Source organism: Chrysoperla carnea, chromosome 3, assembly GCF_905475395.1.
Source record: "Chrysoperla carnea chromosome 3, inChrCarn1.1, whole genome shotgun sequence".
Taxonomy (NCBI): domain Eukaryota; kingdom Metazoa; phylum Arthropoda; class Insecta; order Neuroptera; family Chrysopidae; genus Chrysoperla; species Chrysoperla carnea.
In genome coordinates this window covers 28,579,117-29,070,841 of record NC_058339.1, presented here as the reverse complement: position 1 = coordinate 29,070,841, position 491,725 = coordinate 28,579,117, and the positions used below count along the sequence as shown (strand labels likewise).

General features: G+C 28.3%; 11 protein-coding genes, 1 long non-coding RNA gene and 1 other non-coding gene across 16 annotated transcripts; 5 read left to right on the top strand and 8 right to left on the bottom strand.

Annotated features, from left to right (window-relative positions):
* Positions 1-47,505: 47,505 nt before the first annotated feature.
* Positions 47,506-49,337, top strand: LOC123295551 (nitric oxide synthase-interacting protein homolog). Its single transcript, XM_044876939.1, has 5 exons — positions 47,506-47,805; positions 47,885-48,212; positions 48,280-48,467; positions 49,061-49,169; positions 49,236-49,337. The coding sequence occupies exons 1-5, from the start codon at positions 47,630-47,632 to the stop codon at positions 49,305-49,307; spliced, it is 873 nt and encodes a 290-aa protein (XP_044732874.1). The 5' UTR covers positions 47,506-47,629; the 3' UTR covers positions 49,308-49,337.
* Positions 49,338-50,978: 1,641 nt separating this feature from the next.
* On the bottom strand, positions 50,979-52,614 carry LOC123294898 (nucleoside diphosphate kinase). The gene is made up of 2 exons (XM_044876086.1): positions 52,376-52,614; positions 50,979-51,433 (listed from the first exon to the last, which is right to left on the bottom strand). Exons 1-2 carry the CDS (start codon positions 52,547-52,549, stop codon positions 51,098-51,100), a joined length of 510 nt encoding a protein of 169 aa, XP_044732021.1. The 5' UTR covers positions 52,550-52,614; the 3' UTR covers positions 50,979-51,097.
* A 302-nt stretch (positions 52,615-52,916) lies between these two features.
* LOC123296919 (UDP-N-acetylglucosamine--peptide N-acetylglucosaminyltransferase 110 kDa subunit) lies at positions 52,917-90,787 on the top strand. 3 transcript variants are annotated; one of them, XM_044878623.1, is made up of 7 exons: positions 52,917-53,200; positions 53,444-53,654; positions 55,165-55,348; positions 58,365-58,433; positions 62,713-62,909; positions 87,686-89,896; positions 90,276-90,786. In XM_044878623.1, exons 1-7 carry the CDS (start codon positions 53,071-53,073, stop codon positions 90,436-90,438), a joined length of 3,165 nt encoding a protein of 1,054 aa, XP_044734558.1. In that variant the 5' UTR covers positions 52,917-53,070; the 3' UTR covers positions 90,439-90,786. The 3 variants fall into 3 exon arrangements, with proteins under 3 accessions (XP_044734558.1, XP_044734559.1, XP_044734560.1); XM_044878624.1 differs by lacking the exons at positions 52,917-53,200; positions 53,444-53,654; positions 55,165-55,348 and adding an exon at positions 62,004-62,095; XM_044878625.1 differs by lacking the exons at positions 52,917-53,200; positions 53,444-53,654; positions 55,165-55,348; positions 58,365-58,433; positions 62,713-62,909 and adding an exon at positions 84,377-84,735 and having other exon boundaries at positions 90,276-90,787.
* A 3,425-nt stretch (positions 90,788-94,212) lies between these two features.
* Positions 94,213-109,370, top strand: LOC123296538. Its single transcript, XR_006535177.1, has 3 exons — positions 94,213-94,629; positions 108,420-108,496; positions 109,262-109,370. It is a non-coding gene; the product is annotated as an uncharacterized LOC123296538 (long non-coding RNA).
* An 89-nt stretch (positions 109,371-109,459) lies between these two features.
* LOC123294664 (protein gone early) lies at positions 109,460-273,594 on the top strand. The gene is made up of 13 exons (XM_044875766.1): positions 109,460-109,835; positions 113,453-113,588; positions 113,976-114,134; positions 268,243-268,454; positions 268,878-269,081; positions 269,491-269,722; positions 270,002-270,219; positions 270,508-270,689; positions 271,044-271,160; positions 271,233-271,494; positions 272,086-272,181; positions 272,257-272,333; positions 272,838-273,594. The coding sequence occupies exons 1-13, from the start codon at positions 109,497-109,499 to the stop codon at positions 272,917-272,919; spliced, it is 2,316 nt and encodes a 771-aa protein (XP_044731701.1). The 5' UTR covers positions 109,460-109,496; the 3' UTR covers positions 272,920-273,594.
* LOC123294666 lies at positions 110,799-112,258 on the bottom strand. Its single transcript, XM_044875768.1, has 3 exons — positions 112,151-112,258; positions 111,903-112,089; positions 110,799-110,853 (listed from the first exon to the last, which is right to left on the bottom strand). The coding sequence occupies exons 1-3, from the start codon at positions 112,254-112,256 to the stop codon at positions 110,832-110,834; spliced, it is 315 nt and encodes a 104-aa protein (XP_044731703.1). The 5' UTR covers positions 112,257-112,258; the 3' UTR covers positions 110,799-110,831.
* On the top strand, positions 230,511-232,687 carry LOC123294665 (glycine-rich cell wall structural protein). Its single transcript, XM_044875767.1, has 2 exons — positions 230,511-230,582; positions 231,359-232,687. Exons 1-2 carry the CDS (start codon positions 230,568-230,570, stop codon positions 232,265-232,267), a joined length of 924 nt encoding a protein of 307 aa, XP_044731702.1. The 5' UTR covers positions 230,511-230,567; the 3' UTR covers positions 232,268-232,687.
* Positions 250,929-251,000, bottom strand: Trnae-cuc. Its single transcript has one exon. It is a non-coding gene; the product is annotated as a tRNA-Glu (tRNA).
* Positions 273,595-274,196: 602 nt separating the features above from the next.
* LOC123296967 (glutamate receptor 1-like) lies at positions 274,197-278,667 on the bottom strand. The gene is made up of 10 exons (XM_044878702.1): positions 278,430-278,667; positions 278,014-278,267; positions 277,470-277,775; positions 277,041-277,059; positions 276,696-277,010; positions 276,163-276,257; positions 275,017-275,843; positions 274,841-274,949; positions 274,560-274,775; positions 274,197-274,259 (listed from the first exon to the last, which is right to left on the bottom strand). Exons 1-10 carry the CDS (start codon positions 278,650-278,652, stop codon positions 274,197-274,199), a joined length of 2,427 nt encoding a protein of 808 aa, XP_044734637.1. The 5' UTR covers positions 278,653-278,667.
* A 7,526-nt stretch (positions 278,668-286,193) lies between these two features.
* LOC123296964 (glutamate receptor 1-like) lies at positions 286,194-301,758 on the bottom strand. The gene is made up of 11 exons (XM_044878701.1): positions 301,665-301,758; positions 290,416-290,568; positions 290,077-290,334; positions 289,431-289,684; positions 288,957-289,280; positions 288,359-288,722; positions 287,883-287,977; positions 286,945-287,777; positions 286,771-286,879; positions 286,431-286,643; positions 286,194-286,362 (listed from the first exon to the last, which is right to left on the bottom strand). The coding sequence occupies exons 3-11, from the start codon at positions 290,300-290,302 to the stop codon at positions 286,285-286,287; spliced, it is 2,496 nt and encodes an 831-aa protein (XP_044734636.1). The 5' UTR covers positions 290,303-290,334; positions 290,416-290,568; positions 301,665-301,758; the 3' UTR covers positions 286,194-286,284.
* A 1,597-nt stretch (positions 301,759-303,355) lies between these two features.
* LOC123295541 (ras-like protein family member 11B) lies at positions 303,356-331,353 on the bottom strand. The gene is made up of 6 exons (XM_044876925.1): positions 331,198-331,353; positions 329,296-329,408; positions 320,416-320,472; positions 310,681-310,754; positions 305,903-306,104; positions 303,356-303,638 (listed from the first exon to the last, which is right to left on the bottom strand). Exons 2-6 carry the CDS (start codon positions 329,381-329,383, stop codon positions 303,415-303,417), a joined length of 645 nt encoding a protein of 214 aa, XP_044732860.1. The 5' UTR covers positions 329,384-329,408; positions 331,198-331,353; the 3' UTR covers positions 303,356-303,414.
* A 2,681-nt stretch (positions 331,354-334,034) lies between these two features.
* LOC123295970 (myosin-G heavy chain-like) lies at positions 334,035-337,534 on the bottom strand. The gene is made up of 5 exons (XM_044877431.1): positions 337,337-337,534; positions 336,271-336,935; positions 335,656-336,189; positions 335,022-335,297; positions 334,035-334,360 (listed from the first exon to the last, which is right to left on the bottom strand). The coding sequence occupies exons 1-5, from the start codon at positions 337,447-337,449 to the stop codon at positions 334,035-334,037; spliced, it is 1,914 nt and encodes a 637-aa protein (XP_044733366.1). The 5' UTR covers positions 337,450-337,534.
* Positions 337,535-345,834: 8,300 nt separating this feature from the next.
* On the bottom strand, positions 345,835-355,894 carry LOC123294710 (tyrosine 3-monooxygenase). Of its 2 annotated transcripts, XM_044875830.1 has the most exons (7): positions 355,563-355,894; positions 351,560-351,671; positions 351,311-351,391; positions 349,076-349,565; positions 348,670-349,002; positions 347,061-347,187; positions 345,835-346,340 (listed from the first exon to the last, which is right to left on the bottom strand). In XM_044875830.1, exons 1-7 carry the CDS (start codon positions 355,626-355,628, stop codon positions 345,939-345,941), a joined length of 1,611 nt encoding a protein of 536 aa, XP_044731765.1. In that variant the 5' UTR covers positions 355,629-355,894; the 3' UTR covers positions 345,835-345,938. The 2 variants fall into 2 exon arrangements, with proteins under 2 accessions (XP_044731765.1, XP_044731766.1); XM_044875831.1 differs by lacking the exon at positions 351,311-351,391.
* Between the last annotated feature and the right edge of the window lie 135,831 nt (positions 355,895-491,725).

The following is a 491,725-nucleotide window of genomic DNA, read 5'->3' as shown; positions in this document are numbered from 1 at the left end:
TATAGAGTTTCTGAGATATCGCAATATTTTGATCGATTTTAGTCCATATCTCAAAAACTATTACACCAGTCAACAAATGCACTCGATTTTTGTACTTTTTGGGTCAAAATTACCTTATATAATGAGTTTTATCGAAATTGGAGATGAAAATCAATTTTCTATTTTTTGCATTTTTTTAAGTGGTCCCTTTTTAAAAAAATCGAGAAAAACGCAAAAAAAAATTTTGTTTTGGAATTTGATGAAACTCAGTGGATGGAGTTATTTTGATCCAAAAAGTATAAAAATCAGGTTAATTTAATGATTCAATATATAGTTTCTGAGATATTGCAATAATTGGATCGATTTTAGTCCGTATCTCAAAAACTATTACAGTCTACTATCATGCAGACTATCAGTCAACAAATGCACTCGATTTTTGCACTTTTTGGGTCAAAATTACCTTTGATTTGACGTTAATTTTCCATGGCACATGATTGATAATTAATTCTAAATTGTTTAGTTAAATCCTTAATTGTTTTTTTAGATAATTGTACTAAACCTTTCTTGGGCTAATGAACATGCCCTGAAAAACATCCTTATCGGGTTGTGGCTGATAATAATTTCAGACAATCACATCATACGCTTTCGAAGTATTCATTAAACGTATTCATGTGTAGATATGCAGACATAAATAAAAACCTATACAAAAATATATTTTAAACCGTAAACAACTTTCATTTGAAACTTTTTTTTTTAAAGAATAAATATTCACTTTATATACAACTTAAACTTCTCTTTATGTAAAACTTACCTCTGTAATCATAAATGCCGTATCGTAAAAACGCCGATAAAATGAACATAGTATGTCTAATATTTTATTCCATCTATTGTCGACAATTTGAAAATCAGACATTTGATAAATTGACCAAACATTTCATGAATAAACAAACTTTCAGATGACTGAAACGTACCGGTGACATTTATATTTATCTTAGTGCGTTGAAGCACGAGTATTGAATATAATATACGTGCAAATTTCTGTTCCAATCACTCCTTGGCACAAGAGTTTCGAATCCAGATTGTAAATTTTTCACATTAAAAAAAAGCTAGTTTATGGTGTTCGTATTTAGGCATAACTAACTCTTATGATGGAGTATTGTAGACATTTTATACAATAATTAATTTTACAATATGTATGTTGATCATTTCTCTATATCTATCGACACGAGATACCTAGAACCTACCACAAAATAGTTGTAAATACAGGGAGTGTACTCCACAATGGAAGACATCTGGCTTTTTTAATATCTTTTCGTTAAATAATCGAGTTCTTATTTATTTATATTTATAATAATCTTATTATTTAAATTAAACTTCGTGATCAAAATTATTTGTTTTAGCGAATTTCCGATGGAAATGAAACTATTGCTTTTGTAATGCTGATGAGATTTTGAAAAAATTTCTTCAAATGTTCATCGATCCTACTTAATAGATATCAAAAATGACAATATATAGATGAGAATTTTTGAAAAATTAAAAATTTCGAAAAAGTGTCTAGAGAAAAAAGCACAAGATTACTTTTTTGGTTAAAACTGATCAAAAAATACATAATAGTTTTTTACGATCGTAGTGAGATAATAGCATTATTCCAGTACGCCAGCGAAATTTGTACGAGTGCGTAGCACAAGTTGGGTAATTGCAGAAGTGCGTCAATAATGCGTTATCACACGTATGTCGTACAAAACTTTATCTAGGCCTCATAATTGAGAAAGAAAACGATAATTATTATTAAAATTTGTCATGACTTATTGAGAAAAATAGAGAGTTATGAAAGTTACTATATTAACTGAATTCCTTACCGCCCTAGTGAGGAAATGAATTGATTAGCACACCAGGGCTGTCATGAACTATTTTTTCCATGCATACTGAATGAGAAAAGTATAAGACTCACGCATACTGAGTGAAAAAAGTCGTCTAAGAAACGGTAATAAGGTCTTTCTTCACAAAATAGAAATAGAAAAACTATGATAAGATTGTTTAAAAATCAATAAAATTTCATAAAATGTATGTCTCATCTGATTATTAGATGAATGATCGATCTTATACCGTCTCTTGTAGTATAAAAAAAGTATTTTTATCTTCAAAGTATAATGTTAAAGTTAAAATCGGGTCTAATACTAGTAAACCGAGTATGTACTATTTCATCTGCTCAAAAGTCTAGCCAAATGATTGCCACTGTTGAAAACTCAGATGGCAATTATTTATACTTTTTGTTGAAATTTCAATCCACACTGGATGACAGTGTTTTGAATCATCGACAGTACTTTAAATAGACACAGCATCAGATCGAAATTCGTTAAAAATATATTTCGATTATGTATGTATCTTCCTTCTACAGTATGGGTCATGCAAGTTTGTATCATGCACATAAAGTGAACACTAAGTTGATCATACGATTTTTTGCTAAATTGAGTACTTTAGGGCAAAACTTAATCAATAAGATGAATCAAACTGGATTATTGAATAAAAAATTTGGAAAACGGTTGACCCTGCAGGTCATCCCTGTAACTTCCCGCTAAGTATTGACTCATAACGTGTAAAAAATTCGCGCGACGTTTGATAAAACACTATTTTTTAAATTTTCAAATCGCGATAACTTTAGAATGAATAAACCGATTTTCACGCGGTTGGTGACATTCGACGCAGTTTTTGAAGCTACATGAAGAATCTTTAAGTTTCAATTGATAGAACAAAAAATTTTGAGGTTATTCCGAAAAAACGCTTTTTTGGATTTTCTTTCGTCAACGATAACTCACGAACGAATCAACCGATTTTGACTGGACTGGTAGTGATCGACGTGGTTTTTTGATTTTGAGAGCTGATTAGTTTTTGGAATTGATCGATACAGCCGTTTAAAAGTTATTCAAAAAAAACCACTTAAAAAAAAAAAAATTTTTTTGCAGTTTTTTTGAGATTTCTCGATCGGTTTCTCTCAATCTATCGGTCCAAATAGGCCTCAAAATCTAAGTTTGGTCAAGCCCTTTCGAATGGCACCAACCGCGATCAAATCGGACAAGCCGTACAAAAGTTATGAGAGGTTTACATACGCACACACACACACACACACACTCATACATACATACAGCCATACAGACACCCTCACGGAAGTAGTCAGGGAAGCTTCCTGACACCTTAAAACGTCGAGATCTGATGAAAACTCGATTTTGGCAAAACGGGGTGAAAACAGTAACTTCCCTATTTTCTTAGCGGGAAGTTAAAAAAACTTTTATAATATGCGCTTAATTTTGATGTTGTTTAACTTCACTTAATCAGTACAGTTTTTAGTAATTTTTGTCGTATAAGAACCAATTTTAAAGATGTTAATCTTTTGTTTTTATGCCTCTATTGGAACATTCTGTAGATTCTGGTGAATATAAAGAATACATATCTATTCTATCTATAATATTATTTTACAGAAGAATATAACTCGTTTGAAAAGAATAGAAGAGACAAACGTGTCAAATAAGTAAAATGTAAAACTATTTGACATTATATATATACAGATACTAACTACACAGTAGGTACTATAGTACAGTATACAGTTGTACAGTAACATAAGCAAGCAGATTCATATTATATGTATTATACATTTACAATACTCTCAATATGACACGACTAATAAAGAATTGTGTTATTGTACCTATCTAGTAGATTCTGTTTATATTTTATTTATAACACCACTAGTACTTCTGGTACTTTTTACAGTCATATAAAATTTTCAAAAAAATATTACCAACTTTAAAAAAAATGGATCTGAAAGTAGTCCTATCAACAAATTTACCATAGAAATTCATGGAGACAAAATTTACATACATTTAACTTTTTTTTTTTGATAACCAGATGAGATATTTATTGATTTTTAAACACTCATATCACAGTTTTTACTTCGAAAAGTGTTCGTAATTAAAGTCAATATAGGTAACTACACCGATCTGATAGCCAATCAAAACTGGTATCAGATCAAGGATAATTTAATAACGGAAATAAAGGTTGGGTTTGTCTGCCAAGAACTGTTCATGAAAAAATTGATTAAAATTAATTTAATTAAAAAAAGCCATGAAAACTTTTCGTTAGAAAAACTATGATAGGCGTGTTTATGAATCAATAAAATTTCATAAAATATATCTGGTTATCAGAGGTGTGAAGATCGACCTTATACCGTCTTTTAGACCATCAATAACAAATATAATCCTCCAAAATTGAACTCAAAAAGGTGTAGGCCTGCTAATTCTTAAAGTTCTGAAATAATATGGTAAGGACCAAAGAAAACAAAATATATTCTATAACTTTTCTTCCTAGAAGAATATTGAGGACATTATTTTGAAATTGAATTTTAGAAAATCCATTTTTTTTTATTATTTCATCATTAATTTTGATGTATTAATAGATACTCTACTAAAATATTCAACAAACCAAGGAAAAGAAAAAAATCTACTCAATGTTTCCAAATATAACAAGCTACAATTGTTTTATCAGTTCGTTTTGATTTTCGTTCTTCAACATCGATCATTAAAAATACTCATGCTTTTCATTATTTATTCATTTTTTATTACATATACAAAATTTATGATAGAACACGAATCGAGGCAACAGCCTTTCCTTACTCAAAATAAAACCTCATTTTATTTCACAACGCTTCCACCAAAATTATATTTCATGTCACATATTTCATTCAATTCACAAAGTTTGATATTTTAATTTTTTTGTATTGAAATCTCACTAAGAAATATTTATACTAAATCAATGAAAGAATCATAAAAACCAAATAGTTGACTACCTGTAATCAGTTTTATACGTGAGTTTGTAATCGTAGATGGTAAGAATTTGAAAACAGAAGTTCTTTTGGGTGGTCGGTTAAATAGAATATAGTTTTGTAAAATAAATAATCAATCTATATTCATTTCACAAAAATGTTTGATTTTCTGTGGTGTATTTTAATAATAATTTTATATTTACAGTGTTTGCAGTTACATTCATATATGCTATAGTCAAAATCCATAACTAGAAATGGTTTTTACTGAAAAAACAATAGATACCAATTTTGACTGAATACATTTTTATTCAAATTACGAAAATTTTTGGGTTTTGGTATTTGAAAGATCAAGTTCGTCAATGAAAAAAATCGACTAAGAAACAACGGGTTGGAGAAGTGCGTAAATTACGAAATTTTGAAAGTTTTCAAAATTAATTTTTGTATTTTTTGGTCAGCTTTAAGCAAGAAAGTACTCTTGTGGTTTTTTTGTCTAGTCGCTTAGTTTTCGAAATAAAAATTCTTTGAAATAAAAAAATGTGTTCTTTTTTTCAACCTCTGAGGGAATTCACTTGGCCAACACAACTCCTCCGCTACGAATTTTTGTTATTAAATAGTTTAAATAATTATGAATAAAAAAAAACATTGAAAATTTTGAAAAATAATAAAATATAACTATTCAATGGATTGGAAAATCATAAAAATACTCAATTCGAATTATAACGATTTGAATTTGTTCAAGCTGAAACTCAGCATAAATCCATGGTGTGCTGTACCCTAAATCCGATTGACAATTTGTTAATTTTCTTTTAGTCTTAATTGTTAGTAATAATATCTTACGGTAGGAGTGTTTTTTGAAGGAATAAAATCAAACAATCGATAAATTTAAAAATAAAAATTTTCCTTGTAATTTCTCATAATTAGCTTCAATGCTTAAACTAGCTTTTAGTTAGACAAATAGAAAAAAAAGAAAAAATTACACAGACTCTGGGACTCGAACTCGGATCCTCTAGGTATCCAGTCTAGGACGTAAAAAAACTCCGTCAATCCTGCATTATGTAAGTGACTCCAATTATATGTAACCTCTTCGTGTCTGTTCTATTTGTTCAAAAAACACACAAACATTGTCGTACTATTTCTTATACAAATTACATAGTTTTATCATGATTCATATTTGAATACTTTTTTATTCGTATATGAATAAAATGGCCTGAGATTTTTAATCACGCCAGCCAATATCAGTTTAGACTGAATTATGATTGATTATGGATTTTGGCTGTACATATACATCAGTATGTACGCTGTGAGGTAAGAATGATATTTTTATTTTTTTTTTGTTAAAAGCAATGCAATTTTACAATCTGTTTGAACGTGGGCGATGATAAGCACCTATTTATTCACCTCTGAGAATCAGCACAAAATAGCAAACTTACTACCTGCAAAATCTTGTTCCTACATTATTTTAACGACGAATTACAGAAAATTTATTTGAAAACTACTCCGCTAATGACAAATATATCCATTTTTGTTCCATTATCGCAATATTCCAACATTTATGTATAGGTGTATAGGTGATAAATTTGAGCTCAAATGATATTTTGATATATTTGGAATCATTAGAAGCATCCCACTACAGTGACATCTATGGCCACTTATTCCAGCTCAACAACTACAATTATGAGTACTTGAACATCCGCTGTGCTATATCTAAGTTACGCCTTATTACACAAATAAAAACAACAAGTCAGTTTAGTTTTCGATTACTAATTAGTAACCAGCAATACACCTTAAACTATAAAGAAAGATGCCCAGTTTGTAACACTGGTGAAACTGACGACCTATATCACTTTTTTATCAGATGTCCCATATATAAGGCATACAGATCTCAGTATTTGAAGTATTCCTTATCATATATTGCAAACAATATAAAACCCTGGTTTAGTTTATTCCATATAAACTCATATGAGCAACTAAATGATATATACCACTTTACTGTAAATTCTTTCCGCCTAAGAGCATTCGTGCTAAATGAGTAACTACCCAGTCTCGAGTTAGTGTCCAATGAACACTTCAATAATCTTGCATTTATTACATTGTTTATCTGTTTTAAAAAAAGTTCTACTCTTTGTTATTATAGATTCACATGTCTATTTTGATTATAAATTTAACATTATTATCTAAATCATATTTTATTGTTATTTATATTATTATTGTTTTTTATATTGTTATCTATAATATTTATATTTATTGTTATAGTTTATAATTTTATATATTTATGGTGTTTTACAGATTTATACAAACCCAGAATTAGTTACATATAATTTTCTATTTAGTACTTGAGATGAAACTTTTCTTTTTTTTTTTTTTTCTGTATTTGTTTTTTTGGAATCATATTAGTTACTACTTGTATAAACATACATATTTTTATTTATTTATTTATTTATCCGTTCAATGCAACTGAACGCTTCTTTGTTATAATCGCTGTACGATAGTCAAACAAATAAACGTTATTATTATATGGGGTCCTTTGGTGAGCTTAACTTTAAAAATTTGAGATGCTATCTTTGAAGTTACGTACTGCCATCTTGGATTTAAGAGTGCGTCCAATTCGCTCACCATATCTCGTTCCCTAGCAGTCTTAACGAAAAAAGTAAAGAGATAAAAGTTATTGTAAATTAAATTTTTCTACAAAACGGTTATATAACTAGAAAATAAAAATTGGGGTTGAAGTCGCGCGTTTTCCTCGTGCTTCAAAACATTCAGATGACACTTTTTGACTAACCATTTGTTTAAATATTGTTTTTGTAAACAGACAATAATCGACTCTCCAAGGCTCTCCATTTTACAAAGCTATGTATCTGTGGTATGATATTTTGAAAATTTCACACTGTCGAACTATAAAGGAAACGCCGCTTAGTTACTCAGTAGTGTATTTCTATTAAGTATAAAGCTAGCGTAATTTTTTTTAATTTATCAAGTAACCTTGCCAGACCTAGCTGCCATACTTATCTCTATCACTTAACTATTCACGCTTAGCCTCCTCCAGAGCCTGCTCTTGTCAACGCGGTTCAAAAAATATCACAAATCAGCAGCCACTCCTTAAAATGAATATATATAAATACTTTGACTAAGTAGATAAATTTTACCGAAAATAAGACCAATATTATTTTTAATGATTTATTTTTTCTTTTGTCTTATGTGCTTTAATATTATATATATATATATGTATATGTAATAGAACAGCATGTAATGGCGTGGATTAATCGAAAAGCAAACATGTACTTTTTTCGTGAAAATGTACCACTGCGTCACAAAAACTGCAGAAATTTGCCATACTTTTTTCTCTAAAATATATTAAGTGCTATACATGTGATATATCTATCAACAAAACCTTATAATTTTCACTAATTTAATACATATGGATAATCAACTTGTACAAATTGTATGACGCAGAGATACATGTGTTGATCTAACTAAGATAGGAATGATATACTAAGACTCTGGTGTCGAAAACCGATATTGAATCACTTTCTCATCTTTAAATTACCAGAATTTTCAACGACTTCATTAAATATTCTTTATTTAGTTTAGGTTTAATAGTCAAGACGTAGAAAATTACAATTTACAATATGAGATATTTAATATCCAGCTTACAAACTTTTTAAATGGCTCGTAAACGATAATATCACGAAATTTTATCGAAAACAGATAAATGTGAATTTACGTGTTTATCTCAAACATGTTTATAATTTGTCTTATGTAGTTAGTTTAGAATTTTCTTTAAAAAATAAAATGCTTTAATTGTTGATGTTTTGCACATTTCTAATTTCTAACCTTTTGAAGTATTATTAAGTGTTTATATAATACCGACATCTTCAAAAAGGTTCGATTCCATAATGCCACAAGTCACAAATGCACTTGTTGAAAGCGAACTAAAGACTCTTTTAAAAGTTGGTTTTTTACCTATGGGTAGTACACATTTAAAAAATAAACTAGTGTAGCGCCACTTTCTCATAAATTAACAGTGAGCCATTCAGGCTTCCGTAATTTAAACCATTCGGTATTTAGATTCATTAAAGTGAAAGACCGCACTCATTATATTTGAGCCGATTTTATTTACATAGGTACAGACTACGTTTAATGCTATGCACATGGTAGTCATATGATTGTGAAGCAAACAAATCTTTTTTTTTTATCTTGAACAAAACATGTAAAACAAAATTATAATTTACATATTCAACAAATTATTTATATTTTTTAAAAAGATAAATTATTGGAACAAAAAACAATTCTATTTATTTTAATGGCATACACAAAAAGTAAACAATGTTTGTGTTTTACTTTATGTCTTTGAACAACCAGAATAAAACTTGTCATCCGCTTTAAACATGAGTTAATGTGCTTTTTTTTAAGCTTAATATTATCATTAAATTCAAAAACATTACAAACAAGTTCTAGTGTGGTCCAGAATCCAGAATTACGAAGAAGTTGTACCAAATTGATTATTAAAAGAATACAAGTGTCATTTTTTTTAATCAATTTTTCCCAGAGGAAAAATTGAATGTTAGGGGCCGAATCAAACCTTTTCAATTCGATGTCTGTGTACGTATGTGTGTATGTTCGTATGTTCGATCAGATTCTTTCGCCTTGATTAACTCGCGAACCAGTTATGACATTACAACGTGTCTGGGCTTATTCGACGCGTAATCGAGTATTTAAGAATTTTCAGTAGAATAGTTGTTATTTTAAAAATGGAAAAAACTAAATAAACAGAATCTGAAAAGTGGATAAGACACATCATTTATCTATGGAGATAATGATCGTTCCAGCATAAGATGCAGTGCATGTTCGAAGAATAATCTATGAAGGCTAACAAGACCTTTTTGTAATGTTTTTCCCCCTCTGGGTAGCTAGTCGTGTGGACTACACGGTTCGCACTCACACAACTTCAGTACCACACCGACTATATACTGCCAATTTTTGAAATATTGTGTTTGTGTCAATGCTAAACTGATAACTATATTATGGTAGCGTAAGAGTATATACTGACACAGTAATGTTTATTTCTTTAGTTTATGATAATTTGGGCACACCATTTAAATTAAAAACTTGATACCTTTGCAGGCTAAGAGATTAAATTTGTCTAAATAATAGAGATATCAATGCGTTGAGGTACTAAAATTTATTGCTTTATGGACTGACTTTTGACATAAACAAAGTTGCTATCTGTATTAATCGGTGCTTTCTGTATTATTATTTGTGATTCAAATTCTCAAAATTAATCGCTTGTTTACACTGTCGAATAAGGTATAAAAAAATAAAAATTATGTAAGTTTCCATTATTAGTAAAGACTTTATTTAAATTTAATATTTACACAAATTTATGATCTAAAATAAATAAATATGTTCATCCACACATAACCACCACACATCTCACCCATTTCTTTCCATTTTTTAAATCAAAATCAACAATACTTCTAAATAAATAATAAATAATAAATATTATTATATATTATTTGTTTAGATGTTTACCTACAAATGCAATACGATTTTATCTTTGTTTCATATCAAATTTTCGGATACTATTCCCATATGTCTAGTTCTAATTCTCTATACAAACATTTTCAAAAGGAAAACATGGTAAAGATCGAAGTATGTCTCTTTTTATCTTATGTGTTATATATATGTTACCGGTAATGTCTATATAATAAGATTTTCTATAGAATACCAAAAACTTTCAGGTAATTCATAGTCTCATCATATTCATCCAAAAAAGGACAGATTCTCATACATGCATTGCCACCAAATTTTTGTTATGTTTAGTTTTTCTTGAGATACCTAAAATCTAATGAGACAAACGTCTACAAATAAGAAGGGATAATATGAAACAGAAAATATTATCATCTGAAATTTTTTATGATAAGTAAAATTGTCATTACAGTCGAGGAACTTCGAATGACGATTTAACTAATCATAACAATTTCAGATGATAATATTTTCTAGTTTCATACTTTCAGAGAGTGATTTTGTAGTCGCCAAGGTTTTAGTTTTGAAATTTTATTTTACTTATATGTATATTGCTTGATTTTAAGTGTATTTGATATAAACGTTATAAACTTTATTGAAAAAATCGTAAATAAAGCTCCAAAATTATTTTTCATTATAGTTACAATGATTTCCAACCATTTGAAGCTTTTATTAGCGTTGCATAGCACCTCTAAAACTTAATTAAATGAATTTTATATGCAATAATATTAAATTAAACGTATTTTTTAGATGGATTTTTTGAAAAAATGTAAATGCAAAGCCTTGATATTTTACCCGTAACATATACAAAATTTGAAACATATATTATGCAAGAACAAGAAAACATCTCTCTATACCATACTATCTTACCTATAGATGATACACTTTATGTAATTTGATATGTGTTGAATTGTTAGGTCAAATGTCCTAAGTTTATGAAATTAATTTTTAATTTTTTCATTTATAAGTTGAATGTCACTCTATGGGTATTTTTTAATATTGGTATTGCTTGGAATCTTTAATAATAGAAATAGCCAAAAGATTGATAAAATTATGTAAGAGTAAAGTTCATTCGGAACGGGTAATCAAATAAAAAAACTTTTTAGGAATTTCTTATTAAATTTATTATAATCATAAATTTTTTGGTATAAAAACATAAACTTTCAGTTTTTTTTTGCAACAACCGAAAATTTTATTTTGCGAATGTGAGCCTTAGAAATCCCGAAAACATTGAGCTAAGATGCTGATGAGTAAATGCTTTTTACTCAGATGATGATATTTTTTATTTACAAAATCTTTTTGACAGACTCGTAGGAAGTGCATATTGTAATCTAATGCCGAAGGCCAAAGTTGCATCAAAAGCCTCTTTCGTGTCTAAGAAAAGTCCTGCGCCCCGCCCCGTAAGACTATTTTCAAGGAACTTTGATTTATTAGTCCTTAAAAATATTTTGTATAATAAAACACTATTTACGTATTTAAATACCACGAATTTCTATTTATATACATACAAATTATTCTAGGAGAAATTTTGTTTTGGGAAAAATACAAACCGATGGTTTCAAGAGGCTGGATTGCCTTAAAGCTGAGTGTTTGAAAATCTGCAAATTTTTCTTAAATTATTTACTGAATGATATAATGGAATAAGCTTTTAGTATGCTTCGTACGTATTTAAGTTAAGCACGTGATTTTTTATCCAACAGAATTCTGAAAGTCTATTCATTTGAAAATTAGATCTACAACATATTTAATCGCTACAATCGCTGAAAATATAAAATACATTTTTGTATTTAGGAAATAAATTTTTATTTTCAATTGGTTAACAAATGATGTGAAAAGACATATTGTTTTTTTTTTATAAATAGAGAAAAAATATAAACGAAGATGATGTACTTAAAATCTTCAATCCACTTCTATACCTATCTCACCATAAAAACGTCATCGACGGCAAAAATAATGCTTCTAAATGTCTATATCTATGTAGCTATCGATATAGAAAAACAAATAATAAATATTATATCTATCTTTAATGCCGAAAAATAAATGAAAAAATAGTTTTGTAAGTGATCAGTAATTAACAAAACAATTTTATAACACTGATTTTGATATAAATTATTCGTAGCTTTTCATTTCATATTTAAGATATATTACTATAAAAAAAAAGAATTAGTTAAAAATCGAACTCAACCAACCTTTGGCCGATTTATAAATATCACTTTTTCAGCATCTGCTAAATATTTCGGGAATTGCATAGGTAATAAAAAAGCACTTTAATTTTACACATGATGTGGTGCTTTCACTGCATTAAAATTGGAACCAACTTAATCTTTACAAACTAACTCATTATTTGCGTCAAGGGTAATTTATATTATATAATGCGTTTTAATAAAATTTTTTTTCTAAGCAGCGAATGTTGCCGTTTTTTAATTTTGGTGCCTTCTGTATAAACTTATAGCCAGTGTACACTAGTGTCAAAAATTAGGTTCTGCATACAAAATCGAATTTAGTATAAATTTAAATTTGTTTATTATACAAAAATATAATACCTACTATCTAAATGCATGAATTTAAGCAATACAAATGTATAGATTGCATAAAACGTCAGATAGATTTCACCTTGACTTTGTAAATTAGTCGTAATATTCTCTTCAGAGCTATGAATATTCTTTCGGCTTCTTACCGATATCTCACCCACATTTATATTCCGTATATCATAAACATGTATGAATTTCCATAATAAAAAATGCAAATAATAAAAAAGCAATAGCCACGATTTTAATGGCCATATGTAGACTAAGTGAGTACGAGAAAAATATCTCCTTTCATTAACAAAATGTTATTTTTTCCTTAAGCATTTTTGTGTACGAAGTAAAATATCAGTTAAATATTCCTATAACCATTCAGTTTTACGTATTTTTCACAGAGTAAGTACTCACCATAATACGTTTTCGTAAAGTGTATTCCTTAAAACAAATTATACAAAATTTTAAACGATTGGAGATACATAAAAAATGCTTTCGCTCGCATCATTACAAAAAAATAAGTGAACTACTTAACAAAAAAGTGAACATTCAATTTTAATTAATAATATTTATTTAATAATTACCTAAATTAAAATATAAACAATATTTATACTAAATGATTAATTTTCAACAAAATATTAACATAATTTATCATTACCTAAATGATAACAATCATCAGTAAATATATGTTAACAGCAATGCTATTACGATAACAAATTATATGTACAAATGTATCCTTTAAAAATGAAACAAACTTAACAAAAGAAGTAACCAAATTTATGAAATCAAGATATTGCTACGAATAAAATTTTATAAGACAATGAGCAATTTACCAAAATTATAGCCGCAATAGTACAATTTGAATATAACTGGTATCGGTTCGAGAAATATGATGGATTCAAAGATATTTTCTCACCACCGTGCAGAAAATGTCAACTTTCTGCCCAGTTCACAAAACGAAGTTGCTGCTTTTCACCACCATTCCGCCACCAATTTTCTGAGGCATATTATTCAATTTTGTCAGTCAAATTATACATTAAAATCGCAAAACACGATGTAAAGCTGCTTTTTTGGTATGTTATTTAGACCCCTTAGGGGGGCATGGAACTTGAAAGCAAGAAAAAGTTGTGGTCCCAATTTATTGGACTCTATTTATGAGTTAAATTAAAATACCAAAATTATAGCCTTACATTGCCTTCTGGCCGTCATTTTAACTTGAAAATTTGTGGAGGTATTTTCTAGAAAACTTTTAGTTTGTTTTTTTCAAAACATTTTGAAAGACTTACTAGTGGAAGCTACCTATAAATTTTCATCTCTCAAACTTTTATTTGCAGAAAATTTACACCAAAGCTTTGCCCTTATTTGCCCCCTCACGACACAATGATGTTCACGAGAAATTGTATTAAACAAAAATTATTTTATTTTTTTATAAGGAACAATTTTAGATTTAAACTTTTGCTCTATCTCTAACGGTTTAACAATATAAGCAAAATGCAAAATTTTTTACATTTTTGAAAGCCAAGAAAAACTTTTAAGCATCATACCTCAAAAATTTTAAAATATACGTGAATTTGCAGTATTTCACGGATTACGCAAGTCTCACTCTCTCATAAGGAGTCTAAATAGAATTTTTTGTAAGATTTTATTGGCGTATAAAAAAGTAACTTACTTTGAAAATGACCTGACTTTTTAAGTATCACGATATTTTCACTCTATTAATAGTATTTACAATGATCTGGGGAAATTTTTTTCTAGAATGAAACATTACGGTTGATTAATATTAACTATATTGTAGATACTATAAAAATTTTCTAAAGTTGTTTGTTAGTACTAAAACGTGTATAGTAGTAGATATACTTAAAATAGTTTTCGAAAATATTTAAAAAGATCGGTCGTTATACCATATTATACGAAATATATCATCAACAGAGCGCATGGCAATAAATAAATATCTAAGAAAATTATACTCTTATAAAGAAAAATCTAAGTGCAATTTCCTTCCAATAGGGTAAACATTAAGGTTTTTCACATATTATAATAGAAAATGACCCAAATGTTTTGACAAGTAAAAAGATATGATAATTTAGTGCATACCTCTCTACATATATAGTATATAAACATATACGACTATACCAAAACCATTCTCTTTCATCCTTCTATGGCTAAATGTATTCTATCCCTTTTTTTGTGTAAAACTTCCAATATACACAATTTGCCTTTGCAATAGAAAAATACAGGGTGATAACAGTCTTTCGTTATCCCTATTTATATTATAAATGTGAAGTAGCTATGCTTGTTTGTTTGTTTGTTTGTTACATTTTCACGTCAAAACTAGCGTATGGTTTTTAATGAAACTGTACAGCAATATAGCTGATATATCAGAATAACACATGAACTATAATTTATAAAGATATATAACAAATTAATAAATAAAAATTAAATTAAATTTGACATTTACCATATTTTTAATTTCACAGAAATCTTTAATTAATGGTTCCAAACGATGATTATAGATGGACACAGATCTATGATCATCATTTTGAACCATAAATTAAAGAATTCTGTAAAAATTTAAAATAGTAAATGTCAAACAAATCATGGCCAACTATTCTGATATACTCAATGAATTATGACTATTTTACATTTAACAAAATTGAAAACTGTAAATATCAAGAGGTGGTGGAGGCTATAAAGTGGTGATTTTTACTTTTAAGCCTACAGAAGCGGGCGGTTTGAATCTAGCCTTTAATAAATTACAGAATTCAGATTAAACGAATACCTAGCTTTACACATGCGCTCGAGATATTGTTAATTAATGTTAATTAACAGAAAAGAAATAGAAAAATAAGGAGTAAAATTAATCCATTAAAATAACTCATCAATTCGATGCTTGTAATATGAGGTAGGTATTTACATAGAGGTACATATTTACATAGAGTTCACAAGAACCAGTTAAGACAATAGCGCCACTTTCAGGTAACGAGATTTGATTTCTATGATAGTATAAAAGCTATAGCCAACCGTAGCGTAGATTTATAATCAGGCTGTATTTCACCGAACTAAAAATGAAAATATATTGATTTAACTCTCTCTTGAACCAGCTCTAATATTTACTAATTTTTTATTCCAAACCGTTTTGGATCAAGATAACAAATTTAAATTTTTTTCTCTTGTAGGAATAAATAATAATACCAGTATTTTGTTTTCATATTACAGCAAATTGATTTTATAATCAAAAATCTACGCAGATATCACTAATTTTGACAATTGTGCCAGCTAGTATCTGATTGACATTGATAAATTTTATTAGACCCATTAATGAAAAAACTACTGTCAAAATCCGAGAGATTCAATTGTATCTATTAAAAATGTGCAACATTTCAACATCAAGATCCTCATCTACTCGAAAAATTACAAAATTTAATAAAACTCCAGCTCATCCAGGTAACTTAGCTCAATTTACCCCCATGAAGTCTGGAAGAAATGGATTACATAAAGTGGTACTGGCCAAATCGATGAATTTTTATTAGCAGAGAACTTGGTAATATCTTCGAACATTTTTTGTCGTGAAGTGATATTGATTAATGATAATTTAAAACAAATTACTCGTCAATGAAACGATTTTTATTAAAATTTGTTAAAATTGTTGGCTCTTTTCGAAAAATAAATCCTTCTATTCTTAAATTCTAAAAGATACAGAAAAGATCTGTATATAGAGACACTGCAATATATAAATTGTAAAGCATTTCCATAAACATATATGAAATTATAAATATCTGAACTTAGCAAATAAAGACAAATATATTTAATATTTGTATGAAAATAATATGTATCTCTTTGTTGTCTAACTGAAAATTATTATGAAAAAAAAAAAGTTTTATACATGAATATTACGTGTACGCATGCGTATATATATGATTAGTATACTATACATGCTGTGTGGAAATGGTTACATTACAATACAAATGTACAATATGTTCCTATTTTGAACCCAAAAAATTTAACTTGGTTATATATGAAATATGATAGGCAATGGTACATACAAAATAGGGTAAGATATAGTACCTAAAGTCAAACATATACTTTGAATCTTCTTTAGTACTCGATAGATATTTCCATTTGAATAAAAACTATCTTTGTATTGAAATGAGGATATTTTATGGTAATGCCGGTAAACTAAATAATGATTGTCAGTGTGGCTTTAAAGTAGTAAAAATTGTTTTGATTTTTCTGATTGTCTATTTACAAGCAGTCAATTGCATATTATTTTTTTCGTTGTGTGCGTAGTCATGGTAGGGACAATAAAATCGATGCCAGCGCTTCCAGTGGAAAGTTTTGGCGTTAAAGTAGGCTGTTATGACTAATTTGCAATTCTTTACATGTTAATATTATAGAAAATGTCAAATTAAAATTATTGAAAAACACTAATTAATTAAACTAAATGCTTTAAAAATTGTGAAAATAAGAAATCAAATTGCGCACAAATATTATTTTTCAAATACAAATTATCATTATTATTTATTTAAATTTATGAGACAATAATATTCAATTTTCAATGTAAGTCATAAATGCAATCCATACAATTATATATTATCCATGCAATTCTATAATTAAAGTAGTGTATCGTTACTATCGAAACGCCTCCAAAAAAACTAACGCACGGTGCGAATATGTAACACGCAACTTTGATCATTGGTTATTGATGAGTAAGATTTTATACCATATTACAGTCTTAAAAAAAATATTTTGAGGAACTAATACGCAAAGTAATGTACCTTGAGTCTACAAACATCATGTACAATGAACACATGCAAATATATGTGCACAAAATATGGCAATTTTTATCTTGAGTTTTATGGGCTTCGAAGTTTACGATGGGGAAAATAAGTCTCATTTACCCCGAGTCACTAAAAATACCAGTTGAAACTATAGCTGGAAAACTATAGATGTATTTAATCACATACATTTTTATGGCGCTGTTCCCTAGAGGGAAATGTAACGATTACATGTTGAAGAGAACTCCTTCAGGGACAATCGATGAGGTTGACACCTTAGAGTATGATCAATGACACTTTATGATGTTGTACCATGGTCACACATAACCGACCATGACTCAAACGTTTTTTATCGATAGTTTTTTAATATTTAAATTCTCAAAAGATATACATAGCGTTGAGAAATAAAAGTGATACAAAAAAAGGCAATAGGTACTCAATCTTCCCTTACATATTGTAATATAACCGAAATTAAATCAGAGTATCTACACATTATGTCAATGGAACGAAAATAGTTTAATAGATAAGAGATTAATAAATAACTTTAGAATGAAGTAAATTATATTTTCAAAACAAACTAAAACACACCATTGTTTTTAATAATGAGCCAAAAAGATAAATAGTTAATAGTAGCTAATTAAAATTATATTACGCGCAAAATATATCAATTAACTTAATAATAACTAATAAAAATTAATTGAATAATTGAAATCCCAAAAAACCCAATAAAATGTGGCGTGTGTAAAAAAACTAGTCAAAATCTTTTCATGCAGAAAATTTACATTTGTCACATTTTTGTCTGTTATGTGAATTTTCTCAAGCCTCGAGAAAACGCACCTGTAATCAAGTGCTTCAATTTCGCAATTATAAACGGTTTCAAAAGAAAGATAATGGGTATCAACATCAAAACACCCTATGATTTGATTTAATTGAGAATTACACTGCATGAAGGACAGTGGAACTCAATTCGGCACAAAAACAACCCGGTGCCAAAACAATTATGATTAAAACAACTCAGTACAAAAATGAGTCATTACAAAAACTACTCCCTCGTGGATCAGCGAATGGACGCAATCATAGGGATAATCAAAAAGCCAAAATACTCGCAGATCAGTGCTACCTCAATCACAATAAAGGTAAGACTAACTCATCACATCACAGGGTTACCGCAAAGGGCAAAAACCTACACACCCGTGCAAGCTCAATACCATTTAAAGCATGGCTCTCCCGTGTAATTGCTCTCCTTTAATATACACACATATTATATTACTAAGAATACTATAACTGGTATAACAGAAAAGCATGAGATAAACTCAAATATTTTTGATAATATTATATTTTGGTTAATTAGAACGACAAAATTTTAAACGGCTTATTCGGTGCAAATTGTAATCCGTTGTTCTAAATTATCTGTCAAAGTAAATAGTATACCACTAACTCCATATAATACACAAGCGATAAAAAGTCAACGTAAATGTTCATATACGATACATGCAATCTGTCACAAAATTTATAGATAATTTATTGCCACTAAGCTTCATAAATTGCTGATTATTACATGCAAGCAGATCTTTACTGAAACATGTAAGTATAGGTACAATTCTTAGACATCATTATTCACAGTATAAAAAAATACTCATGAAAAACAGTGCTCCATCACCAAAGTTATATTTACTCCTCATTGGGTTTCTTATAATTAGATGTATTTGAACATCCAAAAAGACCGCAATTTCTTCAAAACTGCAAACATCCACGATTGCTCGGCATTTAAAAGGCAGGAAAGTCTTCTACTTCCCTGACATTAACTTAAACCTCATACAGATTTTCACCCCTTTATTTCCAAAACGTCACTCTCTTCCAAATAAATCCACACTTTTATAACATCATACAACTAGGCACATCGAATTACATTTCGTTTGAGCTAAAAAGGACTGCTGGATATGTAAAACTCTATAAATTATATTCTGAGAATTATAAAACGGATTTATAACGTACCCTCACACCTCCCCGTTTATCTTCGACAAAATACATAAGACTATATTTTCGGGGAAAAAATGACTAATAATACTACATAACCTCTAAGTTTCGAAATAGAAATAAATCGCAAAAAAATGACGTGAATGACACTTATAGCATCCGATCATAGCATACGATATTATTATAAATTGATTTTATTTTTATATTCTGTATAATGTAGGTATACGTTCGTATATATACAAGGGTATTACAAGTTTATTATAATACCAGCGGATGTCATCCTGCAATGGTGGCCTTTCCTTTATCTTCTGCTCTGCGGTTATATCTTCATGAATTACAGGTTAAAATGAGTCAATATTTAGCAATAAGAAAGTCGTATCATAATAGGGGAGCAAGAAGACTGAAGTTCCGAAATGTGGAACGCTAAAATTTGCTACCAATTACCACAACATACATATTTATACACCAGAAAATAATTTATATATAGAATGTAAAATATCAACTCATTAAAGCTTTTTCACAGACGACTAAGACGGTTAATTTCAAGAGGCATGTATTCAGTCCTTCTTAGACATCACCTGCGATCCATATTGCAACCATTCGATTTGAATCGAATTATAATGCATTGGGTTCGAGTTATCTTTGGTTGAAGTACTTGCGTTAGATTGGCTTTTAATGTATTGACGAGTTTGATATACACATTTTAGAGGAAAATGAGCAAAAAATAGCGGTTTTATAAAGAGGTGCCGTAGGGGTGGGAGAATTTATCTACAGCAATTATATTGAGTGTAAATTGTTCATTATATAACTTCTATCCATTTTCATTTTCACCCCTTTTGGCCTGAATCACCAGAGACCATCTCGGAAATATTCACCTGCGACATAATGGTGAACCTGATAACTGGTTCTGGAAATGGTGACTCTGGAACTCCTGCAGGAATTTGTATATCAACTCAATATGTTTCAATATTACAACATAAATCATTTGTCTGTAGTTTCTTATATACGCAGTGTTTTTAAACAATTAAGTAAACTAGGTCTCTTGCTCAGGTCTAACTGGAATCCAAAAGGAATTTTATAATCGACTATTTATTAGGTATGTGAATTATTCTCAGGAAATTGAAAATTTGTTGATGTACAACCTAATATTAACTCAAAAATGTCCCTACGAATATTATTTCTCAAAAAATTGTTGTTTTAAAAATTAAAAAAAAAAAATCGAATTTAGTAAAAAATTTAGCAAAAAAAAACACCATTCAAAATCATATCACACATAGATTGACGTAAAATCTAAAAAATTCTACCAAAAACTATGATCCAAAATTTGGTGATAATAACTTCGTAATGATTTGTTTGGAACATACAATACCTTTACGATTACTGTAGAGCGTAGAGCAGCGGTGCCCAACCTACGGCCCGCGGGCCGGATCCGGCCCGCGAAGAAGCTCAATCCGGCCCGCGAGCTCCTAGTCGGATATTCGTAAATTATTGACCAAATACCGCCTATTTTTTAAATTTATTAAAGTATTTTCTGTGAATTTTATTAACTACAATATTTCTGATATTGTTATATGTATTTTGATTGAATAATTTGTATTTGTACATGACATCGGCATGACACGGTGTGTCATGCCGATGTCGACTAGTGCTGCCGCGAGTGGCCGATAGTCGAGGTGACTACAGAGTGAAGTTAGTTATAATCATGGAGTTACTTGTGATAATTATTTCATAGGAGATGCTCACATATGTTTACATTAACTTTTGTGAAAACTTTAAGTTAATTTTTGATAAATAAGTTATTAAAAAATATAAATTTAATTTTGTGAAAGTTTTATAATATTGAATATTTTTTCATAAAATTTATAAATATTTAAAAAAAATGAATCAGCACAAACATATTCGTGAATTCATTGAAAATGTTGAATTTTTTTCAAAGGTGTTACTAAGATATGCAATTATAAAGAATCCGGCCCGCGAAATCGTATGTCATGATGAATCCGGCCCACGGACAAAAAAAGGTTGGGCAACCCTGGCGTAGAGTGTAGACAGTTTATCTCATATTCAACCAAAAATATTAATTGGATTTAATTTTGAAATAAAATGAGATAGTACGATAGATTCCTTCTACTATATTCCACATAATTTTATCCTTGTTTGATAGTATCAAAAACTTTTTCATTTGTGTATTATTTTTTTATACAAAAATAATAAATTAAATACAGTACAAAAAAATGAAACAGCAACAATTTTTATTATCTATATTCATATATAGCTATTTTTCTCATTGATGATTTTAGTTATATTTCATGAATATTGTTTGATTATAACGCATGCGTTTTATATAATATAGTGGAGACCTGGGAATCTGATCGTTTGACGGCAATCAATACAATTCGTTGTACGTTCGTTTCTCTTGTATGTATGTTCGGACAAACTCGTCAACATCATTATCAACGGATGCGCGCCCCCCTCTACTAGGGCAAAGTGCCGACATCGCCGACACATGCGAGAAAATGAACTATATCTTATACTATCTCTTTTCATTTGTTTACAATTACTCTTTTCTTGTTGGTATTATAATGTGTGTAGAATATTTGAGTCCGAAATAGAGCATAGCAAGTATTCATACTTTTTAAAAGAGAAAAAAATATTTGTGGGTAGAAATAAAGCATGGTTCACTCGTCTAGATCAAGAGATATTTTCCAAATTGCATATGTTTTTTTTAAAATAAATTCACGATAAGAACTTGTTACTTATAAGCTTTTGCTTATTAGCTTTAAGTAATATAATATTCCATTTTCTCCAATTTACGAACGTCTGAATAATCTTGCACTTTACAGACGATGATAGTAAAAGAATACGACACCATCTACCTGATATTTTAAGCAAATTTTTGGTGAGCGTGAGCAATGGAAAGAGTTTTAGTTTCATTTCAATTTAAAAGTTCATGAAAGCCTGTTTTTTTTTCATTTTTTAAAGCAATTACTGTCGGAAAAAAACACCCTCAAATAGCCATTGACCGAGTGTATCAAGTGAATGATAAATTACACCAAATCAAACGAGAAACATTTTTGATATTTAGAGTCTTGCTTTATCTTGAACAGATAGTGAGAGGTACCGTTTTACTTGTAACTCTTGAAGAAAGGGAAAATTTAGCTCTAAATTTAACAAACCGTTAGAGGTAGAGAAAATCTTTTAATAACATAAATGTTTCTCGTAATGATATAACCAACCTCAATTCAAAGTTGGTTTTCTCAACGGATTTTGCAGAAATTATAACGCCTGTTACTCAGAACCAGAGCATTTCTAGACATATACTAAAATGCTTGTTTCAGTATACTACCTTGATTACTAACCATTTATTTTGATATAGAAAAACTGACACATCACGATATTTTATTTATCGCTCCCATTCATCATACAGTTTATTGACTCAATTGCTATGCAGTTGCTTACAATTGAGTCAAAATTTGGAGTCCATAAAACCAATATTGCTTCAAAATCAGCCCATGATAAGAAAATTATTATTTTTTTATTTTATATACCCTACTTATAATATAAGAATCCTAGTTAATTTGGAAATAAAAATAATTTTTTTTTTTTTTTTTTTTGGAAGTGTGGAATTAAAAATAAAAGGATACTTTTTTATTCGATTTTCCCAATTTCGCACCTCAAAACTTAATTTTATAATTAACTTAATTAACTTTAATATTGCTTCATCGCATTCTGTTTTTTCCTGATATATCTATCTATATAAGCAGGTATAGCTAAAACTTTAGTTCAAATGAATTATTATGTTTTATCTGTATAATTTAAGGATTTCCAAAAAGCGGTCTTTGGATAATAGATAATATATAATTTGAATGTATTGGTTTGTTTATTATTATGAAAATACTACTATACTAGAATACAGAGAAGTGCGACGAAGAATGATTGAATGTATTATGAATGTTGTTAGATAGATGAAAAGTGAAAATCTATTTATTAAACAAAAATAGATATAATTTTTGTAATGTTCTTGTTTATGTATAGTTTTAACACTTATTATGTAAAATTTTGCTCATTTGCAACATAATTTGTTCTTTTTATCTTTTGATATAACTTTTCATTGATCATATTTGAAATGATTACACAAAGGTTTTATTTATTTTGTAAAAGAATACTATAAATTCATATATTTTATTTAACAACTATTCCGACAAGTTATGTTATGATTATCATTGACATAAACTAAATATCTATAATATATTAATTATAGTCTAGAAAACTGCTAAAATTAGCTCAACGCACGTTTCTCTATTCAAAATTTATTTTTGTATACAAAAATAGCTAAATGCACGTTATCTATATGCAATAATTATTTTTGTATAGGTACAAAAATGTTTTGATAATTAAAAAGTCAAAATTAAATGAAATTCCAAGAACTTTCATTTAAAAAAATAATTTTAAAATATACATTCATTTAATTAACTTTGATATTTTTTGTTTTTGAAAATTTACTGATTTTTATATAAGTAATCTGTTACTATATTTTCACTGGAAATTGTGCGAGTTTTTGAAATTTAATTAATTATTTTGTGATTATTATAAAATTTATGCAAAAATTGATGGCATTACGTTTCCTTTATGTATCATTTACCTAACTTGATAATCAATGCAAATAAAAAAATTCTCAATCAATTGAAAATCTATTTGAAATAATTTCAGTTTTGTAAAATTATATAATAATAGCAGATACCCGTCCGCTTTGCTGGGCAATATCTCCTTTAAAGACAAAGACATCACGTTATAGCCCTCACTTATGTTTCCTTTTGTTCATAATTTTATGAATTTTAATTTTTTGGTGGAGAACATTTTTGCAAATGAAGTTTTGCCCATGATACTCGCTGACATTGAAAGCTGATACTCGCTGACATTAAAGGTCCAATCATTAAATTAACCTGATTTTTAATAAAATTAAAATTTTTTTTTACGATTTTCTCGATTTTTTCAAAGGGGTACCCTTAAAGAATTTGCAAAAAATCGAGAAATTTTTTTTATCTGCAATTTCGATAAAACTCAGTATATAAGGTAATTTTGACCCAAAAAGTACAAAAATCAAACGCATTTGATGACTGGTCGAATATTTTTTGAGATACGGACTAAAATCGATCCAAATATTGCGATATCTCAGAAACTCTGCATGCCGGTTTGAACTTTAAGTATATAGCTTCAAAACTATTGCTTCAAATATTTCGAACAACAATTAAATAAAGTTTCTGATTTGTAAAATTCAGATATAATAAGCAGTACCCGTACGCTTACAAAAATCGGATGCGTTTGATGACTGGTCGAATAGTTTTCCATAGTTCGCTCAAATTCGTGAAGAAAGGTAAAAAACTAATTTTGCATTCATAATAGAAAAACAGCGTGTAGAATTCGTACGGATTGTCTATTACACACTCGAGTGGTGAGCACTTAAATCGTTCGCACTTCTTATTTCACTCTCACCAATTGCCAACTTACCGCACTATTTGAATATACTGAACAAAAAAATCGTTAAGGTTTGTAATTTTAGAAATTATATTTTCCGGAAAACTTCACATTCTAAAATAGATAAATCATCAAACTGTATAATTTTTACTACCCAAAAAATCAATAATTTATGGTCTCCTAAGATTATTAAAGTACATTCTTTTTATTTACACCATAACTTTCAGCTTACTCTTTATAAAGAAAGTAATAATTTCTAATTTCACTAAAAAGTAATAATTACGAATAAACGCATAATTGATGAACCAACGTTAAGTATACGACGTTATAGATACGGTCGTATTCAAAGTTCTCTCTTTTTTTTTTAATTCGATATCTGATTCTGTATTGTATAAAAAGTAAAACCCTAAGTTTTTTTCAAAGATAGGAGGAGTGTTATGTTATTTGCTTCTATACTTTTTGTTTTTCCAAACATACAACACTACTTAAAACAATAATTAATCATTCCATTTTTGTATCTGACTCTCATATGCTTGTCCATATAATTCAAATATTTTATTATGGAGTTTAAGGACGAGTTGATATCTATAATCATTTTGTAAGATCTCTTCTTGTTGCTGAAGATATCCGTGAAAAACATAACCACTCCTTGACAGTCTAGTAAAAATAGAAAACAGCCTAAACTACTAAATTGTGCAGACACAATGACAGTCGTTAATGCATACATATATGAAGGTAATTTGAGTATATTGGCGCTTTTTTCATAAAGAAAGCGTCTTGGTTTTAATTCAATACGAAAAATTACATTTAGATTTACATGGTCAATACTGTGCAAATATTTCCAATTTACAAAGAATTGTCTTTGTTTAAATATCTAGAAAAGCCTTCGTTATTAATAGCTTTTACATTGTGAAATTATCTAAAAATTATTAGGAAAATTAGGAAAATTAAATATTTTAAAATAGTTTTTATCATTTTCAATCATTTTTTGCCGGACATTTTTTGGTAACAGATTTTTATAAAATAAACTAGAATGATACCCACCCGCTTCGCTGGGTTTAAAAGTAAAGATTGATAAAGATTGCTCTTGCTTATCCCCTTTCTATAACACTCGACATAATGGTAAGAATTGTTTTACACAGGTAAAATATATGTATGGTTTTCCATTTTTTTAAACGTATAATAGTCGTAATTATTCATTGAATATATCAGAAAAGATGACCGTGAAATATTTTATATTGACTATTTTTGCAGAAATCTGTAGTTTATGGTAATGTCAAATGACTACTTTTACAGAAATCTGTAATTTATGATAATGTCAAATAAAATTAATTTTTTAATTTTTTTTATTAATATATCTTTATTAATTATAGTTCATGTGTTATTCTGAAGTATGAGCTTTATTGCTGTACAGTTTCGCTGAGAACCATTCGCTAGTTTTAGCGTGAAAACGTAAAAACAAACAAGCAAGCACGCTTACTTTCGCATTTATAATAATATATAGAGATGATGATATATAATGAAAATATTGAACATACGCTTACTATACATATAATTAAATAACAACTAATCATGAAGAACGTCTTATATATGTACCGTACATTACTCTAATAAAAAAAATCATTCTTCATTTTGGGATTAAAACTCATCGACAACTTATGAGAAATTTATTTACCACTATAAGTCATGTTTTGTAAAATGAATCATTTTACGAAAATTAATGGATAGTAAAATTTAAAAAGTCGTTTTGCAATGATAACAATTCCTCTATCAATAAACACAAGAAATCAAGTTTGCCACTGGAACAGCTAGTTTAAGATGCAAATCGAGCGTACATTACGATCCTCTTACAAGATATTTGACTATATATAGAATATTGACTTTATTTTATGGGTGTAATTTGGGCCCTATGTGACTCAATATAAGACCTTTCGATCGTATTGGTTAAGATAAGTATATAATTCACATAAATCATATTTAACTTACACTATTCAACATTTTTTTTACAATAAAAAATAGCGAAGTACGGTATCATTTGTGTAAGGGGGAGGGGTTTCCCATATTTCTTCATTTAACTTCATAATCAAAATATTTTTAGTATTTATGTATTTGTAACCATGAAACGAGGAATGTATTCAAAAAATTAACCACCTTTTTCTACGTTTTCCATGCGCTTCCACACAAATATTGATTATTCAAATAATGGACGACTTCATATCATAAAATAAATTTAAGAATTATGTTGTGAAATGTAAAAGCTAATATCGAGTAATTTTTAATTTCTTCGCTAATTATTTTATTCTGATTTCCAACTTAATATAATGAATTAATTCTTAGAATCGCACAAAAAATGTTGTTTCTTTTCTCAATTAAAAGATTATTATTAATTAAAAGAGTTATAATTGCATAAAATCAAAGTGAACGTAGCATTCACAGTAGATACCATAACTATAAATTAGATGTTTTAAGAATATAAATTAGTTTAAATCGGTCAAGACATATATAAAGAAAACTTAATTGAATGAACTCATAAAAATATAACTATATAATTATATCACTGTACATCAACCTTAACTAATTTATGGAGACGGCTATCAGACGTCATGAATGTTAGGCAAACGAATTGAAACTAAAGAAGTATATAAGACAAGTAATTGATATAATCAAGTCTCTAGTTATATGAATTTTGTTTTAAGGACCTAATAAATCTCTAATGGTGAGCTAATGGTGAAAATATTCATGTGTTTAATGTAAAATAGAACACCAACTTCTGTAACACTTTGATTTCACGAACGCTTCGGTAATACCAAATTTCATATGAACACAATATAATATAATTTTTGACGATTCTTAAAACAATAAGATGAATCCTGTTTTAATGATAGTGTCACAATAAAGTGAATTTTTATACAATAGAGACTATTATATTGTAAGTATTGTAACAACATTGGGATCACGAATTGAGCCAGCCGTATACATATGCAAATTATCAAATGAAAATTAAAGAAAAATGTCACTGAAATATGTTTGTTGGAATCAGTTAATTTATACAAAGTGTTCTTAAAATAATAACTACTGTACCAAAGTGTTCTTTAAATAAGAACCATAATACTTAAAGCATATTCGATTTCTATCGATTTCTAGAAAATCGGTAGTTAGATCGTTTATAATGAACACATACATTTTGAATTCAATTTATTATTTAAAATTTCGGGTTCATTCGGTTTTTATATCGATTCTGAGGAGAGATTCTTTTTATTTTATGAGTAATTGAAATTTGTTATATTTGCCTATGGATTCATTGGATATACTGACTACCAAAATTGTGAACCGATAGCTTCCATTAAAGATATTATATCTTCTACGTCAAATTTACCTTCGACTAAGTAGACATTTGTTTCAATTCCAGTTTCATCATTTGACACAAATATCTTAACATAGAGCATCCGTCAATGAACAAGTAATCGTTTCTGGGTGCCAAATCTGAAAGATAAAGTCGATAAGAATAGATTGGAACAAAATTCATATTAAAATTTCTTTAATTTATAAGTACCTAATTAAATTTATACATAAAACATGCCGTATTCCAAGTTCACACATTTATTGCATTTGATAAACTTCTAACTGGATGACATATCCAGAAAGTATCATCATAGACACACACATACACATACACAACATATAATATAGCTAGAGTTAGTGTAATGGGTCACGTCATCCTGGATATTACACGTAATCCTTAGTGTCACCACTTTTCATATACATACATGTAGTAATAGTCAGCTATTTTTGTCACAACTTAATATATTAACTAGTGTTAACTACCCTCTAGCTTAGCCTTCATAGATCAGCCTAGCCTAGACTATCATAATACAAAACATACACCTATATTATATTTCTGTACAAAGTGATTCAGTTTTTACGTTTTAAACTCTTGTATGTAGAGTTCGTCGCAATCCGTATTTCTTTGTACGGATTTCTTAAAAAAATTTAATTTTCCCAGTAAAGTTTATTATTAATTTTAAGGAGACTGGCATGAAAAATATAAACAGCAACCTTGGTATATCTGCCACATTGTATGGTATTAAGTATACTATAAGCTAGATTTATACTTCTGTATCAAAATTTTAAAATTCGAGTGAGAAGTCTAAACATAATCATTGAGAGAGAAAAATTACTGTTAATCAATGAAATTCAGGCACATTTATGCAAAGCTTTGGATTTTTATCTGATATGATATACCATTGCAAAGCCTTATTTCCTTGTACATCTTTTTATACCATGTATATGAAATATACCAAGGTATACTAAGTTTAGTCCCAAGTTTGTAACGCTTAAAAATATTAATACTATGAACAAAATTTTGATATAGGTGCTCTTAAAATCACCTAATTAATCCATTTCCGGTTGCCTGTCTGTCGTCTGTCTGTCCGTCTGTCATCACGATTACTCAAAAAAGAAAATAGGTATAAAGTTGAAATTTATAGCGTGCTTAGGACGTAAAAAGTGAGTTGGAGTTCGAAAATGAGCAACATAAGTTAATTGGGTCTTGGGTCCGTAGGACCCATCTTGTAAACCGTTAGAGATAGCACAAAAATTTAAATGTAAAAAATATTCCTTATTAAAAAATAAACAACTTTTGTTTGAAACATTTTTTCGTAAACGTCACTATTTACCCGAGAGCGCAAATTGTATATAGTATGTATTATATGGGAATTTCAGTTATATATTTGTGACATGTATGTATGTGTAATGTGACAGAGTAATCAACACTATCTATACATGGTATTTCAACAATTAACTCAGTCAGTTGCTTGTTTACACTTGTCAATCAATAAAAATTTACAACTTTTAATCAAAAAATTGTGTTTTCTATCAAAATTACTTCTTGTGATAATTGGGACATCATTATGACAGCTCCTAAAGTAATTTTTAAAGCCGTAATATTTGATTCATATAATTCAATTTCTGTCTGTGCTTATTGTCTAAAATAATTTTTCTTATGGGTTTTGTAATCTTTTAATCACGCTTCTGATAACATGCAAAAACATAAATTTTATGTAATATTTAGTACAATAATCCGCATTACATTGCACACACTTGACAAAATTTGTACTTAATTATAAAATTTAAAACATATGTTTTGAGTGATCACGAAATATAACATTTTGTGATTATACAATAACTTAAATTACCTATTTTCTTAACATGATATAATCATAATTTTCTATTTAAAATAACATTTTAATAATAAAATCATATAACATAATCTACTATTTTTTAATATTTAAGAATACGCAGATATATAGAGTGAATCGAAATAAGTTTGGCATTTTTTCAAATACTGAATTAAAGTTGAATTTGTACTTCAAATTATACTTAGTTTGTATGTGAGAACTGCATGTTAATAATTTTATAGATAAATATAGATCAACGTATGTTAAAATGTTACCAAGGTTTTTATACCATGTATATATGAAATATATTATACCATGTATATATGAAATATATTATACCATGTATATATGAAATATACATAGTATTATAAGTTTAGTCCCAAGTTTGTAACGCTTAAAAATAATGATGCTAGGAAAAAAATTTTGTCATAGGTGTTCATAGAATCACCTAATTAGTCCATTTCCGGTTGTCCGTCCGTCCGTCGGTCCGTCCGTCCGTCCGTCTGTGGACACGATAACTCAAGAACGAAAAAAGATATTCTTCTGAAATTTTTACAGCGTACTCAGGACGTAAAAAGTCAGGTCAAGTTCGTAAATGAGCATCACAGGTCAATTGGGTCTTGGGTCCGTAGGACCCATCTTGTAAACCGTTAGAGATAGAACAAAAGTTTAAATGTAAAAAATGTTGCTTATAAAAAAATAAAAAACTTTTGTTTGAAACATTTTTTTGTAAACATCACTGTTTACCCGCGAGGGCGTTAATTAGGTGCAAATTTTATACATAGTATGCATTAATATAAGAATATCAAAGTGAATATCTTTTGTTATTTACGTGACGTCAAAAAAAAAAAAAACGATTGCGCATCAACACTTGCGCATTATATGAGAATATCAGTTAAATATGTCAGAATGTATGTATGTGAAATGTGACAGAGTTATCAACACTGCCTATACATGGTATTTCAACAATTAACTCAGTCAATTGTTTGTTTTCACTTGTTTTAATATACAATATTTATTATATTCAAATAATAATCATTCTTCTCCCTAGCGGTATGAAATGAATGCATCTTTATAAATCGATAATCTGAAACTTTATTTAATTGTTGTACGAAATATTTGAAGCAATGGTTTTGAAGCTATATACTTAAAGTTCAAACCTTCATGCAGAGTTTCTGAGATACCGCAATATTTGGATCGATTTTAGTCCGTATCTCAAAAACTATTCGACCAGTCAACAAATGCACCCGATTTTTGTACTTTTTGGGTCAAAATTACCATATATAATAAGTTTTATCGAAATTGGGGATTAAAGAAATTTTTCGATTTTTTGCAATTTTTTTAAGGGGTACATGTATGTACCCCTTTGAAAAAATCGAGAAAAACGGAAAAAAAATTTTTATTTTGGAATTTGATGAAACTCGGTGGATGGGGTAATTTTGATCCAAAAAGTATAAAAATCAGGTTAATTTAATGATTGGATGCACAGTTTCTGAGGTATAGCAATATTTGGATCGATTTTAGTCCGTATCTTAAAAACTGACTAAAAAATTGTATAGTATGTAATTATGGGAATATCAGTTATGTATATGTGACATGTATAGGTATATGTGTAATGTGATAGAGTTATCAACACTTTCTATTCATGGTATTTCAACAAATAACTCAGTCAATTGTTTGTTTTCACTTGTTTAATTTAACTTAGTTTTTGTTTCCATAATTTTTCTATTTAAATGAAACATGACTTTCAAAAAAAATACAATTTTTGATGAATTATTTGTTGAGTAAAGTATACTCCTAAATAATTCAACTTTCTGCTTTTAAAGAATTATACTTTTGAATATTTCGGCTTTCAAATAATTCTGCTTTAATAGAGCTCTACTCCTGTAAATTTCAATAGTTTATTTCATTGAAATTTATCACTTGTTTCATAAAATGTTTTGGTCATTAAAGAATATATGCTGTCCCGCGTAAAATTTGGGTGAATTTACTTGGAAAATTAGCAGAGATTTATAAAATGATGAGATGGCTATATCAATCATATATGTGCGACATATATGTATTTGTAATATAATCAACACTATCTATACATGGTATTTCAACAGTTAACTCAGTCTATTGTTTGTTTTCACTTGTTTACTTTTGTACTCGATAATTTTTTAGAAGATTTTCAGTCACTCTGTCGGTTATTCGCTGAATAAATCCACCATAAAAATTAGTGCCTTTATATCCAAGGCGTTTCGTCATTTTATACAGAATAAGATATGTTATACCTACACTAATTGAATCATGAATTGAATACAAGCATCATAATTTAAATAATATTTATATTAAATAAATAAATAATATTTGTACTAATTTTCATATTTGTTTATGTTAAATACGCCTATAATAATATTATTATAATAATATATACATATATATATAATATAATATTATAATATATTAACAGTTTACATTATAGTCAGCTGATGACGTTGGTACGACATATTCAAGGACGCTTCACGTCCAACAAACAATTCAAATTGAAGTGTCTCTGATACCAACGACCAATGTTGAAGAAATATTCACTGTTATTATATATATAGAGAGAGATGTTATAGTACAACCCGAATAGTTAGAAATTTAGTAAAGTGATGGGATGGAAAACCATTGTTAGAATATACACTTTAGTACAATAAGTTTGACGTTAGATGTAGTATCTAGAGTACAATGTACCCTGAATCATTCGGTAGTTTAGATATTGCTATGATTTACTTATAAGACTAGTCAAAGTGCTTTTATTTTTGAATGACAAAGAAGTAAAAATTTTGGCGAGAAAATTAATTTTTTTTAACCGTCTATGTATAAGCTATGACTACTTATAATGGGATTTAACCTCCGGTCCTTTAAACTACATCCGAATACAGACAATAAAAGTTCGTGATGTGATTGGAATCGGTTACTTCGTTCTTATCCAAGCGACGACAGTTTGATTCATTTTCAACCCCGTTAATTGTATTTGAACAGGCTCACACTGCTTGGATTCGAACCCGTAACCTCTCAGTCCAAGTAGTCAAATGGCTAAAGGCGATTGCGCCTCTACATGCTTTGCCCCCTAGCCGATTTGCCAAGCGGTCAAGAGTTACAGGCGCACTGTAATAGCGAGTAAAGGTCTTGAGTCTTGATACTACTATAATACACGTGAAAGTATGCAAATTTATTAAGCTTTCACAAAAAAACAACTAAGCGAATTTTGATGAAACCTCACAATAGTATAACTTATACATCAGAAGTCCTAGGATATAATATTTTACGAAAAAGAAACATCGATGAAGCTACGATCAAAGCGACCGGAGATATAACGATAAAGCTATATTTTCTTACATTCTTAATACTATTATAAAAGTGAAAATTTGTGAAGATATGTGAAGTTATGTGCATGAATAGATGAATAGACATGTTGGTGAATCTCAGTGCTATCAAGGGGCAGTTTTCATTGATATATTTGGTTTTTTCTAGCCACTTGCACATTCATATTTTCGATTAACAAAACACTTCTTCTAAATACTTCTAGAATACAGAAAATAGTCGTTTTACGTTCTAACATAAAGTTCGTTTAAAAAATTTAAAAAAGCGAAAAAAAACTTAGGCCACTTGGTATATCCAGTGAAAAACAAAGCTTAGAAATCTTCCGCAATTTGGTCATAAGGTAAATATATTATCAATCACTTCCTGGACAAAATCGATAAAAATATGTCTCTTTACCTGTAATTATATTGCAGTCTAAGGCAATTTCCTTAAAATAAAAAATTCCATGGCAAAATATTTTTTGTCAACTATGTCAACTTTGCACATATATTATTCCTGAATTTATACTTGGATTGTAACAAACTGTATACTTTAAAAACACTATGTAACAAAGGTGGTTCGCACCATAACAAAACAACACCACCATCTTTACTCTTGACTCTTGTTCTCATGATAATCATTGCTGACGTTACCACAAATACTCTGTTATGACTTATAATACTCCTTATATGCTTGAATATACAATATGTGTGTGCATGCATCCTTATGGCTGTTACACGATTATATGCTATAAATACAACGGATGTTACTAAGAAAATGCCAGTACATATCCCTACAGTGAAATTCCAGTAAAACACAACCTATTAAATTTACTTACTTTGCTTTAAACGTAGTCCTGAAGAGGAGATTTTATGTTTTCAGCGTAGGAAGCTTTCGATGTTAATGACTTTTCAATAGTATCTGTAAATTTAGCAAGGTAATAAATTTCATTAGAAATACATGATAATAAAATAAGAATTTAAAATGTAAATCCTGTCAATAGTTTTTGTACGAGAAATTATTATCTTCTTAAATTCATGCTAAAGAGTGAATCTTTCTAATAATCTTTATAGAAAAGTATACAGGAGATTAAGGGAAAATTAAACCCCCCCCCATTGCGGGTAACTATATAAAGTAATAAATTTTCAAAAAATTATTACATTCATCAAAACTCCATTGCAAAAATTCAAGCAACATATTTTTAAAAAAATATCTGTTTTGAATTGATTTTCATAACTTTTTTTTTTCTAATATACCTCGAATTAAGAGATCTGTGTATCTTGAATTAAGTTGAAAAATAGACTTAACATATATTCAGGTCCTAGCAAAATACTGTATGATGTTAAAATACCAAACAGGTACCTTGACAAAATAATATATTTAATCAACATTTTCAACCAAAGATTTCATTTCTTTTTTAGATTCCAAAAATTTTGTTTTATTTTTATTCCTCGTATTTTTAAATTTATTGCTCTTACTAGTTTTATTATTCTCATAAAAGTCGGTACTTACTTTAAAATGCATGAGACAGCTTGGCAGATATCATATCAGATAACGTATTTCATTTATATATATATATATAATGTTATTACTAATAATACATTATTATTGAACGTTCCAAATCGTTTTCATTTTTCAAAATATTAAAGAAAAAGTCCATAATAATTAATAAAGCTGCATTATTGGGGCCAATTAGGTCAGTTTTTATGTGCGATATTTAAATATGTCGTTACAGGTAAAATGATCTCCTTCATATGCATTAAAATGATCCCTATTTAATGTGTAAAATAATAATAGGTAAATTGATCCCCCAAATCTGGTGGCGGTTCTTGAATGTGTTTATTTAGATGATTTTACCAGTGGTTTTTATTTTCAAAGTAATCGCTGATGCAATAATAAAAAATAACAATTAATATTTTATATAAACCGTTTGGTTAAAAATGCAATGGGACCATTTTTCCCACCTATTCTTACTTAAGTTTAGTAAAACGATCCTTTTTAAGAAATATTGAATATAGTTCTAAAAATTTGAACATATCAAAAGAAATTGGCATGCCAATAATGCAACACTTGAATAAAGAAACCAAAAATAATTAGACAATATATCTCGAATAATAGTTTGGCAATAAATTAAATTTTTTTCTTAGGGGGATCATTGTAGGATACGTTTTCCTACATCAAAATACATATTTTCTTGAAACTAGCTAAATGTAACTAAAAATAAAAGTGTGAAAAGCTCAAATATAAAATTTTAAGAATATTGGATTCATTTGTTAAAAACGTTAAGCTTCTCAAGCTTTTATTTATCGCCACACACAGGTGATTCAGAAATATATCTATTTTCTATTTTGTACTGGATCCATAGTTCAATCGATTACGTTAATACATTACATTTTATAAAAATAGAGTTTCACTATACTGTTGAAAAAACCAGATAGATTTAAGATCAGAATGTTAAGTATCTGAAAATGGATACTTATAATAAAATATAAACAAAGGGCGATAATATTTGCTAAATATACTTAATAAGTACTTTCTCAACTTTTTTTAAATGAGTCGTCAAGAGTATTCAAATATACACACAATTAAAAAATAAAAACTAAATTTATTTTAAAAAATGGAACGTGTGTACTGCCTTAGGTTATGTTTGTGGGTATCATTTGGGAAAATCATCTCAAGTATATAGTTATTGAAATAAATATCACGATACTCGAAATAAAATTGTATTTTAAGACTTCTTATTTAAAATTAAAATTAAACAAGTAAAAACAAACAATTGACTGAGTTATTTGTTGAAATACCATGCATAGACAGTGTTGATTACTCTATCACATTATACATATATACATGTCACACATACATAACTGATATTCCCATAATTACATACTATACAATTTACGAATAATTTGCACTCTCACGGGTAAGAGTGATGTTTACGAAAAAATGTTTCAAACAAAAGTTGTTTATTTTTCTATAAGGATATTTTTTACATTTAAACTTTTGTTCTATCTCTAACGGTTTACAAGATGAGTCTTACAGACCCAAGACCCAATTGACCTATATTGCTCATTTACGAACTTGACCTCTTTTTTACGTCCTCAGTACGCTATAAAAATTTCAGTTTGATATCTCTTTTCGTTTTTGAGTAATCGTGATGACAGACAGACAGACAGACAGACAGACGACTGACGACAGACGACAGACGGCAGACGACAGACGACAGGCGACAGACGACAGACGACAGACGACAGACGGCAGACAGACAGACAACGGGAAATGGACTAATTAGATGATTTTATGAACACCTATACCAAAATTGTTTGCTTAGCATCAATATTTTTAAGCGTTACAAACTTGGAACTAAACTTAGTATACCTTGCATATTACAAATATGCATATTATGCATGGTATAAAAACATACAATAGAGTTACATCTCGCTATATATCGATATTTCGATTACAACGCAATCATCGCATCGTCAGTACCTAAAATGATTCGTATAACAAAGAAAAACAAACTTAACCCAACCAATTCATAATTACAACAGCGGGGCTATTTTTTTCGAAACTATTGTAAAGACATTTACAGCATTTTTTAACTTGAAACTACTCAACTTAGCAGATGATAACAAACCACTATTACATGCCGACTCCTACATAATAGTAACAACTAGATACTTAACAAATACCATGATCAGTTGAATTGTTAAGGTAACACAAAAGAAAAAAAACATGGTAAGTAATTTATCGACAAAATATTTTTTTTTATCATAAAGTTATTTGAAATGTTTGACAGCGCGTAAATTATGTAAAATACAATATGCGTAGATAAATATACCAAACATATACACTATCCGAATTTCACAAAGTTTTTCTTTTGCCGTTTATCGAAGTAAAAACTTTATTATTTCGACATTCCGCATTGAATATTAATAAGTGCATAAAAGTTCCGTTCTCTTTTTTACTTGTTTTCAAATATTTATAAGGTGTGTGTAATTCTAAATCACACATAAATAAAAAATCTCAGTGCTACCGAATCAAGAAAAAGTTTTGATAACAAAAATAGACACAACGAACCTGTTATTAATGTATAACTTTTAGAAATACTCAAAAATTATTAAACTTTTTTATATCAGCTCTTACTTTAAAAAAGTAATAATTATATCTAGGGCTGCACAACCGTCCCGAATTTTGAGGGAGCTTTCATTAATTCTGATTTTTTTTTCGCATTTCGCATAAAGGTAATGTGGGACGGCATTTGTCCCGCAAACTTAATTATTCTGATTTATTCCCTCAATTCTTAAGTAAATAAATAATAATAATTTATCCTTCACACAGTGCCTGTAACCTGTGCAAATGCCTGTAACCTGTGTAAATAGTATGTGAATAAGTGAAAATATTGTCTTATCTTATATATTTAAACGGAAATCGGAAATCGCTCCAACGGTTTTCATGAAATTAGGTATACAGCTAGATTTCATTTTTAAAAAACGTCGTTTTATCAGTGTTTTTAGGAAAAACTGAAACATAAACTGCAAAATATGACTCTTCCTGACATCTATTGGTGTTTTCATACAAAATAAAGTACATTGGCTGTCCACGTAGGACACACTTCGGCAATAAAGCACATTGTGATACCATATATTTGTTTTACCACCTTTCCGCTGATAATTTCATTTGTCAGCTCCTCAATTTTCTTTTTAATATAAGCTTAGTGGACTTCCTTCATGCATATACCAAAGAATTCCACACGCCCATCACAACTATTAATTAAATTAATTTTGTTGCGACGGCGAAAATCGAACCCGCTACCCTAATCATATCGCGTACGGAATTGGTTACGCCTTAACCAACTGAGCTAATAAGGCGATTACTTAAAAACTAAACACACAAAATTTTTGGCTTTTTGCAAATAAGCTTAAAAAAATATACGTCGGCTGTATACTTATCAAGAAAATTGTCAAATAAACTTGTGTTATTTAATAATACATATATAATAAACAGTACAATCACTACCTAGATTCTTGAATTATATGTATATCCTATTTTAATAACAATAACAATATTTTTTAATGGCCTACTTTTTACATCAACTATTTCCCCGATTAAATCTTATAATAGTTTAATAGGTAGAGCACAAGCATACATTTATTATACCTACATATAAGTGGATATATATTCATATATATGTACTTTGAAACGCAAATCACGCATATACATAATATTAGATTATAATTGTGTACACACATGTTAAGTTTAAGCATAATCATTCACTCAATGTATAAACTAACTTACTGTTATCGAGAGAGTTTATACTTCATTTTAAAATTTAAATCTATAAATTGTTAATTTCATTATTTTATATAATGTCTAATCGTTTTATTATTAGCCTCTACCTCATATTTGTAAATAATTAGAAAAACTAATTTTTATTTTGCAATGTTCACTTTAAAATATAATTATACTTTAAAATATAATTATAATGACAATTAAGTATTTGCATGATTTTTTTTTGCATGATAAGTCTTTTATTAAATACTAGCTTCATACCCGTCCACTTCACTGAGCTTAAAAGTTAAAACCACCGCTTTATAGCCTCCACCTCTCTTGATCTCACTTATTCCCCTTCCAAAACACTCGAAGGAATTGCTTTAAGCAGCTAAAAATTTTTTGCACTTTCAATTTTTTTTAAGTGTAAAATAGTCATAATTCATTGAGTACTTATATAAGAAAAGAAAGCCATGAATTGTCTGACATTTACTATTATAAATTTATAATTTATGGTTCAAAATAAATCTCATAGATGGAGGAGTAAAATGTCAGAATAAATTTAATTTTTTTTAAAATATATCTTTATAAATTATAGCTCATGTGTTATTCTGATATATCAGCTATATTTTTGTACAGTTTCATTCAAATCCATTCGCTAGTTTTTGCGTGAAAGCGTAACAAACATCCTTGCTTTCACATTTATAATATATAGAGTAAACTTTGACCTGAAAATGGGTCACATGGGCCCAAAACCCAATATTATTGTTTTGCTAACTCTATTACTCTTAAGAGCGCACTATAAAAATTTCAATTAGCTTTTACGTAGTTTCAATTTGGAATAATAGGTACGGTTTCCAAGTTGATAATGGTTCTCAAGGCTCAAAAGCAATGTCTTAAATTGATTGTCTGTGTGCAGTTTAAATATATTCATATATTATTACCTTTAAACTTCTATTCCAGTTCTTGCAAAAAACGATTAATGTAAATTATTGTAATCGAGTTAGGATTAAAAAAAATTGAAATCCACCCTCAAATTTGGGGGAAGAAGGCAGCGTTCCAGAATACGTACATTACGAAATCGAAAAAAATGTTTGTCGCTGTAAAACGCAAAAAAGTTTCCAGAAATTTTCCCCAAAACCATAGAAGATGAAAGTTGAAAAATAGTATGTAGCTTTGAATTGCTGGTTAATGTTGCTTAATTTCATACCAACACCATCTGAAAATATTAAGGAATGAAAGTGGTGAAACTAGATTTCTTGAAATAAGTTTTTCTAAGGAATGTATCTAAAAAAGTATCTTATATTTCTAAAAAAGCCCATTTATCGAAATGTTTGTTGGAATGTACATTTGAAAATAATTTTTTTATGTACCTTTTTTTACCGAAAACCGAAACTGAACCCAAAAACTTTCTTCTAAAGTTTGAAATTTTAGTTGTCAATCATGGAAAAATGTTGATATGTTTTTAGCTCCAAAATAGTACAAAATTTAAATTCCAAACGGAGATGGAAATTTGGGTGGAATCATTTATAATGTTTTTAGATAGGAATGAGTTTTAATCACCACACATATATGTAAAAACTTACACCCCATAGCGTCATTTAATTTATAGTGTTATTGTAAAGAAATAATATTTAGTTATTTATAATTGTAATTTTTTACTTTTAATAATAACTCACGTTCCTACCTCAACGTTTATCTTACCCATAATGATCTGCGAAAATTAGAAGAAAATTAAATAAAAATTTATTTGTAGTGAGAAAATGAAATAAAATTATAGCAAAGCTTTTTTACATTTTCAAAATCAATATCATTGAACATTACTTTCTGAAGACCAAAAAAATTTTTATTTCTACCTTATTTTAGAAATGTCATATGTGTTTATCAAAAAAGGCTTAAAGAAACATGTCCAGAACTCGAAACGATATCGGTTAATCGTTTATGGTACCCCTTTTCCATCAACTTAACTGAATGACAACTTCGATTCGTTATTAAAATAGTATCCTAAATAGTTTGAGGTCTTTTAGACCTTGCACATATTAGATCTAATCTGCATTTCCGTCAAACTTTTTCAAATTTTGGCAAATGATAGTTAAAATCATGAAAATGACAGGATTTCATGTTATAGCTAGATTAAAGTTGGAAAATGTATTCATTTGTATAATATATGCCTATGTGTGTTTAGGCAAATACAAATACAGATATGTATAACTACATGCATACGTGTGTTTTTTAATGCAAGGGTGTTGTTTTTTAATTCTTGTTTTTTCTTAAAGAATAAGTTACGAAATTTAAAGAAGAAGTAGTCTTAAATGTTCAGTGGATCAATAATATGAATTGTTAATTACATATAATTTATGCGAGGTCTTGATTTTTATTAATGGAAAAAGTTTTATTTCTCTCTCATTTTATGAGTGTATCTCAATGTCAGAAAAAAATGCTCGTTTTAAAACATTCTAAGTGTTACTATTATAACATAACATATGATGAGTACGCTTAGAATGTTTTAACTGTGGCATTTTTTCTGACAGTGAGTATATCTAGCTTCACCATTCAGTTACTTATCCATCCACCGTTACATATCATTCCTTTGTTGGAACGATTAAACAGTGTAGTTAAAAAAGATTTGTTGAGTCTAATAGCTCTTAGACAATTAATTTCCTTTTCAAAGATGTTAATAGCAATCAGCTAATTTTTTCTTATACATCCTGTAAAAGTTTACCAATATTTATTTTTACTACAAATGCATGAACGATACGTACTTGGCGCAACTTCCCACTAACTATTTTACTTGTTTTTATTATGTTTGTATATTAAATAAAACTTTCTAAAAGTTATTGTTGGCAATTATCTTACCAGAAATTAACAATAATTATAATATGGGAATAAATGCATATATAAAACTTTTTCACAAACTATTATCTGGGGTAAATATGACTTCAGATTTGGGGTAAATATTCAGATTTCACGAATGAGACACATTTCTGCAAGGAGATTCACGAATTATATATAATTTCTTATTTTTGTACATCTCGAACTTTGCAAAGTCTCGGTAAACTTCACAATATCAGCTGATTCATATGTTCAGATTATCATTTCCCAAATCTTTCCCAAAAATAGTTTTGGAAAAGGATTTTTTGATTCTAGGCATAAAAAACAATTTGTTATACGCTAGCTTTATACCTAAAAATAGTTTTGGAAAGGATTTATTTCATTCTAGGTATAAAAAACTACATTATATACATTTCTCAGTTAGATTTTTCGTTCAATAAATTACAAAACTTGTTTGAATACATTAAGTATTCATACTTTTTAGCCCGTGCATTATTTTGTGCCATAGATAGATGCAAAGAATCCAGCTTTAAAACTTATATCCACCAATACGTGGTATATACGTAGATACCTACTCCATATAGTAAGCACATAAAAATAAACATATTTTTCGAAGGTATATAGAATCATCATATATAGGCAAAACAAGCTTTAAACGGTGAAAGCTTTAACACTATCACCACATGATATTTTGTGTACAAAACGAATGATTTGTTGGTAAAATGACGTCACCAACATCGTATATACATTTAATATAATAGTAGTCCAAGCTACCATCACCGTCAACAAAACAACCTGAATCATCCTAAAATACACCGGTGGAAGTGGCATTAAAACTTAGCAGATAAAGGGATTTTTGTCAATTTCGAAAAAAAGGTAGCTATTTCAAGCCCACAATGGGTAGGTCTTTGATCTGGACGCCTTTTCTATCCAGATCGGACTCTATCCGTAATCGGATCCACAGCATCTAGAAGACAAGGCGTTGACGTATATCGGAGAAACGTGCAGCTATTAGTAAAAAGTGCTACAAGATTCTATCGACAGCAATCGCTACAATCTTGACAGAGAACCAAGAAAATAGTTTCATTTGTATATAATGCCATCTATCACCAGGAAGCAACTTTGTCTAGAGAGAACTACATGTGCTCTCGTCTGTACCCAGGAAAGTACACAGAACTTGTGCACACCTAGGTGTTAGGGACCAGGTTGCGGTACTACTTTTATAATTTATTATAATTATTATTCATTAAAAGTCACATGTATGCGAATAAATTTTTTCAACCATGCCAAAATAATTTAAGAATTAAACATAAATTTTCTACTATGTATTTAAAAAACATTAAAAAAAATCCTAATTATGATAGATTTCTTTCTTTATTTCTTTATGACTATTTCTTCTGATCAGGATATAACTTGAGAACGTATGGAATAATTCCGATAATTCTTTTTTTTGTTGTGTTAATTATTGCCAAGAAAAGGTTTGTATGAAAGGAAAACTTAAGAAAGTACGAGCGGAACATCGAAAATTTAAGAAAAAATATTAAATGCAATAAATGGTGGAAACGCATATAAATAAAGAATACTATCACACGTGCTATATACTAGGTATTTATTTGCGCTCCCACCATATTTATACAAAATTGTAAACAGTTATTTGATTAGTATTGAAGTATTATTTATTATTCAGGTATTGAATATACAGGAAATAAAAATTATTTTTATACCATGTATATGTGAAATATCCATAGTATATTAAGTTTAGTCCCAAGTTTGTAACGCTTAAAAATATTGATGCTACGAAAAAAAATTTGGTATAGGTGTTCATAGAATCATCTAATTAGCCCATTTTAGGTTGTTCGTCCGTCACAATAACTCAAAAACGGAAAAAAGATATCAAGCTGAAATTTTTAAAGCGTACTCAGGACGTAAAAAGTGATCCAGTTCGTCAATTGGGTCTTAGATCCATAGGACCCATCTTGTAAACAGTTAGAGATAGAGCAAAAGTTTAAAGGTAAAAATTGTTCCTTATAAAAAAATAAACAACTTTTGTTTGAAACATTTTTTCGTAAACTCATCACTGTTTACCCGTGAGAGCGCAAATTATGCGCAAATCGTATAGTATGTATTATATGGGAATATTAGTTATATATGAGGGACATGTATGTATATGTAATGCGACAGAGTAATCAACGCTTTCTATACATGGTATTTCAACAATTAACTCAGTCAATTGTTTGTTTTCACTTGTCTAAAGTAGGTAATTTTAACTCAAAAAAACGAAAATCGAACGATTAGTTTCAGATTGGTTTAAAATAGACCAAAATAAATCATATTTTGTGTTATTTTCAAGTAAAACAAAGGGCTCGTAAACCAAATGTATAAAATTATTAGTTTTTCAAAAAATTCCCAAGATAAGCCCCGTCCTCTTAAATATTTTCTTGATTTACGCTTACTACGCACATTCTACCTGTTTATTTTTAGATGTTCAATGACGTATTGGTTACTGTTATGAGACCTTGGACCAAGAATATATAATATCTATTGAGATACCTACCTGTGGTAACTACCTACCTACCTACCTACCTACCTACCTATCTACCTATCTGTAGAAGCTATACAAAAACGTAATCGATGCACCTCTTTACTAGACGAACGAACAACATCAACATCATCATCATCATCATCATCATCATCGCATCGTATCCATCTATTCATTCTCCACAGGTAAAAACAGTTCACTGGATTTTTCCACAGGCGTCGTTGTTCATTTATTGTTGTTCATATGATGATTTTTTTTTAACATTCATGTATAAATATGTGAAACATGAGTATTTACGTAAAAGTCTTACTGCACTACAAGTCACTTAGCAGCTGCAGGTGATTTAAGGCATAAAACAGATTAATATGTCTAAATTCCTCAGAAACAGAAAAAATTGTTTCCAGATTGGAAATTACCGCGATCATCCCCACTTATTTGCAGGGCCGTAACGAGGGTTCATAGCGCCGGTGGCAAATATTTTAGTTGCGCCTTATATATGTCGGGATCGACTCTAACGATTTTGATGAAAATTCGTATACTGATACTATTTAACAAAAGAGTAAAGGCAAAAATGGGAAGGTAGCCATAAACGTGTCTTTTACCTTAAAGTGTCTGTACATTTAATGGATTAACTTCTTTAATTTATTCAAATAATGATGCATCAAATTAAAGTATTGATTTTTCTCTACGTTTTCAAGTAAAACATATTTTTAAGGAACTCATTACTCTCCTAAATGACTGGGGTATTTTGAATAAGGAACTGATTAATCTCCAAAATCCAAATTTTTTCGTTAAAAAACAAAGTAATTGTGCTATAGAAAAATCGAATTTTTTAACTTTATGACGTCATCAGAAACCAAAAAATTTAATTTTGCTCTATCACATCAAAATTTTATCCAATTTTGATAAACCGAGTATGTAATCCTACTAAATTTGAAACATACTTTTCAAATTTGTGATCAAAATTAACCTAGCTCTAATAGGTTTCAAGAATGTGGAGTCCTAGTCCCGGAATTAGGCACATTTATGACAGCTAGCCAATAACTGACATCATAGCTGAAAAGTATGACCCAAAATTAGTGGGTTTCAAAGAAAATTCCAATTAGATCGGATTATATTTGTCTGTGTTATTAAAAAAATAAAATTTTTAAATCTTATGACGTCATCAGAAACCAAAAAATTTTATTTTGCTTTATCACATCCAAATTTAACCAATTTTTATAAACCGAGTGTGTAATCCTACTACATTTGGATAATGATTGTCTCTCAGTTGGCTTTCCCTATATTATAACGCAATTTTCCATAGAAACCGTTTGGCTCACAGCCTCAACGGAGGTTAATAGGTCACTACCGTTTTATATTCAAAAACATAACTATTTTTTTATATAATTAATAAAAAAAAAAAACGGAATTATAAATTTATTAAAAAACAAGTGAAAACAAACAATTGACTGAGTTAATTGTTGAAATACCATTGCATAGACAGTGTTGATTTTACTATAACATTACACATACATACATGTCAAACATACATAACTGATATTCCCATATAATACATACTATACAATTTGCGCCCTCTCCGGTAAACAGTCATTTGAACTTTTGTTCCATCTCTAACAGTTTACAAGATCGGTCCTACGGACCCAAGACCCAATTGACCTATATTGCTCATTTACGAACTCGACCTACGTGCTGAGTACGTTAAAAATTTCATCATGATATCTCTTTTCGTTTTTGAGTTATCGTGTTGACAGACAGACGGACAGACAACTTGAAATGGACCAATTAGGTGATTCTATGAACACCTATATCAAAATTTTGTGCGTAGCATCAGTATTTACTAAACGTTACAAACTTGGGACTAAACTTAATATACCTTGCATATTACATATATGCAAGGTATAAAAATTACTTAAATATACTTTAGATGAATTATTCTTTCACTTACATATATATGAATTTGTGGCAAAAAAAAAAAATTAATGCAACTTCTTCAAAATTTTCTAGGTCGAAGAAATTTTAAGAAGCTACTTTTGAAACCAGCCGCTCGCATTTATTTGCTTTCTAAAAAAAGTTGCCAAAGTGTACCTTGACGTTAAACCTACAAGTATAATGAGTTCGCATAATTTATATGAATCTCATGAATGTTATTTGAATTTCTTGTACCACAAGTTTTTTGTTGATCATTTTATTAGTTTGATAAAAACGTTTATAATATTGTATAGCCTTTATATACAACCCAGGGACCTACGTCATATTGATATTACATTTCAATATTGGCATACTTATATCAATTTAACTCTTGAAAAGATAATCAAAATACCTATACATATCCACAAATTTAGAATTTGATTAAAAAAAACTCTAGTTATTGATATAAACAAATTTAAAATTTAATTTATCCAATCATAAAAAAATTTAAGTACGAATAAAAGCTATGAGCGATTTAATTTGTTATAATCTCACCCGATTAACAAATTTTTATTTCAGTTTAGTTTTTCGTTCAAAATTTTTATTTTCTTGCCACTTTGAAAATGTATACATTTTTTGTTGCACTCAGGTAGTTTTTGAGAGATAAAAAGCTTAAAAGAGATAAAATCGGATTTTTTAACTTGATGACGTCATTAGAATCCAAAAAATTTAATTTTACTCTATCACATCCAAATTTTATCCAATTTTGATAAACCAAGTATGTAATCCTACTAAATTTGGGTCATACTTTTCAAATTTGTGATCAAAATTATTCTAGCTCTAATCGCAGCTGAAAAGAATTACCCAAAATTAGTTGGTTTCAAAAAAAATCCCAATTAGATCGAATCAAATTTGCCTGTGTTATCAAAAAATTCGAATTTTTTAACTTTATGACGTCATCAGAATCTAAAAAATTTAATTTTGCTCTATCACATCCAAATTTTATCCAATTTTGATAAACCAAGTATGTAATCCTACTAAATTTGGGTCATACTTTTCAAATTTGTGATCAAAATTATTCTAGCTCTAATAGGTTCCAAGAATGTGGAGTCCTGGTCCTAGTATTAAGCACATAAATGAAATCAAGCGAAAAACTGACATCGCAGCTGAAAAGAATGACCCAAACTTAGTGGGCTTCAAAAAAATTATCAATTTGGATTAAATTTTGTCGTTCATAAAAGCATTTCCAAACAAAACTGGAAATCTGGGAAAAACTAAATAAAATCTGGAATTTTGAAAAATCCTTTTAAAAAAAGTAAATTCTGTTGATATTGCCATCTATATTATCATAATGTAACTAAAATGACACAAACCTATTCCGAGGTGACTGACTTATCGATTACAACAGTGAATTGTCAAATATTTTAAATGTCTTCAATTTACTTAACCCATATTTACTAAACAAATATTGAATAAACATTTAATAATACGAAAACGAAAAAAAATTTGTTAATATGACAAGACATGCAAGAAATTGTACAGCAGGAGCTGTTTATACATACCACGAAAAAAAGAAAGATGCGGCTGCTTCAGGGTATGGAACAAGTAGTCAAAGAGTAGGCAAAGATTCTGTAAAAGATTTTGATTGCTGTTCTTTAACTTTACAACCATGCCGTATTCCTGTAGTGACGTAAGTTAAAAATGATTTTTGTTCTATCTTCTGTACATTTCTGGCTCAAAATTAACATTATTGTTCTTTGTTCCTACAGAAAAGATGGTGTTCTTTTTGATAAAGAAGCAATATACACATATATTGTAGAAAAGAAAAATGAATATAGTAGAAAACTAAAAGAATATGAACGACAAAAGCAAAAAGAAGAAAATGAAAAATCTGAATCTGTAGCTGCTGAAACATCAGAAAAAATAGCAAAATTCTTGAAAACTGAACAAAATATAGTAACAACAAAAAATTTACCAAGTGGCTCAGAAGAATCGACATCCATTTCAAATATGGCCAATGGTAAGGACAAGGAATTACCTAGCTTTTGGATTCCATCCAAAACACCACAAGCTGCATCATCTACTTTAAAAAAACCAGTAATTAATAATACATCATTTGTATTTGTTTAATTGTGTTTTTAATTTAAAATTGAAATTATTTTAGGAAAATGTTATACCTTGTCCTGTAACTGGTAAACCTATAAAAGCTAAAGATCTGATAGAAGTGAAATTTACTTTAGTGAAAGATCCAGATGATAAAAAGTCTATGATAACTAAGAAAAATCGCTATATGTGTGCTGTTACACACGATATCTTAAGTAATTCCGTTCCTTGTGCTGTTTTGAAACCAACGTAAGTTTATAAATAGGGTATTCTATTATTTTTGAAAAAGTACTTCAAAATGTTGATTTTGCTAATAAAAAGCCACCAAAAATTTATTTCGGAAAAATACACACGCTTTCTTGTCAAAAACTTAAATTAAATTTTAAACCTTTTTTAAACTATAAAAAACGCGAGTATCCAATTTGATGACGTAATATGGGTATCACTATACGAAACAACACAAATAAGTTTGACAGATATATTCATAGACATCTGATTATAATAAATATAAATACATACTTATTATCTATGTATATATTATACCCAGCTGTCTACACTGAACTAACTGATGGTCTATAATTCATACCGCCATGACATCACAGCAGGACTTACCCACGTTTTAGGTCACGTGATATACAGTTTAAATCGTGTTGACGGGCGGAAAGACAACCGGGAATGGACCTATTATTTGATTTTATGAACACAAAATTTAGTTTGTAGCATCAATATTTTTAAGCTTTACAAACTTGGGACTAGACTTAGTATATCTTGATATATTTCATATCATTACAATATTTTTAGTTATAATAACTTCTAATTTATAATATCTACGAATTTTTTAGCGGCGATGTTGTAACGTTAGAATGTGTCGAAAAATTAATTAAAAAAGATTGGTTACATCCATTAAATGGACAAAAACTAACAGAAAAGGATATCATAGTTCTTCAACGGGTGAGTTAGCGAACATGATTTAAGTGCAATTTAAATGACATGTAATTTTTTTCTTTTCAATTTTAGGGAGGAACCGGATATGCAACCGCAAATGACAATCTTGAAGGAAAGCATTATAGACCTGTATTGCAAGCATAGGTATTATTTTTTTTTTAAACTTAATTTTAAGTGGATTTAATAATTTTTTTCTATAGAAATAAAAATTTCTGTATACAATAACATTAGCATTTACCTTAATTTTCCTCCACTTCCATCCTATTATAAATGAACACCAAATGAATTTTCAATAGTTGAATATTATATTATCGTCAATTTTCTAACGATGATGTAATTTTCGAAACTTGTTTTTGATCAATCAACAATAATACAGCTTTTTAAGATTTTTTATACCTACGGCAAAATATTCGCTTGAAAGCCTCTAAATGAGTTTTATAAACGCTGTAAAATTTACTATATTAAAGTCCGTCTACGTATTTAATTTGGCGGCTGAGTAAAATTTTATCTTGTAAAATTTAGCAAGTAAAATAATTTTCTAATTAGATATGTTTGTAGTCGATGAGTTATGAAAATCGATGAACTTTTATTTATTCGAAGCTAGGTGATATATTACAGAAATTTTTCTACTATTGTCTACGAAGATATCGATTTTTTTATCTAAACATTACCTTCGTCGATTGCTTTACTCACGAGACTCTCGAACCAGATTCCGTGGAACGAAATGTAGAGCGCATACTTCACTTGTACATTTAAAGAAAATCTTCAACGAAGTTTTAGTTATCACAGCATCCGTATTGTATTCTTTTAGCACAAAAGTGTCTAAGGTAACCGCTATTAGAAATTTTAATCAGCGCCGGAAAGCACTCATTTATATATGTTTTTAGAATAAACTCTAAAAATTATAATAAATTGTAAGTAAAAAACTATTTATTAGCGCTCGCAATTGCAAATTGCAATAACTTCCAAAAAATTAAAAAAAGCTATTTAGAACAGCAACTGGGGCAGGAAGAAGATTATGAATAATTATTTGGCTTGTTTAAATGTTTCAGAAATAGGTAAGTATATTGACTGAATAAGTTTTACTGTAAAACATAAAACTCGTATTCGTCAAAACGTGGTTTTACAATTCGGTTTTCGCAATTCTGAAAAATATATTTGACTCTTCGACTTTAAAATCTTTATGCAACGCAAAATCTAAAGCCAGTCCAAAATCTGTAAAAAGGAAAATAAAAATTTTGCTATTTTGATATCAATTTTTGACCCAAAAACCCATCACTTATTTTTTCACAAAAAATGTGCAATTAAATTTTTTTAATTATGAATAATTTAGATATTTAAGAACTAGAAGACGATATTTATCAAAAATTTTTTTGTTCTAAGCTCTTGAACGCAATGCTAGATTGGGAATTTATTCACCCCTACACCGTCAACGTAAAATAATACGTTCTAAGCCAAGACTAAATACCGAGAATATAAGATTTGTTACTCTTGTAGTAAACATGTTAAGTCGAATAACAAAATAAGTAGGTATCAAAACAAAGTTTGTTTACTCTTTAACACTTCCATAGGTATTATGTAATTTTTTTTTGTGATAAATAATAATTCTACAAAAATGTCATATTTTTAAGAAACTAAGAGACCTTTTTTTAAGCATTTTTTGACAGAGATTTTGATAATGTGTGGATACCTACGTATTTCCACAGGAGTGCTTCAAGTGGCTGGTCATGTTTCTCTGACTAAAATATCTGATGGTTGTCGTATGCCTTTAACCTGTAACAACTATTTGAAATTTCTTGAAAAAATAAAACAACATTTTTAGTTTTTAATAATTTATTTAACGGTTTCTTTTCGAGTGTAAAAGGTATGTGTAAAAGCAATGCACTGGAAAACAATTACTTCTTTCATTTAGAATTAAAATAGGTACTTCATTCCTAATCTTCATAAACCCATGCGTTATTAGCTTGTTGCCATGAAACTACTTCTTTTTCAGTAAACCATAAATCAATTTCTTTCTTTGCCGATTCCACGGCATCTGATCCATGGCATATATTACGACCTACTTGAATACATAAATCACCACGAATTGTACCTGGGGCTGAGTCAGCTGGATTTGTAGCACCTAATAAAACACGTCCTGTTTTAACAACATTTAAACCTTCCCATACCATTGGTACAACTGGTCCACTGCTCATATATTTAACTAAACCGGGGAAAAATGGTTTACCAGCTAAATCAGCATAATGTTTTTTTAATAATTCTTCAGAAGGCTGAAAATATAAAAATAATATTTAATACTCTTGTTGTTTTCTTTGAAACCCTTTAAAGATCAAATACGTCATGATATTTATTATATTCGTTGTGTGCGTAGTCATGGTAGGGACAATAAAATCGATGCCAGCGCTTCCAGTGAAAAATTTTGGCGATAAAGGAGGCTGTTATGACTAATTTGCAATTCTTTACATGTTACTGTTATAGAAAATGTCAAATTAAAATTATTGAAAAACACTAATTAATTAAACTTAATGCATTAAAAATTGTGAAAATAAGATATCAAATTGCACAAATATTATTTTTCAAATGTAAATTGTCATAATTATTTATTTAAATTTGTGAGACAATAATATTAAATTTTCAAAGTAACTCATAAATGCAATCCATACATATATGCATCCATACAATTCTATAATTAAAGTATTGTTCGTCGTTACCATGGAAACGCCTCCAAAAAAAACTCACGCACGGTGCGAATAGGTCATTGAATAAAAATTTATTATTTATTTAAGGAAAAAAATTTTTGCATTTCTGTTGTAATTATAATTAATTGTATAATGTATTTTGGAAATGGCCAAGCTATAATTTCAATTTTTATGGAACGAAATAAATTTTAAGTGCAAAAAAATGTAGCTTTAATAATTAAGTATGGCTATGGCATTTATTAACAAAGATGAATCGGTAACATGTGACTTTTGACTAATTATTTTTGCAACTTAAAAAATGATTACCTATTAAAGTATACTTTTAGACAATAATTTTATAAGATAATAAAGAAAATCTACGTTTACTAAATACCATAGCTCAAGAAAGCAAAGTCTAAAATTTATGCAAAATATTGAAACGGAACGTGTAAATCCAAAGTAACAAGTTTGTAAAAAAAACATGGCGTAAATTGTCACGTTATTAAAAACATATTTAGAATAAATATTACATACCCACATAAATTTCAATGCTACAAGTTTAAATCCTTTTTGTTCAAATCGTTTAATAATCTTACCGACGAGTCCACGTTGGACACCGTCTGGTTTGATCATAATAAAAGTTCTTTCTCGTGCTTCCGCCATTGATCTTGAAAATAAAGAATAAAATGCTAATAAAGTACAGATCATACGACGATAAGGTGATCCCAACTTGGAATGAAAGAGGAAAAGTTTGAAAATTAACTTTAGTTCTACAATCAAATTCACCGGTCTCTGACGCAAGATAAGTTAAAGAGGGGGTATTAATGGATGAATATATCTTTAATCTCGTACCCATTTCTCGGCTAAATTATTTTATTTCAGTTTATAAAATTGGCATTAGTAACAAAATTAACAAATACGCTTACTAATTAATTTAGAATTTAATTATAAATTTAGATGATAGAATTAAATAAATAGGCATAAAATAAAAGAATTTGTATTTTAATGATTTTAATATGATCGTAGTATCATGCGCATAAACAGGCGCAGATAAATTAAAATGTATCCGTGAAGATATCCAGAGAGAAGGCAGTTGTATTGGGTGTATGGTGTTAGCGTTTTATCGACCTTGTTAATTATCATGTGCTAAATTACTACTTATATTGTGACTTAATTGTTAAAATATCTTGCAATAAATAAAGATTTGTGCGAAAAAGTGAGTGTCAAATATGCAATCTCAACAAGTTGCAGTAAATGCTCAAACTGCAGCGCAGAATCAGCAAATTGTTGGTACTGCAGGGGTTGTAAATGCAAACGCAGTCATTTTAAAAATGAATGAAATACAAATGTCGACTGTAGGTGAGTAAATAATTTTCAAGAATTTTTTTTACCTGACACATTTACACGACATTCTACAATCTAAAATTTTCTAATTGTCACCGGATTAATTTAACGGGATTTCTTTTGTTTTCCATAACATTCCATTCAAAGTTATATTTAAAATGAATGTATTGTTTATTGCTGCTATTGTTTCGAAATTATTTTAATATTAAGTGTAATTTTTCAAAATTGACTCACTATCAAATTGCTATTATTTTCCAGGATTACTGGAATTAGCCCATCGGGAATATCAAGCAGGAGATTATGAAAATGCTGAACGTCATTGTATGCAATTATGGCGACAAGAAACCAACAATACAGGAGTTTTATTACTTTTATCAAGTATACATTTTCAATGTCGACGACTTGATAAATCAGCACATTTCAGTACATTAGCTATCAAACAGAATCCACTTTTAGCGGAAGCATATAGGTATAAAATTTTAATTTTACCAAAAATTATAATTTTCGTAATAAATTATTAAGACATCCCCCAAGCATACATTAAAAATTTGTATAATAAAATGTTATATAAATTGGGTTAAAATTTAAAAATAGCATCTTTGTAAATGCCCTTCTTTCTGTTAATCGATATCAACACTTTCTTTGGACATATATAACAATGGCATATGTCACAGCATGGTATAAAAAGTTTGAAGAGTTATTAGAATAAGTTTTCTAATGTTATTCACGAAATATTTTTTATTAACTTAAAAAACTGCATTATGTAAAAATTTTATTCAAAATTAAAATGACCACATTCGAAATATTCGAATCATTAAATCTTTAATGATTCGAATAACATTTTATAACATTAAATTCTTTACCTTGTCATTCCAAGTTCACAAGTCATATTTTGTACAAATCTATTTATTTTTATTAATCCTCATTCGAGGTCAAACAAGGAGATAATCAATATTAACAAAAATAATCCGTTTTATTTTTAAATCTTATGTTCATTTCTATGGTAACCAAAAATTTCAAATATTTAATTAAATAAGTAAAATTTAAGTGGTGAGTTGATAAAAGAAAACTTTTAACAAAAAGAAAACCGACTTCAAAAGAAGAACTTTTCCAAAACAAAATAATATGCACTAAAAAGTAAAAAAATAACGATAATATAATGTAGTTAAAATTATTGTGATTTTTGGAGTCGGTGTCAGCCAAGGAAACAACTCTGCCAGAACAGTTTGCTACATTAGCTTGGCTGACACCGACTCCAAAAATAAAAATAATTTTAACTACATTATATTATCGTTATTTTTTTACTTTTTAGTGCATATTATTTTGTTTTGGAAAAGTTCTTCTTTTGAAGTCTGTTTTCTTTTTGTTAAAAGTTTTTTTTATTTTGTGATTTTTAGTGAATCTGAGGTACACTAATTTTTCACTAAAAAAAGAATAATCGAAATCGGTTTCGTGATATTGAGTTATTCGTCCCCTTGTCGTGCATACTTCATGCAAATTTAATACTTTTATGGTTTTCTCATGGATACCATTGTCAGAACTCGACCAAAATGAAATGGGACCACACGGAAAGCACCAGCTTTCAAATAGATAAAAAATTATCAAAATCGGTTCACCCAGCCGAAAATTCTACGGTAACAAACATTAAAAAAAAAAAATACAGTCTAATTGATAACCTTCTCCTTTTTTGTTTGAAGTCGGTTAAAAATAGTTTTCGATTAAATCGATTAGAAATTTGCTAGAAAGCACTTTTTAGTATATTGATTAACAAATACTGCCTCACATATTTCTTGCCTACAATTTATATATAACACCTAAGGGTTTTAACAGGGGAAAGGGGATTTAGCGACGCTCTCGATCAGTGATAAGGATTACATTTTAGCTAATTTGTTAGAAAAATAAACATAGATAAGAAATAGAAACGGGATTAAAAAGTCTACGCAAATATATAAAATTTAATAAGCGATCGTTTTTTACAGCAATTTGGGCAATGTCTTTAAAGAACGTGGGCAGTTACAAGAAGCATTGGAAAATTACAGACATGCAGTGCGTCTTAAACCAGATTTTATTGATGGTTATATCAATTTGGCTGCTGCCTTGGTTGCCGCTGGTGACATGGAACAAGCTGTTCAATCTTACATAACTGCGTTGCAGTATAATCCAGTAAGAATTATTTTAATTATTGAAATAAAATTAAAATTACGTTTAAAATAAACGTTGAGAAATGGAAATTAGTTTTAATATATATCAATAATTTTGCTTACTACATGCATTATACCATAACAATAGTATTGAAAATTATTTTTCATATACCAGAGAGATTCAGATTCACTATTATGTAACGGTTGTTTCGGCATAAACTTCTCATGTCGAGATTGTGTAACTTTCTTTAGATGTGAAAAAATGACCTAGTGTTCATTTAAGCAATTTGGAGGGGATTCACACTAATCCCTAATAATCTAATGTTTTCTCGTTTTTAAGGCTTTGCTAATCACCGCAGCCACTCCAAATTCTGCTAAAAGTTTGACAATTTATTTGAGAATTGAGTTAATGCTAAAGAGCTTCAAACCATTAATTTAGGATATTTCATGCGTTCAAAAACATTAAAATATTAAAGTATCTAATGAGGGCGAAATATGTCTTAGTTATAGAGCTCTGTTTCTCACGTTTTTATTAAACTGTTGACATGACAAGTAAATGAAACTCCTATGGAAAGCTTACAAAGGTATACTCGTCATAATAATTTTATTGTTGACATCTTTTGTATTTATAGAAAAACGTTTTAAAGTGGAAAATAGCCACCTACATTTGTCAACAATTAGCATAATTATGCAATAAATTTAGTTAGGTTGATCTTTTTATATCCTTTCTATACTGGACAATTTTGAAAATGTTAAATGTTTGATAAGCTTATATCCTTTCTATACTTGGCAGTTTTGAAAATGTTAAATGTCTGATAAGCTCTCGTGCTATAAATTCATTTGTGGCTTCCAATAATAAGTACAAAAACGAATAATAAGTAAAAAAACAATAATGAGTAAAAATAGAATTAAATAAAATAGAAAGTCCCTGAATGGATTTTTATATTTAAACAATAATGTGGAAAAATTTTGCTAATAGTATTTCGCACATGAATGGTAAATTATTTGTTTAGTAAACGGCTGTTTAATTAGGAAGTGCTACTTTATTCCCCAACTGAATGTATAAAAAGCTTTCAAATAATAAATGTTTATTTCGTATAAAAAGTCTAAAAAAGCGTTCAGGGGCTAAGCTTCATAACTTTTATCGGACTACCGAAATTTAAGTTTAATTTTCGTGTGTGTGTGTTTTGATATTTATTCGATATATTTTTGTTAAAACGGTTGAATTAATTTTTTTTTAATGGAAATTTAATAGTGTTTCGTTAAGTTTATTTTAAAAAATGGATGCTGATAATGTAAGGAATAATTTGCATAATAGTTTATAGCATAAAAAATCCTTAAACATGACCTAACATTTAAAAATTAATTATTTCAACCGTCACTAAGTCATGGTTCTGGAAACTGTCTGCCTGCTTAATAATTCATTGGATTTGATTATGAAAAGCCATCTTGGAAAGTTTGATCCCTGCAAGTGCTCCCAATCCAGAGTTATGCCGGAATGGCTTATAATTGGGATTACTTGTTGGAGTCAAACTTTGTAGAATGACTGTAAAGAATCACATCTAATTATTTATCAAACAAGCAGGTAGTTTTCAGTATCACCACTTAGTGACAGCTTTTCCAAACCCCCCCCCCCTGGAGGGAATATTCCACGTAAAAATTCGAGGATATAATAATATAAATACGGAGCGACTTGGGGCGTTACCAACTAATATTAAAAGCTCAGCAGACCGTAACCATGACCATCAGTAAATCATATGGCCAGTTCTCTAATACGAAATATCATTGCATGAATGATTGCTTAATTATTAGTTTGTAGAAACCCATAATAAATCTGATTTTTCTAAATATTTTATTGATTTATTCTTGCGCAACAATTACAATTTAATTACCATTAAAGGTTGGAAAAAATTCCTAAAAATCCTGTTTAAACAATAAACTAATAGTTAAACATTAGTATTTGTAGAGATATTTTAATTAAATTGCCTATCTTAATAATGTAAATTGGACGCAAATTCTGCACGCAATGAAGAATTTTGATTACTTACGAAATTATTATTACTAATTTAGTGGAAATTTATTTGAAAGGAAAATTACTCTCAAGTTATAGTTTCTAAATGTCATTAAAAATAAAATCATTGTATAATGGAAAATTTTATTTTATATTATCAGCTTCATAATAAATTTAAAATTCATACAAAATATTGTTTACAATATTTACATACTTTATGTAATGTATGCAAACTTCTTAATAATCTGTAAACAATAAACATAAATTATTTAAATCGATTTATTTATTTGAATTTTAAAAAAAAATTTCCGTATCAATAACCTTCAATAAATATTGTCGAAAAACACACTATAAATTAAATTTATATTATCTATATTATGCTAATAAAATATCAATAAAAAACTATACATTGCGATTAAATGAGGAGGTGGGTGGGAGGTAGTCGTATTGCTAAATATGTATTTTGAATAAGGGTTTCTGGTTTTTCTAAATTTTCTAGGTCCGTATGTGAACACGATAACTCACAAACGAAAAAAGCAATTTAAAAGAAATTGATACAGCGTGCTCAGGGCGAAAAGTGAGGTCGAGTTCGTAAATGAGGTTTTCTAAAACTGGGAAACCTGGAAACGTCAGGGAATTTTCAATTTACTGGAAAAGTCTGGAAATTTCTCTAAAAACTACTTTTTACTGTACTATTCAATACCATCTGTTTTATCTTTCGGAAAAGTGTGCGTAAAAAGTCATAGTGTAATTTTTTATTTACTATACTTTTCCTAAGTAATATCCTTTAAATACAGTTGTCTATTAATCATACATATAATCGAATATTTTTAAACTTAGTCAGGGAATTTTAAAATTAGATCTTTGGAAAACCTGGAAAAGTCAGGGAATTTTATTTCAAAAAATCTGTGATCACCATGTGTATAACTGGTTTAAACATTAACTTAGGGTTTATAGTCACAGCTTATCAATAATTAATACTAACATAAACTGATAAAAAAACTAATACTATAATTTTTTGTTACAGGATCTATATTGTGTACGAAGTGATTTAGGGAATCTCTTAAAAGCATTAGGCAGGTTAGATGAAGCCAAGGTAAGTTAAAATTTATGTGTATGAATCTAATGCAAGTGGTGTGAGATTCATGGGTTGTCATTATTCAAAATTTTTAATTCATTTATTCAGAAATTGAATAAATGAATTAAAAATATCCATTTTCATTTCATTTCATCGGCCAAAAGTTTACAATGAGAGATTTGGTCTAACAACTTGTTTTGATGTAAAAATATATTCACCTCATAGTTTTATGAAGATAAGTCAAAAATTCAGAAACAAAACACAATTTTAGTAACCATATCCCTTGATGTAAAAATTATCTCAGTTATGTACGAATTTTTTAATATTTGAAATTTTTAATTTTTTAAAGAATATTGTGACTGATTGTTTAATTCTAAAGCGTAATTATTACATTTAAAAAAAATGGCGTATGCGTAATTAAATAAATAAATTTTGAATGTTTCATTAACAGATCAAACAGAATAATTTTCAGTATGGATTTATACAACATTGGTTTTTTTTAAAGATTACATTAAATATAATCCAAATTTTCTATTCCACTCTACCAGTGGTTAAATATTACCGAGGATAAATGTATTCCTAATAAAATTCAATTCATGTGCATAAAAGCCTTTGGTAGGGTATTGAAAATTGTATCGGAAAATGGAAGAAAAATTCGTTGTCATTTTAAAACTGTTTTTTAATTTGGATTTATTTTAATGATATTTTTGATAATAAATGCATATTGAAATGAGATTTATTAAATAATAATAATTTGAAAATTGTAAACCTTTTTTTTAATGTGTAGTTTTTTATTATTTGAATATTTGCGTATACATGTGCCAAAATAACGATATTTTTTTTAAGATACAGTTAACTTATTTTTTACTCTCGAATTTCGAAGTAACTTTCTTAAAATTTGACGTTTTCTTCGCTTTGTCGAAAAGAAAATCTAAAATGGACTTAAAATTCTGGTAGTGGGGGTTTGAAATATTCAACTACCAATGATAATTAATGAGATTTTTATGTTGCATTTGTTGGATGGAAAATAATCAATTTTTATATTTTGTTTAAATTTCTTATCATAAATAAAAATTGAAATGAGCAAAGAAAACCTTTTTAAAAGGTGAATGTAATTAAAAGTTAAATGTAAAATGTAAAGGTAAATGTAAAATGAATAAATTTTACAAAAGAAATGCGCAACTAACAAACTTTTTTTTGGACCCAAAGCTCACATGCACGCCAATTGATGTTCTAGTCACCGTGCAGCATAAGTCGATCTATTTTGTTTAGTTTATTTCGATTTTCCTGTCAGTTTTGTTTTTTTTTGCAATTTTAATCTTAAATTTAAGATAAAAACTTAGAAAATTGTTTTTCACTGTTGGTAAAATCAATGAAAAATGTTCATTTTGATCGTTTTCATTGTTTTCTGATATTGAACTGTGTCACTTTCAAATTATTATGGAAAAATAAAAAAGATTTTATTATAAAACTTGTATGATCTTCCCATTTTTGACAAAACATAAAGGGTCTAGCCGTACTTCCATAGCAAAACTGCCGCCAACAGGAACCAATATCGTAACCGATGCTATATTGTAGAGAATGTCAAAAGTTGATACTACCTCCATATATTAGCTATTTGTGTTAGACGACTGTGCAAATAATAGAGACTTTATCGTATACGCGGGTATTTTAATAAAATTAAAAGTAAATTTTGTTAATGAAATATATTAAATAAAAGAATTTGGTATTTAGGGCGCAAGGCGTATTAATTTTATTTAAGTTTTATTTTTTTTCAGATGATCTCCGTCCATTAATATATTTCTTTCTGATCTTAGTTTTTAGAATTGCATTATTTTTGCGTAAATATAAATGCGTAGTGCGTAAATTTTTATTTTTCGCTTGCTGGCGTAAATAATATGTTAAAATTTTTATCATATTGTTGTATAGAATTGAAATAATCAGTCGTATTTTTATTGATTGAGATATTATTATTTTGAGAGAATGTAGACGATTGTTTTTGACAACAGATTCGTACATTTTGAATATGCGTGCGTTTAGGTTTTTTGTTTTTGTATATCAAGAAATTTTTTTTTGAAATTTTTGTGAAAATGCAAGAAAAAAAAGCTATAATTGTAATTTCATATTTTCTTTTCATATGTAAAAAGTAAATTACTGTTTTAGATTACCAGGAATTATTTTAAGATTTTATAGTTTTACATCGACTACAGAATGTTTCGCGAAAAAATTGTTATCATATTTATTCAATTAATCAGGTGCATTATGTTTTATTTTTAATGTATGAAGATTGCTTTGTTATAAGTCTTTATTTAGGTTTTTTTCTAAAATCAAAAGGGAAATATCAATGAGTATTTAAATACCATTAGTAAACAAAAATTGCCTTGTGTTCTTCTACTATTTTATGTATATTAAAGTGAATGCCTAGCAACAACACATTTTATGCTTAAATTACCCACTTCAAATGAAATTTACAAAAAAACGACAAATTTTTCTGGTACAGAGCTCTGAATTCGCACTTGACACATATCTAAGAACACTCTCCATTAAATTACCTTTTGGCTTAGAGCTTTCTCCAAAGTGAACCAATTTTGAATATCATCGCCTGTTTTTTTAGTTGTTTTCGGGTACGGGACCCTAAACTCACACTTGAAACATAGCTAAGAACACTATTAAATTACCTATGAAAATCGGTTCGCTTTTAGCCGCTGCGATGTCACAAGCAAAGCCTTTTTTTCGGTTCGGGGTTGAAAAGGAACTAACACTGATTCCAGAGAGATTTTCAACTCGCCTGCTATTTTTTCGATGTTGCTATCGGTTGATTTGGTTACATAGTTTTCGGTGCTTTCTAGCCCATACTTGAATGCTTTGTATAACTAATGTTTAATCATTCGTAAAATCGTCACACCCAACTGTCTCTGTCTCTTTTAAATATGGCTAAGAAATAGCTAAGGATAGGTGGGTTGTCCGTAATATTTTCTATTACCCATGTGTGCTAAATTCTCTCCATTATTTATGCTGATTAGTTAGGCGATGAACTGTATATTGAACAAAAAAATGTGCGATTATATTCTTCTCTAGGATGAGTAAAAAAAATTTTAATTTGCGCGGATTTTTAAATTATAAATTCTCTTTAGTTTGATAAAAATTATTAAAGTGGAAATATTTACATTGGTGTGGGACGTGTGATATAATTTTATATTTATGTACTTTTTGCTAAAAAATTTCAAAGCTAGTTATTTATATTTTTACATCCGAAGAAAGTTAATGGGAATTTCAAATAGTGGCAATAAAATATAATACAAGAAATTTCATACTATGACATTAAATAGTTGATTACTAAAAAGTTAGATCTTAGAACTGAATCAGGTTATCTTAATTGAATTAATTGGATAAATATGTTTACTTGAAAAGATCACAATATTATGAGATCAGCGAAATCAAAATGAAAATTTATTATAATTCTATTGATAATGTAAGGCAGTAAGAAAAAAATGATCATATATGTTTAAAATATTATGAATTTGTGATAACGAATTTTAAAAAGTACACGACTAATAGTATGACTCTGTTACTTCTAAAATGACACAGGTATGTGGCAGTCGGATTTTAATCAGCTATATGGCGATGTGAGAGGCCATTGCTCTACGCATGCCGAAAATGTTAGAGGTCGACATCGACAGGTAATGTAGTCTGTCTCTCTCCCTTGACCATCAAGTGCGACAACAGACACTACAGTCACAGTCCTCTTCTGTATTTATTTTATAGGTATACACAACCATTTTGTAGAGCGGAGTTTTTTTTAATATAATTGTTATATGCAGCGGTGCGAAGCAATTTTTAATTTTACCCAATTCTCATTTCAGCGAAAATGTGCTCTTGTTCATTAAGTATTTTAATTAAAATGAATAAGGGTTGCAATTTTGTTCAGCGTAAATAATATTTTAGGGCATTTAGCGTATTATTTGGTTTTTGTACACATGAATGCACTAGCGAAGAATAAAATTCACTATCTATCCAAATGAAAAGTTATTAAATATTTAGATAGCTACTGAATTTTACAGCAATTCTTACACGATTGTATATTTTTTACAAATTTTTCCTTTACAAAAAAAAGTATACAATCGTTGCGGGCGCTTTGCGATTTTTTAATTTATTAAAGAATAATTAACAATATGGCTAAAATTCTTTAATAGGTTAAAAAAAAATTGAGATTGGGTATTTGCGCTAGCGAATTTTGAACGATTATTTCAAATAATCTGTTTATTACCAGAAATATGACATTGTGTTTTTAATTTAGGCTTGCTATTTGAAAGCCATTGAAACACGACCAGATTTTGCAGTCGCATGGAGTAATTTGGGATGTGTATTTAATGCTCAAGGGGAAATTTGGTTAGCAATACATCATTTTGAAAAAGCAGTTGCCTTAGATCCAAACTTTTTGGACGCGTACATTAATCTTGGAAATGTATTGAAAGAAGCACGAATCTTTGATAGGTAAGTTATAAAAAATATAAATTATTAAAGTAGTCAGTGAACTATTCCAGATCTACAAATTACCTCAACAATATTTTATTTTAATAGAAATATACCATTTTTGAATAATCTAAGAAAGAGATGACTGCACTTCTCTCACTGACTTAGGCAAAAGAAAGTTTCGAATAAATTTTTGTCGATATTAGAATTTGCTTCAAATATCTTAATTTTCGATATAAATTTTATAAATTCATCGATTTTAGCCCGTATCTCAAAAACTATTCGATCAGTCAACAAATGCACCCGATTTTTGTACTTTTTGGGTTAAACTTACCTTATATACTGAGTTTTATCGAAAAAGGACATGGAAAAAATTTTTCGATTTTTGCAATTTTTTTAAGGGGTACGTACCCCTTTGAAAAAATCGAGAAAATCGGAAAAAAAATTGTGTTTGGGAATTTGATGAAACTCGGTGGATGGGGTAATTTTGATCCAAAAATTATAAAAATCAGGTTAATTTTATGATTGGATGCAGAGTTTCTGAGATATCGCAATATTTGGATCGATTTTAGTCCGTATCTCAACAGCTATCCGCCCAGTCAACAAATGCACCCGATTTTTGTACTTTTTGGGTCAAAATTACCTTATTTACTAAGTTTTATCGAAATTGTAGATTAAAAAAATTTTGCGATTTTTTGCAATTTTTTTAAGGGGTACCCTTTTGAAAAAATCGAGAAAATCGTAAAAAAATTTTTGTTTTGGAATTTGATGAAACTCGCTGGATGGGGTAATTTTGATCCAAGAATTATAAAAATCAGGTTAATTTTATGATTGGACCTATAAAAAGTTAAAATGTCAGCGAGTATCATTTCAAAATTTTTCCCCACCGAAAAATTAAAATCCATAAAATTGTGAACTAAAGGGAGGATAAGTAAGGGCTAAAACGTGATAGTCTTTGTTTTAAAAAGGAGAAATTGCCTAGCAAAGGAGGCGGGTATTTGCTAGTTTACTTATATTTACGCAAATATTTTTAATTCATTCAATTTTGAAAATAAGAAAACTAATGACATGTCTATTAAAAAACTAAATTAAAAGATTCAAATCTTAAAAGTTATATTTACATCTCAACAGAGACCATTAAATTCTCAATTATTATTGACAGAAAAAAAAAAGTATTGATAAATTTGAAAATGTTATATCTGATTACAAAAATAGATACTTTTTCAAATTTAAATAAAAGAGATAAAATAAATGAAATTCAAAATGTTTAATTCATACTTGAATGAACTTATATTATAATTGATCGCAAAGTACGTAATATGTTTCAATATCGTTTGAAATCATCAGTTCAAAGATAACAAACTAACAAATAAACAGTGGAGCAGACTGGAAAATGTATATGATATAGTTTTATAAAGACTTCAACGTTAGGTAGTCGATAACAAAAATTTAATAAGTTTTTTATTTGATAAAAATTCACTTTAGTACGGCTGTTGTATATATTTTTTATTTTTATTATACGGCTGTTTGTATAATATAACAAACCAGGTCAAAGGATGGCAAACGATTTAAAAAACATTGAACACATTTTAATATGGATTATGAGATATTATAAATATATTTTTTGAGTCTCTGAAAAAAGTCGCTTGAAAATAAGAATTTTTACCCTGTACATATGCAATATACAGTGTGTCCCCAGATAGAGGTAACTATACTTATAAATTTTCTTATTTCGCATTTTAAGAAAAGAAGTCATTCTTTATAAAAAATTTGGCCTATTCTGAAAAGTATGTAAGAATATTTAAAACTTCTAAAAAATGTACAGGGAACCTAAAATTTTGGTATCATTATTTTTTTGGTAAACTATCCATCCTTTTTATAAGTTGACAAACTGTTACTAAGAAAAGTTGCTCGAAATTAACAATTATGACTCTATACAAAATTTCAAGAAGATCTTTACAACTTGGACAATTCCATTCTTAATGAATGTTTATCCGAGAAAATAAATTTTCTTTTTAATTTTCTAACCTAGTCCACAAAAAATACACTCTCGAATCGTACATGTTCATTGATTTATTATTATTTTCTTTGTTACATTTTTATATAATTACAACTTTTGTTCAAATAAAAAATGATGCTATAATTAAAGTACACGGAGCTTCTTGATATTTTGTATAGAGTCATAATTGTTAATTGCGAGCAACTTTTCTGAATAACTTTTTGTTAACTTATAAAATGGAAGAGTAGTTTACCAAAAAGAAAAATAGTGATTTCAATTTGTCGGATATCCTGTATATTATTTAAAAGTTTTAAGTATGCCTACATACTTTTCAGAATAAGGAAAATTTTTTGTAAAGAATGACTTTTTTCTTAAAATGAAAAATAAGAAAATTAACAAGTATAGTTACCTCTATCCGAGGTATATCATATTTTAGTCAGACATTTGTAACGCTTAGAAATATTGATGATACGAATAAAATTTTGGTATAGGTGTTAATAAAATCCATTACGAAAACTGAAAAACGCAAATATCAAGCTTTCTTAGCGTGCTCAAGACGTAAAAAGTGAGTTTTAGTTCGTAAATGAGCATAAGTCAATTGGGTCTTAGGTCCGTAGAACTCATCTTGTAAACCTTTAGAGGTAGAACAATAGTTTAAATGTAAAAAATGTTTCTTATAAAAAATATAACAACTTTTGTTTGAAATATTTTTTCGTAAACATCACTGTTTATCGGTATAAGCGCAAATAAGGATAAAATTTAGTGTCCATTTTCTCTAAAACTATAAAAGATAGGGAATTTAAAATTTGCAAGTAGCTTCAACTATCGATCTTGTCAAAAATTCACGCAAAACGAAAAACAAAATTTTAGAAAATTCTTTGGAAAACCAAGTGAATGGGGGTCGAAAGGTCGCCATACTTGTGCTGGTCAATTTCATTCAATAGTTTCTATACAGGGTAATTCAACCATTAACTCAGTTAATTGTTTGTTTTCATTTGTTTTTATTACGTTAGAATTTTTTAAAAATATGTGAAAATTTACCACCTTCGATCACTTTCTATCTCAGTGGCAAAAAAAAAACGAGTTAGCCCTTTACCTGACCTTGAAGGATAAGGTCCAATCCAGGATGGCTTTATAATTCCTTCTTTGGTGCGAACTACTTAAATTTGAAAATTTTCTGTATCTAGCTTACTTTAGAAAGAATATCTTATTCCAGATTCCAGGAATGTTATTTTTTACTTGAAAAATTTACAATTTTAAATACTTTTTAAAAAGCAAAATAAAATTCGACTGTCACATTAAAAAGTGACAAGACATAAATAAAGTTTCTGAAAATACGGTTATCTATTTCAAATGCTTTATCGAGATGAATGGTAATAGATGACATTTTTGTAACATATTGCTCTCTGAATAAATAAACAACATAAATGTATGTAGCTAACAAAATTCAAATGAACTTTTCAACCAAATCGAATTCATACGTGTGGAAATTTGATTTCTTTCGTAGGTAAATGTATTTGAAAGTATGGAATTGGATTTTAGGTTATGTATCTTGAGGATAAAAACAAAGTATATTATAAACCATCCGTTATCGATTTTATTTCAAATGTATGCATTTATAGACGTGGGACACTGCGGTTTTTTTAAATACATACTCGAAATTTCGTAGGTGGCTTCGATTTGACGAGTCTACCAAACTTTCCTCTACTTTCACATTTATATTTTAAAATAGGGACAAGTAAATAAAATTAAAGTTAGTATTTAAAAATAGTTTTTATTTTTAACCGCATGTATGAATCCGTTTGTATATTAAATAGTTTATCATTATCGACATTTTCAAGGGCAGGTATTTGATTAAGTACTTCTAAATCGTTGAAAATGAAAATTCGTTCTAAAGAGTATAAACTGTGTTATATAAAAAAATTTTAATAATATACATCGGGAAGTGTGTAGACGACAGACGTATATAGCCTTTCGTAGTTTAATTTAGAGGTGAGGTAGAATTTATAAATATATGCTACTGCTTTTAAACCCTTGAATTTTCAGATCTGTGCCACTTCAAGAAGAATTTAAGAAATAAGTAATTTCTAAGATTTCAAGAAATGAGAAATTTGCATGTTGTCACACATGTTAAGGTTAAACAAGTGAAATTTACAAAATTTAAAAAACCCCCGACAAATACGATTTATTCCTTTTAAATCGATTTTTGGAAACTTAGCTTTAAAATCTTCCCAATCAAGTCGGTTCGACCGTTAAGGTGCTATGGTGCCACTGAGAAACACACAGACGCACAGATAAACACTAAACTTCGAAAACTCCTTCTTAAAACAATATCAAAGTGATGGTCAAGGACATCAGATGAGATGGAAAGGATACTTAGAAAGCTATCATTTTTTGGGACAAATTTTTGGAAATATTTTAATTGAAATTGAAATATTTTAGTTGACTTTGTTCTTTTGAATTACCTAATTATTTTACCAATTACTTTTCGAAATGAATTGAGCCAGGTTGATTTGATCATTCATTTCCAATTTAATTACCTTTCAAATGAGACTAAAAAAAATTAAAATCTTTTCATCCGTTTAGGTGCTACGATGCCACAGACAGACATAGCGGTCAGACTTATAATACCTCTTCTTTTATTTCGAGGGTTAAAAAATATAGATTGCTATGAATATCACAGAAAATTAGTGGATATTGTAGTAAAAAAATCTTCTACAACCTCTACTATTTTATGTAAGCAAAATTTGTTTAGCTACGGAACTCTAACAAATAACGTACCAAAAAATTATTTTTTTTATTAAAATAAATGCATATTACATACTTGTTTACTCAGAAATGATTTGCAAATAACTTAGATAACCATTTTTTTTATAAATATATTCAGAACACATAGCAAGATTCCTTTTAAAGATTTAAATAAAACTGTGTTGAATCAATTTTATTTAAAATATAATTTAGTTTTGCTTCGACATCAATTCTGAACCAAATTCTTATAAAAAAAGTATGTTTCGAAATTGTTAATTCCATGGGGTGAGCTTTATTTTACTTTATTTTGCTTGTTCTGTTAATATATTTTATAAATTTAATCATTTGAATGCGTTACAAGTTTTAGTTTTATTTTGTAACTTTAAATTTGATTGAAAAGAAATATATTTAAATCGAACGAACCAATGATATGTGTTAACGCGTGTCGATAATACATTGTAATTAAATTTGAATTGTTTTACGATTAAAACAATTGTTTTCAATCAATAAATCGTATAGCAAAAGTAATAATTATTATCAGAATACAATATGCATGAAAATTCAATTATAATGCAGGATAACTATTAACCTAGTTAAATAATTTTAAATATTTGTTTTTGTAATTGCTTAAAAAAAAATTTCTATAATAAAATAAAAAATACATGGTGAATACTAGGAGCTCAGATTAAATGCAATTTTAACAACCTACCCAGGCCTGTACGCAGGAAGCATCCAAGGAGAAAGGGGAGTTTAAACTTTTTTTTCATCATGTTAGGTCATAAAGTCAATCAAAACATAAAATAAGATAACCTTTTCTTATGTCAAAATGTGATATTCAATCAATATTTTTCCAATAAGTTAATTCTGCGAGGTCTAGAAAAAAATTTTCCAAACAGGAAAACTGCCAAAATGTAAAGCTTCGAACAAAATTTTGGTATAGGTGTTCATAAAATCATTTAATTAGTCTATTTCCGGTTGCCCGTCTGTCTGTCTGTTAGTATGAGATAGTACAAAAGTTTAAGTATGCTTATTATAAAAAAATAAACAACTTTTGTTTTAAATATTTTTTCGAAAATATCACTGTTTATCCGTGACGGGGCAAATTAGATCCAAATATTGTATAGGATTTATTATATGGGAATATCAGTCATGTGTGGTGTGACATGTATGTGGCTGGCTATCTCTTTTTACTTACATGACTTGAAAAAACAAACGATTCCGTAATCAACCTTGTCTATACAAGGTATTGCAACAATTAACTCAGTCAATTGTTTGTTTTCACTTGTTATTGGATTAAGGTTAAGTACAGGTTTTTTCTGTATAAACATGATTAATAAAAGTAGGTCATTTACTTCTAATAAGTCTATGAATTTATTTATTTTCTGGCTTCTATTAACACATTTAAACATTCACATTGCATCTATCGCCTACTATAGTAATCAAACTGACATTATTGTTTAAGTGCAATAAATTTGTATGTATTTATTGTACAACGTTGCTAATAACATTATCGACTGCCGTGTTCAATATCGTTTCTATTCAATTGTGTTTTTGTTTACGTACATCAATTAATTTTTCATTCATTGTTTATTTATTTAACTCTCGAAAAACACACTTAATTTTTTACCATGTATGTGAAATATATCAAGGTATACTAAGTTTAATCTCAGGACGTAAACAGTAAAGTCGAATTCGTAAATGAGCAACATAGGTCAATTAGGTCTTTGACCAGTTGGACCTATCTTGTAAACCGTTAGAGTTAGAACAAAAACAAACAAACTTAAATGTAAGAAATGTTATATATAAAGAAAATACACAACTTTTGTTTGAAACTTCTGTTCGAAAACGTGACTGTTTACCCGTGAGGGCGCAAATTAGGTTTTAATATTGCATATATGTATTAAATGGAAATATCAGTCATGTGTGCGGACATATATGTATGGCTGGCTATCTCTCTTTACTTACATGACGTGAAAAACGATTCCGTAATCAACAATGTATGGAATTTCAACAATTAACTCAATCAATTGTTTATTTCCACTTGTTATACCATGTATATGAAATATACCAAGGTATACTAAGTTTAGTCCCTAAGTTTGTAACGCTTAAAATCACCTAATTAGTCAATTTCCGGTTGTCTGTCTGACGTCTGTCAACTTTTATAGCGTGCTGAGGACGTAAAATCTTGTAAATATGAGATAGAACAAAAGTTTAAATGTAAAAATGTTCCTTATAAAAGATAAACAACTTTTGTTTGTAACATTTTTTCGTAAACCTCACTTTTTACCCGTGAGTGCATAAATGAAGTGCAAATTGTAGTATTATATGGGTATATCAGGTATATGTGTGTGACATGTATGTATGTGTAATGTGACAGAGTAATCAACACTGTCTACACATGGTATTTCAACAATTAATTCAGTCAATTGTTTGTTTTCACTTGTTTTTAAATTATTTACAATATTTATAACAAAAAGGCAAATAGAAATAGTTTAAAACTAAAATATGTCATTTTAATTACATTTGTCTTTTAATTACTTCTGTATTTGTGCCAATTCATAGAATGTAAAAAGGTCTCATTATTGTCAACGGTATTATCCTACTATGTAAAATTAATAATATACTACAAAAAACAATTCCACTTAATAATGAGCTAACGTTGTTTAAGATGAAATAGTAGAAATACAGATGATATATTGATGTTGGTTGGTTGTAAAGGATATATTCTGCCTTACAGCGTTAGAAATAAGCATATTATAAACAACTTCCAATTATTTATTGTTCACTATTTCATATCCTTTAATATTAAAATCCCTTGAATAATATGACATGGAACAAATGTGTTAACTCATTTTCATCATGAAATATATCTTTTAATATTTATATTTCGCAAGTTCAATTTGCTAGAAATAATTGCTTCTATGATTTATTAAAATTTTGTTCATATTTTCCGTTTAATCTTTAATGTAAAATCATCTTAGAATTGAGTATATATATAGTGTGTCCACGGATAGAGGTAACTTTACTTGTAAATTTTCTTATTTTTCATTTTAAGAAAAAAAGTCATTCTTTATAAAAAATTTTGCTGATTCTGAAAAGTATGTAGGAATATTTAAAACTCCTAAATAATGTACAGGGTAGCCCAAAATTGAAATCACTATTTTTCTTTTTGGTAAACTACCCTTTTTTTATAAATTGACAAAATGTTATTCAGAAAAGTTGCTCGCAATTAACAATTATGACTACAAAATATCAAATGTATTTTAATTCATCATTTTTTATTTGAACAAAAGTTGTAATTACAAAAAAACGTAACAAAGAAAATAATAATAAATCAATTAACATGTACCTACTATTCGAAAATGTATTTTTGTTGTTGACTAGGTTAGAAAATAAAAAAGAAAATTTATTTTCTCGGATAAACATTCACTAAGAATGGAATTGTCAAAGTTGGAAAGATCTTGAAATTCAGTCACGAATTTGAATCTCGAGTCATTGTTAATTTTGAGCAACTTTTGTTAGTAACATTTTGTCAACTTATAAAAAGGATAGGTAGTAGTTTAACAAAAAAAGTAGTTATACCAAATCGTAAACTAAATGCAAGCTCAAAAGCTACAATTTTTGGGATGAAAATGGTTTGCTCATCAATATTGTAGGTGTCTACCTGACCAAATTTACTATAAGTCAATAATGTTACCAAGGGATGTCGGGATAATTGAGCAACCTCTCCCCCACACCCAAACTCAATATTTTCTCCAATTTATAATTCCCACTGTCTGTTAAATGTTCATCTTAAATGAAATTTTTTCGGTGTTACAAGTTCAGCGTATCAATTTGTCTGTCTGTGGCATCGGAGTTCCAAAACGGATTAGGCGATTTTGATTTTTTGAGAGATAAAAATTAAGATCATAAAACTTTTCTCCAAAGTTTACGTAAAATACCTTTGAATTCTTGGTAGGACGGAACGATTTTGGAGACGGCTGGCATTGGAGCTTGACAGAACTAATAAATATTTTTACATCCAAAAGATTAATAATAAATATGAAAATTATTCGATCTCTTTGTAGTGACACTGACTGAAGTAAAATGATAGATTATGTGAGACCAATTCAATCAAGCGACATCGGGTGAACTATAAATTTTTGAAAAATTTCAGAAATGAAAAGTACATCAATTTGATTTTAATTTTTTACATTTGAATGAATTTAATTCAAATAAAATAAAATTCTTTAATATTTAACGCAGTGTTATTAAATAAATTTTGTGCGACCCATAAAATTGTATGTTATAGGGGTACAAGATTATTACAAGTAAAATTAAGGACGACATATATTTTTGATTACGGTCGTTAAGAAACTGTACCTAAGAAATACAATGAAAATATTAAAAGTCTAACAGAGCGCTTACAACTTAGTGGACCACCACGCATTGGTAGTCATGACAACATACATATTCCCGTGAATGCGCCTTCAGGAGCCGCCCTCTACGCCTTGCGCGATGTCAGGGATTGTATATGCGACTGCTGTATATCGTTTGTATGGAAAATATACACATACATATCTATTGGTCGTCATGAAAATTCAATGGGTTATTTTATAAAGTACTTTTCAGTCAGTGGTAATGCAAACGCGTCGTCGTGTACACCACCAAATCTTGTCTATATATCTGTAGTGTATTAGCGTAGACTTTAGTAGTGTGGAGTGATAACTATCTCTTCTGTCATTCCTTAATAATCAAATCTATCTTTCTCTCCTTTTACTATCCTCAAAACAATAACAAAATTTTCCTAATTTCCAAAATATTTTTAGTAAATTTGAATTGTGATATTAAAATAATTTTGAAACGAAGATAATAAAAGAATTGACCAAAAACAAAACTTAACATCCGTAACAATTAAGAGCTTTTAGATTGTGTTCTAATAATTAATTTTTAAACTGTTTTTATATTTTTTGAAAAAAAAATTAGTAAATGTACAGGGTATTTGATTATTTTTATTGACACGATTTTTTTTATTAATTGTGTATGTATTTGTTATTTTTCGAATGGTTTTCAATGTACTCAATTTCTGGTTTATAATGCGCTCAATTTTACTGCATACTTAAAATAAAAATACAAATCGATTTTTAATAGATACAATTATTGAAATGCCTTTAGTTGTAAGTTGTGTTTACTATTTAGTTTAAAATTGTTGTGGATATTTTTAAAACTTTTGACAAAGGATCCAATATTTAGAAGAATTTTTTTTACTTTATTGAAATTTTGAATGTAAAATCAATGTATTAACCACCAACTTCCAATTTATGATAATTGACCAATTTAGACAAACGTTTTTTTATTATTATAAAAGAATGCATTATTTTTTATAAAACAATTTATGAAATGCAAATTTTTGGCAATGTAAAATATTTGTGTATTTTATTCGAAATTGATTTTGCTTTTCTTTCAAATTCTTTTAGTTCTAAATTACTTTTTTGGCTATACTAAGTATTTTAACAATTACAAAGGATCTGCATTTTAGTCAACAACACGGTATTAAAGCGCTCAATGATCGAGATGAAGTGTTTGATTCCACTTTTGGTTAGCAAAAAGTGCAAAGATACATTAATAATCTGTTACGTCATATTTTCGTAGCAAAATACTGAATTAATTTTGACGAAATTTAGCAGGTAGTTTCTAGATTAAATTTTGGAGAAAGGCATTATTTGCTAGTTATATGGCTTATATTCTAGAGACGAACACCATTAGCTACTTTTTATTGTTATAAATTAATTCTTTCTTATTGAAATTCTTATCCATTGGAATAACTTGAGTTAATGGTATCCTTTTCGAAAAGTTTTAGTATAGAAAACACTTATTCTGCTAATTTCTTTCCATGGAAAATTGTTGAACCAATTATAATGAAATTTAGAAGCGAAATAGAGCGTAAATTCATTCATTCCTACGAAAATTAAAACCAAAGTATAAAATTCACGAGAATGTCTAAATATTTGTTCGCTTTTCTTACATATTTGGAGACTAATTTTATACACATTTAAAAACTACCGTTAGACATTTAGGAAATTATCGTAATGGAAACTTTTTCTACCTAGTAAATCATTTTAATTAATATTAATCTATTTAATTTTTTTGCCAATCAATTATCAAAATTCATAGTAGTAGCTTTAAAATTACCAATTTTAGTATTTTTTTACGAAATTTGACCTGTATTGAATCTATTAAATTTTAATTAATTTTCGGTAATTTATTTTCTGAATAACTTGCATAATTTTCAGACAATCTTTTTAAAAATTTCATTGTGACTTCTTAACATGTTTAAGAACAATTGCTCAAAATTTTAAGTTAATGGAGTTTATTTTTCTGTAGCACCTCAACAACCTAAACTTTTCAAAATTAAATTTGAAAAATGTTCACCTTTATTGCATTAAATATCAAAGAAAAACTATAAAGTTATTGATGCATTTTAAAATCCTTTTAAGATTTCTTTAAATTTAGGAAAATAATACATTTATTATTAAAATTCTTTAGATAATATATTTCAAACTACAGAATTTAAATTTTAATTAGTCGCAACCGTATATTTCTATTTAAATTTTTACATTTCTAGTAGAAATGTAATTTAATAAATAATTGTGTTTGAATAACTCCATGATTTAAAAAATAACTCATAAACTATTTAAAAGAATTTACTTGCAACTGAAGTTATTTTATCGGATTTATCTAGATAATATTGTAACACATTAAACATTTATACACGGTCAGGTATCACACAATTATTATTTAATACGAAGGAAAATGAGTCGTGACATAAAACATTTATATTTGTGTGGGTTATTTCTTTTTAAAATATTTACAAGGATAGATGATAATAGAATTTTACAACAATAAAATAAGGGTCATGAATGCGTATCACGTAAAGATTGAAGTGGTTTCAATGAGATTTTACGGATATAAAACTTAAAATAAGTTGAGTGATCTAAGAAACACGTTTTATTTTGAGTAAAAAGTATACAGATTACTATTTAGAAAGGGCATAGAAAAATTTGATTCTCATTAATTATATAAATTATTGGATACTTGTTTTAACTAGATTCAAAGTAGCCAATACAAAGAAACTCCGCCTTAAGAGACAAAAAGTAATAGACGAAGTAATAGACGCCTTTTTAAAGTCATGTCATTCATCTAATTACAAGGCAAGAATGTTCAATATACTAAAAATTTATTGGCAGACGGTTTTTTTGTTAAACATAACCAATATTATTAGAGAAATTGCTAGACAGCTGCCCGTATTTCGATTTCCCAAAAAAATTTGTCAATAAATTCAAATTCTACTGGAAAATTCAGGGAATTCCGTAAAAATAGAGAAAAGTCATAAAATTTTATTAGTTTCGTATCAAAGTTCTTAAAATTTTTGTATAATTTTTCTATTGATAACTGGGAGTTGCAACCTCACCAACTGTCGATAATAGTTCGTTCTAATTAAAACAGGAAGTGGACCCGTTTTCAGTAGTTCCAGACTACCAGATGGCAATACTCATACTTACCATTTTTAAAGTTCAATAAGAATATTCAAATCAAAAAATCCCCGACAACTGGCGATAATAATTCGTACTGGTTAAAACATAAAGCAGACCCGTTTTCTATAGTTCCAACTTAGACTACCAGATGACCCACCAATTCAATACTTATTTAAAGAAATGGCGCATGTGATTGTAATATCTTGAGTCATATTTAATATTATGATTTTCCCTGTGAGTTATTTGTAAAATTTTCGTTTCACTTTTTAATTTAAAAGTAATAATTTGGTTTGAGAATTTTTGAATTATTCAACTGGAAAAGCTAGAATAGTAAGGGAATTTTATTTTGGAAAAATAGTGGCCACCATGTTAAAGTACTTTACCTTTAAATTGAGAATTTTGAAAAATTGAGAAATGTAGGTTGTAGAATATTTATTGACAGTTCTTGATAACATGTTATTAAAACTTTATCCTTTTGTCAAATCAAACAATTAATAAAATGTAAAACTATCAACACACATTTCCTATAAACGTTATAATTACCATTCAAGTTTTCTATGATAGATTGTCTAACGCATGAATGCACATTTCCATTTATAATGAACTGGTAGAGTTCAATTAAAATAATGGCGTCTAGCCGCCGCAAGCAATATGATATATACATTATGTATCATTTTTAACCGACTTCAAACAAAAAAGGAGAAGGTTCTCAATTCAACTGTATTTTTTTTTAATGTTTGCTACTTCAGAACTTTCGACTGGGTGAACCGATTTGGATGATTCTTTTTCTATTTGAAAGCTGGTACTTCCCGTGTGGTCCCATTTCATTTTGGTCCAGTTCTGACAGTGGCATCCATGAGAAAACCATAGAAGTCTTAAATTTGCATTAAGTATGCACGACAAGATGACGAATAACTCAATATCACGTCAACCGATTTCGATGATTCTTTTTTTAATGACAAAGTGTACTTCAGATTCACTAAAAATCACAAAATAAATAAAAAAAAAAACTTGAAAAAAAAACGATAATATAATGTAGTTAAAATTATTGTTATTTTTGGAGTCGGTGTCAGCCAAGCTAATGTAGCAAACTGTTCGGGCAGAGTTGTTTCCTTGGCTGACACCGACTCCAAAAATAACAATAATTTTAACTACATTATATTATCGTTTTTTTTTTTTTTTTTTTTTTTAGCACATATTAACTGGTTTTGGAAAACTTTTTCTTTTGGAGTCGGTTCTCTTTTTATTAAAAGTTTTTTTTTTTTTTTTTTATATAATACAAATTGTAATAATAATTTAGGTCGTGATTCTTTATGTCTAATAATATGCTTTATTCATAGATAAAGCATGACATTTGCGTACTATTCATAAATCGATCATGTGTGATTTGTTTTGCAAATGATTCTGTGTTGAATATAGACATCTGGAACATTGCTTTTATATTCTGCATTTATGTATGATGTCACTGTGGTATAAGGTTAGTCTGGAGATGTGATCAACCCAAAAAAGTTACTGTCTGCTATCCACGCTAGAATTGTGAAGTTATATTCAAATTAACCAAATAATTTAGAAAGTTTTAAGATATACGTCACAACCATCTCCTCCCTCGAAAATGAGAACAACAACACCCACAAAACTGCTTCTTTTTTTCTTCTATACATGCTAGAAAGATGCGGTTTTTTACATTTGACAAGTCCCGTTGAATTTGCATGCATTACTCAACACTGTAAATTTTTTTCTTTTGGAAATTTGTCTAGTTATTATCACTTTCTTTGAACAGTCTCTTGTTTCTATTTTGTTTCTTTTGGAACTTTATTCTGTATAAAGAAATTTGCATTTTTATTTTATGTTATTTTGTATAATAGCAACTCTAGTAAAATTATGATATACTTCTACATAAGTTGTACTTTATAGCCACTGGAGATTTTCTCATATTATTTTCGTATCAAATAATAATATATTGCTCCATTACTTGCACCTGCTTAAGAATTGCAGCTACAGAATCCTAATAATATTATAATTTATATAACTCGTTAAATTTTATCTATTACACAACTACTAACCGCAACAATATAGTAATCTACATTATACATAATTATATTTATTTGATTCAGGTGGTGGTGTATTCCATACAAATGAAAATAAAATTTTATTTTTATTTAGAAAGTTATGGCTTTCTTATAAAAAAGAAAATTTATTGAAAAATTGTTTACTTGTTGCCAAATAAAAAGTATAATAATAAAAATCCTTGGAGAATAAACAAGTCTATAAAATGTATCAACAACCGTTTTAAAATTTTTAAAGAATATCTTGAAGAAAGGCATAAAAGTAGATTTTTGTTAAAAAAAATAATTCTATTTGTTTTATTACAATTTTCTGACTTACGTGAGGGTTAAATTTATCTGATCCGTAATATAAAAACATTTTTCGTGACTTTCGTCTCATTTAAATTTTAAAGTATTCGTGTTTTTGGTGCCTGATGCTGGTTTTCCACTAACCGGACAAACAATAACAAAACTAAAACTCGAGTAGAAAAAATAAAACTACAACTTTTTTGTCGCAAATTTCCTATTTTGTAAATATTCATTGTATTTTATACTACTCTAACTAGCTTGATACCCGTCCGCTTCACTAGGTTTAAAAATAAAAATCACCGCTTTATAGCCTCCATCTCTCTTGACCTCGCATTTATTCCTCTTCTATGACACTCGAAGGAATTATTTTACACAGCTAAAATATTTGCACAAATTTTAATTTTTTAAAGTGTTAAACAGTCATAATTCATTGAGTACATCAGAAAAGAGGGCTATGAATTGTTTGAAATTTACTTTTATGAATTTTTACAGAAATATTTAATTTATGGTTTAAAATGAATGATCATAGATGGAGCAGTATTGACTTTTTTTTAACATATCTTTATAAATTATAGCTCATGTGTTATTCTCATGTATGAGCTATATTGTTATACAGTTTCATTCAAATCTATTCGCTAGTTTTTGCGTGATAGCGTAACAAACGAACAAACATCCTTACTTTCACATTTATAATATATAGGGATCTTAAAATGTTCGAACATATTTTCATAAAATGTCTATACACGAAAAAAAAGGTTCCTTAAAAATATGGGTAACTAAAACAATAAAGAACCTTTTATTCTACTAAATTTTTTTTCATTGCTAAAGATTTACCAACAATTTTTACGATGTATAAAAGTTGAAAGTTATAATAAAACCCTGTTTGTTAAAAATGTTTGTTCTGATATAAAAAAGCCTCCCCAGTAAAGTTTCTTATTATATTGAAAATTATTTGTCCCCAAGGTATTCAATTTGCTTTCACAGTTTATTGTTTTCACATTTTGTGTTTAAAATTTGATATTAATTTTCAATCTTTCAAAATCTCAAGAGAAAAACGAAAGATAAATAAAATTATAAAATTTTTAATAAATCTGCATAAAAATTACCGCATTGGTATCAACGACATTAAATTCGAATGTTACATGTCATGTGTTTATACGGAACCATTACAATTAGAATGAAACAAAAAACCTTTTTTGTTTTTTGCTACTTAAAATAACACATTTGTTTGATACTCTTGACCTAAAAGCTTTCCTCCCCTTTTCTAGAAAAAAACTAATAGGTGATAAATTAAGGTAATTTTTCTTTCTTTCTTTCGAAGTAAACAAATAAAAAAAATGTCGTAGCTTGTAACGAGAAAAAAATGTTGATTTTTGTTAGAAAGTTATTATAAACTACTTGATAAGAAGGCGTCGTCTATACAGGTTTCAAATTATGGCGTCAACTAAAATAAAAATTTGGTATTTCTATGACAATGTGATCGAAATGTGATCTATTTTTCGAAAATAAAACTCAAACTTCATTTAAGAATGAAATTGATACTTATTCTTTTCGGAATTTTTCCAACTTCCAGTAGACAGATTTGTTCGAGGTGTATGATCTTTCCTTTTCGAGATAAGCAAAATAGATTACCTGTAATTTAAGTTCTTTTGTAGTTGGGTTTTCAAATATTTCAAATTTCAGAACTAACCAGGCCCTCTGTACAGGGTACCTCTTTTAACTTTTTATACCCTTGTTTTTCTTAGGGTTTCAATTTGGAAAAAAATTGAAACCCTATTGAAGACCAACAAATTTTTTTAACTCAGAATAAACTGGATTAAAAATGTAAATTTTATTTTTTCAGAATTTCATATTCTGGTGGTGTTAACCAGGTCACTCTATAATCGTTTTATGTCTAGAACCTATGAAAAATTTCTCCAATTACCCACTGTAATCTAGACTATTTCGATGCGATACATCTCCTAATAGTAAACTAGACAATAAAAAATTACAGAGTAAATTTTGCACGAAAATTCCATAATCAAATGTTTTTAGATACGCAGATTAAATAAATAAAAAAAGAAAAATTATGATTTTCGTAATTTATAAATATGTCTCGAAAATAACTCACGCAACTTGAAATTAATTACGTAATGTATACTGTTTTAAGAAAATACACGTAATTTAGTAAAGATTAATTTATTAATTACTTTTCTTCAAAAAAATTTATTTCATTCTTAATTAAAATTTTAGTCTCCTATGAGACATTTATGATGATAAATTTCATGTAATATAAGGTATAATTATAGTATGTAATAGATTTTATTTTAATGAAGAGTTCTTCATACTCAGTTAGATAACTGTAGAGAAATCGTATTCATATTTACCTGTGAGATTCGAGTTATTCGAGAGTCTACTGTAATTTGTTATTATTTTTTTATAAATTATCTTTAATTAGAAATTCGATACTTTTCCCGGTAGTGGTTTTATCTTCTAATCTTTATTGAACAAAATCAATATTTAAAATAAAACAAATTGTTTTTTTAGATGTTGTGTTGTACATGTTTATTAAACTAAACAACCTAATGATTTTTTTGCTTATAACCCAGCATAAAGTTTATAACCCAGAGAAATAAGATGTGAAGTGAAGTTTTTTCACCGGGATTATCTTTATTTGAATGCAAGAAATGATTTCTGAAAAGTCTCCCAGCTGTTGCCATGAGGAGATGGACTTACTTGAGCCGGCCTCGCTTTGACGGCCTCTCCGACCTAAAATCCGTCGACGTCAAAGCTCTCCTGCTGTTCTTAAACACCTCCAAGGTTCATGGAGTAGTGGCCGGGGATGGGCCAACCCTTTTTCGGTATCACAACAGACCCTATGTCCTAAGTGTTCCCACCCCAAGACAGCCACTCAAACCTAACCTAAACTAATAGTTCTCAAGATATTTGGCTAAAGAATATCAACATCAAAAAAAAGAATGTGTTGAGCGACTTACTATTAACTTTTCTCAGTTACATATTTCGAATACTATTTATTGCTTCCTCAAAAATTTTGTAGAGAACATTTTTTATGTAAAATTAACTCACGAAAATTTTTTTTGGCGCACATGATTTTAAAATGGATTTTTTCATAGGTCATTTTTTTGCATTCGAATAAAGATAAACCCGGTGAAAAAACTTCACTTATATTTTTTAACAGAAAAACCTTTATTATCATGTGCTGTTTAATATAATAATCCATGCTTATAGTTAATATTAAAAAAGTTTTGAAAAGTAGTATGATTGGTTTTCATTTTGTATGTATTTCGCATAATGATAAATAGGTTTTAAAAATTTATACTTTGTTTCAAACAATATTTTAAATTAAAAAAATAGTTGATGGTTTTTTAGTTGTAGTTCGCAGTTCTGTAACTAAACAAAACTTTGTAACTACGTTTCTATTGAAACTTTGTGCAAATGTTCATTATGCCTGGACTGGACAACATTTTATATTAGGAAATTTACGGAAGCAACATGTTTTACGGGTATTGAAAAGCGTTTTTGATTACGGGAACGAGCTGAAAACTGAAAGCGCGATAATGGTTCACACAATACTTGCCCACGCATGAGCAACAAAAACCAAGCCAACGTCAATTGTGCTTACAAGCGTAAGCGTCGAAGACGATCACAGACATAAAAAATAGTATCATGATTGGGGCTCTTGTACACCTTCAATGAAAAAATTCCAAGTTAATTGATATAAATAATTATATTAGCATAAAATTTTCAGCGAATTATAAATGTTCATGTCCACATGTCTGTGGACCATGAACATTTATTTTTAAAACTTTTGATAGTCATATTAATCACTTTCATTGGTTAAACTGAAATTTTGTTGTTTATGCAAAATATAATTTTTTTTTTTTAATTTTATGATCAATAAGAAGGTTGTACATACAATCAGATGTACATTTGGCAACTATTCAAAAATGTTAGTAAAAAAAATTTCTATTTGATTAATATTTAGATAACATGAAATAGTAATGAAATAATATTAAGCATTTTTTCATTCGTCTGGTGATAATAGTTACCACGGACTTATGAGTTTCACCACTCTATTAACATAATTTAAGTAATTCTGTTTAAAAAAAATTATTCTTACTAAAAAAATGCCAATATTGATTAAAATATAATCATATTAGTGATTTTACGTTTAATTTTATCGTCGGAATTTTCTTCTACTTTCATTTATAAAATTGGGGCTTTACAAGTAAAATAAATATATATCTAGCCTATATTATTATCAAGATGTATCTTCGTTACTTGTAATATTTAATTTTAAAAATTTCTTGATGGAAAATTAAAATTTTTTTTTGGAAAAGTGCAAAAAATAAATTTTGGTTGTATTTTCACTAAATAGAAAACTATTTCAACTAAAAATTGTTTATTTTTTTTATAAGGAACATTTTTTACATTTAAACTTTTTTTCAATCTAACGGTTTACAAGATGGGTCCTACGGACCTAAGACTCAATTGATTTATGTTGCTCATTTACGAACTAAACCTCACTTTTTACGTCCTGAGCACGCTTGACAAATTTCAGCCTGATATCTTTCGTTTTTGAGTTATCGTGATCACAGACAGCACTGAGACGCCAACCGGAAATGGATTTTATGAACACCTATACCAAAATTTTGTTTGTATTATATTATCAATATTTTTAAGTGTTACAAACTTGGAACTAAACTTAATATCCCATATATATTTTCATATATACATGGTATAAAAATTAACATTACAAAACTTTTAGTTTTGGAAGTAGTATGAAGACGTTTAGTTTAATTTTAGATGTAACGAAGTCTTTGTCTCGAAGTTCCTCTAAATTTTCGTACGAATAATTACACTAATTAAAATAAAATTGTGTATAAAATGATCATGAAAATTAAAATTATTAAAACAAAGATCAAGAAAAACTTAGAAACGATGTGAAATTAGTTTATACGTAATTCATTAATTCATACAATACAATAAATACAACCCATGGCATTAGAAAATTAAAACACCATTTGTGTTGAACTTGAAACCATTTAAAGTTTTCTTATTTCATTTAAAATCACTAATTATTCTATTCTGCTAAAATGTTTTCTAAATTAAATTATTTAATTTAATTCACTAATGCTTGCCTGCTCATTTACAATTTAAAGGTTTCTTGAAGGTTTTTTCAAGATGTATACTTTGGATATAAAATTAGGTCAGACCGTAACAAACGAAATATTTTCATTGTTAACCCGAAGGGACTTTTTTTTTTTAATTTAGAAGTTCTGATACTTTCTATCAAAATTGGGGTTAAAACTAATCCTAAAAATTCGAAATGGCGGTCGTTTGATATGAATTTCGTGGGCATTTTTCCATTAAAATTTTTCCGGTTTTCGATTTAACACAAACGAACTCTCAGTTTCCCGTAGATATATATGATTATTAGTCATCGGGTAATTCTTTAAATTACAAATTATTATCAATGGTACATCGTATCTAAAATCTCTAAAGGAAGTTTCGTTTTAAAATTTTATAATCTTCTATCACTCTAGTTTTCTACGGTGATAGATAAGAAGAACACCCTGTATAGCTATTATGAAATACCAATTATTTTTCTAAAATTAATAATTCTTTCAAATGCACCGCCAGATGGTTTTTTATAATTCAAACTCTGCAATCATGATGAATTTTATAGCATGTAATTTTCCAATTAAAGTTATTTTTAAAATCGACATTTTTGCCAAACTTTAAAGGATGTTTATCGTATATTGAAACAGTGATATAAACCAGAAATTGTTTGTACATTGATAACATCTAACGTTAAAAAAAATGTTTCCACATATTATGTTGGTTAAATTCCCGACAGTAAAATTTTTTAATTAAATTTCAGTGTAAATACTTCTGTTTATCGAGTGACAAGTGAAATTAAATTTAAAAATCAAGTAAAAACATTTTGTGATCAGACAATGTTGACAATAAAATATTTTATCTATAGTGCAGTGCCTAGAGAATTTTACATAGGAATACAAAAATTCTACATAAATTCATGTAAAAAAATTTTTGATAGTATTTTTTTTGATGAAATTCTAAAAATTTAATCTTTCAAATATTTGTGCTCTGCCAAACATTCAAATATGAGGAATTGATAGTGGGACTATTAAATTTGTATTTACCAATATATAAAAAATTATAAAAGTTTTGACCAAAAGTTAATTTCAAAATGATTAGAGATGAAGCACAATAAAATACTGGACGTATTGAAACATTTGGAATATTTTTAACTTTGTCCGTTTGTATGGGAAGTCGGTTAAAGCAGGCAAAACTTTCAGAAGCAAGCAAATAACGATGTTTTTGAAGAGGGACGAACAGATTAGGCGTAATTTCTGTCTTAGAAAAAGTACAATTTCTATATTCTGATTTTTTACTTGAAATATTACTTGGATTTTTGAGAAAATGTTTTGAATAAAAGTTGTTTATAATCTAAAATCTATTGAAAGAAAACCAAAGCAATATTAAGGATGCTCTGAGCCAGTTATGGGCAGTTTGTTTATTATTTTCTTCATATTTTGTGCCTAACAGGACGATTTCAATCTCAGTTTTCTAGAAATATTCCATTTTTAATTCTTAGAGAAAAAAAGATAAACTTGAAATATAGTTTTTATTCAAATTTTAATTTAAATTAAAATTATATTTCTCTCGTATTTCGATGTCTGGCTAGAGCGCAAATTTTTGAATGAAAAAATTTTTAACAGGTATTTTATCTTAGAAATAATTGTTCAAATTCGTTTGGTGTAACTGTGTTCCGAAGTTTTTATGTCTAATTATACTTCATTAAAGTTGGTTAACCAAAATATACGCATGAAACACGTATAAATGCCTTAGAATCATGAAGACGATTGTCAACAAAATCAATCGGTTTTCAACAAACATAAAAACATTTGAATGTGCTATTGATAATAAACGGTAACAGAACGTAATTTGTTTACGACATAATATTATCAGTGATGAGGACATGTGTTTGGTGTTGTTATGGAGTTGCAATGTGTCGTTTTGTACACTGTTGTTGAAAAACCAACACCACCTGAGGGAGCAGGTGGCGGTGGTAATAGTAGAAAGCATAATGGGGTGGGTGGTAGTAGCCCGCATAATGATACTAGACGACTGTTGTCGGTTCCTTCACGTTCACATGAAGCAATTGCTGGTGGATGTCTCGATTGGATCAAAAGTCAGATTAAAAGGTTTTTATTTTTAACTTGTGTTTCTCTATTTGATTACTGTTTTTGTCTAATTTAATCATATAGTTCTTGCTATAATCGTTATCTTGATTCATGTTTTATTGACGTCAAGAATATTGCATACTATGTTTTTTAACATCGTTAAAATTGTCGTTGCTGTAATCAAGTTTTTTTTCATAATGTCAGTTATTTTTGTTTTGATTTCTCTCTTGGTATTGATATTTTAAATTGAAATATTTAATATTATTTTGCTCGACCATTTCATTTTATATTTATTGCAGTTAATTTTTAATATAAACCGCAAATGGGCTGTATAATTTTGGTTATAAAAAATATTAAACGCCAAATCAATGCACTACCACTATTGTAGCGATACATCTGTTAACACAGACTTCGAAAAAGAAATCTTTCGCAAAAACTTTCGTATCTCATTTTTCATGTTTAAAAGAAAATGTTAACTCTGCATTCATTAAAATATGCATATTCTGGGAAAAAGAAATTATTTTTTGACAATTTCTGATTGTTCTGAGTGATGCCGCTTTGCCTCACCCTCGCTTCTTAATATAAACAGCTGAAATTGGCAAGAAATTAAACCCAAAATAATAAGGTTTACTAAAATTTTAAAAAAACATGACAATGTGCAAGTTAAAAAGATAAAGAAATAAAGGTTACAAATAATTTTTTTTTTTTCAATGTAAACAATTATCAAGAGTAAATAATATATTCATATTTGTATAAAAAACAAAGTTTTCATTATATAAGGCAACAGGTGTTTGACTTAATTTTAATATTATCATTTAATTTTCTTTTTATTCACCGGCTTATTTCTTCTTGTACGAAATAACGTACCAAATGTGAGGCATTATTTTATTTAGACGCCAAAATGCCACGATTTTCTGTAGGAAAGAAGTGTAATCTTACAGAAAAAGGATTCGGAGAAATCACGACATGCCACGTCAAGTAATTCCTTGTACGTTGTTGGCCTTATTACTGACATTATCCTACGTTATTAATTGTTGGAAAAAAGACCGTGTTGGATACCTAATTAATATTTTATAAACAATACGACATATGAACTGGACTTTTCTAGATTAATTAACTAGAAAAATCTGAAAGTTTGTTTAATATTTTGGTTTGGTACAACGGAAATTTCATCTAACTCTGTGCATTCCTTTTATAGAGAAACTGTATTTCTTTAGTACTAGTATCGGAAATATACTCCAATTGAAAACATTAAAAAAAATTCCATTTTCATCGGGTAGAATTCTAAATAGTATTACCAGTGACCTCCATTTATTAAACAAACATTGATTTTTATGATGTTGTCAACAACAAATATATTGACACATCATTTAAAAAATTTGCTATGTAATTTTCCTACATAGGTACAAAATAAATATACATTTTTATTACTCTATCTATCAAATATAAACGAGGTACATAGATACATATTGACTGCACGCAAAAGATATACACGATAAAATTTTAAATTGCACACTCCCCTCAGGTTTTGCTTTATATTTATCGACCTTATGCTATGTCTTGTTTGGGTTTGTAATAAATTTAATTAAAAAAAAAAAAAATCAAAAAGGAAAAATTTCGATAATATTTTGTTTCACTACTTTATTAATTACCTTTTGATATCGAAAAAAGATAAGAAAAAACAGTTTATTTCGAATTTAAAAACAATCATAGCCCATCCTGTAGATATTACACATACCATAATACATTAGCTGACTAATTTTTATTGTTTTTAACTGTACGTTCATATAAGTTTACTTTTTATTTGTTGGTTTAATACTCTTTATTATTGATTATGTAATTAATATCACTAACAATATTTGAAGGACTAAGAACAATGTATTAACTTCATTGTTACTTATATCGATTACTTAATTTGATTACATGAAAAACAAACTTTTTTGTGACATAAGTTATAAACTTATAATTGAGGTTGATAGTTATATGTATTTTGAATTTATTATTTGTTTTTGAACTTTTAATAAATGTAATATTTCAAAACTGCTCTGATTTTCGGTCCAACGGTTTTTCAACGAAATAGTATCAGGTTAATTAAAAAAATCGAGCCCATGCTGATTTGCCTGCCGTTTTGCTTCAAATTTCGACCTCTTTAAACTCTAAAAGGGGGAGGAGGTCCCCGTGTAAAAACGAGAGGTTTAATCCCCGACAAATGCGGTTTTTATCTTGTAGGTCTCAACAATTTTGTTTTTGCACCGGAAGAAGTTGAAAATTGAATTTTGGGTGCTTAAACTCCCTTTCAGATAGGCTATCTATTCTTATGACCTACCCCCATGTTTCTTGGTACAACAATTTTTTGGGAGCTAGTATTTTACTGAACATTCCTGTTTTCTGCTTCTTGATTGAGGATAGAGGATTGAATTTTGGTTTTTAAACTAATTTTTCTTCTACACCGCCAGGGTTATAATGTATTAGAGTTAAAATAAATTGATTCCATTTTCAATGGCTACTGATTTCTAAAGAACAGTTAGTTTTAGAATAATTATAATGGCTTCTAATTATCATATAATATTTATGTCAAGTATTTTGCGTATTTTATATTACCAGGATCAGACTTCATGATTTTCATTTAGGAATTATTACCCATTTAATTGTTCTAACATTCATATAAGTTTTTTTAAAGCCTCTCCTTTCTTTAATTTATAAAATTATCATAATGTAAATATGAGGTAATATTCCAACAATATGACGATTTTTATGGTGATTATAGGTTTGGTAATAATCGATTTAAACACATGTGTGTGTTTACCAGTAAAGAACACTATAAAATAATTGTATATCGTCATTTTAACTAATTTTATGTGTGATGTTACTAATTTGGCCTTGATTATTTATTTGTTAGAAGAAAGTTATTCTTAGTTTATATTTGTTTATTAAAGAATGTTTTCTAATTCATTATGTTTGTTTGTTTCAGAGCGGTAGCGGCTTATCTACGCGCTCTCAATTTATCACCCAACAATGCAGTCGTCCATGGAAATTTGGCATGCGTTTACTACGAACAAGGGCTTATTGATTTGGCAATTGACACATACCGTCGTGCAATTGAGTTACAACCTAACTTTCCAGATGCGTATTGTAATTTGGCTAATGCTCTTAAAGAAAAGGGTCAAGTGTCGGAAGCGGAAGAATGTTATAATACAGCGTTACGATTATGTCCATCACATGCCGATTCGCTTAATAATCTAGCAAATATTAAACGTGAACAAGGGTTTATAGAAGAAGCTACGCGATTATATTTGAAAGCACTTGAAGTATTCCCAGAATTCGCTGCTGCGCATAGTAATTTAGCATCAGTATTACAACAACAAGGCAAATTAAATGAAGCATTAATGCATTACAAGGAAGCAATTCGTATCCAGCCAACATTTGCTGATGCTTATTCAAATATGGGTAATACGTTAAAAGAAATGCAAGATGTTGCCGGTGCATTACAGTGTTATACACGTGCGATTCAAATAAATCCAGCATTTGCAGATGCTCATAGTAATTTAGCTAGTATTCACAAAGATTCTGGAAATATTCCTGAAGCAATACAATCATATAGAACAGCTTTAAAATTGAAACCAGATTTTCCAGATGCATATTGTAATCTTGCACATTGTTTACAAATTGTATGTGATTGGACAGATTACGAAGCTCGTATGAAAAAATTAGTCAGTATTGTAGCTGAACAATTAGAAAAAAATCGCTTACCATCTGTGCATCCACATCATTCAATGTTATATCCTTTATCACATGAATTTCGCAAAGCCATCGCTGCAAGACATGCTAACTTGTGTTTAGAAAAAATTCATGTATTACATAAACAACCGTATAAATTCCCAAGAGAGCTAAGTGGACGTCTCAAAATTGGTTATGTAAGCAGTGATTTTGGTAATCATCCGACATCACATTTAATGCAGTCTGTTCCCGGATTACACGATCGTTCTAAGGTTGAAATATTTTGTTATGCATTGAGTCCAGATGATGGTACCACATTCCGTAGTAAAATTGCTCGTGAATCAGAACATTTTATTGATTTATCCCAAATACCATGTAATGGAAAAGCTGCAGATCGTATTCACCAAGATGGTATTAATGTTTTAGTAAATATGAATGGTTATACAAAAGGTGCTCGAAATGAAATATTTGCATTACGACCAGCTCCAATTCAAGTTATGTGGCTGGGATATCCTGGTACAAGTGGTGCTTCGTTTATGGACTACTTAATCACAGACTGCGTTACTTCACCATTAGAATTGACTTCCCAATACAGTGAAAAGTTAGCGTATATGCCTCATACATATTTCGTTGGAGATCATCGACAGATGTTCCCACATTTGAAAGAACGTTTAATTGTTAGTGATCGATCACATGGTGGAACCAGCGTTCCTGACAATGTTGCAGTTATTAACGCTACTGATTTATCACCACTTGTCGAAAGTACAGACGTTAAAGAAATTCGTGAAATTGTTCAAGCTGCCAAACCTGTTGAAATTAGTTTAATTGTTGCTGAACTTCCAACAACCACACCAATTGAAACAATGATTGCATCTGGGCAAGTTCAAACTTCCGTAAATGGTGTTGTTGTACAAAATGGATTAGCAACAACTCAAACAAATAATAAAGCAGCCACAGGTGAAGAAGTGCCACAAAATATTGTTATCACGACACGACAACAATATGGATTACCTGATGACGCTGTAGTTTATTGTAATTTCAATCAATTGTATAAAATTGATCCATTAACCCTTCATATGTGGGTTTATATCTTAAAAAATGTTCCTAACGCGGTTATGTGGTTGTTACGATTCCCAGCTGTGGGTGAAGCAAACTTACAAGCTGCTGCACAACAATTAGGCTTACCACCAGGTAGAATTTTGTTCAGTAATGTTGCTGCCAAAGAAGAACACGTACGTCGTGGTCAATTAGCTGATGTGTGTTTAGATACACCTTTATGTAATGGTCACACAACAAGCATGGATGTTTTATGGACTGGCACACCAGTTGTTACTTTACCTGGTGAAACATTAGCTAGTCGAGTGGCCGCATCACAATTAGCTGCATTAGGTTGTCCAGAATTAATTGCTCGAACACGTCAAGAGTATCAAGATATTGCTGTAAAGTTAGGAACAGATCGAGAATAGTAAGTACTATTTTTTATTTATAAACATTTCCCAATAATTTTCAAAAACATTTAGTAAATTACTATTAATATTTCTAATACTATTTTATATGCCTCACGAGAAAGACATGGCAACGTGAAGATGTCCCCAAACTTACATATAATATTCAAACTTTTTTAAGTTTAGTGAACTTATTTAATCTGTAAGTTCCTCACAATTGCAATAATTATTTTTATATAGCTAACTCTATATTAAAATTCCTAATAAGTATGGAAATCGAAATCTTTGCAATTTAGTTAGCCCGCTTGTCTTGCAACAAAGTGTACAATGAAATAAAAATGTTTCTCGAAAAATAAACTTATGAAATAAATTTTTATATAAAATATTTTTTCGTTACAGCTTAAAAGCAATGAGAGCTAAAGTATGGACCGCACGCACAGAATCTCCACTATTCGATTGTAAACAATACGCTCAAGGTATGGAAATGTTATATAAGAAAATGTGGGAACGATATGCACAAGGCAGAAAACCAGATCATATTGCTGCTATTGATAATAAATAATCTCAAAACATCATGACATCGTCATCGAATTAAAATTTTCAAATTAAAATTTAGTGCAGTTAAATTTTTGCACTATTGCAAATAAAAGCAAATATTATACTTAGACAAAGTGTGACAGTACGTTTTAAGATAATAAGTTTTATAGAACAACTAGGAATACTGAAATTTCATCATGTCCAATCAACTATAGACTTTCTCATCCACAAATAAAACATTTCATAATATTCGAATTTATTTTGAAGTAAATGTTGGACGTTCGACGCCTTTTGAAAATTTCATGTGACTGAACGAGTTGAAAGTGTAAATTTAGAAAAATTCAAATGAATGAAAAAGAAGCATATTTTTATCTAAGTCTGATATTATTATAAATTATATTTCTTTGAAATAATTATACTTAAATCCCTTTTTTTTTTTTTATAAATAATATTTAATGAAATATTTATTTTAAAATTTTCATTGAAAGAGTTCCACATTTTCAATTAATTTGATTTTATAATTTTGGACAAAATTAGTGTTTTAAGTAACATTCTCTTCCATGTTTCTTTCAAAAAAATTATTGTACCATAATTATTTTTTAATTTTTATTTACCTACAATTATAAATTGTATTAAGTTCTTTATTATAACGTAACTTTATCATCTTTTTTTTTATTAAAACCGCAACGATTTTGGCGGTATATACGAACGAATAAAATTTTTTTGAATAAATTTGACTAAAATCCCACACAAAAAAATAAATAATTAGAAATAATTTCAATATATTTATTTTACACAAATTATAATTTCAATTGGAAATAATTGAAAATTTGCATCATAAAATATAATATAAAATAGATAAAAGTATGCTAATTGTAATTAAAATTGTTAATAAGGTGGGAATATAAATGTTAGTCCACTATTTTATACATCAGACCGCTGTGTACCATCTCCGTTCATTAATTGTATATATTTATTAATTATATTTGAGATATTTAAAACAAAAAATTTAGATTTATAAGTATTTGTAGAAAAAAAAAACATGTGTTAAAAATGTGTGATTGTCTATATTTTTTGATGATTGATATAATTATATATAAATGATATGTGCTTTAGATATTATTTAAATTTTCTGTTTAATTTTTGGCTATACTTAATAAGTGTACCTAATTATTATAATTATAATATGTTTATATTATTATGATTATTAAAAATTGAGTTTCGTTTGTAATTTGTAGTTTTTTAATTCCTTATTGATGCGCCACCATTGCATTGATCTATATTAAAAGATGAATAATTCTTTTTTGGAAAGAAATTGTTTCATGCACGAATTATCAAGAAAACTTTGTCTTGAATAAATGTGAATGAATTTTCTTGTCAATTTTACTGGCGTTAGTTAGACTTTTCACTGCAAGTGCGAACTATGGATTTATATTACAGCTTATTGGATAGCATATGTTCTTGTGCAGTACTCCATAAAAGACAAGCCTCCTATTTTGGCAATGTAATGAAATCCGAGAAATTTCAATTACAGAAGCTGGGATTGGTGGGCAAAAAGAATCGAAAAGCAGTGTAAGAAGAAGACGAATAACTTTAATCGATAACATAAAAAAGTATACTGAATTATAAAAATGGATACTAAGTTACTTTGCAACTGACAAAATTGGTCAAAAATGATTATTAATCAAATTTAATAATCATAATTACATTTTGATTGTTATCAAGAGGATTGATTATTTAGTAATTTCGATTCCTGCGAGTGGATTCTCGAAAGAAGAGGGAATTATAAATTTTGAAATTTCTTATTAACGCGCATAACAAGGTTTGGCAAGCGACCTTCTACAGTTCTTTTATACAAGGGCTTACCTCTACAATACAATTTGATAGAATTAATATAAAAAAAATTGAGTAAGAAAGAAGCTACTGAAGCGAATATTATCAAACAAGGTCGGTGTCAAGGTAAGTTTTAACTAATATTTAGCAGCAAATGGAACCCTCTATCCAAATTCCAAACCCTTTTGATTAGAAATATAGTGGAGGTAGTGGGAAGAGAAAATAATTTAGTTTTTATAAACCAAACATCTGCCACAATATTGTTTTTACATTCGATTTATATTTTATGACTGTCGATTTCAGTTATATACTACCATAAATACAAGATTTATACTAGACTACTAGAGTACCCGGTTCTCCGTTTTTAATTTTTTGGATTATTTATAAAGGTTGGATCACACTAAATAATATTCCAAGTTATTCGATGTTGGAATAATACCCGTTATAACAGCGGAAATCACTGCCACATATGTGAATTTAAGAAATATTTTTGAAGTGAAAACTTCTTTAGTCATTTTGCGTTAAAGAGTCTGTACATTTATTTGATAACCTTTTTAAAATTATTCAAATGATAGAGTATCAAATTAAAGTTGATTTCTCTCAACGTTTCCGAGCAAAACATTTTTAAGGAACTCATTACTCTCCTAAATTATACTGGGGTATTTTGCAACACATAAGTGATAGTAGCGAAAAACTGACATCGCATCTAAACGCATTTAAACTTTATGACGTCATCAGAATCCAAAAAATTTAATTTTGCTTTATCACATCCAAATTTTATCCGATTTTGATAAACAAAGTATGTAATCCAACTAAATTTGGGTCATACTTTTCAAATTTGTGATCAAAAATAACCTAGCGCTAATATATTTCAAGAATGTGGGGTCCTGGTCTTGGAATTAAGCACATAAATGATAGCTAGCGAAAAACTGACATTGCAGCTGAAAAAAATGACCCAAAATTAGTGGGTTTAAAAAAAAATTCCAATAAGATCGGATCAAATTTGCCTGTGTTATAAAAAATCTAATTTTTAAACTTTATGGCGTCATCAGAATCCAAAAAATTTAATTTTGCCCTATCACATCCAAATTTTATCCAATTTTGATAAACAAAGTATGTAATCCAACTAAATTTGGGTCATACTTTTCAAATTTGTGATCAAAAATAACCTAGCTCTAAAAGATTTCAAGAATGTGGGGTCCTGGTCTTGGAATTAAGCACATACGTGATAGCTAGCGAAAAAATTCTAATAAAATCGGATCAAATTTGCGTGTGTTATCAAAAAAATAGAATTTTTTAACTTTATGACTTTATGTAAATTAATGAGCGCCATGATTCTTTACTAACTTTTTGTTTTACGAATAAATTACAATTAACATAATTCGTCGACTTTAATTTTTTTCTTTTTCACAATATGGCGTTTAGTTGTCGCCATATTATAATTTTCATTACTGCCATGCTTTTAGTCACATGACAAAATGTATGTGAGTGATCAAACAGGATAAGATGAGTGATCTTTAAAACATTTGGATACTTTGTATTTAGCAAAAATATCCATGTAATGCGAACATTCTCATTACTTATAATACGTGTATAATCTACAAAACAAACTTTTTAATTAAAGCGAATCTTTTGTTGAAATAATACGTGAAAACACATAGATGAAAATATTACGTTCCAATCTTCCAATAACAAAACAAATTTTGGGTTAAACAATTTTATAGCATATTTTATCACAATTGCATCACTAATTAATTTACCTTTCTAATCCTTGACAAAAATTGATAAAGAATTAAGAAATAATAATGAACTGATAACAAAAGCACTACAAAATATTTCTTTTATTGTTACGGTCTAAATATCGTCTGGCGCTCTTTTTAACAACAGTATGTTGTTAAAAAAAATTTAGTTGAATGTATTGTATAAGTTTGACTCAGTGGAACGAGTTCTTCCAGCATTTTATGAATACGGGTTGTATTACAATATTCAAACAGCAGCCACAGAGCACCTAAGCTAAGTAACAAACAAACTAAACGAGTCAGTCTGGCAAACCAGCGTTGTTTGTCCGTTCGCCGGTAGTACATCGTTCGTTGAAAATATACCGTTGTCGTTTTGTATGTTTGTTTTTGCGATGTATAATACAATTTATAAAGTATTAGTTGGTAAAATATACACGAAAAAGTACTCAACTTGTGTCAGTGTTTTATGGTGATCAGTGTTTAAAACTTCTGTGTTGTATATTCCAAGACGGTTAGTACAAAACTGTGCGATTATTGGCTATACGGTCTGTTTTTTAGTGGAAATTAGAAAGTTTTGCAACATTCTCTCCTACAATATTATTGTGATAGTGAATCGTCGTTTCCCACCTGTCATATTTCAACAGGTAGGTTTGTTCTTAATGATTCTCTTCAACTAATATGCTATACATATTTGCATTTCTACCAATAAAATATACCACGTGTTAATAATAATTTGAGTAATATTTAAAGTTTTATTTAAAAAAGGGTAGAAGAGATACAGTTATTTTGTTTAAAAACTATTTGTATGGTTATATTTTAGAATTATTTGTGATCTTTTTTTTTCACTGTTATTCATAAATAATATTTACCTTTACCTACGTTTACATGCTATCTCTTTTTTATGCATATAAGGTGTATTCTTTCTAATGTTACTTATCCAGCAATTGAAGGTAAAATTCAATTACTACGTCACACAAATAAATACAATGTAGGTATTTTTTAATTTTTTCTCTATTATTTTGAGATCTGATTACAAACGTAACGTGTTAAGTTTTTATTTATAATCAATAATATTTATTATTTTTATTTATTGTCATTAATAAATAATATTACTTCAATTACATGTTTGCTAAGTGTAGTGTATATTGCAATTATTCTATTCAGGATATATGCAGATAAAAAAGTATCAATTTAAACTTTAATCAATTTTAACATGAATACTTAAGGATGTATGAGCATGACAACAATGTTTGATTTAAAGGCTCAAAATTTGTTTGTAGGTAGACTTTTACTCAAAGAATGTGTGGTTAAAATTTCAGCTTAGGTATCGGTGCAAATTTTTAAGAAAAAAGTCATTGAAAATCGATATAAAATACATTGGCTCTTATGGAGGAATCTCAAAAAAACGACATATTTTGGAAGTTTTTGATAATTTTCATTTGTAATGAATGAAAACAAATTTAAAAAAAACTTTTTAATAGAAAGTAAACATATTAGCAATGAATTAGAAAAGAAAAAAACTAAGTGTCACCGTCCATATAAGGGATGTAAGAGCAGGGTAGATTAAGGGTTGAAATTATTTTTATCTTATTTTCAACTTTGATGATGAATTTTGTTATAACTTCATGAATGTACACGAAAAATAAGAATAAAATTTTTCGCTATGTGTCTTGGTTTTCGAAATATCGAAAGCTAAAAAATTAAACAAAATTTTCAATTTTCAGTATTTTGAAAATTAAACCAGATATCGAAAAATTTTATTCTTACTTTTCGTCTTATATCGTCAAGTAATAATATAAATTTGTCATCAAAATTGAAAATATCTATTTTTAAATTTATGCCCCCGCTACCATGCTCATACATCCTTAAAAATATGAATTACAACCGGTCGTAGTAGAAGTGATTTTCCCTTTATTGGGATAAAAATTGCTACAAACAATTAAGGATAAGCAATTGTTCACTTGTCGATACGTATTACGAGTTGATAGTTTGTTTACTGAAGTGCTCTTTATATATGTAGGACAAAAAAATATAATTTTTCTTAAAAAAAGATTAAGTATCAATAAAAGTATGAGGTGCTAAATATTTAGTAAACGCTTTGAGTCACTGAGCGTCAGGAATGACCAAATGCAGCTACTATTTAGGAGGACAAACTAATTTTTGAGATTTCTTCCTCAATGTTAACAAAGATGTTTGAGAATCTACAATGTTACAAGTTACTTTGTCATAGTAACTACATATTCTGATAGTTATCAATTGGTAAAGTTATTTTATTCTTGCTCTAGACGTATTGTGTATTGTGTCGACCTCAAAAATCACATAGGAATTCGTTACATAATATACATATAAGCACACAAATAGGTACTTGTTGAATGATGACAATTTATTGAAACGCAACATGTCAAATATAACGGTATGTTCACTTCAAAATGTTGATTGTCTATAGTAAGTTAAACCGCTATTCTAGAGACGGTGCATGTAGTGATTTAAAATCAAAATACCGTATACCTAAATTATGGAGATGCATTTTTATATCCTATATATGAAATATATCAAGGTATATTAAAATTTACTTAAGGATGTATGAGCATGACAACAATGTTTGATTTAAAGGCTCAAAATTTGTTTGTAGGTAGTCTTTTACTCAAAGAATATGTGGTTAAAATTTCAGCTTAGGTATCCGTGCAAATTTTTAAGAAAAAAAGTCATTAAAAATCGATATAAAATACATTGGCTCTTATGGAGGAATCTCAAAAAATGACATATTTTGGAAGTTTTTGATAATTTTCATTTGGAATGAATGAAAACACATTTAAAAAAAACTTTTAATAGAAAGTAAACATATTAGCAATGAATTAGAAAAGAAAAAAACTAAGTGTCACCGTCCATATAAGGGATGTAAGAGCAGGGTAGATTAAGGGTTGAAATTATTTTTATCTTATTTTCAACTTTGATGATGAATTTTGTTATAACTTCATGAATATACACGAAAAATAAGAATAAAATTTTTCGATATGTGTCTTGGTTTTCGAAATATCGAAAGCTAAATAATTAAACAAAATTTTCAATTTTCGATATTTTGAAAATTAAGCCAGATATCGAAAAATGTTATTCTTACTTTTCGTCTTATATCGTCAAGTAATAATATAAATTTATCATCAAAATTGAAAATATCTATTTTTAAATTTGTGCCCCCACTACCATGCTCATACATCCTTAAGTTTCCATTTTCTCAAAAACTGTATAAGATAGAGAGTTACATGAGTATGTATATATTTAACAAAAGCTTTCATCAATGGTCGTCATACTAGATTGCATATGACAATCTTTTGATGTATAAAATTCAACTTCTTTGTCTGAGGCAACAAGCTTAATTCATTAGACAGAATCCATGGCGAAGAATGGCAGGAAAGACAAAGAATTTTTCTGATTTCAATTTTCTTCTTAACCCAATACTGCCTAGGGACGTAAAACAAGCGCTCGCTTCTTCATGCATATATTATTGATTGTGAAAAAAGTAATTAATCAATTATAGTTGGTGGACTTTGTATCTTATCTTCTAAAAAACTTGCAATGTAAAATGATCATGTTTTTAGACCTTGAAGGCAGTCATTCATTATTTAAAGATGCAACAAGCAGTTGGAGTTTAACAGTCAGTGGCGTATTATATTATGCTAATTATTAATTTAGGAAAAACCAAAATGTTATGTGATGAAACTCACTAACTTTGGGTAATTTTTTTCAGCTTTGATGTCAGTTTATCGATAGCTTTTGTGCTTAATTCCAAGACCAGGACTCCACATTCTTGAAACCTATTAGAGCTAGGTTAATTTTGGTCACAAATTTAAAAAGTATGACCTAAATATAGTAGGATTACATACTTTGTTTATTAAAATTTTGGTTTCTGATGACGTCATAAAGTCAAAAAATTCGTTTTTGTGATAACACAGGTGAATTTGATCCGATCTGATTGGAATTTTTTTTAAAACCCACTAATTTTGGGCCATTCTTTTCAGCTGCATTGACAGTTTTTCGCTAGCTATCACTTATGTGCTTAATTTCAAGACCAGGACCCCACATTCCTGAAATCTATTAGCGCTAGGTTATTTTTGATCACAAATTTGAAAAGTATGACACAAATTTAGTTGGATTACATACTTTGTTTATCAAAATTGGATAAAATTTGGATGTAATAGAGCAAAATTAAATATTTTGGATTCTGATGACGTCATAAAGTTTAAAAATTTGATTTTTTTGATAACACAGTCAAATATGATCCGATCTTATTGGAATTTTTTTTGAAACTCACTAATTTTGGGTCATTCTTTTCAGCTGCGATATCAATTTTTTGCTAGCTGTCACTTGTGTGCTTAATTCTAGGACCAGGTCTCCACTTTCTTGAAACCTTTTAGAGCTAGGTTAATTTTAATCATAAATTTGAAAATAACGACTCAAATATAGTAGGATTACATACTTGGTTTATCAAAATTGGATAAAATTTGGATGTGATAGAGCAAAATTTAATTTTTTGGAATCTTATGAACTCATAAAGTTCTTTTTTTTTATCGTGGTTAAAGAGAGAATTTATACTCATTCAATTGAGGATCAAAGTAGGAAGTGCCATTTGAAATTTCAAAGTTGGGGTGGATGGGTGTGAAGGAATCAAACCTAAAATTTTATAGTTATTTTCTAGTTACCATTTTTGACCCTCTCTTCGAACGAACTTGTGTCATTGCAAATTGCTTCAGAAATAGCCACGCCTCTGAACACTTCAATTGAGATATTATATAATATTGTTTTTAAAACGTTATCACAACTGCCTTTCAAGGTTTTAATTTGTATTAACACACTTTTTTATCGTTACTGTATATATTCAGTACCTGTTTACTATTACAAACAATGAGATAAGCTTAGTGTTATAAGAAAACAATAATAAACCGTTCGGTTGCAAACAAGACTTGTTTACTAGATCAACTAAAATAATTATGTACGGTGTGTCTAATTAAGTCGGAACCATATGGAAAACCTTTTTCATTATTTGGTTTATGACAAATAGTTATTCTTGATAATAAGTCTTGGACTGGAACGAAATATGAGTAATCAGATAAATTGCATTCGTATACAAGATTTATCGAAAAATGCCAACTTTTATTTTTTACAATATCGTCAATCTTTATTAAAAAAATTTGATTTTAATTGAAAACTACGGTCAGAAATCATTCATAATTTATTATCCATCTACCATGACAAAACAGATTTTGTTATTTTTACAAACTCTTCTCTGTATTGGAATTGATAATTTATGTTTAAAGATCGATTTGTAGACAACTAATACAGAGAAGAGTTTGTAAAAATAACAAAATCTGTTGTGCCCGACTAATTAAGGATGTTTGAGCACGGTACTGGGAACACTTTAAAAAATATATATTTTCAATTTGATGGTGAATTTGATAGTGAATTATGTTATAAATTGACAATATTAGACGAAAAGTAAGAATACAATTTCGTCTACATTCATGAAGTTATAATTATATATTAAAGTAAAAATAATTTCAACCACAAGTCTGAACTTGCTTTGAAGGGTGGGCTGGCTATTGATAAAATTACGCTAAAATATTCGGAAGAAAAATTTGTGATAACGACACAGTCCTACTCATATAGACTTTTATTATACGTACGTTGTTTAATTATTTAAATTACCTATATTGAAAAGTTAAATATTTGTATAAAATTTCAACTAAAGGACGAATGACAAATATTTTTTTAGTTCACATCTCTGTTTGCGACTCCTAAATACTTAGCTGACCTCTACTAATTTAAATATAAAATTGAGAGCAGGGTGTGAACATTATTTTAGAAAATATAATTAATTAAATGACACCTTAAAAAAGGAAATTTGTACTAATTGACTTACGAACTAGTACTTCAGACTACAGAGAATTTTTTTCTGTATTAAATTACAGGAGTTATTTTTTTATTTAAATAGGTTCAGTATCCCGTACTAAATGTAATTGCACAAAATTCTTATTTTTATACCATGCATATATGTCATATGCAAGGTATACTAAGTTTAGTCCCAAGCTTGTAACGCTTAAAAATGTTATTGCTATGAACAAAATTTTGGTATAGATGTTTATAAAATCTCCTAATTAGTCCATTTTCGGTTGTCTGTCCGTCTGTCTGCCAACACGATAACTCAAAAACAAAAAAAGATATCAATTTGAAATTTTTACAGCGGTCTCAGGACGTAAAAAGTGAGGTCAAGTTCGTAAATGAGCAACATAGTTCAATTGGGTCATCTTGTAATCCGTTAGAGATAGAACAAGAGTTTAAATATAAGAAATTTTCTTTATAAAAAAATAAACAACTTTTGTCTGAAACATGTTTACGAAAACATCACTGTTTACCCGTGAAGGCGCAAATTAGGCTCGAATACTTATAGTATGTATTATATGCGAATATCAGTCATGTGTGTGTGACATGTATGTATGGCTGGCTATCTCTCTTTACTTACATGACGTGAAAAAACAAACCATTCCGTAATCAACACTGTCTTTACATGGTATTTCAACAATTAACTCAGTCAATTGTTTGTTTTCACTTGTTTTCTTTAATAATAACTAATGATTGATTTTATTAATTAATATTTCTAATAATTTCGTTATCAATATATAATTTTGAATTATGCTATTACAATGTTAGTCGATTCAAGCACATGTACCTATATATAATAAAATTAAAATTAACAAGTGAAAACAAACAATTGACTGAGTTAATTGTTGAAATACCATGCATAGTCATTAGTCAGTGTTGATTTCTTTATCACATTACACATACAAACATGTGACACATACATAACCAATAAAGTATAGTACATATGTAAATGACTTTGTAGGTTTCTGCATTACCGACCGACATTTAATGTATAGTTTGTACACATATTATAAAATTTCCGCCTAATTGGCGCCCTTACGGGTAAACAGTGATGTTTACGAAAAAATGTTTCAAACAAAAGTTGTTTAATTTTTGATAAGGAACATTTTTTACATTTAAACTTTTGTTCTATCTCTAACGGTTTATAAGATGGGTCCTACGGACCCAAGACCCAATTGGCCTATGATGCTCATTTACGAACTTGACCTCACTTTTTACGTCCTGGCTACGCTGTAAAAATTTCAGCTCGATATCTTTTTTCGTTTTTGAGTTATCGTGACCACAGACGGACGGACGGACGGACAACCGGAAATGGACTAATTAGGTGATTCTATGAACACCTATGACAAAATTTTTTTCCTAGCATCATTATTTTTAAGCGTTACAAACTTGGGATTAAACTTAATATACTATGTATATTTCATATATGCATGGTATACAATTCAATACGTTATTTTAATGTAGTCTATATTATAAATTTATAATGGCGCCTACATACACCTCTACTATAAAATATTGTTATTAATTTACATAAATTATGATATCTAAAATAATACTCTTTAAGTGCTATCAATCAAGAAACCAAACAACCAACCGTCATACATCAGCCCCGTAAGCAATAACTTCATTTACTTACTATGTACGAATGAGTATGTTTATAAAGTATTTTTATTAAATTAAATTATGAATTACAGTAGTAGTATAGTGATGTAGAAGTTATAGTTCTACGAATATAATGGTTGAACGTCAAGTGAATATAAAATTAGAGTCAATTAGAATATCGAAACGTCTTTAACAGAAGAAAAAAACATTTATGTATTATTATTACAGGGTGCTACACATAGAACTGTTGTTGTTGATTTTAGAGGCTCGTAGTACTCTACATAGTACACAGCTGAACTTGAAAATAACCAATATTCTACTATTTTTGAAAAAGTACCTCAAAATGTTGATTTTGCTAATAAAAAGCCACAAAAAAATTTATTTCGGAAAAATAGACACGCTTTCTTGCCAAAAACTTAAATTAAATTTTAAACCTTTTTTAAACTGTCAAAAACGCGGGCATCCAATTTGATGACGTAATATCGGTATCATTATACGAAATAACACAAATAAGTTTGACAGATATATTCATAGACATCTGATTATAATAAATATAAATACTTATTATCTATGCATATATTATACCCAGCTGTCTACACTGAACTAACTGATGGTCTATGGCTGATATCGATAAAATTACGAGTTTTAATTTTAATATTTTAAAAGAAAAATGTGCTTTTATGACTCGAAATCAGAATATTTAAGTATATTTTCACATAAATTTTAACTTTTTTCAAATTTTTAAATTTATTTTTGACTAACGATAATACCCTATACTATTTACACTTCTTAACCACCATCGAAGTAGCTCGTAGCTGGAAAACTACCCGTAAAAAAATTTTGTAGCTGTTTGAGCTTTTTATCAGAACGATCCGAAGAATATTTAGAAGGGATTGAAAAAGTTTCACAGGAAGCCATTTTCCTAGTCATATAGGTACTATAAATATAATATATGTGTAGCTTTGATCGCACGTAGCTCGAAAATTACACCCTGTATTATGTATGCTATCTTATGTAAGTATGGATGTACTAAATTCCATTCAATTAAAGCTCATGAAGTCGTATATATTATATGTTTAAGTATAATAAATTTATAATGTCTTGAACATATCATATTTTTTAATATGCTGTGATTTTTATTACCGAATGGTTCACAATCAAGTGATTTCAGTTTTAACTAGGAGATTTTTCATACGGATCCAATTGCTTTTCCTTTTGTAGGCTCTTCTAATAAAATACAACTCGAAAACTTCTTTTTTGAATTTATTGTAATGGTGTTCGAAGAAAACTTAAATATATAGTCTTAATTACAAAATTTCAGTTGAAATTTTTGAGTACCACATATGTTGCTCGATTAAAGTCGAATAACATGGGTGATTTTTTTTGAATATTTCTAACGGAGACTCTTATTCAACTCTTCAATCGAACTTTTCTTTTACGATTCGAATTATAGGGCAATTCAGCAATGTTTTAGTTAGTTACTTACAACGCTAATTTTAATTTTACCTTGCTTTGTACCATATTCAATTATCTTTCTTCAAAATCAGCCAAGAACACCTCAGACCTAAAGTAGCAAATACGTCTGCGGAATTTGAATTTTAGAATTTATTTAATTCTATATTTTACAACTATAAATTTTATCTCTCTGCGTACCCCTGGCTAATTAGCTGATGTGCCCTTGGATCAGACTTGTCCTTTTTACAGTTTTTTAAGTTCTGATAAATTATGGATCAGTCCTAGCCTGAAAAATGGGTCAAGACTCTGAACTAGACGCCACTCCAATCAATTGTTGCCAGAATCCCTCCGAAAACATTTTCAACCTCTTCCGATAATTATCAATTTACCGTTTACTCCCATCAAATTAGATGTAATTTCATATGATTTACTGAAAATTTGATCCGATCCATTTTTCGGGATAGGGGTAGGAAATTCTCACAGTATTAAATCTTTGGCAGTATTTCTTGGTAACACTTTATGTGAACTGCCCGGTAAGGCATATTGAACAATATATTATAATGGTTTTAATGGCTAATATAATTTTAATAAAAAGTATTTAAGGAATTTATTTTTTTATTCAATGAGGGTTTATAATAAAATGTATATTGTAAAGGGAAGAGAAGAGAGTCAAGGTTAACTTATCACAATATATACTTGGAAAACGTATTGAAAATTATTTACGATAAAGATTTATTTATCTTAACCTTCTCAATAATTTTCTTGGTTATTGATTGTAGTTTTTCACAATTTTTCCAAACAATGCCCTATAAATATACCTACGTAAATACTCTCCCTTTTTACCTGGTTATTTGGAGTTTCTATATGATGTTATTCAATCGTACAAAAAATCTGAATGCCAATACCTTACCTACTCTTTGTAAGAAAATCAGTGTTGGGCTGGTTAAGTAGCCTGGCGTTTTATGGAAAAAAAATCGCACGATAGATAGGTATATCACTTTGCAAAGCCAAAAGAGTGCATAATTTTTTTCTTGCCAATCGCTGCATTGATATTTTCTAAGCTTATTTTTTTGTAAGCAAAATTTTTCTCAAATACAAAAGGGCGCATATCTTGAAATACGATATATTTTTTTCTTTTATCTTTAAGTTTTAAACGGTTTTAGAGATGAATAGCAAAAAAAATTTGTAGGCGATCTTTTGGCATAAAATCGTATAAGAGTCGTATTTACCTACATGGGACCTATCTACATTGTTCAGGAAACAAAACCATCTACCCTATATTGATAATTTTTTTCTGGCTAGAGAGAAGATACGGCCGACAATTAAGAGTAGACATGACTTGTCACAGACAAATTTGTATTAAAAGTAAAAAGACGTATGGATAAAAAAAATAATTGATTTAAAAAAATATTTTGCTTTCAATTATTTCAGTTATAAAAACAAAGCCTTTATTGAATTTAAGATATAGCGCATATTTTAATTAAAAAATATTTTATAATATGTACTTAAACTTGTTAAGGTTCATAAACACTGCCTACTGCTACGACCTTGAAAAGAATCATTAAATTCAAATTTATTAGGATGAAAAAAAACCAATTACATATAAAGTTAACCAAATATTATACAACACCTTACAATTAAACTAAAGAATAATATAGACTAATCAGTTAGTTGATTTTCCTAATCAGTTAGTTGATTTTCCTAATCAGTTCGTTGATTTCCCAAAGGTAAACGAATATTAATACTTCTGTATATTATGTTACGATTTTATATATATTTGTTTAATATATCTGATTAATTTTAAAGATTGAGAGTGAAGATCGTTATATTTTTTCTTATCGCGTTTTCCTAACATACCATTAGTGCTTTAGTTACAATGTGTAAGGAAAGGGCTTCCCATTAAATATGTCAAGCAAAATTTCGTCTTTTGAACCACCCCAACCCTCCGCCTTATTATATTTTATACACCTTCCAAGTATGAGGTCATAATTTCTAGACTTTACCCCTTATAAATTATAAAGATTGAAATTAAACGATTTTTTTTTCTTTGTTTATATTCCCGATCTTTACAATGCATATTTGCATGGACAGATAATTTCTACGCACTATAATTACCAAATTATTACCCTGATTCGCAACTCCAGAAACTATAAATGGGACTTTTATGGCGATAAACATCTATCTTCCTGGTATAAACAAACAACAAACCATAGAATATATATTCTATTTTATATCTAAGCCAGGGCTTCTTAAACTTTTGTAATTCACGACCCCATTTATGATTGCGAGTTTCTTGACGACCCCATACAAATATAAAAGAAAAATAAATTAATATTTTTTGATGATTTATTTATTAGGTAACAATATACATATACATATGAAAATATATAAGTTTAGAATTCGTTTTGAAACATACAAAAATCTAAAATTAAAAATTGCACAAAAAATTATAAAATTGTATTTATTATAGTTTCAAAAATAAAAGTGGATTCTGACCGTCTTAATTCTCTCGAATATATTCAAGTAGTTGCGTGGTAAGTATATTAAATTAAAGTATAAGTTAAAAATTTAATGAGATGGATGTGCCTGTTTTTTATTGCATAACAAATCAAATCTTCGTGGAATGTTTGAAACTGCTGGACGTAAGATCTCTTCAACATTTTAGAACGCTGAACGATATTGGGATTTAATATGTGTTAAAGCTGTTTCTTCAGCAATAATACCTAGAAATTTTGTTGATAATTATTTCTCGGGATTATTTCGGCTTTTAGAGATTGACAAAAATAAATTTATATTTTTACTAATTCCAATAACATTTCATAATTCATAGTAAATGTTATTCAAGTTATTATAATACTCTTAATAGAAATGCAGGTACAAACAATCTTTCCGAACTAGAAGATGATATATTTATCTACGATAATTGTTATTTTATCTTTATAACAACAATTTTACAAGTTAAAAAACATTTTCTGTTAAATTGTATTTTTACCTCTCGCGACCCCAGAGTTTTGCTACGCGACCCCAAATGGGGTCGCGACCCATAGTTTAAGAAGCCCTGATCTAAGCTAATTGTATATTCTAAGCTAAGGTTTACACTTTTCTCAACATTTCATTATTTAATCAGTTGAGGTCTGTTCAGTATTTTGGAATCGCTAAGAGAAAATGAAGTTTCTTTTATATACGTGTAAGACTATTTTAAATGTATATTATTTTTACCGAATTAAAAACTCAAAAAGTAATGCATCTAACTCAAGAATCTAACCTAGTGTATGTATAATTCGTTTGCTAGATGAACAGTTGTATGTCTTTCTTGACTGAAGTATTGAGCTAACGTGGTGATTATTTATTATTTTATCGATTAAAATTTAATTAAAAAATATGTTTTACTTGATTCCTTGTTTATATTTAATTAATTTATATCCTTATGTATTGAAACAATAGAAATAATTTATTTATAATTTTTTTGATATTTTCTTTATATGGAAGAGTAAATTCTGTTTTAATAGTAAATCATATTTAATTATCAATATACAGTGTTCAATATGTATAAAGCTGCGTTTACACTAGCAGTTATAAATTATACTTTAAGGACGTTCCCCAAAAATCACGTTTTCATATAATCATCTTTTCATAGAATCGTGTATATGCTTTCTCATTAATGCCTGTATGGATAACTGGGAGTTGCCACCAACCAACTGGTGATAATAATTCGTACTAATTAAAACAGCAAGTGGACCCGTTATTGTAAGTAATTCCAATTAAGACTACCAGATGGCAATACTAGTACTTAGCATTTAAAGGCCCGTCAAAATATTCAAATTTAATTAAAACAGGAGAAGGACCCGTTTTCAGTAGTTCCAATTTAGACTATCAGATTACCTTCCATTTATCAATAAGCAGGTAAATTTTTTGATACCCCCACCGGTGTTAAATTTCCAGTTTGGTGTTTTTTAACATATAAATCCTATATTGAATTGTTTTTAATGATATGCTTTGTTATGGTAACAAGGCTAATTTTCTTAAGATAAACTTGCAAAAAATAATATTAATTAAAAGCATGACATATATTTTCCTCTACAGAAAATCGTAGCAAGCGGTACTCGTTTTTCCATAAAATACATTTGATGTAGTGAAATGAATGGAAATTTTTGTATTATTCCTTCTATAAGTGATTTTCTCTAAGTTCTAACAGAAACCACCCTCAAAATTTGAAATGTAAGTTTCAAATATTTACATACACTCATTTTTTTGAGACGTCCTTAAGGAAGAGCCCTTTAAGCCACTTCATCTCCAATCTTTCACTATAGGATATGGATCATACAGTTAAAATGAGCAAAAATTCGGCATTTCGTTGTTGTCAGTTTGCATACTGATAATAAAATTTATTACTCTGTTCTAATAATTAGGTACTTGAAATTTTGCTTAACTTTAATAATATAAACTAGACTTCACATTTATCAAGTCATTAATTTAATATTAACTTTTAATTACAAATATATTTCGTTACAATGGGTGTAAAGTTGAATGACTTTAAAAAGAAAAAAAAAACTATTATAAAAGAATAAAATAATGTTATTCTTTGTTTGTGAATTTGTACAAGCATAGATGAAATTGTATCAAAGAAATAATTTATAGTTAAAAAAAAATATATTTTGTTCCGAGGTGGTAACCGACAATTTAAAAAAAATTAGTTCTGCATTGTTTTTGCTATTACAAATTTTTATTGAATTTTGATGCGTATACGAACTGTCATTGTTTGTAATTTGGGACGTATATAACAATTTAATTTCGAAAAATAAATTTTGGTATTTACTAGACATTTACAAGTATCAGGACTATGAAACCAAGAAAAAGTATCAAAAGTTTCTCCAAAAAGAACCCTAAAGAAATTAAAATAATGACAACCTCATCCCGAAGTTGGCCGTTTCATATTGAAATAAAGTATAAATACTCTTTCAAACAATTTCCTAACAATTCGAACAAGTACAGCTAAATATTTGTATTTACAATAGAATGGGATTGAATTTAAAATATGAATTCATTAATACAAAATTACTGAAGTTAAGAAAACAAAATCATTACTTCTATGAAAGAGATTGATTTTAGCTTAAAGTCATGCATTTTATTGATGGAAATGAAATTGTACTTAGTTGGTCTATTATCTAGTCTTTCCATAGATCACTGCTGTTTTAAGATTTCAGCCTAGTTATAATTGCCAAATTGACTGATTGATTTTCTCAATAGCTTAATAGTTATGGGCTTCGATTACAATTCCTTTTACACTCAGCTGGAAATGCAGTTTAGAACAAATGGCTGGTACGGCTGAAAGAATTCTCCCCTTATCGTGATATTGAAGTATTACCCTTTACTAGTTTGAACCTGCACAATTTGCCCTAGCCTAGAAGTTTTTTCAGTACTGATAATTTTTTGTTTGTTTCAGATTTTCCGGCGATAAAACGTGAAGCTATAATCAACGACATAAAATCATCATAAGTTTACATCAAATTTATAAAATATGTGTGTTTCTATTTTTTTATTACAATCAAAAAAATTGTCGGTTCTTTAGTAAAGTAATTTATTTCGTGCACGGTTCATGGATTACAGAATCTTACTTGATTAGCTTAGGAGTTGAAATAATAACAAAAAATTAATCGTAAATCGTAAATAATTTTTATTGAATCGTAGTTAATTAGTTTGACATAGGTTCATTGCCTGTATTCAGACCTATCGCGCATATTGACCTGTCGCGTTACTTAAATAATTAGTTAATACCTTATAATTATAAATATTGACCCAGCACTGAAGTACGTTAAGCTGAGCGCACCATCTTCTGCGCCTTCTATTTCAAAAACGGTTCACATACAAAAAAAATGTTTCAGATAAAATTTGTAGAAAATTTTATCCTCTACAACTTATATCACCAATATTAATAAGATTGAAGGCCAAAGAAACGAGATATTCACAAAAAACTGATTTTCGATAACTTTGACCTTGAATATCTATCTATCTTTGAGACAACATTTGTATTATCAAAATAAAGGCTTGTATAAAAATTTAGCTTATTCCGTTAGAGTCCGAGGTTGACCACTTATTTTGACTAAGATGATCAGGTTATAGTTAATTTTATCAATTATTTAAATTATTAATTAATTAATTAACAACACCTTTTCGTGTACGGGTCCTTAAAACAATCACTTTTATCAAAGTGATATTACGATATCTTTTCAATTATTTTTAATCGTCTGATAAAATATCAAACTTAACAATTTCATTTTTTTTTAGAAACAAAGATAAAAATTTAATCGAAAAAAAAAAAAAAAATTAAAATTAGCCACATGTATTTCCAAGTGTAATATGTGAAAATAAAATGTTTTATGACAATGATGGATAAAATCGAATCAAAATGTAATAAAAAAATTCAAGTAATGTGAAAATAAAACAATATTGTTAAAAGTGAATTAAAAAAATATATATAAATTATTTGTGCGTGTTTATTAAAAATAAAAATAAATAAAAAATGTCAAATAATTCAAGTCCAGTGTTAGAAAAGAAATTAACTTTAGATAATAATGGTATAGAATCACAAACACAACCAAATAATATCAATGAAAATGATCCATGTTTAAAAACATCAGCACGTAAGGATCGTAGAAAATTTTATGAACGAACTGAAGAGAAATTACGTGAAAAATCTGGTTTATCACGACGTGGACTTATTATTGCTGGTGTTGTGTTATTTATATTATTCATTTTGTTTATTATTGTGATTGTGTTAGGTATATGTTGGCCGCGTACACCGCATGAACGACAATTTCCAATTTGTGAGGATGCTGCATGTTTGCGAGCTGTTGCTCAGGTTTGTACTTTTTATTTACTTCTTTTTTGTAATTAAATATTGGTATCTAGGTCCAAAACTGATCGTTGGCTAAAATGATGGTAATCAGAACAAGTAAAATTGACCAAATTTAAAAAACCTCTCGAAATTATTCGGGTATGGAACTCTAAACTCGCATTTGAAACGTATCTGAGAACACTCTCCATTTAATTATCTTTTTCTTTAAAGCCTTCTCCAAAATGAATCGATTTTAAGGATCATTGCCTATTTTTTGGTTGTTCCGGGTACGGAACTCTAATTTATCAATTGAAACGTAGCTAAGAGCACTCCCCATTAAATTGCCTTTCAAACAAAACAAAAAAATGTAACAGTTTCATAAAGTTATTTTAAGAATCTGTTTATGGTCCGTCGCTGTGCCCAATTCCTGATAAAACGTTATCCAACCTGCCTTCAATAACCCCATATTGAAAGTTAATTTTCTTTGACCTTTATCTTAGTTGGGACTTTGTTTTTACAATATGGGCTATAGAAGAGAATTCCCACATTCTTATATTGAAATATATAAAACTAAAAGTGAGCATTCTAATCTAATAGAAACTGCCAAAAATGATCGATCGACTAGTCTCAACTTAATCTTTTTCCTTTCTGTAAATAATTTTTGTCATCTGAATTTACCGATTTAAAAAAACAATTTTGAAGAAATTGTGTGGTAATGTTTTCGAAATAGATTCAAGCAAAATTTTGTCCACTTGCAAGTATTCTTTGAATTCGGGACATGTTTTTTGATAATACCAACGTTTATATTCGTCGCCCTAGCAGATCAAAATGATTTTTATTGACTTACAATACTTAATAATCATTTCCAACTTTGTTTTATTCAGAGTAAGTTACTTTTCTTGCAATTGCAACAATTGTAAAAATTATTTATTTAACATAAATTCATTAAAACAAAAAAAGACATACAAATTTTTAATATATTAGAAGCTATAATTGACTTAAAAAATCCGTAAAAATCATTCACTTCCAGGTGTTTACTGATCTGCAAGACAAAATTCCTTTTAAAATAAATGCGGAGCGATTACAATATTCGTGGCGCTACGATTTGACTCTGGAATATTGTTAGACATAGTAAAAAAATATAAAATGAAGTGTAACAATTTTCGGCTTATATTTCAAGTAGTAAAAATTAGGTACTTTTCAACTTTAATTTAAACTAGCAGATATCCGGATAGAATTTCGGAAAAAGCTTCTCTTTAATCTTATTAATCTTATCTTAAAACTATCAATATTCCATCGTCATATCGTGTCGTCACGAATATCGTAGTCGAGCCTAAAATGTCAAAAACCATACCCAGTTTCCTATCGATTAGATAACTAGCTGGGAACTACCCGCTTTGTTGTCAACATCCCCACTTGCACCCCTCTAACAGTTTTGTAATGTACACGTCATGCTCTTTTATTTGATACCCCACTTAGGTATATTTGTAAATATTCGATAATTCCTTCCCACTTTCTCGCTACACCTTTCTACCCTCCGAATGTTAAAAGTAGATAAAAACAATAGATCTTTGAAGCTGGTTGTATATCTTTTCAATATTTGAGCTTAATCGATGCACAACTTTTTTAGTTTTTGAAGCATATCCCTTTCAACCCCTATTTCAACCCCTTACTCTACTATAATATGGATGTATTATACATAAAAACCTTCCTCTTGAATCACTCTATCTACCGCATCAAAATCCGTTGCGTAGTTTCAAAGACTTAAGCGTACATAGGGACATAGGGACAGAAAAAGCGACTTTGTTTTATAATATGTAGTGATAAATATTCAATATTATTATACAATGCATCCGGTAAGTAATAGACCGGGTAATTTGATCAGATGGTTTCATATTTTTTGAGCATAATTTATTTAACCTGAGTTGGAAAAAATCGATATCCTCAAACACAATCCTTCTGCGTTTAATAAAAAGTTATTCTAAATTACGGCCTAACAGTTTTCATTTATTTCAAGTTTTCTCGAAATGTATATCATCTCGAAATATTTTAAAATAGGTATAGTTAAATTGTATACATATAATAACGTACGTTTGTGATATCCATTTGGGATCTATTGGAATCCATTGTTCATCTAGACCCTCAGGATTGACATCATCAGTGTATTTTAATTTACGATGCTTTACTTCATATTTGATAAAATGATTTAATTTGATTGAGTTTTTCGGAATGATTATCGGTGGGCCTCTAAATTTCCATTTAATTTTCCACTCTGGGCCTGAAAAGTGAATTATTTAAAAGCTATTAAAGAAGTTTCGCTAATAAATACCAAATATTACAGGTATTTTCAAGCTTGCATTCATATGGCGAAAGTGTTCCAGGCTGAAATATTTTAAGATTTTGTACAGCTTCTTTCAGATAATCACTTGAAGATTGCTCACACATTTTGACATTTTTTGGATTATTTATTTTAGTCAAATTCGTAACTAGGGTTTGGCAAAACAAAAAATATGTTTTATACGTTAAAAAAAATTTAGTAAAGAATTATGTAAAAGGCGCTCATGAATTTTTTTTATGAATATCATAATTCCAGGACTCCACATTCTTGAAACCTATTAGAGCTAGGTTAATTTTGACCACAAATTTGAAAAGTATGGCCCATATTTAGTAGGATTACATCTTAGTTTAACAAAATTGGATAAAATTTGGATGTGATAGAGCAAAATTAAATTTTTTGGATTCTGATGACGTCATAAAGTTTAAAAATTTGATTTTTTTGATGACACAGGCAAATTTGATCCGATCTTATTGGAATTTTTTTTGAACCCCACTTATTTTGGGTCATTCTTTTCAGCTGTGTTGTTTGTTATTGGCTAGATATCACAAATGTGCTTAATTTCGGGACTCGGACTCCACATTCTTGAAACCTATTAGAGCTAGGTTAATTTCGATCACAAATTTGAAAAGCATGACCCAAATATAGTAGGATTACATACTTGGTTTGTCCAAATTGGATAAAATTTCGATGTGATAGAGCAAAATTGAATTTTTTGGATTCTGATGACGTCATTAAGTTTAAAAATTTGATTTTTTTGATAACACAGGCAAATTTGATCCGATCTTATTGGAATTTTTTTTGAAACCCACTAATTTTGGGTCATTCTTTTCAGTTGTGATGTTTGTTATTGGCTAGCTATCACTTATTTGCTTAATTCCGAGACGAGGACACCACATTCTTGAAACCTATTAGAGCTAGGTTAATTTTGGTCACAAATTTGAAAAGTATGACACAAAATTAGTAGGATTACATACTTGGTTTAACAAAATTGGATAAAATTTGGATGTGATAGAGAAAAATTAATTTTTTGGATTCTGATGACGTCAAAAAGTTAGATTTAATTTTTAAAGTTAGATAATTAGATTTTTTTGATTTCGCAAAACTAAGTCTAAGTCTCGTAAAAACCGAAATAAATACTTGCTATCTTAAAATCGTTTTCTATTTCCTTTCTTATTTTAACACCCTTTTAACATGAAAAATTATGCTGAAACTGATTCAGCACCACTTTCGTTCTATAGTGGTTATTTTTACTACTTTTAACGATTATTTTATTTCTTGCTAAGTTTAATAATTTTTTTTACAGATTCGTGAAGGATTAAATACAACAATATCACCTTGTGATGACATTTTACAATGGGGTTGTGGAAATTGGCTACAAACACATGCTATCCCGTTGGAAAATAATCACTGGAGTCGTCGAGTGGAACTTTATAAACAAGGTATAGGAACATTTCTTACATCGAATTTTTTGTTTAATTAAATTTTGCAACGATTAATTGTAATAAGTTAATTATGTCGGTATAATTATGATAGAAATATTGTTCTCACAATTTTTGATACTTGTCCATAACCATCCATATTTCATGTAAAATTAATATTTACCGAAATAATTTTTCTTTTCTATTTAAAAATAGCAATTTATAACATACACAATTTTCAATTAAAAAATTAATAAATCGTAATCTAAGGAAATTCGTTAACTGATAACAAGTTAAATAATTTAATATTTAATAAAACAAAAAAATTTCGCTACTACATTTTTTGACCATAAAATCCGTTTTAAGGAATTTCATTTTGTTATGACACTTTTCGTTTTTAAATTACAGAATTAGTTCGCACACATGAATTAATATCCACAATTCCACAACCGTTAGATCGTAAATCGATAAAATTTAAAATTAAACGATTTTACGATTCGTGTATGAATGAAGAAGTAATTGAAGCTGATGGTATTCAAGTATTGAATAGAAGAATACATGATTTAGGTGAGTTATACTTGATTTATCATTTTTTTTTTATATACCATGCATGAATGCAATATGCAAGGTATACTAAGTTTAGTCCCAAGTTTGTAAAGCTTAAAAATATTGATGCTACGAAAAAAATTTTGGTATAGGTGTTCATAAAATTACCTAATTAGTCTATTTCCGGCTGTCCGTCCGTCCGTCTGCTCGTCTGTCAATTCGATAACTTAAGAACGAAAAAAGATATCTAGCTGAAATTTTTACAGCGTACTCAGGACGTAAAAAGTAAGGTCGAGTTCGTAAATTAGTCTTGGGGCCGTAGGACAAATCTTGTAAGCCGTTAGAGATAGAACAAAAGTTTAAATGTACAAAATATTCCTTATAAAAGAATACACAACTTTTGTTTGAAACATTTTTTCGTAAACATCACTGTTTACCCGTGAGGGCGCAAATTAGGCATAAATTGTATAGTATGTATTATATGGGAATATTAGTTATGTATGTGTGACATGTATGTATGTGTAATGTGATAAAGTAATTAACACTGTCTATACATGGTATTTCAACAGTCAACTCAGTCAATTGTTTGTTTTCACTTTTTTTTTTTTAAATTAAAGTAATAAATTTATTTACATTTCTATTACCTATTTAATTGATTAATATTTCCGTCATTATAACTACCGTTAAATGATTTTTGTTTATTAATTATTCATGAGATTTATTAATGATTTAATGATTTATACTACAATAAATTAAATAACTATAAATGTGTGTTTGTTGTGTTACTTACTTTATAGTTCTTATTAAGTAACAATTTAAAGTATTTAAATTTAAAACTTGTTGAAGAAATTCGATGTTGTTACGTGTATCACAACTTTAGATGGTAGAATGTATTATGTTGTATCTTCGCGGGGCATAAAGCACCACCATCAAACGTGGTAGAGAAAGGTTCTTCCATTATCTATATATATAAGAATGGAAGCTGACTGATCGATCGACGCACAGCTGGAAACCACTGGGTCAAGAAGCCTGAAATTTTGTACACACGTTCTTTAGGTAACTTAAGTGTGCACTAAGAAAGGATTTTCGGAAATTAATCCCCCAAGGAGTTAAATTTTTGAATTAACTACTTAACCCATTTTAAAAATTATTTCACCTATAATAAGTTACAATGCAGAGTTTCTGAGATATCGCAATATTTTAATCGATTTTATTCCGTATCTCAAAAACTATTCGACCAGTCAGCAAATGCATCCGATTTTTGTACTTTTTGGGTCAAAATTACCTTATATACTGAGTTTTATCGAAATTGGACATTCAAAAAATTTTTCGATTTTCTGCAATTTTTTTAAGGGGTACCCCTTTGAAAAAATCGAGAAAATCGGGAAAAAATTTTTGTTTTGGAATTTGATGAAACTCAGTGTATGGGGTAATTTTGATCCAAAAAGGTTAAAAATCAGGTTATTTTAATGATTGGATGCAGAGTTTCTGAGATATCGCAATATTTGGGTCGATTTTAGCTCGTATCTCAAAAACTACTCGACCAGTCAGCAAATGCACCCGATTTTTGAACTTTTTGGGTCAAAATTACCTTATATACTGAGTTTTATCGAAATTGGAGATAAAAAAATTTTTTCGATTTTTTGCAATTTTTCTAAGGGGTACCCCTTTGAAAAAATCGAGAAAATCGGGAAAAAATTTTTGTTTTGGAATTTGATGAAACTCAGTGTATGGGGTAATTTTGATCCAAAAAGGTTAAAAATTAGGTTATTTTAATGATTGGATGCAGAGTTTCTGAGATATCGCAATATTTGGGTCGATTTTAGCTCGTATCTCAAAAACTACTCGACCAGTCAGCAAATGCACCCGATTTTTGTACTTTATGGGTCAAAATTACCTTATATACTTGATGCCGAGGGTTTCTTTCAATTTAATTTTATCAGAGTGAACAAATTGAATAAAACAATTGAAAATTGATAATTAGATATAATATTAAAATTTCATGTATTCGGTTCGCAAAATGACAATATTCAATTAGCGAATAGGTTAAAAAAAATTTCTTAAAATTTTCCACAAAATAATAAACAATAGTACTTCTCTCGCTAATAATTTATTTTCTGTTTTTATTAATTATTACTATTATTACACACTGTGATACACGATTAGTATTTGATTATATTTTCTGGAGAAACGGATGTTAAACGCGATAAAATTCTGATAATATTTTGTTAATTTCTGACCACAATATAATTTAATCAAAATTTTGTTTTTAACAATCTTACTTTCGCGACAAACAGAAATTTTTATACAAAATGTATCCAGTTCTGACAACGGCATCCATGAGAAACCCATGAAAGTCTTAAATTTGCATTAAGTTACGACAAGAGAACGAATAATTCAATATCACGCCAACCGATTTCGATGATTCTTTTTTTAGTGACAAATTAGTTAGTGTACTTCTGATTTACTAAAAATCATAAAATTAAAAAAAACTTTTAACAAAAAGAAAACCGATTTCAAAAGAAAAACTTTTCCAAAACAAATTAATATGCACTAAAAAGTAAAAAAATTGGAGTCGATGTCAGCCAAACTAATGTAGCAGACTGTTCTGTCAGAGTTGTTTCCTTGGCTTACACCGACTGCAAAAATAACAATAATTTTAACTACATTATATTATCGATATTTTTTTAACTTTTTAGGGCATATTAATTTGTTTTGGAAAAGTTTTTCTTTTGAAGTCAGTTTTTTTTTTTGTTTTGTCAGTTTTGTGTAAAAGTTTTTTTTATTTAAGAATGGAAGTTTATGAAGTAACTAATAATAATTTGTAAAGGCACAACAAAGAAGCTCCCATAACACACAAAATATTTATAAATAGACACATTAATGTAATAAATAATAATATCATATGTTCGTTCGTTCATATGTAATAATTATTACATATTACATTTTATAAACATTCATAATTTTAAAAGTACGTAATAATTATTCATTAAAATTATAATCATAATAATAAAAATAAAAACACATACGTATATAATATAAAATATTAATGTGTCTATGTTAATTTTTTAATCTAATTATTGTATGTTCTATTCTTATTTATCCGTATATCATTGTTGTTTTAATGTGTATGTGGGCAGAGGTACTATCAGGAGCAAAAGTAATGTACATGTAGCAGCCAACTAACAAACATTAGCCGCTCAATTAACAGCCTAGCCTTTTAACTAAACGGCGCCGTTCATATACTTGAACGATATTCCGTAATTCAATCAAACAGCTAGGTAAATGACTTGAATCGATAACGTTCAACTACTTCAGGCGTGGATTCAGTTCTGAAAATAGGTGATGGGTACAGCCATCCGAATCCGGCCAAATGCGAGTCGGAGTATGAACTGGCTCATGCTCGATATAGTGCATTCCTACAAAGGAGATGTTTACAAAATATATGACACCCTGACCAAGATTTTGTACCGTGTGTTTGCCTACGTAGGCAAAGCTGTGGGGCGAATACTAGTAAACTAATAAACCTGTAAAATATGTAAATGTTAGTTTGTTCGTTCACAAAAATTACAAAAGTAAATGTGTTGCTTGCACATCACAGTGTCACATTTAGATTCTAAACTACTGAACCGATTTTGATGAAATTTTTACTGAAACTTCAAATTAAATTAAACAAGTTTTCGTTTTTTTCTCAAGTTTACGCGAAAACGTTGATAATATCATCGATATCCAGATGTTTAGGAGAGCCTGTCCCACGCTACCAAGATTTTACCCCGCGAAGTGTAGAAAACGATCTCTCTGCGGTAGCTACGCAGGCCAAAAAAGGTTTCAGTATTTGTAAGAACAATTTTATTTTAGGGTTCAAATCTTGGTCGCATGCGTCAGTGTGATGAGATAATGATTCTGGTATGGCGGAATTGTTTTCACATTCTGTTTTCCATTTGGCCATCCATAGTCGGTATTATCGATATCCAAGTCCTTGATACCAACATTTGGTTCAGGTAGTAAAACTGCCAACTGAAATTGGTTGAAAATTATTGAAGATAATGGTTGATATTAGTGACGTTATGAAATGAAATCTTAGTTGTAAAACCCAATAGATACATAACTTTTGTACGTGATAGTACTTATACACATACGTGTATGGTCGGTTGATCATTGATGACCACTCTTTAAATTCACACACAAGATCTCATATTAATAGGTGAAAGTTACATAATATAATGAAGGTAATTGTTGTTTTGTTTATCATTAAATATAAAAACATGTGCGTATCAATTGGAAGTTGATTCGTTTATTTTGTTATTCATAAGGACATTATGTTGCTTGTAATTGTTTAAAAAAGGAGCATTTTAGTCTTTACGGTTAATTTTCGAAGTAATTCGTTCCATATTTTAAAAATTCATTTCAAAACCTGTAGATCCTAAAAATCATATCCGAGAATGATTTTCTTCTAACTAGAACTTCTGAAGAATTCTATCACAATCAACAATCCTCTGCCTATTTATAGGAAAAACATTTGGAAATATTGTAAATGTTGAAAAATAATATTTTCTAGAAGATCTGCCTCGAAAATATGTGTCCTAGATGGCAAATGTAAACAGAGTACTTCAGGATAAGATCAAATTAGGATGACTACGATTAGAAAATCAAATCTTCGTCTCTTCCACTGAGGCAAAATTCATTCCCTACTCTCTAGGAAATGATATTTTCCACTTTTTTACCGAAACTATTTAAATGAAGGAAGGCTATTAGTATAAAATAACCACAAATGCTGCCTGCCTTGATGGAGTTATGACGTTATTTACCTGGTTTCACCTCAATCGCAGCTGCCATTTCATCTCAAGTGCCAGGAAATAAAATAGCGAACTGTTTCTTTTATTTTACATAAATACATTATTGCTATTTATAATAAAAAAGTGAAAATGTCGAGACTATTGGGACTATATTGAGGCTTTCTTGAGAGTATTGCTTATGAATTTTAAGCTGAAACATACGACTCAACCACCTAGACGCAATGATATTGAAGCTGATTAGCTGGGTGAGATGGGAAAACATTTTCAAGGGTTATAAATTTTTGGTAAATTTAATTTTGAATTAAAAAAAAAAAAAACGGCCTGTTGGGTTTAAAATTGCAAAATTTTTTTTAAATGTACTGTTACTTGAATTCCAAATTTTTGTATATTAATCAGAGAGAATTCTTAAGACGAAATTCTTGTGCCACAACTGAAGTCACGCTGTAGCCGCTTTCAGTTATAGCATAGGAATTCCGTGGCATAGCGCCTATATATAGTGTGATTCAAAATGGCGACTGCTTCAATGTAAGTCAATAGAACCAATTCCTATGGTGCGGTGGTCAAAGCTCCTGTCACAACAATTTAGTTGCGTGACTTGCAGTCGCTTTAGTCGTGTCATAGAAATTATATTTTTTTCATAATAAATTTTCCATATTTTGATATTTTGTATGTTTTTTACTATCCGCCCAAAAGATACACGCATGGTATTAACCGCAAAAGATGCACTCTCCAATGTTGGTTAACCAGTTAATTGTAAGATAGTGTTGAATCATATCATGTGTATATTTATATTGTATGTATACACTTTTATAATTTAATAATTTTGTTTAAAAATATTTTTATAACATCTTATAATTTAATTTTTTAATAAAAAGAGTAATAAAGTTTTTATTACTTTTTTAATTATAAATTAATTTCCTGAATTTTGAATTAATAATGAAATTAATGGTTTATTTTTTTTTTATCACCAAAAAGTAAAGGTAATCAATTTAATTGCAAGCATAATCTCGGTTAAATTACTTGAAAAATTGTTAGGCGAGAATCGAAATAATATGGCTGATTAATTATTACACTAGCTTCAGATTTAATAAATAAAAAATATAACTATATTTCTTTGGAATCGAATTTTTTTAACTAGCGACGTCACCAGAATCTGAAAAATTTAATTTTGCTCTATCACATCCAAATTTTATCCAATTTTGATAAACCAAGTATGTAATCCTACTAAATTTGGGCCATAATTTTCAAATTTGTGATCAAAATTAACCTAGCTCTAATGGTTTTCAAGAATGTGGTATCCTTGTCCCGGAATTAAACACATTTGTGATAGCTAGACAATAACAAACATCACAGCTGAAAAGAATGACCCAAAATTAGTGGGTTTCAAAAAAAATTCCAATGATATCGGATCAAATTTGCCTGTGTTATGAAAAAAATCAAATTTTTTAACTTTATGACGTCATCAGAACCCAAAAAAATTAATTTTGCTCTATCGCATCCAAATTTTAACCAATTTTGATAAACCAAGTATGTAATCCTACTAAATTTGAGTCATACTTTTCAAATTTGTGATCAAAATTAACCTAGCTCTGATGCGTTTCAAGAATGTGGTGTTATGGTCCCGGAATTAAGCACATTTGTGATAGCTAGCCAAGAACAAACATCACAGCTAAAAAGAATGACCCAAAATTAGTGGGTTTCAAAAAAATTCCAATAAGATAGGATCAAATTTGCTTGTCTTATCAAAAAAATCAAATTCTTTTACTTTATTTTCCTATTTACAAGGAGACATTGTGACACGAAAGACAGCAAACAAATGAAAGAAAGGTATTAGTATAACAGGAATCAATAATGCAAATATTTAGGTACTTGAGAAAACTGTCTGAAAGTAAATTAGTCGTTTGATTTCAAGTTTATTTCAAGAATGCCACAAGAATAAAGTTTACGTATAGCGTGAAATAAATACAGTGTTAAATAAAAATTTTACATAATTTTACATAAATAATCATTCTCAGTGTAAAGTTTTAATGTATGTAAACACTTCAAAAGGATTTATTACTTCTTATACATTTTCACAATACAATTTTATTCTATGTACTTTCCAAAAAAAAAAAAAAAAAAAAATTGAAAATAAAAATAGTAATGAGTGTACTAAGTGAAAATAGTATTTTATATGTATATTTTATTGTAAAGTATTTGCATCTAATTTAAATTTTGGAATTATGCATGACAATAATTCGTAAAAAAATAAAATTATGTGAACTCCATGTAACCTCTATACATATCTCTATCCCTATATATTATAAATGTGAAAGTAAGCATGTTTGTTTGTTTGTTTGTTACGCTTTCACGCTAAAACTAGCGAATGGTTTTTAATGAAACTGTACAGCAATATAGCTCATACTTCAAAGTAACACATGAGATGCAAATTATAAAGATATATTATTTAAAAAAAAAAAAAAATTTTTTAAATTAATTTAATTTGACATTACCATAAATTACAGATTTCTGTAAAAGTAGTCAATATAAAATATTTCGCGGCCATCTTTTCTGATATACTTAATGAATAATTATGGCTATTATACATGTAGAAAAATAGAAAACCATACATATATTTTACCTGTGTAAAACAATCCTTACCATTATTTCGAGTGTTTTAGAAAGGGGATAAGCGAGAGCAATCTTTATCAATCTTTACTTTTAAACCCAGCGAAGCGGGTGGGTATCACTCGTAATAATCTATACATAGAGGTAAAATACTCATTATATCCCATTATTAATTTTAATTACACTTAGAAATTAATTAAATGTATGAATATATTAAATATCATCATATATTTTATTTATTTACCGCTCATACAGAGTGTAGCACATCCAAGAAATTACGTTTTATTTTCCAAGATTTTTCAATTTAATTTTTACAATGTTGGTAATATGATTCCTTTTGGTATATATATTGAATGATTCTAAAAAGATCTACAAATCTAAAAAACAAGGTATGTCTTTTGTATATTACAAAACTTAAATAAAGAAATCCAAGTTCTTTCGACGTTAAGTATATCTCGGCTATTTGAACCAGAATGATTATTTTTTCGTATGGGGGTCATTTACTAAAAATCCCCCGTAATTACTTCTGAGTATTTTTTCGTGACTTCCGGTATACACGTATGAATGATATTAATTTCAGTAATTTGAATGTTACGTATATGTTTTAATTATTTAAAATATCTCTAATACACTGGAGTATTATTTTAACCAACATCAAACAAACAAGGAGGATGTTATCAATTCGAATGTATTTTGTGTTATGTGTGTTATCTTAGAACTTTCGAGTGAGTGAACCGATTTTGATGATTTTATATATATGAAAGTTGGTGCTTCCCGTGTGGTCTCATTTCATTTTGGTCCAGTTCTGACAACAGCATCCATGAGAAAACCATAAAAGTCTTAAATTTGCATTAAGTATGCACGACAAGAGGGCGAATAATTCAGTATCACGCCAACCAATTTCGATGATTCTTTTTTTAGTGACAGATTAGTTATTGTACTACAGATTCACTAAAAATGAAAAAAATGAAAAAGCTTTTAACAAACCGACTGCAAAAGCAAACTTTTCCAAAACAAACTAATATGCACTAAAAAGTAAAAAAATTACGATAATATAATATGTAGATAAAATTATTGTTATTTTTGGAGTCGGTGTCAGCCAAGCTGGTGTAGCAAACTTTTCTGTCAGAGTTGTTTCCTTGGCTGACACCCACACTAAAAATAACAATATAATTTTAACCACATTATATTATCGTTATTTTTTTACTTTTTAGTGCATTTTAATTTGTTTTGGAAAAGTTTTTCTTTTGAAGTCGGTTTTCTTTTTGTTAAAAGTTTTTTTTATAATCATGGGTAAATGTACAAATAATAATTATAATATTATGCTTAAATTAAATAGGTGTACACATTATTATTGTAATGATATAATATTAATTTTTTTAAACAAAATTTAAGGAAAGTAACCATAGCCTCAAAATATATCTATAAGTTTATTGAATTTAAATTAAAAATTTTAAACTTCAATATCCAAAAACAAAATTAATTTAGCGTGCGTGATTCGATTTATGTTAAATATATATAGTCATACTCTTCTCAAACAATCCTGAAAATGCCTCGAGCTTATTTAAATTAAAAATGTGATTATTTTTTAAATAAATTGTTAAGATAAGCTTTTTCTTAGTTTTCCGAACCTAAAAAATGATTGATTTTGAGCATATTATTTTTATACCATGTATATATGAAATATATGAAGGTATACTAAGTTTAGTCCTAAATTTGTAACGCTTAAAAATATTGATCCTATGAACAAAATTTTGGTATAGGTGATCATAAAATATCCTAATTATTCCATTTCCGGTTGTCTGTCTGTCTGTCGCATGTCCATTTGGAAATTTCAGAAAAACCGCACTTTGAAATTCAAAAGAGCACTCCTAAAACCCTATCTCATCACTAAACAAAGTTTTAAAATTCCAAGACGTTTTCATGTACAGATTTCTATCGTATGTTTTCATGAAAATTTCGCAAAAATGTTTCCACCGAATGTATTTATGCTTTTATAAGCAAGAAATTTGACCTTAAAGACCAAGGCCCAGTCCATGGTGCTTTTGATATGCCACCTTGAATACTTTTGCTTGAAACATTTTTCTGTATCTTTCGGACTTTCAAAGACAAAACTTACTTATTCTTAAGTACAAAACTGAATTATGAGAGTTTTCCCGAACAATGTATCAACTTTAAGTGGGTTTATATTTTCGTTAGGTCTGTTGCAGGCTTACCTAGATCTTCTTGTTTTAATTAAAATAATGGAAGTTACATGATGATGCTCTTAAGTTTTAATTCGATACTCTTAATAATCTATTTATTATTAACTTAAATATGATCGATAGCCATTGCATATTAAATTAAAATTACACCCAGAGGATGTCAGAGAATATGTACTTTCAATTGTGCATTGTACAAAAAAGTAAATAATTCGTTTTGTCTAAAGAAAAAGAGCTAAGAAGTAAGAATTGCAAGCTGAATGAGAGAAACAGATACAAATTTATAATTAATATTAAAACAAATTATAATAGTATAGTGAGATTTGTTGACTGCGACATTAAAAAATTCGACTTGTTTACAAAAAATAGACGTACAGTTTATTTTTAGAGGGTTGACATAGGAAATTTTGGTAATAACGAAAGTTAATTTCTTAACCATGGCTCAATTGTCGCATTCATGTATATGCCAATCCAATTTTGCGGTTTGTCATTTTTTTTGTTTTCTAACGATTTAACACTATATTAGTTTGCAACTATTTATTTTAACTTTATACATTACAGTCTGCATCAAATCAGGTAGTTCTGATTTTTCGCAAACTTGTTTATGATGTTATTCCAATGAATAATCCAAGTTTGTGACCTCGACCGCCGAACGCAACTTTGTAAAAAATCGAAAAATACGTGAAAATTTCGCTTTTTTCAGATTTTTTTCGATTATAACCATAAAGTGGTAGTTTTTTAAAAACCCTTTTAAAGTAGACTAAATTTGCTATAATATGAGACTAGAATCATCACTGAAGACCTAATAGTTTCCGCGAAAAAGTTGTTCAAAATTCATCATTTTTTCAATGTTCGCAATTTTTTGCAATATTTCAGACGTCACGTCAACGAATCTAGCGGGAATTATTTCCACTTACCTCCGACGGAGTGTGCTAGTGTTGTTCAGCGTCAAATTCATTCAAAACGACATAATATATTGCAAAAAACTGCGAAGTTAGAAAAAATGATAAACTTTGAAAGAATTTATCTCGGAAACTATTGTGTCTGCAGAGACGATTCTAGTCTCATATTGTAGCAAATTTAGTCTACTTTAAAAGGTACTTCAAAAACTACCTGTTTAGGGTTATAATCATCAAAATAAAAAGAAAGGCAAAATTTTTCGATTTTTAACGAAGTTGCGTTCGACGCTCGATGTCACATACTTAGATTATTCATTGAGACAACATCACTCGGGGTTTTGTGGCGAATATAAAACGATATCTTAAATGTCGAAATCCATCAAACTGTTTGGATTCCGAGATAATAGACAATATCTGGATGACCGAGCTTCGCTCGGTTATTCACCAATAGATGTCAGCAAGAGTCATATTTTTCACTTTAGACTACTCAAACGCCTCCTTTTTGTTATGTTATAATTTGCATTGTATTTCATTAACTACGTTATACACCAATAGATGTCTGATGAATTTTTCATGAAAAGATAAAACGACATTTCTGATAAATGAAACCTAGCTAGATCGACTTATCACCCCAAAAAACCCCTACATACTCATTTTCATGAAAATCGTTGGAGCCATTTCCAAGATCATTGATATATATATATATATATATACAAGAATTGCTCGTTTAAATATATAAGATATACAAACAAATATACAAGATACGCGAGAAAAACATAGCCACTCATTAACAGACTGATAAAAAGCCACACGATTTAGCTTCCAATAAATATTTAAAATCTGTATATCTTTTCATATATAAATGTTTTCACTCTATGTCAATACAATCTGATATTATCATATATGGATCACACAATAAATCCCTCCATATTTGCAACAACTTTTTTTTTTAACAAAAAGGTCATTTTGTGCAATAACTCTCTTTTTAAAATAACCACTCACTCATCATGCATTTTTTATGGTAATATTATATCATCTTTTTGCGATTCTTGTTTTTTTGTTTTGAATCAGAGTAAACTTATTTGACTTCCTTCTGATGGATTTTGACTGACATGATGATGTTAAGCCGATAATAAATATAAAAGAGATGAATATAAGATTATAAAATTTAATGTGAAATGAATGACCATCAGACGAAAAATTTATTATAACAAAAATGAATATTCTACTTTCATTTTTGTTTATAATTATTTTATTTTTAACATATGTTCTTGTTATTCGATATAATCTCACTGTTTTTATTACAATTTTATGATTTTTTTAAATATTTATTGCAAGATGAATGAATCATAGGCGGCTTAGATGTGCATGATAATGGAATTGATCCGCTAGAAGTGTAATTAAATAATTCCTAAAGCAAATAATCCGTGGTAGGACACTTGGCTAGACTTAAATATGGTCATAGAGCTTCAATTATTAATATGAAATATTATTTTATTAATTACTGATCAGCAGATTTTTATAAAATTCTGTTCGCATTCACAAAGCTTTGCACTCAAAATAATTAAAAAACTTAAAAATCACCTTTTATTTACACATGGACTAAAAAGTAACAAGTAATGTAAATAATAATGTACAATCAATGATAAAATTGTGTGGGGTACTCAAAGTGCACTGTTTTAATTATTCTACTTAACAGATATCGAGCACATTATTGTCATGCAAAATTCATATTTAAAAAGGAAGTTGTTTTAGTTTTTAAAACCATATTTTTAATTTAGGCATTCACCTCCGTTTGGCTCTTGGACATAGCGGCATCGGTTTTTGCCCTTCAAGCCCATACAAAGGCATGTCACTGAATTATACTAAACATATGCTAGCACAGGTTCTATGAACGAGATGAGATTGTTAAAAAATTTAGATCATTTCCTATGTGTTTTGATTCGTAGAATCGATTTTTGTTTTGATAGTTTTAGACTCCGCACGGTCAGACATAGCTTCCTTTCCCCACTCCTTAAGTTGAAAATTGTACAAGGATGAAATATACTCTCCCCTCTCCCTCACAAAAAGGACAGCAAAAAATATAAATTTTTTTAAATTAATTGCCTTAGTTTTTAATTTTTGACCTTTATTTAATTTTTTTTTTTATTATCATGTTCAAGTCACAAATTTCATTTCTTTGAGGCATTTGTTCTAATTAATTGCAATAAATTATATATTTTTATACCATGTATATGAAATAGATCAAGGTATATTAAGTTTAGTCCCAGGTGTTGATAAAATCACCTAATTATAGTACGTCTTCGGTTGTATGTCTGTCTGTCTTTCATCACGATTACTCAAAAACGAAAAGAGATATATGAAGCTAAAATTTTTATAGCGTGCTTAAGACGTAAAAAGTGAGGTTGATTTTGTAAATGAGCAACATGGGTCCAATGAGTCTTGGGTCAAGTACCCATCTTGTAAATCGTTAGAGATAGAACAAAAGTTTAAAGGTAAAAAATGTTCCTTATAATAAAATTTGTTTGAATCATTTTTTCGTAAACATCACTGTTTACATGTGAGAGCGCAAATTATGCGCCAATTGTATAGTATGTTTTATATGGGAATATCAGTTATATATGTGTGACATGTATGTATGTGTAATGTGACAGAGTAATCAACACTGTCTATACATGATATTTCAACAATTAACTCAGTCAATTGTTTGTTTTCACTTGTTTTAATTAGAAAAACGTATCTTAGTTTTGCAAATTTTTTCTATAATTTAATATAACAAAGTAGACACCCTAGAGATTCTACAAAGTTCATTTTTGCATGCAATTTTATACATAAGCTACACCCTAGAGATTGTTAGTTAACATTAAGATTGCGTTTTTATTAAAAATTTTATGACTATCGGGAATATTATTAAACAAAATCTGTCAGTAAGTAATATATAGTAGTTTAGAAATTATAAATTATTCATAATTTTAGACCCACCTTTATAATTTGTATTGCAAAAAAAAAAAAAAAAAACTGCACTACTGGAGGCAAAGTAATTTAAAAATGTAAACATGTTGATCGAGAAGATATGAGAAAACAATTGATCAATGCTCACCGGGCTTCAAAATCTATTTAAATAAACCAATTATTCATCAGTCTATTGTTTTTCATTTGATTTCATTAAATAAAAGGCCTATTAATTGTTCCAAATAAAGACGTGTAACGTTGTAATGTCCGCATGATGTATTTATTATAGATGCAAGGTATTAACATAAAAGTGGGTGTGTCTTGTACAGGGTCCAGCATAATGTACGTGTACTTTAATGGAATTTGAATTCATTGTTTATTTAAGTTGCACATATAACTTTGATTCAGGAAATATTATTACGCATATTCTTGTTTAACTCGGAAAATTTGCGAGACACTTTTATTAAATATAGCAAATTTCGATTGTTTTGTTTATATATTTATTTTTTTGGCGGATTTAAATACTTTTACAAATGAAATAGTTAAGGGGATATTTTGGTCTAGACGCCTAAATTCAATCCTCAGACGATAAGAGATTTATAAAGAAGATTCCCACAAAATTTCAAAGAATTTTATACTCAGAGAACTGAGTATAGACGTTGAAATATCATGTCAACCACCTCGAAAAATGTAGTTTCCGCATGTTTTTGAAAGTATAATCACATAAAAATTATTCATTTACAAATGCACACAAGTGCATTTTTTATACAATCCCTGTGTTTTTTGCGTCCGGATTAGCAAGACTTTACTATACTAAAATTTTTGAAAAAAAAAAAATTTATAAATTAGTACTAGAGTGATGCACACCCGCTTCGGTGAGTTTAAAAGTAAAGATTGATAAAGATTGTAATGTCAAATTAAATTAATTTTTAAATTTTAAAAATTTTTTTAATTAATATATCTTTATAAATTATATCTCATGTGTTATTCTGAAGTGTGACAGTTTCATTAAAAACCATTCGCTAGTTTTAGCGTGAAAGCGTAACAAACAAACAAACAAAATATAAATAGACATTAGCACTGTTGCGAATGTGATGAAATAACCAATTTTTGGATATTCCCATTGATACAAGGAATAAAACAAATTTCTATGGAGGACACTGTACGTAATCACTATTGATTCAAGCAATAATACAATTAAATGATTTCATTTTCAGGTCAATTTAAATAAAAGTTGTAGTATTTTTTAAAGAGGTTATTAACACTGATTTTTTTTATTAATTAATTATTTTAAAGCTGACAAAGAAATATTATTCTGGTATTTTAAGAAACCTTGAGAGAGAGATTCTTAATTTTAAAGGCGTGCAACTGGTCTTGCACGTAGTAAGTTTTAGACTTCATACAATATTTTTTAATGATTGTATCACGACTTTTTTTTGTAGCTTGACAATTTTTATATATTAAAGTGAGATTACCGGAAATGTCTTACATGTTCACTTATTGCTGTTCTAGGAGAAGGTTGATTTTCGCTTTTCTTTTGACAATCACAATCGCAATAATACCAAACAAGAGTACAATTTTATAAATACAATTTATTATTAGGGATTTTAAAGAAGGTTGTTGCAGAAATTCTTGAATATTCTTTTGCGTTATTGAATCGAATGCCGAGAACCACATTGAAATCTGACTTACTGTTCAAATTTTTCTAACTTCATTGCTTCGTTTCTGCGGCTAAATCCGTTGTTACCGCTTCCATAACTTTTTGTAAAATTACCAAAAATGTTTTTTATTCGAACTATAATTTCGTAAAGTTTACAAATAATATAAACAAACCTTTGCGTTTCGAAATACTATATCAAAATAACTTAAGACGTAAAGGTTTGTATTATGAATTTTGGCAGAGCGATTGCCAAAGTTTTGCATCTTGTAACATTTTTCACGATTCGTTATTGGCTTAATAATCTTTTAAGCTTGCTTTTTGGACATGTTTGGCAGTTTTGTTGCTTAATAATCATGAGACAGTAACATGAATTATAATCATATTTTACTTATATTATTTCTTACCACTGTCATAAAAGAAGAAAAATTTCTCAATATTTTAATCGTTTACGTAAATGTATTATAATTGGCCAAAAAACCTGACGTTAGAGATTTATTGCATCCAATTAAATAAATAAAAAAAATTAATGTCTTCATACGCATATTGCCATGTTTTGGACTATAATTATATGAAATTTTCTGAATGTATTATAAAAAAAGATTTTTCAAGATATAATTGTTTATTTGGGATTCGAAATGCTGTCTGTAATGGTTGTAGGTAAATTTGGCACTTCTTTGAGATTACAAATACAACTTCACTAAATATAACTAAATAAACAAATCTGAAGTTTTGAAACATTTATAATTTTTCAAACGAAATGAGTTTTAAGAAAGTTTCGCAAAAATGAGTTCCAAAGCACAATACTCGAACGGCACTAGGATCCGATCAAAATATAAGACACAATAGTAAAACATCAATGCAATAGTAAAACTTCTTACACTGACCGGGCTTCAATTGATATACGTAGTAGAGGAACTTAATGATTTTTGTTCAAATGATTTAAATCTCAAATATATTATCAGATTTTTGAAAAACGATTCAATTTCGAACGCACTATCATACTTGGATCCCCGCTAGTGTCTTTCTTCGTTGGATTATTGAATAAAAAAAAAAACAAATATTTGGTCGATTTTTTTATAATTTTAAAAAGTATTAAAAGCTATAATTAAATGTAAATAAATGCCCTGTGTCTCTGAGTCAAAAGTGCCAAGTGTACATGCGTCCCTTATAATTATTATATTTGAAGAAATGAACGTTCAAAAAATTGTATTTATTAATTTAATCGGATAATTATTGTTTTTTTGTTTCCATGTAAGGATGGGCCACAAGTTGAATTAAAAAGAAAGAAATGATATTACTTTGTACAGATTCGCACGAGTTTATTAAAAATGAATAAAACGCTCTAGGCTATAATATTGCATTTAATAGCGGTTTTAATAAAATAAATATCCTATATTGAACATTTCAAGTTTTAAAGTACAGTAATTTTTACATTCCATCTTACAAAAATGGAGATTATTAATTCAATTCCTTATGCTTTTTTTATTGGTTGCACATCATCAAATGTAAATTTGTTTCTCAGGTCATGGTTTCTTGTAAAAATTTCACAAGATCTCTGTGTTTGAAGTAATCAAAGCAAAGTTAATCTTTGGTCAGAAAATTACTTTTTTTACCACCGAATCAAAAAAGAGGTGTTATAAGTTTGACCGCTGTGTGTGTCTGTCTGTCTGTCTGTCTGTCTGCCTGTGAGTTTGTCTGTGTGTCTGTCTGTGGCATCGTAGCGAGTAAACGGATGAACCGATAACTTTTATTTTATTTTTATTTTTTTTAAATGTTGCAATTTAATACACAATGAAAATAAATTATAAAAATTATTTCATTTTTTAAATATGTAGTTTAATTTAAACAAATTAAATATCTAACGAACAAAATGTGTTTTCAACAGTTTTAATTTATTTATCAATGAATGAATTAACACTTAAAATTATTTTATTCATAATTAAATCATTGCACGATATAAATAATTTGGTGTAAATAACATATGTCACTTCTCAACACTATTTTACCTATTATTTATTATATTACACAGTATTCTATTAAGAGGTGTCAGGATTTTATTATAAAAAAACGTAACTTTATTTGTAGATTAATTGAAAGAGCGACAATCTTGTAGTTTATAATAATACCATAAAAATATAAAGTTGTCGATGATATGAAAACAAAATTTTAATTTAATTATGAGTTCATCGAAGATCCATCATTTGATGAACATAGACGACTATAGTTCGAGTTTTGATGATTGAAGAGAGATATCTGTATTATCAAATTTATAAGCACCACTTGCACACAATATATTATATATTTTTGTAGTTGCGTGGTATTGTAAAGCTAAAAATAACATATTATTTGACTACAAACATGTATTTGGTTTATATGTATGTACCGTGCAATAAACCAGAACTTTTTTACAATACTGTAGGGAAACAAACATCTTAAATGGCCGCCACAAATACGGCCATAAGTTCCCAATCCCTAGTAAATGCTGAATCTTTTTACGTGTATTGGCTACTATATTTCGTGATCAATTTAAGTGTTGGAGGATTATTGGCGTTAAGTTTATCCTTGAAAAAAAAAACCATCAATTTTTGGAACCATTTTCAGAAATTTTCATCTTATTATCTGTAGAGAATTTTCACTATTTCTATTCTTCGCTGGAACGTATCTCTGTGTCACATACAACGCACGGATTTACATTAATCCTCGATGTAAATTCTGTTCGTTTTTTGTGACAAAGAGTGTACGTCGTACCATTTTCGTAACTTAGTTTTTACTTCAGAAGTCTCCAAAAATAATATTCATCTCTTCGGCAGTACAAAAACGAATCGAACTATAAAATGACATCTCTTAATAGAAAACCCTATTTTTTTTTATATATTCTTAAAAAATTACATTGTAGACTGAATAAATCAATTTAATAATAATTTAAATTTGTATAATAAATTGAAATAATTACTCAAAAATAAAACTATTATGATATGTTAAAATGGGTTTTTTATGCTTAGAAATTATTTATTGCATAATAAATTTTTATGTTGGATATATAACAGTTTTTTTGTCCGAAATCGTGACAAATGGACAGAAATTTTACAATAAAGTAGTTTTTTTTACATGTCTTTTTTAGTAATCGCATGAATGCCATTTTATTTTTAATACCTTCATAACAGCTAATCGTGACTAATTTATATAATTTTGGATAATTTTTGAATCATGGGTCCATTGTGTTAAGTGTATCGCCGTTTTGTTGGTGAGCTACAATGGTCTTTTAAATATTCTATCATGGGTAATCGCTAGATCTAAAAATTTAACTTTGTTTTTATAGGCATTAAATAAGTTTATTAAATAATTTTGACAAACTTTTATCCTGACATTTCATTTCACGTTATTCATAATTTTTATTTGAACCTCATATCATTTTGAATGTTTTACATAACTTCTAATCGTTGACTCACTACATTGATAAATGTAAAACGTTTATGCGATTTCGCGTGTTAAAAATCAATTATATGAAAAACGGTTAAACGCCTTTCAGCTCTTTTGCATAACGGAACTGTTTTGTTAAAAAAATATCTGCGGCACATACCTACATCATTATTATGATTATAAAAATTCAGTAACGTGTTTAATACTGCGTGTACGGTTTTGCAATGCATTAATTTTATTATTAAGAATTTTTCTATACAATTCCAATCATCAGAACACCCCTGGTTTCTCGAATCTCTACTGTACATACATGTAAATTCTAATAATTAGAGATACTTTCCTCTAATCATTAGAATTATAATATTAATAATTTGATAAATTTTATTGATGTTTAAAGTTATTTAATGTTTTTGAGCACTAGATATAAAATTATTAAATGCATCCTTGAAAAGTGCATAAATTATTACTTTCTAAAAATGAAAAATTGATTGTCAACTTCAAAACTCATCAAAATTATTGTCATCACTCATTATACCATTTTTATTTCGATAAAAGACTTGCAATTAAGAATATTCTTAAGTGTATGTTTTATATATTTTTTTTCAAAAATTTATTATTAATTAATTTTTTTTTAAAATATTTATTTGCCATATAAGCCAAAGTTTAATTACTAATTTAATAAAGTAATTTTTTTATTTTATTACACATTCAATTTGCTTTCAAATTACTGTAATTAATAGATATAAAACATGGTTGACTTCATCTTAAGTTATTTAAACTTGAGGTTATTTGGACAACATAAGCAAAGATTTAAAAATAAAAAAATTGCATCAATTTAAAAATAATATCCTAATTAGTTTTTACTAAATTCTCTGTTCGGCATTCGATGAAATTTCGTTTGTCAATAACTATGAAATTAAAGATGATTTTTTCATTTTTTATAATCCAAACCAGAGATATGGTGCTCACCGCCTCACACCTTTTTGTGGACGACCTCTTGGTGATTAACTGCAGCAGCAGTATGGTAAATTTTTGATATCGGACAACGGGATCTTAAAATTAAATATGTGTGTAAAATCAATAGTCTTCCAAAAAAAAACTCATAAAAAAAAACATGTTTTTTGTGCTCGCAACCAGATAATAGCCCCTTAAATGAAAATACGTGATGTGCGTTATTTCAATGAAATATACAGTGCCTGCTTTCTTCATACGTTAAGTGGTACAAAATGTGTTAAGATGGTAAAAGACAATAGATGTAGCAGGGACTTGATTCTCGAATTATATAATAAAATAATGTTCGAAAACTAAAACTTCAGCAATTACAGAATCGCGCTCTTAAAAGTATGGCAACATGAAATTGTTATAGTAAGTAAAATCCCCATTACAGTCGGGGGACCTGTTTTCGGTTCTGAGGAAAACTGTTTAATCTTAGAGGTCCCCCGATTGTAATGAAGATTTTGTTTTCATACTTCTAATTTCGCGATTTTAGTTATTATAAGAAAAATCGAAAAAATAGATAAATTATATTTATACACAAACAAAATATAATGTTCAATGAACAATGAATGCATCATAAATTCTAATTTATAAATTGAATTGAAAAAGTAAAGTGTCGACTCGGAAATCTCTTTTTAATAAATTTCACTGTATCATTCATATTATTTTATCTAGGATTGTTGTAATATTTATTATTTGCTAATAGATTATTTATGAAAACATGGTTATAATCTATGTAGGATTTATATTTAAAAAAAAAGTAATAAATGAGACTCCGACCAAATGGACAATAATGACCTCTGTGACCAAGTAGATGCTAGTAAGTTAATAATGCATAAAGACTTTCACTCTCTTATTATATTGCAAGTAATAAGTAATATAATATTTTGATTCTATAGATTATTTTATGGGAATTCCTATGAATTAAAAATTGTTTTTATAAAAATATAATATTAGATATAAGGCCAGGCGAAGTATTGGATAATCATTTCAAAAGGAAAATTTGAGAGGCTCGCAGTCGGCACTCCGCAAAGCAGATTTTCTACCGCCCAACACCCAGAAATTTGCAATTTTTAAGGTGTCGGATAACGAAACTCAATTCTTTAAAGTAAACATCTCTAGCCACGTTGAGCGATTTTATTATAATAAGGGGTACAAATTATAGTTTGGTGGTCTTCATGCTTTGATCGTTACCTCGGAAGCGACATGCATACCACATGACCGACATATCACGTTGAAAACATCAATTCATAATCGCTCACTGAACTTGAGCCATATTTAGAGAGTGCTGACCTTTTTCAATGAAATTTTTAAATGAAACATTTTAAAATATGTTTAAACAAAATTATTCTGGTTTTCACTAAGTCCATTTCTATAATCTACACCACACAGACGAAAAGGCCTTCGAATACAGGACTTATTGAACGCAGTCGTTTTTGTTCAAGAAATTTAAATTTTTCCCATTTTTTATTTAGTTATTTTCTCATTTTAATATCGTCCTTAATGTATATTCATCAATTTGAAGCATCCCGCATAATTAATAATTTTCCAAACCTCTTGAAATAAATGTGTTTAATAATAATAAATAATAATAATAGCCTTCTTATTCGAATTGTAGGGCTTTTCTTAAAAGTTTATATAATATCTCTCAATTTGGTGTGCCTTTTAGCATAGACCTTCTCCAACTGTCTTCACTGTATCTGTCTTCTGCAGTTCTTGTCCAGTAAGGTCCCAAAGTGAGGCGTACTTATTTCATCTTCCCAGCTTCTTTTTGGGCGACCAATTCTACTGTTAAGTACTGCTTCTGGGGTACAATAAAGTAACCTCTTCATTATTTCCTTAAGTGACCAGAACTTTCTCCAACCACTTGCGATTTTCTTGGACATCATGTCAGTGTTGCAGCACGACTTAAGCAACAGACTCACAATAGAAATGACTGCCAAATACTTCGACTGATCCTACACCTATATGGCTAACATTTTCATTATTAGCTAATTACGTTTATACATGTGTAAGTACGTTATGTTATTTGAAAATTAATGTTTATATAACTAGCTTATTGTAAATCATGGATTAAATGTTGCTTAGATGACATATGTACATACGCTAGTTATTACGAAAAATGTACATAAGTAAATAAATAAAAAATATTTGTTGCTAATTTATTTGTTAAATTAAATATTATTGAAGGATTTAATCTTTATTTTGTTATTTAAAAGAATTTAAAACCATACTTTAATAGTAGGTAATGCCTACACTAAAAATGCAAGTTTTTAGAATAGGAAGAAAAGTTGATGGTATCCTCTTTAGAGTATAAAAATAGTATTAATGCTTTAAACAAGCGTAAGCTTATCTTAAAAGATACAATAACACAAATTCCGTATATATAGGAAGTTATTGTAATACACCACCAAGCTCGGGAATCAAATGTCTTTTATTAATTTTTATTCGCTTAGGTAAATAACGAAGCCATGCGAGTAACAAACAATTCCTACACGCTACAGTGAGAAATTTCTTTTGAGTTTTACTTAAAATTGGCCAGAGAAAACTCTATATAATGAAGTCTAGTTTTTATGTTTAAAGAGTTTTTATACCAAAAACGCTCAATAAAAAGTTTATTTCGCATAAACCGTGCAGAGAACTGTACAGTTGATAAATAAAATTAACTTCCCAGAGGATGTAATGGGGCCGATTTTCAAAATCTCCAGTTTTACACATTTCCTTGGTTTCAAGGACGAAATATCCGAATCAAACCTTTTCAATGTGATGTCTGTGTGTGTAAGTATGTGCGTATGTTGGTATGTTCGTTCGGATTCTTTCGTCTCGATTATCTCGCGAACCAGTTATGATATTAACACGTGACTGATCTTATTCGATGCGTAATCGCGTATTAAAGGACTGAAAGAGTATTAAACAGAATAAGTTGAGCCGTTTTTTAATGGTAATTAAAAAACTGGGAAACAGAATCTGAAGAGTGGATAAAACACATCATTTATCAATGGAGAAATGATCGTTCCAGCATAAGCTGCAGTACATGCTCGAAGAATAATCTATGAAGACTAACAAGACCTTTTTTTTAAATGTTTTTTCACCCTCTGGGAAGTTAGTAGTGTGGACTATAGGGGTCGCACTCACACGACTTCAGTACCACACCGACTATATACTGCCAATTTTATTGATATTGGTTTCAATTTTACATGTAAATTGAGTCTCTAAAATACCTTAACTATTTTCTTTTCTTTTCTCTCATATGAAAATATATAACCTTACATATTATTATTAAAATTAAGTATAAATTTATATTACCTACTGGTATGTATGACCAATAAAATGTAATATAGGTAAATACAGTAATAAAATTTCTTTTTTTTTTAGCAAGACTCGAATTTCTACATTAATAAACAAACATTACTGGCTATGTGTTTGTTGTTATTTGTTCACAAAATAAAAAAAGAAGATAATTTTATTTATAATAAAAAATAATATAAATAATTATATTTATAACTTCTTTTAATTTAAATTAGAATTGGTGAAATAACAAATAACATTGCAATCATAATATATACTTATTAGTATAGGAGCCCGTCGGCATATTAGAAATTTTGGTATGGCTTAGTTATTGGATTTTCCAGCTAAAAGATCTAGCCATTCCATCAAAAAATTTTCAATGTTTGTTTTTTTTTTCAAGAAATCAAAATTGTATTGTTTATTAATTTTTTATAAATAATTGTCAAAAATATTTAACAACCGAAATTTACTAAATTTAAAAAACCCCCGACAAATGCGATTTATTCCTTGTAAACCGATTTTTGGAAACTTTGCTATAAAATGTTCTCAATCGAGTCGATTCGACCGTTTAGGGGCTACGATGCCACTCAGAAATACACAGACGCACAGATAGAAACTTTAAACTTATAACACTGCTTCTTAAATCAATATCAAAGTGATAGTCAAGGACAAGGAAAGGATACTTAGAGAGCTATCATTTTTTGGGACAAATGTTTGGAAATATTTTAATTAAAATTGAAATATTTGAGTTGACTTTGTTCTTTTGAATTATTGTTTTGAATTACTTAATTATTTTACTATTTCACTTTTCGAAATGAATTGAGCCATGTTTATTTGACCATTCATTTGCCTTAGTAATTATTTATATGTTAAAATTATATGTTATGCGTTTCCCAAACTGAATCGGTTTTGAAGATCATCGGCAATTTTTCAGTATAAAGGGTAGAAATATATCCTGCCATTTAGAGGATCTTTTTTTAATCTTCAGAGGAAAAAGGCTAATTAATGTATGTTATAATGGGCACCGGGACTATATAAGATGGTAAGAATGATGGTTTTATTAAAGAAAGTAAAACGCTAAGAAGAGATTTACAATACGTGTACATGTTAGTTGTCTGTTAATTCAACATTTTTCTTTTATATTAATAATGGTTACTACATCTTTTATATATTTTCCTCGGGCATCTATAACAATAATTGAAGAGATGATGTTATATCTTCAGGAGAAAGTGACCAATAATAGTAATAAGTGCTTTGCTTCATTATTTCTCTTACGGTTTTGTATCAAATGAAATAATATGGTTCAATTAAGTTAATAGAGACATAATTCCAGAAAAGACTATATAGAACTTGCAAATATTCTTTTTTAGACTGTTTGAGAACAACAAATTCTCAAAATAATAATTTTTTTTACAGATTCTTATTTTGTCGAATTCTTATTGAGGTCGAATTAATCGAAGTAATTTTTGGCTACAAAATTTTTTATTTATTGACAAAGACTTGATTTTTTATTGATTTTCTTGAGGAAAAAGAATCAAAATCTGCTACAAAAATAAGGAAGTTCTATTTAAAAAACAAAGATGACCCAGAAGGACTTGACCATTGCTTGACCCAGAAGGACTAGAGACAATTTTTTCATCCTCATTGAGAGGAAGAATTTTTTATCCTCCTTGAACGAAAGAAGACTTATATTTTACGGTTTTTTGACATTCCAATCCGTTTTGAGTATAAAAATTTGAGTATGCAGGGGTTTTTTGGGGCGAAAGGTCGATCTAGCTCCGTTTCATTCTTAAAAAACGTCGTTTTATCCGTCTTTTCATGAAAAACTGAAACATACACTGCAAAATATGACTCTTCCTGGCATCTATTGGTGTATATCGTAGTTAACGAAATACAGTACATTACCGGGACATTCAAATTGGTATTTATGTGGAGTTTTAAACGGTTCTTATATTAGTGATAAAATTTGTGTCTTTTAAACTAAAAAATACCGAGCAAAGCTCGGTCATCCAGATATTTTAGTATTTATAATTCACAAATAAATTGATTTTTTCAATGTAGATTTTAGTTTTTTGTGCTAACTAAATTGATTTATTATAATAATTGAAGATGTGGTGGACAATATGAAAGAAACACATTTTAATACAACAGGCCTTAAACAACAACACCATCGATTATTAACTTTTCTTACCTCTATGTATATAATTGCAGCATGCATTTTATAAGTGAAGCATAATATTGGTTCTCTGGTCCAATAAACCAGACAACCTGATTCTGAAGTTAGCCGTTTCATATTGAAATAAAGTAAAAATACTTTCAAAATTGCAAAACGATTGGAACAAGTACAGCTAAATATTTGTATTTTCAATGAATTGATGAATTAAAAGAAAATTTCTTTGTGTTTGCTTTAAATAGAGTATTTGGTTATTATGATCGCATATCTTTCATGTCTAGTCCTTATGTGACTGAGGCAATTTCATGAAGATTGTTGTTACCAATTACCACAGAGTTTGAAATAAATATATTGATCATTTCTATAAGATTTTCCATATTTTTTGGAATATTTATAACAAGCATCGATATCGCAGTTGGTTAAGCTATAGACTTAAGATACTAAGACTAAGTTGGTTAAGCTATAGACTTATGATAATATATTTTTTTTTTAAATAAACCTATTAGCAGGTATAAACCTTATATTTTTTTACCTGCTTGTGTAGTTGTGACAATCACATCAGTATTTTGTTATAATATCTATAAGTAGTAGAACCAACCAAAAAAAGATTGGTTAAAACTATGTTTCATTTCAAAACAACAATATTTGAAATTTGTTAGACAGTATAATACTTTCAACAATTCATGCTCTTGTGTCAACTTCACCACTCAACCCCGTACGATAGTTGTATCACATTTGTGGCATCATTTGCCATATATGATCTTGCGATGAGGTTGAGACAACCACATATTGATTGGTATTAAGAATTTTTTTTTCAGTATGCTCATTACTGTTTGTAATAAATAGAAGTCGCGTGAGTATCTCACACTACAGGTAATATGTGTTTGAAATGATACGTGGTTGGATTCTTAAACAATAAATAGTATGTACGTGATGATTATTATTAATATTTAATAAGTTCTTGTATATATCGTTAATTCCTATGAAAAGTAATATCTATATGTAAACTTATTTATTTTATCTTTATCTTATAAAATAAATTGTTACAAGTATTGAATAATTTATTAACGAACCACGCTATTATATGCTTGTATGATAGGTAGTTAAAACGTTTTATTTATGCATATTAATATACTTTAAATATTTTTAATTATAAATCAATGTAAATTAATGTCTAGTTTTCTATATGTTCAATCCGACATAGTAGTTACATATTCATTAAGAGGATGTACTTTATCTAAATGTCTGACAACTTACTATTAGTCATAATTGTTGGAGTTGAAATTTCATTCATAGATTTAATTAGTTTATTAATTTTGGTCAGTTTATTAATTAAGTTACTTGATACAGCATCAATTTTTTCATAATATTAAAAAAAAATTTTAAACCCTAATCAACCTTGTCTTAAGGCAGTTTCTGTTGAAATACTGCCTTAAATTTCCGAAATTTGAAAAAATCGAGAAAGAATATGTCCTGATACGGATTTTTCAAAATTCGAATTCGGAGACACAGCGGATTTTCTGGTAACGAAGTTCGAATTGCTCGTAAAAAATTCAAAACAGCTCGGTAAGCAGAAATAACTTTGCAAGACATTGCAAATGAAGTAGAAGAAGGCCCTAATGTATGGATTTGGGATCGTCGATTAATCCGAAGTGATTAATATTATTATCCATTTAACTCTTCGGGAATTGTCTATCGTTTTCCTTGAAACTACATTTTTTGAGGTGTTTGACATGATATCTTACGTTCTACTCGACCGATTCCTTTGAAATTTACCAAAAATGATCAATAAGTTTATTTCAAACTTTCTGTAAGTTAGTAAAAACAATCTCTATGTAGTTGGCTCAATCAAATATGGACTAGACATAATGGATATACGATCATAATATCCAAACCCTCTATTTAAAGTAAACGCAAAGAAATTTTCTTTTAATTCATTGATTCACTTTATTTACACGATTATATATTCCAACGAAGTACAATTTTATTTTCCGTCAATAAAATGCATGACTTTAAACTAAAATCAATCTCTTTCATAGAAGTAATGATTTTGTTTATTTAACTTCAGTGATTTTGTATCAATGAATTGATATTTTAAATTTAATCTCATTCTATTGTAAATACAAATATTTAGCTGTACTTGTTCCAATCGTTAGGCAATTGTTTGAAAGTATTTTTACTTTATTTCAATATGAAACGGCTAACTTCGAGATGAGGTTGTCATTATTTCAATTTTTTTTTAGTGTGATAACACTTTTAAAATAATGCTATAGTTACCAAACATTAAGTAAACTAATGTTTGTCTTTTTTTTATTGTGAAGATGCGTACACCGTCTAGCACCAAATGAATTGAATCGAATAATTGTGCATATCTAAATTGAATTACAAATCTTCAGTTATAATTATGACTGTTTGTAGTAAACAAACTACTTTATCGGAATGAAGAAAAAAAATTATTTTTTAAATTGAAACCACATGTTGTTCTTTTTAAAGTGTGATTATAAAAAAACAATGTGAGTCTTTGAAAAGAAATTTCTTCACTTGTGTTTAAAAAAAAAATGTCCATTCATATTATATTGTATCATTTTTAAATTTAAACCCGGATATACGTTTTATAAAATAATGAAGAAATTATTTTTATGGTCTATCATCTTCAATCATATCTTATCTTGAAACTAGTACGAAAGCCCGATTTTCTGAGTGAATTTATTTTAGAGGTCTGATTTGGATAAAATGGATTAATTATAAGAAACTGGTGACGTAATTGAAGTATTATCAAAGATAATAAAAAATATATCGAATTAAATTTCGATTTGTTCCTCAATTTCCTAAATCGTCAATAAAAATTAGCAACGAGTAACGAGTAATTTTCAGGAAACATTTGTGTTCGAGAATCTGAAGAACTATTTTTTGCTTTATTAACCAGAACATTGTAACAATAAAATAGTTAATTAGGCGAATCTTTCAACTAGAATATCACGCTTCATATTGAGCACTTTAAAATCGTAGTATTTATTTGTAGTATGAACAGAAGGTGTGTATAATTGCAAGAAGTAATACTAATATGATAATTCGAATTGCTTATTTATGTAAAGCAATAACAACGAATTGCTTTCTTTCATATCATTTACATTTTAAATACCCCTTGATATACCAGACATATTCATTCCATTCAACACGGAATGGCTATATAACTACAATATACACTTAAGTGCATCACGAATTCTTGTTGACAAAACATTAAACTATCAATTTATTCCAGATAAAAATTTAAAGTTTGTAATGGTTTGTTTTTGTTCAATGAACATTTCAGATCTATTAAGTTCACCCCACGGCTTGTTCAAGTTATCATAACAGCAAGGCTTATGTAAAATTGTGTTTGTACCATGTAGTTAGGCTTAAATATTTTCATTCAATTCTTCATTCAGTTCTATATCTCTAAACACGAGTTTGAACAAGCATCAAGAATATTATTTGTGAGGTTTTCTTGTAGAGCTGTGAATTATAAGTATAAACCAAGCACTCCCCTTTTAATTGAGAGCATAATTGAAAAACTATCAACTGCCTATGTTAGGTTAGGTTAGAGTAGCTGTCCTGGGGTGGGACACACTTTGACATTGGATCCGTTGTGATACCGAAAAACGTTTGGCCCATCCCCGGCAACTACTCCATGAAACATTGAGAGCTGTTTAAGAACAGCAGGAGAGCTTTGGCGTCGATGGACTTTAGCTCAGAGAGCTTGTCAAAGAAAGGCTGGTTCAAGAAAGTCCATCTCCTCATGGCAAGAGCTGGGCAATGACAGAGAAGATGAGACATTGTCTCCTCTTCATCACTGTGACAGCTCCTGCAGTAGTCGTGATACACTGCCAAGCCCAGGTGCTCAGCATGCCTGCCGCCCAACCAGTGTCCTGTAATAGCCGCAACAACTTTGCAAACAGAGGCCCTTGGAAGTGATATAAGATCTTCGGAACGCCTACGGTTGTACTCAGACCATATCTGCCTTGTAGTACCACAAGTACGTTCCTCCCTCTATCTAAGATTTGCCTTTATTAAGATATCCTCTTTGAGGAGCAACTTGCAGTTCTAGCAAACTCGTCGGCTTCACAATTTCCTGGAATTTTTCTGTGTCCCGGTACCCATACCAGGTTTACATTGATTTGTTCCACCAGCTCATTTAAGGACGTTCTGTGCTACCTTTGAGGTTAGCTAGACTGAGCTGAAGGATTTGAGAGGTGCTTGGCGGTCGGTAAAGATTGTAATGTCCCTGCACCTAAGGGTGTTCAGTCTTAAACATTCACATACCTCATGAATAGACATAACTTACACGGCATAACAGTGATCCGGCAGCCGAAATGATAGACTTAGGTCGAGATTTTCAGAGATCAACTATCAACTATCTAGATTAAGTTTTATATTCTATTGACAAAAGGTCATATAAAAGACGTTCACTGTTGGAAATGTTTTTATAATATGATAGGGAACTATTTTATGTGTGAACCATCAATATGAAATAAAATACAATTTATATAGATGTTTTTTTAGTTATTAAAGTCATATCTTTTAATGCACTTGTTGAATTTCACTCTTTATATTGTGGTATATCTTCTTTTCGCCTTTGATGATGGTATTGCTTTCACCTTTCAAGGTCATTGTCATCATACCTTCGTCATAAAATTATAATAAACAAATTATAAAAAGACGATGATGATTCTTCATCTTTTCCCAAGGTGTGTTAATTGTAATTTCACTTACATTCTTCTCAAAAATTATATTATTTGTCAGCTGTCTATTATTTGTGATGTGCGTTTTCATTTGTTGCCAGGTTTGCTTTGTGAGTTTACAGGCTTTATTGAAGCTGTTTGTCTCTCTCCTCTCTCATGTGACTTCGAATTTATTCGAAATTTAATATCTCATATATCATCTAGATCTCACCTCGTCTCGTAATCTTTCTTTCATTGCAACACCAACAAGGGGGATTGTCTATTCAGTGTGTGATTTTTATTGGAAGCGTTTCCATGGTAACGATACACTACTTTAATTATAGAATTGCATGGATGTATATATAAGTGTATGAATTGCATTTATGACTTATATTGAAAATTTAATATTATTGTCTCACAAATTTAAATAAATAATTATGATAATTTACATTTGAGTTAATAATATTTGTGCAATTTGATTTCTTATTTTCACAATTTTTAATGCATTAAGTTTAATTATTTAGTGTTTTTCAATAATTTTTATTTGACATTTTCTATAACATTAACATGTAAAGAATTGCAAATTAGTCATAACAGCCTCCTTTATCGCCAAAATTTCACTGGACGCGCTGGCATCGATTTTATTGTCCCTACAAATTTCCTTATTCAATCAATTTTTTATTTCTAAGTACAGTCAAACCTGGGTAAATGAGAACTGGATAAGTGAGAAAACTCTATAAGTGAGAGTATTAGCCACGACCCGTCATTTTAAGCTCCCAAAACCTCTATTACCTTGAAACACAAACTTCTGTAAGAGAGAGTCGTTTTTCCCTCATGGACCTCTGTAAGTGAGACTGCTACTTATCTATACTTCTATAAGCGACAGTCGAGCTTTATTTATTTATATTATTTAGGAGGAACTATAGCTACAATTAACTACATTCGTACTTGCTATGACTTGTTATTGCTGAGTACCTCTATAAGAGAGAAACGCTACCCATGTACCTGCATTAGCGAGAAACTCGGGTTAGTGAGAAACCTCTATAATCGAGAATGAGATTGTGCTCCCTAGAACTCTCGCTTATCCAGGTTTGACTTTATATATAAATATATATTTTTTAGAATGATTAATTACTTGAAATGATTTGACATTGCACAAAGAGATTAAAGTGTAAACGAGTATCTATAATGCGCTTTTTTATATTTCTCTTCTAATATAGTTTGTGAACAAAGCGAAACAGTATATACGATAAATAAATATATTGCAGATGAAATCCCAAGAGCATTTTGAGTTTAATTTAGAAGTTATAAATGGAACAAAGTTGAAAAATTCGATAGTTATCGTTCTATTTGTTCTCTGTATATTTTCTAATGAAAATAGAAATGTGAGAATGATATTGATATATATGAAAGTTTGTACATCCCGTTAAGTTTGAAACGTGTAATAATTTTATGAAACTTTGATCATTTTTTCTTGCGAAAGGTATTGAAGTTTTAATGATTGTACCTGCTCTTCGAAATAAGATAATGTGCTCATTTCATTATTTTTTGAATTAATAACATACTTTAACACTCCGAAATCTGATATAGTGAAATATTATTGAGTTCGAAAGCCTATCAATACAAGACTGCGCGTATTGTTTGGCTACAATCGTCTGCATAAGTTAATCTCGTCTCCAAGCTTTTCAATTCAATTTAAAAACCTTATAGTTACTTTAAACCTTATAGTGTCTTTTAATATTATAATTAATTGAATTGTTTTTTTTTTTTCAGGTGAGTTTTCAAAAACGAGATTTATTATTATAAATTGTAAGTAGCAATATTTTCTTATAAAATAGATGAAAAAAAAAATTCAAGCCGATATTGATAATTTTATGCATTTATTATTTTCTAAACAGTGCTTATACGCCAGTCAAATTCTACATTAAAATTTTTTTCAAAATTTTTCACGTATTACGAAGGTAGCACAACTTTTTTTTTGCTTGCAAAGCGTATTTTCACACTTCCCTAAGGAGTCCAAATAACGAGATAACTAATAATAATAATAATAAGATAACACGTACTTATTTATTAGATGAGGCTTTAAATAGAAATATAAATATGTTTCAATGATTAAAATAATCAATTTCAATGAAATTCCTGTACTTTTATGAAAAAGAATTGAATAAATAAAGAAAGAATATGTTATTTAATTGATTAAAAAAAATATTTGTTACATTCCAACATAATCAATGACTCCCTTATTTTAATTAAATATTATTTCACGCAAGAATAATTTTGAACAAATAAATGAATTCTTTTTAATAACATTGTATGCTTACTAAATTGACACTTTGAATTGAATTCTAAGAATTCCCGTATGTTGTTTATAACAGTGTTTCATCAGTTTTATTTTTCATGGAAGTTATATAACGTCATCATATATGACTAAAAGTTTACGATATCACTTCGGTATCTGGTAATAGGTGTTTGCCTCAAAAACATGTATACCCGTTATTTGTACGTACAGCTTTCCTCGTAATTATCTTCTGTCCTGATCATTGGTGGTTTTTTGTTATTCTATTGATAGTAAATGTTTGGTAACAGAATCTGTGCGTGGTTGGTAAAAATCCTTTCCTTAACAAAATAATGAAAGTAAAGGGAAGTCTCACAGCTTAAAATATATTTGCTAATGGGGTATGTAACTACCGCAGCTATTTTGGCAATGAAGTTCACTAAGAAATGGTGATATTGAGTGTGCTGCGCTCTTTGAGTTCTTAGCTCGAAAAATTCTTAACTGCCCCGCCTTATCAGCTTAAAATTAATGAATATATACTGTTTTTCTAATGAGAAGGTATTTGACTGTTTGACACTCTCGACTTTTGTCTCAACAAGGCAAAGTGGCTATAGTCTTGAAGAATTCTAAGTATCAGACTACGGATATGCCATTTCGTTACTTTGTTGAGTTTTGAAAAATTTCCGACAGTTTCAGATAATCTTATCATTAGAGTATGGAATATGGTAGATGTTCAAAAGCTTAAAGCTGACTGGCCAATTAAAATTTGCTGGGCCTAGAAAGCTGAGCTCTCTCAAAATCACCCATTCTCAGAGTTGTTGATTACCTTAGAACAACGTCTACACAAATTTTATTTAAATAATAAAATAAAAATGTACGGTAGCTTTATTTCTTTTATGAAAATCTTTAAGCATAAAGTAATGCTTCACGTGTAAGTTCTTCTAGATGGAATTTCTGTCAGTAAAAATATCAGGTCCTTATCAAGCCCCAAAATGTTTGCCTATTTTGTGACCTATGACCTCGGATAACTTTTGTAATGGCATTCGGATCGTTGGGGACTTTTGGAATATTGTTAAGAATCACAAATAGAAGATTCATGCAAAAATCCAGCTTTCCCGGAATAATTCCGAAGTTCGGATCTTATTTACTCTTTATTCGCTGGATTATTCTAGGTATTACAGCTGTATCATTACAGTATGCCATACTATAACTCTAAAACTATTCCGCTTTTTGCGTAATATATGAACTATTGCAATCTGTCTAGTTTTAAATCGATTACCTTAAATTTAATTTATTCATTAGTGAAATTTTGATTGTTAATTTATTATAATGCATAAGTGTATAAAGTAAATAAATTTTTGTAGGAGATCGACTATTTAGGTGGGATGAATGAATTTTGTGATGTTATAAATATAAACTTGACCTGAAGAATATAATATGGGTGTGAATGAAAAATTGAATAATTTGATTGCTATGACAAAAGTTTTACATAATTTTTAAAATCTTCTTTTTTTATGTGTAAAATGTGAACTTGACATCTGAATAATTTATAGAGTAGCACGCAAAATTTATTGCTATTATAAAATAATTATCACATTCTTCAATCATCAAATTTTTGTTTATTCCAAATTATTTAAATGATTCTAATAAGTAAATAATTTTAAAATGTTCTATACAGAATGTTCGATTTACATCTAGACATATAAAGATCATGAGTGTGACATAGTACATGCGTTGAGCAATGCATCTAAGTAAGAGGTATTATTATTATAAGTGTTATATGAAATTGCAAAAGTGACTTGTATCGTGGCTTTAATATCTGTTGTAGTTCATCTATTCAACTAAAAAACTCCCACTCTCCAAGCGTCTTACAACTATCTCAACGCATATCGAAGCTTCAACACATGTATATAATACCTCTCACTTAGATGCATTGCTTAACTGATGTATTCTGTCATACTCGTGATATTTATATGCCTAGATGTAAATCGAACATTCTGTATGTAACACATATATCGATACCTTTATAATAAGGACTGGACTAAAAGCTTGATTTGTTTAGTGAGTAATTTCTAGGCATACGGAGACAACGGTCGCAACTTGATTAGAGCCAAGATCTATATTTTACTCACAAAGTTGCGATAAAGTTCTAGATATCAAAAAAACTTATCGATTGACGTCCGGAAAATGATCGTTTTTACATTTGTTTATAACTTGTTTTCTTTTTCGATTTTAAAATTGATCTTTGGTGAAGCTTAAAACTTTCCTTTTGGTCGAGGGATTATGGTCGAGCGATTTTTCATGCTTGCTCTTGTCAAGGAATGAATTTTTGTAAACAACTTTAATGGGATTTAAATTGCTTATCAATTTGAAAATTTTGTAAATATTTTCTTATTAAATTTTGAATGTTTAATAATTTATTTAAATAAATAATTTATTTAAATAAGTATTGTTTTTATTAAAGAATAGGATTTTGTTTATATTGAATTAAATGTATTTTTAATAAAATATTTATTAATATCTATAAAATTTTCAATAAATTTATGATTCATATTCATTCAAAGTTAAAAAGTGTGTTATAATCATATTATAAAGTAAAATTACCAGTATTACTTATTTACGGTAATGAAAAACTACTGTACTTAAACTAGATTATTATTTAATTTAAATTTTCCTGTTACTCTATATTTTATTTTCATTATTAATAGAATATCAAGTTTGACGACATTGTTGACTGCTGATTAGATAAGTCTCGTGCTACCTATTAATTATATAAAATTTACAACTTTATTTTTATAGAAAAAAGTTAACACACTTTTATCTTTATTTTAACACGTGCCTTATTTGATTCTAATGATTAAAATTATTATTCAAAAGACCATTGATAAAGTAGTATAATTTCATAAAATTCTTGATTAAAGTGAGATAATAAAAGTAATTCAATCATCTTATGGTTTCTCCTCGGAATCTAACGAAATAAACTGAATTTTTGTACAAACCTTTATTTTAATAGTACAAATGTTTTCTCAAAAATCACATATGATATGACGCGCGTCCGTAGATATTCAAGGGCAAAAGTCTCGGAAATCTCGTGTATATCTCGTTTATTTTGCCTTCAATCGTATAATCATTTATTATAAAAGTTGTAGAGAAAATATTTTCTATAAGTTTTGCCTGCAAATTTTGAAATTTTGTTCGTTGAATCGTTTTTGAAATTGGCGCAGAAGATGGTGCGCTTAACGTACTTCAGTGCTGGGTCACTATTTATAAATATAAGGTATTAAATACTTATTTAAACAGTATTTAATGAATAATTAAGGAAAAAAACGCAAAATAGACTGGGATTTACGATTGACTCTATTATACGGTTTTTTAACTTAATTATCGATTAAATACTACTTAAATAATTTATTAATACGTTATATTTATTTAAGTTTGTATAGCTGAGCGCTCCATCTTTTACGACCTCTATTTCCAAAACGGTCCAACGCTTAAAAAAAAAGCTTTCTGACAAACAGTATTTTCTAACAATTGCTAAAACCTATACAATTTTTGTGATCGTCCTAAGATTACTAAGAAAGATATAGAAGGCATAACTAAAATTCTTGAATACTTTATTATTATAATAATAATAGTTATTATTATGATTAAATAAATAAAGGAAGTGTTAAATTTGTGTATGTTTATATATTTCAGCAATACTTTAAATAAAAATGAAGTGTTTGTATGACAGATGAGTGTAGCATTATTATGGCTGACTTAAAGTACCTACTATTCTAGTGTGTGTTATGAGATAAAATATTGTTCAATTCAGTTCACCATTATTATTAATATTAATAATAAGTGTGTTTATAAGCCAATAATAATATTTTTATTTTATTTTTAAATTAATAAACTGTTATTATTTTATTTTAGAATTTTATAAACAATTATATGATTTATTTGATAAGAGTTTTATATTTAAGAAATTATGCCAATATGTCGAGATAAAAATGGTTATAACTTACGTTCAAAGTTGCGATTTTTATCATTTTTTATGTGAGAGATAAGCTCATAATGAAGCGAAATTTGCCATAATTCTTTTTGCCTCCCTTTTATAGGAATGATAATGTATCAAGGCAATAATTAAATTTGAGTTTCAACATCTTACGATTCTTTCAATTTAATTTGTCTTATCTTTATGCTTTTGCTGTTTCCTTTGCATATGGAAAATTTTTTTAATGATGATACATTCTTACGAATTATTATTTTAAAATAATAATATGCCATTGATCACAATCAACTAAATCCTAGTGTATATCATGCATAAATAAATATTCCAATTTATATAGTCAACGATATCAAGTTTTTATTAATAAATAACTAATTGATTGTAAAATATTTCAATTAATTGATGAGACAGCATTATTATTTATCAAGATACGTAGTATCTATCAATCTGTATATTATTACTTATTGTTGTTGTTTACATTTAATCATGCACACAATATTTACATTATTTCTGTATATTATTTAAATATAATCAAAATCAAAATTGCAAAATGCTGAGTTTCTGAGATATCGCAATGTTTGGATGGATTTTAGTCGGTATCTCAAAAACTATTCGACCAGTCATGAAATGCACACGATTTTTGTATTTTTTGGATCAAAATAACTTTATATACTAAGTTTTATCGAAATTGGAGAGAAAATTTTTTTATTGATTTTTCGCAATTTTTTTAAGGGGTACCCCTTTGAAAAAATCGAGAAAATCTGGAAAAAAAATTTTGTTTTGGAATTTGATGAAACTCGGTGGATGGGGTAATTTTGATCCAAAAAGTATAAAAATCAGGTTAATTTAATGTTTGGATGCAGAGTTTCTGAGATATCGCAATATTTGGATCAATTTTAGTCCGTATGTCAAAAACTATTCGACCAGTCAACAAATGCACCCGATTTTTGAACTTTTTGGGTCAAAATTACCTTATATACTAAGTTTTATCAAAATTGGAGATTCAAAAAATTTTTCGATTTTTTTCAATTTTTTTAAGGGGTACCCCTTTGAAAAAATCGAATCGGGAAAAAAATTTTGTTTTGGAATTTGATGAAACTCAGTGGATGGGGTAATTTTGATCCAAAAAGTATCAAAATTAGGCTAATTTAATGATTTTACCTATAGAAAGTTACAATGTCAGCGAGAGTGCATTTTATGTGGCACTGAGATATGTTTTTTTGATAAATGTCCCTATAATCTTTTGATAAATGTATTTTATTGATAAATGCCCCTAGCTGTCCCAAGCAATTACCTAAGATACGTCTCTCACTGTACGGAAAGATAGGTAATGCTTAGTCTATGTACTATAATGTCAATGGATAATACTACATATTCCATTCATCCATCATATATTGATTAATTGTTTTTAAAAATAACAAACAATGTTCAAGTGGTTTATTTTCTATTTAGATATATTATAATTCTGGGAGGCCAGAAAACTATAACAATACAATATAGATGTATGGACCACGTATGTAAAGAATTACATTAATGAGTTTGATCTAAAATAAAACGATTTTAAAAATAAATAATAATTTATACAACAAACATATGGTTCCACCTGGTGGAGAATGCATTTCTTAATAGTTTGTGTTGGTTTTTTTTTATTGTTCCGTATCAAAACACTCAAAATAATGCGAAGGATTTTTTTTAATTTTTCTAAAATCTGATGCTGATACAGATATTTGCAGATTAAGATTTGAACTTGTCATGAGTATGAGTGTCACCCTATTGGCTCACTTGCACAGTGGAGCATGTATTCCAAATTTCCGGACAAAAGTCAGAAAACTCGACTCTTTTGTTTTGCATTGAAAGTTGTTCAATGAAAGGTCACTTGAGTTACCTTAACCTCGCCCCTGCCTGTTTTTTAAGCCGCAATCTACCTGCTCTTATTGTTATTGCTCTCGATTTACCGTTTCATTTAACTTACGTTTACTGTGTTTGTTAGTGCAGTAAGGTAAGGATTTTGAAGGTGAAGGTTTGTGCTTTATTTATTAGTATTTAATGTTAATATTTATATCAATATAATTAAATATTTTTGATTCATATTTGCTGGTAAAAAGAAAATTTTGTTCATTAAATTTATCAAACTTAAAGCTTTTTGTTTATGTGCCCATTTTTGTCTGGAAAATATGAAAATACCGTGAACGAAATGTCATAAAGTGATATTAAAATTAAAATCAGCCAATAAAATACGGATGAAATAGGCATTTTAAACTACTTATTAGATAGATATTAGACAGAGAGATCGGATGAAGTATTTGACGTTACTAACCATGTTTGCGTTTTGAATTCCATGCTGTTTTGCGATAGTTCGGTTTTGCTAAAAAGAGATATCAATCTTTGTTGATTTTTTTCGTGGTCGTAAATTTAATCACGACATACAGAACACTAATTGTTTAACAAATCAAAACACACACTTAGCATATGTTTGTTCTTTGAGGTTTAGTTTCGTGTTATTTTCTGTAAGAAATAATTAAATTTTAATGAATTTACACATAAGTATTTTGGTAATTTTGTATACAAAGTTTTATGAGAATATTTTTATATGATGCTGGTATAAAATTTTATTATACAAACTGCATATATAATTGAGGTTTCCAGACGATGCGGTTCTTTGTTAGATTAATTGTTAGATACATAACTAATAATGAGACATGCAAATTAGGTAAATAATTTCTAGTCAAGTAATCATTCATACCATTGATAAAAAAATATTTGTCTCTTAAAAAAATTACGAATTGCAAAACAATGTGATATTAGCGGAAAGTGGAAAGAAAGTTTACCTGAAAGACGCTAAAATTTAAATGAATTTGCAAGAGTGTAAGGTCAGATGTTGCTCAGAAACTAAGAATTTGTCATAGAAACTTGGATAATTTTAAATGTAAAAATATGTTGATAAAGTATAAATTGCGATAGTTATTGGAAAAGTGTTATCCGGTGGTCCCTAAGGCCTAAGTGCGCCATAGGGATCATTGTGATACCACTTTTCCAATAATAAATTTATATTCACTGAAACGAAGTATGGATTGCCATTAATTTGTGTATCCTCTCTAGCTGAGAACTGTTGAAAAATTGACGAGTGATGTATGAAACCCGACAATGATCTTATTTACAGTCGCCTTTGAAAACATATCTCAAGTTGTGAAATAATAATATATTTTTGGGATTAAATAAACGTTAAACTATGAATAGTTTTAGCTTTAAATAATTGCAATGTCAACGGTATTTTTTGCATATAATAATCCAGTTTTAACGATGAGCGTTGTAGATATTGTACACATTGCAAAAATGTTAACGTTGTTTCTACAGTATGTTTCAAAGCATTAGAAAAAAACATTTTTAACGATTTCTAAATGTGATTTTTTATGTGAAATGATCTCAACACAACGTGTATAGACGCGATGAAAGTTTTAATTAACAAAACTTAAGACAGTGAAGTCAATAGTAATCCATTGGTCTCTGGTTCAAGCCCGACTCGAATAAATCTAATTTTGTTTTTTAATAAACCCAATTTCTATTCCAAGAATAGAAACATAACCTTAATTGTCCCTGTCTGTTCATGCGGTTGTGTCAATCATATCATTATTTTGTTATAATATTTATAAGTGGTAGAACCAATTAAAAAAAGATTGTTTAAAACTATGTTGCATTTTAAAACAACAATATTTACACACAACTCATGCGGTTGTGTTGGCTCAAGGCATGCGGTTGTGCCAACTTCACCATTCAACTCCGTATGGTAGTTGTATCAGATTCGTGGCCCCATTCGCCATATTTGTTCTCGCGACGAGGTTGAGACAACCTCATATCGGTTGATATTAATAATTTTTTTTCAGTGTATACAAAATCGATATAACAGAGGTTCGGAGAATTTTTTATTCCAGACATTTTTGATTCTCAAGTTAAAAAGCATAAACAGGCAAAATTGAGACATACAGTTAGAAATATATATTTAACAAAATATATTTTTAAAATTCATAATAAATAATAATATTACATTAAAATTAAGTATGATTTATAAATAGAAAAGTTATAATTGTAAAGTTATAATATGTTACCCGTATGGTTCGTTTAAAAACACATTATATTTATGTAAATTTTGTATACATATACACTTACAAGTGTTTTATTTTACAACTTAGTTGAGAATGTGTGAATATTTACAATAGTTTGCTTCTGTCTGTTAAATATATTCTGAATGATAAATATTTCTGATATTATGTAGTGTTTTGTGTTATGAATATGCCGTCAATATTTTTACATACAATACCTATATAAATACTAATTGAATAATATATTCTAATTTTGTTTGATGTATTGTTTATTTGAGATTTTTTCACGTTAAGAAGTTAAGCTATACTAAGTATCAACTTCTTGATAGATGTTATTTCCTTATGTGCAAGTAGAGAAAGTTTTTCCGAAAATTAATATTAACGTATTCCTTTTTTCCGACCCCAAAAAAATTTAAATTACCATACTATTTAAATAGAGCAGCCACATTCACGTTAACTTCGAAATATAAAGAACAAAATGTTATTTCTCCAATTTGATCGCCATTTATAATAAAACGAATAATGATATTTTGGACTAATCTTCTTCGAAAATTGTGACTTTTAGGTGTGTATTGTATTTTAATGGATTCAATGACTCATTAGCTGCTAGATTTACTTCAGCTATAAGCCCTGAAGTGGTGAGGACTTAAGATTTCGTTTATGATGGTGTTTTGATCCGTCCTACCAAATTTCAGCCGGGTGCGCATTGTTGTACTTTCGGATGTTTAAATTGACCGGATAATTAAAGTTTATTTTTGTTCATACACAAAAATGAGAAATTAACACAAGGTGAATTTTTCTAACTTTAAAAGAAAAAACTTGTTTTGATAAATTAACATCAATTAAAAGGTCAGACAGATATTCCCATCATCAGATATAATGTAATACACAATAAATGAGAATTGAAAAAAAATAAATTTCTAATTCACTTTTCAATCAGATCAATTATTATTCTTGACTTTTACTTGTCATAAATTATCAGTAAATCTACTTCCTACTCGTGTCAAAATTTTAGCAAGAAATAAAAAGGAATCCCATGAGTATAATGACATCATTAATCAGAATATTAAAAAAAATTCTTTTCTTGCTACAATTTTAATTTATAACTGTGATCTGTGGGACAGAAACAATTACTACTTTAATATTTCTATTATATATGATGATAGACTATTGAAACTATTCGTTATCGTACGATATGATTTATTTGCTGCTTGGGAGGTTAAACCAAAAAAAGTGCAACAAATAATAACGTCTCTAAAATCCGACGTATGTAGGATTTAATCGATTCAGCTTGCCATGAATTTTGAGAATATACAAAAACATTTTACAATCTGTCAATTTATATTTTTTGTCCATTTATGTATTTTCATTCGAAAAAATCAGCTGCGAGTTATCAGAAGTTAAACATAATAGAGATAATTTAAAGCAAGTACAAAGAAATTTTATGTTATGTCATATTAAATATCATGATCAAACAAAATGTGGGTTATGTACGCGCATATTGTTTTGATTTCTATGTATCTTGGACACACCACATAAAAAATAGAAAAAGACTAGAACATTTTTTTTTCAAGTAAATTGGTGAATTCAAAATTTAGAGGAAGGAGAACAATCTCGTATCCAAAGAGTTTTAATATTAGTTTAAGTTATGTGGAAATCCTTTGTTTAGCCGATGAACGAAAATGTGGATCAAATTGTTAAAGGATGTTTGTTCATGATTGCCACCGTCTGTCTCGCATTCATGGCACTATTGCTGATGATGATGAGACAATGAACACTAGGTAAATTTAAGCTGGCTTATTTCAAAAGTAAAGAAGGACCTTGCTCCTAGAAAGCTCTATATTCATAATCATCGTTTGTTGTTTATTGAAAAATAATACCTTGAGAATAAAAATCGTACATAAAATACATATTAAACGGGTGAAGAAATAGAACTTTCTGATGAATATTGACTGTTTTTATTTGGCATTACAATCATCGAGCCTATTTTTCTCTTGTCCTGCACTTGAAATTTCGCTTGCTTCGACAATATTCTCGGTTAGAAGGATTTTTGACCATCTGCATCTTCAAGTTTACTTCTACCTTGTACATGAACTCTAGCCAATAATTCAATGAGTCAAACATATTCTTTTTTATACATTTCAAAAAAAAGGCACTTAAATATGGCACTTTGGGGACAAAATTTTTCAACTGTGAATTTATATTTCGAAACACAAACTCAATAAGCCGTAATTATTAATAAGCCATTGACACTGCAAGTATATGCTTTCGAACCATTAAAAAATATATATTTTTCACACTTTTCATATTTATACACAATCGCATTAAATAATAGTTGTACAAATGCACTTTTATGTAGAATTTATATACAATGGGCTAAATTGTACTTTTTGAGAAATCGGTGAAAAAAAATTGAATTTGTCCAAAAATTTTTCAATTTCTATCATTCTCTTCTAAATTTTGTTTCAGTTTGTTAATTTTTATCAATTTTAGTTACAAAAGCCCCACATGACTTTCATGTTTAAATATGCAGTAATAAATGCCTTTAAGTATGGAAAGTACTTCTTGATTTCCGATTATTAGCTATCACGAGCTGTGACAGACAACTGTAAGGTGACTGTTAGAATTATTTAAAAATTGATTGTTTTTTTCTAGTCACACTTTATATTTCTTCTTATAAAAATTGTATTAAAAACAAATGAAAACAAACAATTAACTGAGTTAATTGTTGAAATACCATGTATAGAGTTTAGAAAACCAACACGAAAAAATTTATCAAAATTTGTTTATTTATTATAAGAAACATTTTTTACATTTTACAAGATGGGACCTATGTTGCTCATTTACGAACTCAAAATCACATTTTATGTTTTGAGCACGCTATAATAATTCCCGCTTGATATATCTTTTCGTTTTTGAGTTTTTGTGATAACGACCAGACGGACAGACGGACGGACAAACAAAAATGAACTAATTATATGATTTTATGAACACATATTCGCATCGTGCGTGATTTTTATTGGAGGCGTTTCCATGGTAATGATACACTACCTTAATTATAGAATTGTATATAATTGTATGGATTGCATTTTTATGACTTACATTGAAAATTTAATATTATTGTCTCACAAATTTAAATAAATAATTATGATAATTTACATTTGAAAAATAATATGTATTTGTGAAATTTGATTTCTTATTCTCACAATTTGTAATGCATTAAGTTTAATTAGTGTTTTTCAATAATTTTAATTTGACATTTTCTATAATATTAATATGTAAAGAATTGCAAATTAGTCATAACAGCCTCCTTTATCGTCAAAATTTTTCACTGGAAGCGCTGGCATCGATTTTATTGTCCCTACCATGACTACGAACACAACGAATACCAAAATTTTATTCGTATCAACAATATAATTTCTAAGCGCTACAAACTTGGGACTAAAATTAGTATACTTTGAAAAATATTTCATATATACAGAGTATAATAATAAGTGTCATAATTATGTGAATATTGAAAGGAAAACAAATTCTTGTCATAAATATGATGATTGTTGATTGAGCCAAGAGACAAAAGAAGTCAATGACAATATGGAGAAGATGACACGTGAAGATAAATAAATACGATTGAAAAAGATATAAAAATACAGTTTGTTTACAACCAATAATTGACATATATTATGGCATTGTTTACAATATGTTGTCGTTTATTGAACATATGTGATACACAAGTGAATAGAAATTTTAATTGTTCATTTATTTTGTTAAAGTACATACTTCTATGACCTTCGTATCAACGATCTAAAGAAAAATTTGTTTATTACATTTTCAATTGTATAAGGAATTTTATCAGAGGTTGGAAAATCAGGAGGCTTGCTGAACATAGATAAACATCAAGGCTTTTTAGACGTTTTTATGGCTTTGAACTTATCAAATATAGCCTTATCAAATTGAACCAGAGGGTTGAATATCGCGAATATCGGTATGTAACGTAGGTTAATATCAAGATGGTTGTTTATCAGTTGGTAGTGTCAACTTACCAGCCTCACTTGCCTTTTTTAACCCCCGATCTAAAAAAAAGAAGTGTTATAAGTTTGACCGCTATGTGTGTGTGTCTGTTTGTCTGTGGCATTCTTTTTTTTTCGAGTTTTCGTTTATCAAGTAATAAAAATAGGCATTTTTAATAACCGAACCAAAAAAAGGAATGATATATGTTTGACCACTATGTGTGTCGTAGCGCCTAAACGTGGTGAACCGATTTTGAATTTATTGGTTTTGTTTGAAAGGTAATTTAATGGAGAGTGTTTTTAGATATGTTTCAAATGCGAGTTTAGGGTTCCGTGTCAGAAAAATTTGTCGGGGGTTTTTAAATTTTGTAAATTTCACTTGTTGTTGAGGCTAAAATTGTTTATTCTGTATGATTGTATGTAAGTTATGTGTTGAGTTGATATATAAATATGAAATTAATTAGAAAAATAAACTTCTAATAAACATATCATTAACATACTCTGCAAATAATAATTAGTGCTTGTAACTTTTTGTAACTTGTTGTTTTTAAAGTAATTAAATACATTCTTAAGAAAGTACCTAAATCTTTTGGATATTTATGAGTGGGTTGTACAAGGATATACTTATTATAGATGTAATTTGTATCATAATATTTTGTCAACTTCGATAATTAAGGTGTCTGTATTAAACCAGTTTGTTTCCTTTACACCAAAATGAATGCGGATATATTAAGTGATTTTTTTAAGACTCCACAAAACACAAAAACAAAGAATGACTCATTTTATTTATTTTTTTCTAAACGATACAAACATTGCATAGAAAATGTCATAAAAAAGAAATGGAGAAAAATGAACGGAAGGGGGAAGATCATAGAAACAAATGCTCAAAGGTTTTTCATTTTCGATTATGTAATTGATGATATTTTCGATTATATTTTCTCTAACTATGGGTTTTATGACTTTTTTGATATTTTTGTTTCAGGAATATTTACTGCATATATCTCGAAAACGAAGCATTTCAGTATCCACATTTTTGAGCTAAAAATGTTTTGTTTTCTATGTTGCCTACAACATTTTGTTGTTTTTCGGTATATTTATTTATTAATACCTTGTATGAATTTCAAAATGTTTAAATGCAGACACCAACAATCAAATGAATATGGTTGAATAAAGCCGCATAATAGCAATAATTAAAATATTTCATCTATTTCATATTGTTTATTATTAATAAATATAGTGTATCAAGGTTGTTTTATTATAATTTCGTTCTATTTTATTTGTTATAATTTTGCACTGTTCATAATAAAAAAAATTGAAGTACCTACTGAGAAAGATTGCCAAAAATAACAAACATAAATTTTTTTAATTTAGCACTAAAATACTTCTACATGTAGGGGAAGTCTGTTGTATCGTACCAGTTTTTAGTTAGGCTTTAATATTTAGATATTTTGTAAGAACACTTATGGTTATGAGTGAATGTATTATGCAAATTTTACAATCTATTTTATGCAGAGAATTCGAATAACATACTCCGAAAAAATAGTTTTCCCAAAGGCACTATCTCGCTGGTACGATTTAGTTACCGGGTTGCTGAAATCGTACCACAAGTATTTAAATCGTATCACTTAATTGTACGAATATAAGCAGGAACATTATCATTGCAACCACGACTGCAACTTGAACATACTGCTTCCATCGCCAACAATGTAAAATATAAAAAAGATTTTTTCACACGAAAACCAGTAAAGTAGCTAATTTTTATTGCCTTTAATAATTGCACTGTAATAATAAAGAAGAATATGTAGAAGAACCAATTTAAAAGTTTTTAGATGAAAGTAAAATTGATTGTCTGCCCATCTACAACACACTCCTCATACTACACTACTTTATAAATTAATGCGGAAAACGAACCGTTGAATTAAATAATAAAAATAGTATGTATATACTGAATAATCTATCATGCTTAATTTTATTTAGCGGTTTTAATTTTTTAGTGATGAGTATGGTTCATTCTCGGAAATATCTATAATTTTAGAAAATGTTTATCAAAACTTAAGTTATTTTTTTAATTGATTAGAAAATATTAGTAAAGTCGGTTGGTCTTTAGCTGTAGTCTGAAGACGTTAAAAACTCTAACTAAAAGTATCCATACTAAAGTACATAAAGTACTAATGCGTCTGTATTAGTTGCATAACGAGCTAATATATTCGTTAAAAAAAGCAAGCTGAGACAATTTTTACTGACTATTTAAGTCCTAGATTTCACAAAACAATGTATTAAGCCACTGGTCATGATGGCTTCTTTTTTTTCACGTACTTTTCCAATTTTCGATAAGAAATACCGTCAAGGTGATTGTAAACTTAAAGTATTGTATAAAAGTTTTGGTTTATTTCCCGGTAAATACATATAAACCAAATACATGCTAGTCAAATAATGAGTTATTGTCAGCTTTACAATATCGCGCAACTACAAAAATATATAATATATTGTGTTCAAGCGATGCTTATAAATTTGATAATATAGATATCGCTCTTCAACCATCAATACTCTAACTATAGTCGCCTCTGTTCATCAAATGATGGATCTTCGATGAACTCATAATTAAATTAAAATTTGGTTTTTATATCATCGGCAACCTTATATTTTTATGGTATTATTATAAACTACAAGATTGTCTAAATATTTTATATAGTTTTTTATCATACTCTAGAGTTTTTGATATAGAAATATTCAATTGAAAAGGATAACCTATATGATTCATAATTTTTTCAGCCAACTTTGAACGATAAAATAATAATAAAAAGCCCGATGACCTAGGAAATTTTGTGTGATTTGTGAACTTTATAAGAATACCTAGGTTCCATTATATTAAGAATTTTGAAATATACTCCAGTTTTATATTATTCTTAATATCTCATGTAAACCTCCTTTACTCTAATGGCGCGGGGGCTACAACTGAAAAGTTCTGCTGTAAACCAATACACCCGAGCAAACAATATTTCGTAAGAATAAAGAAAATTCTAGATTCGTTTATTGTACTATGTTCATGACAGAATTAAATGGAACGGAGTTTTCTCCAACGTCCCCTAGGGGATACGGAACTCTTGCTTGATTGATTAACAGCGGAAAATGTATTTTGCATTAGTTTTAAGTTTATTTTGTTCGATTGGCTTCGGATTTTACAATGCATATGAATCTATTCTTTTTATACAGTTATAATAAACTTATCAAAATATCAAACAATTCCGTAACATCACTATTTTATCACGTACATTGTACATATAAAATAATTTCTTTTTTTATGAATACAAAATATGTAACCTTTGATTTTTGATGATCAAAATTACTTGTATATTTGCTTATTGTTTATAATATATTGATATACCTCCTCTTTGTTTTTGTTTAAATCTTTTGTTTTTATTTACTTCTATACATAAAGTTTTCTCTATAAGTAATGGTCATCCAACAATTGCTTATAATTTAATTACTAATAGAATACCATGTATGTATGTATGATATGGTATATAAAAAGATTTCACTGTAGGATGGTAAGTAAAATAGAGACATATACAAGCTTACTGCATCGTAATAATAATAAACAATAATAAATACCATATAGGAATATTATTAGAATAATTTCACTTTTTGTAAATTCTAATAAATTTATCGATGACTAATTCAAAAAAAATCAAATTATTTTAAAAGTCTTATACCGTATGCTTTATAGTAACTACTTTCTTTTAATTTTATTTTTATTATCAATTGAGTTTAATGATGTTTTTAATAATGTAGTATCTCCGTTACCAGCACTATTGGAAACGTAAATCTTAAATTATCCCTATTGCTATACAAGTCATTTAAGAAACAGAATTCAAAAAGCTCAACTCATCGAATGAAAAATAATCTATGACTGTCTAATAAGTTATCTTATGTATCTCTCTCCAAGGTGGATGGAACTCGCAATATCCTTAAATCAGACTTAGTGTATTGTCCTTAGACGGCCCACAGTAGATATTTCAGCTACTTACTATTTACAAAAAAGAACGAGAGGTGTCGTGGGATACCCGATAGGAATTATATCCCTTTCGTATATTGTTACATTATAAATGCAGCGCTTACTTTTGTTTACTTACAAGATATTTTTATGTATCATAGCTATTTACCCATAATAATTTCCCAAAGGATTCCAAATAAAAATCCAGAACTTCTTCCTTACCTCCTCCCAACCTCCTTAGAGAGTATATTTTTAACCAGATCGTTTTTTGATATTTCGTTTCCTTAAAAAAATTTGGTATAAACACCATATGACTGGTCACAATAGATTTACGGAAACCGAAAAGAAATATTTCCTATGACATCTGAAAATAGAACTCTTGGATATCGTTACGTACAAGGAAGTGAAAAAAGGGAGGTGCACACAGGTCTCAAAATAAAAATTACAATATTTTACGGCTATAGGTTTTAAAGTTATACAAGGTACAAAAATGAATATTTACGGTCCTAATGTGTCTATTCCTATTCCTATACATTATATCGAAACTAGTAAAAATAGATTCAAGATTATCACTGCCCTGGTAATGAAGATACTTCCTTAAAGTAAATGTCATATTATTTGTTCTATAAACTAGTTTTTTTTTATTTTTCACGTAGATGTCATAATATTTATTACACTTTTATGTCATAAATACTAAATATGTGATTTGACACGCTTTAAATCAATAAGTTCGATACAATACAAATCTTTTTTCAAATACCTATATCGTTTTATTACCATCGACGAGTTAATGTTTTTCTATTAAATACTTTCTCAAGTTTTATTTATTTGTAAAAAATCAAAATAACAAGCTTATAAGTATAAACGCATTGTATATTTGTTAGAATTAGTTGCAACAAGTTATTAAATTTTGTGGACAAAGTTTTTAGGTATTCCACACCACTAAAAAAGGTGTAATTGAGATATCTCTGTTTTTAAGTAGCTTAAAAATGATGAATTTGAATTGGGAATATGATGATTATTGAATAACCGAAAAATCAGTTCGATTTTAATGTATATTAGGTCATTCATGGTAGGGTAAAACCACACAAGAAAACTTCGGCCCTGCGGTGAAGTACAACTCTTGATAGTAGAAAATGTTAGAATTTGGTTTGTTAAAAAAAAATATGGTGATTTTGAAAAATATCAAAAATTTATTCCTACACTACAATGAAGAAATATTTTACAAACCGTAAATTGTGATGAAATTGGTGATGTTGACGAGACTTGGTGATGACGATGAACTGGTGTTTGATGATCCTGCGTTGAATGTTGAAACGTTCAAGAGAGATGAATCAAAGAATCCCAGAACTAGAAGAAACATCAAAACAGTATGACGACGAGAGTTGTATGCTGAATCTTTCGTAGCCAACAATAAATCCAGTAAACCTGTAAATAAAGATGGGTACTATGTGAAATACTTTTTATAGAGGTCAAACTTCTTAGCACTCTTTCATTGGATTATGTGTAATACTGCGCAAATTCCTTCAAATAATGGAATTATTGATATAATGAAAAAAAGGCTGCGATTCATCGAATGTAAAAACTTTCCAGGTTACTCTTGATAGTGATTGTGAATTTTCAATTCCAGAGATATTCACTGTATCAAACAGATAACAAAAAATATTGCTTTAAACTTCATTTTAAACACAAATTTAAATATAAATTGGAAAGGTTGTTATATAATAGACTTTTTTATGGTTATAAACGTGAAATATGTTCGAGTCGATTCACTTCGTCAAATATGTGATAGGTCAATTAAAAAAAAAACTAGCCTTTACAAAAATTATTATATCATCCGTGCTTCGGTTCCTCTTATAAGCGCATACAGAAGAGTAAATAGTTTAATGATAATAATATATTGTAATGAATAATAATAATAATTAAAAACTAATTATATTTCATATAAATAAATATTTGCAAATAGTAATTCAGTTTGCAATTATAATGGTTTTGTTTGTTGGTATATTAACCAAAAAGTGCAGTCATATTTTTTTTGTATGTTATTTAGTAAAATATATGAATTAAATTTAGATTGTAATTTAGATAGAGTTTAGTTTGTTTTATATATTTTGAAAGCAATATATATAATAAAATATATTTCTTGAAAGATATTATATTTGTTATTTTATATGTAGTACACACAGAATTGTTTTATATCTAGGCCTTTTTTTGGTTTATAACGAAATTGGTTATCACCTCGCAGTGCAATTACTCTCAAATAATCTTTGAAATGCTAGTATACCTTAAATTTTAAGATTATTTCCGCAGTGTCAAAGCAGACAATGTAGAAATATAAGTGTCAATCAATTCTTATCCAAATATCCAAATATAACAAAATGTTTTGTAACCATGAGTCTATAGCGATCCCTTTCGTAACTCAAGCTACGACTATAAGCTTTTGTCATTTTGAGTTTTGTTCCATCTTTAAGAATTCTCAAACAGTCAACTCTGTCCTTAACATATGTTAGAGATACTCCAAAAATTTTATTAACAATTGTATAGAGATGTTCCAAAAGACGTATAAAATTTCTCAAACTGATTACTTCTCTATAATTTTCTCAAACTTTCAAATTTTTGAATCAAAGATGATATAATCAGAAAAAGGTTTTCTTAAAATGTTTTTATGACTCTCACATACACGCATTAAGATGAATGTCCCTTTATCCAGGTACCCCCTTCACAAATTCCATGTTAGATATTAAGGGAGGGAACTAAGCAAGTTCTGTTGGAAAAAATTATGTCCAGAGTGGCGCATGCAAACTCTAAAAATAAATACTAAACACATCTGATAATATCAGATATCGCGAATTTGATAAGAGGTATTTGCAGAGTGGAAATTTTTGTAAAAAGAAGATTTCACAAGTGGCGGTTATAGGCGTGGCAAACCTGGGCCACCGCCTAACAAATACGTCTTTACACACAATAGGTGAGTAATTTACATGATCTAGAGTATTCAAAATAAAGTGAAAACGCATGCTGACAGTTCGTTATCAAAATTACAATTGATAAAAAATTATTTAAGAGCAACTATAGCTCGCAAGGTTAACTTTTATGTCTAAAAAGACCTTATGGCCCCGGGCCTCGCGTTGACTAACGCCAGCACTGGCGTTTCACTTCAGAATTTTTACTTTCCATTATTCTTTCAGGCGGATTATACTGCTGAAAATAAGGTCAGTAATTGAATACTTTCAACTTTATTGAAATACTGACCGCACACAAAAAATGTATATTGAGTCTTTTTGATGAAAATAATCCGTCTGGATTTATCCAATTGTGTAGACTTTCAAAGTTTTTTTCAAAGTAGATTTATCCCCATAGGTATATAATCTTATAGAGAATAACAATTCACAGAGTACTTTCCCTGAGTTAGGAGAAATAATATGTTAAAATTGGTTAATAATAGTATGTGTGTAGATACGAAGAAAGATTGATAACTGCAATTCTTTTGCGAATCAATGAATCGTATAAAAGTACCTATATATGCAAACCCGAAGATCAAACGGTATCTAGTATTACTCTGTCTATGTTTTCCCGTTTACTTTAACTTAAAAATTGTGAAAACAATGTCAATGAGAATTTTTTAACGTATTCGTGTCGGAAGGTTTTAATTTACAGGTTATAAGAATATATTATCTAAAAATTTGTTAGAATTTATATAGATGAATCAGTGGAGTGAGCTTTACAAAGAGTTTTATATCAGACTAGCCTGATACCCGCCCGTTTCACTGGGCTTAAAAGTAAAAAAATACGGCTTTATAGCCTCCACTTCTCTTGATGTGCACAGTTTTCAATTTTGTTAAATGTAAAATAGTTATAATTCATTGAGTATATCAGAAAAGTTGGCCATGAATGGTTTGACATTTATTATTTTAAAATTTTACAGCAGACTTTAATTTATGGTTCAAAATCATGATTATAGATCTGATCCATCCATAATCATCATTTTGAACCATAAATTACAGATTTCTGTAAAAATTTAAAATAGAAAATATCAGATTTTTAATTTTTTAATTTTTTTTAAATATATCTATAAATTATAGATCATGTGTTATTCTGAAGCATAAGCTATGTTGCTGTACAGTTTCAATAAAAAACCATTCGCTAATTTTAGCGTGAAAGCGTAACAAACAAACAAACAAACAAACATCCTTACTTTCGCATTTATAATATATAGAGATAAATATAGAGATAAGATTTTTACTTTCTGCGTGTAAATGGACTGTATGACTTACTATATGCAGATGATACATCTAATATTCTCTTATATTATCAAAAAAAAAAGAAAAAAATCTCACCATATAAAAAAACAAAAAACAAAACGATTCACAATAATATAACAACGCAATATATTATTATTTTGAAAATATAATTTAATTGCAGTTTTTATGTTAATCTATTATTTATTTTACATAACATATTGCATCAAATCTGGACAAAGTTATTTCATTGTTTTTAAATTTTAAAAAATATTAATTCTTTTTTACTTGTAATTTTAATTCATACAAAGATGTATGTATTCTCATCGCTATATTATAATTTTAAGTTGCAAACTTGAAATGAAACCGTGTTAAAAGTGCAAAAGTTTAAAAAAAGTATCTATAATGAATCTTTACGGATGGCTTAATCCGTAAAGCAGTCGTATAATATACAAATCTGTATGTAGATAAACGAAATACTACTCACTGAATGACTCATCACGAGATCTCTAAAACTATACACCCGATTGACTTTAGCTCCTAAGTTCGTGAAAAAGGGACTGGAAGTTTTTATGAAAATTCATCATTTTAGAATCCATTACTTAGCCGATTTGAAAAATTCTTTCACCTATTTATTACTACATTATCAGTAAGTATCATGGGCTACATTTTATTTACAAAAAAAATTAGCGTTCCGCACCAAAAATAATGGTGGGTGAGACCAAGACCAAAACCAAGACTGTATTTGATTATCTTTCTTTAACTCATTTAGTGTAATGGGTTTAACATCTTTTTCTTACTCTTGGTCTTACAAGTCTTGTTTGGTCTTGCATATGTATAAGAGCAAGATTATCAACACAACACCCAGTAAGCTAGAGAGAGGCAGTTAATTACAACAGGACCAAGACCAACATGTATAAGACACAGAGCAAAGTTGATAGTTCTAAGTGTTTAAGATAAAGACAGTCAAATTTGCTTTCTTATGCTCTTGATGCTCATCAAAAACCCATGAAATTGTGAACAAAAGGAGAGATAACTGAGGGCAAGGGACAATTGAAGGCTTTAACGCTATAGCATTTGTTTTTAAAGTTGAAATCGAAATAACTCAAATATGATGACACCATGCTCATTTGAAAACGCAACACTTTCGGAAAAAATCGTAGGAGAAACGTTTGGTAGACTCGTCAAAAGGAAGCGACTCACGAAGTTTCAAGTATGTATTCATCATTAAAAAAAATCGTGGTGTCCCGCGGCCTAGGTTTATTTTAGTAATTGCAATGATGAAAATCGAAAATTGACTAATATTAAATTTCATCCTGTACAACTTATCGAGTCGCCCGAAATCACCAATTTTACTCTCAGATATTGCATTAAATAACTTGTAGGGTATACAGGAGTATCTAATTCTATTTGTTTGGCACATAGCACGACAGATACGTGCACATTATTATTAGGCCATATTGAAAACAGAAAGATAACTTTAGTGGCGCCAAAAAAACGTTCTTTGATGCTAAATCGTTCCTTATATTTATTGATATATAAATTTTGATATTATATACTTGAAATTATTACACATTTATCAATAAACTATAAAACCAAAACAAAACAAATGTAATTATATAAACAATATTTTATTTGTACATAGCAAGTATTACATAATAATAAATTTTGAATAACAATTATTTATTAATAAACGAATTCCATTATATTATATTATATTTAATATAAATTAATTGATTATAATTACAATAACAAAATATTTGACGCCAGTAATAAAAATTATTGATATAAAATATTCTAATTTTATTCAATTAAAATGACATTCATATGCTAAAATATTCATTTTATTCTATACAGAACTGTTGATTGTGTCCTGGTATTGTGTGACGATGATCATAGAAGAACATAACCACGACTCACTCAACTCAACTAACTGTTTTATTATAATTATTTAAATGTAGTATTTATTATGCCCGTGATTATGAATATTTATTATTTAACAATTTGTTTTGAGTTTTTTATGATATTTACAATCTGAGCAAATAACAATTTATTAATTGCATTTATATTTGGTTTTTGGTAGTACATACTATAATACAATAAACAATTAAAAAATAATAAAACATTATTGGTGTATGTCTACAAGTTTTATTATATTAGCTCAAAATTTGTCGAACTTTCGTTCATTCTCAAGAGATTAAATTAATTTATACAAAATTTGTTTATAACATATATAACAAAATAAATACCATGGTTTTATAAAATTTCTGTCGTTATTCTTGAATACCTTGAAAACAAATGAACATTTAAAGAAAATTATTTGAAATTTAGACTGAAAATCAAAAAGGAGTTCGTAACACACTTTTTATCGTTACACATTGTTTTTGATCTTTTCCAAGTTTCTAACCCTTCTAAAACGTTCATAAGCTTCCTTTTCTTGCATGTGCGTAAAATTTTGAATTTATCATCAAATTTATGGGCATTTAGAATGCAATGGTCTAAAAAAGGTGTTGCGCTAATGATTTGTATCATGAATTAAATAAACTAAAATTGGCAATTAGTTGACAAGGGGTCAAATTTTTCAATATTCCAAGCTTTCCTTTTAGAACAAGAGACTGTATAAGGTCAATCTTCACCCATCTGATAACCAGATGAGACATTTTTTTAATGAAATTTTATTGATTTTGAAACACTCCCATCATAGTTTTTCTATCGAAAAGTGTTCATGGTTATTTTTAAATAAATATATTTTAATCAGTTGTTTCCATGAACGTGTTGAGGAAATCGAAATAAAGCCCTTGTGGTTAAATATTTAGAAGTGGTTTATTGTCATAAATGTGATTCTATATATATTAAATAAATGCAGTCAAAGCATTATATAAATAATAATTTGACATACATACTTAGCGCGTGTAAGTTCATTGAATTAAGCAATATTATAATTACATATTTTCAACACCGTCCCTTAATTTAATATTACCGAAAAAACAATGAACTGATAAGCCGAAATAACAAAAATTATATAAATCATAAATTCTACAAAATTATTACAAATATATAATTATGCAGTGTAAAAATGACCTAGACACTGCATTCACAAAAATAAAAATTTGCTTACAATAGTAAAAATATATTAGGTATCATATTTCAAAACAGTATATATCTAATTTATTGAAATAAAACAATCACATTTCTAATTTAAATATTTTTCTGTTTAAATACACTAAAAATTGTGTAAGCATTTGCAAAATTCGATGATTTATCTTTGCTCCTGTTCTTTGCTCTACTAATTAAAACATTTTTATCTAGAGCTTGTCCTTTATTATTACCAACCATATCAACCCTCGATTTCTGTAGAGGTTTCTGATCACCTTTCTTTTGAAATTTTTGCTTGCGCCTCTCTTTAACCCGTGCTTGAAGTACAATTGGAACTTCCCAAAATGCATTTGTAGTTGGTTTAGGCGTTTCATCGTCTTTAGATGAATCTTCATATTGTTCAACAGGTAATCGTTGATTTATTGGTCTACGAAGTTGTTCTATATTTTGAACTTCTTTTAATGTCAAGCCAGTTTCCTTTACGTTATCATCATAGTAATCCAAACTGCATTGTTCATAAATTTTCTTCTTGATATGTGTTTTTTCATTCAACATATCCATCGCATTTCTATAATCCACATTATTCCTTTTCCGGAATATTCTTGTTGGATCCATAACTAATTTTGTCATACGATCATATTCATCACCTTCGAATACGTTTTGTTTTGACTTTCCTGTATCTACAGGCATAATTGGTAGACTTTCATCTATGACACTAACTGTATCTTTTAAACTTTCAGCTGATTCCCTTTTCATATCAGCTGCTTCACTACAGTTATTTATATCCCTTGGTTCCACAACAAAAACCATTTGATTTAATTTACGATCCATACTATCCATTAAATCAGATTCCATTGATTTCAAGATTTCCTTACACTTGGTTTCGTTGACCTTTAAAGAATTTCTTGTTTGCTTAGCATAAGCATAAGTTTTACAATTCTTTATTTTATTGTTGTCATCAGCACATTTTATTCTGTCTGTATAATTCCGCGTTTTTTTATTCAAACTCATGTGACCCAGTTTTCTATGTCCATTCATAGTAGTTTCATTTTGTTGACTCAGCATACATTTACTTATCGAACGAATCTTATATATGCCTTTTTCAGGTGTACTTCTTGCAATTATTTTGTTGTATTTATGGCGTATTGTACAGCCGTCCTTATTGAAGATTACAACATTTCCCTTTTCAACAATTTTGTTAACCGATAACAAATTGGCACATAATGCAGGTACGTGTAATACTTCCTTGACTTCGATATCATGTTCATTCGTTCTAATTGTAGTATTGCCAACACTCTTGACTTTCATTTTTGAACCATTTGGACCCATTACTTTATTCACATTTGCGGACCTTAATTCTCTGAATACATCAACATTCGGTGTCATGTGACTTGATGCTCCCGAATCTATGTACCAGTCGTGTGAGTTTTGTTTTCCACACAACATAGCTTGAAACAAATGCTCCTTTTTCTGGTTTTCCATTTGGACTTTTCTTGGACTTGTCACAATTGTAACTTAAGTGTTTAGTCGATCCACAATTGAAACACTTTTTCTTGAATTGCTTCTTCTGATATGCGTTCTTTTGTTTTTTCGAAAAAAACGCTTCGTAGCCATTTTGTTGGCTTCCCTGAGTATCAATCAGCTTTGAAATTATTTGATCGGAAGTCATGTTACTTCCCGATGCCTCGATTCCCATAATGAATGGTTTATATACGTCGCTTAGACCTGCTAATACAATAGCACCAAGCCATTCATCTGTAATGGTGAAACCAATTCCACTTAACTTTTTCGAGCAACAAATAATTTCGTCCACATACGACTGCATATGGTCGGTGTCCTCCAATCTGATTGATATCAAACTTCTAAGCAATCCAATTTTCCGTGACAATCCCTTGTTCTCGTATAACCTTTTTAAGGTACTCCAAATTTCCAATGCTGAATCGCAAGAATCAATGTGAGCATAAATACATGATTCAACACACAGCGACAGCAATGCCTTACAGCTCTCCAGTTTGTCCACCCTTGATTCGGTTACTGGATCTGTTATACAACCAGAAAAACCTTTGTATGCAATCACATTCTTGACTGCAAAACTCCAGGTATGATAATTTTCACTCCCATTTAATTTTTGGATACCAAATTCTGTCGACATTTTCTTTAAATATTGTTACGCATATATTAAAAATTCCAAATTCCAAAAATAAATTCCGGGAGAATCCAAAAATTATTTCCAACAAATAATTTAAATACTAAATTATTTTTCCAAAAATTGATTCTTCAAATTATTTTTCCACAAATAATAAAAATAATTTTACCGCATGGAAGAATCCAAATAATTTTTCATAAATTAATTTTCCACAAATTAATTTTCACAGGAACCCAATAATTGAAAAATCCAAAAAAATTATTTCCAACCAATAATTTTACCATAAAAATTATTTTCCAAAAATGATTCTTCAAATTACTTTTTCCATAAAAATAAATAAAATTATTTTACCACAAAGAAGAATCAAACAATTAATTTTTTCTAATTAATTTTCCATAAATAATTTCTAAAATTATTTCTACAGGAACCGTATAATTAATTTTCCAACAATTAATTATCTTCAAATAATTACAAAAATTATTTCCACGCGATTCCAATAATTAATTTTTCACAAATTAATTATCTTCAAATAATTACCAAAATTATTTCCACAGGAATCAAATAATTAATTTTCCACAAATTAATTATATTCAAATAATTATAAAAATTATTTCCACTGAATTCCAATAATTAATTTTCCACAAATTAATTATATTCAAATAATTACAAAAATTATTTCTACAGGAATCCAATAACTAATTTTTCACAAATTAATTACATATAAATAATTCCAAAATTATTTCTGCAGGAATCCACTAATTAATTCTCCATAAATTAATACAAGTAAATAATTATCAAAAATTATTTCTGCAGGAATCTACTGATGAATTTTCCATAAATTAAACAAATAAATAATTACCAAAATTATTTCTGCAAGATTCCACTGATTAATTTTCCATAAATTAATCAAATAAATAATTATCAAAAATTATTTCTGCAAGATTCCATAAAATTATTTTGAACACAAAATAATTTATTCCAATTGAAAGTTTTATATCATTTCAAGATAGACCTCTTATTTTACATTAACCACAACAATTAGGCTTCAACTACGCTCTGCTACCATGTTGAGGAAATCGAAATAAAGCCCTTGTGGTTAAATATTTAGAAGTGGTTTATTGTCATAAATGTGATTCTATATATATTAAATAAATGCAGTCAAAGCATTATATAAATAATAATTTGACATACATACTTAGCGCGTGTAAGTTCATTGAATTAAGCAATATTATAATTACATATTTTCAACAGAACGATTTTTTGCAGGCAAATCTATTCCATTATTTTCGTATTTAAATTATCTTTCTTCTAATACCAATTTCGATTGGTTAACATAGCGGCGTAGATCGGTTCGTACCCTATGAACAGGTAAGTCAATGTAGGTAAATGCACCGATCTGTTTACCAATCGAAATTGGTATCAGAAAAAAGATAATTTAACTACGAAACTTTTATCGGACTTTTCATTTCACGTTGTTCATAACCTCTTCTTACTGAACCTCCTATCTTTCTGGATGTTTTACGTAACCTCTAATCTACATTTGATTCGGCAATTCATCTGCGACATTTACAAGAACTTTTATAATATGTATTTATATTTAAAATATCAATAACTGCTCAGCTCTATTTAAAAAAAATGTAATATTAGATACTGTTTAAAGATATTTTTACAAGAAAATAATTTTTTAAAGAAAGTGAGTAAAGTAAAATGGTTATTTTCATGATAAGTTTTTAAATAATAATAATAATAACTCATAATATATCCATGTAACTGTTTTGTTGTGTTACGTCATGTAACATTTATTATTGTATTATAATTTGTAATTTATACACGTAATTAACTAAAATATATTGTCTTTTGTTTTTCATTTTTTTTTAGAAAATATAGTTTTGTACTTATGAATTTATCTGTCGAAAATTTTACATGTAATCCTTAAAAATAGCAAATCTAAAAATTCGATGATGGTAGATAACCACCATCTGTGATATCAATTTTATATGAAAAATAATTATGACTTAAGTTATTCCAAAAACTTTTGTTTGAAACTTTTTGTAACGTTTTGAATGATTAAATCTAACAGTGAACTTTTTAGTAATTTTTTAAAATAATGTTTCTATATCGAAAATGGTCTTTTTGGAAACGTTTTGTAAAAAAACGTTACTCAATTTTTATCGTAATCTTTTTTCCGTAAAATCAATATCTACAGAATCAATATTAATCGACTTAAATCCTTTTATTCAAGGGGATGAATCCTCTTATAGATTCCAAGGTGGGAAACTTAAAGACTTTCCCAAAACATCTTTTACTTTTAAATTTCGTCTCATTTTTCAAAGTTCTAACAGAATTCGCCTTCAAAATTTAAAATGTAAACATCAAGTTTTTTTTCTGAATGTCTTTGAGTTACCCTTTTTTTAACAATATTATTTTATTTACATTTGATTCAATATCGGCGATGAAATTATGGGAAAGTTACAGAAAAAAGTAGAGACATTTAACTGTAGATGTTTGTATATTCAAGGAATTCATAAAACTTAAAACCGTTAGTACAAATCTATAATTTAGTGTACCGTATAATTAATGTAATTAATTATACCTCTTTGATTAAATTATCACTTAATGACATTTGATTTTGTATATATATACATACGTGATAATTGATTTGCAAATTCTTATTATGACTGAGCATTTCCTAATATCATACCTTTTCATTTAATATTTATTACTGCAATGTACGTGATAACTTAAAGTATTTTCAACATGGTATTTGCAGTTAGTATGCTAAAGCTATGGTATAAAGTTTCAGAAAGTTGGACCGTTTAGATCATTAGATAATTATGCCTACGTTTCTAATTTTGACCAATTTACTTCAAAATTAATATCTAGAAAACGAAAATTAATACCTAAAATTTTTGTTTATTTTATTCCCAGCTTTTTTTTTTCAATTCTGTCGAGGGAATTTTCAATATCGTAAAAATAGCTTGGAAAACTATGTAGTAGAAGAGTGAGTTTTATATGCTTTGAATGGGGAAATCAAAATTGGCTTGTCTAGAGTCTTCACGACATAAGGATGAAAGTAGTATTCCTCACACTATTTGTTTTTGTTGATTTTGAATATTACGTTGGACAGAATAGGCATGAGCACATGATTCGCGTAAAAATTAAATAAAATTATTATGAATATAACTTCTCTATATAAATAATAAAACATGCTCAGCTGTAATACCTGCTTACAAATTATAATGCAACACACACGCAACAAGAAATAAAAAGTTTCGCACTTACGAAAATAATGGATAATAAATATAGAGATATAGATGTAGACGATGGTATATTATTTTTTGTTTTGATAACACCATCATCCATGTAGGTAGTATTTATTCAACACAATAAATGCATGTATATGTAATTGAATTAGTAATAAAAATACTTATTAATATAATAGTTAATAATTATCCATGAAAATTAAATAAAAAAAAATATTTATAATATAATATTTGATTATTATAATATACAAAAAAAGTAATAGACTTTATTAATATATTTGAACAAGAATTATTACTTTCTATTAGTGATGTTATTAAACTATAATGGTTTTAAAACGTTATTATCAAAAGTAAATAGTTTTAATGTTCCTCCTTCTGTTCTGATTTCCATTAATATCCAAATTTAAAGATTGGAAATTAGGTACTAATGATAAAGAAAATGCAATGGTTATATCGCCTATTTTTTAGTTGTTCGGGATACGGAACCTTAAACTCGCACTTTCAATTACACTCCCCCATTAAATTATCTTTCAAATGAAACAAAAAAAAATCCAAATCGGTTCATCCGTTTAGACGCTACGATAAAAAATTCATAATAAATTAAAACAACAATTTTTTTTGGAAAAATAGAACCGATAATAAAGTATAAATAATTTTACTTTTTTTGATTAATTTTTATCTTTTACTATTTATTATTTACTAGAGTGATGCCCGCTTGGTTTAAAAGTAAAGATTGATATAAATTGTTCTCGCTTATCCCTTTAACACTCGAAATAATGGTAAAGATTGTTTTACACAAGTAAAATATATGTATACTTTTCTAATTTTTTAATAGTATAAATGTCGGAATTATTCATTGAGTCTATAAGCAAAGATGGCCGTGGAATATTTCATATTGACTATTTTTACAGTAATCTGTAATTTATGGTAATGTCAAATGACTACTTTTACAGAAATCTGTAATGTATGATAATGTCAAATGTCAAATTAAATTAATTTTTTTAAAATTTTTTATTAATATTTTTATAAATTATATCTCATGTATTATTCTGAAGTATTAGCTATATTGCTGTACAGTTTCATTAAGAACCATTCGCTAGTTTTAGCGTCAAAGCGTAACAAACAAACAAACAAACATGCTTACTTTCGCATCTATAATACATAGAGATACATTATATTACTAATAACTTATTTCTTTAATTTCAGGTGAGTTGATTGCGAATAACATCGGAAGAGAGCAGTAGTGATGTGGCGTAGTAGGTAACTTAAACCAGAAAGATCTCTACAAAAGTAAGGAAATGGAAATGTTTTATGACAGGAGGGAGCGTTTTTATTATTATGTATTTATATTAAAGTTAGAATGGATTAGAGAGAGAGAGACGCATGTACATTTTATTCAAAATTGAATTAGTGCAAAATTTAAAGTATTCAAATATATTTTTCGTGATTAGAATAAGACATTTATAGAATACGCAATTGGCATTCGAAACTTTGATTTCAGTTTGTTCTCCAAATAAACTTAAATACATATTGCATCCATTTTTATGAGTTGTTCAAGTTCCAAAATTGATGCTTTCTCTTCCTGTTTTGGCAGTTCGTAAATATTGTATATAGTAATGTAAATGACCTTCGAACTCTTAAATATTAGACAATAACAGGTATAGAATATAGGATCAAACTTTTTATGACTTTATTTGGAGATTTTTAACATTCTAAATTTGAATGGCATATTAAATTTTTTATACAAAATAACATGATCATATTTAAAATAGATATGTGGATGATATCTTTTATATCCATAATATAAATTGACATCTTATGAAATACAAATGATTATGAAACTTTCAAACACTTTTCTGTTGTATTCATTATACTAATTTAAATATTTTATTACTCTATTATTGTAATAAAAGTGTCAAGTTTAAAAATAAAACCAGATTTTTTTTTTACTTTTACATACCTTTTAGACCACAAGCTCATAATATAGCGAAAATTTCTTTATTCTTTTTGTTTGACTTTTCAAGAACATTTATGTGTCATTTTCTTTGTGCTTTAGTTATGTGCTTTCAAAGAGAAAGTTGCTATGCGCTTTCAAAGAGTTTGTAAATTTAAAATTAGTGGAAAATTGAAAAAGTTGTTGAATTTGTTGTCGAAGTTATTTTTGAGAAACATCGATTTATATATTGTCGGTTAGACCCATGTATTCGTTGTGTGCGTAGTCATGTTAGGGACAAAAAACCGATGCCAGCGCTTCCAGTGAAAAATTTTGGCGTTAAAGGAGGCTGTTATCCATATGATTAATTTGCAATTCTTTACATGTTAATGTAAATATCTGGATGACCGAGCTTCGCTTGGTTATTCGCCAATAGATGTCAGCAAAGAGTCATATTTTTCACTTTAGACTACTCAAACGCCTCCTTTTTGTTATGTTATAATTTGCATTGTATTTCATTAACTACGTTATACACCAATAGATGTCTGATGAATTTTTCATGAAAAGACGGATAAAACGACATTTCTGATAAATGAAACCTAGCTAGATCGACTTATCGCCCCAAAAAACCCCTGCATACTCATTTTCATGAAAATCGTTGGAGGCTCGGTTATTCGCCAATAGATGTCAGCAAGAGTCATATTTTTCACTTTAGACTACTCAAACGCCTCCTTTTTGTTATGTTATAATTTGCATTGTATTTCATTAACTACGTTATACACCAATAGATGTCTGATGAATTTTTCATGAAAAGACGGATAAAACGACATTTCTGATAAATGAAACCTAGCTAGATCGACTTATCGCCCCAAAAAACCCCTACATACTCATTTTCATGAAAATCGTTGGAGCCATTTCCAAGATCCTTGATATATATATATATATATATATATATATATATATATATATATATATATATATATATATATATATATATATATATATACAAGAATTGCTCGTTTAAATATATAAGATAGAAAATGTCAAATTAAAATTATTGAAAAACATTAATTAATTAAACTTAATGCATTAAAAATTGTGAAAATAAGAAATCAAATTGCACAAATATTATTTTTCAAATGTAAATTATCATAATTATTTATTTAAATTTGTGAGACAATAATTTTAAATTTTCAATGTAAGTCATAAATGCAATCCATACAATTATATATGCATCCATACAATTCTATAATTAAAGTAGTGTATCGGTACCATGGAAACGCCTCCAATAAAACTCACTTACGGTGCGAATAACCTGGCTTTTTGTCACTTTTTAAACTTAAAATTCAACGAAATTTATTCGGTATCAGTATATTTTTTCTTTCTTAAATCATTTAAACTTTTGAATTATCAATTTTTTTATGTTGTTAACAACTATCTTGAAACATATTTAATGAAAAACTCAATTTCCACAAATATAGCAAACAAGCCACAATTAAAATTCATTTTTCTTTATTACTAAACTTACCTTTATCAATTCTTCAATTTACAAATTTTCTTCATTATAGGCTCACGGTCTATAACTAGTTGGAATGTAAGACATTCGGTTATGGTTCAATTTGTTGTGAATTTCCTTTTTGTTCTTATTATTGTAATTCTAATTATTTAAGTTGTTTGGTAAATTTTGAATTAATTTTATGTATAAATTATGGTAATTTATGTTAGAGGGAATCTTCAATGTTTTATGTAAGTGTTAAAATAGATATCATTTTTATTGTTATTGTGAATATTCAAATTTAAGAATTTGGAAAATTAGGAAATTTTTTGAATTGTGGTTTACTTGTACTCGTTTCTGATAAATAATTAAAAATATTGTTATAATTTACTTTAGCTAGCTTTTAAATAAGTAATAGAAATATTTAAATTTCAGACGATTGGATGTCTGAATTTTTGCAAATGGATTAGGACCTGAAGATAATATACAGTCATAATAGAGCGTCTATAATTGCTTAAAGTTTTTTTAGACTAATAATAATAATAATAATGGTGTTTAACCTCCGTTTCTCTGACATATACGCCTATAACAGAGGCCACCCACACCATTATTTATTAATCTTTATTCATTTTAATTACAAACATATTTACAATTACATTTTGATGTGGGTGGAGTCGGTTACTTCGTTCTTATTCAAGCGACGACAATGTGATCAATTCTACACTCCCATTAATTATAAATTGTTCACACTGCCGCTGCCTGGATTCGAACCCGCAACCTAAGTTCGAAGAACCCGCAAGGTAATTCTGCAAAGTTTTTTTAGACTATAATGACAATGACGGTTATTTCTAATAACAGTTGGCCACTATAACCTATATTTGAGTTAATAATAAAAGATTAAAGCTCAAAATAATATGTAAAAAATTCAAAGTAGTATCATGATATTCTTTTGATTGACAGAAAAAGTAGGTACATGTAAGGGAAGTATGTTCATCCTTATAACTGATAGGAGGGCTGTAAATTCTAGTGACTATTGGTCGCTATAACCGGTACGTCGTTATTTTCGGTCGAGATTCCTCCATTTAATCGTAACGGGTTTGATTGTATGCACAGTTCTCTGGCTAATTTATATGAAATTGGAAAAGACAATACGAACTAGAATTTTGAATGGTGGAAGCGACGTGAAATTTTATATTTAATTTTAGAAACTAATGTCAAATAACAATCTAAACTAAACATTAGAAAAGAATGTAAAAAAGCGCAGAGTACTAGGTTTCAATTATTATAAATATTTTATTGACAGATATTGGTAAAAGTAAAGTCAATACTAATTATCTGAAAAGGCGCCCTCGATAACGATAAAATTATCATTTTCTTGTTTAAACAAATATTATAAGAGATATGGGTCAAATAGTCAAAAACATAATCATCATAGTCGTATAAGTCATAAACGGTACAAACACAATTACTTTACAAAAAAGGTAGGTAATTTAATTATCTACAAGAAAGGCTATTACCATTTTTGATCTAAAGTGCACGGTTATGAATATATAGCCCGAAACGGTTTTCCTTAAAATGGAGGAACTTCCCCCGCCTATTTTGGTAAGGATTTTGTGCATTTACATTCAGTACGTGATCTGAATCTACATAAATAAATAAAAAAACTCCTGTAATTTAGTGTATTATGCACAAGAGTAACTATCTTCTATATAACCTGTATTATCTGTTTGGTTCGGAGGTTAAAAAGGAACTTTAAAACAGTTCTATAAACTTACATTTTCGACACAAATGTGCTCGCTACCACCGTATTACGACTATAAATACTTACATATTATAAAGATGTGTAAGAAATTATTCAATAAATAAAAATATTAATGTTTTCATCGTAAAATTCATAGCAATAATAATAAATAAAATACCACAATACCTACTTTATATATATACTTATACCCATTATAATTATGTGTGGCATGGCGATATACTAAATAACAACAACTAATTGTGAAAGTCAATAAAATAAACAAAATGATTTTAAAAAGGCTAATAAAATCACAAAAACACACAAACACACGTACCAAACGTAAAAATGTTCTGTTCGTCTAGTGCCGTGCTAGTGTCAGATGTATATTATTATATTATTTATTAAAATATTATTATTTCTTTTTTTTTTTTTTTTTTTTTTTTTTTTTTTCATAACAAAAACAAATAAATATTTTCTTTGTTGTTGTAATCATAACGTAGAAATATTTATTTATTACTTAAACAAATTAATAAACGAACTAAAATAAGAATTGGCCATCATGGCACCAAATACAATAAAATAGTCTAATAACTATAAATATTATGAATACAAAAGTATGAGTGGTCTAAATATTGGTCCTAACGTACTACTACAGTAAATATTTGATTTGAAAATATAAAAATTATTCGTTCATTAAATTTACGTTTTAGCTCCTATTTATAATGTAATTTTCAAATTCGATGAGCCCATAGCGATTTCCAGGATTGAAATGGTTTTTTGGGAGGTAAGAAAGTCAGAGGACTGGCCTCCTCGAAAAATAAAATGTGTGATATTCATTTATACGTTATTTTGCAAGATGAGTCGAATAAAACCGGTCCGAAATGCTAAAATTGAGCCTTCGTGAGATAAATGGGTTTTTTCCTCGGCAAGGTGGGAAAACTTACTTAAAGAAACATAAACTTTAAGACTTAAAAAATTGAAATTAGTTCATGAAAATATGGTTACAGCTTCTATATATAATGTTGATTAAGAATAACTAGTTATGGATATGAAAATTGGTGTTTGGGGAAGTGCGAAGTTGAGAAATTTCAGTAAAATCCTAATCCTAATTTGCCTGGTATCTATTTGAATATATTTTTGGATATGAAGTGTCAGCGACTGAAGACTTGATTAGAATTATAATACTTGATTAGAATTATAAATAATAGTTTTATTACACTAATTATTCTAGATTTTGCCACTTTTGTACCACTACAAAAAAAATATAACAAGTGATATGAGTGGTATCCAGATCAGAGCCTTTCTTTTTGGAAAAATTGTAAAGGAAGGTGGTCTAGTAGTATTCTACAACTTATTTGAAACAGTGAAATTTACAAAATTTATTAAACCCCTGACACATTTTTCGGGTATGGAACTCTAACTCGCACTTGAAACACGTCTAATAACACTCTCCATTAAATTATCTTTTTCTTTAAGGTTTTTTCCAAATTGAGCCGATTTTGAAGATCATCCCCAATTTTTTAGTTTTTTCGGTTACGGAACCCTAAAGTCGCAAAATTTTGGAAATATTTTAATTGAAATTGAAATATTTGAGTTGACTTTATTTTTTTGAATTTTTGTTTTCTATTATCTTATTATTTTACCATTTCACTTTTCGAAATGAATTGAGCAAGGTTTATTTAACCATTTATTTCCATTGTTATTAAATCTATGTTAAAATTATATGTCATGCCTTTTTCAAACTGAATCGATTTTGAAGATCATCGTAAATTTTTTATTTTTTTTCGGGTACAAAACTCTAACGTGAAACATAGCTAAGAACAGTCTCCATTAAATTACCTTTCAAACGAAACCAATAAAATCAAAATCGATTCATCCATTTATGGATGCCACAGACAAACCTCTTTTTTTAGTTCGGTTAAAAACATTTATAAAAACTATTTTCAAATATTTTTGATTCTGGTATATATGATTACATCATAAAATGCTAGAATGAATTAATAATATCAGCCCTACAATTTGAATAAAACCAATTATTCACAGGTAGTATATTAATAATAGACAGGTACATCATTGTTGTTATTATTATTAAGTTAAATAAAGTTTTTATTGATGAATTGTGACACTAGATTCTATTGTTTAATAGTGACAAACAAACAAGACATATCACAAAAACAATAAGTATAGAAACAACATCTGTCAGAACTTCATCATACATCTACGGAACCTGCAAGAAAAAAGATTTATTAATAAAATAAAAGGATGAAAATAAGAAATACAAATAAAATAATTATATCTAATATAATAGAATAATACTAGACTTACGTACTTACAAGAACTAGTTACTATAAAAGCCCGAATATCCGATAATTACGGTAGTATTTCATCAATACTATCAGTATTACTTTTTGTTATTGTTTACTTTTAATCATGTATATGATATTTATTTACATCATAGTCTCTCTATTATAATTGATGATTTTTAATATTATAAATACAGCGTAAACTAAATATTGACAAATATCCTGTCTAGTAATCTTAATTAAAGAGAATTGAAAAAAATACACTCGAATCCGGACTTCTTGGATTCATGCCATTCCTACGCTCTTAATGCAATGCTTCACCCCACAAAAAAAAATTATTAAGAATAAATTTTAATCATTTAAGGATTTGATGATTTTTTTTAACCAAATCTTAAAAGGTACAGTTAAGCGGGCGGATATTGTCTACAAGAGAGAAAACCAAGACCGAATAGTGCTAAAATAAATGTGGCTTTTATCAACCAGGGAAGTTATAGCCGAAGAAATTGTTGTTCTTTCAAGGTTGGTTCGATGACTATGACCTATCCTTCTTTAGATTTATCATTTTTGTAGCATTTCAGTCAAATTCTTCAAATTTGCTTGCTAAATCATTTAATCAACATCAAAAATTGATCGATTTAGCCTCTAATAGTTAACAAAAAAACTAAAAAACACGCTTTTGTAACTAGCTGAACTAAAGAGTAATTTCTTTAAATTCAAAAGAAATCAATTTATAGTAAAAAGGCTTAGGGGTGCTAAATTTCAATTATTGTAAATATTTTATAGACAGATATTAGTAAAAGTAAAGTCATTATAAAATATCTTAAAAAGCACCCCACGCTTTGTTACGATAAAATAATTTTTATGAATTTATTTTATTTTCTACCTTTTAGTTCAGCTAGTTACAAAAGCGTGTTTTTTAGTTTTTGTAAACAATTATTTATTTATCCAAAATTCAGTATAAATATGGTGGAAGCGCAAATAAATGTTTATATTCTCAGATATGGAAATCGTTTTTGCTGAAAATCCTGGCTAGGATAATCAAATAAACTTATTAAATTAGTTTATTGTCATCGATCCTTGATAACTTTGCCAAATTTCGAGTTAATCCGACGTTTTGAAGGGGGTCAAAATCATGTTCAAAGTTTTCGTTACATACTAACATACGTATAAAGCTAATAAAAGCGTGTTTAAAATATTGAATCTATGTTTTGCGAGAAAAATTCTGTTTTAAATAATTTATCAAATTTGAGGGAAGAAGTAGTGCTGCACTTTTTTTTATTGGATATATATTTATTCAATTTTTTTTAAACATACCAAAATATTTGTCGTTATACAGACTCTCACAGTACCTTTAACTAACACTCATATACAATACAAGAAAGTTACATAATAACACAAAGATATTTATTATTTATTAACTGTACATTCATATATTTATTTTATTTATCTATTTTTGTTTCATTATTACTTGACCACTAACCTAACCTAACTTTACGATTATAATATATAGAATAAGACTGTTGTTGTATTCTTTTTTTTTAAATATTTTTATTAAACTTATACACTTTCATTTTTAATTAAACTCCCAGCATATTTTATAATTTTCTTTTTTCTTGCTTATTAAATAATTATTATCTTGTATGTGCATCTTGAAATATTAATCTGAAATCATTATGTATGAAAAAGGTGTTTTACAACTATTAAAAATTATTACTTATTATATGTAGGTACCCATAAATGTTAATCTGATTTACACATACGTCTACTCAAACGATTAACGAATACAATTGAAATATTATTATATTGTGTCAATCAGATATAAATAATATTGATATATTTATTATTATTAAGAGAAAGGACAGTACCTAGAATTCAAATTTATATTTATGTGTTTTTAGGATAGTTCGAGCACCAAGGCAAGTTTAGATTTGTAGTTGAAATAGGGAAATATTCATGAAATTCAAATTCGTCTTGAACTTCCGTATCTCAAAAATTATTCGACCAGTCATCAAATACAATCGATTTTTGTGCTTTTTGCTTCAAAATTACCTTATATACTGAGTTTTATCAAAATTGGAAATAAAAATTTTTTTTCGATTTTTGCAATTTTTTTAAGGGGCCCCTTTGAAGAAATCGAGAAAAATGGAAAAAAAAATTTGTTTTGGAATTTGATGAAACTCGGTGGATGGGGTAATTTTGGCTCAAAAAGTATAAAAATCAGGTTAAATTAATGATTGGATACAGAGTTTCTGAGATATCGCAATATTTGGATCGATTTTAGTCCGTATCTCAAAAACTATTCGACCAATCATCAAATGCACCCGATTTTTGTACTTTTTGGCTCAAAATTACTTTATATACTGACTTTTATCGAAATTGAAGATTACAAAAATTTATCGATTTTTTGCAATTTTTTTAAGGGGTACCCCTTTGAAAAAATCGAGAACATCGGAAAAAAAATTTGTTTTGCAATTTGATGAAACTCAGTGGATCAGGTAATTTTGGTTCAAAAAGTATAAAAATCAGGTTAATTTAATGATTAGACCTATAGAAAGTTACAATGTCAGCGAGTATCATTCGCAAAACTTCATTTTCAAAAAAGTTAGAGGTCACCACCAAAAAATTAAAACCCATAAAATTGTGAACAAAAGGGAGGATTAGTGAGGGCTATAACGTGATAATCTTTGTTTTTAAAGGAGAAATTGCCTAGCAAAGCGGGCGAATATGCTAGTTATCAATATCTGCCGTGAAAGTACGAATAATTCAAGGTACATCAATTCTCTAGGTACTACATCTTACCTCATTATGTGTGTATTGCAATAATCAGATATAAAATTGATATTCTATTATTATGTGTATTAAAATTTAAATTATTGTAACATTCATCAGAAATTGAGTTTAATAGGATATTGTTGTTAAAAGTTTTATATCTATTAATTGTTTAAATACCATGTATAGAATTTGAACAACGATTAACTCTGCAATCAACTTCGAGCTTCTATTATACAATTAATAAAAAAAATTAAAAATTAATTATATCATGGTGCATTAAGTTTTATGATAATATCGAAGAGAAACCCCGTTTTAATTATGAATTGAAGTACCGTAAACAAAGGACTATTTTTGAATGAAATGTTATCATAAAAAATAATTAGTTAATCATCTTATCAAAATTAAGAAAAAAAAATTTTTTTTTATTATACTCAATAATATAAACAAATCATGATATTTAAGTGAAATTTAATAAGAAGTATGTTAATAAAAAAAATAAAAACCTAAATATAATATTTATTATTGTCCATTGCCGTTTCGAGCAATTATCCAAAACAAAACATATATAAAAAATATAAAAAGGTCATAAAGGTTAATTTGAAATGAAGAAGAAAAAAAACGTTAGTTCTTTAAAATAAACTTTCATTAAATGATAAATAAAAAAAATTATAATTAATTATATATTAGATAAAAAAAAAGGTCGTGTAACGTCATGTGACTCCTATTTTAAAAATGCTTACGTTTGTATAATAGTGGGATGAACTGATCATTTTTATGTACGATTTTAAGAAATAAGTGATTTTCAGAGTGTTTTTGGACCAGACACTTGGTTCCATTAGCCATTCCTTTGTTGAAGAAATGCTGTACCGATCCCGTGATCCTGTTTGTACTTGATACTTGGAAATAAAAAAAAACTAAATGTTAGAAAGTCCTGGGGACTGCCGACAGAAGTAAAAACTTTGTAATAACTGCGTCCACGTTATGCAATGGCGTTTGACATTTATATAAATTTGACTTTCATCCTTTTTTTCATATTTTTAAATATTCGTTCTCGTGAGAACTTTCGAGAAAGTATGAATAAACACTATTGTTTATAAATACAACGGCCTGTCAAAATTTCAAGTTAATCCATCGAATACTTTTCGAGCTTTGCAGGCTCAAATACACGAAAGCTATTTATTTTCATGACTTTTATGTCTCACAAGAAATCCGTTTAAAGCTCAAACTTTAAATGTATATTTTTTGTAAATTTTTGGCGCAAAATAATATAAAGTTTCCACACTTAACGACAATATAAGAATAAGTGCTTCGGAAAAGCCGTGTACGATCTTATTCTTATTTACTCCATTCATATTCACGTATATCGAAAACATATAGTGTTAACTATAGAATTTTTAAGAACTTGTTCATTTTTTGTGCTGGTCTTAAACTTATAACGAGCTGTGACAATAATTAATACTTATAAGTATGCCTAAAGTGTATTCATTAATAATGGAAGTATTAAAAGATTTACATATAATTTTTATTTTTCTCTAAATCAATAATCTGCCATACAATTTATTTATATAAGTGGCACATTAATTTCTGTTTTATTTGAGAAATTAATTTTTATATTTGGAGAAAAAACAATTCAGTTCTTTTATTATCATTAATTTTTATGTAATAAATATTTAACCACAGGGTCAGACTCAAAAATATTTATTTATTGTTAATTATTAACTGACTTGATAATTGTTAACCTAGCCAGATTTCTTTTGGAAAGCTGTAGATTATGTAACGTAAGCGAAAATTTGATACCTTATATAGGTAATTATTTCAATTATTTTATTTTATTTTTTAAATTAACTTTATTACATGATTTTTTATTTAAGTTAAAAGTTGCCTGGCTATACACTGTAATTGTTGGTTAAGGCGTAACCAATTCTGTCCGCGGTATGCTTAGGGTAGCGGATTCGATTTCCGCCGTCGCAACAAAATTAATTTAATTAATAGTTGTGATGGGCTGGTGTAGTGCATGGTATTTGCATGAAGGAGGTGCACTCAGCCTCTGAAATTGAGGAGCTGATAAATGAAATTATAAGGGGAAAGGTGGTTAAACATGTATAAGGTATTACAATGGGCTGTATAGCCTAAGTGTGTCCTTCGTGGATAGCCAATATAACCTAACCTAACCTAACCATACACTGTTATTAAAAAGCATAACTTAACCTTGTAGTTTAACTCCGTTTGCAGCTATGAAGGACTGTAATTGTTATTTTGTGTATGCCACGTGGAGTTTTAATTAGCACTTTTACATTCAAACCTTACATCCAGATAGAAAACTTAGTGCTACAATGTTTGAAACAACAAGCTCATAGATGTATAATTTAAAAAGTGGCTTTTTTTTAACCTGTTAAAATATGTTACAATAAATGAATAGGCTTCTTGTATTTACTTATTTTTGATAAAATTAGAAATTAATCATAATTTTTGTTTATTAATTTTACAAACAATGTATGTAAAATAATGTTTAAACATACGTCATAATGTGTAAATTTTGCATAATTGTTTTAATGAAGGAAATGAATTAAATTAATTATTTTTATATGACTATTTAAAATTTAAAATTTAAGAATCCGTAGACAAAAATCTTTTTCAATTAAGTAACTAAAATCATTTTAAATTGAGACATTCATAAGCAGTATTACCAAAATCCTTATTACTGATTTGTGGCTGTAATTTTTTTGCTACCATAAGCAAGCCGGGCTATATACTTAAAGCAAACTATAAAACACCTATGACTGGATCGATTTAGTCGTTTTCGATTTTAGTCATCTTCGACTGAAAAAAATAGTTTGTTCAAGCAAGGAAGCTACTGCTGAATGTTAGTCATTGTATTTGTTGTTTTCTAACCGGGATTTTTATGAATCTTCTACGATGCGGTTTTATACACTTACTCTAAAAAAAAAAAATTTCTTTTTAATTAATAACTGCGAAAAATGGGTTTTTAATTCTCATCTGTTATTAATAAAATATAATACAAACTTATTTATTATATTATTATTTTATTATCTTTGTGGTTATTTGTTTATATGTATAATTTGATAAAAAGTTATGGTTTTAATAACGAAAATCAAAGTAAAATATTTTATGGTATCGTTATGCTTTGAGGTGTCTTCAAGATTAAAGTGTAAGAGTTTATTACTACAAAAGTTGTATAAAATGTTTTTTATTTGTTTATTTAGTATTCCGATGAGTTTAAAATTCGAATATTTTGAGGATAATGCATATCTCGGCGCACGGGACTATTAAGTTTTTAACTTAAAGGAGGGTGAAAGCAAGAAAATAGGTCTAGAGAGGGGTAAATTAAAAATATCATGAATTTAACAGTAGTACGGAATAAATACATACTTGAACCAACTGAATTAAGCCATATCAAGTATGGAGGCAACAATCTTGACCTGCACTTCCCTCGGTACGTTTATGTATCGACAAAATTTTTATGGGCTAAATTGAAGAAAATAAGTTTGACCATAATTGATCAATAAATACAATAAGAAAGTTATTGGCTGGATATCTAATGTTCATATCTACCATAGGTTGTTTACTTTTATACTTTTGAGAACCAAGTATGTAAAATTTAATAGTAACTTCATCGTAAACATACATGACTTTAAATATTATGGGTAATTAACACTATAAAAGATAACAAATCTTTATTATGAAAATATCACACATTAATTAATTAATATAATAATTAATATCATGAGAACTGTAAACAACCAACTCTATTCATATCGCAAATAATAATACAGTGAGGAATTAAAATAAGTATTATAAATAGAGTAGAGAAGGCTTTATCTTACAACAATGTCGAATAAGTTTTGTGAAAATTGTTGAAAAGTTTAATCGATTAAGAAAGAGAGCAGAGCTTCATAAACATATGGAATAAAAAGTAAAAAATAAGTAAAATTATAATGTAAAATTCAATGTTCTAAAACTTGGGATGATCTTTAAAATTACTCGTATATAAAGTCTATTTAAAAGATGCTGATCACTCATTTTTTTCTATCGAGACTACCGTAGATGAGTTTCTAGACGATACGAGACTAATTTCTACGCGAACTAGAATAGTTGTAACAATTGAATTTCAAGCACTGCGATTATATTCTTTACTTAATCGATTTGTGGATATATTATGGGTATTCATATTCTACCTGCCCTGGGTACTTTTTTTTTCGAAAATCCTGTTAATTTTTCCCATTTTCATTGTTCACATCCAGGTAATCCAGGGTAGGTAGAATATTAATACCCATAATATATCCAAATTTCAAATCGATTAAGTAAAGTATATAATGCTTGGCATTTTATCGTAGCTTTAACCGTTCTTATCTGGAAAACCGCTTATCTTTTTTTTTCAACCAATGAATAATTAAGAGGATTCTTAAAAAAGTTATAAAGTTTCGTGCCAATTAAACAATGATCTCACGCCAATCAAAAATGTGTATAGAACATCCCTAAGGATACGGTGATTGTCATATTCTAGAAATAGAATGAGTCTAATATTATAGAAATAGAAGCAAAATTGAAATAATCTTTGTTCCAACATTACGTAAAATATCAAGCCTTGAAAAGTAAGATATTAATGTTTGCTTTAGATATTAATTAATATCTCTGTATTTGTATAAATATTTTTCTTAATTAACATATCAATTGTCATTAAACCAGCTTTCAAATCAAAAAATAAGAAATCCAGTTAATAGCTTGTGAAGGCGTTGAAAACATTCAATTTTGTGGCAAGTATAAATCAGTAGATATGGTAAAGACAAACTAGAGAAACCAGACAAAGTCTTTATAACTTACAACCTCTCTTTTTCGACAAATGGGCCTATGATAAATATATATTTTTATTAACTTTTATACCGAAAATTTGTTTAACATTTTGTATTCTAATTATATGTATGCTTTTTTAAGGGTAGAATCAGTTTTTAATTATTGCTTAAAGCAGAGTCGTAGAAACTTCCATATCTGCAGCAATAATATGATATACGTATGGATCCCGACCCGAAAGAGGTCCCGAAGTGATCTCTTTCGGGTCGGGACCTTTTTCTGTGAGAAAAAGAGGCCCCAATCTTATATATGGTATTTAGTTTTACATCGACCTTTATTTTATTTGCTGTAATTTTTGCAGTTTTTGACAATTTAGGAGGTGAATTCAACTGTTGCAATACTATAGCGAAAAGGATCCTTGTTAGAAATCTTGATAAAAGGGCTCCTGCAGAGCTAACGTTTTTGGCTTAGAATTAATGTTCTAATAAGTAGATTGAAAAATATCGAACTTTTTTGTAAAGTATCGGACGTAATTATTTGTATATCTGTTTTTCAACTATCTTTCTTTAAAGAATATCGGAAAAATTTTGCATCTTTTTCAATATGATAGGGTTGTTAAAACTTTACGATTCCGCCGTGTAAGAAAATATAAAACTTTCGCCATTTAAAAAAGTTTCAAGTTCGGCATAACGAAGCAACATGAAAAGATTCAATAGAATGTATTAACTCAGACAGACAATAATACTATTTTTATTTTTAATAATATCAATAAAACATTATTAATAAGTACGTACCGTGTTTTTTTCGCACCGCATAAAATCTCTCCCTGTACTATTGGACAGATAAAAGTGATATTAAATTATACAACTTCACATTGCAGTGTTAAGATGTATTTTTATTAAGAAGATTCTATCAATATTTTTATGTAACAGAAGTAGTAATTTCACATACAGTAAGGTAATGAGTATACCAATATGCTATTAACACAGCATCCATCATCAGTGCAACAGAGTCTGCACCAGGTATTAACTCAGACAGACAATAATAATATTAATATTTTTTAATTCGCTGTAAATAATTTTGAACTGTGAACTAGAATGAAAGTAAAAGGCCACAATGTAATAGATATATTATATTAGGTTTATTGTACTTATGTACATATATACTTCATACCTATGCTGTTGAAATTTACTAGTAAGTTCTTTTTGCGGTTAATATTATTATCATTGCGACGGACAGGAAATGTTTAAATGGAAGAGATTGTCTACAACATGTAAACATATAAAATGTTGTTGTCTATTCACACGCTATCATAAAAATATGCACTCTAGGCTATTATTTTATACTAGTAAAATCTGTATTACTATATTATTTTCAATTTTTCATATTCAATAAAAATTAAAAATCATTTGTGAAGGCTTCCTTTATTCTTTCGTAGTTTCACTGGGAAATTTCAACTTTAAAAGCCAAGACAACTGCTTTCACCTCACTTTTCCCTATAAGCACTCACAATAAAGACAATGTTTAGAATAAAATAACCACATCATATCCTTCAACTTCCTTTCCCCCGCTAAGTTCGTCCTCAGTTATACATAAGCTTTCACAAACTTTCATCCCTTAAATAATAAGAGAGTGTGTTGATGTTTGTCACTGTACTCTTCCTAAACGAACGGATCGTTTTTGATGAAATTTTTTGTGTGTGTTCAAGTGGGTCCGGTGTTGGCTTAAATTTACCATTCGGTCGACTAAAACTGTTTTTCCGAGGTTCCGCACCAAAAAAATTAAATTTCATTGAATGGTGGGAGCGCATATAATTCATATATTACAGTAGCAGTACTCACACACTTTGCTGGACAATTTCTTCTTTTTTAAACAAATTCTATCACGTTATAGCCTTCAATTACCCTCCCTTTTTGGTCATATTATTATGGATTTTAATTTCTCGGTGGGAAAATCTAATTTTTTTGAAAATAAGTTTTGCACATGATATTCGCTGACATAGTAACTTTTTATAGGTCCAATCATTAAATTAACCTGATTTTTATATTCTTTGGATCAAAATTACCCCATCCACTGAGTTTCATCAAATTCCAAACAAAATTTTTTTTCCGATTTTCTCGATTTTTTCAAAGGGGTACGTACCCCTTAAAAAAATTGAAAATAATTTTTTATCTCCAATTTCGATAAAACTCAGTATATAAGGTAATTTTGACCCAAAAAGTTCAAAAATCAGGTGCATTTGTTGATTGGTTGAATATTTTTTGAGATACGCACTAAAATCGATCCAAATATTGCGATATCTCAGAAACTCTGCTTTGTAACTTATTATAGGTGAAATAATTTTTAAAATCGGTTTAGTAGTTAATTCAAAAATTACGAATTTTCATACAAACTATCATTCCCTTTTCACCACCAAAATTACAGAGTTTCATTTACACTTTCATCCCCAATTGGACCCTCTTAAAGAGTGAGTTTTTGTGAAAAAAGTAAAATAAACTTTTGTCTCAAACTATGAGTTCATATATCAAATTTTACATTTCTAACTTCAAAAATGACATAGTTTCATATAAACTTTCAAAATAAAAATTCATTCTTCAAGGAGTTGAAGAATGTCGAATAATCGAATCTTTTTTAGAGCAAAATTTATTCAGAATTGTAACACAAGTACATGATTTCGTAGGAGAATAATTATTTTCAAGCTATCGTGGAACTAGCTTGAGGTATTAATAAATGCATCTTATATGTTTGTATTTTATTACTCCTGTAACAGCTACACGTCATTGTATATTTCATCAAAATTTTCTAATTTCAAGTACTCGGACTGACTGATGGACAAAATGATAATTATTACATAATTGATGTAGTATAAGTCGTGATGCTTAATAAACCGCAAAATATTTCTTGTAATCAAAAATTTTAATAAGAGAAAATAATGCGAAATATATTTTAAGATGAAACGACGTTGCCTGGGAAATATTGCTTTGTTATTTTGTGCGATTTACTTCATATCAACTTTGTTTCTTTAAAAACAGTAAAATAATTGAAATTTTGATAGTTTATATAATCAAGTGAAAAGTTCGACCGTTCGACCGTTTAATGGCTACGATGTCACACGGACGCACAGATAAACATTTTTAACTTTTAACACTCCTTCTTAAATCAATATCAAAGTGATGGTCAAGGACATCAGATGAAATGAAAAGGATACTTAGACAGCTATCATTTTTTGGGACAAATTTTTTGAAATATTTTAATTGAAATTGAACTATTTGAGTTGACTTTGTTCTTTTGGATTATTGTTTTAAATTACCTAATTATTTTACCATTTCACTTTTCGAAATGAATTGAGACAGGTTTATTTGACCATTCATTTCCATAGTAATTATTTATATGTTAAAATTTTATGTCATGCCTTTTTCAAACTGAATCGATTTTGAAGATCATCGCCAATTTTTAGTTTTTTCGGGTACAAAACTCTAACCTCGCACATGAAACATAGCTAAAAACGCTCTCTGTTAAATTCGTTAAATTACCACTCACATATTTTGAGCTTGAACCTGAAATGTACCCGAATGTTAAACGCTCACGTACTAGTCTACTAACTATTACTTGAGTCTTTCAATAAAATCAGCCTTGGATATAAATAATAATAAATTTTATAAAGAACAATAATTTGACTGTTACAAATGAGTAAAAAAAATACATTAAGGTATATCGAATATCACGTCACTACACTATTTTAGACAATAATTTGCCATTCACTTAATTAGTATAATAATTTCCAGCTATGAAGTATAATTAATATAAATGTCAATTTATATTTAATTTTTTGTGGATTACTTGCTAACCACATGTAGCTGCTAAAATTACTAACAATATTAATATACTTTTATTTCTTAGTTACTTGTAAGGTATATAAAAGCTATTGGATTTAAGTCATTTTTATACCATGTATATGAAATATACCAAGGTACCTATACTAAGTTTTAGTCCCAAGTTTGTATCGCTTAAAAATATTGATGGTATGAACAAAATTTTGGTATAATAAGTGTTCATAAAATCACTTAATTAGTCCATTTCCGGTTGTCTGTCTGTCTGTCTGTGTCTGTCTATTGTCTGTCCGTCTGTCATCACGATAACTCAAAAACGAAAAAAGATATCAAGCTGAAATTTTTATAGCGTGTTTAGGACGAAAAAAGTGATGTCGAGTTCGTAAATATAGTTTCTCTCTCCTCTGATACTCTTCTTTTTTGTAAAATTCACATGCTTTTTTATATACCTTTCTTTATTAGAAAATTAGAAGATGAGAACAGAGAATTTTGAAAAATTGATGGATTTTTGTTTCACAAGGCTTTTACAAGCGTACACTTCTCTAACCCATTCTTTATATTTGGTCGTTTAAAAATATCTACAAAATAAATTTCAAATAACGAACGTATTATTATCCACAACGTGTTGACAAAGAATTTTCTATATTTATTGGTAAGATTAAAGAATTTTAATCTTTAGACTTAATTTCAGGTCGTATTACAAAATAATTGTATTACAAGATTCTATGTCTTATTGAGTGAAATTTAGATCGATAACCTAAGTTTACATTTTTCGAATTGAATGAAAATCAAATTTTTTTTCAAATTGTAGTTAGTTCTATTTTTGCTAAGATATGTGCATGTTCCTTGGTTATATCATTAAAAACATCAAATAAAATACATTGTAAAAAAAAAACCCTTCATTGAGTAATTTTTAATACTTAAATATTATTTTTGAGAATTTAGAAATAATTTATAAAATTATAAAATAGTGTTATATATTGAGTAAGTTATAATTAATTGAATTTATTTAATTTTTGCAAAAAATTTCAAATTAAAAATTTATATTTTGCTACATTTTGTCATTTCTATGGTCATCTATATCTCTTTGAAAAAATCGAGAAAAATGAAAAAAAATTTTGTTTTGGAATTGGATGAAACTCGGTGGGTGCGGTAATTTTGAAGTACAAAGGTTAATTTAATGATTGGATGTAGAGTTTCGGAGATATCGCAATATTTTGATCGATTTTAGTCCTTATCTCAAAAACTATTCGACCAGTCAACAAATGCACCCAATTTTTGTTTTTTTGGGTCAAAATTACCTTATATACTAAATTTTATCGAAATTGTAGATATAAAAATTTTTTCAATTTTTTGCAAATTTTTTAAGGGGTACTCCCTTTGAAAAAATCGAGAAAATGGGAAAACAAATTTTGTTTTGGAACTTGATGAAACTCAGTGGATAGTGTAATTTTGATCCAAAAAGTATAAAAATCAGGTTAATTTAATGATTGGGTGCAGAGTTTCTGAAATATCGCAATATTTGTATCGATTTTAGTACATATATCAAAAACTATTCGGCCAGTCAACAAATGCACTCAATTTTTGTTCTTTTTGGGTCAAAATTACCTTATATACTAAATTTTATCGAAATTCGAGATATAAAAATTTTTTCGATTTTTTGCAATTTTTTTAAGGAGTACGTACCCCTTTGAAAAAATCGAGAAAAACGGGAAAAAAAATTTTGTTTTGGAATTTGATGAAACTCAGTGGATGTTGATCCAAAAAGTATGAAAATCAGGTTAATTTAATGATTGGACCTACAGAAAGTTACAATGTCAACGAGTATCATGGGCAAAAAATTATTATCTATAAAATTGTGAATAGAAGGGAGGATAAGTGAGGGCTATAACGTGATAGTCTTTGTTTTGAAAAGGAGAAATTGTCCAGTAAAGCGGGCGGGTATCTGCTAGTTATTCATAAGAAACCGTATATAGTAGCTCTATTATCTTTATCTCTGTGCTCATTTATCTTTCTCACATGGAAGGTGTGTTGTTACATTTTGATATTTTGATTTTTTACAATGATAATATTAATTACTTTATTCCTTTTATATTACTAAAATCTTAAATGACAAATGAAATGTAAAATCTTCAAACGACATTCATGTTACTGTGCACACATGCAGTTAATTGTTCTTGGATAGACAAAATGTTACTTATCTTATTCTAAACACCTCATATGTGTAGTGCGTACGTGTTATAAATCTCAATTTTTTGATAATTTGTAGAGGAATCGACTATAAGCTCAACTTTCTTTTGATCAGCCAGTTGTCGGTTTGCTCTCACACTGATTTTCTAAAAATTTGTAGTACATAGTCGGTGTGGTACATAAGTCGTGTGAGTGCGACCCCCTGTAGTCCTTACGACTAACTTCTCAGAGGGGGGGGGGAATATTAAAAAAAAGGTCTTGTTAGCCTTCATAGATTATTATTCGAACATGTTCTGCAGCTTATGCTGGAACGATCATTAACTCCATAGATAAACGATGCGTTTTATCCACTTTTCAGATTCTGTTTTCCAGTTTTTTCCAGTTTTTTTATTACCAAAAAACGGCTCAAGTAATTCTGCTGAAAAGTTCAGTTCTTAAATACGCGATTACGCGTCGAATAAGCCCAGTCACGTGTTAATGTCATCACTGGTTCGCGAAATAATCGAGGCGAAAGAATCCGATCACAATGTGCCACAGGCATCACATTGAAAAAGTTTGAGTCTATAAAAATAGAGAATATGTAAAACTGGAGATTTTCAAAATAGACCCCATTACAATAACTTACTCTAGGAAGTTAAAAATTATTTTTAAATATCTTCCTTATTGTAAAAATTGACTCTGTGAAATAAAACAATTGCATCGATTTCTTGATTTTCCAAGGAGTGCAAATGGCAAAAAGTATTCACATTTTTGTTAGAAATAAGTTAAATTTATTAAAAACAATACAATTTAACATTTTTGTAAATTTACTTATTATAAATTTCTCAGATCTATATACTATTTATTACGAAAGTAAAAAAAATGATATTAAGAAATTACAATGCACTTTTCCATATCTTATTTAATAAATCTACAACACTAAACTTTTGCTTGTAACTTACTTATAAACAAGAATCAGTGATGTAGATTAATAAATACATAAATAAGATATGAAATTTGCGGTTTTTCATATCTCTAATGTTTCTTGTTGAGGAACCTATATTTTATAAAAATATATATAAATAACTAGACCACATAATTTTGGTTTATACTGTGTTTAAATACATTCAACATTAATAATAATTCCTTATTCCTTTCTTTTAAAAAATACTTGACATTGTTTTCAGAAGAGTTTCAACATTTGCGAAAGTAAATGAAAAATTTTATTTGAGTGAAATTATTTAATTTATTTTGGTTTAGACAGTTATTGAATTAAATTTAAAATATTTTAAAAATTTATATCAAATTTTCCACAATAGTACCGATGATATAAAATATTGTAAAAAGCGTTCACAACAAGTCAACAATTTGTAAACGCGGTATTGAGAGAGACCTTTTTCATACTCATAATAATGAGATAATCGAATCTCTGATACCGTCGACTCTTGTCCGACAATTAATAAGATACGCCGTTATGTTATGTATCGAATAAAGGTCGATATTGTCGGAGAGTCGATTATTTCCATCGTAAAATTAGAAAACAGTAAATATAAGTCCATTTAAACTGGCGAAACAATAAAAAATCGAGAAGTGTCGTGGGACACCGGACAGGAACTATATTCCTTTCGTACCTAGGTACATTATAAATGTAGTGCTTACTTTTTTATTTAAGAGACATTTTTCTGAAAATTTTTAGGTATTAATTTTAGAAGTCAAATATTTGTTTGATTCTTTAAAGAATTTAATTTTGTAGCCACTTTTAGTTTTTACTGCATGAAATAATTGTAGTATTAGTTTAAAAAAGACATACTTCTGATTTAGTAGTCAACCCAAAATGTTAGTACATTACGTTTAGTTTGATTAGGATATTTATTATCACTATATATTATAAATGTGAAAGTAAAGATGTTTGTTTGTTTTGCTTTCACGCAAAAACTATATTTCGTTTAGATTTTTTTCAATAAAAAATTGATTTATTTCGTATTTTGTATTAAATTGTTTCTGATGTCCAAAAAAAATAAAAAAAAATTATATACATAAAAATTAATTAAAATAACGAAATATTATTGTAATTTATTTCTATTATTTGAATAAAAACTTACATAATAATATATTTAAAAGCTACCAAAATTTACAAAAAAATTAATTTCATAATATCATTTAAGATAATTGAAAATAAACAATTTGACTCCCACACAATTAATTAAGTATAAATCTTTTAGATTTTTATTATAAAAGTGAAATAAATAACAACACTAATAAACAACGAAACGGATATTTGAATTTATATGGTGAAATAATATTAAAAAAGTTTCTCTTCGCTACAAAAATACAAAAAAAATGAAAGAAAATGGTCCATTAGTTAATTTTATTGTTTTGACATTTTTTTTGTATATCGCCAAATTACGTCATACCGTGTGTAGTACAATTCTATATAAGCATGACAAAGTAATTATTTTTTAAAATATTATTGTTAACTTTTGTTTTTTGTGTTATATAAAAGTATAAATTATTATCGCTGTATTCAAAATCCTTGAAATAAACAAAAATTGAATTTAAAATTAGTTTATGTAGATTAAATTATTGATCTGTAAATGTTTTACATACAACTTCCTCCAACACAAGGTCCTCGCTAATGCTTAAATGGTTAGGCAAAATCGGGTATAATGAGTAATGTATTGTCATTGTTAAATACATTAGAAATTATTGTATGGCTTTTGACATTCTTGGAAAATGTTCCTAATTTGCTACATTAGCTTGGCTGACACCGACTCCAAAAATAACAATAATTTTAAATATACATTATATTATCGTTATTTTTTACTTACTTTTTAGTGCATATTAATTTGTTTTAGAAAAGTTTTTCTTTTGAAGTCGGTTTTCTTTTTGTTAAAATTTTTATTTATTTTGTGATTTTTAGTGAATCTGAAGTACACTAACTAATTTCTCACTAAAGAAAGAATCATCGAAATCGGTTGGCGTGATATTGAGTTATTTGTCCTATTCGTTGTGTGCGTACTCATGGTAGGGACAATAAAATCGATGCCAGCGCTTTAAGTGAAAAATTTTGGAGATAAAGGGGGCTGTTATCACTAATTTGCAATTCTTTACATGTTAATGTTATAGAAACTGTCAAATTAAAATTATTGAAAAACACGAATAAATTAAACTTAATGCATTAAAAATTGTGAAAATAAGAAATCAAATTGAACAAATATTATTTTTCAAATGTAAATTATCATAATTATTTATTTAAATTTGTGAGACAAGAATATTAAATTTTAAATGTAAGTCATAAATGCAATCCATACAATTATATATGCATCCATACAATTCTATAATTAAAGTAGTGTATCGTTACCATGGAAACGAAACTCACACACGGAGCGAATTATCATGCATACTTAATACAGATTTAAGACTTTTATGGTTTTTTCATGGATGCCGTTGTTAGAACTGGACCAAAATGAAATGGAACCACACGGGAAGCATCAGCTTTCAAATTGATAAAAGATCATCAAAATCGGTTCACTCAGTCGAACGTTCTGAAGTAACACACATAAAACAAATACAGCCGAATTGATCACCTCCTCATTTTTTGTTTGAAGTCGGTTAAATATAACTTTCTTTGATAAACAGATGGGGGAAAATCGTCCCTAATTCGGTTCTTGTACTACATACATGTTTTCATTGTGTTTAAAAATATAAAAATTCTTTTTAACAATGGAAAATGGAAAACATTTTTCCATTATAATATTCGTAATTTATATTAATATTAATATTTTATGTAATTTACACCTAAGCACCCACAGATAAATGCAATAAATAAAGCAACATAATGTGTGTTTTTATCCAACAGGACGCACATAAACGGACATCCGACTGACATTATAACAGATCATAAATTTTATCATAAATCAGGTTTTATAATAAATTACTATGTAAAATGTATATATACCTACTATTATTTAATATTATATAATAGTTTAAATAATATAATGAATGAAAAAGCTGTGTGATCATGAAAAAAAAACTATGCAAAGTTGGAATTTTGCCGGAAATTATTACAGAATAATATTTAGTCTAAAAACAAAAACAAACAAATGGATGTATAAATTATCTTTTTTTTCAAGTGTCGGGCAAAATAATTTTTTATCTGTTATTCAATTTTCTTCCTATACGAATAACAAAAAATTCTATATTCTGTCCCTATAATATGGAAATGGCGGACATAGATTACAATGAGACACCAAGTCATAGAATGCTTCGTTACTTATCACGCATGGTTTTTACGAAGCACCCATTTTTGCATGTTCGCAAATTGTGCGTATATTTTATATTATTTTGAGTCGAAATTTTAGCACCAAATCAATTTCCTGCGAGTCATATACAATCTGAGAAAATAAATAGAGAAAAAACAATATTTTCTTGTTAAGTTTTCATCAGATTTGATTTCAGCTAGTCTCTTTTTTTTTCGTTTTTTTAGCGCTTCATCATCATTCTGTTTTTTGTTTTTCTATTACAACTTTTTTTTTGCATAACGCCAATTTTTCGCATCGGCTCGTTTTTTTAAAAATGATTTTCTACTTTCACGTTAATTCGTTTAATATGAATTATCTTTAACCTGCAGTGGGGCTTAGAATTCTCAACGTATTACACAAATTACGCAAACATTCTCGTCTCCTGAGTCAATTGACATTGATCAATTTTATTTTGTCATACTTACCTCACCAGAATATCTTAAAACCAGGTGCCTAAGTACTCCGAGGAATTTTTTTTACATCGGATTCGTGTTCATCGACCCCAAAACCCTAGACTAACCATTTTCAGTCCATTTAATATATTATTGACGGGATAATAATTTCACTATTCGGTTAATAAGATGAAAATGATCCCAAACTTGTTACTCGGTACCAGGTTAAACGGTATCCTCGTCGTCTTCCAGAGTTTTCAGAAATTCCGTTATATAATCGGTCCAAACTCGTTACTCTGGGGCTTTTAGGGTAGCTGAGCACTAATATCGCGACAGAATTGATCTCTAAGGTACCCAGTACCTCAGAGACCAATTTTGACGCGATATTCTTGTTCAGCAACCCCAAAAACCCCCCGAGTTACAAGTTTGGAAACTTTTTCATCACTATTCACCGAATTGTAAATTTAGTATATTCACGGTTTATTTAAAATGCAATTATAAAATGCATATTATTTATGCAAATTGCATATTTTTAATTTCTTAAAAAACAGTATAGGTCACAAAATTTCCTGGCGCTCTAACACATTCAAATTCGACACACTGTATAAATGACTAACTTTAATCGATTTTAGTGTTTCGATTCTGCGACTATACCGAATTCAGCTAGATATTTTTTAAATATATTTCTCTATAACAATGAATGAAAGAGAAATACTGTAATTTCATTGGTTAATATATAATATAATTCAATTTTGAATAACCCCTAGACACTGTAACAAATACTATATTTTCATTCAGGACATAATATTTACAGAAAATGATAAAATGAAATACTATTACGTTCTTGAAATCGTATAAGAAAATCAAATTAAAGAAGAAAATTACTTTATGTTACATTTACCTTATAAAATGAAAATTATTTTCCTTTTGCAAGGATTCTTTCTTTATATATCTCGAGCTGTATTAATCTCTGTTTCGTTTCTTAGCTGCTTTCACGTCTTTTAAAAATACCTTTTTTTCTAATATGTACGCTCTAAAATGATGTAATAACGGTATTCATATTTATAATAGAGTCCATTGGATACCCTCGAAACTTTATTAGATTAATTCACATATGTACCATTATTGTATCTTTTTAATGATGGAAGCTTTAGAATTTTCTATCTTTTGCTTCTTTTTCGTTTTTGAAATAATATTAACCGATATTTCAATTACAAATTTGAATTTGCAATTATTTCGCATATGAAGTTTGGGAGTTAACCAATCGATTCTATTGTAAATATTATTATTTAATAAATATTAATTGAATAATTTGTTAATTAACACCACGCATTATATATTTAATAAATTTTACAAAAACAATTAATGGCCTAAATAGTCAGAGATTTTGTGAGTTCGCTATGTGTTTATGTTTATTTGTCTCGTAAAATAAGTCAGATATCCGAAATCAGCAATTTTGTGCTTATTATCGATTTTTGTAAAAAATTGAGAAAAGTAATAGAATCCGCACCAACGCCAAAAAGAGTTTCAAAATTTAACGAATGATGAAATTACAAAAACATAAAAATTCATTATGCATTTTTTCTAAATATTAATTTTTTTTTTGTTTCAGGTGAGTTAGTGACTGAAGAAACTTTGGTCATTACTTACAATTAAGTAAGTAATTTTTAGTTGAAATATTACCTTATTCCAAAGTTAACACAGTTGCTTGAAGGTAGGTATTATGAAAGCGGGTTGTTTTTCACTGCTTATTGTTAAGGTTGTAAATATGTTTAAAAATATTTATTAATTTTAACAAATATTTTATTATATGATAACTATTAACGATTTTTAACCTTTTTTATGCCTTTACTCAAAGGTTGTGTGTTAAATTACCTAATTTATTGATTGCACTAATCAATAAAAGTAAAATACTAGATAGTGTAGAATTAGATAAATAGCAATTTAAGCTTCGATACTGAATGTACTTGAATTTATGATTGAATAATCAATAGCGAGTACTTTTATTTCGTCTTATTTTAACAAAATAATGCAGTCTTAGTTTTTTATTACTTTATAATAAAAATGTGATCTTTTAAAATTTTTTACCTTATGACCGACCCTCCAAATCCTTGGAAACGTGTTTTCTATATTTTTTTGAATAATTAACTAAGTATTTTTTTAAATATTTTAAATATTGTAAATTTTGCAAATTTTTTAAATATTGGTTGTTACTGTCTTAAAAATTTTGATATCTGCAAGAAATGCTGCATCATTCAGATTATATGTTATTACAAAATAATAATAATATAAAAAGGTCAATTTTAAGAAGCCATTAAAAGCGACTATTACTCATACTGGACTGTTGCAAAAACAGAATAGATATTACAATAATAATTATTATTATTTAATAAATATAAATTGAATAATTTGTTAAAATTATGTGTGTCGATTAATAACAAAAAATAAAATAATATAAAAAATCATTAAATTTTGTACTCATGTATTTTATAATTTTTTGATAAGAAAATTTTGAATCTATCCCGAAAATAAAAATGAAATTATTATCTACAGTATTGTAGGAAAGTTTTGGTTTATTGCACGGTACATACATATAAACCAAATACATGCTTTCTAGTCAAGTAATGAGTTATTGTTAGCTTTACAATACCACGCAAATACAAAAATATATAATATATTGTGTGCAAGTGATGCTTATAAATTTGATAATATACATATCGCTCTTCAATCGTCAATACTCTAACTTTAGTCGTATCTGTTCATCAAATGATGGATCGATGAATTGATAATTAAATTAAAATTTTGTTTTATTTGATCGACAATCTTATATTATCATGGCATTATTATAAACTACAAGATTGCCTAAATATTTTAGATAGTTTTTTATTACACTCTCTAGATTTTTTGATATAGAAATATTCAATTGAAAAGAATAACCTAAATGATTCATCATTTTTTCAGCCAACTTTGAACGATAAAATAATAATAAAAAGCCCGATGACCTAGGAATTTTTTGTGATTTTTGAAAACTTTTAGAATACAAAATTTAATACAAGTAGAAGAATATTTATGTAATGAAAAATTATAAAGTTATCTATATTTTATCAATACAAGAATTAATTTTTTCATAAAATTATTGATTTGTCTATCGTAGATCCCATTCATCATGGATTTGCTTACTATAATATTGCTGCTGTTTCTTGCATAATCTGAACATCCCGTTTTACTTCATTTAGTCAATTAAGAGAACATATCTGTCTGTTTGGTTACTTACATACGTACGTGTGTAAAATGTATGTAGAATCATCCATACTAATATTATAAATGCGAAAGTAACTCTGTCTGTCTGTCTGTCTGTTACTCTTTCACGCCTAAACGGCTGAACGGATTTTGATGAAATTTGGTATGGTGATAGATGATAACCTAGAAATGGTCTAAATAATCGCCATCGTTCTTAGGGGGTAGGCAGTAGGTAGATAACTAAATTGAGTTAGTGATTTTTAGTCGTTTTTGCTCGACTTTTGCTCTTTCACGTCTAAACGGCTGAACAGATTTTGATGAAATTTAGTAAGGTAATAGATGGTTACCTAAAAACGGATATAAGATCAAAATGATCACGTCATCGTACTTAGGGGGTATGAAGTAGGCAGAAAGCTGAATTGAGTTAGTGATTTTTTTATGGTTTTTGCTGGGAGTTTGGCTCTATCATGCCTAAACGGCTGAACGGATTTTGATGAAATTTAGTTAGGTGATAGACAGTAACCTAGAAAAGGATATGGAATATGGGGGGAGGGAAAGTGGGAATGTTGCCCAGCAAAGCGGGTAGTTCACAGCTAGTATTCATATAGTAATAATAATAATAATAATAATAATAATATTGTATACTCACATATATTTGACAATACCCTCCAGGTATGATAATTTGCTTGCTATGAAATTTTATATACTTCTAATTATACATCTCGTATACACATCTGAGTGACCGACCGACCAACAAATTTTATTAAAATAATAATTTTTTTTTACGTAATATTATTTTATTTGCGACAATTACTGTATGATTTATAATTAATATAGGTACGTTAATTTTTTTAGTTTATTGATTACGTAGTAATTTTTATACATACATCAAATTATTGCTTAATTCGTGAGAAAATGTTTTTTTTTAATGGATTAATATGATGTGTAAAAATATCAAAAATATTATGACATATTGATCAATAATTTTTGGACTTATGCATTAAAAATAAATTAAGACTAATAACACACTGAAAAAAATTTAAATAATGACAACCTCATACCGAAGTTGACCGTTTCATATTGAAATAAAGTAAAAATACTTTCAAACAATTGCCTAACGATTGGAACAAGTACAGCTTAATATTTGTATTTACAATAGAATGGGATTGAATTAAAAATATGAATTCATTGATACAAAATCACTGGAGTTAAATAAACCAAGTCATAACTTGCATTAAAAAAATTGATTTTAGTTTAAAGTCATGCATTTTATTGATGGAAAGTAAAGTTGCAATATATAATCGTGTAAATAAAGCGAACCGATGAATTAAAAGAAAATTTCTTTGTGTTTGCTTTAAAAAAGAGGATCTAAATCTATCATGTCTATTACACATGTGATTGAGCCAACTACATTAACTAAAACTACTATTTTATCGTTTTCAAGAATTAACTTATCACACCAGTATTATTCAGCCTAGTCTCTGACACGAATGTGCAGATTTTGTGGCAGGTCTCTTATCGTTCTAATCCTTTCCTGATAATACCCAAATTGAGTTTTTGTAGGGAATCAATAACGAGGTTTTTTTATGCCCCAGATAGGTAGAAGTTCTTAAGGAATTTCATTAATATCATCATATTTTTGTCTTGAAACTTAATTAAAATTTGTCTCGAAAACGAATGGTTCTGGTACCTACATTTTTGGGCTAATAGATTTATTTGGATGTGCCTTATTTATAGCAGCTCGGTTGCTTTGTCGGTATATTCCTATATTTGATCGATATATTTATGATACATCACATGTTTGCAAATATCTATGAATCTACAAACCTCATTTAAGCATTAAGTTGGATACATGGCAATAGGCTCCTCAAATCACTACCTTTAGCAAATCTCTAAACTTAGCAAAATAATGTTGAAAAATCATCGTTCTTCAAAATATCATATTTAACAATTTTTGACAAAAGCTTCATGATTTTCACAATATTAGAAAAATCCACAAAATATTTGAAAAAACACAAGATAGTCTGCACATTATCAAATGGCGTTGTTTTAATTTTATTACAATAATTTCTTTATAACCTTTAAATATAAACTAAATCCAAAATGTATACAGTTTACGCATAAATGTTAATACAAATTTTGCGATAGACTGAGATATTTTCAGATAGACAGCTTAAATGAGCAAATTATTCCAAAATTTCAATATTGGTTCGGAACACCAAAGAAAATTAGCTTATGAAGCATCCCAATCCCACGTAATATATTATTTATAAACAAATAAACTTGTTCATTATTGTTTACAAGAACGATTAATAAACATTTCAATTTCCTATATTTGTTCAATATTTTAAATACACACACTTCTTACTAAAAAAAATTAATTAAATATTTACAACAGACAAATATTTACTCTACTAATTACTTTTTTACGTTTTATACGCATTATTATAAATGTTGATTTTTGTTTTTTTAATTTCTTATTTTAGTTTCTTTACCCATTACCTGTAGCTGTAGGCATTATTGACAGTACGTACATATTATGATGATGTGTTAATTAAAACTAATTTTACGCATATAAAACATATTTGTATACATTAAATAGCAATTTTATACCATGTATATATGAAATATACATAGTATATTAAGTTTCGTCCCAAGTTTGTAACGCTTAAAAATAATGATGCAAGGAAAAAAATTTGGTCATAGGTGTTCATAAAGTTACCTAATTAGTCCATTTCCGGTTGTCCGTCCGTCCGTCCGTCTGTGGACACGATAACTCAAAAACGAAAAAAGATATCGAGCTGAAATTCTTACAGCGTACTCAGAGCGTAAAAAGTGAGGTCAAGTTCGTAAATGAGCATCATAGGTCAATTGGGTCTTGGGTCCGTTGGACCCATCTTGTAAACCGTTAGAGATAGAACAAAAGTTTAAAAAAATGTTCTTTATCAAAAATTAAACAACTTTTGTTTGAAACATTTTTTCGTAAACATCATTGTTTTTAGCCGTGAGGGCGCCAATTAGGCGGAAATTTTATAATATGTACTATACTTGATTATCAGTTATGTATGTGTCACATGTTTGTATGTGTAATGTGATAAAGAAATCAACACTGACTATGCATGGTATTTCAACAATTAACTCGGTCAATTGTTTGTTTTCACTTGTTTATTTGATATTTCATTTATTTTTTTGTTTATTTGATTCTTAAAAAATAAAATATTCTTGTCACTTCCTTGAGTTTTCTTTTATACTTTGGTTGCTTAAGGTAGAATGTCCGTTATAGTCAAGCTCATAAAAATATGCTTATATATACGTACACTATTTGGCACATCATATGTGTTATTGTATTAATACTTATACATGGTATGTATACATATACAAATTATACACACTTATTGATTGTTTTTGTGTTTATCGTTTTAACAAGCCGCAAGATTCGTTTTTCTTGGTACTAAAAGTTTGGTCATATATTCTACCTTAATGTGACGAATATTTTAAGTGATGAAGTTTAATCTTGAATTTAGAAAAATTGTTGATTAAATTCTGGAAATAGACATGAAAGAAACATATTTTGTTTAGTTCATAGCACTGTTTATTAGATAAGAGCTTTCAATTCTAATTATGTTATTCGTGGAAAAGTTTGTAATTTTCTATAAGAGTACAACACCGTACTCTGTTATTGGAAGTGATTCTTTTACAAATTAAATTGAAATGTGTATACACGGTGTTCTATAATTGACTTCCTAAATAAGCTTATAAAGACGAACGAAAAAGCTCTTTACTAAACTTCGATTTCAATGACAGAGAACTTAGAAAGAAAAGAATATCTTTATCGTGGCTGGGTTGGGCTTAATAAAAGTTCAGTAAAGTGAGATAGATAATATGATAAGTAAATGCAACGACAAAGACATCTTTATATTTCTAAATGCTGTGTCATTGAATATATTTCTTAATTGATGTGATTAATTATCTCGGAAATTAGGCTTCATATTGAAATTTGGTAAATATTTTTTACTTTCGACTTTAGGGAGTCAAGAGTTCTGTAGTCAATTATTTAACACCTTGTATTATGCATTTCAAATGGAATATGAAGGTTGCGCAATACAATATTACAATCAATATTTTAATCTAACAAATAACCTGGCTGCAATTTTCGTTGGTTGAAAACTTTAAACTATTTCAACTTTTTACTGCAATCTAATTTTTCGTCGCTACGAGCATTGAATAATTGAATCACAATTTAAATATTAATTCAAAACTATACTTATGGGTCAATGATTATTTCTATTTAAAACAGCATTCAAGTTAAGAAAAATAAGATAAATTCAAGTTAGAGAAAATTAATTGTCCCTAATAACATCCTTCTTTATAAACAACCGGTCCCTACAAACATCCTCATATCTTCCCTCCAGTTCCCCGTGTTTTAATAAAAAATGAAAATGTAAGGTAAAATAAAACCAGAAAATCTTCTAGTCATTAAAAGAAATATTTTTACAATTTCATACTAGATAAAGAAGCAGCACCTGCTTACGTTTAGGTAAAGTGTGGGAAAAAGGGTACCTAATCCTAAAAAAAAATTGACTATCATAGGGACTGTCAATAGAAGTGAAAACTTAGAACTAGTATAAAAATTTGAAATTTCTTAATATTTGAATTAAAATTATCAACATAAATCTGGTTTTCCCATCTATTGACACTCCGAGCAACAATTATATGCATTTTTAAATGGTTTTTTATTATTTAAATATATTACGGGCTGTACAAGATTATGACAAAATATAAATACAATTCGATTGAAATAACAATTAATATATAATCATATGATTTGTGGATAGTATTTGTATTTACATAAATTCCAATGTGTTTGTTATATAAGCAGCACTAATGTTACACAATACGTCAGCTGTATAGCTATAGATATTCTGCTATATGCATGTCGGCGCGCGCATAGTATGTAGGTAACGCGAACCCATAACATTTTCCCCTACCAAAAGTGCACAACGTCTCTAAAGAAGTTTTTACTTAAAAAAAAAAATTCATTTGTTGTAGGCTCTTCAAATATTTGGCGTATTTATACTACATTCCTTAAGACTTAAGAAAAAAAATAGTAATGTGCTTTTTGAAAAGATTTTTACATTGTGTATATTGCCCTACATACTTTGGTCTTATGTATTATTATATTTTTTTGAATATATTACACAATAATTTTAAAATTACTCAATATTTTTCATTCAATTTAGCTGTTTGTATTAATTTCAAATTTACATGTTTTTTCATGTATTTTTTGATGACTTAAATTACGTATTGTGTCAAGTAAATTATAAACGATATTAAATATCATTTGAAATATAATTATTTTTTAAAGTACACAAAATACCCAACAAATATTTATAATTTAAATTTATTCGTGTAAAATTCTTCGTCCATCAAGGTAGATCTTGGTTTTCTATTTCCAATGATTCCATTACCATTACGAAACATTATTATTATTATTATTTATTTTGTTTAAGTTTATAAAACTTGTACAAAAGAGTTCGTGATTTATCAAAAAAAACAAAAAATATTACAAATAAGCTTTACGCATCATTACAAATAAGATTAGTACAATAAGTGATCATTAAAATAAATAGAATCCAGATAAGTTATTTTACAAAAAATAAACGATAAAAAATGAAAAAACTGAAAATAAGAATTCATAAATGACAAAACACACTTACAAAAAGAAAAAGAGAAAATTAATACTAAAAATTTGACCATTTTTTAAGCAAAGACTGTTATAATTACGAAACATAATAAACCATTATATTCCCTCATCACGGTTAACACTTTGAAAATCTTCGATCAAACTACTGCATTTCTGAAATTGAATTTGAGACGATTTGTTTCATACTCGATAGTCTTTTATACTCTTCAAAAGCCTTCGCTCCTCAATACTGCTCAAAACTACTTTGGTTAGTCCCTGATTTTTAAAACGTGGAGCAAAGTAAAAGGAGGGTTTTGCGAGGCGGTAAAATTTATAAAAGCATTCAAGAAAATTAAGTTGAAGTTACTCATCAAATCGCGCATCTGTCATCTGATCTGATCCTTCAGTGCTCAAGTGCTTTTTGGTGGTATATTATCCTTTTCTCTTCCATTAACTCCACAAAATATACTCATACATTGAAGGATTCGTCTAATTTATACTTTACTGACTTACTGTGAAAAAAATACTTTCAAAATAATTCTCCTAATCACTTTATAGATTGCCTCACCTGTATATTGCATTACTGACTCGCTCATTCAAACTTTTACAAATTTAATTTGAAAACTTTTGTATTATGCTGTCTGTGCACTCTGTGTGAATATTCACTATTCTTTATGTATCCAAAACAATTCAAATAACTGTTTGAAAAAAAAAATTGAAAAAAAAACCTCAAGGTTTTCTCATATTGTACTCAAAATAAACTTTTTAAAGACGATTATTCAAAATTAAGCGTTACTCTAAATTAATTATAAATTTACCAAATCATTATAATAATAACTTAATGAGTACGAAATAGAGGTACTTCATTTGTTTAATAAGCCGGACAAAACGACAACAATTGTGAGATTTTTGTGAATTTTTTTAAAATTAGTTTTTCAAAAGTATGTTCATTGGATTATTGGAATAATAATTTGGATTGGGTTCTTTGAAATAATTTTTATTTTTTTTACTTAAATTTTTTATACCATACAGGTATATATGAAATATATCAAGGTATGCTTAGTTTAGTCCCAAGTTTGTATCGCTTAAAAATGCTACGAACAAAACTTTGGTATAGATGTTCATAAAATCACCTAATTAGTCCATTTTCGGTTGTCTGTCTATCTGTCGACACGGTAACTCAAAAACGAAAACAGATATCAAGCTGAAATTTTTATTGCGTGTTCAGGACGTAAAAATTTCGCAACTGTGTAAACGATTGCGTCATCAACACTGTCTATATAGGGTATTTCAACAATTAAGTCAATTGTTTGTTTTCACCTGTTCGCTTTAATGTTAACCCTATGATAACGTCTACACAGCCATGAGATATTTTTTGAGAAGGAATTAACTGTTGCTTTCATAAATATTATAGTAATTATCCAAATTCAACCTAGATTTAATAACAAATATATTAATAATACAAAACAAATAAAAGTTATTATATAGATATCTATAATAACTCTATGATTTTTTAATTGTATTATTATTTTTTTTAAATGGTTTTTTTTTGTTCCTAAATTGTGAAAACATTAATTATTGCATAAAAAAAAGATGTATACCTTTTATTTATACAAAATAAATGAAAATATTACGTAAGTCATACGACTACACACCAATTAGAATTTGTTTTTTTGAGAGTATTATTATTGTTACATTTTTAATCATTTTAAAAGAGAGTATGTTACAATTTTTTTACGTCTATATACAAATTGTAATTAATTTCTATAATAATTACTGTAGATGTTGGCCTAATGTAATCTTACAATGCTGAGAAAGGGCATTATTGATAACTAGCTTGATTCACGCCCGCTTTACTGGGCCTAAAAATGAACTCTATTCCGTAACACTCGAAGGGATTGTTTTACACAGCTAAAATTTACGCACAATTTTCAATTTTTTTAAAGTTTAAAATAGTCATAATTCATTGAGTATATCAGAACAGATTGCCATGAATTTATTTAAATTCATTTATGATTTTAAATTTTTACAGAAATTTTTAATTTATGGTTCAAAATTATGATCATAGATGGAGCAGTAAAATGTCACTAAATTTAATTTTGTTTAAATATATCTTTATAAATTATAGCTCATGTGTTATTCTATGTGGCGGACTGAACAGTCCTCCACCAAATTTGTAACATACACAATAAGACTAATTACGATTACCTAATTCATACTAATGATGACTACGTGGTAGTCGAAATACGTGTTTATATAATACAAAAATTGGTCTATAGGAAATTGGTGCAAAAATCGAAATTTGTTATGTATATGGAGGTTTGATGGTGTTCATACAAGATATTTGTTTTGTTAATTTTATTTTTCTACTTCATAAAATACTTACAGATAACACGAGGTAGGTACTTAGTGTGATGGGTTTTTAAAAATTATTGAATTATTTTTACCCTACATTTGAATCAAATAACTTTCTTGAAAGCATAAGCGGAAAACAAAAATAGAAACCAATGTTTTGAAAATTAAAGCTTTTCAAGACTACTTTTTAGCTTATTTCGATATCATATTTTTTTTTTAATTTCAGATCTAAAATACAAAAAAAACATTAGCCGCATTAGTGACTCATGGACTTGAAACAAAGATGTTTTTTCTTTATAGTTTATAGTTTCTTACATTTCACTAAAAAATTTGTTAAATATTTTGCTACATTAGACCCTACTGAAAATTTCATTGAAGAACTTTCATTTTATTTTGGGCGTTCTCATTTCTATACGTACCGTATGAAACTTTTATGCGTAGCAAAATTGCTATTGGCTTGTTTTCATAAATGAAGTTATTACTAGTAAATGTCAAAACAGTATGATGAGCAAGTCTTATTACTCATACATTAATTAATTGGTCTTTTATGCTCAGCAAAATAAATTTGATACCTAAAGGCTGTTAATTTCATTTCAAAACAAGTGAAAAAAAACAATTGACTGAGTTATTTTTTGAAATACCATATATAGACAGTGTTGATTACTATGTCACATTACACATACATACATGTCACACATATATAACTGATATTCCCATATAATACAAACTATACAATTTGCGCTTCCAGCGATAAACAGTGATGTTTACGAAAAAATGTTTCAAACAAAAGTTGTTTATTTTTATAAGGAACATTTTTTACAATTAAAATTTTGTTCTATCTCCAACGGTTTACAAGATGGGTCCTACGGACTCAAGACCCAATTGATCTATGTTGCTCATTTAGGAACTCGACTTCACTTTTTACGAATTAAGCACGCTATAAAAATTGCATCTTGATATCTCTTTTCGTTTTTGAGTAATCGTGATGACAGACGGACAGACAGACGGACAACCCAAAATGGACTAATAAGGTGATTTTATGAATACCTATACCAAAATTTTTTTGATTTTATGAATAACTATACCAAACGGACAACCCAAAATGGACTAATAAGGTGATTTTATGAATACCTATACCAAAATGTTTTTGATTTTATGAATAACTATACCAAACGGACAACCCAAAATGGACTAATAAGGTGATTTTATGAATACCTATACCAAAATTTTTTTGATTTTATGAATAACTATACCAAAATTTTTTCCATAGTATCAATATTTTTAAGCGTTACAAATTTGGGACTAAACTTAGTATACCTTGGAATATTTCATATACATGGTATAAAAAAATGAATTAATCATTCAAGAACTAAAATTTTTGATATTAGAAGAATAGTGGTATTGGCAAACTTGGTACAATCGAAATGAAATGATGTCTCGTGTTCTATCTCATAATTTGATTTATCAATTTAAATGCTCATGAATTAAAAATACTTTTCTCAATATAACTTTAGTTCGATATGTTTTTTATGATTTAGGACGCGGCCTGAAGTAAATATTTAACTTGTAAAGGACTGAAACAAAATTTCCTCTTAATCTTGGTACGGAATACTCAAAAATGCACATTCTCTTAGGTACTTTTGTAATTATTATAATTAATTGACAATAATTCTCTTCTTTTTTTTTTTTGCTTTCACTAATACACTCTTTTGTAAAAACTCTTAGAAAGAACTATTAAAAAAATGAGATTTGTATATTTCACATAAAGAATTGAAATAAGAAATTTATTTAAAAAAATACACAATAGATTAGCTTTTAAAAAATAATATTATTTATCATTTAGTCGAATAATTTGACTAATATTTATTCCATTTTTAATCTAATTCTCACAGAAAATATAAACTTATGCACTGTATGGTCAACCGAAAGAAGTGGCGATGCGTTATAAATCTGTTTTAAAATCCCTAAAACACTATTTAACGAGCTTTGGGAATTGATTAAGCAATTTGAAGGAAATTTAAGAGAAACTCATTGAGAAAATATAGCTTTTTCTCTTTTTAACCAACTTCAAACAAAACCGGAGGAGGTTATCAATTCGACTGTATTTTTTTAAATGTTTGTTACCTCAGAACTTTCGACTTTGATGACCGATTTTGATCATTCTTTATCTGTTTGAAAGCTGGTGCTTCCCGTGTGGTCCCATTTCATTTTGGTCCATGAGAAAGCATAAAAGTCTTAAATTTGCATTAAGTATGCACGACAAGACGCCGAATAACTCAATACCACGTCAACCGATTTCGATGATTCTTCTTTTAGTCAAATTTAAAAATAAAATTTAAAAATTTTAATCAAAGATAACTAGATAAAAATGATGTATATCTAATTTTTCAAATTATGATTTATAATTAAAGTTGCAAAGTAACGATTTCAATTTACAAATTTACGTAAGCAGATTATTATTAATTGAAATTGAATGAATGATTTCAATAATGATGGATGCGTGCTCAGTGCTTATTGCTTTCCATATAAGGTGGAAATGATACATATATCTACATAGCTATATACTTATTCACTCGTCATGTAATAATTTTAAATTTCAATGGTTAAATCAATTTAAAATCATTTCGTTTTCATTTAAATTAATGGTTTTAAAATCATATATACGTCTACCTACAGATGTAAGTAAATTTATTATTTTTGAATACAAGATGATTCAACCATCATGCTTTTGAAAGTTATGTATTTTATAAAACAAGTCTAGTCTACTTTAGATTCTTATTCACGTGTAAAGTTTACATAAAAAAAATAACGCAGGCGTTAATATCACATGAGAGTTTCTCCTCCACAATTTACATATCACCAAGCCCTGGTTTATGTGATTTCATTAAGACTGCGGTTCTAGAAATCGTCACGTAAGCATGTGAGATATGCTGAATGTGTGTGTGCCAAATCCATGGTAACCAATGTATGTTCATCTACTTGACACTAACCAAATTCATTACTATTCTATTAGCTGTCAAACGAACAACAATTTATAAACGTTAATTATTTAATAAATTAATTATTTATTAAACTTTTCTAAGCAACTTTTTCTAATAATTTTTTTCGATATCTCTAGCCATCTCTTACGCTAGGAATAATATTAACAACCGGCCATATTTGTCAATTTGTAGAAGGCTGAGTTTAAGTTCATATTTTGGTATTTTAAAAAAAGTAACTGCACTTTTTTTTTAATGGATGTTTGTTTTATATACCTCCACTTGATATTGTGATAATGTCTTATTATTCTCGTCGCCTCCACCAACGTATGACGGAGTACTTCTCTTGAACCTAATCTCTCTGATTCTCTGATTCTGACGGTTTCCCCCCAATGAACTTCAGAGAACTCGTCTGTCCACCATTAAATAACGTTATAAACATCTTGTCGCATTCTGTATATTGTTATGTCTGTTGTGTTAACACACATATACACAAAAACATATTGTAAATTGTAAAATATGTTTATATTTTATTAATTGCCACAATTTCACTACTGAAACCCACAATTTAATTTTTATTATAAAACATAAAATTAAATATTTCATTATAGTAATTATAAATTTTATCATGTGGTGTTCAACTTTGTTATGCCGTGGTTTTTAATCTTTTACTTTTTTCTTATTTATTATATATTTTTGTGTATAAATTTCTTCTTATAAAAAGCATTTTATCTTTTTAAATCCATACATCTGTATACCAAACAAGTAGTTCAGTATTTAATACAAATACAACTCTACTTCCTGTCTTCGTTTGCATAATATATTTTGTGTAATTGATAATGATACCATCATTAGTTTTTAGTGTACCGTACCAATAAGTAAAAAATATAATGTTTTTATCGATAACCAATATTTATCTTATTGATTCATGAATTTATTCTGTTACACTTTTTTAGTAATCACAGTAACCACACAGCAAACTAATTTCATCTGAACTAAGATTATAGAATCCCACAAAAATACCCTAATAGAGGAACATACGTTTTCAGAAGAAAGCTTGTTAAAAATGTTTTATCTTTATAATTAAAATTGCGGAAATCTGCAATGTATGATGATTGATTCAATAATATTATTCGAAATTAGATAATTGTAAATCAAAAATTAAAAAATAATAAATCTTTATAAGTAATTGCAATTTTTGATGATTTAAAAAAAAATATATATATTTATTAGTTTTATTATCGGTTTATATAATTAACGAAGTAGAAATAATAAAATTTATGGAATTACATTGTAATATTGAAGTGATATGAATTTAAAATATATCTTTATTTTTATACTTTGATGCGCATAATTTGCAATTATTAGTCGCAAGTTAATTTATTTGTTTAAATGTTACTATTTTTTATAGACAATATAGTTTGATTTAAACGCCTATATAATTAAACTAGCTGATTCCCGCCGCTTCGCTATGCACAATAACCATTTAAGAGTCTTTTTATTCGATAATATAATGTTGTTAAAATTATTGTCATTTTTGGAGTCGGTGTTTTGATACTTTCTAGTGCATATAAATTTGTTTGGGAAACTTGGGAAGTTTTTCTTTTGGAGTCGGTTTAAAGTTTTTTTTAGTTTGTGATTTTTAGTAAATCTGAAGTACACTAACTAATTTGTCACTAAAAAAAGAATCATCGAAATCGGTTGGTGTGATATTGAGTTTTTCGCCCTCTTGTCGTACATACTTAATGCAAATTTAAGACTTTTATGGTTTTCTCATGGATGTCGTTGTCAGAAATGGACCAAAATGAAATGGAATCACACTGGAAGCTCCAGCTTTCATATACATAAAGAATCATCAAAATCGGTTCACCCAGTCGAAAGTTCTGAGGTAATATACATAATAAAAATTACAGTCGAATTGATAACCTCCTCCTTTGTTTTGAAGTCCATTAATAAAATACTATTTCAAGATTTAGGGCTTGCAAATTTTATTACTATGCTATTGTATCTAAAAACGCAAAGACTTAAAGTGAATAAGTGTATTCTTGTTTTCAGCTTGGCTCTTAATATTTTCCAATTATGTTTTTACTTATGAGATGATTAGCTTGTAAATTTGAGAACAAAAACCTGCCTCTGGCTGTTAATTGCAAACGACTTTTAATAACATATATAATTTTATATCTATTGTATATCCTGTGATCGTTTATAGTCATTGTAGGTACGCAATCAGCGTAAAGTGTGTAGAAGAGCAGGTACACTTTATAGTATTTTAAGAGATACAAATCTTTCCTCTGTGAAATGTTCATAATAGAAATAATTACATATTTTATTTCTTTTACTTAATATTTAATAATCATATAATATGCGTACGAGTAATTTATGTTTAATTATTCATGATTGTAATATGTCTATTAAGTAAGTAATTAATTGACTACAAATTATGTTATTTAATTTTTAATTCTTTTTATGTAATTGAAATTATTATTTAAAAAAAAAATTTATTTATACGAATCATAATAAAAATATTTTTATTGACCTCTGAATATGTGCATCAACAAAAGTTCATCTTTCGTAAATATCTATTAATAGTAATAATTATAAAACCGGATTATTAGACCTAGTTCACATGGATTTGGACAAGAAAAAATGCAATTATCAGCAAAAATTATCATTTAAATTTTTAAAATTTTAAATTTTTGCACAATATACCTAAATTGAGTACACGTTACGTACATTACAATAACTTGAGTTAATACGAAAAACTTGATTCCCATAAATGCTAGATTTGGACCACGATCCAATTGGCCAATTTCAATTTTCAAGATTACTATTTATCTTAGTCCTCCAAATCAATCATCAATTCTCCAAACGGTAGAAAATAATAAAGCAATTTCAATTTATTTATGGACTTACATTTTTAAAGTAGCAATTTTTTTGGTAACAGGGTGTCACGCGAGCGGGAGCTAGTACTTAATATAAATTTAGAATGTCATAAACGAACGTTCAATATTAAACAAGTATTTTTATTGTAAATTACTTTATTTTCCCATTTACTTCATAAGACCTATTAATTACAAACGATAATAGTTCCAAAACAAATGTGAATTTAATCGCATATTAAGTTTATTTTAACTTTGATATGCTTTAACATTATTCATCACACATCATAAATTGAAATTATAAACTGCAATTATAAAATGAATTTTCTTTTCTTTTTTTTATGATGCGATTTTATAATAGGTAATACATAATGATTAATTTACACGCAAATAGATCGTATCATCATATACACGGTAAGGCAGAGAAGTGTGCGATTTTTAAAACGTAATAAAAAAAAACTTTTAACAAAAAGAAAATCGACTTCAAAAGAAAAACTTTGCAAAATAAATTAGAATGCACTAAAAAGTAAACAAATAACGATAATATAATGTAGTTAAAGTTATTGTTATTTTTGGAGTCGGTGTCAGCCAAGGAAACAACTCTGATAGAACAGTTTGCTACATTAGCTTGGCTGATACCGACTCCAAAAATAACAATAATTTTAACTACATTATATTGCCGTTATTTTTTTAGTGCATATTAATTTGTTTTGGAAAAGTTTTTCTTTTGAAGTCGGTTATCTTTTTGTTAAAAATGTTTTTTATTTTGTGATTTTTAGTGAATCTGTGAAATCGGTTGGCGTGATATTGAGTTATTCGTCCTCTTGTCTTGCATACTTAATGCAAATTTAAGAACTTTATGATTTTCTCATGGATGCCGTTGTCAGAACTGGACCAAAATGAAATGGGATCACACGGGAAGCACCAGCTTTCAAATAGATAAAGAATCATCAAAATCGGTTTACCCAGTCGAAAGTTACAAACATTAAAAAAAAAAAAAAATTGAGAGTTAAAAATGAATCTCACCAATTTTTCCAAAGTATCCTTTTGCGTTTTAAAGTATATTAAGTTTATTACAGTATTGTACTGAAAATCAAAAGGTCATGTTTAGCTTTTGTCTGTCAAGTTTTTGTCAATATAATGTAATGATGCCTTTATGCAGGGAAAGCGTTTAACCAAAACAATATTGAAGCGCCAAAAGAGCAAATCCAGCAAGAAGTGGTTCATATCCCACGGCTTGTCGTGGATAACTACAAAGCTCGTTTGCAAAATGACTATACTAAACGGATGTTATTTAATTTTTAGTATATTCCTATGAAGAATAAGAATTCATTTACTAAATTAACTGAATCTACTTAAAAAACATACAATTTACTTAAAACCATAATAAATTTTCTTAAATGGATTTTTATGTAGTTAAAGTTCTAAAAAAAAAAAATTGGAAAAAATTGAAGTTGCCTTTTTACATCGCTTTTAATAATCGCGCATTCCTTTGCTCCTCCCTACTTGTACTATGAGGGTCAGTCAATTTTATTTGATAAATGAAATAGAAACTTAATTATTAATTATTTTCTAGCCGTACTATGATTTTTAATTTGATAAATGTGATATTAAATTACGAAAAAAAAAAAAAAAATTAAACACACCAATATATCTTATAGATGTTTGATGCAGTAAAAGCATCACGAGGGGTCACCCGATTCATAATCTCAAATTAAAGTTTCATTTTCTGACAGACAAGTTAACATTTTAAATCATAGATTAAAAGAATAATCGGAATTTTTATTTATTAAATATTCTAAATGTCCAAACATAAGAAAAAGTAGTATTTATTATTGCAGAGAAAATATAGTGAATTTCCATAATTTCATATAGGATTCTTCCTAAGTTAAAGTCTTCTAAATGACTGATTTTTTATTTATTTGTGCATTCAAAGTTTAGTGTTTCTTTCGATGTAATCGAACCATACAACGTTATATCTTGCTTTCCCTATTTTTTTATTAACATTCGATTTTATATTAAAAATGATTCTCATCAAAAGAAATTTAATTTAAAAATTAACATCATTTAAACGTTTTTTTTTTCTCTATTGAATATCATTTCTAATAAAAATTTATGTTTCTATCGTTTAACGAGATATAAAATTGATTATAAAAGTATATGTCTTTAATTAAAATACATGTTTGAATATATATCATAAATATCGATTACTTTATAATTGCTTTTATACGAAGTCAATAAAACTATAAAATTTTCTTGTTAGAAGAGCTAGAAATTGTTATTTTCTTTCATAGAAAATTCAACTATTAGATTAACCTGCCTCTAATATGTTTCAAGAATGTGGAGTCCTGGTCCGGGAATGAAGCACATAAATGATAGTTAGCGAAAGACTGGTATCACAACTGAAAAGAATGACCCAAAATTAGTGGATTTCAAAAAAAAATCCAATAAAATCGGATCGAATTCGCCTGTGTTATCAAAAAATTCGAATTTTTTTAACTTTATGACGTCATCAGAATCCAAAAAAATTTAACTTTGCTCTATCACATCCAAATTTTATTCAATTTTGATAAACCAAGTATGTAATCCAACTAAATTTGGGTCATACTTTTCAAATTTGTGACCAAAATTGACCTAGCTCTAATAGGTTTCAAGAATGTGCAGTCCCGGTCCCGGAATGAAGCATATAAGTGGTAGCTAGCGAAAGACTGATATCACAACTGAAAAAAATGACCCAAAATTATTGGGTTTCAAAAAAAATTACAATAAAATCGGATCAAATTTGCCTGTGTTATAAAAAAAAATCGAATTTTTTAACTTTATGACGTCATCAGAACCCAAAGAATTAAATTTTGTTCTATCACATGCAAATTTTATCCAATTTTGATAAACAAAATATGTAATCCAACTAAATTTGGGTCATAATTTTCAAATTTGTGACCAAAATTGACCTAGCTCAAATAGGTTTCGAGTATGTGGCGTCCCGGTACCGGAATGAAGCATATAAGTGGTAGCTAGCGAAAGACTAGCGAAAAACTCTCATCACAACTGAAAAGAATGACCCAAAATTAGTGGGTTTCAAAAAAAATTCAATAAAATCGGATCAAATTTGCCTATGTTATCAAAAAAATCAAATTTTTTTAACTTTATGACGTCATCAGAATCCAAAAAATTTAATTTTGCTCTATCCCTTCCAAATTTTGTCCAATTTTGATAAACCAAGTATGTAGTTCTACTTAATTTGGGTCATACTTTTCAAATCTGTGGCCAAAATTAACCTAGCTCTAATAAGTTTCAAGAATGTGGAGTCCTGGTCTCGGAATGAAGCATATAAGTTATAGCTAGCGAGAGACTGATATCGCAACTGAAAAGAATGACCTAAAATTTTGACATCCAAACTATAATTAATTAAAAAATTTTAAAAGAAACACAGTTATTTCCTAACATTTATCAAGAAATTTTCAAAATTTTTGTGTTAACTGTGTTAAAGAAATTTATGCTTTTGAGATTACTTAATACGATTGTGCTAACTTATAAGACATAATACTTATTATTAGTACTTGTTGTTATTTATTGAAATGATTATGTAAATATATATCTCTTGTGATCTATGCAAGCAACATCATCATTGATTCAATAAAAAAAATAAATAAATAAAGATCAAATGTTATTATGACCACAATTATATGTAGATATATAAAGATATTTTATTTAATGTTATTTAGAACATAAGTGAGAGCAGAAGCACTTGAAATCCTTCATCATAGAATGAGTCCAACTAATTCAAAAATGTATGTAAATGTTTTACCTACACATGTAGTATCAATCCAAAAATAATAACATGCACATCTTTATGTCCAAATATGAAATTTTAGTTTGAATATACAGTCATACCTGGGTAAGTGAGAACTAGATAAGTGAGAAAACTCTATAGAGTAATAGCCAGGACCCGTAATTTTAAGCTCTCAAAACCTCTATTAGCGAGAATCAGAAACCTCTGTAAGAGAGAGTCGTTTTTCCCTCATGGACCTCCGTAAGTGAGACTACTACTTATCTATACCTCTATAAGCGACAGTCGACCTTTATTTATTTATATTATTTAGGAGGGACAATATACATTCGTACTTGCTGTGATTTGTTTCAATTAAAAATGGTATATTTTTTGATAAGGAACATTTTTTATAATTAAACTTTTGTCCTATCTCTAACGGTTTACAAAATGGGCCCTACGGATCCAAGACCCAATTGACCTGTGTTCCTCATTTACGAACTCGACCTCACTTTTTACGTCCTGAGTGCGCTGTAAAAATTTCAGCTTGATATTTTTTTTTCTTTTTTTGAGTTATCGTGTTCGCAGACGGACGGACATTCGAAAATGGACTAATTAGATGAGTCTATGAACATCTATTCGCTCCGAGCGTGAATTTCGTTTCCATGACAACGATACACTACTTTAATTATAGAATTAATGGATGCATATATAATTGTGTGGATTGCATTGAAAACTTACATTTAAAATTTAATATTCTTGTTTCACAAATTTAAATAAATAATTACGATAATTAACATTTGAAAAATAATATTTGTACAATTTGATTTCTTATTTTCACAATTTTTAATGCATTAAGTTTAATTAATTAGTGTTTTTCAATCATTTTAATTTGACAGTTTCTATATCATTAACATGTAAATAATTGCAAATTAGTCATAACAGCCCACTTTATCTCCAAAATTTTTCACTTAAAGCGCTGGCATCGATTTTATTATCCCTACCATGACTACGCACACAACGAATACCAAAATTTTTTTCCTAGCATCAAAATTTTTACATACTTGGGACCTAACTTAAAGTAGTACCAGCATGAAATCACTTTTCGACAGATTTGGCCGAATTTTTTTTCTCGGGTTTATAATAGCTTTATTTATGAATTCCTAAAATTTCATAATTTTTGACCGTTTAGATCGCGAGATATTTAAAGACAAAGTTCGCGATTTTGAGGGTCATGTCCCATTTAAAGCATGTAAAATGTCCGGTCTCTCCAACTATTTTTTATGATATTATTATATATTGAAGAAAAAGTAGAAAAAAATGTTTATACAATAAAATTCTAAAAAAAAAATTTAGAAATTAATTTTCACTTTCGAGATATTAATTTTGACGTAAATTGATCGAAATTGGGACGTTGGCATAATTATTTCCCATTTTAAACGGTCAAAATTTCTGAAACTTTGGGAATTAATAGTAAGCATTATTAAATTCTTAAATTTAATTTTTCGTTAAATTCTGTCGAAAAAAAAATTGTACCATTGCTTTAACATAGAAACTGCAAATACCATGCTGGAAATACCTTAATATACTTTGTATATTTCATATATACATGGTATATAAAAAGATATTTTTGCACAAACAATATTTTCAATTCAGTATGGGCCCGGGTTGAATTGAATTACTACTTTTTTATACAAACATTATTCCTATGCATGGTTGATGTAATAGCTTCAGTTGTGCTGCAGGTGATTTTTAATTCTAGGCAATTTATATTTGTATCGTTAAATTTGATTAATTATAAAAATTAATTTAATTGATTTTTTTTATGCATAACTAATTAATTTTTTTATTGATTTCAGGTAAGAAGTTATTTCATATGAACTTTTAAGACATAAATAAATTGTGAGTACCTAATAATCATTTTTACGTTACAAGGTAATATTATTATTTTTATTTACGTTGCAAATTTGAACTTTAAAATGAAAATGATCAGTAATGTAATCATCAATAATAGTAATTATAATAATGGGGTTTAACCTCCGTTTTTCATAACCCTATTTATAACAGAGGCCACCCAAAGCATTATTTTTTCATCTATTTATTTTTATTTTAAACTATCCAAGATACAATTAAATTTTATGATGTGGGTGGAGTCGTTTTATGATGTGGGTGGAGTCGATAGTGTGATCAATTTTCAGAATGGGCGTGTGGTCAAAATTTCAGAATGGGCGTGTGATTTGTTAGGAAAAAGAGTTTTTACCAAAATAAGTTTTTCATTTGATGTACATTTTTTTGGTATGATTTTAAAGCTTACAACTTGAGAGAATATTGATAAAAGTTTTTTTTTGTAAATGGTAAAACATTTTTAAAAGCACTTACCGACTAAAAAAAAACCTTTATTATATCAAAAAAGGCTGTTTTTAATAATTAATTTATCGTAAATCGTACAGAGAATCGACTTGAAATTCATGCAAAAGGCGTATTTAATACTCATTAACTGGCGCACAAAATTTTTGGTAACGGAAGTTTTTTGATAACACTTTCGTTATGGTATCGAAACATCGTAAACAAACAATTTTCACAACTACAAATAATAATCAACGAATCCGTGTCTCGTAAATAGTACATCCCATTAAAAAACTGCGAAGGAAACTTTTGATTTATTTGTATTTTCAAATACGATGTAGAATTGATGGTATAATTCTTCTGTCTGTAGTTATCTGTAATTTTATATGTATATAACTTAATAAACTAAAAACCAAATATAGGCTACCGATTTAGGAGCCAGTATTTTTTAAAAAGTTATGTAATTATGATTGATATTGATCTCGGTATTTTTTGTGTATAGGTCATAACATGCCAGAAATTTATCTTAAAAAATTTCAATAATTCTTAGTTTGTAGAAAGTGATGTACATTATTAATATAATTTTTTTTTTGGGATCAAAGAGTATCCTTTATTTAATTACAAATCATTAATAATAAATTATTATTTCCTCTATTTAAATGAAATATCCATTACATTTAATTCTGTAACAGTCTTGTAATTATACATTAAATAAACATTCATCATCAACACAGGTAATTTTAACTAACTTATTATAAAAGAATAATTATTCTTATGTTTGATAAAAGTTTACAGAAAATAAGTGTTAGAATCTTTGTAATTATGTATATTTTTGTTGGAAAATATCAATTTGCATAAATTTCCAACAAATTCACACTTTATATAAATATAAAGATATTTCTAAAGAATCCATAAAAGCTAAAACTGCTATTATGTATACTTTGTGTTACAAAAAAAATGCACGTATTATACCATTCTTAATGTTATAACTATAACATTATATGTGAATCACATTTAACAACTCAAATAATATATCCCAAAAACAAAAATGGTTTTGGTGGAAGCGACGGGAAGACAAAACTTAATTGAATTATTGGTAATAATCAAAGGTCTGCACAATGGAATTTACTATAACATATGTCTTTTCACTTTTGAAAGTTTTTATTATCGGCTGCATATTTACAGAGTTATTTTCGTTTAATGCTCAATGCTACAGAATTTACTAACCCCAAATTTTCCTTTCAAGCTTAGATATTTACGTATAAAAATATCCTTGCAACTATTATCGAACTTATAAAAAAGATGCTCAGAAGTTAGTAAATTTTATTTTCCATAAATGTGTTAAATATAAAAATTTCAATTGGACTAATACAGGATGGCGCATAACAACCAAGTGTTTTTAAATGGGAAGTATTATGCCATAGGAAAATGAACGTATGCGCTTTGTTGCAATATATTATCTAGCTCAAAGCATTTCTTTTTCAGTAATCATAATGGAGTCTTCACCGTAATCAGAATAAAGCAAATCCGTGCATGATTGTTTTGTTCAAATTATCAAATTGTACAATTCTGCTGGATTTTGCAGTCAGATGAGTCACTACTGAAACAATAACCCGGAAATAATGCGGTGTTGTAAAGTTCACGACTTTGAAGTATGGAATGTATTGTAGCAAACCACGAACTTTTCTAAAGGCTTTATTATTTTTGGATAAATAAAACCCCTTTGTATAAATCGAGAAATTATAAAATTAAAATCGATCTTTAAAGAAGCCCGTATCTGGTTAGTGATACATTCGATTAAAAAACTGCAAATGACTTTTTCTTTAAATTTTATCACTTCCAATGCGGTGGTTTTCGGTTTATAATCAAGTGATGTCTAGACAGAATTGCACACTCGTGCAGGTGATGATGCACTTGCACCATACATCATACACAGTGAATTAATTAATACAAACAAACAAATGCATACCGGTACTTATATATTATAATCTAAAGTTATCCCCTACCAACTGATGGTCCTAATTTAGAGTGGAGGTAGGTAATAACGAACATTATTTTTTGACATGATAATATGAATGTTTTACATCCTTTACTTAATTTTAAATTTTTTGGTTATGTTTAATAAATTTTTATGGACTTTCATTTACAAATTAATTCCATTCAATGCATTTCTAATACGAAACTGTATTTTTAACTGCACCTATGTGTATTCAATATAATTTAATTTGTGGTGAATAAAAATTGGGTTAAAATAGAGTCTGTATTGTGTCATCGATGCAGACAGAATCATTTTGTGATTCTCTGGAGACCACTCAATAAATGTTATATATTTAAGTTTTGCGTTTGTTTGCTATACAAACGTAACACTTTTGTAACAATTTAAAAATTCAATAAATAAGGCAAAAATTATGTGTACATTAAACACATGTAGCTCTCAAACGGATCGATTTTGAAATTATTATTATTTTCTTAATGAACCGAAGCAATGATCTTGAAGACTTAGATCAAAATAGAAACGGATGGAAGACATTATTATGGGCCCTATGCTCTCAGAGAACAGCGATATGAACTAATGATAAGTTTTCCTTATTTGAAGGCTAAATTAATCCGCAATAATAGCTACGTTTGTTGAATATTTGTTCAACTATTTAAAAGTTTTTTCTTTTCTCCTATTGATCACAAAAATTAACGTTAAAACACTTCCACGATGGAAATTTTATTTTGGATTTAGAATACTGAAAAGTGAATTCATAAAACCAAAATTACTCATCAGAATGTAGAAAATGAGCAATAGTATTAGGGTAGTTTGGCCATTGGCCTAGTTTGGCAGATGGTACATAATTAAAAATCATATGAAAAAGGTGGAAAGATTATCTACCCAATCATTTTGACGTGCCAAAAGTATTTTCTGTACATTCAAGATCCAGTAACCAACATCTACGCCATCTATCAACTAGGTTTCAATTTTGTATCTATTGTTATAATTTACATCGGCGTTTATGTAAAATTTTGATTGAAAAACATATTTCAGATTGTTTTTTCTCACAGCTAACGTTAGGAGAAATTTTGTATGAGTCTTTGAAGAAATCTCTTTTCGATCTTCGTACTAAACTAACAAGAAAATTCAACAAGTTTATGTTTCAATAAAAAACCAATATTTTCTAAATTAATTTTCCAAGAGATCAAATACCAGTTATTATTTTAATAATTTGTAAGATAAATCCATTATTTATACAATTTAGAAATGTGATATTTTTAGTAAACAATAAAAATTAAAACTATAATAATAAACAATATTTTTAAGTAAATTGAGATTGTCTTCCGCTTTTTAAATAATTCATTATAAAATATTTAAATTACCTTACATATAGGTATACTTTTTATTTTTACTTTTTTTTTCACTTAATCGAAGATCCATGTATGTGTTAAATGTATTGTGTTTTATTTAATAATTATTTATAATTTTAATATTATTACATGAATTATTCATAAATCATATGATTTTTCAATAACTTTTCACCTAAGCATACATTCTTTTATGTCATTTGCAGTAAGTTTATATACAGAACGTCTTAGTAATATATAGGTACTTAATCTTGGTTGGTTTATATCAGGGTTGCCCAACCTTTTTTTGTCCGTGGGCCGGATTCATCATGACATACGATTTCGCGGGCCGGATTCTTTATAATTGCATATCTTAGTAACACCTTTGAAAAAAATTCAACATTTTCAATGAATTCACGAATATGTTTGTGCTGATTCATTTTTTTTAAATATTTATAAATTTTATGAAAAAATATTCAATATTATAAAACTTTCACAAAATTAAATTTATATTTTTTAATAACTTATTTATCAAAAATTAACTTAAAGTTTTCACAAAAGTTAATGTAAACATATGTGAGCATCTCCTATGAAATAATTACCACAAGTAACTCCATGATTATAACTAACTTCACTCTGTAGTCACCTCGACTATCGGCCACTCGCGGCAGCACTAGTCGACATCGGCATGACACACCGTGTCATGCCGATGTCATGTACAAATACAAATTATTCAATCAAAATACATATAACAATATCAGAAATATTGTAGTTAATAAAATTCACAGAAAATACTTTAATAAATTTAAAAAATAGGCGGTATTTGGTCAATAATTTACGAATATCCGACTAGGAGCTCGCGGGCCGGATTGAGCTTCTTCGCGGGCCGGATCCGGCCCGCGGGCCGTAGGTTGGGCACCGCTGGTTTATATTAATTTAATAGCTATGTAGCTTACTTTCTGATAGGATTCTATTCTTTTCGCCCCGAAAAACTAAATCGAAAACTACTCACTCTTTGTACTTCTTGAGCTAAGCAAATGAAGGCCGTGATCAAACTTAAACAAATTATCAAAAGAACACTCTTAGCTAATGAACATAGCACTCTTGAACCAATGCAATTTAATTATTGTCTCGAATTAATAAATACTCTCTAGGAAATTCCCAAAAATTATTTACTAGGTTAGCATTAGTTAATACAAACCTACACCATTCATAAACCATATTTGAAATTCGAAGTGAATTTATCTGAGTAGATATATTATATTTCTAATTCAAATCGTTTTCAAATGAAACATTCTAAGTAGTTAGCGTTTTTTTATATTATTTTCATCAAGCAATGAATTTATATTCGTATTCAAAGAAATAACGCCCAGCCAAGACTCCTCCTAAAGATCCTTCAGTAAAAAATGTTTATTATTGTCTTTAAAAACTGCTTTGTTTTTATCAACTTGTAGAGTATAGTCCCTTGACTTTGCTGAAATATTTGTTGTAGGTACACCTCATCCATACTTTCGATTAGCAGATCATTTCTGAAGTATTTTAAATTGCAGAAAATTGTCATGTTTCCTTTGAAAATTAAGACCTTCTATCCGAAATTTAGTCATCTTAAAATTAACTATCGAAATGTCGACCCTTGATAATGACGCCTAACACTTTAAGTTAATGATCGTGATTTGTGTCATTTATATTGTTTTTCGTAAGTAATTTTTGTCTAATTGAGATTTCATTCTTGTATGACTTGTACCCTTATACAAGTTTGTACTAGCCTTCAAGTTGTAGGTCGATGATCTTGGCGTCTGTTCATGAACTTGTAGGATTCTCCGATTAGTAGAACGAATTATTTTCACGTTTATCATGAAATAGAAACAACTGGTCCACATACATTTATTTAATCAGATATTGCCTACATCTAATTGATTATACCGCAAATTTACTTTTACTGATTATAATAATTCAATCTTATATTTGTTGTTATTTATGAAATCATATTATTTGAGACTATCAGGAAAGTAATACTAACAGTAATTTTGGCAGGTACTCGAATTGAAGAAATACAGTATTTGTTAACTTCGCATTTAGAAGAAAGGTGTACTAAAAGTTTATGATGCTTTTTTGAGAGGTTCTGGAAAGAAAGAAAAAATATTTTCCAAGGTCAATATCTTAAAACAGAGCTAAAATTAATATAAAATAGTAACAAATTAGAATAAATTATTCCTAGCAACTTTTCTTCTCAAGTATAGGGTATTCCATTTTGAGACGCGGTGTGGTATTAAAAGAAAACCAACCCCGCCAAATTCTAGTTTTCGGTAGTTATGGTAAAAATAAACTGCAAGCACATGAGTTAACAGACAGACAGGGGCGATTTCTTAAACGAATTCTGGACACACACTTATTGTATTCTGCATCTTGGTTCTGCTTCCCTTCCTAAACGGTAAAATTTCTTATAGACTGAATTTTGGGTTATTTAATAATCGCCGGATCTGGGAGTTTCCTTTCCTAATAAATGTCATTTAATCCTTGTTTAATAAAGGCAATAGATGGCTTACGCACTTAGTGTGCAGGAATTCTTACTTTTTATTCTCTTTGATTACAAAAAGAAGAAAGTGTTTAGAGTTATTATGTCGTCTCAGCAATCTAAACAATAATACTATATTTTTTCATTAAATAAAAGTTCCAAAACAAATTAACGTTGGTGTTACCGATAATTAACATTTTAAAAAAAATAAATAAAAAATTTAAGAAAAAAAAGTCATTAATGAGCTAATGAATGAATGAATATTAAAGCCGACTAAAACAAATAAGGTAATGAAATTATAAATTATATTTTTTTGTGGTCTGCTGGTGTAAGTAAAAATACTATCTATTGGCCATCATCACCAGCACATAATATGATGCACAAGTAAGTGGTGTCTGATGATCACAACAAGACTACTTACACTCAATACAAGAACAACACTACACTCACTTTATGGATAAAATAAAGTAAGTGAGAGGTTGTGACCCCCTTTTTCACCTATCTCTTTATAAAATGTTAAAACTATGTAATAATATTAAATATATCTTGAAGAAGAAGGATGTCCCCATGTTTGGGGGGAGTTCAACATACGTATACATGTATGTATGTTTTGTACCTTTAGTGAATGTATCAATATGTATTTTTTTTTTTTTTAATAATAATAATAATATTAAATAGTGGGGTTTTTACAAAGTAATAAACGTAAAGATGAGCATCGTATATAAAGCAGTTGAATTTAACCGAAAAGTATCATTCAAAAAACATCTCAGTGTGTGGTTTGACCATCGAGTAACAATTTACCAGTTACTCTAATTAACATTATGAAGACATTCGTGGTAAGTACTAACACAGAAAGTTAACGAAAAGCAAAAGTGATAAAATTCGTGATAGTGTTTTACAATTTACTCGAAGGAAAGTGAAATTTAAAAAAAAAAAAATCAATCAGTGAAAATCATATTTTTCGAATTGTGATTAAGTGTGGATTATTATTACATTTTTTTTTTTTTTTTTTGGTGAAATTATTCCATTTCTCCAATTTAATTAAAAATTTTTAATTTAATTAAATTGATGAATATGCAAAATTTTATTAAATATTTACATATTTCTTCGTAATTTATTTAAACATCTTTATTAGACTATAAATGAATAAATAAATTATTTATTTATTTATTTAAGTTGCCACCAAACTATTAAGTAAATAAAATTAATTATTTTATAGACTTCTCTGATTACTCAAAATATAATAAATGTGATGACTCATTTACGATGTCTATCGTTTGTCTTTATACTATGAATCAGAATATAGAAGTTCTATTTTAATCAAAATTCAAACACGATTTTTTTCACTTCAAAATGCGTAGTTATTCAAATGTCAGATAAATATCACAAAATTCGCAATTTGTCTGTTAGATAACAGATAAATACGATAATATTCGAAATTCTATTAAGTAATTTAAAAAAACCTGAATACTCGAATTGATCAATAACTTCCACAATACTTGGAATTTGTTAAATATTAGATAATCACTATAAAATTAGAAATTTATCTGTCTTTTGAATAATTCTATCAATTTTTTAGCTGAATAGTTTATTCATTTTTTTTTATTTTCAGCTCGTAACCGCCTTGGTAGCCTTAGTCCAAGGACGTCCTGAAGCTGGTTATAGTTACTCAGCACCAGCCCCAAGACCAATTCCATCAGGAAGTTATGGTGCCCCAGGTGGCGGTAGTGGCGGAGGATTTGGAGGTGGCCATGGGGGTGGTTCTGGAGGCGGATTCGGTGGTGGCCACGGAGGTGGTCTTGGAGGAGGAATCGGTGGTGGATTAGGAGGTGGAATTGGAGGTGGAATCGGCGGTGGTATTGGAGGAGGATTTGGCGGCGGTATTGGTGGAGGATTCGGAGGCGGATCCGGTGGTGGATTCGGTGGTGGATTTGGAGGCGGTTCCGGTGGTGGAATCGGTGTCATCCAAAAACACATCTACGTACATGTCCCACCACCAGAGCCAGAAGAATTCCGTCCACAAAGACCAATCTCTGTTGCTGCACCACAAAAACACTACAAAATCATCTTCATTAAAGCCCCAACCGCACCAACCCCAACTGTACCACAAATCCCAGTCCAACCACAAAACGAAGAAAAAACACTTGTATACGTTTTGGTCAAAAAACCAGAAGAAGCACCAGAAATCCAAATCCCAACTGCCGCACCAACACAACCATCCAAACCAGAAGTATACTTCATCCGTTACAAGACCCAAAAAGAAGGTGGCGGTATTGGAGGTGGCATTGGCGGTGGAATCGGCGGTGGAATCGGTGGAGGAATCGGCGGTGGAATCGGTGGTGGAATTGGCGGTGGAATTGGAGGTGGAATCGGCGGTGGAATCGGCGGAGGAATCGGAGGTGGAATTGGTGGAGGACATGGAGGAAGTGGTGGCTCTATTGGCGGTGGTCATGGTGGCAGCACTGGTCCATCAGGTCCATCCGGAAGCTATGGACCACCTGGCCAAAGTGGACCATACTAAAAAAGAATGTCATAAAAGGAATATACGGGTTACACGGAATTTATCATTTCATCCAAAAACAATTTCCGTGTTAAAAAACATTACAAAGATAATTTCATGAAAATAATGCTGAAAAATGCTGAAAACAATTTAAAATAACTAATTGTATAAAGTAGTTTCATTATTGTTATGAATATTATCTATCGTCTTCAAAGATACAACATCAAAGAGAATCATCATTCTATAAACGCATGTATATTATATTTATCATCAAACAACACAACAAAGTCATTATTCTCATTGAAAAAACATGCGCCATTGATTAGGAAATTTTCATCTTTCTTTCACTTTCACATTTTGTAAATATGTTCTCTTAACTTTACTACCTACTTGCTACTTGCATTACAGATGCACACCTGTGTATGCTGATTTTAATCTTCGTATTCTTCTAATATGTATAATATGAATTTATTTTTTTTCTATAAAAAAATAATATTCTATTATCTTATTCTTTTGAATTTTTTTTCATTCACATACATGAGAGTTGAAATATAATTTTTTCATTCATTATAATTATAAATATTATAATTAATTAATTTAGGATTTTTGTATTATATTTTTGTATTATTTTGTGTGATATTAATATGCCACACTATTTTTTTTGCAAAGAAAACGGTGACAATAAACGTATTTTTTTAAGAAAACTTTCTTTTATTTCATTTTATTATTAATTTTTCTTGTTTTCAGATACATTCAATAAAAAAAAAATTATTAATTATAATAAATTAAATATCACTTACTGAATACTTTTCTGAATGTTTCAATTTTCAAGATACTAGTTTTTGCTTAATTTTGGATTTAACTTTGTTTTCCGACTGTGGTTGGTTAGTTTTTTAAAGATATTAGAGTTAAAGCTCAATGATCGCTGATATTTAAAGCAACAATTTTTTACTTTATTTAAAAATGAAAGCTTATTTTCAAAATGTATACAATTTTTGAAATTATTTGCAACAACTGTTTTAAATGAAGAATAAAAAGCGTTGCTTTTTCAATATCACCTTTGGTTTTTTTATCTACATAAAGCCTACGCGTACAAAAAAGATTTGCTGAAAAATTTAAAAATATTGACTTTATGCCTAATAATCAATGCATAAATTGTAGATAAGGGTGTTTTTTTACCAATAGATACTTAATCGTTTAAAGGTATTCTATTTTACATATTTTTTAATGGCGTGAAATCATTCTTTGATGGTCGTGAACCTTTATAATTTTTTTAAAGAATATTCTTTGGTGGTTTAAAAAATTAATAAAGAAAAGCGGTTTTCCAGAGGAGATTGGTTAAAATTAAAATTGAATTTCAAACAATGCGATTATACCATTTACTCTATCGATTTGAAATTTGCTTATGTTATAGGTATCTATATTCTAAAATCCTTTTAATTTTCCCACTTTTCATTGTTCACATCCAGGTACAGTAGAAAAACAATACAGTGCATGGGTGTGAATAAAGACAAATGGGAAAATTTAAAACAGGATTTTTGAAAAATAACTAGGGCAGGTAGAAAAGAAACCTTTAACATATCAAAATTTCAAATCTATATAACTTTAACCATTCTTGTCTTGAAAACCGCTATTCTTTATAAATTTTATTTCACAAATGAATATTTGAGAGAATTCTTAAAAAAATTTCACGCCAATCAAAGGATGATATCACTAAAATCATAAATGTGTATAGAACAGTCTTAACTGAATAAGCGATACATGTGGGAAAGATACTGGCACACTTGTTTCTAGCGAAGCCTACCTTATAGTGACTTCAGTATTTGTAATGTTTTCATTTATTGAAAAGTTCAATCTGTTATTTTCCAAAAAATCACGCAATTAAAATTAAATTTCTTGGATAAAAACTAAAGTATATTGATTTATGGAATCTAAAGTTTTCTCCTTGTAAGTTGAATAAAAATATTATTAAAAGTAAAAGTAGATAAGTGCCCATTGTCCAAAAAATTTACAAAAGTTTAGTGTTTAAGTCAGTTAAAAAGTAGAATTTATGAATATTATAATACTCCATTGTCAAACTTGATTTAGATCCGACCCTGAATAAATTTTATGTGAAACAATGTTTTATAGAATTAATTTTTTTAACTAATTACCAGACAAAAATAATAAATTTACCTAGTAATTAATAAATTATTATTATAATCAAATACACAAATAAAGTGTATTATTTATATTTATGTAGGAACAATAACATGGTAATATGATGTACATAATACATACTCTACTCATACTAGAGGTACATACAAGATAATATATTTTATTTGTGAAGAGAGAACTTTCTTCATATTAAACTAATGATTTTTATGAAAAATAATTAACATTTCTATAGAATAATAATTTATTTATAATTTAAATTATAAATAAAAGATGTATATACATCTTTGTAAGATTTTTCTTCAATATTAATTCCTCATTAGGATCTTAAACAAGTGAAATTTACAAAATTTTAAAAACACACGACAAATGCGATTTATTACTTGTAAACCGATTTTTGAAAACTTACGTATAAAATGTTCTCAATCAAGTTGGTTCGACCGTTTAGGGGCTACGATGCCACTGAGAAACACACAGACGTACAAGTAAACACTTTAAACTTATAACATTCATTCTTAAATCAATATCAAAGTGATGGTCAAAGACATCAGATAAGAGGAAAAGGACACTTAGAGAGCTATCATTTTTTGGGACAAATTTTTGGAAATATTTTAAATGAAATTGAAATATTTGAGTTGACTTTGTTCTTTTGAATTATTGTTTTGAATTACCTTTATTTTACTACTTCACTTTTCAAAATGAATTTAGCCAGGTTTATTTAACCATTCATTTCCATAGTAATTATTTATATGTTAAAATTATATGTCATGCCTTTTCCAAATTGAATCGAATTTGTAGATCATCGCCCATTTTTTAGTTTTTTCGGGTTCGGAACTCTAAGCTCGCACTTGAAACATAGCGAAGAACAATCTCCGTTAAATAACCTTTCAAATGAAACCAAAAAAATTAAAATCGTTTCATCCGTTTGGTGGTACGATGCCACAGACAGACACACACACATAGCGGTCAAACTTTTTTAACACCCCTTTTTTAGTTCGGGAGTTAAAAAATAGTAATAAATATAGGATTTTGGCATACTACTTTTTCCCAGACTTGGGTGAAGTCTCAGTAAGGAATTTCAAATTCAGTTCAATTCAAAATATTGAGGTTTTGTCTGATTATAAGATAATTATTTCTGGAAGGTATCCTCGAGAATGGTTTCGATGGGTTTCTTGTAACGGAAGATAGTGTTTTTATACAGATAATGAATTGTTTATTCAAGTGTGTTATGGCTTATAAAATTTTAATTTCCTTCTAACGAAAACAGAAACAAAAGATTAAACAAACTATGTAATAAAATCCACTTAAAACGTTGACTGGTGGTGCATTCATCTTTTGTTTAGATCCATTAGAAACTTAATGCGGCTCTGATTATTTTTTTATGGTCAGTTAATATTAACGAATTTTAAATATTATATAAAGAAAAATAATGGAGGTATTCATATTTCACAGCATTAAGTAATAATTTTCGAATTAAAATTGATTTACATATTTATGAAAATTATTTAATATACAATATTTAATATTTATGTTATATAAAAGTAATGAAATTTTAGTTCCTTATGTATCTAGATAGTACCTACGTAATATTTACTCTAATTAAACGTTTGTGTAATTTTATGGCAGTTACTAAAGGCATTATTCTATCGATTTTAACTTATTACAGGAATTAAAAATCAAAATTATTAGTTTAGTAGGTTTTTGTACGGAAAATAAAACGATAAATTTCTTTTATTGAACAATATTTTTTTAATAAAATTGTATTTTTAATAACTAATTAGTTTTCCTTCCCATTTAAAGTGATTATTTCTAAATATTTTTTTATGGATATAATTCATAGTTTTTCTTAAACAAAAAATTGCTGGTTCAATGACATTTTTATTGCTTACAAAGAAGAAGGTGGGAATTATTGCATGTGTATCTGCGAATGTAAGTAGTTTTCACCTTTTGTGGCTTAAGAATTGTAAGGAGATTTTATCCCCCCTGTAGTGAAGAATGAATACATAAGGATTAAGAATAAAGCGATCCCTAATGTCCTTTTAAGGCTGTTTAGAATTTTAAATTTATATTAAACCCCTTTGTAATAAACAACCTAATCAATAGCATTTCCGATTCTAAGGAAATTTCCTAAACATTTACGCCACCTAGATGCCGGTTAAAAATGAATCATTAATTTATTACGCCTCGATCCGATAGAACTTAAATTCATCAAACAGATGATATAGTTAACGATTTAAAGATAGAGTCCATGTTTGATAAATTTTGGATATTTAATTTTTAATTTCACAGATGAAAAATGGTTTGACGCTGCCTCGTATGCAATGGTTGACTCCCTAAATGCAATAAAGCGATTAATTTCCACCGTCAGTGTATCTGTTTTACAAAATTAATATAACTACTGAATTTCTAATTCCTGGATTAATTAATAGATATATCAAATTAATAAATTCGTAAAGAACGTAAATGAAAATAATAAAGCATAGTTTAACAAACAGTGTTATTTATCTGTTTTTGTAAAGACCCGAATGATTTTATCGTGTAATATAAATATGTTTCAATTGTAAAGGTAACTATCTAACCTGAACTGTCTATAAAAATTATATGTAATATATTATGACATCGTTTTTAATGTTACACTTGCGTGTTTAATCTGTCTGATGGTTGCGTCTTTTAACATAATATATCAACTGTTTGTTCTATTACTAATTAACTTAACTTCAAGACAAAATTAGTGGATGTAATTTAATTTTTAAAATATTTTGAATTACTTGCCTTGATACATAAGTTTACTAGGTATTTAAATAGGTCTTAGACCAGGATGCATGTTGGAGAATCATTTATTCATTGAAGTAAGAAATGAGAGGAAAACTATGAAAGTGCTCAATTTAATTGTTAAAATACTTTGAATACCTTGCCTTGATAACTCAATTTACTAGGCCTTTAAATAGGTCTAAGACCAGGGTGCATGTTGGAGAATCATATATTCATTGAAGTAAGAAATGAGAGGAAATCTATGAAAGTGCTCATAGCCGGGAATTTCTCTTTTTGGAGTGTGGAAAGATTTTAATTGTGCGATTATGTCGTCACAAAATTAATTTGTCCGAAACTTGAGAGAACGTCATACCAGCACTCTGTTTATAATTTGAATTGTCCTCAGTAAATTTTCATTAAGTTTGAAAATATTTCACGCAGTTAATAGTTTTTTGAATTTGATGAATAATTCGAAGCCACGATAATTTTCTGGAGAAAACTTGTTACATGCTGATGATCTTCAAAATCGATTCAGTTTGGAAAAGGAATGACATACAAATAATTACTATGGAAGTGAATGGTCAAATAAACCTGGTTCAATTCATTTCGAAAAGAGAAATGGTAAATTAATTAAGTAATTTAAAACAATAAATCAAAAGAACAAAGTCGACTCAAATATTTCAATTTCAATTAAAATATTTCCAAAAATTTGTCCCAAAAAATGATAGCTCTCTAAGTATCCTTTTCATCTCATCTGATGTCCTTGACCATCACTTTGATATTGATTTAAGAAGGAGTGTTATAAGTTTAAAGGGTTTGTCTGTGCATCTGTGTGTTTCTCTGTGGCATCGTTGCCCCTAAACGGTAGAACCGGCTTGATTGAGAACATTTTATAGCTCAAAAATCGGTTTACAAGAATTTAATCGCATTTGTTTTAAAATTTTGTAAATTTCACTTGTTGAGGGTTGTTATGAGTTTCTAGTCTCAAGATACAACTTACTAAAATCAGTTCTCATATAAAAAAAAATATAATTTGTTTTTTATCTATAAAAATATTACGATAAAAAGTAAAAGAGCCGGAAGTATAATGATGAATCATGTATAAAAGTTCACATGTAATAAACTAAACATTATCTTATAGTATAGGTATAGATAGAATAGATTGGTCTAATGATTACAATATTGGTTTATAAAGACAATTTAATAATAGTTTTGAATATTATTATATGCGGTAGACAATTTATGCATGCTTGAAATTTCAATATAATACAAAATATATTATAATTTCTCCTGTAATAAATGTAAACACATATCGTGATTTTATACAAATCCAATGTGTGTATATACCTAATATTATATTGTGTGTACTGAAGACTACTAACTAGTTACTATTTATTTGTATTTGATAAACACAACAATATTTATTTTAACATATTTGTGTAAATATTTTTATACCATGTACATATGTAATATATATCAAGGTATATTAAGTTTAGTTCCAAGTTCCAGGTGAATTTAATGATTGGATGCAGAGTTTATGAGATATCGCAATATTTAGATCGATTTTAGTCCATATCTCAAAAACTATTCGACCAATCAACAAATGCTCCCGATTTTTGTACTTTTTGGGTCAAAATTATCCTTTTTATTCAGTTTTATCAAACTTGGAGATAAAAAAAAATTTTCGATTTTTTACAATTTTTTTTAAGGGGTCTACTTTTAGCAAAAATCGAGAAAAACGCAAAAAAAAAAATTTTGTTTTGAAATTTGATGAAACTCGATGGATGAGGTAATTTTGATACAAAAAGTATAAAAATCCGGTTAATTTAATGTTTGGATACAGAGTTTCTGAGATATCGCAATATTGGGATAAATTTTAGTCCGTATCTTAAAAATTATTCAACCAGTCAACAAATGCACCCGATTTTTGTACTTTTTAGGTCAAAGTTACCTTATATACTAAGTTTTAACGAAATTGGATATACATTATTCAAAACAATCAATCCCAAGCATAAATAACGACTATTTTTATATACATTCAGATTCATATATCATTATTTTACTCAAAAATTGTGCTAAGTATCAACTAGTATTAAAATATTTATTATCAAATCAATGTTCCGACATTATTTAGACCATGAATTTACTTTCAATATTAAAATATGTTCACGAACTCACTAAATATAATTTTGTATGTATAAAGTATAACAAACAATAATCATTCTTATTCTTATATTCAAGTCATGTTTGCCGTATTAATTATTATGTGAGTTTAAAGATTCCGCTGTATTATTATAATATAGCTATTATAGTTTGTATTGTATCTACATATAAAAAACCAATAGTTAATATCCTAAAAAGTTATCATCAGCATAATATAATATTCAAACGAAATATGACTGCACGTAAATTTGGCAGTTTTTATCTGTATACAAATTATTATCAATAAATGGATTACGTTATTTTTAACCCCCGAACTAAAAAAAGGGGTGTTTGACCACTATGTGTGTGTGTCTGTCTGTGGCATCGTAGCGCCTAAATGGATGAACCGATTTTATTTTTTTTGGCATCATTTATATATTTCTAAGTGCGAGCTTAGGGTTCCGTACCGGAAAAAACTAAAAAATTGACGATGATCTTCAAAATCGATTCAGTTTATAAAAGGCATGACATATACTTTAACATATAAATAATTACTATGGAATAGAATGGTCAAATAAACCTGGCTTAATTCATATCTATAAGTGAAATGGTCAAATAATTAGATAATTCAAAACAATAATTCATAAGAACAAAGTCAACTCAAATATTTCAATTTCAATTAAAATATTTACAAAAATTTGTCCCAAAAAATGATAGCTCTTTAAGTATCCTTTTCATCTCATCTCATGTCCTTGACCATCACTTTGATATGGATTTAAGGAGGAGTGTAATAAGTTTAAAGTGTTTATCTGTGCGTCTGTGTGTTTCTCAGTGGCATCGTATCCCCTAAACGGTCGAACCGACTTGATTGAGAACATTTTATAGCTTTAAGTTTCCAAAAATCGGTTTACAGGGAATAAATCGCATTTGTCGGTTTTTTTTTTTTTAATTTTGTAAATTATTTTGTTTAAGTTTAGATAATCAAAACTATGCCAAATTTACGTTCAACTCATAATCTAATACCAATCGTGAATAGACAGATAGAATAGACCCACAAAGATGTGATGACCATAGCCGTCGCTTCGATAGATTTAAGTATAATTTTATTCATTACACACATAGGTAAGTAATATCACATAAAATAGTGAAAGTAGGAACATTATTTTTATTTTAATATTATTAATCTTACGAGCAATGAACAGAATTGAATTTGATCAAAGTGAAGCGTTTGTTGTTCATACAGAGTACAGAGTACAGAGGACACATTACAATATTATTGTGGGTTCTTCATTTATTATTATTTTTTTGTGATCATCATATTGCAATTGATTTGAATCATAGAATATAAAATATAATAGAGATAGTCTACAAATATGTACTCAAATTAACAAAAATATGGGAATCTTTGACAGTTATGGGCTTAATAGCAAATATAACGAAGCAGAAAGAAGACCATATCCTAGAATTTCTTATAACATGTCAAAGTTTTAATGAAACAGCTACGACAATATTATAGTTTCAGTATACGATTAGAAAAATGGCTTACTGTGAAACTTTTTCAAACCGCTATCAAAATGTTCTTCAGATCGCTCTCACGGCCACAAAATATTTTAACGAGTAGTTTTCGAGCTACAGGTGAATTAAGCTGTACATATATTATAGTACCTATATGACTAGGAAAATGGCTTTCTGTGTAACCTTTTTTAACGAACCCCATAATGTACTGGATCATTGTGATAAATCTCTAACGGTCACAGAATTATTTACGAGTAGTTTTCAAGCTACGGACGATCCACCAAAATATTCTTCAAATCGTTCGATATTGCGGAGTAATTTATCGTACGCTTTTGGATTTGTTCGATACATTTTCTCGAATATCTGTATCTTAGCGAAGATTCATGCTGCTGACGTGTTTTAGTTAATTGTTATAAAAATTAATAATCGAGTGTTTAATAATTATCACAATATTCTTATTTCATTTAAAACTAGTCGCTAGTCGCACACTTTGCTTGGAAAAGTCATCACTATAAAATTTCCCTCTCTCCCTCTCTGTCTATCTCGCTTTGGTTAACCTAAGGACTGGAGCTTAAAACTAAATTACAATGAAAGCAGATAAAAACAAATGCAAAAGAATTAGAATTACTAGAATGCCCAAAGATTACTAGAATGCTCAATATGAAGGTCATGGTACAATTAAAATAGCGATTGAGTGCTGTTGAGCTACTTAAAAAGCATGCCCAGATATTTTAAACAAAATTTTTTTCGAACAAATTTTTGGTCATTGGCTTTTTTTGTAGGTGATATTTGCATAAAACGGTCTATATTGAAATTTAATAATCTAAGGTGTAAGTAAGTAATTGATTTCTCATTTCTTCGTCTTGTTATAACATTATTTCCAATCATGTTTTTAAACTATACATATACAGTAAAGATATACCGATTTTAAGAATGTGTGCATACAGCCCATTCAACTAAACTTCTTACTTACCATATTTCTCTTGCTTACTAAAAAAAATATAAGCCGTACATACCTCCTATTTACTTTCTCAAACATTTCATGTACAAAAAAAATGTACAGTCACTTTCCATAAAAAAATTAAACAAGTTAAAAATATGCGTATGTACATTATTTTATGGTTTGGTCATGTTCTTTTATTATTTATTTATTAAGTTCATTATCATATTACTTTTTAACTAAATTTAAGTCATTTTAATTAACAATTTACTTACTTGATTTTGTTCTTTGCCAGCTTCTTTTCGAGGGATCTTTCACTTAAAAAGATTGAATGGTGGAAGCCTAGTGAAGTATAATACACACTTTTAATATTACAAATGACTTAGCAAATTTTGGTCTTATAGCTACAGTTCTTTGATAAAATTTGCATTTCAATAAAATTTCAGGCTTGTTAATTATTTATCAATAAACACTTCCTCGCCCGTGTGTTTTATGAAGAAATTATCAAACATCATCAATGGTAGAAATAATGAACCATCTTGTATGAGGAAAAAATATCCAGAGTAGGCAGCAAATTATATCTTAAAAATCCATCAAAATAGCGCTACTGTAGCAAAAAGTGTATGATTATCTACTTTGTGTTGGATGTGAACTTCTCTATCTAATCAAGTTGTCCAACAACTTGATTAGATCTTTATCTTACTGTTTTATTTTAAACTTACACTTTTGCTACAGCGCTATCCTTTTGCTGCTTTTCGAGATGGTCTTCCTTATCTCTAACATTCATACAAATAACAAATTGTCACCGGCTTTGTATGCTATAAAATGATTTTTTTCACAGGAGTGAACAAGGACTGTGAACCCATAATGAAAGGATATTTCAATGATTCTTTAACACTTATTTTGTGTATTGATCAAGGTAAGTTCAGTAATCAAGAGAAAGTCGAATACATCGATTTTCGTGTAATTCAACGATTTCTTTTCTGTCGTACATGTAGAAAGAGAATTATTTACAACTCCATGCGTTATAAGAGTGACAAACAGTTGCAACTGTTGATAGGGTTGAAATGTTTCAACATTAATGGTAGAAAGAAACAAGTCATAGTCTACACGAAAATCGAAAAAACTTGGTTTCCATAAATTCGACTCACGCTTTAAACCTCAATTTTTTTTATTATTTATTAAGCTTACCTTCTTCAACTCTCAACAAGGCAGATGTATAGAATCATGAAAATTTTAATTAATTAGAGCTGACGGTGTAGCAAGTCAGAAATAAATTAAAGAAAAACGAATGTACCTACACAAATTTTAAATTGCTAAACCGTGAGAAAAGCTCCTAACTTCCTGATATTGTAAAAACAACGAAAACTTTAAGCAATTTTATTAATATACCTCAAGTTTTAGATGTTAGACTGCTTATTCTTCTCCAACAAGCGAGTTCTGTCATCCACCAAATCATTGTTTTTGATTTAATGATATTTTTAAGTTTTCGCCAACAGACTGACTCAATAATTTATTTCTTTTGTAGATATCTTAAGTAAAAATATTTAAAAATATAGTGTAAACCCCTCTGCTTGCAAATCTGAAAATAGCTTGATCATTTGTGTCAATAACGTCCCAAAACAACCAAAATACAAAAATACACACTGCTTCAAGAACTGATGATATTTTCTAAAATATATTATTTTATCTGCCGTAAATTGACCTTAACAAATGCTCAATCGCAAATATCGATTATTTTTTCGCATTTCTTAAAAAAGTTTGAAAATACCTTAGACGAGACAATCACAAAAAGTGGAATTAAAATTAAAATCGACCCAGAAATGCGGATGGTATAAACATTAAACTATTAATTAGACAAAGAGTTATGTCAAATTATGTGACGGCATAAACTATGTTTGTCGTAAGAACTCCATGCTTAATTCGATTTTGCTAGAAAGAGATACAAAAAAATTTTTGGGGGCTTTGAACTTGTTTTTTTTTGTGTAGTTATTCGAAAAATAATTTTTCTCTGATGTTTGATACATGCATGAGCTTTTATTAAAGCAAAAATAAAAATCATCGATATTCCCTATTTAATGTAAAAGACCTTAATAGCAATATGCGTTTACAAATTGATGCAAGAGAAATTCAATTCATTTGGACCTCATGGTAGATTTGTGTAGTATACAATGACATACATCCTTTTCAGAGTCGTCAACATACATACTTTTTATTTACGTGGGTTGATTTTAATGTCTTACCTTGACTTTCAAAATAAAACAAAATAAATTTATTTACACGATTTTCAAATTTATTCTTAATCTCACTACATTCGTTTACGAATCAATAACAATCATAATATTAAAAGTCGTGATTTAATCATATCAAGATAAATCGCTTTAGTGTATTTTATCTACTTAACTATATTTGAGTTAGTTATAGTCTTTCTGACTATTTTCAACTCGAAAATTGAAATAAAAATTATATCGTTTTGATTTTGAAGTGCGCTTAAGAACGTTTTTATTTATTATTATTTGTCTATGATCTAAAATTTTAACCAGTGATGAGTCCCGATCAAATGAAAGGAATTTAAAAAAAAAAGTGTTTTTCTATGAAACTTAGCGCTATTTTAGTTTTAGAACAGGAACTTAGAGATAGGTTTGACACAAAACTTCCAAATTTCTTAATTAATGTTAAATGAAAAATTGTAAAATAGTAGATATTATTTAATCAACGAATACAATAATGTTGGCTAGGTTAGGTTAGAGTGGCTGTCCTAGAGTGGGACACACTTAAATCATAGGGTCTGTTGTGATTCCGAAAAAGGATTGACCCATCCCCGGCAATTACTCCATGAACCATTTGGAACTGTTTAAGAACAGCAATCGGAAAGTTATTTTTACGGCCTCTAAAGGATTTATTCACCATGCATGCCGTGTTAATTCATATGTCAAACAAGCGTGATAACAAATTACATTGTATTCAAAAATATTGATATAATAGTCTAGAACATTCTCTGCTCAGTGCTTTCAGTACAATCGAATCTATCAAAATTTAAGATATATCGAGCATACAGCAAACCCTTGGTTTGAGCACTATTTACCATGATAATACTACCCTAGTACGGTCGAAGTAGGATGGATGGATTTTTGTTAGTCAATCACGCCTGAACGGCTGAACAGATCTGGATAAAATTTGGCACAATTCTAGCCTGGAATAGTACATAGACCGCTTTTTATCCCGATAAAATGTATGGTTCCTATGGGATAGCATAGAAGAACCTTGTTTTTTTAAAGTTGTAAAAGTTCGTGAAATAGACATTTCCTCAAGAAAGCTTGATTGATTTACACTCTCTTTTAGTCTGGGTAACGCCGCGGGGCGCAGCTTATATTAATATATATTTGCTATCATACTCTAAAAATACATAAACATAATAGTCTCGTTCTTTTGACAACTAAAAAGCAGGAAGAAAAAAACGATGGTAAATTTTTCAATGATCTCTCTGTATCGTAAATAAATAATAATAAATTTTTTTTTTATTTCAAGTTGATTCGTAATATCTTGCACGGATTGAATACAGAGGTCAGAGAAAGCAATCATGCATTTATTATTTATTCAATTTTTAAAACGTAAATGTAATCAATATATCTATTCAGGAATATTTATAACTATTTTTATGCGTTTTAAGTGTTAATTTGGCTGCCAAGGACAAAACATAAAGTCAGTGTGATGCAATAAGCTAGTGTCCATTCTTCCGTCTCCCATTAAACCTCAAAATCTACTTTAGTAAATATGTTTTCCAAACCGAAAGCATTTAATTTTAACTCAGAAGAGCAACTTTTTTTGTCTTAATAGTTTGACAACTGCAGATACTTCCAATTTTTATTATAAAAAAATAATTCCTCAAAAATTTTCGAATAACTAACGAATTCAAATAAAATACATTTAACTATTTGATAGAGAAAAGTTTTCGATGGACGACTAATAAACATGTAGGTGTAAGAAAAATTTTTATGACAAATTGTCCACTCAAGTAATCCAAAATATGAAGCTGTGTGATATTTGAATTTATGGCAATTATTATAACTATAAATATGTATTTTTTATGTAAGTTGCAATATAATTTTAATTAGTTTATTCATTATAATTTACGACTTTTTTCCAGCAAATTACGACTTCATACTAAAATTTTTTAAATGAAATAAAAAGTAACCTGTTGTTTGCCCTAAATTGCATCTACGTATAATTTATTATCGACAGACAACGTCATAAAGAATTTTATTACCTTTAATTTTTATGTAAAGAATTTAGAATAAAATTTTATATAACTTCACACCTTACTTGCATATGCACACTTTTTGTATAATCTTGATAGCCCAAAAATAGAAGAAAACTCACCATGTTATTTATTATGTTTATGGTGTGACTGTAGTAAATACAAGAAGGTAGTAGTGACAAGCCAACTGGGAATTCTGGGTACTGAGTTTTCGAAAAAGTCGTAGCAAGTGTTTGTTTTTCTCAAATATATGAAATATAGCTTCAAAATCTGTTTGAAAAGAAAATCTTTTAATGAATTGAAATCTTATAGTTTTTTAACGCAAAAAATGTTGAGCAGAAATGCCGAATATTCAATAACAAAATCTCATAGGAATTTTTCAGCGATTTTTTTGCCTACCGATAATTTTACGCAGGAGCATCTTGCCGTTTATTTTTTTTTTATTGTTTGTTAAGAAATTCGAAAGATTTAAATCTTCATTTTTCTTGATAACCAAACTTTTAATATTTCTCCAAACGGCAGTCTAAAATATTGACGCCCAAATGAATGATTCTGGGATTTAAATCAAAACACAACTCTACAAGTTGCACAATTTTATTGAATCTTTACTCTTCTATTACTTTTATGGACATTGATTGCAAAATTAGAATATATTATTGATTATTAGCAGAATCTGCTTTTTAAATACTTTTTTATAATTTTTTTTTTTAGTAGTCGTAATTCATATATAACTTAATTCATTCAACACATAAAATTATGTATTAATTATTAGTATAATTTATATATTGCATGCTGGTTTTAATTAATAATATTATTATTATTTTAATTTATATTAACTCTTATAATAATTATTCGAATATTTACTAAATTCGATTTAACTGACCTATATTATTTAATTTAAATTGTTCATAAAATTTTTAAATTAACACTTTATCAACTAAGTTAACTAAATTTATATATTGGAACTTGTAGCAATATATCTGTACGCTAGCTAGAATTTTAAACGCTATCATTTAATTAATCGTACGTAAGAAAAGTAATATTTTTATCCGGGTCTAAACATTGAAAACATTTTATTTCATATAACTACCAGGGGGAATTTATCTTCCAAATTCAATCAAGTTTTGTGAAGCTGTTAAAAACATACTGATTTTTCGTAAATTCAGTGAATAATGGTAGAGTGCAATTAAATAATGAACATATCAATTTTAAATATATACACTTCATTTATTTGCGCTCCCACCATATTTAGACTTTTTATTTGATAGTAACACAAGTGAAATTTGGTAAATTTAAAAAAACCCCGACAAATTTTTCAAGTAAGAAACCCTAAACTTGTACTTGAAACATATGGGAGAACACTCTCCATTAAATTCCCTTTTTCCCTAGAGCCTTCTCCAAACTGAATCGGTTTTAAATATCATGGCCTATTTTTTTTAGCTGTTTCGACTACGGAATCCCAAACTCGCACTTGAAACATAGCAAGAAACACTCTCCATTAAATTACCTATCAAACGTAATATATAAAATAAAAAATCGGTTCATCAGTTAAGGCGCTACGATGCCACAGACAGACAGACAGAGAAGCCCCCTTGTTTTTTGGTTCGGAGGTTTAAAATATAGTATACAATTTTTTTTTTGGAAGAATAAGACGACAATAGATAGATGAAAATTGTTTGAAATAATATGCGTTTTATAATATACATAAATATTAAATATACTTACAAATTAATAGTTTAACTAAATTGGATTTTGATGCGGTAATGAAGATCCTTCTTTAAGAAATGTATAATAATTAATTATCTAATTAATGTTTTGAAATTCATTTAACTTGTTCATAATAAATTATGATGTAAAAAAACTGCATATATTCATGTGTCATTAATATTTTTTTTAAACATATTTGCATTTCTTTTCATTTTATTTGTCAAAAAAATTAGTTGTCGTAGTTAACTTAATAGACTTGTTTAATCAATCAATCATTTTTTTTAAATAATTTATTATTACGTAATAATAAGTAATCATAGATTAATCATTCTAATTTAAATTGTACATATTGATTCTGTGTCTCATTTTTGTTTTTTGATGAAATCCTATTATGATGCAATTCATATTTTTCTGTAATTTTATTCAGATTTTTTAAATTATTATTAAAAGTTCAAATTCCGATTTCACAATATTGAACTTGATCAAAGAGCGTTTATTCTCTTTAAAACTTCGGGTAATTCTATAAGATATTGGACTTTTAAGAAGTTCTTTTTCAGGTTATGCTTCCAAAAATTCCTTGCTATTTGTGATATCGGATATCTTTCAAATACATAGATATGAATTATGAATGGGCCTTAAAACAAAAAGCTGATTCGATTAATCTTCAATTTAGTACATCTCTATCTACAATTTCCTTTTTTACGGGCGTTTTCAGCAAAAAAGATCACCATTCTATCCTACAGCGCTAAAAAGCTTCAAAGATTGATGAATTGAGTAATTCTGATTCGCCTTCCTATACTGGGAAGTTAATAATCAGGTATTAAAATTGACGCAAGTAGAGAGCCGCTTTCAAGAGTTTCTCGAATAGGAGATTTTATTTTTCAAGAAAGCTGTGGCGTTTTGTAGCAGGCGAAAAATGCCCATTTACCGTTTTATCAATTCCATATATTTTGCATATTCATTTTCTTCTAGTGGTATAACATTTGACAACGTCATGAAAAAATTCATTTTAAGACGACTGCATTTTGGATTTCTTTACGTATTGAAATAAAGTAAGAATGAAGTATCTCAGTCCTCTTAATGCCTCACTATCTTCGTACCTCAGTCCTCATAGTGCGTCGAAAATTACTGGTCTTAAAATCATATTAATATTTTAATTTTTTCTAAATTATTTTTCATGTAGTTTTAGCAATATAAATTATAGTTGCTAGACAGTTTTTAAATTATAATTATTGTAAGACATATTCTAATAAATGCCGTGTTAGTTAATACAACCGCTCTCACATGCAAGACTTACTTCATCCCCTACCTTAGTTCAATAAGTAAAGAAATATCCGAAATTCAGTTATCTTAAAATAAACTCTCCAAAAAGTAGCCATCTCGTCGTTACAGTTCTCGTACCATATTGGAAATCATAGCGGATGAAAACATATAATGCAAATTAAACATAAACTCAAGAGTAAATAAAATCGTTGGTTATATTATTTACAAACAAAATTTTACAATATTTGTATAACTTCATATTCATTTCGATTATCCCCGCTTGAAAACTTTCTTTATGACTATTTGAATTAGATAGCTACAATAAATACATTGAGTACTTGAGCTATAAATAGCAAGAGTTTAAGTTGTAACTACTGTTTTATTTACGTTTACTTATTAACAACAAATACAGTTCAAGATGAATATAACAATATTTTATTTTATGACGTAGTTAGTTTTCAATAGTTGTTATAAAGTGAAACAAAATTATTATTATTATTATTTTATTGTCAAGATTATCTGCTATATTCACTATAAAATTATAAAATGTGCTTCTTAATACGACATTGACTGTACAGGGTGATTCAAGTTGTCAAGCAACAGGACTCAATCAATTGATAGATTACGTATGAAAAATGGTAATTTCGCAATACCCTTATAGTAGAAAATGCGTCATTTTTTAAATGCAGATGTGGAAATTTGGGTAGAAAAAAGATATTTTTGTGAAAATTGTCTGAATAATAAAGTTGAAAATTTGACACTATAGTTAATTTGCTAGGGATCCTTCATGATTTAAGGTTTATTACGATAAATTATGAAAATCTTGCGTACAGATATAGATGTGCCAGCATATGGAAATACTTTCTTACAAAATGGGTTACAAATTCTAACTCAAAAACTTCACTATGATTTAAACATAAGAACATAAATCAATATTTAAAATAAATAAATATTATTTAAAGAATATTGATATATTTATTTATTACTTCTACTGTTTACGGTTCAAGTAGAATTTAATTAAATTTTCTTAGAATTTATGCATCAGAAAAAAGTTTTTTATTTAACTTGCAAAGTGTATTTATTTCTCTTAACGAGTTTAATAGAATCATCCGTGAATAGAATTCTTGATTGATCAAAGATTAAAAAAACACTTCTAAATGTGTGTTTTTCTTAATAAAATAAAAGTATGGGAGATATTAGATTAAAAAATATTCAGTAAAAAAATTCTAAGAAAACAAAATTTTTTTATGGCATATTTTGAAGCTTTAAATTGATGTAAGGCATTTTTTTGGTTATTCTAACAGCTAGAAAGATCATCGAATAACACTTATTTGGTCCAACATTCAATAAAACGGTATATCCGTTGACCGACACCTTGAAAATTGCAATTTCCCCTGCTACCAATAATTATAAAAAAAGTTGGTCAAGTTTTGTATGATGAACACAGGCACAAAGTACTCAGCAAGCTTTTTTAGATGTAGGCATGCGGTCTACGATTTTCTAATTGACACACGCATTGTCGATACAAATTGAATACTGCAACGAAAATTATCACATACTTCGATTGATTGTATAAACAAAATTTGATAAAATGTACAATCTACAGAGTGCCGCAGGAGTAACGGACACCTTTGTTGCATCAGGTAGAAAATAAAATTCTAAGGCGAAAAGTTTTATTCCATTTTTTAATAAATGCATGCACAGTCAGCTATTAATGATGGGGGAAGGGACATAGTAAAAAAATGCGTGAGTGAGACGCTCGAGCTTCAACGTTACGCTGGCGTGTACGTGTGGGAGGCGTGTACGTGTTACGCATACGTGTGGGAGTGTGTGAGTGTTTAGAAAGGGGCGGGTGTAAATGACGTGGGCAAAGACCCACGTCGATATTACAAAAGTTACAAAAGCCTGCAAATCTATTTATATTTTAAAACTGTGCAAAGTAAAAAAAATCTTTCCGGTACCGGGAATCGAACCCGAGCCTCCTGGGTGAGAGCCAGGTATCCTAGCCACTAGACCATACCGGACATATAAACAGTACGTTTCTATTCACATTATATTACTATTGACTAAAGTAATATACAAATATTTATTTTATATACCTTGAAGTAATTTTATATATTTCAAACACATACGTGCAATTTAATAATAACTTCTCAACTACTTTAATTCTGTAATATACTGCACATACAGTGAACTCTACCTGACTTTTAGTAAAACAAGTATACAAAACAAGTGAAAGTTTTAATATTATAACGTCAACTGATCGTTGAGTAGTGTAATGCCTACATGAAAAATAATTTTTTTTATTTAAACCTTTTATACCATGCATATATGTAAAATGCAAAGTAAACTAAGTTTAGTCCCACGTTTTTATATACCATGCATTTACGTAATATGCAAGGTATACTAAGTTCAGTCCCAAGCTTGTAACGCTTAAAAATATTGATGCTACGTACAAAATTTTGGTATAGGTGTTCATAAAATCACCTAATTAGTCCATTTTCGGTTGTCTGTCTGTCTATCGTCTGTCCGTCTGACATCACGTTAACTCATAAACGAAAAGAGATATCAAGCTGAAATTTTTATAGCGTACTAAGGACGTAAAAAGTGAGGTCAAGTTCGTAAAGGAGCAACATAGATCAATCGGGTCTTGTAAAGTAGGATCCATCTTGTAAACCGAAAGGGATAGAACAAAAGTTTAAACGTAAAAATTGTTCCTTATAAAAAAGTAAACAACTTTTGTTTGAAACATTTTTTCGTAAACATCACTGTTTACCCGTGATAGCGCATATTATTCACAGATGGTAGTATTATATGGGTATATTAGTTATATATGTATGACATGTATGTATGTGTAATGTGATAGAGTAATTAACAATGTCTATACATGGTATTTCAACAATTAACTCAGTCAATTGTTTTTTTTCACTTGTTTTTTATTTAAACTTTTTTTTTTGTGTATGTTTTGTATACATTAACAACGTTACTGCTTAAAAAAGTATATTGACATTAAAAATAATTTATATCATTGGATTTTTATTTTAATATAAAAACAAAAGTTACATCCCATTCATTTTATTTTGCATTCATGTAGGTACAATAAAATGATTTGGATTTAAATGAAGATTGATGAGATATATGCTTTCAACTCATATAATTACTAGAAAACGATCATGATGTTTTCACACTTGCCAAATTCGTATATTACCAATGACAGTATAGTGCTGGATTTAGGCTTAGGTCCGTGAGTGCCGGGTCTAGGGCAACATAATTTTAGGGGTGCCAAAATTTTCGGAACATTTTAACAGCGCCCCAATTCATGGGAAATCCTAATTGTTTCAATAAAATGTATTGAATAATCTAATTACTTTTTTGAAATTAATTTTTAATTTGCGGCAATGTTAATTTTTTAATAGATCAATTGGCTTTTAGTATAATCATCTAGTAGTTTTACCTGGAAGGTTTTCCGGAAGTTTTGAAAATGGATGATTTTATAGATTTTGAATTGTTCCTTTCGAATTTCCACTTTGCTACCTTGTATCCTTGCCGCTCACGCCGTTTTATTGGATAAATGGCGCTGAAAAGCAGTTTTTTTTTAATCTATATCTCGTTTTCGAGTCATTTTTTTCGTAAAATCAATAGTTTCGGCGTACGAGCGCCGCAACGTGATTAGATTAAGTGAAAGATTATATATTTTCATTCGAGTATTTAACGTTAAATAACTGAAAAATTTGAGGTTTTTTGAATAAAGTATACCATACACTCTTAAAATTAATATAAAAAACCTTGAAAATGAAAAAAGTTTCAAGTCATTTGCACGAAAATTAACGGGAGTCATATTGAAAAGATGGTTTCTCGTACCTTTTTTTTATGTTTTATTCAGCACAAAAACTGATGAATTTACCACGGTAACTTAAATTAATGCTTAGTGCTTTCCAATTTACTTTAATTAGGTTCTGACAACATGATCAAAATTTTTCGAACTTTGTGGGCCCCTTTCGATTTTTCATTGAGGTTTCCTCATCTTGAGGAAAGTGGGGCAAGTGCTCCTTTACCACCTCTTAAATCCTGCCAATTTACTTATTCTATTCATCGAAAATTCCATGCTCTGAAATATAAACCTTCATGGTGTTATTATATTAACACTTTTGCTGAACAGAAAGCCCGAAAGAATTAATTTTAATAATAATCATTTTGTAATATAACAAAAATTGTCATTTCAGTCCACGCCTCTTCAAAACTAAGTATATAGCGTTGCATATACTTATTTTACGTTTTTATTTATTATAAAATAAAACAAATTTTAACATTGATTGATATTCTTTATTCTGGTTGGGAGAAGGTCCTTCCGATTCATTTCCCACGGATCTCGAACGGTATAGTTTCGTCACTGCGTTGTACGTGTAATATACATATAATTAGTGGTGTTCACAGCAGAACCTGGTTTTTATTAATAAATACAATTAAGTAGACAAATTCATTAAAAAATTAGTAAATTTTTTTTCGTCAATTATACCTCTAAGAAAAAAAAAATTGGTACTTTCATCTCACACGACAGAGAGATGAAATGTTTTTTAATAACTATTAATTTTTATATAAGTAAATTGAAAATTATTATCATTATTATATTTATTTGTATACAGACATTTAAATGCTTCCTTTTTGCCTAAAGGGAAGTGTAACGTAAATTATATTTAGAAAGAAATTCAACCGACAATATAATTTCTTATTTGAGTTTTTTTTTTTTTACCTTGAAATGAAAGTGAATTTTATTACGAATTATTATGATTATTATTATTAGATTGATTGAAATAATATGTAAGTAAATCTTTATCTCTATATATTATAAATGAGAAAGTAAGCTTGTTTGTTTGTTTGTTTGTTTGGTTGATTGTTTGTTTGTTACGCTTTCACGCTAAAACTAGCGAATGGTTTTTAATGAAACTGTACAGCAATATAGCTAATATATCAGAATAACACATGAGATATAATTTATAAAGATATATTAATAAAAAAATATAAAAAATTTAAAAGTTACTTTAATTTGACATTACCATAAATTACAGATTTCTGTAAAAATAGTCAATATAGAATATTTGACGGCCATCTTTACTGATATACTTAATGAATAATTACGACTATTACACATGTTTAAAAAATAGAAAACCATACTTATATTTTACTTGTGTAAAACAATCCTTACCATTATTTCGAGTGTTATAGAAAGGGGATAAGCCAGAGTAATCTTTATCAATCTTTACGTTTAAACCCAGCGAAACGGGCGGGTATCACTCTAGTATTTTTATAAAGTTTAAACGAAATAAAATATTTTATTAAAGAAATTGAATGGAACTTTTTTACTAATTACACACTACCTACATGTGATGTTTATAATTTTATCTTAAAAAAAGTGAGAGTAATTAAAATATTTATTTTTTAAACTTTAATTATATGGTCTTTTGTACAGGGTGGATGGAAATGAAATACAAAAAAGGTATAAAATGAAACAATGGTCGTTGACCCAAGAATAATCTCTCTTAAGACTTCAACAATGTAAAACAAAGTCTATCCACAGATCTTTATAAAAATAAGTGTTCAGAGCTAAAATATTAGAGATAAAAAATTGAAAATTGTTATGTGTGAAGATTCAGGTTGTTTGTCTGTAAATCGTAACATACCAATCCGATTTGATAACATCATGGAGGTGAAAAAAGGTTTCGAATCGGGTTGGTATATGAAGTTGGACAAGGTTTGACCTATAACTTGAACTTCTAAAATAAACGAGAACTTCCCATTTATTATAGTTTCGCCCGAAAGTTCTGGAAACCTCAAGGTACTAAATTGTAAAACAATGCTAGGTCGAAAATTGTCAATTGGTTTGTAAACGTGATTTGTTGGTCTGTAGTGCCTAATTTCGTACCGAACAATAAATATCAAGAGAGTAAAAGGGGTAAATTCCCAAGTTTACTTTTAGTAAGATTTTGGAACTTAAACAGCCAACACCAAGCATTACCCATTATTATAACACCCGTGATAATAATTTTGTATATCCATTATAATAACATTCGATATATTTAATTAAAAAAAAACAACAGTGGCAGCTGCCTTGCGCGAATTCCTATGAACGAATGCCTCCAAATAAATTACTCGTTATAAATAAATGGCTTTGTGTTGCTAATATAACACCATAAGCGTAATTTTTTAAACTCTGTTGGTTCAATTTTAAAGAACACAACTGTATTCGTAGTATTTAAAGGAAATTACAAAATATATTAATTGTGTGTTTACATGTGCGTGGGACATTTTTGTTTCTTATTTACTTTGATTGGTAAGTGTGTGTGTGTGTATGTGTGTATTTTTTTTAAATTTTAATTATAACCTGAAACAATTAATGTAGCCCATCAAATTCTAAATAAATAAAATTAAATCGATAAAGTATGAATTGTAACATGCATCCAAAAGGTTCCAAATAACAGTAAAATGATAGTTTTTAATCAAGAGTCATACCTTTAGTCCCAAATATGTAACGCTCAGAAATATTTATCATATATTCATCTAATTAGTCTATTTCCATTCAGTAGCTCGTCCGTCCGGACACAAGATAACCCAATAAAGATAAGAGATATCAAGCTGAAATTCTAATAGCATGCTCAAGACGTAAAAAATGAGTTGGAGTTCGTAAATGAGCATCACAGATCAATTGGGCCTTGTAAACCATTAGAGAGAGAACATTTTTTCGTAATCTTTGTTTACCCATGAGGACGCAAGTTAGGACAAAACTTTGGAGACCATTTTCTCCCAAGCAATAAGAGATAGTAGTCTTGTGAAAGATAGTCGAAAAACGAAAAAAAAAATTCTTGAAAATAGTTTCGAAAAACTGCAAAAACCAAAACGGCGTCCGAGGGCCACCATAAATTCTGTTGGTTTTTAAAAATTTTCTAATTACATTGAAAGCACTGATATTTAATACTTTCCAAACAGGGTATTTTAACAATTAACTCAGTCAAGTGTTTTTTTTTTTTCACTTGTTTATTATAAAATGTGAACAGTACGAAATAGATAAATGATAAATCTGCTTACACTATTGGTGGAAGCGCAAAGAAATTTATGTTTTAAGTTTTTTAAAAGCCTGCTTTCTGATAGCAGACACTCGTTAATACTTAAATAATAATAATATTTTTATTATTGTTTTTTTATCATTCTGACCCGTTGATAGACATTATTTTGGCGCCGACACCAAAAAGTAAACAACGGGACACAGAAAGAAATTAAAATAAATAATGCATAAAAAATATACGTTACCCTAAACATTGAATTATAATTTCACAAGCAATAAATTATTATTTTAATATGATTATTATTATAATAAAAAGTGTTTATTGTAAACAAAAAAAATGTTCAAAAAATTTTAAAGTATGTCATTTACCAAATATTGTTAAATCAACGCAATATTCTCATAATTTTTCAAGTTTTTCTTGTACAAAATTATGAAAAATTTTAACATAAAAAGATAGTGTTATTTTCAGTATTCATTATTAAGACTACAAATTGAACGTCCCTGTTCATTTTTAACACATTTGCTTATCGTGATTACAGATTGCAAATAGTAGTCGAATTTAAAAAAAAAAAAATTATTAAGACTAGTTTAATTTCTAATAAAAGGAATAATTCACGACAGGGAAATGACATTGACGTTAGAGTTATATAGACTGAGTGTCAAACTGACCTAAGAAATTATCTCAGATGGTGGCACGTTTCTCACTGTACGGAAAGATAATCGATGTCTAGTCTATATAAAACTAAAAGGTCAATGGGAAATGAGCACCCTAACATTATATTTAATTATTCTAACAAATTTGGAAACTTTGATAGGCTTTGCCAATTCAAGAGTCATATTTTCGCAAAAGTTAACTACATTGGTGTACCTGAATTTTTTTTAAAGTCTGTAATTATAGATACCTCAAAATTTCATTTCGTTTATTTTCATTCAACGTAAAACTGTACATTTTAATTTTCGAAATAATTACCTAGATTAATTTACACATAAAAACTGTATAAAATAAAGAATGATTAGCTTTTATATATTAATACGTTAATCAAAATATGTTTATTGTAAAATTAATGCATTAAAAGTTCAATTTCTTTTGTATGAATCTCGAAATTATCATTATTTATTACTGTATTGGTAGGAATTACCTAGTTACCCAGTTTTTACTGAAACTAAATACTTTCTATCTTGTTACAATGATAATACTTACTTACATAATCATAGTTAAAAAAAATGTATAGATTTAAAAAAAAATACATAATTCAAAAATTTATTGAGATGTATGAAGTTGGCACGAGATTATTTTGATCTTATTAGTAAATAAAAAGGTAATTAATTATACGCCGTTAAATACACGCAAAAGACTTAAAAGGTGTTTAGAGTATTATACACCGTGTTCTGTTATTAACTGCAGAAACCTAACTTTTCAAAATAAGCTCATCAAGAGCAACAAAAAAACTCTTTTCCAAATTTCGATCTGAGCCTTAATTTGGGAGCTACAGGTATGACAAAAATTGATAAATTTGATTATTCATTGGCTGTCATTCGATAACCAGTAACCAATGATAATTAGAAGATATTAGTAAATTTTTTTTAAATAATATTCAACTGAGGTAGGGATTTTTAGAAATTATAACATGATTTGATTCGATTATATTATTTTGCAAAAACATTAAATTATTGTACGTAAACAAATAAACTATGTGACAATGGGTGTGGTTTGCTTGCTTAGGTCCAATGATAAATTGTTTACTTATAATTATTATTATTTTCTAAGAATAATAGAATAAAAATATTTAAATTATAAAAAGTGGGACAGTTTAATAATTTTTATACATTTTTTGTTTTTTATTATTCTGAGAAAATAAAAATACTTATAAGTAAACAATTTATCATTGGACCTAAGCAAGCAAACCACACCCATTGTCACATAGTTTATTTGTTTACGTACAATAATTTAATGTTTTTGCAAAATAATATAATCGAATCAAATCATGTTATAATTTCTAAAAATCCCTACCTCAGTTGAATATTATTTAAAAAAAATTTACTAATATCTTCTAATTATCATTGGTTACTGGTTATCGAATGACAGCCAATGAATAATCAAATTTATCAATTTTTGTCATACCTGTAGCTCCCAAATTAAGGCTCAGATCGAAATTTGGAAAAGAGTTTTTTTGTTGCTCTTGATGAGCTTATTTTGAAAAGTTAGGTTTCTGCAGTTAATAACAGAACACGGTGTATATGTATCTGCTCTCTAGTCCACAAAATCTCCTTAAAAAGTAATCTGATAAAGAATTTACAAACGTTATTATTAAGTTTTCTAATAAAAAGCCATAGTATAATATAATTCAATGTAATACCATTCAAAATATAAGTAATTAATACCATACAGTATGTCAACAAATCTGACAAGCCACATACTATGAAGTCATGTCCGTTTTAAAATTTGAATTTCCGTTTTAGAAATTTGAATTTCTCTTACTGAATTTGTACTTTTATTAATTAATTTCAAGTAAGAAGATATTAATTCCTAAAATAATGGTTTAAATGAAATGTGCAGAAAATAAGATTACGGAAAAAAAAATTTGAACCAAATTTAACTTTCATGAATATTCCCTATTATTTGCTAGCTACACAGATTTACCTACATCAAATATTAATAAAAACACATATATTGATATAAACCAACCCATTAAACTAGTGCCATGTTTGTATATAGTTTGTTGTTCCTTTCTTGTTTATTATTATTAATAAACAAATTAAACATTCATTTTAATTTATGTTTATTATATTTAAAATCAAAATATTTATTTATATATATTTACAAACAATGTTTTTGATGATTACGTGTTGTAAACTTTTGTATGTAAAACAAAATATAACTGGTAGTACTGTAGTAGGTTTAGTAGTATAGTAGAGAATAAAAATTTATTTCATGGTGATAAGGTCAAGGCCATTATTTACCTCATTTTTGTTCTTTAATAGATGAAGAAGAAGCAATATAAGCAAGCAGTGATGGTTATGATCTTTAGAATTCTAATCAATAGCTTTGGATTGACTAAATTATTATTATCACTTTTATGGTCCGTGAGATGTATGAATATGTTGTTTTGCATAAAAAAAATTTGATCTAGTAACCTCAATCAAAAGGAAATATAAACTCCCAAAAATGAAATAGTTTCACGGTGGCTTTTTCGATATGGCTGCTATGCGAAAAATTGGCAGATAAGTATGTAAGTAAATCCTCAAATTTTTTTAAAACTTATGAACTTTCTGAAGGTAGGTAAGTAAAATTTGGTTCAAAGTAGTTGATTAGTCCAACTATGTTGACAAAATATCTCCTGAATTCTTTCAATTTTGGGAGAAAATATTTTCGATAAAATAATATAAAACGAGAAATTTGAAATTTCGTGTTTGACACATTAAAATTGCAATTCCATACTAGATTGTTTTCTACGATTTTACATTGTAATGATTTCATTTTTAATAATATCAATAAAGTCAGAATACTTTTTTTATAATTATTTGAAACAAATAAAAAATTTGGGTGAGCGTAGTCCTTAAGTATCCCTGTAACACTATATGTAGGAAGTTCCGAAAAAGTTTAATTGAGCAATAAGCTTCAAAATGGGTCAATTATCGTTTTATCAGGCTCTCCAATTTTAATTTTCATGGGGTCGGACGACAAACATCTTATTTTTCTCACAACTTTATCAATAACTCACTTGCTCAGTGTTGACTGGCTGCCTAAGTACTACGTCTATCAAAATAGATTTTTTTGCAAATAATTCCAAACTTACTCCGGTTTTACTTTTCCGTCTAAATACCTGTTTTTGACTCCCTTCTAAATTGACTGAACATCGGATGACATTAAGAAATGAAAGAACAGGAAATTAAAGTCATCGTATACTGTCACCTAAGACTAGCAAGATTATTCATGCTTGTCGTTAGATAATGTGTTATTTTTAACTATAAGGTGCCACACAACTATATCTCATACAATATATAGTGTACGAAGTGTTATTTAGAATTCTGTTAATATAGATATCTCTCTTCAACCATCAATACTCTAACTATAGTCGTTTCTGTTTAACAATAAAATTGATTAACATTGCGTTATTATATCTCTGCAAGGAAACGATCAATAAATTTGGTTTTTCGTTATTTAACAAATACATCAATGTTCCGTTAGTTTTTTGAAAATATCTGATGGTTAGTTTTTATTCTAAAATTAGCCTTGTGAAAATACAACCCTATGCTCTCCATGTTATTTTTCCGAATTTCTCGAGCTAAAGACGGTATCCTTAATAAATATAAGAAAAAATTAATAATTTTTTAACCCCATGTTCATAGCAAGACAACAGCCTTAATTTGATCCTTACTTTCAGACGTCAGTCAGATGCACACACACACACACACACGTTGTTAAAAGACGCTATAACATTTAAAAAAGTCATTTATTTCGATTTTTATGATGAAAGCAATAACCTTCTATAAGAAACTTGAAAGATTCCCTTTAATTTAATTCGTATAATATTTTTGAAATGTTGAAATAACGAAGGAAGTATTAAAAAAAAAAAAACTTTCTAAAGATCTTTCCTAAAGATAAATGTTTTTTTTTTTTAAAAAAGAAATTCTTGGAATTTTATTCTTTGGGATTTTCAAAATGTGAATTATACTTGTGGATAATTTTAATTATATTATTATAACAAGTTCAATTAAATTAAAAATTGAGAAAGTGAACAGCACCCAGAGAATAATCATATTGTGCAATAAAAATAAAAGCAGCTGGTATTCATCGTAATTTGATATCGATGATGTATGGCTTGTCCTTTTAACTTAAGTTTGATTTGACTTTTAATATAGTGATTCTTTTTTTTTATAGAGAGAGAAATTGAATGGTATAAGACCTCACAAAAAAATTGATTACAAGATGTTTGGAAGTCTGGCACCTAAAAGCGAGTGCTTACTAGTGCGAATTCCCGAACAAAGCTTCCTTTAAGACGAATGATTTTATTTATTTATTTTTTCTCTTTTCTTCTAGTTCACCTGATAGTTTTGCGTTGTTAACGCCGCACTGGATTATATTCTAATAATGAAAAAAAAGTTTTGAAATCATTTAAGTGAGGTTGTAATTACGAAATGATTAAGTTTTATATAATTAAAGAATCTGTTTTTAATATGTCAGGCAGAAATTCATTTGATTTGGCAACGCTCACATTTTAATGCACGTAAATTAATGCAATCGCTCTCAAGTGCAAGATGTATTTCATTCATATCTAAATTCAATTAGAAGAAAATATCCCAAATTTAACCGTTTTAAAATAAACTTTCAAAAATGCTTCCAGATATCGTTCTCCAATTGTGAATATTATACTTTAAAATAGTCATGGTTATTCTTCTCTTAGTCTAAAAGTTCTCAAAGACCTTAAAAGTTCCTTGTCACTTATTACTACATCGTGATTTGTTTGAACATGTTTGAGATAAGCTGAGCTTTAGAGAAGTTGAAACCGTTTTCTTCTCAAAATTCAAATCTTTATTCAGTCCAAACCTTCATCGTCTTTGCCTTCCAAATTATTTGCAACAACTAATACCTACTACACGAAAATTCCCCGATTGTTACTATGTTTGCCTTTCTTGTGACAGTGTGTGATACCTTTTTGCTATAGAGCTCGCGATCTCTATAATAGCCTGTAATTTCCATTTGTCAAGTTTTGTATACATAGGAGTCTAACACGGCATATCCGATAGGAAATACCGGGTTATTCGTCTTGTGTATGTCAAGCTTTCTACTTCCATTGTCGTGCAATCGTTGCTATCTATCTAAATTGCTATTGGAGCAACAAGTAAAATGATCAACGTTTGATAAACAATGAAATGATAAACGAGGACTATATCTTGTCGACCTGAGTCGAAGTATCTTGTTTGTATGTATGCTGGCATTTCAAATTCTATGACTGTACGAACTCTGCATTCTGATGTAAGCCCCATAAATAAATCTTCAACAACATATAAAATAACGTCAATATATTAAGGAACGGAATGCTATGCTAATAAACTTATTACACGATAAATTGAATCAGTATTACTTCGTTATAGTGCCAAAATATATAAAATATCGGAATGATAAAATTGGGTCATTATTATTGAATTACCGTTATGAAATTATTACGAAGCAATTTAATTTAATGTATTAACATAATATCGTTCTATTATACAAGATGAATCATGAGTCGGGATGAAGTTTTTTACATGATTTCCCAATATACAATCTACAAATTTCTCCTTGTATGATCCTGTATGTAATTCATATTTGTCTTAGGCCTGAATATTTGTGACTTCTATTTTTTGATAACAAAATTAATGAACGAAATTTGATTTATTTAATGAAAATGAAAGTCGAAATGTATATGCTTAAACGAATAGTTGAATGACATTGTCACTGAATTACTGGCAATTAGGTAAATAATATTCTACCTCTATACATAGGCTATATAGGAATTATTTTCTTATTTTAAATTATTTTAATTTTTGAAATATGTATGGAACGATTTGGTAACGACACTTTTGTATAATTATGCAAATAAAATCTTTTTGATAGCCAAAAGGAATAGAAAATGTGTTCAGGTAATATACTGGCTTAACACCTCTAGCTAAATAGATTTAAATATTGTGTTCTCTATTACTTTGAAACTTAAATATTATAATTATTTTATTATTATATTTATTATAATTAACAGTGTATACATGCAATGTATACATTTAATTTGATTGTTTTGCATATTCGCGATAAACTACCCAAATATACGCATAACAATCGACGAAAATTCAAGATTCATTTCTCTCAAATAAATCAATTTAATAAGCATGGTGGAAGCGTTAATGAACACACTATCAAAATTTTTATAGAATTTTTAAGACATCACGCATATAAATTTTAAGAACGTAACCATAGCCCACCGAGCAATTTGAAGCAGGGTTCGAAAATATCCGATATTTATTATAAATATCAAAATATCGGATATTTTTTTTATATATCCGATATATATCAAAATTTGGATATTTAAAAAAAACTAAAATGTTTTTTTTTAAGGTACTTAAAATCAGACAAATGAAACCAAAACATACAATATTCGTCTAGATCAAGCAAAATCAACTAAAAATCATAAAATTTTATAAATAAAACTCGAACACGTAAAATAATTTTATAAATTCTATTCAGTCAATGGTCATACCTACACTTAGGTAACAAAACAATAATTATTACAAATAATAACTCTAGAGTATAATCAGTCTTTTAATCATCAAATCAGTCATCAGTCATTCGTAATAAACTGTTAATTATCAAATAAAAAAATGTCGTATTCATAATTGTGCTTGGTTTGACTGAAAGTAAAATAAAGGTAGATCATTTTCCGATTCTGAATCTTACTTAAACTTACTCTTGCGTTACGAACTTTTTCTGACAAGACACGATTATAACTTAGTATTAGTATGTTTTAACTCTACTAATATGCCATCAAAATTTGGAAAATAGAAATACAGTAACAAACGCAAAAATTACTAAATAATATTAAATTTCTTTAATCATTTTTGTATTGATATATATCATAAAAATTCATGTGATATATATCGGATATATATCATGATATATATCCATTGATATATATCCTCGAACCTTGACTTGAAGTGACTACTTTAGTTACATCTTACGACGTTCATACAAACTTTTATATCAAAAAGCCTTACGTTTTTATTTTGTTTAATCAAATGTAAAATATCTCAGACATCTTTTTAAAAACTTTGGTCTTTACATAGAGGTTTAGTGATGTTCACATCAAACTTTTTAATTCAAGTTTAGCTTAAGGAAAAGATATCATATTAAACATTTTTATATCATATGATAAAATATCTATTACCTCATACATGTTGTGTAGTTGTAGCTGTTGTATAAAAATATTAATATCAAATTGTATGAATAATACATTTCCTGTATAAATATGACATGCAAACACCTCCAATTTCACTATCAAAATAAAAGTCGTCACGCCGCGCTGTAACTACGTTCACTAAGTCAATTTCCCCGTAAAAACAATGAAAAATCAAATTATTATATTTCTTTAGAAATTCTAAAAGTTAAATAATATAGTTAGCAAACTCACGGGTCAAAAAACTGGTCTGATACAATCAATATAGTAGATAAGATTCTTTAATATACGCTCCGATTTTACCTATCTAACCTCTTCAATTCTAAAACAATCTTAGATATCAAACTTCTTTTCGGACGAGTATTGTAGAAAATCATTAATACAGAAGTGGGCAAAAGTAGATAGTCAGTTGTAATGTTAATCTATCATCGACAACTGACATAGAGGCGTGGCTTAATGTATATGGCTGACTTTAAGTTGCAAATTTAAAAACGATACATGTAATTAATTAATTTTTCTTTATTCGAATACAGTTTTGCATAATTTTATCAACATTTGATACAAAACCAATAGCCGCAAAAGCGCATTTTCTTTGATGATGTAATTCGCTAAAAACAATTTCTTGTGTTGGTAATTCATTATCCGTTGTCTAATGATTATACTATTATGTTTATACATTTATTTAGGAGAAGTAAATAAGTGATTTGAATATACAAAAACTCTAAAAAACATCCCGTCCTCTATGTAAAGGTATTATTTAATTTCTTTGATACTTTCCCCACATTCCTTTGTTTTGTTTGCTATATAAAATAAATGTCTTCATTTACATAATAATTATAATAATCTATTTAGAAATAAAACAGTATATAAATCCTGTTTAACATAACTGAGACGTTTTACTTCATACAAGGTGTAGAAAAATAATATTTATCTTCCTATTATGATTGAAACCAATATTGATGCTTCTTGTGTAGATGGTTAGGTTAGGTTAGAGTGGCTGTCCTGGGGTGGGGCACACTTAAATCATAGGTTCCGTTGTGATACCGAAAAACTGCCCATCCCCGACCACTACTCCATGAACCATTTAAAGCTGCTTAAGAACATCAGGAGAGCTTTGGCGTCGACGGACTTAAGGTCGGAGAGGTCGTCAAAGAGAGGCTGGTTCAAGTAAGTCCATCTACTCATGGCAAGAGCTGGACAGTGACAGAGAAGATGAGGCATTGTCGCTGCCTCTCTTGTACGCCTACGATTGTACTCAGATCATATCTGTCTTGTAGTACCATAAGGGCGTTCCTCCCTCCATCTAAGATTGGCCTTTTTAAGATATTTTCTTTGAGGAGCAACTTGCAGTTCGCAAATGGAACTCCCGGATATTTATTGATGCTTGTGCCCGGCAGCATTGTGCCATTTCTAGCAAGCCCGTCGGCTTCACAATTTCCTGGAATGTCCCTGTATCCCGGTACTCATACCAGGTTCACATTAAGTTGTTCCACCAGCTCATTTAAGGACGTACGGCAGTCTAGTTGATGATTTTTTAGAAATAGGTAAAATTATACCTGACTTTTTAAAAGATTTGTAATATCAAATAGCGGAGTATTTAAGAAAAAATATTGCAATAAATATTACCATTCATTGTTTGTTATTAAATGAACAAAAAAATCACTCCGAATACAATATAATTATCATATTTCTCTTCCTCTTTACAAATATCTTATAATGTTTTTTATACGCGGATATTAGTAATTATAAACCAAAGTGTTTTTTTGAAAGATCTGTCTTATAATATTCATTGATTTTGAACCATGGATGGATTTTCATCAACATAATAAAATCTAACATTAATAATATTTTTATACCAACCATGTATATATGAAATATACATAGTATAAGAACTTTATTAAAATCACCTAATTAGTCCATTTCCGGTTGTCTGTCCGTCTGTCTGTCTGTCTGTCAACACGATAACTCAAAAACGAAAAGAAATATCAAGCTGAAATTTTTATAGCGTACTCAAGGCGTAAAAAGTAAGGTCGTTAGAGATAGAAAAAAAGTTTTAATGTAAAAAATGTTCCTCATAAAAAAATAAACAACTTTTGTTTGAAACATTTTTTTGTAAACATGACTGTTTACCCACGGGCGCTAATAAAGTGCAAATTTTATAGTATGTATTAATATGGGAGTATCAGTTATGTGTGTGTGGTTATTTAAAAGTGGATATCTTTTTTTATTTACGTGACGTCAAGAAAAAATCGATTGTGTCATCATCACTGTCTATACATGGTGTTTCAACAATTAACTCAGTCAATTGTTTGTTTTCACTTGTTTTTTATATAATATTGAATTATCTTTGTAAACTTTACTTCCTCCCATCAAGTGTTAGTAAAGTAAAATCTATAAAGGGCAAACAGAAAATCGTTAAATGAATTCAATTTTTGTTTATTAACAAACTTGCCTTTGAATGATCCCAGATTCCATTTTGATTAATTTATTAAGAGTACGAAAGTCGTGAGATAAGTTACAACTTTCAATTTATTATTATTATTATTATATTATTATTATTATTATTATTATTATTATTATTATTATTATATTATTATTATTAATTAATGAGTTGAGAGACACGGTTTTGGATCAAAAGTATCGATGCCATACTCATGAGTAGTATCGAACAAGAATTGTTACTTCTTATTCGATAATAGCAAGAACAGCAGTATGTTGTTACACATGTAGGGAGCAAACGTAAAGAATGGCTCAGATATCAATGTCATACATGAGATCTGAGACATTCTTTATCTGCTCCCAGGGTGTGTAATATACTATTGTTGGGTTCGTTGTTCGAGTTCCTGAACTGCTCAATATTTAGAAAAGCAATGAACTAACACAAAAGCTATTTGAAAGAATAAAAAACTTGTAAATCGGGTTAAATTAATATATCCAAGTATAGTTAAAGGCCATTCCCAGGTGTGGGTATTCATAATCACAGCTTAATCTGGAGGCTAGATTCGCTATTGGTTCGTGGGTCTCACTTTACATTTGATAATTTTACTTTTCTTACTTTAATTCAATTCAAGCATTTGAAAACTACAATTTATAGAAAATTGTTTTTGCAGAAAAACCAGTTAGCTCTAAATAGTTGATATTTTATTTACAACTTGAAACTGGCCGACAAGAATAATATCGGATTTAATAAAATTTGTAAATTATATACTTGGTAAGAGTCTGTGCGATGCTATTGACCTGGTTAAACATACATTGCAATTTCACTACTTGACCCAAAGACAAGACAACTGATAATAAATTAGAGTAGGTGTACTAAGTATTGGTAAGTAATGAAATAAATTTAACAAAAGTAAATAAAGAGATTTAATGGAAAGTTTTTTTTTGTTCTTTCCATTTTAAAATATCGCCTAGGTACATTATTTTTATTAGGTATCGAGAGAAAGCGTTTGAAGTTCATGCCTAAATACTTATTTTAAATTAAATTAATTGTAGTGCAAATTCATGTGATGCCTTACGTTGATTAAATAATATAATAGGAAATATTACCGCTAATTTCTCTCGCTAGGAGCGTTTATATAATTCAAGCCTGCAGACCTGGTCTAAACTTTTTGTGTTTATCATTTCACAATTTTCAAACCTGGCTTTAATCTATAGCATTTTTAATTGTCACATTCTGAAATCTCAACTCGATCCATACAAAATACTTACATTTGACTTGGTAGTGGCATGCTCAGTGAGTAAACTATTTTTGGTCTGCGTATCCAGAAGAAGTTAACGCAATCGCCTTTAACCGTTTGACTGCTTAGACCGGGAGGTTGCGGGCAGTGACAGTCTGATCAATTATAATTAATGGGGCGGTAAATTAATCACAAGATCGTCCCTTGGATAAGAACGAAGTAATCGACTCCACCCACATCATAAATTAAATTGCATGTGTTCGGATGTAGTTTAAATAAATAAAGATTAAAAATAGTGATGTGTGTAGCCTATGTTATAGATGTATGCCTGAGGAACGGAGGGTAAACCCCATTGTTATTTTTATTATTATTATTATTAAAGTTTTTCGGGTATTTTAAACAATTGAAAATTAAGGCTTTAACTTAATGATAATGTTTAGTAAATAACAGTTTGTCTATTCTTATTGATCATATTAATAAAATTGGCCATGTTGATCAAACAAATACATTGATCGTTTATTTGATGCTTTATAATTTAATTACATTAATTTTAATTTATGGAATTTAACAAATGTATTTTATTAAAATTAAAAATTTTTATTTTCAGATGGATGGCATGTGCTACGTGAATGGAATATAAACGACTCGGATTATCGTCGTGTTTTGGAACAATTATTTGCTAAATTTGGTGTAACACCCTTTTTTAAAATCACCGTGGTGCCTCATCCTCATATACCAGAAAAAAATGTAATACAAATTGAACCAGCTGGCTTAGGCCTACCTGATAAAAGTTTTTATTATTTAGAATCAAATGATAAGGTATGTAAATATTTACTTAACTGATTTTGATAAATATTATGTAAATATTTCTTTTATTTATCTTGTTAATATTTAATTACCAAATAAATAAATTTTGTTTACAATATAAACATTTGTAAGTCAAATAAATTTGAAGTTGTATGTAGAAGCACTATATTAAGAATGAGAAGGTTTATGAATAACACCATAGTATATCTTGGGGTGAACAAGCGTCACAAACTGTTTTTCACCACTTTGAAAGTCTTTTCGGAAGTCTTTATTTCGTTATCGGCTTTAGGAACATATACGCTTCGTCGGCCAAACCATTCTGCCCTCTTTTATAAGATTAAAGACAATTATCAATATTTGATCAATGCAATAACTACTAGTGTGACTAAAGTTTTTTTTTTATAATTATTGATTAATAATCTTTTTTGATTATAGGTTGTTCAAGCATACAAAAGACTTATTCGTGATGTCGTTATCATTTTTCAAGCTTCAAGCCGGCAAGCAAATACTTTCGGCGAAGACATGTTTCATTTTGAAAAACGTTTAGCAGAAATCACACCGGATACAGTTGCACTTCAAGATCCAGTGGCATTGTACAATTTAATTAGTGTTTCCGAATTAAAAATTACTGCTGGTTCTGTAAGTACATTTTATTTATTAGTGCGATAGGTTTTGAATTTTTCGAAGTTAGTTTTTAATTTTATACCATGACAAATTAATAATGTTACCAGTCTGTATGATTGTTTATATTTTCTTTGTGGAAAAGAAATTTTCAAATGGAAGCTGCTTTGTTTGGGAGCTCTTGTGAATGTAATGGTTCTTAAGGGTAAGCTTGATAGAAATGAATCAGACATTTGAAAATCAATTACTTTCTTAGTTACGTAAGAATATATATAATCAATGATAAAAATAGCGCTTTTATAATATGATATAACATTATAGTAATACAATTTTTTCATAATACAATTTCTTCGAATATTTTTACTATTTTTATTCAATTTTCTACATGCTTTACTTTTTATTAATACAATTTTTCCTTCAATTTTAGATTCCTCTAGAATCAATTCTACAAGCTATTTTTCCAGATGGAAGGATATCCGACGATACAGAAGTTTTAGTAACATCAATGGATTATTTGTCATCTGTGTCCGCTTTAATTTCTACAACTGAACGAAGTTCTTTAAATAATTATTTTATGTGGACATTTACAAGAGAGTATTTACCATTCTTGTCATCAAACATTTTAGCTGAATTGAATGAATATATTTCAGAAGTTACAGGTATGATTTACCTTTAGGATATATCTCTAATGTTGTAAAAAAACGTGAGTGGCTGCACTTGCAAGTGTTCAAAGTTATATTTCCTTAGTCCGTTATGTTGACTCACATCAATGAGTATGAGAGAGTGCAATGGTATAAGAAAGATGCTATTATGTGTCTGCTTGAATCTATGAATCTACAATCTTTGATGTTAAACCAATCCTTCTGGGTGAAACCGACAAAAACTGAAATAAGGTCAAAATCTAAACTAAACGTTTACATAACATTATTATTTTGCAGGTGTTCGAAGGCCAATAGAACGTTGGGAATTATGCATTGAAACCACACGAAAATTCATTGGTTTAGGAGTTGAATCAATTCTGGAAAATGATAAATATATTCCTGACAAAGATTTAATTATTGTTGATGACATTTTCGAATCAGTACGCACTGCTGCTAAAGCTATTGTGGCAGACATGGATTATCCACCCGAATTAGATAAACATATTAAATATAAGGTAAATTACTTTGTCTTAAAAATGAAACATTTCTGTGAAATGAAAAAAATTGAAAATGAATCTATCCGTAAATGAATAATGAATTAAGTGATAACTAATACGGAATTCAATTGAACTTAACCATTAACTTTAATATAAAATAAAAGTGTTTAAAATTCACTTGATAACGCTTTGATCAAATTTTGAATAACTTCGTTGTGAATAAACAATAAAATATCCAGACTTAATCTTAAAAATGACTCGAAATTCCAGAAACATATTAAGTATACAACAAATATTAATTTTTAGCTTACGTCAATGTCACTGCAAATTGGTTTACCTTCAAATGTTCTAAGTGAGAAATATTTGTCAGACTATTACGAAAAATTATTCATTCAGAAAGCAAATTTATTCCAAAGTGTTTTACATGCTTTTAATTTCTTAAATAATGAAAAGGAACGGCGTTATAATGAACCAAAGTCTGAAGATAAGTAAGTATATATTTTTAACTCATTCAAACTTTCATTTTGGAAACCCTGTAACTTATTAAATATTCAAAATTTGGAAAAAAATTTCAAACACAAGTTGTTGAAAATGTCCATAATAATTATTGCATCATTTCTCAAAATATTTACGAAGAATATTGCATTCGCTCCTAAATTTCGAGATGGCGGATTATGAAACTCAACGGGAAAAACTTAAGTGAAGTGCTCTGAAGAATCTACCACTAGAATTTCACAATTTCTCTGAATCTCAATTCAGTGTGAACTTACCGAAATTCGAAACACTGTATTTTTGATAGAAATATTAAAATTTTATTTAGTTTCATATTATGATTTTTTTAGAATTATTCCGTATTTGGTCCAACAAAATCCTGAAGTTTCTTATGCAAGTGCTGCTAATACAATTGTTGTGCCGAAACTATTTTTGAAAGAACCATTCTTTAATTCAGGATATCCAAGGTATTTATTATAACAAATAAAAGATAACAATTTTTTTATAGTATTACTTATAATTCGATTTTTGTTTTATAGATCGGTAAATTTTGCACGATTGGCACTTGAAATGGCAAAAGCATTAACGTCTGCAATACTTCCCTATGGTTCAACATGGAGAGCTGAAAATTCTATTTTAACAAAATATCATCCTGCGTATAACGAAACATTAGTAACCACAATGGAACCGGTTCAATGTTTAACGAATATAATTAATGCTGATAATATTACAACACATTTGTTTAATTTGACCGCTTTGAATGCATTGAAACATATAGTTGCTGTTAATATTGCTCATAGGGTATGTTCAAATAATATTTCTAAAGCTGTTCATTCTCAGTGTAAAAACCTTTAGAGCGTTATAAATTTAATGAATTTAATTTCGTTTACCTGTTATATAGAAAATAGAAATCTCCCTGGAAATCAGTCATGATTTTTCTCCTCCGTCAATATTAGCAAAGCTAATATATGTGAACTCTAGGATACATCGAATTAAATTTCAATGTTATCCCAAATTTCCAAGATCAAATTTGTATTACATAAATAAGTATTTCGACTACCATATTGTCACCATCAGTATGAATTAGTTAATCGCAATTATTCTTATAAATAGTGTTAGTTATTCATTGCTAATTTGGTGACGGTTTTCTGTCACCAATTTGTTTCATAGGTGAAGTATCTGACAAATGACGACGTCGGTAAACCGGCTTCGACCAGGTCGATTCGATGGTATAATAGTTTTAAATAAGCACTTTTTATCGGCTCTATAAATACCATCATCTAATGATCTGAGACGGTTTCCAGGACCATACAATTACCCTCTAGTGTAGAATGTACCCTTTTATTGACGATGGTTTGGATCCAATAATAAATTAATAAATCTCTCTTCTAGGCGTTATCAATATCATTGGTCAATCAACAGCATACTCATCAACCAACTTTAGAAACTTACGAAGATTCAACTCTCTTTTTCTTAACTTATGTCCAGGTAAAATTTTAATAATCATTTATGACAAATTAACTGATTTATATTTGATAATAATGCATTATATGATTTTTTTAGGGTCAATGTTCGAAGTATCTACCAGAATATGAATTTTTAGAAAATAATGTTAAATATCAATTAACAGATTTACAACAGTAAGTATCATTAATTTCAAAATGATTAGAAACATTTTCGGATTATAAGCAGAAAGTTAGTTTTTCTATCTCTAATATACACGGTCTATCTTATATACAAATTTTTATCTGAGTTGTCATATAATTAAATGATAGCTTTTATTATGCTGACCGAAATAGATAATAATTATTGGATAAAGGCATAGTTGCCATCGTATGTCGTACCGCAAAGAGCAAAAAAATAGAATTTTTCAGAATGTCGAATTTCAAACTCAGATTTTATTTCAAAGAAATTTATTCGTGATTAAAGTGTACTACGATTCCCTCATTCTGCGAAATAGTCATCGCTGAAAGCTGCGAGAAAGATCATATACAATCTGATCATAAGTCTATGACTAGCTTTTATTTAAATTCCAAACCATGTTTGGCAAAAATTGGCAGCTATAACTATTTCTGGAACAATAATATATTGGGGTTGGGGCTTATTAATCATAAATTTAATATTTTACCCGTTTTTTTTTCTAGGTTAAAATTATCATGGAGTCAAGTTGATAATTTTATCAAATTAGTTGGATGTGATTCAAATGTGAATAGACAGTGTTTTTAATTACATTTTGTGATAAAATTTTATTAAAGTATAATATTTATTTATGAAAAAATTATTTAATTCAATTTATGATTGTGTGATTGAAAACATGGAACATCGAGTGGATAATATGCTTCCGAGTATTGAATACAAAACAACTATTGAATTGTCGGAGTCGGATTTTTTCTTAAAGAAACAATAAAATTCAATCGCAGCTAATAAAGTCTATTTACATAATTCGATCTCTCGAAAATCGTTTATTTATCGGCAGCATCACCTATAATAATTAATAATAATACATCGTTTTAGTAAAAATATTTTAGTTATCGATATTTAAGTTGAAAATCACGAAAGATGTGCTACGTTTTACTTGAATTAGCTATAAACTGCCAGTATAGATTGATAAAACTAAGACTTAGTTGCAACAAGCAGCCCTGTCAGCCTTGTAATACCAGCCATCAAGCTGGAGAAGTGGGGCTAGGTGGAAAAAGAAAAAGTTTCGAAAGTATTCTAAGATTGATTTTTTCTCTTCCTCAATTGTATTCAAGGAATCAAAATTACTAACAGTTTTATTTCATGAATTACCTTTTCTTTTCGGTTTATCATTTCCTATCCACTTTTGGTGCTTTTCTGTTTTCATTCACTATTTGAAATATTTAATTTTCAATGCAATTTCCAAAAGAAAAACAAAACGAGACGAGCGTTTCTTTATATTATTTGATATTTGAATGTATTTTTTATTTTTCCTTTTTTAATTAAGAAATCGTAGAATAGTTTCAATTATTATTATAAAAGAATATATATTTTGTATAATTGTAATTAACAACAGTTTGTTCCTTTGTATTTTTAAAGTAATTGAGACAATAATATTTGTAATATTAATATAAAAAATCTGCCAATAGATTATTAATATAAATTGCAATATTTAAGAAAAAAAATATTACTTTTGATAAAAATGACATGTTTTTTGTATACTAAGAGTATTAAAAAAATGTAAATTAGTTTTTAATTATATTTTTAATTATTAAAACGCACAATTTTTGTAATAAAATAAAACAAAAGTATTTGAATAAAACGCTTTTATTATTTATGGTTTTTTAAATGTTTATTTTCACAAATTATTTTTTTTACAGCTAAATATGTTAAAATTTTGCTCACCTAAGCAAATAAGGCTTTTTTTTATGATAATTTGCTGAAATCAAAAAGAATGTAATTAAAGTGTTCATTCTACGTTTTTCTACATTCTACGACTAATATAATGAATAAATAATATACTCACAGTTAGGTACAATTTAATACTACGGCCATGTAATTGGTTCTTGGTCTGGATTGCTTACTATTTGTTTCTCTTGTGTATAATACTAAAAATAATTGAAAAAATTAATTGCTGTTCATTTGCATGGAGGTTAGAGAGAAAGAGAACGATCGCTGTCGGGAATAGTGTCCCAGAAATACGGACAAAATAGTTGGTTGTCTCAATAAAAGAGGGCTGTTGTTAAATTTGTCTCTAAATCTACTTATACTCATAAACAGCTAACTTCGCAGATACTACTTACCGACGAAGTTTCAGGGACCTAGTGCGCTAATGCTTTAGCGCGTAGCGATCGTTCTCCTTCTCTCTAACCTTCATGTTCATTTGTATCAATAAGAATATCTTTTACCATTCCATTATCAAAATCACGACCACCGCCAATTGTTAGCCGAGCTTTAGCTTTTATCGATTCTCTTAATGGTATTTTGGCTTTCGTTGCCTCTGAATGCGAGTTAAAGCAGAATTCAAGTAATGCTACAATTAATGCCAACAGTAGACCACCTATCAGTATATAAAATATTCCAGCAACGTTACTTAGAGATAATTCATCATTTCTTGATGCATCCTACAATTACGAAAACAAGTTAAAAAAAAGTTGAAAGTTTACGTGAATCGTATATTTCTTATAACCTGTTTATCGCCTTGTTTGCATTCAGTTCTATCATACCACCATTTATTCTTTAATTTCGTTAGTTCACCACTTTCTGTCAATCGTAAAATTTCTAAATTTATCCTTTGCCTACATAAGTACAATTAAAAAATTTTTAGTATATTAGTATACATACAAAGTTAAATCCTTTACGTACCTTAAAGGTGATCCTACCGGGGTAGCAACACCAAATCCTTTAGCATCTAAATTTCGTCCAACTTTCATTGTATCACATGGTTCTTGTTCATTAATATAATCATTTTTTGGTGATTCAATTAGTAAAGCATATTTGCCTTTAGAAGCACGAACTCGACGTATTCCATCATCATATGTGTCCACAAACACATATTTATGAGAATTCATATATTCCCACATTTTTGAATAAAGTGCTATTTTTGATGTCCGGAAAAAATCCCATGTTGATCCATGATATAATGTACCATATTCAACCTCACGCTGTGAAGCTAAATCTTCTGCTGAATTAATTGGGGAAACCATACGTTCAACAGTTAAAAATGCAGCTAAATTAGCTGTATATGATGATATTATAATTAATGTGAAGAACCACCATACAGAACCAGCAATTCGACCAGATACAGATCTAGGTGATATATCGCAACCTTGTTGCATGAATGCACCCAGTGCAAACCACAATGAATTTAAAATAGTGAAATCATTTTCCATTGAATTGCTTTCAGATACTTGACCTGTTTGATCTTTTTGCTCACCGGATAATAATCGCCATTCATATGGAGAGAATCGTGAAACTGTGAATAGGACAACACTAACAGCTATATAACTGAATATTACACAAACCCATATCTCTTTTGACAAAGGATACAAGAAACTAAGCACCCCTGGTTTCTGTTTAATCGGCTTCTTAATCATTATTGATATTCCAAGTGACATAAATGGTTTGCTAAAATCGATCACTTGTTCTCTTTCCGATGTTATGGTCATCGATGCAATTGCTATATCTGCCTCCTATAAAAACTTAATAATAGTTTCAAAATATTTTTAAATTTTCTAAATTGTCTAGAAAAATTAGTTATTTAATTGTTGTTTGTAACTTTACAAAACTTTTAGTTCAGGTTTTAATTTAATAATTACTTTATCTGGAGCTGGGTAATGTTTTAAAATGCTGTAACTTCCAATGCAATGTAAGGAAAAAAAAAAGAGATATTTTAAAGGAATAATTTTGTTTGAAACATTTTTTTAAATCTTGTGCCGGCTTTTTAAATTCCAGACTTGAAAGATTTGTTTAAAAGGTATTATCAAAATATTATCAAAAATTATCACATACATTTCGTATTAATTCTCCAACGATTCCATCCCATTCTCCTTTTTTTTCAGGATTTTCAGCACCATATTTTCCATCTTTCACAATTCTTATTTCATCTAAAGTAGAAATGTTTTTATATTAGTAAGATTAGAATACTATAGTACGTTTTAAAGTCGCGACATTTTTTTGAAAGCATGCTCGATTCTAGCTTTCTTTATAAAAATTAATGTAAACAGATGCGATGTGCAGTTGCATTGGAGGCGAAGAAACAATCCACTAAAACGGGTCAACTGTCGATTTCGTAAGTAGTAAGACGAATTTTGATGTGGTTTTTTGCATTCGATTTGTGAGGGTGTCTACAAACTTTGTGAACAAAAGTGGTGGGGGAGAAATGAAATACTAGAAAAACTGGAAACTAAATATCGATGAAAATGGGTCTAATTTTGATACTCGGAGATTTTTGGGGGCTGAACATCACAAGTGGGCATCAGGTATCTCGGGGGTCAATTTGGTCCTAATTGGGAAACGTCACGTTATGATTTGTATACACTTACATTGTATATCTAATCTTTTAGCTATTAAATCAGCTAAATCTTTGCAATATCCTTCAAATGAATTGTTCTCCGTTATCATAATATACGGTTCTTCCACAATTGTTGTAACTATATAAGTTTTATTCTTTTCAATTTCTTGTTGTGATTTTAACCGCAAATTTTTCGTTTTAAAAGGAGTGAAACCAGTTTTATCAGTCCATTCGGCGACTTTAACCATTGCACTATTCACTGTCATTTCTATTACATTTAAAGTATAATTTTGACGACTTCCATCATCATTGAATCGGATTTCTTCAGTTAATCCTTCTATTTCAACTTTGCGTAATAATTTGGAAATTTTTTTACCATATTCCCAAGGAATTACCTTCATAATATTTTTTTATCATTAATATTCTAGAGTTTCAGTCAAGCCAAGGTGAGGGAAAAAATCTTTGATTGAGATTATCATCCATAAAGTCCGTTTCATTGATAAAGCTTCGGTTTTAACATCATTTTAACATTCAATTGTTTCTTCAATTGAGAAAACAAAGCCTTTTTATGAGAGCATAGTTATTCAGATTAACATCTCTTCAATTACCTGATAATGCTTTTCATTATACATTTATCACTTTGATTGCCCAATTAGTGAGACTATGTATGGCTACATCTTTAAGGGAGAAAACAACCCTATGAGCAATATTGCCTGCATGCGTGACAAAACTGCCTCCCAAAAGCTCGAAAAATTCCCGTTTTCTCCTACCCTGGCTCGATTGTTTTATGTAATTAATATCTTACCTCTTTGGATGTATTGCAATCTGAAGTTCTGGTTTCATTACTTAACATTTCTCCAAAAAAATTTGTGTCTGCCTCTAACATTAAATTTAAAGCTTCGACTAAAACAAATACTGCATCATACATTAATCCTGCTTGAGCTGATATTGATATGGGTCCAGTGCCCGGTATTTGGGCTTCTTGCTCTTGCCTTTTCCAACTATCCATAAAATCTTTTACTAATTGACGGGATTGGTCAATTATTCTAAATCCAGTAATATTTATTGCACCAAACTCAATTACTTCGGACTTCCAGTGATCATCCATAATCTAAAAACAGAAATTTATCACACGTCAATATTCTAAAGCAGCAAAAATTTTGGCATTCAAGAGACAAGAGAAAATATTCATAATTTGGAATCTGGATTTTGCATTTTTAAAAGTGCATCTGGATTTGGAATCGGGATATGAGCATCGTCTCAAAAGTATTTGTGGTAAAATTGGGGAAAACAATCATTTGTGGTAAAATTGGGGAAAACTTGTATTAGTGCTTTTACAGATAACATACCAAACCGCTTAGTAAATAGTGATATGTTCGTTTTCCTAGAGCTACATCGCGTACATGACTAATCACAATATCTTTTGCCATTTGTGCTGAACAATCTAAAACTATATATTTATTACAGAATCGAGATTGATCTTCCAATTCACGTAGAAATTCCACTGCTTCTGTTACATTTGATATTCTTCGAACATTTGTTATTTGAAAATCTTTTTTTGTTGGATTTAAACTTTGGTATATCTGTTGTAGTCTTAATAAACCTGTGAAAGTTTCAATATAATAAAACATTCAGATTCATCTTGAAAGATTAGAAAAAAAAATTTGTATATGGGAGTAAAGGCCATCGTTTTAAAATCCGACAAACGTTTTAAATCGGGTACAGTTTCAGCTAGTTTTATATAGCATAATTTAGTAATACGCACCATCGATTGAATCATAAACATAAACAATTTTTTTCCATCCATAATATCGAATAGTATCAATAATTGCTTGATGATAATCTGGGCGCATACTTATAGCATAGTCAAGTGATCCGAATACGGATATACCACCTTTTTTTGGAAACCACGGTGTTAAAAATGGTATTTGGAAACTGTTGCTATATGAATGTATTGTATCGAATGAATCAGATGATACAGCACCCATCAATGAAAAAATTCCAAGTGAAAATTGCTTACAAACTGAAAAATATTTTTTAGGAATGTTTCTTATTGTTCTTGCCAAAATTTTGTTTATATGTATAATTCAGCAGTTTTTGTACATAATACTTACTAAGTCGTGAAAGATTAAATGCATCAGCTGTATTAATGACATCCACAAACGCTTGAAGTTCAAATTTTCGATCAGTATTATTTTGATTATGTTTTGCTATTGCAAATTTAAATGCCGATTGGACTTCGTCTGTACCTTGTTCAAATATTGCACCTGAAATTTTTTTGAAAGGAAAAGTTTATTCATGAAGGATATGGAAAGAGGTCGTATATAGGCATTATTTGAATAACGACTTTCTTATATATTATTTTTAATTTTATTTTAGAACCTTTCTTTTTCGAATGGGATCTGCAAAAAATATTTCGCTTGATAAATTTTTGAAAAAAAGGTGCCACAAGCAAGATGATAAGTAACCAGAAAAAAATTATCTTATTCTTGGGTGAAAATTTTAAATTTTTCATAAACTTCAAATTAACTTGTTAATTTACATTCCGGTTTATATGAATGAATAAGTGTAGTCCCAATCCCGTCATAATACATCTTACTGAGCATAATTTCTTTTACGCCCGAGTAAAATATATTCCAAAAATCTTTAGACGTAAGCTTGGGGTCCAAAAAACTTTTTACTCATTGCTTTTGGATTTGGAGCGGGGACAAAATTATGATGAAGATATATTAAATGTGAATATGAGTTGTGCGAATTTTATGTGTGTACCTTCATTATAATATTTGAAAGAAAAACAACATATTTTTCTGACAAGTGTTAATTTATTACACGGAGATACATACAAACAGAATAAAATGTATGATACAATTCTCCAGAGAATAAATGTACATACACATTTATGAAACATAATATACATTAGCATATTATCAATTATTTTAATGAAATAATCTTGATGGAATAATCAGAGTATAATTTAACCTTATTTAGGCAAGTAAGAAAAATGCTAGCCTATCATAGGTCGGAGGAATCGAAAAACAAATAAACTTTCTTGTTTTAATACATAGAATAAAACAAAGTCACTTTTCGCTCTCTGTCCCTAAGTCCCTATGTATGTTTAGATCTTTAAAACTACGTTACGGATTTTGATAATACTGATAATATTAGAGGTTAAACGAAATTGTGAACAAAAGGAGGGTAAGTGACGGCATATGAAGTGAGTGAAGGACACAATAATCGTTGTATTTAAAATTGAAGTTAAAAATAAACTTGAATTGTATACCTAACGGTTTTAAAGCAAATATGAAGCTATAAGGTATTATCAAAGATAACAAATGAGAAATCTAGGATTTTTAGAAATAAGTTTCGATTTTTGCTCTAATCCCAGATCAATTTCTGTATTATATCAATACGTATTTCTAATGTCAGGTAGCCATCATCTGTATCAGTGGCGTAGCTCGCCTTGGAGGGGCCCTATATCAAAATTGGATGGGGGGCCCCATTGAGCTGCGGGTCCCCTTCGGTTTTAAAATAAGTTATTTTATAAAAGGATCATAATTAGATATGAATCTCTCCAAACTGTAATTTTACTATTGATTTCACTTTGCAATAAAATATCGATGGTATTTTCTTGTAACCAAATATTATAAGATAGGGATGCATTAATATGCTGCTGTGAGTTTACATGGTTAAATATACATTGTGTAAATTGTTAGTCTGGGGGCCTCTGTAGCCCGGGGGCCCCGTATCATTGATACGGCTGATACGGCGGTAGTTAAGCCCCCGATCTGTATGAATTAACTAATTAATCCTATAAAAGCGCATGTTGCTGTGGTTATTAGTTTCGGAAAAATCGTGACGAATTGACGAGTGAGCGAGTTCGTTTATGTGTGTATAGATATTCTGAATATACATAACATTTTTTAATTAATTAAAATAGGTTTATTAATAGTACTTATATCACCTGTTTTCCGATAGGGAAAAGGCGTACGCTGTAAAACCATTTCATAAATTTATTTTTTATTATGTGATACTATTAAGGTAGTAACTCTATAACAAAAATAAAAACATGTCCATCTACAGCATCCTTTTTTAAAAGTTTTTCCCTTATATTTCGAAATCGGAATGGAAATTAAAACAAGTGAAAAGAAACAATTGACTGAGTCAACAGTGATGTTTACGATAAAATGTTACAAACTAAAGTTGTTTATTTTTTTATAAGAAACATTTTTTGCCCTTAAACTTTTGTTCTATCTATAACGGTTTACAAGGTAGACCCTGCGAGATCAAAGCCCAATTGACCTATGGTGCTCATTTACGAACTCGACCTAGCTTTTTATGTCCTGAACACGCTTTAAATCCTGAGCACGCTGAGCAGCTTGATATCTTTTTTCGTTTTTGAGTGTCGACAGACAGACAAACAGGCAGATGGACGGAAATGGATTTGATGAACACCTATACTAAAATTTTTTTCGCAGCATCAATATTTTTTATTAAAAGACAAATAATTTTAAATTCAAATTCAACACCTAACTTCGATTATCCAAAAACTATCAAAATTCTTCATTAAGGAGTCAGATAAGATTTTAGCATTATGTTATTTTGAAGCTTTTCTCAACAATGTTACTACCTTAGTTATTCAAGAGAGAATATTGTTTAAAAATACTCTTTGAATATCGTGCAGTTTATAATAATCACATTAAAAAAAATATTTTCACTGAAGGCTAGAATTATTAATCAATTATTTTAATCAAAAAATATACACAAATACACTGAAAAGTATACACACCCTAAAAAAATGTACCTAAGTTCACTAAAAAAATTAACAAAATTTTTTGTGTGAGCTTACTTACTACATCCTCTACAATACACTTCTATTTTCTTTACACTTACCTTTAAGCAGAAAAAAGAACTTAATATAACTTTCGTGTTATCTTAGAAAAAATAACTTTCATCTATCATTTTTTAAAATTTCTGCTGTATAAAAAGAAGGTGAAAGATTGCATTGGCGCCCGATTTGTATGTAATACGTCCTGTGATTTTAGTTCTTTATTAAATATTTTCATTTTCGTATAAAAAAAGAAACGATCTTTTACCGCAGAGTCAAATAGACAGACAGGCAAAAGAAAAAATGATTCAATAATATTGTGATAAAATAATAAAAAGTATTATAATAAGAGATAATAAGAAAGTCATAAATAGATAAATTTATAATCCAAAATAAATCAATCGAGGTAAATAATATGTTACTTACCTATGGATATTTGATTTAAATTTGCATTTACTTCACTACTCCAAGTAATTAACAACAACGAAAGTAACAATATCATAGAACAACGGAAGTAAGCAAATCTTTTACTTTTTAAGAAAATCATCATTCTTCTTTAAATTTTTTTAGTCACTAAATTATATTTCATCGAAGACTCGATGCACGTTATACTGCTAACTGTAGCACTTTGAATACTCATACTAAAAGGGTAGTTCTGTCATAGATCTAATCATATTACACACCTTGTTAAATTGCTATAAAGATAAAAATAAAAGTTTAAATACAGGACGAGCAATTCTTGTATATATATAAATATATACAATATCAACGATCTTGGAAATGGTTCCAACGATTTTCATGAAAATGAGTATGCAGGGTTTTTTTGGGACGAAAAGTCGATCTATCTAGGTTTCATATAGGTAAATTTTGTTATAAGATTTTTTTTTTCAATTAAAATAAAACAAGAGTATTTTAATAAAAACGTTTTTATAATTATGTACGATTTCTTTTGATTTGTATGATTTGTTTACAGAAAAAAAATATTTTTCTACAAGTATATGCAAGTTTAATGTGTTTACATTTTTTTTAATAATAAATTTTTAAAAGAAAATAAGCCAATTGACATTTATTTGAAATTATTATTCAAAACCAATTATAGGAAGACCCACCCAATCAAGTAAAAATATTGCCTTTTATTAAACTTAAACTTATGAATAAATGACAACTGTAGTTCAGAAAATATAAATTTTAGTCCCATATTTAGTTCTAAAAATGCTAAAAAATTTTGGAACTTGTTGCCTGTAATTACCAGATCTATTGTATGTTATAAAATATACAGAACTATTTTTTGTTCTGCAAATAGTAAATCTCTCGATAAATTGATCTCTATCGCACAGCGAAAAGTGATTTTTTTGAATATTTTTGGGGAAAACCTACGGTTATTTCAAGATATCCGCAATTTCAATTACCTCTTCGTACGTCATATGTAGAGAATAAATATGCGCTCAAAATCAGATTGGACGCAATTTTATGGGTCCTTGTCTGCAAATATAGCTTGATGGTAAGCTCAAAGGTTTTGAACATACATTATTTTAGCTTAATTTCAAATATAGATCATTTGATTATTAAAAAAAACTTTAATGGGGGGATAACAATTTAATACCTAATATCATTTTGTTTCTTGTATAATTTCAGTAAAAATTGTTAAAATATTGTACAACAATAGGTATTGGGATGCTCAACGAATTTTTACAGGTATATAATTATTTCTAAATGCATTGATAAAGGAATTATTCCTGTAATTTTATCTTAAAAATTCAATGAAAATAAAATGTATTTTAATTTCTTGGAAATCTAATGTTTTTGATGAAGAATCTAGAAAACACATTTTACATTCTCGAGTCCATTATGAAGTGAAATTTTCATTTTTCCTTTGGTCAGCTTTTTTGAAGATTCATAAAGGTAAGTTTGATGATTGAGAAAAGTGATGTTTCGTGTTTTTCTACGATTCTTTTGTCTTCAAAAAATAATTCGTAGAAAATTACGAAAATGAAAAGGGCGTTATCCATAAATTCACTTTTCTTTATATTATTATCAAACTTACCTTCACCAATACTCGAAAAGGCACACAATAAGAATAATGGAAATTTCGCTTCATAATGAGCTCGCGGTGCATTAATTTAATTGTAAAAATGTTAATTTACATTGGAAACATTGCAACATTATCGTTTTTGTGTATACATTTAGAATATTCATCAGTTCGTTATGATATAATACATCTAGACAAAAATTTAATTTTTAACACTGTTTTAATTAATTAATTCATTAAATGAATAAATCTAAATAACAACAACAAAAATATTAGGGCCATGTTTTTCAAAATATTCCATATAATAAACTTGTTTTTGTGGAATTCTAAAACATAAAATAGGAGATCTATATAAGTTACAAATAAAGAGTCTTATAAAAAATTTCGGGCTGGAACTGAAGAGTTTCATAAATAGTTTCAGGGTGGTCATAAATTTTATAAAATAATAAATGCATTTATATTCTCTATAAGAATAAATTTTTAATTATTGTTTAATCCTTTTAATGTAACCAGCGTTCAAAAGACCGATCTGATCTCTCTTTACAATGCCCTGCTGGGAATTATTTTCCTTCACGAAGTTACTTTATTTTGTGAAACATCTACTAAAATTGGATTGTTGATTTCAGCACTTACTCATTAATCGGCGAATAAGATGGCACTCTTAAAAATACAAATTTCTTAGTTATGGATTTGGATTACCACCAAAATCTGAAATTCAAGTTGTTTCTACATTGCCTAAATTTGGGTAGGTATTAAAGGTAGTAAAGTTAATGAAAATTTCTAATATATTTATAAATACAGTGTTTCTTTTGGATTGGACAGCCCGAGGGAATTATTTCCAGTTAAACGGGGCAGGCGTCCTGCCTGCATTTCCTACTTTTCAATGCAACTATGTTTTTCAGATGCTTGATTGGGAAATCTTTGATGGCAAGAACTTGTCTAATCCTTCGGTTTGCCGGCGTTGTGGTCTTGTTCTCTAAAAAGTGTGGATGAAATACAAAATGTGGTCAATCAATTAGCACAATCTTCTCTAAACATCTGCAGAAGATCGCTCAAAATAAATTTAACAAACGACAATCATCAGAACCAATACAGCTCAACGGTTTTCCTCTGAAAACCGTTTTTCTCATGTCAAATGAAGGAAGAATCATTAACGCTAAGTAAAAAATAAGTAAAAGAAAAAAGTAAGATAGGTAAGTGAAAAAAATATTGATGTATGAGAGACATTTGCGAGGGGACTAGGCCGTTGAGTTTAAAGAAAAAGACTTTCGGTACTTGAGTAGAGCGCCAGTCCTGACACTTGGCTCTTAGAAATACAGATGGCCAAAGCAAGCGTTGGCTTGATTAAAACTACCGAGGAAGGTGGGTTAACTTTGGATTATATTATTATTGTTAACTTCGAAATGCTTTTACAAGAAATATGTTGAACTTTTGCAAGAACTAATTTATTTTGTAAGGTTGTCCTTTGGGGGCGTCCATAAATTACGTGAGATGATTAAGGGGGGGGAGGGGGTCGAGTCAAATATCATCTAATCTCACGTTAGGGAGAGGGGGGGTCTCGACAAATATCACGCAATTTTTTTTTCTGATTGAAACAAAAAAATATTATACTATTTTGTTGAATTTAATCCAAATTGTATGTACATGTTTAAAATTTAATCTTAAGCGTTAACGTAATATGATTACGATTATTCACTAATTCGTTCGGAAAAAAATTATTTCATTCATACTTCGACGTTATATATCTACTGAATGTCGAACCACCATATTTATTTTATACTAAATAGCTCAATTTAGTCTGAATTCACGGTACAGTGTAGCCTGTCCTTTGTTTTCGCGCCACTACCAGCCGAACTTGCGACTCGATGAACGAGAGCGTACGAGCTGAGTGGCAGCGACACAAATCAGAACGAAGTTGAAGGAGCGGATGATTTTACTGAAAATCATATGGACATGTTGGTTCCAATAGTCTCTCTTGAGACCGCGCATAATTCTCCATGGACTGAATAATTCTTTTTTTTTAATCACAGTAGACATAATTTAAGTATTCTATTCTTTTTATTACATTTATAACTCTCAGCAATATTGATTGGTAGTCTTAACTAGTCGTAAATAAAAGCACAAACCAAATTGTTTTTTTCTTTTTACAATAAACAATCTAACGCGTTTACGTAATAAACCCACATTCTGAAAAATCTCACGTGAGATTGGGAGACGGGGGAGGGGGTTGACTAAAACCTCACGACATCTCACCAAGGGGAGAGGGAGGGACAGAAAATTTAAAAAAACACCTCACGTAATTTATGGACGCCCCCTTTTGGGATATTAAAAAAATTCTCATTCAAATTTACTCATAGAAAATAATTTTTTTTCTCGCACTGACATGTTTTAGAATAAACGAGTATTTTTCAACCACCGACGTTAGATATATATGATTCTGTTTTTTCTGATTTTAGGACCAAGAATATATTGTTAATGCAACATGAAAAAGAATGTTTCTCGAAATTGTAATGTCGTTTCTAACGTAATATAAACAATACATTTTTATTTTAGAATATTATAGAACATCAATTTTGTTATGATTTCAAAGAAATTAATAACATTTCAAGTAAAAAATATTTTACATTGCTTGTTAATGATTTTTGTAAGAAAAAAATCATCCATGTTATCAGTTTATCATTACACAACAAAAATATAAAATATTTGACGGACCATTTGATATTCTTACGGCAGTTTCATATATCAAATACTTTTTATTTTACTATTCTATACTTGTGTATGTGTATTTGTATGAATTGGCTCTTGATCTGGATTGCCTGCTATTTGATTGGCTGGTGTATAGTACTAAAAATAATTAAAAATTTTAATAAATTTCTTCTTATAAATTAATATGAATTAAAGGAAGTACTTACTCTTCCATTATCAAAATCACGACCACCGCCAATTGTTAATCGAGCTTTAGCTTTCATTGCATCACTTAATGGTATTTTCGCTCTTGTTGCCTCTGAATGTGATTTATAGCAGAACTCAAGTAATGCTACAATTAATGCCAACAGTAGACCACCTATCAGTATATAAAATATTCCAGCAACATTACTTAAAGACAGTTCATTTCTGGATGCATCCTTAAAATTAGGAAATATTTATATTATATAACAATTTTTTTATAATGTGACTTTATTCGAAGAGTCGAAGAATATATTTCCAGGACAATAGCCCAAAAAAAATCTATTTAAAAAGCTTTTTTATTACCTGTTTATCGCCATGTTTACATTCCGTTCGATCATACCACCATTTATTGGTCAATTTCGTAAGTTCACCACTTTCTTTCAACTGTAAAACTGCTAAATTTATACTCTCTCTAACAAATAAAAAATAAAAATTGTTTAGCATAAGGGTAAATAACTGATTAAGCTTTTTGCATACCTTAAAGGTGACCCTAACGGTGTAGCAACACCAAATCCTTTAGCATCTAAATTTCGTCCAACTTTCATTGTATCACATGGTTCTCGCTCGTTGATGTAATCATTTTTTGGTGATTCAATTAATAAAGCATATTTGCCTTTCGATGCACGAACTCTTCGAATTCCTTCATCATATGTATGCACAAACACATGTTTACGAGATTTCATATATTCCCACATTTTTGAATAAAGTGTTATTTGTGATCTTCGGAAAAAGTCCCATGTTGATCCGTGATACAAGGTTCCGTATTCTACTTCTGTTTGTGAGGCTAAATCTTCTGGTGAATTGATTGGCGCAACCATACGTTCAACAGTTAAAAATGCAGCTAAATTAGCTGTGTACGATGAAATTAGAATTAATGTAAAGAACCACCATACAGAACCAACAATTCGACCAGATACAGATCTAGGTGATATATCACAACCTTGTTGCATGAATGCACCCAGTGCAAACCACAATGAATTTAAAATAGTGAAATCATTTGCCATTGAATTATTTGCAGATACTTGACCTGGAGGATCTCTATGTTCACCGGATAAATGTAATAACCTCCATTCGTAAGGTGAGAATCGTGAAACAGTGAACAATACAATGCTAACGCCTATGTAACTGAATATTACACATACCCAAATTTCTTTTGATAAAGGATTCAAGAAACTAAACACTCCTGGTTTTTGTTTCACCGGTTTCTTGATCATAATTGAAATTCCAAGTGACATAAATGGTTTGCTAAAATCGATCACCCTTTCTCTCTCGGATGTTATGGTCATTGAAGCAATTGCTATATCCGCTTCCTAAAAAACAAAAAAATAATTGTATAATTTTAAATTTTAAAATTAATTATTTTGCTATTTATAAAATAATTAATTGATGACAAAAGTGATGACAAAGTTACATACATTTCGTATTAATTCCCCAACCATTCCATCCCAGCCTCCTTTCATTTCAGGATTTTCAGCACCATATTTTCCGTCTTTTACTATTCTTAATTCATCTAAAATAAAATTTTTAATTTGTGAATTTATTTTGAAATGATATACGAACACAAAATGTAGAAATTGTAAGTGATCACTGTTTAAATAGCTACAGAGCTTATAAAACCTAAAGGTCTCGGGCGTCGCCAAGTGGGGGAGGCCAGGTAAGTGTAGCTGCACCTCTAGAGATTGCCAAGAATAATTCAAAGTCCAATTTTAGGAATAACCATGCATTTATTCAATAATCACGATTTGCTGAATAACTTTGGAGTTATTAAATACAAATATTTGATAAGTAGCTCCAACATGATTACAAATTTGTTTGTAGTTTTAAGTAGATTTTCTAAGCTTATTATTATAATTGGACAAAAAAGTTCATTATACTATCTATGTACACTTACATTGTATATCCAATCTTTTAGATATTAAATCAGCCAAATCTTTGCAATATCCTTCAAATGAATTGTTATCCGTTATCATAACGTACGGTTCTTCCACTATTGTCGTCACGATATAAGTTCTATTCTTTTCAATTTGTTGTTGCGGCTTTAACCGTACATATTTTGCTGCAACAGGAGTAAATCCAGTTTCATCAGTCCATTCGGCCACTTTAACCATTGCACTATTCACTGTCATTTCTACTACATGTAAAGTATAATTTTGCCGACGTCCATCATCATTGAATCGAATTTCTCCTGTTAATCCTTCTATTTCAACTTTACGTAATAATCTTGAAATTTTATCACCATGTTCCCAAGGAGTTACCTTCAAAATAATTTTTTATTGTTAATATTCATAAATTTGTTTGAAATTGAAGTGGAACCGTGGTAAGCGAGAAAATTGATTGAGTAAGGAGACTATTTTAACCCTTGAAAATTTCTCGAAATGAGAAATACACACGTCTGTCTATAAGACAGGATATCTCTATAAACAACTAAGACTACTTTTATCTCACATCTCTCGCTTACGCAAGCCCGATTACAATATAATATAACTTACCCATCCTTTGGATGTATTACAATCTAAAGCTCTAGTTCCATTACTTAACATTTGACCTCTACGAAAATTACTTCTAAACAAATCTGGTTTTTTCTTTAACATTTTATTTAAAGCTTCAACTAAAACAAATACAGCATCATACATTAATGCTGCTTGAGCTGATATAGATTCTCGTCCAGCGCCTGGTAATGTGGCTTGCTCTTGTCTTTTCCAACCATCGATGAAATCTTTTACCAATCGACGAGATTGGTCAATTATTCTAAATCCAGTAATATTTATTGCACCAAATTCAATTACTTCGGATTCCCAACGGTCATCCATAATCTAAATGCATAAAATAATGATGCCTTATAACACATAATTTTGTGGATATTTTGTTAAATTTTTGTTTATCGAAATCAATACGTTTATCGTTAGCAGTGAAATTAAGGAGAACTGATTTTATAAGCCAATATTAAATCATTTTTAACTTACCAAACCGCTTAATAAATAATGATATGTTCGTTTCCCTAAAGCTACATCGCGTACATGACTAATCACAATATCTTTTGCCATTTGTGCTGAACAATCTAAAACTATATATTTATCATTGAATCGTGATTGATCCTCCAATCCGCGTAGAAATTCCATTGCTTCAGTTACATTTGATATTCTTCGCACATTTGTTACTTGAAAACCTTCTTTTGCTGGATGTAAACCTTGGTATATTTGTTGTAGTCTTAATAAACCTGTGGAAATGAAAATAAACTTAATTAAAATATTGAATTTTGAAGTTTTTTAAAATTTATGTAGATATAGACTGAGCTTTGGGGAGGGATTTGAAATATATTTTAATTTGTAAAAATAAAATTGAGAAAAAACGGTGTTTGCTTTCACAGCACTATGAAAGTTTTTTACGATGATAATAAGCTTAAAATTATTTAATCTCCATTTTTTATGATTCTACCAAGAACAACAAATGCTAAAATCATTTTTCCATACAAAAAAAAAACGATAAAATTTCTTTGATATATTATTTTATGCTTGATTTAACGATTTTAATTCTTCTCTTTAATATAACTCTCATTTCATATTCTGTGTTGTCGGATTTCTATTCGTAAAAGATTTTCATTATACTCACCATCGTTCGAATCATATACATAAACAATTTTTCTCCATCCATAATATCGAACAGTATCAATAATTGCTTGATGATATTCTGGTCGCATACTGATTGCATAATCAAGTGATCCAGATGATGGTGTAAGAACTTTTTCTGGAAACCATGGTGTTACAAATGGCATTTGGAAAGTGTTGCTGTATGAATGTAGTGTATCAAATGAGTCAGGGGATACAGCACCCACCATAGAAAATACTCCACGTGAAAATTGATTGCAAACTGAAAAAAATTTTGTATAGATGATAAACGACTAATTATATTTACTTTTTAAGTTCATTATTTTTTTTACATAATACTTACTAAGTCGTGAAAGTTTAAATGCATCAGCTGTATTAATGACATCCACAAACGCTTGAAGTTCAAATCTTCGACCAGTAATATTTTGATTATGTGTTGCTATTGCAAATTTAAATGCTGATTGTACTTCATCTGTACCTTGTTCAAATATTGCACCTGTAAATGACAAAATATAAAAATTAGTAATAGAATATAGGTATGCATTTTTATTTTGAAATATATTATAAAGGAAAGTGTTCTGTCTATTTTCGTTCTTAAATCAGAAGAGCTTAGAGATAAAATGTTTCAGTTTTAAGTGTCGCTAATGGTTAAATTGTAATACCAAGAGTCACACCAAAATTTCTTTTGGAGATAGCTATATGAACATCTTTTAATCATTTATTGACTAATTAATACAATTTTATATTTTTGAAGCTCTTAATTTATAGTTGGTTTCGTTGCCTACTGCCACTGCAAGGTTTGAAATTACTCCAGGATATTTCTCTTCGTATACATTTTTTTGTTAAATAATTTCAGAAACTAGGTACTCATCCAACTGTTAAATGGAGCGATTTTCGATCTTGAAAAACACTCGTCCAATCGTCAAATGAGCTGGGCTGTGATTTTGGTCATAATAATCTCAATTTATGAGGGATAATCAAGCTTATTTGACGATCAGATTTTTCATTTAAATTTTGATTGTACAAAAACTTTGAGTATTTCAACGTTAAAAACTCGCAAACTTGATCAATTTAATTTAAACCATTTATCAACTGGGATTGAAGAGAATTACAATTACTTACACTTATAATTTTATAGCCATGAATCTTTTTCTTGGTATTTTTGATTTTCAGTTTAATATACTATTCAATGTCTTTTGTGGATCTTTTACTTTATTCTTAAAATTTTTGTGTAAAAGCTTATACTAAAGAAACTATGGTCAATGCTACTGGAAACAATTTTTGAGGTAATAAAAAAGCTTTTTAATGTTCGCTATCTAGCCATTTTCTACATGATTTAATAAAAGAATATATAAAAGCCACTGCTAGAATTGTGTGTCACATACATTATCAGATAGTAGTAAATTTTATCCTTAAAAGAAACGAACATTTTCAGAAAATACAGCGGGTCTCAAACCGCAAGTATCACCCGTTCACCCATTTAGTATAGTCAGAAATAAAAGATTAAGATAGGATTTATTTTTTTATAATGGAACATTAGGAAAACTGTTTTTTTCTTTTTTGCAAAGTTTCGTTAATTTTTGAATTTCTGATGATTTGAATTTCTTTCACTAAAGATGTCTTCCAGGTTATTTGGGTTTTCCTCAATTTTTTCCCATCAGCATTTAGTCCTAGTTGTGACTAGTCTAGTTTGCGGAAAACATTTTCCAGCACAGCAGAGAACAACTTGGGTGACATTGGATCGCTTTGTCTCACACATTTCCTCACGTTAAATTCAGGGCCGATTGTTTCAAGTTGCATTCTTGCCTTACTGTGCGAGTGTATAGTTCTGACTAAGTTTATATGTATTACAGGTATTTCTTGTGCAGCCAAAATTAGGAGGTAGTTGAGATAATTTGGAGAATAAAAACAAATGTACAATTCTTATTTCGGCCAAAAATAAGCAGAATTTTCTTTTAATAGGATATGATATGGGATTTTTTTTATAATAACCCACTGGTTATTTTAATATGTATGGGTCGTCCTTATTTGAGGTATTTCCTCATGCTAAATACCAGTTTATAGGTTTGCAGCTTGGGAGATATGAAAGGATATCTACCAGCGAAGAGAATAGCCTTTTATATAAATAAAGGATAACATTTTGAGGTACAGACCACCGTTCATCCAATATAAATTCAATCACTGTATATCAACCATATACTAAATCTATAAATTTATTTCTAACATAAAAGAAAATAATCTAGTTATCTTTTAAGAAAGAACTGTACTAACAACAATAAGAAAAAGCTTTTCATAGATATTCTTTTTCAATGTACATTATACTTCTTTGTTATATAATATTTTATATTATAGAGTACCAACATCCTATGATTTCAACAGTTATGACTTCATTCCATTTCCTTTAAGCATTTTCATGTAGGTACTTTTTCATGTTTTATAATGTTATATGTGATTTTTTTTAGTAGTTTCTTGAAATTGAATAAAATTTTTAGAAGTGTTTTTTATTTTTATTTTTATTTCTTTAAAATTTGTGACACAAAAAAAAACTTGTAATTATTGTAATGGAATCAAAAAAATTTATAAATTTGGAGATATATTAAATTAACCGCATTCAACTATATTTACTTGGAAAATTTTCGAAGAATGTGAATAAAAATGTGCTTATATGAAATCATCAGGTTGGAATGATATTCATAATTATTAGCAATTATATAAAAGATACTTAAAATCAGTATTCACTGATAATGTCATAGTATAGCTAGATGGGTGGTGTAGGGATAAAGAGTTTTTAAGCCTTCATCATATGTTTATATGCACAATATACTTACACTGCACAGATAAATCCCTATAATTATCATTTATTTTATTTTAAAACCAAGAAAAGAAAGAGAATAAGTAGAGAGAAACTTCATAATAAATCTATTAGGAATATTATTTAGTATAGGCCAATAGAATAGGTCAATAGAGAATTTATTAGGATTGTACGTGTTGCTGTTGGTTACAGGTCAGAAATGGTTTTAATCTATGGAGGGTGGTACTTACATAATGGACCTGCCGAGTCCGCTCGTACGGCACCTGGGGACTAGAGTTATTCAGCAAATTCCGCAAAATATTTTTTTTTTGCTTTCTTGTGCTGTGGAACTTTTTGTTCCTTTTGTTTTTCTAGAACTTCGAATGAAAAAAACAAACAAAAAAATTTTTTGCGAAAAAATGCGAAAATAATGCCGAGAAAACGCTATTTTTTAAATGAATTTATTTGTTTGCAATTGTTTTAAAAAATATTCACCCCTACATCTTGTAGCTGATATCTCAAAAAACAAAATTAGCTGTGAAACTTTTCATTTGATTTCTAATAGTTTTTGCTCAATTCCATTTTGCACTAGGTGTCTGAAAAAAAGTGATTGACTTTGAGCAGGCCGTAAGGTCTGAGTTTTTATCCGATCGCAATCTCAATGACGGGAATCGAAACAGCAAAATGTTAATTTTATTTAGCAATTTTTTTGCCTATACCCATAATCAATACTATTTACAGTTACAGCGGTTTAAAAAATGGCGAAAATTCCTTACTTGCAGAATTAATTTTCTCAACGAATTTTCAATTCAACGAGATGCGGTTTTAAAATTTGGTTCGAAAGTTGGCGGAAGTTGTATAAATTGGTTATAAAACTAGTTTTTGGAATTGAAACAAAAACTAATTAAAGCATGTATATTGTTATTAATTTATGCACTTTTGCATACATAAGAGCCACTAGGGTTTTTAACTGCTTGATTAAAACATAATATATAAAATGAGTTTAAACATTTTCCATTTATTTATTTATTTATGCAAGGTTCCATGTGTGTTATTACATTATTATAATATATGAAAGAAAAACAACATATTTTAGTGACAAGTGTTAATTTATGGTTCTCCACTACATGGAGGTACTTTAAACAAAATTAATTAAACAAATGTATGCTACAAGTCTGCTCCAGAAAATTAAAATCCAGTTTATACACACATTCAGGAAATATAAATTAGCATAATAATTAAATATTTATGAAATAATTAGACCCGGAAAAATCCTTCATTGAGCATGATTAATTTTCGCATGGAAAACTTTTGCAGAATGCCGTTAAAAATATGCTCCTGAACGTAAAAATAAAGGTTGTCAGTGGGTAGCGCGATAAGATGTTGTTTAAACTAATTTTTTTTTAACAAATAAGTAATATTGACCGAATCGCTACGGAAAAAAAAACGTTTTTAGATATTTTTCTCGAAATCCTACAGTTTTCGAATAAAAAATTCGTAAAATCTGAAAAAATATTTTTTTGTGATTTGCATTACTCGAAAAGTCTATGAAAAATCATCTGTGGCATCTGTCTGTGGCATCGTAGCGTCTAAACGGATGAACCGATTTTAATTTTTTTGGTTTCATTTGAAAGGTAATTTAACGGATAGTGTTCTTAGCTATCAAGTGCGAGCTTAGTGTTTCAAGTGCGAGCTTAGAGTCCCGTTCCCGAAAAAAATAAAAAATTGGCGATTTTCTTCAAAATCGAGTCAGTTTGTGGTCAAATAAACCTGGATCAATTCATTTTGAAAACTGAAATGGTAAAATAATTAGGTAATTTAATTTGGTAATTTCATCTCATCTGATATCCTTAACCATCACTTTGATAATGATTTAAGAAGGAGTGTTATAAGTTTAAAGTGTTTATCTGCGCGTCTGTGTCTCAGTGGCATCGTAGCCCTTAAACGGTCGAACCGCCTTGATTGAGAACATTTTACAGCTAAGTTTCCAAAAATCGATGTACAAGAAATAAATCTCATTTGTCGGGAGTTTTTTAAATTTTCTAAATTTCAATTATTTCTCAAAAATGGTTCATTTCAATATAGTGGTTTTTTTTTGTAGTGATCCTTAGTGTGTCTGCAGTTACTCTTTCCTATATATTTTATAATAACGTCCATTTTTTCACGAGCTTCAACAAAGTTAAGCATGATATAATTTCTCATTATAAACATAATGCATCCTAACAGTTGTTATATCTATAAAATTTTAGAATAGTTCTTCTAGTTCATTTAATTCAAACAATAGATTTATATGCAATAAGTAGGTAGGTATAGTATTTAGTACACGTTGAATATAAAATAAGGGCATGATTATGATGTGTCTGCCTGTCTGCCTACCATATATAACGTTCGTATTTTTTAATTATGCAATTTTCCATTCATTTATTATCATACTTCTGCTTACATTGTTCAAACTAGAGTACAAAAAGAGGTAAAGATATAACAGAGATAGAAATTTTATTTTAGTGAATATTGCTTTTTTTTATGTGAATCAATATTCTTAAAAAGGTGATTGGTAAAAGCAGGACCAGATAAGAAATTTTTTACGGGTTAAATAGAATATAAAATACTGTCACCTCTTTGTTTTTTTTGTCCTTTTCCTAAAAAGTATTTGCTTGTTTTAGAAAATTTAATGTTTTTAATATCTAGATTTTTGAAAAAGAGCGTTCATCTCTTATTTACACATTAGAAGTATTTAATATAAGAAGCTGTTTTCGAAGCCCTATCTGCTTAAGGATGTACAAGCGCCAGGTCAATTATTTAATATGCAGTTGGACTAAGTTTAAATCAATTTTAAAAATTTTATGAGGGGTAGTGACCGATTATTAAAATAAATAAATGACTTCAAAAGTAGACATATTTAACATTGGTTTTATGAGAAAACGGTAGATGGATGATGTATTCATAGATTTCTCTAAAACTAGTCGGTGGGAATTAAAAAAAATATATTCAAATTAATGTTAAAGCCTTAATAAATTATTGAAAATAAAAAAACGCGTTTTGCTCAAATAATTAAGGATGTATGAGCACGGTAGTGGAGAAATAAACATAAAAGAGAATTATGTTATAACTTGACAATATAAGCCGAAAAGTAAGAATAAAATTTTTCGACATCTGGAGTAATTTTCAAAATACCGAAAAATGAAAATTTTGTTTAATTATTAAGCTTTCAATATTTCGAAAACCAAGGAAGATATCGAAAAATGTTATTCTTATTTTTCGTCTACATTCATGAAGTTATAACAAAATTCGTCATCAAAGTTGAAAACAAGGTACAAACAATTTCAACCACAAGTCTAAACTTGCTTTGACACTCGTACTACCTTAAAAAGAATTATTTCAGAGATTTTAATCTGTTTTAATTGTTTTATTATTCCATATAAATTAAAAGTAATAATCCTTAAAATATTTTTAGATATATGAACTTTTATAATATAATCATATCAATATTCAAAGTTTGTTACGGTAGGTAAAATATAAAACGGATTACTTCCATTGCATATAGTTAGTTTATATAACACCTTTGGGAACTTTGATATTTATTGCAGATATGCGATGCTATAATATCGCATCGTTGTGCAAACTTACTGTGTATATGTATAGTTTATCCCTTGATATTTTTGTTTTTTTATATTAAATTATTAGTTAGATATTTTATAAGTCATACCATACCTACTCTACCATATGTGCTTGAAGAATCCTATAATAGTATATAAAAGTATCCTATAATAGTATATAAGGGTTGTTCTACAAAATAAGGAATTTTCGGCGTCTTTAAAATGTTATTCAAATTAAGATAACTGCGTTTCTGTGTTACAATAAAAAAAAAAAACATTTTTAAGTTACCATTTTTTTATAATGGACTAAAAAATATAAAATAATTTTTACTATTCATAGCTATTAAAATACTTGCAAGATTGAAAACGAAAAACATGAGCCTCATTTAATTGGAAGAAATCGTTGATGAAATTATATTGAATTGGTGCTGGTTTTTTATGATGAAACGCCTCATGTTTTTCGTTTCCAATCTCCAGTTAGTTTTAATACAATTACAAATTTCCATTCGAACCCTAAGCCCAAAGTACAAAATTTTTAATTTGTTCTAAATGAAAAATATTTTAGTATTTTTTGGTAAAAAAAAGAAAGTACTCTTGCAATTTTTTTCTCTAGTTTTCGAAATGAAATTCTTATAAATTAAAAATACAATAGGTATTCGATTTTAATAAAAATATGTTAATTTTTCAATCTCTCCTCCGCTGCGAATTTTTTGTTAGTTTTTATTTTAACTTTTAATTTAAGTTTTAAGGGTTTAATGCTACTTTAATGCCAAGCCAATCGAAACCAATCTAGTTAATTAATATTTTGTATAAATTTGAAAAATGTATTTATTGTGGGCCTTGAAAGGGATATATTTTAACAAAATGAAAAATGTGTTACTATTACACATGTGTTACTACTAAATAACAGTATGTTTGTTTGTATAACATACTGTTATTTTCACTTAATTCTAGTTGGCCACTAATAATAATTTCGAATATAAATTATTTTCTTAACGTAAGTACCATCCGAGTGCCAAATTTTTGCTACGGCATTCAGACCTTGAATTAAAACAAAATATTGAAGTTTAAAATATATTTAAAAATCCCTTCCCAGATTTTGTCTCTAACAGTGTCGCATTTACAACTGTTGTTGCCTGCAGGCAGATTTTTTAATAAATTTCTCGTTTTTCATCTAGCATGTTATTGAGTCACAGTACAGTCGTCGTAATTAGTCGAGTTCTCAGAATCCTGGTAATACATTCACTTGTGAAAGCAAGAAATGATATAGGTAAGTTTTGTATTTTGATTTGTTGCTTATGCGAAGACATATTTCTGATTATTTTTGTTCGAACTAGTTCGAAGATTATTATGGTTTATCTGAGGAGCCTGTTAAATTATATAAGATGTTTCTAAGAATTATCCAGGATCTTGAGAAGTTTATACTAAAATATTGTTTTTGTGTGTATACGCGATCAATATTGAGCGAATTGCGATGAAATTTGGCACAAAGATTGTTTATTAATACATAGAATACTTTATTTCTTCCTAGACACGATTTTAAAATCCATGCAGATAGACACTCTGAGTTTCATGTCGCTTCGTTTCTTTTAAATGGCCATAAATCTAATACTGAAAAATATTTTGAGTGTTTCACTTAACATAAGCTGAAAGGCGTTTTATATTGTTTATAATAAACTGAGTTTCTCTACTAGAATGTATAAAAGATGTCAGGCCGGAATTAGATACATTTTCTTATTTAGTCTGTAGAACAACCCATATGTGTTTACTATATATACTTGAAATCATAAAACCTAAGAAACTTTTAGTGGATTATAAGAAAATTCAGATTAAACATTCAAGTAGAGAATAAAATGATATTAAAAATATTTGTGAAGGTATAGTCAAAAGGGAAAGTATGAAAAATTTTTGTTAACAAAGATTCTTGAATCAGTAGAGTATAGAATTTCATTAGTGTTGTTTGTTTCCCTTCTTAATTATATTTTAACTTTGTGTCCGGTATAAACTTTGGATTCATCTATTCATTATATTTTAGTAATATATAATGTAGGAGTACAAGAGGGTGATGCAGAAAGGTACTGAGGACTATTATTTGAATGACAATAAAGTTAATGAAAAAAGAAAAAGTTTCTGAGTTTGTATGAACAGAAGAGTATCAGGAGAAGACATACTTGGATAACAAAGTACTAACAGTTGAAGCACTCCAAGAATGAAACTGAAATAGGTGGTTCAAGTCCTGCAAAAAGAGGTAACTTTGTCATTTGGAAGCATGTGTTCACCTGATTTATTTTACTGGAGTTATTTTTTGAATGCAATTTCATTTAGTTAATTTTATTGTAATTGAGCTAGATAATTTTTATGGATAAAATTAATTTAGTTAAAAATACAATTTATAAATCACTCGAAAATATAACTTAAATAATATTTTATGTTTTAAGATTCGCACAGTTCTCTGTTCCACCCTGTAAGCGAGGATATTTTCTCAACAGATTGCACCTTTTAATCTGATAGTTTCATCTACTACTGTTTTGTTCAGAAACCCTTATTTATTGTATAAACATAGCAAGTAATAGCAGTTCTTTCACCATTAGGTAAGTTGTTTTTGTAACGACTTAAAATTTGTCTGAGAAAGGTATAAGTCGACGTAATCAAATAGAAATACAAAGTTCAAGGAACGATAAACTGTATAATAAACTCAAATTTTTACAGTAACGACAATTTTATTAAAAGTAGTCCGGTTGTTGTGTCGTTAACTGTATGTCGGCATTTTGTATGACGTAAATATAATAAAATACTCTAAAAATATCGTAAACTAGGCAACTTGTATGACGTAAATGTAATTTAATAATCTAAAAATATCGTAAAAGCCTCAAAAAGCAAAGTTTTTTTGTTTTCTTTTTGGAAAGCGCCGTAAGGTACTTTTTTTTGCTTAAATAGCCGGACTACTTTAAAAAACAGTTAAAAATAGAGGTAAAATAAAAAAGCTATGTGATTTGTGTCTATAAGTTAGTAAGTCGCTCCGTAAAGTGCCATTTAAAGATATGATAGCCTCATAAATGAGGTTGTAGGCAAGAGGTGTCAAATCTAAAAAAGGAAAGTTTTTTAAATTGTTTGAATAGAACGTTTTCATCCGATTTCAATGAACTATAAGTTATAACATTGACTTTTATTAGTCATGCTGTTAAATTGTAAATACTATTCTGAATGTATACAGCATTTTTTAATTAGATAATTAAATAAAATAGGCTTGTAAATAGAACTTATCTCACCTGTTTGTCAACAGGGAAAAGGTGTACGCTTTAAATTATTGTTAAGAGGGTTTCTTTATTTAATTTTTTTTAAATGAAAATATTAACCCAGATTTCATTTTTTATAATAAATATATTTATACAAAATAGTTCTCGAAAATTAAATGCATTGGGAAGTTCATATGACTAAAAAGAGGAATTGTTCTTGTGAATGTATATAGGGTCTATGTTTTTTTATGCGAAATTAAACGATTAATTTATAGGGCGGTTAAATTTGTAGATAAGGGCGTAAAAAAATTCATAAAAGTATGTTATAATATTTTGAGATTATTATTTTAGCTGTTAGGAATTCTATGCTGATATTATATTGATATATAAAAAAACTGCGTTTAGTTTATTATTTTCAAAGCGTGCCAATAGAAAATTTACTGAAAACGTACCGGTACCATTTAGAAAACTACATTTAAATTGCTATACTAAACATACAAATTAGGTTTACTTAGAACTTTTATTTATTTTTTGTGCAGTTTTTATTAAATAAACAATTATGATTGATAATCCAGTATCATTGTTGTCTGAAAGTTCGGTATAGTTTGCGTCAACTTCGGTAGTCAAAAATCCAAAAACCATGAAAATTTCGGCTTGTTTCAGATTTTGAGGATTAAAACAGCAAAGGGCTAGTTTCTGATAATACCTTTTCAGGAAGTTTTTCACGTAGCCTAAATTTGCTACAATATGAGACTAGAATTGAACTTGATCTTGATCATCATGCTCGCTAAACAGATCTTTTGATAGGCCTAAGTAAGCATAAATAAAATTTGACACTGCTATCCTTAAAATAAATGTCGGAAAATTTTATTGAAGTTTACAAATAAAATAAAATAAATAATGTATAGATGTAAAATACGTTGAAAATAAAATAAAATTAAGTCTTCAAATATATACAAATAATATATATTTTTTTAATAATAATATTTTTTCATTCGAATTGGCAAAACTTTCAAAAGTCAAGCCATAAAATTAAGTTTTGACGTAAAAGAAGTGACTTCATGTGTTCTTCATTATTGAAAAATTATAATGAATACGATATGATATCTTTATAAAAAATGTGAAAATTTTAGATAGAGTGGCGGGGTAATACCTCATCAATTGTTTATAGACATAACAACATTTGCGAAGCCTTTTGGTTGCGAAAAAGTTTAGAATGTAAGTGAAGCCGTTCGTGCTGATTAACAAATGTATTCAAAGAATATTAAAAAAAAAACAAAAATATTCAAAAATCAAGCCAAAAAAAGTTCAGCCACTGGGTTTTAAATTTTCACTTATTTGTACATAAACTGAAGCTAATTTCTAATTTAGAATGAAAACAATATTGATTCTATCGGGAATCAAATCTAGGACCTATAAACTATTTGGGTACTATGAAGGAAGAAACTATTGAGATGTTTGTAGCAAATTTAAGTAATTTTATATTCGTATATTTAAATATTTTTAATAATTTTATAAGTTTGTGTTTCAAAATGAACTATGGAAGACCTATAAAGTAATTTTTGGAGTCGCAATGAATACACGTTTTTAGTTTTTAAAACTTTTAAATTATTGTAATGTTCAAAATTTAATAAAAAATATACTTTAACTCGTAAAATTGGATTTGTAGCAATTATCTGAATTTAATCAAAAATTTGTTTGTTTGTTTATACTTTAGTTCCAATTAGTGTCAAACTTTAGTAAGTAAATTTATTTTGATAATATATATTTAAATAATTGGTTTCTGCATTAAATTATTTAATTGGATTGAACGTAAATTAAAAGACTGGATTGAATGTTTACAAAACAATTTCTTACACATATAAACAAAATAGTAAAAATAGTATATACTTTTACTATATATAGTAGATAACACATAAATAAATTATTAATTAACCAAAACAAAATAAATAATAAGCTACGTACTTACCTAATGGTATCTTATCTGAGTTGGCATTTACTTCACTATTACAATTAATTAATAAAATAATATAACAATTTAATATGAATGTAATTATTGATAATTTTTTATAACAATAATAATAAAAAGCCGTCATGGCGGCGGCAGCAACAAAACACAGCTTTTCTAACGCCCTTATCCCAGCCTCACTAGTAGTAACGTCGCGTCTCAACGTCTAGCTGGTCCATTTCTATGATATTGTACTGCATCCATATCATAGTCACTCTTTACCATTATATTTCCCTTATATAGTGTTTTTCTCATAGTATGGGAATATTTTCAACGTTTTATGGAATTAGGTTACATTTCGACAAAGATAAATATATATTGATAATAAATTAGTAGAATAAAGACAGTAAGTTTTTAAAATAAATTCCAGATTAGCTCAAATATTTTGTACCTTATTTGAAAAAGATTCTTCTGTATATGTTATACAATATCCTATATTCATGCGTCGTTTAACGAAAATGTTGTATATAATGACGCATGCGTTAAAATTGTTATGGAAAATATTTTAAATTTAATTGTTCAATTACTATTATTGAATTTAATTTTGTAGATTAAATTGTCGTTTTTGGGCTTATTTTATCAAGTATGATTTGTTTTCTAATTTCAATTAAAATTTTAACAAACGAAGATGACAATTGATATTTTATTAATAAAATAGTTTTATTCTAGAAATTTTATGAATTCATTTGCCCTTAAACAAAAAAACGGGAAAAAATTGGTCAAATTTGGGATTGGAATTATAAAATTTGAAGACGAAATGTATGACGTTTGGACTCTTTAATTCAACTTTATTTCACGAAAACTAATCTGAATATAAGACAATTTTTTATTAAATTATTTGTTTCGTTAAATTGCCTTGTATTTCAGGGTAGTAAAAAGCTTTATCTAAAATTATGCGGATGTAAACTTATTAGTACATTCAAAATCGTTAACGGTTTATTCGTGTTCAATTTTTTAGGGGAGGAACCAACAAATTAACATTTCGGTTTAATCACTCAAATACTGTCCTTTACAAATCATAACTAAAAAAATTTTTATACAAGTTTTGTTGGTTTGAAATACGTAGTCCTATGAAAGAAAATTTAAAATTCGAAAATAAGTTGCCAGATTAATTAATTAATATAGATACCAATTTTTGTTGATTTAATCGGTATATTTTGAAACAACCAATCAAAAAATCGACTAATTTTAAAATTTAGCGAATGTCGTTTTTGCCTCATTATGGTGAGAATTGCGAAAATATCGTGAAACCTACCTTGAGCTGTTGCGGTGATATTTGGAAAATGTATTCGTCGAAATATTAAAAATACGATGGCAACTTATATTGCATGTTATCAAATTGTAAATTTTAAATAATAAAACAAGAAAAAAAAAATATATTTCGACGGTTTTAGTGATAGGCTAACCTAAGCAGCAAAGATTGGCAAAATATTTTTAAATTTTAAAAGGATTTTTTATTCTTTATTATCCAAAAAATTGCAATGCATTTCTATTTTCTCGGACCTTTGTAACAGTGTATTTCTATATTCTAAATTTTTCCATGACGAGCTCTCACTGTATAAAAATGTTCCATAAAAAATAAAGCAAAAAAAAAAAAAAAAAAAATTAAAAAATATATATTTATTAATTAAATATCTTATTTCAGTATAATAAGTAAAATTATAAATCCATAAATTAAAGTGTATATTTTTATGTATTGTAGAAAAATGTACTAATCCTTTGGTAAAGCACTATCACTTTTTCCTCGTGCATAAACACGCCCAACTGGACCTCTATTGGTACCTAACATACGGTCTAGTAATGATTGTTTGGATTTTCGACGTGTTTGTAAAACTAAACGACAAACTTCATGAAATGCAGCTGCAACGGGTGTTACTTGTTCAGCAGCCGCCACTTCATCAAACGGGCATTCACAGTCACGTGCCAAAATTTCACCTACAAAATAATTTCATAAATTAATCAGATGAATAAAGTTACAAAAAATCAGTCGACAGATCTCCGTTGATTCTGAATAAGCATCTAAAATACATCGAATTGTACGTTATGGTATCTAGAACACTTTAAATGAACAATTTCGAATTTTTTTTTTCGAAAGCTTTTGAGTATCGCCGGAATTGTCTTAAAAAATACAGTAATAATAAAAGCCATTCTATGACCCGTTAGGACATTTGAAGATCCTACTAAGTATGAGTTTCCAATGGCGAGTATGAAATTTTACGGAGCTTTAAAAGTGCTCCATTTTATCTAAAATACCTCCTCACTACACAAAATATCATATTATTCAACAAGAAGTCTTTCCTAACTTGACCCTCATTTTCTTGACTAAATAATTGAAGAATATTATTTATTTTTATAAAATTCATTTTCGTAAAAATAAATATAATTTTATTATAATTCAATTAGGAAAATTATCGAATGACGTTATTGAATCTTTCAATATAATGAAACATATTATTACCATTAATTTTATTTTAAATCTCTATAAAAAAAAGTCTATAAATACGGAATATTTCAAAAGTGTAAATTAAGAAATATACTTAAATAGGACACTAATTATGTACAACTGTTTGGCATTGACGGGAATCATTAAAGTTTTAAAATTTTAATTTTGAATTTTAAAAAAGAACTGAGAAATTTAAAAACTATATTGAGCATTTTAGGGTTAGTTCAATAGTTTGTTGTTGTCTGAAGAGATTTTTAGGCTTTAAAAGGTCTGTAGTCGCCCTATGAGCTCAGTTGGTTAAGGCGTAACCAATTCCGTCCGCGGGTTCGATTCCCACCGTCGCAACAAAATTAATTTAATTAATAGTTGTGATGGGCTGGTGTAGTGCATGATGCATGAAAGAGGTGCACTCAGCCTCTGAAAATGAGGAGCTGATAAATGAAATTATCAGAGGAAAGGTGGTAAAACATATATATGGTATCACAATGGGCTATATAGCCTAAGTGTGTCCTTCGTGGAGACACCTAACCTAACCTAAAGGTCTGTAGGCTTTCTAAGTTACAGAGCAGATGTTTTATATTTTAGTTTCTTCAACAATTCCACCATAATTTATGCCAATTATTATAGAATAAAAAATGAAATAGAAAGAAATAGAAAAAATTAAAACGCATATTAATAGAATTTATATTCATTTATTCTTTCTCTACAACGCAATTATTTCATTCTGTTTAAAAAAAATTGCTTGAATAATTGATCTCATAAACTAGATATTTAAATAATTAAGCGTCCTCTTTCATCTGTGGTAAACTGGTAAGCCACGGAATCAGATATCACCTTGCACTTAGATTTTTTCAACTCGTTAAATTAGATGTTATAAATTTGTATCAAGGTGGATCTTAGGTATCGGTGTACCGTAAGGATTATTTTGAAAAAAATATTCATTCATTCCCAATAGATTTTTATTGCAAATCTCTAGTGAGTTGAAGATCCCAACTGAATTTGAATATATTAATTACACTAAGGACGTTCATGTGTCAACGATATAAAATTAAAAAAGTATGATAATTCAAAAGTTTCAATGACTTTGATTGATTTATACCATTTTAAATCATTATTTTTATTAAGGGGATACATACGGTCTCACAAGATAATATGGCATAATAATGTACATGAAGATTTTTCATATTTTCTTAAGGAATTAGTATATTGAAAGAAGTAACTTTTGGCATCCTTTTCCCCGGTCATGTATCTAAAAATATAGTATTTTAAAATGTTCATGGAATCTTTTTTCGTGAGAGTTGTTTCAGCTAAAGGGGTATTAAATCATCAATATCCCACTAGAAACATTAACCTAAAAAAACAGCGATACTTACTTTTTTCTCGTTAAAAATATACAATATTTGCAGGCATGCAACTTTCTGATCCGTGGTCCTTTTGGGCTATATGTATACCAGAATTAATTAGAAGTGGTCTACGCTACTGTATTTGTCAAGGCAATCGAAAATTCAAGATCATTTGAAAAAGGAAAATAAGTTTAATTTTTATCAAGAGAAGAAAAATGTTATGGTCTTTAGAAAGACTCATTTTCCTCCTGACTTTTCTGTCATTGCTTTATAAAGAGCGTGACAGTTTTCGTAAAAGATTTGTGACACGTCAGGTCAAAAATTGAAACGAAATTAAAAAATGAATATTTCAGATGCTAATGTAAATTCACGCAAGACGATTAGTTTATTTGTATAATATATTTACAACTCACCTTCTTCACGGCTCACTTGTCGTAGATGTACCATATCAGATTTATTTGCAACAATTCCAAATGGTGGTACATGTTTCATTTCTGACATTAAAGCTTCTACACGTCTAATATAATTGAATGATTGTCTATCTGTAATGGAATATACCAACAACAATCCATCAGCCCAATTAATTGTATCTGATGAAGGTAATTCGTTGTCATTCTATAACATAAAAAACAGAGAATTAAAATATATTTTAATTAAAAATATTGTAAAAGTTTAATTTAAGATTGACATGATTCGAAACATAAAATAATAAGTTTTTGAAAATATGTGTGAAAAGAAAATCCTCAATGAAGTGTTTTAATTCCATCTGAAAGTAAAAAGAAATTTGGCCGAAGCGAATGTAGAAAACATCATCAAAGTTGAATGAGAATTTGGGGATAAAAATTATAAAGGACAGTAGAAAGGTTATCTAGAAATTTTGAATAAAATTTGGATATGATAGAGCAAAATTAAATTTTTTGGATTCTGGTGACGTCATAAAGTTGAAAAATTTTATTTTTTTGATAACACAGACAAATTTGATCCGATTTTATTGGAATTTTTTTTGAAACCCACTAATTTTTTGTTATTCTTTTCGGCTGTGATGTCAGTTTTTCGCTAGCTATCACTTATATGGTTAATTCCGGGACCAGGACTCCACATTCTTGAAAGCTATTAGAGCTAGGTTATTTTTGATCACAAATTTGAAAAGTATGACCAAATTTAGTAGGATTACATACTTGGTTTATCAAAATTGGATAAAATCTGGATGTGATAGAGCAAAATTAAATTTTTTGGATTCTGATGACGTCATAAAGTTCAAAAATTTGATTTTTTGATAACACAGGCAAATTTGATGCGATCTTATTGGAGTTTTTTTTTGAAACCCACGAATTTTGGGTCATTCTTTTCAGCTGCGATGTCTTTTTTTCGCTAGCTACCACTTATGTGTTTATATATATATAGCGCAACCTAAATACTTTCCACCGCTATGTACCTTCGTTACGGCCATGTGGATAATAAGCATTCATACAGACCAATAATCAATCACGTATGTAGAACATGAGGTAAAAAAAAATTTAAATGTGTCTTTTTTAATGTCTATTTTTGCCTATTTTGCCTATAATAGAAACTTATTATACCTTTTTTTGTGTCAGAATCCGTTAGACATTATTATTTGTAATGTAAGACAATAATATGATATTGTGCCAAAAGAAATAACATTTTGTTGCCTCACTTTATTACACTCAATTGAAATACTGATATTAAAATTAGATGAAACATTTTAATGTTCCATAAATTAAGAGGAATATAAAGGAACGAAAAAAAACAATACTTAAAAATATTTGTGGTATTTAAAATAATTATAAAAACTATTAAAAAAAAAAAAACATGAAAATTAAGTTTTGTTACACAAACAAAAATATTTCTAATAACATTTTGTTCTGTACAGAGATTTAACCACATATGTGTGGTGCACATATAATCCAGGAAATTAAGCCAGCGTGTGGTCTGTAGCAAATTCTATCAACAGTTCGTAAATCTACCTGGTGTAGATCCTCTGGAAGTGCTTTTTGTCAAAAAAATTTGTATACATCCTTACACTTTTTCCCTAAATCACTCTGAGGCCATCACTAGGTAGGCTACAAGGCTAACTCGCCACAATTTAATTCATGTTATTTTCAAGTAAATAATGTTTTTCTTAGAAAATTCAAGTAATCAGAAATATTTTCACGATAAAAAAGTTCGATGACTGTTCTATGAAAGCTTTTTTTGTTTAAACATCGCTGTCGTTGAGAAAAAAGCAACTTTTAAGAGTAAGTTTAAACTACATGCATTATTCGATATAAAACCTCATTCTTCTTCAATTTTTTTAAATATTATGTTATCTTGTATTGATGAAACTCTAGGAAGTATATAAGAACTTTGCTTTCGACTTCATAGAAATTTAGGTGTCTAATGAGACTCTTCTCATATACTATTTTTACTCCCGACCAACATAAAATTGAAATCCTATTCGCGTTTGTGGCTATGTAATAAATAAAATCATTCAGCTCCCACATTTTGATATTACTATTTTTAACTTATACAGTCAACGTTTGTTTTTTTTTACATTTATTATATTGTTTTAGGATTCAGTATCTTTTGTGATTTTTTTAAACACAGATACTTGATTTTTACTACTATATTATACTCTTACCTAATCATAGTTTGGTTACGCATCGTTTCAACGAGACGAGACGTTGATTGTCTAATAATTGTATACGAAATAAAAAGTTTCAAACTATATTTTTATGAAATCATCGGGAATTCTTAATTAAAAACAGTGGTATTTAAAATTTGAAGTACTTTTCTGTTATTTTATCAGTTTTGGGCCTCTCTATGGAAGCTACGCTATTTTTTTTTTAAGTCGTTTAGTCGATCAGTTTTAGCAATCATTGCTGAGAGAACAAACTGTACTTAGATCAAAGTTCTCTCTGCTGATCAGTCTTTTGATCATCGTAAGCATTTTTCCTTAGTCCTGTGTAGAGATCATATTATAATGTGGAAGTTCTGGGAAGACCAAAATATTCTCATTTCTTTGTTTAATTTGATTAAATCTCTTTGATTTTCTACTAATTCCACTTAAAAAATTTGTTTAATCAGAACTTTTCGTTAATCTATTTAAGGTATACTTGTGCCATCATGCGGAATTCATAAGATTGGTAAAAATTAGTGTCAATAACTATCCAAAAAGATACATATATACAGATATATTCCATCAATTGGTTCCTAAAACTAATTTAATAGATCATCAACTGCATGTTTAATAACCTTTAACAGAAAGAAATTTTATAAATTTAGATTATGAATGTTTATTTATAAATAAAATCAATAATCGATTTTTCACAAATGTTTACTTAAGAATCTTTTGCGAGTAGGTGTTACAGTATTCTACGATTTGTTGATATGAATCATATATTTATTATAACACTTCTTTATTCATAAAAATAATGTATACATCGTGGTTTTATCAAGGGTCAATGTGCAAAAATTAGGTGATATTTCCAAAAATATGATTTGAATATTTATACAATATACAAATAAATTGTTATAAATCAATTGTTTTATTTTTAATAAAATTGATAGTAAATTTTTCAGTGACCTATTTAAAACGAGGCCAATCTTAAGACAGTTCTCAAGAAATTTACTTTATATGAATAGATGTAATCTCGGTTTTTAATTTTCATTGATATAGGTACCTGCTAAAACTCATCTCAAATGATTTAGTGCCACAAAAGGGTTTTACAATAGGTTCATTATAAATATATATCCACTAGAACAAAATATAATATGAAATTATTATATTCTACATAATGCCGAGAGCGATGAGAAGTATTACAATTTTTATTATAGTTATGGGATTTCACTCGGCGGGAGTGGCTCCCTTTTGGCGAGTATGCCAAACTGTCCGTCAGACTATTTGCTTTCCAAATTAAACTCTCGTAATTTGGATCGATTAATTTTTTAGGAAGGTAATAGTTTGAACTTCAAAATGTGGGTTAGCTATTTATTATCAAATACAGTTTAATTTTTCGCAATACGTAGCTTGTAAGAGCTTTTGAAGCATTTTGGTATTCGCAACGTGCGTGAGTTTTTTTGGAGGCGTTTCAATGGTAACGATACACTACTTTAATTATAGAATTGTATGGATGCATATATAATTGTATGAATTGCATTTATGACTTACATTAAAAATTTAATATTATTGTCTCACAAATTTAAATAAATAATTATGATAATTTATATTTGAAAAATAATTTTTTTGCAATTTGATTTCTTATTTTCACAATTTTTAATGCATTAAGTTTAATTAATTAGTGTTTTTCAATAATTTTAATTTGATATTTTTGATAACAATAACATGTAAAGAATTTAAACTAAGTCATAACAGCCTCCTTTAACGCCAAAATTTTTCACTGGAAGCGCTGGCTTCAATTTTATTGTCCCTTCGATGATTACGCAAACAACGAATAGAACTCTCTTGTCAAAATTAATTTTTATCGCGCATAAATTCTTAAAAAAATAATATGGTAGTTAAAAGTGTGATATATTACACGCAATTGTATATTATTAACTTTAAATTGTTGGCGGAATTGGCAAAACATGACCTCAGTCTATCTTGGTATTCGAAAAAGAATGTACTCAAGGTCATCTAAATTTTTATCATTTCATTACAAAAACCTTGAACAATAATTACTTCATTCTTTTTTCGAATTTATTTTTATTGTACATAGTGTTGCAGAGTTACAGACTGGTGAATAAATTTTTGAGTAGGGGGCAGTAGAAGGACGTATGAGGAAGTAGGCAATTTTGAACAAAATATTTGGTCGACGGCTATTACCGAAAATAATTCTGTGCAGCACTTTCGAAGCAGAAAAACATACATTCGAATAAACTAGATATATTTTTAAGAAATGGTATGTTGGCAATGACAACTTCTCAAAAGGTATAGCATAACATACAGTAATTGATTTTTTTTGTCGGGATGAAATCAAGAACTATTCTATCTAGAATTTAATAAAATATAAAAAAAAAAAATTGTAAACAAATGTTATCCCATTAAAATGACAATCAAATTGCAATCGTAAGTTTTGTTTTTGAAAAACGATAAAATAATTTCTATACGTAAACTGTAATATAATCAATGTTTGTTTTTTGTGTGACAGTGACTTACTTTCTATATGACAAAATACAAATGTTATAAATTTACCTTTGGGCACGTATCCAACACCTCAAATAAGATTGGTTCACCATCAACTAACACTTCGCTTTTATATCGGTTCTCTGTAACAACATAAACAAACATAAAATAATAGAGATATTATATACTGATTGTCTCAATAAATATTAGTTAGGCGATATTCTACTGTAGATATGTGGAAAGAAATTTTGATTTTCTTTACCTAAATCTTTCTCAAAGATTTGACAAGTAATTTCAAGGTCTCTTAATTAGAGTAACTCTTATTTTTGGAAGATTTTCAAAAGTTTTATATAGGTAAGAACTAAAATTTAGATAAAAAAATCCAAGGAAACAACTCTGACAGAACAGTTTGCTACATTAGCTTGGCTGACACCGACTCAAAAATGACAATAATTTTAATTACATTATATTATTGTTATTTTTTTACTTTTTATTGTATATTAATTTGTTTTGGAAAAGTTTTTCTTTTGAAGTCGCTTTTCATTTTGTTGAAATGTTTTTTTATTTTGAAATTTTTAGTGAACCCTAAGTACACTAACTAATTTATCACTAAAAAAAGAATCATCGAAATCGGTTGGCGTGATATTGAGTATTCGCCCTCTTGTCGTGCATACTTAATGCAAATTTAAGACTTTTATGATTTTCTCATGGATGTCGTTGTCAGAACTGGACCAAAATGAAATGGGACCAGATGAGAAGTACCAGTTTTCAAATAGACAAAGAATCATCAAAGTCGGTTCACCCAGTCGAAAGTTCTGACGTAACACACATAAAAAAATAATACGTATTGATAACCTCCTTTTTTGTTTCAAGTCGGTTAAAAACAAAAATCTCAGTGTGTATCAAAATTGTATCGAATATTTTACACATTCTGTATATATAAAATCTATTATCAAATCAATTTCACATATCTCTAATAATGTTGATAACAAACTATTTGGTAGACACTTGTATTTGTAGAAATTGGCTATCTGCCATTTTAAATATTTTATCTGTTAAGTGTACCTCTTTTTTTTAAACGTATGTGGATCAAATTTGTCGTGGTTCGCGTTATTCACTTTTTTTCACGATATTATTGTAATAAAATTAACCACCGTTTCATGTATTTCCTTGCACCTCCACCAAATTTATATTGTTGAATTACATCACAAGTTCAGATTGATTATTTTCATAAAATTGTAAAATTATGCAGACTTTCATGAGACTCCAAGAATTTTATTTTTCTACTTTTGAGCTTTCAAACAAAACTTTTTATTTGCTTCGTAAATAGGAGAGTTAAATAATTTGAAGTTCATCAAAGTCATGCATTATCAAAACTTACAAGTTATAGCAGTAAGCTTTTTAAATCTACCTTAAGAATCGACTTGCTTAAATATTCGTCAATTGGAAATATTCCGAATGCATCGAAATTTCTTCTTCCAGTAAGACATGGTAGTTATGGTTAATAGTTTTATATTACTTGATTTATATACAAGAAAATCAATAGTCAGAATTGATAATTTTTATATTTAGTTAGCAACGATAAAGCACAGTATTACAATGCAATTTAGAAATATATATTAATAAAATGAAAATAAAGTAAGTAATCAAAATAAAATGAACATTAAATAATAATGTAAAATTTTCAAGAATATCCAACGCACTATGTTCATTAATTTAAAATTATTTTTTAGAAGTAAAATATAAAAATTTTACTAATGTTTCCAGTCAGTACTATATTTAGAAGTCGATGAAAAGTGTGTTTTAAGACTTGTTTACAATGTTAACACATTTATATAATTTTATCTAAAATGAATTGTGGAAACAAACTATGTGTTAACAAAGTACCCGTCAAGTTTTTATACCATGTATATATGAAATATACATAGTATATTGAGTTTAGTCCCAAGTTTGTAACGCTTAAAAAACATTGATGCTATGAAGAAAATTTTGGATAGGTGTTCATAAAATCACCTAATTAGACCATTTCCGGTTGTCCGTCTGTCATCACGATAACTAAAAAACGAAAAAATATATCAAGCTAAAATTTTGACAGCATACTCAGGACGTAAAAAGTGTGGTCGAGTTCGTAAATGAGCAACATAGGTCAATTGGGTCTTGATCGTTAGAGATAGAACAAAAGTTTAAATGTAAAAAATGTTTCTTATAAAAAAATAATCAACTTTTGTTTGAAACATTTTTTTGTAAACATCACTGTTTACTCGCGAGGGTACACATTAGATGCAAATTTTATAGTATGTATAGTATATATGGGATTATCACTTATGTATGTTTGACATGTTAATAATGAAATTTTGACTAGGCTGTATTTTATATCCTTTATCCTTTGTTTAAACGGCGATGCGATTCAATAAACGAATCCAAAAAAAGCAATCGTTAATGAATTTTTTTTTGAAGTTGGCTTATTTCGAAGTAAGCGTGCCTGATAATTATCGAAGTAGGTTGATATGTATTAAAGGAATCCCAAAAGTTAATATAACTTGCGTCTACATCAAAGTTCCAATCAACTTTTCGAGGTAAGGGTCAATATATTACACATCTTTCAGTCTAGCAGTCATTCCAAAAATGCGTAACGTTCAAAAGGAAGTATGTCCCAAAAATAACAATGCCGTGAATTATTTTCGTTATCTTTCGTCAGGTTTGATTTACATTACTAATAAGAATGCAATAATTAATCACATGGAATAATAATATTAATATTATTATTATTATTATTAATATTATAATTTTTATTAAAATACATTTTCTAAATTTATAAGCCAAGGTCGTCTATTATCTTGTATGAGAAACAATAATATTAATAAATATAATTTTACTTATTTAATGTTATGAAGTATTTATAAAATATTAATTTGCGGTTTCTAAAAAATAAAAATAGTTTTAATTTGTGAAAGATATTTTTAAAACAGGGAAATAAACATTTTTGGTTGTAGATATGTATGCAGTGTAGCTGTGAAATATTATTTGAATGACTTAACAGAACAAAGAATAAAATTTAAAAAATTTTAATATATAGGGTAAGGTGTAGTATCTCGGTAACATTTTACCTTGAATCACTTTATAGTTCTATGACACATATCGCTATTTATGAGGTAGCAAATATATAACAAGTGAAATTTACAAAATTTAAAAAACCCCCGACAAATGCGATTTATTTCTTGAAAACCGACTTTTGGCAACTTAACTAAAAAATGTTCTCAATCAAGGCGGTTCGGCCGTTTGGGTGCTACGATGCCACTGAGAAACACACAGATGCACAGATAAACACTTTAAACTTATAACACTCCTTCTTAAGCCATTATCAAAGTGATGGTCAAGCACATCAGGTGAGATGAAAAGAATACCAAGAGAGCTATCATTTTTAGGACAAATTTTTGGTAAGATTTTATTGAATTTCAAATCTTTGAGTTGACTTTGTTCTTTTGAATTAAGGTTTTGAATTACCTAATTATTTTACCATTTCACTTTTCGAAATGCATTAAGCCGGGTTTATTTTACCATTTATTTCCATAGTAATTATTTATATGTTAAAATTATATGTCATGCCTTTTCCAAATTGAAGCGATTTTGAAAAACATGGATTTTTTTTAAGTTTATTTCGGGTACGCAACCCTCTAAATAGCTAGAAATACTTTCCGTTAAATTACCTTTCGAATGATACCAAAAAAATTAAAATCGGTTCATCCGTTTAGGCGCTTCGATGCCACAGACACACACACATAGCGGTCAAACTTATAACACCCCTTTTTTAGTTCGAGGGTTAAAAAATAGTTTTCAAGACTTTCCATTGATGATTGGTACTACACTCTCCCCTTCAAAAATAATCAATTAATCAATCAAATTTTGTATAAATATTTTGATTAAACTAATTCAAATATGTCAATAAGTTATGTATATTACCGGGATTTCCTTAAACAATTGAATTTTAAAGATAACATTATTTACATAATTCTGGTTTGATATGCATCATTAAGTCGTGGAATATGATTTGCATTTGAAGGAATTTAGAACCTTTAAAATAATTGAAAATTTAAATCTTCTCAGTCTCGCAAATAAAATAGAAAGACTGATAAATTTTTTTCTCAGTTAATTTTCTAGTATAAAATATATATTTATTATCATAATCATAATAATAACATTAATATTAAAATTATTACATTTAAATTCACCAATTTGTTTTGATAGTATGATTATAAAGTGCAAGGACACAAATATAATCTATGGGTGTTTGTATATTATTTTCTATATGTTAATCATATAAAATATTAGAAAACACCACCTACACTTTTATCTAATTTGAAAATGCTCGTGTTAAGAGTGGATCATTAGCTGGTGTTTATTTTAAATAATTATGGTATTTATTATTACCCCGATTATACAATGGCGAGGGTTATGTGCTTGACCGATATGTATGTATGTTCATCTGTTTGGACCTAGCTTCTAAACTACTCATCATAATTTGGCAAATTAGGTATCGTTAGAAGCGCCTTGATTGCCCGCTGGTTATAAGCTATGTGGCGTACGGACATAAAGCTATAATAACACTTTTAAAATATATATATGTTGTTTTACTTTCTCAGGAAATTATAGCCTCAAAATAGTTTAAATAAAATAAAGTTCGAAAACTAAAACCCCGCTGTTAAAAGTATGAAATCACTAAAATATTTTCTTCTTAAAAATTGTAATGATAAGTAAAATCGTCATTACAGTGGGGGGACCTCTAAGATTACCTAAATAGTTTTCCAAAGGACCGAAAAGAATTTTCCAGACTAATGACGATTTTACTTATCATAACAATTTCAGATGAAAATCCCTTCTTGTTTTCATACTTACGGTGGTAAAAATCAAAGAAAAAACTTCAGCCTCTATTGAGTCACAAAGTCACACAACAAATTTTTTTGTGATTATAGTAATGATATAGTGAATATGGTTGCAAAGAATGTGGTAATGAGAAACCACAAAATTTAGAAACAACACTTTTTGTCATTTACTAGAATCGATTTTTTTCTCGAATCGAATCGATCTCTCTGTAAATATATGTATGATTTTGAAGTCGTTAAGTTAACATATACATTAGACATGCGGTATAATATTTGCGAAAAATGAATGCATTGTGCTGACAGAAATACATTTATCGCACCATTTCCTAAAATTGTGTAGTTTTATTTTAAAACATATGAAAAACATTTTATTTATGGGTTGTCTATTTTGTTTTTGTTAATTATTTATGATATATTCATTTAATTTTGAACGTTTTCTAGCTATGGTAAAAAATTGTCAGAAAATACCTATAAGTTAAACAATGTAATGTTGTTGTTAATACAATTTACGGTATTTTAAAATTCCGTTGTACTGGGAAAATCCTTAATAATTCAAACTGTTGTTGAAACTCAAAATACGGATATCCAGTCAAGGGCGTCATCTGCCAATGAGCTGAACGGAAAGGGAATGAGGGAGGTAAGTATGGTGGACTGATAAAATTTATAGTTTTAATATGCAAAATATACAAATTTTAAAAATAAAAATGATGCGGAACCTACGAAATTTGATATTTGATTGACTACGGTATTTGATTACATTTTTTCGAGGTTTCAGGGGTCAGTTGAACCTCTTTTCCATTTTCTTAAATTTACTTAATTCTTTGTTTTATTTAGTACAGTGTGTAAGAGGATTCTTCAAAATGATTTTAAAGATAGATAAGAAACTATGTCTTTTTTTTTTACTTTATCCCGTTGCATGTTAATTATGTTACACTTTAAAAAAAATAAATATCTCATTCCAAAATCGATTAAAAAGAGTGTGTTTGCGACCAATGTATTCCATAAAAGCAGTATTTATAATGTTTTGGGTAAAATAACACGTTAAATAACAGTATTTCGACTAAAATTTGAATATTTGGATGTGAAAACTGAAAATATTTCTTGAAGTTGGAACTCAATGGCAGGATATCATTTTTTAAAATTAATGAACCATGAAAAAACAGATACCTACTAACAACTATTTCACAAACAACTCAATTAAGTTTATTAATTATTACATTAAAAATTTAGAAATAATTTAATTATGAGGATATGTATTTTTCAGTGAATTTCAAATTATATATTCATATTTGATAAGTTGCTTTAATAAAATTCTATAAAAACTTCTTACAAACTGACAAAAATGTTGATTCATATTGACATATTTTGATTATTCTTTATAAATTTTAATCACTTATTTATTTGTCTTTTCAATTGATATTAAAATTGTATGTCAGCATCTCGCAGTCCAATATAATTAAATATTTGGCGAATTTTGTCTTTTTCAATTTCAGATTGTTAGCGACGATAGCCAGGACAGGAGAAAACAATTTTGGGGAAGTTATTTGGAAAACTTAGAACCAGACTGTGGGACATGCTTTCAAACCGGGAGATTTCATTCGTTGAAAGCTTTTATTCGTAGAATAGCGAAAATGTTTAATGAAACTAAAATACGAGCTTGTACAACATCTAAAGCAGAAGGAAAATTTATACATTTAATGTCGATTCTTTTATTTACTTCCCAATATAGGAAAGTTCTTGTAATCGCTTCGAAAACCCAAATCCAAATTTTCAGCATATCATATATTTCTTGGTCAGGCCACATGTTTCCGATCTTTTGAATTTTTGTACCTTTCTACAAAAAGAGAAGTTTTTGTTCCAAAATTGTTCAGATAATTATTCGTTTAATATCAAAAATATGGTGGAAGCGCAAATAAGTATATACTAAAATAAAAGAATGCATTTATTTACTAAAGTCATGCTTCAAAATTAAATGGTATTATAAAGCATTATATATGAAAATAACGTCTGGAAAATGAAAATTTCACCCACATTGTGATTTATATTGTAATTTGATCAACATTTGCATAGTACATACAGGTATTACTAATGTTCCTAATTTTACATAATTCCGAAAAATATGTTAATATATTGAAATCATTTGCAGTCTCCATTACATAAAAAATTGTAATGTGTTAATATAACAAAAGTTATTAAAAATATGCTTTACATTCTTGATTCATAAAAAGCGCATAGATAATCAGAAACAAATACGTTTGGTTTCAAAATAAAAGTGCAGACTTGAAGTATTTAAGGTTTTTGTCTTGCAATGGGCATATCGACAGAAAATTCTAAATTTGTTTATACTTATTAGGAATATAATAATATATTAACCATAAAAAAATTTGAAGTCGATTGCTCGTTTCTAACTCGAGTTAAATACAATTAAAGTTTTTTAATTCTAGAAAAAAATTAGATTTAAGGTATTTTCGAGAGAGTAGTGAAAGAGATGTCTATTATATACAGAATTACAGATCTTTATTACCATGCTATTAGCATACAGAATACGTGATAAATGGACAGTTGACTTAAAAACATGTTAAAATTAATACTTATTTGAGTGTGATAAGCATATCTATACGTACATACCACTGCTGTATGATGTAGTACACTATTTTTACAATATTGTACAAAGACAACCATCTTAAGTTTGCTTAACTGATTAAAATCGTAATGAAAAATTGATGAAATATTTTTATCAGTTATTTAAAAAAAAAAATTTTGATTCGAATTTTTTATTAAATTAAAATAACAGGAACCAATTTATAATTTAAAATAATACAATCAGTGGTGAGTTTTATTAATGAATGAAACAAAAAAAATATAGATGTATTTATTGAAAATACTATTAACATGTGTATTGTATATTTATCATTTTTTTATAACTATGTAAAGTAAGGTTTGTTTATCTTTCTCCCAATAATGCAAACAATTTTATTGAAACATAAAATTAAAAATTTATTTGAAGTTCATTTTCTTACATATACAGCGAGGTATATGCTTAATAAATGTTATAGTATTCACCGAATAAAATGTTTATTATGGTAACTTTATACAACTGTCATTAAACGCTAAAGAAAATAAATATATTTTTAATGTTATTTTCACATGTGTTTTCCTGGAATTCTTAATAATTTTAATTCGTTGAATGGAATATTCTTATCAGAGGCTTTGTAATGTTTAGATGTTTTTCATATAATTTTGTACTTTGTTTTATACAAAAAATATATTTAATGAATCTTAATCACTTAACTTCCTGTAAATTTTGAAATATTATGTTATGAACTGATTTCAACACACTTGATAAAATAACGCCCGGTATAGCGTTTTACTCAAAGTGATTCAAAAATACATTGAAAAACTTCAAACATGAATGGATCATAAGAACCAAGAATTTTCTGATAAAAATGCGTCCTAAAGCTTTCTTTTCGAAATATAGCGTGAAGATAATAATATAATAATAACGGGTACCATGTTTGCTTTATGCAAACTATGCTAATCATAGAGTTCCATTTATTACGATCGTCAGCTAAACGGAAGAACTCTACCATTCTCATGTTGTTATGAATTAAAGTAGTTATTAGTAATATGTCCCAAAAAGTTCAATTTTTCTTAAATTTCGTAATATTTCACGATTAACACTAACAATTTTAGCACTTTTTTAGCAGTTTAGTCCACGAAATACTCTCACTTCGTCGATAAAGATTCATTTCCGCTGATTCCAAGAGTTTTTCTGTTTCTTTTTGTCACAGTCCACGACTCGCATGCATTCAATAATAGCGGGTAAAGTTATTATATTTTTTGAGATAATCTCCATAAAAATTACAAAGAAGATCATATTCATATGGTTATAGGCTTTTCGATTCGATGTCCCTATACGGTCATTAAGCTTTCCAAAACTTTTTGATTAAATCTTTCGAAATTGGAAAGTGTTTGCGACCATATGTTTATATATTTATAGGTATAAGTATATTATTAAAGTTTATATTTTTATTGTTATTTTTATGTAAGATATCTCAAAAAAATTAATTACTTTCCTTATGATCATATTTTTGTTTTGAAATTTTAAATTGCTATCTTGGCCAAGATCAATGAGAAATAAGAAGCATCAGGTTGTCACAAACTCATGCCAGAAATTTAAGTTCAAGCGAGCCTGTTGCATATTTTAATAATTAAACAATTTTACAATTTAAATTGAGGTGGAAATACTAGGCCAAATATTTAGAGATCCAAGCTCCGGTCGCTGTGTAATTTTATAATTTTTTTTTACATTCGTTAAATTAGTATTTCGTGAAACGCTAATATTTATGAACATCTAGACTAATTCATTTTGCTTTTAATAAGTTTTATTCGCAATAAAATTTATTTATTACTTATGAATTAGAATTAGATTGCTTATTTGTTTATTAATTTAAAGATTATTACTTCTTGTAATTGTATGTTTGTGCATATATTTCAAATAATCATTTTAACAGGACAAAACTATAAAAACTCTTTTTTTTAAACATATTGTGATATTTATGTTACGTTATATTTTTGTGTATCCAAATAGATCCAAACATTTCTGTTAATCTAAACATCCGCTTGTCTAAACACAATCAGTCAGTATGTGTATATGAATTTTTTTTGTTTTGTTTTGTTAGTGAATTTTTTTAAATAGAAAATTCAATATATAATTTGTGAATGAGAAACTCCAATTACTATTTTTTAAAGCTTAGTAATTTTTGTGTTTTGAAAAATACACAAATTTAGGAAATGAAATATAACTGTAAGAAATGTATACAAAATCTATAAAACATTAAAAGATTGATAATTAATTGCATGAGCCTTTGTATAGTACACAGTAGATGAAATGATAAATTTCATAGAAGAAAAAAAAAATTACCTGACTGATGATCATATTCTCCAATATATCTCTTCGTTAAGAATCGCACGGTTAATGCTGAAAAACAAAAAAAAAGATAATTTTTAAACAAAATTGCTACGCAAAATGAAACATAACATGGAATATTTTGAGGAAAAGAAAAGAAATTATTGAATCAATGGATTCTAGGACTCCATATTTTTGAAACCTATTAGAACTAGGTTAATTTTCACCACAAATTTGAAAAGTTTGGCCCAAATTTAGTAGGATTATATACTTGATTTATTAAAACTGGATAAAATTTGGATGTGATAGAGCAAAATTAAATTTTTTGGATTCTGATGACGTCATAAAGTTAAAAAATTCGATTTTCTTGATAACACTGGTAAATTTAATTCGATCTTATTGGAATTTCTTTTGAAACCCACTAATTTTGGGTCATTCTTTTCAGCTGTGTTGTCAGTTTTTCGCTAGCTATCACTTATGTGCCTAATTTCTGGACCAGGTCTCCATATTCTCGAAACCTATTAGAGCTAGGTTAATTTTTACTACAAATTTGAAAAGTATGACCTAAATTTAGTAGGATTACGTACTTGGTTTATTAAAATGGGATAAAATTTGGATGTGATAGAGCAAAATTAAATTTTTTGGATTCTGATGACGTCATAAAGTTAAAAAATTCGATTTTCTTGATAACACAGGCAAATTTAATCCGATCTTATTGGAATTTCTTTTGAAACCCACTAATTTTGGGTCATTCTTTTCAGCTGTGTTGTCAGTTTTTCGCTAACTATCACTTATGTGCCTAATTTCTGGACCAGGTCTCCATATTCTCGAAACGTATTAGAGCTAGGTTAATTTTTACTACAAATTTGAAAAGTATGACCCAAATTTAGTAGGATTACGTACTTGGTTTATTAAAATGGGATAAAATTTGGATGTGATAGAGCAAAATTAAATTTTTTGGATTCTGATGACGTCATAAAGTGGATATTGGATTCTGATTCTATGTTATTGGAATTTTTGTTTGAACACACTAATTTTGGTTCATTGCTAGTTATTGCTCAAAACGTTTTTATATTCTTTAAAATATTTTGATTTTCTCATTATTTACCATAATAAATTGTTAACTAAATGACTGTTTTCTTTTTTATGTAAAAATATTCTATAAGTTAGTATACCTACACAATATATATAATTTATATACATATATAATGATTTTTAATAGGTAATTAAATGTTCTACTTAGGTAAATATTTGCTTAAATAAAATAAGTTCATTAAAAGAATTATATAAATTTAATAAAAAAATATTTAAACATAGATGAATAGCTTATAAACATATGTGGGTCATTAAAATATTTCATTACTAATTTTATAAGTTATAAATAAAATTTAAACGGTCAAGTGCTACAAACAATCAAATAGCAAGGCATCCTAAATTTTGTATAACATGTTACTTTTGTCAAATTTCTTCTGTTTATTATACCATGTAAACATATCAAGGCATACTAAGTTTAGTCCCAAGTTTGTAACGATTAAGAATATTGAAAATTTTGGAATATGTGTTCATCAAATCACTTAATTAGTCCATTTTCGGTTGTCTGTCCACCTATCTGTGAACACGATCACTCAAAAAACGAAAAAAGATATCAAGCTGAAATTTTTAATACTGTGATCAGGACGTAAAAAGTAAGATCGAGTTCGTAAATGAACAACATTGGTTTATTGGATCTTGGGTCCATAAGATCCATCTTGTAAAGCAATAGAGATCAAACAAAATTTTAAATATAAAAATTGTTCTTTATATAAAAGTAAACAATTTTTGGTCGAAACATTTTTTCGAAAACATCACTGTTAATCTTTGAGAGCGTAAATCAGGCGCAAATTATATAGTCTGTATTATATGTGAATATCAGTTCTGGGTGGCTAACTGGTGGTTGATATACATGACGTAAAAAACAAACGATTCCGTAATGAACACTTTCTGTACATGGTATTTCAACAATTTACTTAGGCAATTGTTTATTTTCATTTTTATTTTTCTTTTTGTGCACGGAAATTTTTCTTCGCTTTAGTTATGCTATGAAAATAACAAGAAGAAACAAAACTAAGTTCGCAAGAGGGGAGACTAAAATTAGAATCCTAATTTTCGATAAATACATATATTCAAGAAACATACCATAAGATCCCTTTTCAATACCTATTGATTTTTGTTTTCCGTTAAATATGGTAGGTATTAATAACCAGCACTTATTGATTGCAGGAAAATTTTAGAGTTTTAAGATTCTTCTATTGGTATACTTCAAATTATTTAACATATCAACTAACCAGGAACAATATTTGTTTACAGACAGTTACACATTTTCTTTCTGTATTTTGACAAATGAAGTGACTTAGAATAAAACTTCGTATCATAAACAATTTCTAATGCCATTTGGAGAAAGAAAACTTCTTAACACGCATTTAAAAAAAATAAAGTAAGTGAGGAATGAAAACTCTACACCCTGAAAACATTTTTATTGCATTATTATATAGAAAACCTCCTATTTTCATCCAAATTACCTATTAGAACAATTTTGCTTTGTTTTTGATATACGATGATTTCATTATAAGTTAACAAATTATGTATTTTACGTTGTGTATGCCGCGTATCATTTCAGCGAATAATGTAACAAAAATTTTTATTTCATTTGCACACCAATTATGTTTCTATAGGTGAACTTTTTGGTTTGAAAATAGTTTGAAATTGTGTTATTACGTAAAGCTATTTACACCTACATTTTTACTATTTACGTTAGAGCTATTTAAAAATTTTTTTCAATTCTTATTGCACGAGTATTATTACAATGTAATTGTATTTTATTTTTGGCATAGAAAATAATTATGAGTACCATATTTTTATTTTTGTGTTTTTGTTTAGAGGTTTCAACAATTATTTATTTGGCAAATAAATCTCGTATAACAACTGAAGAATGATCGATCAACGCACAGCTGAAGCCGCTGGGTCTAGAAGCCTGAAATTTTGTACACACGTTTCTTAAGTAACGTAAGTGAGCACTAAGAAGGGATTTTTGGAAATTCATCCCCTAAGAGATTCAAAAGGGGATGTGAATTTTGATTATGGGAACTGTTAATAATTTTATAGACAAACAAAGATCAACGTATGTTATAATGCTACCAAGGTTTTTTTAATATACAATATTAACAATATTCCAAAAATAATCATTTTTCGGAGATATCGCAATATTTGGATCGATTTTAGTCCGTATCTCAAAAACTATTCGACCAGTCATCAAATGCACCCGATTTTTGTACTTTTTGGGTCAAAATTACCTTATATATTGAGTTTTATCAAAATTGGAGATAACAAAAATTTCTGTTTTCGAATTTTTTTTTTTAAGGTACCCCTTTGAAAAAATCGAGAAAATCGCAAAAAAATTTTTGTTTTGGAATTTGATGAAACTCAGTGGATTTTGATCCAAAAAGTATAAAAATCAGGTTAATTTAATGATTGGACCTATAGAAAGTTAAAATGTTCCCCACCAAAAATTTTTTACGTTACCATGGGAAACGCCACCAAGAAAACTCATGCACGATACGAATAAAGAAAATCAAAATATTTTATTTTTCTCTGAAAAACTCATGAAAATGGTAAACTCCTTTCTCCTTTATCCAGTACAGCAACGACAGGTAAGTTACAAAATTATATTTAGATCGGGAATTGATTCCCAAACCATTATTTATCACGAATTGAGTTCCGTATTGATTTAGAATTAGAGAATAGCTTTAATATTTAATAATTTTTATTCTTTATCTTCCCATAGACTTTTAGTATATTCAAATGTAACAAAATACAATTTTTCCGACAAAAATTAAAAAATTAAAGAAAATATTTGCAATAATATTACAAAAATCTCAATTATTTTGCAATGAATCGGCATCTTTTATGTTATTTTATACACATACTTATAATTTGAGTATGTAAAATAATTCTGTACACATTACATAAAACAAGATTTAATATTTTTGGAGTGTCACCAAAAATTGTTTACAAGTTTAACGTACCACGCATTCTTACATGTACGACAGGATTATTATTACTAAAAAGATGTCGCCAGTCAGTCACATCAGGTGTGTTAAAAGTATAAAAATGAAATAATGAAAATAATAAATTGAAAATACAGTGGGCTAAATGTAAAGACAATCTTTATTAGATTGTAATTTTATAATGAATTGAAATTTCAAGGATTGTTTTTGTCTGCCATTTAGAGGATTGATAACGGAACGTTTGGTTATAGGTACAGAAAAAAGACTTTGTAATTTTGTGGTAGAATTTATGAAAATCGAGTTTTTTTCGATTTTTACGTGTGTTTCAGCGATTTTTGTTTGTTTGTAAAAGAAAACCATTGGCAGAAAGAAGAGTGGTTAAAAAATGGAACGGAATTGTAAAAAATAAATCAAATTATTTTTCAGCCTTTTCGATAGTTGTTAACTTCATATCATTTATGACAAGAAGCTTTCGTCTGTCTGTCGTATATATTAAAAGGAAGTCATTGACTATGTGCCAATAAATGACATAAACTTACTAACTATCGAAAGGGTTGAAAAATGATTTTATTCATTTCCGTTCTATATTTCAACCACTTTCACTTTTAACTCCTTTCTGCCAATCAAAAAACACGAAAAACGATTTTTTATATTACCAAACTAAGTTCTACCAATTTTCCAAATGGCAGACAATGATAAAGTACGCCGTTGGATGAGAAATTCAATAAAAACAAGTGAAAAAAACAATTGACTGACTTAATTGTTAAATTACCATGTATAGATTGTGTTGATTTCACTGTCACATTACACATACATACATGTCACACATACATAACTGATATCCCATATAATACACAGTATATAAGTTGCGCCTAATTTGCGCTCTCGCGGGTAAACAGTGATGTTTACGAAAAAATGTTTTAATCAAAAATTGTTTATTTTTTTATAAGGAACATTTTTTACAATTAAACTTTTGTTCTATCTCTAACGGTTTAAAAAATGGGTACTACGGACCCAAGACCCATTTGATCTATGTTACCCATTTACGAACTCGACCTCATTTTTTATGTCCTGTACACGTTGTAAAAAAATTTCAGTTTGATATCATTTTTGTTTTTGAGTTATCGAGTTGACAGACGAACGGACAACCGGAAATGAACTAATTAGGTGATTTTATGAACACCTGTACCAAAATTTTGTTGGTAGTATTAATATTTCAAAGTGTAACAAACTTGGGACTAAACTTAATATACCCTGTATATATATTATATACATGGTATAAAAAAAGTTTCGAGTTTTAAAGTAGCCACTTAATGCAAATTTTGAACTTTTTTGTCCAGAATAATTCCAAAAATGTACATAATTAAGGATGTACGCAAAAGGCTTGATTTTTTTTTGTATGAAGTTGGAAGTCCAGGTATTGCGAACGAGTCTGCCGAGCGCACTCGTCAATGAACGGCGTACTTTAAGATTGTTGGTTTAGTAAAATTATGAGATCACCGGTTTATAAAAACACCTATATTTAGAGAACAAAACCGATACAATGCTCATGAAATCAGAAGGAAAAATAGCTTTCTCATAAATATAACGGTTTAACTTTTTAGTAAGATGATTTTAAAATCTGATTATTAGTTTTATAAATGATATAATATCTCTATTTTTACAGTATAAGTGTCTTATATGTTATTTAAAAAATAAAAATATTTTCTCAATACCTACAACATATCATAAACTTCCGCAATACACAAAATTTTCATCAACATCACCCTCTTTAACTTAAAAAATATTTATAGTATTAAATGAATATTTTAATTAATGGAATTTTTGACCTCACTATTAATAGATTACTCAATAAATTAAAATATATCTTGGTGATCTTAAAGATTTAACATCTATTGAATTAAAGTGTAAATGTTTTGAATCAAAATAGACAGTCTTAAAATATGTAAAGATATTTAAAGTATCTATTTACACTTGAAAATACTATTCCTCATTGAAGTAATTTTTTATATTAAACAATCTTTTCATGTTTTTAGACAAAAAATCGACGTTTTTTAATTTTTGTATGGAGAAACTTTATTGTTCATATTGTTCAAAAAATCATATAATATCATGCAAGTATTAAGATTGTGCGAGCGCCAGGATAATTTGGGGAAAAAGCTTGCTTTAAGTCTAAATCAATTCTGAAAACTTTAGATGGAGGGGGGTCGGTTTACAAGATGAATCCTACGGACCCAAGTCTCAAATAACCTATGTTGATCGTTTACGTACTCGACCTCACTTTTTACGTCCTGAGTGCGCTGTAAAAATTTCAGCTTGATATCTTTTTTCGTTTTTGAATTATCGTGTTCACAGACTGGCGGGCGGACGGACAACCGAAAATGGACTAATTAGATGATTCTATGAACACCCATACCAAATTTGTTTTCGTAGTATCAATATTTTTAAGCGTTACAAACTTGGGACTAAACATAATATACTATGTATATTTCATATATACATGGTATAAAAATTTTGAGAACAATCATGTTTGAATTAAACGTTCGTGTACTCAACTTACATCGCGAACATGTTGTTAAAATTTTAAATGGTATTTATTACCTACTCGAAACATTTTTCATATTTATGAAAAAAATAGACATATATTTATAATTATAACACTAAATAGTTTTGGCAATTAATTTTGAACACACTTTTCTAAACTGATTTATGATTATAGTTTAAACAGAGTGTCATAAAACAAAAACTTACTATCTTTAAAGAAGGTGAAAGTGTGTTTATTATTTCGAAATATTTCTACGTTGCAACGTACTGGCATTATCCTAGCTACACAGATATTAACTTCGTTATTTCTCCAGCAAAGTCATAGGTTATAGAAAAGTAATTATCAAGGAATCATTAATATTTTGAGAAGTCTTTGTTTAACTAATAAAATAATTGTTTAATAAAAACCTTTTTCTATTCCAAAAATATGACCTTCTAATTTTAATGATTTTTTTGGGGGTGGGATCGTTTGCGGAACGACATTATGAATTACTTTTAATCAACAATCACATTGATTGTATTTTATCGATTTTTTCATTAAAATTTTGAGATTTTAAGATTTGACGAAACCCATATAGATAAGGAATTTAAAACATTTTTGATGAAATTAAACTTTTTAAATTTTTATAGGTGTAGGTAATTTGAATGAATTGTTACAAAAAAATTGAGACCGTTCAATATTTTGTTTTTAAATTTACTAAGTGTGAAAAACTATTTTGAATCAAAGTTAGTCTTTAACTTAAAGCAAATATAAACTTTTTGCGTCAAAAGACATTTAATAATCATTTGAGTATCAAATGTCTAAATTTAAAGAATTAGTTGCCATTGTACAAATACAACTTCAAGTAACTATAATACTATTAATAATACAAAATGTGATAAATAATGTGTATTTGAAGTGGATAGAAATAATTAATACAAAATTTATTAATAGTTTGTTTTAATTTTGTTTATAAAATTTAACGCTTAGTAAACCAATTCCGTGAAAAATTATTTTTTCTTTATCATCTAAACCTATTAAATTAAATAATAAAGTTTTATTGATTTTCTCTGCAGTTTTTTACAGAATTCATCTTTAAATGAGCAAAAAATTAAAAAATTAAAAATTGCTTTGTTTTAAAACATTCTGTATTTAATTTATATTTTCTAAGTATTTTCCATAAGATCATTTAATTATTGTTACAATTCATTTTTAAAATTATTACCATATACTTAAAATTCTTATTTGTTATTATATTATTGTTAATAATTCTTTTGAATAATATATTGCTGTAGGTATTAATTGAACATAATTTAATAAGAAAATATTAACTGAATAATAAATAAAATTTATTTAATTGAAAAAACAAGTTTTGTGATTACAAGCAAAACAAGGGCCTTTTAACATGTGGCTTCATAATGATTGACTTGGAAAATTCAGAAAATGCTCAGTCGAAAGATTTTTTTTTCGAAGCTCCTAAAATTATCGATTGGATGAATTTATAATTTCATTGTCAACACAAGACGTAAAAAAAATTGCACACCATATTTCAACACTTTTGAGACTGATAGCGGACAAAATAAATCATTGAAAGAAGAAAATCTAAAATAGGTTTTCGGATTATTAGTTTTCCGACTTGATACAACCCAATTAATAGTTTGTAACTTTCATGTTCAAGGCTGATAAGAGATTCTTGAAATGTTTTTTAATCTGCTTATGGCATAGTTTTCGAAGTATTTGAGAATTGAGCATAAAAAAAAATTGGATTTGGGTGCCATAAATTTTCCCTGTCCACTTGTAGCATTATATTGATAAATGTAAAATTTAATCCCGGCAAATCAATAATGAGTTTAGATGAAACATTTGGATGGAATTTTTTTATGCCATTCTGTTTGACCGCATATTTCCAAGTGGCAAGATAAACTTTCATATACAGTAGTACATTTCGAGCTGGATGACATTTGATGAACAATTTCCATCTGAATACTTTATTGTGGCTCAATCAGCCCCGGGCCAAAATAAAAGTTTTGGAGTGGATTTGGAAGTGTAATCTTATTACACTTCCAAACAAGAATTAAATGGCATAGATTTTTTTAACTATATACTTAAAGCATTGAATTTAATTTTTGGAATTCTAATATTACTAGGAAAATCTTTGAATCGCCGTACATGGCGACTTTTCAGTTAGCTCACTACCGGTACTTAAAACCTTTTCTTACGAACGCTAAAATCAATGAAGTATACAATTCCTTATTTATTATTAATGGAAAGAGCTTATAAATAAAATGAAAAAGTTTTCAATTATGCTTAGTAAAAAATAATATTTACCACTTTTGCCAACACTAGGTGCTCCAATCACAGCCACTTTAACTTCAGCTAATGATGATTTTTTTCGTCTAATACCTTTTGACGTCATTTTCAATGAGTTTTCTCTTCCAAATCTAAAAGATAATCAAAATAAACAATTAAAAAAAATATTTCTGTTTATTTAAAAAAAATTAAAATTTCTAATAAATTCTGCCAAAAGTAATTCTTATGATTTTTATCACTTTTTTTATTAACGTTAAATAAATTCAAATAATAAAGTTTATTTTTTATTTAATCACATAATATTTTGATTTTTTTGTAAAAGAATGAAATTAATTATATATTTTATTAAAAGAATTTGGCACCTGTCGCTTAGATTAAATTATTCATTCTTTTGATTTTATTCAATTTTGTGTTTATTCAATTTGGCGGAAATTAATAATTTGTGAATTATTGGTAAAATTATTATCTGAGATAAAGATATTTAAATTAAAAAGAATTGGCCATGCGGTTTTGTTTTACTTAATTTTTGAATTTATTTATAGTCAAAATAATTTTAGAATAAATGCTAATTATTTGTTTATAATACAGAAGAGTCTCATTAATACGGACTCATTAAATATATATCCGGGATATCCGGGGTAATGGATTACATGATTGTTCGGATTTTCGGGATTGTATATAGAAAAAATCATAATAAATAAATATAGTAATTAATAATATACTGATTTAATCAGGTTTATATATTACACGTTTTCATGACTTGTCGGACTACCGAGTGTTCAAATTACTGATACTCAACTGTACCTACTAATTACTATAGCTGTTAGACTATACTATGGTGTTAATATTAATTGATGAATTTATTTAATCTATCGTATGGCTCGTGAATGCGTTGTATCAATATTGCCCTTTTCTGTTTTAAGCAAAACCACATTAATTTGACAATTTTCTTATTTATTACAATCAATTTAAACAGATTATTCGAACAAAACCTCTGAATTTCTGCAAATAAGGTAAACTTGTATTGTAAACAAGAAAGTTTACATCTAACATGAGCCCAGCATACAAATTTTGGATTTTTATTGTCCAAAAAAACTTTGATTGCAAATATAGTCAAAACTATTTGAAATTAAAAAATAGTTGTGTTACAATGAACTGAATATTCAAAACTTATAAGAATTAAAATATCGTTTGCCTTCAACCTTAAAAATGATTTCAAAATTATGAGAAATAAAATTAATTTTTTAGTTATTTTCAAACACATTTGTGCTTGATGGCATATAAAATCCAACTTGTTTATCCACTAAAAGTATGTTTTTCTGCAAGAACTTATCAACTAAATAATGTACATAAGAAAGCCTATAGTTTTTCTTCTATAATTGGTATAAATTTACTGTTTTTAAGATATGAGAGTTTTGTAAGCTATTTTGTCAACTTTTTCTTTATGAGAAAAATGAAAAATATTTTAATAAATGTTTGATTAACTTTTGGTCACAGAAGTTCGATCTGATTTCATATCAAACGAATTTCATTGCTTCTTTTGAATCATAAACATAATATTTAAAATAAATTACGATTTTTGCCCCCGATTTTCTAGATCTATTTTTGTATTATATAAATACGTATTAGGAAATTAGGGCAAAAATTGAAATTTATTTCGAAATATTCTAGAGATTTAATTCATTATCTTTGATAGTATTTATATTACTATGGCTTCTCGGCCAGCTGAAAATAAATGAAGATGACTGCTTGGTAGTCGAAATACGTATTTATATAATACAAATCTAGAAATTTGGAGAAAAAATTGAATTTTATTTCAGAATATCCTAGAAATCTCATTTAATTTATATCTTTAATACATGATATTATACAGAATTTTTCCAATTAAAAATTATTGTATTTCCAAGAAAATCTACAAACCTTTCATAATAACTGGTACAACAATGGAAAATTTTCGTAAGATTTGATTAAAACGCAATTTTTCATACTAAAACTAACAAACTTTTATTAGGAATACTTTAACACAAATTCACAATATCCACAATTCATATTACAATAACACTTTAATTTTAAAAATATAATAATAAATTAATAAATAAAATGAAATAAATACTTTTTTTAATTTTATTGAATTATTTATAACGAATGTGGAAAAACTTGATAAAAAATACAAAAATTTTTTATTATTGAACTGAACTAGAACAAATGTTAACATATATTAAAATTAAAATAAGCTTTTCTAAAAGTCAAGTGTATAGATATTATATTTTATAATAATAAAAAAAGTTTTGTCCGCGCGCCACACAAATTCTCATTTACAAAATAATAACGTTTTATATTTAATATACAATCATATACAACACCATACAGCCTAAAAATAAATACGGCTTCTGCATAATCTTGAGACGCCTGTAACATACGGCCGCAGCGTAGCGTCTGGTCAACTAATTATTTAACTATAAATAAATGCATTGATTATGTAGAATAAAGTTTTGGTTTACTGTGTATATATTATTTTGTTTAAAGCACAGTGCATTGTACTGATTATTTGCTAAGTAATGTTATGATCAAAAGATGATGTACATTCTTCAAAATTTTTGGTAAATTCTTTAAGCTGCGAAAAAATGTTTTAGCAGAATTAGTTAAAAACAATAGCTCTAATACTTTCATCCTATACAAATTTTCGAATGACAAATATATTTTACACTGGGTTTACATATATAGAAAAGGTATCTTGATCGAATACATTAGTGGCTGGGGAGATTGGGGGGAATGATATCCCTAAGGAAAAGTGTGTATATTGCAGAGAAATTATTCGAGATATGAATTAAGGCGAAATAGTTTTGGTTTCTATATTTAAGTATTATGCCAAAGTATATAAATTTTTATATCTTTCTGGAATATTGAACTCTCGAAAAACATAGAATAAACAATTTTTGTATGTACCTATATCAGGAAAACAAACGATTGCGTAGTCAACACTATGTCTACATGGTATTTCAACAATTAACTCAGTCAATTGATTGTTTTCACTTGTTTAACACTATTTTTTTATTTTTTCAGAATTTAAATATTAAATAACTATCGATAAAATCTAATGAACCATGGTACCTGATGTATGGTACCTAATATACCAAGAATCATTCCCACCGATTGTACCTGAAAAAGCACTTCTCAATATCTAATCGTTACAGTTTATTCTAGGGAATAGCATCATAGAATGTACATATGTGATTTAAACATTGAAAACCCTACACGTTTCTCTTGTAAACATCTTCTTCTCTGACCGCCCAGCAACAACTTCAAATGGTATTTGCAATGACTATAGGGTATCGATGAGATTATTTCCCACTTTTACTTCGCTTATACCCATACTTGGAAATCCATAAACCATACAAACGCCAAGTGTAATATTTAATGCTTATACATTACCATGAAGAAATGATACATATAGATTGTTAGTTAATCTCAAAATTGAAGATAATGCAACTGGAATATGATATAACAACTAATTCTCCAATTGATAACTGGCAGTAACAACTCGCCAACTGGCTATAATCTAATAGTAGCTAATTCGTACTAATTGAAATCAGAATAAGATCCGATTTCAGTAGTTACAACTTCGATTACTAGATGGCAATACTTGTACTTACCATTTTTAAGGCCAATGAAAATATTCAAATAAGATAAATTCCACCAACTGGCAATAAAAATTTGTACTATTAAACAGGAAGTGGACTGCTTTTTCAGTAGTTCCAATTTAAACCACCTGATTACTTACCATTTATCAATAACCAATGATTTATATTGAATATATTATTTATAAAAGAATATGCAACAATCGGCTTATGTGGACTAAGAGCCAGCACCTGCCAGACATACGTTAAAGTATAGAAGCTGAAATTTTTTTTTGCGTATTCTCACTGGTGTAGGGAACAATCTTTGGGGATTACAAATCTTGACTAACGGTGCCTTGGGTAGGTATCAGGTACCCAGTACCCGAGTTCTCTCACGTTAAATTATAAAAGCTGAAATTTACACAGAGTGTTAAAATGACCATTTGAAGTCAATATTGAAAAGGCCAGACCAATCCGAAGGGTCAGATGCGGTAGAAGGTCAAATGCACAAAATACACAATCTACATTTTCTTCCATGATTATGAAATTATTTCACTGAATTTTGCTTTTGAAATTTTCTTTCGAAACACTACCTTCGACTTGTATATTAAAATATTAAAATATTATAGTGATATTTCGTTGAATATATTAATAATAACTAGAGGTAATATAGAAGTTAGTTACTCTTGTCTATAATGCACTAAATTACAGGTCTTATTTTATTACTTGAATATGTTTAGAGCGCTGGCTCTTACTCTAATAAATAAACGATCAGAAATTTTTACTTTAATTGTTTATATGTATAGGTTCGCTCCTGATATAGGGTGTACTTAACAAAGTAAAGTTCTATTAGTTAAAAAAAAAATGATTCACATCGTATATTTATTTACATTTTTATAAAAAACGTTTACTCATACAATAATACAAGTAATTTATGTTTAAATAAAATATCATATTCCAATTACTAAAAAACATATTGTTCAAAGAAACAATACTTAAAATTGGCATCCTAAACAAAATAAGTATTTTTATAAAATTTTATTTTTTAAACAATTCCCAAAAAATTAAACGTCCTATAAAACCTTTTATTCATCTTTTCTATTAATAATTTTTAATTTTTATAAAATCAATACACAGGCATTATTTTTTTGACGTTTCGATTGGCGTAGATGGTTTTGACGATTTAATAGAATATGTTCTTGATACTTTTTGCGACCTTAATGAAATTTTATCATTTGATTGTCGACTATTATTAGTATTAAAAGTATGATTATTAATATTGTGATTATTGATAATTGTCTCCTTGTCAGTATGATGAAGTACATGATAATCTTTTGGTATTAATGTTTCTATTATTAATATCGTTTCATCATCCATATAATTGTCTGTTGAAAGAAGGCTGCTACAGATACTTGGTTTCCTCTGGAGATGAATCATTGTATCATTTAAATTATTTTGTTGTGAACCTAGTTTAAGGGGATAAAATTAACAATATTATTGTGTTTACATTATCAAAGAAATTATCCATTTTTTTGATAATGTATACATTCTTTTATAAAAGTTTCTGCGGAATAGTTGTGTTCAATAATTGTGTTCAAAATCCCTCTCGGAACTTTAGCAATAAAGATTTCCTCACGGCTTAGTTTAAGGATTTCACGGATTCGATTTAGTCAACAGATCACGTTCCTCATATAATTTTACGTTCTGTTGTTTGCGAACTGAACTGTAAGCGACTTCCGAATAGAATCATCCCGAGAAAGATGAATTTTGGGTGGGGAGAGATAAATATGGTCAAAACTAAAGGCTTCTATTCGAGTTATGATCGTAGCTATAACTGCCCGGTGACGGCTTTTATAAGGTAATTATACCGAGGTCCTTACAACGCGATTGTTTTAGAGCTTTCATAGTGAGCAGGAGGAAGAAATAATGACTCATGTCTTCTGCCTTTGATCAACGATTTCTATTAACTGGCTGGCTTTTACTGTTCTTAAAAAGCTTTAAAAGGTTGAAGAATCTTTTAAGAGGGTAGCTTTAGGTATCACAATGGGTCTTAAGTATCTTAAGAATCATAATGAATCTTAGCTTGCCTAAGTGTTTCCCATCCATTATAAAATTGGTAATACTAACCTGGATAAATATCATAATATTTTGAATATGGTGATTTATCAACATTCGTTTGCACATTAGTGCTATTGGTTTTATCCTTGTGATGGTGTATTGATTTTATTAATTTAGAATTATCCGCCTGTTTTTGGTTGAAGGTAGGAATCGATGATCTACGTTTTGTGTCCGAATGACGATTCTGATGAATGTTTATTGTTTTTGAATTTTTTTCATCACACGTATTACATCCTGTATTGCCCGATGTTACATTATAATATGATTGACTTGCTTTTTTTGGTTCTGAAAATAAGGTTGAAATAGAAAAATTAATAAAAAGGTTCCTAGTTCCAATTTTGAAAATCACCTTTTTGTGATCCTAGAAACCGTAGAATTTGATACTGTGGTCCAAATTTCAATTTTTTCTAAAAGATGTACATCAGCCAGGGCAATTTTGGGTAAAAGGTTTGATTTTTTTAAAATATGTAGTTGGGCTAAGCCTAAATCAATTCTGAAAATTTTAGGAGGGGGGTTGTCCGATCATTTAAATAAATAAATGATTTCAAAAGTAGGCATATATAATATTGGTCTTATGGGAAAACGGTCGTTGGATGATTTACGTATTTTTCTCAAGAGTATTTTTACATATTTCGATACCTACTTGATTGTGACGGTAAATGGAATGATCTATAAACATTAGTGGTCAATGGTGGTGTCGACACAGCACCACCGCGATTTAATTTTTTTGGTATATTTTTATTTTCATTGAACAATGTTTGCTGATAATTCACAGTTTTCGTAACTGTCGATCCAGATACAAGATTTGTAGCTGTACTGGAGACATCACGACTGCTATTTCTTCTACTACCCAATCGTGATTTATGTATTGGTATACGACTTGGTTTCAGGATTGCAGACCTATTACTAGTTGACGGTGGTGTTATGTTTGGCTGTGATGATTCTTCAGGTGGTGTACCACAAGGGTGCGGTATCAAACTATTATTAGAATATGTAATAGAATCTGTTTGTGATGAACAATTTTCATTACTAAAATTATGACGATCACAACATGATGATAAAATTGATGATCGTAATAAAATATCATCTTTGATTTGTTCAACAGATGATAAACATTTCATGGATGGTGTATTTGGAAATTCTTGTTGACTTTTATTTCCATATTCTTCAACTACACCTAGACAAATGAAAACAAGAATAATTCTTATTATTCGAATATTATCTTCGTAGATTTTAAAAAATGCATATTTCCACTTACCATGTTCACATGATGAACAAGTTGAAGATTTTGAACTTAATATTTCGATAATTTTTTTACTATTATCTTTAAGAACCAAATTCATTGCTGATGATTTCTCTTCATCTGATGAACTATCATCACAACTACTTTCACCTGATTTCACAATATCTGTTTGAGTATAACTTTCAGCATTTGCTTGACATTTATCGTCACTATCATCAGTGCTTTCATCATCATTACCATCCTCATTATTACTTGCAGCATCGTTATCGTCAGTACTAGCATTATCGTCAGTATTATCATCATTCTCAACAGTGTTTAAAACCATTTCATCATTATGTAAATGACAACAAATATGCACGCTATCTTTACAAGTAGGTATGTTTAAATCATCAAATGATGATTCTTGATGATTTGTGTTATGTAATATTGGTAAACATTTTGTTGTTGATTCTTTTATTATTAATTTCATAAAAGAATCATCATTACATAATGCAGATAGTTTTGATGTAATTGGCGATGATTTATAAACAAGATTTATTGATGATTTACTAGTCGAAGAATCATCTTGACTATCATCGTATTGCTTTGTTGGTGTTGCAGAAGATTCCTTACAAGCTAAAACTGAACAATTACAACGTACTTCAAACGGTGAAGTTTGAACTTTTGGTCTATTACATTTGCTGAAAAAAAATTTATTTTAAATTACTTGCTTTTAAGGTATTTCTAGCATGAGAGGAATGGACATGTTTGGCCTATTTTTCCTAGACTCAGGTTCCTAGGTTGCAATTTTTAGTCGTTTAGATCGCGTGCTAATCAGCTGCAAAGTTCGCGATTTCCATTCAAAACATTCATAAAACTGACTGTCCTATCAGCTATTATTTACGATATTAAAAGTTATCTCGACATAATTTTAAAAAAAAAATAGGAGAGTTGTAAGTGATGTTTGGAATTAAAAATTTTGTATATAAATTTCGTTCACAAGATATTAATTTTGACGTAAATTTCATATCTATAAATAAGTTAACACATTATAAACCTAGAACCCCGCAATTACAAATAATTGATATTTAATAAATCTTACGGGCAACGATTCTTTGGCGTCAATCTATTTTCTTGCAACCAAAATAATGAAGAAAACATACTAGATAAAAATCCTTTCCATTCTTTTGGCTCAGGCTGAGATGCTTCCTGCATTTATGCACGAATACCATAAAATTTTGCGACATAAACTACAATAAATTTTCGTAATAAAATTCACTAGTAAAATTTTTTTTACATTTTAAATTATTTATACAATTAAACAAAAATGGTTTTCAATTCATTATGTTACTACGGAAATATTTATATTATATTTGTGGCAGACGTTGTAAAATGTTTAAAAATTCCAAAACTTGACGAGTTACCAAAGTCAAAAACTTTTACCATAAAGTAATATATTTTTAATACCCGAATCAAAAATAAAAGTGGTGTTATATGTTTCAACGCTATGTGTGTATGTGTGTCTGCCTGCCTGTCTGTATGTGGTATCGTAAGGCCTAAACGCATGAACTGATTTTGATTTTTTTTGATTCGTTTGAAAGGCAATTTAATGGAAAGTATTCTTAGATATGTTTGAAATTTGTGTTCAGGTTTCCGTACCCAAACTTACCGAGGGTTTCTTAAACCTCCCAAAAAAAAATCATTTTTTAGCCTTTTCTAAGGTTCCGTTACCATATGGCTAACGGAAGTTTTTTTAAATTTTATAACCTTCACTTTTTAAAAGCTTGAAATAATTTCGTAATTATTTATAATCGAAAATGATTTATTAATTAGGGCATGAACTATAAATTTATATTAATGAACAATTTAATTAGGTTCATATTTTAAAAATATATAAATAAATTACAGATTTTGAAATTAATGTTCGTTAATTTTAAAGACGTGACAAACCAATCATTTTGAATAAAACGGCTGCGTAGAAATATTATATTTACATATACGATATATTATTATTACCATACATTTAATAATAAAAAGTATTTTTAGCAAATTCGTAGAACATATGCTAATAATTTTTATAATATATACTTCTGATAAAATAAATGAATGATTTATCGATATATATTTCAATAAAAAAATTAATTATATAAAAGCAAAAGAAAACTAAATCAGAATATTTTGTGTTTAAACTTTTAATAAGAATTTATATACTGTTTGAAATACCTAATTTTTATTTATTTTCAAAAACTATCTTTCAAAATATTTCAAAAAATATGTTTTATATTAAAATTTATAAATTAAATTTAAGTAAAATGTTTTCCCCTGAGTCACTTAGATGCTATATGAATATACCTATTGCAGTTATTTGTATGAGAATGGAAATTTTCAGATTTTTCTAGAGATTAATTCGAAACAAATGAACCACTTAATTTAATTTGATTTATCATTAATCCCTTCTAAATTGAACAAAACTTCTATAGCTAAAATTTCTTCTTGGTGTTTCATCGAATTCTGTCCTAATTATTTTACGTGACTATAATTTCGTTTGGTAAGTACCTAAGTACTTTTTTGCAATTAATTTTGCTAGGAAGAAAATAAGCCTAGGTAGAGTGAGTTTAGAGTGATTTTTTAATAAACAAATGGATTATTGCATATAATTTTTTTAGTCATAATTTGTAAAAAAACTACAAAATGAATTTTAACGCGTCGGATCTCATTTTGTAGATATTTGTTATGCCTACAACTTTTGTATAAACGATTTTTTGCCCTTCAGCGGATCATAAAAAAATGCGGGAAAAACCAGCTGTTGGAATTAGGTAAGGTGTACTCGATTAGGTAGTAAATGGAGAACTTCTTACACAATTGTCCTGTATATAAAATAGTTAGCCTATGTATCGAGCATGTAACCAGGGTAACGAGGCAATATGTCGGAATATGGGAGTAATATTTCACTGTAGATTTTAAGAGAACATTCAGGTTGGAAAATTGACAGTTGTAACAAAAGTTAAACGGAAAGTTTTCGAATCAATATTCAATAATTAAATCATTAGTGAAGATATGAATAAATAAAAATATTCTGGCCTCCTTTAAAATTATACCTTTTAAAATGGATAAAAATCAATTTAAGTTGAACACAAAAAAATATCCCTTTATGAGTACCGCGGACAAAACAACAAAGATTTTTAATTCGAATAAAACTGGTGTAAATTTTTCAATTGATGTATTAACTGGAGAGTATGTGTCTATGATTTTTTCATACATTTTAGTAATATGTTCCCATCCGTTAAGGTGGTTGTGTCACGCAAGTAAAATCTTACGAAATCTTCAAAAACTTTCAAACGAAATCTTCTAAACTATTCGGTTTAGAAAAAAATGTTTCAAACAAAAAATGTTTGCATTTTTATAAAGAACAACTTTCTATTTTAATCTTCGTCTATTGTTTGCCATTTATGAATTAGAGGGGGGTTTTAATTGTACCGGAAAAGTTAGATGGAATTCAATACCCGTATAAGATGTGCGGATTTAACATTTTTAGTTTGAAGCATTTTTTTCGATTCAGCTTACTTTTTGAGTTTCACGCATATGCCAAGTTTAAAAAACCACCCTCTATATTAAACAATTATCTGAATGTTTCTTGAATTTAGGCAACAGTATGACATAGATAACGCATATGAATTATCTTATCTGAGTAATCACGAAAATAGTCATGAAAATGATAAAGAATTTAATTTAGAGAAAAGTTTGAAAAAATTAAGAAACACGTTCGAACGAGCAACTCGTTATTGTAATTCACGTGTACCATCAATAAACCGACAAATCATATCAAAAACATTTGAGAATTTATTAAAACCTTCAGAATCAATAACAACACCATCAAAATATATGATTGATAAACAAATGATTGAGAATTTCACCAAAAGTAATCAATCCAAAAAGAATTTAAATAAAGCACAACGTAAATCGAATTCATGCTTAAACTTAAAAAGTTACACTGCATCATCGAATAAATTAAAATGGAATAAAAGTTTTTCCAAACGTCCATCAAATATATCCAATAAATATCCAAGCAAAAATCGTACACAAATACTACGACAAAAAGATATTGCGATAAAATATAAAAAATATTTAAAACCAACAACTATAGTTAAAAATATGAAACAAAAGTCGACATATTCTGATAAATTAAAGTCATTGGAACGATCATCCGTGGTTATTGAAGGAAATGATAATTTTAGAACAACTAAAAGATCAATGAGACAAAATGAAATTCCATCATCGAAATTAAAATTGAATAATTTATCAAAACGATCACTCCCACAAAGAAGATTAAATAAGTTATTAAAACCATTATCATATGATCCAAATATTATTGTAGAGACTGAAATAACATGTAACAATGAAACTAATCCTTCGACTTATGCTAACAATGAAAATAAACGTACGAATAACGCGTTAGCAATGAATAATAAAGCGAATAAATTGTTGGTATTTAACGAACCTGTTCTAGCAAATGAAGAAATACCACGGAAAAGGAATTTAAGCAATTTTTCAACGAATACTGTAAATACCGTTACATTGAGTCCGTTATCCATTAGAAACGAGTGTGTACAAACTGGTAGTGATTTGAAAATCAGTAGGACAACAACAGATACACAATCGCAAACATTACCTCTGACTTATTGTTACAATTCTACTGAATATTGTCAAACGGCTAGTCAACGGGCAGGTGAGTGACGTTAAATTAGATTCTTACTGTGAAAAATTGAGAAATGATTGTGATAAACAAAACCCCAAAACCCCCAGAGTACGACTTATATTAAACTAACGAAATAATACGAAAAGGCCGAAAAATTTCCGAAGTTAATATTTTTTTGCTTACAACTTTATTCTTGTGACGAGAGAAATTCTCACAATTTCTGAAGGACTAGTGTGCTTAGAAATATTTTCCATTTCTTGAATTTTAGCAATCATTGTATTTGAAGCGCTATAAATCGATTTTTACATGAGGAAATTGTTTGATGAAATTCCCAATTCTTGTGACTAACAAGACAGTAAGAGCTTTGTGTTTTTAAATCAAGTCTTAATCCCCTTTTTCATCCCTTCAATTTTTTTATTTGGCTGTCAATTTTTAATGTCAATATTCATTTATAGGTACGAACATAAAAGAAAATATTTTGAAATCAAATGAAAAATCTAATTTACAGTTCCATGATATAGAAACAAGTTTTAAGAATATTTGCAGTGTACTGTCAATAAAATCTCTAATAATGAATAAGAATGTTGATTACAACAACACAAAAAGTTCGTCATCATCATTGAATCGTTTACAAATAAATGAAATTTATACGGATACTTTTACTAAAGATGATAGAAGATTTACTAGCAAAATAAAAAATGATAATTGCCATCTAACCTTTGAGAAAAATAATAAATTGAGTTTAGAACAAATTCATTTAAACAAAACGAAAATATTAAATATGGAAATATGTAGATCAAATGCAGAGAGTATTAAAATATCACAGATTGGTTCAACGAAATCTTCGGAAAAATCATGTCCCAGTAGTTCTGATGAGCTTTATCAAGTTATTCGATCAAAAATTGACCGAGTTTTGAGTGGGTGTCCAAGTTTTACATATGAAAAAACTTTTGGTAATCTGCAGTATATAAAAACAATAATTTAAATTATGCCCAAGTGATAGCCCATGAGCTAGTAACACTTGAATGGTCGTCAGCTACCAAAACTTGGCATTGGCTTATTATATTGTAGATAAGACAGGAATACATTTTTCCATATGTATTCCTGTCTTACTATCCTCAAAGTTGTAGAAACATACATATGACCTAAACGAGCTGCCAAAAACCTGAAACCAATGTGGCATTGTAGATTAGTCCAGAACCACACTTTTCTCTGAGTAGTACTGGAGATAGCTATCTCCCGCTAAAGTTGTCCAAGCTTCAAGCCTCAGAACAACATATTAATTTAATAGTTGTAATGGGCAAGTGTATTGCATGATATATGCAGTAAGAAAATGTATACTCAATCTCTCAAAATAATTTAGGAGCTGAAAAGGTGGTAAAACACATAAAAGGTATCAAAATAGGCCCTTTGACCGACCTAAGTGTGTCCCTAATGGACATCATTATTTAAAAAAAGTGCGGTGCTGAACTAATGTACAACATTTATCAATGCCAGGCTTTTGACAACGGAAAACATTCGTTACTAACTGACGGGCTAAGAAGGAAATGTTTTGACAGGTACTCATCTTTAAAAAATGCGTTTAGAGCAAGGAAGAAGAGCATATCTGCCGTAATGTACGCCAGAAAAACCGTTCTGAAACATAGCTTAGAACTATCTCCATCACATTTCCTTTCAAATAAACATATAAATCAAAATCGACTTATCCGTTTAGGAGCTACGATGCCATAGGCAATCAGACTGACACACACTCATTTTATTTTTTAGAAGATAACAAGAAAAAATCACATTTACAACAACATCGAGAAGAAATCACTAAAATAGTAAGCGGAAAAAACGGTCATTATTTGTCCAAATCGTTATCAAGAGATTCATTTGAATTAATTTCAAAGTGTGGAAAACACAGTAAAATGAATAATAGTTGTAAATTGATTAAGACATTGGCTTACCGAATACAGAGACTTGAGATGCAAGCATTACACGAACAAGCTTTACGCTTAAAGCAACAAAAACGATTGGATTTATTAGAAAATTATCTTCGAGAATTATATATGTTCGTAGCATTTCTTTCACTTCTTTATTTACTACTTTGTTGGGACTAAGCGGTCAAGTTAAAAACGCAATAATCAAATTAATTACTATGCATATTATTATTTTTTAAATAATGACCCATGCTATTTTTTTTAAGTGTGGTAATTTAGAAATTATATGCTCATGTAAGTCGTGAACCTTTCATACTATCTTACTAACCTAGTAAGAGCATTTCTCGAGCCTTGGTTAGCTGAAACAACACTGTTCACTAATCGGATCTTCGAATACATTCTGGCTGTTTCAGAAGGAACGACTTATTCAATAAACTTGCAAATAATGTTCATACGGGAATATATTAGATTGTTTTAAATTATAAATTTATTTTATAAGTATCTTCATCGTTGCTCAAATTTTGAAAACAAAAATAAAATTATCCGTAGGTTATCTTTGTCAGACGATAAAACGGCAATAAGGACTTTGACTGCTATAAAAGAAGGATTTTTTGACTTAAATGCAATACATGAGAGGAAAGTTCAACATGAAACACCACAACGTTTTGCAAAAGAATTACTAAACGAACCTCTTCAGCCTGAAATACAACATTTTAATGCGTCCAAAAAACAGGTAATTATTAAACATAAAAAATACACGGTGGACCTTTTTTTTACAGTAATGGGTATCTTGTAGGACAAGTAAAATAGATGTGTACATTTTTTCGAACCATCAAACTTTATGGTGAATTACTTGCTAATATAATTATTGATATAATTTAAAAAAATTAGAAAAACAGAATTAAACAAGATTGATAAAAATTTGTGTTTTGTTATAAGATAGTGCGCCATGATTAACAAGATTCGAATAACTGAATAAATCGAGTTTGCTAAATTTATAAAAGAGCTTATTTATTAACTTAATATTAGCTAATATTTCCTAGGAAATATAAAAATTTTAGTACGATTTAAGTATGTGGAAAAATTAAAGTATGTGTATTTCTTTTTTCCAAGTGTCTAAAATCCAGAAAACCACCTAGACCTAGACTTATGGACCACCTTAGTTTGTGGTTAGCTAGGTCCTAATTCAAAAATAGTTGAAGACGTTTAGTATATGTTCCAAAACTGGCTGGTTTTAAGTATTAATTGTTTTTGGATACAACAGAGAGCAAAGCAAAGTGTTGGTAAAGCAATCCGAAGAAATTATTGTTTCCTTTGAAAGGATATTTTCGTAATATATTATTAAAAAATAAAATATTTGTCTGATTTTTAATTGTCTCTGTTGCTCTTTCAAAACTAGTTTTTCGATTTTAAGTAGAATAGTTAAAATCCTCAACCTAAAAAGTGTTTACTTTATATTGACATATGCCAGTATTTGCACATTAGGGAAGCTAATCAGCTATAATTTCAGCCGATGATTACCAGAAAATAAATATGCAAGTCTGAAGTTCTTACTAAAAGATAATTAAATCATTAGATGCATTAAATAATATGTAGAAATATTGGTAAATCATAAAAGATAAATTTTTAGCTTAATGGATTTCAAGCTCAAAATTTATTAATTTCTACATCTACTTCCAATCGACCACCAATATCGCATGAACATCTACTCTCCGAAAAATTAGGTCATTGGATACCATGTTGCTTATTGATTTGGTGTTTTTGTGGTTTCATTTTAGTGTTAAGGATTACAAATTTTTAAAAACATACAAAATAAAAGTTTTTGGAAAAAATTTTATTTTTAAGATATTTTAAATTGTCTCATTAATTTTAAAAGTCAAATCGTATTCTCTAATTGTAAAACATTGCTTTTAATTGCTGACAAAAATTATTTTTATTTATAAATTATGATTTTTTAAAGAAATTTAATAAAGTCAATAAAAAAAATAAGTAAAAATAATTTTTTCCACAGTTCAAATCCTTTTTTTTGAAGAATAAAAAACTTCCAAATAAAAAGTTTAAAACTAGGGAGACATTATAAAATATTTTTAAAAAAAAATTTTCTCCAAAATAATTATTAGACTTATACTGATACTAAAGGCTTGGTATAATATTGAAATTATTACTATGTATTAAAATAAATAAATAAAAAATTTAATAATTTGCAAAAGATTATTTTCTCAGCAAGAGAACGAGCTAACTCTCGAAGATGTGCTAACTATCTGTGAAGGAATGGTTGTAATAAAACAAAATAATTATCAGGTTAAACTTATAATTTATTTTAATACATTTAACTTTTTTTTTACTCACAATTTTCTAAATATTTATATATTATCACTAAACATAGTTAAAATACATAATATGCGTATGTCGATAAATTAAGTTATTAATTATTATCGACTGACAAAAAAATAAAGGATATATTTCTATAATACTTTAATATGGAACATGCAATAGAGACACATAATATTTTAAGTATACATTTTTTGTTTTTCAAAGAATATATAATTTCTTTTGAAAGAATAGTGTGTAAATTAAAAAAAGTAATGTAATAAGAATAATTATTATAAGTTACAAAATATAATTAATAATACTTAGAAATTAATCACTAAACAATGACGACTTTATACAATAAAAAAAGAAATGACATAAATTCTGTGCTACAGTCAAATCAATATGAGAAAAGTAAGTGAATGAAAGGTGGGTGCTTAATTAATTAATAAAATAATATTAATAATTAATATATATAATAATATAAATACAATGAATAGTTATTCTTAATAATTTAAAGTCATTAAATATGTCTTATCACCGTTCATTTATTGTACTTACATAAAGTACTTTCAGTCCATCAATATTATGTCCAAAAAAAAAAAATTAAAATTTAACAAATATTAATTATATACAAAATGACTTTTCAATTAATAAAGAAAATATAAATGATTTTTCTTCTCTCTTTGTTCATAATTTATACACAATAAAAATATACAACACAGACAATACTTTGAGTTGAGATTTTGTTTTTTAGACAAAAATTTGGAAAATTTTTAACATGAAGGACTCTTAAGTTTTGTTAATGCATTTGATAAATGAAGTACTTCTGTGTTTAATTGATTTACAAGTGCTTCTAATCGATGGACTGAATCGAGTACTTCAACACGACCGGTGTGTGGATTGAATCGTACTTCAAATGGTCGGGACATTGTTGCTACCCAACGTCTGAATTTATCTTTGGCATCTTCAAAACTTTCTGCTACGTAGTAAATTGGTTGATATTCTTGATCTTGATATGGTTGAATAGCTGTTTTACTTGGTTCGAATGCTCGTAATTCTGGCTTGTCACTTAATGCATGAAGAAGTTCACCATATGAACTTAAGAGACCAGCTCCATAAGCTTTAACTTGGCCACCTTCTTTGCATAAACCAAATTCAACAGTGAACCAATATACCTGTTAACAAATAAATTCAGTTTAGATTTATCTCGAGCAGTATTTAAAAATTAACATTTTTCTTTAATTAATAGTTTAATTTACTAGTTACTACATTTTTATTAAAATGAATAGCATGTCAAGGCTAATTAGCAAAGGAAAAAATTTAATCTTGAACTATAAAACTCATTAAAAGTAAGGTGCTAATCGCCGTGACGGATACAAAATAATATAAATGTGTCTACCTTGAAATAATTTTGGTATATCAAATCGTTTTTTTTTCATTCATTACAATTTTTTTTAACAAGACTACTTTAGGATATGAATTATTTTTATTTTAAATACATTAGATACTCTAATTATAAAGAAAAAAAAGTTAAACAACTGCACCCAAGGTATTTAATTAAATATTTTTGTGCTTCCTTATTTTAAATTGCATTAAAGTTAATTACTTGCAAATGCAATGATTTTTTTGTACAGTGTACACAAATTGCAAATTGGTTTTGAAATATATTTGATGTTAATTATTTTTTTTAAATATTTCTACAAAAATGTATAAAATTGAAGAAAAAGATAAGGAAATTATGTAACACAAATTGCACGTAAATATAATATAAAATCATATTATTTCAAGGAGATAAAACAATTTTTGTATTTGAGCCAAGGTAAAAACGTTATTTTTAATAAAAGTAATGAAAATATGCTTAGAAAGATATTAAAATAAAAAATAAAAATACTTACAGTAGATAATTTTTCAATTTCATCATCAGATGCTCCTAACGATGCAAGACCAATTTCCTGTGAGAATTGTGCAAAGCTTGGATCACATAAGAGTGGCATGTGACCTAAGAGTTCATGAATGCAATCTCTGTAACAAGAAAAAAGAAAAACAATAAGCCGATTATAGTATTAATAAAATTATTTGAAATGATGATAGTAATTTAATATAAATTTATCTTTTTTTTCTGGAAATTCGATAAGTGTATTGGAATATTATATAGGATAAGGTTTTCAGTTTTCAAATGTTGTTATACATTAACTTTTTCGGCAATTTACGTAAGAAACTGATATTTTGTGGTTATATGTTATTAAAATGGATTTGCATTTTAAAGGAATAATTAGAAACAAAAGACGCAAGTTAACTACCAATGGGAAGAGTATTGAATTTGTATACTAAGAAAGAAACTATCTAGCATAGTTTGCAACGCCATAGATACATAATATTTAACGGAAATGTTTATTTACAATCTTGTAAACCATGCGCACATACCAAACATTTGTAAAAGAGTACATCACATTAAAATATAAAATAAAGTAGGTATCTTTTGTCTTTTAATTCAATGAAAAAATCAGCTGAGTTTTTTAAGTATGGTTTACATTTTTTTACTCATGGCGTTGACAACATGTCAATGGATAAAACCAGCCAAAATTGATTTTGAAAAATTAAAGAACAGATTAGAGAGTAAAATTTTGTCCCATTTTATCAACAAGAAACTGTAATTTTGAAGCAAATTACTGCTCATTGGTAAAGAACTTTTTTAATTGCGTGAAATGCATTTTTAAATTATTAGATACTCTCGTTATAGAACTACGGAACTTTGATATAGTTATAAAATATAGTTAAACGTAACTATTTTATATCTCATTTAGCTTGAATAATGTTTTCCGTACTGTGATAATAATAAGTATACATAATATTGAACTAACGATATTCATAATTACCTTTAAAATTACAAATTAAATTAAATTACAAAGGTCCATTAGTGATGCTACCGTACGTACGCTTGCTTATATGATGTGTAGGTATTACCTACTATGCTATATTATAATAGCAAGGAACATGCTTCACAGTTATTAAATTATGTCAAGAATTACTAACTTGTACCTATTATATGTATGAGAGTGACTGAGTATATACCATCATATTTTTTAATTGCTGTAATTACATATCAAAAGATTTTGTTTTTACTTAGTACAATTGAAATGTACCGAATGTTTAATGCGTACGTTTTTGTGAAAACGAAAATTTTGAATATTTGATCATGTTATCTTCTTATACCTTCTCGACGACTTCAGTTCGGGTCGACAAATGAAAATATAATCAGGAAAAGATGTTGAACTTACGAATAAAGAATATTAAGAATAGAAGCCAAATAAAAATGAGAACATCCTCTTGAAACAAAATACATATAGCGATATTTAAAACGATTTATGCTAAAGAGCTTGTACTAATTTTTTGAGGACTTTTAGAATTCACAAAGACTTAAAACTGAACAAAATACTATGCAATATATACGCGTCTTTTAAGAAATGAGATGGGATAAGATGGTAAAAGTCAGAAGATACTTACGGTTCTGGTGTGTGATTTGGTGAATTTTCGTGACGTACATATTGCGTGCTTTGGAAGATTCTGAATGCAAGTGATGCTAAGAAATCTCGTGCTGTTAATAAACCAGCAGCTGGTCGAAGTGAGAAACCAGTTTCACGTCTCATGAAAGCTGACATTTCTTCCAGTTGTGGAATCTTATTTGGTGAGAATATACCTTCTTCTTGTAATTTAGCAAAAACTTTGCGGTATTCCATACATGCGTGTTTTGGCATTAAATCCAAAACAGTGTTAAATACTGATCCCCACGTTTTAATTTCGGATTCGGTATAGTTAATTGTTGGAATTGTATCTCCACTAATAAAAGAAAAAAAAATTGTTAATTACTTGCTGAATTATTTGAATATAACTTTGAGAATGAGATACTTACTATTTAAAAGCAAAAGCAATTTCAGCAATTTGTTTACGACGTTCACGGTATTCTTTATCGGCGAAACCTGGATGATTCATATCTAATTCAGGTTCATATTTGGTCATTAAATGATTGCAGTTATCTAATTCACTGGCATGACGTGGGAACCATGGATTCTTCACAGAAATATTATCTTCAGCCAATAATGATACACCTTCAAGAGCATTTGATTGACGTAAAGAACGAATTAATTGTAAAAGACTTTGACGTGTCATGTCAACTTTTACAAGGAGATCAAATTGTGTTTTGTATGTACGACTTTGGCGTGTTTCTAAATGGCATATAGCACCATGGAATTTTTCAATTGCTTTCAAAATACGCACTAATGAGTTCATGCCATCTCGCATATGTACAACAATTGCTGCTTTTTGGATTTCTTGTTCTGCTTCGGGACCACCTTCAGCAAGTGCATTTTGAAGAACTACTTCTTCTTCAGTAAGACCCGAATCTAATCATTTAACAAATAAAAAACCAATTTTAAAAATGATTGTTTTAAAAATATAAATCATAAATTCGTCTTATGGATAAAGTTAGAAAAACATATTTGAAGTGTATAGTCATAAATTATAAGATTTAGAAAAATACGTGGTTATTACACTAAACGTGTATATAAGAAATGGAAGTAACATCATCTCCTCGCATAATACCATAATTTTATTTCAAATGGTGGTGAAAATTGACTTCTGACATTATATAATAATAATAATAATCATATAAAAGTGTCTTTCTTGTCCGAAGTGCTAGACTTTCGTTGAATAATGTAAAGTGCTTTCCACATATACTTATGAAGAATAATCATCATCATATACTCTCACTACGAACACTTTTTTATTTTTCTACAATTGTTTAAGTGTTTTATATACCGGGTATACTGCATTACTAAGGATTCGGTATAGCACAAAATTGTTTTGATATACTTTACGACGATATTGGTCTAGCACCTTTGTTTATTCTCGTTCCAAAATTTTATTTGATGTTAATTGCTTAAGTAGTCACCCTATTAGCTCAGTTGGTTAAGGCGTAACCAATTCCGTCCGCGGTATGCTTAGGGTAGCTGGTTCGATTCCCGCCGTCTCAAAAAAATTAATTTAATAAATAGTTGTGATGGGCTGGTGTAGTGCATGGTATATGCATGATAGAAGTGCACTCTGCCTCTAAAATTGAGGAGCTGATAAATGAAAATTATCAGCGGAAAGGTGGTAAAACACATATATGTAATCACAATGGGCTCAATAGCCTAAGTGTGTCCTTCGTGGACAGCCAATATAACCTAACCTAACCAAAGGATTCGGTATAGATCAAAATTGTTTTGATATTCCTTAAGAGGATATTAGTCGAGCACATTTATTTACTCTCGTTCCAAAATTTCATTTAATGTTAATTGCTTAAGTGCCAAAAAATATTACTATAACTTCACAGAAAGAATTCATCGAAATAATGAAAGATCCGTAATATTATTTTCGGCAAGACGTATAGCTTTTCATACATTTTTTAATTAAAAAATGTATCTATTTATTTTGTCTAAACATATTGTTTTTCATAACTCTCAATTACATGATTCAAAAAAATTCTTTGTATAACAAAAAAGTTACGGAAAATAAAAAATTGGTGTAAAGAAACCATTCCATTCAATTATTTAAAAGCATTCATTGATTTATGAATGAAAAATATGAAATAAAATAATACTTTTTACTAAAAGAAAAAAAAAAACTCAACCACCTCTGTACTTTTCAATATAAGCTAATAATATATACCAACTACCAAAAGGGAAAAAGAATGAATAACCACTTTACTTAACGCGCTTTTTTATATCGCAATTACTATAAATTCTTATTTCCTTTCGTATATTTTATGATTATATACTTCGTCAAAAATAGAAGAAAAAAAATTATAATTTTTCTTTATGTATGATTTTCTCAATGGACTGTGTGATTAACTTACACATACGTAAAAGAAAATTTAAAAATAAAATTAAAAGTCCGGGTTCGTGTCCTGGTTTGAGTGATTTTTTTTTTCAATTCTCTTTAATTAAAATTACTAGACAAGATATTTGTCAATATTTAGTTTACGTTGTATGTATCATATTAAAAACCTCAAATATAATCGAATAGACCATGATGTAAATAAATATCGTATGCATGCAAGTAATAAAATTAAAAATTAAACAAAAAATAAAAAAACTCTTATCCTCACCATTATCAAGAATGGTTTGTTCTGGTTCGATTGTAGATGAATTTACATCGATTTCTGTTTGTTGATAGTCGTCATTTGAATCTATATATTTAAAAAAATAAAAGAAAAAAAAAACATAAAAAAACATGCAAAAAATAAATAAACTAATATAAAATATGAAAAAATTAAAAAAAAAATTAACTATAATTTGACAAAAAATCTACTATGACATTGATTGACATTCCCAAAGATAATTAGATTGAAACTTACCATTAGCTCGTAAACGAGCTTCATCCAATACACATTGTTTGGTTTGCTTAACCACAAGGGTTTCAAAACGAGCGTCATCTACAAGAGATCTTCGTCTCGCTGGATACCCATTCTGTAACAAAATACAAGAAAAAGAATGAATATAATTGTTTTTTGTACGAAAGATGATAGTAAAAGTTCCTTAAACTTTTAGTTACATGTATTGTTAAAGGAGCTCGTTAACTGATTTTAAGCATATCACAATAATTTACTTTTCAATTCCGATTTCGTTTCCAACATAATTTCCGGATTGAACGAACATTTAACAAGAATATAAATTTACAAGATGATTCATTTTAATTGTATCATCTAGATTGGATTTACTAATCATCTTGTTTTTAGTATTATATTCATATACTATAACTGGGGGGTCATATAATATCTAGTGTTGTACCTTAATGATATTGTACCTTGAATCAGCCTTCAGTTTTATGAAACTTATTGTTTTGAACGTGATAGAAACTATGTTAAGGTAATGTTTATCTATGAGATGGCAAGCAACTAAGAGAATAGTTGTCCATGAGCTTTTATTTTTAGGTAAAATAGAAATAACATTTTTTTGAAACTTCTTACATGGTTATATGTTAAGCATCTTGTTATCTAAAGAATAAATATCTCGCAAACAATAATTATGTAATTTGCATAATTGAAAGGGTCATCAAAATGAATCACTGTGTAAAAATACAAACGTAATACAATAGCATATTGGTTTAATTATATTAATAATAAGATTTTAATCTATTTAAAAAAATATAAAATTGATGTAAAAATATTTTTATATGCTTCAATGAATATTAAGAACATTTCAAATCCTTGAATTTTTATTTTATTTCTTTTATAAATATAATAAAAAAATAAATAAATAAATAAAATATATATATATTTATAATATCGTATATATTTATAATATATACGACTGCTCTTATTATTCTCGATTATTTTAATCCATTAATATAATATGCTTTGTCCATTTTATTTAACACAAAATATTGTCTATTTATTGTTTAAGACAACTGAGGAAATTAAATTTTCTTCTTGATCAAAGAAAATATGTGTGTTGATGGTTGCATAGATTTTAGAACATGTATGTTTATGATTAATTCTATATTTGAAATAATGACTTTCTCATTTCGGTTTATATAGAAATTTAAAATAGACATAAAATTAAGTATTTTATCACAATTTGATAAAAGAATGAAAATAGTATTTTAGATAGTCTGTCAAACAAATCTTTTAAGTCTCTAGAGTCGTTATCGAACATACATTTAATCCTAAATTGACGATATATCATATTATACAATGTCCATGCTAAAACTAAACTACAATATAATGGAATTTCAAATAGATAGAAACTGTAAAATTTATTTTTTTATAAATCAATATTGGAAAAAAGGATATTTTGATATTTAATTTTTTTTCTCATGTATTTACAGGCGTGAGATAAAGAGAAAATTAAATGATTTGGGATAAGTGGCTATGATTAATTAATATACAATGTGATGTCAACACACATGTCAAATATCTATTTCAAGTGCAATTCATCTACCCCACAATTTATTCAATTGACCGAGCCATATATCATTCAATCAAAATAATATGGTGTACTAATTGAATTACGTTTTTTTTTTTAAATTTAAAATTAAACAGTTTATGAAAAAATCCATTCAATTGTATGCAGGTAATCAAAAAATTTAATTAATGGTGAGATCAGTGAATTATATTTTTCAAATTTAGTTTTGACTACAAATTATTAAATTAGATTAGTAAGTTTAAAAATAGACCTAGAGGAGAAAGATCTAACATCGTAATTTGGGCATAATAATAAATTTTTGTAAATATCTTAGTAGTCTAAAGTCTAAAGTATAAGTAAAATATGAGATACCCGGAAATATATTAAGATAAAATATAAACATGAAAAAAAATGAAATATTTTTTTTTGTGTATACTATAGTACAGGCTAATCTTATAAATACTAAAGGCGATTAATTAATGAATGAAACGACAAAAATAGACTCAATTAACATATTATATGAGTATCGTTTGATGAGATTTGTAATTTTTTTTTTCATTGATCTAACAAAAAAAAAAATTGTATAACTGAATTTTGCCAACAGCAAGGTTTTCTGCCTCTTATAAATTAATCTTGATTGAATAATATATTTGCATGATTTCTCTTAAAACAACCAGGTTCGTATTTTAATTAAAATATTTAAGAAAAATTGATAGAAATAAATTTTAATAAAAAAGAAGTTTTATCATTTTATATACAAAAGATTCAACCGAATTTGATAAAACTGTCATTTATAGAAGGTAAATTTTTTGTAATAAACATGAAAGTAGATTAATATCTTTGAAAATTAAAATTATTTCAACTTGAATAACAATAAATTTTCTTTATATGAAAAAAAAAGGTATTTTCAGTATCACCATAAACAATTCCTTGGGATAATTGTTTTTGGTAGAATCATAGCAAATTATTTGATGACACAAAAATTTTTATTTCTGTTGAATTATGGGAAATATTAAACCTTCAATTAGTCACAAAAGATTGATAGTTCGTTTCAAATCAATGAACACCACAAAAATTATCATTTCTTTTGAAATATGGATAGTTATAAAAGTAGCACTGGTTTTTTCGTCTTCCAGAGGAAGTGATAAAAGAGTGGCGTAAGGTAATAAATCAGTTAGTAGGTACAAAAAACTTTTCTTATCTGTCGAAATATTAATATAAATAAAATTTTTGTGAAATAATTACGCAGAATGGCAAATGTTTTTTATCTAATGAAGAAGTCGTAAAACTGTGCCGAAACGTTGCGACTTCTTGTATTATTTTTTCTGTTAAATAATTATGCATTTGATTGTAAATAATTTATTAGTAAAAAGTTTAAATTTGAAAGTAAAACTGAATACATATCTGGTAATAAGTTTTGTATAATTGTGTGCTGTTATACGACTGACCCTGATCTTAGTGGTATAATATAATTACTAATTGTACTCCTTATTACAGTACCTTTAAAAGTATATAATTGAATACTAATTTTGTATAAATAATACTAAGTAATTAGTGTATACTGTATTACTCATTTTAATTTTGAAATAAAACTAATTTTAAAGATAAATATAAACACACAGTTATATAACGCTTGTTACCAAAAAAACTAATCACTATGAAATTATTATTTATTATTTAATTTCTTATGACAATAATACACTATTTATTTTATTGCACATTTCAAAAAAATAATAATAATATTTAATTTTAGGGAAAGTTTTTTCTCATCTTAGCAATTATCGTATTACTGTTTTTTTTTGTAATAAGTGGACAAAAATGACTATTATGTAATTTAGAGAAAACCTTTTTTCCGCAAACTATTTATTTTTCATAATGAAATGATTTCAAAATGTATGCGGTCTTTGTATTTTAGGTCGTCAGAATATCTTGTCCGTTACAAGTGAATATTTACTTTTTTTGTAAGAACTATTTAAATTGTGCAATTTTGTTTAATTAAAATTGTTGATCAAGATTTGAATATTATTGAAATATAATTTTAATACTGAAATATTATGATTTTTAAATTTAGAGAATTAATAACTAGTTTTGAAGTTTTTTGAAGTCTTGAATTTCAATACTGATATTATAGATAAAATATAATGACATATTTGAGTTTTTAATTAAATTTAAGAGTAAAAAAAAAAAACAAATTATGCGAATTTAATTTGAACTAGTTAGAAATAATTTAAAGATTTTTAATTTAGAACTTATTGATTTAAATTGACAAAATAATGAAGAAGTCTCAAATCAATGTCGAAACGTTGCTTAGTTATTATTAAATATGGATCTGATTGACTGATTTAGCATTGGAAAGAATATGAATTTGAACTAATTCGATTAATTTTGAATTGAATATTTGATAGTTTTTGTTCTTTAAATTTAGTGAATAAATTAAGATTTTAAATTACTTACTTCAATACTGTATGATTTTTTGATGGCGAACATTTCACGATTTTTTTGAGCTGCAGCTACGGCCATTGTTAATGAACTTGAATGTATATTTCCGCAAAAAAATGATAAATAATAAGCCTGAATCCTTAATTGAATTCACTGCTCAACACAATCCCTAAGGTATGATTGAACGAAGTTTCAAAATAAATGAGACTTAAAAAAAAGGTTTTTTTTCTAAAGTCTCAAAAAAAACTTTTTGAGTTCGATAAATAAATATGATGATAATATAAATTAAACTCCAACAATCACAACAAACCAAAAGATTATGTTGTTTATTATTTGAATTGCGCGGGGTAAGCAAACCGATTGATATCATTTGATATTGTACATCACTATTTAAATAGTATCTATCACCCCTTCCAATTGTATGTATGTGTGTATGGTATTATGGTTGTCGCCCCACACACCTTCCAATAGTTAGCGCGCGCCCTTTCATTGTTGCGAAAATCATCATCATCATCAAAATCACAGTGGACGTCACGCATGCGTCACGGCTAGCCCATTGAACAATGTCACCCGTATAGTATCAACATGTATACAAGTTTTTGTGTATAATAAAAATAACAAAGACATTTTTTAAATAAAGATAACAATATTCATATTTAATATTAAATTATATTTTCCTTTCATTTTTAATGTTAGTGGTTATTAAATGTGGTCAAGTCTTATTCATCAAGGTAATACCATTCTATTAACTGAGGAATACCCAACTATATTATATGTTCTGTGTTTTTTTTTTCACAAGCTAACGTTTCTCTAGAAAAAGATTTATTACCTTAAAATCCATTCATTAAAACCATTAAACTTTTTTTTGGGTTTTTTTTTACAAATGCATTTTTTCTTAAAAGTATAGAAAAATTTTTATAATTTTCCTACAACTTTCTTTGATTTACAAAAAAAATTAAAACAAATAAATATGTAGGTGTTTTCATTTGAAAGTTTCCTTTGTTTTTCACTTCTGGAATTTGAATTTTCACTTGGAATCTCTAGAATTTGAAGCAATATTAAAGAAATAAACTTCTTGTTTGACTATTAGCGACAATATTGATAAAGATACCCTTAATTGACACTCTAAATTACCGGCATATAAGATTATAGTTTTAATTGACCTTATTGATAAGTTTCTTTCGGTGGCATTTATATTGGTAAGCTAGCCAGCCTAAGCTAGAAGGAAATCCATGATTTTTTCTAAAAATCTAAAATTAATTTATTTCTCATTGGAGGCCTCTTATTTTCTCTTATTCTATTTACCCAGTATAATGCAAGTCAAAATGTTCTAATTCATAAAAATTTAATTATACTCAGCATAAAGGTTATCATTAGGCTGTAATTAAGGAAATTCCCAAATTGAATGAATCATCAAAGATTTTTAGAAGAATAGTAGGGGGCTGGAATGGATGGAATCTAGTCTTTCTTAGACGGTTTTTAATCTTAGACACTAATCTAGTCTTCCGTATATCGCCTTAACATATCTGGTTTGATTTTGCTTTTTGAAAACCGCGGTAGCAGAGGTGTAAATCAAAAGACCTAGCGATTTGTGAGCGTCTTATTGAAGGGGTAAGAATTCATCGTAGACTAAAAAACTTTCCGATTTAAAGTTCTAATATTCCTAAACACTCTAAGCTACAAAGGTGGAATCTTTTTATTTATTTTTTTCGATATATTTCTTATGAGGATGGAAAAATCCATGATTTTATAACAATTTTAAGCATTTGCTGAATAAAAACCTTTTCAAGCAAAATAAATTTGAGTACCTAAGTTTGATTTATTTTTAATAAAATTGCATAGGAATTATTTAATAATTGATTAGCTTGTAAATAAAATATTAAATGTCTATAATGTGTCATCCAATAGCTGAATAGCATAAGTGTTATATAGTTAAAAGTTTACTTTATAAATTAATTCAAAGAAATTAAAGAAATTCCCATACAATATTCCATCTATATACAAATATACCTGTTATAATTGACCAATGACGTCTTTCATTAAATTTATGGTAATTTTTGTGTTATATTTTTTTTTCCTTATACCTTTCAATTTGTTTAAAACATATATGTAGTGTTTTTATTGTGGAGAGTTTGTTTACTTTAGTTGTAATTATCATTCTTTCTCCGAATAACAGTTACTTCATTAATCATAATTTGACAAAATTTCATCTATTTTAATTCACGTGAAATTTATTGATGGGAAATTTTTTGTTAGGGGATTTTATTTTTAAAATCTTTTTAGGTAATTATTGAATTTGTTTGAGGAAATTTTTTTGTAAATAATTAAACAAAAATGTTTTATTTATATATTCTGTTTATTGACATAGGCTTCCAAGATTTTATTGTTATTGTGTTATTGTGTTTGATTTTTATTGGAAATATTCCAAAAATATCCCGCAAATTAATTGTTATACAATAAGTTTATAATATTTGTATTAAATAGTCTTTGTTTGGAATATTAAACTTGGTTATTCCGCGAAAGTCTGCTGTCGCAAAGTTCTTACTTGGTACACATTCTTATTATCGATATTTCATATTAAACTATTCTTATTATCGATATTTCAAATTATTTTGGTGTTTGAAAATTCATTAATTGTCCTCAAACTCAGTCAGGTAAACAAGATTTTGTCTAACTTGGAATACTTCACATTGTATATGAATAATTGCCGTTTTACATACATTTTGAGATTTTATGTTGGGACTTTAATAAGTTTAATTAAATATGTAATTTTCTGAAGTTTTCCTACTTAAAACAAATTTTGAAGGCTATTTTAAAGGTAAGGTAAGAATAATCTATACTCTATGTATTGATATAATTTTTGAGATTTTATGACGTTGAGGATTTAATCATTATCATATTAGGTTCTTAAAGTCACAATAAAATATCTCTTTTTCTTTTTTCCACTTATGCACTCTTTTTCTTTTTTCCACTTATAGAAATTTTTTTCTACTTTTAAGTTCAAGTTACAAGCGCTTTTTTAGCTTTTTTAAACTATTATTTATTTTCTACTTTTCAGTTCAATTTGCCTATTTTTTATTCATATTATTATGAAATGTTATTTGCGCTTCCACCATCAAATATCTTTTTAGTTAATCGTTAATTCTGAATATCCTGATTAGGATAATCGGACAAATTGATTAAATTATTGTTATAAAATCAATTGATCGAATTTCTATCAAAGCCGATATGAGCTACTAATATAAGTTTTTTGATCATTGTTTTTTTATCCCTGAGGGGCCATTTTTAGTTTGATCTATTTTCACTTCATTATAGTGACTATTTAGTGAGAATATTTCACTTATATAACTGACCTTTCCTATTGAAAACTACAATACTCAAATTGATACAATGATATTTGCTATAACTGTAAACAAAATTTATTCGGTTCGAAACAAAAATAAATTACCGAACCGAAAAATTATTCAAAAATTTAAATAAATTATAATAGAGCATAATTTAAATTAATTTTAAGAATATAATTCATACGTTTAATGAAAACATTTAGTTTTTTTATATAATTTTTTTTTAATTGAGAAAAAATTTAACTGTTTTTCAAGATTAAAAAAAATTATCATAAATTCTTCTTGTGGATTTATTTGTCAAAAAAACACTGTTTTATTTATAAAAAATTGCTTAGTTACTAAAAAAAATGAACTTAAATTCCTTAAGGTAGTACCAGCATGAAATCACTTTTCGACAGATTTGGCCGAATTTTTTTTCTCGGGTTTATAAAAGCTTTATTTATGAATTCCTAAAATTTCATAATTTTTGACCGTTTAGATCGCGAGATATTTAAAGACAAAGTTCGCGATTTTGAGGGTCATGTCCCATTTAAAGCATGTAAAATGTCCGGTCTCTCCAACTATTTTTTATGATATTATTATATATTGAAGAAAAAGTAGAAAAAAATGTTTATACAATACAATTCTAAAAAAAAAATTTAGAAATTAATTTTCACTTTCGAGATATTAATTTTGACGTAAATTGATCGAAATTGGGACGTTGGCATAATTATTTCCCATTTTAAACGGTCAAAATTTCTGAAATTTTGGGAATTAATAGTAAGCATTATTAAATTCTTAAATTTAATTTTTCGTTAAATTCTGTCGAAAAAAAAATTGTACCATTGCTTTAACATAGAAACTGCAAATACCATGCTGGAACATCCTTAAAATATAAAATTCATTTTTTTAAATATTTTCTTCAAGATAGCTTTAGAAATCACGTTATGCATTGCGGGACACTTTTCACAGTTGCTACTCCCTGCCTGAAACGTGTTTGAAAAGCTTTTATAGTACTAAAAAGTAGAAAATAAATTTGTAATAGTCACTTATACATGGTAAATCTTGAGACGCTCAATATAAAATATCAACAATGATTCGAAGCACTTTAATGTATGTTTGTTTGAATGGAATTTTGAAGATTTTAATATTGAGCGCTTCAGGCTTTTTCAAATAGTCATGTATGAGTGACTCCTATAAAATTATTTTCTACTTTTTATCACAATAAAAGCTTGTCTTGAAAAGTATTTTTTATTAAAATTTTTTTTATTGCTTGACGACTATTACTGATTCGGAGAAGCATTAATTACTGGTATCCGGGTAAATATTTCTTTTACGGACCTTTTATAATATTTCCATATGTTAAAAAAATGATCTATGGTTGACAAATAATAAAATAACATTGAAAATCCATGTATATGGAATCGAATACTTGATATTTTATATGCAGTACCTTTACATATTACGTAGGTATATCAACTGAAAAATGCAATTTATTCTCAGTTATATTATATTAATATGATAATATATAATATGTTACAATCTTATCATTGGGGAATTTTTTAATTTCATTTCACTGTTTCTTATGTTTAAATCTGCAAATTGAATTATCATGTAAGTACCCTGTCTCTGCCCATCTCTAGTTAATAGGGTACTTTAAAAATTAAAATTTATGTAGAAATATACTTAATTATTCTGATTTTGAGTCATAAAAGCATATAATGGTTTTATTTTATTAAAATTAAAAATCGTAATTTTTGAACTGTATCATGTGACCTTAAACTCAAGCGAGCCCTGATGTAATGTCATATCGGTATTAACCATAGAATATTATACATAGATAACGCGAGGGATATGTTAGCCTGCAAATGGATGCGCTAAAATGAATTAGAGAGAAGATTGCCAGTTAGTTCCTATATGTCATTGTCTTAGCCATATGTCATAATCATATGATGCAATATCTAGCCAATGACATATAGATTAGACAAGGACACATAGGAACTAACTAGCAGTCTTCTCTCTCAATCATCATATCGCAAATTTTAGGTCAAAATTTTTTTCTGCCGCTAAATCTTCAATTTTGTCATACCTAAAATCAGCTGCCGCTATTTGCACGGGCCTACTCGGCTTATCGGTAAATCCAGCAATTGTTTCGAGTAGAAGTTTATATTTCTTTTATAAAACAAATCCGTTTGCAGTAAAAATAATTTTCAACGTGATTCAAGAAGTTTTATAAAATATTTATTTGTAATTACTTCTAATCACGTGTGAAATACATACACCCACGAATCTAAAAGTAGAAACATATTTGTAAAACACTTTTTTACAAGGTTTTTTTATATTTATAATATTGTATGTTCTATTTTTAGGATCCTGCCACACCTGGAGATTCCCAATTTGTTTTTTGGTCTAATTTTAATTCCAATGTAAAAAATAGTATGCAAATTTTACCGTAGACATTTTCATGTAAACATATGGTCAAATTAACCTGGCTCAATTCATTTCTAAAAGTGAAATGGTAAAATAATAAGGTAGTTGAAAACAATAATTCAAAAGAACAAAATTAACTCAAATATTTCAATTTCAATTAAAATATTTCAAAAAATTTGCCCCAAAAAATGATAGCTCTTTAAGTATCCTTTTCATCTCATATGATGTCTTTGACCATCACTTTGATATTGATTTAAGAAGAAGTGCTATAAGTTTAAAGTGTTTATCTGTGCGTCTGCGTGTTTCTCAATGACATCGTACGTGTCACGGTCGAACCGACCTGATTGCGAACATTTTATAGCTAAGTTTCCAAAACTCGGTTTACAAGGAATAAGTCGCATTTGTGGAGGGTTTTTTAAATTTTGTTTTCACTTGTAATATTGTATACCATCCGTATGCTGACAATTTTTGTGAGGTAAAATTTAGGTCCTTCATTCCTTTCAATGACTTCTCGCCGGAAGACATAATTATTTCAAATTGGTTAGCATAAAGGAAGCTGATAAAGGTTCAATGAACCTATCTCCTTCTTTGACTAGGATCTTAAGGATGTTCCAGCATGGTATTTGCAGTTTCTATGTTAAAGCAATGGTACAATTTTTTTTTCGACAGAATTTAACGAAAAATTAAATTTAAGAATTTAATAATGCTTACTATTAATTCCCAAAGTTTCAGAAATTTTGACCGTTTAAAATGGGAAATAATTATGCCAACGTCCCAATTTCGATCAATTTACGTCAAAATTAATATCTCGTAAGTGAAAATTAATTTCTAAATTTTTTTTTTAGAATTGTATTGTATAAACATTTTTTTCTACTTTTTCTTCAATATATAATAATATCATAAAAAATAGTTGGAGAGACCGGACATTTTACATGCTTTAAATGGGACATGACCCTCAAAATCGCGAACTTTGTCTTTAAATATCTCGCGATCTAAACGGTCAAAAATTATGAAATTTTAGGAATTCATAAATAAAGCTATTATAAACCCGAGAAAAAAAATTCGGCCAAATCTGTCGAAAAGTGATTTCATGCTGGTACTACCTTAAATAGTATTTAAATGTACCAAATCAGACAAAGTTAATAAAAAAAATAATGTTATAAATAAAATAATAAATATGTGATGGAATCATTTGATTCGTGAGCTTCTAAGAATTATCTTATATTTTTTAATGGAATTTTTGTTACTTAAGTTTTTAGCCAAATAGAGATTGGTAACAATATTATTGACAGCAAAATAATGCAGTTTTTTCCACAAATAGAAACTTTTTTAAATTTTATTCATGAAATTTATTTCATTATGAAATCTTATTATGGTACAAACATTGTTGGTATATTGTAGGTAGGTACTTTTCCTCAACGTCATTTATTATATTTTCAAAACAAAGAAAACATGAATTAATTTATTAAGTAACGAGAAATCGATATTATGATTAAAGAAAACAGATAAAATGTACTTGAGAGACGTGATCTAAATTTGTTTATCAATAATAAATCAATATCGTGCTGCATGTTTTGTTATAATTACTCATTAACAAAAAAAATTTTAAACGGAAGCATTTATATTTTAATTGTTATAATTTTACTTCCTTCTCTTATTATACGTGGAAATAAAATTAATTTATAACAATGTTGTAGAAATTACGGGACCTTGATTGTGAAAACATTTTTTTCGACAAACATTATTTTTTTCATTGGAGGAAACGGAACCTGGTTAGTTATTGTTAAAACGGGTAGAAAAAAGTAGCTAAGCATGGAATACTATTTTCTTTTTTTGACATAAAAAATATCTTCTAAAAAGATAGTCAGTCATTGGGACTATCAACGGAAGTGAAAACTAAAAGCTTTCAAATAACTGTATTTAATAAATTTTTTAATTAATTATAGTATGAGTAATTAAAATTGAATAATTTGTAAATTGAAATTATTAACACGTGTATGAAAAACTATTATTATAAAAATATAAATAAATCATAAATTTAATCCTGTTTTTCATTAATTATAAAACTAATCCAGTAATTACTTAGGTAGCCGTTAATTGTACAGCTTTAATGATTATTAAATAGGTGTCATTTTCTCGATTCAAAAAAGTTTTAGTTTCCTAGGTTACGATTTTATATATGTAGCTATATTCATAGCATGTTGCTTTCGCGAAACCATATTAGTTTACCCTACCAAATTATTATAATATATTTTTTCTAACTTATTATTATATATAATTAATGAATATTATTTGGTTGAACAATAATCAAAATAATGGTAGCCATTACTTATGGAACTTTGGTACTTAAAAAAGATTAAAATTTTTCGATATCTGCCTTGGTTTGCGAAATATCGGAAGCTAAATAATTAAACAAAATTTTCAATATTTTGAAAATTACTCTAGATATCGAAAAATTTTATGTACATTCTTAATTAGTTGGGCACAATGATTTTTTTAATTTATTTTCAATAATTTATTAAGGCTTTAACTTTAGTTTAAATAGTTTTTTTTTTAATTTCCACCGACTAGTTTTAGAGAAATCTATGAAAACATATCACCCATCTACCGTTTTACCATAAAACCTATGTTAAATATGCCTTCTTTAAAATTCATTATTTATTTAAATAATCGGGCAACCCTCTCTAAAATTTTCAGAATTGCTTTTAAACTTAGTCTAAGTTCATTTAAAAAAAGCTATATTTTAAATTGCCCTGTGCTGGTATACATCCTTAATAAATTCTACAAAAAAAAAAACTATCTTCCAAGATCTATCTTTACCATGCCATTCATATACCAATATGGTCCAATATGGTGTTTGCAAATTATGTACAGAGAACATTCATTTAAATATGAAAAAACTGTCTTTTATAACAAATCCTTTTTTTTACTTTGGAAAAAGTGTTTTTTCACATACACTTAATAGTTTTAATGCCATTAACTTATCCCTTCATATTCTAACATAATAAATATTATTACGAGTACCTAGAATATTTTTATAACCGAATTTAATATCCTGCACATGGAAGAATACTTTTCTGGTTTTAAATTTTTATAGTATTTTTGAACCGGAATTTGTCTAGATAATTGTTTAAAAATAATGGACCGCGTGCTCTTAAAGAAGTGAAATTTCCAGGATTCTAATTTTCTAGTTTTTATTTTGAAGATTGATAAAGGAAAGTTTGGTAAAATAAACAAACTTTTATTAACTGTGACTAGAGTGTCGAATTTATGGAAATCGAGTTTTCGATTTTCGTGTTTTTGGACGATTAGTTTTATCTGCCATACACGATGGAGTGCAATTGTAAAAAATAAATCCATTTTTCAATGCTTTCAACAAACTGATTGTAATTTTTACATAATCTGTTCTCAATAACTGTCTTCTTAGATATACGGCAAAAAAAGCTATTGAAAAACTCCAGTTTTCACAAATTCATCAATTCAAATTTCATATTTCTCTAGTATCAAATTTACCTTTATGAATGCTCAAAAAAGCATACAAAAACAATAATAAAAATTTCGTTCAGTTATCAGCTCACGGTCTATAACATAGGTTATTGAAAAATGATTTTCAATGTCAATAATTGATTTATGCACTTTTATTATTCGAATGTTCTATTAAAGTAATAAAATTTTTATTATTCTTTATATTGAGGAAATCAAATAAATAATATTTTTAGTGTGAAAACCATTTTTCTCTAGAATACAAAAAATAGAATACAATAGTTTCTATATATTTAGTACGTATATAGTTTTTTGTCTTTTCATAATTTAATGATTTCTTAATTTTTATGTGAGGGTTTGGCTACCATATTGTTTAAATTTATCACAGCTTTTGATACCATGTATATATGAAATATATACAGGTATACTAAGTTTAGTTTCAAGTTTGTAACGCTTAAAAATATTAATGGATCAAAATTTTGGTATCGGTGTTAATAAAATCACTAAAATAGTCCATTTCCGGTTGTCTGTGTGCCTGTCTATCTGTCTGTCTGTCTGTCGTCAATCAGCAACATTGGTCAATTGGATCTTGCGTCGATATAACCTATATTACCAACTCTAAAACAAGCATTTTGGCATAAGTTACATGTGCCCGGAAGCGCTATCCTTCTTGAATAAAGAGCAAAAGAAACTTTTGATTTAACAAGCCGTTAGTGTTAGAGCAAAACTTGAAAACAAAAAAATAAAACAATTAAGCTTTTGCTTTTAAAAAATGCCACATTTCGTTTTTAATAACTAAAGCTTTTTCAAATACTTAAAAATAATAATAATGATCATTTAATATTAATCAAACAAAAAAGGCACAAAAGTACATTAAAAAGTTTTCCCAAATACTTTAAAGCATGTTCTTTTTAAATTAATGTTAAATGGTCATTATTTTTTTTTAGAGCTTTAAAAACAAAGCGTAGCAGTTTTTAAAAGCAATAGCTTAATTGTTTTCTTTCCAAATTCCCACTAAAAAATTTATATAAATATATATTCATCATTGGACGCGAACAAGATTCCGAATTATGTAGAGTAATTTTGTAATAAGTAGTGCCGCAGAAAATTCTAAAAATTACTGGCATCTGGAATCAAAATTTGTTATTTGTCTATGAATGAATTTATTTACCTGAGTTTTCTGAGAAAAAATCAAAATGCATAATATACTTGATTAAAATATACTAAAATTTTATAACAACTAAAAAAATTTGTAGTAACATTTTCCATTTTCATTTCAAATGCTTTAGGTGTCTTTAGAGATATAGTAAGTAAGTAAGAGATTATATTTTCTATTTAAGCAACAAGCAAACAACGAACATAAACAATTACTGAAGCCCATCAACATCGAATTATAAAAACTCTGTTTTTGACGAAAGTAAGTTATGTAGGGCTGCCTTAATTGCACCATAGACTTGATATTTATTTTCATTTGTACATACAAATTACTCGAATAAGCAAATATCTAAACGTAGAAGTGCATATAATATAGTGTGTAGTATTATAAATACTAAATTTTACACAATCGTTACATCATTCTAAGATTTGACCATGATAACCGATGTCAGAATAAATTCCACTATAATTAATTGCTCAATATAGATAGATGTACACGCATTTTTCTAAAGGGTGAAACAAATCCTATTCCACCCATACTTAATCTATTTTATGCATCACTTTTTCAACGACGTAAATAACAAAATAACTACATTACAACATAAATGTGTAAAAACCTCGCTCTGATTAATAAATATTTAAAATATTTATAATTAAATTTAATATAAAAAAAAATCAATTTACATATAGGCGGATTTATCTTAGATAATGTATTATTAATAAATAAATATCCTATTTTGTTTGATTATTAAGTTATATATGTATAAAATAGGTTCTTTAAAATATTAGAAAAACAAGTGAAAATACACAATTGACTGAGTTAATTGTTGAAACACCATGTAAAGACTGTGTTGAATACACTGTCACATTTCACATACATGCATGTAACACATATATAGCTGATATTCCCATATAATATATATTATACATTATGCGCATAATTTGCGCTCTCACGGGTAAACAGTTGTGTTTACGAAAAAATGTTTCAAACAAAATATATTTATTTTTTTATAAGAAACATTTTTTACATTTAATTTTTTGTTCTATCTCTAACGGTTTACAAGATGGATCCTATAGACCCAAGACCCAAGACCCAATTGACCTATGTTTCTCATTTACGAACTCGATGTCACTTTTTACGTCCTAAGCACGTTATTAAGATTTCAGCTTGATATCTCTTTTCGTTTTTGAGTAATCGTGATGACAGACGACAGACAGACGATAGACAGGCGATAGACAGACGACAGACAGGCGACAGGCGACAGACAGATAGACAGACAGACAGACAGACAGACAGACAAACGGAAATGGATTAATTAGGTGATTTTATGAACACTTATATCAAAATTTTGTTAATAGTATCAATATTTTAAAGCGTTACAAACTTGGGACTTAACTTAAGTATACCTTAGTATATTTCATATATACATGGTATAGTAGTATATTTCATATACATGGTATAAATTTATGATATATATTTATGGAGGTCAAATATTACTTTGTTACAACTTATCATAATGTTAAGTAATTCCGAGATCCGATATGATTCACTTATAAAATAGAAGCAAAATTTGTATAATATAATTATAAATTTTGATCCTAACCTTGAAATTTGTAACATCTAAAAATAGAAAAATAATTACACTCTGGTGTATCAATCATTATACCATAGATATTTCCTTAGATATCCGTTTTCCTGTTTACCATAATAAATGTACTCCGCCTAAGAAAAAGTCACTAAAATTTTCATTTATCACAAAATTGAATCTTTGTGAGTACAAGAAACGGAATGTTTAAAACCATCTTTTTGACGTTCTTCTAGTAGTGGAGAAAATATCGACTCTGACCTTTCGATTTATGATTCATTCAAGACATTTCGTATATATATTTATCAGAGCCCAAAATCAATTTTAGCAGATGATGTCCATCGGTCAGCTCATGCAAAGGGGTAGGAGTATCAGTTTTCTACCTAAAAATCAGTTCTTCCCACAAAAAAAATTATTTGGAACGTCTATTAGTAAGATATGTATCAACAATTGTAAATTTAATTCTATGAAATCATTGAAATTTTTATGTGACTGTTTCTTATGAAAATATGACGGGAAATCCTTGTTTACAACCCTTGATTAAGTTTTTATATTTTACTAGATCAACTCTTCCGTATATGAATAGTAAGTATTGAGGTTACAGAAAAAATTATTATTTTATTATGCTTTGATTCATATCTTTCTAAGAAATTAAGTTATTCATTTTTATCATTTACCTTATTATCTATTGCTATTATTAAACTATCAGCATTATGTGTGTCTATCTGATTTTTCGACTTTCCCGTTCACTTCTGGATCGATTTTGATGAAACATAATTTGCTGCAAAGCGTACGTAGGATTGAAAAACTAGGAAATATTTCGTTTCCCCAAAATATCGTTATGTACCAATAATCACAGTTTTATAAGTATTAATTTTACTGAAAACTATAAACATGATTTATTTTATTTTTTACTATCATTATTTTTTGCCATGGCATATTTTTCGCTAAAATGTTCGATTTTTGGCCAATTTAAAATAAATGATTAAAGCTTTATTTTAAGTATACTTGATGTGTGTTCTAGAATTTGCAACAATTTTCCATAAAAACACATGATTTATTTAATTAAGACATAAAATTAAAATAATTCTTGTGCAAGTGTACCCTTGAAAATTATTGTTGAACTCGTTTAAAAAAAATAAATTATTTATACAGTAAGTATTTTTTAGAAATGTATATATGCCACCTGATTATTGTAAGATAAGAATTATTAGTTTGAAGTTCTTTTCTAATCAAATTGTAAACTGACGTTAGATTTACAATCTAACGTTGCGGTTTTTTATATATTAACAATATTTACCAAATCGTAATTTAGTGTAAGTATGATGAAATGCATAGTACAAGCTGATTGGTTAAATAAGTCACTATTCTTTAATTCAATAGACTTTTTTTTATGAAAATTTGAAATGCTTTTTCTTCGCAATAATAAACTAATTCCATTTTCCAATCGTTTATCTACCATTGACGGTTTATTTCACTCGCAATCTGTATATTTATAGCAATTAGTCAAAGACTACAATGTAATCGCATGTAAATAAAACGTAAACACGGCAATCAACTATCGAGTCGACGATCTGTCGATCAACCCAGTCTCTTTGTTTTTGAAACTATCCAAATAACCTCTCAATAATACAGGCACCTAGAAAATTAAACGCATGTTTACACTAATTTGTCTGTTGAAGTAAAACCTATATAATGCTATTTTGTATATGAAGTAGAGAAAAATACAACCCGAACATTTACAGACGAAAAAAATTGAAATCTTGAATTATTATTAACAATTTTATTTTAAAATCAATTCACTTACAAATTTAAAATAACTAAACCGATCAAGTAAAAAATGTTTTAATACATTTGAGGTTCTGTTGCACTTTAATCCGATAAGTTTTCGAAGTAATTTTATATTTAAAAAATTCAAAATGCTTCAATCCCAAAAAGCAGATGTTCACAAACTACATAGTAGATAAACCAGATAAGACATGTTTTAGTAGAGATGTCGCGATAGACGAGAGATACGTTACGAAAAGAGTATAACTCAGAAAGAGAGGCAAAACGATAATTAAAATTATGATTTTAGATAGACATTCGGGAGATAAACGCTTACGATTCGAGAAAAAGGTAAAAATTCGTCCGACGCGAGCATTTTGTCTGAACCTGTGGATCTTTAAATTTTTAAGTTTTATAAGTGAACTCACAAAACAGTAAATCATTTCGGGTGGTAATGATTTTGATTTAATTTTTCCTTAGCCGTAATTGTTTCAATTATTTCTATCTGGGATCAGGATGCGAGACAAATTAATTAAAAATGTACAAATGTAAAGCTATAATTTTTTACTGATCTTTATAATAATAAAAAAAAAGTGAAAATATTATTCAGAGTAGGATTTAAGCTACGGAATCTTAAAAAATGAATTTAAAACTTCTTTTCAACTACAATTGTAATTATTTTTATAATAGCTGCTTAAAAATAAAATGTTATCAATTAGTGGACTAAAAGAATATTGTTATATAATATGGGTATGATAACTTGTACATCAGTTTCTTTAAAATGTTATTTTTTACAGTTTTTTTAATCTTTCAATGATATAATTGTACTGCAAAGGTGTTTCGCAAAAAATATCAGCCTTTATAGAACAGACATTCTTCTAGACAATATGTAATTAACTAGATTTTTTTAATAAAATTTAAAAATAAACAAAGGAATCATTTGATTGGAATAAGAATAAGATTGACATTTGACTTCATTATAATAAGAACAAGGGCAAATATAAAATTAGTCAAAGTTTACTTATTAAAAATGCCATGTTTTCAAAACAAGCATCACTTTTTAATATTTATGGAAAAAAAATCGCATAATATTATGCAGATAAGGATGAATATACAAAAAAAAAAAAAAAATTTTGTTGGTGGTGCTCTAAAATCTTGCTTTTAGTGGTCTAAAACAAAATACAACAAAAATTTGTTATTAATATCTATTTATTTTATTTTGTCATTTTTGTACTATTTAATAATCAAAACTACACATAACTAGTTTTGGATGTAAATAGTACGAAAATGACAAAATTCGTATACTATAATAAATAGATATAACATAAAGGAGGTGAACATTGGTTGTCATAGATATGGCACACACACAATATACCTCACATAGTTACGTGATGATTTCTGCCAGTTTGCTCACCATAGCAAGCCACGTAAAGTAAACTTCGTTAAAAAATTTCACGTATTTTTGTGAAAAAATGGGTTATGATATAGAAATTTCAATAAAAATAGGTTAATTTTGTTGATAAAAGATTTTGTTTATTTTTTTGGCAGATTTTGCTGAGAGGTTTAAGCTCTTATCAACAAGTTGGAAAAAGATTTAGTCGAATCGTGGGAAGCTCTTTATTAAATCGCATAAAAATTGTTAAATTCGGTCATTATACCCACTATAAGTCAGCGATTTCTTGACCATATTACTAAGCCAAATAATATCTTAGTATAGTTTCTTCATGCTCCACTATTTTTTTAGTTATTAGATTTTTAGAAGTGTATCACGCGCATTAAATAACAAGCTAAAAATTGATATTTTTTTATTTGTATTCAAAGCAATTTTATTTATTACTTCGAAAATAATACTTTATAAATTTTATTTTCTTAACACATAAAATAATACAAACATGAAAAAAATTTAATTTTTATTTACTGAAAAAGTTTCCTGAAACGTTTTAACTGGAAAATCTGGAACGTGTTCATTTGGGTCAAAACTTTCCCTTTAAACTTTTCTGTAGATTTTTAACTTGATTAATTTTGAAAAGAAAAATTTTAGTAGACTCATTTTCCATGCGCAAACAACTTTTTAGATATATATTTCTTTTAAATTTTACAAAAGCTTCTCATAGTCATACCCAAAATATTAAAACAGAACAAAATAATACTAAAAAAATTTATAAATATACTTTTCTAGAAATAATTTGTACAATGCAATTTTAGCTTTTTTTTTCTATATTATTTATAATTTTAAGATATTAAATTGTTTTTTTACGTTTCCATACATGAGGTAGTATAAATTTAAAAAAAAATCACTATAAAGGTTGTTTTAAATTTTTATTTCTTTACCCCCTGTGGTATAAACAATGCAAAATCATGCTTTAATAAGTTTTGAACAAAATAATTATCTTCCGGCATTAATGGTAGGTATTATAGGTAATATAAGAAAAATTAATTAATTGTTACTTTAAATTAACCAAATTAGGTGAATGCTAAATTTGGTACACCAAAAAATATAATAACTTAATATGAAAAAAATTATTTTAAGTATATGTTGTTCAATTTACAGGGTGATTTCTAAAATAGTTTCTTATAGCTTTTGGGGGTTGAATTTGAATTCGGCTTCGGAATTTCTAGAATACATAAGGTTTTTAAAATATTTTACACCTAAACAAGGGAAAAATCCGTTTATTACGTTCATTTATTTATTAATCCGAGGAAACTTAACTTTTTTCTCGAAAACATGCCATGCTTAAGCAACTTTACGCTCAGGTTCGCATTCTGTAGCACTACGCATATTAAAAAATGTGTATTTTTCAATCACCGTATTATCTGATAAAATATAGTGTCGCGTTTTTATTGAACGGAAGATACATGAAAACCATGCGTGATGAACTTTGTAATGTTAATTGGCGTTGACCGTTGACCGTTGAGACCCATTACTTATTATTTTAGTTAAAAAAGCAATAATAACCTACATCATTATATAATTTGTTATTACTTTTATTATTTTACCTAAAGCATTTACATAATTTATTTATTGGAATTCATTTATATAGTTTGTTTTTGAAATTGTCGCAGAAATAAAAAATCAGTCTCAAATCATAATTTTTAGAAACATAGACTATGTGTGTATAGCCACCCTCTTATTTTGTATTTTGGGAGACTATTTACTATTTGAGGAGAGTATCATAACTCAATTAATGTCTAAGACTGAAATGGTGGTTGGAAAACGTAGCAAACAATTTAATAAATCGTAGCAAATAATTGATATAATTAAATTGACAAATTTTTTTCTATTCACCTTGATGTACAGGTGTTAATCGCATGTTATTTTCTATCTTTCCTAGGAAATAAAACTCGCAGGGTATTCACTATCTTCCTAATGATTGTGTTACTCATATATGTATTCACCTCATAGCAAACCATTAAAAGATCAGTGTCATTTTTTTCCAATTTTTAATTATTAAACTAGCTGATGCCTGCAAATTCGTATGCAAATTTCAAAAAAAAGTAGACATTAAGACTTTTCTTAATACCTTCCACTCTTTACGTTCAGTCGTTGATCTTTTACATGTCTACATGTAAAAGAATGTCTAGCAGATAAATTTTTTAAATTTGTATTTCACTGAATACTTGAAGTCCAATTTTCAGATAGGATTTAGATTTTGGAAAAATTTCTTCAAATGTTCATCGATCCTACCTAATAGACGTCAAAAATGACCATCGTTAAAAAATATACATATGTATATGTATCTATACGTGTCTAGCGGTCGAAATCTAAGTCCGATTTGAATAAAATTTGGTATTTTAATAAAAATTCTTGAAATGCAATATCTCTCTGAAAATACAATATTCGATTTTAAGAAATATGTCTTATTTTTTCTATCTCTGAGATAATTCGCTTAGCTAACGCAGCTCCTGCGTCACTAATTGTTTTTTGGGAACGTGCTTAAGCTTTTATATTATCAGTTGTCTATTAATATCCTTGACGCATGAATAAATTTAATTAATTAATTCTCAATAGAATTAACAATAAATTCAATTTTTTTATTTTAATTTTCAACTTTTCCCATAGTCCTGTCTAAATAATATTCAGGATTCTATATCGGTGAATAAATACAAATAAAGGAAATAATTTAAATTTGATAACTGTAGCCGTTATCCAGCGATAAGCGCACATAAGAAAACTTTTCATAATTTTATTATAATATAGATAAAAACATTTATTGTACAAAAAATAATACAGATTCAAACCGCAGAGTTTGTTTTCAATGGATTATTACCACGTTAAAGTAATGTACACAAATAACAAGTAATTGGGTATTTATTAAATTTATAGAAGCTAAACTTCTTACCACAAGTTATTAATAAAATAAATGTTATTACGATTAATTCCAACTTAATTAAACTGTCACGGTAATGAGGATTAGTGGAAAGGTAAAATGCTTAAATTACTGAGAAAAAGAACAAAATATATTGTATCAATCAACGGAAATTTTTTGGAATAATAAATTTTTGGATACGTCTGTTTAATTGTTTTATTGTTTTGTGGGTTTTTATTTTGTATTTGTCATCTGCTTCTGAAGAAACATATTAGAAAATTTGTATTCTCTGAAATAACATTTTTTTTAATAATTATAGAAAAGTTTTCCTTAAATCAGAAAAATTACAATTTTCAGTTGAAACATATTATATAGCAAAAATAATTGTATAACAAGTGAAAACAAACAATTTACTGAGTTAATTGTTGAAATACCATGCATACACAGTTTTGATTACTCTATCACATTACACATACATACATGTCACACATACATAACTGATATTCCCATAAATGAATACTATACAATTTACGCCTAATTTGAGCCCGTACGGGTAAGCAGTGATATTTACAAAAAAAAAATGTTTTAAACAAAAGTTGTTTATTTATAAGGAATATTTTTTACATTTAAACACAAGAGGTCTATAAGATGGCTCCTACGGACCCAAGAATCAATTGACCTATGTGGCTCATTTACGAACTTGACCTCACTTTTTACGTCCTCAGTACGCTAAAAAAATTTCAGCTTGACATTATTTTTCGTTTTTGCGTAATCGTGATGGCAGACGGACAGACAGACGACAGACCGACAGACAACCGGAAATAGACTAATTATGTGACTTTATGAACACTTATATCAACATTTTTTGCTAAACATCAATATTTATAAGCGTTACAAACTTGGGACTAAACTTAGTATACTATGTATATTTCATATATACATGGTATAAAAACAATATTTTTGCAAACATGACTTTACCTTGAAACAGTAAATGAATTTAAAGCAAATTAAAAAAATTTTGTCAAGATAGATTTTAGCATGGCATAAAATATAGAGTAGAGTACATTAATAATCAATTAATTGTAAATAATTTTTCGTTAAAAAACTTATATCCGGATCAATGTTAAATAATTAATATATATTTAAAAATTGAAACATTTATGAAGGTAGTAAAATAGTATATTCGAGAAGACAATGTCAAGGACTATTAACATTGAATTAAAGTAACAAATTTATAAAATTTTTTAAGTAGTTTCATTATTAAGTTAAATGTAATAATGAAGGTTATACTTTACCATTGTATGTTGTGTTTTTTTTACATAATTTTTAAATGTACTGATTATAGACAATAATGTACTAATTAATTAAAATTATTATATATATTTGTAAAAAATTATATTAATAATAAAAATATGATATAACGATTCATATTTGTATGAGCACAAATTAATGTTTAACATATTAAATTAAAGGGTATTATTAGTCTTTTAATTTTGTGGTGACATTGATAATGTTTTATTTCAAACATGCTTAAAGAGTTTTCGCTTCACCTCATAGTTGAAACTGGTAATGTAAGGATCAAGACAAAACAAAACTTTGCCTTATATCATTATTACACTGAAAAAGTGCTACACTTTTTGTGTAGCTTTTATATAATACTAAATCGCTTCTACTCTGTGCCCAAAAAATAAGATGGCATTGTATTTATCTCGAAAATTATTTATTTATTTTTCCAAATCAATTTCATCCCCTTCAAAGTAATCCCTTCCGATGCAATGCACTTATGCCAACGGATTTTCCAATCTTCGAAACACTGGTTGTAGTCACTTTCCGGGATTGTCTTCAGTTCCGTCTTCGCTGCAGCTGCGGCTTGAATCTCCTCTATCGTATCAAAACAGTGTCCCCGGAGCGGTCTTTTGAGCTTGCTGAACAACCAGAAGTCGCACGGTGCCAGATAAGATGAATACGGTGGTTGCGGAACGATATGGGTTGAGTTTTTGACGAAATGATCACGAATTATAAGTGCAGTATGGGGTGGTGCATTATGGTGGTGTAAAAACCATGAATTGTCTTTCCACAATTCCGGCCTTTTTAGGCGGATAGCGTTACGAAAATGACGCATAACGTTCAAATTATATTCCTTGTTGATTATTTAGCCGGGCGGAAGGAATTAATAATGTACAACAAACTCGCGCAGTTTAAATTCAAATGTCACCTTATTTTTTGGACACAGTATTAAATGCTATTTTAAATGTTTTACCACATTCTATCTCGTATGTATTATATGAGGAAGAAACTGTACTCTTTATACATACTTCTAGCATGATACTTGCAGTTCGTATGCTAAAGCTATGGTAAAAAATTTTTTTCGGCATAGTTTAACAAGAAATTAAATTAAAAAACTTAATAGGGCTTACTTTCAAATCCCAAAAACTTTTACCATTTGAAACACGAGATAATTATACCTATACCTTTAAGTTTGACCAATTATCGTCAAAATTAATATCTCAAAAATGAAAATTAATATCTAAATTTGTTTCTAAAAACATTCTTTTCAACTCTCCTACTTTTTTTTCCAATTCTGTTGGGAGAGTTTTTTCGGGATATCGTACATAATAGCTGGGAGGACAGTGAGTTAGTCTTACATTCTTTGAATGGGGACATCGCGAACTTTGCAGCTGAATATCTCGCGATCTTAAATAATCAAAAATTCTACAAATTGGGGACCTCACAGCTAAAATTTTTTTGTGAAATATTGACCAAATCTGTCGACAAGTGTATTTACGCTGGAATTACCTCAAGTATTTTCATTTACAATTAATTGTGTAACCTTTGCGTGTCTTATACTCACTCTTATTCTATTGATATGTTTATAATATTATACATTCGTCATATGATGTTATATAAACTGCATATTTTGACCGTTTGATCAAAATTTTGACCTAGATTTTATCCTTAACCATTCACATATTGATAACAAGGCTTTAAATTATTTGATTAATCTTCCTTAACCGAACGCACAAAAATTTTTCCTTAAAATTCCCGCGAACCATGATGAAAATTCAAAATTTATTTTAAAAAGTAATAAAAAGTGGATTTATTTTTTGTTTTTTGCATTTCTAGTACTATTGAATTCCTTTGCCAAGACAGGCGGATATATCCATTTTTAACATTTCATGGTAATATTTGCATTGATAATTTTATATTACTCTTATTTACTATTGAAAATTTGTTTTCCTTCCCTTAAGTTTGATTTATTTCTCTAAAACAATAGTTTAAATTATATTGTTTGTCTCTTATCAATAATATTTCTATAAATATAAATATGAAATAGAAAAAAAATTATCTTTGTTGGTAACAGTAAATTACAACATTACCTATTACAATGACGGACATTATCTGGTCAACTTCAAGGTTTTAAAAAATGCCCACCAGGTGTTTTAATAATTCTATACAATATAATGTACCATATTTATATATAATAATAATTCTTCCGCTTTTTATTTTATTTTTATTAAAAAAAAAAAGAACTTTCAGTGGTAAATATTTAAATTATATATTATTTCTATAATCAAAATTAACCTAGCTTTAGTAGGGTTTCCAGAATGTGAAATCATGGTTCCGGAATTCAGCACATTAGTGATAGCTAGCGTAAAATTGACATCACAGCTACAAATAATAACCCACAATTAGTGGGTTTCAAAAAAAATTCCAATTAGATCGGATCAAATTTGCCTGTGTTATCAAAAAAATCAAATTTTTTAACTTTATGACGTCATTAGAATCCAAAAAAATTATTTTTACTCTATCACATCGAAATTTTACCCAATTTTGATAAACCACGTATGAAATCCTACTAACTTTGGGTCATATTTTTCAAATTTGTGATCAAAACTAACCTAGCTCAAATAGGTTTCCAGAATGTGGAATCGTGGTTCCTTATTTCAGCTCATTAGTGATAACTAGCGAAAACTGGCATAATAGCTGAAAAGAATTGACAAATCTACATGCATGTGAATATTTTATATTCTCGACCTCACAGTTTTTCCATTCTTTCTATCCATAGATATCTAGACATTGAATTTTCAAATAAATTATGATTGATTTAATAATCTATAATTTTCATTTTTTAATTTATTGTTCTATATACGAGTGATATTGAAAATAGTTTTAATATATTATTTTATCATTAATTTTTTTATTTATATTCTTACTATATTGAACTAAAAGACCGTTTACTCGCCCAGTGTATTTCTTAGCTCAATTGTAGCCGAATTGTCTCTTTATTTGATGCGTTAGAAGCAAAGATATGATGTATACTTAAACGGTGGAGTGGAGTCAAACATGCCAAGTAAGTCATTATCTCATATAAGTTTCTGAAATACGAAGATGACTGGAAATAAGTAATTATACAAAACACTAGTTGTACCCAGCCACGCTTCTCTGTGGGAAATTTTGGTTGCTAGGAAATAAATGAGAAGTATTTAGTAAATATATTAAATTTGATAAACCCCCGATTAAAGAGATCATCTTTTAAACGGCTGAACTGATTGTCATGTAACTTACAGTTTTTTAATGTAAGTAAGTTCACAACTCATTTTCTGAAAATCTGTGAGGTGACTGCGTGTATAACATATCTAAAAACTTTTTTTTCTTCAAATCCTCAATCTCTAGCTTAGATTTTTGCAATCTTATATTCAATATTTTTTGTCAGTTACACGGTATCCTCATTTCATACTTTTGGTAGTCTTAAAATCTTAACACGTCGGTACCTGTTATGGCTCCTTCCATAAAAATAGGTTCCTATTTCAATCTTCAGCATGCATATACCATACATACCGCGGACGAAATTGGTTACGCTTTAGCCAATTGAGTTAATAGTGCAACTAATGCATTCAGTAAATATGATAACAAAATTTCCGTTATTGTAATTAAACCTGCATAGAAAATTAAGAAAATTAGCCTAAGTCTCAATATTTCAATATGGTTTAATATAAAAAATATAAGAAAAATTCAAGGAAGATGAACAAGAATGTTTATTTGAAACAATAGAGAAAAGTTGATTAGAATCTAATTAAAAAGATTTTGAATTGTTAGATAACATGCAAACATTACAAAAAAGTATGATGAACTGTTTTTGTTCTAGAATAAACCATGAATTATACATGGATAAAATATGACCTTCCTGTAAATTAATACATTATAAACCTAGACAAAAATAGCTTCGATAAAATATAGTTCATTTCTTAGAACAATTATATATTTGGGAAATTTTTTTCATTAGGTATTCAAAACCTAAGAGGTTCTTCATCATTAAAATATTTTTACAAATATTCCATTCTTACAATAACAACAACAACAGAAGAAAAGAAATCGATATTTTACAAATGACAGAAAATACTAGAATAAACCTAGTTTTAAATCTTTCCTATTATACTATCTATTTTATTGGATTTGCAAATAGCTTAAAGAAAACGAATTATTTTGCTTTTAAAATTGAAATCATCCAGCGCAAGTGTGTCGCGAGAATGGTTTAGATTCAAAATTCGATTAACTTCAAAATGTTTTTGAGGGCTCCGTACCAAAAAATTAAATCCCATTAAATAAATGGTGGAAACGCATATAAATTATATATTACATCACATCTTACTATTCAAATGTATTTATTTGCGCTCCCACCATATTAAGAATTGTGAATGGTATTGAGGTATTATTCGTTATTATTCAGCTATTGAAGCATGCCGAAGGCTCCAGCCAGGTCAAAGGCCAGTTATTCCAAAGTTTTAATTTTAGTATTATTGTACTTAATTTTACTATTATTGTTATTTTTGTACTTAGGTTACAAAATATATAGTTTTTTTGGTCGTTCAAATATAGTAGTTAGTACCACAACACATTATATAAGAATGGTAAAACACGTGCATTTTTTGTGACACAGAGGTACGTTACCTCAATGGATTAACGCACATTACGTATTTTTATTTAACGAAATAGAAAAAAACTAAATAATTGCACAGCACCCGGGTTTCGAATGCAGGACTTCTTGATATCCACTCAAAAATGTTGCCTCAATCATCACTAATGCTAGTAAGTGTGACAATTAATTGTGCGTCGAGTTTATTTTATTACCACGGCTTCTACTTGATCTTTTCTGTGACACTTACCGGCAAGACATTGATATTTTTGCGTAATTAATGGATATACTTACATGTTAAAATAACCAAAAACTTGTTCTATAGTGCAGTCGTGTAAAAAGAAACAATAAGAGTGATCTTGAACAAAGTTCATTGAATCATTTAATAACACAAATAAAATATACACCAATTGCACAGTGATGCATGAATAATAAGTAAGGTATTAAGAATATGAATAAATAAATAGACAAAAGTGGAAATATTTAGAAATAAATGAATAAATATAATAATTTTTTAATATTGTTTATAAATTAATTAAAACAATTTAATAACAATAATGTTCAATGATTAGAAACAATAAATTAATAATCAATTATTTATAATATGACCTAGCTCACTCACTATAATCAAAGTTGATTATTCGTTAAAACAATTGAAAACGAACAATTGACTGAGTTAACTGTTGAAATACCATGTATAGATAGTGTTGATTACGCAATTATTGGTTTTTTTTACGGCATGTAAGTAAAGAAAGATGGTCACTCCTTAGGTGGCCACAGTCTTGTATATATAACACGACTGTGGTGTCACTCACACATAACTGATTTTTCCATATACTATATACTATATAATGTTCAAACCTAATTGGTAATCATTTCAATTTTTGTTCTATCTCTAACAGTTTACATGAAGAGTCCTACGCACCCAAGACCCAATTGGCCTCATGTTGCTCATTTACGAACTCAACCTCACTTTTTACGTCTTGTGCGCCTATAAAAATTTCAGTTTGAATAATATTTTTAAGTGTTACAAACTTGGGACTAAACTTAGTATACCTTAATACATTTCATGTACATATGTATGTACATGCTATAAAAATGAATAATTGCAAGCTGTGCCCGGATAATCAGTGTTGCGTACAATAATATACTTCAACATGTATTTGAATAAGTACATTTATTTATGTATCGAGAATTTTTCAATAATAATATCGGATATTGTTGAGTATAAAAGACAAAAATTTCGAAGAGTATGTGGAAATAGCCATTTTTTTATAAGAAACATGTTCTCGGAAATTCTAGTAAACTTTATCTAGCATCTTATTTTGCCATTTATATCGTGTCAAATAGGATAAAAGTTTATATCGTGTAACATAGGATTTACAAACAGCATATGTATTTTTAACTCATTTCATTTCAAGGAGTTCAACAACTTCACTAATCATTTTACGCAGTTACTATATTTTTACACCTCTCTATGTATCGAAAAAATTCTGCATTATTGGTGTTTTTTGTTCTACTTTCACTATGCCATTGACGTAGATAGAAAAACCAGTAAATCTTTCAATGTTTAAAATGTTTTAATTTTTTATCATTTATTATTAATTTTTTTGCATTTTTTTAAGAAATCATAAAGTTTAAAAGCCATAAAAATATTTTCAGGAAATTGTAAAGTTTTCTCGACAATATATAATTGTTATTCTAATTCGATAGATATCATAATCGCTTGCTCATTTTTTTAACAAGAATGGCTTGTTTCAATGTCCAATTTCAATAATGGTAATGGTATATTTCATTATCTTTAAGTAAATATTATTATATTTTTATAATTTTCATACGTACGGGGAGAAGGTCTTGTTGTTACGGTACTGGCACGTCATGCGAATGTTCGTCAAGTCGAAACTCATCAACGTCATAGTTTTTTAAATTCTACTTTGTATAACAACAGTTAAGTCAATTTTTTTCATAACTTCTGATCACTGTTCATAGATGGTTTTTGACATTAAATTTGAAAAACCTCTTTTTTCTTGTACCTCTTGTATATTAACAGTTGCTGTGTACTACAAAACAAAATTGTTCTATGTGTGTGTACTAGACGTATATAAATAATCATATTTTATAATATATATTTTTAATTATAAAGAAAGGAACATAGTTTCTACCGGTAATCCCATGACAACTCTTGTTCTTTTTTCAAATTAAACTTTTTAATAATTCAGGGTTACTGTAAATGGAGTACCTGCTTAAGTGGAATATAATGTAATAATAGTATTTAATGAAATAATTATATCATTAAATGACTAAAATGTATCTGATTTATTTGAACCCGGATTTATTATTTATTTTTATCTTCGGCATCTTTTGCAGTATTATATTTCTATTGTGAACATTAAACTTTAAAATAAAAATGTACCACAGAAGGTTATCATGTAATACGTGCCGTAAACTGTAGTAGGTATGACTAAAGGCCGGATTATGTGCATTTACATATTTTGATTGGGGGTGATGTAGCACTTCGTTCTGTTTTTAACTCGTACGGTAAATCTAGTCAACTTTAATTTTTAAATTAAATCACTAACTATGCATCTATTAGACTAGTCATTTTGATGAAAATAATAAGTAGCTTTGACTGTTTTATACTTGTTTTTTATATATTTTTACAATAATCGGTAAGTATGAGTAGGTAAAAATTCGATTGGAACTCACCCACCAAGCTAGGTTCATTCTAGTGCATACTTCACATTGCTTTGTTTGTCGACGTCTACGCATACTTATCCATGTTCAATATATCCACAGACATTCCAATATTTTTATCTTCGTTAAAGAATTTTAAAAATTTTACATCCTTTTCAAAGAGATACCTTTTTTAAAGAAAAAAATTAGTGCACGATGATATAGCCTGTTATTTCATTGAACTAAAGTTATATATATGCAACAAGTTCGATTACTTATTAGTCGCGGAAACGAAACACTAAAAACAGTCCAATTTCGAAAAACTTGAACAGTAAGACAGATTTGAATGCGGTTTTCTGTAAATTTTAAATTTAAACCGTAAATATACTAATTTCATAATTCGGTTAATTGTGACGAAAATGATTCCAAACTTGTTAAATGGGATGTTGTTTGGAACGCTAATCACGTATATTGCGTTGGAATTAGTCTCCGAGGTACCTGCTGCCCAAGCTAAATTGTATTCCCATTGAATCCTAGAGTTGTCGGAAAATTCGTCATATAATAGCTTCAAAGTCATCACTCGGGTATTTTTGGAGTCGCTAGGCACGGATATCCGTACAGAATCGGGCACCTGGGACCTCGAAGACCAGTTTGCCTCAATATTCGTGTTCAGCTACCCCAAAAACCCTCGAGTAACGAGTTTGCACTAATTATATAACGAATTTCCCGAAAACTCCAAGGGAAGACGGGGATACGTTCACCCTGGGCAACAGGTACCTCCGATACCAATTCTTACGCGATATTTGTGTTCAACGTCCTCAAAAACCTTCGAGTTACAAGTTTGTAATTATTTTCATCACTATTAACCGAATTATGAATTTAATCCAGAAAACCGCATTCAAATCCGTCTTCTTTTCTGCGACTATATGTACTTATGTATGTTTGTGTCGCACATCAATTTTATAATAATTACACACTTTATATAGCATGCAAGAGATACGTGAATCTTTTTGTTATTGTAAATAAAAGTAAAATTCTTATACTAATTTATAACAATATACAGAAAAACAAGAAAAAAATGTATACATGAAAATAAAAGTAGATACTACAATGGAATAATTGTAATGAAAACAAAAAAATGTAAATGACCTTCATTTGAATTAAATAAAGCATGTAAAGGTTAATTTCCACATGAATAACTTCCCAATATCATCGATTTTATTAGGTAAATTAAATTTTAGCTACTAAAATATTAATTCTATTACTTATATTTATACCATGTATATATGAAATATACATAGTATATTAAGTTTCGTCCCAAGTTTGTAACGCTTAAAAATATTGATGCTACGAAAAAAATTTTGGTATAGGTGTTCATAGAATCACCTAATTAATCCATTTCCGGTTGTCCGTCCGTCTGTCCGACCGTCCGTCCGTCCGTCTGTGAACACGATAACTCAAAAACGAAAAAAGATATCGAGCTGAAATTTTTACAGCGTACTCAGGACGTAAAAAGTGAGGTCAAGTTCGTAAATGAGCATCATAGGTCAATTGGGTCTTGGGTCTGTAAGACCCATCTTGTAAACCGTTAGAGATAGAACAAAAGTTTAAATGTAAAAAATGTTCCTTATAAAAAAATAAAAAACTTTTGTTTGACACATTTTTTTGTAAACATCACTGTTTACCCACGACGGCGTTAATTAGGTGCAAATTTTATAGTATGTATTAATATAGGAATATCAGTTGTGTGTGTGTGTCTATTTAAAAGTGAATATCTTTTGTTATTTACGTGACGTCAAAAAAACAAACGACTGCGCATCAACACTGTCTATACATGGTATTTCAACAATTAACTCAGTCAATTGTTTGTTTTCACTTGTTTTATTTAATTCTATGTTATTTAAATCTATTACAAAAAATAGGTCAAAAAAGCTGGCTGTTATAAATATAGGTAAATAGCTGATCAGGTTGAATAATAGAAAAATAAAAATCTTCCTCTTATATTTTAGGCTCTATTTTTCTCGAAATATTTTAGATTCGATGACAGTGTTCATTGTTGATTGTTTTTTGAGAATTACCTACTTCTTCATCGAATACCCTGAAATGATCGAATATTCTTAGACTAACTATTCTCAGGTGGAGCGATATTATTATCTTCACCAACAGCCAACCAGCTCTAAAATCCTTCAATTATGTCTACCTAACGTCAAAGGTGGCACAGCAATACTGCAAATCCTTAAATGAATGTAAAACTTGTATGGACACCGGCTTGCTAGAAATGTCACAATGCTGCTCGGACACAAACATCAATTGCAAACTGCAAACTGCAAGCTACTCTTTAAAGAAGATATCTTAAAAACCGTCCATTTTAGATGGAGGAAGAAACGTACTTAAACGTAATACAAGACAGATACGGTCTGAATACAATCGTAGGCATTTCGAAGATCTTGAATCGCTTCCAACGGCATTGGTTGGGCGGCAGGCACGTTGGACGCCTGGACCAGTGTATGACGACTATTGCAGGAGCTGTCACAGTGGGCAGGAGCAGGAGACGATGTCTCATTTTCGAGGAGATGATCGTACTCGAGCCAGCCTTCACGACCTCTCCGACTTAAAGTCCGCAGACGTCCAAACCCTCTTGCTTTTCTTAAACAGCTCCAAATGTTTCATGGAGTAGTAGCTGGAGATGGGCTAACGCTTTTCGGTATCACGGCGGTTCTAAGCGCCTTATAAGTACAAAACTTAATCTAAAAAAGTCATTTCATGATTGAACTACCTTCAATTAATATTAATTATTTACCAATTTAGATCAAAGCTTGTAAAAAAAATTTTTTCGATTGCAGTTATACATCTGTATCTGTAAACTGTAACGCACTCTTAAAATGATTTACTCCGCTTAGAGAGAGAAATATGGTATTCAGGCTTCCAAAAATTAATTCATTACATTTTATGATTAATATTCAGATAAGTCAATTCTAATGAAGCGTTTAATAGCTTAGTTAAGTTTGTGAAATAATTTTTACGTACGTACTTAAAGATGCGTGAAGTTTTAATGTAGAAGCATATCGGTATAACAAGACGGCTTGTTTTAAGTGGTTAGTAAAAATATTATATAATCTATGTTTCCGCTTCAATAATTGATGTTATGGAAAGTAACCAGTTTGATTATATTTTAAGCTGTTGTTAAATTGATAATAATAAAAAAACTTTCATTTTTATTGTATTCTCAGATTAAATGGAGTATTTTGTAAAACAAACAAAGATAATTTTTTTGTACTATTTTTCATTAAAAGAGTAATTGTATATAATTTTAAACAAATTAATTCTTGAAAAATTATGTAAATATAATTTAAGATTATTTAAGTGTTGCTACGATATTCGATTTTTTTCCTTCAGAAGAAATGTTAAAGGAAAATTAAATTTTATTCACTAAATGATTAAAAAAAATCAATAAATATAATGTTTAATTTTAAAACTAGTTATTGGATAACTGAAGATTATACCGACAGCAACCAACTAAATTTAGTATTTATGGCAGTACTAGCCTTAGATCCGCCCGCTTTGATTGGTTTAAAAGTAAACACTGATAAAGATCTCTTGCTCTCGTTTATCCCTCTTCCATAACACTCGAAACATTGGTTAGAAAATGTTCACAGTTTAAAACGTAAAATAGTCATAATTTAACTCTTTTTTGAACATTTCTATTATTTCCTAATTTTTATTTCGTCACAACAACAGCCAATCCAAATCATGCCAAATTTGTCATACTGCTACAAATTGATTTTAAAACCCATAATCTATATTGATGTCACTACTTATCTCCAATAGCCTATATTATACACTATTACAAAGCATCTCTGTAGCTTAGTGATCTGAACTTTTTTGACTCTTGACTTCTTTCAGTCTCGATAACAAAGATGCAGAAGATAATATATACGATTATAATGAGGTGAAAAGTGCATAAATTAATAAAGTAATATTTCAAATTGATTGAATACAGTTCCGTTTGAATACTTGTCACATTTTAATAAACTACCCGAGCTCATTACCTACTACAGATTCAATTGCAATTGTTTAAGTTTTTTGCTGTATTTTATTTATTTATTGAAGTTTCTTATATAAAATATATCATTTAATGGCAGGTAATATATTTTATTATTAACTTATATAATAATAATGTTATGTTCTCTTATATACCACAATAATTGTCCTCTTTTTTTGTAATTTTTATATTCATTAACCTGCCACGCCTAAATCTAGATGAATTGAACGTGTTATTAATATTTAATATCAAATGGAAAAAATTATATTCAAGTGCAAATCAAATACATTCAATCCTTATATATTATGAATGTGAAAGTAAGGATGTTTGTTTGCTTGTTTGTTTGTTTGCTACGTTTTCCCGCAAAAACCAGCGAATGGAATTGAATGAAACTGTACAACAATATAGCTCAAACATCAGAATAACAAATGAGCTATAATGTATAAAGATATATTTAAAAATTACAAAAATTAAATTTATTCTCACATTTTACTGCTCCATCTTTGATTATCATTTTAAACGATATGATCCAATTGACCCATGTTGCTCATTTACGAACTTGACCTCACCTTTTACGTCCTGAGCACGATGACAGACGGACAGACAGACAGGCGGACAACCGGAAATGGACTAATTAGATGACTTTATGAACACCTATACTAAAATTTTGTTCATAGCATCAATATTTTTAAGCGTTATAAACTTGGGACTAAACTTAGTATACCTTGATATACATTACATATACATCCCATTACATTACAAAAACTCCCAGTATAATAAAAAGTTATAAAAAGGTCTTGTTAACATTTATAGATCACGTTGCGAACATGTCTCGCAATTTATGCTGAAGTTTATACATAAATGTCGAAATTCATCCACTTTCCAATTTTGTCGGTCAGGTTTTTCGTAGTTTTTTTATTACCATTAAAAACGGCTCAACTAATTCTGCTGAAAACTCTTTCAGTTCTTAAATACGCGATTACGCGTTGAACAAACCCAGTTACATATTAATTTCATAACTAATTCGCGAGATAATCGAGGCGAAAGGATCCGAACGAACATACGCATATACGCACATACGTACACACACACACACACACAGACATCACATTGAAAAGGTTTGATAAGGATATTAAGGCCTTGAAACCGCGCAAATATGTAGAACTTGCATATTTTCAAAATCAACCCCATTACATTAACTTCCTCTGGGAGGTTAATAATAATGAAATCTTATTATAATCCACCCACAAAGAATCTAGGTTCTAGTTAATATGTATTAATCTATAATAATATAAATCTGCTTATATTTAAATATTCCTTACGGCAATTGCAATATGTTAATGCATTCATAATTGCATAATTAATCATATTAAACATGGTAATCTACACTTGATCATCTTAAGATAACAAATACAGAAGGAGACTTTCATTTTAAATAAAAAAAACTAGTACAGTAGGTATATCACACGCTGTCAGCAGATGAAGTTCAAGGTCATAATGTAAAATAATTATTGAAAATTGTCAAACTAATAAATAACAATACTTACGTGTCATACGATTAATCGATTTTCTTTTATAAAACATGCATAAGCGATATCAAGTGGGTACACAAGTTCTTAAGTCATTTAAAAACAATGATTTTAAAAATAAAGAATCAAAAATCAAATTAAATATAGTATGAATAATTGAAACACATGACAGAACAACAGAAAAAAATTATACAAATCGCCACACAGTTACAGGTTTTCAGCCTCCAAAGTAGAATGACTTACTTGACTTATGTCCTCTAATCTAAAGGGTGACGTAAGGCCTCAACAAAGGAACGCCATCGCCTTGATTTCTCCTCAACACCTTTTTTCGGCTATTTCCTGATCTATTTTTTTCGCTAGGAGTGCCAAGGGTGGCCATTTTTCTTTTTCCTTGGGGGTTCCATTCCATTGCTTCTCTGGCAATGTTGTTTCACCTTCTTAACGCGTGTTCAAAGCACTAATATTTACGTTGTTTTATGGTGATATTCACTGGTGTTTGTTGTCATATGTTCCATAGATCTTCTTTTTTTTTTATTCCAATGGAAGGTAAATCCCCATACCTACGAATTGAAATCTTCTATTTAAAAAAAAATGTAGTTAAAAAATTATTTTAACGAGTGAGTTACAATCTGAAACTGAGATTAACCATCACGCATTATATTAGTAGCACAATTCGAGGAAAACGTAGGTAAAAACAAATAATAAAACTAGGTAATAAGGAAAAAAGTATATGTATATCTAGTTTTAGAAGTTATTTAAAATTGTAGTATTAATGCGTGTAAAAGGAAAAACATCTTTAAAATTACGAAAAAATTTTTTAACTAATTTCATTCATAAAAATCTTCTCAACTAAGGAAATTTGCTTTTTTTTATTAGCTATACTTAAATAAAATTAATGTGAATAAGATTGATTCAATAGAATATTTTTTTAAATTAATAAATATTAATTTAAATTCCTTAATAAGAATAAAATATTGTAGCACTCATTACTATCGAATGCATTCTTATCAGTTGCGGTTTGTTTTGTGTTTGTTTGCGAATTCTTTTTTTGAGTCTATTTTTTCCGGGGCTATTTTCCCTAAATTTACAAAAATCTTGCAAAATAATGAATTGTTCAAAAAAAGTCAAGTCCATACATTACACACAAAAAAAAAGAATAAAAAATCAATCAATACTTTTTTTCGATTTAGGCAATATTAGCAGTTCCAAATTACCATGATGACTCTCCAAGATACAGTTATTTTCTTTACAAAAATTTTCCACCTATAATAGCCTGTCAGTGTTTCATTTCTTGCAATAAGACTTATTTTCAATATAAGTAGAATCACAGCATTATTAATGCACGAAATTTGCACTACGAATGCGTAGCATGAGCTGGATAATCGCAGAAGTGCGTTAATAATGCGTTATTACATGTATATCGTACAAAACTTTATCTACAATAATTTGGAGAGTGATAATGAACTATTTTCCCGCGCATACTAAATGAGAAAAGTAATTCTTACTCACGGGCGTAGATAAAAACAAATTATATAATAATACAATAGGTATCACAATAGTTTTAAATTTAATGTTTAGTAAAATTTTTCAAAGAAAGGATTAGTTATTTGTAACTAAAGATCAGATTATATGTTTATAGATACTATTTTTTTATTTACAGTCCATATGGATTCTCGAGTAAGTTTCAACAATAATTTAACAACGAATGAAAATATGTTTTTATATTATAAAATTAACAACAAATTTTTGTTTTTATATTTATAATTTATTACAAAATTTTATATTTTAAAGTGCTGTCTGTTTGCAAAGAAAATAAATAATAATACAGTTCATGCTCCATTTTCTAGATACTTGATCTCTAACAGAGGTCATCCACATAATTGTTTTTTAACAAATAGTTAACTCTTTTCATTAAATTTTGCATAATGTGGGTGAAGGATACATAATATTACTGTAAGTAGTCTAAGAATTTGCAACCTATAGACCTGCATGGAATTTAGTAGAAACAATACCAACGCCTGATAGTAAGTTCCATAACCGAAGAGTAAGCAACGGAATTCTATTTTTAAGACTCCGCTGTTCATCCGCCCGCCCACGTGCCTGTCTTTAAGCGAACTGCATACACCGCAATAGTTAGACACCTGAAATTCCGAAATTCGATTTTACTAATTTTACGTTTTAAATATACTATCCAACATTTTTCACTAAACGTATGAAAAGAACAAGTGAAAACAAACAATTGACTGAGTTAATTGTTGAAATACCATGCATAGTCAGTGTTGATTTCTTTATCACATTACACATACAAACATGTGACACATACATAACTGATAATCAAGTATAGTACATATTATAAAATTTCCGCCTTATTGGCGCCCTCACGGGTAAACAGTGATGTTTACGAAAAAATGTTTCAAACAAAAGTTGTTTAATTTTTGATAAGGAACATTTTTTACATCTAAACTTTTGTTCTATCTCTAACGGTTTAAAAGATGGGTCCTACGGACGCAAGACCCAATTGACCTATGATGCTCATTTACGAACTTGACCTCACTTTTTACGTCCTGAGTACGCTGTAAAAATTTCAGCTCGATATATTTTTTCGTTTTGAGTTATCGTGTCCACAGACGGACGGGCGGACGGACAACCGGAAATGGACAAATTAGGTGATTTTATGGACACCTATGGCAAAATTTTTTTCCTAGCATCATTATTTTTAAGCGTTACAAACTTGGGACTAAACTTAATATACTATATATATTTCATATATACATGAAATAATAATTTACAGCAGAAACATGAAATGTTATGCATTATATTCCTGACTTTAGTTTTTAATATTTGTTAGATAATCGATACATTTAATTATAAACAAAAATTGCTTGAAGCTATAGTTCATCAATGACGCTCTAAGAATATTATGCAATATTTTTGAAATATTATTACGTATCAATATTGACACCAAAATGATAATTTTATTTGTGAATTACGTCAAGTTATACAAAGATTACTAGTTCTTGATAACTAGTACATTTACCTTAAGTCATTTAAGGTCAATGTTGACGTCATTATATTATAAAATAAATACAAGTACCGATATAAATTTAAGTAAAAGTTTTATGTCTTAATTAGATGTATATATATTTATATTCAATGGTTTATTTTTAAGTGTCCCGTACCAAATAACGACAAACGGAATGCATCGTTTAACGTACTAAATATATTGAATGAGATAAGAATATTTAAGAATGTATGAGCACGGTAATGGGCGCACAAATTTAAACAATATAAATTTTCAATTTTGACGATATAAGTCAAAAAGAAATAATAAAATTTTTCAAAAACCTGGCGTATTTTGAAAATTTTGTTTAATTATTCAGCTTTCGAAAACCAAGGCACATATTCGTCTTCATTCATGAAACAAAATTCATCATCAAAGTTGAAAATAAGATAAAAATAATTTCAACCCTAAATCTACTTTACTCTTACATCCCTTATATGGATGGAGACACTTGGTTTTTTTCTTTTCTATATCATTGCTTATTTGTTTACTTTCTACTAAAAATTTATTTTTAAATTTGTTTTTATTCATTCCAAGTGAAAATTATCAAAAACTTTCAAAATATGTCGTTTTTAGAGATTCCTCCATAACAGCCAATGTATATTTTTTTTTTCTTAAAAATTTGCATGGATACCTTGGCTGAAATTTTAACCATATATTCTTTGAGTAAAAGTCTGCCTACAAAATTGTTTGAGCCTTTAAATCAAACATTGTTGTCATGCTCATACATCCTTAAGCTGTTTATAATAAATATTAACATATACAAAAAATATGTTATTCAATTTGAATAAGAATGGACTTAATAGAAAACAATCACTGTTATTGGAAAAATTTTTCGAAGAGTGCCTAGATTCCACAAAAGACATACGAAAAAACAATTTTTGGGGAAAACTTTTCAGTGCGTTTCTGCCTAAACTGTACGGTTTGTGGAAAATTTTTGGAACAACTTTCTTATTTAAAGTGTTCATCTATTTGTTAGCAGTTACGGAACGAATGAAACATCACAGATGAAAAGAAATTTTTCATTTCAGATGAAACGAAACATCACAGTTGAGTCGAACTCAGGCTTTAAAAATAATTAAATTTTATATGTACGTATTATGTTTTTAATTTTACTGTTACTTGAACAAACTTGACGTACACGTAAGTAGATAAGCGAACTCTTATTTTCTACTGTTTTAGTAACACACATATAAGCAAGTACATGCAACTCTTGTAAAATTTACTTTAACATGGCTACACAGATTTATTTATGTTTTTATCATAAATTAAATCTACTTTATGTCAATATGATATAATTAATTTATTGACTGTCCTAGTAGTCAAGATAAAGTAACCCTATAGTCATATAATTAAATTATCCTTACTATTATTATAAATGTGAAAGTAACTTTGTCTGTTTTTCTACTTGACTTTTGCGATTAAATGAGGTATGAGGATACTTTTTACTTATTTTCTTCAAAATCAGTCTCTGAAAGAGGAAAATAGAGTGAAGTGGGGTGTAAGTATCCATGATGAGTTCAACCATAAAACAGAAAATATTTTATACTCTTCAATATCGAAACTATGTTACTTAATTAATATTCAATATTCCTGGAAAAGTTTTGGTTAATATTATTAGATTTATAATATATATATAATTGTTCACATCAATTTTGATCACAGCCATTAGCGAGCAAAAATTCTATTTCTTCTTATACTATAAAATATACAAATTTATTTAAATGATATTTATTACATATACTGTAACATTGTAAGACAAAATAAAAAAGAGACTTCAATGCTACGTAAAGACGAATGCATAAAAAATCTATCTAAATATTTTATAATATCATAAGGTATCTTTACGAAATGTGTGCACCTTTGAAAAGTAACTATTCTTTGCAATAATTTACTAATTAATAATCGTGAATTTTATTAATAAAAGACCACGGAAAAATTATTGAAAATTTTATCTCTTTAAATTGAAATGAATTTGTAACTATTAGGTAGATATAGATGTATGTCTATGACTATACTATAAGCAACCATTGAAGTCACTATGGAATAGTGACATGGAATCGACTGTAGTAGCTATTTGGATTATTGTGAACTTTTTAAGATCCCATTCTTTTTGTTATGTTACGTTTGAAAGTATTTTTTTCTGGAGTTTTTGTTTGTTTTAGTTTTTCATCGAGGTTACGAGGCAGCACCGCCTCTCCTCGGTACCTCGTAACTCAAAGTCGCCGTCATCGGCGGGCGTATGTATAAGTATTTTATAGCTGTTCAGACGTAATATTTCGTTTGTTCCGTAGGCATGATACGGACGATCAAACCGAGCGCGCCTAGCGCTCCCAGTGGATCATTTTGGCGTTAGAGGAGACTGTTATGACTCATTTTCAATTATTTACATGGATACGGTAAGCAAATGTCAAATTAAAATTATTGAAAAATAACCATTACTTAAACTTGTTTCATTAATAATTGTGAAAATGATAGACTTTGATAAATAACATTTTATTAAATGAAAATTAACATAATTATCAATTTAAATTTGTAAGAAAATAGTATTAAATTTCCAATGTGAAGCATATATACAATCCATAAACTTATATGTTGCTCCATACAATTATATTAAGTAGTGTATTACAATTGTAAATCCCAAAAATAATGCACGGGACGAATACATTGACTTGATCAGATCTTCGTTATATAGAAGGATATATATTATATTAGAAATCGTAGTTGGTCCACCCTAACTTAACCAATAGAATGTGATTCATTCTAGGTTTTTAACTGACAATGATTTTGTTATTTTATTTTAACAAATAATTAATTCGTACGATGGACAATTTAATTCATGGTTTAATACACTTGGATGCATCTATCCAAGTAATAAGTTTTATGGTTTTAATTTAAGTATATTTAAATTATTTAATGATGGACATTCCAATGCAGTGTTGGATTTAGCCCGGCAGTAGTTATCAAAACATTAGAGTTCTCAACAATTCATAGATCATTAAAAATGAGTTGATGAGAATATAATTAATCGTTTTAGAATTTCAGTTGGTTTTCATAGTTTTTGAAAACATAATTTAATATGCCACATCAAAGACATCCTTTCCGATAATACCGAAAACATTAAGAAAGTGCTCAACTTCATTCAAGACTCAGGGCTCACAAATCAAATATAATAAATATGTATTAATGCAATTACTCTATTTTATTAAGTTTACTGTATAAATAACATTATCTGTTGAAAATACAGTATAATAAATATATTTAAAAAAAAAAATTTTATATATAAACAAAGTCTCTCAAATTATTTTTTTGCTGAAATTAATAGTATTTTAATGATATTGGTTCGCATAACACCACTTAAACATGTGACATATTTCTTGCGTACAAAACTTTAAAATTTATCAATTGAACTCATTTTAAAATACTTTATGATAAACATGCATACGACAAAGTTTTTAAGCTTAATTGTACTCACGTCTGATTTGTGAGATAAGATCATTATTTGAGTACGCATGGGAAATTTGATGCAATACTATATGATCCTTTGTGGACAGATATCGATATGGTCTTTCGTGGACAGCCAACTTTATCTACGCCTCTAAAATGTGAAAATAAAATGATTATAATTTGAAATTTATCATGAGTTATCGAGAAAAATATAATATTAGAAAAGTTAGTTTGATTGGTGGAAAATTAGTGTGGTAATGAATATGAATGAGGTAATGAACTACTTTGGCACACAAAATGAGTGAGAAAAGTAGTTTTACTCACGAGCGTAGATAAATAGTATTTTTAAGATAAAAAGATCACTGTGAATCCAAGTGTTTTGTTTTAAACATCGAAAGTAATAGGTATTTTTAAAAGAATTTATAACACTATAGCAAGTCCCAAGGTGGCAAAGAAGGCTAGAAAACTTAGACCAAAGACTAGATTCGTCTGTCGCAATAAATTCTTGTTTTACAAATGTTTGAGATTTACATTTGTATGAAATACTATTTAGTTTCTTTTCATGGTGACCTGTTACAAATTATTAAAGAGAGAAGAGATGGGACTTTTATCTGAATATAAAGTTGTTATAAAAACACAATTATAAATTTTTATAACATCACTCGTAGGATTTTTATTCAAAAGTTTTTTATTGTTATTATCTTAGGATAGTTTTAAAAGTAAGTATTTCATTCATTGAATGTTAAATTATCACTAATTATAGCAATGATGAAAGTTATATAATACGATATAATTTAATCTTTAATCCGTCTCTGATTAATTAGTTCCAATGACTAAACATTCATAGATTGAAAACAATAAGTACTATACAATCTATTACCAATTTAATTTTTTTTTATTGATTATGACTGTTGTCAGTTGGTTTTTTACATAAAAATTAAAATAAAATTTAAAAAAAACTGTAATCATAAGCAATCATAATATAAAAACAATACAATGTAGTTTTAAATAAAAATGTTTAATATATGATATGATATTGACCTCAATTTGAATAGGTATATAAGAATAATATTATAAAACTTCCAGAAGGACCTTCATTAATGTGATTACAAATTATATTATCTTTATCCGTAAGTATGGAGGATATCTATCTATATTACTATAATTATGGTACATAATTTTTAATAAATCAAATTTAATATAGGGTGAAATGTTTTGGATTGTCATCAGATATTGAATTTTAGTTCTCAACAGTATAACAATTTTTCAAATATCTATGATAACTATTTTAGGAATTATTAGAAGAGGTTAATGTAATGTTGCCGATGCAATGGGGCAGGTAGATTCGTTTAATAAAATTTTTTTTTTAATTGAAAATAAAATTAACTGGATGGATGAGGTAATTTTGATCCAAAAAGTATAAAAATTAGGTTAATTTAATGATTATATGCAGAGTTTCTGAGATATCGCAATATTTGGATCGATTTTGGTCCGTATCTCAAAAATTATTCGACCGGTCAACAAATGCACCCGATTTTTGTACTTTTTGGGTCAAAACCACCTTATATACTGAGTTTGATCGAAATTGGAAATTTAAAAAAAAATTTCGATTTTTGCAATTCTTTTAAGGGGTATGTAATGGGGTTTGTAAAAATCGATCAAAACGCAAAAATAAATTTTGTTTTGGAATTTGATAAAACTCGGTGGATAGGGTAATTTTGATTCAAAAAGTATAAAAATCAGATTAATTTAATGATTGTACCTATAGAAAGTTACAATGTCAGCGAAATCACGGCCCAAACTTCATTTTCAAAAAAGTTAGAGTTTCCCACCGAAAAATTAAAATCCATAAAATTGTGAACAAAAGGCAGGATAAGTGAGGACTATAACGTGATTTAAAAAGGAGAAATCGCCCACAAAGCTATTAAAACTTTTCAATGTACGATGAAAATTCCACACGTGTGATTCTCGGAATTCCGGCAAAAGAATCCACTGTATAATATTTTAGTATTATTTCTTTAACTTAGATACTGAAGAAAATACTTCTACTTTTTTTGCGAAAGGATAGATTTAGGAGTTTGATTTCTTTCTTACAATTGATATTTATTGGTAAATACACACGCATACAGAAAATTATTCGACCACCTTATACTATACGGCTAATGATTATTTAACATTATCTAATTTCATTATAATGAATCGTTACTCATAATATTTTTCAATTTATTTTAAGAATCAATAAAATTATAATGAATATTAAGTGTGTAAATATGAGAAGAAAAAAAATGTAGGTATAGGTAATAACATTTTGTTAGCGATGTAAGCTAATTATATGGATAATATTTCATATTGATTCCAATTTTAGAAACATCCTTGGATAAAAAACAATAAATTTTTTAATTTATATTTATCATTTCACGATTATTAGTTATTTATATCAAGTTATTATTTAAATCGTGATCGTGACTTCCTCGCTGCCTCCTTTTTTAAGTGTATTCATAAAGGGGATAGCACTAAAATGTCTCATGACGACAAGTCAGCACTTAAATTTTTCAGATATTCCCAACTATTTGGGAAAATTAATAACAAAATACTAGAGTTTAAGCTATCAGAAGTTTTTAGGGTCTATAGATGACAGTTAACAACTGATTAAAAACTGTAGATTTTATTCAATGTAATATTTTATACAAAAAATTGTCATTTATTTTAATAGCACGAATTGAGATTTTATAATATCACAAACCTTGAAAATTGAAATTGCATGAAAATGTAATAGCCTTAAAAGGAAAGCCGTGATTTTATGAAAAGAAGGTTCGATTTATACACGGAATGTTTTTTTAACTTCCCAGAGGAAGTTAATGTAATGGGGCCGATTTTGAAAATCTCCAGTTTTACATATTTCCGCGGTTTTAAGGCAGCAATATCCGAATCAAACCTTTTCAATGTGATGTCTGTGTGTGTGTGTGTGTGTGTGTGTGTGTGTGTGTGTGTGTGTGTGTGTGTGTGTGTGTGTACGTATGTGCGTATGTTCGTATGTTCGTTCGGATTCTTTCCCCTCGATTATCTCGCGAACCAGTCATGACATTAACACGTGACAAGGCTTTCGATGCGTAATCACGTTTTTAAGGACTGAAAGCAGAACTAGTTGAGTCGTTTTTTAATGAAAAAACTGGAAAAAACTGAATGAACAGAATCTGAAAAGTGGATAAAACACATCATTTATCTGTGGAGATAATGATCGTTCCAGCATAAGCTGTAGTACCTGTTCGAAAAATAACCTTTGAAGGCTAACGAGACCTATTTTTTAATATTTTTTCCCCCTCTGGGAAGTTAGTCGTATGGACTTCAAGGATCGCACTCACATGACTTCAGTACCACACCGAGTACTGCCCATTTATTTTATTTCTCATGGTTCATTATATGGATTTTCATTATATTACGAAAGATAAATAAAGCAAAAGTGTAAGTACGTATGAGCCAAGAGCATCTAGCTGGTCATTTGATTGGTATAATAGTGCCAAAATTTAATCACTAAGCTATTTTTACAAGAAAGCTCGTATTCTTTTTTAATGTACCAAAGTTGAGAATGTATCGTTTATTTTTCAAATGGTTTCACCTAGTTAATTTATATTTGATCTTTTATTCAGTTGTTCATTAAAAAGTATCAATAAATCTCAGTCTCTATGAATAACAAATATCATCTTAATAGTTATAGTTGAATTTTACCTTGGATTTTTTATTCAATTTTATCAGATACAGTGAAATATATTCGATTCGATCCGATTTAAATTTGTACATAATGCGACCTAATAAATCAAAATTCAAGTCTGTTACATTATGAGGATGCGTGTACGTGTAAGATAAGTAGAGTAGAATCTTCGGTTTCTTTACTGGATAGAATTTGATCTCAAATAAATATTTTATGACAATGTAAGTAGGCTGAAGAATGATTGTCATTGGGGTATTGTATTCGAATAAACTAAAATAAACTTTTTTAGTCAGTGTCACTCGAGATCATGTAAAAGGTTTAACGATACCTCATACATTAAAATCTTTTCAGGAATTTAGCAGTTTCGTTGGTTCCAAATACAGTTCCGTTGGTTCCAAATACATATGTATATTACTTTATTATTTAGTTAGTCGACTAAAGGTGTTTTGCGGCTTGAATTTGTGTGTACGATACATAAACAGAATATCTTTTTTAAGTTGACATATGCTTAAAACTCGGCATATAAATTTAATCGAAGAATACCTTGAAACGAAAAATGTTAGTTTCAAAGGCATACATCTTATACCGGCTTCGAATTCGATCTAATTTTTCAGGTTCAATTTAAACCTCACTCCGATTCATAACCGATAAACATTAGATGAATACTTTAAATTAGAAACTTGTTCTCTATACATACGCAAACATTTTTTTTTTGAAATACAGTAATTGACAGTAATTTCAAAAATCTAGCTTTTCAATAATGGCCTTTAAAAAGAACAAACAACTTTTATTGGATTTATTGGAAAAATTTTTTCAAAGAATATCTAGATTTCGCAAAAACAATTATACGACATAACAATTTTGGTACGAAAAAACAATTTAGGGTAAAACTTGCTAGTCCGTTTTTTCCTAAACTGTACGGTATGAGGAAAAATGTTTTGAACAAAAAATGTTACTTTTTTAATCAATAACAACTTTATAATTTAAAGTGTTCATCTATCGATTACTAATTATGGAGTAAAGTTAGCTACTTATTCATTGAGCTTGAAAGCCTAGGTCAAGTTTAATGACTGCGGAAGATGTGCGCCTACACACGCAACATTAAACTTGAAGTATTTTTATCGATCAATAACTTATTTTATTTTATTTAACAAAGATAGATTTTTTCTCAAAGCTCATAATGGTTCACCATTCTGCGAATATTTTAGCTCATTTTACATTTTCATCAAGTTTCTATAGAATCATTGATGATGCAATGCAACTGCCATTTTCAGTTAAGTAATCGTAATTAAATATGCACCTTGGACAATTTTATAAATAAATTCTTCACTTGTGTAAGATAAATTTCACTGTATTATCTACATGCAATATGAAATGCACTTCTTTAATAAATTGATAAATTAGTTGAATGCGGATATTGACAAGTTGAATAAATTATTGACAAAATGTTTCGATGACATTTTGTTTACTAATATTTTTGGTAATTAGCATTTTTTTTTTTTTTGAATTTCATTAAACTTTTTTTTTGAAACATTGTTTGCATTAGATATTAGAGGCTAGTTAGGGAGTAATGATAAACAATATAATCAACATAAAAGTAATATAATTATTAATGTTATCAAGTTTTCATAGTGTTTGGCAAACTCCCTGATTCTTTTTTTCCAGACCGATTGATTAAATATGACGTTATCATGCTCATTTGCAAACGAAACCTTTTCAAAGTTTCAAGTATGTGTTAATCATTTAAGAAAAAAGGTTATGCCCCGCGGACTGAAAGAGATGAAACGATGAAACTGCTAAATGACAACCATCAGTTTTCGTAGCTTTTTTTCGGGAATATGCTCTAGTAAACGCTATAAACAATCATCATTAAGTTCCTATCGCTTATGACATCAGTTTTTACGCTTCTCCCAATTTATTCTAGCATTTAGGAAAACTCATTTTTGTTTTTGGGAAAAATTTAACTACGTTCTAAATATTTGAAATAAAAACTTAAAACGAGTTTTCGAGAAATCAAGGATAAACAAAATGATTTGATTGGAATCTATCGATTAATAAAGCCAAAGGTAAGATCATCTTACTTTATTACAAATAAGTATCAACCCAGCCTAAAACATGTAAATACCCATTTCATTAGACTAAAATTCCGAGTACCTATGCTTAGTGGAGAGTCCTTCATACGTATCATCCAATTAATGCTTAGTAATAATAATAATTAGGAATTTTATTCGTAGGGGCAGGTGTAGTACTTAGAATTCAAATTTACATTATGTGTTTTTTTGAAGCCATGCTTTAAAATATCATAATAAAGCTTGTCGTTGTTTATAGCACTATTATTCCTCATCATTATGTATTTTTGAGAATTTAAATATTAAGTATTTATCGATAAAAACGTATGCACCATGGTAAATGATGTGTGAACAATGGCGCAATACATTAACTTCAGCTCACACCCTACTGTACCTAGAATCACCCCCACTGATTATCCCTGAGGCGCTTTCTTCAACATGTAACCGTTACAATTCACTCTAACCTTAACGTTTCTCTTACAAGCATTCCCTACTTTGATAGACCAAGGACACTGGGTGATGGAGACTCCTTTTTTAATGTATTTATACTTCACCTCCGTGTCTTGGAAACCCCTTAAAATACACAAATGGTACATTAAAGATACATGAGTTTGTTTGATTCAAGAAACATTAGAATGCGTATTTTGAACTTTATTTCCTGAAAATTTAAATGCATGTTTATTAGTGGGATACTGTATAAAAAGACATCAATAACCAATGATTTTCGTTGTGTGTGATTTATTTAGACTTCATCAAAATCGGTTCACCCAGTCGAAAGTTCTGAGGTAACAAACATAAAAAAAAAACACAGTCGAATTGGGAACCTCCTCTTTTTTGTTTGAAGTCGGTTAATAAACAATCAGAAAAATCAAAATTTGTAACTTTTTACGCAAAAATATTTAATTTTTTAATTAATTGGAAAAAAGCCACATCGATATTCATTCTTCAAGTTACCGGTTTTCTGTGAAGATACCCATTTAATTTTAAGTTACTATTAATATCTGTCGAGATGCACAGAAATGATTCAAGGTACATTGGATTCTAGGTACTGCATCTTACCCTACAATATCTTGTACAAGAAATTGTGTAATGTAAAACAACTATTAGACAACAAAATGTTAATTTGTATCATTGTATGTCTAACAAATTTCTAATGTCTACAAGTAAGTAAACATAAATAATAAATAAGGTTATTAATTTATACCGTTCATGGTCATTGAATAAATCACATACTGTATATAATATAATATTATACAGTTGTTACTTACTTTAATTTGCAATAATTTTAACAAGTTTATAAAATATTTGTTGTTAAGGTTAAGTTCAAACCATGGTGGTTAAATAAATTTATCGCACGAATTCAATAACAAACTAATTTCACATAATAATATGATGCGGTATAACTTTGTTAAGAAACTACATTAACCTTTCATTTATGTTTTTTAATTGATCACATGAGTAGGATATGACATTATTTTGTCTTACATTCTAAATACGTCTTATACTAAACATTAACTATGTTATATATATATAATTAAAGTTAGTTATTTTTGCATAGAAAATGGTAAAACATTGTTAGTACACTATTTAACATTAGATACAACAAGTGAAAACAAACAATGACTAAGTTAATTGTTAAAATACCATGTATAGACAGTGTTGATTACTCTAGCACCTTACACATATATATACTACTATTCAATTTGCGTCTAATTTGCGCTTTCACGGGTAAACAACTTTTATGAAAAAATGTTTCAAACAAAGGTTGTATATTTTTTTATTAGGAACATTTTTTATATTTAAACTATCTCTAACGGTTTACAAAATGGGGCCCTATGGACACAAGCCCCAATTGACCTATGTTGCTTATTTAAGAACTCGCCCTTACATTTTACGTCCTAAGCACACTATAAAAATTTCTGCTTGATATCTCTTTTCGATTTTGAGTTATCATGGTGACAGACGGACAGACAGACGACAGACAGACAGACAGACCACCGGAAATGGACTAATTAGGTGAATACCAAAATTTTGTTTACAGCATCAATATTTTTAAGCGTTACAAACTTGGGACTAAACTTAGTTTACCTTGGTATATTTCATATACATGGTATAAAAATCTAAGATAAGCGTGAAATGTTTTTTAAAATGGTTTCAAACACTTCTATGAACTAATTATAAGCCAGAAATATATATAAATCTAAGTAGTTATATATTTTTGAAAACAAAAAATTGTAAAATTTTTTTGTAAAACATTGAATAAATATGGATGCCAAAACACTTTTCAATTTTATAGAAACAAAAAGTTAAAATCCGATTATTTGCCTAAACTGTTGAAATGTTTTTAGAAAAATTCGTTTTACTCCAAGCTGAGGGTATTGGGCTTAAATTTACCATACTTTTTTTATATACATTACATCTTTTTCTAGAATTTTAACTCAATTACTCCTTTTCTCGAAAAATTATCAGAGAAATTATAAAATATGAAATTACTGCGGTTTTCTAAAGATTTTGAGGTTATTTTGCTATGTTCAGGATTCAAATAGTCAAGGTCAATGCAGAAATTTTCAACAAATGATTTTTTTTTTTTTTTTAATTCGCCTTAATCCGATCAATAGAATCAGAGATAATCAAGAAAACGTCAACGAAAAAATCAATGTAGAGAGATAAATTGTCCCAAAACCACATGCAGAAAGTCGTTTATCAATAGTAGTTGGTATTGTTCAAACTTGGTCAATATTAAACTTCACTGCATACCTATTACTGTAAATAACGCCACAATGTATTGTAAATAACGCCGTATACTATACCAGCATTGTAATAAATTGCCATTCATTTCTTATCGTAAATATTGTTTTCACTTAAGAATGCGAAATTTGCGCAAATTGAATGTAAATAAGTAACAATCGATTTATAAATGCTTCACAAAGCAATTGGGTATTATCGTTAGTCAAAAATAAATCATGAAATTTGAAAAAAGTTAAAATTTATGTAAAAATATACTTAAATATTCTGATTTCGAGTCATAAACCTTCAGTTAATTCAGTGTAGACAGTTGGGTATAATATATACATAGATAATAAGTATTTATATTTATATTATAATCAGATGTCTATTGAATATATCTGTCAAACTTATTTGTGTTATTTCGTATAGTGATACCCATATTACGTCATCAAATTGAATGCCCGCGTTTTTGATAGTTTAAAAAAGGTTTAAAATTTAATTTAAGTTTTTGGCAAGAAAGCGTGTGTATTTTTCCGAAATAAATTTTTGGTGGCTTATTATTATCAAAATCAACATTTTGAAGTATTTTTTCAAAAATAGTGGAATACCCTATTCATTTGATAGACGTTGGGTTTATTTATTAGGACATATTTATTACACCATTGCAAGTATTGGCGGGGAAATATTTATTTGCAATGATTCATTTTTACCACCCTTACAATCTCTAGAAGAAACCAATAATTACTTAGTATTGTCTCCTTGGACAATAGTTATTTAGATCATTTTAAACGCCAATAATTTAATAAAATTGATCACGCGCTAATCATATGATAAATGATAAACACCTGTTTCCATTATATGATTTACATTTTACATGATTATTTTAATCTATTAATAGTAAACCATAAAATGAACAGTTTTTAATTTTTTATATAAAGTAGATAGCTTGTAGTTACTATACTAACTTATCAAGGATGCTGTTTGCTGTTTAAGAGTTCGTTTTTATAAAGTAAAAACGCAATATCCAGGACATAAGTTATTAATAACATTCTCTAATATGTACATCATAATTAAACGTTTTATCATATAGCTCTCAAAATAGATATAAAGCTAGCATACATTTTATGACTTAATTGTAGGACTGTAACGAGGGTACATCGCGATGGTGGGAAGTATTTAGGTTGCGCCTCATATATATAGAAATCGGCTCTAACAATTTTGAAGAAAATTCGTATACTGATAGTATTTAACATAAGAGTAAAGGCAAAATGCGGAAGTATCACCATAGTCGTGTCATTTTACTTTATAGAGTCTGTACATTTAATTGATAAACTTTTTAAATTTATTGAAATGATAGAGTGTCAAATTAAAGTATTGATTTCTCTATACGTTTCCTAGCAAAACAAGGAACTCATCACTCTCGTAAATAATACTAAATTTGGGTCATACTTTTCAAATTTGTAACCAAAATTAACCTAGCTCTAATAGGTTTCCAGAATGTGGAGTCCTGGTCTAGGAATTAAACACATTAGCCATAGCTAGCGAGAAACTGACATCACATCTGAAAAGAATGACCCAAAATCAGTTTGTTTCAAAAAAAATTCCAATTAGATTCTATCACATTTGCCTGTATTATCAAAAAAATCGAATTTATTAACTTAATGACGTCATCAAAATCCAAAAAATTTAATTTTGCTCTATCACTTTCAAATTTTATCCAATTTTGATAAACTAAGTATGTAATCCTACTAAATTTGGGTCATACTTTTCAAATTTGTGATCAAAATTAACTTAGCTCTAATAGGTTTCGAGAATGTTTAATTCTGGTTCCGGAATTCAGCACATAAGTGATAACCAGCGAAAAACTGGCATCACAGTTGAAATTAATGGCCCAAAATTAGTGGGTTTCAAAAAAAATTCCAATTAGATTGGATCAAATTTGCCTTTATTATCAAAAAAATCGAATTTCTTAACTTCATGACGTCATCAGAATCCAAAAAATTTAATTTTACTCTACCACATCGAAATTTTATCCAATTTTGGTAAACCAAGTATGTAATCCTACTACATTTGGGTCATACTTTTCAAATTAACGTAGCTCTAATGGGTTTCAAGAATGTGGAATCTTGGTAGCGAAATTAAGCACATTAATAATAACTATCGAAAAACAGGCAACACAGCTGATAAAAATAATCCAAAATTTGTGGGTTTCAAAGAAAATAGCAATAAAATCGGATCAAATTTGCCTTTGTTATTAAAAAAAATTAAGGAGCGTCTTTTTCATGATTTTTTATAACTTTTTGTTTTACGTATAAAACATACGTTTTGTTTTGTGACTCTTTTTCTTAAATAGTCATTATGTAGTCTAACAACGTAGACTAAGTGCTGCCTTATATAAGTAATAAACACTTAATCAGAGAGAGGTGTTCTGTATTTGTTGTGTCTCTGTTTGTGTGCCTATCTGTACCATCGTTCAAGGGGATGGTTGTCAAATATTCCTACAACATTTTCTTGAACGGTGGACAAAATAATTTAATTATCATTAATAGTCATCCTGTCGTCAGATCAGAGATCCATCAGTTTAAAGATTGGTGTGCAAGCATACAGCCTACGTGGAAGAGTATGATGACCCGCCACCGAAAATTATCTTGTGTAAAAAAATTGTCCAAAAGAACTTAAAATACTTATATACAGTCTCAACGTAGACTTAGACTGTAGACGTTTTTTAGGTGTAGGCCTACGGACCATATATTATCAAGTACTATATAAATTACATTTCCTTTTGATAAAAAATTAATAAATGGCGTGATTTATATCTGATTTTTAATTAAAAACTATAAATATATTTAGTTAATGAAGATCCGTTATTTGTTTGGAAACAGTAGCCTTGTACTAAATAAACTAAAAGAGAAATATTACGGGGTTGCTACTTTATACTTCAGTCTTGATGTGTAAAATTACGCAATTCACACCTATTTTTTTTTGTAAACAAATTATTTTAATCCATTTTATAATAAGTATGACATGCAAAGAAACATAAAAAATGGAAAATCTAAAGCTAAATTAAGTTTTTTCTAAATTTTTACATCTTATAAGTATATAAGCTTTTCTCAACAAGAATCAACTGACAAAATGCGGTCCTCGTCTTTTGCATACTCAACTCTACGTAGTGCATGCTCTACTAACGAATTTATAAAAATGAAATAATATTTTGTGAGTATCAGAACAATTTTTTCAAATTCCATGCACCAAGACCAACAATATAGTGATGCAGTCCCCTGTATGTACAGAATGTGAAACTAATTAATTAATTAATTCGTTGTAAGCTTTTAATGATTAACATCAAGATTGGTAAATTTTTACAAGATTGATGAAAGATAATCTTGTCTTTTTATCAGATAATCGGCTAATTTTACCTCTTTATGAAAATGTTTATTATTGGATATTTTTCAAAAGGAAATGTTAGATGGAAGGTCAGTTAATAATAATAATTATTTAAGAAATATATATATTAAAATTTTGGAGGTTGTTTATGATAAAATTTTAATTTCAGCTAATTTTTTAAAAATTTACTAATCCCAAGCAAGTATTATTCAGTGCCGAACTAGAGAATGTGACACTCTAGCTATTTAGGGCTAGATACCTATTTAGGAAGTGACTTTTAAATGATCCCTATTTTATTGGACAAAATGATCCCTCTTTTGTGTATATATTATCCCCCATATTACTAACTGTGGGAAAATTCTTTAATGTGTTAATTTACATGTTTTTATCCGTGATTTTTGTCTTGTTACTAATAGTTAATGCACTAAAAAAGCATAATTAATTAATATAAATTGAATATCCTAATAAATAATTGTAATTATCATGATACATTGTACCTACACGTGATTGGAAGAAAAAAATCACTCAGATATATTAATTAAATTAAAATTATAACAGCAGAAATTATTACCTATTATAAAATAATTAAGAGAAAGTTAACAGATTTGTAAAATGAATAATACAATAAATTATTGCAATTTTCAAGGTCATAAACGATGATTTAATGCATAAGAATAATCAGCTTTTAAAATTGATTATTTATTAAATTGTCAATTGGTGGTTCTTGGGCACTAAAGCCACATACAAAGTATTAATAAGTATTGATTCTCGGTATTTGGTCCTCCAGGATTTAATTAACTTCTTGTACTTAACTTATAGCGTTTCCAAGCTATATCCTTCTAGTAACTAGTAATCGAAGGTTATTACCAAAACTTACACTATAGATATTGAATATTCTTAGAACTTGACCGTGAAATTAAATACCAATCAATCAACATAATCATCATATTATATTTGCCGGATGTAAAATGGGTGTGGTTAATTAATCTTGACATTGTAGAACAGTAAGTAAGTCAAAAAGACGTCTAGGTAATTCCAAGTGTAACAATTATTTGAAGTATTAATTGTATTGATTGTATAATAAAGACAAATTTTTACAACAAATCATAGAACAGAGGTGTGTAAAGTCACAGGTAAAATTTTATGAGCCAATTTGATCGTCAGTTGGCACTGAAACAATTGCCACAACAGCAGGGTCAGTCAATTGTGACCAAGGGCCAACTTTTACACACTATGAGAGACCATATGAATTATATTTTTTACATTAAAAAATTGATTTTTTCGAATATATATATTGGCCCTGGTAAATTTCTTCATATGACTTCATGAAGGTCTAGTCCTTTATATACCATATGACAAACTACTGAAACATTAACACATAGGTTGGCAAGCTTTCGAGCTTTGTAACTATCGTCAAACCCTTATGGAATTTGGTATCGAAGATTACAAATGTTTTTTATTGACCGGACATTAAAGCAGCTGACCTAACGTTAAAGCTTACTTATAAACGATTATTTTGAATGCACTAACACTTCTTTAGGTGGAATAATTTCAACGTTAAACACTTTTTTGATTACAGCTTATGCAAAACATACAAATACTTGTGAGGCATTTTAATATGTAAGGGATATAATAATATCTTACTGGCAGTAATAGAAGAATAGTTCAAAATGTTTTTTGACAAATCAATAAATATTTATTCATTCCTTATAAAAAAGAAGTATTTTATAAGCTTCAACTGCCTTCAACTTAGAAAACACGCTTTTTTGAAAGGTGACAGTTAAAAGTATAAAATAATTGTCATTGTAATCTCTCTTTAAATAACTATGACACGTTTTATTTAAAGAGAATATCACGCATTATGGCCTATGAAATCTCTAGATGATTGTATTAGTATGATCAATAAATGAAATCGATTTTTGAGTCTCACACACTAAATAATGAAAAATAAATTGTAATGGAGAAGTTCATATTAAGAACTATAGTATAAATGGTGTAAGAAGTCTCATTATATTTATTTGATTGCCAAGGTGAATGAAAGTAATATTATTTATGTAATCCATTTTTATTTTATTTTTTTTAATAAAATGATTTATTACAATAACAGAAATTATTGATATTTAATTTTATACTTACAAAAAAAATTACCAATATGGGAAATTTGAACTAAGACCTGTTGCGCTTTAAAATAGAACACGTGAAAAAATTTGAAAATGATACTTTGAATTCGAAGTTGGAAAATTTTAAGTACAATGTGCATAATAAATGAAAGAGCAAAAAGAGCCCCGTTGGTAGTCAATTGGTCCAATAGTTTCGTCTCAAGTTACAAAAGAAAACTCAATTTATAAATTGGTTGAAAAATCAATAGATCTAATTTGAGTATCATATGAAGTTTGATTGACCCGGAGTATTGCTGTAATTACGAGTTGGTTAGGTTGAATTTGTCAACTGCAGAGGTGTTGGTTGCGTTCTCAAGTTTTTAGCCCTTGCGTTGGGACACTATTACGGTAATTTTTTGGGTTTATTTTTTCCTAACTCCTTCTTTACTATATGATGCAAAGTTGATCAAAAATTGAAAATTTTGACTAGTCGGTTATCCTGAAATAAGCGTATGTACTCCTAGGGAAAAATTTCTAGCGATTACCTGGCACAAAATTTTCCCGCCTACATTCGAATTTATTTAGCATCTTTGTTGGATATTTGATAATCAATATTTTTAAACATAACTACTCAAATCAATTGTTATTCATGAGATGTGTGATTTGAAAAATTTTTTGAAACTCAATGCAAAAATAGGAATACTTGCAATTGCTATATGTGCAGAAAGAATCAACTGGCATTTAATGCCCATGATATTTCTTCTATGTTTAACTAAGATGTTGATTGCATAGTAACAAATGATCAATCCACAATAAATGCCTACCTTGGTGGGTAGGTGTACACACCTTCTGTTGAAATTCACACGCAAACACATATAAAGAATATCTATTCTACCTACACTATCATTATATCATATACAAATAGATACTGGTAGACAAACTGGCGCCACTATAACAATCCAAGTAGCAACATTTGTTTATTCAAAATGTTTTTATTTAAAGAACGAAGAATTAAATAGGACGAATTAAAATACATTTTGGAAATAACTTTTGGAAAATAGCCATAATTTATAAATAACTAGCAGATTCCCGCCCGCTTTGCAGGGCAATTTCTCTTTTTAAAAACAAAGACTATCATTTTATAGCCCTCACATATCCTCTCTAATTTTCATACTTTTTAGATCAAAACCCCATCCACCGAGTTTCATCAAATTCCAAAACCAAATTTTTTTTACCGTTTTTTCGATTTTATTAAAGGGGTACCCCTTAAAAAAATTACAAAAAATCGAAAAAAATTTTTTATCTCCAATTTCGATAAAACTTAGTATATAAGGTAATTATGACCCAAAAAGTACAAAAATCGTGTGCATTTGTTGACTGGTCGAATAGTTTTTGAGATACGGACTAAAATCGAACCAAATATTGCGATATCTCAAAAACTCTGCATCCAATCATTAAATTAACCGAATTTTTATACTTTTTGGATCAAAATTACCCCATCCACCAAGTTTCATCAAATTCCAAAAAAAAATTTTTTTTACGTTTTTCCCTTTACGTGGTACCCTTTAAAAAAATTGCAAAAAAACAAAAAATTTTAGGTATTACGATAGGCCTCAAGGATACGTCACTCTGAGATAAAAACAAATTCGATGGATTTATAAATGACCTACATATTACGAAAATTCATGAAAGGTTATTTGGCTTAAAAGGTTTTATTTTCGCCTATTAGCATCAATCAATTAATAAGGTGTACAAATAATTAAAATTTTCTTCTTATCCAAATATGTAATTCATCATCCCAAAAATTAAAGTACATTTTTAAAACCCAGGCAAATTAATGGAAAAATTATTAATAATATAATTATAGTCCTCACTGGTGCATCACTTAAACATATGTTAAATATTGGGGTTAATACACTGCTGCTTACATCTGAAACAACGATTATGTTGTGGTTTTGGAAAGTCCAATACCCTAAGCATTTGACCAAATTATAATTTATTATACATATAAACAAAACATGGGAAATTGCAATCAATCAATGAATTCCTCATAATGAATTCGATGGCAAAAAACCCATTTCATTTTATTTATAACCCCCGACTAAAAAGAGAGGTGTTATAACGTTCACGTGTCTGTATATCTGTGTACCTGTGTGTCTGTGATATCGTAGTCGTATCGAGTGTTCTTAGCTACGCTTCAAGTGCAAGTTAAGGGTTTCGTACCCTATAACAATTTAAAAAGGGGAGAAGATCTTCAAACGGCTGAGCAAATTTTCTACAGCTAAGAACACTCTAGATCAAATTACACTTCAAAATGATAAAATTTTTATAACTTGTTTAAGAGATACGATACCACAAACGCATCTATCAGACCTGATTATCGGCACCGCAGTTCCCAAAAGGATGAACCGATTTTGATTATTTTTTGTTTGTTTAAAAGGTAATTCTCTCAAGAGTGTTTTTAGCTATGTTTCAAGTGCCAGTTTAGAACGGCTAATCAGATTTTGTTTAATAATAGCTGAGAACAATTTCGATCAAACTACTTTTGAAACTTAGAATCAACATAGAAGCAATAATATCATTCATGACTTTGTGTCGGGGGTTTCTTTAAATTTTTAATTCATGTGTTATTTATATATTGATACAGCAGGTAAGAAGTTAAATAAGGAAAATTGTTGAATAAAAAACTGATGTATGTAATTACTTATCTCAATAACTAAAAATATCATTATGAAAGTACATATGCTGTTGTTTGAATTTTTATATCGCACTAAAATTAAGAGATAATACCCATTATAATACTCAAAAATAATATTTCTTCATGATTATTGATTACATGTCTCTTTATAAAAACAAAATTGTTTCACTGAAATATTAGCCTAGTTCAAATAAAAACCATGTAAATAAGAGCTAAAGCAAATTGATGAATGATTCTGACGGGTCATAATAATAGCAAAACTTCACTAAGATCTTATAAATCGGTTCACAATTGAGATGAAAGTTATCGTACCAAGAAAATACAAAAGCAATTGTGTTTCAAAGAACGTAAAATTGAGCAGTTTTTCCAAAGTTTTAAGTGTTCACTTCTGTGGGCAGATTCCCATGACTGATCATTTTTTTTATTAAAAATACTATTTGAAGTAATTAATCTTACACTATATTTAACAACTTATTTCACCTACATTATTATTCCACAATTTTTTACTCACAAACAATAGCCATATGTTTTTCTTTGTAATTATTTATATCTTGCTGATAAAACTCATGATTGCCTAAGTTTGGGTCATTTTTCATCCAGGCAATCATTTTTTCCTTGAATAACAATTTAAATTTTACAATTTTGCAAAGGTTTCTTCACTATAACATATGGACCAAATAAGTGTGTGATTGGCTCAACTTGGGTCATTTTTTTTATGTAGGCAATCATCTTTTCCCTTGAATAACACTTTGAATTCTACAATTTACCAAGTAAATCTGTGAATTTTGCAATAAAAAATTTCTTGTCTCTCTTTTGGGGTCATACGGAATTCAGGCAATCATGGCCCATTCTTTACAAATATAAATACCATCTTTCTTGATGGTATTGTTTAATATAACAGATAACAGAATTTTATATGAAATTCCCAGGGTAATTCAGAAAAATAACGTCACTTCACTTTCACATTTTTCGTATTTAACAAACTAATTTCACTACCTTATACCTGAAGCAGTGATTTTCCTTTATCTGAAGTTAAATTAATATGTAGTTATATTCCCTATTTCAAAACCTACATATTTGTTTAACTTCTACATACTCATTAACTTAACTTTTATCGAATTAAGGAAATAGAATATTACGACCTTTATTGACATGATGAATGTCACCGATAAATTATTAATAATAAATATTCATTTTATACTCAACATATATCAAGTGTACGTGGAAAAATACCAGAAATAATCGTACTATTCTGGATAACGATTGACTAAAAATTATCTTTTTTTAAACCAGAGCGGATCAATAGGAGAAAGTCTTTGAAAAACTGCTAAAACTATTATTAGTGAAAGAAGCCTGGCCCATGTCGATCCATAATTTGAAAAGTTAGGCTAAACATAAAAATCTTAAAAAGGATTCCACAGGCACTATAATTATGTTACTAACTGCCGTTCTAAAAATTAATTATCTTAGTAATTATCTTATGCACATGGTCTTTTTTGCATATGATCTTTATTTTATACATATAAATGAGATTTTTTGCTCAAGATCTAAAAGATTTGGCTCATCGTTTCTCAAGATTCAGTAGAGCTCCGCAATACAATCAGCCCCTTCGAAAAAAAAATTCTGGGTACGCACTTATCAAATGTGAAATCTAATAATAAGATTAATTGATAATATAAAATAATTATTGAGATCCTTGGCTTGTCATTGTTAGCAATACTGAAACTGTAACTTTCATTATTGTATGATAATGAAAGAAATTACCATTAAAAAACATAATAAATCAAAGAAGTACTTTGTTATTAAATTCTACAATGGGATTATTGAATAATCGTATAATAGTTAGAAATTTTGATTAGAAATAGTTAGAAAAACATATTGATTTGATTGATCTGTTCGTTTGTTTCTTAAAATATTGATACTCGGAAACAACTTCCTCTGTATTCGCTCCGAGCGTGAATTTCGTTTCCATGACAACGATACACTACTTTAATTATAGAATTAATGGATGCATATATAATTGTGTGGATTGCATTGAAAACTTACATTTAAAATTTAATATTCTTGTTTCACAAATTTAAATAAATAATTACGATAATTAACATTTGAAAAATAATATTTGTACAATTTGATTTCTTATTTTCACAATTTTTAATGCATTAAGTTTAATTAATTAGTGTTTTTCAATCATTTTAATTTGACAGTTTCTATATCATTAACATGTAAAGAATTGCAAATTAGTCATAACAGCCCACTTTATCTCCAAAATTTTTGACTTAAAGCGCTGGCATCGATTTTATTATCCCTACCATGACTACGCACACAACGAATAGATTTCAAATGTTTATTAAAGAGAATAAGAGCAACAGAAATAGAGGTGTAAAACTAAACGTATGTTTTATACGTAAAACAAAAAGTTGGTCAGAAGAATCGAGTAAAAGGCGATCATTAATTTACATAAAGTCAAAAAGTTAAAAAAATCGATATTTTTGATAACACAGGCAAATTTGATCCGATCTTATTAGATTTTTATTTGAAACCTACTAGTTTTAGGTTATTCTTTTCTGCTGCAATGTCAGTTTTTCACTAACAATCACTAATGTGCTTAATTCCGAGACCAAAACTCCATATTTTTGAAACCTACTAGAGCTAGGTTAATTTTGATCACAAATTTGAAAAATATGACCCAAATTTAGTCGGATACATACTTGGCTTATCAAAATTGGATAAAATTTGGGAGTGATACAGCAAAATTAAATTTTGTGGATTCTGATGACGTCATAAAGTAAAAAAATTCGATTTTTTGATAACACAGGCAAATTTGATCCGATCTTATTGGAATTTTCTTTGAAACCCACTAATTTTGATCCATTCTTTTCAGCTGCGATGCCAGTTTTTCGCTTGGTGTCACTCATGTGGTTAATTCCGTGATTAGGGCTCCTTTTTCTTTCAACCTATTAGAGCTAGAATAATTTTGATCACTAATTTTAAAAGTATGACCCAAATTTAGTAGCATTCCATACTAGGTTGATTAAAATTTCCAAAATAGTACTTTTTGATACATTTTAATGAACAGGGATTATATTAATAATATCTATAATTTTAATACAATTTTTTTGTATTACTTACTTTATTTTTTATCAAAAAAATCTCGATTTCCATACGCAAATCGCTAATATTAAGGAATCTTTGACTCATAAGAAAAATTATTTTCGTCTTTTTAGTAAAATCAAACCTTGTCCCAAAACTAACTATTAAATTTATAATTAATAAACAAGTGCATATCAACTATGATGGAAGCGATAACGAAATCATATCATACTTACCATAAATATGCATTGTCATCCAACTTACATGCCAAATTTCAGCTCATATGGAAAATCGGGAAGTAAATAAAATTTAAGTTAAAATATTTGATGATCAACTACGGACAGGTGAAACTACATAATCACGAAATGACAGAGTAATTATATTACCTCTATTATACTCATAATGTTCTTCATAAAAATGAATAAAAAAAAAAACATATTATATAATACAGTTACAATTATTTTAAAATTTGTGATCAATTAGAAACATCTGATGTAACATTACATTAAAATTTCTAATACATAATTTAATTTGATAGGTACATTACATTACATTATTCATATAAATAAAATAATTGTTCAATTACATGTCAAGATAAAACAGTAATTAGGAATAAAATAATAAAATATAAAAACAATTTAAGGATGTTCGATAAAATACAGGTAATTATGATTACTTGATTTAATTTATAATTATTTAGGAAGTTTAAAAATGTTGTTTTAATAAGATAATTGATACGATTACGCGTACGTTAAATATCGAGTGAGTTCTTAAGGTCTGCTTGATGATTTTGTTAAAGTAGTATGGCCATAGACCCACTTTTATTTAGAATTTTTGAAATAAAAATATAGTTTTAATCAAAGTGTAATCTTAATAGTTCACTCCCAAAACTCCTTCATAGAAAATCTTTCAAGTTTCTTTTATAAACATTCACTTCTCCGAGCGCCAAGAAACTGGTTTTCAACTGGTATTTTCATTGGTCCGGGATGAATGAAACTTCTTTTATCCCACTTTTACTACCTTAACCTGAACATGCTAGCCTATAACAAAGAAGAAACCAAATATAAAATTAAGTGCGTTCTTATATTATATATCCGTGGTACAACGCGTTGCTTGATTCAAGGTTCATCACGGTGCCTCTATTAAAACATCACGCTGCGACTTTTCAAACACATGTCAACGTTTTACGTTTAAAACTGTCTTAACAGAATAATGTTTTGACAAAAAAAAGCCTTCAATAGCTATGATTTGGGTGGAATATGGTTAATACCAATAAGCACAATAAACTTGAAATCAACATAAATACTGGGGTATTTTGCAATGGAAATGATTAACCTTCAAAATCGAAATTTTGTTGATAATAAATAAAGTAAATAATACAAACAAAAATGTATTAAAATTGCAGTCATTATTAATATATTCCCTGTTCATTAAAATGTATCAAAAAGTACCATTTTCTATAATGTTCTAGCTCTAATAGGTTTCAAGAAGGTGGAGTCATGGTCACGGAATTAAGCACATTAGTGATAGCTAGTGAAAAACTGACATTGCAGCTGAAAAGAATGACCCAAAATTAATGGGTTTCAAAAAAAATTACAATCAGATCGGATTAAATTTGCGTGTGTTATAAAAAAAATTAAATTTTTTAACTTTATGACGTCGTCAGAATCCAAAATATTTAACTTTGCTCTATCACATCCGAATTTTATCCAATTTTGATAAACCAAGTATGTAATCCTACTAAATTTGGGCCATACTTTCCAAATTTATAATCAAAATTAACCTAGCTCTAATAGGTTTCAAGAAGGTGGAGGCTTGGTCACGGAATTAAGCACATTAGTGATAGCTAGCGAAAAATTGGCATTTCAGCTGAAAAGAATGACCCAAAATTAGTGGGTTTCAAAAAAAAGTCCAATCAGATAGGATGAAATTTGCCTGTGTTATCAAAAAATTGATTTTTTTAACTTTATGACGTCATCAAAATCCAAAAAATTTAACTTTGCTCTATCACATCTGAATTTTATCCAATTTTGATAAACCAAGTATGTAATCCTACTAAATTTGGATCATACTTTTCAAATTTGTGATCAAAATTATTCTACCTCTAATAGGTTCTAAGAAAATGAAGTCCTGGTCACGGAATTAAGCACATTAGTGATAGCTATCGAAAAATTGGCATTGCAGCTGAAAAGAATGATCCAAAATTAATTCCAATAATATCGTATCAAATTGGCCTGTATAATCAAAATACTTAATTCCAAGAAAATTGAAATAAGAAAAATAAGAAAATAGTTCATCGAATTTTAACCCCTTCATGATTCTAAAGGCAAGCAGATTCTGAAAACCTATAGTCCATTGGTTTTTACAGAGGATTGATAAAAAGTTAAACAGGTTTAAGCTTAACCAATGAATCAAGATTTTTAAAACTATTACGTTTCCTCTGGACAAAAATTCAATCCAATACTAAAAGCACCAATTGGGCAATTATTATTCTAACGATTTTCATTGAATACAATTATGGCTAACGTTCAAAATGGTTTATTCATAATACTTTCTAGTTTTAGGTAACTTTGGATACATCACTAATGAGATAGCTGTTTAACATAAAAGGATTTTCATTTTAAACTAAAATTTTACATAATTTTCGTTTCCTGTTGTATAAGACGTCAATTTCTATATCTCAGATAAATTAATTTGGATGTACCTATTTTTATGACATCAATGATTGCAAGAAAACGAATTTGACTTGCTTACGTCTAAATATATGACGCACAAAATCTCTAATTGAAAATTTTAAAAATAATGTTTTGTTCTACTTACAGTTAAAATTAACTTTCTCTTCAAATGTTTAGAGTTTTTGTAATAAGAAGTTGCTTAGGCGCAGAATATGGAGAGGTTGACACCAAAGATAAAAAGTAAGGTTAATGACATTTGATTCGTTCTAATATACAAAACAGATGTAAGATTAGCTGCAAATTTTATAAGTTTTGTAAATCTGATGTATATATTTCGCCCGTATGTAAATATTACTGTAGGAATTCCATTTAGCTATTCTTTAGCTAATAAAAAACATTTGTTTAGCTCTTCAGTCTTCAATTGTAAATCACTGAATATTTTTAGTGACCCATAATCTTATTTTACTTTTTTATTTAAATATCGTATAGTTTATAAAACATGTTGAATAATTTTGATAAATAGATACTTTCCTAGATAATCACAGTTGATGCTCGCCTAAAATGAAAAATTTATAATTAAAATCAAGTTAATCTGTCCAAAAATCCAAGTCCGCATGTTCATCAACTTTACAGCTTTTAGCAAAAGGCACACGAGCTTTTTTATTGTAAGATGGGCTAACTTGGCTAATAAAGTTTTTATAGAATTGTCAATAATACAGATTTAAATGATTTGAACAGAGAAGTCTTAATAAAAAACAAGCATACCGACCTCAGTGGTCGAGCGGTCTAAGGCGTTAGTTTTTGACCATTTGTCTCCGCTTTCTTAAGCTCGCCATAAGTTAATGCCAAATAAGGTGAATTGTTCATTGAAATCAGTAAACCACTTAGAACAAGCGGATGACTCTATTTCCTTCCAAACAAAGAAGGAGTTGAGTATCGTTTCATAATGTTATTTTATTTTTTGCGCTTATTGATTATAAATAATTTTTGAATGTTTAAAAGCGTGTTTATTATGACCTGATTTTAGGTAACAGTCTAAATTATTACAATATTATGGCTAATAGGTTTATAGGTTTATATCTTTTAAGTTTTCCAGCATCGATGTAGATATTATTAAATTTCTACCAAAGAAATTGAACAGAAAATGAACTTGGTTCTTATTTATTTTCCAAATAAAGAATTTTTAACTCTTTTGAATCTGAGGTCACTCATAAGTAAACAATTTTGAATTGAATTGAATTAAGACCAAATGGAGAAACAATTTCTTAAGTGCATAACCACCAGAAATTGAATTGAATTGAATTTATTTTTAATTTTTCATTTGTAGTCATTATGAATGCATTTTCCTAACTACGTCCCTATGTGTGTTTGTATATATTTCTTTTCAAAGTAATAACAGTAATAACGATATATTAAAGAAAACTAAGTTCTTATACTTAAGTTGTATTTATTTTCTTTTTTACACGGGTTTTTGTTAACACTTCTACTTGTTGTCAAAAAACACCCAAGATTTAATATTACACTTTTTTACTCGACTACGCAAGAAGTGGAATATGAAGAAATGGAGTTTTTCGCGCGTATGTTCGTATTGTACATTTGTTTGTAAATTTCTTTATTACCTCGTTTAAGTTATTGTTATATTTGTCTTAAAAACTCAATTGTTCTTAGATAGGTGTTTGGAAAATAAATGATAAAATGGCGTATTTTTGGCGCGAAATAGTAAAAAAAATTCACCAAACTATCGAGGAAGTTTTTTTCAAGTCTTTTTAGATTTCGAAATTTAAAGTCATTAATAACAACATTCAGAATATTTTGAAATCTGTTATTTTATGAATAAAACATTAAAAAATTCTAGAATATTCATAATCAAAAATATAACCTCTAACAATTAAGGTAAACATAAAAAGTATCTCATAAATATTATCATGATTCATTAAAAAATTAATTGAACATTTATAGAGAGACAAAAAAAAAACACTTTTCGTACATATAAAAATTACTTTTAGAGAATTGAATTTGTCCATTTTAAATTAAAACTAATAATAAACCTTTCTCTTGCGGGTTCAACCGTAATAACAATGAAATTGACATTGAAAATATCATAAAAATCAAGAATAAAAAAAAAATATCTACTAAAAAATCTTTAAAAATATTGTTTAATTAAACAATGTAATTTTTTGATAGATTCCGCATTTTAAATGGTTTTTTTTTCGCAGTAGTTATTAGATTAATCATTGCTTTGATTTATCCTCGAAAAATATAACTTCCTAATAACTTCCTAATAGCATTTCATATACGAACACACATAAAAAAACGCATTTTTTGTAGAACAAATTAATGAAAACGATTACCCAATAAAACATGATTTAAGGTTAATTTCAAATTCAAGATTGGTATCTCTCTAATCATTTGTACCTACCACATTTTTACAATCGCTCGATTTTTATTATATTTATTAAATTTAATAGCATATAATCTAACCATTCAATTTTGTAAATGAGGTTATCTTCATGGCGCATTTTATATAATCTGAAAATATAAAAAGTCACTAGAATCAATAAAAAAAAATTTTCTCGTCTTTCTATTATGGTATGACTGAATTAGTTAGTATTAGTGTGAAATTTGTGCAGTTAAGATGTAAACACAATTTTTATAGTTCATGGTGATTAATTTATCGATTTCGAGTAATAAAATAATTGTGAAAAAAATTGTAAAATTATCTGTGTGATCAGAAATTTTCTTTGAAAATTAATATCGATCAAGATTTACTTTTGACTTTGTGTAATTTACGAAGGAAATATTTTTATACTGTGAAAATTAATTTCTAATTGTTTAAAGAAAGTTTTTGTGAAATTTTGTGTAACTTACCCGAAATGTATTGTTAAATTTATCAGGAGAAATATATAGTTTTTTTTTTTTAATATTTCAATATATTGTGTACTAATTTCTTTATTTTTTTCTAAACCTAAAATCATAAAAAAATATTATGTAATCCTGTTTGGTGATGTATTTTTTAATTTACCTTCTTCTTAATAATTTATTGTTAAAATTAATAATCTTTTGAAAAACTTCAATTTTCATTATTTATATTTCTCAGCTCTTTTTTTATTGGGTGTATTTTCTTATTACTCAATTTAATTTTCAGAAGAATTAACTAGCAGACTATACTCATTTTCCACAAAATTGATAATTGATAATTTAATTCGATAAATTTGTTTACACAGAAATCATTTTGGAAACCACAATTATTAATTCAAAAACCAACTTTATTCAAATCAAAAATAATTCACTAAATTTTATAAATTTAATAAAATTATGAATATTAATAATTAATTATATTATAATATATAGATCATCTTATATTCACGTGGTATAAAATCATTGATAAAAAGAAAAAAAAATTGTATTATTAACGTTAAAAAAAGATTATAATTGTTGGCCATGAAATGTTTCCTAGAGGTTGAGGTACAGCATATGGGTGTTTTCTCAACGTCACTAGGGGCTTGGTGCACGCCTTAATTTAAACATAAAAACTGGTTTATTTAAAAAAAAATGAATTATTTATGCAAAAAAAAAACGTTTTATACACATGCTATGGTTTATGTGAAAGGAAAATTTTGTAACAAAAATAAATGTAAAAAAGTTGCAATTTTATTAAAATATTATAATATATTTATATTTATTCCTCAGTATCTTAATTTGCTTGAAATAATCAAATTAGGTAATTAATTTTTTTGTGAATATTGCGATTTCCTTGGCAACAAATTTTGACTAAGAATTTTTATTATAACTTGATATAAGCTAATTTTTAGGTAATATTTACGCGAATGGATATTGGTTCGTATTTTCGTTGAATTAATTTGCAACCTCCAAAGAACTTAAGCGTAACTCAACCTGTATGACTGTGCAAAATTTCCAATCGATATTCCTATAAATAACGAAAATATGAGCGTTTCTTGATCTTAAATGCGTCACACTGTATATACTTTGGATTTTTGAGAGTATAGGTATGCTTTACATGTCGTATAATTTACCTTAGCTCCTTCGGAATTTATTATCAAAATTCCGTAAGGGCTTCAAATTTTCTCACGTTTTTCTTCCATATTCTTGGTCACTGTGCGACAAAGAATTTATTTAGAGTACCATTATCAAAATAGCTATTTTCCATAAAATTTTACCCTCCAAAATTTTTCAACGATCTGATTTTTGGCTCGACTTTATTCTGACCATGGAAACTTACAGTGAGCCCGGCATATAAAAACGCAGGTAAGTAACTGAGAAATTTTAATTACAAGCTTTTTATTAGCTTCTTATGTGTGTATATGTATGCATGTATATATGTTTGTCCGGGTGGAATCTTCCAACTCTATTTTGAAGCATTTATCCTCAATGAAGCAGTTAATGCATTGTTAGGTAAGTGGCGTCCTGATTTGATATGTTATATATGTATATTTGTACCGGTGAAATGTTGCAACTCAATTTTGAAACAGTTATCATAAACCGATTTAGCTAAAATTTTGCATTCACGTTCATTTTGGGTCACAATGAATGGTAAGGTAGGCGTCCTAGTTTTCCGTGACGTCCTGTATTTTCCATCGGTCTCACCATATTTGATATGCATACTTTTTTTAAGTCTTAAATTAAAAATAATAACACTATTTAAAGCACAAGCTTGTGTTGTACCAAAATATATACTCATACATGACTATTCGTAAAAGCTTGGGGCGCTCAATATAAAAGTAAGTTACAAGATTCCACCTGAACAAACATAGTTACATACGAATCTTTTTTGATATTTTATATTGAGCGCCCGCAGATTTTAAAAATAGTCATGTATTTTCTACTTTTTAGTACAATAAAAGCTTAAAAAGTATTTTTTGTTTAAATTTTTTATTATAATACACTCATTTATGTACAATGGCATGTACTCAAAGAGTAAAAGATTTGTGGGCTTAAATTTCATAATAACCTAGTACTGCGAGTTGTTCTCTTGTTTAAAATGATGATTTATTACATAAATCAAATAATTTGGGAGAGAGGGTGACTTTAGCTAAAATGATTGATCCATTTAACTGAAATATAATATTTATGTAAACTATTTCTGCAGCAATATATATTGCTAACCCAAGATATAGTACAATACTATTTATTTAATTTGTTTTGGCAATCCTACTTTTGAAAACCATGTGCCTATTGACATTGATTAAAGACCCTCTGCTTGTTATTGGCATTGGATATTTATTCTTAATAGTTTAAGTCTTTCCTTATAAGTAAATTCTCTACAGATCAATAAGATTTAAGTCCCACAGGAATTGAAAAAAACTTATTAATTATTACACAGTATAAATTTTTAAATAAAATATTTATGCAAATTATATATTTCAGCAACCTACAGTTTGGCAACCATCTCGTTAGCCACTTAAAATATATGAAGTAAGAAGAGTTTTTATGGTCGTTTTTATGTATAAAACACAAAATGAGTAAAATTAAACAAATCATTTGATCTGTAGTTATATATGTGTATGTTTGTACACAGCCGGTCAGTCTCATCACTTGTACATCACTTAAAGTAGTACACATACGATACAGCGCATCATGCACAGTACATCCCCTCTTTGTTTTATACATAAAACCGTCGATAAAAACTCTTCATACTTCATATATTTCAAATGGCTAACGATATGGTTGCCAAACTGTATATTAAATTAATTATGTTTGGCAGCCCTACTTTTGACATCAACATGTTTATTAACATTGATTGAAGAACCTCTCCTTGTTAATGGCATTTGATTTTTTTTTTAAATAGTTTTGTTGTCTACTTATAAGAAAATTTTCAATAGATAAATTAGATTTTAAGTCCCACAGGAATTGAAAAAATATATTAATTATTGTATCATATGCAATGAAGCATTGCAACATGAATATTATTAGATTATAAAGTAATACTTTTCCATGCAGACAATGCGTGATATTATCTAATCAATGATTATTAAATGGCCTCCAGTTTATTAAATTTTTTATGTATAGGTATAATAGGTATTTTTTTAGTTATACCTATTCATTCATTTTTAATTGAACTTCTAATTAAATGGTATTAATTACCTACATAAGGAATTGGAAACTTCTTACAACGTTCTTCGCTATAACGAGTACGTAATAATTATTATCATTTAAGTAAATTTTTAAAAATCAAGGCGTTTTCTTTTACAACTTATAGAAAATTTTGGTTGCAATGAAAGCCCGCTAAAAATTGAATGTGTGTTAATCCCTTCCGCTTTTTACAGGCAAGCCTATAGCATTATTTTCGTAAATAAATTATCTTTCTGCTGATATCAATTTGGATTGGTTAACAAATCGAGGAAGTAACCCCACCAAGTATGAAGAGATAAGTCAATATAAGTACTACACCGATCTGTTAACCAATCGAAGTTGGTATCAGAAGAAAGATACCAACAAACCTGAACAAACTCCTCATGGAAAAAATTAATTTAATTAAAAATAGCCATGAACACTTTTCGATAGAAAAACTATGATGGGCGTTTATAAAATAAAATTTCATAAAAAATATGTCTCATTTGGTTATCAGATGAGTGTAGTTTGACGTTATAAGGTACCAACTACACTAACATCAATTGACTTGTTATTTTATATTCTTTCAACTACCTGCAATCAAATTTTCACCGAATCCTTCAAATTTTGTCTGTAGGTAGATATAATCACATAATATAAGTCAGTCACGCTCCTTAGGAATGTAAAGTATGACAGTTTAAGATAATAGTTGATTAACAAAAAATTTGTATTAGTTTTTTTTCCCTGCAAATTTTTTTCGACTTTATAAAGTTTTTGACCTATGTTTGTGTTTGCATGTTTCATATTTTTCTATTATATGAATCACGCAACGTACAATTTTTATTATGTAAGAAATTTGAATATTCAAAAATAAAAGTTCTAGAAACGTTTTTTTTTTAATATCTAATTTGCTTTAATTATTTGATCACACTTACTTAATTCAACATCTATATAATTTTAAAAACAATAAATTAATTTCTACTAATTGTAATAATTCTATTGTACTCGAATAAAATTTAATGAACTAATCGTTAATTAGTACATACAATTAATAAATTATTACATAATATGTTATACATAGTATTGATATATTTTATAATGTGTTTTTTATTCGCTTTTAAAAGCTTTTATCAAGTTTCAATTGTCCCGGTGTCTGGTATCAAATCTAATTAGTTAAATAAAATCACTTTCCAATTTGCAATTGAATTATTTTGAGTTTTTACGCATGACCTGAATTTTCTATCGTTTTCATCATATTTGACACGTTTTTAGTTTTAAGGTAACTTATAAAATTTTGTTTACATATAAATGTACCTTTAATCCTTTTCAGAGAAAAAATTATTTTGAGTTATTTCTATTTATGTATATATACTGTATATACAGGGCTAGTCACGTTATTCGACACGAAAGATTAAGGCTAAACTGGTAACTTTATGAAAATCTTTTTTCTAGGCTAGATGGAGGTTTATTGGCTGTACATTTTGAAATTATTTTCATTAATATTTCGTTGTAAATTCGTTGTTTGTTACAAGTAATTCTGGCTTATCAAAAGAGACAATAAGTGCTAATTCAGAAACTCGCTTAAGATTAAAGCTAATCTTGCTTAAGATTAAATTTTGTATAGGTTGGTAATATTTATTTCTAAAAGGTACGAACAAATTGAAGTATTTTCCAGATTGTGATAATGAACAAACAGATCATATAGATGTATCCACCCAGAAAATAAGATATCAAGAAAATCCTTGGAGAATATTCATTAATCATTTGGGAATATTTAGTAAATTTAAATTAATTAATAAAAATTTTATAAAATTATTAAAGGTTAATCTTATTTATAGATCACGATCTGGATTGAGTATGCATAATGTTACAACTTCAAAACAAGAAAATATTATCAATAGAAATTTTTATTTATAATGTAAAATCGGCATTGCAGTCAGGGAACCGTTCCATAGTGGAGTATTTATATCCAATTTCTGGGAAAAAGTCAAAAACTCAACTCTTGTTTTGTATTGAAAGTTGTTTTTTAGTATAGCTAGATAAATAGATTAATAATTTACCATTAGCAGCAGCAGAGTTTCATAGATATCGCAATTTTTGGGTCGATTTTAGTCCGTATCTCAAAATACTATTCGACCAGTCATCAAATGCACCCGATTTTTGTACTTTTGGGGTCCAAATTACCTTATATACTGACTTTTATCGAAATTGGAGATTTAAAATAATTTTCGATTTTTTGTGATTTTTTTAAGAGGTTTTGAAAAAACCCCTTTGAAAAAATCGAGAAAATCGGGAAATAATTTTTACATTGGAATTTGATGAAACTTAGTGGATGGGGTAATTTTGATCCAAAAAGTATAAAAATCAGGTTAATTTAATGATTGGACCTATAGTTCCCCACCGAATCAGGTTAATTTAATGATTGGACCTATAGAAAGTTGCAATGTCAGCGAGTATCATGGACAAAACTCCATTTTCAAAAAAGTTAGAGTTCTCCACCGAAATTAAAATCCATAAAATTATGAACAAAAGGGAGTGTAACTGATCGCTATAACGTGATAGTCATTGTTTTAAAAAAGAGTAATTACCCAGAAAAGCGGGCGAGTATCTGCTAGTATCAATATAAGAGATCATCACAGTTCAAGGTAAGGTATTACAATTAATATTCAATAAAAAGTTACTTATATAATTCAAATAAGTAGCCACACACCACACTACTTACTTATTGCCCTCTAAGTATATATGTTATTAATATCTATACTAATTAAATGCTAAGTATATTTTAAAAAAAGAAATATTAATCTTCATACAATTTATACAGACTTGGAAAATATGGAACATTACACAGGCCGATATAATGGGTCCTTGAATAGTCGCCGGAACAGTTGCAAAACATACCTCAAACTTAAATATTTATCTAACGCATTCACACAGTTTGGGATTTGTGGACTAACAATACAGATAAGGCAACATACAGAATTCTATGGCATGATGGGTTTAGAATATCAAATCTTTTTGGGTCCGAAAAAATAATTAGGGCTATTCTAAGACCAAATAAATTTTCAATTTTTCTTTGGCCTAGAGTCAATAAAGTCAACAAATTTAAGCCTGCTTTGAAATCTCAGATTGAAAAATTTCGGAAAATATAAATAGCATCCCAGGAATATCAAGCATTAACTTAATCGATTAAATCATTTATAGAACCTCAGAGGACTTGTAGAAAACAGTTATTGATGGAGAATCAGTGCATGGCATGGGCCACATTTATCCCAGGAAACACCGTGAACATTTTTATAGAAATTAATGTACTTGTATCCTTTAGCATATAATAGCAAGAAGATAAAAGCCTTACAAATGATCAGAATGGTATTTTTTGAGAATTGAGTAGGTGTATTTAATTCTTAAAATGATTTTCCATATTTTAAGTTCGTTAATCTTAAAGTCACAGAAACTTTCTTAACTTCAGTAAATAATCTCAAATTTGAAGTTTTCCACAATTTGGAAATAAAAAACTATTTGGACTAAAAAATGCAATGCTGTTATTCCTCAAGTAGGCAAGGATAGCTTTCGTCACTTTCATATTTTTTAAAATATCTTGAAAATTATGAAGTTTATCACAATTTTAATAGTTAACGAAGTAAAATGGCATGATGTTAGTACACTTATCAAACTTTATCGCCTATTTTTAAGCTAAAATAGGTGTGTTATATGTGTCTGTCTGCGTGTCTGTATGTACGTCTATCTCTAGCGTCGCAACGCCTAAACAGATGAACTGATTTGAATTTTTTGTTTTGTTTGAATGGTAATTTAATCGGGAGTGTTCTTAGCTATAATTCAAGTACGAGTTTAGGATTCCGTACCCGGAACAACTAAAAAAGAGTTCTTAGATACGTTTCAAATGCGACTTAACGGTTCCGTACTCGAAAAAATTTCTCGGGGGTTTTTTACATTTTGTAAATTTTACATGTTAAATATTATAAAAATCAGCACTTCCTTTAACTATTATCAAACAACCCAATAGAGTGAAACCGTAGAAAAAAGCTAACACATTGACCATTCAGTGTATTTCATCGCACGTTTAAACCACTATCCGCATTTCCAATATTTCCAATTCTGTATCATTTTCTGTAGGTATATATTGATAAATTTTTTGTAATTTATAAAAATTAAACTGGTTTTAAACCATGTGTGTCCATGTGTTTCATGTGTACACAAGGTACACACCCATCTCATGTACACATATGTGTAACAATGTCTATATTTATAAACAAGTAAATAATGGAATTTCAATTATCTTATAACTACTACTAACTGATTAATTAATATCTTGAATGTTTAATTAGAATGATTCCCGAAGATATAAATAAATATAGATTATAATTATATATTTTTACAAATTATTATAAAAAAATCAAATTTCTTGTTTCTATTAGTCATACAAAATGAGTGTTCTTAATTAACAAAAATATCTAGTAAAATCTTCACATAACGTCTATATAATATTACATTGTAAATTGCAAAATCTCAAAAGGAACAAGTATATGATCAATTGACGACGTGTTCTTCTGATCAATTGAACAAGAACTTAAAGAACAACCTTAGGGTCTATATCATTATTATAAGGAGGTTCCAATAAGAACACCGGATTTGAGTTTTAACTCAACAGTTTCTCTCGTTGTAGGGCATGTTGCACTGTTCTGTTGAAACTGCATGCTGATCTTTTAATCTTTTGTTTGATTCGATGCAAAGTGGTTGTGGAAATACCAATTTCCTGAGCTTTATGCCGAATTGCTATGGTTGGAATTTTCTCAACAATTGCGTGTACTGCTTCGATATTTTCAGTCAAGAAACCAAGACGGGCGCGTTATTCTGTTTTCTCGTCGCACTTACAGACCTAGTTTGCTCAAATTTTTTCATGAATCTGCTCACAGTGGCTTCATTCTTGAAAGTGTGCAGACTGATGTTTAATGCATCAGTAAGCCAAAAGTTTTTTGTTTCTGTTGGTAAACAATAATTCATAAATTGAGCCTTGATTGCGTCGATTATTTTATTCAAAGCAATTAAGCAATTGGCTATACATGTATTTTAACCAAAAAATGCCAGTAAAACCCTTAGCCCTTTTTAAGCCTGTATTGCAGCTCATTAAGTTTTGCAAAAAATTTGTGAATCTTTGCATATTTTTAGAGAACTTTAACATACATCTATAAAAATAATGCTAAATATTTTTATCATTTTTATTCAATTACCGGATTACACTTGCTTGGTTTTCAGATCGGAATATCGTTCGATTTTTCGAACAAGATATTACTATTTTTACTGTCAAATAATAAATTTTGTTTAAATTATTATTAATTTTAATAATTTATTACTCGTTTTTAATGCATTAACTATTTTTTTCTTGCATAATGCAAAATAAAAACGGATATACCCAGAATGGACATATATGTAAATACAAGATTATTGATCATAAATTAATTGTATTTGCTGATACAGTTCACATGCTAGTAAAGGTGACTTAAATGTACACGGTTTAAATTTTACATAAATTAATAAATAAATAATACTTGTAATAAATGTATGGTCTGTAGGCACTTATTAATGTATCACAGTATGGAATTGTTTCTATTAATAAGTGTAAAAATACCAGATGGACACTTGAAGTTATCTATATATTAGTACAATAAACGAACCTTTTTCTTAAGAAAAAATTATTTGCTGGGTGTATTGACTTGCCGTTTTTTTAGATTGGCTACAGAAAATTATCATAAAAAAAGTATATATGGTTTAAAGCGGAACTTTTTAGTATTAACCTCCGCGTCATTAGGGTAAAATGGGTTTATATCGTAAAGTAAATAAGATAACTTTAAAAAGGTCAGAGGTGGACGTTGAAGAGAGATCGAAACACGTTGCACGTTGATTATTTCGGCATTTAAAGGTAGAATACATTAGATAATAAAATTAATTTATTTTATTAAACACTGAGAAACTAAATAGTTCGGCATCAAAACCAACTGTATATATATATGTCACCTAATTTAAAAATACAGAATAATTATACATTTAAAAAAATATTTCGGATGAAATAATGGTTGTTTTAGAAAGCCATTGCTGCAGAAAATTAGTCTCCTATAGAAATTCAAATTAGCAGTAGTCCACTACAGTCCTCTACACCTTTTTGTACTACAATCAGTACAAATCAACAGGCAAATAAAAATTTGGTTTTTATAATTTAGAACTGTGTGATTAATTCCAATATCACCTTTTAAAGTAGTTCTTTCAATCTCACGTATCAGTAAGTTAATTTTTCATAAGTGTTAATCCTCTGAGACTCTAATTACCTTTTAAAGTAGTTCTTTTAAACTCACGTATCAGTAAGAAAATTCTTCATAAGTGTTAATCCTCTGGGACTCTAATCACCTTTTAATAGTTCTTTCAAACTCACGTATCAGTAAGAAAATTCTTCATAAGTGTTAATCCTCTGGGACTCTTAATCCATCAATTTTAATAATTAATCAAACATTCCTTTTAAGTATTTTTATAGCCATAAATTTGTTGATAAAATATATTTATACCCAAATTTGAATCACACTTAAAATATAAGTAATTAAAAATTTAAATTAGATAATTTATAATATTCAAAATCACAAGTTTTTATATTATTATTGATCAGGAACAAAAAAGTTATATAATTTGTTTTTTTTTTTTTTTTTTTTATAAATTAATTAAATCATTCAATTTTTTCTAATATATTTCAAACTTAATTATTTGTTAAGTTATTAGCATAGATGTATCCTTGAATATTCTTTAATATGGCAGTACATTGAATTTACATAAATTTCAATACTAATTTTTGTTTGTTTTACTTTTTATAATTACTATAAATATTAGGTAATTATTATGCACACATATAAAATTTTATTTTTAAATTTTCTCCAACTAACTTTCATATACATAAAATTATATATAAAACTAGCGGACCCTACAAACGTCCTGTTGTCCTGTGAAAACATAATTCCAATTCATTAATACGTATGCTTAGCCTGTCCGCCAAACCCATCCTGATAAACCCATACGCTAAACCCAAAATTCATCTAGCCTATTCGACAGGCTACGGCCTGAACTTCGGCCTTTGTTCTGGCCTTCGGAAGTGTAGCTCGTTACACTCGCATTTAGCTCTAATAGATACCTATTCACAATAACTGATTAATAATAAATAATACCTCAATACTAGTAAAAATACATAGTACATGATTTTATATATGATTTATATGCGCTCCCACCATTTAATGAAATTTAATTTTTTTGGTGTGGTATCCTCAAAAATAGTTGTGGTGTAGTAACACGCACATAAGTTCATCAGAATCGGTCCATTCGTTTTGGAGGAGTACAGTGGCTAACATCTACACACTCGAAATATATATAATAGATATTTTTTTTTAAATTTTAATGTTGAAGCATAGATACTTATTCTCGGGAGTAAAGGGGTTTCAATTTTTGAAGTTCTGTATCTTTTGCTAAAAAAAAAACGTTCTTACAAGTTTTTCAGTTAAGGCATTCTTCAACTTACTATAAAAAGTCTGTAAAATGGCTACGTTTTCAACAGAATAAAATTTAAAATCTTCATATATGAACTCATGAAACCATATGAAAGTAATAAGAACTAATTTAAATAAGATAAATTCATTTATTCCGTATATCGTTAAATACCCACATGAATAATTGATTAAAAATGAATTATTATTATATAATTAGTGTTAAAATATAAACTATTAAGAATGTAGGTATAAAATATGTATAAAAAATGTTTTTAAATTATTCCCGTTATCAAATTATTAGTATTCTTTTCGCAAATTTTGCAAAATTTAAAAATCTTATTTTTTAACTATAGCTATGGAAAACAATATATATTTAGTATAACCAATGTAGGAGAAAATCTTATTCTTTTGGTTCACAAATGTTAAAAGGGTCGAAAAATGGCTTTGTTCTTACAGCGGAACTTTATTTTTCACTCCTTTTCATAGTTAAAAACTTCTTGCCATTTTCCACGTAGGTATTATGTCTAATTTCGAAAAACTGTAATAGCATAATTTCAAAATGAAAGTTTGAGACATGTTGTTTTAAAATCAGCAGTAGTCAAGTAAATTTTTTGAATTTTTATCTTTCAACTAGCTGATCCCATGAACTTTGTTTACCTATAATTAATTTATTTGATTATAACTTTTGATAAGCGATTATTAATTCTAAATTAACATCTACAGTTCTAATTTTTCATTAATATAGTTAATACTATTACTAAGCTCGCTCACTTAGCCCACCCACCTTCCGGTTAGGCCAACTAAACACAAACTCCCATGTTATTTCTAGGACCATTAGACACACGCTCGATTTAGAGGTTGATTTGCAAAATATCCTTTCTTACTACTACAGTGTATAAAAGAAATCTGTACACTGCTAGTTTTAAACTTTATTCCATATACAAACTATCATTCCCCTTTTCACCACCTAAGAGTAGAGATAAGGACGAAAAACATCATACGACCTATTCTCATACTTACGGAATTCGTTATAAATAAAATTCATCAAAATCGGTCAAGCCGTTTTGGAGTTTATCTATACACAAAACCCGGACCAAGATTTTTATATATTAGATTAACAATCGGCATTTTTAACGAAATGTTTTAAAGAAATGTACAGTAAAAATTGTTACGCTTGGGCCTTTTCTTTAGAATTCATATTATTAAAATGCATATCGATCATTTTTTAAAAACAAAAATTCCAGAGTCTAAATAAGCATCCGAGAAAGACTTTGTTTAAAATCCGATAGACACGGGGTCAAGCAAAAAGTGCTGCAATGGTATTGATATGAGTTAATGGTTTTTAAACCGACAACAGTACTATTAGATATAATATAATAATAACAACTTGTAAAAATTGCAGAAATATTAAAGATTATCTGCAAGATTTATCTATGATAATTAGTGGTTTTGTTAATAATTAATGTATTTTTGTAATAAATAACATATCCTTTACATTTTATTTATTTTTAAATAAGAAAATCAACCACTTAATGTGAATGTAGAAATTATTGATTTGTAGTTTTTTTTAAATGTATGGTCATAAAAAAATGTTGTAATGATAATTACAAATAATAAATTTACAATTGTTAGATTAATTATGATTATTTCACAATAAGTGTAATGTAAATATTTAGTAAATTTATTTAGTGTCATGAGACTTAATCAAGAATATTACCTCAATAAATTACAAATGTAATAGTTATAAATTATATCATTTAAAATAGTTAATATTTTTTCCCATGAAAATCAATTCATAATTTCAAGAAGCATTTGTGTATATTCCAGTATATAGCATCAACATACTCATCAGCGTAAGACTGCGTTCCCAGAATTAGATTGATTTAGTTATCAACACTAGAAAACTAAGCAAAACGAATCTAATAAAATTATAATACACTTATTGCTTCTTTATATTTTCCTTATTACATTTACTCCTTTTTATTAATGCCTGCTTCTATCAACTTCACTTACATCTTGATGCAAGCTTACTTCTAAATTCATTGCAAGCAAAACTTAAAATTTCTAGTTTTACTGGCAATCGAATTCACTGACTTGCGGAATTGTATCTTTATAACATATTGAAAATCACACCGGAGACCTAAATTTATAAATTGCCGTATTTATCACAGAATCCTAGTAGATTCTATTACGTCAGCCCAAAAAAGTTATAGAATATTTTTCGAAATTAATAAGAATGATATCAATTTTTTAAGTTTTCCGTAGGGAAGAATTAAAGTATCACGTAAGCAAATTGCCTTCAAACCCCAACCCTACGACTATAGGAGAAAATAAGAAAATCACCAACCTCTTCGCTCCGTTCCTCAAATTTTAAAACGTAGAATTTTTTTTTAAACATACAAATTTTATTTAAAATATCAAAGAATTTTTAAGGTTAAAGTAAAAAAGTTACTTAATAAATGATAATTATATGCAATATAATATATACATAAATTATCAAATGCAGTGTCTCTGTCAGATATTTTAATAATAATCACTAAATATTAATATTAAATAAGAAATTTATACCAATCGTACTTAAGTAAGAAAAATAAGGCCTTTATTAAGTAACTTTTCTACTTTAACCTTAAAAATACTTTAATATTTTTAATTTAAATTTTGATATTCTGCGTCCCTGTAACAAACTCTGTTTATATTCGAAAGCCCAACTATTATTTCATTGATTCCTGACATATGAAGGTGTGAAAAACAGCGATTTTACGTCGGGCATATACTGCTATATAGTATTACCTGTATTTTCAATTTTTAACCGCCCAACTGAAAATAAGGGGAGTTATAAGTTTGTCCGCTATGTGTGTGGGTCTGCCTGTCTGTGGCATCGTAGCGCCTAAACGGATGAATCGATTTTGATTTTTTTGGTTTTGTTTGAAAGATAATTTAATAGAGAGTGTTCTTACATATTAAGTGCGAATTTAGGGTTACGTATCCGAAAAAACAAAAAATTTGGCCATGATCTTCCAAATCGGCTCAGTTTGGAAAAATCTAAAAGGAATAACTCCAATCTATTAATAACTTTCAAATAATGGAAAAGCCATGGTTATGCATGTTCGGTTAAAGCATACCCGAGTATACTGAAGTGATTCGCAAGATATAAATAAAATTTACCAAAATGAACCCAATTTAACTTTCCTTACATTTTGATAAAGTCTTGACCGACTATTTACACTAATCGAGAAGTATTAAATTGGTCGTTTATTAATATAGACAGGTAAGTTTAATTTTTCATCTAATCAGATCTAGATAGAGATAAAATAATAGATATATAATTAAAAAATTGTGAATGAAAATTAACATCAAGCAGTGAAAAGTATTTCTATTGAATTAGTACATGTTTTGTTTATAAATAAAAATAGATAAATTTGCATATTTTTCAACATTAGATGATTCATCTATTATTATCATTATGTTAGTATTATTATTACTTTCCAATAATCTAAAAGCTGTTAAAAATACAATCATCCAATTAAGGTAAGAATCTCTGTTATTCAAACAAATCCAGAAGTAGAAAAAAGTCCAATTACATTAAAATCGGCACATCTCTAAAAAAAAGTGATTCATTAAGTCAATAATATAAAATTTTGGCCAGTTCAGTCCATTAATTTAGGGGTATTTTATTCTAATGGATTTTACCAGCAATGAAAGACCAGAAATTAATTTAACAATAATATTGGGTATTACTTATACATTTAGGAAAAATATTTGAAATTTTATGTCAATTTAGAATATATTTAGATTTAAAATTACATAAAGGTAATGTGTATTGATCAACACTAGCTTTTTTTTACTTTAAATAAAGAAATTAGGCCTTTTCTTTATTTCGATAGAAACACCAATGGTTGAATTATTTGAAAACTTTGTCATATTTTACTGTTTATTGCAAATGTACATTTAACTCTTTCACAAAAGTAATTTACGATTTTGCTTTCTAAATATATTCACAACTTTAATAAATATATTTAATAATTTTTAAAAGAATACCTATGTAAAGAAATGCATTTCTTTAATTAATTACCCCAGCGCTCACTTGACCGCGGGTTGGTATGTTCGTATGTTAATTGTTGTTACTATAGATTTGCTTTTGTATACATCATAATAAAAACTAGATATAATTTGATAACTCGAGAGGGAATAAATGTCATTGTGAGAATTGACATTATTGTCGTTTCTCTTTTCAGGTAATTAAATAATTAATTCCTTTATGTAATTAGTATTAAGATTATTCATGTAATTAATTTATAAAAATAAACTCTTTTCAGAGCAACACAAGTGTTTATTCAAAAACTGTCATTTATTTCCAAGATTCACATTATAAAACGACAATTTCGTCAAGAAAAAAATAGATAAACAAGAAGAAAGAAATATATTTATATATATACATTAAAACAATGGAAAAATTACAATTCACTTTCAAGCTTTTACCGAGCTCAGATAATAAGTCAAATATTATATGTGTAACTTCAATTGCGACTCCAGATGGGCGGAATTTCGAAGTGCCTGATGACTTAAAACCAGCAAAAAATCACACTTATGTTATTGCAACAAATACTTTTGAGAAAGTCAAAAACTCTTTAAAAAGAAGAAATCAATACAGAAAGGTATGGATTGCATTAGATGAAAATTTAAGGAGTACCTATTTAGATGATGAAGAAAATATTCAATTTGGAAATACCTACTTGGAAGAGACAATCATAGAAAATTCAGTGCAAAACATTTCAACCAATAATGGTGGTGATAATGAAAGCAAATTAAAAAATTTAGCTAAAGTAGCTGAGAGATTCACAATTAATAAATTTTCTAACAGAACATCAAACGCCTCACAGTGGTTGAAGGAGTTTGAACAAGAATGCACAAGGTTTGGTATAAATCAAGAAGAAAAAAAAATAGAAATCTTGAAGTTCTTATTAGAAAAACAATGTCACGATTGGTATAGCAGCATGCTAATAAAATATACCGTAGAGTCCAATTGGAACACATGGACTGCAAAATTTCTTGAAACTTATGAAATTAAAGGTTGGTCACAAGTTAAATATGCCTTTAATTTTAGATACCAGACAGGCCCAATATTAGAATATGCAACAAAGAAGGAGAGGTTGATTCTTGAAGTGAATAGAAACATAGATGATTCTACAATGATATACTTAATAGTAATGGGATTACCGGACAATATTATGAATAAAATAAAAAAAGAATCACTAAAGACAACCACAGATTTATTTAAAGAGATTAGCCAGTATGAGTTCTTAGCAAGGAAGAGAGAAACAGAGAAACAAAAAACAACAAAATCAGATTATAAAGAACCAGGTCAGAGAACTCCGTGCTCTATATGCAATAGATTAAAAAAAGGAGTACGTTATCACCCAGAGAATAAATGTTACTACAAAGAAAATGATTATACAAAAAGAGTTCAAACAGTAAACAATGCTATTGATGCAGAATTAATTGAAGAAGAACAAAAAAAACGAATAATGCCATTAATTGCAGTCAAACTACTAATTAATGATATAACAGAGGTGCTAGGAGTATATGATTCAGGTGCCAATATTTCATTAATTAATTCAAAATTATTAAAAATAAAAGAAAATAAAAATAATAATAATCAGATTAATTTAAAGACAATTAATGGTAATCAAAAAACTTGTGGTTTGACTAAATTAAAAATTAAAATATTTAACATAGAAAAATTAGTTTGTTGTCATATTATTGATAATGAAGATTTCAAATACGATTTTTTAATCGGATTAGATTTAATAAAAGAGTTTCATTTAACTCAAGATGAAAACCTTGAAATAAAACAAGGAAGAGAAAAAGATGATGTAAAGAAAATTGATAATAAAGATATTACATCAAATTTTGAGAAAATAGAAAAAGAGTGTTTTAAAAAAAGTTCAGTGAACTTTAACGAGCACATAGAAAATACAGAATATAATATTGACAAAAATTTATCAGAAGATGAAGAAAGAGAAATAAAACTTCTAATCGATAAAAATAAAAGTTTGTTTGCAAAAGATAAATATGATATAGGCACAGTTAAAGAATACGAAGCCAGAATTGACCTAACGGTAGAAAAATATTGCAGCAAAAGACCCTACAGATGTTCGATTGAAGATAGAAAAGAAATTGAAACACAGATATCAAGATTGCTAGAGAGAGGACTAATAGAAGAATCGTACAGTCCCTTTGCGGCTCCGGTAACACTAGCAGAAAAAAAAGGTGAAGGTAAAACAAGAATGTGCATAGATTTCAGGGATTTAAATAAAATAATTGCTCCTCAAGCACAACCGTTTCCGATAATAGAAGATCTTATGGTAAAGACAAGAAATTGCAAATATTTCTCAAGTTTAGACATAAACTCTGCTTTTTGGTCTATACCATTACGAGTTGGGGATAGGAAAAAAACGGGATTTGTGACTCAAGAAGGACATTATCAATGGACAGTGATGCCATTCGGTCTAAAGACTTCTCCAGCTATCTTCCAAAGGATACTAAGTAATATTTTAAGGAAATACAAGCTGACAGAATTTGCAGTTAACTATATAGATGATATTTTGGTGTTTTCAAAATCCTTTAATGACCATAGGCAACATTTAGAGAAATTGTTTAATGCAATTAAAATAGAAGGGTTTAGACTAAAATTCGTAAAATGCCATTTTGCAGCAAGCTGGGCAAAATATCTTGGTCACATAATAGAAAATAATACAGTTAGACCATTAAAAGATAACCTAATAGCAATAAAGAATTTTCCAATACCAAAAACGCAAAAAAATGTAAGACAATTTTTGGGGAAAATAAATTTCTACAACGAATACATACCGAAGAACGCAATTCTTCTGGATCCATTGCATAATTTATTAAGGAAAAACATAAAATTTATCTGGTCAGATAAATGTCAAGAAACATTTGATAAGGTAAAGGAAATGTTATGCTCGCAACCAATTCTGGAAATCTTTGATAATGAACTGCCAATAAAAATCTACACAGATGCAAGTCTACTAGGTGTTGGAGCAACACTTAAACAGATACAACAGAATGGTGAAGAAAAGCCTGTAGCTTACTTCTCAAAGAAATTAAATGAAGCTCAAAAGAAAAAAAAAGCTATCTATTTGGAATGTTTAGCCATAAAAGAAGCTTTGCGTTACTGGCAATACTGGTTGATCGGAAAACAGTTTTTGGTAATCACAGACCATAAACCTCTAGAGGATCTAAACATAAGATCAAGACCAGACGAAGAACTGGGAGATATGACGTACTATTTATCACAGTATGATTTCAAAATAAAATATGCACCTGGAAAAAGTAACGTAGAAGCTGATTGCCTTAGCAGAAACCCAGTATTAGAAGCTAATGCGAATGAAGATGAACAACTTAAAGTTGTAAATTTAATAACATTAAATGAAATAATAATAGATCAAGAACAAAATGGCGATCTACAACAAAAAAAAGAAAAATTAATATTAAGAAATAATGTATATTACAAGATAAATAACAAAACAGAAAAAATAATAATATCGGAAGACTTTAGTAAGAAATTAATAAAACAGATCCATGAAGAGATGTGTCACATAGGCATTAAACAAACCCAAAGAAAAATTGGTACAACATATACAGCAAGGAATTTGACAACAAATATTAAAAAAATAATAAACAACTGCGAGATCTGTATAAAAAATAAGTCAAGAGGCGCAAAAAAGTATGGTTTAATGTCACATCTGGGACCGGCAACCAGACCTTTTGAAATAGTATCAATTGATACAATAGGGGGTTTTGGTGGATCTAGATCAACAAAGAAATACTTGCATCTTTTAGTGGATCACTTTACAAGGTATGCATTTATAGTGACATCAAAAACCCAAATGTCAAATGACTTTATAAAACTAATTAAAAATACTAATGAAACCGAAAAAATAGAAACACTCCTTACGGATCAATATCCAGGAATAAATTCAAAAGAATTTAAGAAATTCTTAAAAGAAAACAATACAACTATAATATTTACGGCAGTAAACTCACCATTTTCAAACGGATTAAACGAAAGATTAAATCAAACATTAGTAAACAAAATAAGATGTAAAATAAATGAGAAAGGAAAAAAATTAGCATGGACATCAATCGCACATGAATGCGTAAAAAGGTACAATGAAACAGAGCATACAGTTACAGGATTTGCCCCCAAATACCTGTTGAATGGCACAGATGTATCGATATTACCAGATGAACTTAAACATAATAAATCAAAACAAGAGTGGATATCAGATAGATTGATAGCATTAAAAAATACAATTCGGTCACATAAATATAACAAACAACAATTTGATAAACATAGAAAGCAACATGTATTTGAGAAAGGAGATTTGGTCTACATAGAAAATGGAAACAAACTAAACAGAAAAAAATTAGATGAACTGAAAATAGGACCATTCCAAATACTGGAAAAAATATCTGATTCCATTTACAAAATAAACACAGGGCGTGGAAAATTAGAATCTAATTTTTTTCACATAACTAAACTAATACCAAAAGATGTAGAATATGAAGAAGATGAAAAGAAAAATTAAGAATCAATAGAAGATAGTATTATATATTGAAATATCTTAAAATTTTACTAAATACGTAAAATTTTACCCAAAGGGGGGAGATGTAAAGAAATGCATTTCTTTAATTAATTACCCCAGCGCTCACTTGACCGCGGGTTGGTATGTTCGTATGTTAATTGTTGTTACTATAGATTTGCTTTTGTATACATCATAATAAAAACTAGATATAATTTGATAACTCGAGAGGGAATAAATGTCATTGTGAGAATTGACATTATTGTCGTTTCTCTTTTCAGGTAATTAAATAATTAATTCCTTTATGTAATTAGTATTAAGATTATTCATGTAATTAAGGTAAATGTACCATATTACGGGATGTTTAGGCATAATCCACTTTGAAGCTGATTATTGAAATAAATATAAAAAATTCCACTATAAAAATTGATTTGTTGTATAAAATGATTTATTGAGAATTAGTTTTGATCATTTTTTCATCCCAAAGTCTTTAATTTATAGTATTAAACGTTAATTTTCTGGACTTCGAATTTGTCTCTAATTCCGTGATAAAATTTGGCTTTGAACCTGATTCCGGGAATGAAAGTACATAATTCCGGGATACACACTTAACATAGGTAAATTAAAAAATTGTTTTGTTTAATGTAAATAATATTATTGAGTATTATCATATAAAATTTGATTGAAAAATAAAAATTTTTAATTTTTAATTAATTTTAAAAAAAATCATAACTTATTGCGAAATAGTAATGACAATAAATCACTGGTATTATAAATATTATCGTTATTAAATTAATGAAGTTAATAGAATTGTTATTTTCTTAAATTCTTTTAATAATAGTAAAAGTTATTTTAGCATTAATAATCATCAAAAATTAATTTAAATAACAAAATAAAATCAAGTTTCAATTTTCTCCTTTATAATGTGATACTCCCGGAATTGTATACATAAGTAAAAACTCTGCTCATTATTCCGGGAGTTGAAAACACATTATATACTTATCATAAAAAGCAAGTATTTAAGCATAAATTATGCCAAATTAAAAAAAAAAAAACATATCCCGTAATTACCTCACAAAAATCAACGGTATCTACTGCTTCAATCAGTAAAAAATATTTTAATAATTATAACACCAATTTTAAATGAGAGTTAAAAATAATTACTTCTTATTTTCCCTAATTACGGTAGACTCCCGTAATATGGTTCACTATCACTGATTTAAGAACATAATTCCGGGATTCATAATTTAAAGAAAATAATTAATTAAAATAATTTGAAAAAGCTTTAAAACGATTTATTTATTCATTCTCATCAATATTTTTACATATTCAAAAATGATAAACTTACCAGTAAACTAAAAAAAGCTTAACAATCTGACACTGTCATCTTACGTTCAAAGACAACATATTTGTTATAAAACCAGATGTTCACCGATTGATCACTTTTTCGATTGATATGAGTATTTAAGAGTTATTTTATTTGTTCAAAAGTCGATTTTTTTTGTTCATATTTTAGTGCTACAGGCTCTGTTATTTTTTAAAATTAAAAATTTATTTAGTGTTTCTTATTTTTTGATTAAAAGAAAAAACTCCCGGAATAACGTACTAACCCGTAATAATGGACATTTACCTTAATTTATAAAAATAAACTCTTTTCAGAGCAACACAAGTGTTTATTCAAAAACTGTCATTTATTTCCAAGATTCACATTATACCTATACCAAAATTTTGTTCGTATCATCAATATTTTTATGCGTTATAAACTTGGGACTAAACTTAGTATACCTTGCATAGTACATATATGCAAGATATAAAAATCCTCGTACTGAACTTGATATAATAATATAATAATAATAATGGGGTTTAACCTCCGTTTCTCTGACATATACGCCTATAACAGAGGCCACCCACATCATTATTTGTTAACTTTTATTTATTTTTAATTTCATACATATTTACAATTACATTTTGATGTGGGTGGATTCGGTTACTACGTTCTTATCCAAGCGACGACAATGTGATCAATTCTGCACTCCCATTAATTATAATTGTTCACACTGCCGCTGCCTGGATTCGAACCCGCAACCTAAGTCTAGACAGACGAACGGTCTAACGCCTTAGACTGTTCGGCCATTTAGGCTCGGCCATGGTTGCTGAGCTGCCGTCAATGGAAGTTGAAGCAAAAATCCAGAATTTCGTGGTGAACCAGAACATGAACTTTATATCAATTGTCCTCATTGACTCTGCAAATCGACTGATTGGTAAATCCGACAGCCGCCATAACTACATATTTCCATATTTACCGTTTCCATAGGAACCGTTTTCTATTTTGGAAACTTAATTTATTTGCTTATTAGAAAAAGCCTTCCACAGCTGCCCACGATACCAGGCTCGTTAGAATATCTTCGATGATCTTTGGGAAAAATTTCCCAATTTCTAGAACAATTGTATAAAAGAATATGTGTCATTTTCAACAAAAGGGAGCACAGAACTAAAATTTTTAAATAACATGAGTAAAAATAGTTAACAACCTACAATAGCATAATTGAATTAACCTGTACATACACTTACACTAATTAATGATTATTATTAAAATATCTGACAGAGACACTGCATTTGATAATTTATTTATATATTGTATTGCATACAATAATCATTTTATAAAGAAGATGTTATTCATTAAAGTTTGGTTTACACGATTCAAGTTGGTTATTGGCAATTAGTTACTGTTTCGAAATGAAAATAATTTACTTTTGATCAGACGATTTTAATTTTAGTAAATTATGAAATTGCATATTTGGGAAATTTTGCCATGAGAAGAACTAATTTCTGCTTTCATTATTAATTGAACGTTTTTTATAAAAACAAGTCTGTTGTAAAAAAGCTGAAATTTTTATAAATTTAAAATTAAAACCCTTGTTAAAACACTTTCTCGAATCAAAAACTTCTTACTCACAATACTACTAAACTAACAAGATCTTATCGATTGTAAGCTTTGCATATACTTTAACAAAAATTTCAAAATATGGATTTTGAAAAATCGTGTCCTGTACTGGTATATTTGGTTGGAATTAGATTGAGGCTTTAGTAGAGATCAGGGTGTGGCAAAGGAGTTTTTTTTGAAACCCACTAATTTTGAGTCTTTCTTTTCAGCTGTGATGCCAGTTTTTCACTAACTATCACTTATGTGCTTAATTCCACGATAACGACTCCACATTCTTGAAACCTATTAAAGCTAGGTTAATTTTGACCTCAACTTTGAAAACTATAACCCAAATTTAGTAGAATTACATACTTAGTTTATCAAAATTGGATAAAATTTGAATGTGATAAAGCAAAATTAAATTTTTTGGATTCTGATGACGTCATAAAGGTAAAAATTCTTTTTTTTTTATAACACAGGCGAATTTGATACGATTTTATTGGATTTCTTTTTGAAACCCACTTATTTTGGGCCTTTCTTTTCAGTTGCGATGTCAGTTTTTCGCTAGCTATGACTTATGTGCTTAATACCAGGACCAGGATTCCACCTTCTTGAAACCTATTAAAACGCGATTAATTATGATCACAAATTTGAAAAGTATGACCCAAATTTTGTAGGATTACATACTTGGTTTATTAAAATTTCCAAAATGGTACATTTAGATACATTTTAATGAACAGGGAATAAATATATTAATAATAACTACAATTTTAATACAATTTTGTTTGTATTCGAACTGAACTAAAGCTAAATAAATTTCAATCATGTAAACTTGGCAGTACAACGCATCATGAAAAAAATTACTTATTCAAATAGATAATAAAAAGAGATATAACCGATAAACACCAGTAAAATAATATTTATGTAGTTACCTACTGACTGTATTTAATTTTACATGAAAATATTGTGTAATATTTATAACATCCTGACATAAAAAATAAACCTTGCACTGGATAACAAGAAAGAATTTGTAATTTTAATTGTATTTATTTAAAAATAAATTATTTCCAAGTAAATTTATTATTTATTTATAACCATATTAGGGATATTTAATATAAGATTTACCTAATTATTATCATAAAAATGTTAATTAACTGCTATAATCGTCCATGAGTACTCAATATAATAAGCGATTTACCACTGACTCACTCATCACGCGAAATCTACGAAACTATCGGTCCGATAAAGCTCAAATTTCGCATACTTACATCTTTCGTGACATAAACGTCTATTAAGAACGGATTTTACGGAATTCCTATCTCAACGGATTTGTAGTTTATAAGTCTGTAGATACAGTCATAGAGGTAGAAGATACTGTTCACTATCCTATCGAGTTTCTACACTCAACCCACCGGGAATACCATCTCATATTCTTCAAAAATTAGTGCACGAACAATGTTGTTGCGTAATTTAAATCCCCCAAAATTGTGCAATGGACTACGAGTAAAAACCATGCAAAGAAACGTTTTCGAAGCAACATCTTTTACAGGAAAGTATGAAGGTGAAAGTGTATCCCTTCCGAGAATCCCTTTGATTCTATCGGACTATCATTTTGAATTTAAGCGTTTGCAGTTTCCAGTAAATTTAATATTTGAAAAATTTACAATAAATATCAAATCGAAATTAAACATTTCGTTAATAAAAGAAGTATAGATTCACATCTAAATGGTTAGTGTGCCCAGCGAATCAGCTAGTATAGTTATATTGCAATAACATTGGATTCGCATTTAAAATAGCTAGCAGTTAGACCTATTCGAATGCCATCCTAATATTATGCGGCAAATTCATTATTAATCGTTCAATTTATCTGCTCTTACCGATATGGTAAGGGCACAAATAAATCTACAGGTAATAATAATTTTTAATGAATAATTCATATTTTGCGTAAATTAATTGCGTTTGCACCATTTGTTCAAATGTTTTAATTAATATTAAATATATTAAAGTTATTTCTTGGTGCACATGTGATTATAAGTTTTCTGTTTTTAATGGAAATTAACTATTTTTATATGTATCCATAATCTGCGCAATCTTGTAGAAAAAACTTTTTATAAATTATTATCTATCAAATATGATTACAATATCCATCACCTGTCTTCTCTTGGTATGAATTATATTGGGAATTTATTTGCAAAATATTACAAAATGTTTGATAAGAAAAATACAAAATTGAACAATAAAATAAATAATGATTAGTAATTTAATTGAAAATCGAAAGTTGTTCTTCGCAATTACATTCAGTAACAGGAGCGTTACCTTATACTTGCAGATTTTTGTCAAATTTAAAATAGATCCATATATATATATATATATATATATATATATATATATATATATATATATATATATATATATACAGTAGAATCTCGATAACTTAAACCTCGGTAACATAAAAACCTCTGTTACTTCAAAAAATACTATGTTCCCTTCCCATCAGAGCCCAAAACCTCTATAACTTAAAATACGCAACCTCTATAACTTAAATAAATAATCTCTGTATAGGCCCTCAGTAACTACATAGAAACATGTATATACCTCTATATTAACTAGGGTACATAGAAACATGTACATACCTCTATATTAGCCTTTACCTAACATAGACCCTTGATAACTTAAAACCTCTATAACTTAAAATATTTTGTGTTTCCCTTGGACTTTAACTTATCGAGATTCTACTGTATATATATATTTTAACTTGCCTCCAATGGAGAATTGTAAAAAAAAAACGGAAAAAAGAAACATACTTGAATAAATTATCCATTAGAAACTAAAGCTCTAAATACCAGCTAAATAAAAAAGCCTTCAAAAGTGATACCCCTTCAAAGATTCACAGATTGAAATTATAGATATGTATATAATTAATATGTTAATATAATCGTATTATGGTGGAAGCGTTGGGAAGAAGTCAGATTTGTCGCAAGTATAATATTTATTGGATGAACTGATCTGCATTTCCAAAGCTAATTATTATCCACAAACTACTTAAAATTAGGCATACTGTCATTATGCTCACGTTCAAATAAGCACAATAAAATCGATCTATTTTCGGGATTAACCGTATTTAATACAGTATATAAGCCGGAAAAAAGTGTCCATAGTGGAATAGTTGGGAAACAACACTGATTTTAATGAAACTTTTGTAAGGTGTTTAAAGGATCTTCAGAAATATTTAGCCAAGTTAACCTACTCATAGGTAGCCAAAAAATATTTTGAAATGCTTATTTTGCCGTAAAGCTATCATTTAAAGGTACCCTTGATCGAAGAATACGGATGTGATGTCATATTACACAGATTCTTTCACGTACTCCAAAAATCGGGCCATTTTTGACCAGATATTGCACTTTTTGTCACATAAAAGGGAAACTAAGTATTTATCGTCCAAACTGTGCTCTGAGTGGTATTTTTGCTCGCTGATTACGAACCCGAATTCAAATAATATGAGCTCTATCACATCTTCCGAAAATCGTAATTCGTTCAAGAATTTCACTTTTTTTTTGGCACAAAAGAAGACACACACACACAAGAACTCAAGCACGGTTTGGACGATAAATACTTAGTTTGCCATTTTAGTGCCAAAAAGTGTAATTTCAGGTCAAAAATGACACGATTTTCAGAATACGTGACAGAATCCGTGCAATCTGATATAGGAATGTTATTCAGCGACTAAAATATACCTACTAGATGACAATTTAAAGCCAAAATTAAAATTTCAAAAAATTTTGGGCTATATATATACCTCCCGCCGGGGCCTTGCGCCCTCCTGTGACTAAGTTTAGTTGGCTTCATCAACTGTTACAATCTAAATAAAATAAATAAAATTTGATGAATTTGCAATTAAATTACGCTCCTGGTTAATAAGTAAATGAAGTACTAATTTTTATTAATTACGCTTTAAACAAGAAAATAAACGTTACTACTCTATGTGCTACGTGCGACCTTGTTCACCACTGTTACAGTTTTAATTCAATTGTGGCCTTCATAAGATGCTATTTACTTACAGTCAGTATATAAATGCAGAAAAAATTTTTTCTATGAGTATAAACTTCAATGTATACAAATTTTTGTATTCATATATTTGAAATTTCGTTTTTATTTAACATACAATTTAAATAAAATTTACGTTTCAATTTAGTTTTCTCACTGAACAAATTTCTTTATTTCTTTAATTAAATATTCCTTAAAAAACAATTCATTAATTTCTAAGGCTTAAATTCATTCTAGGGAATTCTAATATTAAATTAACTCCATTCTTAAACTTTGATCAATTAAATAAATAACTCCATTTTCCTGTAGATACTGTAGTCTTTAGAGCAGGCATGGGCGAGTTATTTTTTGTCGAAATCGCCATTGTTATACTTTTTTGTGTGCCATAAACTTTATTGTGAGTCTCTTTATCTAAGTTCGCATTGCTCATTGAGGAGGAAGCGATACGGGTATTCGACTCTTCTACCTATCTCAGTTTCTCTAATAGTAATGAGATAGGTAGAAAAAAAATTGTTGTCTCTCTGTCACTGGTTAGGTTGTCACTGTCTTACTCATATTTTAGATACAGAAGTCTGAGGGACTTCTCTGAGCCACGTTTGCCCATGCCTGATTTAGAGTATTGAATTACCGGCTTCAAATAATTTAAATTGTCTAACGAAGCTGCCGAATTACCACTATAGTATACTTATAAATACAGATCAAACACTGATGTTCAAAGTAGGTTTATGTGGGGTATTAAAACAATTTACTTTGTTCCTTGTTTTTAACTTGTTTATAATAATTTGAAGCTGAAAAATTATTATATTCTAAGTGTTAAAATATAAAGTTCATAAAATTATAAAATAAATTATTCATATTTCACAAATAATAATAAATATAATATAACTAATAGTATAAAAAACGTTTTTCTCTGTATACTTTATATTATAATAATATTATCCTAAGTACACATACAGGAAAATGAATAAATACAAATTCAGTTTCAAAAGATAAGTGATGGTATCAAAAATAAATAATTTTACAATGTTGGTGTTGGCGTAGGGAAGTAATCAAAGTTTTCTTTTACTTCTCTATAAGAATACTGGGGTTTATAATAATGAGGTTTAACCTCCGATTTTCAGACATCTATCTATAATTGAAGCCACAGACGTCAATATTTTTTTAATCTTTATTTATTTTACTGTAAACTACATCCAACATACAATTAAATTTTTATGAAGTGGGTGGTGTCGGTTACTTCGTTCTTATCCAAGCGACGACAGTGTGACCAATTTTACCGCCCCATTAATTATGATTGCATACACTGGTGCTGCCTGGATTCGAGCCCACAACCTCCCAGTCAGTAGCCGAACTTTTTAAAGACGATTTAACTCGCATGACCACTTTCGTATAAGAATTTTCTGTTATCATCTCTAAAACCGAAATCAAAAATTTGTAGTAGGATATTTTCATTCATGTTGGATGTCTATGAGGAATTAACTTATCAATTCGGCTTAGCCAAAAGAGTTTTTTAGGAGGGGGTAAATATTGTGTTATCTGTAATATTTGTATTATGGCGATAGTTTATAAGCACAATTTAATTCATAAATAAAGAGAAGATTGATTTCGAAAATTATATAACAAATCAATTTCCTCTTTATTTATTATTAAATACTTTTACTCCCTTTCTTTTAACTCTTAATGTCTGCTCGTCTAAATGTCTGCTAGCCTGCCCAAAAAACTTAAGCTCGTTTTTTAACCCTTTCAATCGAGCTGGAACTTTGCACGCAGATTCATAGCAACAATAAAAATTTCCTTAAAAAATTTTAACAAAGAAAAGTAATATAATAAAAACTGGGTTTTCGTGAGTAAATCTTTTATACTCTATATAAGAAATATATCACAGTGTGAAGTTTAGTCCAAAGTTTATAGCACTTAGAAATACTGATGCTACAAATAAGATTTGGCTCTAGATGTTCATTTCCGTTTATCCGTCCCTCTGTCCGACCAAAACTAAATGTAGAAGATTCATAGCAAAACCCAAATTGGGTCTTGATCTTATCCAACACTTGTCTCTAACCATATAGCCACTTATGCATCATCTTTTACATACGTATACTCGTACTTGTTGAATGAATTTCAACCCTGTTAAATTGACGTACAGTGGTTATGCTTTGCTAATCTTTTGATAGATGACTGCATTAATGGAATCTGTACGTTATATCCATTCCATACAAGTAGGTTGTATGTTGTACAGGAAAAGGAATATGACATATTTAAAGAGAGTATGTCAACTTGTATAATATCGTACTGATTATATATGTTACTAGCTGTTAAACCCGCTTCGCTGGGTTGTTTTTGCACATTTAAATATCAAAATTGTTAAATGAAAGACTTTTTTTTTAATTCTCTCTGTGTGTACGGAACAGTAAGATTTTTTTGGCCGATCCCAATATTATGTCTACACTCTCTGTGTGTACGGAAAAGCAAGGGAAAGATCGATAGAAACCCATGGAACATTCCAGAATTTTCGAGAAAAATCGAAAGACATTTGCGCCAGTAGCGCCATCTAGTGAAAATTGTACTATTGACAGTGGGGCCTATTGTACTATTAGAACTATTTTTTTAATCTATTTTCTATGAATTCCTAGATCATTTTTAATTCCACCCCCACCAAACTCCCTTATTCACAATGGGAGCCTAAGGGCTACCCAATGACATAATCCCCTACCGAAGGTCAATGGTTAGTTTTAGGGAAAATCGGGGACATACAAACAAACACTCTCTTTTTATATATATAGATTATAGAACATATCATTATAATGTAGGTCATCTAAAAAGTTATCTTCTTATATTTGTATACAAGCTGACCCGGCGAACTTCGTACCGAATAATATCTAAATTACCTGTAATGGGATTTATCATGCACAGCAAAGATATGTTTACATTTCAATTGACATTTTACCACATACAATTTACATTTTCCATAGGCAATCGGTTTTTGAGTAATGTTACAATAGTATAAATATTGATAAATATTGACATTAATATTTATACGATACTAACGCAACTCAATTGTTTTGCTCTCTCGGAACCCCTCTACTAACACTTAAACTTTATGGTATGGTATTTAAGTTCAAATTGACTTTTAATTATTATTACGAATCTTCTGTATGGGAATATAGAAAAGTGTTGTTTTTTGACTTTTTCAGGCAATTTTTTAAATTTTTCTCTCCGTAAGAACCATCTTCGTAGCAACACTTCAGCGATTTTTATTTTATAGATAATATACTGAATGTATCCGTACCAGGACTGAATAACCGGTGACAAAATAACCGCACCACAATATATCCTCTGACAAAATATCAATGCTCAAATAACAGATGTCAAAGAAGCTCATAACAAAATAACTCCTCAAAATAATCACTACAAAGTAACCTACATTAAAATTCAACGATGACAAATTACCCGATGTATCAATGTGGCAATACAGTTGACATGTTAAAAAGTTGTTTATTTTTAATAAGAAACATTTTTTTCATTTAAACTGTTCTATCACTAAGGGTTTACAAGATCCAATTGTCCTATGTTGCTCAGTTGCTCGCTATAAAAATTTCAGCTTGATATCTTTTTTTGTTTTTGAGTTTTGGTATTGACAGACAGACAGATAGAACGACGAAATTAGGTGATTTTATTATGAATACCTAAACCAAAATTTTGTTCGTAGCATCAATAATTTTAATCGTTAACGACTTGGAACTAAATTTCTTATAGGTACTTTGATATATTTCATATAAATGGTATAAAAGTCAAGTTTATTGAAGAGAATGAGAAAAAAATAAAAAACTTTTCGGTATGGAAAATTCTGCTATAGATTTAGACTTTTTAAAAACAATAACATTTAACAAAAAAGTGATAATCACTGATTGTATTCATTTGAATATTATAATAAATAACCTTACCTTGAATAAAATAACGAACTGCATATGAAAATATATTCAATGGCCAGATATTAATTAAAACTTTGTTTATTAATCATTCATTATCCATCAATGAGCTAATTATCTTTTTATGCGCAACATAAAGTGTTGAGCTATTAATACCATCTATGGTTATGTTCTGGGAAATAATGAGCTCTCAGCATGTTGAGTGAAATTAAACATTTCACTTGCAGCTAAATTAGTCCAAGCAAATTAGGCATTTGGTTACAACAATTCTGAAACGAGCAACTTTTCAACGGGACTAAGGAAAGAAAATAATATAAATACAGTGAAACCAAGTTAAGTGAAACATCAAAGGATCTGCAAATTTATCTCACTTATAGAGATATTTCACTAACTCAGTGACTCAGATATTCAGGTATAAATAAATAACCGTCTCATTTACAAAGAGATCCATTAATAGAAGTCAGAATACTGGTTATTTCAGTTATACAGGTGCTATGTTTTCACTGCATAACCCTCCATAGAAATTTTGTATTTACGAAATAATATTCTAAAAGTTTTTGAATTCAGGCAATTTTCTTACAGAAATATGTTAAAAATAGACTAACAATAAAATTATTTATAAAGAAACCTGTTAATTATTTTTGAAGAAAAATAAAACCTGAAATACATACATATATATGAAATACAAATTATTAATTTTATTTATTTTTTTTTTAAATTTGGTTTTTGTATTCGATAGTTAAGATACAAATATATATAATTTTCCAGGTGCTGCGAAAGTAGAAACGAGTGCCGAAAACCTACAACTTTTCGTTGAGAAATTGCTCATTTCGGAATTTAAAGAAAATACACGAATAAAGAATTACCAATTTTCTTCGTCTTTAAGAAAATTTCCTTAAAAAAAATATATAAATTCCAAAAGCAGTTAGCATTTTTTATGATTCATTGTGTTTTTCAGAATTTAAATAAAATTTGAATTGATGTTTTATATTTTACACCTCTAATTTATATTATAATGGAATTCGAAAATACGATAAGAAATAGACATTTAAATGGTGGTGAGAAGTCACATTTGGTTACCATGAGGCATTGGTACCGGTTTCTCATTCTAAGTTTAGAATCATTTCAGAAAGTCTTTGAAGAAAGGTATTAAGTTAAACCTTTTTTATGGTAGAAGAGTTAAGAAAGATGAAGAAGTTTTAAAATTCTTAATCACATTTTTATTATTCATCAAAAAAATTCTTATTATAGTAAAGATCAAGGCAACTACAGAGTATATCTGTAAAACAAATTGCATAGCCAAAATAAAATTAATGATAAATATAAAGTTTCTATACTACATCGAGTACAGAGTCCTCTATGGTCATCATATAAAAGCTATTACAATGAACATAAAAACTACTATTTCAAAGAAATGTTTAACATGTATTTTTCTTTATTGACTAAATTTGTGTTATATCTCAAAGAGAGCGTTGTTGATTTCATTAAACTTCAATTTTCAAATATTTTAATTTTTCTTTAAAATTAAATTTATTCTATTTATTTGAATAAAAGAACAATTTTCTTTGAAGAGATAATCAAACTTCATTTAAATTTTAGACTGATAACAATAAAAACTGATGTATAAATGTATATAAGGTTTACATTTTTTGAAAAGTCATTGATTAAAACATAAAAATATGGTTAGGTTGATTTATAATCAGTATACCGAGTAAATTTTCCAACACTCACATTAATTTATGATGTAAATAAAATATATAAATAAAAAATCATAAATAATAAACAAATAACATGTAATTTTTATACAAGAAAACAATTGCCTAAAGAATCGGTAGTAGTGTTTTCAATATGGCGTCTGTGTGTTGCGTTCTTATCAAAGCAGAATGCATTTTCAATATTTTTCATTTATTGTGAATTAATTACAATATCGGAGTGTACTATTTGTCAATGTATAAAATAATGGTCTGCACTTTTCAGTGTAATTGTGTGTTTTTCTACAAAATTGATACTTAAACTTTAGACTGGAGATTCAAGGCTGAATTTTTTTTTTTGTGATCTTCAAATTCTAACTAATATTTTTGGTATGTTATACATTTTAATCTAATTTTTGTGTCTTTTATTTATGTGATCGGTGATGTTTTTTAATTTTTAAATGATAAATTGCATGTTAGTTAAGTATGTGGCATAATGCAGTATACACAAGTGAAATTTTTGTTTGATTTTATCAGCTGATATATATTTTGGTCCCTTTAAATATTGACAAAATGACATTACTGATTACATGAGCTTTTTTATTTAATTTTATACGGTTAGAAAAATCAAGTTGATTTTGTGTTATTAATTGTCATTTATTTTTTGGTTAATTGTATTTTGTTTTGTTTTTGTATACATAAAATATATACAAATTTCCTATGTTTCGGGTTTAAAAACATTGCTAAACAGTTCAGTTATAAAGTTTCATGTTTTTCAATAAACTTTACATAAATTTTTTATCTATATTTATCTATTTAAGTTATTTAAATAGAAATATGTTTTTAATGCAGTTAATAAGACGCCTACGTTACGTTTAACAAGACTGTAAATAAACATTATTATTATCTGTTCAGTTTTATCGGTAATATGTTTGTAATCATCAACTACTTACTAGTCATCGAATCATCAAATCGTATTTTGAAAAAAGAATAAAAAAGGTTTACATTTTGGTAAAATTGCCAGCATGAAAAAGAATTGACTTATGCTATAAAATAATAAAAACACGTTATTTTTTAGCTATTATTGTAAAAACTATCAAAGCTAAGCTGTCACATTTAACATTTACAGCCTTTCCCTTTATTTTAGTTTTTTTTTGGATAATTTTTAACATTCGACGCTTTTGCTATATTTGTTTACCTGGCTTTTTGCGTAATAGAAGAATACATAAGTTTAAAAATATCGGAAACCACACGAAATTTTTTTTTACTCTTTAAAAGTGAGTTATATGGATAACTGGTATAAATAACTCTTCTGTGTTGATCCTGGCTGGCTTCGTGCACGTGAATTTTTAAGTAGCACACTAATACAAAGTTTTTCTTTGTATTGTGATATCAACAAGCTCTTTTAAAACCATATTATTATCCAATGTACCATATCCCTCTATAAATCGTGGGATTCTATACTCAGAGTACCGATGAAAAGGGCTTGCACCGCTTTAGAAATCTGAAAAGTTCAATAATTCTTTTTAGGGGTATATTATTCAAATTAAATAAAATTTGCGAGGGAGCAAACCCTTTTAACGAATATTTCAAAATTTTCCAAACTTAAGGAGTATCAAAAATGGGTTTGCGCCACTTTAAGAACTTGATGGGCATAGATCAATTTTGATTAGTATATAGATAATTAAATAAAACAAAAATCGCCAGGGAGCAAGAGCTAAGTTGATTTTTCGAACACTAACCATTTAAGCAGTCGGCTAATATTAAAATTATGTTTAAACTAGAGTGATACCCACCCGCTTCGCTGGGTTTAAAAGTAATGATTGATAAAGATAGATTTCCCTCGCTTATCCCCTGTCTATAAGACTCGAAATAATGGAAAAGATTGTTTTACACAGGTAAAATATATGTATGGCTTTCTATTTTTTTAAATGTATTATAGTCGTAATTATTCATTGAGTATATCAGAAAAGATGGCCGTTAAATATTTTATATTGACTATTTTTACAGAAATCTGTAATTTATGGTAATGTCAAATGACTACTTTTACAGAAATCTGTAATTTGTGGTAATGTTAAATTAAATTAATTTTGAAATTTTTTTTTATTAATATATCTTTATAAATTATATTTCATGTGTTATTCTGAAGTATGAGCTATATTGCTGTACAGTTTCATTCAAAACCATTCGCTAGTTTTAGCGTGAAAGCGTAACAAATAAACAAACAAACAAACAAGCTTACTTTCGCATTTATAATACATATATAAAGATTTAAGGATGTTCGAATTATACGTTGTGACCCGTGGTTTAGTGTAACCTAACCTCGATAATTATGATTAGAATATATTTTTACAATTTTGCCACTCTCTGTTTAATTCGAATGTTCGATTTCGAAACACTGCCAGCGCAATATGTTTTTCACAAACATTTACTTCATAGAGCTAGGAAGAAATCGATTTTCAAATAAAATTTATATATGACAAAGCAAGCACAATTTGTTCGTTTGACAGTTACGTACCATGCAAGCTTTGATTACAGAGGGGAAACTAAATAAAAGCTGGTTAAAACAGTATAATTCCTAGTTCTTATTCATTTCATATCATATTTTATTCTCTGTCTTTATTTTTATATCATGTATATATGAAATATATCAAGGTATACTAAGTTTAATTCCAAGTTTGTAACGCTTAAAAATGTTGATGCTACGAACAAAATTTTGGTATAGATCTTTATAAAATCTATTTCCGGTTGTCTGTCTGAATGTCTGTCTGTCTGAAAACACGATTACTCAAAAATGAAAAGAGGTAAAAAGTGAGTTCGTAAATGAGCAACATAGGTCAAGCGGTACTTGGGTCCGTAGGACCCATCTTGTAAACCGTTACAGATAGAGAAAAAAATGTAAATGTAAAAAATGTTCCTTATAAAAGACAACTTTTGTTTGAAACATTTTTTCGTAAACGTCCCTGTTTATCCGTGAGGGCGCAAATTAGGTTAGAAACATTAAATATTATGTATACAGGTATTACAAATATATTAAATTTATAGATTACATATATTATGTATATGTTTGTTTGTTTATAACATATAATTATCCTCTGAGGAAGTGAAAAGAAAGATACTCTGACTACTTTGTATGTAGGCATGTAAGAAACCATTGCGTGATCAACATTGTCTATAAATGGCATTTCAACAGTTAATTCAGTCAATTGTTTGTTTTCACTTGTTATTTTATATTTATTTTTTTTAATAAACTATGGTAGTAAAGATAAATAACTTTCTGTACTTGATAATATTTTGAGTTGAGTTGTTTACATTTATGTTGAACAAATAAAAAATTTATAAATTTTATTAATTAAGTTATTAACACAGGTGTTTTGTTTTAATTAAAACTATTGCGTATATTTTAAAGCTGTTTATTTATTTTCTGTAAGAAATAGAGTCGGAAAAAGGTAAAAAAAAGTTGCAATTCTATGGAACAATATGACTTTTTGTGGGACCCAGCTCAAAATGCTTGTACGAGTGTGTAGAACAAAGTAATATTAATTAGAAAGTGTGCTTTTACTATGCGCAAGCTTATAATCTCGCCCAGTTCAAAAATCGCAAGGCGCTAAAAGTTCTTAGAATAGTTCAAAATATAAATTTCAATCGTTTTTAAATCAAATATTTGATCACAATTATACGATAACTGTCAATTTTGTTGATGACAAAATTTTGGCTTAAAAATGCGAACTTTTTTTATACTGCTAATATCTCAAAAACCGTGAAGTGAGGGCAAAAGAATGAAGGGACAAAAATTATTTAAAATCATAATAATCAAAATATGACTGTTTTTGGATCATGATTTTTCAGCAGAATTAGCTTGGGCGAACTTCCAAGCGCGTGCGCATATTAAAAGTACACTTTCTAATCAATGGGTGCGTTTAGCAGAAAAAAGCGCTTGAGAGCGCTTACTAGCGTTGAAAAACAAACTGTACAGTTTTCGGCCAGGACATGTTTGCTAACTTCAGTTGCGCTGACACAATCCGCCGTTTTGCTTATTTATTTTGTTTGTTTTGAAGTTCATAAGTTGTTTTGTGCAATTAGTTTCAAGTAATATTAAAATAAACAATAATGTCAGTCCAAAAAAAGGTCAAAGCTATTTACTATTTGACAGCGCTTACCGCTTAACAATCGCCATTTTGCTTACAAGCGCTTCCTAGCGCTCTTTTCTGCTAAACGTATCCAATATGATCATTTGTTCTACACACTGATACGAACATTTTAAGGCGAGTCCCATAAAAATTTATATTGTTGCATAGAAATACAACCTTAAATGCTTCATTTCCTGTACTAATTTATAAGATGTTTTGTTGTTCCATTCTTATGGAAACTTTAAATAAAAACTCGTTTACAATCTGTTTTCATTGAGTAAACTATACTTTTGAGTAAAGCATGCGCAAAATCTTGAATTAATATAGTAGTAGAAGATAAAGAAATGCATAGTAGAAGATAGAAAAAAACCTTGAAATAACAAAGATTATCTATAAAAAAAAAAACCCAATAACTTGAGGGAATTTTTTTTCTAACGCAAATTAGATTCTGTAGAAATTTAATGAAAAAACGAGTGTTGATAAATTTTTTTATTTGATTTCCGCCGAAATTGACGAAATTATAACGGAAGGCGTTATGAGCACCCGGTGGAAACTATGTTCTTTTATTTTGTAATTATTATTGACAGCAAATACAATGAAGGAATGGTAATAAAATTTGTAGGTAATATGTAAGATTGTAACGCTTAAAAATATTGATGCTATGAACAAAATTTTGGTATAGGTGTTTATAAAATCACCTAATTAGTTCATTTTCGGTTGTCTGTCCATCTGCCCGTCTGTCTATCAACACGATAACTGAAAAACGAAAAAAGATATCAAGTTGAAATTTTACAGCGTACGCATGACGTAAAAAGTGAGGTCGAGTTCGCTAAAAAAATCTTTTGACGTGAATAAATTAGGTAGGGATTGACGAAAAGAATAAGTTTTCAAAAAGTTGATTAAAAATAAAAATATAGTTAAAAAAAACTAAGAAACATGCTTGTTGCTTGTTCTAATTATATATGTTTAATATGGTTTTCGGTAGTACAATAAATGTATATAACTGATGATATCCTATGCATGAGTATGATATTAGAGAGTAACATACATACATACATACATACATACATACATACATACATACATACATACATACATACATACATACATACATACATACATACATACATACATACATACATACAAGTGAAGCTAATAAAAGCGTGGTAATAAATGTCCAAAATGGTGTCCAAGGTAAAATATTCATCGTGTTTGTCATGGAAAATAAATTTTCTTTCGTAAATAACATTTGCAATATACATATGAATATTTTGCAATCTTATTATTAATAAAAAAACAAACATAAAAATATTTGTGCAATGGTATTGAAAGTTTGGTATTCGTTTTTAACACTTTCATCATACAGTTTGAGTCATATTTTTGGCTCAAATTGATATTTTATTAATCCGCACATAATGTATATATATATACTAGCAGATACTCGCCCGCTTTGTTGAACAATTTCTGCTTTTTAAAACAAATACTATCACGTTATAGCTCTCATTTATCCTCCCTTTGTTCACATTATTATGGGTTTTAATTTTTCGGTGGGGAACTTTTTTGAAAATAAGGTTTGCCCATGTACTCACTGACATTGTAACTTTCTATAGGTCCAATCACTAAATTAACCTGATTTTTATACTTTTTGCATCAAAATTACCCAATCCACTAAGTATCATAAAATTCCAAAATAAAATTTTTTTTTTGGGGTTTTCTCGATTTTTGCAAAGGAGTACCCCTTAAAAAAATTGTAAAAAATCGAAAAATTTTTCTAATCTCCAATTTCGATGAAATTCAATAAAAAGGGTAATTTTGACCCAAAAAGTACAAAAATCGAGTGCATTTATTGACTGGCCGTATATTTTTTTAGATAGGGACTAAAATCTATCCAAATATTGCGATATCTCAGAAATTCTGTATCCAATCATTAAATAAACCTGATTTTTATACTTTTTGGATCAAAATTACCCAATCCACTGAGTTCCAAAATCCAAATTCCAAAACAATGTTTGCAGTAGGTATTGCCTGCAAGACTTAGTAGGTATTGGTGATGAAATACTTAACAGTAAACAATGACAAGAGTGGGCCAAAGTAAAGAGAGATTTTAAAAATACTGTAAAAGAATCGCAATAGTTTTTCCAAGTTATTTTTTAATTACTTTAAATTGCATGACTATTCATGAAAATTAAGTAGTATTTTATAAAAATTATTGTAAATATTAATTAACTAAATTGCATTTTTATCAACTTAAATTACATAGAAATGCTTTCAAGGGAATTAACTTACTTAAATAATTTTAAAAAATAACTACAGCTAGATAACGTTCTTTCGGGTGTAGACAGATATTCTTTCAGGAGAGACACATTCAGTTGGATTTGAAGCGTCTTTTTTTCAAGACGTGCTTTCAGTGCTTTAACTGTTGGTGATAGCTTATCTTGGTACATTCTCTTCAGGTAAAAAAGCACATTTTTTGCTATTTTTTTTTAAGTTCTTGACCAAAAATAATTATTTAAAAATTATGGGATTTGGATTTTTGGTAAACTAACAATCTCTCACGTAAACTAACAATTTTGCACGTGATTTGGATTAGGAAATATAAGACTTACCAGTTTACAAATTTAAACCTTCATTCTTCTCTATCTTTTACTATCCCACAAATTATCCGCTGAATCGAACCAGAGTTGACGAAACGTGAGAGTTCTTTGAGGAGAAACCATAGAAAAAATGATTTTAACTTATAGATTGTTTTATATTTATATTTTCCGAAAATCATCACGGGTTTTTAATTTATTTCATACTTCAAATGTGTCGAAATTTGACATTCGCTTGTTATTCAGATTTATGCCGTAAGAAAATATCTACTCAGTGTTTCTTTTAATTTGATTGGTCTCTATTCATCAGAAAGAGAATCAATGGGAAAGGAGAAAAGATCAAATGTGACACATACAGTTTGTGCATTTTCAGATTTCTTTCTAACCAATAGAAAACGTGGTATTCTCAAAAAACGGTCTTGTCGATCCATAAGATTCAAAAATTCATATAAGTATAAAAAAAAGAATGAGAAGTGCTGTGGAACACCTGGTAGGAACTATATGCTTTTCATACTTTGGTACATCATAAATGTAGTGCTTACTTTTTTTTAATTTTATATTTTTTACAAGAAATTGAAATTTTATTTTCAAGATATTTTTCTGAAAATTTCGTGTATTAACTTTTAAAGTCAAATACTTGTTTGATTTTGAGAATTTAATTTTATAGCTTAATAATTTTAGTTTTGACTGTATTTATTTTTGTCCCAACTTTCTAGATGAATTTTTTGTATTATATAAATAAGTATTTCGATTGCCATGTAATCATCATCAGTAAGAATTAGCTGATCGTAATTACTCTTATAAATACGCTATTTGTAATAATAATCACGATTGGCTAATGCATGGGTGATATATATATAATAAGTACATGGTAAATGAAATACGTATTCTAGGGAAATGGGACAAAAACTTTGTGCGCATCGATTTACTGTCAAAATTTACATACGTTTAGGTACAAGAAAATTTTTTTATCATTATTTAAAGGAACTTGAAATAATTTGTAATTAATTCAAGAATTTAAGGTCACCATATAGGTCGTCGTATAGCATATGTTTATAATTTCTTTGTATTTTCAAATTTTATATTATAATTAAGTGTATATGAAAATTGTTTATTTTCTTTAAGAAAATTACAATAACATAGAAAAAACTATCATTCTATGCCACCTGAATGTAATTCATAAAAGTTTACTTATATTCTGTGAGTCTGTTTTATCTTTTGAAATAGTTTCTTTGCGTATATACATCATACCTGTCTATCACCAACCGGAATTTTTGTCAATCGGAGCTATGAAAAAGAATTTACAGGTTTAATTTTCGTTTACTGGAGTATTTGTGATGGTAAAATAATTTCAAGGGATCATTCCAATTGAAATTAAAAAAAAAAAAAAAAAAAAAACTATAAAGCGTAAGAGAATCTCTCGATGCAACCGTTATGAAGGGTTAAAACTCAGAATACTTGTTCAAGTTAAAATCTATCAGTATTACTTCAAGTGAGTCCCGTGAAAATGGCACCTCCAAATGTGAATTTTCATAAACTCCTAATTGAATTGGTTTGTCCATCATTTGTCCACCCAAATTTTCGTTTGTCCATCTTTTAATTAAAAGTTATGACAGAATTAAAAATTCTTACATCAGCACCCCCAGATGCAAATTTTCTTAAAATACATATGTCATTTGTTTGAAAATTATTTGAAATCTGTTTCAAAACCCTTTTTGAGTAGACTTCATTTCTATATCGATTCCCGTTGTCATTAAATTTTTCCAACCCGAGAAGGAGTAACTCACACTTCCTGGCAAGATCGCGCAAATTTTTGTTTTTAACTTCTTTAAGTAAGCTTTAAACTATGCAGTCGCACAGTTTTTATAAAGATTTATTGACTTTCCTTGCATTCCGTAATTTTAAGATATTTATACCTTACGGCTCTCTGTTATTGACAATTTTAAATAGGCAAAAACCATTTAAGAAAGTTGTGTATAAATAATAATGCACTTGGCAATGAAACATAAATTGTATATGATTCTCGTTGCATTAATACATATTTTTATGTTTTACTTATAAAATTTATATATAGAGTGTTGCAAAGTTAATGAAGATTTTAAAAATAAGTTTATCAATTTCGTAACATGCGAAAAAAAAAACTGGCAGATGTTTATTTAATACAGGTGTTTTAAACGTCATTAAATAATTAATTATTAAAATAGTTTAAAACAACAACATTGTTTTTACACAAACATCAGACGCTGAGCCACCAAATTTTCAACAAAGAGGGTGTGTACGCATGTCAGATTTTCAAATAATTAACAATAAGTAACATTAAACCAAGAGCTCATTAAAAATAAAAATTCTTTCATCGTTTTTACCATCCGTTTAGGAGAATAAAAAATGATAAGGAGTCTTCAATCGAGACAGGAGGCTCAGTTGGTGAATTTATGGAAATTAAGTTTTTTGTTTATTTTCCGCGTTTTGCGATTTTTATGTAGAATTTGGCTAGTGTAATACAATAAATAAATCTTCGAATTAAAAAAATAAGAAAAATCTGATTTCCATGAATCTACTTTCAGCTCACGATCATAGTTTCATTTTTCTTTATCACCTTTATCAGTCGGAAAATTTGCATTTTTATCATTATGGATTTGGTTGATAATTTTATAATTTCATACCGTTAATTTTTACGATATTTCGACTGTCGTGTGGTTACGAGTTCTAATATTATTTGATAATTTATCTTAAAAATAGGTAGGTAATACTTTGTTGCAAATCATTTAAATAATTTGGATTGGCAAAATGCCATTAATTATTTTAGAAACAAGTGAATAGTTGAATGAAAATTTAACAATTTTCGGAAAATAATAATTTATTTATTTTATATTTTATTGAAAATATAAAAATCTCTTGTAGATTTTCGATTAAATTAACGTAGTTTCTAATTTTAAAAACTTGGTGAAAAGATTAAAGAGTACCATGCAGAATTATAATTCGACTCAATTAATCTAATTGAGAATTGCCTTCATTCTACTGAAATCAAAGAAACAAACTTAAAGGAATTATACTTTGATTGATTGTTGAGAGCTTCAATTTGTGGAAGTCCATGATAATCGTTATTTTGTTTAAAGGTAAAATAAATTAATTTTACCTTTAAACAAAATAACGAATTATACTTTGTTGAAGGAAGCGTTAGGGGGTGTGTAAATATTTTATTTCTACAACGGATATCCAAAGAACGTTAATTGTACTTTGTTTAATAATACTAGAGTATTCTAAAAATTAAATATTTAAAATAAAGCAATTAACTAAAATCATATATAGTTAGGGTTAGTATCTCTCTAGTAGGAAGTAAAGTTAGAACTTTTTGGTATTAAGAATTAATTTTCGGTATACGTTAAAATTGACTTATTGCCTATAACTGGATAAAGGCCACCATATACGCTCAATCAAGATTGACAATCATTGTGAATCAATATTTATGATATGTGAATGATTGACAATCTAGTTTTGTCATTGTAAATCATGGCCACCTCTTGTAAAAAAGCGATGAAGGATTAAAATTTTCAAATATATTTTGGTGGTATAACTGTCAGATTCCTTGTTAGTTCGCGGGACAGTCGGCCTTTTTGTTAAACGATTAATACATTATTAATACTTCGTGAGTGGCTTTCTTTTGGTAAGTCTACTAAACTGTATTTCTACGACTTTTTCGGGAGTGGTGAAGTACTTCTTGATTTCAAATGAGCATGATAACATCATATTTAAAATATCGATCTTTAGTACAACCTAATTAAAATTTTTTTTCACTCGTGCGATGTCGGACCAGGTTGCTAATATATAAATGAACTAATGGAACATTTCCTTATTGAAATTTTCTTTTTGTAAAAATTGTAATTCTAATAGAAATAATGTATGAAGTTCGGCTGGTTTCCTCATGAGACTATTAGTCCAAGCATTTTTTTTAACGGATACTTGTACAAATTTGCACATATAAAAGTCTATAATAAAGCTCATTTACCGCTCCTTTTTTTTTTTGGACAAATTTATTGTAATTATGTATTGTATTAATGTATTGTAGCTTAATAATTTACTTGCTGTAAGTTGAAAGCTTAAAAAAAAAAAAAAAAAAAAAAAAAAAAACTATAATTATTAGAATTGAAGACTAGGGTATTCTATTATATTTGAAAAAGTACTTCAAAATGTTGATTTTGCTAATAAACAGCCACCAAAAATTTATTTCGAAAAAATACACACACTTTCTTGCCAAAAACTTAAATTAAATTTTAAACCTTTTTTAAACTGTCAAAAACGCGGGCATTCAATTTGGTGACGTAATATTGGTATCATTATACGAAATGTCACAGATAAGTTTGGCAGATATATTCATAGACAACTAATTATAATAAATATATATATTTATTATCTATGTATATATTATACCCTGCTGTCTACACTGAACTAACTGGTGGTCTGTGATTCATACCGATATGAAATCACATCGGTAATAAAAATTACGATTTTTAATTTTAATATTATAAAAGAAAAATGTGCTTTTATGACTCGAAATCGGAATATTTAAGTATATTTATACATAAATTTTAACTTTTTTCAAATTTCATAATTTATTTTTCATTACCGAAAGTGCCCTATTAAAGATATAAAAGCAACAACAGCATGAAAAAAGTGCTCAATTTAATTACGACCGTCTTTTATATACATATCTAAATATGTATAACTGTGGTACATAATATTTAATAGTTCATATTTTAATATATATATAGGTCAAACTCTATAAGGTTTTAGGTACTGCATTTTATATATAAATATTACACTTTTTGAATGGAGGAGAGTTCATTGACTCTTGGCCATAAGAACGCAGTCGATTCAAATTATTATATAAACACACACTCATAACATAATCGTATTTTTATCTGAATGCGTTATAAAATAGTCGAAGAGTCATCTGTGTGAAAGAGACCCACTACCCATTTCAAAATGATTTTGTTAACAATTTCTGAATAGAAATAAGCGCCTCAATACATAGTAGTTTATCGAAAGTATAGTATGAGTATAAAACTTATCTGCATTTTAGTTCGGCTACCGTTAATTTTTCCTTATTTTCTTAATGCTTGCAGTAATAACTGTAACTAATGATTTGAAATTCGTGATCTTATAACGAACTCTGTAAATATATCATAAAATCTGGAAAACCTTAAAAATTGGAATTGGGTGGCATTTGTGGCTATTTGCTACCTTGAATTTATCTAATTTAGCCTATTAATGGAATGGATAAGTGTAATGAAACTATCAGAGGAATAATTGTATCACAATAGTCCCTATGGCCAAAAAGTGTCTTTAGACCGTCAATATAGCCTAACTTAAACTTCATCATCATATAGCCTGAAAACCAAGAGACCCTAGGTTTATTAATATAGTTTGTCGCCTTTCATTTTCAGCCTATGTATGTATGAACCGATTTTAATGATTATTACGTTAATCGATTTGTCTATTTAAAAGCAATTAAATGACGTCTGGTAGTCGCCATATTGAATTTTCATTACTGCCATATCTTCATTAGCACTCGCAACGTTAAGACAAATCGATTCCCACGGATTCAAACGGCCCACGCGTTTGGTCTCTATTATGCCACATAGGAATACACATTTTCACAAAATGGCGTCTGTCGGTCGCATATTGAATTTTCATTTCTGCAATATCTCCAGTAGTACTCGCAAAGTTAAGACAAATCGATTGACGTCTGGATCATCAAAATCGGCCCACGGGTTTGGTCTCTAGTATGCCTCGTAGGAATGCACATTTTCACAATCTGCCGTCTGTCGGTCGCAATATTCAATTTTCATTACTGCATTATCTTCAGTAGTACTCGAGGGCCAAGACAAATCGATTGACGTCTGAATCATCAAAAACGGCCCACGTCTCTAGTGGGCCCTATAGGAACACACATATATAGACTTGATATACATATTACCACTCCTTTGCGATGCTCAACCGGGTAAAAAATAGAAATAAAACAATAAATTGATAAATATAAGAGAATTATTTTTAAAATAAGATATTAAAAAAGCCTTGAATATTATATTAGTGTGCCTGTATATATGAAAATCTAATATGAAAAAAATTTTAAATTTTCTACACCGCAGCCGTCAAATGGTTTTAATTTTTCAGGTCAAAATTACCAGATATACCGACTTAACCAGATTTAACAAGCGAGGAAACAATATTTTTTAGGAGTAGGTACTTTCCACCACTAATCTATATATATAAAAAGAGAGTGTTTGTTTGTATGTCCCCGATTTTCCCTAAAACTAACCATTGACCTTCGGTAGGGGATTATGTCATTGGGTAGCCCTTAGGCTCCCATTGTGAATAAGGGAGTTTGGTGGGGGTGGAATTAAAAATGATCTAGGAATTCATAGAAAAAATAGTTCTAATAATTTTCAATAGATGGCGCCACTGTCAATACTACAATTTTCACTAGATGGCGCTACTGGCGCAAATGTCTTTCGATTTTTTAGTTCTAATAATTTTCAATAGATGGCGCCACTGTCAATAGTACAATTTTCACTAGATGGCGCCACTGTCAATAGTACAATTTTCACTAGATGGCGCTACTGGCGCAAATGTTTTTCGATTTTTCTCGAAAATTCTGGAATGTTCCATGGATTTCTATCGAATTTTCTAGAACTTTCTCGAATATTCCGGAATGTTCCATGGGTTTCTATCGATCTTTCCCTTACTTTTCCGTACACACAGAAAGTGTAGACATAATATTGGGATCGGCCAAAAAAATCTTACTGTTCCGTACACACAGAGAGAATTTAAAAAAAAGTCTTTCATTTAACAATTTTGATATTTAAATGTGCAAAAATAACCCAGCGAAGCGGGTTTAACAGCTAGTTTTCTATATTTTCCATCATAGTTCAAACGTATATTCACATGAAAAAAATATCCGATTCGTATGTTTTCTATAAGAAAGAATTCAGTGAAAATTCAACATTAATTCTAGACATTAGTACTAAAGCTGTCATTTTTACTTTTAATAGATTTTATCGTAGTGCAGTGTATGCATATAAATATTACGCAGTAATGATTTTTATTCATGAAAATATGCTGTAAGCAATGAATGTACTTATTACATAATCGATTGTTTTGAAGAATATAATTATTATAATTTGTTTACCGAAGAAAAATTTAGTAGAAAAAAAACAGGTTTTTAAGATTTTACAGGAAGAAATTACTGCAAAAATTACGTAATGCACTCTTATATTATTGAAGATTATCTAAAGTTTATGTATCTGTACCCTCTCTATTGCAATTTAAGTCCGATTTGAATAAAATTTGGTATCAAGAAGTGTTTTGGCATTTGAAAGATCGTTAATAAGAAAAATCGACAAATAAACAAGGGATGGGAAAGTGCGTAAAGTATATGATTTTTAATTTTTTCAAAAAAAAAAAATAAAAAATATTTTGTATCTTATGATCAGTTTTAAGCAAAAAAGTACTATAATAGTATAATGTCGGGTGCGATATTAGTAGCGGAAAAACAGTCGGATAAATGAAATTGTTAACAAAGCATAAAAAATAATTTTAAAAGAATATTCTGAAAATGATTTTAAAATCATAATTTTCGTAATAATTGTTTATAATAAAATTGACGTCTCTACCTCGTACGTCAAACCTCGATGGTAAAATAAGCTTTGGAACGTTTCATCCGACCTAATAGTTTTTGCATTATTCCATTTTTATCCGATCGCAATCTGCCTGACGGAAATCGAAAGGATGAAATGTCAAGAAATGTTTAATTTGCAATTTTGTTGCTTATTCAATATTAGCAACAATTAACAACAAAATTGTATTGTTTCAAGTAAGCATGTATTGTATCCATTTTAAATTTATAAACCAAAAAACCCAATTATATTATGTATGTGTTTGTTTATAGCATATACTATGTCCATCAAGGTAGGATAATATAAAAGACTGATAGTCTAATCCTGCAATACATGATGTGTCCAGCGTTCGACGTATTAACAACTGTCAACTAAAGTACTTTCCATGAAGGTTATAAAGAAGGAGAACGATCGCTACGTGTTAAAGCATTAGCGCGTCTGTCCCTGAAAATTTGTAGAATTTATAGTTCATTTTTCAGCCACCAGCCGCGCTGTCATCAAGAAGTAGTATCTGCGAAGTTAGCTCTTTATGCTTACAAGTAGATGAAGTTAGTTGCATAATGTACAAATTGATATATCATTTCAAATTAGCGCAAAACAGCCCGCTTTTATTGATACTACTTAGCGGTCGCAGCGCCTCACTTATTTTATCCATATTTCGGGGACAATATTTTCTATAGCGATCGTTCTCCTTCTTATAACCTTCATGGTACTTTCATTCTAACTCCCATAACTCCCATACTAATAATAAGTTTTTTTTATTCTATTTTATGAATATTTAATACTAAAAACAAGTAGATTAGTAATGTCATTTAAAAAACAGGTTGTATTATCTTATATATATAGGAGACTTTCTATAGATATAGATAGATAGTCACTCATCACGATATCTCTGAAACTATAAGACCTAGAGAATTGAAATTTGGCAGGAATATTCCTTTTGCCAAGTAGAGGTCAGCTAAGAACGGATTTTACGAAATTCCACCCACAAGGGGGGTTGCGGGGGTGTTCATGAATAAAAAATTCATATTTTTCAATTATGGCTTTTAATAGTTCAAAACTTGCTCAGAATGTTTTAAATTACATTTAGAAATTTTTTTAACCTTCGGAGGGTAGAAAGGTGTAGCGAGAAAGTGGGAAGGAAATATCGAATATTTACAAATATACCTAAGTGGGGTATCAAATAAAAGAGCATGACGTGTACATTACAAAACTGTTATCCAACGCGAGGAAATGTGGAGGGAGGGGTGCAAGTGGGGATGTTGCCCAGCAAAGCGGGTAGTTCCCAGCTAGTAATATTATAATATTATTGCAAAAATTTTAAAAATTTATTTGCGAACGATCTTTGTAGAAGTACGTACGCATATATATTCACTTCGGGAACTAAAAACAACAATATTTTGGTTCTCTGGTTGCACCGTTCCTTAGCAAGAATGTGAAGCCGTAAAGAAATGAATTTCTCAAAAACTTTCTCGCGTATTTTGTGGCAGTCAGGAAAGTGAATGTTTAACAGCTTTCCTGAATAATTCTGCAGATGCAATAATGATTTTCCGTAACTACTGAAAACTTCGGCTTTTTTCAGAAGTTGATATACTGTCTCAATAAAATGCTTTAAGTGGCCACGATTTATTACATCTGTACTGTCAGCGCTTGCATTTGATAAAGATACGGGAGAATTTATTGCTCTTTCACATATTTCGGATTCCGAGGACGAAACAAATACTGCCCAACCACAAAGATAATACAGTCCCTAATTTTTTAATTTCTATTAATTCACAATTATCAGGTATTTCGATGATATATTGTGTTTCATCAACTAAACAATGAAGCTTTTTAATTTTTTGACACAGAAATTCGAATATATTTTTGTTATTTTTATATATATTTGAATAATAAAATATACGTTTATCAATATAATGTTGATTTTTTCAGTCACTAATTAATTATTAAAAAAGATATTTATTATTATGGAAGTACTTTATTTGACAGTCAGTTAGTATGCTGGGCACACTCTTGGCGCCTCAACTGCATGAATGATTAAAATACCTGGTCTTTATATATAACCTTACACCAATGAAGTGAGAAGCAAGATTCTCTTATTACTTTGTGTGTAAGAGTGATTATCTTTCTTTATTTACACGACGTAAAAAAAAAATGATTTCTGAAATACAAGCATACGTACTATACTTATATTTCAAATAAATTATAGTATTATAATAGATAAATATTCCCTTGTACAGCAAAATAACATGATTCAATTCAATTTTGTTCTACTTTCTAAAGAAACAAATTAAACAGTCACCTAGCAACAGTCTCCTGCATCGGTTTTTCAGAAAATGCTCAATATTTCCTAAAGCAGTGCAAATACTTTTGGTTCATGTACTGCTATTAGACAGGTGGACTTTTATTTATTCCTTTAATTAGATTTGTTTAATATAGAGGCAAAAAAATGCTTAGACAACTTTCTTACAATAATTGCCAAGTTTACAGAGAAACGCCTACAATAGATTTATAAGTAATAAAACTAGAAATGTCATTAATGATAGCACAATATACATACTGTTAAGCTCATTTGTTAGTCTGTTAATATATGTATATTATCATGTAGTACAAAAATCAAGGCTAAATTTTCCATTTCAGCGATTAATAATAGTTGAGGAAAACTTCATCATATTATTTATAAATTATTTCTATTTCCACTAGTAAACATATAGTGGTGTGAGATGCATAATATAGGAACGGTCACCAATAGTGTAGTCCAAATTAAAGCAAATGTGTAAATTAAAATTAAGAAATTCGATGCGTCAATGTTTACTTGCATCATAATTAATTTGAATTTTGTTATTGTAATTAGACCGATCCGGTGCAACCTTAATGTGAGTATTAACTCATTATTATTATTTTTATTATTATTTCTTGTACAACACTAATACTAAAATAATTAATTTTTAAATTAACATCAATAAATTCTGACTAAATTTAAAGCAAAAACTGGGTAAATTTGGCCAGATGTTAGATTAGAAATGAAATTCGAGTGAGCTTCTGCACTGCCGACTATTCAATTCACCTATCTATCATCTTGCTCTAATAACTTGCACAAATTAATTGATTTGCAACACTTATGGGTAGTTATTTAGTGTGTTTTAAATCAATCAATCTTTTATTCATCAGACATGTTATTTAGTTTTTAACTTTTTACCTAATATTTGTATATATTATTATATAAATAACAAGTGAAAACAAACAATTGACTGAGTTAATTGTTGAAATACCATGCATAGACAGTGTTGATTACTCTATCACATAATACATACATACATGACACATACATAACTAATATTCCCATATAATACATACTATACAATTTACGCCTAATTTGTTTACGAAAAAATGTTTCAAACAAACATTTTTTTATAAGGAATATTTTTTATATTTAAACTTTTGTCTATCTCTAACAGTTTACAAGATGGATCCTACGGACCCAAGACCCAATTGACCTATGTTGCTCATTTACGAACTCGACCTCACTTTTTACGTCCTGAGTACGCTGTAAAAATTTCAGCTTGATATCTATTATCGTTTTTGAGCTATCGTGTTGACAAGCAGACGGACAGACAACCGAAAATGGACTAATTAGGTGATTTTATAAACACTTATACCAAAAATTTTTTTCATAGCATCAATATTTTTAAGCGTTACAACCTTGGGACTAAACTTAGTATACCTTGCATATTAAAAATGGACGTGTTTGTCCTTATATTTCACTTTTTAGCCAAAACTACGCATCACAGAGCAATGGTGATTGTGGATGGTTGTAGTCTTAACGTTCATGTGTCACTATGGTGTCGAAAGTTGTAGGGGTGTAAAAGATACAAGGGTTGAAAGGGTTTAAAATGTATTTCTCGATATTATGTTACTACTATTTTATTTGTCTTCATTATTCTGTACTGATTTACAACGTTCTTGATTAGTCTAGACATTTCTAGAATAATCTGAAATATTCCAGATCGATCTATAAATTAAAAATGAATTCAATCATTCCATTCAATAGTTTTTACGTGAAAGCGTAACAAACAAACAAACAAACAACCTTACTTTCACATTTAAAATGTATATATATATAGGGATTGTTTAAGAAATTTTAGGGATGATCTAGAAAGCTCCAAAATATATGAAGATGTTTTAACTGAAGTAAAAATGATTTCAATCGTTCTAGAATATTCTGGACTTTTTTTAACATTTCATGAACAATCTGGAAAGTATTAAAATATATTAAACGAATAATATGTAAAAATCCAGACACCATAAACGTTCATTTAGTTAATATTTGTCATGGTAATCGTCAAGAGACTTATCGATGAGGCTATGTAAATGTTTCTGAAGGGATTTTAATAACTATTGGCAGTAAAATCCAGATCAGATTCCTGACCCATTTCAGGCTAGGAACTGGTCTTTTTGTTTATGAGATTGAGAAATTGTTAAAAATAATTTGTTGTCACGCAATTAATAGTGTTATGACAAAAATACACCGAGCTTCGAATTCATTCGAATGAATCATGATTTTCTTGTGCGCGTGCTTCAGGATTAGTCAAAAAGATATACATCGCTATACGTACAATATAACATATGCGGTTTCTGAGTTATGCGGGATGGAAATTAGTAAATAATTGATTCAGGGATGCCCAATATAAATATATCATTTGAAAAACTGCAATTTCTTTCCCCAGGAAAACAAATTTTAAATCCCAAAAAAATTATGTTCACCCTTAAGAGTTTCACCTTTCAAGACACCTTTTGAATCTCAAGATTTGGAAAAAAAGTCGAAGTTTTTCTCAAGGGGGATTTGGAGGTAATTGAAGTTTTTCATCAGATAAAAACTGTGGGCGATTTTATTACTATATAAAGATTATTGTTTAGTATAAAATTAATTGATTCAGTATATCATTGATTTATTTTTGTAATAATACAGTAGTTTGTCAAAGACACTTAGCATTGAAATTCCCATTTATGTAAAAGTTTAAAATTTTCCTTAAAGCAGACCAGAAAATTCAAGTCATTGTTTTTAAATGACTGCAATTTTCTTGTGCCGTCAAGTTCTCTTAATAATTTGCGCATAGTTCATGTTTACAAACAATTATGCTATTAGTACAAGATCCGAATTAGGGTCGACCTTCACCCATCTGTTTACCGAATGAAAGTTATTTTTTATGAAATGTAAAATATTAACAAATATTCCTGTAACAGGTTGCCTTAAAAAATATGGTCAAGACTATTTTTAATATAAATATCAAAACTTGGAAAGCTTGTAAACATTATTTTTGACCAATATTTTGTGACCAATCATATGCCACCGTATTTGTAACAAAATTTTCTTTATTTAGATATGCGAGTCAATGAATTAACAGATGCACGTAATTACTATTTTCAACTTGTATATATGGGATAATAGAGAATGAAAAGATCGACATTTCAGCCGCTGCATATTTCTTATGGCTTTTACAATTGAGCTGCTACATACTTTTATGACCAAAATTCGTTAGATATGCAAGTAAGAGAAAAATTTCAAAAGATTTTACTCTTGATATTTTCACTAAAAGTAGTCTTGACCGCATTTCTTTAGGCAACCCATTACAGGGATATTTGTTAACATTTTATACTTCATAAAAAATAACTTTCATTCGGTAAACAGATGGGTGAAGGTCGACCCTAATTCGGATCTTAGACTATATCGGTAATGTTCCAATAGATTCTCGATAAATTTCATTGGGTATCATCTGCTGTAATTTACATCATTATACATCATTCAATAATATTGCATCTCTCTGTTTGACTATTTTAAAATACCGGGTTAAAATTTTAGTAGAAAGGATCGATCTTAATATTAATTAATAGTGTAGAACGATAGCCTTTTTGGTGTCCGGGTGAGGCGAGTGTCAAAGGATTTAAATGCAGCTAAGCAGTTTCATGAGGGCGCCAAGAAAATTCAAGTGTTAAAAGAGAATCAGAGTGGTTGTACCTAACATTATCCCGGTCAAATTCGAGCGACCCACCTAGTTATTTACATTTTATCATTGTTAAATTTATCTAATGTATATAAATCTCGGGTCATGGTGTTTGTGAAAAAAAGGAGTAGGAGTAAAAGTTTGAGTTTAGCGGCTAGCCTAAGCGGGAGGTGGGCTAAACGATCGGGCTAAGCAATAGTATAAGCTATTACTGAATAATTCAAGCTGCAGATGTAAATTTATATTAATAATAATAGCTGATCAAAAGTTATAATCAAATAAATTAATTGTAGGTGAAACAAAGACGAATACACCTTACAGGAAATGGCTTCCAGCTTGTTGATTCGTTGATTTTTTTATATGTTGTTCTAAGCTTTTTGAATAAATGTTGCACTGATATATATAGCAATATTTGATTCTCATTTCAATTATACTCCTAGGTAGTTAATAATATTTTTAACCGACTTCAAACAAAAAAAGAGGAGGTTATCAATTCGACTGCATTTTTTTTTATATGTGTGTTACCTCAGAACTTTCGACTCGGTGAACCGCTTAACATTGAAGATGGTGCTTCCCATTTCATTTTGGTCCAGTTCTGACAACGGCATCCATGAGAAAACTATAAAAGTCTTTTTGCATTAAGTATGCACGACAAGAGGACGAATAACTTAATATCACGCCAACCGATTTCGATGATTCTTTTATAGTGACAAATTAGTTAGTGTACTTTCATATTCACTAAAAATCACAAAATAAACAAAGTTTTTAAAAAAAAAAGAAAACCGATTTCAAAACAAAAACTTTTCCAAAACAAATTAATATGCACTAAAAAGTAAAAGAATAATGATAATATAATGTAGTTAAAATTATTGATATTTTTGGAGTCGGTGTCAGCCAAGTTAATGTAGCGAAATGTTCTGTCAAAGTTGTTTCCTTGGCTGACACCGACTCCAAAAATAACAATAATTTTTACTACTATTATATTATCATTATTTTTTTACTTTTTAGTACATATTAATTTGTTTTGGAAAAATTTTTCTTTTGAAATCGGTTTTCGTTTTGTTGAAAGTTTTTTTTATGTTGTAACCATGGAAGTAGTATTGCAGTATTGAATAAATTTTTTTTTGTTATTATGTTGAGAATTTTGATTATAATAAAACACGCAAGTATGATCATGCACAATTTTTAACACGTATAAAAATTAAAGAATGAAAAATATTTATTATTATTTGAGAAAATACTTAATTACTCCAGAACTGTTCATTTATTCAGAATGCTTAGATCTATAACAAATTAATTTTCGAAATTTTTGGAAAAAATGGTCGTTACTTTACCCTACGTGTACCTTTTCGTTTTTTAAACCAAACTTATTTATATAAATAAGCCATTGATGTTCAACACTTTATGCATAGAGTATTTCAACAATTAACTCAATTGTTTATTTGCACTTATTATTTTGATTGAATTGTTTATTATGAATCATAATATATAATTGCGGTTTTTTTCCATAATAATTTAAATTTTATTATTTATTTTTTTTAAATTAGAATGCATATTTAACACATGCTTAAGTAAATTATGCAAAATTAATAAAAAAACCAATGTCTGCGTTTACCTTAACTGAGCGCTTGATATCATTTCGTTAGTAACGACATCCCTTCTATCTTAAAATTGTATTGTTTTTTTAATTTTCTAAAGAAAGTGAAGCATTGAACCTTCAAAAATTAGCAAAAAACAAGTGAAAACAAACAATTGTTTCAGTTAAAATGTTAGTGTTTGTATTATTTTTATGAAATTAAAAAAGCTCAACAACAAAAATCAATACAATTATTTTTTCATTTGTTTTTCTAGAATCTTTCATAATACCATTAGTGAAGCTACTTGCAATTCAACTCCCTCTCTTTTATAGTTTTGGATAAAATAGGCACCAAAGCTTTGTCCTAATTTGCACCCACACGGGTAAACAAAATTTTTCAAACAAAACTTATTTATTTTTAACACACTTAGCTTTATTCGTATGTTAGTATGTAGTATGCTAGTAAGTAACGGAAACTTTGAACATGATTTTGACCACACTTATCAAGGACCAATCACAATATAATAATTAAATACGTTCATTTGATTATCCTGATCAGGATTTTCAGGAATAACGATTCAAAATCTGAAAATATATACACTTATTTGCGCTCCCACCATATTTTTACTGAATTTTTGATAAATAAATAATAGTCTAAAGAACTAAAAAATACAAAATGAGTTTTTTGAATTTAAAGAAATCATTTTCTACTTTTTAGTTAAGCTAGTTACAAAAGCGTTCTTATTTTTACTATTATTTTTTATAAAATATGTTGAAATTATTCTTCTATCTTATATTTAAACCTATAATAACTATATAAATAATTCATTTTATTGCACATAGATGGAAGTGATGGGTTTCTATTTATCAGACAAGTGATTATCAAACATTATTCCGTTTCATGAATATTTATTATGCCTAATCGTCATATGTTTTAATTTTATTAGAAGGTTTTAATGAAGTCTAGCGCCATTATAAGGTGCTAACTTTCGTTACCTTAGTATCTAACTACCAAATAGTATAAAAGTTTTTTAAGTAATGAGTGATTTTCAGCTTTGCCAGGTTTTCGGGCTCCATATATCGTACAGTAAGTACATCGTTAATTGTTAGGGCCTAGGGCAAGCAAAGTTGAGACGTTAGTTGCAAAGTTACGAAATCGCGATCTTTAACGCGCGTGCTATATTGTATATGAGCACAAACTTTAGACGCCACATAATTAAACCTTGTTAATTAACCATAATTTAAGGTTGGGGGTATGTTGAATGACCTAAATAACGTTAGCCGGTGAAAATATCGAGAACTTTTCCACAATATTTAAGATTTTTCCAGAATGTAAAAGAATATTCCAGATTTTTCCAGAATGTTCTAGATCTAGAGTATACTCGGATATTTTACAATGTTTTAAAGGAACTATGAAAATGATTGATTGTAGTTGTTCCAGAATTTTCTTCACTTCAGAATTTTCTCAAAATTCGACGAATAATCTAAGACATTCTATCATATTATATTGAAACACTGAAAATTATTAGCTTTGAATAATTTTTATCGATCTAGAATATTCGAAATATTTCTAGATTGATCGAGAATGCTCTAAAATATAAGTGTTCAATATGATTTGAAATAAACGTTCTTGATGTGCTATTATACTTGAAAAATTATAAAATATATTTATACGTGTAAATAAAAAAAATTTTAAAATATATTTAAATGTTTTAGATCATTTTAAGCTTTTCTGAAATAATATAAAAAGTTCTAAAATTTATCTAAATATTTAAAATCGATTAAAAATAATTAATTTCTATTCTAGAATTTATAAAAAATCATTCGGTGCTGAGTTGCAACGACTTTCGAATTTTGGTGTAGTTGCATTGTAGAAAGTTTTGGCAGTAGAAATTTCGATTGTTGTCAGTATATATATATATATATATATATAAGCGGTAGTCATCGCGTGTTTTGCCAGTCACGCTCAGGGGCTAATCAATAACTAATCAAAAACTAATCTTGATAAGTGAATAAGACCATTACGTATGCAATGTTGCAACAGCAGCAATCTCAGCTAGCAATGATATGAGTTCCATCAGGGCAGTATCAAGCCACATAGCAAATGCTACAAGCTTCGCGCAGCGACAAAAAAAGATTTTCTCCAGCGAGAAACAAGTTTTTGATGATGGTATAGGATCTTATTCTAACATATGATGAGAATACGTTGATTAAAAATAAAAAGAACTGTATTGAGGTCGCCGATAGATATCGTCAATAAAAGGGACAGGTAGCCGATTAACGAAGGTTAAAAGATAAAATAATAGTGCTGGCTCGTTGAGTTTTTTTCAAGGACGAGCGACGGTTTAAAAAAGAGCCTCCTTATTGAGTCAGAATCAAGGTAGAGTTTGCTACGAGCCCCGCGCTGGCTTAATCCGATGCTGATGAGAGGTCTTTATTCGCAAATATTGTTCAGTAATATCCTGCCACTTTTGATAATTCCTACAGATTATAATCACTGGAGGTATTTGACACATAAAGTGATTATCCTTGGAAAGTGGGCATCCCTGGAAATATGACAACCACTGGCATTTAGTTACTCTATGTTTTTAACATAAAGACATTTCCATTTATTCTTCGCCTACAAAAGCTCGTATTTCTTGGCTTCAACGCTAGTAACTCTTGCGCCTTTTGGATAATATACAGTTTTGTCTTTAATTTTCTTCAAAATCTGAAGTATACTGCATTCAAGATTTGATAGTTTATCAATTATTAAAGATTTTATTAATGCTGAGACCTGAGAGCCATACGATTTGAAGAGAAACGTACGGAACCTTAATGAATAGAAAATAATTATGAGCAGGCGAACAGCACGGTAGATATTTGTTTGTTTAGCTATGTTACTAAAACTGTGATAGGTTATTTGTAGGTTATGTATGTAGAGAGACGTGGTGGATTCAAGAGCATTCACTGAAGATTTTAATAACATTGCCAGCATATATGCAAACTAATTTGCATTTTCAAATAGGTGAAATTAATGTTTTTGTTATTAACATTATAATGTGTATCGTACGTACCGTGATATATTATAGCGATAGTTGTCGGGTGTGCAGCAGTTTGGTTTAGTTGATGCAAGTGAGACGCAAGAGATGTTGATATACAGAGTGCATCATTTTAATCCTTAAGTTGAAAAATCTAGTACGGCAATAATCCCCGTGCAACTCCTCATACACTGCTATTGATAAGTTCTTGTCTATCCTTGTGTCTGGGCTTAATATCGCTTAGCTTAATCATTTATTCACGAAGTATTCTCTAAAAAAAAAAAAATTACAATAGTAAATACAAAAAATGACCCATTAAGAATCATGTTGAAAAAGATGCTCTTATATGTAAAAGTAAGTTTAATCACCGTAGCGTCAGCTTTGCGTGATATAGGTGAGAATATGAATGTCAAACCCTTTGGTTTCTCACCCCTGTACAAGCAAATATGTACAGCGTTGCTGGAAACTAACCATGCATAAGTATTCGAAGCTAGTTACACGAATGGAGTACAGAAATAAATCCGGTAGCTTCGGTCCAGGAAGTTAAAAAAAAAATTTGATCTCCCGTCCGAAGCCCTACGTGATTTATTTCTGTACTTCATTTATGTAATTCGCTTCGAATAATTATTCAGAGGTAGTACCCAACAAGGTCGTACATATTTGCGGGTACAGGGGTGATACACCAAGGAGTGTGACCTTCGTATTCTCACCTGTACCGCGCAAAACTGACACCTTAGTGCTTAAACTTGCTTTTACAGATAGAACCATCTTTTTCAACACGATTCCTAATTAGTCATTTCATCTGTAAAATTTTAGCATGTGATTGCAATCTATAATGAATAAAATGGATGGCCACTATTCGAAAACTTGAACATAGAAAATCGTTATCGTAAGTTGTCGGACAAATATCATTACTTGTAATTCACTGTTAGAGGAAACAACTTTTTACATGGGTTAAATGCACCAGTTGACTTAAATTAACACATTTTTAATCATACCTTAATATTATTGATTAAAACGACCCATCCTGTATCCGTGTCTATAACGGGGATACACCACAGTAGGCTATGCGGGATACATGTTTTATACGTTTGATTATAGTAATCATGCTTATTCGCTCCGTGCGTGAGTTTCGTTTCCATGGTAACGATACACTACTTTAATTATAGAATTGTATGGATTGCATTTAAGACTTACATTGAAAATTCAATATTATTGTCTCACAAATTTAAATAAATAATTATGATAATTTACATTTGAAAAATAATATTTGTGCGATTAGATTTCTTATTTTCACAATTTTTAATGCATTAAGTTTAATTAATTCGTGTTTTACAATAATTTTAATTGGACATTTCTATAACATTAACATGTAAAGAACTGCAAATTAGTAATAACAGCCCTCTTTAACGCCAAAATTTTTCACTGGAAGCGCTGGCATCGATTTTATTGTCCCTACCATGACTACGCACACAACGAATAGAAACAGATTGTGGTGAATTCTATATGCTTCATATTTTATTTAGCTGCTAAATTTATTAAACAACGAACTATTATTCGTAACAGTGAGCTACTTCCCATTCTTTGTTTATTTTAACATATCTGTTACACTAGAATGAGGTATATCTAAAATTACCTGATATGACTTTGAAATAAATTGATTTTATCAGATATACAAGAAATCCAACGTAAAAAACAAGCATATGTAAAAGATCAGAAATATTTTTTCTCTATCCTCCCAACGGAAGCAGAAAATACGCACAATCAGCCGAAAACAACTCATGCGTTTGTGTCAACTTCACCACTCAACCTAGTATGGTAGTTGTATCACATTCGTGGCACCATTCTTCATATATGTTCTTGCGATGAGGTTGAGACAACCTCATATGGGTTGGTATTAAGAATATTTTTTCAGCGTACTATAGATAAATAAATATTGTTTATACAAACATAGTATATCGGAAGTAGAAATAATATTATTGCAATTTTAATTACAAAAATTTTACCAGCGTTTGATATTTTTTTATTATGCTTGCTCTTTTCCTATATACAGAAACATGAACCTAATCACGTTTTTTAATTCATGTAGTAAAAATTAAGATCGGTACAAAGAAGAGCAAATTGTCAAATATATTCTAACTACGCACAATTTTCACTTATATTATGTTTAAGGATGTATGAGCATGACAACAATGTTTGATTTAAAGGCTCAAAATTTGTTTGTAGGTAGTCTTTTACTCAAAGAATATGTGGTTAAAATTACAGCTTAGGTATCCGTGCAAATTTAAAAAAAAAAAAAGTCATTAAAAATCGATATAAAATACATTGGCTCTTATGGAGGAATCTAAAAAAACGACATATTTTGGAAGTTTTTGATAATTTTCAGTTGGAATGAATGAAAAAAAAAAAAAAAAAACTTTTTAATAGAAAGTAAACATATTAGCAATGAATTAGAAAAGAAAAAAACTAAGTGTCACCGTCCATATGAGGGATGCAAGAAGGGTAGATTAAGGGTTGAAATTATTTTTATCTTATTTTCAACTTTGATGATGAATTTTGTTATAACTTCATGAATGTAGACGAAAAATAAGAATAAAATTTTTCGATATGTGTCTTGGTTTTCGAAATATCGAAAGCTAAATAATTAAACAAAATTTTCAATTTTCGATATTTTGAAAATTAAGCCAGATATCGAAAAATTTTATTCTTACTTTTCGTCTTATATCGTCAGGTAATAATATAAATTTATCATCAAAATTGAAAATATCTATTTTTAAATTTGTGCCCCCACTACCATGCTCATACATCCTTAATATTAGTGAAAATAGTGCGTAGTTAGAATATGTTTGACAATTTGCTCTTCTTAAGATATACAATTTTTTTTATTTTGCATGTAATTGTAATTCTGGAATCATTTTGTATGAATGAAGAAGATTTGATTCGTCTTAGTGTTGGGAATAATATAGACATGGATGCCGAAGGGGGTGTACTTGCACTCCCCTACTGAGAAAGAAAATACACAGAAAAAGATTTACAATTATTTTATTAAAAAAAATCGTCTGACTTCTGGATTTGAAATATTTTTAGAAATCTTACTTCGATTAATCTTATTTCATCGGAAAAAAAATTTTTGTTTTGGAATTTGATGAAACTCAGTGAATGGGATAATTTTGATCGAAAAAGAATAAAAATCAGGTTAATTTAATGATTGGATCTATAGAAAGTTACAAAGTCAGCAAGTATCATGGGCAAAACTTCATTTTCATAAAAGTTCCCACCGAAAAATTCAAATCCTTAAAATTGTGAACAAAACGGAGGATAAGTGTGATCTATAACGTGATAGTCTTTGTTTTAAAAAAGAGAAATCTACAAGCAAAGCGGGCGTATATCTGCTAGTATTTTATAAATAGCTATTGAGTTAAGAAAAATTTCATTTTTGACTGTTTTTTTGATAATATAAAACAATTGAAACATCTAGACTTAAAATATTTTATAATAATTTTCTGTTTTATTTTTCTAGGTAAGTGACAATCTTTATAGCTGTTCGAAAAATTGCTGATTATGAATAGGTATGCAAATGAAAATATAATTAAAATAATATTACCCAATCAAATGAAACATCAACTAATTTTAGACTTACAATTATATTCATTAAGAAGTGTTGTTTTTCATCTAGAATTTGTCATTTTTCTTTTCAAGATATGAATGTTTATGGAAACGATAATCGCACAATATTTGCGCTTATTGTGCAGAAAAGACCCAAAATTTGTACGCTGGACTCTCGTTAGAAATTTATTTTAATGGGTTCGAATCATCAAACCCAATTTTTTATATGTTCCTTTCGATTGTGTTATTTAATCATTCGTATTTTATTTTTCCATAAATTAAATTATGATTTTCTTGCGAAATACATTTTCAATGCGATATTAAAAAATAAATTTAATATATTTATACCTATAAATAGGTTAAAGTATTTTCTTAGAAATTATTGGAGAGGTATAATCCTTTTCTAAGAAGTTTTAACATCTTGATAACTGCAATCTTACTAAAAATTCAATAAATGTAAAATAAAAAATTAAATTCATGTATTCTACAAAACAATATAATAAAAACAAGTGAAAACAAACAATTGACTGAGTTAATTGTTGAAATACCATGCATAGACTGTGTTGATTACTTTATCACATTACAGATTCATACATGTCACACATGCATAACATATATTCCCATATAATAAATACATAGAATTTACGCCTTATTTGCGTCCTCACGGATAAACAGTGATGTTTACGAAGAAATGTTTCAAACAAAAGTTGGTTATTTTTTTATAAGGAATATTTTCTACATTTCAAAATTTGTTCTATCTCAACGGTTTACAAGCTGGGTCCAACGGACCCAAGACCCAATTGACCTTTGTTGCTCATTTACGAATTCAAAATCACTTTCTACGTCCTGAGTACACTGTAAAAATTTCAGCTTGCTGATTTCAGATCTTTTTTCATTTTTGAGTTATCGTGTACACAGACGGACGGACGGTCAACCGAAAATGGACTAATTAGGTGATTTTATGAACACCTATACAAAAATTTTGTTCATAGCATCAATATTTTTTAGCGTTACAAACTTGGGACTAAACTTAGTATACCTTGCATAATACATATATAAAACCTCAAAATCTAAACATCAAAATATTGATTTTACAGTATAAAAATTTACGTGTACGGTAATTTAAAACAAAACCGGGAGTAAAATTGTTTTTAATTTTCTGCTAGTCTGCGCTCTTCCGGTTTGCGGACTCATGATATTTGTCTTAAATGGAGTCCACTAAAATATCAACACCAAATATTCAATACAATACTTTTTTATTTGTTATGTCTAAAACTACATGTGATACTTATTTATAGATTTTAATCAAAAATAATGCTAGTTCATCACATTTGTAGTTTTCATAATCTATATATATATAGGAGACTTTCTATAGATATAGATAGATAGTCACTCATCACGATATCTCTGAAACTATAAGACCTAGAGAATTGAAATTTGGCAGGAATATTCCTTTTGCCAAGTAGAGGTCAGCAAGAACGGATTTTACGAAATTCCACCCACAAGGGGGGTTGCGGGGGTGTTCATGAATAAAAAATTCATATTTTTCAATTATGGCTTTTAATAGTTCAAAACTTGGTCAGAATGTTTAAAATTACATTTAGAAATTTTTTTAGCCTTCGGAGGGTAGAAAGGTGTAGCGAGAAAGTGGGAAGGAAATATCGAATATTTACAAATATACCTAAGTGGGGTATCAAATAAAAGAGCATGACGTGTACATTACAAAACTGTTATCCAACGCAGGGAAATGTGGAGGGAGGGGTGCAAGTGGGGATGTTGCCCAGCAAAGCGGGTAGTTCTCAGCTAGTATATGTATATAAAAGGTTTTTTATTTAAAATGACAGAACTTTAAATTAAAATAAACAAGTCGTCGATATTTCAAATTGCCAAAATTGTAGCGAAATTTTCAATATGATGGTCGTGTGGCGGTTATTCGAATTTTTCATCCTTAACAATTCATACTAGTTTTTATACATATACAGGGCGTTCTGTTATTGACTGCAGATCGTCATCCTGCAGAATAAGCTCATAACGACGAAGGAAAAAGTTATTTTTCACTTTTGGATCGGAAGCATACTTTGCGAGATAATTAACAAAATAAATTAATATATTTTTAGCGAATCACAGTTCAATAACATTTTGAATGAAACCAATAAAACACTACGTAAAGAGAGGATGTATTTTTTCATAGTGGATGGCGTCTCTAAATGTAAAATTATTTCAAAAAAACTCTATTTGGCCACTTATGTTATTATAAACCTATTATAATATATAATTTGATACCTCCCACATTTAACTGTCTCTGTATTGGTGATTTTTTTAGTATTCCTTACCCAATGCAATTAATTTACAATCAATTATTGTTTTATGATAGTCCCCTCTATATTCTAAATTGACACCTACTAAATGAATTTGATAGGTCTGTGAATTCTTAAATCTTTCTATTTTCCCATAGTCACATCTTCCGCATCAGGCCTCAAATGGAAATTTGGTATAGAGGTTTTCCATTTGTCTTGACAAGCTTAATTTAGTGGTACAATTTTCTGCTATCAATAACAGAACACCCTGTATATTTCAGTATTCTTGAAGATAGATATATATTCGAAAATCCACGAATTCAAATATGTCACCATGTTCTAGTCCGTCAGCTATAAAACTTTGGGAAAGTTAAAATTACACTGCATTTGAATAGTACATAGGCAGTACATTATAATGAAATTTTCAGCGAAGGATGTGTTCAGCCGTGTGTCTTGGTTTTCCGATTGTATTATTACTGTATACAAAAATTATCTCCTTTCGATCTTGCCAGTGGGACTAGTCGTTCTTTAAATAATCTGTAAAGGGGTATAATAAGGGGTACCCAAAAAGTATAAAAATCGGATGTATTTCTTAAGAAGACTGGTCGAATAGTTTTTGAGACACGAACTAAAATCGATTCAAATATTGCGATATCTCAGAAACTCTGCATCCAATCGTTAAATTAACCTGATTTTTATATAAGGATGGATGAATTCTTGTTGACTTCGAGTATCGTGGTATTTATTTCAATAACTCTGATTTTTATACTTTTTCGGTCAAAATTACCCCATCCACCGAGTTCAATCAAATTCCAAAACAAACTTTTTTCTTTGCGTTTTTCTCGATTTTTCCAAAGGAGTACGTACCCCTTAAAAAATTGCAAAATTTCGAAAATTTTTTTAAATCTCCAATTTTGATAAAACTCAGTATATAAGGTAATTTTGACCCCAAAAGTACAAAAATTGGGTACATTTGTTGACTGGTGGAATACTGTTTCATATACGGACTAAAATCGATCCAAATATTGCGATATCTTAGAAACTCGGCATCCAATCATGAAATCAACCTGATTTTTTTTTGTTGGTAAATTTATGTATTATGGTAAAACAGTTTATGGGCATAAACATATACTTAGCTGACAAAACTATAGTAAACTTATGTACAGGGAGGGAGGCAGCTGCCCTAACCAGCTCTCCACTCAAAAGACATCTTCCACAAATGGAACAAGTTGAGTGTGAATATTGAAAGTAATGATTGTACTAGGTGAATTATAGTTTAACAATAATTATGTTGTGCACTTTATGATAATTGCATTTTGTTGTAAAATAACATAATGTTTACTCTAGACTACTCTAAGTACAGCAGCTGATCGTGAAAAAGTCTCGTCTTCCTTTTAGGTCGCATCGATGAATGTTTTTACTCGGGAATCTTTAATAACAGCTCCGACTTTGAAGATTTTGATGAGGTAAAGAATTTCGAAAAATCCTCAATATTATCTCGAAGTTTCAAATTCTGTGATTAGCGATTTAGACTGGGCGTCGATATATCAGTCGCGACATTGCCTATTCCCCGTCCAGATTATTTCCCCCCTCTGAAATGTTTCTGATTTTAAATAGTATACAAAAAGAATCATTAAAAAACAAAATCATCAAAATAGTACACTATTAAGAAACTATTGGCATAAAACCAATAAAAAGAAACTTAAGAAAAATTTTTGACTTTAAACACGAATAAAAATTTTAGTAGTTTATCTTCTTCAAGAGATATCAAGCTGAAATTTTGTATCTTGCTTAGGACGTAAAAGTAGACGCATCCTTTAAGCCGTTAGAGGCAGAACAAAAGTTAAAATGTCAAAAATAACTTTATACAAAAATAAACAACTTTTGTTTGAAACATTTTTTCATAAATATCATTGTTTACCCCCGAGGGCGTAAATTAAGTTAGAAACACAAACCGTTAGAATGAGACTCACAAAATTTTTTTTACTTTGGACACGAATAACTTTTGTCTATCAATCTATCAACTGTTAATCACTACAATTCTATTATCAACTTTGGCCTAAATGGGCTTGAAGATAAAACGCAGTCAAATCCACCGACACAAAAATACTCAATTTTTAATGAGCAGAAGATATGGGCCAAAATGTAAAAAAAAGTCCATTTTCCAAGATGAAATGCTTAATTTCCCGAATACGCAAAATCATATTTCAGGTCTTCAAAGAATCCCCTATTGAAAGAATAAATTAAAAATTTAGTGTCAAAATTGTTTGGGTCACCCCTCTCCGATTTACGTAACTGCACTGGACTAATTAGGAAATGGATTTTACAGCGAAAGCACCACTTTTAAAAATAGGCGCAGGCAAAAATAAAGACTACTTTCAGGGTCAGCTGCTGTACTACTAGTTTAGTTACTTCATCAATATATAGCTAGAGCTACCTACTTACAATAGTGCTGCTAATATTGTAAACATGTACAAGGTTAAATATAATTTATTTATATAATGTTGTGTTGTAAACCAACCAATGTCGTGATCTCGTGATGAGATGCATCTCAGGCTCAGCAACGCATCCGCATTGAAGTTTTAGTATGTAGTTATATAAAGTGCTTTGTTTATATCTATGTGCATTCAAGTCCAGTAAGCTAGCTAATGAAAGTAAAACACGGCTTTCAAATTAAGGCACTAAAACACCCCCATTAAGGTTGATCTTTACGGTTATTGGGTAAAGGTATGGATTTTCCGGATTTAAGCGCAAAATATATTTTTTGTTCTTTAAAAAAGTAAGTAAACAACTTGTATTCTTTCCAAAATATCTAAAAGAAGTTCAATCGGTATAATGTTTGCCTACCAAAGTCCTGAAATAATTATTAACTTCCTCTCAACCTGACCATTCCTGATGAGCTAGGGACTTGTAATTTGAACCATAGCTCAGTTATTTATTATTTTATAATTTTTAGTCTGTTATAAAGGCATGGTTTTTTTTATCTAGTTTGTTTCAAAAAAGCAATTTTAGAAGCGACAATTTTCTGAGATATCGAAGGAAATTGGTTGAAATGCAAGATTGACTCAAGATACTACTATCTTCAAATTTCCCATTTTCGTGCTACTATCTTCAAATATCCTATTTTAATGGTCACTTATTACGACCAATAGTTTTTTGGCTATATTGAAAATATCGATTTTTTTTCATGTAATCTTTAATTTTGTACTAAATTAACAAGCTTTGGCGTGCAATTTTGTGTAACTTTCTTAGACGCTCAATACTAATTTTTTGTCGTAAAAATCGTCGTGTTTAACTACGTAACCAAGTCTATTTTGGTAAACATAGCGTGTCAACAGGAGTCATAGATGACTTAATAGATCTTGTTTCTACTGTAAAATATATTCAAAGATACATGCAATACATGCAACGTACATTATCGGTTTAGGTAGAAAAACTATTTTTATCTATAATGTAAATGAAAGAGACGTTGAATGCAAGTTTTCATTTTCCCCTAAATGATACACAGTGACCCCTTAACTGTATATTTTATTATTTTGTGCTTTTCTACTGGTACAGTAAGTTTTAGTTTAAGTTTAATTAGCAATTTCGGAAACGGCTCCAACAATTTTCTTGTTACTGCAAAATGTGACTCTTCCTGACATCTATTGGTGACGAAATAAAGTACATTACCGGAACATTCAAATTGGTATTTGTGTGGAGACATTTTAAATGATTCTTATATTAGTGTTAAATTATTATATTAGGATAAAATTTGTGCCTTTTTAACTCAAAAAATACCAAGTAAAGCTCGGTCATCTGGGTACTATTAATTAAGTCTGAGATCCACGTACGTTAAAATAACTGGCATCAACATAAAACTAATGTATGTACTCCTTTTTTGAAATCTATTCATTTTCTAAATGTAATTAAAAACCAATCAGAATAAATTACTTATTATATTATTAAGTTGATTAGTTACAGAATGTCCCACCAAGAATGTTACGCTTATAATCCCATCAAAAAAAACTCAATATATTTTAATGGTGAGGTTTTTACGCATGGTCACAATTAAGGAAGTAAGGTGTAGTTTAATGGTTTAAATTTTTCTATCATATTTTCAACTTTGATGGTGAATATTGTTAAAACTTAGACGGAAAGTAAGAATACAATTTTTCGATTTCGTTTTTAATTTTCGTAATATCGATGAATCCCAAAACTTTCAATCTTCAATATAAAAAAAATAAACCCGATACCGAAAAATTGTATTCTTTCGTCTAATTTTGTCTATCACAATTCATCATAAAAATTGTCAGCGTATTTTTATACCATGTATATGAAATACATCAAGGTATACTAAGTTTCGTCCCAAGTTTGTAAGGCTTAAAAATATTGATGCTACTAACAAAATTTTGATTTAGGTGTTTATAATCTTCATTATTCCATTTCCGGTTGTCCGTCCGTCTGTGAACACAATAACTCAAAACGAAAAAAGATATCAAGCTGAAATTGAGTGCTTTACAAAATTAATCTCGTTAAAAAAGCTCCACTTGGATTTTTTTTTAGCAGAAAAGTAAATTTTTGATGAGACAAATGAAAAACACTTATTTATTTAGTAAGAAACCTGTATACAATTATTTTAATTCATTGCATTACTTATAAAACACAGAAGGACATACATAAACCAACTACTACATGGATACTTACTTATAGTCTATTTATTAATAAAATGGTCTGTCTGGACATTGAAGGTCTTTCTCTAATCATTGATGATGTTATTCAATACTTATTTATTTAGTAACAATTATTACTATAATTACAATTTACACCTATGATTTCAAGAAAGTTGTGTATGTAGCATTTAACTCTTACAGAATGATCTATCTGTTAAAAATCATGACAGAAAAATATTACACAGGCCTGCAAAAAAAATGGCGTACTTAGGAAAATTAAAATATACAGGGTTCTCTTTTAATTTTACGTATGCGTGAAACTCGAAGGAAATCGAGGAAAATGCTTCAAAACGAATAATATTAAATTCAAAGGCACGCATCTTATGCGTGCATTGAATTCAATCTTAGTTTTCCGGTTCAATTAAAACCTCTCTCTACTTCATAACTGGCAAACATTAGACGAACATTTTAAATTAGAAAGTTGTTCTTTATAAAAAGCTAAACATTTTTTGTTTGTAACATATTTTTGTAAAGTTTAGATAGTAATTAATTGATTGCAAAAATACCCTATAATGCTCTATAAGAACCTACATATTAAAGCTTTTTGCGCATTTCTTCATTCCATTTGAACAAAAAGTAAAGTAAAAGTACATATTTTGGCCTGAGAGGAACATAACTCTGTTTTTGTCACCGGCGAAACTACGTCTTGAATCAAGTAGTCAAAGATTTTATGCGACTCAAAATGTTAAAATTTGACTGCCATTTAGTAAAAAAGAGTATAATATACTCATTATCTATTTTTCTAAAAACTATATAGTTTCATAAATATACCCAAAGGTGCAATCACTCAGAAGCAACTAAACAGAAAACTACGTCTTTAAAAACATTTTAGTTTTTATTACACATTGAATTCAGCTTTAAAATAATTAATAGATAATAAGTAAATACACATTCGCTCTCATTATGTAGGTAAATAAACAGCAAATAAACATATCCATGCTTAATAAAATAATTGTGTTATTGCAACACTGTGTGGATTACAATTAAAATTTATTAAAAACGGTAAACATACCTACAGTAGTTGGGTGGCATATTGCACACTTTTTCGAAGGGAATTTTCCATTTTGAGTAATTTACTATATACTACATAAGTAGTGTAGTATTGGTAGTTTAACTCAAAAATGCCTAAGGGGCCTTACATGTCAATTTTTTATGCATACATTGAAGAAAAAAAAATTAAAATAATGACAACCTTATCCCGAAATTGGGCGTTTCATATTGAAATAAAGTAAAAATACTTTCAAACAATTGCCTAACGATTGGAACAAGTACTACTAAATATTTGTATCTACAATAGAATGGGATTGAATTTAAAATATGAATTCATTGATACAAAATCAATGAAGTTAAATAAACAAAATCATTATTTCCATGAAAAACATTAATTTTAGTTTAAAGTCATGCATTTTATTGATGGAAAATAAAAGTGTAATTAGCTGGAATATATAATCGTGTAAATAAAGCAAATGAATGAATTTAAAGAAAATTTCTTTGCGTTTGCTTTAAATAGAGTATTCGGTTATTATAATCGCATTTGGTTATCAAGTCTAGTCCATATGTGACTGGGCCAACTTCATGAAGATTGTTGATACCAGTTAACAGAGAGTTTGAAATAAACATATTGATCATTTTTTTAAGATTTTCCATATTTTTTGGTAAATATGTAACAAGGATCGATAGCACAGTTGGTTAAGCTGTAGAATTAGGACACTAAAATCATTAGTAATCCATATGCCGCTGGTTCAAATTCGACTTTTTAAAATAAACCTATTAGCAGGTATAATCCTTTTTTTGTTACCTTTTCGTGTAGTTGTGGCAATCACATCAGTATTTTGTTATAATATTTATAAGTAGTAGAACCAATCACAAAAAGATTGTTTAAAACTATGTTGCATTTCAAAACTATAATATTTGAAATTTGTTTGACAGTACTTTCATAAAAACAACTTATGCGTTTGTGTCAACTTCACCACTCAATCACGTATGGTAGTTGTATCACATTCGTGGCAACATTCGTCATATATGATCTCGCTATGAGGTTGAGACAACCTCATATCGGTTGGTATTAAGAATTTTTTTTTTGTGTGGTTCCACCGGAAATACAAATATATGAAATAAAAGTCTGTGTTTGATCATAATTAAACCTTCTGATTATAAACAACTAGAGGGATACCCACCCGCTTTGCTGGGTTTAAAAGTAAAGATTGATAAAGATTGCTCTCGCTTATCCCCTTTCTATAACACTCGAAATAATGGTAAGGATTGTTTTACACAGATAAAATATACGTATGGCTTTCTATTTTTTTATATCAGAAAACATGGCTGTGAAATATAATGTCAAATTTGTTTTGTTTTTCTGAAGTATGAGCTATATTGCTGTACAGTTTCATTAAAAACCATTTGCTAGTTTTAGCGTGAAAGCGTAACAAACAAACAAGCAAACAAACATGCTTACTTTCGCATTTATAATATATAGAGATTAACACCAAAACGTTCAAATATTTTTAACTGGTTAGAAAAGATTTGCATTTTATGTCCAGTTTGCTATTCTAAGGAAACCACTCGATACAACGCTATTATGTAGCGTAAAATAAACGGACTCTACAACGGTCTCAAAGGCCCTTCACGAAAACCCTACGGAATACACTATGCCCCTCGACTATAATTTGCTTGTTGTGTTGATGCATGAGCATGCATCATGAATTACTCTAAATACGTGCTTTATTAATAATAAAATATGTTTTTATAATTAAGTATTAGATAATAAATTCATAACAAAAATAGTATTATATTTGCACTTGGATGCTCTGTATCTACTCGAATTGTTATTTAAGTGCAACAGTTGATTGCAATTTAATTTCATCTCGGATGACAATTATGATCATCTTCTTTTTGCTACATTTTTTTTTGTTTTTTTTTATACCATGTATATATGAAATATACATAGTATATTAAGTTTAGTCCCAAGTTTGTAACGCTTAAAAATATTGATGCAATGAACAAAAATTTTGGTATTGGTGTTCATAGATGCATCGAATTAGTCCATTTTCGGTTGTCCGTCTGTGAACACAATAACTCAAAAATGAAAAAAAAATATCAAGCTGAAATTTTTACAGCGCACTCATGACGTAAAAAATGAGGTCAAGTTCGTAAATGAGCATAGGGTCTTGGGTCCGTAGGACACCTCTTGTAAACCGTTAGAGATAGAACAAAAGTTTAAATGTAAAAAAAGTTCCTTATCAAAAAACAAGCAACTTTTGTTTGTAACATTTTTTTGTAAACATCACTGTTTACTTACGAGGGCACACATTAAATGCAAATTTTATAGTATGTATTAATATGGGATTATCAGTTATGTATGTGTGACATGTATATGTGCAATGTGATAAAGTAATCAACACTGTCTATACATGGTATTTCAACAATTAACTCAGTCAATTGTTTGTTTTCACTTGTTTTTATTAAATTATACTGCGTTTATAACATCTAGGTCATAACGCAGTGGGAGTAAAAGTGCAATGTTAGAATAGAGATTTTAGATTTTGGATAGTAATTTGGTTTTCAATAGGTATTTGAAAAGTTTATTTAGGTCTTTTTGGTCGTTTCCTAGGGAAATTTCAATGTCTGGAGAAATTTGTAGTTTATTTTTAATGTCTTCAAATTTTTTGCAAGAGAGTAGATGAATTATTGTTAGTGGTACTTTGCAGAAAGAACAAATTGTTAATTAAGTACGAAGGGATTGCTTTATAGTCACCAATACGAAGCAATGCTAGGGCTACTTCAAATGAGCGATTTTCTTGATGTGCGGTTTCCCATTCTTGAAATATAGTTTTAACTTGCCGTAGATTTGAAGTGAACTTACAGTTTTTAAATTGATGAAAATATGTATGTCACCGGAACATTGTATTTCCGTCAGATTATAAATAAGCAAGTACCAGATATTTCCGTCAGATTATAAATAAGCGAGTACTAGATATTTCCGTCAGATTATAAATAATCGGGTACCAAAAACCACTCAACAAGCTTTTATTAATAATTGGCTTAAAATCTAACGGATAGTAACCATAGTTATTGAAATGCCAAAAATGCCTTTTGTTTTATTTGCTTACAAATGGCGTTTTGCAACCAATTTGTTTTATTTGCTTACAGATAGCGTTCTAGTTATAAGTGATAATATATTGATAAAAAGTTAACGTCATTTCTAATATTACAGATTTAAAGTAAAATAATTAAGAAATTTACATTATCATGAGCTTCAATCAATTTATAAATTCAATATCAATATTTTATGTATAAATATAGATTATATTATAAATGTTAGTATCAAAACTCGCTTTCGGATAGTTGTAAAAATAAATCCTCTAATACTAATATTTTCAGGCAGCTATTAAAATAAAATTTTTTGTCAAACGCACTAAATATTCTTGAAGTTTTTTATTATTTAAAATGTATTATCAGCGCTGACATCGTAAAATCAGCCGATAAAACGATATATAAACCGTAAAAATCAGAGAATGTATTGCCCTTTAAGGCTTTAGTCATTTAGTCATCTCTTGATAAGGTCTTTCCTCTGACATGAGTCAATCATATACAGACAAATCTCAAG

Excerpts from the sequence above, each read along its gene's own strand:
- LOC123295551 (XM_044876939.1), top strand. The coding sequence starts at position 47,630 with ATGACAAGACATGCAAGAAATTGTACAGCAGGAGCTGTTTATACATAC. Across the intron at positions 47,806-47,884 it reads TGCCGTATTCCTGTAGTGAC|AAAAGATGGTGTTCTTTTTG; the intron begins GTAAGTTAAAAA and ends TTGTTCCTACAG. Across the intron at positions 49,170-49,235 it reads ATATCATAGTTCTTCAACGG|GGAGGAACCGGATATGCAAC; the intron begins GTGAGTTAGCGA and ends TTTCAATTTTAG.
- LOC123296967 (XM_044878702.1), bottom strand. The coding sequence starts at position 278,652 with ATGGGTGCTGTATCATCTGATTCATTCGATACAATACATTCATATAGC. Across the intron at positions 275,844-276,162 it reads TTGGAGAATTAATACGAAAT|GAGGCAGATATAGCAATTGC; the intron begins GTATGTGATAAT and ends AAGTTTTTATAG. Across the intron at positions 274,260-274,559 it reads GTGATTTTGATAATGGAATG|TATTATACACAAGAGAAACA; the intron begins GTAAAAGATATT and ends AATTATTTTTAG.
- LOC123294666 (XM_044875768.1), bottom strand. The coding sequence starts at position 112,256 with ATGTGTGAGCAATCTTCAAGTGATTATCTGAAAGAAGCTGTACAAAAT. Across the intron at positions 112,090-112,150 it reads ATGCAAGCTTGAAAATACCT|GCCCAGAGTGGAAAATTAAA; the intron begins GTAATATTTGGT and ends TTCACTTTTCAG. Across the intron at positions 110,854-111,902 it reads CCCAAATGGATATCACAAAC|ATCAGTAAACACCTGGAAGT; the intron begins GTACGTTATTAT and ends TTTGTCTTGCAG.
- LOC123294710 (XM_044875830.1), bottom strand. The coding sequence starts at position 355,628 with ATGGCCGTAGCTGCAGCTCAAAAAAATCGTGAAATGTTCGCCATCAAA. Across the intron at positions 351,672-355,562 it reads AAAAATCATACAGTATTGAA|AATGGGTATCCAGCGAGACG; the intron begins GTAAGTAATTTA and ends ATTTTGTTACAG. Across the intron at positions 349,003-349,075 it reads ATTGCTTTTGCTTTTAAATA|TGGAGATACAATTCCAACAA; the intron begins GTAAGTATCTCA and ends TTCTTTTATTAG.
- LOC123295541 (XM_044876925.1), bottom strand. The coding sequence starts at position 329,383 with ATGACGTCAAAAGGTATTAGACGAAAAAAATCATCATTAGCTGAAGTT. Across the intron at positions 306,105-310,680 it reads TGTTGGATACGTGCCCAAAG|AATGACAACGAATTACCTTC; the intron begins GTAAATTTATAA and ends TTTATGTTATAG. Across the intron at positions 303,639-305,902 it reads ACAAGTGAGCCGTGAAGAAG|GTGAAATTTTGGCACGTGAC; the intron begins GTGAGTTGTAAA and ends ATTATTTTGTAG.
- LOC123296919 (XM_044878623.1), top strand. The coding sequence starts at position 53,071 with ATGCAATCTCAACAAGTTGCAGTAAATGCTCAAACTGCAGCGCAGAAT. Across the intron at positions 53,655-55,164 it reads CTTTTAGCGGAAGCATATAG|CAATTTGGGCAATGTCTTTA; the intron begins GTATAAAATTTT and ends CGTTTTTTACAG. Across the intron at positions 55,349-58,364 it reads CTGCGTTGCAGTATAATCCA|GATCTATATTGTGTACGAAG; the intron begins GTAAGAATTATT and ends TTTTTGTTACAG.
- LOC123295970 (XM_044877431.1), bottom strand. The coding sequence starts at position 337,449 with ATGCAGGAAGCATCTCAGCCTGAGCCAAAAGAATGGAAAGGATTTTTA. Across the intron at positions 336,936-337,336 it reads ACGCCAAAGAATCGTTGCCC|CAAATGTAATAGACCAAAAG; the intron begins GTAAGATTTATT and ends ATTTTTTTTCAG. Across the intron at positions 334,361-335,021 it reads ATATTATGATATTTATCCAG|GTTCACAACAAAATAATTTA; the intron begins GTTAGTATTACC and ends CCCTTAAACTAG.
- LOC123294664 (XM_044875766.1), top strand. The coding sequence starts at position 109,497 with ATGTCAAATAATTCAAGTCCAGTGTTAGAAAAGAAATTAACTTTAGAT. Across the intron at positions 272,182-272,256 it reads TTTTCTTAACTTATGTCCAG|GGTCAATGTTCGAAGTATCT; the intron begins GTAAAATTTTAA and ends TGATTTTTTTAG. Across the intron at positions 272,334-272,837 it reads CAATTAACAGATTTACAACA|GTTAAAATTATCATGGAGTC; the intron begins GTAAGTATCATT and ends TTTTTTTTCTAG.
- LOC123296964 (XM_044878701.1), bottom strand. The coding sequence starts at position 290,302 with ATGGTGGGTGCTGTATCCCCTGACTCATTTGATACACTACATTCATAC. Across the intron at positions 289,685-290,076 it reads TGTATATGATTCGAACGATG|GTTTATTAAGACTACAACAA; the intron begins GTGAGTATAATG and ends TCATTTCCACAG. Across the intron at positions 288,723-288,956 it reads GTAATACATCCAAAGGATGG|GTAACTCCTTGGGAACATGG; the intron begins GTAAGTTATATT and ends ATTATTTTGAAG.
- LOC123294898 (XM_044876086.1), bottom strand. The coding sequence starts at position 52,549 with ATGATCTGTACTTTATTAGCATTTTATTCTTTATTTTCAAGATCAATG. Across the intron at positions 51,434-52,375 it reads TAGCATTGAAATTTATGTGG|CCTTCTGAAGAATTATTAAA; the intron begins GTATGTAATATT and ends TTATATTTTCAG.